The following is a 507,255-nucleotide window of genomic DNA, read 5'->3' on the forward strand; positions in this document are numbered from 1 at the left end:
ATGAGCAAATCTGCTCCACTCTTTTGGAGATAGAGTTACTTCTATGGGGCTGTTCTAAAAACCAAGGCATATCAAATGTATATGAATTTCGGCATACCATGCATGGAGTGCTTGCTTCAGCGCATAAAGGGCCTTGTGTAGCCGGCATACCTTATTTTCAAACCCTCTCAACCTCAAAATCAGGAGGTTTCCTGACATAGATTTGGTCAAGAGAATCACCGTGCTGAAAAGCAATCTTAATGTCAAGTTGATAAGACTCGCAAAGCTTGTGTGATGAAATAGCAATGACACATTGAATGTTGATGTGGGAGCAAAGGTTTTATCAAAGTCAATGCCTTACCACTGAACATAGCCCCTAGCAACAAGACGAGATTGGTATTGGTCCACGCTGCCATCAGCTTTCTGCTTCAACTTGTAAACCCACTTAGTGCCGATGGCACGCTTGCCAGGAGGCAAGTCATGCAACTCCCATGTGCCAATTTGATGAATGGAATCCAATTCAGCTTTCATAGCATCTATCCACTCTTTGTTGTCAAAAGCATCCTTATGGCATAAAGTTCCTCATTGCAGGCTATGGCAATCAAAGCAACATCCAAAAAATTGTCATGCATGTCTCTGTGCACCTCCAGTGCAGGACCAAGGGTTCAGCTTGCTTGCTGTCCCTAAGAGTATCCAAAAGTCACCTGGGGACTGTTTTTTGCTGTTTAATGACAGCTCTCCTCTGCAAGTGCTTGTTTAATAGCATGATCACCACGCTGAGGCAAATCAGGCTGAACATGGGCATCATGAGGAGGCTGAGAATGCTAGAAGCTGAGGGATTTGAACCCTGCAAGTTTGATCTGAATTTATATTTGATTGAAAGAGGGGCAGCAATGAATCAAACACATCTGAGGCATTTACAGAAGGCTGTTTTTGACGGTCCAGCTAAGGCAGAGCTACTTCCTCAGCAAAAACAACATCTTTGCTGACACTAATTCCTCGTGCCAGGTTGATACAATATTTAGCCTTTACTTTATAAGATAGCCTATGAATATACATTTCACTGCTTCATCCTCCAATTTGTGCCTCAACTAAGAGGGAACGTGTGCATATGCTGACACCCAGATACCCGCATGTGTGAAATTACAAGCCTCCGGCCTATCCATGCTTCATAGGTAGTGTATACCTAGATGAGTCCAGGAACATGCCCAAACTCACCCTCTAAAAACACAACATAGTGCATTTTTAATCTTATGATAGTCACTCATAAGGTTGAAAACAATAAACTCCATCATGCATACAATAGTGGGCATAGACCATAGTATAAACATATGCTCACACATACAAATCCACACACCCACACATACTTGGAACATCCATTTATACAAAGTCTTCATACTGAGTTTTTGTCAGCACTTCGGAGGTAAAGGGCAGACTCAGCCATGACGAAGGCTAGCACTAAAGGAGAAGGCTAATCAAAAGGTAGTCCAAAATCTCTTCCTTCAAGCTACAACTACTTGTGAAGACTAAAACGATTTCATTTTAGTCTCTCCCAGACGAGCATCTAAATCTAGTTGATCGCCTTGAATGCCTGTGTGGGTGATGCATTCAGTACATAGTTGGCATACGGGATTTTTTTTGCCAAAAAAATAGTGCTAATTATATTACTTCGAAAACAAGATACAAGAGGTCAGCATTGCAGCTGACGGGCTGCATTCACAAATTGGACGCAGCCCAAAAAGGTAACAAAAGTAAAGCTCTCTCTCACGGAGGGATAAGGCGAGTGTGAATGAACAGCCAGAGAGGTGGTGAGTAGCGCCACTGAAGGCCCTGCGAAGCCTGCTCGAAGAAGAGGCCCTGTGTGTCCCAAACCCGGAGGAAACGTCTCCGCTTCTCCCGACCGGCCCGGGAGTCCCCCTGTATCTGGTCCCACTGGCCTCTGAGGGTGTGTATAATCTCACTCCAGATGTCAGTCATGATCTGGGCAGTCGATAAGGAGGTGCCACCGAGGATCTGCGCGCAGCGTGAGGTCCAAATGTGCCATCCTGCGATGCTGCTAATAATCTCCCAGACTGGCTGCCTCTCCTGAGCTCCTGTGCCAGCCTCTGCCAGGTGCTGCGGGATACTCTCGAGCGGCCCCCACGTCCCCTGTGTGATAAGGAATGTGGGGTCCTGCTGACATGCCTCGAATAAGTGATGAAAACCAGGTGCGGTGCTGCACTAGCAGAACGCGCCCCAAGTGATCAATCCTAGCTCCGGTGTTGCGCGAGTAAGGATCCCGAAAGTCCACCTCCACACTTCCTGGGCGTGAGTGCAACTCCATAGGCAGTGTTTTGGTGACTCCTCGTCCTCATGACAGATCTGACAACGTTCGTCCTGGCCTATTTGCCGCAACCAGCTCCCCACTGGAAGACCTTTGTGGGCAAGAAGCCACAGGAAGTAGGAGATCTTCCGCGGCCGCCAGCTCTCCCACAAGGCCTGCAAAAAGAACCTGGAAATACCCTGTGCATACCAACTGGGCCGTTGGGTGGGAGGGCGGCTCTGCATCCTCCCGAGAACTCGCCTGCCCAATGTCGTGCTGTAGGCAAAGAAAGAGGTCGGCCCCTGACCTGGTCACAATCTCTGGCCATCTCCACTCTCTTGGGTCCCAATCAAGCTCTGACAAGGCCCGCCCCTCCCAGAGCTAGAGTCGCCAAAGCTGCAGCTGATCCTGCTCTATGCTAGGATTGGTCCGCCAAACCTTCCCCACGAAGCCTACAATCCAAACCCTCTGCCATGGGAGTAGGGGGTTGATGAGCACATCCTCTCTCCTGAGTCGTCCATCCCCCATAACCGCGAAGAAGGAAACAGAGGAGTCGTCCATCCGCCCTACGACCACCAGTGGGATGCCACGGGGGGTGAACTGTCCCAGCCAATGGTCATCACCAGGCATGAGGATCTGAAGCTCAGGTGGAACCAACCAATCAGCTGGAATCACGCCGTCAATCTCCGTACGTCTCGCCTGGGCTCCACGGGCACCTCCAGCTACGTTTGCAAGATCAGCCGTCTCCAAATGTCTGTACGTGTCCCTCCAAACTCGAAGGGACCGGGCTGGCCCCCGCATCCAGCCGTCCCACCTGATGTGTGATCTCTCCCCCAACAGAAGGCCCTCGGCATCTCTGACCTGATCGTTCCAGATAAGTGGCTGGCGATCGATCTCCTCCTGACAGCTAGGAGGGGACTGAATGAGACTGAGGCGGAGCCGCCTCCAAACCATGAGGAGGCTACGAACGAGTGGGGAGCGGGGCTGAGTGAGCGGGGCAGAAGTGAAGATCCACCTGAGGGACAGTAGCCACTCTCCACCTCGGCGCGGGACACAAGAACCGACCCCCTGCTGAAGTAACATCTTCCACGTTTGCCCCCCCGGGGTCAAACCGCGGACAACTAGCTTGCCTAACAGGGCCTGACTCTGAAGCTCTGGATCGATGACCCCCCAGGCCACCCTCAGCCTGCGGAAGAATGACTGTCTGCCAAGCAACCCTGGCTCTGGTATCTCTGAGGCCATCCTCCTCGGACCATAGGAAGTTCCGAACCAACCTCCTAAGCTGTGCCACGCTGGATCTCGAGAAACACCAATAGGAAGCCACATACCAAGCCGTGGCTAGGAGGACCTGGTTGACTACCAGGGCACGACCTACAAGGGAGAGCTTAGCAGTGCTCCAGAAAGCCAGCTTCCGTCGGATGGAATCTAGCACCGGGAGAAACTACTGAGCTGGCGTGATATCCAGGCCGACCTGAAAACCGAGATATCTAGCTGTCTGTCCCCGCGGGATCCACCTGAAACCCAAAAACCTCCTCCACTGAGAGCACGCCCCGGGGTCTGTGAGAAAACCAACTGATTTGTTCCAGTTGATTTTCGCACCGGTAGTCGAACAGAAGACCTCTAGGGCCATCCTCACCCTCTCCAACATCATCTCATCATCCTGTACATATAGTGCTGTGTCATCCGCGTACTCCGAGTCCAGGAGCTCCGTGTCCTCCCGGAGTGGAAGGCGAACACCCCTGATCCCAGTAGACCTCGCCCGAAGGTAGTATGTCATAGCCTCAGCAAAGAAGAGAAACAAGTAAGGAGCAAGGGGGCAGCCCTGACGCACTGATCTCTCCAGACGAAAACGCTCACCCATCCTACCGCCAATGATGACCCTGCTAGAAGCTGTCCTGTACTACGCTGAAATACCCTGAATCCATCCTGCTGGGAAACCTAGTCGCTCCAGAGTCCCCTCCAGAAAGGACCAGTCCACTCGATCGTAGGCCTTCTCAAAGTCGAGAAGTAGGATGGCTAGGTGTGACCCACTGTGCTGAGCCCACTCCGCCGCCTCTGAGAAGGTGAAGACATTATCCAGGATACTGCGATCCTAGACAAAGCCTATGTGAGTGTCATGAATGAGGTCTGGAAGTAGAGGCCGAACTCTGGCGCTGATCATCTTGGCAAGGATTTTGTAGGCAGTGGTAAGGAGGGTGATCGGGCGCCACTGACGGATCTCCTGTCTATCTCCTCGCTTCGGGATGAGGCAAATCAGTCCCGAGGAGAGGCTCTCTGGCATATAACTGCTGCTGAAAATCCTCTGAAGAGCTGCTAGGAGGGGCTGATGGATCTGATCCCAGAAGGAGGTGAAGAATGCCCGGGATAGCCCATCCTCGCCCGGGCATTTCTGCCCGTCGATGGCCATCAAGGCCTCCAACATCTCGTCCGTAGTGAACGGTGCCAACGTCGCCTGCATGCTGGGCTGGACCAGGGATGGAATGTGCCTCCACACCTCCTCACGGGAGCGTCGAGTGCGAGGGGCAAGCGGCTCCTACTGGAAAAGAGTCCTGTAGAAGTCGGTAGCCAACCCCAAGACCTCACCCGGATCCGTAACAATGTGCCCCCCCGCTGTCTTGAGACTCCGAAGCTGATCACTTGTGCTGCTCTCTGACCATGCGTCCTGAAGAACTCCCTGCACATCCGGTCACCCTTCCGAGCCCAGAAGGAGAGAGAGGCATGATAGGAAAACTCTGAACGGCGCTGGAGGGTCTCCTCAAGAAGGGCTCTGGCTCGAAGGGCCTGAATCCGAAGCTCCTCCGAGCCCGGGGCTGCCTGCTGGAGTCGCTGAATGGAGGCGAGGTCCCTCCGAAGAGCTCTCTCTCTGCCCCACCACTCCTGTCGAACCTGTAGGACTGCGAGTTGGCAAATCTGGCTGGACTCCTGCAAAGCCTGCGCCACCGAATCAACCAGATCCACGCACTCGCCCCAATCTCTGTCCCATAGATTGCATATACTGTTGCGCACGTCCTTCCTCGAGAAAATGGAGTCGGGAATCTGGCATGAACGGGGGGGAAGGGCTTGAACTGCTGAGTCTAATGATAAGAGCACAGGCGCATGGTCGGAAAGTGTCGTCCCTGGAACTATACCCACCTGACTGCCTTTGTTGATGGCCCAATCACTGACATAAAATCTATCCAGCCTCTCCAGGAGTCTGCCTCCTTCCCTGCGGAAGTCCCACGAGAAGTCCAAGCTCCCGTGCCAACGACGGAAGGACGGGTCTCTCCAACTGTCCCTACCTCCTGTCGTGAAGATAAATGAGTCCCAAGCGGACTGCTCTGCCTGAGACATACCTGTAAACTCCGGTCCTCTGCCCTACTGGTCCTCCAAGGTCTCCAGATTGTTGAAGTCACCTCCAACAATCCAGGAATCCGTCTGGGAGAATCCCTGTAAGTGTCCTCCAGAAGGTGGCTCTGCAATGGAGGTCTGTGGGAGCATAAATGTTGAGGATTCCTATTCTGGAACCCTCCAGTTCCAGGCCTACCCAAAGGGCACGGCCTGGGATCAACGTGCCATGACCGAAAACTCCCTGGGCTAGCTGCTCGCACACGGAAGTACAAACACCTCCACTCCTCCCTTGTGCGCCGATCGAGGGCTCCCAATAAGTGTGAGAACGTCTAGGGAGAATCTTCCCGCAGCTACGGGAGTGAGCCGCAGAAAGCTTGTGCTCCTGGAGCAGAAGTACATCCAAACGACCAATCACTGCTGGCTGAAGTTCCTGTCTCAAAATGAGCTTCCTAGGACCACGGGTGCCAGAAGAATGAAACCCGTTCACATTCCAGAATACAAGGTGTAGGCTCATGGTGAGGACTGGGAGGCTGCGAACAACTGTCTGCTCGCGGTCGAAGTCGATGAAGAAGCTGACATTTCGGAGTGGAGGCGCTGACGCTTATGAGAAGGTTTGGAGGGGGAGGCAGGGTCGTCCTGCCCGTTCTTCAACACCTTTAGCAAAGGCGAGAGGCCTTTGGTGCCATGAGCAAATGCTTTCTCGAGCCAGCTCGAGATCTCTGAAGTAGTCATCCCGTAGAAGGCTCGGAGTTTCTGAGGGGTCCAGGCTCTGACATCCTAGGGGAGGGGCCATGACAGGGGGGGCCTGAGGATCACAATCAGTTTGAAGCGTTTGGCGGCGCAACGCCACCGCAGGCGCACGTCACCCTCAGACCACTGAGTCTCGAGAAGCTGCCCACCGGACGGGCCTATCCAGGAGCAAACCTGAGCGTGCGTCTGCTCTCTGAGAGCCTCCCAGACCGAGTCGTCTGTCCAAGTCTCGGTGTCGTCGCTGAGGAACGTGAAAGCAAAGCTAGGGCCATCCCTAGGGGCCAAGGCGGCTATCTTCCCATCCGCCCCTTTGCGGAGCAGGAAGATACTGATGTCGAGACAAGCAAGGAAGGTCCCGAGATCGGCCACATCCAAGTAGTCCCGGGGGCCAGATCTGTAAAAGTCGCGAGGAAGCTCTCTCTCCTGAAGCTGAGGCCCACCAGAGTCTGCCACTGAGGGGCAGGGAAGCCTGCTCCAGTGGTGGTGTAGACTCAGGGTGTCTTGCCAGTGGAGGGGGAGGGGGAGGAGGCTGGGGGGTAGGCGACTTGACTCCACGGAGGCGACTAGCGGAGGAGGTGGAGGAGGGGGAGCGGGGGCTGCCCTCGGCTGAGGAGCCGTCGGTGCAGCTAACCCTGCAGGAGAGCTGAGAGAGGCCGGGGGGGGGGGGGGGGGATGGGGATGCATCTGGAACTGGGGCTGAGCAGGAGGAGGAGGAGACTGAGGAGGAAGAGGCGGGGGCTGAAGCTGCGGGTCGGGAGAAGGGGGGTGCAACTGGGGAAGGGGCTGGGACTGAGTGGAAAGGGACTGGGGAGCGGAAGAGAGGGGGACCTGAGGCTGTGAAGGGCGCGGGCTACCGTCGAAGAAGAAGCTCTCCCAGGTCCCTGGGCGGCTGCCTGTCAGGTCTCTGAGGTGCTACTGCAGGTTGGGTAACCTCTGCCTCCTTACCTTTATCAGAAATCTTCTTGTTCTTTCCTCTTTTCCTTCTAACCTCAGTCCAACCGCCAACTAACTCTGGACCGGACTCCGGCTGCCTCTGCTCCTCCTGACGTGGCTGCCCGGAGGGGAGGGGAGGGGAGGGGGCGGAGGGGGAGGTCGAGAAGAGCTGGCGAATCGTGGACAAACAGCCGCCAAGTGCCCAAAGCCGTGACACCTCAGGCACTGGCCTGGTTGTCCAGTGACTACCATGCTCTGGGTGATGATGCCGGCATCTGTCACGATCTCGATCACTGCAAGGAGAGTCGCAGGATCCGCCACAGCCACACGGACTCGGGGGGCTCCTACCGTAGTCACCGCGTCGGCGAAAGTGTCGTGCATAACCCAGCCAAAGTCGGAGCCCAGGTCCCTGACAATCGGCCGCAGCTCAGCAGCAAGACCTGGAAAAACTAGCGTCACTGGATGGTGAGGTATACGGAACCGAGCATCAAAATCCGCTGCGCTGAATCCACGGTACCACGGGACTATCATAATAATCTTTCCATCCACCGACGTGGGGGAACCAACAATCAGGTTGCTCGCAGCTTTCGCATGGGAGAGTTTGAGCCAGAAGATGCCCCTTCCCATAAGGGCCACCTCCTCAATATGGCCGTCCTCTAGCATGAGTGGACTAGCATGAGTGGACTGGAGCCAGACAGTCCCTGATGGCTGATCTGGAGGGGGAATGTCCAATGACTCTGCCATAAACAGAGGTAAGGGCAAAGTCATTGGCAACCTCCTGAACCCGAGACGATTGTTGCTCTATCAGGATGACGCAGTAGGCATTTGGAGAGGGAGGGTCCGCCACCGACTGGGCCTCCGGTTCCGCAGGCAGGGAGCCGCCATACCGCCAAGACAAACTGCGAGGCTTCCGATGAAGACGAGGCTGCCACCCAGAAAAGGGGGGATAGATGCGGGAGGGTGGAGCCTGGGTGTGAAGAAGACGGGTGAGGAACGGGGGCGGGAGGCCGGGAGGCGGAGGTGGCGCGGGGTGGGGGGGTGAGGACGGAGAGCGGGTGAGGTGAGGAGGTGGGAGTGGGGGAGGGGCGGGGCGGGGCGGGAGGGCGGGAGGGGGCGGGGTGGAAGGGCGGGGCGGAAGGGGCGGGGCGGAGCGGAAGGGCGGGAGGGGCGGGGCGGAAGGGTGGGGTGGAGGGGGCGGGGGCGGAGCGGAAGGGCGGGAGGGGCGGGGGCGGTGTAGCGAGGGGAGGGGGGTGAAGCGGGGGAGGAGCGGAGTGAGACGGCGGGGCGGTGAAGTGAGGGGGCGGGGGGTGAGGCGGAACGGCGAGGGGGGGGGTGAGGCGTAGCGAGGGGGGGTAGCGTGAGACGGGGTGAGGCGGAGGGGCGAGGGGGTGAGGGAGCGGAGAGGCGAGGGGTGAGGCGGAGAGGTGAGGGGTGAGAGCGGAGGGGGGCGAGGGGGTGAGAGCAGAGGGCGAGGGGGCGCGGCGGCAGCGGCGAGGTGAGGCGGCGGGTGAGGGGGGGGGTGAGGGCGGAGAGGCAGGGGGGTGGGGGTGGTCGAGGCGGGGAGGAGCTAGGGGAGGTAGAGGTTGCAGGAGGGGAGGGGAGGCTCGCAGGAGCACGCTTTTGGGCTTATACTTAGAAAGCATGTTGGCATACGGGATTGCATCCAACCAAAACTTGTTGGACAAAGAGTTACCCTTAAGCATACACGTGGCCGTTTCCATAAAAGTTCGATTCTTCTGCTTTGCAACTCCATTTTTGGTGTGGAGTGTATGGCACTGTGCACTGATGTATAATGCCCTGGGCTGCTAAAAAATCAAAAAATTCATAGGACATGTACTTACCCCATGTGTCAGTGTGGAGGGTTAGGAGCTCATTTCCACTATCATTTTCAGAAGAAAGAGTAGCCCCTAAGAGATGCTGTCCAAATCAGTCTGCATAAATCTCTATGTACTAAGTGCAACTTCCTAGATGCACCAACAGTCCCATCCTTGGGAAAGGAAAACTGATGTATTTTGCCCAACAAGCAGCCCTCATAGACCCCAACAAGCAGCAACTGATGTATTTTGCCCAACAAGCAGCCCTCATAGACCCCAACAAGCAGCCCTCACAAACATGTTTGGAAAGCACATGCATTCACGGAAGGTCTACCATCATGTCGTCAGCATTTTGACTAGACTACCATAGTTGAGGTTTCCCAATCTCTCATGCCATAGATGTGTATCAACAATTACAGATTCAGCTGATGCATTTGCTTCTATAAAAGCCCCTTTGTCATAAGCATTGAGATGTACAGACCTCAGGAAAGTGTTTGAATAAGTATTATGTTGCTTTATCATGCCGGTAGACATACATGGCACAATGATAACCATTAAAAATGACCTTGAAAGCCATTTGTAGAGATGGTTGATATAAAATCAGATAACATACAAAACTTTAAGACCGTGACTGTAACTCTCGAGATATAAGTGACTTCCACGTGATGACCCTCCAATGAAAGATGAAGATCAGCAAATAAACGACGTAGCCAAACATGTTCAACTGTCGCTGTGAAAGCTGCCCTGTACTCAGCTTCACATGAGGAGGTAGCCACCATAGACTGTTTCTTGCTCAACTAAGAAATGCAAGCATGTCCTAGAAACAATTCCCAGTGGTGGACTGCCTAGTATCATAGTCTCCAGCCCAATCTGAGTCACTGTAAGCATGCATCTGCAAGTCACCCCCCCTGGGAAACATCAAACCAAAAGACTTTGTACCTTGCAAGTAATGGAAGATGCATTTTACAGCTTGCCAATGCATAATCTTTGGGCTGTGCATATACCTGCTCACCTGAGAAACTGAAAACTGAATATCAGGTCGTGTATTGCAGAGATAAATGAGGCATCCAACAGCGTGACTATAGAGTGTGACATCAATCGATTCACCCACATCATGCATTGTAAGCTTCAGCCCCGGCTCCATGGGAGTGGACATAGGCTTGCAATCATGCATGTTGAATCTGTCAAAGAGCTTTTGAACATACTTGGACTGAGACATAACAATGCCACATTTCTCTTAAATAAACTGGATCTCCAAAAAGAAATGTAACAAGCCCAAGTCTGACATATCAAATGTAGCTTTCAATTGGGCCTTGAAATCTGCAATTACTTCCTCATTTGATCCGGTGAGCAGCATGTCATCTACATAAAGAATGATGACCAGAATGTCCCCCCCATCCTTCTTGATGTAGAGGGTGCTCTCAGTTGGACTATTGTGCAGCCCCTTGCTAGTCAAAAAGGCATCAATTTTGGCATACCATGCACGTGGGGCTTGTTTCAGCCCATACAAAGCTTTATATAGCTTGCATACCTGAAGTGCATTTCCTGAAATTTCAAAGTCCAGAGGTTGTTTGACACAAACCTCTTCCAACAAGTCTCCATTAAGGAAAGCTGTTCTTTTGCAGCTAGCCTTGCCTTGTACCGATCAATGGACCCATTTGGCTTTCTTTCGACTTTGAAAACCCACCATGTACCTATGGCATTCTTACCTGGTGGCAAATCCACAACATCCTAAGTCTGATTTTTATGAATGGACTGCAACTCATCGTGCATGGCATTCATCCAATGCACATTATCTTTTGCTTCTTCAAATGTCTCAGGCTCCTCCTCATCAAGAAGAGTACTTGCATAAGTTGATTCAACTGAATGAGCTCCCTCCATGTGCCTTATTGCACTACGAGTTCTGCCAGGCAATGGAGCTTCAAGCCTACTCTCCTTGAGAGTCTGAAGCAGCCAATGCGGGACTCTTTTGGCTACGTGTATCTCTTGAATTTCTTGCCTGACAACTTCGTCCACATCGTGAGGTTGTACCAATTCAGCTGGGGGCTGAATCTGTACTTGTGGAGCTGGTGGAGGTTGCTGTAAATTTTGATTTTCAGGGGGGGAACCAAATGCTATAGGAAGCATCCCCTCAAACACATCATCTGAAGAGGCCGGAATCTGAAATTCAGCATTTGTATGTGTAGAATTTTCAGAGAATATGACATCTCTACTGACAAAAATCTTGCGCGTAGCAGGATTGTAGAGACGATAGCCTTTGCTTTGTGAACTATATCTCACAAAAATGCATTTTAGTGCCTTATCTGACAACTTGTGTTTGAACTCCACAGGTACGTGGGCATATGCAACATAACCAAAAACTCTGAAGTGGTCCACTGAAGGCTTTCTCCCATGCCATGCCTCATAGGGAGTGATTGTCTCCAAAGCCTTTGTAGGAGCCTGATTTAAAATATAGTTTGCACATATGAGGCCTTCAGCCAAAACCTGTGAGGCAACTTCTTACTTGTGAGCATGCATCTATCCATTTCCATGGTGGTGCGATTCTTCCGCTCAGCTTTGCCATTCTGTTGAGGTGTAAGCCTCACTGTAAGCTGATGCATAATGCCTTTTTCTTTCAAAAATGTCTCAAATTCATGAGACATGTACTCCACCCCCTCGATCTATGCGAAGTGTCTGCACCTTGAGTCCTGTCTCATTTTCAACCATAGCCATAAAGTGTTTGAAATGCATAAACACTTCTGATTTTGCCTTGAGACCATAGATCCAAGTGTAGCTGGTAAAGTCATCTATGAATGTAACAAAATAGAGATAACCCCCAAAAGTAGGTATCCTCATGGGACCCCAGACGTCACTGTGAATAAGCTGCAATTTTCTTGTAGCTTTCACTACACCATCCTTCTTGAAGGGAAGCCTATGCATTTTGCCAAGAATGCAACCTTCACATGCATGAGGAGGAGGTAATGCATCAACCATATCATGCCTTTGAAGTGTCATTAAGCTGCCATAGCTCATGTGCCCATCCCTGGCATGCCATAACTCCACATTGTGCATCGCAGCAGTGGGAGTGCTAACAGATAATGCAAGATGGGATCTTTTTTCATATAAATTAAGCTGAAAAAGACCCCGATACAAAGTGCCAGACAACCTCAAAGCAAGATGGGATCTTTTTTCATATAAATTAAGCTGAAAAAGACCCCGATACAAAGTGCCAGACAATTTTCTTTGTCTCTGACTGCACACTTGTCATCATAAAAAACAACTTGAAATCCTCCTCTATTGAGTGAGGACACTTCTTCTTTATACCTGGCACATAAAGTACTTCTGAAATTCTGAAATTTGTGCCATCAGTGGATGTGAGAATAATATCTCCCATTGGTGGGTTGACCCAATCGCCGGCTTATATCACATTGCTGAGCAAACTTTATGGCATCTTATTCGCCACCGGAGTCCACATGCAGGACCTTTCTGCCAGAGTGATGTTGTCGAGAAAGTGTCCACTAGAGATTCCTTGCTGTGCTTCACGCAAGATGGCCTCTGTTTCATGTAGTAGGTGCACAACACCGAAGAATTGTATCAAATGCTGATGTGGTAGAGCTGTCCTACGATGATGTAGGATCTACGGCTTTGCAGGGCAAGCTTCTTGCATCGGTCATGTGATAAATGATTGCCCACGATTTCGGTATACACAAAATGGAACATGTCTCAGCCTCTACCTTAAACAACTTTGCATCCGGGAAATCATCGATAAATAAGTCTCCAGTTGGGAGAGGTAGTCCGTTATCGAATGTGTGGAACCCGGAGTATGCATAGCAGTAAAATACAAGAATCTCCAGTCGGGAGAGGGGTTTTGTGGTGAAAAAGATCTTGGACATATGAATTCGATGCTCTGAAAGATGGTTCTACAAGAGTATCGTCTTGCCCTGTTTGTTATAGCAATTTCGAACAATCTAACAAGAGGGGTTCATCCTCCTCATCTTCATCAAATTTGTCAATCATGTTGACGCCTTCTACCATCTATGGGCAAAGGTGGGTATTCGCTTCTCCTCTCTCTCCCCCGCCCTCCTTGATTCGCATTAACCTAATCGCCAATTAACCTGTTCATCCTGGCTATCCCGTCAACCTCCCTTCGCTCCCACTCTCTCTCTCTTTCCCTCCGGAGACTCAGCCCCCACCTCTGCCTCTCCCTCCTTACCATCTCCCTCCCATCTCTCCCACTTCTCCTATTTCGTGGAAAACCTTTTCATAGGCCTTCCTCCTCCTCTACCTTGCTCTGGTATTTACAAGAGCACCCTGCCCTGGTATTTATAAGAGGAAGCAGAAGCTTCGCTTCTGGAGAGAGCAAAAGCTTCTGCAAGAAGCTACCCGGTTCTCGATTTGAATTCTACCTTACATTAATGGATTTCAAAATTCACGCTGCGACCGCCGCCATCGGCTTATTAGTCACATACGTTTTGAACTCCTTTTTACCTTTGCAAAATGGTGATTTGTCAGACTCGAGCCTGTCAGAGGCCATAGCCTTGTAAAAACCCGCTTAATATCTTCCATCCGTAAGACGTCTATAACAATAACACATTGGGAAATAGGGTGGCACCATACTCGATGCTCTTAACCTCAAGGTGCTATTTTTCCACACTCTGGACAACCATTGATGTGACATTTCCTTTATAGCATGTCTCATTTTCCCTTGGATCATTATGTCATGCATTATAGGAAAAACATCCTAATTAGGCTCTTCCAAGGGAAAAGCATCCAAAATAGCCATCATTATTTCCCCCCTTTTTCCCCTCCATGACATAAGCCTGTTAAGCAGGGATGGTGCACTTCTGAGAACGTGGGTCCCAGAGCTGACATGTGGCCTAGCCGTCGCACAGGGGGCAATCACCGTAGTTCATGAGATGTGGCATGGGACGTGACATGTGGCGGTGCATTGGGTGGCATGCGAGGCCCAATTAGACTCAGGACTCAGCGGGGCAGAGAGAGAGAGAGAGAGAGAGAGAGAGAGAGAGAGAGAGAGAGAGAGAGAGAGAGAGAGAGATACAAACATTAAATTCTATATATATAGACATAAATATGTGTATATTTATAGAGAAATACATAAATAAATAAAATTATACACTTTTTTTTTTTGGTGAAGATAAATAAATTACACACACACACACACACACACACACACACACACACACATAGAGAGAGAGAGAGAGACAGAGAGAGACAGAGAGGAGTGTATATATTTATATTTATATACATACATACATACATGCATGCGCGCGCGCACACACACACATATATGGAGAGAGAGAGGCAGGGGGGAAGAGAAATTACACACACACACACACACACACACACACACAGACAGAGGTATATGCTTAGTTTGGTTGTGACTGCTATTACTTTAAGCATTGTCTCTAGAAATTTTGCGAGGACAACAAACTTGCATAATGTGTTGCTTAATATTCTTGAGTTAAAGTGAAAGTTTCTACCTTTGAATTAGGCAATTATGTTTATGTCAATGTAAGTGGCCAAGCATTGTGGCTTGAGTTGATGTTATGCTTGAGATGCATAAAGTGTGGTTGAAATGCTTGAGATGATGCTAGAGGGTTTGAAAAGCAAACACCTCAAACTCTTTATAACTAGTTTGTTGATGTGTCAACTATTCCCACCTGGTGACATGTCCCTCTCCTATATAATGCCTCCTTTTAATAGTAGAGGTTGCAAGGAGGGGTGCCATGTGGAGACACACACACACACACACACACACACACACACACACACAAATATGTATATTTATGTTTACTTTATATACATATATCTCTTATATTTATATATATCTTATATATACATTTGTACATGAGGAAATGCACGAAGGAGGTTCGGGGATCTTGAGAGGAGGGCTATGTAGGTTCAGTGGGAGAGGAGGGGGGTAGTAAAGCTCAAACTATGATTAGAGAGAGAGAGAGAGAGAGTTTATAAGATATTTATTTATATTTTAATATTTAGTGTTTTGTATGTGTGTGTGTGTGTGTTTAGAAGTTTGGTTAGATGAAAGACACCTAAAAATTCTTGAATATTTGTGTGTGTGAACGCGTGGATGTTGGTATGTATGTATATGTTTTTTGCAAATTTTCTTAAAATTGCTCAAAGTTTGAGATTGATGAATGAAACCATAAATTTAATTAAAGGTGATCTATGATCGCAACTTTGAGACCCAACGGAGCAGGTCTCTAGCCCCCGTCGTAGACTGGTCAGGTTAGTTGTTTGGATAAAGGAACACAGAGTAACATGTAACAGGAAAGTAAACAGCAGAAGCTTCATTCTGAGTCCGATGTGGCTAATGTGCACTGAAGCTACTCCAGCCATCTCTGAGTAAGTGACCCACCAACCAATGGATTTCCTCCTGAAACACCCATCTCTATTGACATTGGTGCCACCGACACCGTCACCTGCTCTACCATTACCGGTGGGGGAGGCGCATGCATCACACTGAGCTGGGTTGAGGACACCCCACTGCAAAACAAACTCTCTGTCACACTTGCATGGGAAGGAGTAAGGGGAGCAAGAGAAGAAACCACTCCTTGCATGATACGACGGCCTTGTCATCTCTGCTTTTTGGGCTCTCGACCAGATGATCCTTCAGCTGCATCCTACAGAGGTCCTTCAAGTTCAAGAGTGAGAGTCAATGCCGTATTCTGTCGAGGTTAGTAGAATCAAGCTGCAAAGGGAAAAGAACTTCTAAAATCTGGCCAATCTTTGAGTTAACAGCTTGCTTCTTATCTACCGCCGTTGCCACCCTTTGTGCCTCTGCATGGATGCGCTCCTTTAAAACACGTGCCCAAGGCACTGGTAGTTGCTTAGCTACCGTGATCATCCCTCGAGTCCTGGAAGTGATCGTGTAGGTCTTCGCTTGCAAACAGACCGACTCAAGTATCCAACGATACAGATCTCGAATTTGAACATCTTTACATGCACTGATCTTGTACTCACCTCGAGCAAGATTGCCAAACTCAGCCATCATCACCTTCGTTAAACACATTGGTTGCATAAACAAGCCTCCATCCATTGGCAAATACAACCGCCGCTGATAAATCAATTAGATGGTCAGCTCCTGATGCACGCCCAAAAACTCCACAGCTGATCCAAACACAAGTTGTTGGCAAAGTGCTAATGCTACTAGGTGAATGTTCACCCTCTGCCAATCTATGCTGCTAAAACTATGGATTCGCAGCCATTGGAGATGTGCATTGATGGACTGAGAATCAAAGTAGACCAACGAAATGAAGGGGTGAAACCATGCGTGTGCCATCACCATAGGAAGATGAAGGAAGCCAAAAGAGCTGAGAGTGTGATAAGGAATACTAAGCATGCAACAGGTATATGAAAAAAAAAGACCAAATATTGCAATCCAGATTGCCAATACCCATCCTTGACGACAGGTTGTTAATGGCGGCTGGGATAGGACCTCGCAGAAGACTGTTGTCATCAGGCATCTTACCCTCCTACCACATGTCCACCTTCTATCGCCTCCACCTCGTCCTAGGAAATCTGTGCCTCGTTAGATATCGAAAAGGGGCACTGAAGACTCACGTCATGATGATATGGATGCAACCAAAAACCATTAATTGGATGTGCAAGTACGTGCCCTTGCAAGTCCGCAAGGTAGAACAATGTAGACTTGTAGTCATGAAATCTCCAGAATGGTCCCAACCATCGCAGCTTTAGCTTCCCCGGCATCCTCCTTAGATGAGTGTTGAACCGTAGCACCATTGCCTGTTCTCAAATGATTTTTTCTTCGAAGCCAAATCCACCCACTGCTTCCGCCTTGCTTGAATCTCTAGAGTCAAATAGTAGCTCTCCAGCCACATATCATCCAACTGATCAAGGACATCCAACAAGATCACCATGGACTCCAGTGAAAGAAGCCTGTCCTCCACTGCAATCCACAAACCAGGCACTATATGTTTAATCGGCTTAGCTCTCCAGCCGCATATCATCCAACTAATCAAGGACATCCATTAACAGGAACACCATGGACTCCTATGAAAGAAGCCTATCCTCCACCGCAATCCACAAACTAGGCACTATATGCTCGATTGGTGTAATTGCCACCTTGAAGGATGTGCGGTAAGCCCATAATGTTGCCAACAACTTTTCATCCCAATCCGTGTAGTGCTCATTCACTAACAGCAAAATAATCTGCTTGAATGTATAATTGGTTGATTCAACCAACCCATTAGCCTACGGATAGTAGGGAGAAGACTTCTTGTGAATCACCATATAGAAAGAATTCATCCACTTAATGACTGTTGACAAAGTGGGTACCCCTGTCGTTGCTGACAATCTCAATTGGGCAACCAAACCACGTAAACACATCTTGATAGAGGCACTTTGCAATAGAATTTATGGTGTTATCTCACAAGCCCAATCTTCCACCCATTTGGTATAGTAATCAGTTTGCTACCAGTGTGTAACAATTCCATGTGCGGGTAGTAGTTGGCCTAAATGGACCCATGAAGTCCAGACCCCATTTTTAAAATGTCTCTAGTGGTAAGATGGGGTTGAGAGGAATCTGATCGTGATCTGTGGGTTGACCCAACCGTTGGCAGAGATCGTAACTCTTTGCAAATCACCGAGCATCCTTCTACATGGTTGGCCACGCTTGCTTATAGAATTTTCTTTGTGGTTATTTTCCCCACAAAATGACCACCCAAAACCCCGCAATGGGCTTCCATCAGCACTACCTCCTGCTCATGAGGATAGACACACTGTAGCAGGCCTCCGTGAAATGTAATTGATATAGTTGGCCCAACACTGCTTCAAAAGATTGGCTTCGCAATGCCAATCACTTCCTTTGGTCTCGATTCATGTACTTGGGCATTATTCCAATAGTCAAGAATGAGAGCATCTCATCATACCATGACCACAGGACTTCCGAAACCACTTCGGGCTCCACCTCGATCGGATCCGCCCGAAAAATATCCGCCAGCTCTGCATCAGGGAATTCATCTTCCACTCCCATTGGCAGCTCCCCAAACTCTAGTCGAGATAAGTATTTTACTACCGCATGCTTCGAGCCAGGCTGATGAATAACATTGAAGTCATATTCCTGCAGTAACAACAACCAACATGCCAATCGGCCGGTAAGACTTTGCTGTTTAACTAAGTACAACAACGTGGAATGATCAACATGGAACACAAAAGGTCGGCCCAATAGTTTTTTGACTGAATAAATCATGCCCAATCATTCTCTTTCTGTGACAGAATAATTATTTTCAACAGTCAATAGCCGTTGGCTTATGTAGAGAGTGGGCAATACCATTTGTCTGCATCTTCCTGCATCAAGACTGGGCGATACCATTTGTCCACATCTTCCTACCAATAACCCTATCTGAATCATCAACAAACACATGAAAATTCTTCTCCCAATTGGAAGACATCAGCACTGGTGCTCTTGAAAGTTGGATTTTGAGTTGCCGGTATGCTTTGTCGCACTCCATAGTCCACAAAAATGCCTTTGGTTCCACATGAGCAAGTGCATTCAAGGGAATCGCCATATGAGCCAAAAACTGCAAATGTTTGCCATGCCATCAGATCTGCCCCAAGAAGCGCAAGCACTCCTTAGGGGTTGTTGCTGTAGGCGCTTGCATGATCACAGCCACCTTGTCGGGATCCATTATCGTAATTCCCTCTGTCGAGATGATGTGACCCAAGAGTTCCCCGCTACGTACCACAAATAGGCTACTCTTCACTTCTACTAGGTTCCATTAACCCTCTAACGTTAGATTCAAGAAAGAGACTAGTTTATTTGGCATTCTTTTTTTGCCCCTTCTTAGCCCTAGGGTTGGGGCTATTTACTTGCACAGTAGCAACTTTAGATTGTCTTTGTTTATGTTGTACCACAGTGAAAGCTTTGCCTTGACTAGAGTCCCCTTGGTTAACTGGAGTACCCTTGGTTTGATCTTCTTTTGATTCTTCTTCACTTTACTCTACCCCATCAATGGCATCCTCTCTATTCACATCCTCTTAAAACTCTTTTCACCAACCAGATTCAATAATCATATCCTCTCTATTCACATCCTCTTCAAACTCTTTTCACCAACCAGCTTCAATAATCATATTGCCATCCTAACTCACTCTATTGCTTCCTTCAATGACATCCTCTTTGTCTTTGAGAGGTTCAAAGGAGTTCTTCTTAGTTGTAGGTGTCTCAAAAGAATCCTTACCCTTTCCATTGTTTTTGTCGATGGCTCGATCTTCCTGCTGAGTACTCAGTGGTATTGCAAGGGGTAGCTTGTTTAGTAGTAGAGGGCTTAGCCCCCTTAGACTTGCCCCGACTTGCCCCTCTTTAGGGGACAATTTTAAATAACATGTGTGGAGAGACCACACAAAAAGCATGAATTAGGAAGATTTTTATATATCAAGGGTTGCTCTTTAAAAGTGTTACCATTTCTATTCAAAATGATGAGAGTCTGAGGCATCTCCTCTGCTATATCCATCTTGATACAAATTTAGGGATTACCTTTAGGACTGATGAAATTTTCCTGCTCCACACCCAGGACTTCACCTAGCCCACAACATAGGAAGGGGATAGGAAGGGTAACTGGTTACATAGATAGAGAGGTAAGTCCCATGCATGAATTCTAGTAGATCTAGGGGCGTCTAGAGAAAAGTCCTTGGACCACCATTCTAAGTATAAAGGTTGATTCCTAATGGTCCATAGGCCATGCTACATGGCTCTTGTAGCCATTTCAAGCCTCTCAAATAAGAATACAAAAGAGCCTTTTAAAAAAAATCTCATATTCAATACATTCATGCCCTTCCTTACCTAGTTGGTTCTAATCCAAGTTTCTAGAAAAGCCATTGGAGGTTTGACACTAGAAAGGAATCCTACCAGTGCATGGGTGAGCAGCTAAAGGACTAAGTCATGTAGCAAGATATCATCAAGAAAGGCCAAAATCAACTTACTTGGGCTAGCAAATCCCCTCTCTCCTTTAGATTGTTGTGTCCCTCTAGCACTTTGTTGTGTAGGAGCTCTGGTTCAATGTTTGCTTAAGGCATCTGCTCTTTTTCTTTCTCCTAGCTACTGGTTGGGAAGCCTCGTCTCAATCGGAGATGACTTAAAACCTTCAAGATGTGACCTTCTTTCTCCTGCACATTCGTCTCTGAGTGTATCATGCGATAAGTTTGGCTCTATTTTCTGCCTTGGAGCCGTATGGGTCCAAGTGCTTATAAAAATAGAATGAGAGAGATAAAAGAGAGTACAAGGGTTAGGCCTCCCTTCAAAAGGTGAATTGTATAAATTGCCAAAATTTGGACTTTGGAATTCATTGTGTAGTTGCAAAATTTTAGAATACAACCTCTCTCATTCTTTCATTCACTTATGAGTGAGACCTCTTTCTTCCTAGTGTGTGTTGCCTTATGATTGCTACTCCTCCCCCTTGACTCTCCCCTTCTCTTTCACATCCCTTCTCTTCTCATACCTTCCCCTCTTCTCTTCCCCTCCCCTCTTCACTCTCATGAAATCAGATTGACACAATCTGGTAGACACTTGAGTGACACAAGTGTCAGCCTCATGCTGGCAAAGCTCTCACAAGGAGTTTCTCAGGATTCGAGCCTCTTTTGGCATTCCTCCAAGATCCTTACAACATGTGGAGTTGCTATCGGCTATACATAGCCAAGTGTGCACCCACCTATTGATACTTGTGTCGCATTGGTTGAAGGCAACTTTAGCTTCTAGCCGTGATAATCGTTGCTAATTCATGGAGTCTCCACACAATTTTAACAACCTTTGTTGCTCCATTAAGCTACCAAGTGCATTTTTGCAGCTGCACCTACCCAACGACCAAATATTGAAGTACCTTCCACTCTTTCAAGCCTTGACAAGGCCTTGCAACTGACTTGTTGTTGCTCTTATTTGCTCTAGTGTAGCTCCATGACTCTCTCCAAACATTGGCACCACTCCCATTTCACTGACTTGATTTGCAAGAGTTTTGGTTAGTACATCAAATGTTGACTACCATGACCTCTCTCCAGCTACATTTTGACCAGCCTTAGCACCAACTTGACATGTCCATGCAGCTATATGAAAATCCATGCACTTGTATGGATTCTATGCAGGGTATCCATACAACCCTAAAATTGCTAGCCATACCATTTTCTCTTAATTGTTCACAATTGCCTTGTTTGTTCACACAGGTTGATGTGGTAGATTGCCACACAAGGCGGCATTGTTGTTCAGGTTTGTACTCAACACAGCCTACTCTTGGACCATCAGATATCCTGCAGTCCCTATCCATAGAAGCATGAACCCCAACAACTCCATGGGAATTAAACTTGGTTCCTATTGTAAATCCTCTTAGCAATCTCTTAATGTAAATGGCCATTTTGGATTTTAATTCTTGTATGCCCAGCATTCTCCTTTGAAAGAATGACCATTGGCTGAGTGAGATAGGATAACTTTTAAAAGAGCACATGCTCAATTGTAAGTATTTGGACTTTTGCAATACATACTTTGTATTCCTCACTCTAAGTTATTTGACAGTCCATCATTTTCAAGTTTATATGCACAAAGTGTTCTTTCAAATGTACAAGTCTTCGTCCTTTTTTTGGTTATAAACGTTATGTTGTTTTTTTTGCAAAATTTCTTCTCTTGGTTCCCGTCTATTTTGGAATGTTTTGCAAGTTTTGATATGATTTGATGCGCAACCAAGCATGAGACTCGTTAGTGGTGTGAAAGCCTAGTAACACTTTTGTGATCACACGATTTAAAAAAAAAACATATGGAAATCTACACAAGACAAATGATATCATCGATGGTTAGTAAAACATGAGGTTCCACTCCAATTGGGTGGTTGAACAAGCAACATTGCTTCACCTCAAAATGATTCTATTGACAATTAGATTGCATCTCTTCCATGCATTACTACATAAGAGTCTATAGTGATTCTTATTCTGTCTCTGTATCCTCCCCCAATATAATTCCACTAACATCCTCCAATAGTATATTCCACTAGTATCCTCCCCCAATATAATTCTACTAGTATATTCCTTGTCCTCACCTCGTTCCACCTCCACATGCCATCATGACTATGAAACACTCCAAGTTTTATGGGAAGTTGACCAATAACATTGATGGGCACATCTTATTAATTGAGAGTACTTGGTTGGGGTCAATGATCCAATAGTTTGACAAGCCCACCAGGCCATAAAGAAAGCAAAATTTCTTTCCACTCTTCACAAAGTAGTGTTGAATCTACATAGTGCAATATGAGGATGGCCATTTTATAGTCTATGATGTAGAATGGGATGCATTCCTCACATGCTTCCTACAAGAAAACATTATCGTCCACGTCCTAGAAAAGTTAGGCTGCATGGACTAACATGAGTTGTCTGTGGATGAATATGCAACCAAGCTTTGGCATATCCTCTGATGGATTGATACAAGTCAATCAAACAATTATGCAAGTCTTAAATTCTTACTTCATTCATTCATGGTTTATCAAAAAATTTAAAACTTTCTATGGCTTCTAGATGTTGCAACACTCATGTTAAACCAGTTAATTGCTTTGGTGATCTAGGCTGTAGGATATAGTTAGTTTCTCATCCTCATGGGGAGAAGACTCGACTCCAAGGTTAATGGAGGGGTAAAAAGGCTAGTGCCATGTGGCACTATTTCATGCATGCTTCTATGTGAATCTTCATAGGCGTCTTTGTCTCGACTCTTCGAGTTCTTGTGAAGGTCTCATCTCTGTCGGTGTGGAGCTCCTCCATGAGAGTTGGATCTCTTGACTGTTGGTAGCTATGAAGAGGTCGCTGAGGAGCTATGGCACGACTACTTGCTCTCACTACTTGGGTCGGTACCGTCTCTCCATCAGGCTGATACATAAGCTCGTTTTTTGGTCACACAGGGTCTTGAGGTTGATAGCTACTTTGTGTAGTGGTCATTTGTGCTCTTTGAGAGCTTATGAGTGTGTAAGCCTTTGTGGCTTGTTGCTTACAATTGTAAAACCTTCACAACAAGCACAATAGTGATGCGTGGAGGTCTCTAAGTCATTTTGTGAGAATAATAAAGATTTAGACTCTTACCTATAATCTATCTTTTCAAGTCCAACAATTGGGTTCCATAGTCTACGTCTGAGAGGGTTCTGAGGTGAAAATCTATGTCCAAAAGAGTGTTGCATAGTCGCTCTTGTGTGTGTTCATTACCTGTCATACCAAGGGCGCTAAGAAGACCATAGAGCAACCATAGTGCAACTAGATGACGTTCACCATTAGTTCTGTTAGTAGAGGTATGTTTCCTTGAAATCTTGAATCAGTAATCATCGATATACCTAAGAACAAAAAGGCTAGTGGAGCACTTGTTACATTCAATGGTAAGAATTTCCCTTCATGGCAATTGGTAACCCAGCTATTGTTCATGCAGAAAGGTCTATGGAGCGTTGTTGCAGGGACAGAGAAAAGACCAAAGGAGAGATCACATAATGCTGATAAAATTCTGGTGTGGAGACAAAGAATGAAAAGGCCATCAGTTACAGTCAAAGCTCTGGGTTATGAATATTTCTACCACCTCAATGTGAAGCTGACACCGGCAAAAAATTGGCAAATCTTGGAATCCTTGTTCGAGTACGTATGAAGCATTCAAAGGCCAATCTAAAATAAGAACTTTTTTATCTATAGATGGAGGAATCAGAGTCTCTTCCTCAATCACATGCAAGCTTTGTTGTGCCAGCTTAACGACTTGGGAGCTAAAGTAGAAGATGATGATAAAAAAGCTACATTATTGAAGAGTCTACTAATCAAGATCGAACCCACTCACCTATGTAGTATCCAATAAGAAGAAAGGATGTGATACTCGTAAGTGTTTGTACTGTGGTAAAGAAGGTCATATTGAAAAGTTTTGCTATACAAAGAAATGGGATGAGCTTGAGAAAAAAAAAGAAAAAGAAATGACAGTGGATAGTAAAGAAGAATCGAGTATGTTGGTAGAATCCGAGACTCTCAAGGATCAGGATTGGGCTTTTTAAGGAGGGCAGAGTCGAGCTCTTTGTGAGCAAACACACTGTTCTTTGTGAACGTGGTGAGATACTCTTCAAGGTTCTTTGTGAACAAAAGGATTCAATTTATGAAATGCTCTTCATGAGCTTTGCTAACTATTTCCTTTGTGGATGTTTTAGCTTTGTAAGCTCTTTGTGAGCAAGTATATGGCAATTGTATTTTGTAGATGGTTCTGGTTATTTATCATTTGACAGTCTGATATAGTTAGTACATGTTCTCCCCATTTTGGCCGAGGGGGTGTATGTAGGATATAGTTAGCTTCTCATCCTCATGGGGAGAAGATTCGACTCCAAGGTTAATGGAGGGGTAAAAAGGCTAGTGCCATGTGGCACTATTTCATGCATGCTTCTACGTGGATCTTCATAGGTGGCTTTGTCTCGACTCTTCGAGTTAAGGTCTCATCTCTATCAGTGTAGAGCTCCTCCATGAGAGTCGGATCTCTTGACTATTGGCAGCTACTATGAAGAGGTCATTGAGGAGTTGTGGCATGATTGCTTGCTCTCACTACTTGGTTCGGTACCGTATCTCCATCAGGCTAATACATAAGCTCGTGTTTTTGGTCACACACGGTCTTGAGGTTGATAGCTACTTTGTGTAGTGGTCGTTTGTTCTCTTTGCGAGCCTATGAGTGTGTAAGCCTTTGTGGCTTGTTGCTTACAGTTGTAAAACCTCCACAACAAGCACAATAGTGATGCGTGGAGGTCTCTAAATCTTTCTGTGAGAATAATAAAGATTTAGACTTTTATTGTTCTTAGATTTTATGTGACCTATCTTGCAAGCACTATCATCTATCTTTTTAGGTCCAACACAGGCTACTGAAAAAGTCCTAGTGCACAAAGCAAAGCATCCACGAAGGTTAAATCCAAAACAGGTCCATTTCTATTGATGAGTCATCCTCCTCCACCAATTCAAGAGACAGTACTTTGGAGGATAAAGCCACAAAAGTGCCATGAGTTGAAACATTATGACCGAGAAGATTGAGAAGTTAACTCTAGAGGAGTCTCTCATCAAAACCGACATTTTCAAAGATGGTACCAGTGTAGCTCATCTTCAATGTTTGGTGATGGAAGCTTGCCATGCTAAACGTGCACCAAAACAATTGGTTGGGGCTGTTGCCACCTTAGTAATCATACCACCATTCACTCTGATAGCCAAATCCAATTAGGCACTATGACCTTTTCGACCTAAGAAGTGACGTGCTAGCATACCGAATTTCCCACCAGGGTAAATCATCTACTATTATTGCCATGCACTCTGATACCAAAAGTACGAATGTGAGTTATGTCAAAGGCGCCAAGTTGAGAAGAAGCAAAATAGAGGTCAGTATAAAGTGTTCACAGGACTAGCACCTCAAATCAATATGATCCAAGTTCAAGTTATGGATTAATAGTAGGTAACACTAGCTATCAAGGATACCAAAGCAATACTTGTGACAAGGGTGATGGATATTCTATCAGATCCAACATTGCCCGATTGGTGATCTGATAAAAAGGCAAAATGCCCCATTGATAGGTAAGCACAAGTAGATATTTGTGTCAAGATATTAGAGTGGTTCCAAGAAAGGAAGCCTCCAATAGTGATACACATGGTCTACTTCATCCATCTGCAAAGAAGAGTCCAATCCTTGATGTAGTAAGTACATTCCCATCTTTGTGTGGGAAGTGTTGGTATATATGTAATGCCCACCTTTCATATGTAACCACAATGTTCCCTAGTGCTCTTTTGTGAGGCCCCCCATTAAGAGGAGAAGCCATGGTGTGAGCACTGGACATTGGTAGGATCCTAGTTTTGACACTAGATGAGGTCTCATGCTGACTGTTTAATGGTTAGGAGATGGTAAAAGGATCAATGTACTCCTCGAGGGTTCAGGGGCAGCACCCCTGATGGGGGTGTGGGGGCAACACCCCCAATGGTAGGGTCTGAGGCCTATTGGTAGGCCCTGACCCATGATGGTATGCCCTCGTTGCATGCGTGTGATCATTCGCCTATGAATTTGCCCTCGCGTGCATGATCAATGGTCGGTGGTCAATGGTCTTTGGTCAGTGGGGAAAGTCAAGCAAACATCTGCCACCATCCTCGCACCACTTAGTCGCACACTGTGTTAAGTCAATATGCATGTGCCACTACCAGCCCACCATTGTGGTGGAATTGGTCTACTACTAAGGGCTATACAAGGAGGCCACTTCTCAAGCCTCAACACGAATGCCAATACCCCTACCTTCAATCCTTCTCCATCCAGAGTCTGTCTAGATCACCATTGAAGCTCTACTGGAGAGCGCACGGGTGGACAGCACCATCAGTTGTATCTGATATGAAATTTTTATTCAGCTCTATTGTGTCTATCCTCTTGTTATTGTACAATCGTTGTTGTCAAATGATCTCTCCATGCTGCATCGTATTTCTACAGGAAGCACTTCATCTTTCAGATCCGGAATTGAAGAAACAACATATCAACATGTCAATTGAACAATTTCTCCCATTGGTAGTGAATTCTTAATAGCAATTGTGTTAGAATATCATGGAAGCGAGACAACTAGAGACAGTTCAATTTCATGTCCCTACACCCATAGTTTATACACCACATCTAGATTTCTCTACCTCTGAGTCATAGGTGCCCATTTATGATGAAAATATCATAGTTATCATAGCAATGGTTAATAACCAGTCCATTCTTCGTGTGCTTCTTGATGGGAGCTTGGGTGTTAACATTCTATTGGATATAGTGTGTGCACAATTAGGCTTCACTAGTTGGAAACCCACTCTATTTATAATATGCATGGAAGACCAATGGAGGGTGCAACCGATGGGCCTAATCTGCTATCTTTTTTTTTGGGAGCAAAAAAAGTATACTTTTATGCTACTTTATCAAAAGATACATAGTTTTGATCAGGCAATAGAAGAGTCAAGACCGAACCATTCTCCACAGGAGGAGGACAGTGAACACCAATGAGTCCACAAATCATTCAAATCTAGGGAGATGAAGCTTCAGGAACAAAGACCTATGCTAGTTTAGGTGAAACTATTTCAATTATTAAATTGATGAAGATTTACTGGATGAATATGAGGAGTGGCTTTAGTCCCATGCGGACATTGAGTTCTTGCCTAGGTCGTGTTTGCTTGCAACCTTTTTGGAAGCTTGACTTTGCAATAGCTGGGTAAAGATGCAAGATTTCTTCATCGAGGATCCTTTATCTTCTTGTTTCAAAGAGAAAACATGGCAGCCCAATTTCTTCTTCAGGGTCTCTGGACAATCATAAACCAACCCCTTTACCTGGAGTCTTGGAGACCAAGCTTCAACCTACACAATCAGTTGTCAACCAAGCTTCTGGTGTGGGCACAGCTATCCGATCTTCCTTTCTCACTTTCCAACCAAGCAGTCTCTCTCTATAGTTGCTTAGGGAAAATCGTGAGTCTAGAGAGAGAATAGTTTATTAATCCTTGTGGTAATCCCCAGGTCTATGTTCAGCTTGATTTAGCTAAAGATTTACCTAGCACTCTTGTCCTCCTTAATAGGAGAGGTGAATTGGTTAGAGAGAAGCCTTTCGTTTACAAGAAACTCCCTATTCCTGCTTTCTATGTGGCCTTGTAAGTTAATCGATTAAGAACTCTCCTCTGAAGAAAGACAAATCCAAGCCTTCTCCTAAACCCCCTCCCACCAATCCTAAAGAAAAGTGGGCTCCTAAGGCTAACACCCCTCTGCCAAAACCTCTCAAACCAGATAGCCCACATACTAGTCCTCTAAAAGTTCAGTCTACTCCAAGTATCTAAAAGAGGAGAATGTGGAAGAAAAAGGGGAGACTTCTATTGTCTCCAAAAACCCATTTGACACCCTTGCGGGTCAGGACATAGATGAACAAATGCTTGAGCAACCCAAGGAGGAGATTGAGAGTGGCGGGTCCAAACAATCCGAGAACAACAAGATAGATGAAATGCTGATAAAAGATAATGAAAATGACTCAAAAGAAGAGCTTCCCGTACCTTCACAATTTGAGAAAGACATGATTGTGCCGAGTAAAGGTCGAGTAATCATACAGAATAATCCCAGGTCAAAGAGCCTCTACCCATCCTAAGAGCCCCAACCCCAAGGCCAAAAATGGGCAAAAGATACATGGTAAGTAAGCCCTCACACTTAGAGTGTGTGGATTAACTAACCCCTCTAGAGGGGAAGTTGTAGCTAGTTGCTTGTGAGAAAATTCTCTCTCACCCACTTTTTTGGCCCCATAAGGGGTTAAGGTAACAAATAGTACTCATGAAGCAAGGCTGAAAACTATCAACAAACTTTTTTGGCCCCATAAGAGGTCAAGGTAACAAATAGTACTCGTGAAGCAAGGTTGAAAACTATCAACAAACAAAGAGAGTCGTATTACACCCAGTAGAGGAGGGTAGGGGAGGTACTAATCTTGGGATACTCTCCCATTACAAACATGGATCCTCGAGAATTTCGCAAATAATATGGGAAGATGGTTGGCACTGCAATGCACTATCAAAGACATGCATATTATGATGATATATATTTATGCATCTACAAGCTACCAAGAAAGGAAGAGAATCTCGAACTCTCTTGAAGGCTTGGATGAAAATGTTGTTGTGTTAGGAGATTTCATTATGGTAGACCATAGAGAGGACATATGGCTAGGGAGGAAAACATCATTTCTCAAAGGCTCCGAGTTGCAAGCTTGGGCATCACTTAAGGATGCATTGTACTTGGTTGATCCAGGAACTGTTGGAACTTTTACTTGGCCCAACAGACAATTTGGTGAGCTCAAAAGGGAAGCAACATTGGATAGAGCTTACCTCTCTCAAGGTATCTTGAAGGGTGCCATCAAAATTAGTACACATGTGTTCTCCTCCCTTTTAATCTCATATCGTAAACCCCTTAAAATGGTCTGTGACTTTGGAGAAGGTAGGGCTTCGACCTCTTGGTTTAAAGCTGACCCCTCTCTCTTCTCTCTACAAACATTGCAGAAATGGATTCTTGAATTTTGGAGCACCCCTTTTTTTGAGGGCAAAACAGTTGTTGATCTATGGTAAAAAATATTCTCTACAACTCAAAAGAATGCTTCGGGATGCAAGGGAAAATCGTGCTAAAATTCCGGCCACAAGAATTTTTGCCATTAATGCAAAGGTTGAAAACTTAAAAATGCTGGCCAAGTAGGGTTGTGTTAAAGCTCAAGAGGAAGTGGCATAGAACTTAGAGGCAGGAACAGTTCAAGCTTCAAGACACTAAGGTCTACTTCAGGAAGTGGTGGTTGGCAAAATGGATGGACCCTCAAAGGAGGTTTTCAAGATGATTAGAAGAAAGAGGGAGGATGAAGAGATCCCTCTTCTATATATTGGGGATAACAAGTGGTGCACCAATGATTTTGAAAATCAAGATTGTATCCTCAAGCACTTCCAAAATCTCTTATCCTCTTCTACATAGAAGCGTGACGAGATATAACTGGCAAGGGCCATTTTCCAGTTGGTTAGGAAGAAATGTCTTAAAAGATTTGAGAAAATCTCTCTTGAATCTCCCTTAACTCTCTAGAACCTTAAGAATGTATTCTAGAAATCCCTTTGGCTAGCATTTGAGAGTGTGAAGAGCCAACTCACCTTTTGAGTCTTGATTCTATTAGGGTTTTTGTTATACACAAAAACTCTCCACTTGGGGATGAGAGTTTTTCACTGCCTGTTTGCTACACAAGAAAAGACTAAGGACCTGGCAACAATTATGGTTAAGAGATCGGTTCAGATGGATGAATTGGCTGAAGATCCGAAGACATTTTGGGCTTTCTAATCAATTTCAAACCTGATAACTTCAAGGCTAGCCTTATGGAAAGGAGACATACAATGGAAGGAGATGTACAGTGGAAGGGGAGGTACGTTCCTTAATGACTCAATGGAGTTTAGTTGAGTCAATCAATTGCTATCCATTCCCATGCCCACTGAAGACATCAGTGATATTGTAAGGGTCTTGAATTCCAATGGAAGGGAGGAGAAAATATCCTTTGTTGGAAGACTAAATTTGGCAGAATCTGGCACAGTAGTGCATCCTATAGAAAATGTCTACTCTTTTGTGGTTAATTTTACCCAAAGTTGTTTGGACTAATGCGAGAGGAGCAGGATTGGTAAGGGGGATGGACTTTGTAAGCATTGACCAGGGAGCAAAGAAGACATCTTTCAATTGCTTGTTGCATGCCCCTTTGCTAGGAAAGTGTGAAAATTTTCTTAGATATAGCTGGGTGAACCTCTGAACTAGAAATCTATCCTTTTGGGAGAATCCACTAAAGTTAAACAATCTATTTGGACACTTGTCAAAGCTCATGCACTTTGGTCTATCTAGATTTCTATCCTTGTGGGGGAATACACTAAAGTTAAACAGTTTAATTGGACACTTGTCAAAGAGGTCTATCTGGATTTCTAGAAAAGTTTTCCAATTCAATGAAATGGTTACTAATCCTGAATCTTTCTTTGTGGACTAGCTATCAGGATCATCACATATTGGATCAAGCCATTAGAACCTTCAACAAGGGCCATCAATGTCATGGTTTGGACCAGATTTAATCTAGGCCGTTCCATTGAGAATCTTTAAATCACAGAATTTGCCCCTCCCTCAGACTGAAAAATCTGGCAAATGTGCTCACCACGTGTCAAGCGCGTAGCCTCCCCACCTCCCTTGATGACTAGGAAAGGCCACATGTCGGCCTTATCGAAATTTGGTAGAATTTTGGCTCCCGACTGCGAGCCGTTCACCAGCATTCGACCGGCTTCCTCCCTAGAAGGGCCTCCCCATGACACTTCCCTACTCCATGACCATATGTTCGTGAAGCAGGCTACCAATTGAAACATCGTAGAGAATGCCAACACAATGACCATGCGGGTTAGTAGTAGTGACTGTGAGGTGTGGGTGCGGGTAGGTAAGCCGCAATGGTTGGCGGTTCAGTCCTTCAAGCGGTTCAAGTCTTCAACTGTCTCTAACTGATAGACGATTCTTGTACGCATATCCACCATAACCTTTAAAAAAAAAAGCTTTGTATTTGATTCACTTGCAGTTCATGAGAAAGTGGTAAATGGGATAATCAAATGTGGGTCAATGTAATTTTGTGATATAGGGGGCCTTCGAATGTGGGCACTTGAATTGCTTTTTAATCGCACCTTCAACGAATCTAAAATATTGTGCGGTTTGGATCAATATCCCATCATGGAGAAGTTGGGTAGATGGTCGTCATGGAACCGAAATTGAGAAGACTTTACAAAATGATGGTGCAAATATTATAGCAAGGTGTTATTCCATTTGGATTATCGTGATACCTTCTTTTAGGGTGCATGTCCGTGTGAATATAGTTAGGTGTGTACAATGGTTTAGGGTTGGGTTAAATGATGTTGCATGGCTATGATACTTCACACAAGCCTCAAAATAGGTGAGTTTAAGGCCCATTCAAAGTATCACGACCATCTAACATAATTTTCCCCCTTTGTAAACCCCAAACCCTTGTTTTAATAAGTGCTTAATGCTCCTTAAACTAAAAAACAAGGAGTTGGGCTTTGCAAATGGGGCAAATGATGTTGGATGGCCATAATACTTTGCATGGGCATCAAAATAGGTAAGTTTAAGACCCATGAAAAGTATCATGGCCATCAAAAATCATTTTTCCCATTTGCAAGCCCCAAACCCTTGTTTTTATAAGTGCATAATGCTCCTTCAACTACAAAACAAGGAGTTGGGCTTTGCAAATGGGTAAAATGATGTTGGATGGCCATGATACTTTGCACTGGCCTCAAAATAGGTGATTTTAAGACCCATGCAAAGTATCATGGCCATCCAACATCATTTTCCCCATTTGCAAACCCCAAACCCTTGTTTTAATAATTGCAAAATGCTCCTTAAACTAAAAAACAAGGAGTGGGGCTTTGCAAATGGGGCAAATGATGTTGGATGGCCATGATACTCTACATGGGCCTAAAAGCAGGTTATTTTAAGGACCATGCAAAGTACCATGGCCATCCAACATCATTTTCCCATAGGTATTGATGGATACTGCACTAGTGTGACATGTGAAATACCAACATTTGCTTACAAAGGGCGGAGGGCGGGGCGGGAGTGGAGGCGAGGGTCGAAGGTGAGGGGGAGGGATGGCGGTGGAAACGAGGGCAGGAGGCTGGGAGGCGAAGGGGGCGAGGGTGGAGAGCGAGGGTGGGGGCTGAGGATGGAGGGTGGGGGGGGTGAAGAGGCGAGGGCGGGGGCGGCAGGGGTGGGGCGGGGCGGGGCAAAAGGGCGGGAGGGGGCGGGGCGAAAGGACAGGAGGGGTGAGGGGGTAGGGCAGAAGGGCGGGAGGGGCGGGGGGCAGGCGTAGCGAGGGGGCGAGGTGAAGCGAGGGGGCGGGGGAGAGCGAAGCGAGGGGGTGGGGGCGGGCGAAGCGAGGGGGTGGGGGAGGGCGAAGCGAGGGGGCGGGGTGAGGCGAAAAGGCGAGGGGGGGTGAGGCGTAGCGAGGGGGGCAGGGTGAGGCGAAGGGGCGAGCGGTGAGGTTGAAGCGAGGGGGCGGGGTGAGGCGGAGGGAAGAGGGGGTGAGGGCGAAGAGGTGAGGGGGTGAGGGCGGCCGAGGCGGGGGTGAGCTAGGGGGTAGAGGCTGCGGGAGGGAGGGAGAGGGCTCGCAGGAGCTCCTCGTTTTTAAGGCTCATGTATGAGGGCAAAATGTTGCAAAACTACATGATTTTGTTACAATGTTAGGCCGTCAGAAGTGGATGTGCAACTTAGTGCAACCAAGTCTTCTACTTTGAGGATAAGAAAACATTTGATTAGCAATGAAGTGAAACAAATAAAGAGATGTGAGGGACCAAGTGTCAAATCTATTATTGTCGCCATCCTACAAGGCATTAACCATTTAGAAAGTCGAGTACCCCATGCACAAGTTGAAGATTGAAATGAGTGAACATTTAATATGTGCAGCTATTACAATGTAAATTGACATTGATTTGGACCATGGGGATTGTAAATCAATTAGTTGCTAGTTTCATACATATTCTATGTGATGATGTGTGAATTGGGTTTGGATATTTAAGACTATTTGTAACGTGAACAAATGCTTTTAAATCTTCCAAATAACTGTCACGTAGACGTAAGCATTGCTAGCTATTACACTAGCGTGTGTGAAGTACCAACATTTGCATATAGAGCATGATGTGGTGAATGATCATAGTGCAAATAGATGCTTACTCGAGATCGAGTACGATGTGGAAAAAGGCAATTTTCCATCCCACACCTATGTCCATAGGCAGATTACCACGTCTATAGCCATCCACTTATGTTAAGAGGGGCCAAGATAATTGGATGTTTTCTCAATCTCGAGCTCTAGCACACTGCTGAATAAGAATGAGTGAACTTGATTGTCTTTAGTGTGATGACTGGATACTCCCCTATAGTCATCATGCTAAAAAACAATGGCAAGATCGGGGTATGCATTGATCTAAAGAAATTGAATGTTGCAACACAAACAAGCCTTTATCCACTTTTGTTTACAGAGCATGTGTTGGAAAGGGTGGTGGGGAAAGATCTTTATAGCTTTCTTGATGGATTCTTGGGTTACAACCAAGTATTCATAGCCCTAGTAGATCAACAAAATATTGTATTTTCCCCATGGAATAGGTGGTATTTTCTTCATGAGTGATGCTCTTTAGTCTCACCAATGCTCCTACTACATTTCAGAGACTAATGATCATAGCCTTTAAAGGGTATCTAAGAGGTTTTGTATAAGTCTTCCTTAATGACTTATGCATCAACTCTAAATGGGATGATCATATGAAATATCTCAGACTAGTCGTAGAGAGGTGTCACCTATATTGCATATCCCTCAACCCCATCAAGTGCCAGTTTTGGGTAAGGAATGGAGTAATTCTTGGCCACATCATGTCTAAGAATGGGATCTCCATAGACTATAATAAGATCAAGATCATCTTGGATCTCCTACCTCCTATGGACCCTAAGGATGTACAACATTTCACAAGGCACAAGGGCTATTATCAAAGGTTCATAATATTTTACATTGTCTGCCCATTGTAAAATTTACTAGTGGCTTTCTTTTTTACAAAAGAATGACAAGTAGCCTTTGACACCCTTAAACTCTCCTTGGCTATTGCACCAGTTCTAGGGGCCATAGACTAGGATTTGATATTCCACGTCTTTGCAATAGGGTGCGTAATGGCTCAATTGGGTGAACATAATTTAAACTACCCAATATATTTTACAAGCCATCAACTCAATGATGCCAAAGTAAATTATACAACCATAGCAGGATGGACTACCCATGGTATATGCGGTCAAAAATTTTAGACACTACTTGCTAGCAAACAAGTTCATGTTCTTTGTTGATCATCAAGTGCTTTTTCACCTAGTAATAAGTCATGCATGATTGGGCTAATAACATGATGGATGTTAAGTCTTCTCAAATTTGACTTTACCATTGCAGTTGATAAGGGGAAGACCCACATGATCGCTAATCATCTATCTCGGGTCCCCACTTGAGAACCACTAGTAGGTGTCGAGGACAATTTTCCAAATACCCCACTCTTCCTTGTATACTGGATACCAAAATGGGCCAAGGAGATCAAGACTTGCTCACCAGTGGGTTCTCAAAATACAAACCCATTAACTTGAGGATGAGAAAATATACATGCCTCAAGATCTATGGAGCGCTCTAAGGTGGATGAAACCTATGTGGAGACATGATGAAGATGCTCATGACATGTACCTCAAGTCAATTAGGTTCCAAGATAGATTAGCTTAGACTCATATACAGAATCTTGAGTGAATGTGCATTTCTTCTACTCAACAATACATGATAGGCCTCTTATATAGAGAGTGCCCTTTGAATAGTCAACACTTGTGGGATCCTCTAATCCACATCTCTCCTTGTGGATATCCTTGATCCACATCTTCACATCTTGTAGTCCACATCCTAGGGTGGCTACTTTAATTCTTTCCTATACCATACCTTAGCCTTTAATCTATGTGCTCATGGCACCATATCTCAACACCTTCCTTGGGTGCCATGATCCATTGGCTACTACAAGGTGATCATATGTGAGTTTACATTCCATCACCTCCCCTTAGTGCATGCATTTCTACTTAAGGTAGTCAAGTGTGGTTTTTACATGTCAATACGTCCCCTGGGTGCTTTCATAGCTACTCTCAGGTGGTCAAGCTTGATTTACAAACGCGTGGGCTAAAGGTGGCAAGGATGTTGCTTCTCAATACATGTTGTTGATGGTGTTCTCTTCATTGCTTAATGTAGTATGATGCATGATACTTTGTTCTTCCATGTTTCTTAATGCTTTATGTGTGGATGCCATGTTCTGTGCTATGGTCATCTCATGCACTTGTGCTTTTGGCATGCTTTTTGCATTCATGCATCGCTTTTCCATTTGTTGTAAAGGTCTTACCAATTGATTTCTTTCAATATTGGTAGTGTTTAATTGCTAACAATGATTTTGATTTGATAGGCGTGTAGAGCTAAAAAAGACGATAACTTTTCCTTTTTGGAGCATATGCAAATTCCTCCTGGATTGCAAGTTACGCCTTGTTGAAGTTTTTGTGAAGAAGAGGGGCAATTGATGATTGGATTCACATGTTGCTTGCAAACTGTGCCTGGCAAGAATCTATGTGCTCAGGTGGCACTTGGTGATGTGGTAGTTAACCAATCTTGAACCTACACCAGAACTAAACCAGCTTGTGGTAAACTTGACTGTTGGTGACTTAATTGAACTAGATAGTCTCAACCAAGGTTGAGCATGCTTAACCATGGTTACTTCCAATCTGCCATGTGGCAGTCTACTAACCATTGCATGGCTAACCAAACCTTGAGGCTTAACCAGACTGAACCATGGTTTGGTCCTATCTGCCACATGTCTTTTTGGTAGAGAACGTTGGAGGAGACTTTGTGGATGGAGCTTTGAGCTCGTTGTGAGTCAGAGACGGGCATCAGAGCCTTAGAGCTTGTGGTGGTTGGTGTTGTGAATCGTAGTAGGCTGATTGGCGATGGTGGCTGTTTTGGAGCATGGGCATCGATGGAGCCTTAGAGCTCCTTAGATGCGGGTTGCTACAGGTTGGAGAGGCTTTGGCTATAGCAGAGGGCCATTGCACTGCTTAGGTGTCGTGAAGAGGTGGAGACAGCTGACAATGTCGGGGGGCAGCATGCTCCATAGGCACTATGTGGAGCAGAGACAAGGTTGAGGTGGGCGGAATGAGGGCTTCTTGGTGAGCCTTCGTTGACAGAGTTATGGCTGGGCTGGCTGTGTGTTTGTGTAGGTCCGGTTGAGTTTGTCATTACAATTAAGCAGTTGGAGGTGCTAGGAGGAGTGGGAGCTGTCTATTTTGCTAGGTCATAGGGCGGGCAGTTGTATGCAATAGTCGTTGATGCTTGGCACTCTGTGCATTGCTGTTGAGGAGCTAGGTGCTTTTTTGTTGGCAGAAGATGTTGGCTGTGAGGGAGCTTTGACTGTTGTAGCATGGGCTACCTTATCTGCTTGGAGATGTTGGAGAGGTCAGGTTGTAGCTCTCAGGTTGCAGCTCATCTTGCTTGCTGGTCCATGTGGTAGAGCTCATGTGTATGGGCCCATTGAGCCTGAGTCACTTGAGGATTGTAGACTATTGTTGAAGGTTGAGCTTGTGTGGCTTTTCTGAAAGCAGGCATTGAAGCTCATGGATGGTTCTTAGTGGAGTACAGAACTCTAGCAGAATAAACGTTACAAAAATAGAGCTTTCAAAACTATGAAATCAAAAAATCTCTCAAGGAACTCTTAACAGAAATCCTCTCTCATGCAGGAAGAATAAATCTCTCTCCCACAATAAGAATCTCTCTAAGAATGAATTGAAATCCTCACAAGGAAATCTCAAGAAATGAATGGAAATCTCTTTCAATCAAATGAATGGAAATCTCTTTCATGAACGGAATGAAAGGATACTCACTCAATTGGTCTCAATCTCTCAATCTCTCATTCAATCTCTATATCACTCTCACAAGCCAATTGCAATACCTTAGCGGAAGGCAAGGGAGCTCTGATACCATGAGAAAACATACATGCCTTAGGATCTATGGGGCACTATAAGGTGGATGAAACCTATGTGGAGACATGATGAAGAGAATGCTCATGACATGTAGCTCAAGTCAATTCGGTTCCAAGATAGATTAGCTTGGACTCATAAACAATATCTTGAATGAATGTGCATTTCTTCTACTCAACAATACATGATAGGGCTCTTATATAGAGAGTGCCCTTTGAATAGTCAACACTTATGGGATCCTCTGATCCAAATCTCTCCTTGTGGATATCCTCGATCCACATCTTCACATCTTGTAGTCCACATCCTAGGGTGGCTACTTTAATTCTTTCCTATACCATACCTTAGCCTTTAATCTATGTGCTCATGGCACCATATCTCAACACCTTCCCTTGGTGCCATGATCCATTGGCTACTGCAAGGTGATCATATGTGAGTTTACATTCCATCACCTCCCCTTAGTGCATGCATTTCTACTTAAGGTAGTCAAGTGTGGTTTTTACATGTCAATACGTCCCCTGGGTGCTTTCATAGCTACTCTCAGGTGGTCAGGCTTGATTTACAAATGCGTGGGCTAAAGGTGGCAAGGATGTTGCTTCTCAATACATGTTGTTGATGGTGTTCTCTTCATTGCTTAATGTAGTATGATGCATGATACTTTGTTCTTCCATGTTTCTTAATGCTTTATGTGTGGATGCCATGTTCTGTGCTATGGTCATCTCATGCACTTGTGCTTTTGGCATGCTTTTTGCATTCATGCATCGCTTTTCCATTTGTTGCAAAGGTCTTACCAATTGATTTCTTTCAATATTGGTAGTGTTTAATTGCTAACAATGATTTTGATCTAATAGGTGTGTAGAGCTAAAAAAGACGATAACTTTTCTTTTTTGGAGCATATGCAAATTCCTCCTGGATTGCAAGTTATGCCTTGTTGAAGTTTTTGTGAAGAAGAGGGGCAATTGATGATTGGATTCACATGTTGCTTGCAAATTGTGCCTGGCAAGAATCTATGTGCTCAGGTGGCACTTGGTGATGTGGTAGTTAACCAATCTTGAACCTACACCAGAACTAAACCAGCTTGTGGTAAACTTGACTGTTGGTGACTTAATTGAACTAGATAGTCTCAACCAAGGTTGAGCATGCTTAACCATGGTTACTTCCAATCTGCCATGTGGCAGTCTACTGACCATTGCATGGCTAACCAAACCTTGAGGCTTAACCAGACTGTACCATGGTTTGGTCCTATCGGCCACGTGTCTTTTTGGTAGAGAACCTTGGAGGAGACTTTGTGGATGGAGCTTTGAGCTCGTTGTGAGTCGGAGACGGGCATCAGAGCCTTAGAGCTCATGGTGGTTGGTGTTGTGAATCGTAGTAGGCTGATTGGCGATGGTGGCTATTTTGGAGCATGGGCGTTGATGGAGCCTTAGAGCTCCTTAGATGCAGGTCGCTACAGGTTGGAGAGGCTTTGGCTATAGCAAAGGGCCATTGCACTGCTTAGGTGTCGTGAAGAGGTGGAGACAGCTGACAATGTCGGGGGGCAGCATGCTCCATAGGCACTATGTGGAGCAGAGACAAGGTTGAGGTGGGTGGAATGAGGGCTTCTTGGTGAGCCTTCGTTGACAGAGTTATGGCTGGGCTGGCTGTGTGTTTGTGTAGGTCCGGTTGGAGTTTGTCATTGCAATTATGCAGTTGGAGGTGCTAGGAGGAGTGGGAGCTGTCTGTTTTGCTAGGTCATAGGGCGGGCAGTTGTATGCAATAGTCGTTGATGCTTGGCACTCTGTGCATTGCTGTTGAGGAGCTAGGTGCTTTTTTATTGGCAAAAGATGTTGGCTGTGAGGGAGCTTTGACTGTTGTAGCATGGGCTACCTTATCTGCTTGGAGATGTTGGAGAGGTCAGGTTGTAGCTCTCAGGTTGCAGCTCATCTTGCTTGCTGGTCCATGTGGTAGAGCTCATGTGTATGGGCCCATTGAGCCTGAGTCACTTGAGGATTGTAGACTATTGTTGAAGGTTGAGCTTGTGTGGCTTTTCTGAAAGCAGGCATTGAAGCTCATGGATGGTTCTTAGTGGAGTACAGAACTCTAGCAGAATAAACGTTACAAAAATAGAGCTTTCAAAACTATGAAATCAAAAAATCTCTCAAGGAACTCTTAACAGAAATCCTCTCTCATGCAGGAAGAATAAATCTCTCTCCCACAATAAGAATCTCTCTAAGAATGAATTGAAATCCTCACAAGGAAATCTCAAGAAATGAATGGAAATCTCTTTCAATCAAATGAATGGAAATCTCTTTCATGAACGGAATGAAAGGATACTCACTCAATTGGTTTCAATCCCTCAATCTCTCATTCAATCTCTATATCACTCTCACAAGCCAATTGCAATGCCTTAGCCGAAGGTAAGGGAGCTCTGATACCATGAGAAATCATACATGCCTCAGGATCTATGGGGCACTGTAAGGTGGATGAAACCTATGTGGAGACATGATGAAGAGAATGCTCATGACATGTAGCTCAAGTCAATTCGGTTCCAAGATAGATTAGCTTGGACTCATAAACAATATCTTGAATGAATGTGCATTTCTTCTACTCAACAATACATGATAGGGCTCTTATATAGAGAGTGCCCTTTGAATAGTCAACACTTATGGGATCCTCTGATCCAAATCTCTCCTTGTGGATATCCTCGATCCACATCTTCACATCTTGTAGTCCACATCCTAGGGTGGCTACTTTAATCATACCTTAGCCTTTAATCTATGTGCTCATGACACCATATCTCAACAGAGGATAGGGCTTGCAACCTCATTAAGGATTTCTCACTATTCTAATTATTAACTGGCCAACTCTATCGTACGAAAAAGATGGCATCATGTGGTGTTGGTGTGTGTGAGATGATGAGTTTGTAGAAGTGCTCGATGAATCTCACTTAAAGATTGCCAATGGACACTTTGATGCAAAAGTCATGGCACGTAAGGTATTGTAAGCAAGCCTCTAGTGGCCCACTCTTTTTGCGGATGCAAACTAAATTTGTTAAATGTGCAACCAGTGTTAACAAGTGAAAATGCCCCGAGATTTCAATATGATGCCCCTCACCAGTGTTTTCAACCATTTCAAAAGTGGGGTATTGAGGCTAGAGGCCCAATAAGCCTAGTAGCTTAAGGTAGGGGCACTGATGTGTCCTCATGACCACCAATTATTTCACAAAATGGGTAGAAGAAAAGGCCACAAGAGGGCCAACCACCAAATTGCTATATGAGAATGTAATTACAAGGTTTGGATTCCCATTGGTGCTAGTCAACGATAGAGGAACCCATCTCCTCACTGAGAACATCAATATCCTGACAAATGAATTTGTGATTGTCCATCAAAAATCCATAGCCTATCACCCTAGGGTCAATTGCTTAGCAAAGAGATAAAAAAAGATGTTATGCTTTATCATGAACCAAACATCCAAAGCTAGTTGAACAAATTGGGAGCACAAACACGGTGGCACTAGGACCTATTGCACCACATACAAAGTAGCCACCAGCTACACCCTGTTTAGCCTAGTCTTTGGGATAGAGGCAGCCATGCCCAAGGATTTCGTAGTGCCTAGCTTGAGAATTGTGGTGAGTGAGAGAATATCTATGAATTCCATTTTTGAAAGGCTTATTGATCTTGAAAATCTTGATCAAATTAGACTTCGAGCCACATATTGCCTAAAGATTAAAAAAGCATGACGAAAGAAATGGTTCAATCATAACCTTAGAAATGAGGAATTATTTAGGAGGGTAACCTTGCAACTTTATATAGTGTAAGAAATGGAAAGTAGAAGTATAGACATAGGCCCTATGTCGGTCGAGTGCCTCCTTACCCATTTTTCAAGGAGACAAATGGCTTACCTTATTAGGAGCAACATGACAATAGAGCAACAATGCAAGAAGTAGAATGCATAGAATACACAATACAGAAAGTACACAAAATGGAAGAGAAAGAGAGACACCGATATATGTGGTTCACCCAGTGTCAGCTACATCCATGAAGAAATAGCCAATCCTATGTTTTTGTATCTATCCAGTGAGAAGATACAAGATACAAGCAGTATATCCACTTCTCTCATGCTATGTGAGCCACACACCTTTTTACAAAATTTGACCACACAGTTCATGTGCCAATTTTCATGTATTTTGGACCCTCTTGGAACCCCCCCGGCAACCTACAACCCCCTTCATAGAGTGGGTATAAACATGCCTGGGTCCAAAGCATGGCTAAAAGCAACCTCTAAAAAAAGGATTATGCTCCACATACAACACATCTAATGTCATTTTGGCATGTGTGGACATAATTTGGTTGGATGCTAAGTCATCATGCTGGGATGACTATTCTTGTACTCAAGCAAACTTTACTACATATTGTTTGGGGTGTGGGCATCCAAGAAAAGCCATCATAATACTGTATGCATGTAGCCGTGCCACTTATAGCACCGCTTGCCCTTATTTCAAAAGCCTTTTGTCTCTCTCACTCCTTTTCTTCATCACCAATCATCCTCTTGCTACTTCTTTGTGCCTTGCCACTTGCTCCCATAATCATTTTCCCCCTTGCCACCTTTGTGATCTCTCTCGCAGTAGTTCTTCCCTTCCCCACTGCTTCCCTGCAATTCTCCCACACTGCTGCTGCCGAGGTGAACTACAAGCTTTTGACCAACTTGAACCTTTCTTCCACACATGTTTGCAAATGTTTGAGTTCACTGTGCCTCTCATCAAAGAAATGTAACTACCTTGGAGTGCAACGTCTACTCACTATGAGATAGATAGCATTCTTGCAGAGTTGGCTCAGGGTGATGCTGTATGGGTGGCGAGTACCTACTCTTGGAGTAGCTTGTAGCTCAGCAGCTATGATTGCCCATGGATGGGCACAAGAAGGTGCCACCTATCCCCCCACAAAAATGGAGATGATTTTTGGTACCACCAAGAAGTCTGAGGGCTCTAAGAAGAATATGGATTACCTCCTTGTTTTTTAGTCTAAGGAGCATTACACACTTATAAAAACAAGGGTTTGGAGTTTGCAAATCACTTCTCATGACTCTTTGTTCGGATCTACGGAGTAAAGGACACCTACCTAAGTTATACCTAACGTGAGTTTAGACGTAAATAACATACCTAGATAAGTTTAACTAATTATTTTGAAAATAAAGTGTTACAAACTACACATGAATGCATGGTATAGTATGCCACAAGTTTCATCTTACATCTATTTAAATAAGTGCAGTCTGTAACGTTCTCTAGCACATAATTTGTGGGTTGATACAAGCTAGCAATTGCGAGCTACACAACTGGCTAGACTTTCAACGAGTTGTTACAGCTGGCAAATGTGAGGCACAATCGGCCAAAGCCAAGTATTTTTTCTAATAAGTACCCACAATAAACTATAATATATAATTTACTATTTCACATCCATGTGCGAGTAGTTACCAATTGGCATGTGGACCGCCCACTGGCACATGGTTCAAAGATATTATGTATCCATATGTGAGTAGTTACAAGTCAGCATACACGGACTCCCCACTAGCACGTAGATACTTTCAAAACTATCTTTTTTACTATTTTTTTGTAAAATATATAGCTAATGACTACTAAACATGTGATTTCTTTACAAGTTTATAAATACATTAAAAACAATATGGTTTGTGGCGACCAAAAACATATTTTTTCACTAATTTTTAAAAACTATATAGCTAATGCTTAGAAAACATCTTTCTTTTTAATTTTTTAATGAAAATAAAAGCCCACACTGGACACTTTTTAAAAGGAGTCAAAAACTTACAAATTAGTTTGTAGTCTTTCTTTATCCTTTTTTGCTTGTCCTTTGTTTTTTTCAAGACTCCAAGCAGAGCTAGATTCTCGGGAATGCAAATAGTATGAGGTGGGCACCCAGTTTATATAAGATACTGCACCTCACGGCATATCAACAATACCATGCAGTATATATGCCAATCCCATGTGATACTCATGCAATATACATATCACCGCTTGGTATAGACAAATACCGAGTGGTAATTCCACCTTCTTACCGCATGGTGTGCCTTTTTACTTGCAAGATAATGGCTATAGCTAGTTCTAGTAAAAAAATGTGGCAGGGCCGGTTTAAATTGCTCCATGGGGAGCCCAAAAAATGTTTGAAACGTTTTAATTAGATGTTTTAAAATGCCTGTTTTAATTCCCTCCCAAATCCCTGGCTCAATCTCATATATGAATCCTACACCAATTAGCTTTTGGATTTCTTCTCAAGCAATCGTCACATATTTGGGGTTCATGGGGTGAGGTCTTTGCCTAATTGGTATGACCTCATCCATCATTGAAATGGTGTGCTGTATGACTTTGGGAGGCACATGCTTCATGTCTATGTACTCCTAGATAGAGTAGTCCTTATATTCTAGGAGGAGCATAATTAGAGCATCCTCGGGTGAGGTCATCGAAAATATACACCGATTGAGGATTTACACCCTCCAACACAAGGTTTAACTCCTTTACCTTAGCAGGACTATCATAGCCTTGATGGCCACCCTCTTCCCTTGTTCGTTTGGCTTGCTAGAAGAGGATGTTCTAGTCTTAGATCATGTAAGCACCCTTGTAGTGGGGAAGGACTTGGTGTACATCATCCTTATCATCATCATTCTCTTGTACCACCATAATATTAGGTAGGGGTTTGGTTTGCATTGAGCTTTGAATTTAGTACCCTAGGCCTTGGTACAGTGAAAGGGTGCTTACAAGAAGATGTTAGAAATGCTATATTCAAGATCAGTGGTATTGTGAGGTATGCTTACTATCAAATCGCATTGATTGCATTTTCTTCAATTTAAGTTGAATAATTTGTAGACTAATTATGAATATATCTTACATGGGCATGTGAAATAGGTAAAAATATCTCAAAAAGAGATCTCCATATTGAGCATCAAGAAGGCTAGGGTGGACTCCATCGAATCCATATGCTTGCTTAAGAAACACTTTCCCTCGAGCATTATGACAACTCAAGTGCACTTGCTTGTGCACATAGTTGATGAGGTGGCCATTGTAGGTACTGTTCATAGTCGGTGGATGTTTTTTCTCGAGTGGTTTATGAAAAATTTGAAGGGATTTGTAAGGCAAAGAGCAAGATCGGAAGCAAGCATGGCAGAGGGATGGCTTGTGCAAGAGTCATTAGTATATATCACGGAGTTTCTTGCATCCATGGATCCCGATATGCCACAGGCTTGGCATAACACGATGATTGCATTGTTGGCGAGGTCCCCCAAGGAAAAGGGATTGAAAGAAAGATAAGCGAAGAGCAAATGGAGAAGTTCAATAAGTTTTTTATCCTCAATAGCAAGGAGATGAAGAAGTGGATTGAGAGATATGAAGCGGCCAAAGCAGAAAGAATAAATGCAAGGAAGAGATTCAGAGTAATGTTTAGGCAATTGCAACCATATCTAAGGGATCTTGCCCTTCTCCCCACTCACATGTCACTTGATTGGCTACAACTAGCTCTACGTAAAGCCAAACGTGATGGAGAGACAATAAACGAGTGCGAGCGAGAGTTATCATTTGGATGTATGATGCATGTAAGTTTCTTACCGCTTGATGTATTATGGTCATATGGGCGACATTTTTGCGTAGAATGCATCGATTCAAAGCGAGTCATGTATGATTGTGGAGTCATGGCTAACTTCACACAAGATAGCCGAGCAAGTGCTTCGGATACCAATCTTCTCTCCTCGCAGTTGGATTATTGTGGGACCATACGCGAGATCTATGAAATTGATTTCAGACAATTTAGTATTTTCATTGTTGATGTAAAATGGTTTATAAATTATATTTACAACGGTCCCCATGCGACAGTGAGGAAAGACAATAGCGGTTTCTTTGCAATAGACTCCACCAAACTTTGGACCGATGAAAGTGATACTTTTGTTCTTCCCGAGCATTGTGAGTAGGTGCATACTAATGATTTAATTAATCGAAGATTTAGTTTTTAAAGATCCATTGGTACATGTACTTACGCATCATTTCATATATATAATTGATGGCATTTGGCACCCATCTTCAATATAGGTGGTTTTTCATCCAAATCATTCTGATCCGAGATGGTGGTACCTGATCCAAGTTGCACCATGAAGTAAGCAAATTTTTGAAGATAGAGATGTGGATATGGAGATGCCACTACCAATGCCAGATCCAATTGATCCAGATGGATCTATCGAAGAAGATGAAGATCACAATATGAGCCAAGAGGAAGATGTGCATAATGACATCGTACGGGAGGAAGATGGAGATCACGATATTGAGAAAGAAGATGATGATCATCAAGAATCACCACACTTTATTGAAGAAGATGATCAAGTCTTAGGTGACCGTACGATAACAAAGTACGATGATGATATAGGAGATCAACTCGGTATAGAGTTGGAGATAGACTTGTTTGGCATGCTAGACTTGGCTTAGAAGCCGTTGATTTAAGTGCTCTTCATTAATTTTTTTCATCTCAAACTTAGACATGAATATATGAGCTTCAAACTTGATGTACATGCTCGTGTACTTTTATCCTTTCAAAGGATCAAACATATATGAAAAAGAAAACAATTTTGTCATTGGGAAAAACTATCTTTAAAGGTTGGTATGGGGAAAAACACTCTCTGTAAAATGTTGCTATAGGAAATTGTCTCAGTGTCGCTATATAACGACCTTCTACAAGTCTGGCAAGTGTCGCTATATAGCGACTTTGTATAAATGCTGCTATATAGTAACACTTGCCCAGAGTTGCTATACAGTGACACTTGCTTAAACCCGCTTTGCTTACGATGATTAGCGCCCTACATGTGCTAGACATTGGCACTTAAGCATCGAAATAGGACCCGTGTGTAGTAGTGTTATGTGTTGAAACTTGAAAGGTTGTGGCCCCAGTTCATGTCCACTCATCTTCTTGGACCACCACTCTCCCTATCATTAGAATGCTGTTGAGAGTTCATGCTCAACATCATGTGATCATGTGTGCATAGCACCATCATGTAATCATATGTGCATAGCACTAACCCAATAGAGTGCTATAAAGGAAAGGGTTAGATGCCCTAACCCTAACCCTAAATGGGCTTGTATATATTCTACATTTTCAACTAAATCTAGTGTATAGTTAGTCATTTGTGGTGTGCTCTCTAGCTGTGCCCTCTCTCCTCATCTCCACTCTTCTCCTCTCTCCTCTTCATATTTTGTCAAGCCCCCCTCCTTTTCATAACTAAGAGGTTTTCTACCATAGATAGAGTCTCCTATAAAAACACACTCTCAATGATCGACCCTAAACGTTCATCAAACCCCCTATTCACTCTATCTAGCACTAAGGGGGTCACTATTCTAAAAGCAAAGATAATGCCATGTCTTTTCCAAAGGTCAAATTAAATACATGCTTGTCACTTTACACTAAGGTTGTACCCTTATTCTTTACCAGCTTTTGTTTTTGAAGATTGAATTCAAAGTAAATCTTTTAAAAAATTAATGTAAAGCTTTCAATTAATACATATTCCATCATTCATCTTGCTTGGCCACATCCTAACAGGAGCCTTAAGCTAACAAGGTAACTTTTAAACAATATACTCTAAAGGAAGCTTCCATTCTTAATGAATTACTAAGTCTTAAAGCCACCTTTTTGCAAGAAATTCATTGGGGTGATTTGTCATATGAAGTCATAGTGCTTTGATGAAGTTCATAGTGCTATAATGAAGTTTTGTTGGAGCTTTTAGATGTGAACATCGATTGTAAGTCCCACACTTTTGCCCCCAAAAAACACATGCACTTTTTTTATTCAAAATTCTCTAGAAAAAGCACGTTACAATTTTTTTTGGGGGTGTTAGCTTATTTTTGGCTTGCCCCTTGTGGTTAGCCTAAGCAAAATTTGTGGTGCAGACTTTGTGTTTATTGTGCATTTGTTGCATTGGAATCCGTGTTTGTTGCAATGGAAAACATTGTGTATGGTTCCCTTGTATTGAAGGATAATCTCCTTGCCTAGATTCTGCGATGAGATTGATGGAAGATGAAGGAGGCCACACCTCAGTGGACACTTCTAAGAACACGAACGCCAATTAATTACAATAAGGCACCGTTGGTAAAGTAGAATTCGCTCACTTATGGATTTGTGGTGGTGGGTTTGTGCTTCTTCCGCGTTAAAGGCAAATCTCGTGATAAGGAAAGTCTACGTTGGTAAAGTAGAATTTGCTCAGTTTTTAAATTGTGGTGCTAGCTTTGTGCTTCTTCCGCATTGAAGGCAAATCTCCCTACCCAATCTCACTTACGAATTTTTCAAGAAGCCACGACTGCTTGCATGCCAATCTGTGTGGAAAGCCAGGTCTGTGGTCTTTATAATAGAGCTCGAAAAAACATTCTACGCTCCAAGGAAGAGGAATACAATTTGGTGGATTTTTGGCTCTACCTCATTACTATATCTTCTGCATTGTGAATTGAAGGCAACAGCTTGCTGCGTCCGCTGCAGTTCGTTGCGCTCTATATCATGCATTGTGAATTGAAGGTAAGAGCTTGATGTGTCCACTGCCACCCTATTTTGAGATGAGATTGGATACTCACTTATTAAAGATTAGGAAGGTCACAGTTGGGGGGACGCTTCTAACATGCCAGCCACAGGTCTTCACTCTATAAAGGATCCTTTAGTCATTCCACGAGTGAAGAAATCCATAAGAAAAGAGCCATGACGGTCAGCAAAAGGCAACATTCTAAGAGGGCACGATTGCATGCAGGTGAATTATGCAAAAATCGAGGTTTGCAAACATTCTGCAATTGAAGGTATGCAATTCAGTGGATTTTTGGATGTATTTCATTAGTGACGCCGCTCCAATTCAATGTTTGAGGAGCATGCATCTCGTTGGCGGTGAACATCATTGTGTATCATGGGGTTCCTGTGGGATGGAAGTGCAGACGCCTCTGCAGCCTTTATAAATGGTAGTGCACGACCGTTAACAATACCTTCTTCTGTTGTCCTGTGTTTTCGATATCTAAGATGGCAGCCTCTACAGAGTTTACACGGATAGCTGTGCCTTTGTGGACACGGATAGCTGTGCCTTTGTGAAAGGTAGATCAAAGTGCTGATTTTGTTCTTCTCTTCATGCGTCTTTTCTTGCTTCTGCTTTTGTCTTCTTCGTTCAAATTAAGAAGTGTTTTTGCTTGTAGGGTTGGCTAAAGTTTGCCCTCAAGTGATCGATAGCCTCGCCTCACTTGTTCCAGTGACGTGTGCTCCTGTTGAAAGCATCAATAATCCACGCAGCTTGAGCAAAGGTTTGATCTCGTTTATTATGAGCCAAATAGACACAAAACATAGTACTTTCATTGCGAATTCTTTATAATAATGGAAGCGCTCCTTTCAATGTAGATTGCCAGTTATGTTGCTAGATTCTATCATCACTCCCCCCATAGACAAAGCTACTGCTTTGATGAAGCCCAACGGTAATCTATACTCTTGAGCCAACATGTTTTCGTGAACTTGCCTTGAAGCCCTCAAGCCTCTTGCTCGTAGCCCTCTGCCACCTACATTTGTTCGTGCCTGATCTCCAAGCTTTTGGAGTCCGTCGCTTGCATCCCTTCCTTCCTATGGTCTCTTATTTCAGACTTACCTTCCGTATACATCTCCACATCTTGCCCCCAGAGTTTCCTCAGTTCATCTTTCCACGCCCATTGAATCGTGCACTATCTTTCATTTGTTTGCGTTGTGAGAGTCGAGGACAACGTAGCGCTTGCTGCAGCATGTAGAGCAGGAATTGCATTTCTGGTTTCCTTATGGCCAGGCGTTGATCAGAATTTCTCTCTGTCTGGCACTGGGATCTCCCCAAAATGCTGAAAGTATAGGAACTTTCAGGATAGACTGCCTCCTCTGCTAAAAGATATGTTCCAAGGCATGAAGAAAGTAGCCATAATATTCAGCTTACTACTTTGAGAAGGTCTGGCTTCAATTTGCTATCCATAAGCCCATCAACTTGCATAATCCAAGACTAGTGTCGAATTCGCCTTGGTTCTCTGTTCATATAAATTCACCTTAGTATGAATACTGCATTCTTTCATGTGCGAGTGGGTCGGACAAGGTTCTCAGAAAGGCCTGGTGATAGCATAAGTTATCATTGTGTTCACCTTATGTGACTCTTGCACTGGGCTTTTTATGAGCAGAAAGAATATTGAGAATACCGTAGAATATCTTTGCAGTTTGCTGAGTGTGTTTTTCAATGTGAGCCGCTTTATCTATATGGTTGTTACTTAATGTTTTGTTAATGCACAACAACACAAAGCAACTATAGACGCACTTGATAGATGCACAAAATAGCGGGCACGTCTATAGGGATTGCTTTAATAGAGAAATTACAGGCGCGTCTAATAGCACGTCTAACAGCTCGTCTATTTGTGCATGTATTAACACATCCATTTGCGTGTTTACATTGAGAAAATACGGGCCCGTCTAACACTGCATTTGTCAACACGTCTATTTGTGCGTGTATTAGCGCGTCTATTAGCATGTCTACACTGAGAATATAATGCATTTTAGATGCGTATTTAAATGCAAAACAGAGAATATAAAAAGTGAGATTTTGGTGTACATCACTGCTTTCCAAACATTGCCCATGATTACCAAAGCACATAATTTTAACAAAAACATCACTGCTTTTTTGCAAGTCCACATATACAAGAATTAAGTGAGGTGAGGAAAATGAGACAATATGTAAAACAATTTTGCCAATATAAATGATGGGCTACGGTTCAATCTCATCCTCAATGAGATCAACCCTTGCCAAACTATCTACTTCAAAATCCAAACAAGTGTTTAGATCTACAAATACATTCAACCCACTACTACTTGTGCTACTCATGTACTCATCGAAATCAGCATCACTAATGGTAGGCTTGTCCTCATGGGTAATGGCCTCAATATCTGTATCTCCTATCTCATGATCCTCCTCCTCTCTTGTATCACGGTCATCATCACGTCCATGGCCATGATCATCCTCCATACGCTCAATATTAGTAAATGTACTATACATCACTTTGGAATGTGCCATAATAAGTATGACATGCCACCATCTATTATTATCCACCATTGGTTGATAGACAACCTAATTCAAATACAAATACAATCATGTTATTTTCCTTGCATTGAAGGTATCAAATATTTAAAAGCAAGTATTTTTATATGTGTGCACAGTACCTGTTCACATTGTTACGGTAGTATTAGTGTGTCCTTCTTACTTTGCCAAAACTTTGTGGAGTCAATAGTTACAAAGCCACTTGCATGGAATTTGATTGTTGCATTAGGGCCTCTTTCCACCATGTTCGTAAACCACTTTACATCCAAAACATACACAAAGAAGCATCGAAAGTCAAGCTTAATAATATCTTAGATTATGCCACAATAATCATCCATGGCTCCATTGGCTCCCTCAAAGCTAGCAATGATGCCGCAATCTTGTGTGTTTCTCTTATCATCAATCCGTTGTTTTCGAAAATGCTTGCCCTCACACCATATAGCATTGAACATAGTGTACTACACCAAGAAAAAATCAATTCAATAAGCAATCTAAATTATTGAAAGCTCCTAACTTATGCATAACATTCTATATACCGACCTTGCTTATGCATCCCCTAGCATACTCCCATTCTTCCATTGTGATATGCATCCCCTCGTCTTTCTCTGCTTTCTCCATTTCATCAAGTAGCCAATCCACATGAATATCCTTTGGAAGTGCTCTTAGATACTGAGGGTATGGCATATGAGATCCGTGGTGTGTATGAAAGAGGGCCCTTTCTTCTTGTCTTCTTGCCTTTGCATCCTTGTATCTTGTCATCCATCTTTTCATCACATCACTATTAAGCATGCAATAGAGGTTGATACTATTATGCAACTCCATGTCTATTACTTTGTTGCATCCTTTCCCTTGAGGCACAATAGAGGTCATCCTTAGGTCTTCATCATCTCCATAGTCATGGGAGAGAGCTATCCACCTCAACAAGAAACTCAGAAATATATACAAGTGACTCTTGTACTAACCAACCCTCGGCCATGCTACCTTCGGGTCTTGCATTTTGTCTCACGAAGCCCTTCAAGGTCTTCATGAAGCGCTCGAGGAAGAACAACCATCATGCATGTATAGTACTGCATATAGCAATCTCATCCACCAAATGCACTATAAGATGTAGTTGGCTTGTGAGAATAGAACATGGAAATGTCTCCTCCACTAAAGAAACCACCTCCACTAACATAACTCGAGCATTCTCAAGCATGGTGGGATCTATTTCCTTTGAGCTCACATACCTAGAAATGAAAAAGTACACCATATTAGCAATATGAACACCTTGCATGGAGCATTGATATGCATCATATTTTGTATCATGTAAAATACCTCACAAGCTCGCCCATCTTGTAAATACAATCCTTCATGTCCTTCGATGCACTACAAGAAATGCTAGTAGGTAGTATGAACTGAACCCACGAGGAGGTGGTTGATTAGTTGCTTATAATTATTCACTCACAAATTTGAAAGGAAAAAGATATTATGCACATAAAATACTTACTTGGAGCATCTTGTGCCAATCATGAGATTTCAAGCCATATAATTGCTCTACACCTCTTTTCTTGCTCTTTGTAAAGGCTCCCTTCAAACACCTCATGCATCCAGTGGGAGTACGAATTGTAGTAATAGTGTGCTTCACCGCCACCATCTCTAGCTTTGATAACCTCCATGGTGCACGAGGTAAAAAAACACGCCCATTTGGTCTCTCTTATGGCCAAGCTTCATGCATTCTCCCTGTGGTACATAGATCCTCCCTTATGCCTACGGAATCTCGTGTCCTATTCAAATGCTCCCAAATGGTAAATGCCACATTCTTGAAGATATGCATGGGATCAAGCAGGTGATTGATCTTGAGGTGGGACCAATACGGTAAACGATAAAAGATGGAGTATCTAAACAAAAGTTGGTGTTAGCGGGCAATCTTTATTTCCAGCCAATATAGCACATAATAGTTACAAACCCTTACCAGCTCATGCCAAGTGGTGGAGGAGTCGTGGAACCATCCCAAATTCTCATCCAATCTCCCACGGTGAGTGATTGTGGGAGGACTTTATTCCAAGGGGCAACATATCTAGGATGATCAGGTGGGAGAAATCAATGGTAATTCTCATAGATGACCTTATTCAATGCGTCTGCCCGTGAGGCAACTAGCGAAGGACCACAAACAAGACATGCATGGTAACTCAATGTAGTGAGACCTGAACAATAGACGCAATTAAGAGTTGAAGGTGGGTTTAGGGTGCCACATCCTTTGCCTATTCATAATTAGAAGTGCAATGCTTAACTGAGCACTTGCCATAGCCTAGGAAGTCATGCATCGTCCACATCAAGACTGCTTTGTAGTTGAAGTCTCATGACGAGGGAGGCCTGCTCACATCATGCACCTCGATACCTCTCCAAAGTATCTCTAACTCATCAATCAAAGGCTCCAAATAAACATCAGGATTTTTGACTTTATGTTTCCCTGGAATTAGAAGGGACAGCATGACATGTCCTTTCTTAATAGCCATAGAGGGTGGAAGATTATAATTCACCAATATCACTGGCCATACACTGTAAGAGGTGCTTTTGAGACCAAATGGGTTCACACCATCCATACCCAATCCAAGTCTCAAGCTCCTAGGTTCTTCCTTGAAGCTTGGCCATATGTCTTCAATATGCTTCCAGGCAGGAGAGTTTGCAGGAGTTCTCCACTTGCCATCGGTTGATCGATGGGAGGAATGCCATGACATGAGCTCTGCAATGGATTTGCACTTGAACATATGTTGGATGCAAGGGACTATGGGAAAATGTCGCAAAACCTTACGAGGCACGTCCGAAGTTTTGAGATCTGCTCTATATCTTGCCTCTCCACAAGTAGGGCACTCTCTTGCATCCTTATGTAGTCCACAAAACAAAATGCAATCATTGATGCATGCATGGATGCACTTGTAATCTAATCCTCCAAGAGAGGTCACATGTTGCCTTGCCATATCTCTTGAGGTCAGTAATTTATTCTCCCTTGGAAGCATTTTACATAATAGCCTGCACGTGAAGACCATAAATGAGGAAAAGCATTCGAGTAATTGACCCACTAGCATAATTCACCATGTTTGCAAAATAGACTTTAAAGCTTACTTGAGTAATGCATTCAAACTTGCATTGCTTCATCCATAGATGGTTTGCAAGTTTAGTAACTCAAGGGAGGCACGTAGAATAGAGAAAGTACACCTCTCAAATAGTGGAGTCGATGCTGTGGTAAAAAGATAATCCTGCTCCATGCTATCATCCCTCCCTTCGGATTGATGGACATATAAATCCCGCACCATATCATCAAACACCTCCTCCTCCATGGCTTTATGAGGTAATGGCAGAGGGCTACTTCACTCCATACATCCGTAACGGTCCCTCCTAAAGATCCCACCTCATATCACCGATGCTTCGCCTCCTCACGGTGAGCATAGGGCAACATATGCGGGTGTGGCACTACATCCTATATCAAATTAAAATGGGATCATAACTCAAACATATGAATACCCATAGGTATCTCAATCAACCTTAACTCTTTAACACTTACCATGTTTACGGTCGCATCCCATTCTCCATACTTTGAGATGTGATTGAGTGTAATCCTACATGCACGATACATGTTTCCTGGACATCGATCACACATACATTTGATTTTTTGCTCCAACCACATCTCACGATGGTGGATACGGAGGGATTCATCCTCACTGGAGCTAATTGTTGAAGATGAAGACATCCTACAAACAAACAATCCAAAAAAATTTTCTTTTCTTCAAATATTTAATTTTAAAACTCTATGGCACATCTAAAGATGTGTCTGTCTGTTCTGTGGTGCACATGATCTATAGGCACATCTAAAATTGCGTCTGCTCTATGTATGTAGACGTGCAATTACACGTGTATTTAGATGCACTATTAAACACGCTTATAAACATAGTTTTCAAATCTGTTTTTAGCGCGCTCGCTTTGCTTTTCTTCACATTACTTATACTTCATGCGGCTTGCTTGCTTTGCTATCAACAGATCCACAGTTTTGATGCTTAAGAGGAAGGCACCCACACTTACTTCCAAGCTTATACTTAAGAGGAAGGCACCCACACTTACTTCCAGGCTTACAGGAGAAGAGGGTGAACAAGGAAGAGAAGCAACTTTGAAGAAGGAGAAGAAGCTTCCATACCTCTATCCAAGTTAAGTCTCTTTATGGTGGATCTTTTTTGGAAGTTGCTCTCTTTGAATTTGTCCTTTGTCGTATCCAAGAAATGAATGATTTTGGTATCAGTGTTACGTTTTTGTGTCGGGTGCATGTCCTTTTCTACTTTTTAGAAAAGTCCATTTGTCGGAGCGCATCTCATAGCACATCTAAAATTGCATCTACAGGTGCGTTTAGCCTGTTTACAGACATAGATAGTCGCGTCTATAGACGCGCTGTTATACATGAAAATAGAGATGCTTCTCAGACGCGTCTATAGATGTGCTCCAATAGTAATCTTTTCCGATAGTAATCTTTTCTTCCGTTCCCCTTTCTTCTCAGCTCATCAATAATCATCTTTTTTTATTTTTTCCAGTTCACCATGTGGCAACAAGCTCTTCGGGCTCACTTGATCTCCGGGAGTCTATTTTTAGGGACTTATATAACCTTTTAGGGCACCCTCCCAGTCCTACGGAGTTATACGAGTATATGACAGGTACTCTAAACACCCCCCAGGAGTTGGCACTACAGACTCCAAACCACCCCACACTAGCTGAGATTACCCCAGCGGAGTCAGCATAGCCCAGCCGGCTACATAGCTGAGGCCCTTCTCCCATGTCATCTTATGTCCCTTCCCCCATGCCATCTTATGCCCCTTCCCCCATGCCATCTTATGCCCCTTCCCCCATGCCGTCAGGAGGTCATCCTGTCTCACAGAGTCGTCATCATACTCCTGTGTAGTTGAGACTCGGTTCTCTAGCTACGAGTGGTCCACGTAGTCCCGTGCAGTCTCTAGCTATGAGTGGCCAGCGTACTAGCTTGACACGACATGGTAGCAGGCATAGTAGCAGGGAGAGCGGTGGGGGATGCATGGCACAGTGCTTTGGGGGGGGTGGTGGTAGGGATGATGATGATTTGGACGTGCCTCTGGGTGATGGTACGATCTTCTATGATATCACTCAGACAAGAGGCATCTTGATGGATACACGGGGGAAGGACATCATGGCCTTCATGCGCTCTATAATTGCTAACAATTACAGAGATTGCTTTATCCACTACAAAGGCCAGACAAAGAGGTTGGCTGATGAGACCCTCGCTACTATTCGGTCTAGGTATCCTAACCCCCCCAATCGTCAGTTCACAGATAAATGGGCCAAGTCAAAGATCCTAACCCCCCCAATCATCAGTTCACAGATAAATGGTCTAGGTATCCTAACCCCCCCAATCGTCAGTTCACAGATAAATGGGCCAATTGTTACGATACTTGGCAATAAAAGATCTTCGCTTAAGAGGCAGGCATTAGCGGAGCTTGCCAGGCTCGAGGGAGGTCAACCACCAAGGGGCCTGCCCCACACCGCTCATAAGCGTGAGTGGAAGAAAGCAATGAAGTCAGCGAGGGAGAACCCCAGTCTGCAGCACGTGGAAGCATGAAGGATCCAGATGGAGCAATATGGAAGCGTGCATTTTGGAGCAGGGGTGTTGAATCATGGGAGGCCCAATTTGTAAGTATCAATCTCAAATTATATTGCTTATGTAGTTTATTAGGCTGTTTCTTTGTACTAACCCCTCCGTAAATTGTGTCGTCTTGCAGCTTGAGATCGTGGGCAGATACCCTACTCCTGTCGAGATAGCCTACCACTGCCACAATCGCAGAGGAGATACATGGAAGCACTTCTATCATAACGGGTTGATTATTGAGGAGCAGTATATCTGGGCTACTGGAGCGGCCCCCGAGGTATTTGAAAGTAGTTAATAATGTCAATATTATAAGTAAAGATTTGATTTTTCATACATTGATATATGTTGTCCCTTATTTACAGGTCCCTACACAAGAAGACGAGGAAGGAGGCAGAGAAGGGAGCACAGAAGGGAGCGTGGAAGGGAGTGAGGACGTCAAGAACATAGATTAGTCGTAGAAGTAGTGCTAGCTACTCTTTTTTGTACTTAAAGCCACTGGCTTGGCTTCGTGCCTCTCTTGTATATACACTCCTCTTATTTTTTGTACTTAAAGCCACATGATGTGGCTTAACTTCGTGCTATATGTACATACAAGCACTTTTTGAGCTTTCAATTTTATTGTGTTTTGGAGTTGTAATTTTTTATTTGGAATTATAATTAAAATGCAGTTGGCTGTAAGAATTGAATTACACAATGTGGAAATGGGATTCTTGTAACTATATAGCATACACAACATACACAGCATTCTGTAAATTTAAAAAAAAATATATTATGTAGCGCGTCTATCAGTGCATTTATAAATGTGTCTATATACGCGTCTGTTTGTTTGGGAAGCATCTATTTGCACGTCTATAAAAGCATCTATAAGACCATTTATAAATGCATCTATACACACGTTTAACGATGCGTCTGTTTGTTTTTTAAATTTTTTAGCAGAGTGTCTATTTAGGTGTCTAGATGCATGTCTATACGTGCATCTGTCTGCTATATAGATGCGCTGTTAGATGCGGGTCTCTAGACATGCAAATAGACGTGCCCGTAAGTTTTTTTTAAAGTTCAGTAAATGCGTCTGTGTGTGTGTCTGTGGGCGCTTTGTCTTGTTGTGATGGTTTGAATAATATTCATGTTTGTTTGTGTTCTTTTTTTCCCTAGTTGCACCTGTTGTGTCTGCATGTTCTTATGTTAAAAAAACATCACCTAGTCCAAATTCAAGTCCAATGGTCGTTGGGACTCCTAGTAGACCTCCAAAGGAGAATCTTTTGAAGAACTCATCAATTAAGAAAACTCTGCGTCGTTCTTTGAAAAGCTCGTTTCAAGAAGTGGCTGAAGAAGCTTATGCCCAAGGTGAGCTTTTATTCTTCTTATGTAGGCAAATTCTGGGAAGTAATTAATTTTAATTGTATTCTCTTTTGTACTTTTGTTTTTGCTAGTAAAGAAGCTAGTTCAAAAACATCCGCCGGAGTACGTTAGCTTTAAGTCTACGATAACTTATGTGCATCGCAAAAGTCACACTAGTTGTTCAGTTCAAGAGGAACTAAAGAATTGCACACCAAAGAAAAGAGAAAATAATGTTATTATCATTGATTAAACCCCCACAAAAAACCTATGTTTTCTTTTTGAATTATTGATTTGCTTTTTTAAAGTATTGGTACACAACATTGTGATGTTGACCTATTAGTGCCTATACTATTGTTTTCTAGTTATCATATATTGAAATTCTATTGTTGTGAAACATTTGGAAGCTATTGTGAAAAATTATTATTTGCAAAGGATTTCATTTTATTGTATTACATTAAGTGCACCCTTAATAATTTGTAATACTTAAGTATTATTTTCGAGCAATAATGTGCATCACTTTCATTTGTATTGGCATTTGCAGCTAGCAAACAACTCATCTGCAAGGAAGATAATGACAAAGTGAATTCTCATAATGTTCGTAATCATGTCAATCAATTTCAACCATCCTTTCATAATGTTTCATCTATATCCAAAGCTATCATTCCTTCAAAGGAGAACTTTATAGGAGGTGGAAATTCCTTAGTGTCACTTCCAATAACCAAACTTTCAGATTGTAATGCTGAAAGATTTGTATTTGAAGGCAAATTACTTTCCAAATATGGTACGTATATAGTATAAAATCCTAAATGCCCCACCTTTCTAAAAGGAGATTTTACCGATAAGTTTTGTTCACACACAATCACACTACTTATTCCTTCTACCTATATTCATCAATTTGAAACTTCTTACAAGTTGGGGAATTTTATAGAGTAGAAGCTACTAGTATCGTAGTGAAAGGTCCATTTGAAGGTGGTACTTCCAAGTTCTCTCTACTCATTGATGCAACCACATGCATCATTAGGGGAGAACCCTTTGAAGGAAATCTTTGACTATTGCCAGACCATTCCCTCTGTATGTATGTTCAATGGGTAGCTGAGATGGTGAACATCGCAAAGCTGAGCATTGCACAAGTGATGGGGACAATTGCAATAGTCATCATCAAAGTTGCAAACGAGGAGGGAATGGCTGACCAAATAATTGTTGCGGATGTGGACCATGAAATGAGGACAGGGCTACGGTAAGTTAAACCTACATTCTCTAATTTGGTGATTGGAACTCAAAGTAATTAACATTTAGCTTACTCTTACATAAATTGTTGTGCAGCTTTCATTTGTCAATGAAAGGAAACCGACGTTAACTCAACTTGTCCAAGAATTTAATGACGAAGGTGTGGTGATGTACATCTTGAAGAATGTGTCATTCTTAAAGGCAAAGAACATTATTTGCATGTTTGACTTTACCAAACCTACCGCATGAGGTGGCACAAGTGGCCTCAAGACTCTTCACACTCACACAACTGTAGGACACTCCTAGGTCTCTAGGACCACACACACTAGGACTCCGATAGTTCCAACAAATACCCCTTCGGAGCTAGGGTGAGAAACTATGACATCATCCAGACTATGCATCCCGGGCAATCTTAGAGGCTAACAGCTGAGCATAATTTAGAGGTGGAACCAAGCACTCTCATGGCTTAGGTGTCAACGTGATCAGAGACTCAAATCTGAGCATGGATGCATGACCAACTCATAGGTCTAGAGAGTGCACCAACGTCCTGGAACTCGGCCAAGCTTGATAAAGGAAAGACATAACAACCCCCCTGTCTCCTAACTGGGTACATGGAAATAAGTGGAGCCTTTTATAGGACAAGGCACACAAAATGACAAATTATTACATCATTTTAGGGGGACTACCCAAGGCAGAGTACCTAACACACATGACTCTAGAAAGCCCACTCTTCATCTATCACCTCATGGAGGGATAGACCAGAAATAGCAACAGTGCAAACTTGAAAGCAACTTTCAGTAGCCAAGTGTCACAGCTAGGATATGGGACCAAGGTGAATTCTTTCTTTTACATTTACTTATGCTATTTATTTGAAGCACTTGCTAACTCCTCTTAAGCTACAAGTGTTTGGGATTTTATGCTTCACGAATGTTAATGCTGATCTTGTGGAGCATGTGTGTGACTCTTGTGGTAGTTTATGAGTGAGCAGGGACCCTCTTCGACCATATTGTTACTCTTGCCAAGCCCCTACAAGCATCAGTCAAGTAACTAGTTTGAGTGGAGACATAGTTCAACGTAGTGGTGAGCAAATCCCTGTGCATGTTAGAGAGCCCTACATTGATGTCATACTTTCATTGGGTGTACCCTTCCTTGATGATATTGGCACGAAGTACACTCAAAACATCAAAACCCAGTGGTAGCTTCACCATAAATAGCTCTCGTTTTGCAATTTCGTTCGAACCAAATATCTAAAGCATTTCTTGGGACTTGTAATTGATTTTTTTCAACTATAGCATTTGCTACTTACTTTGTTATCGTTATATTTTTTGTAAGCATCAATTGTTGTTACAATTTCATTTGTTAACACTATGGATGTAGAGCAACTTCTACTAAAGAAGAAATTGATGAAGCATTCATCTTTCATGGATAACAATCCTTCCAACACAAATGTACTCAGTTGCATTGTGCAAATTCTTCCTAGTGTAACATATGACCAATTGTTGAGAACATTATTTGAGAGTGTTATTTTAGAACCTTTGAATTCTCAAAATCCATGGAACATTTTCCAAACAATATCAAACGAGCCAATCCTAACAATTGGAAAAGTAAAAAATTTGCTTGTAAACACTGCTACCTCCATAGCATTGACTGTAGATGTCCTTAAGCAATTTAATTTGTTATTCGGTACATCTTTCACCTTTCTATCCTACAATGGGAAAAACCTTCAAGTAAAAGCAAAAGTAGGTTGTGCAAAAAATAAGCCGACAAATTCTCTGTTGTTGGAACAACAAAATCCCACTTGCTCTATTATTCCATTGGTCAAAGTAGATGCAAAACTTCCCTACCAAATATGGAATGAAGAACACCAACAAAATTTAGAAGACACAGTTTTGCAAAACCCAAGTTTGCCTGCAAAAGATATAGCTTTATTGTTCCACTCTTCATCTTCAAAACATGCTTACACAATCCAATCTACCTTAACCAAAATATATAAAGTTAGGAAATTTGTTCTTGAACCTATGCATACTCCGATGAAGATGAACACACTACAAGAAGAGCTAAACATTCACAAACAACAAACATGCAAGAGAAAAAGAAATGAGAACAAAGCAGAACCACAATATATAAAGAAAATACTCGATACTCCTAGTTTCCCATGTACTTGTTGTGGCTCCCTAAAGTTCTCCATGAAAATGAAGAAGCTAAAACAACATATGGCAATATTTCTCCAAAGCAACAAAACTAACATTCCAAGAACTTGCGTAAGAAGAATGTTATGTTCTCTTTGTTTTAAAGATGTTAAAAAAGGAATAATGCCATTAATGTGCACAAAGAACCTCACAATGGCCCAAAAGAAAGTTCATACAAGCAAACTCAATGACATGGAGGCACGATTAGTCTCCATTAGAATACCATTTGCTCAAATTCGCGAGCTCTCCTATGAAGGGCAATTTGGCTTACATGGATTACAGACCAACAAAACTTCTCTCTACAAAATAACAACCATATGACTTTACAATCTCTAAACACATGAGCACTCAATTCACATTACGAGGACATACTTGAAGAAAAAAGTTTGCTTCATGCAAAAATTTTATGCCTCCAAGAATTGCATATCAAAGACAAACAAACAATCTCTTTGCCAAACTTCACATGTTTGCAAAACAACAAAGGAATTGGTATTGCAACATGTTTCAAAAGTAACTTCACATTGCAAACCCAAGAATACATAACCATCAAACAAACTAAATGCTTGTTAATAATATTCACAACAAAAAAACAATCACAATTCGCAATAATTAACGTTTACAAGTCACCTTCCTCACCGCAATCAACACTAATATCTTCATTGCAAACAACTCTCGCTCAATTTAATATAAAAACACCAACGTTCATCTTAGGTGACTTCAACATTGATTATAATTCCAAAAATATAAATACAACAAAACTTTATCAATTCCTCCATAAACAAAACTTTCACCAACTCATAAACGACCCAACAACTATACATGGGTCCACAATTGACCATATCTGGACAAACATTAAAAAAACAACAATTCTAAGCAGAACAAACTACATATATTGGTCCGACCATTCCCTTGTTTACACACCTTTGAACATTGACTAGGGCAGGCCTCGTGAATGAAATTCACCTTGTTTTCTCTTTGACTCCCAAAAAGTAGAGATTTTGTTTGGGAGGCCAAAGCTTAAGCCAAAAGGCAAGTAGCCACTCCATTTCGTACTATTTTTAAAGCAGCTCAAGAAACCCATCATATCCAAAATTCTTTTATTATAATACTTGACTAGAAGCTTAAGTCAAGATTGTTCGCGGATCTACTTTAATTATGTAAAATAACTTTTAGCCAAAAACAACTCCTTTATCCGTTGTTATGTCAAAGCACTGCAGCTGATAGGTGAGGGTTGTTCATCACTTTTGGAGCTAGTTTCATCTTTTCATTCACCTCTGATTGCTCCAACATATAAGTCCACCGGTCTTGTAAAAGATAAACAGTGGCCATGATTGCAACTTGAATAGAAAAGAGCACGTTCCATATTTTCAGACTCTTTCGGACATGGTTCTCATATAATGTGAGGCCGATGTAGGTGTTGATGATACCGAGGATGATTGTAACGTGCCCGAGGAGCCAATGCGTGAAGTACCAATACCCTCTTGCGGGACTCCCTCTGCGGTGTAGATAAGGATAAATCAAATACGCAGTGAGCACAGAATTGCGGACACGAGGAGGTGGGATATATTGCAAAGTAGAATAGATGTTAGAATCGAGAACCGGTACGAGCTTTACCTTTTAGGCCTCAGGAATCCAACAATCGGCGCCAGCCAAGCTGAGAGGTACAGCGCCAATCCAAGCCTGTGATGTGTATGACGGAATTTATTTCCGAAGTACTTAAGTGAGATAGCTCCTCCGATCACTGAGAATCCGACCGCCAGGAGCTAGAACGAATTGGACGCGAAGCATCAAAATCAATGGGACGATGGTCAGTAGCTGCTAGCTCACTGCTATTGTGACGAGAAAAAATGCAAAGAGAGGAAAGAACATCCGTGCGAGGGTTGTAAGCTCGAGCTGCGTGCGGAACAAGCGGCATGGCAAGAAAGCTTAACCGCGAAGAGTGAGATCTAGAAGGATTCAACGTCAGACCTGCAAGACAAAATGGGAGTAGTATAACGCCTCCATTCTTTTCGGGGACGCCCCGCTTTCAGCCGATATTTTGGACATTCTGATGATGATGGTTCCGAGCGGCATAAGAAAGCCCATGGAAACCCACAACAGCCAGCCATGGGCTGCTTCCATAGCCAACTCGTGCTGCAAGAACAAAATAAAAACGATAAGCCACCTGAAAGGAAGGTCGTCAACTCAATTGTGGCAAAGTCTGGCACGGCGATCGCAAGATATCGTACAGGAATGAGAGGTGTACCTTACGACGCGCAGTGAGGGTAGCATTTTGGGTCTGAGCGGCAACAGGCAATAGTTGCACGCAAAGATTCAAAGACAGCAATGCCCAGAAGATAGGCAGACGTGAAAAGCGAAGGAGAAAAGCAGTGGCCTCCATGGTATTGTTCGTGGCTGAGGATAGTTCAAAAGAATGCGAAGTGAGGTAGTAAGAGGCTAGCTGTGCTCGCCCGTGGACAAAGATGAGGGTTGGCAACGATGATCAAATCATCAAAACGTGCAATGGGCATCCAGAAGATCGATTGTTGGCATGTAAGAGCAGAGACTATGCTTGTATCTCAGACGAAGGAGCATAGGTTTCTCAAAGCTCACAAGCTCCGATTACTTCCTGAGTGTCCTGCTCTCTGCTATCTCTGCGATATTTAAGCCTGGGAGTGACCGCGTTGTAGCGTCAGCTATACGTGAGATTGCTGCAGAGAGATCGCGGATCATCCCTGCTCAGATGTAGGCTCCGATAATCAGTCCGAGGCAGCCATAGCCGAGGAGATTGCCTGGATTTGATGAAAGCTGAATGTCGAGCGGTTGCTCGTGTCGAGCACGAGGTACGTTGCGCACAGCACGCTTGCTTCTTGCACATCCATGCAAGATGGACTCGTAACCCAAGGCAGTGCGTCTTCTCTTAGTTGTGTGTGCTCTCTTAATTGTGTGCGTCAACGCCTCCACTATATTATGAGACAAAGTTGACACAGAATTGTTCATGAAACAATGGCTCTTTCGTACCTCAAATTGTTTAACCAACTTTACCAACAAGTTTTGGTAGCCCTCCCTTGGACCACCATCCAGCGATACTTCCAAGAAAAAACTCTTGCAAAAAATGACAACCTTGATGGTGATTGAGATTCACACTAGCGGGAAAGTGGTGCAAAAGTTGAATGAAAAACTCCACGGTTAGGTAACTAGTTCTTTTCTTCTTTTTCGTAGAATGATGTTCTCTTACGAAAAAGACAAGGAATGGCTATGAGCAACCTCACCCTACAAACATTTGTTATAATCGATAGTAAGTTTTTATCAATTGATATCACTACTGCATGTAATATGCAAGAACAACACAAAAATGTTGTCTTTAAAAGTCATTTTCGATTCATGATGCTCAAAGCACCAAGTTGCACCGGGTGTATGATATCAAAATAAAGGTGGTTGAGATCTACTACAATGCTTCCTCCTTTAGGCATGATGATTTCGAAAGCTCCAAGTCATAAATCTCTATGACTTCTACATACCCTACTATATGTATTGAATGTTTTTATGCATTAGCATTAGTACAAAATATTAGTTGATTTTCGACACAAATTTCTATTGAATTTATGAAGAAAACCTAAATTTTCTTAGGAAAAAAAATGTTGGTAGTTTAATGGTATTTGTGTTGGAAGGAAATTGTTGATATACTCATTAGTGTCCCATGTACTTTTTACATAACAATTACATCACTATGGTCATCGATTAGATGGTTGTTAACGATTGATGAGTATATTGATGTAAAATAGTGTTGGTATACTTGCTTAGGGCCTTCACTATGTAAAAACACTTGCATCAATGTATGTATATTTCTATAACTACACAAGGAAATAAATCACCCTTATATATGTAGAAGGGGTTTTAAGTACACTCTATGTATGTATATTTTTGTAACTCCACATGGAAATAAATCCCCCTTATGTATGTAGAAGGGGTTTTAAGTACCCCTTATGTATGCATATTTGTGTAAGTCCACAAAAAAATAAATCCCCTTCATTGAACTGAGATTGAACTCAAATGCTATCTTATATACAGTGTGGGACTATGAGTCCCATTCTTCCCTATTATATGTCAACATAATAATTAATGAAAGTGCACCCAAGTAGGGTGCTATAGGATGTACAAACATAAATGTATTACAAAACCCCCCTAGAAGGGACATGAATATATAAGGCGAGATGTACTATAAGAGCCCCATCTAATGGATATGAATGTTTAGGGGGAGACACATTACAATAAGACCCTCTTCAAAGGGGATATAAAACCCCCCTAGAAGGGACATGAATATATAAGGTGAGATGTACTATAAGAGCCCCATCAAATGGGTATGAATGTTTAGGGGGAGACATATTACAATAAGATCCTCTTTAAAGGGGATACAAAATCACTCTCTCAAAAAAACATGGGAGATTACAATTTAAGAAATGCACTACAATTTAGAGACAAGGTGACTCTCATCAACTACAAAAATAAAAGTGCACAAAAGTCTACAACACTTAAGACTATAATAACTAAAGCACTTAGAGGAGCCCTCATCTCCTTAATCATCACCCTTGGAGGATCCCTTGTCTCCTACATCACACTTGCCCTTGCCTCTTTCTCACTATCACATGGGGTAAGCTGCATGTACCATGAACAAATATGTTTCTTTGGTAAAGTAATGTTTCAGAAGTTAAAAGGAGCTATTTTAGACATTAAGATGTGAGACTTGCCTGAGCTATTGCAATTTGTGCTCTCTCTGACTCAATCTTGTCAAAAGAGCCTAGGCATTATGTTGATAAGCATATTTATACTCGTTTGGGGTAGTTTGAGGTGCATCCTATGCCAACATTCCATTATTGACCACTTCATCAATGCTAGTGTCTTGGTCCAGGTGCATGAGTTCTCCTCACCCAATAGATCAAATTTTATAGAGTCATTTAGATAAAGATATAAGGTCAAATCCAAGCCAATGGTCTATGCCATGCCATCATCCAGCATGATAATCTTTCTCTCCCACCTAGATTCACACATGCGGTTGACAATTTTCCAATGAAAAAACTGGCACTACCTCAATGTGAGATTGATCGATGGGCTCAATTTGTGTAGCCCTTTGAGATATAAGCTCATCTAAATCCACACACACACACACACACATACAAACACACACACGTGCATGCACACATGCAAAAATGCACATGCATGCACATGCACATGCACACACATATGCACACCAGCGCACACATGCACACACATGTGCATGTGCATGCACACATACATGCACATGCATACATGTGTGTACACACATGTAAAATCACACACATGTACACACGCATGCATGTGCATGTGTGCAAGTGTGTGCATGCATGCTCACACACACGCACACAGACACACATGCATACATGTGCATGCATGCACGTGTGCACACACATGCATGCACGCGTGCACACACACACACACACACACACACACACACATGCACACGCATGCACTGCTCACCTCTTCCCATATGCACCTCGGGGCTTGGCATTCTGTGAGTAAAGTTCTATTCAATTTTGTGAGTTTTGTGAGGCTTTTCTATGTGACATTTATAGCTGATAGTTAGCTATAAACCTTGAATATAATAGAGCTAGTGGCTCTCGTTTCATTTTAAACTAAGCATTGTGTTTTTTTTTTCCAAAATTTTAGTCTATGTGAACTTATTAATTATTACAATTTATCTTCTAATGATACTACATGTTTCATTCAATGTTTGATAATTGATTGCATTGACTTTGTTATGTGGAAGGTTTATAGCTAGCCACTAGGGAAACACATTGAGTTTGTCGGAGGTTTTTAATTTCAAAGTAAGAATGGGATTTGTGTCAGTTTCAAAATTTTAGTGTGAGTGGAGTTACAAATTTTGGGCATTTCATAACAATATTGAAAGCTTGCTTAGTGTTTTGCTAATTGCACAGCCTCCAACATACTTAATAGTTTAAGAAAAACAAAGTATTCTTGCACTTAGTGATACTATATGGAAATAATTGAACAATATCCATGTGTATCCCTATGGTTCATCTTCAAAATCATTATCCTCTAATACAATTTCATCTACAAACGCATAGTGACTTTTCTTCTTTCTCTTCATTTGGCATGCATCATAGATTTCCTCATGCCTTAGTTTCCCTTTGCCTCTACATAACACACAAAATTTTTAGAAATAGTCAAAATCTTGAAGTTTTCAATGCCATGGAGAATGCTTGCCAATAAAAGGTCTAGAATGCCATATTTTTACCCACCACAAGTCCGTTATTACCAGTCCTTCACCATAGTCCAAAATAAAAAATGCCAAACATTGTTACATAATGGTAATAAAAACCACAACTTAAATGAACTACAAGGACCATTCAAGACAAAATTTTCTTACCCTCTTCAAAGTAATTAAATTTATGTCCTTCCATATGGGATCCCATGCTTGGATAATCTCATCTGAAACAAAGTATGGGTACCCATTTTGAACCAACAAAAGAAATGATAAAGGTGGGTCTCTCCTCCAAGTATCCCTCCTCTCAAAATGACTTCTTCAATCTCCTTCATTGCACATTTCCAACTTGCTTGACACTTTGATGAAGACATATTCTACATAAAGGAACAAGTGGTGATGGAGTGTCCCTCTTTACCTTCAACCTATTCATTGTCTCAGCAAACAACTCCTCTACCTTTTTTTTTTCAATTTTTTGTCTCATCTTCATTCTTCCCCCCAGAAATGTCCTCATCTTCATTTAGATACTCATCTTCCTCTCTTTTAGAGTGTCCATCTTTTCATATCATCATCCTCCTATCAATATATTTCTGGTTTAGGTTATTTTCAATGGAAAGATGAAATAAATAATCTTTAAAGTAAATCTCAACCACTTACCTCATCCCCTCCTCATCCCATAGGAGGATGAGCAATTTCTATGTCTCTCTTTAATTGAGCATGTCCATCTAAGGTAGAGGCTGAACCATCTATCAAAAAATCACTTTGTCGAACCAAACTTTATGCCTTATGTGAGTATTTTGTACTAATGGCTTGCTTACATTACAACCAAGTAATCACCATTCACTATAGCAATCGTTAGTCATGATAATCATTCATCTAGTTTGTCCACTTTGCAACCAAACGTTGATTGAGACTGAGTAACAAGGACCACAAATTGTTGTTGTCATATCGCATTCCAAATTTCATACATTTGCATCATGCTATTTTTTGTCCCATAGGTTGTGTTCATAACTAAAAATACATTACAAATCTCACTATAACTTTCTTTCTAGTATAGTATTTAGCTTAAACTATAAGGAATTTCTAGGACTTCAAAAATTACCTGCCTATTGTTTGTTGTACAATAGAAAATCTCTTGAATGTTGTTTTAGAATCTAGATTTTGAACTCAAAGTTTTAAATTTTCTTGGTCCTATGGAGACACATAAATGCTTTTAAAAATTAATAAACACTAGCATGACACACACTACAAGTAGAGCCCTAACTTCCCCCATAAATAGCTTGAAAGGAGGAACAAATAAAGCAAGTTTAATGGCATAACAACGTGCTATTAAACTTACTTTTTTCATTTCTATTGTTCAATCGGAACTAAACTAAGAAGCACATAAAATGGCAAGTGGAAGCATTGAAAGATATTACTACTCAACAACCACTTATCTAAAGATCCTAGAACATTAAGCATGAGATGAGGAAAAAAGTCACCACAATGCAATAAGGCCTTGGAGACAAGCTAGCTTCCTCTAGATGAAGGAATTTGAAAAAGACAAACAAAGACTCCAACCAATTAATGTATTGCACATATAATCTAGTAGACAAGCCTTGTATGCCCAAGGCATATAGAGCTTCGATAATAAAACAAAACACTTAAGGATGGCCCTTTATACCTTTCCTGTTCTAACAAGAGGAGACACTAGAAGTATTAAAATTAGGAACAAGAAAAGCAAGTTTGATGGCAAGTTGGCGTGTTATCAAACTTACTTTTTGAAATCCACTTGATAGAATTGTATTTCATTCAATGGCAAAACAACTCCTTTGCATAAACAATCCTCCTCTAAAGCATCAAGGATGCAATATGAAAATCTAAAGAAGTGGAAAAGAGAGAGAGGTTTCAAGCAAGAGGCAGTGGAAGGGGTTGGGAAAAAAACTATAGAAGAGATTGTAGGTGCAATAAATGTAGCCCTTTGAGGGAAGACAATAGCTTTAATCGGCTATTTTTGCAACAACATAGCCTCAAAAAGATAGGTGATACATTTAAAAGGATGTCCAAGCATTAAACACTATTCTTAGATGATAGTACAATAGAAAATGCAACCCTAAAGGTCAGCATAACAGAAAACCAATCCCTATAGATTGTTAATACCATGACAAAGTTCTAAACAATGAAAGACAAAGATTTTCATAGATAGAAGATGCATAGGAATTGAAGGAACATTGTACTAATCCCGTATTGAAAGAAGCCATCCTGAATTGCTCTCGAATTGCTCCACTTTTTAGGCTTCCACACTCTCTCTAGCTCTTTGTCCAACAATCTTGCCTAGCCTTTTGCACCTCCCCCCCCCCCCCCATGTTTTGGTTTGCTTGCCCATTTTTGGTGTAGATGAAAGATGAAACTGCCTTCTTTAAGTAGGATCCATTTCCGTTGACGTGAAAAATGGGATTTAACATCCTTCTTCTTTACTTCAACACAATTCCTTTGAATTTCTCTAGTTTCTATCTCTCCCCTAGACAGATTCAAACTCTATCCATGTGCCATCTTTTTGTTGCATTGTATCTTTCTTGCAATACTCTAATTTCTACATAGCTTTGTGAAAGTATTGGCTTTACCTTCCATACTCTTAATAGTTTAGGGTTGTCTCTCTTCTTTTTTGTCTTTCATGATAGGTACCTCTACATCTTTTCCTTCCCTTGATTTGCTCCTTATAATATCCATCATTCCCTTTCTTTTTAAAAAAAAGACCAATTTCAATGACCCTTCAATATGGCTATAAACAAGGAATTTTCCTTGATTGTTTTCATTTTGCAAGCACTTAAACATACTCCCTTCTTAAATGTTATGCATTTCAATATAGTTTTAGAAAGATTACATCTGTAAGCGAACTTCCCTTCTTGAATGTTATGCATCCCTATGTAGTTTTTGAAAGACTACATGTGTAAACCGAACTATTATGGTGATGGTTTTGTGTGACAACAAAGATGATCCCTAGAGCAATTGCATATTCACTTTCATCATCTACCTCCTCCCATATATACACGATGTCTTGTCTCCTTCATCTACCTTCCTCTCTCTTTTTTACTTTCTATGCTCTTCCTCAGCCATACATAAGCTCAAGGCAATAGCTATGGTCATAGGATTCCCCTCTATAGCCATATCTTGAAAGCTTGGAATAAAAAACTACAAAAGATGCTGGATGCTTTCTTCCCAAACCATTTTTCTAGAACATATGAAAGTAGGAACAAAAAAAGTAAGTTTGACGGTAGGCTGACTTGCTATCAAACTTGCATTTTTTGTTCCTATGTTCAATTAACAATGTAACATCTAATTCGAGAACCGTAACCTCAAAATGAGAACTCTTAGGGGAATCTTTCAAAGATTCCCTTCTTTTCATGTGAATTTTACATATTTTTTAAAAAGATGGCCATTTTGCATAATGTCTTTTGACAAAAGACATAAAAACCATCTTTTTTGGAAAAAATTTGACAACGGATTTTCAAAAAACAGGCATGAAAACCTTTACTTAGAATACATAATCCACATAAAATACAATAATGTCTCAAAACCATTACAATATGGACCTATGCATCCAATGCAAATAAAAGGGCCATGGCATGACATATTTCAAAACTCTAATATGCTAGAAATTACATTGCTTCACAAATATACATGCCATTGATTCTACAAAGAATAGTACTCATCCTCGGATCCTATACCTTCAAATGCACTACAGCTAAAGCTTTGTGGGGTAAAAATTGTAAGAGCCTTCCTCCTCCAAACTATCCACTAGAACATTCTCTGAGTTAACCTAACCAAGTTGAGATGCCACTCTCTTTCTTGCATGGCGTGTCTTGGCTTTAACTTGTGCACTGCATCCAATCAATGTCTTTGGGATCTTTCAGGATAATGTTATGTATTGTGTCACCTTTGGCAATTTCCCTACTTGTCTCAATTGAAATGCATATACCAAAATATCTAACCCAATTGCTCAATCAATGATATCATCTACCAAGCTCTACCTTGCTTGCTTTATGCAACCAAGCTATATGCTTGGTCAATGATATCATTGATTGAGTGAGCCAAAACCTTTAAAAGCTCTAAATTATTTGCAAAAAAAAAATTTAACTTTTTGTAGATACATATTTTGGTACTTTTGACATCAGAAATGAGCTTGGAGGGCCCCAAAGCCCTACAAACAATTGCAAACATGGGTACCTTCTGATGATTTTTTGAAAAATCCTAGAGGGAAAAGCATGCACCCATGTGCTAGGTTGATGATATCATTGACTTGGCGTGTTTGGTTGATGATATCATCGACCGAGAGTTAGGTGCATGCTTTTCCATGTGAGATTTTCAAAAAATTGTCGGAAGGTATCCATGTTTACAGTCATTTTTAGGGTTTTGGGGCCTTTCAAGATCATTTTTAATGTCAAAAGTACCAAAATATGAATCTATAAAAAACTTACTTTTTTCCCTCAAATAATTTGAAGGTTTACATGTCCATAGTTAGTCCCTCAATAAATAATGGGATTATGTGTTGAGTGAGAAGGCTCATGTGCTCCAATACCAAAATCCTCACATAATTTGGCATCACTATGTAAATGCCTTCTAGATCCCATGGTACTTTGTAGTAGCTATCATCCAAGAGCACTATGGTTTTCACAACATGTTGCAACCATTGCCTCCAAAAAGTTTCCAAATCTTTGAAAAATACTGGTTTCCCACTAGGAAAATAAAATGGAGATTTGGCACAATACAACTTGCCAATATATACTACAATTCCATTATCCTTATCTAAAATGCAACATTTAGAATGTCATAAAAGATTACACTGGGGTTGAGAGCTCCACATATATAGATGAAACCATTTTAACTCCCGCAGTGCAAGAATTTTTTAGCACCTCTGCACACAAGTCATGCGCTATCAAAATCTTGATCACCATCATAGAAAACCACAACTTATAAATAGGTTGTATGCACCATTGAGAAAATTTGATATTTACACTGATTCACCACATGCACTAGCATGTTAAGGATCAAGACACAACAGTACTTGGTAATTTATAATGAAATGACCTTGCTTCCATGAGAAGGAAGCATAAGTGTGGGCCATAGGGGTAGTGATAAAGTATCATCACCACACTATGCCAAACCATGGTTTTTTAAAAGAGAAAGATTTTGAAGTTGTACATCATTTTGGGATGCATTTTGAATGGTCCCTTCACTCTCATGGATACATTTGTGTCATGATCTCCACATGCCTCCATCTTTATAGATTCCCTTTTTGGTGCACCTATGGGTAAAATCAAGTTAACAGCATGTCCCTGGACATTGCTATTAGCACTGCTGCTCCTAGCACATCAAAACAAATTTTTATGCACCCCTACTTGTGCTCCTAGCATACCCTATACAAAAATGCACCATAAGAACTATTCATTGCACCCTTTACATATATGCCACGTGGAAATAATTAAGGTTTATTGAAGCTAGCATAACATTACTAATTAGCACAAAATGTGTTACAGTTAAATTGCTTTTACCCCTATACATAAATCAATATACAAGCATAATTATAACACTAGTAGTACTATCTCGTTTTTAATACATTGCACATCAATACATTTTTGGTGTCACTCAACTATTAGATATTTGATGTAGGGCTACATGTGACATTGGCAAAATACTTAAGAATGAATAGAAGTGCTAGCAATTTATGAGTGAAGTGGTAAAGTACTAAAAATTCATGTTAACATTTCTAGGATGTTATGGTAAGGTGTCATTCAAATTAAACAACAATAAAAGACAAGATCTCATGACCAATAAATGGTGTAACCTATCCTCTAGTATTAAAATTAGATGCATAGCTTCAGATGGTCAATAGTATTATATACCATTAGTATTATTACCATGACACATAAACTCCTAGCTTCAAAGACCAATCCTAGTAAGTTTACATGGACATACTTTGTTAAAGGCATTGTTATTGCCTCAAGTGGTAAAGAAAAATTCACTCATCATAAGCCACATACTAGATGACAATAGGAAAATTCAAGAATAAGAATCCATTACAAACATAAGAAAGTAAAATAATGGTATATATATCTCAGGAAGTGTTCACAATTTCCTATAAAAAAGCATTGTTGTGGCCTAAGAACCATATTGTAATAAAAGATGCATGAAAAGATCTATGCATCCTCAACAACACAAACTAAGGTCCTAAATTCACAAGACATAGAGAGGTATAAAGTGTGACCATCGATATGGTGGATTATATACAGTGACATGATTAAACCTTCAACATCTCAAGGATGTTTTAGTAGAGTAGTGTTCAAATAGTGCAATCATACTAGAGGAGAATGCATATTGGCATAAATGTGCCTGCATTGCCCTATGAAAGCTAAGAAAAGCATTGATTATTACTCTCTCTCTCTCTCTCTCTCTCTCTCTCTCTCTCTAGTGATGCTTACTATTATGAGTATATAGTTAGCACTTTGAACCACTAATAGGACTATGTTAGCACTATCGATATATAGTCAGAACTATCAATCACCTAGAGGACTATATTAATATATAGTTACCATTGTGAATATATAGTTACCCATAAGAGAGATGATTAACATAGGATACCTATAGTACTAATAAGGCTCCACTTAAAAGAGAATAATCATCTCACTATGTTAAAAGTGCTAAACAAGCACAATTTAAGAACATTGTATCCTGTGACAGGGAACTTACCTCTCTTTGAAGTCTTCATTTGGTATTTGGAAACAATAATTGACCTTGCTATGGGTGGGAAACGTTGTGTATATATGAGAACACCACACTCATTAGCCACAAGGGATGCTATAGAAAACCACATGAGGTGGTAATATTGCTTGCAAGGCAACATGAGTAGCTCAATGACATGTTCATTCTAAATAGATAGCCCACATCTAGCACATTGACCCTCAAGTGCGAGCAACCCTTCATTGTTAAGACATGTATGTGGCAGGCTTTTGGCACAATGACAACCCCTTTTCCTTTCTCAAGGTGATACAATACCTCAACTACCAGCCTATTTTGGTGTTCAAGTTCCTATTTGATGTTGGCTTATTCCATTCTTTCTAGCCATAGGAAGGCAATAGAAGTAGCACATAATTGATCAAATTAGATTGAGTATGAGAAAATATGATGTAGTACCAAAATTAAAATACATGTTTTATGAGAACGTACAAGTTTTCTGTAATCTCTTATGCATCATGAAGAAAGGAAGCCACTAAATGTAATAAACAGTTTTCCATGAGCCTTGATGATTAAATATCAACTAGAACTTATACAAATTCATCCGACAATTTAACTAGATTGCCAACACAGGTTATATATTGTCTTATCAATAGGACTCACATCCGCCTTTGGAAAACTTAGTAGTTGTAGTGTTGAATTTGAAGTAGAAATAGAGCCTCAAGTTCTATTTGTGTTGCTTTGTGAATATCACCGTTGTGAAGGCAAGGTTTAGGTCCATTGGGAATATAGGCCTTTCTTCATTGTGCTAGCCTCCTACTTCAGCATTTGTTGCTCTAGACAACTTTTCTCTTGCAATTCCAAGGCATGGTGCTCGGCAAACACAACCCATGTAGTATGTTTATTGCACAAATATGGAGAGGGAGTGGAGATGAGGAGAGAGGTCATAGCTAGAGAGCACACCACAAATGACTAAGTGTACACTAGTATTAGTAGAAAAGAATGAGTCTATACAAATCCCTTGGGGTTAGGTTTATGGTTTCCGACCCTTGTGCCATAGTACGCTTTTGTGTTAGTGCTATGCACACATCAACACATGATGTTGAGATGATTCCTCAACACCTTCCCTCAAGATCAACATCATGAAGTAGGCCTTCCCTCAAGATGATCACTATGGGGAATGGAAGAAGCACTGAAAATTACATTCTATCACACCCCTTTAATGGGAATGTTTTTCCTTTGAGTCAAACCAAAAGCTTGTTAGTGTTTTTCAAAAATCTCTTTCCCAAGTGGTTTGGTAAAGATATCTACAACATTCTCTTTGTTGTCACAACATTGCAATGTGATTTGACCAAGTAACACTATTTCTTTGATGAAGTGTTGAAATCAATGTGCTTTGTCTTGGAGTCTTATACCGGATCCTTGGCTAATGCTTGACTTGATTGATTATTACAGTATATTGTTGTTGGCTTTGACTCATCAACGTAATCTATTTCTAATAATAGCCTTATGAGTCATATAGCCTCACATGCATCTGTTGCGAGTCCTTTATACTTTACTTTTGTTGAAGATAAAGAAATAGTTGGTTGCTTGTTTGACAACCATGATATAGCACCTTGACCAAGGAGAAATCCAAATCCTTGTGTGGATCTTGGGTCTCATGATCTCCTACATAGTCATTGTCATAGTATCCATGCAACATTGGATGACTTCCTCTGTATTCTATTCCAAACTATCTTGTATGTCTAATGTATATTAAGACTCTCTTGGCTGAATTCTAGTGAGACTGTTTTGGATTTGCCTTAAACTATACAAGTGAACTCATTGCACAAAAAATATCTAGCCCTATGATAGATATATAAGAGATCTGATGGGCTGCTGATAGTACTTGTCATTGACTATAGGCTTTTCTAGATCTTTGGTAAGTTATAAACTCTGCTCCATAGGTGTGGTTTCAATCTTGCAATCTTCCATATATTAAAACTTCTTTAGGAGACTATTCACATATTTGTATGGCTCATGAAGGTGCTGTCCGAGTCTCTTCAAAACTTAATTCCAAGACAATAATGCGTAAGTTCAAGATGTTTCATGTCATTGAACTCTATAAATAAGTCTTGTTTCATATTGTTAATGAAGCTTTCATTGCTTCCCATTAGAATCATATCATCTACATATGAAATTGCAATAGTCATATCTTCCCCTTGTATCCAATGAATGCCTCATAAGGTGACATACCTTGAATTGGCTCGGTCTAAAGCCAATCAAGCAAGTAGTTTGCTGTGGCAATTGCTTCTACCCAATATTAATTCTTAATATGCTTTGCACTGAGCATTGCTCTAGCACTGTCTGCTAATTTAAAAGTCCCATTCTTCCTTTTATCTAATTGCATTTTGCTGAGCAGTATCTTGCTGGCATTGTTGCTCACAAGTGCATGTGCTTAGGCTTCATTAATGGAAGCACTTGGGAGTCACCTTTGGTGATGGCACGATAGTGAGCTTGGTTTTATGAGGTGAGGTCATTGTAGTAGCCTTTGCTTGGAGCAGTTGTTCCTAGATCCTTTCAGGGACTCTCCCCTTAAATCGAAAATAGATTGTAGAGATCTATATTTCTCTTCCTCTCACAGATCTCTCTTTCTCAAGCAATAGGAAACAAAAACAAAATGAACTCAGAATAAAGCAGTAGAATCTCTCTCTCTTTCTCTTAAATCTCTTGAAGAGAAGAATGACAACCTTGCAAGAAATTTTTGAAAGAGAAAAGAACCGAAATGGATGGAAGTCTCTCACATGAACAAAATTTCTCTCACCGAAAGAGACTCTCTCAAATCTATAGGATGGTGTAACATGAACACCGCATACAACATTTTTGTGAATTTGATGTTTTGAACAAAGAAGTTAAAAACGTAAAGTACATGCATGGATTTGATTGGAATAAAGAAGAGCAGTAGAGGAGATTCATATAAGCTATTTTTTTGAAATTGTGAACTAGAAAGAGTGGGATTAAAAAAGTGAAACAAAAAATCAACAAGGACCATCATAGAGATGGTTTGTTACACAACTGATAGAATTCCCAAAGCAGAGAAATTCTTACATGATGCAATCAAATCTACATGAGCAATAAGGGCTTAGTTTGGAGGGATTGGATCCACATAGACACATGGATGCAGTCTTGACAAAATGCCATAGGTCAATCAATTTCAAATGCTTGCAAGACACTACTCACCATAGAGTTAAATGCATCTCCATTAGAGAGGATGCCCACAAAGAGATGATGTTGTTCTATCACAAGGCCACCCGAGATGATTGTGGTATTACTCAATTTTACATGCTATAAAAGTGTCTAGCCATCAAAAAGGGCACGAACAAGGAAAATAAACATATTTGCATCGTCTTATGTGTTGTAAAAGTGTCCATCTAGTAGAAATAGCAATGAAAAGGTAGATAAATGTTGAGGAATCATCTCAACATCATATGTTTATATGTGCATAGCACTAACACAAAAGAGTGTTAAAAGGCACTTAAAAGGCACAAGAGTTGAAAACCCTAACTTATATATACTCATTCTTTTGAATTAATGGTAGTGTACAATTCTTCATTCGTGGTGTGCTCTCTAGATGTGCCCTCTCTCCTCCCTCTCCATATTTGTTTATGGTATCAGAGCATGGTTGCACCTTCCATTGAGGTTCCATCCTTATGAGAGATTGAGAGATTGATAGGCCTTAAACACACAAGTTCAGATCCACATTAGCTCTAACACTAAACTTTGTACATTAGCTCTAACGCTAATCTTTGTACTATTTCAATCTTTGCACCACCTCCAAGACTCAATATCTTGGTATTCCAATGAGTACATGAAGATTGGTTTGTGAAATCTTTTACATTTGAGGATTTCCATTCCAATGTTTTAAATATATAATTACACTGACCTTGTTTTTGAATGGTGTGGAATCTATGAGTTATGATGCTCTTTCTATGGGAGTGGACAAGGGAGAAGAATCATAGGGCCTAGGTAACCTCTCAAGGAAGAGGTTAGCCTCACTCCAAACCACAATTGTGTAGGGTGCAAAGATAAAGCCATCACAATTTTTCTACAAAACAAAAGAAAAAAGATAGGAAAAACAAACATGGAACTAAATAGGATCCATGCATGCATTGTGTAACTGAAAGAAAGCACTTGTTTGTAAAAAAGCCATGAGGATTAATAAGGCATAAATATTTTGCAAGAGAAACATTATAGGAAGGAATTTAAGGCAAGTGTGAAAAAATTATGAGCCACACATGCATGAAGTATTTTAAACCTGGTGCCTCGTATGCAGGGGACAATATGAGCACCTCATAGTGCTATCATAGTTAGGACTTTCTTACAATTTTGACCTAGAACTCCTCATATGTAGGGGACAATACAAGCACCTTGTAATTGATCATAACCTTCTTCATAGCAACTTCTTTCAAGGCACTGGTAGAGAGAACTCAACTTAGCGGTGAGCTCAATCGAGCACAACATTTGACAGTGGACAAGGAACTCAATCTGGTGGTGAGCTCCAACACATTGACACATGCTCTCAATGAGCTTGAGTTACCAAGTTGAGTTCTCCTTCCCAAGTTTCAAAGGCTGTACTCAATTACAAGAGGCTCATCACTAAGTTGAGTTCTCTCGGAGTGCCTGATAGAACAACGACGACATGTTTCCCTTGGCTTCCCATCCTGCAGCTCCCTTGGTCATGGCTATGGCTAGTGGAGTGTTGCAGGGTGGAGAGCCAAGGCAAAAAATGGATCCCATGACTTGGGCATCATTATGAAGGGGCATCGAGATTGCAGCAAAAATTTATCACAGGGGTGGAAGGGGGCTTGGAGAGCGTGGAAGGAGGTAGGAGAGGGATTTTCCTAGGTGCGATGAATCATTGCTCTGACCTTAAGGCCTTTACATAGCTAGATGTCCTACCCTACCACTCTTTTCCCCTTCATTTCTTATGTCAATTTGTGCGACTCTAGGTGCCTATCGCTACTAAGAGCACCCAATCCACTCGTTGGATTTTGCTGGAAGCACAGCCTAGCGTAAGCAGTCACATACATCATCGTCTAGCCATGACGTGTGATTAGATGGTTGTCATAGGAGAATTTCTTGGTCATCAGAGCCAAGATCATAATAATTTAATGGGATGAGGGGGAAGAAGCAGTGGCACATGCACCCAGCTTGCTGATAGCCCACCCTAGTATAGGCGGTCAATCACATACATCTTCATCTAGCCATGGCATGCGATTAGATGGTTGCCATGGGAGAATTTCTCGATCATCGGAGTAAAGATCACAATAATTAAATGGGATGAATGGGGAGGAGTGGTGGCACATGTACTTAGCTTACTAGTAGACCAACCTAGCATAGGCAGTCATGTACATCATCGTCTAACCATGATGCGTGATTAGATGGTTGCCATGGGAGAATTCCTTGATCATCAAAAAATTCTAACAGTCTGATATGTTCTTATAGTGTATCTCTAGCTTGATGCTAATCTGAGCGTGCGAATTGGATGGTCCCTCATGAAAAGTCATTGTTATTATAGTCTGATTCTGACTCAATACTAATCTGAGCCTATGAGCTAGATGGCTCCTCATGCAAAGTCATTGTTATTACAGTGAAATGAAGAAAGCCAAGATCAAAACAAGACATCAGATTAGCATTGAGTCAGTTCATCAGACTGTAATAAAAATACTTCTTGGTCATAAGAACGAGAACTATTGTTATTACAGGCTGATGAACTGACTAAATGCTAATCTAAGCTTGTGAACTAGATGGTCCCCCATGCAAAGTCATTGTTATTACAATTTGATTCTGGCTCAATTATCTAAACATGTGAATTAGATGGTACCTCATGCACAATCACTATTATTATAGTCGGGATTCCAGCTGAATGCTAATATGAACCTATGAATTAGATGGTCCCTCATGCACAATCATTGTCACTAAAACAAGCACGGTGGTTGTTTGGGATTAGTATACTATTTGGGATTTACATTTTCCCTTGTTTGGGATTTATTAATTGGGATTTACTAAAACAAGTGCGGTGGTTGTTTGGGATTTACTAAAGGTTATATTTTGTGGGGGTTGCAATTAATCCTAAACCAACAAAAATGCATTTCCTTGCCAGTGACTACCTCCTCTAGCAAGTGCCTACCTCCTCTAGCCTTAACTATCATACAAATAACCTGTCATATTCATCCATGTAATGTGTGGGGAATCTATCGATAGACGGGTCCTCAAAGATGGCAAAGATCTCACTAGATTACATCGTTGAGCATGTCAAGACAGCTTGATTTAATAGACTAGACTATGTGAACAATTACAGCTCATTCGTTATGAGACTGCTTCACTCAATTGGACTTCATAATTTGAAAATGTTTCCCTGAGTTGGAATTTATAATTTGATGGACATATTCCAATAATACAGTACAATTCTATATCTTGCAATTCATTTAGGATTTGTGGTCACCAGCCCGGTGGCTAAATTCTAATAGAAGATAAAGAGAACCAGCCTAAAGGGGACTCTTTTAGTATTGCACTTTGCAACAATACGATCCATTTTAGGATAGCAAGGGAGTAGTGCATGATAAGTCATCAAGATAAGTGTTTGCCAGCACAGTGGTTGGTTGCACAGGTTGGTTGCACACTAGGATATCAATTGCCACTAGCACTGTGGTTTGCTTCTATTACTACAAGATGAATGGCATGCAATTCATTCATTTAGGATTTGTGGTCACAGCCCAATGGTTGAAATTTGACAATAGTTAAATAGAACTAGCCCAAAGGGGACGCCATAAGCAAATGCATTTTCTAATATTTCACTAGCTCGGTGGTTGAAATTTGACAATAGTTACAGAGAGCTAGCCTATTCGTGGGAGCTATTTTCCTTGTGTGCAACCAAGGAAAATTTAATTAGATCCCATCACGTGCCATTAGATTACTAAAATCAAGCACGATGGTTGTTTGGCATATACTTAAAACAAGCGTGGGGTTAATCTATCGTTTGGGATTTACAAAAATGAGCACGGTGGTTTTTTGGGACATAAAATGAGGATCTAGGTGGCCTTTCTTGTGACACATGATGAAGACCTAGGTGGCCTATAGACTACACATTCATCGAGGAGACATGGCCATCGATCCCCATGGATCAATGCTCCAATACGACCAGATCTCAAGTCAGTCACACCATTCCTACATAGTTCAAAGCCTATGTGTATTTGGTAAATTGGCAACAACAAACATTCTTGTCTTTGAGTTTCCTAACGTACCAGGGATTCCAAATCTCAAAGCTCCTCTGCCCAATTTAAATATTAGGATTATGATCCATAAAATTGAGATACAATCCGTCTGCTGACCCAACATGCAGGCCCCATTTTTGCACTACTATGAGGAAAACAAAACAAAATACAGTATGTGCAAATTAAATTTAACTAATTTATAGTAATTTCAACGACTGAGCTGGTCAACAACTAATGTCTGCTCAACCATACTAGTGTTTGAGATGAACTAGCCAATGGTTGCATGACGTTCCAACCACCGGGCTGGTTTAGTAAAATAACAATATATTGATGTTCGGTTGTGAAATATGTTGTTGTTACTTTCTATTCAACCACCTTGGTTCAAGACAATTTTATAATTTGGTGTTTGAGTTGACGAGGAGCTGAATCAACCATGATTACAGGATGCTCCAACCATCAGGGTAGTTTAGGATAATCACATTAAGTCCAGGCTAGCCTAGTTCTGGCGTTTGAGTTGAACCAACCATGGTTGCATGATATTCCAACCACTGGGCTAGTTTAGGACAATCACATTAAGTCCATGCTAGCCTAGTAAACTATCCCAAAGCTTAATCACAAACAACCACCAGGCTAGTTTAGACACCACTGACCTGTGTTGTATCAATAAATGAAACAAGTAAACTATCCCGAAGCTCAATCACAAACAACCACTGGGATGGTTTAGACAACCACTGACCTGCACTGTATCAAGCATGTGTATGATGTGCTCATCAAACATCTTGCGTCCTGTTCACTTTCTATAGATGTCCTTTTTAAGAAACTCTCGTATTTTCATGCCAAAACATCACCACTAATGCAATGACTTCCACACTTAGGCTGTCTCTCCTTTTCTTGCATTCTGTTGAAGGCCATAGACTACTCGGGAGTCAGATCAGGATGATAGGGCATTGCTTCCGCTTTGCGTGCATCTTGCGAGGTGTTGGTAGGGTTGTCACTCTATGAACTTTAGGGTGTAGGCTAAATCTTGCAAAGACTCAAGAATGGTATTTACCTGAATGGTTTGATGTTGCTTGCTCAAATGCTACCACCAATCATGACATCACAGCTCATGTTCTTCGCTCTAATGGCAATGATTAAATATGTGCATCTGCAATTGCTTCCTGTTGATGCTCTGTAAGGAGTCTTCTGTTCCTTGTGCCCTGACTAAGCTTTTCATCTTTTCTGTGTCGCAGCCTCTGTTTGCTTCTCTTACAAGCCACGGTAAGCTGCATGTTGCTAAGCAAAGAATAGAAGACAACTTACTCGAAAGACGACAATGCCAAACCCAAGACGGCACAAGGTCACATCAAGGTGGGTGCAGGCTGCAGGGCAGAGGCAGGTTGCAAGTACTTAATCTTATAAGATTTGATGGGCGGCTGGTGTGAAAATACAAAATTTGCAGGAGTAACAAAATTTTAAACTGCCGGTTTTTCCCCCTCTGACGATACATGTCAGTAGAATTGGATATCCCAAACAAGTGCAATGTGGTCACAAATGCTTCAAAATGCAAATAGAACAAAGGGCACGCTATTGGGTTTGATGTTGTGTATTATGAAATGCAATGACCTTTGGCATGCTTATGAGCCATATAGCAAGTAAGTGCATGGAAAAGAAATAATTTAAAATTGTAAATAGTGTTGGATTTATTAAAAGATCTTTGCACATGCACAAATTGCACATTTTCAAATTATTCCATTTTATGGTGAATCTAGATCTCATCTAGATACCAATACCAACAACTATCAATGTTTTAAGACCACCATGCAGTAGTCCCACTAGTTTGGATTCCAAATTTTTAATCTGTTTTGGTTTTCAATAAATAAAAAAAAAGTTATGGAGCGTGCCCTCAAATGGGAGTGTGTTATTTTAGCACAGCATTGGAGGCACATTAATCCATACCTAATGTTCTCATTTAGGTGTGTCCTTGGGTTGAGGAGAAGTCACATAGTGTACTTTTGAATGATTACTTGGTTGCATGTATGTACATAACAAAATTTTGATGTTTTTGAATAAATTGCTATATCCTATTGTCTTTAGGATGCATGCTTCACATGCAGCATAACACTTGTAGTGCTTTAATGATCTCGCTCCAAATCCTTATTCCATAAATTTTTGGTATCATGTTTAAGTTTGGAATGTGTACTACAACTTGAAGACTAAGTTTGTTGAGCAATGCATAAGTTATGGGTCATGCAAGATACCTATAAATAGAAAAGTCCCTGAACCTCACCAAAAATGGTTACACCCAAGCAAACAATGACCCCATTGACTTATCCCCAAACAAATAAGGATAAAACACATACATTATGTCTTGTATCTTGCACCTTGTACTCCATTATATTTTTGAAAGCATATATAAACTATTTCAAAATATGGTCTTGGATTTCCTTTAGGAGTTGTGGCATGGATATAAAATTCCAAATCTCTTTCTCTATCAAACCATGGTCAAACCTATGATATGAAGCAAGGCAAGCTTATGAATCTCAATCGAAAATGAAACCTTCGGTGTCTCAATGGATAATTGAACATTGATCTAAGGCATACAATAATCATTACGTAAGAACACAAACATTCAAAAGAAAAAAAGAAAGATAAGCCCTAAAAAAAGTAAGTTACCATGTATACACATTGATTATAAGGATTTCTAATCCAATGTTGAACATTACAATCTTCTTTTAAATCCACTTTATAGAAAGCTTTCCCTATCTTGTTGAAGTATATAGTATGACGAAAATGCTTCATAGACCTTCTAGCATGGCTTTACCTAAGAATGGTGAAATAAATTGACTTTCCATTATAGTATTATACCCATTTTACATATGATATTAAGGTTATGAAATCATGGTAATGTTAAATATTAATTTTTGACAATTCCAATGAGCGTGATCTAGTTGTTAAGATGGAAAGATGGTATCCATGGAAGTAGTAGATGAAAATGTACACACAAGGTAGTCATAGTAGATTTCCCCCTCAGGGGATTCACTCTTTATTAATGGGGGATGTCACCTGCGTGCATGAACTTCAAGAAAACCCCCTATTTAAGATCCATGTAGGATGATAAAACACCCCTATTTAAGTTTATAAGATACCACCCAAATTCTATTATGTCCCCCCCCCCTTTCCTTAAATCTACATTCTTTCTCAAGCATTTAGATTACACAATAAGCAAATTTAGATTACTTTCCCTATGACTATTTAAAACTATACACAAAACCAAACTTGTTCGAACTAGTTACCCAAGGTAGCCTATACTATGTCCCCCCCCCCCCCCTCTTGAATATGGCATGGCCCCCCTAACTTAAATTCAATATTGGGAAAAAATAAAAAGGGCCCCCACCCCTAATGTATAAGCTTATGCCTCATTTTAAAACACCCTCCTATTGTACACTCACGTGATATCATAATTTTCCCTTCTGGGGCATCAACTCAATATGTATTATGTTACTACCCTCGTCCAAAATCTAGGGTATGGAGGGACAAGGTCCACATATAATATGCATGGATTTTCTCCAAAAACTTTATTTTATTTTTTGCAAAAAGAAGGGCTAATTATATTACTTTCGAAACAAGGATTACAAGAGACTCAACAGCAATGCTAGAGCACAGGGATAACTCCCACCCGCGAAACTACAAGCCACACAGGGCTAAGCATAAAACTGTTGCAAAATGCTGTCAAAACAAGAAGCCCTAGTCTGGGTCTTCTAAAAACCAGTAAACCGCGAAACCAAAAAAGCTACGGATCCCTGATGAAGTGAATCCTGGAGGTACTCGTGATCCAAGAAAGTATGGATCCCTCCTCCGTTGAGCTCCCGTCCATCGAGCCCGCCCAAGGGAACCAATAGGAAAAGACTCGCCTGCATGAGCAACCACCTTCTCGTGGGGGGCGAGTCTGCACTCCAGTAGCCCGCTCCACGCATTTGCAGGCCTCAATCCAGTTGGGGTGCCTCCTAGTACGACAAGAAAGAGTAGAGCCCCAAGAGAAGGGATCAACTCTAGGAGCCTTGCGGATAGAGCCAAGAGCCGCCCTGTGGGTAGAAAGTCTTCGAGACAGTGAACCATCAACTGATATGACTCCTCTGAGTCAAACATCTAGCAATCGAGGCTGGTCATGACCAAGGTGCCAACCATGATCAAGAACCCCTGCTAGGAAGAAAGCAGTGAAGCCACGTTGAGGTAGCAAGGTTCCACGAGCCGATGTAGCTCCGAGATAGGAAGCGCCAGGATCCCTGTTGTCGAGCTTGACCATCAAGAAGAGCTCTTGACCACCATGGGGGCAGGCATCTCGCATCTCTATCTCCTTGAGCTCGAGGTAGTACCAAACCTTTCCTCGACAAAAGGTCCCGAGCACACACGACGCTTCTTGAAAGATGTTCTTGCTGCTGCGATGAAGGTGCAGGTGATGCAAGCCGCTGCGATAGAGGAGCAGGCTATAGCCAACAATGCTCCCCTTCGAGGAGGTGCAATGCCCCAAGCCACGGGTGGCATGAGAAAGCAACTTGCACCTGCAAGCCCTACGTGAATGAAGCATGCCCCAACAAGAGGGCAAAGGGTGCAGACCACCCAACCCGCCACTGGCTAGCTTTGTCGCTAGAGGTGAACCACCATCACATGATCGAGGTTGCTCAAAGGAGGTCTACGGAGGCCCAGGCGAGGGAGGTTCCATTGAACTCCAGCCGTTGCTGCCATCAGATCGAAGAGGGGTGCCAGGCGAGGTGGAGGAGGGTGAGGGAGGGGAAGTGGAGGAAGATGGGGGGGAGGGGGGTGAAGCGGTGTGCAGGCAGTGAGGGGCCGTGGGCGACGGGGTTGCAGCAACAGGGAGGTGGGAAGGTCACGACGCGTTCAATTGCAATCTTCTTGCTTTCTCCGAAAACTTTAAATATGCAAGGGAAAAATATGACAATCTCCAGTTCTCCCTACCACAAAGCAGAAGGTTTACACTTCAAAAAATATGAAAGATTTTAAGATTTGTACATATTATTCATACTATGTGAGACCCAATGGGAGGTCTTTTGGATGAGGGAGGTTAAAACAAAAGATACACTAAAATATAAAAACCCGACTCCTTTCAAAATCATGTAACTTTTCCAGGTGTTACCCAAATTTCAAGGTATAAAGACATATTTGAAGCTTTTTAGTGTAGCACACAACCAAGCTAATTTAACAAACTTTTACTCATGGCATATTGTTAAATTCATCTCATACTTAAAATTTACATAGCTATTATTTCTGAAGGGTATTCCATCTTGAATCATAATCGGATCCCTCAAGTTGGTGCCCCATGATTTCCCCCTATGAATCCCCTGGGATTTTTCCATGAACACGTAAAGATGAGTAGCAATGATTGTAATCATCGATGGTTTCTCCAGAATCACCACATCTTTATGTTATATTGCAATTGTTTGAAGGCTCATTATCACATTGACTATGAAGCTATCTTCATGTGCAATAGTATAGATATGTACCATAGTATAATATACAGAAGGTTTGCTCGCACACGCCTATCTGGATTCTATTTATTGGAAGGATTAGTTACTTCTTTACTCGACTTTTCCTTTTGTCATGATAAAAACACGTATGAGTGAGCTGTCAATACTAATATCAAGTAAATACTACATGCATTTCATGATTCATGCATTAAGTCTTATGTAATAGTCTCCCCTATAACTAGATTTTATCATAAAAGTATTATATTAGTAACAATTTATCATATATCTTCTTCCACTAGATTTTACTTTGCAATAGGGTACAAATTAGAGGGGAACATAGTTTGGAAATGTAGGTTATTGGGAAAATATTTCAAGAAGATAGCTGTGGAATTGTACATCATTGGGCAAACTTCTCCCAACATAGAGTAACAGACATTAGCCCATGTTACCATTTTAAAGACTTCAATGGGTTTTAAGTATACTTAAACTTCATACGCAGGTTTTTAATAAGCTAGAATCTGAAAAATATAATCTTAAATTGGGTCCACATGATTTGTGCCAATCGATTTGAGTACTTAGAGGGATAAATTTGGATATTCTATGAGACAGTTATGTTAATTTTTGGGTGAATTTATCAAATTTAAAGATATAAATATTAGCCCAAGCAGCTTGGAGAAGGCTCAAGATTCACATTGGGCTAATATTTTTCCCTATTTTTTCCTTGCTTTGAGAAGGAGGATGGACCATGATCGTAACTTGTTTTCCTTTTTGCAATCCTACTCTAAATAGATTATCTATACCCACACACTACCTCACGAGAACCAAAGGACCATAAGTATACTCATCGATTTTGTAATAACAATCATCATGGGATTACTTTTGAAGTGCTTAAAGTGAAATTATTTTCTCACATCTAATTATTAAGATCATCTATCATAAGCTTACTTTTTAATTGCTCAAAGTGGAAATATTTTATGAGTACATCTCATGAGATGAAGAACGTGCTATACTCAATGTATGGCAAGCAAATGCAATGCATTGAATAATACATATATGTTATTTTTTGCCTTTGGGCATGAGACAGTATAGATAGCTGTCCATATAAATCCCTCGATGTAGATGGTTGTAACATTTTACCCTATTAGATTCATTAGCAACTTTCTTGATAATTCCCTCCACCAATCATCTTAAGAACTTCACACATCATCTCTTAGTTCCTTTGAAATTGTCAATGCCCATTGTCCTAGTTATATCTCATCGAGAAATGGGCTCTTGGCTTAGATTCAATGCATATATAGCCCCCCTCAAGGTGGGGCTATCGAGCTGTTTCCACGGCACAGGGGTGAATGCAACACCCCTCCTCCTCCTCAGCGCCACCGGTGGAGGTGGGTTGAGCAACAGCCACTTGCCTTTGTTGTTCCCGAGCATAGAATGGAGATAGAGGTAGAAGAGCCAGCGCAGACAATTAACACAGAGGCAGAGACAGAAGACGTTTGCATGGAGGGCAGGGTGAGAGTTGATTGGTGGATGCCCTACCCGAGACTACAGGTTCAACTCTCGAGGCTGCAGGTTCATTTCTCTATGCAAGTCTCACCCAGGAGGCCCTTTGGATCCAAGGAAATTCGTTGGATTCATTCTACCACCATTGGCTCAGAGTGCCATTTGACGTTGTGGCGTAAGAACAGCACACATGTGGCTATCTTGCAAGAAAATGGCCCATTTATCCCTCCGTGGAAACAAGCAGTATGTGGTGCAATGAGATCATCACCCGAAATTCTATGATGTCGTTTCTTGCACCATCTACGCTTTCTTGATTGCTTGTGGGAGGTCACCCCATGATTTTAAAAAAAAGATGCAGCAGCCAACAACCTATGGCTGAGGCTCAGGCTATAGCCCTTCTTTTGCTCCAACAATTGGTCAACTGATGGGTTGCACTTGCACTAGGTCTTGCATCTTCCCAAGATCTCTGTATCATGACCATGTACTGTATCGATCGTCATCGCGCGTGCCTCCAAAAGTTTAGGACTTTCTCTTCGAGGTAGATTTGGTGAAAAGTTGGCTCATCTACGTAACCTGCCTAAAACGACTGCCACTAGAAAAGTAGTACCGCCCAACTCTTGCAAGCTTACGACGTAATGCCCGGGACCAGTGGTCACAGCTCATATTCTCATATTCTAGTTCTCAATCTCTCGTCGGTGTCGATTTCAGATGCACACTATGAAGGCATGCGCGGATGGCAATTGCAGCTGTACTGAAAACACACCATACCGATGATGATGAGTCCTTTTAACGTAGGAGCAGGAGCTAAGACGGATCAACTGACTATTGAAACCCCCCACTCACAAACTATCTTTTGCATAAAGAGAGAGAGAGACTGCTTTGGAGTCCCAAACTCTGATACGTATCGGAGAACCTTCTGTAATTTGCAGCAACAGAACCATTCCAAGATTTCTCTCAATTGGCTCCAATCAAGTCCCAAGCTGAGCATACCCATGCAGATCGTTTCCGAGATCATTTTTATCGATTCAGACAAGACGACCTGCACCAGAAAGAGCGCTGTCGCATCTCTTTATGTTTATCAGCTCCTGTATACTATCCTTATCTCCATAAGTCCTTTCGCTGAACTCGAGAAAGGTCGAGGTGCAGTGCTTAACGAGAAGTTAAAAAGTTAAAATTTGCTTGTAATGCATTGGGAAAAGCCCTTCAAAAGACGCTGACGTGGCAAGACCGGAGGAGGTGCTTGAAGACAAGCAAGGTGGCAAAATGGCCACTTGTGCTTTTTGTAAAAAGATTATACAAAATTCTCTTGCGCAATCTTTGCTCCACAAATCTTATCCTCCCATCTCATCATGTGACTAAAGCAAAGGTGAAACCTGAATGATGGATTTTACTTGAAACCACACAATAGCCCTCCTCTAATTAGTTTTCTCCTTTATGACAAGAACCTTGGCATTGATATTACGAGTAGCATGACCCGTCTACGATGGGTTAGAGACCCGCTCCACTGGGTCTCAAGGTTGGGATCCTAGGGTTTTTTTAATTTCAAGGAATAAATGATTTTAAAGGGATTTTCAAATTGAGTACGTTGCATCACTTTTATTTAGAAAAAATGTTTTCGATAGCATTGTATCTCTCTCTCTCTCTCTCTTCTCTCTCTCTCTCTCTCTCTCTCTCTCTCTCTCTCTCTCTCTCTCTCTCTCTCTCTCTCTCCATGTGAAAGTTTACAAATCTCAACAAAGTTTTGGATCAAGTCCAATGAGGCTCTAATAATGCCTTTGTTTGGAAAAAATATATTTTATACCAATACTACCTCTCTCTCTCTCTCTCTCTCTCTCTCTCTCTCTATATATATATATATATATATATATATATATATATATCTCTATGTGTGTGTGTGTGTGTGTGTGTGGAAACCACCTACTATATGCATATGTATTCATGTTTATACGCACACATATACATTTGCATATCACACGTGTGTGCATGCTCAAGCGCATGTATGTGCATATACATGTATGCTCATGTACATGTGTATGTCTATATGTCACATGCATATGTGTGTTTGCCTATGTGTGCACATAGGTCATGCTGTGTCTACACATTGTACATGTGTGTTGATTCTTTTGGCATGTTTGAGTGTGTACATCTCTATCTACATGCACACACATAGGACACACATTCACAATATATGTGATAAATGGTAGGAATGCACTTTGCAAAACCTTGCTGAATGGGTGTCTTTGCAGTTTGCACATCTAGGTTGTATGGATGGCAAAGAAAAAAACATCCAGACATTTATCAAGCAAGCCTTATGTATTCAAGCTTCTTAAGGTTTGATATTTTATGGACTTCATAGTCAAGAAAGCTCACATATAAAAAGTGTAATATAATAGTACAAAGTGTAAAGCAAATGCAATGCTCCACAAATCGTATTATGGTGCTACTTAGAAAATGTCATCATAAGACTATTCTCTCCCCTAATTCTTCCTTTGGAGAAGCAACAATAATAACAACTGTGAGGCAATCACAGGCCTCACTCCTCCCTTCACCATGGAGTCTAAGCCCTATGCTGATTAATTCCTCTCTGCACCCTCTCCTTGGCACCTCATCATCATGATCAATGGCATCACTGGTAGATTTGTTCCCTCCCCCAATCTCTCCATTGCCTAGCCTTCTTAGTTCTCAAAATTAACATGAGTATCAAAATTTTGAAGTAAATCTATATTTATTAATAAAGGAAAGGTTGGAATAGAAATGAGCGTGATGTATCTATTTGTGCATGTGCCTCCTAGTCAATGTGTGCCCCACCTCCCCCCTTTTTACGGCCCCTCTTGTAGTTGGAGTGTGTTTGTCTTCCCTCTCTCTTATATACCCCCCCTCCTGTGTATTTGTGTGTGTGGGCCCCTCTCGATTCCTACACATGTGCTTCCCCCCCTAGATCCCCTAACTCTCCTCTTTGTTTTCTCTCTCTCTCCTCCCCCTACACAAAAATTAAAACACTAAATATTAAAATATAGAGAAGATTGATAGAGAATATCAATCTTTACTCTCTAAATATGAAATATTAAAATATATAATATAATGTATATATAACATATTATATTATATTGTGTGTGTGTGTGTGTGTGTGTTTTAGAGTATATGAAATGAAATATATACTATAGTGTGTATATAATATAAACTATATTATATCGTGTGTGTGTGTGTGTGTGTGTGTGTGTGTTATAGTATATGAAATGAAATATATATACTATAGTATGTATATATATTATAACATATAATATATATTGTATAAATATCTTATATATGATCTCTCTCTCTCTCTCTCTCTCTCTCTCTCTCTCTCTCTCTCTCTCTCTCTTTGCATTTATGCTCTCTCTCACCATGTCCGCACTTTGCAGCTCCGTGCATTTACTATGGACTCTATAGCTCTATCTCCGTAGCAACACGTGGTGCGATACGTGTGCGATGCGCCAGTCAAACCAGCCACCCAGTGCCCTCAATCTGCCCGTCAACATAGCATGTAGCACATGTCAAAACTTGCTGTGCAATTTTTGACCCTCAGCAATATCAACACTACGCCATGCCTCATCATTGTGCCTATGCTTGTGCTGCACCACGCCATGTCAAGCCTCTACGTGATCAGTCTCTGTCCCCTGTGCAAATTGCCATGTGTTTATCCCTTGTTGTTGCACGGTTTGCTCTATGTCTCTTGGCCTTTGCGCCACAAATCGTGTTGTGATATTTGTCCCGTGCTGGTGCCAAAGTTTTGGAATGTCCACCGACTCCACCACCCATAGCCCGCGCCTGCCCATACAACCCACCAGCTGCACTTTAAATCGGCCTTCGATGCTTCTTGAAACCATCGGCCCATGTCGGTGCTTTGGCTTTGCTAATAATAGTAGTGGTGTGCTGTGCCCTTTGCTCCTCTTCCCTCTGCAGACACCTCTCCCTGAGCCATGTGGCATAGCTCCGCACCCACCTTCTAGTCCAATGTGGAGCTTCTCCTCGAGCCTCCCCAAACCTATAATTCCTCCCTGAACCTCCCGCGAAGCTTCCTCCCTACTCTCTCCAAACCTTCAGAGAGCTCCACATGGTTCCTTTCCTTAAAGAATAGTATAGAAGCACAGCTTATCATCATCCTACTCTAAAATAAGAAAATAAGAATGTATCTACCAATGATCATACTCTATACCTCTTAGTTTTTGCCTTTATGAGGGGAACATGTGCATTTATATTAAGCAGATTCTTGTCATAGTCCTACTCTTAAATAAGAAATTAAGAGTGTCTCTATCTAGCTTATAAGGTGACAAAGTGCAAATAGATCCCTTACATTCTAGAGTAGCACTTATTATCTTAAAAAAGCATTCCAAAATCCTCATCATGATCATAGACAACAAGTGACGGGCCTCTTTACATGCCATGAATATTCATGTCCTTGCAAGGATATTTGATTTGCTTCAAACTCAATCTCCTATTCCCTAGAAAGCAATTTCAATGGGAACATATAAGATGTCTCTTGTATTCCTTGTAAGGGTCCACTATTTTAAAGTCCAATATGAAATGGAAAAGAGCCAGTCATAAAGCTAAACTTGCATTTAAAAAAATTACTCCAAATTCATAATAATTAGTCTCCCCTCAAATTAAAATTTTTTAATTTAAGCTAAATAACCCTCTTTACATGATAATTACTTGGATTATCCTAAGTTAAAAAAATACCCCTGCCTAAACATGATAAGCTACGTCAAAAATTATCTCTCCTCTGTCCCCTTCGCTTCTATCCTTGCCTTAGCCCCTTGCCTCAACCCTCCTTTTCTTTTATGGACCTCCCCTTCTCTTACTTCATCTCTCGCTTTGCTTGGACCTCTTTTCTTTAAACTCACCCCTCCTCTCGTCTTATCATCTAGCCTCAGCTCCACTCGCCAGGCCTCCTAGCGTGGTAACCCTCCCCTACTCCCCTTCTTTAGTGCCAGAGTTTGTCTCGGTTGCTTCAAAGCTACAATGCATATGCTCGAGTGGTGCACTATTGAGAAACCCTATGTATCACATGCATTCAAGGGGTATTTTTAAAAACCCTTGACTAAAATTTCCCCCCCAATAAAAACACCCCTCTTTACTTATGAACTAAGTGATTTTTTTCTAAAGTTGAATTTAAAAACCCCTCCTATTATTGTAATCCTATTAAATTTTTCCAAAAAGTTTAATTAAAATATTCCTCCTTTTGAATGCATGTGGTATACTAAAATTCTGTGTGGTGAACACCCCAAGTGCATATACTTCCTTTAAAATAAGTCACATGTATAGCTTTGAGGTGGTGTTGCTCAAGATTTTGATGTGTCTAAAGCCTTAGAACATTTTAGATTCACTAAGCCAAGCCATGCTAGTAATTCATGGAGGGAAGGCATTGGGATTGTTAAACACATGCATGTTGCTTTTGGGGGCAACCTAGGGTTTTGGCTATGGTGCTTTTCCTATTGTCCTCAATTTCTTTCTTCCCTCCTACCTACTCAGGAGGCTATGTGATTCATGTGTCAACTGAAATGGCTAGGTTCATGGGCCACATACTAGGTATTGGACTATGCTCTGCTATACTCTAATTTGTAATTCTCAATGTGGATTCTCAAACTATCTTTTGTGATTGTGGAAGAAAGCTGGTTTTGTATCATCTCTAATTTTACAATTGCTGTAGTGATGGTACTAGCACAAGCAGCTATGTTCTAATACTAATATATGATCAAGATTAGCAAATCCTCACCTTGTGCAAGTAGCTCTATAATATAATATAATATACTAGCACAAGCAACTATGTTCTAATACTAATATAGTACGTCAATTTTGCCTTGTGCAAGTTAGCCCAAGATTGACAAACCCTCACCTTTCACTCCCTCCCTCAACTTTCCCTCTCTCCCTCCCCTTGGTCCCTTAGCTTTCCCTCTCCCCCTTGTCGTACCTTGATCCCTTTTCCCTCTCTCCCTCCCCCTGGTCCCTTAGCTTTCCCTCTCTCCTTGCTCGTCCCTTGATCCCTTTGCTTCTCTCTATCCTTACAGAGTCCTCCCTCTCTTTCCCTCCCTTCCCCTCATTAGGTTTTGTTACGTGGTTAAGTTGTGGTAGGTGGTTGAGTTACATTACCTTTGGTATCTTACATCTGTTTAATATATATCTATAAGACTCATGTTATTAATTTTGGGCTAGTGTGCTCTCCAAAATAATATTTATAATTACGTTTAGAAAGAAAGAGAGATATTAGAACCCTCTAAATATTTAAAAAAAATCCTGTAAATCACAAAAGATGCTCTTGATTTTAAAGGTTTTGTTTTGAAATTATAAGTGATTATTAAAGGGGTTGATGACATTTTCTAGCAATTTCAGGTAAAATTATAAAATGACTTATGACATTACAAAATCTCCAAGTCAAATTATAAAAAGATTTACAACACAAGGATGTAATTGCAAGTTGCATTACAAAATGAGCAAGTAAAATTATAAAAGGGAATTTTTGTTGCATTAAATGCAGGTAGTAAAATCTCAAAGTACTTACGTGTTAACAAACACCTTTCAATAGTTACAAGAACACATGCCTATTAGTACTTTCTATCTTAGAAGTAGTGGAATCCTTTGCTTCATGCTTTTCTTTGTCGCCAATATAAAGACACTAATAGAAGAGGACCGAGGAATTAAAAATTCTTTCTTACAAAGACTTTTTTCTATTCTAAGTTACTTTTGCTTCATCATGTGGATATGGTCCATAACGAGTCCTTCTATAAGACATCTCAATCAATAACTTTACTAGCTCTTCTCTAGTTGAAGGTAATTTTCTTTGTTCTTGTTTACTATCTCTTCATTTCTTGAGCTCCTACTTCTCTTGCCACTTATATAGGGAAAACTATTTTTTCTCATCCGATGTCAATGGTTCTCGTTCTCTTTTTTGCTCCTCTCAACATCTTTGGTTCTCAGCAATCTAGTCTAACTTTTACTCTCAGGGGGGTCACTGCCTGACAAATATGTAAGCATAGCATGTGGGTTCAATAGAAGGGATTTTTAAACTCCGTTTTTTGCACATTTTTTATAGATTGAAGGGTACCATTTTATAGGGGGTATTAATAGATTGAATAGAAAAATGGCATGCTTTATTCATGGAAAACTCGCAGATAAGGGACTTCTAAATTAGGTCTTGAATGCACTTGATATCATAGGATTTACATGTAGTAAACCCCCTGAGAAATTACTACTTATTGCTTGCTCCTCTTGAGATATTATTGTAAAAAAATTCTAAATGGTTACAGAAAATAAGAGAGAATATAGAGAAAGTGCACAACTAAACAAGAAATGAGCAATATAGAAATAGGAAAGAGCAAGAAATGAGCAAGATGGAAATAGAAAAGAGCAAGCAAGGGTGAGAGAAAGGAAGTGCTTTCTCCATGATTATGAGAGAAGAAAGAAAGTACTTTTGCAACAAGATGAGAAATGAAATGCACAACTATACATTGATGAAATGGAAGCAAAAAGTTGAGAACAGGAAGAGAAGAAGATGATGACAAAAAATAAGTGTTTTTGCCAAGATCTGAAAGATTTGAAATAAAGTGATTAGGGAAGGGGCTGTAGTTATTATATTCTCCTCATGACACATTTAATATAATTGATAAAGTGGAGTGAAATATTTAAAATACATTTTTGGAGATAGGATTGATATAATCATTATATTCTCATAATGAGCTATTTCATATAATTTAAAAAATCATGAGACATTCATATAATATTTAAAAAACATATCAGCACATGATCCTTGTGCATTCGGGGAATTTTCTCAATTACAAATCAACATGAAATAAACATTACAAGCACATGCTCCTCATGCGTTGAGACATTTTTTAGTATAACTACAACACAACATCATCATGAGATATTTCATAAAATTAAAAAATATCACATGAAAATATAGTTGTAATTCATATTGAATGTGTTTTTCTTACACAAAAATTTGGCCATTTAGGCCATTTGCATGCTTCAAAACTTGTATAATTTATCAATGAAGAATGTTGGGTAGACTCATCTAATGCTTCTTTGGAGGCAGTGATGCTTTGTGTGTAGATTGTATCTTTGACACTTTATTTAAGCCTTTCTTTTAGCCTCTAATATGTGTGAACTACATCTTTGTTGCTTCATTCATGCCTACAATAGAGAAAAACCATGTGAAGTCTTTGGGAAATGCCTCTTTGATGGCTTCTACTATTTGTTGATTAGCATACCTTGCCCTGAATATATCATAAGATGTAAAGGTGATGGAGAAGGCACACCACGCTTGTCCTCTAGATCAGTGACTTGTAGTGGTATAGTTGAAAGTAAAGAAAAGCACCATCATTCTTCCAATTTCCTAAGGATACACACCAAAAACTCCATGCCCCACTTCTCATGGCTAGCTAACACTCAAACAATGAGGTGTGGTGAAGAGTAGCCCTAAAAAATATTCATCATGAAAAGTCCCTAAAAAGAAAGTAGAAGCTACTATGCCATACTTGGAGTGATGGAGCTACAACAACAAAAGGAACAGGGACCCTCAAATGACCGTCAAATGCATTGGTTTACAATCTCCAATGCACAAATTACACTAGAAGTAAGAGAACAAAGTACTTGTGCATGAATGATGAAAACCATGTGATCTAGTAGCAAGTAGAGGTCAATCAAGATGTCAAGAAGAAGGAATAAATTGGCATGCATGGCCATGCACGCCAATAAGGCATCCATGCATACACCTCAATTCATTGTTACCCACTAGAATAATACCTTCAACTTACTCATGACCTCATGGACTCATGATGTCATGCACTTTGAGGAAGGGTGGGTCAAACATTGATGTGGGGGGATCCACATGCCATATGCACATAAGACAAATAGGACTCCCTGATATCTATCCTTAGGCATTGACCATTGTCCCCACAATTTGGATGCTTTGCATCCAATTGATTCCAGCTCCTCACGGTCAGACTCTCTGTGATTAGAGGATTAATCACTAAAGTAATTTGCAAATAAATTCCATCATACGCATGGATTGGTGTTGTATCTCTTAGCTTGGTTGGCACCAATCGTTTGATATGTAAGGCCTAAAAGATAAAGATTGTAATTGTTCTTGATTGTAAAAGCTATTCTACTTTACTATATCCCACCTCATGTCTACATTTATGTGCTTAGTAAGTATTTGATTTTCTTCTCATCTACATTGTAGAGGGAGTCCTACAAGAGGGGTATTGGTACTTAATGCACTCGAGGGGATCACTATGTATAAACCCTATAGTGTGTTCAAGGCCTATTTATAAAACCCCTTATCTGTGAATTATTCATTAATGAAATGCACCCTTTTCCTATTCAATCTGTAAATGTTTTTCTAAAGTCCTTTTTACAACACCCTTTTGTCTATGAAAATGTGAGAAAAAATGAAGTTAACATTACAAAAAATTTGGGCTAAAAAAGGGACCTATAAGGGAGCCCTTGGGCTGGTGACATGGAAGAATAAGATGAATAAAACCCAATAGAATATTGGCTGGTGGAGGGCAATAGAATATTGGAAGTGACATGACTTCTCTATTTCCTTATTCAATGTCCCAAACAATGATGTGGAGCACCCACTTGCTACCTCAACTCTCCCATCACATTGTTTACTATATAACCAAACTGAGAAACCTAGTTTCTCAACCAAACTTGTACCATTTGACCCGAAACCAAATCCTCCCATTTAACTACCACACTCCTTTCATTCTCTCTCATTCCTCTTACTTCCCCCTCATTTCTAAGCACCATTTTGAATTTTTATTTGCTCCAGCCCTCTTTTTAAATTTCCTACTGGCTCTTGAGCAGGAAGCTTCTTTCTCTATTCTCCCTCTCATGGGATGGAATCTCATGCCAAAATCTCGTCACTTCTCTTCTCTACCTACATTTCCCTCCCATTTCACTCTCATTCTTTTAAAACTTTCAAGATTTTTGAATGAGATTCAACTTACCTTCTCCTTTCTCTATTTTGGGCACTTCTCCTTCAAATCTCGCCACTTCCTCTCTCATTTGAGATTCTCCCACGATCTCAAGTGATTTCATTTAGGAAGATAAGGCAATCAATGTTCTGAGCAAGCCATGAATGATGCAAGGTGTTTGGAGCTTAGAAGGAGCTACTGGACGAGATTCTTTAAGAAAGGATCAAAGAAGATTGACTTTCAGGAATTGCAATTGCTAATGCATGAAAATCAATCTTTCTTTTACCCATCTCTCAATACTAGTCACTTTCCCTGTTGCAATCTCTAAGGGTGCATGATTTCAAACCATTTGTAAAGGTTTGGGGTCCATCCAGACAACTTGTATGGAGGTTGAGGTGAGATAATCTTTGGAACAATGCAACACAGTGATTATGATGAGATTTGTTTGTTAATGATGTAACTTTGAAGAAACAGTTAGTTCATAGTTCATTTTGTGTAGTTGTGTTGTTTTGTTTTATTACATGGTTTGAAAATGTTGAAAATTTTGTTTGTTTTGTAAGAAATTCCATGAGAAATGAGTCTTTTCAACTCTTACTATCAATAGTTTTCTATAGAATATTGCTTAAAATAGATTTCAAGATGTTCGGGAGCATATAATTTGTTTAAATTAAAGCAAGAACCATCAACTTCACCATTCCTAGAACACATTTGGGACCACTGGGAGGGACAAGTTTGCTAACATTTTTCTTTCATAAAACCTTGCTCCAAGAATCAGGTACTGTTCATTCATGTAGTTTTAGAATGTTTTTAGTTTTCAACTCAAATCAGGGTCTATCAAAGCAACTTGCATGGAGATTCAGGTGAGAAAACCTTTAGAATAATGCAAGACAATGAAAATAATGAGATTTTATGATGCAATTTTGAAGAAGCAGTTAATTTGTAGTTTGTTTTGGTAATTGTGCTGTTTTCTTTTAATACATGATTTGAAGAGGAAGAAAGATTTGTTTGTTTTAAAAGATACACTCTTACTATTGAGATTTTTTTAAGAAGATGGTTTGGAAGCATATAATTAGTTTTGGAGAAAAATCCATCAACTTCAGCAACCTGGATTACAAGAGGGACCTTTGAGGAGGACAAGTTTGATCACGTTTTTTCTTCCAAGATCCCTGTGAGGTATTGTTCATTCCCATAGTTTAACAGTGTTTGATGATAAGTAAATGTTTTTTTGAATTTGTAGATTTCAATCATTAGATTTTGCATGCAATTGGGGTTTTCATTTTTGCTTGGTTTGATACTTTTCTGAAACATGTCATGTTTGTCATCATCAATGTTATATTATATTTGTCATCAGTCAATGTTATATTATATTAGGTGGAAAGTGCATGAAATCATGTAAACCACTCAGAATTTAAAGACGGTTGATATCCATTTTCAAATAGATGTAGAGAATGCACCATTTTTAAAGAGGAATGAATCCTCCTTAGTAAGTGAAAGTGATTTAGTAGCTCTTTGAAATCAAGGAAAAACACATATGGATTTGTGTTTAGAAGGGAAAATATATCCAATAGATTCACAAACTTGTCAGACTCCTCAATTCTATGGATTGACTAGCTTAATAAAGCTCCTATGTAAGGGTAAGAATGGTTTGTTAAGATATTGTTGAAGTTTGATTGGTCATGGAGCAAGTAGCCTTCACAGCCAATCTCAATCTTTGCTTAATGAAAGAGACAAAAGGATCGCAATGTTGGAGGCTTGGAATCAACGTTTGATATCATCTATGCAATCTAAAAGTGTTAAAATTTTGCATATGATGGCATAGAGAAGAAAAATCAAGAATTATAGGTAAAGGTTTAAACATTAGATGCTCAATTGGGAGAGAGCACTATAGATGCAATTCACTTATAGATGCAAAACACAGTTCTGAAGGATGAGATCAAAAAGTTAGAAAAAACATTATCATTCATGAAGGATACTCCAATGGGTCCAAGACTACATAAGAGGAAATTGCATCCAATGGATGAAATATCCAAGAAAACTGATCACTCGAAGTGTCGAGTGAGAGCTTGTAGGACTGTTTCAGAACTCATGTCTATCCATGATGAGCACTATGGCGCTATGGGTGAAGTGTTTATGAAAAAAATGTTGGAGTCTGCTGTTATACAACATCCAAAATTCAAAAGTCTAAAATCAAAGATAACATCTGAGTCAATGAGCAAAGTTGAGCATTTCAATGCAACTAGTGCACAAGGAGTTTGTGATATTGTAGGGATAAGTACGTGGGTATATCGGCTCATATTTAAGAGCTTAAAGACAACATGTCTTTCTGTGGGAGGAAAAGTTAAAGCCCCGCTTCCTAAACTAATTGATGTTGATAAGGCCAGGCATGCACTCAATTTGGGCATACTTGATTTAGTCGGTGAGCCCCAGCATGTATGTAGTACACTAACTTTGAAAACAAAGGCTAGAGAGTTTAAAGAATTGGAATTGACAGTCAAAAATAACTTTGTGATGAATGTTCAAAGAGTTTTGCAAGCCATGGTGAAGTTTTACAATATGCCTATGGAGGAATGCAATAGTACTCTAAAGATTGTACTAAAGCTTGATGAAAGTGAGGTGGTCAAAGGTCAAAAATTAAAACGAGTTAGTTTGACAATGATCAATAGAATACTGGACCTTGAAGTTGAGCTTGATGATGCAAGACAGTTCAATGTGCAATCAGAATAGGAGATTTAGTGGTTGGCTGCCTTTGAGGTATGATGGAAATTTGAATTTTAATGTAATAATGTAAAAAGACTTAGAATATTTGAGGAATATTTTGAAATAACATGTGAGTTTTTTTTTGCAGGTGCTGAAAGAGTCACATTCAATTTTGAAGTGGTTTTTTTACCAAACCGATATCCCAAGTGTGATCAAAGGTCATAACAATGGTGAGCTACTTGAAGTTGAGGGCTATGGATCCTACCGTGTAGAATGGCATCTAGATGCTGACCTCAAGACTATTAAATGTATGTTTAATGTGGGACATGGAGCAAATACAAGCCATCCTTATCCACTATGCATGCAAATGAGAGTACCTGCAAAGGGTGGTAAAAAGAATCAAAAGCAATGGGCCTTTGAACTTGCAGAGATAGATCAAACTAAGGCATCGGATACCGATGCTCTAGGGAAATATCCATCATAGAGCCCAATTCTTGAAATTCCTCTTGAGCGAGTACACGTTTATGCGCTTCATGCTATTGTGAGAATAATTGAAAAGTTGATGCATCTCTGTACATCATCGATGCATATAACTTGAAGCCCTAACAAGAGAGTGAAAGGATGATTGCAAGAATTGAAAAGGTTCTTTCAAATATGGGATTACACTCTAGGCAAGTAAAGATTACAAAAGATGAGAAAAGATGTGGAAAAATAGGCAATGTTCCTTCTAATCCAAGCTTTGGTGGTGTCAAGGCTTTAAAATTCCTTTCTTCAAAGAAGAAGAATGACAAGCTCAAATGTGCTAATGAGTTTGATGCATGGAGAAAGTTACACAATGCCTATTGTGAATGAGGGGGGAAGGGACAAAAAAGATTGGAAAAGGCATGAGCGTGGTTAGCTCTTGATAGCTTGGTACCTTTACTACAAAAGAAAAGATTCGAAGATGATGATGCATAGTGTTTCATCAATGATGTGAATGACTTTAGCCGGAATATGGAGATAGCTTGGGGAAAGAATCATTTCACACAATACATGGTAATCTCTAACTTGGACATTGAGATGTGCATATTGAATGGCCCTATATTTACTAAATTGTTTTTCTATTTGGCAGCACATTTTAGATGCTCATGCACTATACATGGCATGGAAAGATCGCATTGGCAAGCGCATTGTGCATATAATAGAGTAACCCAACATGGGGGTGGTAGAACTAAGTCAAGCCCAATGGTTCAATTGGTTCAATGGGGGTACAGGCATATCAAAATTAGAGCAGCCGCAACACTAGCATTCAAAGAGTCCTTAGTGTCCCATGTAGTGCAAGATGTTAACACGAAACGTCGAAGAAGAATATACAACTCATCAAATGCAAGATAGAATGATGTAAGGTGGCGAGCAACCTGTCATAGACAAGGGTGCATATGGGTGGAGACACATGAAAATGATGGTGTAGACTCTTCCAATGTGCATGCCCATGCATAAGTTTTAGAATCTCCTTGTAATTTTAGTAATGTGATTTGCAGTAAAGCCAATGTATAATGGCCATGAGCATAGTACAAATTAGAAATTTTGAGTTATTGGATGTTAATTATAAGTATTTAGCTCAAGGTTGCACCAATTTTACTTCTTTTAGAGTTTTTATTAAAACAAGCATTTTTAAAAATTAGGGTTTTGGGCCCTATATAAAAGAATGGGCCCTCATTTTCATTTCATTGTTTAAAGAGCTCTCTAGTCCCACACCACCTCCCACTTGCCCCTGACATTTCCACCCTATATTTTGCACCCTCACCCTTTCTCTCGCACACTCTCTCCATCCCCCATGGCCAGGCGCAAGATCAAGGCACCATAAAGACTGGCACAACCAGACCCACCTCTAGACTCAAAGACAAAGAATGATAGCCTCCCCCCCTCTCCCCCGATGATCCCTGTTGAAGGGAGAAACTGCCAATCCGAAAGCCAGACAGGGAGCAAGGAGTAAGCCCACAGACAGAGGGGCAGAGGAAGGCACAAGAGGATCATTATGCAGAGGCTGATGACTCAGAGAGCACAGAGGAGGAGCATGAGGAAGAGGAACAACGAAGGACAGAGCAAAGGAATAAGGCAAGAACAGACAATTAGGGTCCACGCCAATGGGGGATAGGACACCAAGCTCTAGATCCATGGCAAAGAGGCCCTCAACATCTAGGAAGAGGCCCTCCACATCAAGGGTAAAGAGGCCCTCCTCCAGTGAGGTGATACAGATTCAAGCTAGGGACAGTGGCACTTTGGGAGATCAGAAAATTTCAAAAGTCCATCGATCTACTCATCTTGATTGTGAGCTTCGCAAGGGTGGTACGGTCATGTAGAACCTCAATAATAGCTCAACCTCTCGATTTTATAGGTGCGGAGTTATGGAGGCTCCCTAGCGTATTTCTAGAGATGCCTTACTTACCATGCAGCATGCAACTAAGGTCTACCTAGTAGACCTCATGGATGACACCCAGCTAGCTACCATCCATAGGAAAACGATCGTGGTGACCGCAAAAGACATGTAGTGTATTGTATGCTCCACCTTGGGTGATAGTTAGATTCATATGCTCTGCCTATGGGCATCTGTCTTGTATCAGCCTCTTTTCAATATAATAAAATGTCTATTATCTTTGTATGTGCAATCTCAAATTTATTTTCATTGTATTTGTAATTGTTGGGGTAAAGGGCAGTGTGCCCACCCACTTGTACAGTTGCCATGTATACTCATATATATATGATAGAGGAATAAGCTGGAGTAGCTTTTGCTCCACCACTTTTGGTGTCTCCTTATTCCTTTGTGTGTGCTCTCCTCTCCCACAACTGGTATCAGAGCAGGTCATGGTGTTCGGTCTGCAGGGAGCTTCGCGAGAGCTTGTGGTGTGTGCGAATCGAGCATTGAAGGAGCTTTGGATTAATGTTTCTCGTGGAGAAGATGGGACAGCCATAGCTATGTTGATCTGCTGATCTGAGCTCCGGGAGCTCGAGGAGAAGAGCCTGAGGAGAGAGTTCAATGCAGCCATCGAGGGAGCCCAGGCTGTTGAGGCACCCATGAGCGTGTGTTGCAAGACACTGTTGTAGAGCCGTGAGTAGGAGTGGTACCTTGTTATGCCTAGTGGCTCTATTCTTGTTCTACAGAGGGTTAGACATATACCAGGACTTGCTACGAGCAAGATCAGTACTGGACAGTTGGTTGAGGTAGGTTATCATGTCTCTTTGGGTGATCATGCATGGAAAATTGCTAGAGGCAATCTGGTTATGGCTAGGGGATCACGGGTTGGATTCTCTTATGCATTGCATGTATCAGGTGTCCAGGATAAGATGCTTATGATTAGTAAGCAGCCATCAGCTAGTTTATGGTATGCCAGACTTGGACATATGTCTACTGCAGGTATGGAAGCCCTTACAACATTGAGATACATTCCTGTTATGGATGTCTCTCAAATTTTATGTCATGATTGTGATGATGGTCAGCAATTAGGATCCTCCTTTGTGAGGAAGATAGTCAGTGAGAGATATCTTGAGCCATTGCAGTTGGTTCATAGTGCAGTTTGTGGGCCTATGCCTACCGTTTCACTGGGTGGCGCCTCTTACTTTGTGACATTTATTGATGCTGCTACAAAGTACATATGGGTATATCCGATTCGGAAGAAGCATGATGTATATGATACATTTCAGCGCTTCTTGGGTAATGCTGAAAATCAGTCAAGAAAGAAGCTATTGAGCTTGATGACTGATGGTGATGCAGAGTTTACCTCTTCTAGATTTCAGCATCTATCTGATACACTTGGTATCAAGAGGGTGTTGACCACTCCTCATCTTTCTGCTCACGATGCCTTAGCAGAAGGCATAAATCGGATTCTATTGGACAGGATGGGTAGCATGCTATGGTATGCAGGTCTTACCGAATGCTATTGGGCTGAGGCATGTAAGACAGCTGCATACTTGCTTAACAGGTCACCCAGGAGATCTCTGAATGGTAGAGTGCCATTTGACTTCTTGATAGGCAAGGCACCATGTTATGAGCATTTACGTGTGTTTGGCTACGAGGCTTATGCTCATGGTTCCCGATCGAGGAGGTGTATCTTCCTTGGATATAGTGAGTCCAATAAGGACTATAGGTTATGGGATTCTTCAACTAGAGAATTGATACGCAGCCATAATGTCTATTTCAGAGAGGATGCTATGTTTAGACAGCCCAGGACTATGGATAGCAGGAGAGTGGTATTCCAGGAAGGTGTAAGTGCACTGATACCTCCGAATTCTTTGCAGGGGCAGCCCATATCCCTTGGAGTGGGAGGTTTTTCCCACGGTGAGCAGGTTATAAAGTTGGGACAGCCACGATTACTTCCTGATTTTGGTCAGAGACGATCAGATGTCTCAAGTATTCCACAGGTTTATACTCCTATGGAGATTGTTGATGCATCTTCTATGGATAGTTACAGTTTACTCCCAGGATGCAGAGTGCCTCTTGCAGATGAGGATGAGGCTATGCATGGTGAGGAGGATACCTTGGCTAATGATGCCCGGTATGATCCATTGGCTGGTTATGCTAGGACAGATGTGGTTTCTACAGTTATTGACTCGGGTCATATTGCGCATGGGCAGGAATCATTGATATGTTTGCTTCGTAAGCGCCTTCATGGCCAGAAGCAATCTCCTCGAGCTTGGCTTCATAGGTTTGATACCATTATGAGAGCTCAGGATGTGATGCGCAGTCAGACAGGTTATGGTCTCAGTATTTAGGAGGTTGCTATCCTTCTGAGGTTACTTGCCATATGGTTCCTTATGGACAGGGATGCTTTGTAGTGGGAGCTGCATGGTCTTGATGATGTTTGTCCGATACTTGGTTGTTTCAATATGGAGAGGGGGAAGTTACTGAGTACTCCGTTGCCTGTATTGGCTCCATACTTGAAACACAGTAGGTTTGACAATCATAGATCAATTGAGCAGCAAGTTATGGTTGATATGGCAGCCATAGTACTTCATGCATCCATGACTATGTTGAGACTTGGTTCTCACATGTTTGCCATTGGGGCTACACTTCCGGTTCTTGCTTCCGTTGCAATGGGAGTTGCTAGCATGATTATGGTAGATTTTGGTAGTAGGGAAGCGGTTGTGGACATCAAGTCCTTATGCTTCCAAGAGCAGCATGCAGGTGATGCAGGTTGGGTAGACCAACAGAGGTCTATTATAGGGCATGTGCTTATGGTCACAGGTGGTACAGAGACATTTTCTTTACACAGTGACAGTTCAGGTGCTATGGACTTAGCACAGGAGCACGTGGTGGTGAGAGTTCACTCTCCCAGTGAGATCTGGCATGAGATCTTGGTTGACAGTCCTCAATATTGTGATCTCCATCTTCCTCCCGTGCGATGTCATTATGTGCATCTTTCTCTTGGCTCATATTGTGATCTTCATCTTCTTCGCTAGATTCATTGGGATCAATTGGATCCGGCATTGGTAGTGGCATCTCCATATCCACATCTCGATATTCAAAAATTTTCTTACTTCGTGGTGCAACTTGGATCACGTACCACCATCTTGGATCAAAACGATCCGGATGAAAAACCACCTATATTGAAGATGGGTGCCAAATGTCATCAATTATATATATGAAATTATGCTCAAGTACATGTATCAATGGCTCTTTAAAAACGACTCAAAAACGAAAGCTTCGATTAATTAAATCATTAGTATGCACCTGCTCACAGTGCTCAGGAAGAACAAAAGTATCACTTTCATCGGTCCAATGTTTGGTGGAATCTATTGCAAAGAAACCGCTACTATCTTTTCTCACTGTTGCATGGGAACCGTTGTAAATAGTTCTAAACCATTTTACATCAAGAATGAAAATACTAAATCGTCTGAAATCAACTTCATAGATGTCACGTATGGTTCCACAATAATCCAACTGTGAGGAGAGAAGATTGGTATCCAAAGCACTTGCTCGGCTATCTTGTGTGAAGTTAGCCATGACTCCACAATCATACATGACTCTCTTTGAATCGATGTGTTCCATGTGAAAATGTCGTCCATATGACCATAATGCACTGTACTTTTTGTACTGTAAAAGAGCATCATTATAACAATGAAAATGCATCTATTTTATAGCGTATATTGCCACAAATAATTACTTAATTATGTCAAAAGGTAAGAAACTTACATGCACCATACATCCAGATGATAATTCTCACTCACACTTGTTTATTGTCTCTCCATCGCGTTCGGCTTTACATAGAGTCAGTTGTAGCCAATCAAGTGACATGTGAGTGGGGAGAAGAGCCAGATCCCGTAGATATGGTTGCAATCGCCTGTACATTACTCTGAATCTCGTCCTTGCATTTATTCTTTCTACTTTGGCCACTTCATATCTCTCAGTCCACTTTTGCATCTCAGGGCTATTGAGGATACAAGACTTATTGAATTTCTCCATTTGCTCTTCACTCATATTTCTTTCAATCCCTTTTCCTTGGGGAACCTCGCCAATGATGCGGTCATCATCCTTGTTATGCCAAGCTTGCAGCATATTGGGATCCTTGGATGCAAGAAACTCTAAGATATATACTAATGACTCTTGCACAAGCCATCCCTCTACCATGCTTGCTTCTGGTCTTGCTCTTTGTCTTACAAATCCCTTTAAAGTTTTCATAAACCGCTCGAGAAAAAACATCCATCGACTATGAACGGTACCTGCAATAGCCACCTCATCAACTATGTGCACAAGCAAGTGGACTTGAGTTGTCATAATGCTCAAGGGAAAGTGCTTCCCAAGCAAGCATACGGCTTCGATGAATTCCACCCTAGCCTTCTTGATGCTCGATATGGAGATCTCTTTTTGAGATATCCACCTATTTCACATGTCCATGTAAGATATTTTCATAATCATACAGATTAATCAGCTTAAATTGAAGAAAATGCAATCAATGCGATTTGATAGTAAGCATACCTCACAATACCACAGATCTTGAATATAGCATTTCTAACATCTTCTTGTAAGCACCCTTTTATTGTAATTAGGAGGATGAACTATCAAAGCAACAAAGAAGTCATGTCAACAATATAACATAATCATAATTATGCTAACGCATCACGATTATCAGTACACTAATTCTACTTAGAATACCTGTAAGACCTTGTGCCAATCATGGGACTTGAGCCCACTAAGCTTATTGTCCTTTGAAAATGCTCCTTGCAAGCAACGCATGTACCTTGTCGGTGTTTAAAAAAAGGCAATGTCTACCTTGATTGATGCCTTGTAGAGAGGATCCACGTTGCTTTCGGGAGGATAACTCTTCCCGAAGCATGCACTTGGGGCCATAAACGAGACATCCTATTCATAGCATGCAAGTCTTCTCGCACTCCTCTCGAGTCTTTGGAACCAACCAAGTGTGCCCAAATAGTAGCCCCTACATTCTTGAAGATATGCATGGGATCCAAGAGATGATTGATTTGTAACTGACCCCAATAAGGAAGCTCGTGAAAGATCGATAGCCTCTTCATACCAGGAGGAGGTTCCTCTCCATTCGCCCTCCAAGCTTAAATCCAATCACTTGCCTTCAAATATGATGGTGGTGGATCAAGCTAACTAACCTCCACGTGCGAGATGGTCGAGTGGAAGGTATCGAGCATGACCTTCATAAACATTTTTCCTCATATGTTTGGAGTAACGTGCAAGTGATTTCAAACCCGATCCACAAATAGGACAAGCATGGTACCCACTCATAACAAGTCCTACACGCATGCATGAATGTGTTAGTATAAGACATGCATGCAAAAGAGAGTCATAAAAGCATAATCCCTCATTATACATGTAGAGACACAACCACGTACCTGTGCACTCTCCATATCCTAGGTAGTCATGCATGGTCCATATCAAGATACCCTTGACCAAAATATCATTGGTATGTCTAGGAGCTCTAGAAATATCAAAGACCTGCACTCCTCTCCATAATATTTGTAACTCGTCTATCAAAGGTGCCATGAACACGTCCATATTTTTTGCCTTGTACTTTCCTGGCACAAGTAGTGCAAGCATGAGGTGTCTCTTTTTTATTGTTAGCCATGGTGGGATATTGTAATTCACCACGACTATGGGCCATGTCGACCAAGATGTTGAGCGTAACCCGAAAGGATTCACGCCATCCATGGTGAGCCCAAGATGTAAGTTGCGTGGCTCCCTCGCAAACTCCGGCCACTAGTTATCTATGTGCTTCCAAGCTACACAATCTACGGGAATCCTCAATGTGTCATCAGTGGATCGATGAGATGCATGCCATGTCATCAACTCTGCTATGGATTTGCATTGGAACATGTGTTGTATTCTTGCAATGATGGGAAAGTGTCTCAAGACCTTTACTGGTATCCGCTCACCCTACAAGTCATCTCTAGATCGTTGTTTCCCACACTTTGGACAACTAGCCAAATCTCCATGCTCATGACGAAAGAGAATACAATCATTACTGCAAGCATGGATGGTATCATAATCCATACCCACCATTGTTAGCATCTTTTTCGCTTCATCTCTTAATGCGGGCATGGTATTTGGTGCAGGCAACATCTTGTGGAGCAACCTATGACAATTCAAACATACATAGGCTTCGAACAAGGATGATTCGATATACACTATCCAAATGATGATTCTCAAAACAAACAATATCCAAATAATGAGTCAAATTAAAGCAAGAGCTAACCTCATTAAGGCCGAGACACTTGTATCCGACCACCCATACTTTATTTGCAGATTCAAGATTGAGAGACAAGCACGTAGTTTGGACATCCTAGCACCCTCGTACAATTGTGTTGATTGCAACTCTCGCATTTTGACCTCAGATTCTGACATCACATGTACATGGAATGTAGTGCCCCTAAAAATAGAATCCATCATGTCGACCATACCCTCGTCATCATCCGAGAGACTATAGTCTTGCTCAAAGTGTGAAGGTATATGCATACCCTCGTCAGCCTCCTCATCCTGTTTTAAGATTTTGTGTAAATATAAGATCTTGTATTTCCTGCAATCCAATAAGACTGCGAACTTAAATAGCTTTGACTTACCGATAGTCCATCAACACGTGCAACACCAACGATGGGTACTGGTTCGGGCTCCTCCCCATACATCCGCAAGTGGCGCATGATAATACAATGTTGATGTCATACTTCTCGCTTGCAATGAGTGCAATGACAGTATAACCTCTCCGCAAGCCACTTTGTGCTCCTAGGCATTGGCGCATCATCGGATGAGCTTCCACTCGTCCCTTCCATCTACACTTATAAAATCACAACATAAGTTGCAAGAAAATATATTAACAGTTATCAAATAGCATCTATGAGCTTCCCTTCAACTTAAAACAAAAAGTGTCTTAAAGCGTCGCTATATAGCAACGTTTTGCTTTGTTCTGTCGCTATATAGCAACGCTTTTAATTAAAAACGTTGCTATATAGCGATGTTTAAGCGTCGCTATATAGCGACGCTGTGGGCTAAAATCGAAACCCGATGCTACATGTGGCGCTTTCTTTAGCACTCTCTAATCTTTCAAGTAAGCAAGGCAATCTCTCCTCCCACCTATTTTCGACCACCTCCCACCTATTTCCAACAACCTCCCACTCTATTCTCCACTCCTCACCCTTCTCCTAGCTCTTGTGCTCTCTCTCCACCCTTCTCCCTCTTTAGTTTCTTGAAAGGAAGTTTTTCAAGAGGTGAGTCTATTTCAACAATGTAGGTTATCTGTTTGTTAGCTTTAGTTTTGTGAGTGCTTCTGCTTGTATTGCTAAACCTGTAAACTAATATTCATGCTTGTTTCCAAAGGATTGGAACAAAAAACGAGATTTAAAGAAAGAAAGAAGACTCACCTCTTCTTTTCCTTTTTTGTATTTCTCTTCCTTCTCTTTCTCCTTGTCTCCTCAATCTTCTCCTTTCAAGAAGTTACTTTTGTAATCTCCTCCTTCCTTTAACATCTTATTTGAAAAATGGTATGTTTCCTCTCTTTTGTAGGGCCAATCCACAACACCGAGCGGGACGTACTATTTCAGGTAAGTGCTTCCTCTTGTTTCCATTTGTTATTTTTGTTATTTGCATTGGTCTGCAGCTAGCGCTTAAGCGCTAGCTGCAGTGATGGATGTAGGAACCCTCTCTCCTTCAATCTTTCAATCTCTTTCCTCCTCTTTTCCCCTCTTTCCTTTCCCTCTTTTTCTCTCTTTCTTTCCCTCTTCTTCTCTCTTTTCCTCTTTTTCCCTCTTTCCTTTACCTCTTCTTCTCTCTTTCTCTCTTTCCTTTCCCTCTTCTTCTCTCTTTCTTTCCCTCTTTTTCTCTCTTTCCTTTCCCTCTTCTTCTCTCTTTCTCCCTTCTCTTATGCTCATGCATAAGCATGATCATATGCTCATGCTTATGCTTATGCATGAGCATAAGAGAAGTAGACATATGCTCATGCATAAGCATGCTTTTAGCGACTTTTATAATGACGTTTGCGCTCGTGAAAAAAAAGTAATGTAAAAAGCGTCGGTATTTTTGTCAGAAAAGAGCCTATGCCTTGTAGTGAAACACCTTCAAAAGTTACAATAAGCAAACTGTCATAATATTTATAATGGTGTTAACAAACACCTCAAAAGCTGCAATATTAAGCAAAATCTTGCAATATTAAATGTCTGATGAGAATAACATGATAATTGTTCGTAATCTTTTACTTCCAAGTAGTGATCCCAATGCTCCACTCACTTTATTCCAAACCTTTCATTTCACACTATCGATTAAAGTATCAGTTGGACTGTTCACCCATACTCATCTGTGTAAACACACTACGGCACTCACCCATCCTTATCATAGTGAGCACACCTTTCTCTCATTCTTGCTCTATTTATGTTCTTCACTCCTCACCCTCAACATTACGTTACTAAACTTGTATTCTTCCATCTTAGTCCTTCCACAAACGCACTCTTCTTTCTTCCATCCTAGTCCTTCTGCAAGCAATTTCTTCTTCCACCTCTTCTTTATCTATTTATGTTCTTCACTCCTCATCCTCGACATTGCATTAATGAACTTGTATTCTTCCATCCTCTTCCTTCCACAAACACTCTCTTCTTTCTTCCATCCTAGTCCTTTTGCAAGCACTTTCTTCTTCCATCTCTCTTTCTTTATCATCTCCCCACCCATCCAAGGAGCAAGGAGAGAGGCCAAAATTTGACAAGGCTCTCCATTGACATAGATGGAGAGAGGAATTTGATACACAGAGGCACACAGAGAGGGAGGAGACTCTGAAGATAGTAGAGAGAAAAAGACTTTTACGGAATATTATAAAAGCATGACAAGATCTATTAGAATTCTTAAGTAACCTTTGTCATCCAACACTCGGTATGGACGATTTGATGCAGATGCTGAAGAAACAATAAGGGCCTCACAAAGAAATTATCAAGAAACAATCTGTGATGTTACTGGCTGAATTTCTTTCTTCATTGTAATTATGTTGAGGATACAAACGTGGAGTCAATGGAAGATTGGGTTGCTGAGTAGATAAGAGAGACTAATGATGAGATCTTCTAGTGTGGTCTTGGCCTATGTGGCCTATAATAGTCAATAATCTTATTTTGTATTCTCTGCAACAAGCTTGGTAGGGCTGAGCAGATCATATTAGAATTGCTAATATAGTTTGTTTTTGAGTTGCAAATTCTCATCAAGTGTGGCTCTTGTGACTCTATAATGTTATAAAGTTTGACCTTGTAGCATAATTTGAGTAATCTTATTGTTTTGAGTCACAAATTCTCATCAAGCATATCCCTGATGTTTGTCCCTTATGTATCCATTAGTAACAGCCCCTTATGTATTCACATATTTAATACAATCAACCAAAATAACATTGTGAGCCAAGGAAAACAAGTCACACATTTAATATGTATCCATGATAAATGCCCATTATGTATCTATGAGTAAATGTCCATTATGTATTCACATATTTAATAAAATTAACCAAAATAACATTATGAGCAACAAAATCACAAATGCAAAGTTTTGCAACTTTGCTTTTGTACATGCATCATTCGCCAATAAAGTTTTTCCTACTTTAAAATATACTCATGTACATACTAAACTCCTCTACATGCTTCACAATGAAGTGGACTTTGATGCTTGTTATGGACTCCGTTGTAATGCTTTGGAAATAGACTCTTTCTCTCGAGGCTTTGATGCTTTAAATTTGGCATATATGGACTCTTCCTCGGGCATAGAATTTGTCTACTTCCGAGCATGGACTTGGTTGTGATGGTTTAGGTGTAGAATCCATTGGAGGTTGTGATTCTATGGGCATATATTGAATCCCTACTTTTGAGTGTGGGCTCAATTGTGATTCCTTGGGCATAGACTCCTCGGGAGGCTATGATGCTTGCGGTGTAGAATGAATCTCTACTTCCACTCATGGACTCTGCTGGGATCCTTTAGGCATAGACTCACCTAAATGTTCTGATTCTTTGTCCATAGATTGAGTCGAGTGGACTCCGTTCTGATGCTTTGGGTTTAGACTCCCCAGGCATATGTTGAATCTCTAATTTTGTGGCTGGACTCGATTGTGATGCTTTGGGAGTAGAGTCGTTTGAAGGCTATGATGGATTGGGAGTATATGAGTCTCTACTTTGGGCTCTCATGAATGAGGTGACTACTTCGGACCCATCTTCCTGATTCTTCATCCACTTATGTGCCCATGCCTTTTCCTTAGCTGTGGATAAAGTGGATATATGCTTCAAAATACTAGGGTCAATACTGCATTGACTAATAGGGATATCTTTTTCAAATATCTAATCGTAGTATTCAATGCATCACGTTTCACCTATATGTTGATGCACTCCTCCATGCAATGATCTTTTTCGTTCCTGTCAAAAAACCATCCTTTCTTGAGGAGTTTCTCTATTGCCATTGTTACATAGCTATCTGGCAAATAATTTACGAGCCTCCACATTCTTGTTGTTGCCTCTTTTTTCTCAACCTTTGACTTTTGTGATAATAACAAAGTAACTTCATAAGTGACCTCACCCTTCTCGTATGCATGACAAACTACCACAACTTGCTCAAACACCTCATCAGGTTGAAGACTTATACTTGTGTAGTCTGCATATCTATCTCTCACTACCTTGAAGCTTGTGAGAGATTCTTTCTGTTCTTGATTTCCCCTTGGCACAACTGCATTTAAACATGTATAAAAATTGACTAATGTGTCTGCATCCACTTTTTTGGCAGTTCTTTTCAAATGTGTTGCTAGAGAACCAAGTGTCATTCCATAGACACCTCACTTTCATTAGGATTTCTGATGTCAAGGTTATCTTAAGCTTTGCAAAAATATCGTGATTCAGTCTTTTGGACTCAATCAAATATGTTGTTGGATGCTTAAAAATACATATTCTATAGTAGGTGCCATACTATTTGTCCTATTTCCAAAATCTAGCCTGGCCACATGCCAATCTTTTGCAGTCAAAGGGAAGAGCTTAGACATTTAAAAACTGGTATGTAGCCCAATAGCCAGTCCATAATATTCCAAAATTTTCATGATAAAGTGTGTCCAATGTGTGTTGTATGGAAAGAAGAAATATTCGTCTGCATATGCTTAAGCAGAAAGTGTTTTCCCTATGAAAGTTGAAGCCCATGTAAATTGCCTTTTGCTTTAACTTTGTCTATGTATAACAATAAAGGATGGGCAGTAATGGCATAAAGTAAAGCATTGAGAGGGCATCCTTGCCTAACTAATCTACCCAACATCCAAGGGCAAAGAGATCACTACCAACCATGCAATGAGCACTACTGTTTTGATATAACCAAAAGCTAGCATTGCACATTCTTGAACCAAAACCCATTCTTTGTAGTACCTGAGCAATGAAATCCCATTCCACAATATCAAAATCCTTAGCAATATCAACCTGCATAATTAGCATGTCTTGATTTGTATATTTGGCATATTCAATGCCTATGTATTCATTGGCAATATTGTCATCTGCCTTCATGGCACACAACCATACTGAGATGGATGCAATCCTGCATGAAGAGCCCCTTTCAATCAATTAACTAACATTTTCGTTATGAGCTTGTATATAATAGGCATCAAAGTGATAGGTCTCCAATCTGACATGGTTTCACGCATTTGTTTTTTTAAGACCAACTTTACTAGTCTCTTTTTCCATGAGCGAGGGAGAAGATGGATCTCCCAACAATGATTAACCATTTGAAAGATTAGACGGTTGAGTTGACTCTAATATGCATGAAAGAATTCCACTATAAGCTAGTCCCATCTTGAGGATTTTGATGCACCCAAAGAATTCAAGGTATAATCAAGCTCACTCTAAAGAAAAGGAATATCCATATTAAGAGCATCTTGAGGAAGCACTATAGACATGACCGTATGCGAAAAAAGATTCTTGGCTTCAATTTGAGAGGGAGTAGGTGGCAATGGTGCTATAAAAAGTTGGCTAAAATGGGTCAAGCATTTTGTTTCAAGTTCAAATGTATCTATTATCCAAGTTCTATCCAATCTTTTAACTCGAGCAATGCATTTCTTTTGTCTAGAAGTGTGCAAACTTTTAAAGAAGCTTTTGTATGAGAAACCCTTGTCCTCAAAAGTTTTTTGTCTTGCAGAAATTTTCCATTTCAAAATCTTCCACTGGTCATTTTAGCTTATGCAGATCCTGGCTGCAAAAAAATCAAGCATTTTAGCATTTTGCAATAGCCAAAGCTAACACAATTCTGAGTAATCTTGCATTTTCTATTTTGCAATTGCACCATTTTGCCTTTTATCCCCTATATATTGGCGCCCATACTACTTGATGAAATACAACATCCTTGTGGAAAAATACTGCCAAGCTACATCCATATCTTCATTGGTTGAATCACATGCTTTACCATTTCTATAAACTGCCACTGGTGGGGCTAAATCACACGCTTCGCCATTTCTCTAAACTGTCAATGTTCTGAATAACTTTTATTCACAATAAGAAGTCTTTGCATGGGTACCAAAATAGAGACCTATCCAAAGTGGTGAGTGATATGAAAGCACAAGCACCAACATGTTGCATGTGAAATCATTAGTAAAGTATACATGAATCAAGTACCACCTATCCAGTTGGCCCTAGTATTGAGAGTGTGTATTGTGATGAAACAAAAATGCTTTATTGGAGGGTTTTCAAAAAACCTAGAGATTAGAATCATGCAGATCTGAAGCCATGTAGCCTAGGAAGAGCATTCAATGGTGGGCATACTAGGTCGATTTGTTGTGTTGTCTTCAAAATTCATAGCATTATTAAAATCTCCACAAATGAGAGCATTTCCATGCCATGGATAAGTAGCAATCTCTAACCATAGACCTTGTCTAAGGGAAAGGTTCTAAAGGGCATAAATAGCTACGAATTCATATACTTCTCCATGAACCAAGCATTGTATTACTAATCATTTGCCACTTCGATGATTGAAGGCAAGATAGAAATTGAGATCCTATTTGCACAATAGCAATGTGCCAGCATAACTATCACATTTAGAAGAAAAAAAGTATGAACTTGCAAAATCTCCATATTCTCCAACAAGCACGTGTTATTATGCTCCTGCATGCAAACAATATGTGGTCGTGTTTTATAAACATAATTCTAAAATAGCCTCCATTTTTTTGGTCACACGGATGCCCTGTACATTATAAGAGACACCCTTTAGTGGTATATACATGAGAGAAAATTATGTGAGGGAAAAAAACAAAGGCAAATCAACAAGCTTCATGGGCCTTAACATCAATGCTATTAGCCATATCATTTTGAAGATGCGTAGAAGCAGCTATACTGTGTTTGTCTTTCACAATGTTATTCCAAAGGGCACCAACCATAGTAACATCACAAAAGGAAGGATACACACACACAATTTTCTCAGTAAAAATTTTTCTTACAAGCAACCCTCCCTTCCCCCCTTTTCTTTTCCACTTTCTTATCTTTGCAAACCCCCCCTAACTTGGTTCTTCCCCTATTTTAACTCTACCCTAGCCAATAAAAAATCCCCGCCATACCCCTTTTTTTAAATTAGATGACTTGGTTCTTCCCCCATTTTAACTCTACCCTAACCAATCCCTAGTCAATAAAAAATCCTCGCCATACCCCTTTTTTTAATTTAGATGATGTAATTCTTTATGGTTCATTAATATGGTTTTTTAAAGCATCTTATTTCTTCTTCTTTAAAACCCTTGTTATGTCTTTCCCCCTCCCTCCTAGCTACACCCTATAATTTCTAAATGTTTATTGACAGGATATATATATAAGCAACCCCCTTACTATACCCCTCCCTTTTTATAAAGTTACCATAACCTACACCTCAATCCCAAACCCTGTGTTTCCCCTAACAAGTCCCTAACCTTGATTGCCTTCGAACCACTCCCTAACTCACTATTCACTTGTCTTACTCTATACCTAGGTATTTTGTTCTTTATTCCCACCCACCTTTCTCAACTTTATAGGTCGTGTTCCCTCCATGGAGAGCTTTCTCAACTTTTGGTCTACGAGTGTGATCACCCCAATCGTAGATATGTGGCAAGGTTTATGGGTTGAGGTTTTTGCCTAGTTTGTTGGGCTTCTTAAGCCATTTGCAATGAATTGGTTAGGAGATCTTTTGTTTTTGCCGGTTCGACTATGCTAGTAGAGCCATGGAGCCCCTCATTTTGGATTTATAAAAATAACCCTTGATTATATTGGTCCCCCCTCCCTTTTAGCTACACCCTCTAGTCTTCGAGTAGTTATTGGCAATATACATATATATATATCTTATACATATAGCTTTATGTATATTTAAAGAATTTACACACACACACACACACACACACACACATCACACACACACACACACACACATGCACACACTCACATGCATAACCCCCGTAATTCTTATTCAAGGAGGAAACTCTTTCTTATCTTTTTGTGCTTTAGAGTTACCCAAAATCCCCCTAGACTTACTTAATTTTCTTTCTTATTCCTTTACTAAATTAATTATTGCATTTTTAATTGAACTTAAGCATTTATTTAAATTATCCTAAATCTTCAATAGACTGGAAATTTTATATCCCCCTCCCTCTTTTATTACCCTAAATATTTTTATCAACTTTTTCCACACTTTTTTTCATAAGAGTTATATTATACAAAGAGGTGCGATAACTACAAGAACCCTGCTATCTTCAGATTTTTTTCTTCTTTTGATAAAAACATATTTCCCCCCTCTACTCTCATATACACAAACACACAATGTTTTCTCTACCTGACTAGTATACATTTCTAATCAACCACCACACTTAATTGGCCACTCATTGGCCATCTTCCCCATTACTACATTACCGGCCCAAAAACATGGTGCTCCAATGGTACTCATCCACTTCATGGTCCATTATCCCATTAACCACATTTTCTATTACTACTAGGGGCCATTATCCCTTTTTAGTGGGCAAGCTAGTCCTTGCACTAGACATGTGCCATACGTATAAAGGTTCATTCTCTCATGAACTCCTTTCTAAAACATATGATGGTCCTTTAGATATGTGGTTGCCAATTAGATAAGCATAGAATTATTAAGTCTAGGAATTATCATAAGAGACATCAATATAGGTGTATGCGATAATCAAAAGCCTAAGAGACTCCTTGCTCATCCCAATGTGGGGAGCCATAGTAATGCTCTCGACATGTACACCTTGGAGTCACATGGGTCCCCAAGGGGAGGAGTGTGTGTGTGTGTGTGTGTGTGTGTGTGTGTGTGTGTGTGTGTGTGTGTGTGTGTGTGTGTGTGTGTGTGTGTGTGTGTGTGTGTGTGTGTGTGTGTGTGTGTGTGTGTTTTTCCCACCGACCGCATTCCCGCAGGTCCAACACACAATCCAAGTAAGGGCAGCAATCTGCCCATCACAATGGATTGGGTTGGACTACTACCCGAGATAAGATCACATCATTTGTAAGCAATAAACATTAATATTACATTCTAAATGGAACCCATAGTCCCTTGCCATTGTTGTTGGTATGAACGGGTCCTCAAATTATCATTAAAAGTAAAAGGAGTGTCTGATCTCTCCAACCAGTCGAAGGAAGATACAAAATTTCTAGTAATGGGCCAAAAAGGCTCCAATAGTAAGGGTATAAGAGTGTTAAGGGTCAGGGACATCCATCACAAACCATGTGAAGGTCCCTTGGCCGATTGGTCAAGGCCATGAGTAGGGATGACTTCAAATGGTCCCTTTGAATATCACTTGCTCCCATTGAACAATGTCATGATATTCTGCTATGCTAGTGAGGGGGGGGGACAGAAGTGGATCCTCGTAGCCAAGTCTGGCGAGGTCCTGAGACCAAGAAAGGACCTACAATAGATGATGTAAATCCAACAAGTTAGGATCTTTGAAATCCAAGCGAACTTGCATCGGTGTGTGTTACCTATTATTTCAATGAATCTAAATCTCTAGTAATCCATGCTCTTAGTCAACGCTTTTAAAGGCCCCTGGCAACCATTGCTTTATCAAGACTATGTTCACATTTACGTTAGTGCTAAAGGATGCAGTAGAGTCTAGAGATAATCCTCAAGAAACGAGAAATCCATTTAATTACTCTAGCTAAATTTCAATTCGTGAATCCAAGAGAATAATGTTTTGTCAATTATTCCAATGGTAAAATCCATAAGACAATTTCCAAATTAAGAAAGTTGCAAGGTAGTTCACTTTCAAGTACTCAAATTACAAACACATATAATTATGTAAGCGTGCATAACAGGGTCGAGAGCACTATATCTCTCTCTCAAGTGTATTCTTCAAGGTTGCCAACATCTTCTTCTGCAATATCATGCCCAAGACTCTACTTGCAAATCCAACAGAGAGGTGTGCCAACTCACCTGCATCCATCCACAAGCACATCATGTCAGAACATGAATACAATGCACTGTGGGACTGTAGGCTTCAATGCCAGCACACAGTTGTTATCCATGTCAATCTATCTAGACTAGCAATATCAAATCTTGGCATTCTAGTATTCGAAAAAGATCGGAGGTTGGCATTTAAAGAGTTAAAGAAATGCTTATAGAATGTTAAAGAAATTCTCAAGGGGATATATGGAATAATCACAGGCCCTATTGTCCTTTATATTCGATTCTTATCCAATCATAATGTTGAATCATCTTAGACCTACAAACAAGAACCCTGAAAAACTGATGCATAGAAACTTGCATATAGAACACAAGGGTAAATCCTGTCTTGACTCAGCTCATATCCAAGACAATTCCATGTTTCACCAACCAATCATATCCATGAAGTTCTAAAGGGAAGCCCAATGGTAGATGAATCCAAATGGGCTCAATGAGACCCCACAAGCATGGAATCAAGTCAAGATTAGCATTAATCAAATCTTGGGATTCTCATACTCCAAAGGAAGAAATCAATGCCAAGTCTAAGGAAAGTAATGAAAATAGATCTTACATACAAGTACCTGATACCAGATTCCAATATGGAGGGTCTTTAGAAACCGAGACCATCCTAAGGGTAACATATTACCCATGGAAATTTACCTTAAATTTCAAGTTAGCACCCCATGATAAATACACAAGAAATGAGGGCCTTTTCCATTCTAATACTCTAATGGTAATACAATAGTTGGATCCAAAAAGTTAAAGAAATGCTATAAATCGCTAGAGACATTTCCAAGTGGATTTTTGGAAACCCAAAAATAGGCAGTCTTAGTCCATTTAACAAAGGGAATGCCATTGCTATTTAATGAAAAGATCCTAAAGAAAGAATTAGTAAACTTGAGTCAACAAAGTATTCTTCTAACTGTATGTACTTGGAGTGGTGGTAATAGCCCCATGCTATAAAAATAAGGGGTCATAAGGTCCCAATTGTTCCCTAGCTATGCCAAGAACTATTAAGTGGCTATCGTCAATATATATGAAAGTAATCCTATGAGTATTTCCAAGTTTGAGACTATTAAAAATGGAAAATCTTTTCCAATTAGATCCCATAAATCATTCAATGGAAATTCATTATTAGTTCACAAATAGCAAACAAAACAGACCTTTTAGAAAGTCTAAATAACATTTAAACCAAGGCTAGAAGTATATACATATATATACGAGTATATGTGCCAAGGCTAATGAGATATATATACATCCAAGTATATAAGCCATTGTCTTTTAACATATCTATGCCATGGGCTTAAAATTTCTATTGTAATAGACTTAGGACTTTGTACTAACAAGTTTTCAAGTTTCTTCTCAAGATATCCGAATACACAAGGTGAAACTAGGTCGAGGAAGTGTAAGGTGACAAAAGTCAAAATCCTAATGATATAGATGTAGTTTGGACTCACAAAAGGTAGGCTCACAGTCATGAGCCAGTTATAGCATTGACTCTAGTAAAAGCAGCACTACTGGCTCTACTGGCTATAGTAGAATCCATGATTTCCAATGTTAACAGTCTAAAGAGAGACAGATAGAAAAGTATCAGACATCAATCTGCTACAGCATAAGCACGTAGCTCCATATATAGCATGCAATGCAAAATACAGAGACGAAAGGAAAGTAGGTGGGAGAAATCCATAATGACCGCGTAGCCAACCAAATACAATGGCCAAAGTTACGTTGAAGAATTCGCAGCTCAGGCACCCGACACCAGGGTTCCATGACCTTGTAGCAAGGGGGAGCAGGAGTCTATTCTTCACCAATCATCTGAGTAATGCGTGTCTTCAAGCTACGAGCATGAGCTGTCGCTTGCATAGGGCTTTGTAGTATGACTATGAACATGCGCCATCACCTGTGCATGGTGATTATATGCTTAAGTAGTGTGATTATATGCGAGTGGTTTTCCTCCTGGGAAGATATTTACAAGCCTCCAAAGGTGTATGAGGGGTAGGAAGTCAGTAGCTCTCAAGGGGCCGTCATTCTTCTTGAATTTGAACTTGAAGATTAGAGCATTCAAAGTGTGCTAGAGGATTAGGATGCCAATCATGGTCCAACCAAAAGCCTAAAGCCTACACACTGGGCTACAAGTGCCTTGCTGCTCCATGCAAAAAACTCTCTGTAACGGCGACCAAAATCCACCACAACCACCATGTTACTACCAAAATCAAAAAGATACATAATAGCGGTGAGGGCGATGCAAGCTGCTATCCAGAGAGGCATTAAGTGGAGTATCTACGAGTAGTCCCGAGCATTCTTGACAATGGCAAAGCTCAGAGTTCTGTCTATGTAGTCTGAGAGTTCCCTTGTTTTGTTGGAAAATGGGTCCTTGGTAATGCAATGCTAGAGCTGTGAAGGAGATGAAGAACACGCTTGCTACAAAAATCCATTGGCTGAATACAAATCTTCGATACCTGGTTGGGTTCCTTCAAATGAGAGGGAGACTGAGGGGATCTCCTTCATCTTCTTCACGTTTTTGCTACTGTCTCGCCATGCAAATGCCCTCCCACGATGGCTTTGTGTAAGTCCATCTACTTAGTCCTTCAAATGCTCTATTTTTCTTCTCTAGAGCAAAAGAGAGATGTTTTCCCTCCTATGCTTGAGGGAAGAGAGTACTCTATCCACAGCACTTAATTGGCCACTCATTGGCCATCTTCCCCATTACTACATTACCGGCCCAAAAACATGGTGCTCCAATGGTACTCATCCACTTCATGGTCCATTATCCCGTTAACCACATTTTCTATTGCTACTAGGGGCCATTATCCCTTTTTAGTGGGCAAGGTGGTCCTTGCGCTAAACATGTGCCATATGTATAAAGGTTCATTCTCTCATGAACTCCTTTCTAAAACATATGATGGTCCTTTCAATATGTGGCCACCAATTAGATAAGCATAGAAGTATCAAGTCTAGGAATTATCATAAGAGACATCGATATAGGTGTATGCGATAATCAAAAGCCTAAGAGACTCCTTGCTCATCCCAATGTGGGGAGCCATAGTAATGCTCTCGACATGTACACCTTGGGGTCACATGGGTCCCCAAGGGGAGGAGTGTGTGTGTGTGTGTGTGTGTGTGTGTGTGTGTTTTAAAAATAAAACCTTTTAAAGACACAGCACACGATGCTCAAATAAGGGTGGATAATAGATTTCTCATCTAGTGGGTAAACATAAAATATGTATCCAAAAAGTGTTGAATCTGTCGGGTAGTCCAGGCTCCAAGCTTCGGGTCCATTCACCAAAAAGAACCGGATGTTATGACTTCCCTAACTTTCCTTGCATTTTGCTTTTTGATACAAAAATGGTCTGATTCTATTCTCTTGTCCATTTGTTTCTCTTTTCTTCCGTCCATCCTCCAATATTTTAGAAATAAAGGCCATTTTGATAGGGTCTTTGTATGCAGACATCCTAGGAGTCTTATGGAATTTGTTTGAGTTTGTCCCTAGAATATCCTTTGAATCCACCTTGGTACGTATACAGAAGTGTTGAATCCATCAGGTAGTCCAAGCTCCAAGGTTAGGGTCCACTTACTTGCCACCATCCGAGAAAAACGAGGTGTTAGAACATCATCGTTTCAAATGGGTAGACAGGTAATGCCTATATCCCCAGGCATGTTATTGCTTTACCTAGGAACATAGACAACCATCTAGATTCACAAGTACTTGAAAAAATGGGTTTATGTTGGCAATTACTAGAAAAAAAGGAGGGTTAGTCCATGCCCTAACCAAAGACAATGGGCTGGTACGCCAAGCATAATGATCCCACATAAGATAATTTAATTAATCAAGCATCAATTGTTTAAGTCAAATATTTTTTGTTGAACAGTGTGTAGGATTAAGGGCTATAGGGAAACATTAACAAAAGCCTTTGTAAAGTTGGCTTTCCCAAGGAAGTCCTCTCATGGGTCCGAAGAAAAAAGGTAAATGATAGAATCGTGGGCTATATAATCTAGCTAAACTTAAGAAAAGAAGCAAAGTTTAATATATGTGAAAATCTATACTCAAGTAAGAGAGTTAATAGTTTCCTACAAGAACATAGACACAAGCAAAATATATATAGTATAGGAAGTTTGAGAAGGTAGGTTAGACAATGACCACCTTAAATTAGTTCGAATCAAGCAAAAGGAAAATCATGTAAACTAAGTATAGAAGCAAAAAAAGATATACATAGCTTACCAATAAATCTCATAATTAAAGAGCCCCCTATAACAAATCAAGAAATTAAATTTTAAAGAAGGCACTTTGAAATTTATGTGTTAGTTCAAAAAAAGATAAGGGGATAACAATTCAGTTACCAAAGGGACAACATTATGAAAGTTACTTATGTAGGAGCCACGTGTATATATAGAGGTATTAAATAATTTTAGCATATATATATATAAGTAGAAGGCACCATACTACTAGCTTAAGCAAAAAGATCATCTACATTATAAATGACGTTTTTTAATGAACAATAATGACCTACTTTGTAAGAGCATAAAACTAAATCAATGTCCATATGAAGGTGAGAAAAATACTACGTGAATTAATAGCTAAGATTATATCTAGCACTATAGCAAGCAAGCCCACATAGAGCCGTAGAGAGTAGTGATGTAGAGAAGTGAAGGCTCATACGTGAGGCTAGTCAAGTTGTACATACAAAAACTTACCTTCAAATCCAACTTGGCTATTATGGTCTTGCAAAGCATGTGGAAGATGAAGGTGCAACAGTGCCGGAGGCCATCCTTATGTGCGGAAGTAGAACATGGAGCTTGATGTTTGTGCAGCTCAACACCCAAAGTACATCACAGAGGAAGCTATGGCACATGCAACTGCAGCAGCAGATGAGGGAGGGCCATGGTTGACTAGGGCTCTTAACTAGGGGTCACTGGTCTACCCTATGCAGAGTTTCTAGGGAGCACTAAAGAGATCCACATGAGAGAGCTTCGTAGTCCTAGATAGTGCGCAGTCCGAAGGAGGTGGCTAAGGTGGCTATCTCAGTGACTACGGATGGAAGAGCGAGTCTCAAAGCAACGGAGACTATTACGGGTCTAGAGCGCAGCGATCGAGAGTAAGTCCACCAGGAGGTACTGCGCAAAGTACTCAGTGGGCTAGGCATAGCTTAGGAGTCCCTTAAATAGGCTAGGGATCTCGAGTCGGGGCCAATGGGTTGGGATATCTAGTCAAGGAGAGTAGAGTCAGTCAGTCGATTTTTTGGGAGGGTGTTTTTGTTAGATATCAATGCTCCACTCTCATGTAACTATGCGGGAACCAATTAACTCTACTTGTAAGCCCCCCATATAAGGAGAAGGCGTTTGAGTAGCTCGGTTATCTGGTAGGTCCTGGTTTGGACACCAGATGGGGGCCATGTGTGGCCTGATGGCTGGACGGCTTCAGATGGAGTTGGCACACTGCCAATTAGGCTACATGCAAGTGCGGGAAGGCATCCCATGACTGACAGCACTGAGGGTAGATGGAGCATTTCTCGAGGCAGCCCACTCTCAGGTTGCGGGGCCCGTTTGGAGCCCTAAATGGTCTCAGAATAGCAACCATAGGTTAGTTGCTCTATTCTCTACCACGATTCTATCGTGCAGTCGGTGGCCTATTTCGAGACCAACCCCCAGTCAACCGTTTTGGGTGGACTGGGTCGGTCACCCAATTGAGTCTAACTGACCACGAGTGGTGGCTATATAAGAGCAAGCCCATGAAGCCCATCATCATCACTGGCTACAGCAACCCTGATTCCTTAGCATCCAGCCTCCATCCTCTACTGTTTCCAACATGCCATCGAAGCTTCTCACACAGGAGCGCACAGTTGGGAGGCAACGCCATCTATTGTGTTAGTTTTACAGTAATCAAATTTTTTATTCTCCATACTATCTACTTTTCTCTCTTGCATACGAGATCCTATTATCTGTTGAGCACAGACATTGTATTGTTTTCTTACATGGTATCAGAACTTGGGCTCTAGCAAGAAGATTTGGTAGTGTGTTTTTGTTTACGAGCAGATTGTGAGAGATGGCCCAACCAGCAAGATTGTGAATCCCACTATTCGGCGAAAGCGAAAAGTTGGACGGCACTAACTATCCACTCTAGAAGTTCAAGATGAAGACCATCCTAAGCGTATACGAGCTTTGGGATACTGCTACTAGGGTGGACATGAAGCCAGTCACGAGAACGGATCCAGCCAATGCAGGACAACAGATAGTACCAACTGCGAATGAGATTCTCGTGTGGACAAGAAGAAATGCATATGCATTGTGTTCTATTGTTTGCAGTGTAAGTGACTCTGTCATGGCGTTAATTCAACATGTCACTACAGCGGAGGAGGCATGGACGGTCTTGAAAAATTCAGTACGAGACTACGAATCAGACACGGATTCAGAATTTGGAGGCTCAACTTGTGAACGAGAAACTATCTGAGTCTGAAATGGCAGAGAAGTTCATCACCAGGGTGAAGAATCTACACGATCAGATGACTACAATTGGCATCACCATCACCAGCAAGAATCTAGCACAAAGGTGCATACGGATTCTCCCACCAAAGTATGACAGTCTTGTTACGACGTTGAATATGCAGAACAAGAATCTGCCCCTGAACTTTGAGGATTTCAGTACAATTGTTCGATGTTCTTTATGTGCCAGATATCAAGAGGAACTTGTTGTCCATTTCTGCGATCACGGATCGGGACCTCAAAGTTCACTTTGATAAGAATGGCACACAGATTTTGGATCTTCAAGGGAAGGTCATTGATAAAGGTACACGGTGCAACAACATTTATGAACTCTCGACTTTCAGTGCTCGAGCCGATGTGAGCAACACTAAGCTGTGGCATGAGAGGTTTGGTCATCTAAACCTAAGTTCTTTAAACGAGATGCATAAAAGTGGAATGATTGCAGACCTACCAGAAATGATCTGCCCTATGTATGTGAAGCTTGCATGATGGGCAAGCAGCATCAGCAGCCCTTTCCTAAAGAGGCCAGCAGGGCAAAGGCTCCTCTAGAACTCGTTCAATGGACCTCTATGAAAAGATGGAGACGGAAGCTTTGGGTGGTTCCTACTACTTCATGATGCTAATCGATGACTACAATAGAAGGCTATGGATATACTTCCTAAAGACTAAAGATGAGGCTTTTAGTAAGTTCAAAGAATGGCATGTAATGGTCGAGAAAGAAATAGGGAAAAAGGTAAAGAAGTTGAGATCAGACAGAGGTGGTGAGTTCATATCAAGGGAATTCAAAAGTTACTGCAAAAGTCATGGGATCAAGAGGCAGAAACCTCCACCATATACATCATAGAAAAATGGAGTAGTAGAGCACAAGATGCATGTCATCTGTGAAAAAGGGCAAGAGTATGATGAAAGGGAAAGATTTGCCAAAGACTTTCTGGGCTGAAACATGTAACACGGTAGTTTACATTCTGAATTGTAGCTACACGAAGGCTGTGAACGGGATGACTCCACTACATGCCTTTCTGGTAAGAAACCTTCAGCTGCACATTTTAGAGTTTTTGGATGTGACTATTTTGCGCATGTCCCTAATGCCAAAAGGACCAAATGGGAACCGAAGAGCCAGAAGTGTATTTTCTTGGGCTATAGTGAAGAGGCAAAGGGTTACTATCTCTATAATCCTATTACCAAGAAGGTAATAGTAAGTTGCGATGTGGTCTTCTTAGAATAGCCGCATCAACTGGAGGAGGATGCTTCCTTCCCAGACAACCAGGACCAGGATATCCATCCAGTACAACCACCAACAGTAGACCGACCTCCCCCAACAATGCTTGGGAGGATTCAAGATAAAGAAGAGGAAGAAAAGCCTACTGAACCACAATAGCAATGGCCATTCCTGAAGTGAATAAAGCAGCTTTTGGACGGTAGAGAACCTCCAGCCATTGAGGAGGAACCATCCAAACACCACCAGTCCAAGAGATTAGAGGAGCAAAGAAGGATGCAAGAACACTTGGTCAACTACACTTTGATGACAGAGGTGATTCGTTTTGATGAACCCGTGTCTTAAAGAGGTACAGGGTGATGATAGGTGGATGGAGGCTATGCAGTCGAAGTATGGCACCATAATGAAGAACAAGACTTGGGACCTTGTGGATCGACCATGAAAATGCAAGGTAATCGGCACCAAGTGGGTGTACAAGACCAAGTACAAGTCCAATGGCATGTTGGATAAGTACAAGGCTCAGCTCATGGCGAAAGGATTTGGACAGGTACATGGTTTTGATTATCAAGATATTTTTGCTCCCACAACTCAACTAACCACAATTCACAGTGTTTTGGCTTTAGCAGCCTAGGGAAGTTGCCCCGTGTTTCAGATGGATGTAAAATCCACCTTTCTGAATGGAGATCTCAAGGAGGATGTATACGTGGAACAACCACCAGGTTTTGTGATCCCCGATTTAGAATGTAAAGTTTGTAAACTAAAGAAGGCACTTTACGGGCTGAAACAGGCCCCACGAGTGTGGTACCAATGGATTGATGCCTACTTTCTACAAAATAGGTTCAGGAGGAGCCCATCTTATGCAAATTTGTATATCTTCAGAGAAGGAGGCAGGTGTATGACCGTGGTCCTTTATGTGGATGACCTTGTCATAACAAGGAACCATGAAGAGAAGATCTCATAGACAAAGCAGTTGCTAGGAAGAGAGTTTGAAATGACAGGCCTCGGACTGATGCATTTCTGTTTGGGGATTGAAGTTTGGCAAGAGCCAAAATAGATCTTCATCTCATAGTTGAAGTATGCTAGAGAGATACTTAAGGCATTTGGCATGGCTGAGTGCAAGATAGTTGGCACTCCTATGGAAGTTGACGTGAAGCTCTCAAATGAGGATTCATCACCACTTGTGGATGAAGAAAAGTACAAAAGCTTGTGGGTAGTTTGATTTACTTATGCAACACATGGCCGGACATCAGTTTTGCAACTGGTGTACTAAGCAGGTTTTCCAATAAGCCCCGGGAGAACCATTGGAGGGCAAGGATGCGAGTGTTGAAATACATTAAAGGCACACTTGATTATGGCATCACCTATACCAAGGGCAACATCTTAACCGAACTCTGTGACTCGGATTGGTCAGGAGACATGGACAGCAGGAGATCAGTGACAGGTTATTGTTTCTCACTTAAATCTAGAGCTGTGTCATGGGTCAGCAAGAAGCAACCTACAGTTGCTCTTTCTTCTACCGAGGCTGAGTACAAATCAGCATGTTTTGCTCCTTGTAAGGCAGTATGGTTGAGGAGGATTTTAGGGGACATGGGTGCAGTGCAGAAAAAGCCTATGCAGTTATCATGTGACAATCAGAGTTGCATGGCAATTGCAAAAGCTCGCACAAAACACATTGAGATTCAATATCACTTTGTACGTGAGCTCATCATGGATCGAGAGGTCAACTTGTTGTACTGTCCGACTATAGAGAATGCTGCGGACATCTTCACGAAGGCTCTTAGAAGAGACTTGTTGGAGAGGCATCTTCATCGACTTGGCATTGGGCCGAAAAAGTAAGTTCACTTACAAGTGGACATTGAGGAGGGGTGTTAGATATCAATGTTCCACTCTCATATAACTACGTGGGAACCAGTTAACTCTACTTATAAGCCCCCCATATGAGGAGAAGGCATTTGAGTAGCTCGATTATTCGGTAGGTCTTGGTTTGGATACCAGATGGGGGCCATGTGTGGCCTAATGGTTGGACAGCTTCAGATAGAGTTGGCACACTGCCAACTAGGCTACATGCAAGTGTGGGAAGGCATCCCATGACTGACTGCATTGAGGGTAGATGGAGCATTTCCCAAGGTAGCCCACTCTCGGGTTGCAAGGCACGTTTGGAGCCCCAGATGATCCCGGATGGAACAGTAACCATAGGTTAGTTGCTCTATTCTGCACCACAATTCTATCGTGTGGTCGGTGGCCTATTTCGGGACCGACCCCCAGTCGGTCGTTTGGGCAAACTGGGTCGGTCACCCAATTGAGTCTAACCAACTACAAGTGGTGGCTATATAAGAGCAAGCCCGTGAAGCCCATCATCATCATTAGCTACAGCAACCATGATTCCTTAGCATCCAACCTCCGTCCTCTACTGTTTCCAACATGCCATCGAAGCTTCTCACACAAGAGCGCACGGCTGGGAGGCAGCGCCATCTATTGTATTAGTTTTACAGTAATCTAATTTTTTATTCTCCATACTATCTGCATTTCTCTCTTGCATACGAGATCCTATTATCTGTTGAGCATAGATGTATTGTTTTCTTACAGTTTTAGGGAGTATATAGTGGAGTGTATAGGCCAAAAATAAAATTGAACAATAACGATAACGATAGTGAGATTTAGGATAAAAGAACATAGAAAAAACAGGAGAATAACTAGAAAATAGTGACAATGAATAATTAGAGAAAGACTACAGAAATGAATTTACACAAGGAAATTATGAAACACGGTTTAGGAAACTAGAACTTTATACTATATTATAGTTGATTTAGTAGAAAAGAACATAAGAATGCATATCTATGTAGAGTGCGTAGAATAGGACATAACTGAAAATAGAAAAAATAGAAACAAAAAAGGTTTGGAGAAAAAGAAAAAGGGAATGGAATAATGAAATTTTAAAAGAAAATTCACAAGAAATGAAAAAGAAAAAATACAAAGAATTAAGGAAAATTAAAGACTAACAAAACTAAGAGAGAGAGAGAGAGAGAGATACACACAGAGAGAGAGGGAGAGAGAACGAGCGAGAGAGAGAGAGAGAGAGAGAGAGAGAGAGAGAGAGAGAGAGAGATTGTATGTGTGTGTGTGTGTGTGGAGGGAAAGTATGTGTGTGTGTGTGTGTGTGTGTGTGTGTGTGTGTGTGTGTGTGTGTGTGTGTGTGTGTGTGTGTGTGTGTGTGACAGTAAAGAGTAATAAAACATTTAAAAAAAGGGATGTGTGTGTGTGTGTGTGTGTGCATGTGTGTGTGTGTATGTGTGTGTGTTTGCATTTAAAAATTCCTTCAAGAATGAACCATACAATCAAATTTAGACTAAAGATTACTCAATCTAATAATAAATCGCTACTTGGAAAAAATAATAGAATTGATTGCTGCTGGTCCTGCCTGGCCAAGTGGCACATAGCCACGGGCCTAGGCCATATGCAGCCCCAGTCAGGGCCTATACATTACAATGATTTACTAAATGGTATCGATAATAGTTTTGTTGGAGTAGTTAGGCCTTTTTGCCAATTAATCAAGGAGTGGTGAACTATACCTGCCAACCAACCAAACAAAAAATCATAGTTAGAAAATTATGATATTTGTGTGAGTGCTAGGTATCCAGGCATCCCCCACACTCTTGTTATCAATGTTGTAATTAATTTGCAAAAAAAGCATTAACTATCGAGGCAATAAAGGAAAAGATTTGAAAAAGTACATTCATCTCAAGTATGTGCTCCCCATTGAGCAATGAAGTGGGAGGATCAAGACTACTTGTCACACTAGAAGAATTCCAAGTGTACAAATAGGCAACAACATATATAATCTATTATACGTTATTCTAATGGAATTATTCTAAACAAGATTGAAAGGTTAAAGAAGGAACAACCATAAGGAATAAATTACTAGGACTAAAGAAATTTTGTTTTTATAGAAAAATTAAACAAGAATAATTTAGAATTTAATGAGGAATGGATCCCTAGGAAGTGTAAATCTAATTCTAGCTGAGTGTATATATATTTATTTATTTACTTATTTACTTATTTATTTATTTATTATGGAGTAAAAAAATCTTTGAGATCCAAACTATTGTATTATCATTACAATACACCCTATGATCTAATCTAAATTAAGATTATGCATATATATATATATATATATAAAGATTATGCATTATATATAAAGGCTATTGACACATAAGCAAACCTATCAAAATATAAAAGTATATATAAGTCTTTAATTATATGTATATATACAAGGTTCTACTAAACATATATATAAGTCTCTATAGATACGTATATATAAGTCTCTATATACACGTAACTATCTAAGTATTTATTTATACATAAAGAGAAATAAAGCCCAAGTGAAGCTACGTAAAGCAATCATCAAGCCAAAAGTGTTGATCAAATCGAATCTGGAGTTGTGGGAGCCAAATGTACTAATAACCCAAGAAAGCACACCCACGGGCTATCCTAAATGCAAGCAACACCTCTCATAAATAGTCCATCGACAAGAAGAGCTCAATCATTACAAGAAACCATGGAAGATCACATAGGCCCAGAGAGCAAGTGAGAGCCAGTTGCGGCAAGAAGGGCTACGGTGGCACACATAGTGTCAATCATAACTACTACAACTAGTAAAAAGAAGTTACCATGCATCCAAACAGTGAAACCAGTAAAGAGAAGTCGCCAATCAGTGAACCAGGAAGCCCAGTACTCTGTAAGAGTGGAGAAAAGAAGAAAGGCTCGTAAGAGCAAAAGACCAAGACTTTAGTGGCAAAGCAAAGAGGCCATGCACCTTAGAGCTGGTGAGATGGTCGACTATGGCGACACAAGGAGAGAGCCGGTAGACCAAGCTACAAAGAAGTGGGGGGTCACAAAGTACGACCATGCCTTAACTTGACAAGTAGGGTAGATGACTTCAGTAAGGCAAAGCAAGAAGGCAGAAATGCAAGAGAGGGAGAGCATCGAGGAAGCTGTAGAAGTAAAGCTTGTTGAAAAGAGGAGGTGTAGCAAAAGCAAGAGGGGAGTGCTAATGCAAAGGGAGGCCAGGGAGCAAAATGAGACTTGTAGGAGGCAAGGTCGCATGAGGAAAGATAAGAATGTAATGGATAAGGGGATCATAACTACGTAGAGGTGCACACCCACTTTACAATCATGGGCTATGGTTCCAACATGTACTTAGGGGTTTTTTTAAAAGGCCCATGAATAGTATTTTGCCAAGCTCTAAGCCATGTTGTCCATATTTAAAACCACCTTTAGCCAAGGGGATAGATTCCGAGACACAATTATAAATTAATTCTAGAATTTTCAATAATCATGGAAAAAAACCAAGTTCAATCACAATAGCCTCATACAAAAGCTATTGTTATGGGATACCAAAGTAAGTAAAAAATTAAAACCCATCTAGTGTTGGCCACACATGTGTATGTTTGAACATATGTCATTATTAATAAATTGTTATCAGATCCCCATTAGAATTAACTATGGTACCATAACCTTAAACAATAGGTATTACTATGTGTAAATGTGTAAGAGAGAGGAGAGAGAACAAGAGAAAGAGAGAGAAAAAGCAAGAGAAAGAAAAAATAACGAGAGAGAGAGAGAGAGAGAGAGAGAGAGAGAGCTTAACCCAATCTAACAAATTAAGGTACATAAAAAAGACAGGTTAAAAGAAGGAAGGAGAGAGAGAGAGAGAGAGAGAGAGAGAGAGAGAGAGAGAGAGAGAGAATGTGTGTGTGTGTGTGTGTGTGTGTGTGTGTGTGTGTGTGTGTGTGTGAGAGAGAGAGAGAGAGGAGAACACACAATATAGCTACATATACATTGTGTTGTATTGAACATAAACATGAATATATACATGAGAATCCTTAGGGTTAGGGTTAGGGTTAGGGTTTTCCCTAATACCCTTAAGGTATGGTACAAATTACACCATCCTCAACACTTACTGCATGAATCCCAACTATTGTAAGGCCGTCCAAGCTGACATTCAAAAGATGGAGCAAGCAGGGTTAATCTACCTAGTTGACTATTTAGAGTGGGTGAGTGGAATTATAGTTGTACCAAAAAGAGAGACTAAAAAACTCCAAGTTTGTGTCGACTTTCGAGTTTGAATGCAACCACACAACGAGATAGGTTTCCCCTTCCTTTCAATGACAAGGTTCTAGAGACAATGGCAAGTCATGCTTTGTACTCATTCATGGATGGTTATAGCGGCGGGTACAACCAAGTCAAGGTCCAACAATAGGATCAATCAAAAACAACCTTTGTCACTCGATGGGAAGCTTACACATACCAGATGATGCCCTTTAGTCTTTGTAATGCATTGGACCCATTTCAATGCCTTGTCACCAAGATATTCTAGGAGCATATTGGTACATTCCTTGAGGTCTTCTTGGATGACTTTTCTGCATAAGAATGCTTCCCATCTTGATCCAGCTATACAGAATGATCACCACTTCTTTCTACACCATGAGTTCCAAGAGTCATCTTGATCCCCTTCAAGGCGCCAACTCTAAGAAATCCCTCAGAGAAGTTCCCCATCCAAAACAACACAAAGTGTATGTTGGACCAGATATCATAGTCATTTTGGACGAGGATCACATCCAGCCCACACCCCAGGGGGCTTCACCCACCTCATCTTGGAGTGCTTTAGCATCTAGTTCCGCTCATGTTGGCTTGGACTATACTCCTCCAATGGGAACTCATGGCCCTAATGACACATCCCACATCAACCCATTCTAGGGTCAAGGCAGCCTTCAAACTCCTACTTGATCCCAATATCTCACTCTCATCCTCTTATCATCATTGAAGATTGAGGCACCGTCGCTTTCACAGTTTGACAAGGTGGTTTTTTCCTTCATGGATGGAAAGTTGTGCACGTCTCTCATCAAGTCCTATGACATCGGTAATGACACTTTTGAGTTCTTGGGTTCACGCACACTCTTACACCTTCTCGTGTCAACTTACCTTCACCTTCCCAACTTGCTAATCCATTCCACTTTTGGAGAGTCTCAATGGCTTCTCACCTTCCTCACTCCTTGCAAATCTCAACGGCGGGGACATGAGTGTCACAATGAAATTGATGGGACAAGCAAGGAGGTCATCCTCAATCACTATTTCTTCTCATGACTGTATTCAACACCAGGGCATTTCTTCATCCCCAAGGGTATTTGGCTGGCCCTCAATGCATTCTTACAACCCAATCGTGCAACTTTGTTGCATTCTTTTGCTCCACTTTTCATAGTACAGTATGCAAGCATCAGGATACACATATGTGCAGATGTGGCCCCCATCTTACTTATTTCTTTCATCAGTGCGACGTGCCCCTCCCCTCTAACATGGATTCCTCCTTCACTTTTGACCCCTCCTTCTCCAACACATGTTGCCACTTCCCATCTTCCTCTGTTGCTCTCCATCTCACCCCTCCAACATCTCGACTCTTCTATCTTACTTCCCTATTCTCCGTTCCACCTCTGTAGCATCTCCTTCCTCCATCCCCTACTCTCCATCTCTCGCTTATAGCATCCCCACCTCTCCTATTCATTCCACCTCTCCTCTCCCTTCTAACTCTATGGCCTCTCCCCCCTTTGCATCTACAGTATCCACTAGGGTGTCTCTACAGGTGATTGATATTTTTTACACTCTTTCAGCGGAATCAGGATCCTAGGTGATACCAGTTTTCAGGGTGGGATCAGGTTTAGAGGTGATGCTTGTTTTTAGGGATCTGCTCCATGTGGGTCCATCGAGTGTTGCTTCCTCTATTCAAACAATTATTGATTCCATCATCGCCTCTTCTATCCATTATGGTTCTTTTGCTCCTATAGCATCCTCTGAGGGCTAGCATATTCCTCTTTCCTTGCTGCTTATTGAGTCTATGGAGGTACTATCCCCCTATAGGTCACCATTGTCTCCATCTCCAATTGACTCACATGCTAGGCTCACACACTCAGGGATCTTGTGGTTTTGATCTTAACTTCGAATTGGGTCTCCATTCTCCTCTCAATACAGATTTGACAGTGACAGCTACCACCATCACTCCTTCATCAGGATAGCAGGCTCCTCGCCTCACTCTAGTATGGTCCTTAGCTCCTACCACTATAGTTATACCCCCTTGGCGATACCAGATAGGACCATCTGACGTAGTGGCCACCCAAGCAGGTCCCACTATTTTTGTAGCTTCTACTTTCCCCTTCAAGTTGACTGTCCTCCCCTCTAGGAGAATGATATGCTAGACCATTCCATCACATCATCCTATGGTCAGTCTTTCTACATTGAGGCACAGTGGTAGGTGCAGGCTAAAGATTATCAAAAACTCTTTTGTGAGCTCAAGGATAGAAGGTCTCCCATGGACGTATAGGAGGAGGACATCAACTAGATAGTGATAATTCCCTTGTGCAATGCTCGACTCTATTAGATCCATAGCTCTTGCATGTTTTCTTAGTATGGATACCCTTGCACCTGTCGAGGATTTGGACAAATTGGAGGATTGGAGCCATGGCAAGCCTTTTTTAGGAGTTAATTCAGATCTTTGACAAGGAAGAAAGGTTAAGTTATGGGGACCACTATGCATGGACAAAGCAATCTATGCACATGGTGCAGTGGATCCTTAATGACATGTTTTCTCAACTCGGTGCAGCACTTCTCAAACTCCACAAGGCATACCCAGCACATGCTATCCTAGAAGTAGCACCTACAACTGCAATACGAGCGTCTCACATGCACACAGTAGTATAGTGAGAATGGTAGTCACGGCTTGAAGCCAAGGAGGCACTCTAACAAAATGCATCGGAAGAGCTTTAAGAGAAGAATTGCCTTGAGCAAGAGGGATGGGGGGATGAAAATCAAACACTTACAGTTCATCATGCATCATTGCATCACTCAACTCCGAGACCACCACACAGTAGAGCATGCTGCCACTAGAACTCAAATTAGCAAGGTCCAAGCAGAGCTTGTAGCCATGATAGAGCACCATACCACTATTGAAACATCCCATCAATCCTTGCAGCTTTCATCTTTACAAGCTAAGCTCACCCTTCTCCAATTGCACCATGATCACTACAAGTCAGGCTATCATTGCTATATGGGCAAGTATGAGAGCTTACACAATATCATGGACACGATTGAGGTGGAGTAGGAAGATACATGCTCGGGAGAATTTGCAACTCCATGACATACTCTAGGCATCAGACTTGGTTTTCCTTCCTTGTGATCAAAGAGCTCTCAATTCTATACATGGAAGTTTTTTGGTTTACTTTTCTTCCTATGATCCAGCAAGCATTTGCTCTTGGACATGATGTAGTCGCCTTTTTCTTTTTTGGTGATGTATCTGGTGACTTACTATTCTACATAGCTTGGTGTTACTCTTGTATATAGCATGGTGTTGCTCTCATAATCTTCGGTCATCTTCATGAATTATACAACCATGAGCATACTCTTAAGACTTACACACTCTTTTATTTCAATTTTTCTTTTCCAATGTAAGGCCATGAGCCATTAGTTTATTTCATTTCATGATTTGGGACCACGAGCCCTTGTAACTTCAAAGATCACACCGTTGTAACTCAGTTGTCCCACTAGCCTTGTATTCCAACTCACCCACTCATCAGGACGGTGAATGATAGTGGCAAGGGAGTTGTTGCAGATATTCAAGTTCAAGCCATGCCAACCATGTGGTAAGTATGTCATCTAGGTGACAAGGTGACAACCATATGACAACCAGGTGACAAGGTGACAACCATGTGACAACTCTATCACCATGTTGACCATGTGACAAATATGTCAGCGAGCTGATAAGATGACATTAATGACAACTATGTCAACTTGAGATAACCATGGTCACTTGTGTATGTCAGCAAGACCTCACAAGTCCACCTCAGTGATCATGTCATAAATTTAGTCATTTGCATAGCAACCTGTGTAAATTGTGGTGCAGAGGAGTAGCTAGGAGCTACACATGGAGAAGATAAATACGCAATGACTAGGAGTCACTTGGCTAAGCAGTGCACATGGAGTAGTGCATATGAAGCACTGGACCACAACATGAGCTAATTATATCACCAACTAGAACGAGGTTGGCGGGTCAGGAAGTGGTTGAAGCCTTGAAGAGTCAAAGTGGTGGGATGGCTAAGGGAGATAGAGACACCACCAATGGGGAGAACCGGAGAAGATTCTAGATTGTAGGGGAATAGGAGAGTGAGAAGAAGGCTTCAGTACAGTAGCTCGCCTAGTATAATTCCTACAATAAACAACCAGCAAGAATAAACAACCAGCAAGAGTAGTACAGATTGAAGTAGTTACACACTATACAGACCATAGAGTAAACAATCTCAACAACTAAGGACACCACTACCATATATAAATAACTATGAAAAGCTACAACATACGATGACTGTTGGACAAAACTGATGTAATGGGGGTTGTACCAAGGGCTACAAGTTTGGTGTGAGTTTGTGTGTCACCACATGGTGGTTAGTGACCAGGTTAGGTGGTAGAAGGTTCTATTAAGTGTGATTGATAGATTCATGGGTTGTATTGAGAGATCATTGGAGTAATTTGTGGATTTGGAGGTGCTCTCCCTTATGCACATGCATTGTATCAGTTTCCTTTATAAGGGCACTTCTAATCATGAATACAGTAGTATGTTCCTTAATTGTTGTTGGCATTCTCCATGCTTCCATTGGTGCTCCATCATGTGTTTTCAAAGCTTGATTACCCTCCTTGAGCCACGTCATCATCTTCCCCACCTCTCTTCTTCTTGTTCATCTCTTCTTCCTTTCTGCCTATTTTTTGCTTAAGCTTGTTGTCCACCCTTAATGAATTATTCCATGAGCCCTATGAGCTAAAGATTCCTGATGACTAGGCAAATCTCTGGTCCAAAGGAATTAAAGAAAAACACTGCCATCTACTTGTCCTTTCACTCCCACTAGTCACCAAAAATTCATGTAATGTTCTCTATAGGAGTCACCATTCACACAACGGTTCAAGCTACAATTGGATGACATCATGAGGAGGATGCTGATGACGCTTGAGCACCAATGCTCTAGCATATGAGGAGAAATCATGAAAAAACCAGTTGACAATGGCGCATTTCGCCCAGACCACCTGACGCAAATTGGCACAATTCTTCTTTGGTGGATGATATCTAGAGATAGAGCTTCCTTTCTATCTTGAGAGCTACTTGCATCAATTCAAATTTTGGGCTCCAAGATGCTACAATTTTCACAAGTTTTTTTTGACATTTTCACTTTGAAGGTTTGACTAAGTCAATATATGTTTAACTAAGTCAACATAGACTTGGGATCTTTACTCTTGATTGCATCTAGACTCAGTCTTCATTCAACACTTAGGTGTATGCAAGGTGCATAAAGGTTTTGAGAACAAAATTGAGGAGAGTCTTAATTAATGTATTGAAAGTCCTGACTATGTCTGGAAAATGACTTCCTCATGTGAGTCCTCCAACATTCAATAAATTAGGGTCAAAAATGTCATCAAGAAGAAGGCAAAGTTTGCTAAAAGGAAAGTGCTCCAAGCCAAACCCCGAGTTCCCTACTACTATCAGTGTGGAAAGAACCTTGTTTTTTCAGACTTTCTTGCTTGCAATATGCATTTATATGGTGATGGTTCTTTCTGAAGAGTAGTAAAGGAATTAGACATTGCCATTATTGATAAGACCTTCCCTATGGCTACCAAACAAAGATAGGTAAGTTTGAGGGTGAGGGATTTCACACATGGCAGACCAAAATCAATTTTATTCTCATGAATAATGGGATTTGGAATATTGCTAATGGGAAAGAGAAGAAACCTACTACTAGGGAAGGACAAGCATTATGGTTACCTAGGGATGAAAAGGCATTAGCTATCATTGTACTTGGGTTAATTGATTCCTTTATTCATCACATTGATGGTTGTGAAACTACACATGCTGCATGGAGGCGGCACCTTGAGATTGTCTTTGTAGCATAGGGGAAATGTTCCAAGTATAGTTACAATGGTACCATACTCATTACTTGTGAAACTACACATGCTGCATGGAAGCACCTTGAGACTATCTTTGGAGCATAGGGGAAATGTTCCAAGTAATTTGTGGATCTGGAGCACAAGGGAAAAGTTTAATCAAACTCTGGTAGATTAGGGAGAGTAGTTAGAATGGTACCATATGACAAAATATGAAGAGGGGAGAGAAGAAGAGTGGAGATGAGGAGAGAGGGCACAGCTAAAGAGCACACCACAAATGACTAATTGTACACTAGATTTAGTTGAAAAAATAGAATATATACAAACCCGTTTAGGGTTAGGGTTAGGGTTAGGGGATCTAACCCTTTCCTTTATAGCACTCTATAAAGTTAATGCTATGCACATATGATCACGTGATGGTGCTATGCACACATGATCACATGATGTTGAGCATGAACTCTCAACACTTCCCTCAAGATCAACATCATGAAGTAGACCTTCCCTCAAGATGATGATTCTGGGGAATCGAAGAAGGACTGAGCATTACATTCCATCACACCCCTTTAATGGGAATGTCCTTCCTCTGCATCAAACCAAGAGCTAATCGGTGTTTCTCGAAAAGCTCTTTACCAAGTGGTTTGGTAAAGATGTCTGCAACATTTTCTTTGCTATCACAATGCTACAGTGTGATGTCACCAAGTAACACTCTTTCTCTGATGAAGTGCTCTCTGACATCAATGTGCTTTTTCCTGGAGTGATATACTGGATTCTTGGCCAATGCTTGAGCCGATTGATTATCACAATATATTGTTGTTGGCTTTGACTCATCAAAGTAATATGTTTCTGAAAATAGTCTTCTGAGCCATATAACCTCACATGCACCTATAGTGAGTGCTCTATATTCTGCTTCAGTCGAAGACAAAGAAACAATTGGCTATTTGTGACAACCGTGATATAGCACCTTGACCAAGGAAAAATGCATATCTCTATGTTGATCTCCTGGTCTCATGATCTCTGACATAATCACTGTCACAGTATCCATGCAACCGTGGATGACTTCCTCTGTATTCTATCCCAAACTATCTTGTACCTCTGATGTATCTCTAGAGTCTTTTGGCTGCATTCCAGTGAGACTATTTTGGATTTGCTATAAACTGTGCTAGTGAGCTTACTGCATAACAAATATCTGGCCGTGTGATTGTCAGATATATAAGAGATCCGATGAGCTACTTGTAGTATCTGTCATTGATTGTAGGCTTTTCTGAATCTTTAGTAAGTTTCACACTCTGTTCCATGGGAGTGGCTGCAATCTTGCAATCTGCCATATGAAACTTCTTCAGGAGATTGTCAACATACTTGAGCTGACTCATGAATGTGCTATCTGAATCTCTCCAGAACTCAATTCCAAGACAATAGTGCATAAGTCCAAGATCTTTCATGTAGAACTCTGTAGATAAGTCTTGTTTTAATTTTCTGATGAAGCTATCCTTGCTTCCTATCACAACTAGATCATCTACATACAAAAGTGCAATAGTAATGTCGTCCCCTTGAACTTTGTAGTAGAGAGTATGATCTGCATTGGACTTCATGTATCCCAAATCAGCAAAATACTTGTCAATTCTACTGTACCAACTTTTGGGTGCTTGCTTTAAGCTGTAGAGACTTTTCTTGAGATGGCAAACCTTATTCTCTTTTCCTGGTTCAACATAACCTACTGGTTATTGCATGTAGACTTCCTCGTCTAGATAACCATTGAGAAATCCATTCTTGACATCAAGCTGATACACATTCCATTTGCTGAGTGTCGTTAGTGATATCAAGAACCATATGGAATCCATCTTTGCTACTAGAGCATAAGTCTCATCATAGTCTTGACCATATTGTTGTGCAAATCCTTTTGCAACTAGTCTGGCTTTGTATCTCTGAATACTTCCATCTGGATTGTACTTCACTTTGTATACCCATTTGTTGGCTATGGCCTTCTTTCTTGGTGGAAGGTCGCATAATTCCCAAGTATTATTTTTATACAAAGCATCCATTTCTTCATTCATAGCAGTTTGCCATTCTGGCTTGTCTACTACGTCTTCAAAGTACACTGGCTCTTCTGTAGCCATGATGGTAGTCATAAGAGCATAATTGGTGGTTTCCACCTAAATTGCTTTGCCTTTCTGAGCATATGTCAATCTGGCTGGAGGTCTACTTTCCCTAGTAGACCGTCTGAGCTGTTGTGGCTCTGCTTGGGGTGTTTCTGGAAATTCTTGCTCTTCTTCATCAACCTGTTCTATAGATGACTGTGAAGTCGATGCTTCTATCTCCTGTGTAGGTGAGGTTTTCCATTCTGATTCCTCATCAAAGATTACATCTCTGGAGATAATGACCTTGCGGTTGATGGGATCATACAATTTTTATGCTTTGCTTTCTTCACTGTAGCCAACAATGATGCATTTGCATGACTTTGCATCCAATTTCCTACGATGATCATTATGTATGTGGGCATATGCTATGCAACCAAATATGTGGAGATGCCCAATGTGTGGCTTGTGTCCAGTGAATGCTTCATAAGGAGTCATACCTTGTATCGGTTCGGTAGGAAGCTGATTAAGCAAGTAGTTAGCTATAGCTATTGCTTCTATACTGATTTGGAAGATGCTTTTCACTAAGCATTGCTCTAGCACTGTCTGCGAAAGTCCCATTCTTCCTTTCAACTATTGCATTCTGCTGAGGAGTATCTGCACATGTGAATTGTCTTTGAATGCCATGATTTTTGCAAAAGTTCATGAATGCTGAAGACATGTATTCACCTCCTCTGTCTGATCTCATGACCTTGATCTTTCTGCCTGTCTGGTTTTCTACCATGGCTTTGAATTCTTGAAATCTGGAAAACACTTCAAATTTCTCTTTCAGAAAGTAGACCCATCAATATCTACTGTAGTCATCGATGAAGGTCAAGTAATAAAGTGAACCATTGATGCTGCAGGTCTGGGCATAACCCCATACATCTGTATGTATCAAATCAAGAATACCTCGTGCACAAGAGGTACTTCTAACAAAGTTGGTTCGCTTTTGTTTGCCGAAGCAGCATGCTTCGCAAACTTTTCTAAGAAACTGTAGCTTCGGAATCCCAATTGCCATATTTTGATTCCTGAGATCTAACAAGTACTTAAAGTTGACATGACCATATATATCTCTTGTGCCATTTTGCGGATAGTGGCATCTATTGTGGTTGAGCTAACATGGCATGCTTATCTGGTATTGTAGCTAGCATTCTGTATAAGCGTCCTTCATTGACACCTTTTGCTACTAGTTGACATCTTTTGGATTTGTCTCTGATAGTGCATTCATCACCGTCGAAGATGACTTTGTAATTATGTTTCGTCATTTGACCTACTGACAAAAGGTTCTTGCTGAGCTTCGGAACATAGAGCACATCTTTGACTAATCCTTTTGTACCAGTGAAATTGTTCATAGGGATAACACCTGTCCCTTGAACTGGATTTGGTGTATTGTCTGATGTGTAGATGACATTTTTCTATCCTTCTAATGGCTTCATTTTTGTGAACCATTATTGACGATTTGTCATATGGGATGATGCACCACTGTCGATGTACCAAGGATCTTGTTCCACTTGGTCGACTTGATAGCTAAAATCCTCTTTGGGATTGAAATCAGTGTCTAAGTACACCGTGTCAGTCTGATGCAATTTCTCACTTGCAAGAAACATATTTTCATGCTCATTTGCAAAATGACTGTGACTAGAATTTCCACCACAATGATTTCCTCTGCCTCGAGAATTCCCTCGATTACTGCTGGATTGATCGCCTTGGTCATACTGCTTCTTGCAGCAATCTCTTTCATAGTGTCCAAACTTGTGACAGTAGTTGCACTGAATGTTTGACACATTGGCAGATGCATTCCCTCATCCTTGAAATCTTCCTCGATTGGAATGATTTCCTCTTTGCTGATGCTGACTTTGATTTTGTTGCTGATGATTACCACTTTTCTGGTATGATCTACCTCTGCCTTTGCCTTTGCCTCTGCTTCCATCTGAAGCTATGAATGCCTGATCATTAGAATGACTTTACGTGCTTGAATGGCGTGAGTCCTGAGTTCTTCACCAAGTAGGACTGATTGAAGTTCTTCCAGTGTCGGAATTTGCCATTGGATGGCAATACTCTGGACTAGATTCTTGTATCCCTCTCCTAGTCCATTCAGAATGACTTCAACCATTTCTGTGGGGTTCATAGTCTCTCCTACTGCTGCAAGTTGATTGTTGTAGTCTTTCATGCGTACATAAGCATGACCAGTTTCACTACTGTTGCGGAAACTCTAGTTGATTTGGTTTCTCAGGGTGAGAATCCTGGATGTGTTCTTGGTGGACTCGTAGAGAGCTGCGAACATATCCCATGCTTCTTTTGATGTTTTGACTGTGTTGAGCTGTCCTAGCATGACATCTTGCACATTCTGCTTGATCAGGTGATAGGCATACTTGTCTTTCTTATCCCATTCTGCTTGAGCTCGGGCAATGGTAGGATCTACTACTAATGCGAAAACTGTTTGTGTAGATGTGGATCCCAATGTAGATTTCGATGCTGGTGCTGTGACAACAGATGGAGTAGAGCTACTGGTAGCTGGATCGACCAATGGTCTAGGTGTAGACCCATCGACATACTCCCATTTGTCCTGAAGTACAAGAATGGTCTCCATTCGGTATTTCCATGTACCGTAATTGGAGTTGTCTAACTTAGCAGATGCCTCTAGATTGAGGTTGCTAGTCGACATGGTGCAAGAAATGTACTCAAAAGTGTTGTGAAGATCTCTGTATGAATCAACTGCAAATACACTAAATATGCCAAGTGAAATCTCTGAACTGTCGGTGAAGATAGAACTGCAGTATATAAATCTGATATAAATCTGATCTGTATTACAAGGCTTGTGGCAATGATGCCGGGAATAGCCAAGAGGCTTTGCAAGGCTGAAATGATGTGCACGATGCCGTGAGATAGCCGAATAGGCTTTACAATGGTGGCATGTGTGTGTGAAATCAAATGCTATCTGCCCACTGAATCAATCTGCAATGCCTCTAAACTCTAAAGTCTACTCACTGAATTGATGAACGTAAGGTTTCAGGTAATGTAATGATGTGAAACCGTATGTGAGCGTAAGGACTGACTCCGAGTAGGTACTAGTCGAGAATTTCGGGCATGGCTTAGATTGGCAACTTGGGGAAATTCAAAGCGTCCCCTCTATGGTGATCTAGTCTACTCTAATATAGATCTAAACCAACCGTCGATCGATGAAAGAATAGCAAATAATTCCTTTTCTTTTGTTCTTTTTAAGTGCTGGGTCAGATGCGTCGATGTAGAGGCAAATGTGCGTGAAGGAAGTGGTTTTATCGACGAGGCTCAAATGTGAGTGTAACTTGCGCCAAAATGTGCGCATGATGTGACAAGCACGTAGAGCACGAAAAAATGAGCGACTTTCCTTTTGGAGCGCCCTCAAATTCTTCCTGGATCAAGAGATATGACTTGACTTGATCTAGGTGGAGGGGCAAAAGGAGTGCAAATGGTGCTCAATGATGATGTGTCACTATGAGTCACATGCAGTGATGATGTGGCACTGTGCTTAGCAAAAGGTGTGCCAGTGAAGCTCTGTGCTGAGGTGGCAGAGGTGATGTGGCAATGATGATGTGGCTTGATGATGTGGCACTATGACATGGCTAGATGACATCATGATGTGGCAGTCGGTGACATGTTAGCTGATGTGGCAATGGGATAAGCTGATGACGTGTCCAGTGGATAAGAGTGCCACGTGTCATAAGGGAAACCAACCATTGTAACTCATGGTTTGTTGAACTTAACCATGGTTAAATTAGCATTGGCCATGACTAAACCACAAGTATGGTTATCAAACCCTGTCCACTTGTTGACTAGGGTTAACCTTACCTAACCCAATTGTGGCCAACCAACCTTGGTATAGCTTTATCTGCCATGTGGCAGAAAAGGTGACCATAGGTGTTAAGTAGGGATAAGGCTAGCATGGCCACTTGCCACATGTCAATTTTTGGAGCACCGGAATATAGTGGAGATTCGGTCCAAGATGCCGATGCCGTCACGGAGGAGCTTTCAAGAGCTAGGAGCTTTGATGCAGAGTCGCTTGGAAGACGAGAGCTGTTGCACGGCCGATAGCTTTGTTGCAGGGTCGACGACCAGTTTGGAGCTCCTTGCCCATTCGTTTGGGTGGCTGGAGATCGTCGGAGTCGACTGAGGGTCGTTGTTGAAGCATTGTTGCAGGTCGTGGAAGCTTGTTGGAGGCGGCTTTGAGAGGCTCTATGGAGCCTTGTTGCAGGGTTGAAGATTTCGTCCATGTCAATGGAAGCCTGTCATTTGAAGTGGATGCATTGTTGCGCAGGTGCTGTCTAGGGTAGCTATTGATGATGGAGGCTAGTCGTTGTGCATCTCTAGAAGCTCCTTCGTTGCAAGGCCTCTCAGGCTTGCAGCAGTGTGGAGAACTGTGGCTTGGCTATTGCTGGTTGTAGATGCACCGATTGAACACTCCCACGAGCGCCCGTTGGCTATTCTTAGAGTCGCAGAGTCCGGTTGGCTGTAGAGTTCGTAGCTGGAGGCGTGTGGGTTGGTGCGGCTTGGCTACTCGTCCGTGGCGCTTGGTGTTGTAGTGCTGATGGCTGGCAGGAGGCTCGTTGACGCTGCGAGCTTCTGGAGCGTGCTGAGTCGCCGATTATGCGTGCAATGTTAGAGCAGCCGGTCGTTGTAGGAGGCTTTTCTTAGCGTAGAGGCTATTGTTGTTGGGCTGGAGTAGTCGGCTGGAAGATGACTGTTGAAGAAGCTTCTTGAGCCGCTGGACGTCGTCGGCACTGGTAGTCAGCGTATTGAAGGAGCCGACGAGCTATTGTGAGCTAGGAGCGTTGGAGCCGTAGGAGCCTATATATGCTACACATGGGCTATTGGAGCATTGCTACTATGAGTTGTAGGCTATGGTGCTGAAGCAGTTGTAGCACTTTGGAGGAGCTTTAGGCTTGATGTGGAGGTCTCCTTGAGAGGCCTTGAAGACCGTATGAAGACGATGTCTGAGTGGAAGGACAAGGCCGAGGAGCCCTCAATCTACCTCCTCTATTTCTCTCGATGGATTATGAAGAACTCTTCCTATTTTTCTCACAAAGTATCTCTCTCCCTCAACTGAAATCGAAGAACAATACAAGGAATCACTCAATCTCACATAGACAGAAATCTCTCTCAATGAACGGAAATTTCTATCAAAGAAATGAAAGGTGGTCACTTACCGGAAGTGGACTCTCACAGAGAACACTCAAGAGAACTCTCAATCTCACAATCTCTCTCACACTCTCAAGAATCGCAATGCCTCAGCAGAAGGCAAGGAAGCTCTGATACCATGACAAAATATGAAGAGCGGAGAGGAGAAGAGTGGAGATGAGGAGAGAGGGCACAACTAGAGAGCACACCACAAATGACTAGATGTACACTAGATTTAGTTGAAAAAATAGAATATATACAAACCCTTTTAGGGTTAGGGTTAGGGGATCTAACCCTTTCCTTTATAGCACTCTATAAGGTTAGTGCTATGCACATATGATCATGTGAGGGTGCTATGCACACATGATCACATGATGTTGAGCGTGAACTGTCAACACCATACTCATCAGGTAGACTATTAAGCAAGATAGCAATCACAATGTCATCATCAAGACCAAACTTGATGCTAGCTAGTTGAGTCAATATACTTTTCATGGAGTTTAAATGTGACGATATTGATTCTCCTTTATCCAACTTTAGATCAAAGAACTATACTGAGAGATCAGTGGAGTAATTTGTGGATCTGGAGGTGCTCTCCCTTGGGCACATGCATTGTATCAGTTGCCTTTATAAGGGCACTTCTACTTATGAATAAAGTTAGTCTTTTCCTTCATTGTTGGTATTCTCCATGCTTCCATTGCTGCTCCATCAATGACACACTAGAGCAAAAGTCAACTACAATGAGTAGCCAAGAAAATGATGGCACAACCGACTAAGCAATAGAAAACCAATGCCTATGACTACACACATAGACAATAGAAGTAGCAACAATGATGCATAGCATCTAATGATGACCTACAACAGTTGTTCATCTTTGTCTTTCACTACTCACAATTGCTATCCCGCGAGTCATTCTTACCAGTCTTCTTCATTTTTTTCCATGATGACTGTCACACAAGCCACATGGCACAATACCACATGGTAGATAAGATAGGGTTTAGCTCTTACTATGCCACATCATCATGCACAATCATTCATGCCACATCATAGAGCCATGTAAATATGTTAAATCATCACACATAGTCAAATAAATGCCATGTTATCATGCCACATCATCATGTGCCACTTAAGCATATTGCTCCATAGGCACACTTTTGCATGCAACATATGCACACACATAAACACATCACCATGCATGCCAAATCATCATTTATGCCACTTTTTCTTGGAGAAATTTTGGAAAAGTTTCAAATGGACATAGCTTTGTTGTAGTGCTATTAAAAAGCAAAAATGAACAATAGATCATGCTCTACACAATACTCACATTGAATATAGTTTTTGCCATCTAGAACAACTTCTTTCAAAAGTTCCATCATATTTGCCAAAGTGAATGCATTAATTTGTCCAAGGTTCTTGGACAATATAATGAAAATTTGATCTGTTTTATTTTGCATATGCACAACTAAGATGAATTTTACTTTGACCTTATCAACAATCCCTTATCCACCATAGTGTGTGTGTGTGTGTGTGTGTGTGTGTGTGTGTGTGTGTGTGTAGTAGACATTAACAACACCCCTTTTATAGTGAAAAGTAGACAAAATTTGGAGTGAAAAAAAGGGAAATGTTTTAATAGAAATACTTTGCAATAAATATCCACAAAAAAAGGAATTGACATCACTAAAGGAAGAACAATTTTTTCCAAAAGAGATAAAGCGAGTAGTGATGGTTTGGAAAGTCGTCGGCAGCATCACATTTATTGAAGAGGGGAGTCTACATACCTACCACCATCCAATAAGACAAACATGGTGAGAACCAGTTAAACCTTAGTTGGGAAGACAGGTGTCATAAACACCCCTCCCTTGTTATCGGAGTCACAATAAGATAAACGCTTAACCATTGACTTATAAAGCTAGTTAAACAATATTTCTAAGGCAAAAAATTGTATGGTGTGATCAATAGGGGTGTGTAGAATTATGTTAAGAGAATTAAGGGGGTGAAGAAGTAGACGTATGCATAACCAATAGGACTAGGTTAAATGAAAAAATGATAGTTATGAACAAGAAGAAAATAGGGGGAGAAAAGAAATTTTTGGAGAGATTATCTAGAGGAGATAAAGCTGAAGAGCACGATTATGGGGGACATGACAACTAAAAAAGTTTTTGCAATATTAAGTAATGGAAAAGGTAGGCATACAAACTACCAAATAAATTTTAAATTAAGGTGCAAAGAGATGGCAAGAGGAAGAGAACAGCAAGGTAAGGAGTTTTTTTTAGGGGTTTGAATCAAAAAATAGAGGGCGAGGGGGGGGGGGGGAAGATAAATAGAAAAGGGAAAGAAAGAGAAAAGAAATTAGTAAAGAGACAAGAAGGGGGAATTGGGAGTTAAAGATATATAAAAGAAAGGGAACATGTAATTATAAAAAGGGAAATGAGAAGGGGGGGGTTTGATGTCAACGAGGAATAGTAAAAGCATGGAAAGAAAGAGAAAAGAACTCAGTAAGGAGAAAAGAAGGGGGAATTGGGAGTTTAAAGGAAGGGGAGGCGATTTTATAAAAAGGAAACCGAGAAAAAAGGGGGGAAATTGAAGTCGACGAGGATTTGAAGGAATAGAAGAAAGTATTCGGGGGATTAGGGGAAAGGATAGAGAGGGAAGGGGGGTTTTAATGACATAAGAAAATTAAAAAAAAAGGGGGGGGGGGGGGCAGGGAGGGTAAACAAAAGAAGAGGAAGTAAAAAAAGAAAGGGGGTGAAAAAGAACCTCGGAGTCCATGTTAAAAAAGCATCGTCGCGCGTAATGGAGGTGGAAGGATGGCATGAATAGAGAGGACGTGGCCGTGCTGGCAACGCCGAACGGCAAACAAAGGAGAAGAGCAAATGGCAAAAGAGGTCGACAGGTAGAGAGATCTGGTTGGAGAATAAGGAGGCCATCGGAGCAGCAGGTCATATGTAGCACCCACAAAAGGTGGAGGCAACACGAGTAGAGATGAGGTGTAGGCTATGTACAATAGCACTATTACGGGTGCAGAGAGTAGGAGCAAACATGTAGCAATGGGGTTGCACAAGTACAGTAGGTGAGATGAGTGGAGAGTGATGTGAGGCTTTAAATAGGTAGGAGCGACGGTTGAGTAGGAAGAGTCAGGGAGGTGAGAGGTCTAGGTGGTAGGGGGAGTGAAAGCGCACAAAGCAAGGTATAGAGACCGCTACAGGGAAGTGGGAGAGGCACAAAAAGCAAGATGATAGGCATGCAAAGTGAAGAGAGTGAAGGGAGGTAGAGTGCACGTAGTGGGAAATAAGGATAGGGGGGGTTGTTAATTTTAGGTATAGTAAAAAAGTTCCTATTAGGCCTAGTTTAAGAGAAATAGGATAAATAGGGCTAGTTTCTTTTAGGCTTAGTTAAAAGTTATGGAAACATTAGGGGAACATCGGAAAAAAGGAAAAGTATAGGGAAATTAGGAGAATAGGGAGATTTTAGGAAATGGGAAAATAGGAAAAAAGGAAATAGAAAAAAGGAAAAAATTAATTAGAGAAATAGGAACAATAGGAAAATAGGCAAAATTAAAGGGGGTGTAGGAACATAGGGGGTGTTTAGAAACATTAAAATTTTTTAATCTAAAAATTTGAAGAAGACAAATAAAGTTTTTTTAGTTATATAAAAATAGGAAAAAGGTGATATAGGCGAATATAAAAGTAGGAAGAATAAATAGAGAGGCTTCTTTTTTAAAAGATAGGACATTAGGGAGATTAGGGAAAACGAAAGAATAGGAAGGTATGAAAAATAGAAAAATAGGGTAATTAGAGAATAGAGAAGATAGGAAAATAAGGAATATAGGAAAATAGGGGAAATTTATAAAAAGGGAAATTAGGGAGTGTAAAAGAGAGAGAAAGGCTTGGGAGTGTAGATACAAGGAGGGAAGGGGGGGGGGGCGGGGTTGGGGGAGTTTGGGAGGGTGGGGATGGAGGGGGAATTTTGAAAAAATAAAAGGTACGAAAATAGGGAAAGATTAATAGGGGTTAGGAAAATTAGGGGAAATTTTGGGGAAGTAGGGGAAATAGGAAGTGTGATGAGAGAGAAAGGGCAGAGAGTGTAAATGTAAGGAAAAGGGTTGGGGGGGAAGGGGGGGGGGGGGGGGGGAAGGGGAAAAAAGTAAAGTAAAAGTTAAGGAAGAAATGAATATGAAGTGTGTGTGTGTGTGTGTGTGTGTGTGCGTGCGTGCGTGCGCGTGCACGTGTGTGTGTGTGTGTGGATGAGAGGTTTTATTTTATTTTCCCTTGGAGTTGGACTTACAATATTCATGGAAGAGGACCTTCTCTTGGTGGACTGTTCAACTAAACTTACAAAGTTCATGGAAGAGGACCTTTCCATGACATTATGATGGTCTTCTTTTTATAGTTAAGTAATAATATTGCTCCTTAGGAACCAAGGTGATGTATCTCAACCCAAACTCTTCTCAAGAAATTTTGAACACAACACATTATAGTGCTTGTTTCCTTCAACTATGTAGAAACTTGATTGCCAATAAATGACACATGTTAGTGGGCCACTTGTGGGGTCCCAATCCCACTACTTAGCCACCCATAGGAAATTCCAATCCTCCAAAATGATTCCAAGGATTTGGCCTTCTCGCCCTCAAGCCATTATATGGCTTCCTCCTTGAGTACCCAATTTGTATGTATGACATCTCCTTTGGACTATGTCCATCTGGTAGTCTCAGATACAACTTGCCACACCATATACTTCAACTGTCATATGTGGTCTTGAGCGGTGTCCATGAGGGAGGTATCACTCCTCAACCTTGGCAACGTATGTCACATGTCATGTTATGGGTCACATGTCATGTTGTGGCTTCTCCAACCTTTGACACACATATTCCATCCTTGTGTTGCCTTACAAATGTGGGGTTGACCGATATGACATGTCATGTGTTCCTTACAGCACCTACATCTATATCTTGTTTTCATGTGCGACCTTCTCTTGGAAATCACCACATCATTTTGCCAAATCGACTTCTCATCGTCATCCCACATCAACATCAGGCTTGTCCCATTGTCCTGCTTGCTTGCTACACATCAACTAGTCTATTCATGCCCTATTGTCTCTCTATGTAGCCTGTTCACACCTAGCATTCTACTCTACAAGCCTATCAGTATGGTGCTTTGCAATCTGTGTGTCATGTTGCACCAAGTCAATGCTTCTGCTTACGTCTAGGCCTACCCCTACATTGTGTGTTTGTCTCCTCTATCAGCTTGATGGGTGTGTTATTCAGCCGTTGTGGTCCACGTGATTTTTGTTTACATCCAAAGCATCAATCCTTTTGTGCATATCAGTCATCCTGACCGATGTGCAAGCTACACATTGGGTCTTATCAATCCACACTTTTTTTATCAGGCCTAGTGCTAGTCACGCTTTCAATGTTGCCTTTTGTGAGATCTTTTGTTGAGCTACATTCCACACTACTATAGATTTAACAATGAGTCCAAGGTCTACTCTATTCCATCAGTTTACCCTTTTGATCTGCACGTGTGATAGTCCTACCTTACTATTTGCACAGTCTACTCTCTACATGCCTTGACCTGTGAGTTCGTTCTACACATAGTCGGTTAACTCCGGTTCCTATGCAATTTGCAATCCCTCACTAGCCAAGATCACTCTGCCCATCCTCTATGCTTATCAGAGCCTACTCTGATACCACGTAGAAACCTGACATGCTAGTAAATGATATGTGTCAGTGGGTCACATATGGGTCCCAATCCCACCAACTAGCCACCCAAGGGAGAGCCCATTCCTCCAAAATGGTTCCAAGGATATGGACCTTCTCTCCCCTCAAACCATTATATGGATTTCTCTCCCCTCAAAGCATTATATGGCTTTCTCTCCCCCCTCTCTCCCCTCAAACCATCATATGGCTTTCTCCTCGAGTATCCACTTTGTCTATGGCATATCTCCTTAGTGTGGTAGTCTCCCATATGGCTTGCCATACGCTTCAGCAAACTAAGCCTCAAATAACCAAAAGTGCATCCTCCCTCTCCCTTGACTAGTATATCTATTGATGTGCAACCTCTTCTTTCTCAAGTGCCTAGACCGATGAAATTCACTATATTCAGCTACAATAGTTGTTGTTGGCTCAAGCACAATGTATTTATATGGAGTATCAAATATTGTTATCTTAGGCTATGACACATTGTTTATCAATTGTTGCTATGTGAAAACAAAGTGCAAAGGGCACAATCACGTGTGAACACTTTCCATCCCTACTTGGGTAGAATCGAAATCCACATTGGGCCTGCATTTACAACCTAGAAACTCATGCACTACACTGACATGACATTCCAACTGAATCCTCACAAAAGCATTAGAATATGAAAACATCCCCCCGACATGCTAGCAGTTTGCATGAAGATACACAGCCCTCCCCACACTCTTAGCATTGTATGAAGACATGAAGGCTATCTAGGGGTGATGGAAATTAAACCATGAGATGACACCATAAAAGATATGCAATTTGAGTTTGTAGGATCATAAGCAAAGACTAAAATATAAACGTACTTGAGTAGAATTATCCCCACCCAATTTGATGCAAAGAAGAAAGACCCCAATGCTGCAGCATAATGAGGTGAAGACATGGGTTTTATAGATAAATAGCCTTGAAAATGAGTGGAAAGTGTATCCACCACCAACCCAAAAATACTAAAGTAGAGCAAGGAACAAGTTTTTGACTTCTTGAAATTAAATTGTGAATATAATTACTTCATTTTAAAAAATAAACCTTAGACTTCAAAAGTTTATATATGTTGACCTAATTATCTTATTGGATATAAACCCAAATACATGACCTAATCTCTCATTATTCATTGTTCACAACTCAGACACAACCCTTCCTTGGTCCCATCACCCTGGCAAGATTGCACGCAATCCCAAAACATGGACTCAACTCCCTTCAAATAAGTGGAATCAAAAGATTCTTTTTGCATGCTGTTAAGATCTTTAATATTTCAATCACTCAAATATTAAAGATATTTAATATGGTAAATATTTTTGAAAATTTTACATATACATTATGTTTGCCTAATTAAAATAAGGAAATCTATTCCAATGAATTGGTAGATTTTCCAGTGTTTTCAAGGTTTACTCACATTGTATTGATGTTCTCCTCATAGTTGTAGGCAAATTCAATCCTAAGGATCATATTTTCTCATGTTACAAGGATTTGCCTATTGTTGCTAGTAAATGTAATCCGCATGATCAAATTTACCCATAGCTATGAGCTAATAAGAGCAAATTTGTATGCATCTAATTTGATCTTCAGGATTTGATTAGATACAATACCTCAAATTTGCAAAGCATCTACATCCTAATCCATCTCGAGGATCAAATATGCTTGGAGGCAGTAGGCAAATCCAATCTCATTTTTACCAGTAGTTTTGCAAGCGAACCTGAGTAAGTCACTTTGTACAACGTGTAACATAGTAGGTTCATTAATGGAAGGGAATTTTTAAATTAGGGAACTCGCGAGTCATGAACAGAGAAGAGAGGGTTAAAATTTTACTTTTCTAATATAATTATGGTATATACATATCTGAAGAAGATACAATATCTATACATACAGAAAAGGGGAAAACAATTATTAAAATAAATATAAATTTTAAAAATAAGATTATGGTTTCTTACAGAGTGACATCTCCAAGCTAGGAAATTTGATCCTGAGCATTAGATTTAATTGTAGGTGCAAGCCAATACTGGCTTATAATGTAAGGAAAACAAATGTCTCTTATTTATTGAAATATTAGTGTTTAGGCACATTCCTTTTGCCAAAAAGCACCTAAGATTTTGCTCTTTTCCCTCAAAACAATCAAGTTTACTTGAAAAATATATTCATGCTCTTAATTCATCTTGTACCTATCTTGCAAACCAATCAAGTTAGAAGCTTGTTATACTAGGAAAGGATTTAAGAATCCTTTAGACAGCTCAAACCCCCCTCTCTTCTCTAGAAGTTATCTTGGCCAAGCACCCATGTGCTATAGAGTTATGATCAATTCTTTCAGTAGATTTGAGACGCATGCAAAGGATGACCCAAACATTGTTCTTAAAGAAAAGGTCTAGATTCCATAAATTGGATGTGGCTCAGAAGACCCTATCGAATGAGATTAACATCACCTCATGGAGGTTAATGAAGGAGATCAAGGATGAAAAGGTTATTCTATCTACATTGTGTTAGATGAAGGCAAAATAATTTAGCTTGGATGAAAATTCCCAACATTTTGCAGAGTGAGTTATTTATTTATGTAAATGCAGTTTGTTGTCTTTACCCAAAGTATGAGCTTTAAAATAGAATTCATCTATAGAGCTCACTTTTATTTTATTTGTCATGTAAAAAATTAGAGAAAGGGTTCAACAGCTTGGAAATTCCTTGTCCAAGAAATTTTCTTGCACATAGAAGTGCACCGATGGAGAAGAGAGGAGAGAGGGTCTAGAACTTAAGATTACAAGGTAGATATTGCACATATCGTGTGGATCTATACTATTCTTTAAGGAGAGGATCCATGTGGAGGATTTATGGAGGTTCAAGATGTGCAAAAGGCAGCTTCGCAGTAGGTTCGAGCATATGTCGAGGTTTGGAGGAGTGCCACGGAAGGAGGATGCGCACTGTTGCACCACGTGTTCTCACGCAGCTCTAAGACCACAAACTGCAGCCAGGTTCGGAGGAGGCACGCTATCGCACCATGTGTCCCCGTGGATGTCTGAGACATCAGACGTGCCGTCTGGTGCAGGTGGAGCAGCAGTCTGCTCATGTCAGCAGAGCACGGGATGACACATGGCAGGCACGCGGGGATCAAGACGTAGATTTTACATGTGGCACCAACAAAAGAGCACTTGCAAACCTGCAAGGAGACAACACAGCACAACTGGCATGTGGCAATCAATGAGCACGAAAACGTGCATTTGAGTGACAATCAATGAGTGAAGACGACGGCCGTTCAGACTTGATGACATGGCATGCAGCAAGCCTAACCAGTCAATTGGGCTAGATGCAAAGCCATGCACGTGGACACATGGTGCAACAGACATTCGTAGGGGCATACACGTAAACAAGTGCGGGATTGACATGGTGCAAGGTGATGATGTGGCATGGGTTGCAGTCTTGCATAGTAGAGTGATGTGGCACGACCGCACTGACAACAGGTCTTGAGATCCACCTACATGGCCCATCAGTGATAGATGACATGGCGCGACAGATGATGCGCAACTGTCAAGTAGACTACAGCAGAGGAAGAAGCGTAGACAGTGTAGAGGCAAAAGCGCAGACCGCAAAGGTAGACGTGCGTAGAGGCAGTAAATGCATAAGGTGGCATGCATGCATAGATCGCAGGGGCACGATAAACTAGACCGTGGACACTTGGCGATGAGTGAGGACTCTGTGTGACAAAGCGAGGAAGATTAAAAATGACCAAGGAGCTTTGGGCTATATTCAAAGCACACAACACAGCCCCATCTTGGGGTATTATTATTTGCCTTTCTAATGCTCGAGCAGCTATATCACCGTATGATGTATGCTCAATTCTTGTCTCTATAGCTTTGGTCACATTATAATCTTAGTTTGTGTTGAATTGTGAAGACAAATCTTAAGCATGTGCCTACCAACAAAACGGTACAAATTGTTATGTGCACCGCTTCGTTGTTCGTCGATGTCTTCAACTAGTAGCCCTTGTTGAGCAGCTAAGTCTCGGCAACAATGAATCCACACTTCGTTGTAGGCTTCAAAGTAAAAATCTCTGAATAGATGGTAGCTCATTCTGCTTCATCCGTGAATACACACATACTCATGCGATGCTCGATTGGCTTTGCTGATCCAGTAGAACTGTTGCCTAATCCACAACGCAATCTCTATGGTCTAATACCACTGTCACAATAATTTGTCACAGCGTCTGTTTAATCTAATACTTAATCTCACATTTATCAACGGGCAGACCCAGTTTAGCATACAGGATCGGCACCGAGAACATGATACATTAGCCTTCGCTGGAAACTCTTTGTGGGTCTAAATACAAGATTCCTAATCGTTTGGCAATCATTTTGCTCCACAGCCATTGGACATGAAAATGTTTTAAAAGTTGATGGACAATTTAACAACAATTTGTCAAGGCATAATTGGAAAAGCCTGACACTAAGATAATATAACAATAGCAGACAAATCATCTCCTTTTCTAACAAATTATGTGGCTTTCTACTAACAACGTGATAGTACAGATTTACGGTGAACACGGGGTAGCAAAAAGAACTGCATCTCCCACAGTGAGTGTGAGACTCGTAAAAGTAAACTGAGAAGAAGATGTAGAAATCCCACCAAAATATGCTTGACCGAAGTGTGTTCTTTGCACATGACTGTCAAGTTGAAATTACACAATTTTAAAAATAACGTTCAACCCTTTAGGTCAAATTTGATATCAAGGTTGAAGGTGAGGAATCAGTCCCTTTTCTTTCTGTACTGCTTGAAAAAGTAGTTCAATTGGAACCTCCATGCGAAAACAACCAGCAAGAACAGAACAATTATAGCAAGGAGCCAGATGGGGTCATCCTCGTCACTGGGAAATTGAACTTCCTGAATGGTAAATGTCTCCCTGTCACCTCCTCCTGCGAGGAGTTCTTGAAAATGGCTGTACAAAATATATTGTCGTCGGCTGTCTCTAGAGGCTACTGCTGTGGCATTGGAAAGGGAATCCAACGGCAATTCATCAACCACCTGGGCTGAAAGCCAAGCGTCCTTGCTCCTGAGAAGCCAAACTCTGTGTGTCGACACAGCTACCAGAAGGCCATCACCTCTAAAGACGATTCCGTCAACAGCGGCAAGGGGAGCGGCCAACTCAACAACTCGTACACTTGCATCATAAAGATTGACCTTGAAGAGCATGCCGGAATTCGATTGAGCTACTACAAGGGCACCGATTGGAGAATAGGCTATTCCGTTCAAACCGCACTCCACAAAAGCCGGACCTTTCACAACAATCGGCTGGGATAAAAAGAGAGGACTCTTCACGAAAACGGACGGCTTACCCTCTGGATCGACTTTCCAGACGAAATTCCCCGCCGAATTGGTGACATAGGCATTCCCTTGGCGATCGATGCATACATCGTTAGCCAAAGCTGTTTCTCCAGGTGCAGTACCGAGCCCGTCCAGTGGAGCGAGGAAGATTCGCTGTTGGGTCAACAAGGTGTAAGCAGCGAGGGCATGAGAGGGAGGAGAAGAAGAGCGGACGACGACGAGGACGCGGCTACGAGGCAAATCGAGCTTCAACCCGAGGGAACGGGAGGTGTGGGAATCGGAGAGGAATTCTTCAGCGACGCCGGCGTCGGAGACAGAGACGAGGGAAGAGGAGGAGAGGGATCCGAGGACGAAATGCGAATGCTTTGGGTCCCAATCGAAGCTTTCGGGGTAGAGGACAGGGTATGTGAAAGAAATTGAATGAGAAGAAGAAGAAGAAGACGGCAAGATGATGATGATGAAGAAGGAGATTGCCAAGCACCTGCCTTGCACATTCACAAACGAACTCATGGTAGTTTTCCTCCTTGGCAATTCCTTGCATCCCTTCCTTCCTTCCTTTATAAGCCTTTCCTCTTTCCTTTTCACGCAACACAAATTTTGTTTTCCCCCTTTGCATCCTTCCTTTCATAAGCCTTCCCTCTTTCCGGGCTCTCCAACGCACCAAAAGTAGGTGCTCTCCTTAAATTATTGATTCTATTATGATGACGTATAGGGGACGGTATTGAGTTGAGTGGTGAGTCTGGGAGTTCGCTGAAAGGCCTTCGTAGTGACCCAACCGCCCCAACACACCCAATTGAATGCACATGCAAGATGAGCAATGCCGGTGATCCCCCAGCCTCCCTCCCAAGACAGTGCGGCAAATGATGGGTGGACTCCGAGGAGGAAGCATGAAGCAACGAGTAGGCCCCCTCTTACGCTGAGATCCTCAACAAGAAGATTCGCAGCGGCTTCCCTCCTCTCCACAAGGAGGAGATCATATCGATTCTATTGGCCAAGGTGGCGCGAAGAGCGAGGGAAATGGAACGGAAGCCGTGGTTTGAGACGGGCAAAAGACATGCAGTGGCATGCAAACTATACACCCCGAACTGGAGAAGCTCTCGAGAGGAGGCCTCTACCTATTCTTCATTGATCGAATCTCGTCAGGAGAGGAGCTAGCGGAGTTCATGTCATACGAATGTGAGTTCCCGGGGATTACATACACAGCCCGATTTTTGGGTAAAGGGTTCTTCCTCCTCCACTACATGAGCCTGGACTTCAGCATCGACTGCTTTTTACTCCATGATTGTCCAACCTCCCACAGTGGATGGGTGACATGGTTCATAAGCTGGCAGTAGCCCTTGGTAGAGTCCTCCGGATACCGCCACCTCCTGGCAACTCAGTGACGCGAAGGAAAGCATGGATCCTGTGGGATAGAACCTAGGAAACTCCAGACTTCGTGGAGATCAAAGTGTCAGGCAACCCATCGTTCACACAATAGGTCAAATTCTATCCATTTCCAGATGCATGCTACGTCTGTAAGAGACTGGGCCACTTTACGAGGAACTACTCGAGCAAAACACTCAATACCAGCTTGGCTGCGAGAGATAAGGAGGAGACGCTTGAGGCCAAAGGAGGTCATGGAGGAGCCCAGGATGTTGATGGATAGCCCACACATGCAAAGGTTCCGAACCCTAGCAACACATCATTGAGCGAGATAGAGGATCACCCCTCCCCCCCTCGAGATCAATGGCAACTTGTCAGAAAGAAAGGTAAGACATCTCTATGTAAGGAAGCATCTGGTGTTGCGCCCTCTCATGTGAACAGTACAAGAGCACTCCAAACGCGATGGGAAGGATAAGGGGAAAGAAAGCACAGCACCCCCCTTGGATAAGTCGAAGGTGCATCCCCTCCACACAATGGTGAAGACAAGGAGGAAGAGCTACCAGACGCATACCATCGAAAGAGAGCCCTTGAAGAGAAGCCCACGCATCAAGAATAGGCTACAAACCCTACAGGCCCAACTCACATGGTGCATAGGGGATTCTCTAAACGTATCAAAGATGCTGCGATAGGCACATCAACTAGCAAGGAGAACAAGTTCAACTTTCTCAAGGATGCATACAAGGCCCTTACGCACTAACCAGAGCATTAGGGACGGAGGCTGGCCAAAGGAGGTAGTCTCGGGGATCAATTCATTATGCTAGCATGTTAGAGGTTGCTCTAGTAAATCAAATAGAAAGGTTGCTTAGATGTGATTCAGAGGTGTAAACCTAATGTAGTAATGTTGTAGGAAACCAAGTGTGGGTGCGAAGATAGTTGGTGGGTAGCCTTTCATCAATTAGGTTATGTCTGCTTTGTTAATTGTCCAAGTAGAGGGAGGGGAGGGTCGGTAATGATTGTTCATAAATCCCTCCACCCCCAGGAGGTCTTCAGAGCACAAGAGGGCTGGGCGATAGGGGTAAGAGTGTGTAAAGATGGGTTCACCTTCAATGTAGGTAGTGTCTACGCCCCGAATTCGCCCAAGAGAGGACCAAAACGTGGCATGCACTGAAAAATGAAGTTAAGGATGAGCATTGGATCCTTGGCGGAGACTGGAATTGCACTGAGTCACTCCACGAACACTCCCACCTCGGAGCCATGATTGCAGGGGAAGAACTAGAGGCTTGGGAAGAGTTGAGTGTAGAGGCTGCCCTGGTGGACGTGTGTGAATTAGCACCAAAAATGTAGCCAGAATTCACATGGAACAATCGAAGGTTGGGATAGAAATTCTGAGCCGGTCACCTGGACAAAATCTACGCGTTGGAAGAAGGGTGTTGGATGAGAGGACCCGTTCACTGGTGGCTGTGTTACCTCCACTGTCCTCTCTAATCATGTGCCGATATCGTGGAAATTCTCGGTGCCATGCCAAGTGGACAGACTTAGAGATATCCCCTTCAAGTTTGATAAACGCCTACTGGAGTTGAGGGAGTTCTGTAGGGCCATTCGAAAATGCTGGAAGGGACGGTCGCCCACTACCCAAGGAAGCAAAGATCCTTGCCAGAATTGGGATCTAGCTATCCGTAGGGTAGTAGTTAAGGGTAAGGAGGTGAATCACATTCTGAAGGAGACTCTATAAGGTGGCGGTTGCTAACAACCCAACTGACCAGATCCTAGCCACGTTGCAAGCCGAAGTGGATATAGCGATGCATGATTGGGAACTCGATGAAGCTGAGAAGGCACATATCAGAAGTCACCAATTGTGGCTCTGGGTGGGGGACTATCCCTCCAAAACCTTCTTGAAAGCTCTAAAGCATAATCAACAAAGGGAATCCATTGACAAAGTACTTGATGCCGAGGGGAAGGTGGTGACCGACATCTGGCAAATTGTGGAGGTATTCCGGCGGGGTCTCGATGAGATAGTGGGTGAACAGGCAATCCAAGACAACGGCTGGCATAATTGCATGGCGCAGTTACTGGAAGGGATCTCGCCTCGGGTATTAGAGTACCAAAGAAAATGTATAGGGCAACCCTTCAGTAGAGAGGAACTGGAAGAAGCATTAAATACCTTGGCAGACAATAAGGCCCCAAGCCCAGACAGACAATAAGGCCCCAAGCCCGGACAGATTCACGACTGAATTCTACAGAGCATTTTGGGATCTCATCGATTAGGACCTCATCGACATGGTGAATGCCGCCGTAGAACAAGGTACCCTCTCTGAGGATGTCAATTCATATCTCATGAAACTTTTCCCTAAAAGGCAAAGTAGATTGAACGTCAGGGATTGGAAGCCCATCATGATGCTGAGCAAGCCTACAAGGTAATTGCCAAAGCTCTGGCGATTAGGATAAGAGATGTTTACTGTGGGGTGGTAGATAAGGAGCAGAATGGCTTCGTGAGAGGTCGTGATATCTATGAAAATATCCTGAATGTAGCCTCAGCCATCGACTATGCATCCTCCTCTGGCCAAAATATCCTCTTGTTTGGTATTGACCTCGATAAGGCTTACGACCGAGTTAGGTGGGACTACATCATATTTGTACATATTTGTATAGGAGAAGCTTGGATTTGGTTAGGAATTCATAAGCAAAGTCAGCTGTCTCTTTGGCAACGCCGCTGCTATCCTATACATTAATGGAGGATCGGTGGGTAGATTCAGCCTAAGGAGGTCGATCAGGCAAGGCTGTTGGTTGGTCCCTCTGCTCTTTGCCATCTGTACCATCCCCTTGATTCACTTGCTGAAGCTAGAAGTAATAGAGGGAAGAATCAAGGGCCTCGACCTCCCCTCGGCAAATGTGCAGCTAATTCTTTGCAGATGATACAATTTCCATTGTGCAGGAAGATCAAGCTAGTGTGGAGAGGCTCATGGAGGTCATGGCGATATTCTGTAAAGCCTTGGGCTCGCAGTGCAACTTGACCAAGACTTTCCTGATCAGAACCAATCCAGACCCGCTAGAAGAATGGGTGAAAAGGCTGGGGGTGCAATTAGTGCCCCAAGGGGAAATAATTAGGTACCTTGGGTGTGCCTCTAGGGGTAGGAGTGAACACTCGACAAAGATTCGACTGGTTCAAACAAAAAATTAAAGAGAAGCTGAAAAAGTGGAGCAGCATGTGCCTAAGTTGGAATGCACGAAGCTTGGTGGTCCAGCACATCCTGGCTGCAACAACAATGTATGTGGCCTCGACCTAGAGGTTCAATAAGACCCAATGGCTGGAGATCGAAGCCCTATTTAGGGGATTTCTGTGGGCCGAGGAAGGTGGTAGAAGAAAGATGCACTATATAAGTGGAATGGCGTGTGCCTAAGTTGGAATGCACAAAGCTTGGTGGTCCAACACATCCTGGCTACAACAACAACGTACGTGGCCTCGATCTAAACGTTCAATAAGACCCAATGGCTAGAGATCGAAGCCCTATTTAGGGGATTCTTGTGGGCCAAGGAAGGTGGTAGAAGAAAGATGCACTATATCCCATGGGAACCCCTGAAGGCCCCCAAAGCCCTTGGAGGCATTGGACTCCCAGATGTCTGGCTCAGAAACATGGCACTCTTGGGGAAATGGATGGCGAACCTATTCACCGGACAGGCGCCATGTGTGGAGATCACCAAGGAATTCATAAACACAAGCAGAAGTAAGGGTGCGGGTCAATGGCATGGCCTAGGCTGGTATGACAGGCTATTCTCAAAGTTCCCTGTCAAGATTGTCGGCTCCGACCTCATTGCCGGCTTGTGGTTCAAACCTGGAAGGACTGCATCCAGCTGTGCAAATGGAGAGGGAGAAAGGGGCTCAGAGGTGATGGTAGCCTCCTGGAAAGCATCCGGTGGACCAGGGCGCTCAATAGAGAGCGAAGATGCATGACCTGACTAGAGCCAGGAACCTCCACAAAAAAGGGATTCGGATCTCGATGGACCTGTGGGATGCAGGCAAGGTGGATTGGAAAGCTTTGAATCAGATCCGTCGAGAGGTCACACTATCTCGAGGAGAAGAGGATCCGATCCAGGCTACTCTTGACTAAATTCCAGAGCACTGGCCCTCCAACAGCGTACCAGTGCGGGATGGGAAGGAGAATCAGTGGATCGAAGACCCCCATCCAGAAGCTGTCGGCAAGAAGCATCTGCAAGAAGTTGATATGGGGGCAGTCAACTATAGCCAACCTCAATGGCAAATGGAAAATGCAACATAGCATGAAATGGTGGAAAGCCCACCTCAGGGAGATCTGGAAGGGATGCATCATGGGAAAGGCCAAATACATATTATCAATCAATGGCTCCCGGTGAAGAGCAAGCTAGCCAAAAGAGTGGCAATCAACCCCACCTACATGCTCTGTGGTTGCAACCTAGAAGACACCTGCCACCTCCTGTGGAGATGCCCAGTGGTGAGAGAAGTATTTTAGTAAGCTCGAAGCAGCAGTCAGAAGCACAGGACTAATGGCAAAATTCGTGATTAGTGATTAATCAATGGCGCCTCCCTTTGCTAGGCGATATGAAGGGGCTCCCGTCACGCTTGTAGCCTGCTGGCCACACCTCCGCACAGCGGTGATCTTGGGAGTGTGGGAAGTACAAAACAAGAACTCCTTCCAGCACAAAATCCAACAGGGATTCAGAGTACCGACAATGACTTCGATGGTGAAAATCTTCCTTAGGGATTTTAATAGGATCCTAGACACATTAGACCCGGTAGTAAGCTAGGCAATCAGCGAGGTTGAAGCGTGGGTCGTGCTAGGTTAGAAGTTTATCTACACATAGCGTAGGCCTAGGGAAGTCTCCCCTATAGGCCAAATTTTGTATGGGGACTTCGAGGGACCACCCCCCCCCTCTTTTTGGTAATATAAGCTGGCACTTTTATTTTTTATTTTTATTTTTAAAGCCTTCCCTCTTTCCTTTTCACACAACAAAAATTCTCTCACACTGTAGGGGCTCTCTAATAGGGCCCCCCTAGTCGATAATTAATTAATTAATTAGTGGGTGTGCAGATGCCAAGGGGGCTAGAATAGTCAAATTAAACCTAGCGCCATTAGCGATCTAACTTAATTAATGTGTGCAGATGCCAAGGGGGCTAGAAAAATCAAATTAAACCTGGCGCCATTAGCGATCAAACGTAGCACGAATTGCAAGGCAAAATCTGTGAATCTACGAAATCTGTGGTGAAAACTCCTTCCATATGCTTCCTTCAACCACCTCTCACAAGATATAAGGGCGGCCTCTCTCGAGCTATGAAGGACCAGAGGTAGAGCAAGTGGGGATGTGGGCTAAGGGAAGGGCTAGAAAGAGGGGAGAGAGAGAGAGAGAGAGAGAGAGAGAGAGAGAGAGAGAGAGAGTACTCAGGGGGCGACGGGCGAGTGAGTGAGAGAGAGAGAGTACTCAGGGAGCAACGTGCGAGTGAGGGACAAATAATGTGTCTCTCCTCACATAGGTTAATTTGACAAGCATGCATGAGCGAAGAAATTAATTCATGATTTTGGAGCTAGGAGCGGCTATGTGGGCACTTTACTCTGTTGACCACCAAAAGATTGCCCAAATTTGCCCATTGTATGGACACTTAAAACAAGATGGGGATCCCACTAGGACCCTACATACTTGAAAGTTCAGAATGTGTAAATGAAGGTAATGGAATGGTATGTCCAGTAGGCAAAGGATGTACCACTGATTGTGCTCGTTGTCGGTAGGTTGGCCTTTATGTGGTCTAGTTGGGATCTGTAAGTTGTGGTGGGCTCTTCAAATTGTAGCTTGAGGTCGAACATGCGCATCATGTTTTGAAGATTAGTGGATTCTGGTGTAGTTCTTCCAATGTCTATGATGAAGTCACCATCTACAATTGTTGTTGAATTGCATGCACTTTAGGTGAAGGTATGTTAAGAATGCATTGTATTTTATAGATGGTGGCCTATATATGTTGAAAATGTGGAAATTATGGTTGCCCTTGGTTATGCCAATGCTTGTTATTTCTATTCCTTGTTCAATGATTTTGTTTATTGTAATCTCATTTGCGATCAGGGTGCAGTGTTTCTTTATCACGTGAAAGATTGGGGGGATGAAGTTCTTTGCTTGTCTCGTTCTTATTTCTTTAAAGCATATCATATCTGAATCAATAAGGTGTGGGGTCCCTTTAATGTCGGATATGTACTTCTAGTGTTGAGTGATCATAGAAGCATAATTGTACTTGCCCCTCTTTGTAACCTCATTTGAGCAAATGTTTCCCAAGTTGCTTTTGAATTGATTCGGGACATTTCTCTTCTCATGTCATCTTCAACTTGGAAGTTCTCGTTTTGAATTGGTTCAAGTAGGTACAAATTTTGGATGTCTTTGCCACATGACAAGACTATGTATGTTAGGCTCTGAGAACGAACCCCTTTTCAAGAGAAAGCAACTTTCTCTAGCGTTAGTCCTTGGGCTTTGTGGATTGTTCTTGCCGGTACTGTGGGATGGATAGGGAATTGCTCTCATGTAAGAATGTTAGTCTTATACAAGCCTACGAGAATTGGAGAGAAAGCAACTTTCTCTAGTGTTAGTCCTTGGGCTCTAGGGATTGTTCTTACCACTGCGGGCTACATAGGGAATTGTTATCCTGTAAGAATGTTAGTCTTTCATTGATCTATTTGGACCTCATTCGTGGTCCAGTGCACGAGTGTCCAATCTTTGTGTGTGTGTGGTTTGAAAGCATTAATATTATCATTTCTTATTTGCATTCCCATTTGTTGTGTTGGAAAAAGTGTCCACACAATGTCTTTACCCATGTGAGTTGAAATTCCATTGGTTTCGTTTACCAGGCTATCCTTTTGGTTTGTATTACCTGAGCACAATTCCACAAACATACCTTCTTTTATTTCGATAATTATGTAAACCACTAGTATTTTTAGGGTCTTCTAATATTTTCTCTTTGTTGTATGGGTTTTGTGAGTAGTGGTTTATTGCTTTGAATACATGTTTTCTCTCTGTGGAGAATTGCAAGACATGGTTATTGTGTCTTTTCATTTGCGAGTTTGTGTAGTATAGGTGAGGCAAGGTGTGATCTTGAGGCACATTGGGAAAGCATATTTGGTTTATGTACCCTATTTCATAGCTTGTGTGTGTGCATTTTCTAAGTGAATTGAATGCATTGATGAGCTTTGTATTGCTTTTTCGCATTGTGGATTGTGGCTCTAGGCACTTGGATTTTGTTTGCCAATATGTTTCCGCAATACACTCAAGCTCATCATTATTAACTTTGAAGACCCATGAATCATTCACTGGTTTTGCTTGGTAGAAGTCACCACAGGTAATGACATCTACACCCCCAAAGAATTCTTCATGATTCCTTTTGAGGGTGCACATTCTTAGGTCCGCAAAGTTTAGCATTCTTTTCTAGACCAAAGAGATTTCATTGAAGACAATGAGCTAGACTTGGAGAATATAGCACGGAGAGGACCTCTACTTTTTCCTTTAAGAATGGTGTAAGATTCTTTGTATCTGTTGGCAAGTGTACTGTTGAGTGAATTGTGCTTCCATTAATGTGGAATGATGCTCTATCGGTGTATGCTAGCATCAAATATTTGGGTAAGTTGTAATCAACAATAGTCCTTGCACACGAAGGAGTAGGTATGTTTTCCCCATCCATGCTCCTCCTGTTAGGAATGAATTAACTATCTCCACATCATAATGCCGTCAAACAAAGCTCGTTGCTCAATGTTAAGGGAAAGTGTTGTGTGGAAGTACTCATCATTGTCAAGCAGAACTTGATTTTTTATAGGTATGTGGAAGTAAACTATGCAATCTTCTATGGAAAAATGGTGTGCACTGAAGATTGCACCATTTTTCCATAGAAGATTGCACAGGAGCGATGTACAAGTGAGAGAGAGAGAGAGAGAGTACTCGGGAGCAACGTGCGAGTGAGGGACAAATAATGAGCAAATAATGTGTCTCTCCTCGCATAGGTTGATTTGACAAGCAGGCAAGGAGCGAAGAAATTAATTAATCATTTTGGAGCTAGGAGCAACTATGTGGGCACTTTATTGACCACCAAAAGATTGCCCAACTTCGTCCATTGTATGGGCACTTAAAACAAAATGGGGTTCCCACTAGGACCCTGCATACTTGAAAGTTCAGCATGTGTAAATGAAGGCAATGGAATGGTCTCTCTAGTGGGCAAAGGATGGAGCACTGACTGTGCTCATTGTTGGTAGGTTGGCCTTTATGTGGTCTAGTTGGGATTTGTAAGTTGTGGTGGGCTCTTTGAATTGTAGCATTAGGTCGAACATGCGCATCATGTTTTGAAGATTAGTGGATTTCGGTGTAGTTCTGCCAATGTTTATGTTTCTGTTGATGTCACCATCTACAATTGTTGTTGAATTGCATGCACTTTAGGTGAAGGTATGTTAAGAACGCATTGTATTTTATAGATGGTGACCTATATATGTTGAAAATGGAGAAATTATGGTTGCCCTTAGTTACGTCAATGCTTGTTATTTCTATTCCTTGTTTAGTGATTTTGTTTATTGTGATCTCATTTGCAATCAGGGTGTAGTGTTTCTCTATCACGTGAAAGTTTGGTGGGATGAAGTTCTTTGCTTGTCTCATCCTTATTTCTTGTAAGCAAATCATATCTGAATCAATAAGGTGTGGGGTCCCTTTAATGTCTGATATGTACTTCCTAGTGTTGAGTGATCATAGAAGCATAATTGTAGTTGCCCTTCTTTCTAACTTCATTTGAGCAATTGTTTGAACCCAAGTTGCTTTTGAATTGAGTCGACATTTCTCTTCTCACGTCGTCTTCAACTAGGAGTTTTCGTTTTGACTTGGTTCGAGTAGGTAAAAATTTTGGATGTCTTTGACACGTGACAAGACTGTGTATGCTAGGCCATGAGAACAAACCCCTTTTCAAGAGAAAGCAACTTTCTCTAGTGTTAGTCCTTGGGCTTTGTGGATTGTTCTTGCCGCTACTGCGGGCTGGATAGGGAATTGTTCTGATGTAAGTATGTTAGTCTTGTACAAGCCTACAAGAATTGGAAAGAAAGCAAGTTTCTCTACTGTTAGTCCTTGGTCTCTAGGGATTGTTCTTGCTGCTGCAAGCTACATAGGGAATTGTTCTCATGTAAGAATGTTAGTCTTCCATGGGCCTATTTGGACCTCTTTTGTGGTCCAATGCATGAGTTTCCAGTCTTTGTGGATGTGTGGTTCGAAACCATTAATATTATAATTTCTTGTTTGCATTCCGATTTGTTGTGTTGGAAAAAGTATACATTGGGATCCTGCTCTGTCGCACAAAGCTTCCTTTCCTGCTCCGAACGTATACCATAAGCTTCATATACATCTTCCTCTTTTGGCACACATAAAGTTTTCTCGCGCTTTCCGCTTCCAGAATTTTCCATCTTGGATTCGTCCACCTCCTTTGTGATGAAAAAACAATACAGGAATTAATAGTGTTCATATCAACACACGTCATTGAAAATTGAGAAAGTTCGAATCCTTACCTCCTCGGGCAACCGAACGTAAATCATCACAGCATATCTTTTTAGATTCTGCCATGTTCATAAGGCCTGGAAATGTCAGACATAGAATTAAGGACATAATAATAATCGTAATAAAATTATGGGCACATAACAAAAGTTTTGATCAAGAATTAGAAATGAATCGCGAAACATCATTGAAATGGAGACCTCTTTTGAATTCCCCACTACTAGTATCCAAAGATGCGACAGGAAACACTCGCGCGACCTGCAAATCCTTGAAATACATAGCAACACTCTTCGAAAATACGCGCAAACTCTCAAAATTCACAAACGGAGGAGACAAAACAAGCGTGCTGGGAACAATCTCCCCCCATAGGAGTGGTGCTCTCCTTCCACCTCCTATGTATTTATGTATATTTCTCAAAAAGCTTCTGAGCAAAAATCATACAAAAGCCCCTGTGCTTTTCTCCATGCACCCTTTTACAAAAAGCCCATCCACCTTCTAGAATATCTGGCTTTTTCTAAAAATAAAGCTTTTACTAACTTTAGTTTACACACTTAGCCAAGCCACTAATATTCCAAATTTTCAAATATGTACATAAGCTTTTGTAATATAAAAAATTAGGCATAAGCCTTATTCATCCCCGCATCACTGGAGTTGCGCCTACGCACCCAAAATATGGCAGATCATGCTTGCCAAATGTCATCGCCCGATCAATTACTCTTCCCCTGAATTCACACAATCAATAGTGATGAAATATTTCAAGCATAAGATAACCTTGGAATTAATCAGCACAATCAATCAACCTTTCAATATTATAGCAATGCGAAATCAATAAATCACAGATGAATGGTGCACACATGTGACACATACCATCTCATGGTGCACCTGATGCTACACATGAATAAAATCGTACGAATGGTGCACACATGCTACACATACCGTCATCGCGTAAGTGGTGCACACAATGCTACACACTCATACAGCCACAGCCGTATATCCAGCCATGTAGGAGCACACATACATCACTACGAAACAGTGAGCACACATGCATCAGCTGCATGACAAAAATGATAAATCTCACTAAACTAAATACTGAAGGATTAAAAATGCCGGATCTCACTAAACTAAATACGGAGACTATGACTCTAAAATGCAATAAGAATCTTCCCTCTTGGCCTATATTGTCATATACCCAAGCTAAAAGAGCTTTGCGCAAACGTGAAAAGACATATCTGGTTATGGTCAATATGATTGAGGCTAGTCTTGAGACTAAGAAAACTAAGCAAGAGCCTTTGGATCCTTTTCTAGCTACTTATGATGACTGCTTTATGGAAGACTTACCCCCTGGCCTACCTCAATCTAGACCTAAGGATCATAAGATTAACCTTGTTCCAAGTAGCGCACCACTGTTTAAATCACCATATAGACACAATCCTATTGAGCAGCAAGAGATTCAATCCCAAATAGAAGATCTTTTGGCTAGAGGCCTAATTCGACCTAGTAGCTCACCATTTGGGGCACCCATTCTTCTTGTCAAGAAGAAAAATGGAACTTTCTGAATGTGCATCGATTATCGTGCCTTAAATAAAATCATAGTGAAAAATCGATACCCCATTCCAAGAGTTGATGATCTACTTGACAAGTTGAAAGGATCCACAATCTTTAGCAAGATCGATCTTAGGATCATCAAGTGAGAGTGATCGAGGCCGATATTTTCAAGACTGCTTTTAGAACCCAAACTGGTTACTATGAATTTCTTGTTATGCCTTTTGGATTGACCAATGCACCTGCCACATTTAGTCGGATGATGAATCATATCTTCCTACCCTATCAAGACTCTGTGGTAGTTTTCTTTGATGATATCATGATTTATAGCAAGAGTCGAGAGGAACATGAGAAACACTTGGACCTTGTTTTCTCTCTCTTACGTGAGAACCAACTATATGCCAACCCGGAGAAAAGTTTTTTTTCCAGCTTGAAATTGAATATCTTGGACACATCGTTTCAGCTGAAGGCATTCGAGTAGGTCCCAAGAAGGTAGAAGTGATAGTAAACTGGCCACAGCCTAAAGATATCCATGAGTTACGATCTTTTCTAGGTCTGTGTAGTTTTTATCACATATTCAGGTACATCAGCCACCCTACATGGGACATAGAGGTGTCGCCGCTATGTATCAAACTGTAATTCAAGATTTTTTCTGGCCTAAGCTTAAAGTTGATGTTGCAACTTTTGTTGCACAATGTCTTATTTGTCAAAAAGTCAAGAGCTACAAGGGCAAATATCAAGGTTTACTTATGCCTTTACCAATTCCTGATGGCCCATGGGAGCAGATTTCTATGGACTTTATTATTAGATTTCCTACGACTAGCTCAGGTTTTGATATGATTTGGACTATCATTGATAGATTTAGCAAGCAGGCTTACTTTATTCCTTGTAAGAAGACCTTGATTGCAGTTCAAGCTACTCATTTGTTCATCAAGCACATCTTATACACCATGGCCTTCCAAAAGTAATCGTGTCAGACCGGGATAGTAAATTTTGTAGTAACTTATGGACCGCACTCTTTGACAATCTTGGTACGAAGTTAGGATTTTCCATTGCTTTTCATCCGGAGTCTAATGGCCAAATTGAGGTCACACAACATACTATTTGTGACATGTTACATGCTTACGTGTCTGGTCAGCCAAGCAACTGCGATAAACTTATACACATATTACAATTTGCCTACAACAACACTAAGCACTCTGCTACAGGCAAATCTCCATTCCAAATTGTCTATGGAAAGACCATTCCTACTCCATTGACCTGCCTTAAGCACCCAGTAGAGGTTGCTGATCGATTTACTGAATATTTCTCTAGCATTTTGGCTACTGTCAAAAAGAATATCGAGCATGCTCAAGCTATGTATACTGCACGTGCAAACAAGGGTAGAAAGAAAGTCGTATTTGCTGAAGGTGACCTAGTCATGTTACATATTGAGAAGCGCAGACTTAAGAGTATTGAGACACACCCTGTAGTTAAGTTTGCCCCTAAGTCCTATGGTCCCTTTAAAGTTTTGGAACGCATTAATGACAATGCCTATCGGCTCGAATTACCACCTGATTGGAAAATTCATAATTCTTTTCATGTGCACCTCCTGAAACCTTTCCATGGAGACCCACCAGTTCAACCTATTTTAGATAATGCACCATTGCTTCAAGGAGAGACCTAGCTCTTAGAGCCAGACCAGATCATTGATCAACAAATCACTCAAACGAGACGTGGAAACTCGTATCCTACTTATCTTCTTACATTTAAAAACCACTACGTTGAGGATGCTAAGTGGATGTCCGAGCGATATTTTCGCTAGTACCCTGATTTATTAACTACTTTTTTGTCCTGCAATTGACGGCAATTGCGATTTCAAGCAAGAGGGATGTTACGGTGATATGTAATAAAGAAGTACGAAAATAAGATGCACTTTTACTTGAATAACACTTACCTGAAGAGGTGTAGTCGGCATCTTTAGTGTCGTTGTCCTCATCCTCGCCCTCTTGCTTGAAAGATTTATCATGGGATCCATCATCAATGTAGTTGATCCGTGCGGAGTTGTTGCGCTGACTATTACTGTTGGTACGTCCATTGGTTCTCCCTCCATTGCCTTCGTTGTTGTTGGTAGCATTCTTTGCTTGGGTACCTATCTTGTGTGTAGCAAATGGATTCTTTGGACATTCATAAGAGTAGTGTCCCTTCTCTGTGCATTCATAATATGTGACAAGTTCTTTGGTTCTTCGATTAATACGTGACTTAGCAAATTTCCAATTAGACTTACCATTATATCTACCAACTTTACCACTTACACCCTCTTGCTTGAAGTATGAAGTATGCTTCTTTGCTCGAGGGGTGCGAGTAGCAAAGCTTCTTCCCTGCTTTCTTTCCGACTCTAATGCCAAATCCATAGCATCAAAAGCTCTAGATGGTCGAAGCATACGTACATTAGCACGAATAGTAGGGCGTAAACCCTCAACAAAGGTATGACATTGATCCTTTCAGGACACTTTCTCAATGGTTTGCAATTGAAGTAGAGAGGAAAGATATTTCTCGGTGTATGCGTCCACACTCTCATTATCCAACTGCCTCAATCTTCGCCATTGCTTGCGAGTATCCTCTTCAAATTGTGTAGGTAGGAAGCGCTTCTTGATTTTATCTTTGAATGCTTCCCATGTCTTTAAAACATGAGTGCTTTCAGCAACCACACTCCACTATAATTGTGCATTGCTTGTCATGTGACCTGCAGCAAGTTTTACCTTCTCGATCTCTTCGTACCATTCTCCCAAAAAGTATTGATTGAAAGAACTAATCCACGCAAGTAAAGCTTGTCCATCTCTTTTACCATCATATTTTGGAAAAGAAAAAGTTTTGGGATTAATCTTACCAACCTTCTTCTTATCACAAAGCTTGAGTGCTTTTAAGATGGCCTTTCCCACATTGTCTTCATTGCTGGACTCATGTGAAGGAGTAGTGTCATGATGTTGTCGTAGTGAAGTCTTCACATGTCGCTTCTTCTTTCTTTGATGTCTCATCTTGCTTCTTCCATGCTCACTATCACTAGTGTCTGATGATTTGTTGCTTTCACTTTTTTCATCATCTCTGTCCTTCATACGCTTCTTTGTGACTTCAGTCGTCTCTTTTAACACTCGAGTTGCGCGTTCTTCGTTGGCTTTATGCATGTCGCACATGTTGCGCATGTACTCAAGTTCCTGCTCAAGGTCCCGTGCATGATGTTTCCATGCATCTAGTGAATCTGATGCATGCATAGGTTCCTCGTCCTCAATTGATATAGGTGGCTTCCAAGTTGTCATCACTTGGCGTAGAGCATCTTCAATTTCTTGACATTGTTGCTTCCCATGCTGATAGCGTTCTCGCCATTCTTCCTCAGTAAGTGTCATCGGCATTGAACTTCTTCTTGATCGATGGTGATAATTTTCCACATCCTCATCATGATGTAGATCTTCAAGATAACCTATCTTTGATGGAATACGCCTTCCCGACATAGTTAAATATGTGCACGGTGCAAAGAAGAAATCACTATGAAAGGAAATACACACAAACACAAGACTTATCTCAATTCGGTTTCCAAGCTTTGAATGCGACTATTTGTCGAATAGTATCTCTATGGGCTCTTGAACTCACACGATTCCAACAAGTGAATCCATGTTGCAAGGTACAAAGCAAAGCTCGTGTCCGATAGCACTTGTAGACTGCCTCCTGCTCTTGTGAACACTTGCTTTTGAGATTCTCGTCTTCCAAAATCCGTTGGGTTGCTCCCTTGTTTGCACTTTTGCCTTGAAGGATATCTTTATGACTAGGAACTTCAAAGAATAGAGCAACAAAGTGACTTGACCTAGTGGATAGTCACCAATTATTAAGCAGACTTGAGCTAGAATAGTACTGGGATGGGGACCTCCCGGGAAGTTTTAAGGGCAATCTCCCAAGGCTTCCTCGCACGTAGCCAACAATGCCTTCAGTGCCAGGTATGCAAAGGACTATGCCGTGGTCATACACTTGGAGGAGCTAAGGCGTGGGTGTGCGTTCACAGACTTCAACCTGTCTACGTACCGCCGACTTCTTTTGCTGTGATTTTTTTTTCTTCGTTGCACATTTTTCTGATTGCGAGCCGTTCTACGCTGTTCGCTTCTGCTACTTCGAACCTCATTGTGCTCTTGTACGTGGTGTTCGCAATTTGATGCATGCTACAATTTCTTGTTCGAGGACGCGGGGTGCGTGTGCTTTTCGTGCTATGGATGATGAGACCTTGGCTTTGATACCACTGTGACGGGAAACACTCGTGGGACCTACAAATCCTTGAAAAACACAACAATACTCTTTGAAAATATGCACAAACTCTCAAAACTCACAAACGAAAGAGACAGAACAAGTGTGTTGGGTATAATCTCCCCCCATAGGAGTGGTGCTCTCCTTCCACCTCCTATGTATTTATGTATATTTCTCAAAGAGCTTATGAGCAAAAATCATACAAAAGGCCCTGTGCTTTCCTCCATGCACCCTTTTACAAAAAGCCCATCCACCTTCTAGAATAGCTGGCTTTTTCTAAAAATAAAGCTTTTTCTAACTTTAGTTTATACACTTAGCTAAGCCACTAATATTCCAAAATTCAAATATGTACATAAGCTTTTGTAATATCAAAAATTAGGCATAAGCCTTATTCATCCCCGCATCACTGGAGTTGCGCCTACGCATCCAAAATATGGCGGATCATTCTTGCCAGATGCCATCGCCCGATCAATTACTCTTCCCTTGGATTCACACAATCAATAGTAATGAAATATTTCAAGCATAAGATAACCTTGGAATTAATCACCACAATCAATCAACCACAATCAATCAACCTTTCAGTATTATAGCAATGCGAAATCAATAAATCACAGATGAATGGTGCACACATGCGATACATACCATCTCATGGTGCACCTGATGCTACACATGAATAAAATCGTATGGATGGTGTATACATGCTACACATACCGTCATCGTGTAAGTGGTGCACACAATGCTACACACTCATATAGCCGCAGCCGTATATCCAGCCATGTAGGAGCACACATGCATCACTACGGAACATCGAGCACACATGCATCAGTTGCGCGACAAAAATGCTGGATCTCACTAAACTAAATACTGAAGGATTAAATTAATGGGATAATTCCAATTCTCGTAACAATAGACTCTCCAAACCCTTATGGTCCATCTTCAGAAGCAGGATTCTGCGCAATCAACATAATCAAGAGCAGCTACCCGTAGATGAAAGGAGAAACAGAGAAACGAAGACACGAAGCATTTGAAAAGTTGCTAAGGTTAAAGAGAGGGCAAGCCAATACAACGAATAGGTGAGAGGGCAAGCCAATAAAACCAATAGGTAAGGCTAACAAGAAGGCTAAGCCTCCCCGTGGAAGGCCAATAATAATAAATAATTTAAATAATTTATGTGCCATGCAAGCATTATATCCCTGGAGGCTCTATTTGAGTTCAATTAGACACGCCTCTCTTGTCGTGCGGATGAAGATGGAGCTGCTGCTGCGGCCAGCTCCACCTTCTTCTGCTTCATTCTCTCCTCCTCCCCAAACCCTAAAAGCTTCCCATTTCTTCTTGCTCCCCTCCTCCTTCCTCTGCTTCCTTCCACCTCTTTGTATTCCTTCTCGCCCCATCCGCTCTCTCCACAAATCGGGACGCATCCGCAGAGAGTGTCTTCCCATTGTAAGCTTCTCTGCTGCATTGCTTGCATATACCTTTCTCTCCTTCTTTCTTTTGTGCAATCTTACTGGGATTGGAGCTTGGCTTGCTCTACCTAGTGCAAATTACATTGGATGACCTCCTTTGGTACGGAGAGTTGGAGAGAAATGCTCGGTTGGTTGCGCAACCGGAATCTCAATGTCAAGTGTACATTCATGAAGAAAAGAATTTCAAGTCGAGGCTTTGGTAATTCTCTTCAATTCTACTTATCGAAGTAATTCACGATCACGCGATGACGATGTTCGCAAATCCGTTTGGCAGGTAAAAGTCCTGTGTGATGCTTCCTCTATCACGGTAAAGCCGATGCCTGCATTTTTCTCTGGCCTGGGAGATGTTGAAAGTCCTATTCTATTGTGCCAAACGGAGATGTTGCCAGCAGTACTTTCTTTGTCCGATGCCACGGACGCCCTTAGACGAGCTGTTACAGCGCTGCAATCAAATCCTCCCCGTTTAGCGAGTGGCATCTTGCGTTTTCAGGTACAACAAAGTGAGTCAGTAGGTAAGATCTAAATCTCGCACCAAGAACATGGGTGAATTGTTGCATTGTCGCCTGCAAATGGCATAGAAGATTCTACTACAATGGAACATGCCAGCATCACAGCTGGACGAGCGCACAAATTCTAACGGAGCAGTAAGCAAGAATTGCGAGATAGAATAAAGCAAAATATCAGTTGCTGAAAACTACTCTGCATTTGTGGCCACCTGTCAACATTACATTTGTATAAAAATGATAGCCATCCTAATAGATTTCATGGTTGAGGTGGCGGATTTTCACATTTTATGTTCAAATCACGCGTTCACCCAGAAGAAACATGTTCTGCATATCGACCTCAGGTCATTAACATTGCCACCCTGCTTAGAATCTAGTTTATCGGAATGCTGAATACATGATCCCATACTGCGTGCCTTCAATAAAGCACAACTCTTTTTGTGGCATGCGCATGTACTCTCCTTCGATCACTGCGCTTTGTAATTGGAGTTGCAAGGTTTCGCCTTGTGCATATCATTGACCCACGACGAGGGACTGCCCAACGCATCTCTCCCATCTTTCATTAGAGCATACATGAAAGGATTTCAATGGCATCTTTGAACTGAATGGAAAGCAAATCAGCTTGATCTCAGTGCTTGCTTTAGACCATACAATGGCTTTTACAGTCTTCCAATCCATTTGATGGATGTCATAATTTCTTATCGTGTCCCAAGCTATCGTTGAACTTGCCGTATGCCCAAGCGTCATCATAATTGACACCTTGGCTATTTGTGAGTATATAACGATATTAGCATTTGGATGGACCCAATGTGCACAATTGGTGCTAAAAAGTGTCGTCCTAATCTTGCTGGGCATATTTTTTATCAGAGCGTAAAGAAAGTGACATCCTTTTGGTAGAAATGATGTGTAGAGGTAGAGAATTAAGGAAATTACACTTCGATTCCTTGGCATATGACTTTCCTCGTCTTAGAATGTCCCAAGACAAGATTAACCTGTTGTTCTATCCTTCAAGTAATTTACTGTAAATCAATACATCATTCAAGAATGCAACTACGAACTTTCCAAGATATGGACGTAGTAAGTCATTCCTCATCAGTTGGAAAGCTGCTAAAGCATTTGTAAGACCAAGTGGCATTAAAGGAACTCGTAACTATTAGAACGTATCCGAAAACTAGTTTTAGGATTATGTATTTGATGATATGCTGAATGTAGATTGATTTTAGTGAAGTACGTTGTACCATGCCAAACTATCTATGTGTCACCTTAGGTGATTATAGAGATGCAAGGTTTATGGGACACTTTTAGTTGGATGATTTACTATTGCAGGTTCAACACTTGTAGCACCTATGCGGAGACGTTAGTCTAATAGGGTGAACAGATGTGCGGAATATTTGAATCACTTCTCAAAGATGTTGGGACAAATGCCTTTTACTCGTAGAGTTTTGTTACAATAGTATCAAGCACTTATCTGTCGGGATTAGCTTGTTTGAGGCAATATATGAATGCAAAGCAAGGATGCCTTCTCAGTGGTAGGCATGGTTGTGATAGTTAATCAAAGGTTAGGATGATTTGTAGAATATGGATACTCTTTTGCAATTGGCTAAAAAGAACATGCAGATGCATAGGCTAGGCAAATGAACGTAGGTGATACTTGGCACCAAAGGCCAGATATAAGTGGTCGGCTCCAAGTGTGGGGGGGGGGTATGGTGAGGTCATGTATCCATGAGACAAAATCCAATGCGCCCAGTAGGTAGTCCTCTGTGCTAGTCCTGCCTCCGTGTGGGAAGCATGTGAATCCCTCAGATGATGACCATCTCTGAAGGCCATTGTAGATGATGAGGTCGTGGACAGCTCCCAACTCAAGCAGGTGTCGCCCGTATGTTGTCACATGTGAAGTATTTGCAGAAAGTCTCTGAATCCCAAGTACTCTGGCATCATGTGGGGATCTCTCTCATATGTGAAGTCAAGTAAGCCCACTTGCATGTCCCTGGTCCTTGCATTGAAATCCCTTAGAAGGAGGGTGTCTCCCTATTTGGAGAACACTATGATATCATCATGTATCTCATAAGGGCTGCGCCCATCTGTAGTGACAATTGGGCATATGATGACGTGTGTGGAGGGAAATAGCATAAGATCGGTCGGGCATCTAGTAGTTGCACTCGTATCCACATGTGACGTGCATGTGCCTGTCTCCTTACCACAAATATGAGTGGTCTCAAGTGTGTTTCGAAAAGGATAGCTACACCTCTAGAGCCTCGTACTCCACTATCTCTCCTCATTTCTCTCCTATGAGCAGACTCCCAGATGGACCCTGTCACTGTGGGCAGCCCTCTCTCTGGGCTCTCATGTGTCTCAGTGTAGAAGATGATGTCTCTGCCTGTGTACGTTTCCGAGAAGCCACGTGGGTCGGACCAAAGTGTACCATTACAGTTCCATACAGCCATACTCAGCTTGTTTTGTGCACTCTTCTCCTGGCTCTGACACTGTCATAGTTCACCCTCTTCCTTCTCCCCTTCTCCCTTGTCCCCTCTGTCAACTCTTTCTCGAATAATCACTTTGCCGTCCCTGTAGGCAGCCCATTTCCCTGCATCTCTTGCTGCATACCATCCCTTCTCTCCGATGTTCCTAGTAGGCTAGGCAGGTGTAGAGAAAGTGTTCCTCTATCTCAACCACTCCCAGCGTGCATAGCATGCAGGTCCGTTGCTCTCTGGGTATACGTGTTGCTCTTCTTGTCTCAATTCGCAGCTGATGGGATGAAATCGGCATTTGCCCAATGGCGATCCTCAATGCATGTGAGACTCTTCTATCCTCGAGATACAGGGGCCTCGTGATGTATTCCTCCTCCGAAACGTTCAGGAAATGGTCGCGGTAGAATTGGGTCTTGGTGGGGAGCTCCTGATCTCCCCCCCAAGCACGAGACTTGTGGAGCTGGAGACGATCTAACTGTATGATACGGTTAACCTCATCTTGCGGGATCGACTCAGGGGGGGCATCCATACTATGCTGAAAGTGAGGGAGCCTGTCCATCTGAATTCCGTGTCTAGCAAACCATGTGGATATACGTGCATACGATGTGTCCGCCTCACTCTCAGCTAGTTGTTTGGATGACTCCAAAGCTAGCCTCGATAGTCTCCAATGAGGTAAGTCCCAGACTCTATGAATGAATGTCACTGTCTGAAAGATGGCATCAATCTGTAGTGGTGTCATGGCGAACTTTGCCTGTACTAACTCATGCGGGACTGAGGGCTTGCTCTTAATTATCCTAGATCCCATGGTCACCTGTAGCCGCTCAAATCTCCTCCACACTGCTATCGGTAGATCACATCCCTAGAAGAGTGCTGCGCATACATGGCAGTCGGTCGCACTAGCGTATCGAAGAGCTAGCACTTTGTTGGTGAATCCTGAAAGTGTGCCTGGAAGCATTGTCTCTCCAATCGGGCGAGAGCACCCCGTCCCCGTGTGAGTTGTGCTTGGGCTGCATGTGTCATAGTGAAAAGGGGTCCTGTGAAGAGTGCTCGCAAATATGTGTAGGACTGCACTATCTCCACTGTTTCGTCTCGATAAGTGAAGCTGAGTCGACGAATCACTGCATGTGAGGTTTTGAAGACCATAACCTTGGTCTTCTCAAGGTTGACTGTCAGGTCTCTGTTTCTTCAGAACACCTCTAGGGCCTCGAAATGTCTGTGCAGCCCCTTCGTTGAGGATGAGATAAGGACTATGTCATCAGCGTATAGCAATATTTGTATCATGAGATCGGCCAATAGTGATCCTTCGCCTCCTAGGCAGTCTATGAAGGAAGTGATCTCATCAATGTACAGCCCGAAGAGAGTCGGTGAGAGGGGGCAGCCCTGCTTCACTCCGATCGTACTCTTGACCCAATCCGATAGGCCACCTGGGCACGAACTTTGCCTTTGACTGACTCATATAGGCTCCACCCCCCATACCATTGTCTTTGGAATCATGAGATTGAAACTACATTATGTTGTGTTTTTAGAGGATGAGTTTGGACATGTTCCTGGATTCATCTAGATACATGCATTGGTCTTGCTTCTGCCTTCTGTGTCACTGGCATCATGCTGTATCATGAATATTGTTTACTCGAGAGAAAGTTATGGACTGTACTTGTTCCAAATCAATCAAGCCATCTAATACTATCTTCTGCCATCAGATTCTTCAGATATAGTCTTTTAACTAGTGTCTAGTTATCCCATGAATGCTTTGTCACTTGTTTATATTGCCTTTCTGGGGAACAAGCTCTCTGAGTATGGCATGCATCGGCTTTGCTTCTGCCTTCTTTGTCAGGGTACCATACTGTATCATGAACTTTGCTTACTTGGGAGAAAGATACGCACTGTACTTGTTTCAAATGAATCAAGTCATCTAAAAGGAGTTGCTGAAGTTCTCTTGACCTATTTTTGTAAAAGTTTGACTTTTATGTGCATTGCTTGAGTGCTAGAAGTACTAAGTTGTTCATTTATATGATGCACAAGTTTTTGCAGATTTCTGCCCTGTTAGGAAATGCTAAACTTATTGTCCTTATCTTTTGGGTTATGTATTTGTAGGGGATTTTGTTCATTCAAAATACTAATTTTGTTGGGAAAAATGCACGTAATGCTTTTAGTATGACAGGCATGTAGATAATGCTTCTTGTCTTTGAAAAAGCTGCAGCATTTTCCTTTTAGATGCTTTGGTGGCTGCTAGTGTGAAATTAGAGAACACAGATTTATACCCAATTGTGGTGCGTAGGTGGACAGATTCTGCATCATATCATAATGAACATGAATCACCCATTGGTTTGCTTATTGGCATAGACTTAGATCTTAACTATTCTGTGTATATTTTCTATATTGTTTCCTTTTTAGAAGTAAATTATTATTAGGGTTGATTTTTAATTACAGCATTTTTAAATTGCTTTGAATTACTACATCAAAATAGTGTGGGCTGAATTCAACCATTTGACATCTCTTCTTTGGAATTGAAGGTCGCCCTTTCAATAGAGATAACAGCACTAACCTGGCTTCAATCCCAGCCACAATGCTCAGAGTTGCTGCCGCGGCTCTATTTCTCCCCCCGAGGGCATCGTGGAGAAGGTACACTTTTTAATCTTGTGCTGCATGAGATTTTAACTATAGGTGCTCCTTTTTACAAATTAAATTCAAGGAAGAGATAAGAGTCTGTGGTATCACTGATGGCAAAGAATGGAAGGCAGGAGCACTTTAGAGAGAGAGAGAAAGAAAGAAAGAAAGAAAGATATATTAACGTCCGTAGGAGGCCTCGCGGGCCTATGGAACAAAGTATAGAATCAAGTAACTCATACAAACCACTGTGGGCCGGGGCAAAGGGCTCACTAAGGCCCTTGCTGAGTACTAAAATGCTATACTAGTACAAAATAGCAAAAAAGTAGCAAAATAGCATGAGGGTGGCATGAAAAAATATCAAGTGCTCAGAGCTAGAGTCCCGAGTGCATGAACCGGCTCCACATATCCAGGCTCCATGGTGGCTCTCTGATGAGATGCAAAGAGCTCACGTATCTGCATCTGTCGGAATGTCTCCCGTGGTGGTGGAGGGCGTGGTCTCCTCGATCTCTGGATCCGATGGGCTATGTCAAGGGTAACGCCTGGCCTCGGTTGATCTCCCCCAAGGAGAGCTGAAATAGGTTGAACCTCGATCGTGTGTGCTCTGGTCACTTGTCGCGTCGTGTACGATCTCTGTGTCCCTCGCCTAGCAGTGCTGTGTCGGCTCTCTCTACCGATCCATATATCTCTCATGTCAGCTAGCTCCTCCTCCTTTATCCCAGAGTGCCTTGGAGCTGAGTCGAATGCATAGAAATCCGTGACCCGTCTTTGCGCTTGGTCTACCTCAGTACCCTGTGGTGCGGTGGTCCCATCCTGCTGCTCTCTAATATGTCGTAGTAGTGTCTCCCTGTGTCGTCGCATCTCCATCAGGTAGAGCCTAATACAGACCTAGTCCTGGAAGTGGATCAGTCGTGAGAGTGGGCCAAAGCCGTGCCCCTCCTGAAGAAGGCAGTGGTAGCGCCCTCTGATCTCATAGTAGGCTGGGCAAACACACAAAAAGTGCTCCTCTGTCTCGACCGCCCCCATCGTGCAAATCTTGCAAGTCCGCTGCTCTCTGGTTATGCGTGTAGCTCTCCCTGCCTCGATCTTGAGCTGATGGGACGAGACCCGCATCTGTCCGATGGCAATCCTCAGTGCGTGTGAGACTCCTCTGTCCTTGAGATACTGAGGTCTGATGATGAGCCTATCCTCCGATACTCTCAAAAAGTGGTCATAGTAGAGCTGGGTCTTGGTGGGGAACTCCTGGTCCCCCTCCCAAGTGCGAGATGTGTGGAGCTGGAGGAGATCTAACTGTATGATACGGCTAATCTCATCCCGTGGGATCAACTCGGGCGGTGCATACATGCTATACTGAAACGGGGGAAGCTGATCCATCTGGATGCCGTGACTGGCAAACCATGCGGTGATGTGTGCAAACCATGTTGTACCTACCCCACTCTTTGCTAGTCGTATGGAGGACTCTAGTGCCAGCCTTGGAAGTGTCTCGCGAGGTAGGTCCCAAACTCTGTGGAGGAAAGTCATTGTCTGAAAAATGGCATCAACCTGGAGGGGGGTCATGGCAAACTTTGCCTGTACTATCTGATAGGGGACCGAGGGCTTACTCCGAATCATCCGAGAGCCCATAATCACTTGTAGGCGCTCAAATCTCCTCCATTCTGCTGTTGAAATATTACACCCCCAAAAAGGCGCCGCATACATGACAGTCGGCCTCACTAGAGTGTTGAAAAGCCGACACTTAATGTGAGCCCCTGCTGCAATGCAAAATAAATCCAAGGCTGTCCTGAAAGAGGTGAGTGTCTATGGAGTGGCATCCAAAAGAATAGCTATGTCATCTGCCAGCTCACTGTCCAGCAACTCCTCTTCCTGTCTCAATGGAAGTCTCAGCCCAAAAATATTAGCTTGAGCTCTAATATAGAGGCTCATAGCTTCAGCCACAAATAAGAATAGAAAGGGGGCTAGAGGGCAACCGTGTCGGACTGATCTAGACATCTGAAACCTGTCTCCCCTGACTCCACCAATCAGTACCTGGCTATCGGCTGACCTCTAAAGAGCAGAAACCCCTCTAATCCACAAATCTGAAAATCCAAATCGAAGAAGGGTTCCCTCTAGAAAACCCCAATCTACCTTGTCATATGCTTTTTCGAAATCCAGGAGTAGAATTGCCAGTCTATGGCCCTCATGCATAGCCCGCTCAGAAGCCTCCCAAAATGAGAATATGTTATAAAAAATGCTTCTGCTATGGACAAAGCCTGTCTGTGTGTCATGTATAAGATCTGGTAGGATGGGCTGCAATCGCAGGCTGATGGCTTTTGCCAAGATCTTATACAAAGTGCCCAGTAAGGTGATCGGTCTCCACTGAGACACTAAATTTCTGCAACCTCCTTTTGGGATAAGATGAATGAGACCCTCCGAGAGAGAGTCCGGCATCTCACCCGAGTCCCAAATGCCTTGCAGGGCTGAGGTGATGTAATCCCCAATCTGATCCCAAAAAATAATAAAAAAAGGTGTAAGCCCATCTGACCTTGGACAACTACCCTTATGAAGGGCAGTAAGAGCGGTCTTGAACTCTATGTTGGTGAAGCGTGCATCAAGTGAGGCTCTCATACCTCTATCCACCAACATAGGAATATGCTGCCAAATAACTTGTCTAGCATCATCTCTAGCCTGTGAATCAGGATCTATAGTCAGAAGGGAGGCATAGTAATCTGAAGCAATCTGCATGACGGCATCTGGATGTGTCAGAAGTATCCCGTCTGAGTCAACAAGCTGCGAAACACTCTCTACTATGTCTAGGGCCGAGAGTAGAGAAGAACTGCTTGCTGACTCTACCTCCGATCTGCGTCCAGAAAGACTCTCTGGCGTGAAAGGCATACTCTGTTCTCTGATCTAAAAGTGTCTGCTGATGAGCCCTTGCTGTAGCAAGGCGCTCCTGAATCCAAGCATCTGTAGGCCGTTTCTGCTCTTCTCTCTGAAGAGCTGCCAGCTGCTGTCGAATGGCAATCTCTCTCCTGTGAATCTCCTCTCTCCAAATACTAGCAACAGAATGATAAAAGCTGCTAATATTAGTGAGGGCTGCTACCACATCTGATGGGGACGGCTGCCCACCCTGCAAGTGAGAATCCCAAATCTGTAGCACTGCCTCTGTGAGGTCCTCCTCTGTGTAGAGGGCATCTGGAATCTTGATACTGGCAGAACGGCCTCTCGCCCGAGGCTCTGAAACCACCAAAAAAACCAAAAAATGATATGAAGTGGACACCCTTGCGCTGATGCATACTGTCCCACCTCTATCCAATACCCAATCATCCACATAAAATTTGTCAATCGGTGCATGGATAGGCATCCTTACTCTCCTGTTTGACCAAGAAAACAGAAGAGACTGTGGTTGAGTGTGAAAAGCATCGTCATACCAAATATCTCTGCCACTGAACTGAAAAAGGAAGGCATCCCATGCTGCTCTCTCCAGGGAGTGAATGCCACCTTCCTTACCCCCTCTTTTGTCTGAAGGCATTTCAACCATGTTGAAATCGCCCCCAATAATCCAAGAATCTGCAATATGTGACCAAGAGAGCAACTCCTTCCAAAGGAGGACACGATCCCCTCTCAAGTTGGGTGCATAAAGGTTAAGGAAGCCAACCTTACGTCCACCAATCATCAAAATAACCCATTGTGCTCTAGAGGGGACTATGACTCTGTGTCCAATGACCAAGGGGAGCATCGAAGAAGAGATAGAAATGCAAATACCTCCCCTAGTGCCCAAGGCAGGTGACCAAAAAGTATGGCAAAAAAGAAGCTTACCTGACTTGGCACAATATCTACCATCCAGCTTATGCTCTTGGAGCATAAGGATATCAATGGGACCACCTGAAATACCTGGATGGAGTTGGTTACGAATCAGCTGCCTACGGCAGCAATGAGATATACCACCGAGGCCTTGAATGTTCCAACTAACAATCCTCATCGACGGGAGGAGGAGGCCGGGTGAAAGGTCCTACCTGACTTGGTGGTGGAGAAAATCCTCTCCTGTGAAAGAGTCCTCTTGTCAAGTGGAGGGAAATTAACTGGTGAAAGAAAACCCACTCCAGCAGAGGTGGAAACCCCGTCCAACGGAATCCCAATAACTGGCTCCCCTAGGGTAGAGGGTACAAACTCCTCTGTCTCAAACTCTGCCAAATTTGCCAGTACTGCAAAAGAGTTCCTATAGGCGGGAACTAGCATCGGAGTGCGAAGAATCCCTGCACCCGAGGGAGAAGGAGAAAAAACCCCGCTACCTCTATCAAGAGGTGAGGTGTGACTAACAGAGGGAGGGGGCTGATCAAGCACATCGATGATAGGACTTGAAGAAATGGGTTGGCCCTCTTGATGAGCAGGAGCGGGGACTAGGGCAACCACATCTACGCCTGCAGTAATATCACCTGCCTGTAACTGAGAATGGTCTGAGGTGCCTCGTAGAGGTGGCAGAGTGTCAACAACCCTCATAGGCCTCCAACGGGGTACTAATCGTACTATGTGTGCTGAAGAAGAGGCTCCATGTCTAGAGATTGGTCACGAAGGTCCTGGGCGAGAAGGGGGGGCTCTGGTAGCGCATGTAGAAGAAGTAGGACGAGAAGGAGAATAAACCGTTTGGGCCTTTCCTTCTTCCTTGGGCAATTCCTGGTGAAGTGCCCAAGGGTCGTGCAAATCCTGCACTGATCCTATCTCCCAACAATCTCGATTCTCTATCCAAAAAAGGAACCATCTGGTCGTTGAAGCATAATGTGATCATCTGCAATATCATGGTTAGAGACGATGACCCTGACTCGTGGCACCCCATCCGATCTGATAGCCTCTGCCAATGAAGAGGGCATGCCAGGGAGGGCAGGGATCTCTATGACCAACCCAAAAGTAGCTCCTATGGACGGTAAGAGTCGATGGTAGACCTGAGGAAGGCCGGGGAACCTGATGAAAAGTGAGGTAACCCTACTATCTTCCTCTCCAGGATTGAAACCCAAAGTGAAGGGTGTCGAAAAGATCCTCCTAGAGCTCAATGTCAAAGGACTAGCCCTGAGTACTGAACTTGCTGACTCTGGAGAATCAAATACCACCTGGAAGAACCCTCGTCCAAGCAGACAAACATCGGTGAGGTGCCCTGCGAGGTCTCCAGGTAAAGCCGAAAGCATCCAATACCTAGCTTGTAGGTGGAGGGGTGGGAACCGTGGATGCGAGCAAAGAGTGAGGTGGCATACTCTTGCTCTGAGTCTGTCTTGAGCTGCTGAAGCTTGTCTTTGGAAAAGGTAACTGTTTTTGCGGCCGGTGGAAGCGGTCAAGGATTGGCTGAATGGGAACCCATTCGTCAATCAAGGTGGAAGGGCCGACACGAACACGAGGATGCTCTGTCCGTTCGACAACCTGCGACCAGAGAGAGAAAATCTCTCTCTTGTTCCGTCAGGGGTTGAAGAGGGGGGAGGGGGAGAGAGGGAGGTGGTGATGCAGAGGCAGGGGCAAGGGCAGGGGCAGGGGCAGAAGGAGGGGAAGGGAGGTGGGGTAGGAGGAGCGGGGGGTAGAGGGAGAAGGGGGAGAGGAAGGAGGGGCAGCGGGGGGGTTGGGAGAGGAGGGGAGAGGGCAGCGGGGTAGGAGGTAGAGGCGGGTAGGGGGAGCGGGGTAGGGGGAGCAGGGGGTAAGGAGGGAAGGGCAGCGGGGGGGTAGGGAGAGGCGGGGTGAGCAGCAAGGGAGAGGGGAAAGGAGCGGGGTAGGGAGGGGGAGCTAGCAGGGTAGGGAGGGAGAGGTAGAGGAAAAGGGAGGGGGAGCTAGCGGGGTAGGGAGAGAGGGAGGGGGGTAAGGAGGGAGAGAGGGAGGGGGTAGGGAGGGGGAGGTAGCAGGGCAGGGAGGGAGGGTAGCGGGAGAGGCAGTGAGGGGGGACAGCAGCGGGAGAGGGAGGGAAGGGAGCGGGAGAGGGAAGGGAGAGGGAGAGGCAGCAGCGGGAGGAGGGGGCAGCAGCCCGGGAGGAGGGGCTGGCAGGGAGAGGAGGGAGGGGAGAGGGGTGCGACGGAGGGCAGCAGGGAGAAGCAGGACGGGGAGCTCAGCAGCTGCTAGCCAGCCAGCATTAAATGATCCGCACAGCAGCAGAAAATCCGTACAGCCAGCATTAAATGATCCGTACAGCAGCCCTTGAGCTCTGTACAGCATGTACGGAAGCTTTAGTTTCAGTACTTGCAGTCCGTACAGCGGCACGGACTGCCTTGGGATACGTGCAGGTCAAAGGTGCTTGAAGTCGGGCCTTGGAATGCATGAGAAATGCACGCCAGCAGGAGAAGACGTGAAATCCATACTTTAGCCTTGAAAGGAGAGGAAGGGGTAGGTGGGTATGCATGAGGGGCTGTCACGTGGCCCCCTCATTATTAAAGCTTTAGCCCTTGGTTTGCCCCTCACATTAAAATCCTAACCCTCTAAACCAATGAAACATTGGTTTCTGTTGGGCCTAACATTTTTAGACCCCTCAACCCCTAGTATTTGGGCCTATTAGGTGCACTGAAAATTGGACTAGGGACTTCTAGGAAGTGGGTGCTTCCTTTAGGCCAATCCCCTCGGCCAAAGTGACCATGGAAGTAGGCAAGGGGTTAGCTACACATGAAATTCGCATCCCCGTGACACTCTAGCATAGCTCTCCAATCACAAGCTCGCCACCAGCTCGAAGAACACTCTCATGAGAAGTTAGAAGTCGGAAACTTTTGTTGAGAATTTGGGAGATAGAAAGGATGCGTCCCAAAACCGCCTTTGTCTTGCTACGTTCATGTTTGTATGCATGAGTGCCAAGGGTCAAGGAATACATACAACTCTAGAATCCCTACGAGGTTTACAAAAGCACCCCTATAATCTAACAGGTCCCCATAAATTGAGTAGGGGAGATCACAAAAGAAGCTATCAAACCGAAAACAAAAACTATAGAAATATCACTATCAACCCGATAAACTAAAAGATCTTGTTCGACATACTATTGCTAGACTTAAAAGGCCTAATCTTAATCAATCACAATCACTGGCGGCGGTTCATGCTAATCCAATCCTGCAAAATGGTCTTCTTGGTCCTCACCAACAATGCAAGCTTTTGAGCTAGTATTGACTTCTCTCCCCTCTTTATACTCATTGTCAAACGCTTTCTGATAGCAGTTCTTTTCATTATGTCCTTATCGTCCACAGTAGCCACAAGCCGACAAGATTTTCAGGGATGATTCCACTCTACTATTAGACATTGACCTTGAGGAGGCAGGTATGCTACGAGTTTCGGCTGACAGACGAGGACCGTTCACATCTTATGGGTAGGCCCTATTAGACCTCGGTAGGATGCATGATCTCCTTATTTATAATGGTCTTGACAGATGGCCCGCTTCAGGTGGCTTCACGTGCTTTCCACATGGGGGAGGCTTCAGTGTTGTGGACTACATCATGGGATCCCCTGCCTGTTGGAATTATATCTATAATTCAGCAGTGACCAATGTAATATAATAAGTTAGTTAGGGGCATTTTTCCCTCATTTAGAGGTTTTTCCCCCTAACTGCAGTTAGTTCACTAACTATGGTTAGTGACTACTAAGGTTTTGTCACTATGACAAAACCTTATCTACACTACTTTGTGTTGTACTCTTACACACTCTATTGAGCAACTAAAGCTTTTGACTCTCTCTCTCTCTCTAGCTCTCACACTCTCCATTTCCTTCATTTGGTATCAGAGCAGGTCCAAGAGCCTGGTGCTCCTTGCTCCCTCAAGTTTCAACCTCAGCCTCGACTTTCAGCCTACGCAAATCTGCCCGTACAGTCCGTACGACTGTACGGAATTCTGACGCCTGCCGTACGATTACGCCTGCCGTACGATTTCGCCCGCCGTACCAGCGCCGAAACTGTTCGTCATCTGCTGCAGTACTGTTCCGTACCAGTTCCGTACAAATCCGTACCTGCAGTCGTACTTCGCCGTACCATCGCCGAAACTGTTCGTCGTCTGCTTTCGTACAGCGCCGTACATCGCAATCTTTACCGTACATCGCCATCTGTACCGTACAGTCGTACTGACCGTACAATCTGTACCGTACAGTCCGTACTGTACCGTACCACCGTACAGTTAGTGCTGTACCGAACCTCCTGCACTCTTTACAGATTTGTATGCATTTCTGCATTTTCAGATCTGTACTTGCAGATTTTCACAGGTTGCATTTAGCCATAGGTGATCTTTGGCAAGTGATCCTTGGCAGGTGATCTTTGACAGGCTAAGTTTGCAGACAGCCATTGTTTGGCTAAGTATTCTGCAAGAACATTTGGGGCATTTTGCAGATTGAAGCCATTGCAATCATTGGGCAAGTTTGAAGCTATCACAAGAGCAAAATTGCAGATTTGTCTGAAATTTGGGGCTTTTGTATTAAAATTGCAGATTTGGGGCTTTTGGCATTTTTACCCCTTTCTGGCTGCAATTTCTAGCCACAAATTGGGGCTTTTGTGTTTGGAGAGCATTTTTTGGAGTATTCTGTACATACTGCCTTTCTTGGAGTGTTTGGAACACTTTTGGCAGATTTTGGAGAGTGTTTTATGCTTGGACAGATTTCTGACAACTCAAGTGCAGAAATCTAAGTTGCAAATACAGCCCGTGCTTGGGTGTGGTTTTTGGGAGTTGTGCATTTTATTCCCAGTAAGGGAATTCAGCTTTGTATCTGCTTCAATTCCTTTTTCAGATATGGCCCATCAAAATCAGAATGATTTTCAGTTCGGTGGTCTTTCTCAGGAAGACAAATTGGATGGTACCAACTACTCCCTCTGGAGTTTCATGGTACGTAATATTCTGATTTCTCGCAATTTATGGGATTATGTCAATGGGGATGAAATCCGACCAGCAGATATTGCACCTGCTACCCCTCCTCACCAAGGAGGTGGAAGAGGTCGTGCACAAGGTGCAGCTGCAGGACAAGTTGTTGGTGCAGCTACAGTTAATACTCCTGAGCAAAAGAGATGGGATTCACGGGATGCCTTAGCCTTGTCTTGCATCTCTCTTTCAGTGAAAAGATCAATCATTCCGCATATCCGGTCGTGTAAGACCTCCAGGGCAGCGTGGGATATTTTGGAAAGCATGTATGCAGCACGGAATGATGCCAGGGTATCTTTTTTAAAAAGAGAGTTGAGCAATACACATATGGAGGAGGGTGACTCCATGTCAGCCCACCTCACTAAGCTACAGGATCTCAGAGAGCAGTTGTTAAATATAGATGAAATTATTCCTGATTCAGAGATGATTACAACCACTCTGAATTCTCTTCCTGAGTCTTATCTCAGCTTTCATACTTCGCTGAATTTATCATTGAGGGGGGGTGCAAATCCTCTTTCTTTTCATGAGCTGATAGGACTTCTGCTTCAGGAAGAGCAGACCAGGAAAAATTTGGCTTCACGTGCAGGTGAACAAGCCATGCTCTCAAAATTCAAATAAAAAACAAAGGGACAGGCAAAAACAGCAGCAAATCAGCCTTCCAGTGGGTCAGGACAGCCTTCACAAAAGGCTAAAAGTGATGCAAGCAAGCCCAAAAAGAAGGGTTTCTGTCACTACTGCAAAAAGCCAGGTCATCACATAGCAGAATGCAGGAAAAGGATTGCAAAGGAAAAGAAAAACAGCTCAGGAATGGCTGTTTCAGATTCAGCCCCTTGTGCATCTGACAGTGGGGATGCTGCAGCCAACTTTGTTGGTCAAGATTATGCCTTTTTATCTTGCATTTCTGATTCTAGGTTGGCTGTTCCAGATGATCGGGATAGTACAACTTCTTGCAGTGATGATACATATGCATTTTTGACTTGCAGTTTTGACTCTCCTTCAGATGCATCTGCTTTCAGTGTTGATGAAACATTGAACACATGGTATTTTGACAGCGGTGCATCCAAGCACATCACTTCGAGGAAGTGTCTCTTTACTTCCTTGCATTCACCCCCTGTTGGTAAGAAAGTCACTTGTGCCAACAACTCCTCATATTCAGTACGTGGCACAGGAGAAGTTGAGCTCACTGCAATTGATGGCTCAATTTTCAGACTTTCGGATGTTTTATATGTGCCTGGCATAACCAAAAATCTCCTTTCAGTGTCCACTCTTAACAGAGATGGATTTCAGGTCATCTTTGAGGATGACAAATGTGCTGTCCGGGACAGGGAAGCTAACTATGCCTTAATGTTATCTGGTACTCTGCTGCGTGGGCTTTTTCAGCTTGATATTTTTCAGAAAAGAGCAGCTCATGCTTTGGCAATTTCTTCCCCTACAGTTGCCATGCAAAATGCAGAATTATGGCATGCCAGATATGGCCACATGCATTACAACAGCTTAATGACACTTCAGAAATTTTCAATGGTTGATGCATTGCCGCCTCTTGAGATACCTCCTCCACATGCCTGTGAAGGGTGCATTTTAGGTATAATGCATAGATTTCCCTTCAAGAAGGATGGTTCAGTTAAAGCTGTTCGCAAATTGCAGCTTATACACAGTGATGTCTGTGGTCCCATGAGGACTCCTTCATTGGGTGGTCATCTCTACTTTGTCACATTTATTGATGACTACTCCAATTTTACTTGGGTTTATGGGCTGAAAAAGAAATCTGAAGTGTTCACAGTGTTTAAACACTTTTCAGCCATGGTTGAAAATGAAACAGGGCTCAAGATACAGACATTACGCACGGATAGAGGTGGGGAATACCTATCTGCAGAATTTGATGCTTTCCTCAAACAAAAGGGTATTGTGCATCAGCTCACAGTCAGGCTGACTCCTCAGCAAAATGGCAAAGCTGAGAGGAAAAATAGAACCCTCATGGAGATGGACAGATGTATGCTGAAAAGCAAACACATGCCTCATAAATTCTGGTTAGAGGGTTTGATGTGTGCCAATTACATTTTGAACAGGGCTCCCACTAAGGCTTTAAAAACAAAAACTCCTTTTGAGGTCTGGAATGACAGGAAGCCTTTAGTGGATCACTTCCGAGTCTTTGGATGCCTTGCCTATGCACATGTGCCAGTTGAATTTAGGCACAAATTGTCAGATAAAGCCATCAAATGCATATTTGTTGGATACAGTGCAGAAAGCAAGGGATATCGTCTCTACAATCCTGCTACACGCAAAATCATTGTAAGTAGAGATGTGATATTTTCTGAAAATTCAGCTTACACTCAGGCTGATTTTCAAATGCCTTCACCTTCAGAAGATGTATTTCAAGGGTTGCTACCCATTGCTTTGGGTTCCCCTGCTGATTTTTCTGATCCAAATCAGAATTTACAGCAACCTTCAAATGCTTCAGTTCCGCCACGGGATGTCATGCCTCCTCCACAGGAAGTGGAACAAGTGGTACAGCAAGAAATTGCAGACATACATGCAGCAAAAACAGTCCCAAACTGGCTGTTACAGACTCTCCGGGAGAGTAAACTTGATGCCCCGTTACCTGGCAAGACTCGCAGTGCAGCAAGGCACATGGAAGGTGCTAATTTAGTGGAATCAGCATATGCAGGTACTCTCCTTGATGAAGAGGAGCCTGCCACATTTGAAGAGGCACAAGGTAATGTGCATTGGATGAATGCCATGCACGATGAGTTGCAGTCCATTGCCAAAAATCAGACTTGGGATGTTGTGGACTTTCCACAGGGTAAACATGCTATTGGCACACGATGGGTATTTAAAGTCAAACGGAAGCCAGATGGCTCCATTGACAGATATAAAGCCAGGCTGGTTGCTAAAGGCTATGCTCAGAAAAAGGGCATAGATTATGAGGAGACTTTTGCTCCTACATCCCGGATGACCACCATCCGATCAGTAATTGCAATGGCTGCACATTTTGAGTGGAATGTTCATCAGTTGGACATCAAAACAGCCTTCTTAAATGGGGACTTGCTGGAAGAGGTGTATGTCAAACCACCTCCGGGTTTTGGAATTACAGCAAATGCACTTCAAGTCTGCAAGCTTAATAAAGCTTTATATGGGCTGAAACAGGCCCCTCGTGCATGGTATGCCAAAATACATGCCTTTTTGACCAGCAAGGGGCTGCACAATAGTCCTACTGAGAGCACCCTCTACATCAAGATGGATGGGGGGGAAATATTAGTCATCCTTCTTTATGTTGATGACTTACTGCTCACAGGGTCCAATGACGACAAAATTGCAGATTTCAAAACTGATTTGCAGACCCACTTTGATATGTCAGATTTGGGGCTGCTTCATTTTTATTTGGGGATCCAGTTCTCTCATGAGAGACGTGGCACTGTTATGTCTCAGTCCAAGTATGTTCAGAAACTTTTGGACAGATTTAACATGCAAGAGTGTAAGCCCATATCTACTCCTATGGAACCGGGGCTGAAACTCACAATGCATGATGCAGGAGAATCAGTTGATGCCACACTTTACAGTCAAGCTGTTGGATGCCTCATATATCTCTGCAATACTAGGCCTGATATTCAGTTTGCAGTATCTCAGGTGAGCAGGTATATGCACAGCCCTAAAACTATGCATTGGCAGGCAGTTAAGCGCATCTTCCGTTATTTGCAAGGCACCAAGTCTTTTGGCTTACTATTTCCCAGGGGGGGTGACTTGCAGATGCATGCCTACAGTGATTCAGATTGGGCTGGTGATTATGACACTAGGCAGTCCACTAGTGGCAATTGTTTCTTTTTGGGAAAATCTTGCATTTCATGGCTAAGCAAGAAACAATCTACAGTGGCTACCTCATCATGTGAAGCTGAGTACAGGGCAGCTTTCACAGCAACAGTGGAATGTGTCTGGCTGAGACGTTTATTTGCTGATCTTCATCTGTCTTTGGAGGGTCCTTCTCCAATTCTCACTGATAGTCAGAGTGCCATTGCAGTGGCAAAGAATCCAGTGTTTCATGCTCGCACGAAGCACATTGAGGTTCACTATCACTACGTCAGAGAGAAGTTACATGCAGGAGAGATCAGTATGATCTTTGTGTCCACACATGACAACGTTGCAGATATCTTCACCAAAGCACTACCACGTGAGAAGTTCGAGGCATTTCGCAGTGCCCTGAACTTATATCCGTTTGGTGATTGATCAGCCTTGTACATGACATTGGCACTGCAGGGGGGTGTTGGAATTATATCTATAATTCAGCAGTGACCAATGTAATATAATAAGTTAGTTAGGGGCATTTTTCCCTCATTTAGAGGTTTTCCCCCCTAACTGCAGTTAGTTCACTAACTATGGTTAGTGACTACTAAGGTTTTGTCACTATGACAAAACCTTATCTACACTACTTTGTGTTGTACTCTTACACACTCTATTGAGCAACTAAAGCTTTTGACTCTCTCTCTCTCTCTAGCTCTCACACTCTCCATTTCCTTCACTGCCTTCACATCTCGCATCACTGACTTTACCATAGCACCTCTCCCTCCAGGGGCTGACATACCTATCTTTTCTTTAGCATTTCTAACCCCCGCTGCACAGCACTTTCTACCCCCTTGAGTTCTTACTCCACCTACCATGATATACGCTTTGATCGCGATCACTCACCTACTTACTTTGGCCGTCTATACATACTTCTCACATACATTGACTTTATACCCCTCTTAGACGAGATCGTGCTGCCCTAGTCACTCGCTCACTACACGAGGCTGCTCTTCACGCCTTTCACACCACGTGCTCCACCCGCCCACCACCATCTGGGACCGTACCTTGTAATAGCTGGTACGATGATGAGTGTAAGGCTTTACGCCGTGAGCTCAGATTCGAAACAAAAAACAACCTTCCGAGCGAACCAGAGATGCTATGCGAGTACCGTCGTCTGGTACGCAGGAAGAAACTTGACTTCGTGCGCCAGAACGAGAAGGAGCTACTGAACATTCTATTCAGTAACAACTCTAAGGACTTCTGGCGGAGATTTCTAGAAGGACGGTCCCCCTCACCACTCATTGACACTCAGGTGTGGTTTGATTATGCACACACGCTCTATGATATCCCAAATCAGCCAACCCCTAATCTATCACATATACCACGTCCAACATTCTGCACCCTTTTCACTAGGGGGGGGGGGTAAAGGATGCCGTAATGAAACTTCATAATGGCCGAGCGAAGGATCATGAGGGACTATGCACTGAGCTCATTGCATATGGGATTAACCTCCTAGCTGGCCAAGCTATTTAATGAAGCTGTTTGCTTGGGGTTTCCACGTACCTGGACCATCAACACTATCTCACCCATCCACAAGGCAGGGGATCCCATGAACCCGAAGAACTATAGGACCATTATGATTGGACATGTCATGTCCAAGATTTATGCATCAGTACTTGATGATGAGGTCAGCAGATTTGCGGAGTGTCGAGGATAGAGCAGTGGCACAGGCCGGTTTCAAGCGGGATTATGGGACGATGGACCATATTCTTGCGCTCAGATGTCGAGGATAGAGCAGTGGCACGGGCCGGTTTCAAGCGGGATTATGGGACCATGGACCATATTCTTGCGCTCAGATGTATCATCGAGGAGGATCTTCAGGTGTCCTGTTTACTATGAGATCCGAGGGCGTTTCTACTGCCTCTTCAGAGATAGTTACGGGGTTTTGGCCCATTTCCTCTCCTACCCAGACCAGCGATGCTTGGCTAGTTTCATTCATGAGGTGCTCGGACACCGCGATAGGATACTCCGAGCACGGAGACAAAAGCAGACTTCTTCCTCGACTGATACCTCGGAGTGTTCTATCACGGAGTTCTTTCAGCCAGATCACATAGACCTCCATGAGACGAGACCTTGACATGACCGTGACCCGAGAGGGTTGACTCACAGATCATACTTGGGGACATCCCGTTTAGGGTCGGAGCCCGACTAACGGGGGTCACAGTGGCCCTGGTTAGATGCAGAGCTACGACCAGGAGACGTACTAGGACTGCACCCTTGGGGGGGGCGACAGCACTCTATTGCTGACCTCATGCCTCCACTTCCACAACCTCATCCATCCTGATGTCCTGCTGCTGCTGCTGATGATGATGATGATTATGATGATATCGACGATGATGCTGAGATTGATATATATAGTCGAGATATGACTATGTTGTACGTAGGAATTAGTACTACCATTTGCATTCTGCATTGATGTGGATGCTCGTTTAGTAGCTCCACTACCACAGCTCATTGTATCAAAATTGAACCGAACAAGCTTTCCAACATACTCCAATTCTGAGCTGCAGTCTTTGTGATGTCAATGGGATGAAAGTACTCCATTCCTAAAGCTCTTCCTAGAAGGCATAGAGCTCTTTCGTTCTTCAAATCCCATGCCTGCATCTTCTCTAGCCCTTGATTGTTTGCTGGCTTTTTCTCAGATCCAGACACGAACCCCCACAATCCTTTTGCCATGAAAAGCAATTGAACAAATAAGTGCGACGACAGGAAATTTCTACCATTGACCTTGACGACTAATGTATCTGGCAGGCTAGACTTTGGCAAAGATTTCGACCAATTCTCCATGTTAGTAAGTAATAGTAGACCACAATCTCAAGGAAAGAAGGCTCTGATACCAATTGTTGGATATCTGAAATTGTAGGTGATCACTCTCAGGATCAATTATTCACCAATTGCTCACATAAAATTTAAAACCAAGTATAAGGGCTTGAGAAGGAAGTTCATACCAAATGCTGGTGATCCTACTTTTTCACCTTTCCCTTTCTTCAGAGGCTCTCTGGTGCAATCTTTCTTTAATTGTCTGCAGGCTCATTACATAGACTATAATGTATACTTGTCATATAGTGAGATCTTCTGTTCATGTACTTTTGAGCTCTGCATTGAGGGGAAGCTACTGTGAAATATAATGCATCGCAATCTTCACAAAAAAAGAAAGTGTGTATACATATATATGTGTGTATTATATATATATATATATATATATATACATATATGTAGAGATATATATATGTATGTATATGTATATATATGTATGTCTACATACATACATACTTGCCTGCATGCATACATACGCACATGCATACATACATACATACATAATCCCTGACTTGGTAGAGGTATGTGAGAACATGGAATGCTGCAGCAGGCTGTAATGGGGATGCTCCAAACTCGGCAAGAACTATCTGATGTAGGATTGATAGCTTATTGTGGACCATCCGTGATATCAAGAGTACCTGAAGCCTCTCCATTCTGCCTTTGATATGTCGGGCCCCCAACAATGACGGCCCTACATAACCGTAGGGTGGACCAACGAGTTAAAGAGAAGAGAATTGGTTTGAGGATCTCGGAAATGAGAGTAAAGGCTTTGCCACTTGAGTCTAGCAAGTGCAGCATATTCCCCTACGTAGTTGGGCCCTGTAATGTTACAATGAGCTGTAATGGGGATGCACCAAAATCTGCAAGAACTATCTGATGTGGGACTTACAGCTTATTGTCTACCTGTGACATCAAGAGAACCTGAAGCCTCTCCACTCGAGCCCAGTCTGCCTCTGATAGGTTGGGCCTCCAACAATGATGGCCTACATAACCGCAAGGCAGACCAAGGAGTCAGAGAGGAGAATTGGTTCAGGATTCCTGAAAATGAGAGTACTGCTACTCGAGTCAACAAGTGCTGTGTATCTCCTTTCCCAGTCGGGCCTAATCGCTGGTTGCATTGTGGAAGTCGGGCGAGAGAAAAGAACCCCCAGGTATGTGTAGGATGCGACACCCTCTACCAGTAATCCCTCTAGCGTGAAATGCTCTCTGTGCATGGCTGCTTAGGATGTGTTTAAGGTCACGAACTTGGTTTTACCAAGGTCTACCTTCAAATCATGTGTCTCACAGAAAGTATGAAGTGCATCCAAGTGTCGTTGAAGGCCCTTTTCTAAGATTGAGAGCAAGGCCACATTGTCTGCATATAGGAGGACTTGAATTAAGGAGCCGGTGAGGGAGTAGCATGCCTCCGGTAGTGTCCCAATGAAAGTCTCGAGCTTGTCTATGTAGCAGCCAAACAAGATTGGTGATGGTGGATAATTATTTGACCCTAATAGCGCTCATGATCTCCTTTGCCCAGCTTGCACCTGTCCCAGCTTGCTCATGATCTCCTTTGCCCAGCTTGCGCCTGTCTAAGGCCCTCTCATAGAGCGCCATGATTGCCTATATGATCTCTTGACCATGCCCTGACTCCTACAAATAGTTGATGAGGCAAGCTCTTGGCACTGCGTCAAAAGCTTTGCAAAAACCTATAAAGCAGCATTAAACACTCTGTCTCCGTGCTCTGGCCTCTTCAATGACTATTTTTTGCGTCAAGCATTGATGCATATATATCTTAGACATGACATGCCCACTCATAATGGTCTTTCTGGACTCATGGGATGCCCTGCCTTATGAATGGGAGTGATGGTATTAAGGGTTTTAGACAGGGTGCAAACTCCTTAGTAAAAGGATTGTGGTCATAGTATTTATTTCATATGCTTATGAATCTAGTGCGTAGTTCCTAATGACTAGCTCAGCCGTTATGAAGCTTCAAAGCTGACTGTACTAGCATCATATAGGAGGGGATTGAGGCTCTAGCTTTTGTGCGAAGCCATCAGGTGGCTTCACCCTCACCCCTCCTCACCTCCTTTGTTAGGGTTTGCTACATACTGTGTTCATTGTGCATTTAGCATGAAGCTGCTGCATTTGAGTTAGAAAACATGTGGCACAAAATAAAGTAGTAAATACACGAGAGTAATGTGAATATGCATTCATAGATATTGCAACCTTGCTATCTGTATTGCATAGGCACAAGACAATATCATTGTTTAAGCATCGATTTCAAGAAAAGAGAAAATAGGATGTATTAGGTAAGTCTAGGTTTATGGTACCTATGTAAGATTTAATCAAGATAATGAAATAGTTTGACATTGAAAGCAAAGTCATGTATGTCATATATAGCATCCAACATAAAGAATTTGTACGAGTGAAGTGTTCATAAATCAGGGTTGATTGAGATAAGAGGTGTGAACATATAACTCCAAGGCTCACATGCATAATTTCTTCTCATCTTGTGCTGTTTGAGCATTCCAAAGATGACATCTATTTTCATGCAGCTCCATCATCTCACTCAAAACCCTGCAAATTCTTATGGTGGAGATTGCTGTAATGTGCCCTATGTACAGTGGACCTTGTAAACTTTAAAATATTCCCCTCGATCTAAAATAAAAATGGAGTTTGGGTTTGCGATAATATCTTCAATTGAACTAGAATAACGTGGAATCATGGTTCATCTTTAAAGTTGGATATAGGCCTTACATATGTAGTCCTTGGCATTCTACACAAATAACACACAGACTTATTGCTGAAATATCTAAAATGTGTGGAGTTTTGAAAAACAATCAATGCACATTTTTTGGGCTGTACTATCTTTTCTTGTAAAGCATTCTATCACAATTTATTGATTATAGAGTTGGTTCAGGATTTCATGGAGAAAATGCAGACATATTCAAGGGCATTGCGGGAATTGGACATGCAGTGCTTTTTAAGGGTGAAAAAGCACTCTCATCAAAGGATCTGAAGTCCCTGAAGAGGTGTGCTTCTATTTACTCAGTTTCAAGGCCTTCAATGCCTTTTTTCGCCCCTAATCATGCAAGTCTGATTCTAGATTTTCTTTTATCTGTTGGCATAGCTGCCTTCATTGAAATGATGGAAGCTGAATCCTCGCTAGCATGTGTTCTGTTTTCTTCATGCAATTTTCATATGGAATTCATATGTGACATTCTATAGCTTATTGAGAATAGCTAGGGGCATAAGCTTATGGCTGCCCAAAAATGTGAGTACATGCAAACAAAAGCAGTGGAGGTTGCTCCAATATTTTAGCAGATCTGCAATAAATTTGTAGCATTGTTGCATTATGTCCATTTATATTGTCTAGTGAACAGGAGGATCTATGAGTGACTTCAATCGAGATCATACAGAGCTTCTTAGTTTTATAATTGAAGGGAAATTGCAGGTTTATGCGAGTCTATTTTGTGAAGCATTGTAGTTGTATTATTATTCAATGTTTTGGATTGCTTTATTTCTTTCAAAAGACAAAAAAAAGGAAAGATTTTAGTTTGGAATCCAATTCATGAGCTGGCATCTTTTTCATACTGGGAGGTCTAGCAATGGAAGGACCCTTTTGAATGCAGACAAATTTACCTACCCAGTTTTCGAAGTGGTAGCATTCCTTATGGAGGCCCTAATAGGAAAGCCTTTCTATAACGAATGTTGATATGCTTGTGAGTATGTGGAGAACACAAGTGAAGACAAGTAGGTTTAGATGGAGTTTGATGAAGCTAGTGAGAAATCATGGTGGCTAAGCCCTTTGATGTATCTTGGTTTTTTAGAAATCTAGTCATGATTGTATCAATTCTTGAATCTATCATCGTTGTATCAATTCTAGTGATCATTGGATCAATTCTTGAATCACCAACTTGTCATCATTCTAGTCAATTTTTTGGAAAACTAGTCATCATTGTTTCAATCCTTGATCACCAACTTTAAGATCCAAGAAATTGATCAAGCCACATATCTACTACCCAATGAAGGTGATATTATTCCATTTAGAGAAATGCCCAACCATTACTTTATGATTCCCCCATATGGACATATGTGGTCGATGCTCGTTCGTGCTGCGAGTTCAACATGGAGCTATAGCATTGCAACCAGATCTCCAAGGCAGCTTATCTTGGCCTAAAATGGCACTTATCATAGTGTTTTTCGAGAGCTTCTAATCTTGCAGGAGTCGATTGTCTCATCATGCAGGGCATCCCCTTGTACCATCATTGCACAAATCTTGTAGAATCCCTCTTCTTCAACATGTCGAGCAATCACCTTATCTGTCGCTTTGGGCTTCCAATTGAGGATTGGCTGCATTTCCACCAGAAGTGATTCGTTTTAGGGTTTCAAGGCTGATTAACAGTTCGTTTTAGGGTTTTAAGGCTGATTACCAGCTCGTGTTAGGGTTTCTAGTCCGATTACAGCATCATACTTATCCTTACCATAAGCATGTCGAGAAGTACTCCCAAAACTATGGGCATTGTCATATTTGGGCTTATATTTTTATTTGCCCTTCGTCAAAATGCTTGTTCCACGCTACGAGTATGTGATGACATATTCTTTGTAATCTGCTCCTCCTATAAGAAGAGTCCCAATAACTCCTAAAAAGTGAGAGGATTATGATCTTCCCTCATAGATAAATTGAGCGATGTATGGAAAGAAAGATAAGACTCTAGTAGGGAGTTCAAAGTAGTAGAAACAAGTTGTGAATTTGGAGTGACTTCATCTATATCCAAGAGTTGCTCCTGCAAATCTTGAATTGTAGTGACATGGTTTGCCATAGAATGCCCTTCATTGTGCACAGATCAAGCTCCCTACACAAGAATGAGACTCTAGCCTTATTGCAAGCTTGACACATGGCTTCCAAAATATCCCAAGAAGTTTTTGAAGTCGGGTAGGACCAAATATGAGGAATGATAAACCTCTTTACTAAAATTAAAATAAAGGATAAGGCCTATGTATCACGAGTATTCCACCTCCTCTGCTCATTATGACACCTGCAGGTGCTTGTCCAATCGGTTTGTTGCCCTTGTTGCCCACATCCTACGCCACCACCATGACCCTCCCCCTTGTTGTGGAGGAGTGCTTGGCGCAATTGGACTGGGATGGGCTTCATCGTTTGTGACATAGTCCCAAAGGCCCTAGGCAACCAGTCCCAAAAGCCCTTGGCGAACAAAAGATTCCTGACCATAAACTCTGGAGATAATGGAATAGTTGGTGCCATCCAACCTATCGTCCTGGTTAAGCATGCCAAAAATGTCATTTGGTTACTCTGTGCCATCTTGAGCAAATGAAAAAGAGACAAAAAAATTCAGACGAGTTCATGTTCTGTGAACAGCCTGCACAAGCAAAAAATGCTCACTTTTAAAGCCAATACTTGGCTTGAGGATGCACCTCAAAACAGTCAAAAGACTCCCTTGCTGGGAAGTGTATTGCGCACACACAATCTTTGCCCAAGCTTAGCCGATGGTTGGCTAAACAAAATATATACCCACTGGAAATCAACTCTTTTCTCACCAAAATTATCTGGACTCAATGTGGGCTGTTCATGCACTTACGGGTGCAATAGCAAGCTGTCCCTTCACAAGACTGCCGGAAACAGGTCCAAACCACCAAAATGGCAGCTCCGAAAGCCTAAAAACAGTCATCAAATGAGTTTCAGCAGCTGATAAACAGCACAACAGTCCCAAAAATGACCTTAGAGCATGTGCTATGTGGAAGAAACAGGTTTCAAACTGATGCTGCAGGTCCAAAACTGTCAAAAAAGCAAGCAAAACTCCTCCAAAAAGAGACGTCCTGCTGTAAAACCTGTAGGAGGTGAAAGAACTGCAAATGAACAGTTTGACCTGTTCTGGGACTGAGAAAACAGCTTCGAAACATCCAAAGAACCAATCGCTTGCTGAGAAATCAGCACTAGAGAACTTCAAATCAAGCTGCCTAGGAAGTGCCTGATTTTGACAGCTAAAAGGGCTCCAAAAGGTTGCAGAAATAGATTGACTAGCAGAGAAAACACCTCAAAATCAGTCGCACAGCTCCAAAGTCAAAATCAGCTGTAGAAGAGTCGCCTAGTCTGGAAATAGCTTCTAGTTAGGTCCCCTTGCCCTGGACAGCTCCTGAATGCAGTCTGCCTTCAAAAACAAGATGGAGGCTGAAAGTTTTTGTGATCAAATCGAAGGGAAGCTGGCTTTAATACAAAAGAGAACACTAGCGTGGTCACGGAGAGAAAACCCTAGGATGGACCCTAACTAGGGTCAATACATGTGTGGTGACAACTCACCCACAAACTCAACCTCTAACTGAGATTTGGGGGAAAAACCCTTATAAAGGGGAAAAGTTCCCCTAGCCCCTTATTACATTAGCCATTGCCTTAGAGATTAATATTTCTAGCAAATGAGAGATATATATTTGTGAGCGTATTTTTATTCTGCACTTGAAAAAAATTAAACTTTCACTTGATCTTGTTTAAAAGCATAAAGCTTCTTTTAATAATTTAATGGGGTAATTTAAAGGTGTTGTTTTGGTCTGACTTGCTTGATGGTGTACCCTCTAAGAGAGAAGTAGATAAAAAAATAGATATATTTTGCAGATCTACCCTTTTTTATAGAACTCCTTGTAGACTAAGTCGGGCGGAACAATGTGAGGTAGAAAGACAACTAACTGAATATCTTAGAAAAGGTTAAATTAAACCAAGTAGCTCACCTTGGTCTTCACTAGTATTACTGGTTAAGAAAAAGGATGGTACGGTGCACTTATACATAGATTATCGAGATTTAAATAGAATCACAATAACAAATAAATATCCTATGGTCACATTGATGAGCTCTTCGATCAATTGCAAGGGACTAAATACTTTTACTAAAATTGATCTTAAGATTTGGATATCACCAAGTACAAATTAGAGAAGAAGATGTATCCAAAACATCCTTTAATACCAGGTACAGGCATTATTAATTAGAGTAATGCCGTTTGGTTTAACTAATGCTCTAGGACATTTATGGCACTTTTGAACAGTGTCTTAAGGTCATATTTAGGAAAATTTTGATATAGTACTTTTTGATGATGTCCTTATCTATGCTAAAGCAAACAACAGAGTATATGGAACATTTGAGAAAAGTGTTGCAGTTGCTTAAACACAACTCTCTTTTTGCGGGTTGAATTCTTTTCAAAAGAAAAATGGTACTTGGGACATATTATATCCCAAGAAGGGATTTGTATGGATCTTGGAACGATAAGGGTCATACTGGAATGGCCACATCGTATTAACTTAGAGGATTCTTATTGAGTTTATAAGTATGAAGTACATGTATTCTTAGGTTTGTTTGGATTTTATAGGACATTCATCCAATGGCAAGCTAAGATAGCTGCGTCGGTGACGGATTAAGTTAAAAGAAAGGGAAGTACCTTCATATGATATGAACCTTCAAAGGAGTTTTGAAAAGTTAGATATACCTATAGCTGTAGGTCTTGTCTTAAAGGTAGTGGATCCTAATGAACCATTTGTGGTTGAAATAAGTGCCAGTGATTTCGCTGTCGCAGTGGTACTTTTACAGTAGTTTTTGAAAGCAAAAACTTAGGCCCACTCAACAGAATTACTCGGCATACGAGAAGGATTAATATGCTATAGTTTATGCATTTAAAGAAATGGAGGTACGCTAAATTTGAGATCATTCTAACAAAGAAAGTATCAAATGCATTTGCAATCAGCGAGGGCTTAAAGGAAGAAAAGATAGGTAGAATGAATGAATGCAAGAATTTGATATTCTATTGAGATATCAAATGGGGAGCAGATTCCCTAAGCCCAATGCCAATGGTTGATGAATTGACTTTTACTCATTTACAAAATGATTTCCTCGAGTCTTCAAAAGAAAAATGTGAGTTTGATCCTCACTTTTTTGAACATGTAAGGAAATTATGAGGAATCTAACAGATGAGGAGCTTTCATTGAGGAGTCACAAGGAAACGTTGGCACATCACAGGTGGTGATAAAGAACTCAAGCAAAAAAAAAAAAGAGTATCAAAGGTGGCTACCTACTCTACAAAGGTATAGTATGTGTCTCGGATAATAATGACATTAGGCACCAAATGCTTTTTGAGTGTTATGATAGTCCCGGTGTAGGGTACTTGGGAATTTAAATGACATATGCACTTTTGAAAAGATAACTCTTCTGGCTTGGAATAGATAAGGACGTCCAAGGTTATGTATTAAAATGCTAGGCTAATAATGCTAAACATTTGAGGGTAGGTAGTTTGCTACATTTTTTGGAGATCCCGTCTTGTAAATAAGAAAGTATCTCCATGGAGTGGATTGTTGGATTACTTGGGACATAGAGAGGACACAACTTTGTGTGGTTATCGTGGATTGGTTGAGCGAAATAGCCCAATTTAGTTACACTGTAAGTAATGCCAGGCAGTTTTAGATTAGTTGCAGAGGTTGGAGATCTTCTAAAGCTCCTCATTGGGAAATTTTCAGATTTCTATCGATTTGCAGAGAGTTTTCAGGAGAAGACTATGGAAATCCTACAGGAATAGAAAGTTCACTCTATTCTTTTAGCTTTGTATTCATGGTGGGATTGGATTTAATTTGTGGAGATCCAGGTTTGGGCCGGGCTATATGTGTCTTTATTGCCACTCTGCAGTGGAATCAGTTCAGCATTGTTAAGGGGGCTGCAGATAGACGAGGATCATTTGGAAAGGGATTACTAGGATTTTCAGCACCTTCTCCAAGCACCCTTGCTTCATGACCTAGGGTTCAGTTTCTTGGATTTCCCTTTCAGGCCCGATGTAATTTAGGAGAGGCATTGGCTTTCTCGATTCGATGACACTTAGTAAAGTCATGCCCTCTGGATGATGTACTAGCCCTACCTTTTAGAGGGGTACATGCTTTGGTAGGTTCCTCCTGGGAGATTCTAGCAAGCATCTCAACATGGCATATCTGTGGAGCTAGATGCATAGAGGCTTTAGACCATTCCGGGTTCACCCATCTCATACTTTGGCTAGTATTTGGACAAATACTATACATACATTGATGGCCACTCGGATGAGCATGCAGGGATCCTCTAGAGCGGCCTCTGCTAGGAGAGCTATGTTCTTTAGGGATTGGAGAGGCTCCCTATTCTTCTCGGAGGCTTCTACAGTGTTGTGGTGGCATTTTCAGGCTCATCTTTGGATTTCCTACCTCATTTTGAGGAGTGTTTTTGGCATTTTATTTCATGCTAATCTAGCTAAAAATAGCATTAGAAAGGCTCAAGATAGAGAAAAAATGATTCAAACTTACACTGTAAAACGTTGGAGTTCGAAGGAAAAGAGAAAGTCTATCTTAGGGTGCTAGAATCTCCAAAAACCCTAGAGACAGGTAAATGTCTAAGGTTATCTCCTAGGTATTGTGGACCATCTCTAATACTTGAGAGAATTAGAGCACTTGCTTACAAATTAGCCTTACTAGAAGAATGTAGAGTACATCTAGTTTTTCATTCAAGTAGGCTCAAAAGAAATTAGGAGATGATGATAATCTCATTAAAATCAAATCCTAGTTGAACTCATTGAACTTGCGTCATTAACACATGAGCAAAAAAAGTGGTAGTTAGGCAAGAAAAAAGAAGAAGACATACACGATATCAAAATGTTTGGTTAAGTGGAAGGATAGACCTAAAGAGTGTTCAACATGGGAAATGGTAAGCTATCTCAATAGGAGGTTTACCAATTTTGTTTTCAAGGACAAAAACCATTCTTAAGGGGAAGGGAATGTTATGTCAACCATAATCGTGGAAGCCTATCATTTGGTTAGGTGAGGTGGGAAACCAGGAGGGCTTGACATCATCTACTAAGGTGGGATGTTAAGAGATATGACCATTTGATATTGGAATGTCATAATGTGTAAAAGGGCTATGGACCAGAGTTAATCTTTAGGCATAGGCATTAATTATGAGTATGCATATGAAAGGCCTCAAAGGAGACTAAAGGCAAAAAGGTGGATGTAACATTAGAGACACATGGCACCCAAGGAATGTCCCAAATGGAGGTATCAGGTTTAGGGGAGGAATTTGGAAAGGGAGTCATCTTAAAGGGCGGCCTTGAGAGAAAGAGACCGCACATAAAGACACAGAAATCAAGAGGCAGCTCGAGAACTGGCATCCATGGCCCGAAGGAATGAAAAAGGAAAGCCCTCATATCTGTTCTTTTGTAATACACTTCTTCTTTTTCTTCGAATTTCCCAAATTGTCTTCTTTGGAGTCTCCATCACATTGAGGCTTACCCTTCGCTTTCCCCATTGCAAGAAAAGCCTTGTCATCGATCCATCGATTCTTCTGGCGAGCTTCTTCTTGCAAGAGTAGGGGCAAAGCTCTTCAACTGTAACCGGAGCCGACCGTTGCATTGCAATCATGGTTGTCAGAAAACCTTTGTAGCCCCCTGGGAGCATGTCAAACAAAATCTTGGCTACCCTAGATGAATCGGTTTGTTGACCAATTTCCAAGAGATCTTTGTGATGTGGCCCTATACCGAGTCCCCCCATCCTTCTTCCTGTTGTAAAGTTTGTCTTGATGTCAAGGACTCTGGCTAGAGGTTGATCTTATACATGTCCTTTAGAATGGTCCACGCTTGAAACACCGTATCGACAAGCTGAATATGCAAGAGGGATGAGTCTGCAATTGTGCGGGCCTCTGCCTCATGCAGTACCTAATCTATGACTGCAATAGGATTTGCTGGTGTTACCACCACGCCTGTAGCATTCATGATGTCATGGGGCCTCAGCTCCACTCCTGTTGTTATCTCCGTAATCACCCTCACCACTAGGTGGCTCCATCTTCCAGATTGGGTAATTTGTACCATCAAGCTTTCCCAAGTCCCCAAAGCTTGGGATGGGTAGTGTGCTGGCCATGACAAGGATGTGAAAGGCTCCGGAGGAGACTGGACACTTGTTTAGACACTGTCAACTATTGTATGTCACTGACAATGAAGTCGCCTCTTTCTCATGAGGGTCTCTTTGCTTTAGTCCTTGGGATGTATCACAACAGTTGCACAAGAGCCTCTGATACATGTCAGAGTTCAACTGTAGCACCTGTATGAAGCAGAAAACAAACATGAACTCTTTCCAAAACCCAACCAACAGTATGCTATAAATGAACCCACAGTAACATAGATATGCAAGAGATAAGGAAGCACAAAGAACTGCACAATATACCCAGTCTATTCCTCCACTGATGTGCGAAAACATTATCTCAAGGATGAGCACTAAACCTCCAATGGGTGTTGGGTAGCCAGGTGTGGCTGATAGAAGATGGAGAGAGGAGGAAGGCTGCTGCCTCTGTGCATTGCTCTTGCAGGCCTCGGTGAAGAGGGCTTCAGTGGGATGGATAACTGAGGCAAGAGCCTCTGTTTTATAGGGCATTCCAGCCCTAAACCTGGCTGACCAAGTTCAGCTGACCCGATCTGGATCAGATCCAGCTGATGAGAACAGGTCAACTTGGTCTGTGAAAAAGTCAAGCGACTTGGTCAACACATTGACCAAACCAGGTGGCTGACCTTAACTGTCAGTTTTGTCGACTGAACAGGTCAGTCTTCCACGCCTTCCAGTGCCTGCATCTCTACTCCATATCTGTTGCTCCTACTGGTTGCAATCTGCAACTCCGATTCTCTGGCAGTCACCTTTGTTTGGAGACTGCAATAGTTGCATGACAAAGTCCTAGAAATTAGTTCCTTCTCGGAAATGACTTCATTAATATTTAGGGGTTGCTTCCAAAGATCCTAGATCTTTGTGAGATGATCAGCCATGATTTCACCTTTATGCATCTCTAAATCCTTAAGCAACTCTTGAGAAAAGCAACTCCTGCCTCATTCTTGGCCTGATACATGGTCTCAAGGATCTCCCATGATGCTGGGAAGTCTTGCATGAATGGATGTGAGAATGATGGAATTTCTGCTCTTTCTCGCAAATGTCAACTTGTTTGCAAAAAGCAAATTTCAGGCAAGAGCCTTAAATTTTAGAGACAAATAGTTCTGAAATCGACAGAAGCCGTGAATTTCACACTCAATCTAAGTGATTTAAATTGCCTAAATGATGAAATCTGCAAATCTGTTTGAAATCTGCAGAGTCCCTAAAAACGGCAATGCCAACAAGGCATAATACTCCAAATGCCTAAATGTAGCGATTGAATCTAGTTGCAAATATGAAAGCAAACAGGTTGCAAGGATGAACAGAGTGACATAAAATAGGTCGCACATGGAGATGGCTCATGAGGAGTTAGAGGGAGCACAACAAAAGAGGTGGCTTTGGCAAGCAAGTTGGCTGTGCAGCGCGATGAATAGAGCGACAACACCCTAAACCCTAGAAGATGAATATAGGTCATGTCATTCACAGAGTGAGGTGGATGGTGGCTTTGTGTATAAGTATTTCCTCCCGAACCAAGAAACTGACGCAGATTGGTGGCTTTCTATGTATGTAATTTCTCCCAAATGCATGATTGTATCAACAACTAGAAGTCACTTCCACCCTTCCTTCATTGTGTATTGGTTTGTTGAAGGACCTTTTCCTAAGGCAGGACTACCTTGAGCAGTAGAGGAATAGGGCTTTGATATCAAAACGTTGGAAATGGGGATAAGAACACAGAAAATGGAGATGCATTGAAATGCAAGAGTTGTGTTATAAAGACTGACCAAAATGAGGTATATATTCTCTGTAAAGGAAGCTAAACCTAGGGTGAAAAACCTTCTAACTGAGGGTGTGTTCACATAAAAGACATGGTATTTGTTGCTTGCTTCCATAGGTTGGTTTGTCAATTAGTAAATTGTGTTCACCGTATCCATAATGAAAATAAATTTTCCTTTGTTGCTTCAAGAATTTTTACCCTTGAGTGTTTCTTTTATTTGCAAGATGTATACGGATCTAAGGAGTCAACGTAATGGATTTCAGTTCTAGTTTTTAATTTAAGAAAAGCCATGGCACAGAGCGGCTAGGGGAAGCTTTGATAATTCATCTGGGACCTTCAAATCAAGTTTCCTTGCTTTAGGAACAAGGTGTCAAGTTGTATCTAACATATTGAGAGTACCACAGGTTTCTTTCAAAGGATTCTCCTCTTATTAGAGCATATGGTGCAGTACGTTTCAATGCTGACATGGAGCCATCGGTAGAGTGGAAGCCTTTTGGTTCTTTCTATTTCTTCATACCTCAGGTGAGTATCCATGCCTCTTCTTGTTATAGAAGGCATGATCCTGTTTTGGATTCTTTTTAGTGTCTTTCTTCATGTGATACATGTAAATACACCAATGTTTTGATTACCTGATACATTCTCAAGGCGATCTAGTCGTTTCCTAATCCTATGAATAGTACATAAGTTTTATTCGGTCCTTGAAGGTGTGTATTTTAGGGATTTGCTCATAATATGTCCCTTAGATTATTGATTAGACTTGGTTATCAATACATGCTCTGATGTTAACTACAGATAGATCAATATTTTGTATTGTTTTTCGAAGTAGACATAATGTTTATAACTAAAGTTCAGAGAATAGACTTCCTTTTTTGCTGTGGACTATCGGATGGATGCATCACCGTTCTAAGGCACTTGTAAACCTACATCAATCCCTCGCGTGTAAAATGAGAGAAGCGTATAGCCCAAACTTGTCCAAAGATAAAGCAGACAGAAAGCTAGTCTGATGTGAAGGGCATAAGGCAGTGGTATCCCCTCTGAAGATTAAACAATCACCACAATTTTGTAGGTTTTTGTTTGTCACTGCAATGAATGTAGTAACAATATTTTACAATGGTAACACTGCAACAATGAATGTAGTAACAATATTTTACAATGGTAGAGGCATTTATCAAGGCTATAGCCAGCAGGTTAATGGCCCAGGGTGGTTTTATAGATACAAATGAGAATTCATATGTATTGTCTAGGCCATGAGTGGACTGCATGTTAAGCGCCTATTAGATGCTATTCAAGCTAGGCCTTCAAGTGCCAAGGCTTCTTTATATGCGACCCTCTCATGTTTGTAGTTTCATTGTTAGGTTGTATTCTGAATTCACATTAGTGAACTCAGTGCTTATATATACCCCCTCCATATGGCATCCTTTTCTTACTACTACTACACCTAATCCATTTCAAAATATTTGCGAGCGAACAATACAAAATCCTTCATGTGACTTTGATCTCTTGTTTTCCAGTCTGTACTCCATGCATTTGCTTTAGTAATTATAGATATCCATACTTTTGCAATGTAGTTGTGAACAGCGACTTGACACATGCTAATTTGTTTCCCAAAGCTTCTAAATAGAAATTTTCAGAATGAAGCCTGCATGTGGAAATGTGCCTCTTGAATATCAACAGATTGGTAAGTTGTTGAAAACTGTGATGGCATGGCTTTTTTTGTATTAGTACAATAGGTAATTTGAGATAAGTTGCAGATCTGGAATTACTGTTTGGACATTAACTCAAGGGCATGCAATATCTGTGCAGTTCTGTTGAATGCTTTATGCTTGTATTTTGTACTTGAAACATTTGCTTGCAGGGCACAAGAATGTGGCATCCTTAGTTATATTTGAACCAAAACTTTCCTCTCCACTTATAAGTTCTCATTTTAGCTCTGGTTGCCCTTTATGTAAAAACCTGCTGTATTTACCTTGTCCTTCAGGGCTTTGGAAATGAATTCAGTGTGTGCTTTTGTGAAACAATATTCAATGCTTACAGTGGCTTGATGCTGCCTCAGGTTGAGTTTTGTGAGTGTCCGGGCTGCTCCCTTCTGGCAGTGAATATTGCATGGGATGAAGCATTGGGTTGGTCTTTCAATAATGCTGTGGCTATTGCTTTAAAGTCCCTTCTGCTGGTATGACATCCTCAATGCAGAATCTACAACGCTAGATAATGGTGGAGGGACTTTTTGAACTTGGTTATGGAAAGCTTACTCTGTATTTATATATTCTGATTCCTGAACAGGTTTCTGATGGCATTTCTATGCCAAATGAGAGGCCCTTTCCAAGAATATTGCAAAAGGAACATGTGCCATGTGAACGAGCTTGGCATGATATAATGAAAGAACTCTTGGGAACTTTAGAATACAATGATGCAAAACATGCATCTGCTTCAGAGAAATCTCTCCTGGATCCTTATTTTGGTGATACAATGGGGTTATCAAAGGTACTTTTTTTGACTGGATTGGAACTGCTAGCAAATGGTTCTTTATGATGGTTTGATGCTTCTTTCTAGGCTGGAAACAAAGGTGATGCCTTTTGTTCAGTCAACAAATTGTGCGTGAAACAATGCACATTGGACGATAATGTAAAATTCTATCACTGGATCTTTCGAAAAGAATATACATGGTCATGAGAGTAAAGTATATGTGGTATGGATCAAATCTTTCCATGGTGATAGTAGAAAAGCCTTCTACATGATGGGAGATTCTTTTTCTTTGTCATTATCTCAAAGGTGCATAACTTTTCTTTAACTTCTTAACCCTGTAATTATATACATAGCTATGGGAGGAATCTTCTAGTAAGTCTGTAGAAGTGTGTGTTCATACAGATGTACATACTATGCATTTGTACATATATGCAAGCGTGCATACGTAATGAACCTCAAATGCAAGTGCATGTTGACCCTCTTGACGTTGACACCTCCAAACTGTCATGGAAAGTGAGTCCGTTAGCTGTGCTTTGACTAAGCTTTTGAAGTTATGAAGAATGAATCTTTAGGTTACATTCTATGCAAATAGTGAATGCCATTATTGAAAGACCCTTATTCAGGTCTTGTGACTAAGCTGGAAGTCATGAAGGATGAATATTTATGTTACATTCTATACAAATGTTGGATGCCATTATTGAAAGACCCTGAAAGACTTTTTGCATCGACTGATTCACCTGTATCATACATAGTAAGCTTCAGTCCTGGCTCCATGGGAGTGGCTGTAGGCTTACAATCTTGCATGTTGAATCTATCCAAGAGCTTTTGTACAGTGCCACACTTGTCTTGTATGAGATGGATCCCCAAATAGAAATTTACCATGCCCAAATCTGTCATGTCAAATTCAGCTTTCAATGAAGCCTTGAAATCTGCAATTATTTCCTCATTTGACCCTGTGAGCAGCATGTCATCTACATAAAGAATGATGACTAAAATATCCCCCCCATCCTTCTTGATGTAGAGGGTGCTTTCAGTGGGACTATTGTGTAGCCCCTTGCTTGCCAAGAAGGCATCAATCTTGGCATACCATGCATGTGGGGCTTGTTTCAGTCCATATAAAGCTTTATTCAGCTTGCAAACTTGAAGTGCATTGCTTGAAAGTTCAAACTCAGGAGTTCCGCAAGTCCCCATTAAGGAAAGCTGTTTTTATGTCCAACTGATGGACATTCCAAACAAAAGTTGCAGCCATGGCAATAACTGATCTGATAGTTGTCATCCGGGATGTAGGAGCAAAAGTCTCCTCATAATTTATGCCCTTTTTCTGACCATATCCTTTGGCAACCAGCCGTGCCTTGTATCTATCAATGGACACATCTGGCTTCCTTTTCACTTGAAAATCCATTTGGTACCAATGGCATGTTTTCCTGGTGGTAAGTCCACAACATCCCAAGTCTGATTTTTCTCAATGGACTGCAATTCATTGTGCATGGCATTCATCTAGTGCACATTATCTTGGGCTTCTTCGGAAGTATCAGGTTCTTCTTCATCAAGAAGAGTACCTGCATAAGTTGATTCAACAGAAAGAGCCCTGCCCCCTGCGTGCCTTGCTGCACTACGAGTCCTGCCAGGCAAAGGTGCCTCAAGTCTACTCTCCCTGAGAGTCTGTAGCAACCAGTTCGGAACTGTTTTTGCAGCATGTATCTCTTGAATCTCTTGCCTGACAACATCATCCAGTGCCTAGGGAGGAACAAAATCAGTAGGTGGCTGAATCAGGGCATGCAGATCAGGAGGAGGCTGTTGTAAATGCTAATTTTCAGCATGAGCATTAGCTGGAAAACCAAAAGCAATAGGAAGGAACCCCTCAAAAACATCATCTGAATAAGCGGAAATAGTGAATTCAGCATGTGTATGAGCTGAATTCTCTGAAAAAATTACATCTCTACTCACAAAAATCTTGGGTGTGGCAGGATTGTAGAGACGATAGCCTTCGCTTTCTGCACTATACCCAACAAAGATACACTTTAGTGCCTTGTCTGACAACTTATGTTGAAACTCCACAGGAACGTGGGCATATGTAACACATCCAAAGACATGAAAATGATCCACTGAAGGCTTTCTCCCATGCCAAGCCTTGTAGGGAGTGATTGTCTTCAAAGCCTTTGTGGGAGCCCGATTCAAAACATAATTAGCACACATGAGCCCTTAGAGCTAGAATTTCTGAGGCAACTTCTTGCTAGTGAGCATGCATCTATCCATCTCCATGAGAGTTCTATTTTTCCGCTTAGCTTTGCTATTTTGCTGAGGGGTAAGCCTCACTGTAAGCAGATGTGTGATGCCTTTCTCCTTCGAAAATGCCTCAAATTCATGAGACATATACTCCCTCCCTCTGTCAGTGCGAAGTGTTTGCACCTTTAGTCTTGTCTCATTTTCCACAAAGTGTTTGAAGTGCATAAACACATCTGATTTTTTCTTCAAGCCATAGACCCAAGTGTAATTTGTGTAGTCATGTATAAATGTGACATAATACAGATAACCACCCAAAGCAAGTGTCCTCATGGGACCACAGACATCACTATGTATGAGCTGTAATTTTTGGACAGCTAGTACTGCACCATCCTTTTTAAAGGAAAATCTATGCATCTTACCGAGGATGCACCCTTCCCTGGCATGAGGAGGAGGTGAGTCCAAAGGAGGCAATGCATCAACCATAGCATGCTTTTGAAGTGTCATCAAGCCACCATAGCTCATGTGTCCATATCTAGCATACCATAACTCCGCATTTTACACGGCAGCAGTGGGAGTGTTTACTGCAAGTGTAAGATTGGATCTTTTCTCATAAGCATCTAGCTGAAAGTGGCGTCCCCCCTCAATGACAAATTCAGCGAGGTATGAAAATCGAGATACGACTCGGGAAGAGAATTCAGAGGGGTGGTAATCATCTTTGAATCAGGAATGATCTCATCTATATTCAACAATTATTCCCTCAAATCCTGAAGCTTGGTGAGGTGAGCATTCATGGAATCACCCTCATCCATATGTGTGTGAGATAGCTCTCTCTTCAGGAAAGAGACCCGTGCATCATTTCTGGCTGCGAACATGCTCTCAAAAATATCCCAAGCTGCCTTCAAGGTCTTGCATGACCGAATGTGTGGAATGTTAAACCTTTTAATAGAAAGGGAAATAATTGAAAGAGATTGTGCATCACGTGAATCCCACCTTTTTTGTTTTTGTGTTGGAGGCACCAAAGCAGCAGCAACAGCTCCTAACAGTTGTCCTGCACCTTGTGGTTGACCTCTAGCTATGCTCCACCCTCCACCCACAACTGATGGAAGCTATACAGTAGTACTAACGTTAACAGTCACAATTGAAAGTATCCATAGTTCCAGACTGCAAAAATCTTGCACGTATCCATAGTTCCACACTACAAGATTTTTTTTTTAGTAGCTTCATTGCAAGTTCATCAAATATCATTATTTTGAAATAAAAATGTACTCAGCATAACAGAAACTCACAAGCTGATGATGATGACTCAGAGCTAACAGGATAAAAATATCACAGGAAAAACTTCAAGAAGTAAAAAGTAGTACTGCGCGGTAATTTGATGCAGTTGTAGACTAGATAGGAGGTTGCACTTCAAAACCACCATGTAATAATAAGGCAAAAATATTTCCATGCTCTTGTTATAGGTTCTTTTCCTGCCCTGGACTTGGTTTTGGTTGCAGCCCTTCACCCTTAATCATAAGAGCCTTCAAAACGGCTGTAGTGAACTCACACTGGACAGCATATGTGCCCACAATACAATTGAGGACACCTTAGCAGGACACATAAAATACAGGGATTGTAAAACGGTGATGTACTAATCATTTTTGGCTAAGAATTGTTGATTTGCTGGTAGTTATTTGGATACATCACAAGTCTATCCATATCAGTATTTACATATTGTTTGTATACATAACATGGTCAAGTAAAACTGACCTACACAGCCACAGCATGACTCACACGAGGACAGAGTGTTCTAGCCCGACTAGAGAGACAGTGCTTCCAGGCTCACTTTCAAGATCCACCGCCGAAGGGCTGGCTTTTCAACACCCTAGTGAGGCATGCTGCTATGTATGCAACACCATTCTGGGGGTGTGACCTCCCGACGACAGATTGGAAGAAATTTGAGAGACTATAGGTGACCATGGGATCTAGGATGATTCAGAGTAAGCCCTTAGTCCCACACTAGATCATACAAGCAGAGTTTGTTGTGACACCACTTCGTATTGATGTCATCTTTCAGACATTGACTTTTCTGCATAGAGTATGGGAGCTACCCAGTTAGAGATTGCCGAGACTGGCACTTGAGTCATCCAGACAACTAGCAGAGAGTGGGGGCGCCCTGGCAAGCCCTTTCTGGCTTGGGACAGCCGACCAGTTGGTTAGGCCTAGACCTACTACTTGGGTCGGCCATATCAGGCTAAGGCTGCCCTATTTATAGGACCAGCCTCCCCCGTTTTCTGGTGTCACTTGGAGCAGTTCTTCTTCCCTCTTGTGGGTGTTTCCCCTTGCGATATACACAGTTTCCTTTGCCTCTATCAGTGTCTATTGTCTCTCACGACTTTCCACCTTCTTGGAGCATAACCACTATCGTACTGATATACAAAGCAGGGGACCCCATGGACACTGAGAACTACCACACTCTGATGATTGGCCACATGTAGGCCATCTTCTCCCAGTTCTAGTGATGCCCTATAGGCCCTGGTATGTGCCTTGCAGGCATTGGTATAGGCACTTAGTTTATTGTGTGCCTTTTATGCCACATAGGACACTTAGTCCTATGTGACATCTAGGACACTTAGTCCTACGGCTAGGTACAAGTACTTTGCCCTTTGATTTGGGTTGGAAATTTGCAGAATATTTATTTGCAGATATTTGCTGTCATTTTTGGACAGCCAGCTCTTTGCAATGATAGCCTTGAGGCTTTTGGGTTTTCAGGTCTTTTTCAGGGTATCCCATTTGCAATGGCTGGCAACAATCAAGATCTATTTGGCATTCTTTGTGAAGATGATAAGTTGGATGGCACCAACTATCCGATGTGGTCTTATCTCATGAAACATGTTCTTGTTGCAAAGCATTTGTGGAATATTGTTTTAGGGGTTGATCTGAGGCCAGCCAATGCTATAGTGGTTGCCTCTACTGCTGGTCCCTCTGTAGGGGGTACTCCTCCTGATGCCTTATCTTCTAGCACTCCTGCTGCTGCTCCCCTAACTCAGGAACAATCAAGATGGGATGCAAGAGATGCGAATGCACATTCTTGGATTGCTTTATCATGCAAGAGAATCATTATTCCACACATCCGGTTTTGCAGGACAGCAAAGGATGCTTGGGACGAGTTGGCTTCTTTTTATCAGATTCGCAATGAGGCACATGTTGCATTTTTAAGAAGAGAGTTGTAGGAAGTCAGTATGAATGAAGGTGATTCTATGGATGCATATCTGACAAAGGTAAAGGACCTCATGGAACAACTTGCCAATATTGATGAGGTGGTGCCAAATTCTCAGCTTGTCAGTACCACATTAAATGGATTGCCAGATACATATCAAGGGTTTCCTACAACCAATCGGTTAGTGGCCATGGGTAATCCAGACCACTACTCTTTTGATCAGCTTGTCACTTTGCTTTTGTAGGAAGAGCAAAGTCGTGCTAAAAGACAAGCCATTCTTCTTGATCATGCATTTGCTTCACAGCAGACAGGAAGAGGCAAGGCTTCCAAGAACCAATCGGTTAGTGGCCATGGGTAATCCAGACCACTACTCTTTTGATCAGCTTGTCACTTTGCTTTTGTAGGAAGAGCAAAGTCGTGCTAATAGACAAGCCATTCTTCTTGATCATGCATTTGCTTCACAGCAGACAGGAAGAGGCAAGGCTTCCAAGCCCATGGGCAAGCCTAAATCTGCGCATAGCAGCTGCAATTCCTCCCATGCATCTAAAAATAAAGCAGATAAGTCAAAGAAGAAAAGATGCAACTATTGTCGCAAGCTTGGACATGACATTTCAGAATGCAGAAAGCGCATTGCTTCAGAGAAAAAGAAAGCAAGAATGACAGTTAATGCCTCACATGCAATTGAATCCCATGAGCCAGCAGATGCTTCACATGCACATGCTCTCCAGGATGATTGGGCATGGGCTGTCCATTCTCATTTGATCCCTCCAAAGTTGATGCACTCTTTACTTCTAATGATGCTCAGTCTTGGTATTTTGATAGTGGTGCTTCCAGGCACGTCACATCTTGCAGAGAGTTGTTTCATTCTTTAGTTGATGCACCTCGAGCGGGGATTGTCACATGTGCTAATAATGCTTCCTATGCTGTAAAAGGAATTGGAGATGTGCAGCTCACATCCATTTCAAGCCATCCTGTCACTTTAACAAATGTTCTCTTTGTGTCTGGAATTGAAGTCAACTTGATTTCAATTTCAGCAATTGCCACTTCAGGTTTCAGAGTGATTTTTGATGGCTACAGATGCCTAGTTTATGATCTTCGCGATGACAATGCCATAGTTCTCACTGGCACTTTGCAAAAGGGGCTTTATCACCTTGATCATCACTCAGCTGCACTTTCTATTGAAGCATTTGCTATTTCAGATTCACAGCTTGCTGAAACTCATCTTTGGCATGAGAGAATGGGTCATCTCAATTATAGAGCTCTTGCAAAGCTACATTCACAGTAGATGGCTAATGATGTACCTCAAACTCACACAGTTTCCAAACATGTGTGTGAGGGTTGTCTTTTGGGTAAGATGCATCGGTTTCCTTTTCAAAAGAATTGTCCAAAACTCTCACAAAGGAAATTGCAGCTAGTACACAGTGATGTCTGTGGCCCAATGAGGACAAATGCCATTGGGAGATACAAATATTTTATGACTCTCATTGATGACTTCACAAGATATTGCTGGGTATATCCTTTAAAATTCAAATTTGAAGTGTTCTTATGCTTTCAGAGGTGGCTGAATATGGTTGAGAATGAATCAGGATGCAAGCTTGTGACCCTCAACACAGATAGGGGGGGAGAGTATATGTCAAAGGAGTTTGATGCATTTTTGTCTTCACGGGGCAGTGTTCACTCATGCGTTCACTCATGCACTACTCCTTACACTCCTCAGCATAATCTTGCTCCTGAAAGGAAGAACATGTCTACTATGGAGATGGCCAGATGCATGCTTAAGGCCAAGTCTTTGCCCAATAAATTTTGGCTTGATGCAATAATGTGTGCCAACTATGTGCTGAATAGATCACCTACAAAGGCATTGAAGACTGTTACACCTTATGAAGCATGGAAAGGCAGGAAGCCTTCACTTTCACACATGAGAGTTTTTGGGTCTCTTGCATATGTTCATGTACCATCATAAGCTTGATGACAAGGCAATCAAATGCATATTTATTGGTTACATCCAGGAGAGCAGAGGATATAGGCTATACCAACCAAATACTGGGAAGATTATTGTCAGTAGGGATGTAATCTTTGCTGAACATTCGGCTTCTCCTCTCGTGGACTGCAAAGCTAAGCCAAAAGTTGACATGTTTGATGCCTTTGAATCTTGGTTACCTCAGCATTCCTCAGAAGAGGACTTTGACCAGCAACATGAGCCTCTTGCAGGCCCTCCAACAAGCAATGATCAGCCACTATCCCATGCTGATTTGCAGGTTTCTCTTCCAGCACATGGGAATTAGTAGATCTCCCTCCCGGCAAGCATGCCATTGGTACGAGGTGGGTCTACATCTGATGGCAGCATAGATCGACACAAAGCCCGTCTTGTTGCAAAAGGGTATGCCCAACAACAAGGCATTGACTTTGAGGAGACATTTTCTCCCACATCCAGGATTACTACCATTAGGTGTGTCATTGCCATTGCAGCCCATCACCACTGGCAAGTGCACCAACTTGACATCAAGATTGGTTTTCTTCATGGGGATCTGCAGGAAGAAGTCTATGTCACACAACCTCCTGGCTAAGAGGTTGTTAATTCTGAAAACAAGGCATGCCGGCTTGGAAAAGCCCTCTATGGTTTGAAGCAGGCACCTAGGGCATGGTATGCCAAAATTCATGCACGCTTACTATCCCTTGGTTTTCAGAATAGCCCCACAGAACCCACTCTTTATGTCCATGGGAGTGGATCTGATTTTCTAGTGCTGATTTTATGTGGATGATATGCTCATCACTTGCTCCACTATTATTTGGGCATTCAGTTTGGTCATGTTGAGGGGGGTATCATGATGTCACAGTCCAAGTATATTGGACAGCTCTTTGATCGTTTTCAGTTTGAGGATTGCAAGCCAATCTCTACTCCAGTGGACCTAGGCTTCAAATTCTCAGCTCATGATGGGAGCCCACCATGTGATATCACTCTTTATCAGCAGGCTGTTGGATGCCTTATTTATTTATGTCACACCAGACCTGACTTACAGTATGCAGTATCTCAGCTCAGCAGATTCATGCACATGCTCAGTTCACAGCATTGGCAGGCAGTGAAGAGAGTTTTCAGATATCTCAAAGGCACTCAGAATTTAGCCCTCTTCTATGGTGATCATGGCTTACTTACCATGCATGCTTACACGGATAGTGACTGGGAAGGATGTTCCGACACCAGAGTGTCACATACTGGCAATTGTTTTTTGCTTGGCAATTCATGTATCTCTTGGCTTAGCAAGAAGCAACCAACAGTTGCCACATCTAGCTGTGAGGTTGAGTACTGGGCAGCTTTCACCGTTACAGTAGAGTGTGTCTGGCTTCGACAGTTACTTACACATCTTGGTATTCGCTAGACATCCTCCACTATGGTCTATATTGACAACCAAAGTGCTTTGGCCATTGCGTGTAACCCAATGTTTCATGCGCGTACCAAGCATATTGAAGTTCACTATCATTATGTTCGGGAGCGGTTGTTAGCAGGAGACATAGAGTTGCCCTATCTTCCCACAGAGGACAACATAGCAGATCTGTTTACAAAGGCACTTCTTCGTCCCAAGTTCGAAGTCTTCCGCGAGGCTTTACACTTGATTCCCTTTGTTACATGATCTGACATACCTTGTATATTCATAGGTGGCTATATCCTTTTGGATGAACATGTGCCACCATGATCAGAAAATACCAGGTATTCTGAGACGTTTCTGGAATACTTCAGCCCATACCATGGAGGGGGGTTTGTAGGCCATCTTCTCCCAGTTCTAGTGATGCCCTATAGGCCCTGGTATGTGCCTTGTAGGCATTGGTATAGGCACTTAGTTTATTGTGTGCCTTTTATGCCACATAGGACACTTAATCCTATGTGACACCTAGGACACTTAGTCCTAGGTCTAGGTACAAGTACTATGTACTTTGTTTTTACAACTTCCTCTAGTTGACATGACGGCTGAATCTATCGACTCTTTGCACCTTGCACTTGCTCTTTCATCTAACGATCCTACACCACACCCTGGGCAAGATCTATAAATCGGTATTGCAGAGAGAGATTAGTGGCCACATGGAGGCTCATGGGCAATGGGCAGGCAGGATTTCGGAGACAACACTGCACTCTAGACCACATCTTCACCTTGAGGCTATCATTGAGGAGGCGAGGTCGAGATGTTAGAAAGTCTACACTTGCTTTGTAGACTTTCGGGTGGAGTTTGAGACTGTCCCATGATCCCTCTTGATCAGAAGGCTAGAAGAGATGCAAATTTTGGAGATTATGATTTGGGAGGTGATGAACCTATATGTGTCTGTCAGAGGGAGAGTCCAGGCTCTAGGAGGCCTATTAGATTGGACAGAGAGCACGATCAGAGAGAAGCAGGGACGCCCTCTTTTACGACTCTCTTTGGGCTCTACATTGATGAGATCACATCCTTTATAGATTGCCCAGGAGGAGAGGGATCACTATTGACTGACCTAATGGTACAGATACTTCTATATGCAGGCAACATAGTCCTCATATCATCTTCCGCAGAGAGATTGTAAAGACTTCTTGATATGCTCAAGTCGAGGTAACATGACCTCGGAAGGACCAGTCGGCATTTTCCTTTAAAGGATCAATGTTTGTATTATATTTGTTTGGGCTTCATGTAAATGATCAAAAAAGGAATAAAGGTCAAGGTCCTTGGTGCGGGTGACATGGCACTAGACTAGGTGGATCTAAGGCTAAGGGACCTAAATGCATGAAATGTGCCTAGGGGCAAATGTTTCAAAGTTATCCCAAGAGAGGGGTAAATGATGCATTAAGGAGGGACTCTAAATTAAGGACATGTGGCATACTAGATCCATCTAGGGAGTTTTGGGGCTCGTTGGAATTAAGCAAGCAAAAAAAGCTTTCACGAAAAAAAAACATATTCTTTTGGATTCAGCAGAGAACCTTCCTACCACCGAGGTTGGCTGGGAGGATAAACTAAGTGCTTGTGCCCGTGATTCAATGTAAAGCTAGAAAAAAATCAGTTCGGAATGTTTCATTTGGTATCAGAGCGCAGAGTATATTGCGAACGGTCTGGGACTGGCGGGGCGTTTGACGCATCGAGGGACCAGCTGTGCAATACTGTGGGAAACGCTGTCGCAGGAGTTGGGACTCTGGCTCTTGAGATTTACGTTACGTATCAGGAGCAGCGCATGACCAAAGGGACTGTGTGGTCATAGAATAAGTTGCCGCAGGTGATGGCGCAATTGTTGGTCCTTGTTAATTAAGTGTCGTGATGGCGAACTGCTATGCGGGGTTGCTACGTGCGCTTGGAGATATCCCGTCACCTGCATGGGTATACGTTAAAGCATGAATTGGGTGTGCGTTGGACGTCAGGATGGCGCACACATTGGTCTTGGCTGATTGACATCAAGGATCTTTGGTATCTTGGAAGGGAGACGTGAAGCGACTTTGCTGTCCCATGTCTAACATTTCAAAAACCTGCTGCAAATCAGCCTTGGAAGCTGCAATATGCTGAAGAGCAACGTAATTTCTAAAAGAGCATCGTTGATCGCGTTGAGTAGATTGTCGTCAGGTCACGGTACTAGTAACTGGTTGCGCTTGATCGTGAGCTTGTGTGAAGGAGTGTTTTGGGTCTCCAACGAGGGTGTAATTGAGCTACAGCAGAAACAACTTGATCTCTTCATGCAGCAAGAATTATAACCAGGGAGCTCTCTATGTCTTCTAAGCTTTGTTGGAGCATATGTTTGGTAATTTACTTCCGTGTTTTAGTTTGGAATTCCTGCTTGTTCTATTGGGTTCCAGATGTTGAAGGCGTACTGGATTGATGCAAACAATTGGTTATATGCCTGTTATGCATGGAATATTTGCAGTTTAGGTGTGCAGGAGTTTCCCTAGTATAGGGAAAAGTGGTTTTGGTTATAAGTGTGATATATAGTTGGTTAGTTGTAAAATTGGAAGTTGGACTTTCAATTTGTAATTACAGTTGCAAGCGGTGTTAAAACACACACACACACACACACACACAGAGCCCGATTGACTTAAATGGAAGTAGAAGAAGAAGCTTCCAGGATGGATCCCGTAGAGTCGGGAGTCCGGCCGACCCCGCAGGTGTCACACTCAGTAAGTCATACATTATCTGGCAGAATTGCAATGTTAGAGGATGCCTTGCAACATATTTTAGCACAACAGTTATAGCAAATGTAGGGTAGTCTGAGCTCAGGAAAATGGTGCATAGTATGTCTGCCAGACCATCTCGTGAGGAGAAAGGTAAATCCATTGAGACCTGGCTACACAAATGGGACGAGGCCTAGGAGGGCTAAGGTGCCTAATATTGCCAATTATAGGCCAGAAAAGTATTCTGGTCGGATGTCTGACCGTAGTTCCGATATCATTGAGACCTGTCTACACAAATGGGACGAGGCCTTCGCCATTTGTGAAATCAAGAATGATATGAAGAAAATCCGCAAGGCCATCCATATGTTTAATGAGGCAGCGGATAGGTGGTGGATAAAACAGTAGAAAGATGGTGTAGCATCCACTACATGGGAGGGGTTTAAAAAGGAATTTAGAAAACACTTCCTACCTCCTGACGAAGCATCCCGAGCTTGGGATCAGTATCGAAACCTTCGTCAGAGAAATTTATCAGTGGCAGAATACACTGATAAATTCAGAGAAAGTGTAATGAAGGTTGATGAACCCCTACCTCAGTCAATTCAAGTAAAAGATTTTATCTTTGGATTGAATGATCGGATAAAGATGGAAGTTCGGGCTAAGTATGCGAACACGCTAGATGAAGCAATTGCCATAGCCCTGAACTATGAGGATGCAAAAGCGAGCAGACCAAGTGGGTTTGTGCAGGTTGGGACTCAGTATGGGTACCTGAAGAAAACTGGGTTTAAGAAGAAGTGGATTAGCAAAGGGAGTGCCTCACAGCCTAGTGGTCAAGCCAAGCAGGCAAAACCAGTTGAGACTCCTAAATCGAGTACCACCATTGGAATGAAAAGAAAAGTAACACCAATGGCAGCTTGGGCTTGGTCGAAGTCTTCTTTGAACCCAGAGCAAAGGGAAAAAGCGAGGAGAGAAGGCTTGTGTTTTGGATGCTTTCAGCCTCATCAGTGGAAAGATTGTCCACGAAACAAGGATTGTTGGATGGCTGAGATGGTGGTCTCAGAATGCGACGTGGAAATGGAGGGAAGTCCTAGAGCAGAACAGTTGCAGATTCAGCTAGCGGGATCTTCTCAAAGGTCAGTAGCTTTTTTGTTATGTGTATCTGTTGCTAACTTAGTAACTAGTGCACCTGATAATATCCCGTCAAAGCTATCCCGTCAAAGCTGCAGCAACCGGGTTTACAGCCTTTAACGACATGGAGTTAATTAAGATGAAAGGGCAAGTAGCTAATCATGAGGTCATTGTGTTGTTTGACTCAGTGTCAACGCACAATGTAGCCTATAAATTAGAATTGCCACAGGGTTATAAGGTGCACCCAGTGTTTCATGAGGTGACTCACTAATTGAGGATGTTGTTTTGTTTCAGGAGATAGAGGATAATGCAAGACGCAAACCAACAAGAATCCTGGACCGAGGAACAATGCAAGTGCGCAATCGGAAGATACCCTGGACCGAGGAACAATGCAAGTGCGCAATCGGAAGATACAATGATAGAAAAGATTCCTCTACAGGGTTCAGTCCGTTTGAGTTGAACTATGGTTATAGGCCAGCGAATCCAACTATAGTTGGAATACCTTAGAAAGTGCCTAGTGCCGCGAACTTTGTGGTTCAGATGCGGGAGATGCTAGCACTTGCGAGAGCTAACATCCGCCAAGCTATGGATAGAGCTAAGGCGTATGTGGATGAAAATCGATCCGCTAGCGAATTTAAGGAAGGAGAAAAAGTTTTTCTCAAAGTTCCTTCGCACTCTAAGTCTTTGACTGCAGGAGAGTGTGCTAAGTTATCACCTCAATATTGTGGGCCATGGTTAATTCTAAAAAGAATAGGCAAGGTAGCCTATAAATTAGAATTGCCACAGGGTTATAAGGTGCACCCAGTGTTTCATGAGGTGACTCACTAATTGAGGATGTTGTTTTGTTTCAGGAGATAGAGGATAATGCAAGACGCAAACCAACAAGAATCCTGGACCGAGGAACAATGCAAGTGCGCAATCGGAAGATACCCACGGTGTTGGTGGCATTGCATGGTCTATCTCTAGCAGAAGCTACCTGGGAATTCGTATACCAGTTACGGAGAGTGTTCCCAGACTTTATCATGGAGGACGCTGATGTCTGAAGAGGGAAGGAATGTTACGCTCAAGTCGAGGTAACATGACCTCGGAAAGGTCAGTCGGCATTTTCCTTTAAAGGATCAATGTTGGTATTATATTTGTTTGGGCTTCATGTAAATGATCAAAAAAGAAATAAAGGTCAAGGTCCTTGGTGCGGGTGACATGGCACTAGACTAGGTGGATCTAAGGCTAAGAATGCATGAAATGTGCCTAGGGGCAAATGTTTCAAAGTTATCCAAAGAGAGGGGTAAATGATGCATTAAGGAGGGACCCTAAATTGAGGACATGTGGCATACTAGATCCATCTAGGGAGTTTTGGGGCTAGTTGGAATTAAGCAAGTAAAAAAAGCTTTCATGAAAAAAAAAATGTATTCTTTTGGATTCAACAGAGAAGCTTGCTACCACCGAGGTTGGCTGGGAGGATAAACTAAGTGCTTGTGCCCGTGATTCAATGTAAAGCTAGAAAAAAATCAGTTCGGAATGTTTCACTTCTGACGGCCCTAGAGGTGCTATATTGAGAGAGAAACCTAACAACCAACCTTGGGAAAACCAAGGTTATGATCTTCAACACCTCACGTGCAGTGCTTCACCGACATAGCTCCACTCACCGAGGTGAGCAAGTGGAGATAGTGCAGTCCTACACATAGCTGAGGACAGTCTTAACAGAGCCAGTTTTCATGATGACCCATGTAGCTATCTTTGGCCTAGCTAGAGAGACAGTGCTTCTAGGCATATTTTCAGGATCCACTGATGTAGGGATGGCTTTTCGACACCCTAGTGAGGTGGACTGCCATGTATACAGCACCGTTTTGGTGATTGATCTTTCGGCGACAGAGTGGAGGCGATTTGACGGGCTACAAGTGATCGTGGGGTCGAGGATGATTAGGAGTAAGCCCTCAGTCCCTCACCGTATAGTACAGTTGGACTTTGCTATGACACCTCCTAGGTTGATGCCATTTTCCTGACGGTGACATTCTTCCATAATAGAGTTTGGGCCCTATCCCAGTGGACAATGGAGATTACCGAGGCTAGCAATAGAGTCATCGAGACGGCTAGCAGAGAGTGGGGTTGACATAGTATGGTATGCACGCATATCCACATGGTTTGCCCGTCATGGTATTCATATGGATTGGCTTTCCCCCTTTCATCTTGGATGAAACCATTGCCTGTGCCTTGATCAAGATCGTATAGACCCGGTAGGGGAAGTTTCTTTTGCCAGGATCTGAAGCAAAGGTGTTGAGGAAGGATAGTTTGACGAAGATTTAGGTTCTATGGCTCCCCCATGCATGAATGATAAGGACAAGTTGAACGGAGCAAATTATGCTCGCTGGAAACTATAGCTCAAGATTTGGTTCATTCATAAGGGCTTTGGGAGCTTTTTTTAAGGGGTTTGAAAAGAAACGTGAGCATCCTTCCAATCCCAAGCAGTGGACCCAGGATCAGGAGGATGAGTTTCAGGAAGAGTTTGCTGAATGGGAAGACAAAGACTTGACAGCACACTCAGTCCTTGTGTGCACCATCATGGAGGAGGTTTCTCCCGCAGTGTAGACATTGACGAGTGCTTTCGAGATATGGTCCAAACTAGTGGACCTTTATGCGAGGGACTCAGCGACGAGGGCTGATACTCTAATGGGGTAGCTTCACAGTCTTGAGTTCTCCAACGATAGTACTATGTAACCCTTGAGTACTCCAATGGTAGTACTATGTAGCTTCACAGTCTTGAGTTCTCCAACAGTAGTACTATGTAACCCTTCGTGATGTATGCTAAGGTCGTCCATGACCAGCTTTTGTTCATGGGAGCTGCACTGACCTCTCCTTAGTTTGCGGTACTTATTCTCATCAAGCTACCTCGGGCTTATGACATGGTCTCTTGGGCCTTGCGGTGTCAAGTCTCAGCTAGTCAGCTAGACTTTGATGATCTGCCCCTCTATTGCTCGAAGAGGAGTCAATACAATTGTCCTAGGGCAGGCTGCAACTCATTCCAGGTGGAAGCACGGCCCTTTCATCTCAGGAGAAGACCAAGAAGAACTGGAGCAGGTGCTACAAGTGTGGGAAAGCGGCCATTTGGTGAGGAAGTGTAAGTTCAAGGATAAGTCTCAGGATCAGGACTCGTCCTCAGACTCTGACCACTCCGGAGGCTCCAAGGCAGCAGCAGGTACCCCGAGATAGTTCCAGCTTTTTGACATTGAGGTGTCTCCCCCTGTGGGTCACAGCTAGAGAGGGCATGTTGGTTGCTTTTGGACCTGTTGAAATTCTGGCAGGCATAGGAGACAGTGTGGAGCTATGGACCAGATGTGTTCGGGGTTCATTGTTTCAGGTCACAGTGACTATGGACCAAGGAGCTTGAGTTCATTGTACGTGGTTTCTGTATGTGATGAGCTCATTGACAGGTTACTGGACGTGGTGTGTCCCACATTTCATATTCCTCCATTGGGAACCCATAGCGACTAGCTTGGGATATTACAGAACACATGACTTCTTTGGAGCATCAGTTGACATTTCTTCGAGTTACCAGGCGCCTTGGAGCTATCTTCCAGGACATTTCCTGTTGGAGAGTCCATGATGGTTTCTTCATTGGCCGGCTCCCTCAGATCATTGTACACCATGAGCTGCAGAGAGGGTGTTATAGTTGAGGTCATCTCAGGTGTAGATCTAGTGAGAGAGGGCTTCTATTATGGGTATGCCTGCCCCCTTTCAGGCTAGGATAGGGAGAGAGTAGAGGGCTGGCAGGCCCATTTCAGTGGGCTGCTATGGGCAGCCTTCGGGCAGATCCTAGGTGCACTGGCAGGCCCTTTATAGTGGGCTGGCCCTGGCCTGGGACAGCCGACCAGCTGGTCGGCCCTAGGTCGGCTAGACCTACTACTTGGGTTGACCATATGAGGCCCCCAAGTCGACCTACAGCAGGCTGCCCTATTTATAGGGCCAGCCTCCCTCCTTTTCTGGTATCACTTGGAGCAGTTCTTTTTTCCCTCTTGTGGGTGTTCCCCCATGCTATATACACAGTTTCCTTGGCCTCTCTTAGTGCCCCCCCCCCCCCCCCCCCCTCTCTCTCTCTCTCCCTCTCTGTGCTGCATGCTTCCGCTCATTTGCATACTCTCACAACAGCCCCGACTTGCTGCCTTTCTGCCGACCTTGTGCTGTCTGCAGGCTGCTGCTGCTGGAGCCAGGCCTGTAGATGGTCCCAGTAGTCATGTACCTGCTCCAGCCTCCTGTCATGCATCAGTACAGCCTTCGTACAGTCCTCTAACAGCAGCCTTTTGGACTGTCCACATGGCAGCCTGCATGCTGCCCATGTGGCAGCCCTTTTTTTTCTCTTAGGTTTTTTCTTTCTGCTAATACACCTTCCCCATGTCCTGCATCAACCTGCCATGGCCCCACACCTACACATCGATGTAAATGCTCTATCAGGTCATAGTGAGAAGCTCACAAGAACAAGTTGGAGACGTCCTCAATCATTGGTCTTTGAACTTGCAGCTCTCGCTCTTCTAGGTCCGGTCCCGTGCAAGGAAACCATCTTGGAATACAAGTACCATTTAGGTAGCACCAAATATCTAATGGTACCACCATACTCAATCATGAAGCTGCCAACATCCTTGAGTAATCCTTGCACAATCAGCAGGTCTATCCAGCTGTCTCACTCAGAACTAAGGACAGCCTGGATCTTGCCAAGCACCATGCTCCCAAGGTTTGTTTCAACCCACTCTGGCAACATCGTGCTCCATCTGAACAACGAAGTCCCTGGCTGATCCACATAGATCCCTAAGGTCTATAAGCGCACCAATGACTAACTCTCCAGCAACAGTATACTCTTTAGGGTTTGTGGATGTTCCCATCTCCAGCTGAAAGTGCCACATCAAACCTGTAGTGACCTCAGAGAAAGACAACCTCTCCACTCCCTAAGGAAGATAGTACTCCTGGCAGAAGCAGCCTTGGAAGACCCTTGCATACTAGTCGAAATGACCATCAAAATGTGTACAACGTTTGTCCATATACTGGTGAGATGGGTGGACCTGGGAACCATCAAGTACCTCAATGTGTCTAGGGTCTTGAGATATGCTAAGCTGAAATTCTCATTATGATCTCTTAACATGTGTCCATGTAGGCATGTGCAAGTCTCTAGGGAGAGGGATACACTGTAGGCTATCTCATGGGCTATCCATAGATGCCACTTATACCTTAGTATGAGCCTTGTAGGCCTAGACGGTTGGAGAGTTGTGCCAACTTCGGCTGGAGAGACGTGGCTATAATTAAGGTGCCTCGATCCTTGGTCAAAGCCCCTTAATTATGATCAAGAGCGTTGACTTCGGTCAACGAGAGAATAAAAATATATATTTTTTATATTTGTTATGTGTGCACATGTATTTAGTGGGGACGCCCACCGTGACTAGAACTAGTCCACAATGTGTTGTTTGCATGCAAAGCGCTAACAATTAATGGGTGGCATGGTGGTGCACTTTAATTAATTGTTCCAGGTACATTATGCATGAACAGCTCTACGCTGAACTATGTACTTGATTTCTCTCTGATAAATACAAACCTTTGGGGGGGCACAGCCCGACTGTTGTCCTGGGCCCTAGTGTCTCTGCTGAGAGAGGGAGAGAGGGGAGAGAAATGATAGTGTCACTGCTGTCTTTTACGAGTAAGGTTCCATTGGTATCAGAGCATGGCTTCACAGTTTTCTGAAGCTGTGACGATCAAGTAGTAGGTGCGGGGAAATCTGTTGAAAAATCCAAGTGGCCAACGTAGGACACCTCTGACGAGAGTTTCTGTTGGTAGAGAGACCACAGAAGAGAAAGGGCCAACACAAATTCAGATTGGCAGGCGTGAAGAATTTCATCATTCGGGTCCTGAGGCGTCGGCTGAAAGACTACGCTAAGTGCCTTAGATTGCGCAGGTGTTTGATGGAGATCCCATGCAGGGTGCGGGGTACTATTTTCGTTGGTATCATTGCTATGTGCATTGCGCAGTTAGGAAATAGAGACTGTCCACCAAAGCGCACGTCTGATGGAGAGATCAGTTTAATATCGGGGCTAAGTCATCTGGAGCATGGTAGTTTTTTTTCAATGGCCCCGTGAAAAAAAAAAAAAGCGCAAGCCTCTAGAGGTTCCTCGAACGCTGATGTGATGGCACAACAATAGACGTGAGCTACGAAAAGAATTTCTTCCTTCTCCATCTTCGATTCTCTACGCTGCAAGTAGAAGGTTCCGGTGATGTTCGACGCTGACCAAACCAGGTCTTACACCTTAGGTGACGTGGTTTTTGTGACGTGGCAGACACGTGCACTGCGCTGACGTGGTGCACACATGGCAGAGGCAAACAAAAGACACGTGGCACACATGTGACGTGGCGGCCACACGTACGAGATGACGTGGCAGCCAGCAGGGAAGATGACGTGGCTAGGCGTCCACACGTGCGGGATGATGTGGCAAAAAGACACGTGGCAGTGCACAGTGTCAGCTGATGAGGCAGACCCACATGCAGGTGAATGACGTGGCACACTGCTGACATGGCAGCCAGCTCACAGATGATGTGGCAAAACACGTGGCAGGCTGATGTGGCAAACCAGTGGTTAAGTTAACTTTGGTTAGTTAACCCTGGTTAGAGGTTCAGTTAGTTGACCCAACCAGACTAGTCTGGTCACTGTAACCAGACTGTGACTAGCCCAGTTAGTCTAGTTGCAGACTAACCAAACCAGAACCAGTTAATCTAGTTAGTGTAACTAGCAGTTACCCATCTAGTTACTGTCCCTCAGAAAAAAAAAAAACCACAGTTACAGAGACTGTTTCTGCCAACAGTTTTCACCTATCTAAGAGAGTATTTACTGTCAGAAAAAGCAGAAATCAGAGAAAATCAGAGAAAATTAGAGATTTGCAGAAAAAGAAATATGCATGCCTTTGAGCAGTGAAAAAGGGGGAAAACTGATGCTTTTTGAAGTCATTTGCAGCAGCCAGAAAAGGGGAACACAGCTTTGAGTTTATGCCTGGAGTTGACAGCCCGGCATTGGCATAAGTTGTGAATGCAAGACACCTCTTGTTGAGGTAATTTTCTCTCTGAAAAGCAAAGGCTGCTTACATTAGTTGTATACACAGTGTGTGTGAGAAACTTGTAGATCTTAGACGAGTTGTAAGAAAATGGCTCAATCACCTATCCAGTGGGATTTACCTTGGCATGCGCCAAGAGGGTTAACCACGGTTAACCAAGATGTGCCAACTTAGGTTGGAGAGTTGTGCCAACTTCGGCTGGAGAGACTTGGCTATAATTAAGGCGCCTCGACCCTTGGTCAAAGCCCCTTAATTATGATCAAGAGCGTTGACTTCGGTCAACGAGAGAATAAAAATATATATATTTTATATTTGTTATGCGTGCACATGTATTCAGTGGGGACGCCCACCGTGACTAGAACTAGTCCACAATGTGTTGTTTGCATGCAAAGCGCTAACAATTAATGGGTGGCATGGTGGTGCACTTTAATTAATTGTTGTTGGTACTAGGAAGAGTTATTTTCCTAAGCGCTATGGGAGCCTAATCGGAGTCTGGGAGGCGGTTCGTGTGACCAAGTGCTTCGAAGACTCCAGAGTTGCCCTTAGTGGCATGTAATTAGGAAAGTAGTGTAGAAATTGACAAGTGGCTTGTTGCCAAGAAGGGGAGCCTGAGAGCTCATGTAATGATTCATTCATTCACGATTTGGATTATGCATGAACAGCTCTACGCTGAACTATGTACTTGATTTCTCTGTGATAAATAAAAACCTTCGAGGGGTCCAGCCCGACTGTTGTCCTGGGCCCTAGTGTCTTTGTTGAGAGAGGGAGAGAAATGATAGTGTCACTGCTGTGTTTTACGAGTAAGGTTCCAAGCTGTCTCGAGCGCGCCAGCATTTTGGAGCTGCCTCGAGTTGCGTGCCAACATTTCGGAGATGCCTTGAGCTGCGTGCCAGCATTTTGGAGCTGCCTCGAACTGCGTGCCGACGTTTGGAGCCATTTGGAGCTGCTGATTTGATTCACAGACCTCTCCTCGCCCTTTGGTATCCCTTTGCCTCGGGCTGCGAGCTTCTCTCTATTGGATCTCTCTCTCTCCATTTGTACGTGCTCTCCTCCTCGTGGGAGCACTTGTTTTGCTGTAATTCTCATTTCCAGCCCTCATTTGCTCGCTTTCAGAGCTTGCCACTGCTGTTCATCATTGGGTAAGCCGTTGTTGCATTGGCTTTTTCCAAATTTCGCTTCATTTGCATTTTGGAAAGGCCTCGCGTTGCCTTGGAAGGCCCCGTGTTGCCTTTGGGGATTTTTCTTGCAATAGGTACAGCTTGGGATTGCAGAGTCTCTTGCAGACATAAGCTTTGAAGCTTGGGCAGTTTTTTGGCACTTGATTCTGAGAGGTTGCCTTTCTCTCATTTGCTTTGCTAGTTGGTGCATTTGCCTTGTTCTTTAGCACCATGTCTGGTGGCAAAGGTGATTTGTTTGGGCTGATTGGGGTCGATGACAAGCTTGATGGCACCAATTACCCCATGTGGTCATTCATGATGGGACATGTTTTGGCTGCCAAGAATCTATGGCATATTGTTTCAGGTTCTGAGGCCAGGCCTACACGCACTGTTACTGGTGCTACACCTGCAGCCTCTGCTTCTTTAGGTCATGGGTCTTTAGGTGATGGTTCTACTGCTACAGACAGGACTCCTGCACCTCCTGCTCTAGGTGCTTTGCCTCCTTCACATGAGCAAATTCAGTGGGATGGTCGTGATGCCAAAGCACATGCCTTGATTGCTCTTTCAGTGAAACGGGTTATTATCCCTCATATTCGGTCTTGCAAGACAGCTAAGCAAGCATGGGATCAGCTTGCATCTTTGTATCAGGTGCGGAATGAGGCAAGGATTGCCTATCTTCGGAGGCAGTTGAAAGATTTAAAGCTTGATGAGGGTGGTAACATGGATGCCTATCTCACTAATGTGAAGGATTTGAAAGAGCAGTTGGTCAACATTGATGAGATTATGCCTGATTCTCAGCTGGTTTCTAATACCTTATTGGGTTGCCTGATTCATATCAAGGCTTTGCTACTACATTGAGGTTGGTTGCAGGGGGTGATGCCAATCATTTCTCATTTGACCAGTTTATTACTCTTCTTCTTTAGGAGGAGCAAAGTCGTGTGAATTGCAATGCTACTATGGCTAGTGATCAAGCATTTGCTGCCCATCATAAACACAAAGGTAAAGGCAAGGTTTCAGCTGGAAAGCCCTCTCATTCCCATGCTGATCATTCACATGGTGCCTCTTCTTCAGGGGATAACAAAAAGAAGAAGAGATGTAACTATTGCAGGAAACCTGGGCATGATATTTCTGAATGCAGGAAGCACATAGCATCTGAAAAGAAAAAGAAAGAGTCTGGTCTTGCAGTATCTGGTTCTTCTAGTGCAGAAGATCAACATGAGTCCGCTAATTTTGCACAAGACCACCATTGGGCTTTCTTGGTTACATGTCAGTATAATCCTGATGTTCATGATGCTTGTATGACAGTGTCAGATGTTCGTGATGCCTGGTTCTTTGATAGTGGTGCTAGTAAGCACATCACTTCCTGCAGGAAGTTATTCAGCTCATTGGAGCTTACATCTAAGGGGCCAGTGTCACATGTGCCAATAATGCATCATATACTGTGAAAGGTATTAGGCAAGTTGCTCTTACTTCTGTCATTGGTGGTATTGTCACTCTAGAGCATGTGCTTTGTGTTCCAGGCATTCGTAAGAACCTCATTTCTATTGCGGCCATTACTACATGTGGCTTTCAGGTTATTTTTGATGGTGTGAGGTGTGTAGTGTATGATGTTACACATGCCTCTACCCTGGTTTTGATTGGCACATTGTCTAGCAAGTCTTTACAGACTCGATGCTTATGACAGATGTTCAGATGATGATGTTGCACTTGCCGATGCACATGCCTTTGCTATTGATTCTATCATGGCAGATACTCATTTGTGGCATGAGAGGTTTGGACACCTCAATTTTGGAGCCCTGGTGAAGTTATATAAGGAAGATATGGTTGTGGATCGTCCAAAAATGCATGTCTACCAAACATGTTTGTGAACCATGCTTACTTGGTAAGATGCACTGTGCTGCGTTTCCCAAGGATGGGAGAGTTGGTGCTTCACGTAAGCTTTATCTGGTTCACAGTGATGTTTGTGGACCCATGAGGGTTGCAGCTTTTGGGGGGTTCTACTATTTTGTTACTTTTATTGATGATTTCACCAGGTACACTTGGATGTTCGCATTGAAATCCAAGTCTGATGTTTCTTCATAGCTTCAAGCACTTTATTGCCTTGGCTGAGAATGAGAGTGGGCTACACATTGCTCACATTAATACAGACAGGCGGGGTGAATACATGTCTAAGGAGTTTGCTGTTTTTTTGGCTTCCCGTGGCATTAATCATCGATGCACGGTGCTTTATACTCCTCAACAGAATCCCGTGGCTGAGCGGAAGAAAAATGGCCAGATGCATGTTGAAAGGGAAACATTTGCCTAATAAGTTGTGGTTGGATGCGGTCATGTGTGCAAATTACATCTTGAATAGATGTCTTACAAAGGCATTGCAGACTATCACACCTTATGAGGCTTGGACGGGTCGTAAGCCTCGCATTTCCCACCTGAGGATTTTTGGATGCTTAGCTTATGCTCATGTGCCTTCACAGAGATGCACTAAGTTGGATGATAAAGCTGTTAAATGCATTTTTCTTGGGTATAGTTCAGAGAGCAGGGGCTATAAGCTATATCAGCCCTGCATGGGCAAGTGTTTTGTTAGTCAGGAAGTTGTGTTTGATGAATCTTTCACTATGCCTTTGCTGGACTGTCAAAAACAGCCCATTGTTGATGCCCCAGACATATTTGACAGCTTGATGCCCTTGTTTCCATTTGATGCTCGGGATGATGTTCCATCTGAGGTTGTCCCTCCTCCATCTGTTGGTCATTTACAGCCACATGTGCATGCAGAAATTCAGCTTGATATGCCTATCATTGATCAGGATCATTTGCACCGGGCTTTTGACCAGGAAAGAGCAGAAATTCAGGAGCCTAAAAAGGTACCCCGTTGGCTCCTTGACACATTAAAAGACAGCAAACAAGACACTCCTCTGCCAGCCCGTACGAGAGCAACTGTCCGGAAAGAGCATGCTAGTTTTGTTGCTACAGCATGCACTGAAGAGCCATTATGTCATCAAGATGCCTTTCAGAATAATTGTTGAATGAAGGCCATGCAAGCTGAATTGGATTCTATCCATCAGAATGACACTTGGGAGTTGTGTGATTTGCCTTATGGCAAGAATGCCATTGGAACTAAGTGGGTTTACAAGATCAAACGGAAAGTTGATGGTTCAGTGGACCGTTACAAAGCCCATCTTGTTGCTAAGGGCTATGCTCAGCAGCATGGCATTGACTTCGAGGAGACTTTTGCTCCCACTTCCAGGATCACTACCATTCGCATTGTTATTGCCTTTGCTGCCCACTTTCATTGGCAGATACATCAGCTTGATATTAAGACAGCTTTCCTTCATGGGCATTTGCAGGAAGAGGTATATTTTTCCCAACCTCCTGGCTTTGAGGTTGAAAGTTCGGAAAGCAAGGTATGCCGCTTGAAAAAGGCCCTTTATGGATTGAAGCAGGCCCCGCAGGCTTGGTATTCGAGAATTCATTCTCATTTGCTCACACTTGGCTTTCAGAACAGCCCTACAGAGGCTACCCTTTACATCCGCAAGCGTGGGACAGATTTGCTGATTGTAGTCCTTTACGTGGATGACATACTTGTAAGTGGGACACATGCTGAGTGAATTGCAGATTTTAAAGTTGATTTGCAGCAGACATTTGCTATGTCTGATCTTGGTCTTTTGCACTACTATCTGGGCATTCAATTTGCTAGCAGTGAGGGGGGCATTTTAATGTCACAATCCAAGTACTTTGGACAGCTTTTGCAGCGTTTTCAGTTTGAGGATTGCAAGCTAGTATCCACACCATTAGAGACTCGTTTTCACTTCTCTTCTAAGGATGGCAGCGGTACATGTGATGTCACTCTCTATCAGCAGGCAGTTGGTTGTTTGATTTACCTATGCCATACGAGACGTGATCTATAGCATGCTATCTCACAGTTGAGTAGATATTTGCACAGCCCATCTATGCACCATTGGCATGCCGTGAAGCATGTTTTCAGATATCGTAAAGGCACTCAGCATTTAGGCCTTCTCTATGGGGCTGATACTTCACTTGTCATGCATGGGTTCACTGATAGTGATTGGGTCGGTTGTTCTGACACTCGTGTGTCACATCGTGGCAACTGTTTTATGCTTGGTACTTCATGTGTTTCTTGGTTCAGTAAGAAGCAGAGTACAGTTGCTACTTCTAGCTGTGAAGCTGAGTACAGAGCGGCTTTTACAGCTACAGTGGAGTGTGTTTGGCTTCGGAAGCTACTTGCAGATCTTTGTACATGTCAAATTGCTCCTACCGTCATCTTCACTGATAGTCAGAGTGTTTTGGATGTTTCACGGAATCCAGTTTTCCATGCTCGCACAAAGCATATTGAGGTTCACTATCACTATGTCAGAGAGCGATTATCAGTAGGTGATATTGAGTTGTCTTATGTTCCCATTGAATGATGGGATATCTCAAGGTGTATGCCTGAGGCACGCCTTGGTTTCTATGTGTGAGTGCTAGAGGCACAGTTAGGTGCCCACAAGCACAGTTAGGTGGTGGAGAGCCACATAGGATGATTGAGAGAATCTAGGAGCAGATTGAGGAGATGATCGTGGAGCTCTGAAGTCATCAGTGATGTCAGTGAGCATGTATGAGGTGCCTACTTAAGGACCTCACTCTTCTTCATTCCATAATGCAAGTATTCTGAGTTTGTGTCCACTCTTTGCTTTCCTTTCAGCTTACCAACATGGTATCAGAGCCCTTTGATCCCCCTTGAGCCCATTTCTGCCACATCATCATCATCTTCTTCATCTTCTTCTTCACCATCTCTCCCCAAAGTTTGCTTAAGCTTGTTCTCCTCCGGTTCTCAACCATTTCCCACGTCCTTCCTGCTGGAGATCCACCTCGAAGGGGCGAACCCCTGGCTGAAAGGAATCAGAGAAAGCTGTGCCCGTTTCGTCGCCATTACACGAAAATCGTTGACTTTTTCTTCTGGGTTTTCTCTCAGCACACTTCATCTTCCTCTAATTCCTTTCAGGGGTAGATTCTCCATGCCTTGGGCTATCCTGTGCTGAAATCTGAGCAGCAATGGCTGCATATTCAAGGAGAAATCAGTGAAAAACCAGTCGACTTTAAAGGGGCAAGCTATGGAGTTCTGACGCGTTTTTGCGCCTCTTCTTCCTAGAGGATCTTCTGTGGTATGACAGCTCTCTTTTGCCTTAAAAACCCCCTTTTCCTTGCTTTGAAGAGTGAGCTACAAGCCCTCCAAGTTCAGCCTTTTGGTTTTGACAGTTTTGACAAGTTTTTGAAGATGATGCTACATAAAATGCTACTCTAGCACTTCTGAGTTTTTGAAGTTTTCAATAGCATCTGTACAAGTGTGGCTTCGGTTTTTCTTTAAATTGCTAGACCTGGCTTTGATTGGAAAGTATTCATTTTAGCCACCTCTATGAAGCATGTAAGAAGAAGCATCATTGATTGAATATTGGTCACTAGTCTTTGCTACATCAAGTGCTTATATTTTGGAAGCCTTTCAGTTATTTTTTGCCTTGTAAGAGAGAAAGACACTGCCCAATATCTGGGTTAGACCCTCTCATGGCTACCCTATTGAATCTAGAGAAGTTCAATGGAAAGGGCTTCCACACATGGCAGATGAAGGTGAAATTTGCATTGATGAGGAAGAACCTCTGGGGACTTGTCAAACCGACTCCAACTGCTTCTTCTACAGCCTCCAATGCGGGAGAATCCTCAACTCCGACACGACCGACAAGGGATCCCGCTAGAGAGGAGAAAGCATATGGTATCATTGCTCTTGCTTTAGGAGATGATTATATTCACCACATTTCTGACTTAGAGTCTCCTTCAGAAGCTTGGCAGAAGGTTGACATGATTTTTGGTGCTAGCTCTCACATCTCTAAATTATCACTTAAAATCTCTTTCTTTGAATTGAAGATGGTTAGTGGCACTACTTTGGCAGCTCATGTCAACTATATGCGGAGTCTTATGACTCAATTAGCTTCTATCAACTCTCCTATTACTCCAGATGATGCTATGGCAGTGTTACTTAAGAGTATGCGTGAAGATTATGATCACATAGTTACCACTTTGAAAAATCTTCCTAATCCTAATCTTGAAGGTATTATCTCTGCTCTCCAAGAAGAAGAAAGGCATATGGAGCTCAGGAAAGGCAATGACACTGTTTATGCTGTAAAAGTCCAGAAGGGCAAGTATACCCCTTGCAATCACTGTGGAAAGACAAATCACCTTTCAAAGGACTGCTTCAAAAATAACCCATGCAAACACTGTGGCAAGAACAACCATCATGAGAAGTTTTGCAGAGCCAAAGCAAAGACAGAAAATGCGAATCTACTTTCAGTTGATGAGCCTCCACAAGATGAGGCATCCTTTGAAGATTATGCATTTTAAATCATCTCTATGTATGCTCCAGATCTCTCTTTTTATGTCAAGGTACTCAGCCTGGATAGTCCTCCAAAATGAATGAAATAAACTATTGTGTTTTGTGTGTTTTGTAAACACCTCTGGTCACCTTATGATGTAGGCCATGTGTATGTTTTGCTCCATGGTACCTCCTGTAGGCATTGTGTGCATGTACATGCAGGGGAGATAACCATTGGAAGGTCTTTTTGTATCCCTTTTGTTTACCTTACACCCATGGGAACCCTTGCTAGCATGAGAACCTAGCCATAGATTTATCCTTGACCACCATGAGATGGCATGAGAAACTATGAGACTAGATGTATCCTTGACTAGATGGCATGAGAAACTATGAGACTAGATGTATCCTTGACATAGCCTGAGGCATTCCCTTGAGGGGGGGTTTGATGGGATATCTCAAGGTGTATGCCTCAGGCACACCTTGGTTTCTATGTGTGAGTGCTAGAGGCACAGTTAGGTGCCCACAAGCACAGTTAGGTGATTGAGAGAATCTAGGAGCAGATTGAGCAGATGATTGTGGAGCTCTGAAGTCATCAGTGATGTCAGTGAGCATGTATGAGGTGCCTACTTAAGGACCTCACTCTTCTTCATTCCATAATGCAAGTATTCTGAGTTTGTGTCCACTCTTTGCTTTCCTTTCAGCTTACCAACACTGAAGACAACTTGGCAGATCTTTTTACGAAGGTGTATGCCTCAGGCACACCTTGGTTTCTATGTGTGAGTGCTAGAGGCACAGTTAGGTGCCCACAAGCACAGTTAGGTGATTGAGAGAATCTAGGAGCAGATTGAGCAGATGATTGTGGAGCTCTGAAGTCATCAGTGATGTCAGTGAGCATGTATGAGGTGCCTACTTAAGGACCTCACTCTTCTTCATTCCATAATGCAAGTATTCTGAGTTTGTGTCCACTCTTTGCTTTCCTTTCAGCTTACCAACACTGAAGACAACTTGGCAGATCTTTTTACGAAGGCTCTACCTCGACCTAAGTTTGAGGCTTTTTGGCAAGCTTTAAACTTAGTACCTTTTGTAACTTGATCTGTTGCACTCTGTACAGTCACAGGTTGCTATATCCTACGGGACGAACATGTGCAACCATGACACTAGATATTTAGGCATCCTGAGCTATGTCCAGGATACTTCAGCCCATACCATGGGGGGGGGTTTGTAGGCTATCTCATGGGCTATCCATAGATGCTACTTATACCTTGGTATGAACCTTGTAGGCCTAGTTATAGTCAATTAGGACTATTGGTACAGTTAGTTTATGTACCATCTAGGTTAGTTAGGACACTTAGTCCAGTTAGGGTAGTTAGCCCTAGGGTTTAATTTAGTTATATGAAGAGCTGCAATTATGCACACTATATCTTCTCAACAAAAAAGTTTCTCTATCTTCTCAGCTTCCGAAAACATTATTGCAAGGAGTGTATAATATGGGAATGCTGAAACACTTCTGGGTGGAGGCTATTTTCAGATTTATAATAGAAGATGTTTATTGCTTATGTGGTTGGCCTCTCTTTTGGTAATTATGGTAGCTCACTGTCTTCAGAATTGAGCAATACAGTCTGTTTCTTGGATTGTCATTGTCCTACTGCTATGTTCATGTAAGGTTTATTGCAATGCATGGCATTCTGGTCTTAAATACAAAAGAACTAGAAAAATTAGGAGTAGTACTATTCCGAATTTGTAAAACTTACGTGGTTGGAGGTTATCTGTTCCAAGGGATTTGCTTGTTTTGAATTGAATTGAAGGGAGAAACCTCATGCCATGCAATGGTTGTTTTGTCCTCAGGTAGTTTTAGCTCGTAGGACAAAACTTGAAGCAGATGTAGTGATAGAGCCCCTTACCTTGGTGGCTGGCCTCCAGGTATCTTTGTTCTTTATAAATGATCAAGTTAAGAAGTAAATGACTTGCCTTTATTTTTCATCTTTTCAAAACTCTCTGCTAACCCATGCAAATATTTGCAGGAGAAAGACCCAAATGCATATCAGTTTTGTATCCAACTTCCAAACAAGACTTCCTTCATCGGAAGTACTGTAAGTATATCCTTAAAATTTTTTGTTTCACAGGAAAAGCAGTTTGCAGCTTTCTGAATTCCTATGATCTGAGCAAAGTGAGTTCGGGGACAATTTTCCCTATAGAGTTGACTAGCTTTCCACTGCACCTAAGATCCTCTTCTTTGAGTCACTGTTTGCCCTTTTCATGGAACTAGCATTCTCTGAAGCCTCCGCATCCTATGGTTTGGCTCTTCTCTCAACTGGCTGAAAGCCCCTTGTATGGATTGTGGGCACCAACTTCTCAGATATTGGTTCCTCTAGATCTTATATGCAAAAGCACAAGCTGTCGTTGTAGGTAGCCTGAATAGAGATTCTAGCAGGGTGCTGAGGTGTGGATCCTGCAACCATCTATTTGGATCTTTATAACTCTTTCCAGAGGTTCCTTCTTGGTAGGACATTGCATCTACCATTTTCCACTTTTGTAAAGGCAAAACATTACCCCCTATCAGGTTTCTTCGTCCTTGATTCCTGCCTCAAATTGCAAGGAACTAGGGGAGGGTCATGTAGAGTCAGTGACCCATTGATTTCATCTGTCTCGAGAGTGTAGAATTGGAACATTTTAGTTTCATATGCATGTCTGATCGGATAAAAAATGCTTTCCAAATCTGCTAGGTCTCTTTGGATTTTGGGCCATTTAATGATGCTTCTTGAATCTTGAGGGACGGGTGCATTTATTGAGAATGAGTTTCTTTTCATCCTCTATATATGAGGGATTCTTGTTATTGGGAGCATAGAGTGGATCAGATTCCCTGTTTGATCTTCCTCAATCTACTTCTTGTTGGAATGAACAACCTTGTGATGCATATTGTGGAAATGAAAACCTTGTGTCATTGTGACAAGTTCACATATTGCAATCATATTTTTCAATGGGCTACCTCATATACATTCAAGAAGGCTTAGGGGATGGGCCCTAACGTCGGTGAGACTAGGACAATTTGGGGGTGGTGGCTAGATTCATGTAAGCACTTGGATCCTCAACGAGGACATCCTATTGACATTGTTATTAATGGTTTTTTTTTTTCAAAGAATTGTTATTAATGGTTATAAGCCAGAGTGTTTCTGAAAGACCTTCAATATCCCATACAGCAGTACAATACAGTAAGAATCATGGATTTCTGATTGAGATGAAGTCCCGTGATGTCAGGACCTGCGACAAGTTTAATGCAATTTATGACTAGGGGATACCTATAACAAGATTATGATTTCAGAGTTTATTAATGGTCACAAACCAGAATGTTTGTTAAAAATCTTCAGTATTCCATACAGCAGTATTACGTTAAGAATAATGGATTTCTGATTAAGATGGAGTCCCTTGATGTAAGAACAGCAACAAGTTAAATGCAACTTATGATAGGGGGATACCTGTAACAAGTTGTCTTTGTCATGTACAAATATTCATGACGACAATGATCATTGCATATGGTTCTGTGCAGCCACAAACGATGATAGGCAAAATTCATGATTGAGGAACCTCAACTGGCATGAGGTGATGTGGGTAAAGGCATAGCCCCATATTACTCTAGCAAGATGCCTTGGAAATCGGCTATTAATGCAGAGATTGTAATATGTTTCTAGTAATGCCTCAAATACGTTTGTCATTTGGCTATATGGCAGGCATTGTGGAATTGGTTTAGACAATAACAATCATATGATATAAATTTTAATATGGTCAGCCCTGCCAAAAGAAAATCGGCGTCAATAGGTCTGCATCAATAGGGCTATGCCACATGAAATGAAAGGCTAATGCGTTCCAGATTGATGCAGAGCCTTCAGAGGGAGTACACCTAGGGGATGGTGGCCTGGTTGATCGAGGGAGGTCACACGTTCCGGATTGATGAGGTCTCTCCAGCTTACCGGAAATAGGGTCAGAGCATGCAGAGGATAGAGCTCCATGAGGCAGGCTCTCTTGATATCCCGGATCCTCATTCCCTGCCGGAGGATAGCGTGTGGGAGGTAGTAGCTAGTATCATGACGTGGAACATTTGGGATGCTCGTTGTAGTCTGGTGATGGGTGAGCATCCGGTTCCACCCTCGGCTACCTTGGTTGCCATCTGACAGGGGCACGCACGTTTCTGCAAGGCTTGGTCTACAGGAGTTTTCTACATATTCACTCCGTGAGGGATTCATTGGTTGTATAGTCCCCCCACTTGGCTGTTAGCCCCTGTACCAGAGATTCCATAGGCAGTGAGCTGGGTTTCTTTGAAAGAGGCTGGGTTCTCTTCTTTCAGCCTTTATCCAATATTTCCCATACTCAGCACCTTTGGGGCTTTTGGTTTTTATGATGAAAAAAAAAAAAGCATTAATAGAAGGTTCTTTTCTTTGGAAAAAAAAGAATTCACATTTGGATTCTCTTGGAAAAAGAGAATTATATCTAAGTAATTGGAACACTTTCCTGAAGTGTTCCAGATGCTTTTTCCTCGTTTTACTATAGATGAATCTATCATCTAGGAATACTACATCAAATATTCCTAATGATGGCCTCAAGACATTGTTCATAAATGTCATAAAAGTTACTGGAGCATTAGTTAAACCAAATGGCATTACTTTAAACTGATAATGCTCGTACCTAGTCCGAAATGATGTCATCATCATCATAGGGACATCATCTTCTCTAATTCGCACCTGAGGTCAATTTTAGTAAAATATTTTTTCCCTTGCAATTGATCAAAGAGTTTATCAATGCAAGGCATAATATACTTATTATTTATTGTGATTGTATATAAGACTCCGTAATCTATGCATAAACGCATAGTGGCATCTTTTTTGTTCACCAATAAAATTGGTGATGACCATTGGTGGATTTACTAGGTTGAATTTGGCCCTTCCTAAGGTATTCAACTAATTGTCTTTCAACCTCACATTGCTCCGTTTACTAAGTCTATACGGTGGTTTACAAATAGTGGTAGATCCAAGAGTTATGTCTATTTTATGATCAACATGTCGATCGGGAGGTAAACCATTAGGCAAATCACACGGAAAAACATCTTTAAATTCAACCTTGAAGTCTTTAAATGAAGATTCATAATTTTTAATCATCAAAAGAAAATTTATTCTTTTGAGATTTGGTAGAAATAAAATCACCAATAAAAGTAAGTTCATAGAGATATACCTCGCATTGTTATTGTTGTAGAAGTCGTTCCAATTCCATTGAACAAATAAGGTAAGAGTTAGGCACTTCATGTTATCTCTGAATCTGGAAGACTCTATCAACTTTTGTAAACATAATGGAGTTATTTAAATAACTTCGCTGCAAGCTATGCCCAAGACTACACATTCTTGACCAAGAAGAACATCTGTTTGATCGAGTTGCATAATTTGGAAATACAAGGCATCCTGATATCCTTGGATACCCACCTCTAGACCATGAATCATGGTGTCCCAAACCTTTTTATCACGGCCTTTGCCAGAGAGACAACATATTTATGGGAAGTTGGGCTCTCAGCCACAACTTTAATTTCTTAGCTAATGAGTAGTTTAAGAAACTATGTGTTGTGCAATCATCGACCATCACTCTTATTCTTGCTTTTTACTCATTGCTTGATTTGTAGCATAATTTTTAGCACTCATGAACAATGCATGGTAAGAAATTTGAAAATACACATGTCCAACCATGAAATTGATTCATGATCCCCATCAAACTTTGAAAGCACAAGGGTTTTTATCTTGTTGAAGCTATGTAAAGTATCATGCCTATCAGACACACATAGATATGCTAGAAGCACTCATGCATGATGCATATTTAAGAATTGTGAAAATATGCCTGCCCAATCATGCAAATGATATTCTATCAGCTCAAAAATTTGCAAGGATAAGGGTATTATTGGTATTAAAACTTGTATAAAGTATCATATCCATCAAACCCACACACATATGCTAGAAGCATAAACCTCTACCTCGGTGTACTTTTCAATATCATTAAGTGACAATACCTGCACGGTGTGTCCTTGTTTTTGTGGAGGTTTATTTGGGGCTTTAGCTCCCGCTTGTTTATTTTTAGGGCAGTTTCAAGCGACATGATCTTTGCCTAAACATTTGAAGCACCTTGCTTGGCCCTTTCATAATCCTCTTTCTTCAAGAGAGGATATTTTGGTGTTTGAGGTTTCTTAGGTGGTGTCTGAGAAGCCTTCTCCTTGAGTAGCTAGATGTGTCAGTCATGAGTAGTTGGATGTGTTGGTCGTGAGTAGGTGGAGCTTTGTGTGGGCCCATCGATTGGGATCCCTTCAAGAGTCGAAGTGTTTTTGGAACATATATGAGATCTGTTACTAGGATCTTCGACTCCTCTTTGTAGTGTGTACTGGAGGGTGGTGTGAGGCGGCTTGACATTAAGATGCCACAAGGACAATATCTCGAATGGGTGAGTGCTCGTTGGTGGGCTTGTTTCTAGTCTCCTATTGAATGGGCACATCTACAAGTCCGTGTCACAATCATGGCATCTCCCCTCCCAACTACGTCTTCTCCCATGATGAAGTCTGTGATCTCGTGTTGTCTAGGGCCGAATCTCGTGGCGTGTGTTATGAGTCTAGATCTAAGTCAGATAACCTCGTGTATGAATGGTGCAACACATCTCTTGTTTGGGTAATTAATGACCCTGTCGATGTCCATGTGCTCATGGGTGAAAAGACATTGATATCTCTAAAGGTACGAAACGAAGAGAGAGAGAGAGAGTGCAGGTACAAGACGAGTTGATAGAGCAGTCACGTCAAATTTTAGATAAAAATGAAGAAACACAAGTACAAAGTACTTGTACCTAGACCAAGTGTCCTAGGTGTCACATAGGACTAAGTGTCCTATGTGGCCTAGTAGGCGCTAACACTATAAGTGCCTACACTTATGCCTACAAGGCACATACCATGGCCTATAGGGCATCACTAGAACCACCAGAAGATGGCCTACAAACCCCCCTCCATGGGATGGACTGAAGTACTCTGCAAACGTCTCAGAATACCTGTAGTTTTTGGTCATGGTGGCACATGTTCAAACAAAAGGATATAGCCACCTATGAATGTACAAGGAATGTCAGATCATGTAACAAAGGGAACCAAGTGTAAAGCTTGTCGGAAGACTTCGAACTTGGGATGAGGAAGTGCCTTTGTAAACATATCTACGATGTTGTCCTCTGTGGGAAGATAGGACAACTCTATGTCTCCTGCTGACAACCGCTCCCGAACATAATGATAGTGAACTTCAATATGCTTGGTACGCACATGAAACACTGGGTTATGCGCAATGGCCAAAGCACTCTGGCTGTCAGTGTAGACAATAGTGGAGGATGTGTGGTAAATACCAAGATCTGTAAGTAACTGTCGAAGCCAAACACACTCTACTGTAGCGGTGAAAGCTGCCCTGTACTCAGCCTCACAGCTAGACGTGGCTACTGTCGGTTGCTTCTTGCTGAGCCAAGAAATACATGAATTGCCAAGCAAAAAACAATTGCCAGTATGTGACACTTTGGTGTTGGAACATCCTACCCAATCACTATCCGTGTAAGCATGCATGGTAAGTGAACCGTGATCACTGTAGAAGAGGGCTAAATCGTGAGTGCCTCTGAGATATCTGAAGACTCTCTTCACTGCGTGCCAATGCTGTGAACTGGGCATGTGCATGAATCTGCTGAGCTGAGATACTGCATACTGCAAGTCAGGTCTGGTATGACATAAATAAATAAGGCATCCAACAGCGTGCTGATAAAGAGTGATTGATATCACATGGTGGGCTCCCATCACGAGCTGAGAATTTGAAGCTAGGGTCCACTGGAGTAGAGATTGGCTTGCAATCCTCAAACTGAAAACGATCAAGGAGCTGTCCAATATACTTGGACTGAGACATCATGATACCCCCCTCAACATGAGCAAACTGAATGCCCAAATAATAATGGAGCCGTCCCATGTCTGACATGTCAAAAATCTGTTGCAAATCAGCCTTGAAGGCTGCAATTTGCTGAGTATCTGGGCCCGTGATAAGCATATCATCCCTGTCATAGTAGCTAGTCCCTGCCATGCATGATGGAGTTTATGGTTTTCAACCTTGTGAGTGACTATCATGAAATTGAAACTGCACTATGTTGTGTTTTTAGAGGATGAGTTTGGGAATGTTCCTGGATTCATCTAGGTATATGCTTCTGCCGTATTAGTGGACGTGCAAATTTCACCTTGTGAAGTTTTCGTCCAAGTTGCGGCCTGCTGGTATTGTGATAATTCTTTCTATCTTAACTGGTGTCTTAACTGGTGCGTTGCCCTATCAGCTAGATTTAGATTTAGATGCTCGTTGGGGAGAGACTAAAATGAAAATGTTTAGACTTCACAAGCAGTTGTAGCTTGAATGAAGAGATTTTGGACTACCTTTTGATTAGCCTTCTCCTTTAGTGCTAGCCTTCATCATGGCTGAGTCTGCCCTTCACCTCCGGAGTTTGACAGAAACTCAGTACGGAGACTTTGTATAAATGGATGCTCAAGTATGTGTGGGTGTGTGGATTTGTATGTGTGAGAGCATATTTTTATACTATGGTCTACACCCACTGTTGGGCGCTGATGACGTCAGTGGGGATGTCATAGTAGCTAGTCCCTGCTATGCATAATGGAGTTTATGGTTTTCAACCTTGTGAGTGACTATCATGAGATTGAAACTGCACTTTGTTGTGTTTTTAGAGGATGAGTTTGGGAATGTTCCTGGATTCATCTAGGTATATAGGTATATATCATCCACATATAAAATCAGCACTAAAAAATCAGATCCACTCCCACGGAAATAAAGAGTGGGTTATGTGGGACTATTCTGAAAACCAAGGGATAGTAAGTGTGCATGAATTTTGGCATACCATGCCCTCGGTGCCTGCTTCAAACCATGAAGGGCTTTTCTAAGCCGGCATACCTTATTTTCAGAATTAGCAACCTCAAAGCCAGGAGGTTGTGTGACATAAACTTCTTCGTGCAGATCCCCATGAAGAAAAGCGGTCTTGATGTCAAGTTCGTGCACTTGCCAATGATGATGGGCTGCAATTGCAATGACACATCGAATGGTAGTAATCCTGGATGTGGGAGCAAATGTCTCCTCAAAGTCAATGCCTTGTTGTTGGGCATACCCTTTTGCAACAAGACGGGCTTTGTATCGATCTATGTTGCCATTAGGTTTCCTTTTTAATTTGTAGACCCACCGCGTTCCAATGGCATGCTTGCCAGGTGGGAGATCTACTAATTCCGATGTGTCATTTTTGGCAATAGATTGTAACTCAGCTTTCATTGCATCCATCCACTCTTTGCTGTCAAAAGCATCTTTATGGCACAAAGGCTCTTCATTGCAAGGTGTAGCAAGGAGTGCAAACTCAAGAAAGTGACCATGCTGTCTATTCCCTGATCTTGTTCGGGCAGCAAAAGGCTGATCTTGTTTGCCGTCCCTCAATGTATCCAGAAGCCATCTGGGAACTTGCCTTTGCTGTCTATTGACAGCTCTTTCTTCAATGACTGCATCATGAATGGGATCATTCTGTGCCGGAAGAGTAACCTGCAAATCAGCATTAGGGTGTGGCTGATTATTGCTTAGTGGAGGGCCTGCAGGAGGCTCATGTTGCTTCTCAAAATCCTCTTCTGTTGATGGCAGAGGCAACCAAGATTCAAAGCCATCAAACATGTCAATATCTGGCTTTGCTTTGCAGTCCACAAGAGGAGAAGCTGAATGTTCAGCAAAGATCACATCTCTACTGACAATAATCTTCCCAGTATTTGGTTGATATAACCGATACCCTCTGCTCTTTTGGCTGTAACCAATGAATATGCATTTGATTGCCTTGTCATCAAGCTTATGTCTCAGCTGAGATGGTACATGAACAAATGCAAGAGACCCAAAAACTTTCATGTGTGAAAGTGAAGGCTTCCTGCCTTTCCATACTTCATAAGGTGTGATAGTCTTTAATGCCCGTGTAGGTGATCTATTCAGCACATAGTTGGCACACATTACTGCATCAAGCCAAAATTTATTGGGCAAAGACTTGGCCTTAAGCATGCATCTGGCCATCTCCATTGTGGACTTGTTTTTTCTTTCAGAAACAGGATTCTGCTGAGGAGTGTAAGTAGTAGTGCATGAGTGAATAATGCCCCGTGAGGATAGAAATGCATCAAACTCCTTTGACATATATTCACCCCCCCTATCTGTGTTGAGGGTGACAAGCTTGCATCCTGATTCATTCTCAACCATATTCAGCCATCTCTGAAAGCATAAGAAAACTTCAGATTTGGCCTTTAAAGGATATACCCAGCAATACCTTGTGAAATCATCAATGAGAGTCATGAAATACTTGTATCCTCCAATGGCATTTGTCCTCATTGGCCATAGACATCACTATGTACTAGCTGCAATTTCCTTTGTGAGAGTTTTGGACAATTCTTTTGAAAAGGAAATCGATGCATCTTACCCAAAAGACAACCCTCACACATATGTTTGGAAACTGTGTGAGTTTGAGGTACATCATTTGCCATCTGCTGTGAATGTAGCTTTGCAAGAGCTCTATAATTGAGATGGCCCATTCCCTCATGCCAAAGATGAGTTTCAGCAAGCTATGAATCTGAAATAGCCAATGCTTCAATAGAAAGTGCAGCTAAATGATGATCAAGGTGATAAATCCCTTTTTGCAAAGTGCCAGTGAGAACTATGGCATTGTCATCGCGAAGATCATATACTAGGCATCTGTAGCCATAAAAAATTACTATGAAACCTGAAGTAGCAATTGCTGAAATTGAAATCAAGTTGACTTCAATGCCAGGCACGGAAAGAACATTTGTCAGAGTGATAGAATGGCTGGAAATGGATGTGAGCTGCACATCTCCAATTCCTTTTACAGCATATGAAGCATTATTAGCACACGTAACAGTCCCCCCTCGAGGTGCATCAGCTAGAGAATGAAACAATTGTATGCAAGATGTGACATGCTTGGAAGCACCACTACTGCGTAGAGGAATTGCAGCTGCTATGCGCAGATTTTGGCTTGCCCATAGGCTTGGAAGCCTTGCCTCTTCCTGTCCGCTGTGATTCAAATGCATGAGTAGGAATAATGGCTTGACTGTTAGCTCTACTTTGCTCTTCTTGCAAAAGCAAAGTAACTAGCTGGTCAAAAGAATAGTGGTCTGGATCACCCATGGCCAGTAATTGAAGGGTTGTAGCAAACCCTTGATATGTATCTGGCAGTCCATTCAATGTGGTACTGACAAGCTGTGAATTTGGCACCACCTCATCAATGTTGGCAAGCTGTTCCATGAGGTCTTTGACCTTTGCCAAATTTGCATCCATTGACTCACCTTCATTCATATTCACTTCCTGTGATTGCCTTCTCAAATATGCAACACGAGCTTCATTGCGTATCCGATAGAGAGAAGCCAATTTATCCCAAGCATCCTTTGCTGTCTTGCAAGACCGGATGTGTGGAATAATGATTCTCTTGCATGATAAAGCAATGCATGAATGTGCATTTGCATCTCTTGCATCCCATCTTGACTGTTCTTGAGTTGGAAGAGCAGCAGCAGGAGTGCTAGAGGAAGAGGCATTAGGAGGAGTACCACCTGCAGAAGGACCAGCAGTAGAAACAACCACTGTAGCATTGGCTGGCCTCAGATCAGCCCAGAAACAATATTCCACGAATGCTTTGCAACAAGAATATGTATTATGAGATAAGACCACATCGGATAGTTGGTGCCATCCAACTTATCATCTTCACGAAGAACTCCAAATAAATCTTGATTGTTCCCAGCCATAGCAACTGTGATAACCTGTAAAAGACCTGAAAAACCAAACGCCTCAAGGCTATCACTGCAAAAAGCTGGCTGTCCCAAAAATGACAGCAAATATCTGCAAATTTCTGACCCAAATCAAAGGGCAAATGCAGATCTGACCCAAATGTGATTGTGACAGGCAATGTTCACTGCAAAAACAGCAAATTTGGCAAAAGTCCCAAATTTATTGAGGGCAAATAGGCCAAAAAGAGGGCAAATGTAGAAAAGCCCCAAATTTTGCTGAAATTTTTGCAAATGTGACCCAATGTATGCAAATCTCACCCAATGTCCTGCAAATGTAACTGAATGTCCTGCAATCTGACCCAATGTACTGCAATTTAAACAAGAAATTGCAGACTAAATCCCAAAACTCGAATATTCTTGCAAGAAATTGCAATCAAAGGAGGTGAAAGGAAATGAAAGCCCCAAATTTTCCAATGTCCTGCAAAAGCCCCAAAAATTGTGGTGAAATTGTACGGAATACCCAGATCAAGTACAAGCTGTACGATCAGCTGTACGATCAGCTACTGAAGGTACGTGTGTACGGGAAGCTAGTACAAGCTGCTGACGACTGATCTGTAGGTACGGTGCAAGTACCTTGCACCGTGTTCCTACGTAGGTACAACTATATGGTGAAAGTACCTTGTACGACGAACTGAAGGTACCTTGTACGGCGAACTTTGTACGGTACGACGTATTGAATAGCGCGATGTACGGATGAAGTACGGCGCAGAGTACGGTACACGTACGGAATAGCGCAGAGTACGGCGACGACGCAGAGTACGGCGGGGTGTACGGGTGACGACGGATGTACGGCGACCCTCGATGCAGATGTACGACGGGCATAAAGGAATCTGTACGAAACTCCGTACAATCGTACGGGTTGTACGGATGGAGCGTAGACTCTTGAAATCTGTGCGTGATGCAGATCTGGAGGCAGGGGAACTGGTCCAGTAGCGCTCTGATACCACTGAAGGTACGAAACGAAGAGAGAGAGAGAGAGAGTGCATGTACAAGACGAGTCGATAGAGCAGTCACGTCAAATTTTAGATAAAAATGAAGAAACACAAGTACAAAGTACTTGTACCTAGACCTAGGACTAAGTGTCCAAGGTGTCACATAGGACTAAGTGTCCTATGTGGCCTAGTAGGCACTAACACTATAAGTGCCTACACTTATGCCTACAAGGCACATACCATGGCCTATAGGGCATCACTAGAACCACCAGAAGATGGCCTACAATCTCCCTTGGATGTTGTAGTATTCAGGGATTGCATTTGAACATACTCCTCTGTCTCCCTGTGTCAGAAAGAGTATAGAGCCTTAGTCCTATGACGTCCCGCCTCAATCTATAATCTGTGGGATGAAGTCCCGAGGTAGAAAGCTCCATCATTGAGCTCTTATGTTGCCTTTTTAACCTGCTTCTTGTCCTTCGGTGAAAGTGTAATTTGGGAGTCAACTTTGTTTTCATTTGGCTAGACACCAAGGAGATCAATTATCAATGAGAGCACTGAGGTACAAACTACTAGCCCCACAAGAAGAAAGGAAAGGAAAAGGGGCAGGGGGGGAAAGAAAGGGAAAGGGAAAGGAAAAGGAAAAAGAGAGGAAAGGGAAGGGGAAAGGAGAGCAAAAGGAAAGGAAAGGAAGGAAAAGAAGGGAAGGGAAGGGAAAGGGGAGTGGGCATATGAAAGGGAATGGGAGTGGGAAAGAGTGTGGAAATGAGAGGGGAAGTGAATGTGAATGAGAAAGGAAAAGAGTATGTAAAGGAGGGATGAAAAGGAGGAATAGACTGCTGGAGAAGACGAGTGGGGAAAGGCAGGCCCAAAGGGCTATCTTGGACAGCCAACAAATGCCTGCTGCAGATTGGCTCTCTGTATGACTGTTAGAATAGCCCTTGATGACAGGATAAGCACGGATCAAGGGCCCAACAGGTCTGGCAAACTTGGAACAGGAGAAGGCATTGCCAGTAGTAAGGAAACCCGGAAGACAGGTGACGAGAAGGCGGAAGGAGATAAGAAAAGCCTGCTGATATTGCAGATGCGGGAAGAGCCAGAAGCCCAGACCCGTGAACTGACTGCTTTGCGGCTGAGAAAACCGACTGGGAGGGAGGGGAAAGAGTAGCTCATCGAACCAGGGACTCAGTGGTCACAAGTAACTTCCATAGCTTGAGACAGTATTTGTCATTGTACTATAGACATTTGCCATCTATAACTCTTGAAGCCCATTCTGTTTTTTCTGTGATCAGCTATGTGTGAATGACTGTAAGTATGTTGGTGACATCAACAATGCATATATTTCAACATAGGTTTGTCATGTTTAAAGTTAAACTAATCTTAGTGCTCTGAAAAGACTCTATCTCAGCACGCACATCTAGTCAGGAAGATGACTCAAGAGACTGAGATGAATGATTAGACTAGTCCAGTATATGATATTGAAAAGCTTTTTTCCCATTTTGAAATCTTCTGACGTTGGAATGATTGGTTGGGTCAGGATATCATTTTACAAGAGAATATGTCTGGACACTGAAGCAAGTTTGAATTCTAGGTTAAGATTTATCGATTTCTTACAGAGATGGTCTGTTGGGTTATGGTTCTGACAGCCAGAACGCCTTTTCTACAAAGACAGGCTTAAGGTGTTTAGTGAAGCAGTGGCAGCGACCCGTGCACGTGGCATCACCGAAAGTAAAGATTTTCAATCAAGCATTGATCTACTTCTTAGGTTTTGCCTCTTGTTTTGATCTCTGTAAGCATCATAACAGTCTTAAGTTAGGTGTCTATAGTCAGTGGTTTCTTTTAACAAAATCTTTATTCATGACAGAGGGATATACGAAGAGTAATGCCTGCAAGGCACACATCTGGCAATAAATCTTCTTAAAGATGCCACAAATTGTATAAGCCATAGGGGAAAAAAATCAATGCAGAAAAAAGAAATTACAGCTAGTTCTTTAAATTGCATTCCAGTAATATTGTAAAACAATCTGATGGCAGTACAAAGGACCATACAGAATTCGATATTGTTATGGAGAGTGTCAAGCGACAATTAGAGGTGAGTTTGTCACGTTACTAACATTTCTCATAAATCATTGGCATAAGTTTCTTTATATTTTTACAATTAAAAGAGATTACAGGGCTGACGGTCATTTCCCTCATGGCTTTACATTGTGAATTGGGATACACAAAATCATTGCAATGTCAAGATTTCAACTGATCAACCTTGCAAATGTTCCTGTTTGGACCATGCTCTTTATAGGATGGAGATTCTATCACTTAATTGAATTTATGACTGATTATGAGATGTAAATTGCATTAAATGTCGTTGGATGCTTGCCTATTACTTTCCACAGATGGTCTGCAAGGATGTGGAAGTAAAGTCCTACAAAAGTCTTATCAAACAGGCTAATGTGCAGCATCTATATGGCCGTTTGGTTGGAGAACTCTCTGACTGTGATAGTGAAGTATGCTCACTCTTCCCTGTCATATTTCTGAAAAGCTAAGGTTAAAGTTGCTTTTGATTACTGTTTGCCTACCCGGCCATGGCTTTTAAAGCTACCTTAATAACCCTTGTGTAGCTGGATTTATTATCGGTTCTGCATCCAACTCCAGCAGTATGTGGACAACCTCAAGGACTCGCGAAAAGGTTTCTTAGTGAAGCAGGTTAGTCATCTGTGGAATCCTTCTAGCAGATTTGCAGTCTGCTGTCTTTTTTTACCTATCGTTGTATTGTCTAGGTCTGTCTACCAGGGCATGCAAATTGGAAAAGCTAAATAGCTATACTCGCTCAGAATTTGTGGATGAAAGTAATTGAATATTGCCTTTCTTAGTAATCAATGAATCAGGGACTGATATAGAGGCACAAGAAGCGAACCTAACTTGAGAAGTTATGGTAAGGCAACTGCTATTTTATCAGGGTTTTGCTTGTCTTAGCATCCTACCACTTTTGTTTAAAGTGGGTTAAAGTTCAGGATTAGTGGTCTAACCTGAAGGGCTCTTCTGCGTTGCTTGCAATTAGCTTGACTAACACATGTTGGTTTTCTTATCGTGTCTCATTTCTCTTGCCTTTGTGCATGTGTTCCTTACACTTTTCTCATAAGTAGTCATGTTCTGGACTGACTTTGGTTTTATATTTCTTAGTGAATGAAATGAAAGTCTGAGAAAATTAAAAAACCTGGTAAGAATGAGGACTGTGGCTGAAAATGCCACATCATTGTGATGGTCTCAGAAATGAAAAGACAGCCCCTCCACTCACTGAGAAAAATTGTCCTCTTTGCAGATGCAGACCTTGCATCCTTGACCAAATAACCATCTAATATCTGTCCAGATACTGGCATGGTACGAGCTGGGTGGACCTAGGTGCCATCAATAGCCTGTGTGCATCTAATCTCCCAGAAATTGTCCACTAATGCATGTGTAGGCGTGTGCTGAGAGACAAGGATGACATGAAGTCGACAAACTGTACACAATGGTGCGGAACCATGGTAGCCTGAGAGCAGTCTTGACTCATAAAAACACTTGAGGCCCAGCAAGTGAAACCCAGGCCCACTGAAGTAATGAACAAAGGGGAGAAGCAAAATCTGCCCACAAGCTTTGCTGTCCTGATCCTAATGTTCCAGGCATATGTTGCTCTCAAAGAGGCAGTGCTAAATACACTCATCAGCTGGATAAGCATCGTGGACAAGAGGGATCAGCTTCAAAATACTGCTCCATAGATTTACTGTAATTCCTCCATAAATTGACAGCCAGAAGAAGACAGTGACGTTCCTATCCTCGAGGGATTCCTAGTACCTCATCCAAAATGCTCTCTATCTCTCCAAAGTGATGTGAAAGCTCTTTTTTGGCATTGCTGACGACAAAGTCAAAGAAAAATCCCCTTTTGCTGAGAGCACCCTTTACCTATCAATGGTACCATCTATGAAGAACCACACTTTTCGAAAATGCAAATGTGTGCAATGCATGCAGAATTTGAATGCCGATTGGCCCTCCAATGGGGAAGAGCGCCCTCGTGAGAGTACTTGTTTCTTTTTCGACCTACATGCAAGGTGGGAGAGAGATGACGGATGAATGCAATGTGGTAGAGAGAATGCTACGTGAGATTTCCAATGAAAGGGTGATACCCTTTCATTAATGTCCCTTGAGATCACTCAAGTTCCATCTTCCCATTTACACCTACCCTTATCCTATGACCCATGCACCTACCATTCAATGCACTCTAATGCACCCTTTCCCTTTCCTATTGCCCCTAGGACCTAGACACGCGTGTGCACATCTTTATTACTAATCATTGGCCAATGTTACATAGTTTTGGCGGTACTATTTACACCGCTTGATCGATCATAAATACAAACATATAACCGCACCATCAAATTGGCGCCTAACAATAATAAGGTTCTAATGACTATTAATTAACTAAATAATCATTTCTCTTGTCATGACACTCCCTCCTGCTTGAATGAGCAGAAGTCCTCTTCTGGATTATTGCTTGTCTCTTCCTCTTATGTGCACTTTCTCTTGTTACTCCTGCCATTGCATCGCCTCTTTGTAATCTGCGAGTATTTGTGGAAAATCTGTAAAGAACTCTTCTTCCATCCATTGTGCATCACTAGCTGGCTGGTTTTTAAACTTCAGTAAATACATAGATCTCTTCTTTCCACGAGTACTCTTCTCTTTATGGTACACGATCTGTTCCGGAGTAAGAACTGCAGTCCCATCTTCAAGTTCAGGTTCTTCTTGATGCTGAGTATCCAAAAACGCAGAAGTATCGCCATGGTATCTCTTCAAATTGCTCACATGAAAGATGTTCTTCATATGCTAGTGGGCTGGTAACTTCAGCTCATACGCTCTGGATCCTTCTTCTGGATATAAAGCTGCTGAAATCTGAAATGGACTATAAAACTTCGGTGCTAGCTTGACATGTTTTGTACTTCCTCTCACTGACTTGATTTTTCTTTTATCAATCTTCAATAAAACCCAATCATCCTTGTAATAAACTTCTTTTCTTTTTTTATTGGCTGCCTTGGATCGTTGAACCTGGGCCCTCTTAATATGTTCTTTTACCTGCTCAATAACCTGTGACATATCCTCAGCAAACTGGTCAGCAGCAAAAATGCGCTCCCCCAAGTGTGTTATTGGAGTGGGTAAACATTGCCCATAGATGATTTCAAATGGGGCTTTCTTGGTGGAAGTATGTACAGTGTTATTATGTCAAACACTCTCCTATTCTAGACTCTACTGCAGATCACGGGAGCAGCACCATGAATCACCTCCCAGCCAATTCTTGTTAAGGCTAGCAAGCAGACAGAGATCTTCGTTCCAGAAATTCACGTGAATAGTTTCCTTCTCTTCTCTCTCTAGCCTCAACAAGCCCCAATTCCCTAGATAGATCTAGATGCCACATGTCGTCCATATAGGGCCTTCCTAATGCAACATTTCACCCCTCTCTTGGGATGCATTAAATCCCTTGTCCCTAGGCACAATCTTTGCACTAGGCCCTTGCTTAGATCTACCTAGTCTGGTGCTATCAGCCCTCACCTAGGACCTTGACATTAAATTTCTCCCGATCATTTACATGAAGCGCAAACACATATATTACAGAGATAGATCCTTTAAGGGAAATGTCGACTGATTCTTCCGAGGTCATGCTACCTCGGCTAGAGCATAACAATCCTTCCCTCTTCAGACATCAGCGTCCTCGATGATAAAGTCTGGGAACACTCTCCGCAAATGATATATGGATTCCCAGGTAGCTTCGGATAGAGGCTGACCATGCCATGCAACCAACACCGTGGGTATCTTCCGATTTCGTATTTGCATTGCTCCTCGGTCCAGGATTCTTGTTGGTTTGTGCCTTGCAATATCCTCTATCTCCTGAAACAAAACCACACCTTCGATTAGTGAGTCACCAGTATGTAAAAATTTCTTTAAGCGCGAAACATGAAAAACCGGGTGCACCTTACACCCCTGTGGCAATTCTAATTTATAGGCTACACTGCCTATTCTCTTTAGAATTAACCACGGCCCACAGTATCGAGGTGATAACTTAGCACACTCTCCTGAAGTCAACGACTTCGAGTGCGAAGGAACTCTGAGAAAAACTTTTTCTCCTTCCTTAAATACTCTTATAGACCGGTTTTCATCCGCATATACCTTGGCTCTATCCATAGTCTGGCGGATATAAGCTCTCGCAAGTGCTAGCATCTCCCGCATCTGAACTACAAAGTTTGCGGCACTAGGCACTTTCTGAGGTACTCCAACTATAGTTGGATTGGCTGGTCTATAACCATAGTTCAGCTCAAACGGACTGAACCCGGTAGAGGAATGTTTTCTATCATTGTAGGCAAACTCCAACAATGGCAACCACTTGTCCCACGTATGTTGCCTCAATGACACATATGCTCTCAGCATATCCTCGAAAGTTTGGTTGACTCTCTCCGTTTGACCATTCGTCTCAGGATGATCCCCACTACTCATTCCCAACTCAGTCCTTAGTGTCTCAAATACCGCTGTCCAAAAATGACCGGTAAATCTGACATCTCTGTTTGACACTATGGATCTAGGCAATCCATGCAGACGAAATATATGTCTAATGAACAAATCCGCCACTTGCGGGGCAGTAACAGACTCTCTAGTCGGAATGAAGTGAGCCATCTTGGTTAGACGATCAACCACCACAAGGATAGAATCATACCCCCCTTGTGTCGTAGGCAGCCCTACAATAAAGTCCATGGAAATGCTCTCCCACTTACTTAGTGGTATTTCCAAGGGTTATAAAAGTCCGGGTGGCTTCACCCGCTCGGCCTTGCTTACCTGACACGAGAAACACCGTGTCACATATTCATGAATATGCTTTTGGTCAAAAGAAATCTCGTTTCACGAGATCATATGTCTTCTCGACCCTTGGATGTCCCGCACACGGGCTATCATGGCACTGCCGAATGACTCTCTGCCTGAGATCATTCTGACTAGGTACTACAACCTTGCCATTCCTAACTAGCATACCATCCCTTATGATATATCTTGCATAAGTTTGGCCTTTTCTGGATGCCAGGTCATCCTTTTCTCTTTCCCTGGGTTTTAACACATGAGCTTTAGGCCACAAGCTCTGGACAAACTCATCCACTTTTTGAGTTTCTCTTATCTCGGTCATTAGAGCACTCTCTAATACCGTGAAACTCAGGTTGTGCATAATGCGAGACAACGCATTGGGCACCTTATTATCTTTTCCTCTTTGGTACCGAATCGTTAGATTAAACTCCTGCATGAGCTCTGCCCACCTAGCTTGGCGGCTCCTTAAGTTAGGCTGTTTACAAAAATGTTTCAGAGTATCATGATCCACATCCACATAAAACTCTGAACCATACAAGTAATGCCTCCATGTTTTCAAAGCATGGATAACAGCATACAACTCCAATTCATGAGTTGGCCAATTCCTTTGAGAGGGAGAAAGCTTCTTGCTTTCAAAGGCTACTGGCCTTCGCTCTTGAAGGAGAACTGCTCCTACCGCAATGCCACTTGCATCGGCTTCTAGGAACAACGGTTTCTGAGGATCAACTATTTTTAACACCGGTCCTGTGACCACAGCTTGTTTTATGGCGTTAAAACTTTCTTGTTGATTATGTCCCCCAATAAAAGGTACTTTATCTGAGGTCAGATCAGTCAATGGCGATACTATTCCGGAATATCCTTTGATATGCCGTCTATAAAACTGGACAAATCCCAAGAATGATCGCAACGTGGCCAGACTCTGAGGGATTGGCCAAGTCAGTATCGCAGCCACTTTCTTCGGATCCATTTCTACCCTCTGTGGAGTAATTATGAACCCTAAATATTTAAGCCTAACCATACACAGTATAGTTTTCTTTTTATTTACATAAAGACTGGCTTTCCTGAAAGTACTGAACACTACTCTTAAGTGTTCATGATGCTCAGTAAGACTTTTACTGAATATTAGGATATCATCAATAAAATGTGCTACGAACTTTCCGATCTACGGACGTAGTAAATCGCTCATAAGCATGACGAATGTCGCTGGAGCATTGGTAAGTCCGAAGGGCATTACCAAAAACTCATAATGACCAAACCTGCTTCTAAAAGCGGTTTTATGCACATCCTCGGCTCTAATCCGGATCTGATGGTAGCCACACTTAAGATCTATCTTACTGAAAATCACGGCTCCATGTAATGCATCTAGCAAATCATCAATCCGAGCCATCGGATATCTGTGCTTAACAGTGATATTATTCAATGCTCTGTAATCTATACAGAGGCGAAACGTATCATCCTTTTTCTTCTTTAATATCACTGGCGAAGCAAAAGGTGAGAAATTTGGTTGAATCTGCCTCAACTTGAGGTATTCTTCCAGTTGTCTGCGCACCTTCGCCTCTTCAATAAAACTCATTCTATAGGGAGGACTATTTACAGGTTCTGCCCCCGGGATCAGATCAATCTTATGTTGAACTTTCTGCTCTGGAGGTAACCCATAAGGTAGTTCATCCCTAAAACATACAGAGAACTCCTTTGTTATAAGATTAGCCAGCTTGGCCATCTCACCACTTTGCGTAACATCAGCCGGCTCTACCGATGCTGTGCAAAGGAATAAAAACTCTACTTGAGCTTTTCGGATTTCCATTACGAAAACCAACGGTCCTTGAGGTATATCTTTTTCACCTCGCAAGACATAAAGCATATCATTCATCTTGAATTGATATACGTGCTTTTTCCAATCAATGGCTGGATTCTTCTTAGAATGCCACGCCATACCTAGGGCTATATCTGCATGAGTAAGCTTGGTCATTTCAAAATCAAGCTTCTCAGCATAGTCCTGAATCCGAAGCTCCAACTGGGTAACCCTTTGGTCCCATACTTCAGTTGAACTTCCATCTGCCATCCTGACTGTATACGCATAGTCAGATGGACTTGTCTTTAATTTCGGCCTCTTCACGAGGTTGGAGTTAATCACATTGTGAGTTGACGCTGAGTCAAACAACGCAATGACATCATGATTGGCCACTTGTCCTTTCATTTTAATTAACTCCGTATCATTAAAGGCTGTATACCCCGTTGCTGCGGGCTTAGATAGGATGTTATCAGGTGCACTCGTCACTAGCTTAGCAACAGATACACATAACAAACAAGGTACTAACCTCTGAGAAGATCCTGCTAGCTGAATTTGCATCTCTTCCGCTCTGGGACTTCCCTCCATCTCCACGTCGCACTCTGAGATCACCATCTCAGCCATCCGACGATCTTTGTTACGTGGACAATCCTTCCACTGATGAGGTTGAAGGCAACAAAAGCATAAGCCTTCTCTCCTCGCTTTTTTCCTTTGTTCTGGGTTTAAGGGAGACTTAGACCAAGCCCTGGCTGCCATTGGGGTTACTTTCCTTTTCACTCCAATGGTGGTACGTGGTTTAGGAGTTTCAGCCGGTCTCGCCTGCTTGGCTTGACCACTCGGTTGCGAACCACTCCCTCTACTAACCCACTTCTTCTTAAACCCAGATTTCTTCGGATACCCATACTGGGTTCTGATCTGTGCAAACCCACTTGGTTTGCTACCCTTGGCATCCTCATAGTTCAGGGCTATAGCTATTGCATCATCTAACGTGTTCGCGTACTTAGCCCGAACTTCCATTTTTATTCGATCATTCAATCCAAATATGAAATCTTTCACTTGGATTGATTGAGGCAGGGGTTCATCAACCTTCATTACTCTCTCGAAACTTATCAGTGTATTCTGCCATTGATAAATTTCTCTGACGAAGGTTCCTATATTAATCCCAAGCTTGGGATGCTTCGTCAGGAGGTAAGAAGTGTTTCCTGAACTCTCTTTTAAACCCCTACCAGGTAGTGGATGCTATACCATCTTTTTGTTGTTTAATCCACCACTGATCTGCTGCCTCACTGAACATGTGGGTGGCCTCGCGGATCTTCTTGATGTCATTTCTGATTTCACAAATGGCGAACGCCTCGTCCCATTTGTGTAACCAGGTCTCAATGACATCGGAGCTACGGTCGTTCATCCGACCAGAATACTTTTCCGGTCTGTAATTGGCAATATTTGGCACTTTAGCCTTCCTAGGCTCGATCGTATGGACACTAGACTCCAGTTCCATTGGAGCCTTTCCCTTCTCCTCTCGAGAAGGTCTGGCAGACATACTATGTATCGCTCTCCTAAGTTCGGACTGTCCTGCATTGGCCTGTAATTGCTGCGCTAACAAGTGTTGCAAGGCATCCTCCAGCAATGCAATCCTGCCAGCTAAAGTATGAGCTACTGGGCGCGATCCCTGCTGGGTCGGTCGGACTCCTGATTCACCAGCGTCCCTCCTGGAAGCTCCTTCTTCTGCTTCCATTCCGTTCAATGGGTGTCTTGTTTTGTTTTGTTTTTTTTTAAAATAAATATAAATAAACACCTCTAGAAACTGTATTTACAGGCTGATACAATTCAGTGTACTAACAGTCTGGCACAATTCCCTATACTAGGGAATTCCTGCAATTCCACATGCACACTGACTAGGCATTTGATATAAGTATAACCCAAATAGCGCTTTTCCCTTTACTAGGGAAGCTCCTGCAACAAACTCTGACTGAAGCACCCAGGCATATCCTCAAGCATAATCTGTCCTTGCTATAACATCATAAACTGCGACCTCTGCTAAAACCACAGAAGTCTAACTGCTTCTGACAAAACAAGAATAACGAAAACCAAAAGGGAAAATAGATAAAGTGCTCCCTGGAAACTCCCCGCAACTTGCAGCCTGCACGTACGGCCTGCTCTTAGATCTTGATCGTCAACCTGTCGCCTGGCCTCATAGTCTCACAAGTCATCCGTAATCTCTGACTGTATATGCGCCAGGGAAGCAGTCGACAGTTGTTACCAACAGCTCTCCACGGGTTTCTCTATGCACCGAATAGCCTTCAGCAAGGTCACCTCGACACAGCAGCGACACCTTCTACCGACCAGCGAGTTGCAGTCAGCCACGTAACATGTCGAAGGCGAATCGCTCCCACGAAACAGTCAACAAGCCTCTGCCCACGAACTCCTGGCGTCAACGGAGAAGACGGCCAGATCCACTTCTGTTGAAAAACGCACATGCATCATACGCCCACGCCGATCCTTGTTAACCTGCGCTCGAGCTTCGACACTTGCGTGTCCATTCCATTACCTTCCCTTGGGCTTCCTATTTATCTGGTCAGCCACCAAGTACCGATGTCGAAGGACCATCCAGAAACCTTCCGCTCCAACACAGCTTCACCGCGTGCGTGTCCCGCTCCTAATTCATGGACGTCGGAGGTTACTAGCCGCTCCACCTGTACTCCAGACACGATTCAGAAGCCTCCGTCCGTCGTAGATAACGTCCGAATTCGTCGAATGCCCGCATGGGATTTCCGTCAAGGTAGTCCACGCCAAACGATACGTAGGCCAATTGTCTGTCGTCACCACGTAGCACCACCAGTCAGTCCGTCGATTTGGCGCTCAGGTCGTTCGACGATCCCACTCTATCCTTCCATCCCCTTCATAGCCACGCTCTGATACCAATTGTCAAACACTCTCCTATTCTAGACTCTACTGCAAATCACGGGAGGAGCACCATGAATCACCTCCCAGCCAATTCTTGTTAAGGCTAGCAAGTAGACAGAGATCTTCGTTTCAAAAATTCACATGAATCATTTCCTTCTCTTCTCTCTCTAGCCTCAACAAGCCCCAATTCCCTAGATAGATCTAGATGCCACATGTCGTCCATATAGGGCTTTCCTAATGCAACATTTCACCCCTCTTGGGATGCATTAAATTCCTTGCCCCTAGGCACAATCTTTGCACTAGGCCCTTGGCCTTAGATCTACCTAGTCTGGTGCTATCAGCCCTCACCTAGGACCTTGACATTAAATCCCTCCCGATCATTTACATGAAGCGCAAACACATATATTACAGAGATAGATCCTTTAAGGGAAATGCCGATTGATTCTTCCGAGGTCATGCTACCTCGGCTAGAGCGTAACATATTATAAGCAAACTCTAACATGAGTAAGAACTCTGGCCACCTTCTAGGTTGGTCATGGACATAAGCTTGAAGTAAAGTAATTATGGTTTGATTGGCATTCTTACTTTGTCCATCTCCTTGAGGATGTAAGGCTGTAGTAAATTTCAGTTTGGTTCCGAGATTCTCTAATAGGGCTGTCCAAAAGCTGCTAATGAAACGGCCATCATTATCGGATACAATGGATTTTGGTAACCCCTGTAACCTAAAGATTTCCCTAATGAATAACCTTGCTATTTTAGGAGCAGACAACTTTTTTTTACAGGGAATAAAATGAGCTTGTTTACTCAGCGTATCTATAACAGTTCTAATTTGCTCAAACTGACCAACCTTGGGGAAGTCGGACACAAAATCCATTGTAATGTGTTTCCACCTTTCCGAGGGAATAGGCAAAGGCCGTAAAAGACCAGCAGTCTTACTTGTGTAAGATTTAATGCGCTAACATACGTCACATTGTTGAACAAAGGTCGAAACTTCTTTGCGAAGTTTAGGCCAATGGAAGTATCTCTCAATATTGTCAATGGTCCCTCTAATGCCTCTACGTCCAGAATATGGACTCGCATGTAACTCACTCATGACTAGATACCGAAATGTTTTGGGTACACATATGGCACGTCCCAAAAATAAGTATCCATCCACGATGGAATAAGCCTCTAAATCCCCGACCTCATTACGCTGAATCTTCCCATAAATGTCAGCGAAGTCCTCGTCTAAAGGATAAGCTTCAACCATTGCTCCTAATGATTTCTCCTTAATCACAGAAACGTGATTAACTTGGGGCCGCCTACTCAAAGCATCAACTACTAAATTCTCCTTTCTTGGCTGATATTCAATATTTGGTTGCCCAAAAGATTGAATATATTCAGCCCATTTGATTTGCCTTGAAGAGACAATGGGTTGAGAAAACAAGTGCTTGATACTTTGATGGTCAGTCTTAATCTTGAAAGCAGAACCATATAAATAATGCTTCCATAACTTTAGAGCATGAATGACTGCCAATAACTCCTTCTCATACGTGATATATTTCAATTCAGCCCCTTGAAGTTTGCTACTCTCATAAGCAATGGGATGCCCTCCTTGCATCAACACTGCTCCAATCGAGGTACCACTTGCATCCGTACATACAACAAAGAACTCTTTGTCCATGTCCGGAAGTGTTAACACTGGTGCAGTCACCAATGTTCTCTTAAGCTCCTCAAAAGCTACTTGGTGAACCTCTCTCCACTCATACAAGAAGTGCTTCTTCAACAAATCTGTTAGTGGGGAAGCAAGACGTGTAAAATTCTTAATGAATCTACGATAATAACTACGCATTCCTCTCAGCTCATGTATGTTTTTGGGTATTGGGCATTGGCATTCAATTATGGCCTTGACCTTTTTAGGGTCAACCCGAATTCCCTCAGCAGACACAATGTGTCCCAAATACTCTATTTCTGTCTTGAAAAACTCTCTCTTCTTGGTATTTAGGAACAATCGATCCTTCCTTAGGAGCTCCATCACCTTAGCAAGGTGATCCTTATGCTCTTCCTCATTTTGGCTGAAAACTAAAATGTCATAAAAAAAGACTATGACAAATTTTCCCAAGTAGGGTCGCAAAACCCTTCTCATCAGCCTACTAAAAGTGGATGGAGCATTAGTTAGGCCAAAAGACATGACCAAAAACTCATAATGTCCAGCGAGAGTGTGAAAAGCAGTCTTATGTTCATCCCCAGCTTTCATACGAAGTTGAAGATAACCAGATTTCAAATCCAATTTGCTAAAAACTTTAGCACCTTTAAGCATATCCAATAAATCATCCACTCTTAGAACCTTCTTAACCAATAATACAGGTGCTCCAAATGGAGAACTGCTTGGTGAATCAGGCCTTTTTGCAACAGATCTTCAATTGGTTTTTCTACCTCCTCCATTTCTATCCTGTTCATCCTGTATGGGGCTCTATATGGAGGAGAAGCTCCTCGCTCTAAGTCTATGGCATGATCATCTTCTCTCTCCATAGGCAATTCGAATGAGTCATCTCTTGAAAATCGATCCTCATAAGCTCTAAGGAACTCATTTCTCTTTTGATCTTCTTTTGAGATATGAAGATCTCGTGAATCCTGTATATACACAAGATTACAATCTACCCCTCTTTTTACCAATCTTTTCACTTGGGTAGGAGTAATCAAGGGAATTGTATACATGTCCCGATCCCCAACGATCCTTATGTACAAAGCAACAATGATGAGTATGAGGATGAATAGCAGGGTTAAAATCATACTGCCATGGTTTACCTAGAATCATGTCAACGTCTTGTAAAGGGGCTACTAGAAAATCCCTTCGATCTCTATATTTTTGTATACGAAAAGGAATATTCCGTACTATGGATGTGTCTTCTTCATTGTGTCCTGTAAAAGCTCTTGAAAGCGACATGTTTTTTATAGATTCTGGTTTAAGATGGAGTAATTTTGCCAATCTATCACTTACTAAGTCATAATTACATCCATCATCTAGGAGAACCACTATTTGCTGTCCATTCACGAATCCATACACCTTAAAAAGATCATGAGGCCCAAAGGTATTGGCTGAATGGACAGCATTCACTATTGGCTCAATAGTCACAATAGATTTCGAGGGTGACAAGGTAGAAGCCTCACCCTCCTGCTTGGATGCCAAAGCAAATGAGGGACAGCCTCACCCTGCTGCTTGGATGCCAAAGCAAATTCGTCTTGGCAATCTTAGCCAAGAGAACGGGACACTTATGCCATACGTGCCCTGGCTTATGTTTCTTACACCCGAAACATTTTCCTTCCTTAATCAACTTCCTAGAAGGAAATGGCACCCATCCAGGACGTGATTGGCTGTTCACATTCCTTACAAGAGCTTTACCCTTCCCTTTATTATTCTTAAACCCGTTTGGTTTCCTAAAAGTGGGGATATTGTCGGTCTTAGATGATGACCCATCCTCCTTATTGAAGGGTTTACGAGGATTCAATTTCCTCTCGGCTATTTCAGCCAGCTTAGTTAGGTCCTTAAGCGTGGTCGGGTTAAACATTTCAACCTCGTACCTTACTTTTGGGCTTAAAGCTGCTAAATACTTCTTTCTCCTATCTTCCTCACTCTTTTCGGGTAACTCTAGAGAGAGTTCCCAAAATCTGGCTGTAAAATCTGCATTACTCTCATTATCGAACTGCCTAAACCTCTCCCAACGAAAGGTTAGGTTCTCTTCATGCCTCGGTGGCATGAAAGTGGGTTTCAGTTGCTCCACGAATTTAGCCCATTCATGAATAGGCTCTTTTCCTGTTTGTGACAAGGACCACCACATTAGAGCATCCTTCTGCAGAAGCAATGTGGCAAGAGCAAGCTTCTCTTGCTCGGTCTTGTATTGATGGGCAAACTATAGCTCAAAATGGCGAATCCAATTGAGGATTTTGTCAGCCTTCCTTGCCCCATCATATTTGGGGAACTCAATTCTCTCTCGTGGTTGGAATTCGGGTCTCTTAGAAGGGGTACTCAACTCTTCATCCCCGAAGTTTAAAGTCCTCTTAGTCCCTAATCTTGTCATAATGGACTGCTCAATCATATTGCTAAGCTGGAAAATCAGCTTATCAACAGGAGTCTCCTCTCTTCCTCTTGCACTTGGATTATAATCCATGTGTTCTGGGTTTTGAGTTGAAGGCGTGAACTCATCACCTTGTTCTTGGCTGGTCTCATTTCTTGTTTCATTACGAAAGGAGAACTCCCTATCAAGAGGTTCTTGAAGGAGAGACTGCTGTAAATCTATTTGTGGGTTATCATACTCAAGATGTGTATAACTCTCACCTAATCTATTCTCTTCAAGAGGGGGTGAAGGTGTTCTTTCTCTCTCTCCTTGGGGTAATGGAGGAAAAGGAATAAGTTTTTTGTTATATGTCCCTTCCCCTTCCATTCTTTGCTTTTAGTAATACAAGAGACAAAATGTCTTGCTGTAATTAAAAAAAAAAGAGGTTTATTTTACAGCAAAAGTCAAGTGTTGTAGAGTTGGTGGTACTTATCCGACTCCCGCTTCGTTTGTGTTGAGAAGACACTTAAAATGACCTTTTTTCCCTTCTCTTTCAAGCTTTTCTTCTTGTATTTCTGCTGTAAACTGGTACGCTCCGTTTGGGCTACTCATTTTGAGCGGATTGGAGCTCTAGATACCGTTATAGGGGGTACTTGATGGGTGGATTCCGATCCGACTTTCCATTGGGGAGAACGGGGGATCCCTTTTCCTCACGGTTTAAGGATTTTAAGGGTACATTCACATGTGGGGGGGGGGGGGTTGGGGGGGGGGGGAATTCACCTCGTGAGGACACCCCGTTCACCATTCAAGACCAGAAATTTCAGAAAAATCCCTTGTCTCAAAACCTCGGAGATCGGTCGGTCGTGATCCTCTTCAGCATCTTCTCCCGCAACTTCTCTTGCGACTTCCGTCGTCCGCAACTGTCGCCCTCTTCTCGTCCCGCTCGTGGATCGTCACCGCTCTGATACCAAATGTGAAGAACCACACTTTTGGAAAATGCAAATGTGTGCAATGCATGCAGAATTTGAATGCCGATTGGCCCTCCAATGGGAAAGAGCGCCCTCGTGAGAGTACTTGTTTCTTTTTCGACCTACATGCAAGGTGGGAGAGAGATGACGGATGAATGCAATGTGGTAGAGAGAATGCTACGTGAGATTTCCAATGAAAGGGTGATACCCTTTCATTAATGTCCCTTGAGATCACTCAAGTTCCATCTTCCCATTTACACCTACCCTATGACCCATGCACCTACCATTCAATGCACTCTAATGCACCCTTTCCCTTTCCTATTGCGCCTAGGACCTAGACACATGTGTGCACATCTTTATTACTAATCATTGGCCAATGTTACATGGTTTTGGCGGTACTATTTACACCGCTTGATCGATCATAAATACAAACATATAACCGCACCATCAAATTGGCCCCTAACAATAATAAGGTTCTAATGACTATTAATTAACTAAATAATCATTTCTCTTGTCATGACACCATCAAATTTTCTCTGCTCTTGTACACCCACTTTGTCGCAAAGGCTTTGTTTCCAATGGGCAAATCCATTGTTTTTCTGGATAGAATCCAATTCTTACTTCATTTCTCTTGTCCAATGCTCATTCATCTTTCTTTCTTTCTCATCCACTGCTCATTGTCTTGAGCATCTTCAAAACTCTCAGGTTCTTATGTATCACAGAGTGAACTCATCCAAGTTAATCAGCATAATTCCTCCTCCTGTTTCTGTTCAACCACCTGGGACTATTCTAGCTTCTTCCGAAGCCGATCTCGCCTCTCTGAGAATCTCTTCAACATCATCATGTGTGATAGGCTGATCCTGGACCTAGTTGGGAGCATCCAAGGGCTTTTGTGCATCAACATGTGCTGGCTATGGTTGCTGATCTTCTACTGGCTGTTCTGAAGTCCCACTCAATGGCTAGTGGATATACAAGGTAGAAGAAAGATAAGGTTGTATTTACAATAGTGTTTTGATATTTTATAAGAGAAAACAATCCTGGATTATGAACAGTTAAAGCCGCCTGAAAGCAGCAAGGGAAAGCTGTATATAGCCACGAAATGTGAAGGGGATGAGAAAGTAGATAAACATCACGGTGCCGCCAGCTCCTATTCTCTTGATGAGTTCAGAGATTTCTGTCCATGTATCGACATTGTTTTGATTATGGATTATGCTTTTTTTTGGGGGGTATTCGACATGGGTGTAGAGGCTCCACCCCTCATTGCATTGTAATAGGTTATTTTAATTTCATAGACCCTTTGGTCTTCTGAAAACTTTTGATAAACTTTCATTCTTTTTCTTTCTTTCACCACCATGCGACAAATCACACACATACTTGTAATAAACTTTCTTTCTTTTTCTTTTCACCACCATGCAACAGATCACACACACACTCTTTTTTCTTTTTATGGGGACAAATCACTCACACACACACTGTTTTTTTTTTTGGTAAAATCCAGTGCGCTGTATTTATATTGTCATAACTTTACAAGAGGGGAAGTCTCCAAGAATGGAGAGTATCCCACAGATCAGAAGCATAAAAAGAAAAGCTCAATGCAAGATGCATGCATATCACCCTCATGGCAGGCATCATATAAAGATTGCCGCAATGAGGCTCTAAAAGATTCATATGACTTTTGAAACTGGCGGCCCAAGTATCCAAATTGTGCTCTTCCCAGATTGTCCAAAGAGCTCAATATCTCACCCATGAGAGAAAGAGTGAGTATTGAGATAAAGGCCTTTTAAATCTGCCAAATAGCCAAAAATGTTTCCCAAATATGTGACTTGGGAAACGGAGGCGAAGATGATCTGAAATTTTCCCAAGGAGATTCCGAGTAGACGGGCAATGCCAAAGCAAATGAGGGACAGTCTCTGAAGGAGCGTGACACCGTAAACAGGTGGGTGGTGCAATGTGACGTTTGGCAAGTGTGATTCCCACCGACAATGTGCCAGTCATGCATCTCCAAAGAAAGAGTCTTTGTTTCAAAGGCATTTTGCACCTCCATAATAGTCGGAGATTCTTCCGCCACCATGAAAGGGGCTGCCTGATATGCCATAGAGTATTAGCATATTGATGAATCCAAGGGGCAGGTTGAAGAAGCTTGTAGACTTTGTTGGAGGTCAAAACAGGCAGAGGAATAGGACGAGAGCATGTAGCAGAGGGGTACAATTGCCAATCCATAAGCCTGTTTGTGTCAGCCGCAGGGGGAATAGGTAGAAAAGAATGCAAGAGATCAGCAATTTTCTTCCATATCAATCTGTGATGCATTCCCAAAGCATAAGAGGCAGTGGCCTGAGGAAAAGATAAGACATGGCCGTGATCATCTACCACATCATTGATGTATCTAATTCCCAATTTCATGAGAACCGGTTCCTTTAAAGCAAGTGGAATGTCAAAGATGGCACTCCAATGAATACTTTCTTTCCTCATTGAGTTTGTCCCTGGAGTTTGTCCCCGAATGATTATCAGGAGCCCATTTGACTTTAGAAAGCACTTGTTTCCAGTCCAATATCAGAGCAGTAGAGAAAGGGCATCCAGGAATCTTCCCTACAAATCTCCCAATGACAACCTCCCAATGATCAATAGTCCAATGGCCATAAGCAGTTGTCCTCATGTTGACACACATGGATGCGATCATACAAGTCCATGGCTGTTTTTGACGGAAAAAGGTATGGAGCATAGTCGCCTTCCTTGCAAGTACATGATATCTGATATTCAGAACATTAAGTCCTCCATGCATCCTAGGGGAACATACCATTTCCATCTTCAGCAGTCTCAATGCTTTCACAGCAGTTTTTGTCTTCCATAACAGCTCCATAGCTTGAGACATAAAGGCTGAGATATCTCTGGAGGACCAATGTAACAAAGGCAAAAAGAACTGAACATAAGACATTACAATAGACTGTACTATTCTGAGCCTGACATGAAGTGGCCAAGTAGAAATTTTCCAATATTCCAATTTATGTTGAAGTCTTTGGAAGATCCAGTTTAGCTGCTGCTTCCTGGTAATATGCCATCCTATAGGATATCCCAAATGCCTGACTACATCTTTGGAATGCACTATCTGACCAGGCCAGAGAATAGAATGCCAGTTACATTGTTTCAGTGGAAGCAATTTGGATTTGTCAAAGTTGACATGCAATCCCGCTGCTAATCCATACAATGATAATGTGGTCATAAGCATGCTGACTTCCCGAGGAGAGTTTTGTGGCATAAAGAAGGAATCATCAGCGTATGCCTGTGCCAAAAAAGATGCTGCCCCAGGGATTTTAAGACCAGTCATCCGTCCTGTGCTTGTAAGATGATCAAGATACATCAATAGGGGATGAGTCGCAATGGCATAGAAAAGAGCACTAACGGGGCAGCCCTGTCGGACTGATCTACCCAATATCCATGACCGAGATAGATGACTTCCGAGAATGCACTGGGAAGTAGATCCAGAATAAAGCCAATAAATTGCATTTGCTATCTTGGGACCAAAACCCAGCTTTGTCATGGTTTGAGAGATAAACTCCCATTGTACAGTGTCACATGCCTTAGTAATATCTACCTGCAATATGAGCACATCTTGATTCGAGTACTTTGCATATTCAATTGCAGTCAATGCATTGCAGATATTGTCATAGATTTGTCTTCGCGGCACAAACCCATACTGATGAGGATGAAGGCCCGCATTCAGTATCCCATGAAGCCTATACACGATCATTTTGGCAATGAGTTTGTAAACTACAGGCATCAAAGTAATAGGCCTCCAATCTGACATATGATCACAGAGATTTTTTTTGGGCACAAGTTTAATTATGCCATGCTTCCAAAGGTGTGGCAGGCAACATTGATCATTTGTAATAGAACATCTTTCAAATCATCCCAAAAAGAAATATAAAATTCCACCGTAAGACCATCCCAGCCAGGGGACTTGTATTTGCCAAGATGGGACAATGCATTATCAAGTTCCGTATCAGTAAAAGGTCTCTCAAATAAAAGAGCATCATCCATTTCCACTATCCCAGAAACATATTGAAGAAATTCAGTCCTCGCGTCAGTCATTTGATTTGATGGGGAGCCAGGGGTAGAGAACAATGTCTGGAAGTAATTTTGGCATTCATCTTGGAGATCAGAGAAGGAGTGCGTCCAAGAGCCATCTAGCTTCCTTACCCTTAGACATGAGTTTTTCTTTCGAGTGGCATGCAGTCCCTGGAAGAAGGCTTTGGATGAGCAGCCCTTATCCATAAGGGGCTTCATTCTTGCTCTAATCTGCCATTTGTGCAATTTCCGCTGATCATTATCAGTCAGTTTGATCCGGGCTTGTGAGAGGGAATCATTTTCTGATTCAGAAAGAGGTCTTAAATGTGAGAATTCAGTCAACTGCTGTGCTGTCCTTTTTGCCCATTTGACCTCGTTCCTCCATGTAGCCATGTGCCAGGTTCCATACTCCCTAATGACATTCTGTATACGAGAGACAAAGCTGTCCCAAGCATAATTCATGTCCTCCCGAGCATGCAAAAGCAAGGGTGCAAATCTGATCATTTGCTGGAAATGTTGATGTCTAAGGTAAGCCTGATTAACATGCAATAATCTGCTGGAGAGAGTCGGTAAATCATTCAGTGGCATACCAAATTGCAGATTTAACCATAATGGGGCATGATCTGACAAGCCCAAAGAGAAATCTATGTGGAGATGAAGGCTAAAATCTGCATATTGTTGTGGATAGAACAAATACCATCTGTCAATCCTAGCCCAGTATGTAGTATATGCATTATGATGAAAAGTATATCCGGGCACTGACCCTTGTAGAAGCAGCCATAAATCTTCAGCCTGCACAGAAAGAAGCATGCTATCCCATTTCTGTCTTTCCGATGAAAGCATATGAGATCTTGAAGTGGTGTTATCTCTCAGCAGAGGAGAATTATTAAAATCTCCACAAATAAATGCATTGGATCTCCATGGATATTTGCTTAAAGAATCCCATAGAGAAGCCCTCATGGCAGAGGTCTGGGAGGCATAAACTGATGCAAGCTCAAAAATGTCACCATTGACATTACATTGTATGACTATCCATCGGCCACTGTTGTCATTGAATGCTATGTTGGGGTAAAGGCTCTATGGCCACCCAAGTACAGTTAAGTACACTTAGTACTTTATTTGTTTAGTACACTAAGTACACCGTACTTAGTGTTGTAACCTTATCCTTTTCATATAAAAGCTTTACTGTGTACTAGGGGAGGTACACACATATGTTTTATCCCCACACCTCTTGTTGCCTATTCTGTGTGTGTGTGTGTGTGCTCTCACACTCTCCCTATCAAAACTGGTATCAGAGCCAATTCGTGAGTGTACCCAAACGTGGGTCTTACCTGCAGCTGTGTGCACCTGCAGCCAAGGAGCACCGCCAGCCATCGCTTGAATCTGCTCCGTCGATAGCTTCTGGTAACGCTTCGCAGCCTGCTCAGCCTTGACGTCTTCTGCTGCTAGCGCTACGCTAGCAGCTTCTTGAGCTCTTGCGCCAACCAGGGCCAACGGGCCTCTTGCGCCAACCAGGGCCAACGGGCCTCTTGCGCCAACCAGGGCCAACGGGCCACCAGCAGCCCTTCAAAGCCTTCAGCTGCTAGCGCTGTGCTAGCAGCCCTTTGAGGCCTTGTGTCGCCACGGCCAAAGGCCACGCGGCGCCAGCCAGGGCCAAAGGCCACCGACGCCAGCGGCCAAAGGCCACGCGACGCTAGCTAGGGCCAAAGGCCACCGACGCCAGCGGCCAGAAGGCCACCGACGCCAGCAACCAACAGGCCACCAGCGACCAGCTCCGCCAGCCAGCGACCCCAACGGGCCACCAGCTGACACCGGCGCCAGCGACCAACGGGTCACTTTCCAACGGCGCCAGCTAGCGAAACTTCGCCAGCCAGCTACCTCATCGCGCCACCAGCAGCCACCGACGGCCAGAGGCTAACTATCAGCCAGCGAAACCATCGGTGTCAGCCCGGGTCTCGTGTTAGAGCCATACGTGGCCACAGGTTCAGGTCGTGCAATCAAAGGGCTTTTGCAGCCACAGCCAAGCATTGGCTTCTCACACACTTATTTGCATATATTCTCCTCATTGGAGTTGATTTGTGCAAGGATTTGTGCATTTTTTATTACTTCTGGGACAGTGGCAGATGCATATGAATTGGGGCTTTTGACATTGTTATGCATATCAGTGCTGTTGGAAGCAACAAAATGCCTAATAGTTGTCAGTGAAACAGTTATGCACACAAAATTCTGTATTTTTTGCCTCCAGTCAAGGGGCTTTTGCCCAATTTCTGTTCTAAACTGTTGTATACAGTTTTAGAAGTGTCTGGAAGCTTCAAATTGACATTTTTGAACAGTCAAACAGTCAAATACTGATTCTGTACTTTCTGGTACAGTCGGGGACTGTCCTGTGTCAACAGTTTTGAATGAATTCAGTCACGGTACAGAGGTACAGAGTACAAAGTACACTGCTGTTTTTCACTGTGTATGCAGGGCAGATGCTTCTGTAAATTCAGAATCTTGCTGGTTGTACAATGGTGCATTAAATGATGCAAACAGAGTTGCTGTTCAGAAACTGCGGCAAGCAGTAAACAGTGATAAATCTCTGTTTAAGTGGGAGATATAGTGCAAGTGCAGTTCCTGTTTGTTCCGCTGCAGGAATTGGATCTTTGAGTACAGTTCAAGTGCATGTGTGCACTTGGTTTGCAGGAAGTCAGGCACCTAAGTGTGGGTTATATATTCCTTGCTGATTATAATGGCTTCATCCTCGGAATCCTCTCTTCTCAATATTAAAAAGTTACAGGGTGCTGCTAACTACCCAATGTGGAAAAAGATGGTCCTGAATGTTCTAATTCTCAGGCAGTTTCATGCTCCTATTATACACAAAGGTGTGAAGCCCACTGGCACATCTGATGATGCTTGGGCACTAGCTGATCTGTCAGCAAAGTCCATAATTGAATTGTCACTCCATGAGAGTGTTGTTTGGAATGTGGATGGTGAAAAGACAGCCTGGGGTGTGTGGAAAAAGCTACAGGACACATATGAGCAGCAAAGTGCAGCCACAAAGATATATTGGTTGCGCAAGTTCTTCAATCTGAAGATGAAGGAAGGGACCTCCATGGATGCACATCTCAATGAGTTTAACTCTATTGTTACTCAGCTTGCGAATCAGAAGTACGTGGTGGATGAGGAAACAAAGGGTATGGCACTCTTAATCTCTCTTCCTGAGAGTTGGGATACGTTCATCACAGCTGTGACAAATGCAAACGTCTTCATAAGTTTTGCAGATATCACAGGGCTGATTTTGCAAGAAGAGCAAAAGCTGAAAGCTCAAGATGCAATAAAGCCTAATAATGCCTTAAATACAAGAGGGAGAAGTCAGCAAAGAGGCAAATCCCAGGAAAAGGGAAAAGGCAGGAGCAAGTCCCGCTCCAACAAAGATGTTGAGTGCTACTACTGTGGCAAAAAGGGACATACCAAAAAGCAGTGCTTTAAACTGAAAAATGATAAGAGAGACAAGGCCAAGGACACTGATGCGTCAGATGCAAAGGCAATTGTACCAGTAAGCAAGGGCAAGAGCAGTGTGAAGATTGAAGAGCTTCATTCTACACACGGTTATGACAGTGAGGGAGAGGTTCTATTTCTCTCTATTTTGGATGCTCATGCTCTCCATGCAGGCGAATTTGCAGACATGCACTCTTGGATCATTGACTCAGGTGCCTCATTCCATGTTACACCTTACAGAGAATTGTTTGTCAGGTATGCAGCAGGCAACAATGGAGTCGTTTTTCTAGGGGATAATCATGCATGCAGTATTATTGGTATTGGAGATGTCAGGCTTGTATTTGCTGATGGTACTCAGCTTATGCTTCACAATGTTAGGCATGTACCCGAAGTCAAGAAAAATCTGATTTCTACTGGCATGTTGGATGACGAAGGTTTTGTGACCAGCTTTGGTCATGGTTTTTGGAAGGTCACCAAAGGTGCCCTGGTTGTTGCCAGAGGCTCTAAGGTTGACACAATGTATACTCTTCATGCTAAAGAATGTAATCATGCTGATATTCATGCCACCGAGCTGCCGAATATTTCTATGTGGCATAGCCGGATGGGACATATGAGCATAAGTGGAATGGAGCAATTGGCTCGCCTTGGCTACTTACCGTCTCTTAAATTTTCTGATTTAAAGTTTTGTGAGCACTGCATATATGGTAGACAGTTACAGTGTCCTCATAAAAGGAGATTAGGACATAAAGAGGCTCAACTTGAGCTTGTGCATACAGATGTGTGTGAGATGCCTAATCCTTCACTTGGAGGTGCACGGTACTTTGTCACATTTATAGATGATTCCACAAGGAAGGTGTGGTTGTATCCTCTTCGATTGAAGAGTGATGTCTTTCCAGTGTTCCAGAAATGGCTTGCTATGGTTGAGAACCAAACAGGCAGAACACTGAAGGCTTTGCAGTCAGATAACGGTGGGGAGTATATGTCTAATGCATTCAATGCATTTTGTGATGCTAAAGGTATTAAAAGAGAACTCACTGCCCCCTACAATCCAGCGCAAAATGGCACTGCAGAGCGTATGAATAGAACCATACAGGAAAAGTCTCGCTCTATGATGTCACATGCTGCTTTACCTCATGGATTTTGGGCTGAAGCTGTAAAAACAGCAGTACATCTCATCAATAGGTCACCAAATAAAAGACTAGATGGCAGAGTGCCAGAAGAGCTTTGGACAGGAAAACCTCCTTCCTACAAGCACTTGAGGGTCTTTGGCTGCACTGCGTACGTGCACATACGCAGAGAAAATCGCAGCAAGCTTGATCCTAAGTCTCTTAAATGCATTTTTCTTGGATATGGTGACAGTGGTGAGATGGGTTACCGCCTATGGGATCCTGTGAATAAGAAGCTAATACGCAGTAATGATGTCTTATTTAATGAGTCATGTATGTTTAAGGCAGCAGATAAGCCTTCTGATGCTTCAGAAGTTGACATTTATGACTCGGGACATCCTGTACAGTTCAGGCAGGCTGCAAATCAGCCACAACAGCAGCGTAATCAGCCGATGCCTGATGCTGCAGCAGTTCCAAATGGACAGCCCGCAGGGGCGGAAGATGTACTACGGGACATGCCACCTTTGGAAGACCTCCCAGGCATAATTCTGCAGCCTGATCTACTAGAACAGCAACCTGTTTTAGGTGAGCAGCAAGTTGGACAGCAAGACCAATGGGTCCGAAGGTACACCAGACAAATGAAACCGCCAGACAGATTTGTTCCAGGAGCAGATTTTATTATGCTTACAGATTGTGGAGAACCTTCCTGTTACAAGGAAGCCGTGCAAATGCATGACAAAAGGCTATGGGAACTAGCCATGAAGTCTGAAATGGACAGTCTCCATAAAAATGGTACTTGGGAATTGGTGCAGTTGCCTAAGGGCATGAAAGTACTGCCATGCAAGTGGGTGTATAGATTGAAAGTTACACCTGGAGCTAAGCCAAGGTATAAAGCCAGGTTGGTTGCCAAGGGCTTTAAGCAGGAGTATGGTGTTGATTTTGATGAAATCTTTTCTCCAGTGGTTAAGATGACCACACTCAGGATTGTACTTGCTCTGGTTGCATGTGAGAATTTGGAATTATGCCAAATGGATGTGAAGACAGCCTTTCTTCATGGTGATCTTCATGAGGAGATCTACATGCAGCAATTAGAAGGATTTGCAGTCAAGAACAAGGAGTCACTTGTATGCAAGCTTAAAAAGAGCCTTTACGGGCTGAAACAGGCACCAAGGGAATGGTATAAGAAATTTGATACCTTCATGAAGTCTCAAGGTTTCAGGAGAAGTGATGACGATCACTGCTTATATACCAAAAGGGCTGCCAATGGCAGCTTAATCATTCTCATTTTATATGTGGATGACATGCTTATTGCTGGTACAGCTCGTAAGGAGCTTGATGAACTTAAGAAAAGACTGCATGAGGCCTTTGATATGAAGGACCTTGGTGATGCAAATCACATATTGGGAATGCGGATACGGAGAGACAGGGGACAGCGTTTGTTGTATTTGTCTCAGACCGAATATATTGGCAAAGTATTACACTGGTTTCATATGGAGGATGGGAAAACTCTTAGTTCTCCATTGCCTCCGTATGTGAAACTCAGTGCAATGGACAGCCCACACTCAGATGCTGAGAGGGCTGAAATGTCCAAGATTCCGTATGCTTCAGCTTGTGGCAGTCTCATGTATGCCATGGTTGCTACCAGACCTGATATTGCTTTTGCAGTGGGAGTGGTTAGCAGGTATATGGCAAATCCAGGCAAGAAGCATTGGAATGCAGTGAAAGGTATCATGAGATACCTGAAGGGCACACAGAAGTTGTGCATATGCTTTGGCAAGCGAGATGCAAAGGTGCATGGTTATGTGGATTGAGATTTTGCTGGTCATCCCGATAACCGGAAGTCTACTACCGGTTATGTTTATACATTTACTGGAGGTGCAGTGTCATGGATGTCAAGGATGCAGCAGTGCATAGCCTTGTCTACTACGGAAGCTGAATATATTGCAGCCACAGAGGCATGCAAAGAGGCCTTATGGTTATCTCGGCTAGTGGAAGATTTGGGCATTACAGGTGATATCCCATTGTTGCATTGTGACAGTCAGAGTGCTATTCAGTTGGCACACAATCCTGTCTTTCATGCAAAGACAAAGCACATTGATGTAAAGTATCACTTCATCAGGGAGGTGATAGATGATAAGCTGATTCAGCTTGTCAAGATTCACACAGATGATAATCCAGCAGATCTGTTGACAAAAGGCTTGCCAGTAGAGCGCTTTGCACACTGCAGACAGTTGATGGGTATAGGTTGAGCCTCATTTATATTTACTTGAGGGCATATTGCCTTTAAGTGGGAGGTTGTTGGGGTAAAGGCTCTATGGCCACCCAAGTACAGTTAAGTACACTTAGTACTTTATTTGTTTAGTACACTAAGTACACCGTACTTAGTGTTGTAACCTTATCCTTTTCATATAAAAGCTTTACTGTGTACTAGGGGAGGTACACACATATGTTTTATCCCCACACCTCTTGTTGCCTATTCTGTGTGTGTGTGTGTGTGCTCTCACACTCTCCCTATCAAATGCTAACTGGGGCTCCAGCTCATGTCTGACCATTATGCATACCCCTGAGTAGGTATTGGTACCAGCATAATATATATCATAGCCGCCAAAGTGATCATGATGACCAGAGTGTTGATTATGCTCTTGCAAACAAACAATATCTGGCTGCATTTTATGTACATAATTCGAGAAAAGCCTCCACTTTGAGACATTGCAGAGGCTCTGTACATTGTATGTAAAGCACTTAAGTGTTTGATGCATGAAAGAGATATATACAGGAAAGTATAAGTATGAAACAAGATATCAGAGAGGCAAAGCCTCTGCCTGCATGGGTTGCAGGCTTTCATGATCCATAAAAGATATGGCATTCTCCCCTTCTTCAGAATCACATATGGGAATACCCTTCTTCAAAACCCCCACCCAATTTTGAAGGACAGGAGCTGAAGTGGAAGCCTGTCCTGGTAAGGGAGAGGAAGCATCCCATTGCCGAGATTGAAAGGGGCGTTGCTTCAATACAACCACCTTCTTAGGCCGTTGAAAACCATCCCGATCTGTCCCCACAGGTTCCTTCATCTTCTCTTTTTCTTTTTCTTTCCCTTTTCCAACAAGTGATTGCACCTGATTAATTGGTTTAACATTCTTTGCTCCATTTCGATTTGCTGCCTTGGCTTGCAAATTCTCATTCTTTTCCCTTGTCTGAGGCGGCAAGGCATTAGGAGGGGGTTGATGCAGTACCATTGGGCATTCATAGGCTAGATGCCCAAACTTATGGCAGGCAAAGCAAGCGCCTGCAAATACGCCCCATTTTAAGTCAAAAAACTTTTTCCCCAATTGCACACCCTCAACTTCCACTGCAATAGAAGGAGGGGTAGGTGTGTCAGTGTCCCAGAGGATGCAAAATCTGTTACGATTTCCCATGGGGCGTGGAGGACAAATGACCTGTCCCAATGAAGCAGCCAGGCCAGGCAATTCTTCATGCATATAATCCGGGAAGTTAACAACCTCAACCCATACAGGACAATGATGGCGTATAAGACTTTGGTAGTCCTTGTTTGGGAACCAAGGCATGGCATGTACCATCTGCTTCCCGTAGAAAACGAGAGAAAGCTCAAGGAGCCTTTGCTTGCACAAAGCATCTGATAAATGCACCTCATAAAATCCTATGGAGGCAAAGTAGACACCCTCTACAAAACATCCTCCAAGGATAGACTTGATCCATTGCGCAACATCACTGGCGGCTGGAATTCTTCCTGGAAAGAAAATAATTACCGAGGTTTGAGATAGCTTTCTGAGAGGATTCACAAGGGAGGGCAATTTCAATTTGTATGTGACCTCCGGAATTGGTTTGCCCCATTCCTGTCGTGACTGCTGAAAGTCATCCTTAAGTGTATCAAACACATATTGAGCCTCCATAGTAAGCTCATCATCCTGTGAAGCAGGCTGAGAAGGACGACGCTTGGCATCTGTAGATCTGTCTTTTCTAGCATATGTACAGACATCGGGACCTGAAGCCATGATTGAGATATGGCAAGGCAAGGGAGAAATAGAGTGAAAGACAAAGCACTTAGAGAAAACGTATGGAGAGGCACAGGGAGAAGATGCAGATCAGTATGGCAAAGGCTGTACGGAGAAGCTGTACGGAAGGGATAGGTGTACGGAACGTCAGAATGACCTGTACGGAAAGACTGTATGGAAAGACCTGTACGGATGGCTGTACGAAACAGCTGGAGAAAATGTACGAAAATTACTGTATGGACGAAGACTTGTTGTACGGGAAAAGCTGTACGGAGAAACCTGTACGGAACAGCGGGAAAAGAAACACAGGGATTCTGTACGGACAGAGGGTGCTCACGAAAAAGTACGGAATTGTACAGGAAGGAGCAGGGTGGTACGGGGAGGCTGGGTGCACGGAAGGTGTCACGTCGTACAGCAAGGCTGACAAGAGACGTACGATACGTACGGAAAGACAGCGGGGTGTACGGGCCTGCACGCCGGAAGAGTCCGTACGGCGATCGTATGGACGTACGGACGGAGGGGGAGAAACCTAGGAGGGTAGCGGACACCTTCGTCTCACCGTCTCTCTCCTTCACGTCGTCTCTCTCACACACCAACACACTCACACACACACACACACACACACACACACACACACGCGCGCGTATACTTCCCCAACTATGAATTATTCTTTCATGCACCCCCGTGAAATCTTCCCTTTACACTTTTTTTTTAACCACCCCACACACCAAGCCCACTAATCATCCCATACCTCATCTAATTCCTTCTTAACCCATGCACTCATTCGCTACTTCTCCACTCATGACTTAAACTTCACCTGTGGGTTAAATTTTTTTAAACTATCTAAGAATCCATACGGTTGTCTATATTCCTAGGTAAAGTAATAATAAGCTGGGGAAAACATGCATTACATGTCTACCCAAACGTAACTATGATGTTCTAACATCTAGTTTGTTTGGATGATGGCAGGTAAGTGGACCTTGACCTTGGAACCTGGACTGTCTGAGGATTCGACATCATTTTTCAATATTATGTTTATCAAACTCAATATTATTAAAAATTCTTAATTGTGACCGAAATTTTTGTAAACTCTAGTTATTGCAGTTTTCAACTTAGATGTCTCAAACATTTTTTCCTTATATGTTTTCCTTTTTTTTACATTTTATCCAATTGAGTCCCACCAATGGTGTGGTCCTTTGATCTTACCACAAGATACTTCTCCTATCTGCTGGCTATCTCTAGACTCGAGCCCGCGTGCTCCACCTCAAGCGTCAGTAGACTTTCCATCCAAAGATCCAAACACCTCGCTGCCCTAGAAGACAGCCAAGGTCCAGCCCTAGATGAACTCTGTCTGCAGCAACTCCTAGTCTCCTCTGCCTCCTGGATGTAGGCCTGAGGGTGTGAGTGTAGCTGCTCCTGCTGCTCCTCTGATGGCTGAGCTGTTGAATGATTTGTGAGGCCTAGGGCCTCCCCTTTTATAGGCCCCAAGGCCTGCTGCAAAAACCGACTGGCAGACCCCTAAATGGCCGACTTTCTGTCTGCCTTAAAACCAACCTGGTTGGCTTCCCCTATTAGCCGAACCAGGGCTTATATAAGAGTCTTCTCTAGGCCCTTTTTCAGCCTTTGTTCCAGGGATTCAGCCCCCTTGGCCAGCCCATCTCCAGGCCTGATTTGTTGGCTCCAACCAGACCCACCAGCCTCAGCCAATGGCCGACCCAGGGGCTGTTGCTCCCTTCCTCTGGGCATACCTTGCCGTAGGTCTCCCTCACCCATGCTCCCCTCATTTGGGGGCTTATAGATGGGGAGGTGACCTTTCCAACACCCCCTCTCACCGACACCTCTCGGCCTAATGCCAACACGTTGATGACGATGCTCCAGTAACTCCTTGGTCGTAGTCCTCTGGAAAATTTTGGTGTCAAAATCTTTTCCTGGCTTTTCATCTAGTGGCTCCTGCTCCACTAGGTCTGGTTCCGCTTCCGCACAACACCCTAGTACAGAGGTCCATCTCTGGTATCACCTCTTGGCACCACCTCGTTCAGTCACGTTCCTGCCTTTGAACTCGAGCAATCCGGCCGTGACGATCTTCCAGTTGTCTCCCTCATAATGAGTGAACAACCTGCAGTCTTTGAGGGTTTGTTTCAACCCGTCCTTCTTTTGGCAAGGTTTGCAACCAATGAATATTTCCAGATAACATGGACCATGAACTCTAGTTGAGTTCTCAAGCAGGTACTCTTCCGGCTTCAGTACTCTTTTTTGATCACGTTCTAGCAATCTGCGTCCGAGATTTAAAGAAGCACAAATAGTTCCCCTTCCTCCTTCAAAGAAGGCCAATTCCTTCCAATCTTGTATCTCCTGAGAAAAATGAAGAGTAGAGTCTCTCCACAGCATGCTATAAAGGCTTAAATGCAAAATATCAAGTACATACCAGACTGTTGTACTGCCTGTGTGTTTGCTCTGAAAGCAAACTGTGTACCTCATCGAGGCACTCACCAAGAGCTTGTGTAATCCTGTGCTGTCCCCTTCTAAAGTACAGCATCCATCTGAGCATGAGACCCCAGGGCCCTCCATGGAATCCACCCTCATGTTAGTGACAACAGCCACGCCCTTGGAAGCTACCAAGCGCTCCATGCTGTCCTTCACCTTCACAAAGGCATCTTGTCAGATATCAATGCTCCACTCTTGTGTAACTACGCGGGAACCAGCTAACTCTACTTGTAAGCCCCCCATATGAGGAGAAGGCATTTGAGTAGCTCGGTTATCTGGTAGGTCCTGGTTTGGACACGAGATGGGGGCCATGTGTGGCCTGATGGTTGGACGGAGTTGGCACACTGCCAACTAGGCTACATGCAAGTGCGGGAAGGCATCCCATGACTGGCCGCATTGAGGGTAGACGGAGCATTTCTCGGGGCAGCCCACTCTCGGGTTGCGGGGCCCGTTTGGAGCCCCAGATAATCCCGGATGGCTCTATTTTACGCCACGGTTCTATCGTGTGGTCGGTGGCCTATTTCAAGACCGACCCCCAGTCAGCCGTTTTGGGCGGACTGGGTCGGTCACCCAATTGGGTCTAACCGACTACGACTAGTGGCTATATAAGAGCAAGCCCGTGAAGCCCATTTCATCACTAGCTACAGCAACCCTGATTCCTTAGCATCCAGCCTCCGTCCTCTACTGTTTTCATTATGCCATCGAAGCTTCTCTCAGAGGAGCGCACGGTTGGGAGGTAGCGCCATCTATTGTATCAGTTCTACAGTAGTCAAATTTTTGATTACCCATACTATCTGCTTTTCTCTCTTGCATACAAGATGCTATTATCTGTTGAGCACAGACGTCGTATTATTTTCTTACATGGTATCAGAGCCTAGACTCTAGCAAGAAGATTTGGTAGTGTATTTCTGTTTGCGAGCAGATTGTGAGAGATGGCCCAGTTCGCAAGAGTGCGAATCCCACTGTTCGGCGAAAGCGAAAAGTTGGACGGCACTAACTATCCACTCTGGAAGTTCAAGATGAAGACCATCCTAAGCGCATACGAGCTTTGGGATACTGCTACTAGGGTGGACGTGAAGCCGGTTGCGAGACCGGATCCAGCCAATGCAGGACAACAGATAGTACCAACTGCAGATGAGATTCTCGCGTGGACAAGAAGCAATGCAGATGCGCTGTGTTCTATTGTCTGCAATGTAAGTGACTCTATCATGGCATTAATTCAACATGTCACCACAGCGGAGGAGGCATGGACGGTCTTGAAAAATCAGTACGAGACCACGAATCAGACGCGGATTCAAAATCTGGAGACTCAACTCGCGAACAAGAAACTGTTGAGTCTGAAGCAGCAGAGAAGTTCATCACCAGGGTAAAGAATCTGCGCGATCAGATGACTGCGATTGGCATCACCATCACCAGCGAGAATCTAGCACGAAGGTGCATACGGATTCTCCCACCAAAGTATGACGGTCTTGTTATGGTGTTGAATACGCAGAACAGAAATCCGACCCTCAACTTTGAGGATTTCAGCGCGATGCTTCTGGAGAAGGAGATGCGTCAAAAGACGAGGACTGGAGAAAGATTCGGCTTTCTCGGCTGGATCAAAGAAAGGTAAGGGTAAGGACTCTGGTAACCCATCTTCTTTTGATGATAAAAAGAGAAAGAAGAAGATCAAGTGCTTTTATTGCAACAAGGCATGGCATAAGCAGAATGAGTGCTGGAAGAAGATTGCAGATGAGAAGAACAGAGTAAAGAAAGAGTTCAGCAACAGCGCGCGGACTGTATCAATAGAGCTGTTCGTAGCAATTGAGGAGATTTGCACGGAGGCAATTCATGCACCTGCGGATGAACCTTGGATTATTGATAGTGGTGCATCGCGCCACATGACCCGTCTGATAACCCATCTTCTTCTGATGATAAAAAGAGAAAGAAGAAGATCAAGTGCTTCTATTGCAACAAGGCATGGCACAAGCAGAATGAGTGCTGGAAGAAGATTGCAGATGAGAAGAACGGAGTAAAGAAAGAGTCCAGCAACAGTGGGTAGACTGTACCAATGGAGCTGCTCGTAGCAATTGAGGAGATTTGCACGGAGGCAGTTCATGTACTTGCGGATGAACCTTGGATTATTGACAGTGGTGCATCGTGCCACATGACCAGTCGGAAGGATTGATTTACCTCTCTACAGCCGGTAGCGAATGACATCCTGGTAGCAGTCGGCAGTGATGCAAAATGTCGAGCAAAAGGAAAAGATACGATTGCTCTCAAGTCAGATGGAGTTGTAAAACAGTTGTCCGATGTTCTTTATGTGCCAGATATCAAGAGGAACTTGTTGTCCGTTGTTGCGATCATGGATCGGGACCTCAAAGTTCAATTCAATAAGAATGGTGCACAGATCTTGGATCTTCAAGGAAAGGTTGTTGGTAAAGGTATACGGCGCAACTTCTACGAACTCTCGGCTTTTAGTGCTCGAGCGGATGTGAAGAACACTAAGCTGTGGCATGAGAGGTTTGGTCATCTAAACCTTAGTTCTTTAAAGGAGATGCATAAAAGTGGAATGATTGTGACCTACCAAAAATTTCAAATCTGCTCGATGTTGTATGTGAAGCTTGCATGATGGGCAATCAGCATCGGCAGCCCTTTCCTAAAGACGCCAGCAGGGCAAAGGCTCCTCTAGAGCTCGTTCATAGGGACCTCTGCGGAAAGATGGAGACGGAAGCTTTGGGTGGTTCCTACTACTTCATGACGTTGCTCGACGACTACAGTAGAAGGATATGGATATACTTCCTGAAGACTAAAGATGAGGCCTTTAGTAAGTTCAAAGAATGTCATGTAATGGTTGAGAAAGAAACAGGGAGGAAGGTGAAGAAGTTGAGATCAGACAGAGGTGGAGAGTTCACATTAACTGAATTCGAAAGTCACTGCAAAAGTCACGGGATCAAGAGGCAGAAACCCCTGCCACATACATCACCGAAAAATGTAGTAGCAGAACTCAAGATGCGCGTCATGTGCGAAATGGGCAGGAGTATGATGAAAGGGAAAGATATGCCAAAGACTTTTTGGGCTGAAGCATGTAACACGGCAGTTTACATTCTGAATCGTAGCTACACGAAGGCTGTGAACGGAATGACACCACTACAGGCCATTTCTGGTAAGAAACCTTCAGCTGCACATTTCAGAGTTTTTGGATGTGACTATTTTGTGCATGCCCCTGATGCTAACATGACCAAATGGGAACCGAAGAGCCGGAAATGTTTTTTCTTGGGCTACAGTGAAGAGGCGAAGGGTTACCGTCTCTATAATCGTGTTACCAAGAAGGTAATAGTAAGTCGCGATGTGGTCTTCTCAGAACAGCCGCATCAATTGGAGGAGGATGCTTCCTTCCCAAACAACCAGGACCAGGATATCCATCCAGCACAACCATCAACAGCAGACCGAACTCCCTCAACGGTGCTTGGGAGGATTCAAGATAAAGAAGATGAAGAAGAGCCTGCGGAACCACAACGGCAACGACCATTCCCGAAGTGGGTAAAGCAGCTTTGGGACGGCAGAGAACCTCCAGCCATTGAGGAGGAACCATCCGAACACCGCCGGTCCAAGAGATTAGAGAAGCAAAGAAGGGCGCATGAACACTTGGTCAACTACGCTTTGATGATAGAGGTGATCCGTGGTGATGAACCCAAGTGTCTTGAAGAGGCACAGGGTGATGATAGGTGGATGGAGGCTATGCAGTCGGAGTATGGCTCCATAATGAAGAACAACACTTGGGACCTTGTGGATCGTTCACCAAAATGCAAGATAATTGGCACCAAGTGGGTGTACAAGACCAAGTACAAGTCCGATGGCACGTTGGATAAGTACAAGGCTTGGCTCGTGGCAAAAGGATTCGCACAGGTATATGGTTTTGATTATCAGGATACTTTTGCTCCCACAGCTCGACTAACCACAATTCGCAGTGATTTGGCTTTAGCAGCCCAGGGAAGTTGGCCCGTGTTTCAGATGGATGCAAAATCCACCTTTCTGAATGGAGATCTTAAGGAGGAGGTATACGTGGAATAACCACCAGGTTTTGTGATCCTCGGTTCAGAAGGTAAAGTCTGTAAACTGAAGAAGATACTTTATGGGCTGAAACAGGTCCCACGAGCGTGGTACCAGTGAATTGATGCCTACTTTCTGCAAAACGGGTTCAAGAGGAGCCCATCTGATGCAAATTTGTATATCTTCAGAGAAGGAGGGAGGTGTATGATCGTGGTCCTTTATGTGGACGACCTTGTCATAACAGGGAACCATGAAGAGAAGATTTCGCAGACAAAGCATTTGCTAGGAAGAGAGTTTGAAGTGACAGACCTCGGACTGATGCATTTCTGTTTGGGGATTAAAGTTTGGCAAGAGCCAAAACAGATCTTCATTTCACAGCTGAGGTATGCTGGAGAGATACTGAAGGCATTTGGCATGGCTGAGTGCAAGACAGTTGGCACCCCTATGGAGGTTGACGTGAAGCTCTCAAACGAGGATTCATCACCACTGGTAGACGAAGCGAAGTACAGAAGGCTTGTGGGCAGCTTGATTTACTTGTGCAACACGCGGCCGAACATCAGTTTTGCGACTGGTGTACTAAGCAGGTTTTCCAATAAGCCCCGGGAGAACCATTGGAGGGCAGGGATGCGGGTGCCATTGTCATAACAGGGAACCATGAAGAGAAGATCTCGCAGACAAAGCATTTGCTAGGAAGAGAGTTTGAAATGACAGACCTCGGACTGATGCATTTCTGTTTGGGGATTAAAGTTTGGCAAGAGCCAAAACAGATCTTCATTTCACAGCTGAAGTATGCTGGAGAGATACTGAAGGCATTTGGCATGGCTGAGTGCAAGACAGTTGGCACCCCTATGGAGGTTGACGTGAAGCTCTCAAACGAGGATTCATCACCACTGGTGGATGAAGCGAAGTACAGAAGGCTTGTGGGCAGCTTGATTTACTTGTGCAACACGCGGCCGAACATCAGTTTTGCGACTGGTGTACTAAGCAGGTTTTCCAATAAGCGTCGGGAGAACCATTGGAGGGCAGGGATGCGGGTGCTGAAATACATCAAAGGCACACTTGATTATGGCATTACCTATACCAAGGGCAACATCTTGACCGGATTCTGTGACTCGGATTGAGCAGGAGACGTGGACAACAGGAGATCAGTGACATGTTACTGTTTCTCACTTGGATCTGGAGCTGTGTCATGGGTCAGCAAGAAGCAACCTACAGTTGCTCTTTCTTCTACCGAGGCTGAGTACAAATTAGCATGCTTTGCTTCTTGTGAGGCAGTATGATTGAGGAGGATTTTGGGAGACATGGGTGCAATGCAGAACAAGTCTATGCAGTTATCATGTGACAATCAGAGTTGCATGGCGATTGCAAAGAACCCTGTGTTTCATGCTCGCACAAAACACATTGAGATTCAATATCACTTTGTACGCGAGCTCATTATGAATGGAGAGGTCGACTTGGTGTACTGTCTGACTACAGAGAATGCTGTGGACATCTTGACGAAGGCTCTTGGAAGAGACTTGCTAGAGAGACATCTTCATCAACTTGGCATTGGTCCGAAAAAGTAAGTTCACTTGCGAGAGGACATTGAGGGGGGGTGTTAGATATCAATGCTCCACTCTCGTGTAACTACGCGGGAACCAGCTAACTCTACTTGTAAGCCTCCCATATGAGGAGAAGGCATTTGAGTAGCTCGGTTATCCGGTAGGTCCTGGTTTGGACACTAGATGGGGACCATGTGTAGCTTGATGGTTGGACGGAGTTGGCACACTGTCAACTAGGCTACATGCAAGTACGGGAAGGCATCCCATGACTGACCGCACTGAGGGTAGACGGAGCATTTCCCGGGGCAGCCCACTCTCAGGTTGCGGGGCCTGTTTGGAGCCCCAGATGATCCCGGATGGATTTGGGCCGAACGGACTCCGTAGGTCAGTCGCTCTATTTTACGCCACGGTTCTATCGTGTGGTCGGTGGCCTATTTCGGGACTGATCCCCAGTCGACCGTTTTGGGCGGACTGGGTCGGTCACCCATCTATTGTATTAGTTCTACAGTAATCAAATTTTTGATTCTCCATACTATTTGCTTTTCTCTCTTGCATACGAGATCCTGCTATCTGTTGAGCACAGACGTTGTATTATTTTCTTACACATCTGACTCCACATCGACCCATATCTCTATGTCAGACACCCTCATTGTGATTTATTGGTCAACAAATTTGACCTCGGTAACACTCGGTGATGTCACCAAGAACAACTCTTTGATTACCACATTTGCTTTGGCCTCTCCCTTTGAATCTGAGTCGGACTCCTTTTTGTTTTTCTGATCCGCCTTTTTCTTTCTGTAGTCCTTTGCAAAATGTCATGGCGTATTAGAGTAGAAACACTTCTTTTTTTGCTTCCTTTTCAAAGTCTCCTCGGTGTCAGAGTCATATTTCTTGGACTTGCCACCGTTAGGCTTGCGCTTTCCTTTGCCAGCGTAATCCTTCGCCAGCATTGCCTTGTCGTCTTTGTCCTTGTTGTAGAGCTTCTCCCGAGCTTCCTCCTGTAGCAGTAATGGACCCAAATCCTCAAACGTCAGAGGTTCGGTCCTCTGTCTTGCTGTCACAGTCGTAACAAAGCTCTTGAAACTTTGAGGTAGTCTCCTCAGTACCATCAAGGCCAAATGGCATGAGTCTGTCTTCTGACCAACTGCTGCCAACTGATCCCTTACCACCTTGACCTTCGTCAAGTGGCTATGTACCGTATTTCCTTCTTCCATATCAAGATTGTAGAGTTGATGCTGAAGAAGCAAAATCCGGGAGGTGTTGTCGGTCGCGTACAGATCCTTCAGAGTGACCCATGTCTCTACTGACGTCTCGGCCATCTGGATATGTGGAAGAACGGAGTCCGCCGTAGTCCCTATGATTAATGCCAGGGCATGGGCATATCTGTCATCCCAAGCTTCGAGCTCCTCTGTGTCTACTGCCATGACTATCTCCTCTCTGTCTACTGCCATGACTATCTCCCATTGCCTGTCCACCATGTCCTCCGGGTTGGCCTCCACTCCCGTGGTCAGCTTCCATAACTTTCGAGCCACTAAATGACTCCGGATCTTCACTTTCCAGATCGGGTAGTTGGTCCCATCCAGTTTCCCAGACTCTCCAAAGTTAGGGATAGTGAATGAGAGAAAATTAGGGGAGGAGGAAGGGAGAGCAGGGGCTGAAGAGGCTGTTGAGGTCAACATCTCTGTTGTTTAGACCACACAGCAAAGTCAACCAAACTCAATTTCAGTAGACCAGAACTCTGAACGCATCTGACTGAACCTGAGTCACCCTCCTTCTCGCAAAGGCACAATCCTCTAGTCGTGGAAGTCGATTCCCTAGAGCTTGTGAATCAGGGTCGTCCTTCAGCAAGGTCCTTGCCTTCAGGCTTCCACACATGTGAGCCTCCTACGTGGGCTCTCATACCATGTTAGAAATTACCCAACAGAGGGTATGCACAGCGGAAGACTGATAGTAATGCCCAGGAGCTCACACAGTGTGCGTGTGGGGTGTTGAATCACAAACTTCTTAACTTAAGTGCATAAAATAGATGTGCAGACTCATCAATAGACAATGAACCAGCCAGATAGAGAAACCACCAAAATAATATATTTCCGTCCAAAGCTATGGACACAATACAAAAGAGATAGATCTAGAGTGCCACCAATGGTGTGGTCCTCTGATCTTACCACAAGATACTTCTCCTATCTGCTGGCTATCTCCAGACTCTAGCCCATGTGCTCCACCTCGAGCGTTAGTATACTTTCCGTCCAAAGATCCAAACACCTTGCTGCCCTAGAAGACAGCCAAGGTCCAGCCCTAGATGAACTTTGTCTGCAGTAACTCCTAGTCTCCGCTGCCTCCTGGATGTAGGCCTGAGGGTGTGAGTGCTGCTCCTTTGATGGCTGAGCTGTTGAATGATTTGTGAGGCCTAGGGCCTCCCCTTTTGTAGGCCCCAAGGCCTGCTGCAAAAACCGACCGGCAGACCCCTAAATGGCCGACTTTCTTTCTGCCCTAAAACCGACCTGGTTGGCTTCCCCTACCAGTTCAACCAGGGCCCTATATAAGGGTCTTCTCTAGGCCCTTTTTCAGCCTTTCTTCCAGGGATTCAGCCCCCCTGGCCAGCCCATCTGCAGGCCTGATTTGCTGGCTCCAACCAGACCCACCAGCCTCAGCCAATGGCCGACCCAGGGGCTGTTGCTCCCTTCCTCTGGGCATACCTTGCCTTAGGTCTCCCTCCCCCATTCTCTCCTCATTTGGGGGCTTATAGATGGGGAGGTGACATTTCCAACAGTGAGTTTGCAGACAATCAAAGAGTGATTGCTGCAAAGAACGACGAAAGAAAACAAAAGTAGAAAAAATAGGATTTCCAAAGACTCTGTGGTTTCTATCTTTCCAGAGAGTCTAGAGTGCCCAGTAGGGAACCCAGAGCTCAAAAGTACACACACACTTTTTTGGGTGAAAACTTTGATTGCTTTATATTACAAGGTAGCTATCCCAAAACTGGGAAGCTGAAAAAGTACATCAAAAGAAAATCTCGGTGTAGGACTTAAAAGTACCAACACACACACACACACACACACTATTTTTTTGGGGTGAAAACTTTTATGCGTTATATCACAAAATAACTATCTCAAAATGGGATATGCCAAAATACGACAACACATATGTCCCAAACTGGGAAGCTGGAAAATATAAGAAAATCTCATTGTTGGACAAGTATACTTCATAGTTTATGTAGCGAGTTGACAAACAATCAAAGAGAGATTGCTGCAAAGAGCGACGAAAGAAAGCGAAAGTAGAAAACATAGGATCACCATAGACTCTATGGTTTCTATCTTTCCAGAGAGTCCAAAGTGCCCAGTAGCGAGCTTCCCTTGAATGGGGAGCTCAAAAGTATACACACTTCGTTTTTTGTGTGGAAATTTTTGTTGCTTTATATGAAAAGTACATACACATTCTTAACTTGGAGGATTCTGAAAATTTTTCTGTACCGAATGCAGCATCAAACTGCCTGATGAACTGCAATGCTTTATCTGTATGACCATACTGTCCATTGTAGGTCATAAACTTGACAGATTTTCCTCCCTCTTTAAATTCCTTGGTCTCTCTGGAAGACTTTCTCTTCCTAGATACACACATTTTTTGGTGAAAAATTTTGTTGCTTTAAATTATAGAGTCACTACCCCACAACGAAAGAAAGCGAAAGTAGGAAACATAGGATCACCATAGACTCTATGGTTTCTGTCTTTCCAGAGAGTCCAAAGTGCCCAGTAGCGAGCTTCCCTTGAATGGGGAGCTCAAAAGTATACATACTTCGTTTTTTGTGTGGAAATTTTTGTTGCTTTATATCAAAAGTGCACACACACACACATTTTTTGATGAAAAATTTTGTTGCTTTAAATTATAGAGTCACTACCCCACAACGGGATGTGCCAAAATACATCAAGAAAAGATCTGAGAATATGACAAGTATGCATCATAGTCTATGTACTGATTTTGCAGACAATCACAGAAAGATTGCTACAAGGAGTGCCTGAAATAAGAGAAAATAGAGAAAGTAGGATCACCAAAGACTCTATGATTCCTATCCTTCCGTAGAGTCTAGAGTGCCCAATTGAAAAATAAATCAAACTCATCTAGGTGGGTGAATCCCAAAAAGCCAGAAAAACTTCCCAAAAGTAGCGTGCACACACATACACACACACACACACACATTTTTTTGTTGGGTGAAATCCATATGTATTATGTTACAAGAAACTAAGAAACTGTCCCCCAAAAAATCCCCCAAAAAAGAGTGGACAAGTAGTTACAACATCAAAAGGTCTCATTATAGGACCAAAAAACAGGATAATCCAGGGCCTGTGATTGAAGGCAATCAAAGAGTTATTGCCATGGAGAAGCACTGAAGAAATGATGCCAAATATACATCCTGATCTATCTGGCGAGTTTGCAAGCAATCAAAGAAAGATTGTTGCAGAGAAATTTGATGAGACACTCACTATGTCAGACCACCTCATGAATGAAAGCAACGAGGCACCTCTTTGTAGGTGCGAGAGAAGTCTGGAAAGGGACCCAAAGCTGTCTCTGAAAAGACAGTGGTATCATTCATGGATCTTATAGTAGATTGGGCAATAGAAGGCGTAGTGCTCCTTTGACTCGACCTCATGCTGCTCTCACACAGGATGCGGATATGACTCTCCCTAGGGATCCCCTCTGCTCGTTCACCGGAGTCGGTGCGATGAAACACCGAACTGCCCAATGGCAATTCTAAGCGAGTGTGGTAGGTGGATCTGAGTATACATTGGCGGGATAATGGAACCCTCCTCGGAGATGTGTAAGCAGTGGTCCCTACACAAGTTGAGCTTCACAGGGAGCTCTTTCTGTGCCAACTAGGCCCTGAATGCGTGTAACTGTAAAAAAATAATCTCAGATGATCGGGTTGAACTCGTTGCCCCAAAATGGGACAAACGGAGCGTCAATGCTATATTGGAAGCGTGGTAGCCTATCTATATGGAAACCCAGTCTCTCGAAACATCCGCATGTGTGTGCAGATGCTAATGGCATAGAAGAGGATAGCACCAAACAAGGTATTTTGCAGTGCTATAATCTCGCACGAGGTATAGATAAGTGATAGTCTAGAATGTCGCACACCCTGCAGTACAGGAGCTATAATCTCGTATGAGGTATAGATAAGTGATAGTCTAGAATGCTGCATCTAGCTGCAATGGAGATGCCGCAAGCTCAGCCTGAATGATCTGATGGGGAATAGATGGCTTACCTATAATCTGTCCACTCGAGTCCACTGTGAATCAGATAGGTCTGGCCCCCAACAAGGGCTGCCATGGCTTATCCTTTACTCAGGCAGCATGCCTACATCGTCGGTCTCATTGCGTGAAGATATGGCCAGAAAATAGAACCCCCGGGTATGTGTATGATGAGACAATCTCAACTGGTGACCCGACAAAAGTAAACTGCTCTCTCTGTACATCTACTCGAGAGGTGTTGAAGATCATAACCTTGTTACTCCCCAGGTTCACATCAAGTCATGGGACTCACCAAAAGCCAGTAGTGCATCTAGGTGTCTCTGCAGCCCCTTAGCGCGGATGAAGAATAGAGCACCACATCATCAACATATAATAAAATCCAGAGCAAGGAACTGGTAAGAGAGCCCTAGGGTCCTCACAATTGACTGAAGCTTGTGTATATAAAGGCCAAATAAAGTCAGCGAAAGTGGGCTGTTTGACCCCAATGGTGCTCATGATCTCATTTGTGCATCCACCATCCATACGAACTCTGCTGGAAACCCTCTCGTAAAGTGCCATAACAGCCAGACAATCCCCTTGCCATAACCTGATGAGGCGTTCTTCTGCCACTATATCAAAGGCTTTGCGAAAATCCACAAAGCAGCAATAGACCGTCTGCTTCCGTGCCTTTGCCTCGTCTGTGATACTCATGAGGGTCCATGGTCCCATGATCCCATATGCAACAAACTCGGTGCATAAACCCTCATGATCTTTTGCTCTAATACAAATTGAGAAAGTAGTGCACAAGGGGGAACTCAAGAAACTCAATTTGTAATAGCCAGACTAAGGTCAAATGAAACTACAATAAACAGTGAACTTATATACTAAGCCCATTGTGTGGCATCCAAACCTAAAGAATAAAAATAACTAGGCTATGAACCTAGAATGGAACCACATTGAAATCCTAACGTCCAAGATGGATTTCTGTTTTTAATATCCTTGAATGTTTACAAATATATACTAAGCCCGTGGTCTGGCATGCAAACCTAAAAAGCAAAATAATTAGGCTATGAAACCACATGGAATTTCTAACCTCCAAGATGGATTTCCATTTTTAATATCATTTCATGTTTACAAAGCGGTAAATATGTAACAAGGCATTGAAGCTAATAACTTACTCTTTCTTTCATCTACATAAATGATGCTTTTTATCAAATCCATGTGCTTGTATAAATTGGAGAGCTTTCACTTAACTCTGTCTCTTATAGTTTTTAGTACACCTGTTGATTCAAACGGCTTAGGTTTATGCAGAACAAATCATTATGCTGGCAACTAAACCGCGCATGGAATAATTCAAGAGCATGAAATAGAGAGCAAGGTTGAAAGCATGATCAACTTTATCCATACGATGTCCTTAGCTCTACTGAGCTTGTTGGAGTCTTACATCAAATCTGCAATTCACACATGCTACAAACTTCATGCCACCAGCTCCAGTCGAAACAACGAGCCATCTTATAGAAGAAACCAAGCAGGAGCTGCCTTGAGAACTGCGACACTTTGGTTGTCAATCAGGCCGAAATCAGAGCGCACGGCCAGGAGAGAATTCTGCCATGATTGTGACGTTCATTGACTCCAGAAGCCGCTTCATGTAGGTAGCCATGCACACACGACAATTCGCAATCGGCCAGCCCCCTTTAGTCACAACCCCTTTTGTTTTTCTGTCACCAACACCCCCCTCAAACGAAAGAGAGGGTAGTGCACAAACTGGCTGTTTCCAGCTGTTTTGGGCCTTTTTGCACTTGTTTAGGGGCTTGGTGATGTATACAGTCAGAGGTGGCAAAACACAACATCTATATTTGATATTTCAGTAACTTTCATTCAAAATTTTGAACAGCTCTCTCAAATTGCTAGATCCCAAATAAAGTACACACCCATGTCTTTTTCTATCACTAGTAGGCTGTGTCCTGTGCATCTGTTCCAAAACATTCTGCAACATGCTCTTAGTGTTAACCGCTTTTACTATTCCTACTGAATGTCACGGGAGACGCACCAATTTTTATCCTCCCAGCCAATTCTACCAAGACTTCATACAAGTGAGATAGAGCTGTCCGTAAAATCACGTAAAATCCAAATTCCTTATCTTCTCTCTCAAGTCTTGACAGACCCCAAATCCCTAGATAGATCTAGATGCCACATGTCCTCCATATAGGGCCTTCCTAATGCAACATTTCACCCCTCTCTTGGGATGCATTTAATTCCTTGCCCCTAGGCATAATCTTTGCACTAGGCCCTTGGCCTCAGATCTATCTAGTCTGGTGCTATCAGCCCTCACCTAGGACCTTGACATTAATCCCTCCCGATCATTTACATAAAGCGCAAACACATATATTACAAAGATAGATCCTATAAGGGAAATGTCGACTGATTCTTCCGAGGTCATGCTACCTCGGCTAGAGCGTAACATTCCTTCCCTCTTCAGACATCAGCGTCCTCGATGATAAAGTCTGGGAACACTCTCCGCAACTGATATACGGACTCCCAGGTAGCTTCGGATAGAGGCTGACCATGCCATGCAACCAACACCGTGGGTATCTTCCGATTTCGTATTTGCATCGTTCCTCGGTCCAGGATTCTTGTTGGTTTGCGCCTTGCAATATCCTCTATCTCCTGAAACAAAACCACACCTTCGATTAGTGAGTCACCAGTATGTAAAAATTTCTTTAAACGTGAAACATGAAAAACCGGGTGCACCTTACACCCCTGTGGCAACTCTAATTTATAGGCTACACTGCCTATTTTCTCTAGAATTAACCACGGCCCACAGTATCGAGGTGATAACTTAGCACACTCTCCTGAAGTCAACGACTTCGAGTGCGAAGGAATTCTGAGAAAAACTTTTTCTCCTTCTTCAAATACTCTTATAGACCGATTTTCATCCGCATACACCTTGGCTCTATCCATAGCCTGGCGGATATTAGCTCTCGCAAGTGCTAGCATCTCCCGCATCTGAACTACAAAGTTCGCGGCACTAGGCACTTTCTGAGGTACTCCAACTATAGTCGGATTGGCTGGTCTATAACCATAGTTCAACTCAAACGGACTGAACCCAGTAGATGAATGTTTCCTATCATTGTAGGCAAACTCCAACAATGGCAACCACTTGTCCCATGTATGTTGCCTCAATGACACATATGCTCTCAGCATATCCTCTAAAGTCTGGTTGACTCTCTCCGTCTGACCATCCGTCTCAGGATGATCCCCACTACTCATTCCCAACTCAGTCCTTAGTGTCTCAAATACCGCTGTCCAAAAATGACCGGTAAACCTGACATCTCTGTCTGACACTATGGATCTAGGCAATCCATGCAGACGAAATATATGTCTAATAAACAACTCCGCTACTTGCGGGGCACTAATAGACTCTCTAGTCGGAATGAAGTGAGCCATCTTGGTTAGACGATCAACCACCACAAGGATAGAATTATATCCTCCTTGTGTTGCAGGTAGTCCTACAATAAAATCCATGGAAATGCTCTCCCACTTACTTAGTGGTATTTCCAAGGGCTGTAAAAGTCCGGGTGGCTTCACCCGCTCGGCCTTACTTACCTGACACGAGAAACACCGTGTCACATATTCATAAATATGCTTTTTCATCTTTGGCCAAAAGAAATCTCGCTTCACGAGATCATATGTCTTCTCGACACCTGGATGTCCCGCTTACGGGCTATCATGGCATTGTCGAATGACTCTCTGCCTGAGATCATTCTGACCAGGTACTACAACCTTGCCATTTCTAGTTAGCATACCATCCCTTATGGTATATCTTGCATAAGTTTGGCCTTTTCTGGATGCCAGGTCATCCTTTTCACTTTCCCCGGGTTTTAACACATGAGCTTTAGGCCATAAGCTCTGGACAAACTCGTCCACCTTCTGAGTTTCTTTGATCTCGGTCATTAGAGCACTCTCTAATACCGTGAAACTCAGATTGTGCATAATGCGAGACAACGCATCAGCTACCTTATTGTCTTTTCCTCTTCGGTACCGAATCGTTAGATTAAACTCCTGCATGAGCTCTGCCCACCTAGCTTGGCGGCCCCTCAAGTCAGGTTGTTTACAAAAATGTTTCAGAGTATCATGATCTACATCCACATAAAACTCTGAACCATACAGATAATGCCTCCATGTTTTCAAAGCATGGATAACAGCATACAACTCCAATTCATGAGTTGGCCAATTCCTTTGAGAGGGAGAAAGCTTCTTGCTTTCAAAGGCTACTGGCCTTCCCTCTTGAAGGAGAACTGCTCCTACCGCAATGCCACTTGCATTGGTTTCTAGGAACAACGGTTTCTGGGGATCAACTATTTTTAACACCGGTCCTGAGACCACAGCCTGTTTTATGGTGTTAAAACTTTTCTGTTGATTCTGTCCCCAAATAAAAGGTACTTTATCTGAGGTCAGATCAGTCAATGGTGATACTATTTCGGAATATCCTTGGATATGCCTTCTATAAAACTGGACAAATCCCAAGAATGATCGCAACGCGGTCAGACTCTGAGGGATTGGCCAAGTTAGTATCGCAGCCACTTTCTTCGGATCCATTTCTACCCCCTGTGGAGTAATTATGAACCCTAAGTACTCAAGCCTAACCATACACAGTATAGTTTTCTTTTTATTCACGTAAAGACTGGCTTTCCTCAAAGTACTGAACACTATCCTTAAGTGTTCACGATGCTCAGTAATACTTTTACTGAATATCAAGATATCGTCAATAAAATGTACTACGAACTTTCCGATATACGGACGTAGTAAATCGTTCATAAGCATGACGAAGGTCGCTGGAGCATTGGTAAGTCCGAAAGGCATTACCAAAAACTCATAATGACCAAACCTGCTTCTAAAAGCGGTTTTATGCACATCCTCGGCTCTAATCCGGATCTGATGATAGCCGCACTTAAGATCTATCTTGCTGAAAATCACGGCTCCATGTAATGCATCTAGCAAGTCATCAATCCGAGCCATCGGATACCTGTGCTTAACAGTGATATTATTTAATGCTCTGTAATCTATACAGAGGCGAAACGTATCATCCTTTTTCCTCTTTAATATCACTGGTGAAGCAAAAGGTGAGAAACTTGGTTGAATCTGCCCCAACTTGAGGTATTCTTCCAGTTGCCTACGCACCTCCGCTTCTTCAGTAAAACTCATTCTATAGGGAGGTCTATTTACAGGTTCTGCCCCCGGGATCAGTTCAATCTTATGCTAAACTTTCCGCTCTGGAGGTAACCCATAAGGTAGTTCATCCCTAAAACATTCAGAGAACTCCTCTGTTATAAGATTAGCCAGCTTGGCCATCTCACCACTTTGCGTAACATCAGGGCTAGCCGAAGACTCATCCACCGACTCTACCGATGCTGTGCAAAGGTATAAAAACTCTACTTGAGCCTTTCTGATTTCCATCACGGAAACCAACGGTCCCTGAGGTATATCTTTTTCACCTCGCAAGACATAAAGCACATCATTCATCTTGAATTGATATACGTGCTTTTTCCAATCAATGGCTGGATTCTTACGAGAATGCCACGCCATTCCCAGGGCTATATCCGCATGAGCAAGCTTGGTCATTTCAAAATCAAGCTTCTCAGTATAGTCCTGAATCCGAAGCTCCAACTGGGTAACCCTTTGGTCCCATACTTCAGTTGAACTTCCGTCTGCCATCCTGACTGTGTACGCATAGTCAGATGGACTTGTCTTTAATTTCAGCCTCTTCACGAGCTTGGAGTTAATCACATTGTGAATTGACGCTGAGTCAAACAACACAATGACATCATGACTGGCCACTTGCCCTTTCATTTTGATTAGCTCCGTATCATTGAAGGCTGTATACCTCGTTGCTGCGGGCTTAGATAGGATGTTATCAGGTGCACTCGTCACTAACTTAGCAACAGATACACATAACAAACAAGGTACTAACCTCTGAGAAGGTCCCGCCAGTTGCATCTGCATATGTTCCGCATTGGGACTCTCCTGCATTTCTACGTCGCATTCAGATATTATCATATTAGCCGTGCGACGATCTTTGTTCAGTGGACAATCCTTCCACTGATGTCGCTGAAGGCAGCCGAAGCACAATCCTTCTTTCCTAGCTTTCTCTTTTTGTTCAGGGGTCAATGAGGACTTTGACCAAGCCCGGGCTGCCATTGGAGTTATTTTCCTTTTCACCCCAACGGTGGTACTTGTTTTTGCTGGTCCCTCAACCGGCTTCACCTGCTTGGTTTGGCCACTTGGCTGCGAGACACTTGTCTTTGAAACCCATTTCCTCTGAAATCCCCCTTTTCTCGGGTGCTCATACTGAGTCCCTGCCTGCACAAATCCACCAGATCTGCCTCTGGCATCCTCATAGTTCAGGGCTACTGCTATAGATTCATCTAGTGTAGTTACATATTTAGCCCGAACTTCCATTTTTATCTTATCGTTCAGTCCATAGATATAGTCTTTTAACTGAACCGACATAGGGAGAGGGTCGGTTATTTTCATAACACATTTCCAGAATTTGTCAGTGTACTCTGCCACTGACAAGCTCCTCTGACGAAGATTTCTATAAGCATCCCAAGCTCGGGATTCTTCATCAGGTGGGAGAAAGTGTTTCTTGAATTCAGTTTTGAACCCTTCCCAGGTGGTTGGAGCAACTTGATCCTTCTGTTGCTTTATCCACCATCTGTCCGCTGCCTCAATAAACAGGTGTGTGGCCTGGCGGATCTTCTTTAGATCGGATCTAATCTCACAAATGGCGAAGGCTGCTTCCCACTTGTGCAACCAAACCTCGATCACATCAGAGCTGCGCTCGGTCATCCGACCAGCGTACTTCTCCGGTCTATAATTAGCAATATTGGGCACTTTGACCCTAGCGCGCTCTAAGGAATGAACACTGGGCTCTGGCTCTGCTGGAGCTTTGCCCTTGTCAATCCTAGACGGTCTAGCCGACAAGGCTTGCACCATCTTCCTAATCTCATTTTGACCAGCATTCACCTGAAGCTGCTGGTTCATAATCTGCTGTAAAGCATCCTCTAATATTGAAATCCTACCAATCAATGTAGGTGCTGCGTGATGTGACATCTGTTGTGTAGATTGAGCTCTAGACTCACTAGGATTCACCCTTGAACTCTGCCCTTCTGCTTCCATTTTGTTGAAAGGGAATTTTAAAAAAAAAAAAAAAAAGGAAAATATATACTGCCTCCTTTTTCTGGTTTTTTTTATTTCCACTCTGCGAAAAACGATAAACTCAAACGAACGGAAAAGATGCTCCCTGGGCTTTTCGTCAGTTCCGATTTTATCAGATATCTCCGAATTACAGTAGGTCCTGCTACCGATTATCCCATGTCTTCATCTGATTCGCCGTAGATCGTGCACGCCGCTCAATTGTCAGCAGCGAAGCATCGCCAATTATACTGCACTTAGACCGTACTCCTTGTCAACTGGCTCAGCATAGTAACGAATCAGTAACCCTCGTAGGACCTCCAGCTTTCCAGCGAGCTAATCATTTTCAGATGCTCGATTATGGGAAGCTTTGCTGTCGCAATTCCTTGACTCCTACGATGTATCTCTTAGAGACCTCCAACTGATTCGTCGTTCCTCGTCGAACTGCAGAACCACCCCGCTATTCCAAATGTTGACCGTTCGTTGGCCACGGTAACTAACCTGCGCTACTTCCCTTTCGCCTCACAGGCCCGTTCTCATGCTCTACGACCTGCTGGTGTAGGTCTGCGTCAATAGTTCGACGCTCCCATCCTTTGATCGCTCCACCAACAGTCCGTCACAATCCGACGGGTTCCCTCCTCACCTTGGCTCTGATACCAAATGTTAACCGCTTTTACTATTCCTACTGAATGTCACGGGAGACGCACCAATTTTTATCCTCCCAGCCAATTCTACCAAGACTTCATACAAGTGAGATAGAGCTGTCCGTAAAATCACGTAAAATCCAAATTCCTTATCTTCTCTCTCAAGTCTTGACAGACCCCAAATCCCTAGATAGATCTAGATGCCACATGTCCTCCATATAGGGCCTTCCTAATGCAACATTTCACCCCTCTCTTGGGATGCATTTAATTCCTTGCCCCTAGGCATAATCTTTGCACTAGGCCCTTGGCCTCAGATCTATCTAGTCTGGTGCTATCAGCCCTCACCTAGAACCTTGACATTAATCCCTCCCGATCATTTACATAAAGCGCAAACACATATATTACAAAGATAGATCCTATAAGGGAAATGTCGACTGATTCTTCCGAGGTCATGCTACCTCGGCTAGAGCGTAACACTTAGTTGCACAGCAAGTCCAAATCCAAGCACCAGCTTGAACCTCCAAAGCATCTCCATCACAAAACGAGTGTGAAAACTAGATGTCACTCCCCAAACAAGAGAAGTATTCCAAAGAAAACCAACACTGCAAACTGACAGTTGATTTTCCTTCGAACATGACAAACCTAAGATGACATTTTATGCAGAAAAGAAATCTAAACTAACTCGTGGATCATGCATGAACATCTGCTAACTCAGAACGGCCAACCTTCGTCGTCCTCGCTGGTATCCACCTTTCAGAGCCCAACAACCTCCTCGACTACATGCGTGCCCTCAGTAGTCTTTTCCTTGTTATTACGAGTAATATCTTCTTGCTTCTTGAAACAATATTCCTCTCTATGACCTGGCTTACCGCAATATGCACATTGCTGTCTATTCTTGGTCTTCCCTTTAGACACCTTGCTTGTGAATGCGCATTTCTTTTACCTTGAGCCTCTCTTCATCTAGTAGCATGGGGATCATTTCTGAGAGACTTGCATCATTATTAATCCTTAAGATCGTAAGGAGATCGTCATATGCATAAGTTAGGATAGAAAGTAGTACAGCTTTAGAGTCATCATCTTCCATACGTACACCAAGATTAGTGAGTTGTTGAAGGATTGATCACATTTGATGTAGGTGCTCTCCAAGCGTCTGATCCTCTGTCATCTTCAAACCACCTCGACCCAAACAAGGTCTCCATTGCAGTCCAGTTCCCACATGCCGTTTTGTAGGAGTCGAGATGATGGCTATACCGTCCGCCAAGTACTCGCCCGATAATTCCAAGAGCCTTCTCATTTCTTTCCTCCCAGCAATTCACTGACCTGAGTGAGTCACTAGCTTTTTTTCCCAGGGGCTTTTTTTCAGATCTTGAGACGAGAGACCAGTAGCCCTTCTCCATCAGATATAATTGAAGCGTGAGCTGCCAAATTGGAAAGTTCGTGCCATTGTAAGCAATCAACTTTATAGTTGACTCGAACTTACTTTACATCTCTCCTTCCGTAGCCCTGATACCACTATTGATTCAAATGACTTAGGTTTATGCAAACCAAATCATTACACTAGCAACTAAACCGCACATGCAATAAAGATGAAATTCAAGAGCATGAAATAGTGAGCAAGGTTGAAAGCATGATCAACTTTATTCATACGACCCCCTCAGCTCTACTGAGCTTGTTGGAGTCTTGCATCAAAGCTACAACTCACACACGCTACAAACTCCATGCTACCAACTCCAATTAAAACAATGAGCAATCTTATAGACGAAAACTAGCAGGAGCTGCCTTGAGAACCACCACACTTTTGTCGTCAATCGCACAACCAAGAGTTCTGCCATGAATTGTGAAGTCCACCGAATACGGAAGCCGCTTCATGTGGGTAGCCATGCACTCCGTGCACACACGACAAGTGGTAATCGGCCAGCCCCCCTTAGTCACAACCCCTTTGGTTTGACTATCACCAACAACACCTGGCTAGTTTATTCATTAATAAGTCTTCAATGTAAGTAGACTATACATAATAAAAGATTTGTACACAAATGCAAGCTCTAAGGTCTTTTTTTTTGGGTAGATATTGTGGTAGCTTATGATTCAGACCCCTTTCTCTTTGCATGAGTGGTAGTTGCCACTATATGTGTTGCCTACATGTTGTGTAGAATAAATTTCATCAAAGACAAGGCATGATAGATGATTATATCTTAAGTCGTTTGATTAAGAAAAAATGAATTTTCAATGTTGATATGACCTCCTGTCGTTGTGTAGAAACATTTGATCGGGGCATGTACGCGGGTCCTGTGGGCTGGATTAGTGGGGATAAGTCTGAATTTGCTGTTGGCATCAGATCTGCTCTAGTGGAGCCTCAATACCATGAGTCATTGAGGGGGAAAGATGTTGTAAGAAAACGCTCTATTTTGTGCAAGCTTTATGGAAGATGTTGTAAGAAAGTGCTCTATTTTGTGGAAGCTTTATGTTTGATTGACTTGAATTATATAACTAAGGGGAGGTTAAACTAAGGATATTTGAATCTCAAGGTCGTCTTTTATGTAGATGGTTAGTCAGGATTAATCATATTAAATGTGTTTATCTAGTTACTTTTTTGGTAGGCACGTTTTCGAAAAATTGGGTTGGCTTTTTGCTAATGCTATTATTTCCCACCTTTTGCAGGGTACACATTTTTTTTTGTATTCAGGAGTTGGGATTGTCAAGAGTTCAAAACCTTCTTTAGAGTGGAGAGAACTTGACCTGAAAACACACCAAGTATGTCATTAGTACTCGATCCTGTTCGTAAGGTGTACATGGTTTATTTGTATAAACATCTCAAATTTATAGAAGCTTTGTTGTGTGACATTTGTGTGGCTTGTCTTTTTCACGGTGCAAAATGGCATCTAGTCATCATTATTGGGTCTAGATGTGCTATGTTTCAACATTAAGGTTACACAGATTGTAAAAGGAAATAAATAAGCTTGTCATCTAGGGGACATTTCGGTCCCCTAATGCCTTTTGCAAGGGCTCCCAGGCATTTCCACCACTCCCATGGGCTCTTCGAGCCGTGGTAGTTGTTCATTACCGGGAAGGACCATATAAACCTTTCACACACACCCCCTCCAATGGTCTGCAAAAGGTGCTTTCAGCCCCCTTGACACCTGTGTCCTTTATGGCTTGGCCTGAGGGCCTCCACCCTCGTTTTTGAACCCCTTCAGGCTGCCTTTGATAGCCAAGGAGGGCTCTTTTGGGATGTCCATAGGCTTTAAAGCCCCCCTTTTTCTCTTTTGGTTCCTCCTTTCCCTCTTTTTCCATCCCCTTCGGGTCTTCCCTTTTGCCCACCCTTTTCTCTGCAAGCTAGCGGATTGTGGTTTTTTGTTTGACCTTGATCCATCGATACACGTGCTTAGTTTTTCCTTTGAGAATTATTCATTAGAATAGAGATGTAATGGGGGGAAGAGAACCACATGCGAACTCCCAAAAATATTTGTAGAGCTCCTAAACCAGCACTGGGGTTTGGACATTTTTAGAATTGTCATTTTGGAGAATAATGAGAAAAATAATCGTGATGCTTGAGAAAAAGTTTATTAAAATCTTTGGAAGACTGATGGGTCTATGAGATTGTGAGAAGCTTGATACAAACTAGTTGGAGGTGTGGAGCTACTATTCGAGCATCCACACCCATACAAAAGCCAAAAAGCTGTATCCTAAATAGTGATAAAAAAAGTAGTCATCTACAACATCTCATCACCTCATCTACAATGTCTCATCACCATCATTATCAATAGCAAAGCAGCTATCATCATAATACAAAGGGAAATGTGCTCCAAGGTCAACTTGGTCCCTTCCCTCGTCAAGAGCGAGGAAGTGATAGTACGAAAGCATATATAGAATGCTGCCGGCTCCCTGTGGATGCAATCCATTGCTGTCTCCTAGTCACATCTCTACGCCTAACAAGGGTGACAATCACCCTTACCAGTCTCACACCCACTCTGACCATGTAGGGAACGTCCTCGAGTGTAATCTGTGCATCAACCCTTTGCTTGAGCTGCCGTGTCACTAGCTCTTGGTCTCGATCATGCCTAGGTCCTGTAGGGGGGGGGGGGGGGTTCCATATGGTCCGGTTGGAAGAACTCCATGATCATGCTTTGAGAAGAGTCCACTAGGGTACAGTCCTCATGTCTCTAAGATCGGAGTAGGCATTCGCGATGTGTGACTGCCTCATGAATGAACGCGGCCAGACACCGCTGATCTGGAAAAGAGAGAACTCAGGATAACAACTCAGAGGTATCTCTGAATAGGCAATAAAAACATCCTTTGATCTCATAGTAAACAAGGCATTTGAAGATGAAATGTTCCTCTGACTCAACCTCCTGTAGGTTGCACAAAGTGCATTTACGCCTCTCCCTTAGTATACCCTATGCCCGACCACTCTCAATGCGGAGTCTATGTGAAGAGACCTGAAACTGCCCAATGGAGATCCACAATGAATGGGTTAAGTGAATTCATGTATCCCCTGGTGGGTCAATAGACCCCTCATCCGAGATATGTGGGCAATGCTCTCTGTAGAAGCTGAGCTCCACTGAGAGCTCATTCGGCTCCAACCAGGTCCGGAATGTCTGTAGTTGTAGAAGATCCTCATGTATGGCTTGGTTGACCTCATGATACCAAAGAGAGAATATTTCCCTCACTTCTCCATGATTTCGGGAAAGCTCAAGGATCGCAATAGCAAAGCGAGAGATTTGTTGAAAGGGAGGAAGAAGTAACTTGGAAGGTGATTTTGGTGAAATTCTATGGGGAAGTAGTGAGAGCACAAGGTGATCTGAAAACGAGATGGGAGAAGGGAAGAGACGAGCTAACCATTGAAAGGATGGTAATGAAGGAATGTAGGGGTCTTGATTCTTTTAGTTGGGAGGTGGAGGCTTGGATACAGTGCAGGCTTTTGCATTACAGCTTGACCAGTCGGTTGGTGAAATTCTATGGGGAAGTCGTGAGAGATTACAAGGTGATCTGAAAATGAAATGGAGAAGGGAAAAGACAAGCTAACCATCGAAAGGATGGCAATGAAGGAATGGAGAGGTCTTGATTCTTCTGGTTGGGAGGTGGAGGCTTGGATGTAGTGCTAGCTTCTGCGTTATAGCTTGACGAGTTGGCTGGTGTATGTTTATTTCTGCTTAGTCACCTTCTTCCGTTTTTCTTTATTTCTTGTTATCTCTCTCTCTCCCTTTTGTGTATTTGATGCATTTTTGTAAGCACTAGGTTTGCCCAAGAGAGTGCGTGGGTCTTTAGAAATCTAGTATAGTTGCTTATGCTTGTGCACTGATGACGGCATAAGCTTTGCTTTGCTTGCTAGGTATGTTTTTTCGATTTTTTTTTGTGGTTATCTTATTTTTTTCTCTTTTCGTTTTCTCTTTTATTTTCATTGTCGACTTTAGGACTTTAGGACTTCAAAAATCTGAATTTGTATGATTGGATATATTCTAATCTTACAAAGGTGTAGCTTTTCGTTTGGTCAAAATACTTGACAAAATTTTCAATAACTTCAACTCTTGGTGAGTGACTATGTTACTAGGTAACCATAAAGTCTAAAAGCTGGACCAATAACAGTGAGCTGATTCAGGTGTCTTTACGATTGTCTTTAGAGGATGCAACATGCTTCCAATATGAAAGTGTAATCAATGTGGCATTGCTGACATTTAACCACATATCTTGGACATATACTTTCATTTTGATTCAATACAAAATTTTATTTACCAAGTCATAGGTTCTCTGTAAACCGGGATGACTCACACTAGGATTGTCATGATATTTCTATAAAATCTTTTTCTTAATGTCATTGCTCTTAGGTATGTATACCTTACCCTTGTGGAATAACAATCCATTTAAGATTGTAAAACGATTTCTAACCTCCAAAAGTGAACATAAAACTTGCCTCCCGTGTCTTGTAGCTTAGACAAATCTTCATAATTTTTTAGCATCAGCTGCGTCAACCTCACATGCTCTGAGTTCCCATATAAGCCAGTAGTTGACTCTCCATGTTAGGGAAGTCTTTCAATGATCCTCTTACTGTCTCAAATATTTCCTTTTCAGTTTTTTCAGCAACTTGAGAATCCTTACCTGCTCTCGCCAGATCTAACGAAGTATCTATCTGTCTTGTCCTTAAAAGACAAGCCCAAATTATTCAAAAACCATTTACAAACTGGATGAATAAAACGAGGTAGCTAGACTCCAAGAGCACATGCCTTCTAGAGGATGATAGAGATTTCAATAAAACTTAAGGGGCTCATGATATAAACTAAACATCAAAAAGTTGATCCATACAAATAATGTCTCCATACCTTCGAGGCATGTATTACATTACAATATATACTTTTTTCTATGTGTAGTACTTTAGTTGTGCAGCATTCAACTTTTGTCTTGCAAAAGCACTTCGTCTCTCATTTGAAATAGAGTGGAACATGTAGCAAGACCATGAGCATCTATTCCAATTACAAATAGCTTGTTAGATTGTACAATGGCTAGCGTAAGTGTAGTGGTCACTTGATGTTTTGAAATTTCAAAACAACCATTCATTTCCATATTCCAACTTGTAGGCTTGTTGCTCTTCTTTTTCACCCCTTCAGACGTTTGGTCAATGAGAGAGCATTCTTTGCATAATTTCTAATATGGTTATGAAAAAATATTATAAAGCCAAGAAAAATTATGCCTTGTCTTATTGTTCTAGTTGTTGAGCATTCTAACAATTTTTAAGCCTTGGTGACATCACTATGTACCCCCTTTTCAAAGATACTATGGAGTCATCAGTACATACTCCGTCTTCGGAGATAATATACCCAATGTAAAGGGTCTATCGTCTTGAAAAAAATACTTTGACTCTTTGGCATATAGTTTCTTTTGCTATAGAATATCAAAACAGTTCTAACACACATTTCATACTTCTGTAGGGTTTTATTATAGATAAGTATATCATCTAAAAACACCACCACGAATTGTTCAAGTACATGCAAAATGTGTCATTCATCATCTTTTGAAAGTTGGTGCATTAGGGATTTCCTTGGTCTTATGTAACCCACCCCGAACTCCTCTATAATTTGCCTTGCAATCTCATAATCTTCTTTGTGACTCAATCTATAGGAGATTCATAGAAAGAGTTAAGTAATCGAAAGAAGATATGTGTGAAGGTGGCAATCCATGAGGAAACTCTTTCGGAAACACACCAACTTATGCATTTGTTATTCTTTTGGGTAATAATTGTTCAAGAGGATCTCTGATTATGAGATTGAAACTGCACACTGTGTTGTGTTTTAAAAGGATGAGTTTGGGCATGTTCCTAGATTCATCTAGATATATGTATTGTAAATGGAAAACTTTAATTGAGGAATTTGCAATCTCACTTGTGAATTTGATCCGGTTTTCAGGGGGCAGCCTTTTGTTTCAGTAGCTTTGTTATATACATTGGTGAAACATAAGCATGCTTTTTGGCTTTAGTCAACTTACTAGGGTTGCTTAAAGAAAAAAAAACTGATGGGTCCGAATTCTTTTTTCAAAAATAGAGAAAAAATTTATTTTCTTTTAATTGAATCCAATATTTCCCTATAGGTTAGGGATCTGTATATTTGTGGGTGGCCATAATCATATTGTCATGTCCTATCCAAAGATGAAATCTTGTTCCTCTAAACTTTGTCTTGGTAGTTCTGATGGAGTCTTGTCTTAAGCTTTTTTTAAAAATATCTTAAGAGAATAATCTAGTGCTTGTGAGCTCGTCTCCAACCTTGCCAATTTGTAGAAATGATTTAATGCATCAGCTTCTTTGATAAATTTATGTTTGAAAGAGTTTTTTGTAAATCCTCCCATGAAAGTGGTTTTGTTTTCAAGTCTCTCCACCAAGTAAGCCTTCTCTTCCAGATAGCCGTGCATGATGTTTTGTGGTCACTATGAGCACTGAAGTTGTACAAGACAAAGTGGCCTGTCCAATGAGCTAACAAAGATTCCATGTGGTCAACATGGTTCTCCTTCTCTTCCCCACCAATCACCTTGGGAACAAAAGAAGGATTCCCTAGAAGATCATAAAGATGCTGATTCTTGTTGACTAAGTTAACCAAACTTCGTAACTTTCTGGATATCTACCTTAACTCTAACATCATAGTAGGATCTCTAACTTCCTCAGTATCAATATCCTTCGAGGGATTTTGAGAATTAGTGTACTCTTGGAATTTGTTATGATCTAGGAATTGAAAGTACAAAAATTACAAGATTCCATAATATGTCTTATTCTAATTTAATAATAATCGATTAAAAAGATGATGGATATCTGCAGGATCTATATAAGTAGATACTCCAAGAAAGAGAGAGCATTGAATTTCTAGCGAAGACTTAATGCTAGAGTCTAGACAAGAAACTTGAGGTAAGGCTCATAAGCTCATCTTCCTGGGATATTAGATACCATACACACTACATACAATCACAAAATAGAACATATTCTATATCGCAGCTGACATATTCTAGAGCTTTAGAGCTCCTGCGGTGATACTTGACAAGGACATGGATGTACTTCTGTGCTGATTTTCTAGGATATTCCAGTAGTAAGAAAACCATGTCTCTAAATAGGTAGCTGCCAATTATAGATGAGTTTTTTCTGCAAATTCTCAAAATCTGATCGACAAATTTGTGAGGATGGATCATAAACATTCATACCAATAATGCATAGCAAATGGCTATGAAGGATGCCAAAAGGTGCAAAATGGAATTTCAGCAAGAGAATGTGAGCAGCAACCAGAGGTAAGAATCTCTCAGCCCGAGGTGAAAATACAGCAATTGAGAGCACGGAGGCTTCAAGGAAGGTTTCTGGATGGCAGTAGGAAGCTTCAAAGGTCAAGTATAGGCCACCAAGTGAACAAATCTCTGCTGAAACCAGGATTCAAATGCTGGCACGCTTCATGAGGCAGGTCCGTACAGCACTGTACAGATGGAAAGTACACTGAAACAGTCTGTACAGCACCTGTACTGCCTAGGAAGCACTCCATACAGGCAATAAATGCACATGTCAGCAGTCTGTTTAGCTGTATTGATCACACGTGCGAATGGCGGCTGTATTTTATGGTCCGTACCAGGCAACAGTAGGTCTGTACACACATTTAATATACCGTACAGCAGTCCGTACAATGGTAGCAGCCCACATGTGCAAAGTACGCAAAGACCAGCTCAACTGAGAAAAAATGCACCGAAATGTGCAGTCTTGTATGTGCCTATGCAGCAGCGGCTCCAAAAACACCTTTCCCCGCGATAGAAGTGTACGGAAATGCAATTAATGCCCACACGTGTGGTAGGACAACTAGGAAATGAGCCGCCAAATAGCTTCCAATGGCTCTCAGAGGATTCTGGGTGGCTGGAAATGGCTGAGGGGTGTGACCCTGACTTGCTCTGATACCACTGTAGGCTAGGGCAAGCAATGGAAATTCAAAGAAACAAGCAATGGAGGCAAAAACGAGCTTCTGTAATGAATTGTTGCAATAGCCAAAAGAGTACAAAGTAGACCCTATATGATGAAACCCTAGGAGGGGGTGTCCTAGCTGGACTAATTGTCCTAACTAGGTACATGTACTAACTGTACCAAGTGTCCTAATTGCCTATAACTAGGCCTACAGGGCACATACCAAGGAAAGAGTGCACCTATGGATAGCCCATAGAAAGGCCTACAGGAAGTGGATCAGTCATTGTGAGAGTGGATTGAAGCCGCTCCGGATCTCATAGTAGGATGCTCCTCTATCTCAACCGCCTTCGGAATTCTGCCTATCCTAGTGCCTGTTGCCCGCAAGCCTCTGTATGTTTGCTGAGCTCCCTCTCTAGTACGAATCCATAGATCTTGGCCAATGTGTGGCCAATCATGAGGGTGTGGTAGTTCGCAATATTCATGGGGTCTCCTGCTTTGTGTATCGGTACAATAGTGGTAGTTCTCCAAGCAGGTAGGACGCCATGGCATGCATCATGGTTGAAGGTCTGTGCTAGGACCGGAGCTAATACCTTTTGCCCATGTGTGAAATGCTCAGTCCGTAGGCCCTCATGATCTTGCGCTTTCCGGTTGTGTAGCTGATGGAGTGCAGCGCATACATTCTGTGTAGTGAACAAGTTATAGGTATTGGACTGCAGTATAGAGGACATATCGGTGGTGTCTGCATCGGGACATGATAGAGAGAGCATGCATAAGTGTACCATACATCTAGATCAGTGATGTGAATAGGTGGCTTCCCCTTTGATAGAAGCCCCCATCTAGTGGTCGGATCTCCTCCTCGGAATGATCTGGTAATCTCATCCATCCTGTGTGTGAGGAAGGCCGTCTCTTATGGCGTGTCAATCATCGAAAGATCAACTGTGCCTCTGATGATGTCAAATGGCCTAGGGCTCGTTCCCGTGTGAGGTGTGCTCTTGCCTCTCTGCCCTCATCGGCGAACCAAGGGTTTTGAGGCATCTTCCCATCTTGGGTTTGTATGGATTAGGTCGTGGGGAAGGATTTGGTGGCTGCGTTCTATACCACTGAGACAAGGGTGTCCAAGGCATGGGCAAGGTCTATATTATCTCCAAGTAGGGATGGATGCCCCTCTGGCTAAGTGACTCACATATATTGGGTCGAGGGCACGATCACATATATTGGGTCGAGGGCCCACTTGTCTATTTCCTGTCCATGTATTGAAGTCCCCTAGAAAGAGAGTGTCTCCCTACGTGGAGAACTTGTGATGTCATCATGTATCGTCTCATATGGGTGCTGTGTCCCTCTATAGTGGCCTCACGTGCATAGGATAACGTGTCTGGGGGGAAGTAGCACACTGCGATGAAGATCGCGATCGGGCATTTGGTAGTTGGACTCGTATCCACATATGTCATGCATGCTCCTCTCTCCATATTACAGATATGAGTGGTCTAAAGTGTCACTTGAAGAGGAAAGCCACGCCCCCAGAGCCTCGTACTCCACTCTCTCTCCCCAGTTCCCTCCGATGAGCTGACTCTCATGTGTATCATGTTACTGTGGGTAGTCCTCTCTCTAGGCTCTCATGTGTCTATGTGTAGAAGATAGTGTCTTTGTCAGTGTATGTTTTCAGGAACCCTCCGGATCAGCCATTACAATTTGAGACTGCCATCTTTAGTCCATTGTGTGCAGTCATCCCATGGACCTGACGATGTCATAACTCCCCATCTTCCTTCTCTTCCTTTAACCTTCTCCTCCCTGTCGCCTCTCTCTCGGATGATTACTTTACCATCCCTGTATGCAGCCCATTTCCCTGCTTCTATTGCTGCTAGATGTATTTGATTTGATTATATATGATCAGACTTAGGATTCAGCATGGGTGATGATGCTCGTTTCAGTAGCTCCATCCTTACTGTGATTTGTATCAGGTTTTCTTTCAGTCTCATAGACCCATTGGTCTTCCGAAGACTCTAATAAAATTTCTTTCTTTCTTTCTCTCTCTGATATTTCCTCTTTCCTCCTATCGCTACCTCTTCCTCTAAGACAAAGTATATGCTCTAGAGATTGAAGTGCAGCAGCTGAAGGGCATGAAGGTGACTCTGAGCACACATGCTGAACTTAAACAACAAAGCAGCAAGGGAGAGGCTAAGATGATGGAGTGGAAAGATGTGGTTAAAAAAGGCACAACAGCTAAAGGACATGAAGGTGACTCTGGGCACACATGCTGAACTTAAACAACAAAGCAGCAAGGGAGAGGCTAAGATGATGGAGTGGAAAGATGTGGTTAAAAAAGGCACAACAGCCCGGAGAAAGAGATTATCTCTGAAGCTTTAGAGGAAGAAAAGAGAAGGGCCAGCAAGGCACTAAATGTCTTCGTAAGGGGCCTACCGATGGGAGACACCCAATGGCAGATGCCAAGGCCTTGTTCACTAAAATAGGGGTCAATCTCAGATGGCGGATGCCAAGGCCTTGTTCACTAAAATGGGGTTCAATCTTTTGAGACAGCTTGGAGAGTGGCCAAGGCAGAAGCACCAATAAGTGATGAAGCTCACAACTGCATTGGACAGGTCCACAGTCATGAGCATGAGAGCAACCTTGAAGGGGACTAAGATCTATGTGGATGACGACCTCACTCTCCTATAGTAGGAGCACCGGAGGGAGGGCATGGTACTGGTAAAAAGAAAAGGACTGGAGCGGAGTGGAATCCTCCGTATGTCATGTTGCCCTAGCTGGTGCATAGCCGGTGATGCATAGCTACAAACCCTCAGAGAATTGACAAACTCTGGAGAGAGAACTTGAAAAAAGAAAACCCCTTGCCACTTTTTTGGTGTACTAACCCACACTAGTACCCGAGCCCTACAGTCATTAGGAAAAATGTAACATTCATAGCTGTCTAAAAACGAGGCAGCTACTACTCAAAGCTAAAAACAGCAGTAAAAAACTTCTAATTGGGCCAAAGGAAGGTCTCCAAGCGAATGCGCATCTTGGAGAAAGAAAGAAAGAATATTAACGTCCACGTGAGACCTCGTGGGCCTATGGGACAAAGTGCACAGAAAGAAAGAAAGACAGAAAGAAAGAAAGTTTATTAAAGTCTTTGGAAGACCAATGCGTCTATGAGACCTTGAAAATGCTGATACAACGAGCTGTGCTAGTGGAGCTACTAAACGAGCGTCCATACCAATCCAAAATGCAAAATGCAAAAAATGCAAAAATGCGGAATGACAGTACTAAGTCCTAAGTACAACATAGTCATGTCGATGGTCGACTATATATATCAATCTCAGCATCATCATCAATATCATCATCATCCCCAGCAACAGCAAGATATCAGGATGGATGCGGCAGTGGAGGCATGAAGTCAGCAATAGAGTGTTGTCGGCCACTCAGAGGTGTGGTCCTGGCACGTCTCCTGGTCGTAGCTCTGCGCCTAACCAGGGCTACTGTGACCTCCCTCGGTCGGGCTACGACTCTAAACAAGGAGGGGATGTCTCCAAGTGTGATCTGTGTGTCGACCCTCTATCTGAGCTGTCGGGTCACGGGCTCCGGGTCACGGTCATGTCGAGGCCTTGTCTCGTTGGGGTCCATGTGATCGAGCTGAAAGAACTCCGTGATAGAGCTCTGAGAGGGATCAACCGAGGAAGAAGTCTGCTCCTGTCTCCGTGCTTTGAGTATCCTCTCGTGGTGTCTAAGTGCCTCATGAATGAAACCTGCCAAACGCCGTTGGTCTGGGTAGGAGAGGAAATGGGCTAAAATCCCATAACTATCTTTGAAGAGGTAGTGCAAACGTCCTCGGATCTCATAGTACACAGGACACGTGAAGATGAAATGCTCCTCTGTCTCAACCTCGTGTATGTCACATAGTGTACATATGCGCCGCTCCCTGGGTAGTCGCTCTGCTCTGCCGCTTTCGATGCGAAGTCTGTGTGAAGAGACCCGGAACTGCGCAAGAGAGATCCTCATCGAGTGGGGTAGGTGAATCTGTGTGTATCTTGGTGGGTCAATGAAACCCTCCGCTGTGATATCTTGGTCGGTTCCAACCAGGTCCGAAAAGTGTGTAGCTGTAGTAGATCCTCACGGATAACCTGGTTGACCTCGTGTGATAAGAGGGGAGAGAACGGAGCATTCATGCTATACTGGAAGGGAGATAGTCTATCCATGTGGAGCCCCAGTCGCTCAAACCATCTCTCTGTACGTGCATACCAGCACCTCTGATCTCCTCCTGCTGCAAGTGCCACATAGAAGAGGATAGAGCTATCCATGGTAGCCTTCTATTCCCCGAGGTATAATCCCCATATTCCCTAACTCGATACAGATATGTGATGACCTGAAATGTAGCATCTAGTTGTAAAGGGGGTGACCCAAACTCAGCCTGAATGATCTGGTGAGGAACGGATGACTTACCACGAATCATTTGTGATAGCATGAGAACCTGTAGCCGCTCCACACGGGCCCACTCTGTATCCGACAAGTCTAGCCCCCAACAAGGGTTGCCGTACATCCCCGCTGGGCGAGCCAAGGAGTCAAAAAGCAATCCCTTGGTACGTGGATCCTGAAAGTGTGAGCAGAAGCACTGCCTCTCTAGCTTGGCCAATGAGGCATACCCTCTACTCAAGTGTGCCTGCATCGCGGGTCTCATAGAGAAGGTTTGTCCAGAGAAGATAACCCCAAGATAAGTGTATGATGAAACTATCTCAAGAGATGACCGCGCAAATGTGAACTGCTCCTGACGCATGATGGCTCGAGATGTATTGAAGATCATGACCTTGGTTTTATCCAGGTTGACCTTCAAATCATGAGACTCACAAAAGGACTGTAGTGCGTCTAGGTGTCTCTGAAGCCCCTCTGCTGAGGAAGAAAAGAGAGCCACGTCATTTGCATAGAGCAAAATTTGGATTAGCGTGACTGGAAGAGAGAAACCTTCACCCCCCTGTGTCTGCATCACTGTCTCAAGCTTGTCAATGTAGAGGCCAAACAAGGTAGGCGACAAAGAACACCCTTGTTTGACCCCGATGGTACTCATGATCTCGTCTGTCCACCCGGATCCTGCCCAAACTCTGCCAAAAACTCTCTCGTAAAGTGCCATGATAGCCCAAATGATCTCGTGGTCATAACCGAAGTCCTGTAGGTGTCGTATGAGGCGGGCTCTCCGGACCGTGTCAAATGCCTTGCGAAAATCCACAAAGCAACAATAAACCCTCTGCTTCCGTGATCTCGCCTCCTCGATGATACATCTGAGCGTCAGAATGTGGTCCATGGTTCCATGATCACACCGAAATCCGGCCTGTCCTGCTGCTTTGAGTCCTCGACACTCTGCAAGTGTGCTAACCTCGGAACCAAGTACTGATGCATAAATCTTGGACATGACATGTCCAATCATAATGGTCCTGTAGTTCTCTGGGCTCATAGGATCCCCTGCCTTGTGGATGGGTGAGATAGTGTTAATGGTCCAAGTGTGTGGAAATCCCAAACAAACCGCTTCATTGAAAAGCTTTGCTAAGATCGGGGCTAGGAGGTTAATCCCATATGCAATGAACTCAGTGCATAGTCCCTCATGATCCTTCGCTTGGCCATTATGAAGTTTCATTACAACATCATTCACCCCTCCTCTAGTGAAGAGGGTGCAGGATGTGGGACGAGGCATGTGTGAGAGGCTAGGGATTGGCTGATTTGGGATGTCATAAAGTGTGCGTGCATGATCAAACTAGATCTGGGTGTCAGTGAGTGGCTGAGGGGACCTTCCTTCTAGAAATCTCCGCTAGAAGTCCTTAGAGTTGTTACTAAACAAAATGCTCAGTAGCTCCTCGTTTTCGACGAACGAAGTCTAGTTTCTTCCTCCGGACCAGTCTACGATATTCACGTAGCATATTTGGTGCGCTCGGAAGACTGTTTTTGGTTTCGAATCTGAGTTGATGGCGTAAGGCCTTACACTCATCATCGTAGCAACTATTACAGGGTACGGTTCCAGGGGGTGGTGGGCAGGTGGTGTGGCAAAAAGCGTGAATGGCAGTCTCGTGTAGTGTGCAGGTGACAAGGGCAGCACGATCCTCTAAAAGGGGTATGAAGTCAATATAAGCGAGAAGTATGTACAGACGGCCAGAGTAAGAAGGTGACTGATCCCGATCAAAGCGTATATCGTGGTAGGTGGAGTAAGCACTGAGTGGGGTGGAAGGTGCTGTGCGAAGGGAGGTGGAGATGCGAAAGAAAAGGTATGTATGATCAGCCCTTGGATGCTACAGTGAAGTCAGTAATGCGAGATGTGAAGACAGGGGATCCCATGATGTAATCAACAACACTAGAGCCCCCCCCATGTGGAAAGCATGTGAAACCACCTGAAGCGAGCCATCTGTCTAGACCATTATAGATAATGAGATCATGTATCCTGCCTAGGTCTAATAGGGCCTAGCCATAGGATGAGAATGGACCTCACCTGTCAGCCGAAACCTGTAGCATAGCTGCCTCCTCAAGGTCAACATCTGCCAGTAGAGTGGAATCATCTCTGAACTCAAGAAGTGGTACCTGACGGGCCCTTGTCCTCGCGTTGAAGTCCTCGACTAGAAGGACTTCTCCGCGGCTAGAAAAGTCAATGATGGACTGATAAAGGGCAGCAAATGGGGATGTCTCATCATCACCTCGAATATCTCTGGCAAAGTGGGAGGTCTCCGTGGGGAAGAGCAAACTGCAACAAACAGATCATGGCTGTCCATGTGTCGTATTCGGATCCAAAGAAATCTGGAATGTGTATCTCTCTGCTCTACTGAAATGATCCCCTGAAGTGTGGATCTGAAAAGGACTGCAACTCCACCTGAACCTCGAGCTCCTCCTGTACCCCTCGTCTCATCTCTATAGGCAGACTCCCATGTATATCCACTGACTATTGGAAGAGGGCGCTCTGGACTCTGATGTGTCTTTGTATAGAAGACTATGTCGTGGCCTGTATAGGATTCTGAGAAGTTTCTTGGTTCTGACCATAAGGTACCATTACAGTTCCAAATGGTGTAGGACAGGGTCTCGGATATCTGAGTCTCATAGACCCTGCTTCCCTATGTAGGGGAGGGGGCAGGTGTCCTACGGGGGCCTGTAAGAAGTCGTCCCTCTCGTACCACTGCCCACTTCCCCTCGTTCCAGGCTTGATTCCGCTGCTGCAGCAAAGAGCGCCTCTCCTCAACCTGTAGAGGTGTGAGGTCCTTATCCATAGAAATCGCTGGCTGATCTCGAAGGACTGACCTGCGTCGTAGAGCTGAAAGTCGTGCCTATTGTCATGAAATCGTATGATCAGGGGTTGCTCTCGGTTGGGATCTCTCCCTACCTGCCATGCCCTCTCTATCCTGTGCTCAGCCACACCGGGTAGCGGTCACGAACGCAATCGCATCTACCATCGGTGTAGCCTCAGTGCGTGGGATCCCGCGTACTCTGATGTTGAGAGCCTTACTGGCTCTCTGCTGCTGCTCCACGAGGGTAGCCGAAACGGTGACCCTTGCGGGTTCTCGTTTGGCCACGTCAACCCATCTGGAAGCCTCCTCAATAGCAGATTGGATGCTCGCAATCTGTGCCTCGACCACCGAGGTACTCCCTGGGGCAGTGTGTATGGTTGTGACCTCTTGTCGGAGCTGCATGATATCCTGTCTGAGTCCTTGAATAAGACCCGTCTGCTCCCGAATGGCCCTAGCCTGCTCGTGTATGATGTGGCTCTGCTCTTGGTTAAAGTGGACCTGCTCTCGTGCGAAGCGAGCCAGCTCCATCTCACGCTCACGTAATCTATGTATCTCTGTGAGTAGGGTCTCACAGGCCTCTGGTGTATCAGTCCACCCATGGCCATGTTGAAACTGTGGTGACTGTGGCGTGAAAGAGTGGGACTAAGTCCAGAAACTGGACGGTGGTTGAGTGAGGAACGGAGATGACAGTGGAATGGATAAGGCAGTCCCAATGGGGTGTGGGAGGGTGGGCTGACTGAGAGGGAGAGGGGAGAGTGAAGCGTAATGCGGCACAGTGTATGACACCTCCGAAGTAGGGGTCATAAGCTGTGCGAGAGCTGTAACAGGAGAAGAGGGAAAGGGAACAACAGCCGGCGCCATGGGCATGAGTATGTCACTGATCGTAGATATAGATGGGGCTGAGACTGGAACTAGAGCTGGGCCGAAGTGGGGACTGAAGTCGAAGTAGAGACAGACATAGAGGGAGCTGAGGTTGGAGCTGAAAACGAAACTGACACTGTAGCGGGAGTTGAGGTTGAGGTTGAGGTAGAGACAGAGGTTGAAGAAGCTGAGGCGGGTCCTACCTTTGCCTTGCTGCGCCTTTTTTTTGTTGTTGTTGTTATTTTCGTCTTTCTTGGCTCTGTCTCCCATTTCTCATGGGGTGCGAGTGCAGATCTTAGTGTTAGTGTTCAGCCGGGAGCGGGAGCAGTGGTTTACCCCCCCATAATCGGAGGCATGTCCAGTGCGAGGTGGTGGAGAGGTAGGGCGGAAGCCTGAAGTGGAGAGGCAGCCAAGAGGTGGAGAAGGAGGAGAGGCTAAGATGGCAAGGATTTTTTTTTAAAAAGGTGGTTTTCCCCCCCCGGAAAGGTGGCGAGGGGAGCAAAGAAAGGGGGGGGGGGGATGAGTGGAAAAGGAGGGAGGGAGGTGGCTGAGTGAGGGGGTAGCGGGGAGCGAGGGGTGGATGAGGGGAGCGAGGGGTTGAGCGGGGGTAGCGGGGAGCGAGGGGTGGTTGAGCGGGAGCGAGGGGCTGAGCGTGAGGGAGCGGGAAGCGAGAGCGAGGAGCAGCGGGGGGTTGAGCGTGAGCAGCGGGGGGCTGAGCGAGGGAGCGCTGAGCGAACTCATACAAGCCTCAGTGGGTTGAAGCAAAGGGTACGCTAGGACCCTTGCTGAGCACTAGTGAGTACTAGTCTATGCTAACAGAATCATAATCATATCAATCAATATATCCAGGTGCTGGGACGAAACCGAAGCCTGGTACAATGATGGGTCTCTGGTGGGCTGCAAAAATGTCTCGTATTTGCGTCTGTCGAGCTGTCTCGGGCTGCGGTGGGGAGCGCGGTCTCCTCGCTCTCTGGACTCTCTGGGCTATGTCTAGAGTGACCCCTTGTCTTTGTGGGTCTCCCTTGAGGAAAGCTGTGATAGGTCGGCCTCAATAGAGTGTACTCTGGGGGCTCTGTGTCGCACACGTGGCCTCTGCGCCCCTCTCTCGGTGGTACTGTGCCGGCTGCTCATCCAGACTGCTCTCATATTGGCTAGCTCCTCTTCCACCACTCCACTATGTCCGGGGGTTGACTCAAATGTATAGAAGTCTGTGACGTGCCGCTGTGCTTGGTCACCCTCTATGTCCTGTAGTGGTCTGACCAACCCCTGCTGCTCTCTGATCTGTCGTAGAAGTGTCTCCCTGTGTTGCCGCATCTCCATCAGATAAAGCCCGATACAGACCTGGTCATGGAAATGGATCAGTCGTGACAAAGGGTCGAAGCCACTCCCCTCTAGGTAGAGGCAGTGGTAGCGTCCCCGAATCTCGTAGTAGGCTGGGCAAACACAAAGAAAATGCTGCTCTGTCTCAACCGCCCCTTGTGTACATAGCGTGCAGACCCGCTGCGCTCCTTGCCTCAATCCTCAGATGATGGGATGAAACCCGCATCTGACCAATGGCAATCCTCAGTGCATGAGATACTCCTCTATCCTCGAGATACTGGGGTCTGATAATGAATCCCTCCTCTGATACTCTCAGGAAGTGGTCGCGATAGAACTGGGTCTTGGTGGGAAGCACCTGGTCCCCCACCCCCCTCCCCCAAAGTCCGGGATGTGTGAAGCTAAAGGAGGTCTAACCGTATGATACGGTCGATCTCATCTTGCGGGATCGATTCAGGAGGTGCATCCATGCTGTACTGAAAGAGGGGAAGCCTGTTCATCTGGATACCGTGCCTGGCAAGCCATGTAGATATGCGTGCATACCATGTGTCTGCTCCGCTCTTTGCGAGTCGTCTGGATGACTCTAGGGCCAACCTCGGAAGTCTCCAATGGGGTAAGTCCCAGACTCTGTGGATGAAATTCACCGTCTGAAAGATGGCATCAACCTAGAGAGGTGTCATGGTTCATGTGGAACTGAGGGCTTACATCGGATCATCCTGGATCCCATTGTTACCTGTAGCCACTCGAAGCTCCTTCAATCTTTCCTCGAAAGATCGCACCCCCAGAAAGGTGCTGCATACATGACAGTCGGCCGCACTAGTGTGTCGAAAAGCCAGCCCTTCGTCGGTGGATCTTGGAAGTGCGCCTGGAAACACTTCCGCCCTAGTCTAGCCAAAGCACTACGCCCTCGTGTGAGTCGTGCTTGGGCTGCATGTTTCATCGTGAAGATGGGTCCTGTGAAGACTGCTCCCAACTATGTGTATGACTGCACTATCTCCACTGGTTCACCATGATAGGTGAAAGAAATGATAATATTCAACCGAGAGTGCTCAATGCTCATATATTCGAATGTTACGAGCATGATATAAGGTTCACAAAGCCCAGTAATGGCGCCAAACGGAAAAACTGATCATAATCAGACCTATGGGAATATCTGCCAAATAACCAAAACTGTCTGCCAAAGGGCAGGCAACACACGCACGCACGCATGGACCAGGTATTTGCTAACTGCAAGTCATGCTACTGATCTCTTTCTTGTCCATTGATTGTATTCTGTCTCCTGTGGCCATCAATGATATCATATCGTGCCGAAAAGATGAAGTAGAGACAAAGAGGTGATACATAGGCAGAGAAGCCGCAAAGATGAAGGAGAGACGGACGTGTTAGTCTTTTAATAAATTGAAACCTGGATGTCATTTTGTGTTTCTTGTTCTCTACATGTGATGGATTTTCTATCATTTCATAATGGGTTTTCTGTTTAATTATGAAATGATATTTCCTTATTGCAGAAGTAATTGCCATATAAACCACTTATTCTTCACATGATAGTTGCTGTACTAATTACAATGTTCTGTTTCTGTATGCAGTTTGAGGCTTTACTACAACCTTTTGCTCCTCTTGAGGAAGCAGTTAATATAAATGCTTTGTGGGCGAGAATTTTGATAGAAGAATTCTGCAGATTGGGGGTGACGGTGAGTTTTAAGATTCTGAAATTAGGATGGAAACACAGCATCCTCTGTTGTTTGCTTTATAAACAAGGGCAAATACTGAAAAATATTTTGTTGCATTATTGCAGTATTTCTGTATCGCCCCTGGGTCAAGGTCTTCTCCTCTTGCAGTCGCAGCAGCTGACAATTATAGAGCTAACTGTGTCTCTTGTATTGATGAGCGATCACTTGCATTTCATGCCCTTGGATATGGTCGTGGAGCATGCAAACCGGCGGTAGTAATCACATCATCTGGAACAGCAGTTTCAAATCTCCTTCCAGCAGTTTGTTCCCACTCTCAGTTCTTTTGATGATCTAATGATTATTTCTCTTGAAAGAAGATCAAGAGAATATTCTTGGGCAGTAATAAGACAAAAAAATTTTGAAAACGGGCTACATATTTGCACAGCAGGATGAGGATAGCTCAACTATTTGGTGCCGGTCTTATCACGCTTACACTCAGTTTTTTGTTCCCCAGTAATTTTGTTTGCAAAGCTATTTAAAGTTGTGATATTTTATAATAAACGTCAGCAGAGGATGTGTCTATGCACTAGGTTATTCTTAAGATTAAGAAACGATTGGCCTTTTGTTATTTTCTGTGCAGGTAGTTGAGGCCAGTGAGGATTGCATTCCATTGATTCTCTTAACTGCTGATCGTCCACCAGAGCTTCAGGACAGTGGTGCAAATCAGACAGTTGACCAGGTAGATGTGGTTTTAAAACGAGCTCAGTAATGTGCCTGCAGACAAAGCTGAAGTGACCCAGAATTTCTTTTGATCAACAAAGGATAGATTAGAGCATTCTCATCTTTTCGCATGCCTTTTCCTTTTAGATGTGTAAGCTGTCTTTTCAGATAATCTTCTCTTCTTGTTCTTGCCTTTTAGATTATACTTTGAAAGGGTTTGGAATTTATTTTAAAGAGTTTTCTTTTGGATGAATTAGTTCTTTCAATGCTTATGGAAAACAAAAAGGTGGCAAGCATTACTTAGAACATTTAGATAGGCAACCAAGATTGACCACCAAATCACTTGAAAATCGAAAACTGGTGGGAAAGCCAAAAATCGTGGATACAACTTCGAAATTCTATAATACCAGGATATGGCGCAAGGTTCCTCACATCTGTTAGTGGAAGACTAACTCCTGCCCAAAGGACACTCATTCACTTCTACAGGGACAGTGGGATAAGAAGTCAACCTGAACTAAGGCAGAAACACACGAATTAAAATAGAGACCAGAAAACTCTCTCACTTCATGAGTTCATGGATGCGGACGTTTCTAGCAATACCAAGTTTGTGATTGGATATCATGATCACTCTAGACCACAGGATCCCTTCCGGAGACAATGGTACAGATGATAGATCTCTACAGTCTTTTTTCTGGAGACTAAGGTTATTTGGTGGTCACATTATGATGGACCAGATGGGCACCCGGCATGCTTTATGACACATTCCAGGTTTCTTTGGATCTGGATCCGACACTTGGACAGCTGGGATCTGTTTGTTGCAGTTTGCTACTTCCCCCCTCAGACCTCCCACTTTGCTAGAGATGCTTGAGGTGAGGATGAGACATCTCCATTTGCTGCTCTTTATTTTTCTAGCCGCGAGAAGTCCACACGTACCACCACTCCTCGACTTGAGGGATGATTCCACTCTACTGCTAGACATTGACCTTGAGGATGCAGGTATGCTATGGTTTTCAGCTGACAGGCGAGGTCCGATCACATCTTATGGGCAATCCCTATTAGACCTCGGCAGGATGCATGATCTCATTATTTATAATGATGGCCCGCCTCAGGTGGTTGCACGTGCTTTCCACATGGGGGAGGCTCCAACATTGTTGATTACATCATGGGATCCCCTGCCTTCACATCTCACATCATTGATTTTACCATAGCAGCTCTCCCTCCAAGGGCTGATCATACCTATCTTTTCTTTAGCATTTCCACTCCCCGTCGCACAGCACCCTCCACCCCACTGTGTTCTTACTCCACCTATCATATTATACGCTTTAACTGCCGCGATCACTGGCTGTCTATACATACTTCTCGCTTATATTGACTTCATATCCCTATTAGAGGATCGTGCTGCCCTGGTCACCCTCTCACTACACGAGGCTGTCCTTAACGCTTTCCCTCACACCACCCTCTCCACCCGCCTACCCCCCTCAGGACCGTACCCTGTAATAGCTCGTATGATGAGTGTAAGGTTTTATGCCGTCAGCTTAGATTTGAAACCAAAAACAGTCTTTCGAGTGAACTAGAGACGCTACGTGAGTATCGTCGACTGGTACGTAGAAATAAACTAGCCTTCGTTCGCAGAAAAGAGGAGGAGCTACTGAACATTTTGTTTAATAACATAAGGACTTTTGGTGGAGATTTCTAGAGGGACGGTCCCCCTCACTACTCATTGATACTCAGGTTTGGTATGATTATGCACACACCCTTAATGGCATCCCAAATCAGCCAGTCCCTAACCTCTCACATCTGCCACGTCCCACATCTTGCACCCTCTTCATGAGGGAGGGGGGTAAAGGATGCTGTAATGAAACTTCGTAATGGCTGGGCGAAGGATCATAAGGGACTATGCACTGAGTTCATTGCATATGGGATGAACCTCCTAGCCTCGATCTTAGCAAAGCTCTTTAATGAGCTGTTTGTTTGGGCTTTTCACACACTTGGACCATTAACACTATCTCACCCATCCACAAGGCAGGGGATACCATGAACTCGGAGAACTATAGGACCATTATGATTGGACATGTCATGTGCAAGATTTATGCATCGATTTTGAGGTCAACAGATTTGCGGAGTGTCGAGGACTTAGAGCAAAAGGACAGGCCGGATAGGACGTGATCATGGAACCATGGACCACATTCTCGCGCTTAGATGTATCATCGAGGAGGCAAGGGCATAGAAGCAGAGAGTTTATTGTTGCTTTGTGGATTTCTATAAGGCATTTGATACGGTTCCAAGAGCCCGCCTCATACGGCGCCTACAAGGTTTGGGTCATGACCAAGAGATCATTTGGGCTGTCATGGCACTTTACGAGAGAGTTTCCAGGCATAGTTCGGGCAAGATTTGGGTGGACAGACGAGATCATGAGCACTATTGGGGTCAAACAAGGGTGTCCATTATCACCTACCGTGTTTGGCCTTTACTTTGACGAGCTTGAGACAGTGATGCAGAAATAGGGGGGGTTGGTTGCTCTCTTGCAGGCATGCTGATCCGGATATTGCTTTATGCAAATGACATGGCTCTTTTGTCTTCGTCAACAGAGGGGCTCCAGAGACACCTTGACGCACTACAGTTCTTTTGTGAGTGTCATGTTTTGAAAGATCAATCTGGATAAAACCAAGGTTATGATCTTCAATACATCTTGAGGCGTCATGCGCTAGGAGCAGTTCACAATTGATGTGCCACCTGTTGAGATAGTTTCATCATACACTTATCTTGGGGTTGTCTTTTCCAGACCCATCTTGACTATGAGACCCGCGATGCAGGCATGCTTGGACAGAGAATATGCTTCATAAGCCAGACTAGAGAGGTAGTGCTTCCGCTTGCACTTTCAGGACCCACGGACCAAGGGGTTGCTTTTTGACTCCTGGGTCCGTCCACAGCGGGGATGTACGGCAGCCCATGTTGGGAGCCAGACTTGTTGGATACAGAGTGGGCCCGTGTTGAGCGGCTATAGGTTTTCATGTTATCACGAATGATTCATGGTAAGCCATCTGTTTCTCACTAGATGGTTCAAGTTGAGTTTGGATCACCCCCATCACAGGTAGATGCTGCATTTTAGGTCATCACGTGTCTGTACCGAGTCAGGGAGTATGGGGATTACACTTTTGGGCATAGTAGGCTACCATGGCTAGCACTGTCTTCTTCTATGGCACTTGCAGCTGGAGGGGACCAGTATGTACGCAGATAGAGATGGTTTGAGGGACTGGGGCTCCACATGGATAGACTACCTCCCTTCCAGTACATCATGGATGCTTCGTTTTCTCCCTTCCTGTCACACGAGGTCAACTAGGTTATCCGTGAGGATCTCTTACAGCTACATACATTTCGGACCTGGTTGGGACTGAGTGAACTCCCAGTGAAGCTTAGCTTCTACAGAGATCACTGCTTAGATATAATAGAGGAGGGTTTCATTGACCTCCCATGATATACACAGATCTACTTATCCCACTCACTGAGGATCTGCATTGGGAAGTTCCGGGTCTCTTCACATAGACTTCGTATCGAGAGAGGCAGAGCAGAGCGACTACCCTATGCACATTATGTGACATGCAGGAGGTTGAGACAGAGGAGCACTTTATCTTCAGGTGTCATGTTTACTATGAGACCCGAGGGCGTTATAGCTACCTCTTCAGAGATAGCTGTAGGATTTTGGCCTGATTCCTCTCCTACCCAGACCAACGATGTTTGACATGTTTCATTCATGAGGTACTCAGAAACCGCAAGAGGATACTTTGAGCACGGAGACAGGAGTAGACTTTTTCCTTTGCTGATCCCTCTCAGAGCTCTATCACGGCGTTTGTTTAGCCAGATCGCATGGACCCTCGCGGGACGAGGCCTCGACATGATTGTGACCCAGAGCCAGTGACCCTATAGCTCAGACAGAGGGTTGACACACAGATTTCTCTTGGGGACACTTCCTCCCTGAGCCCGACCGATAGGGATTATGATAGCCCTAGTGGGACGTAGAGCTATGACCAAGAGACGCGCTAGGACTGCACCTATGAGTGGCCGACGTCAATCTATCGCTGATTTCATGCCCCCTTTGCCTCATCCACCTTGTTGTCCTGATGATGATGATGATGATGATGACGACGACGACGACGACGATGATGATGCTGAGATTGATATATAGTCGACCACCGACATGACTATGTGTTGTACTCAAGACTTAGTACTACCATTCTGCATTTTTTGCATTTTGCATTGGTGTGGCTGCTCATTTAGCAGCTCCACCACCACAGCTCGTTTGTACCAGGTTTTTCACAGTCTCATAGACCTATCGGTCTTCAGAAGACTTTAATAAACTTTCTTTCTTTCTTCTTCCATAGACCTCGCAAACAGTGGGGATGAGAGAGTTTGGTATGCCTAGACACGTAGGTGGTTCGAGAGATTGGGGCTTCACATAGATAGAGTGCCTCCCTTCTAGTACAGCTTAGACGCTCCATCTCTCCCTCTAGGATACCATGAGGTCAACCAGGTCATTCGAGAGGCTCTATTACAGTTGCGTACATTCAGGATCTGGTTGGAGCCGAGGGAGCTTCGAGTGAAGCTCAATTTCTATAGAGACCATTACCTATGCATCTCCGAGGGCTTCATTGTCCCACCAGAGTACACTCTGATCCACTTGCCACACTCATTGAGGATCTCTGTCAGACAATTTCGAGTCTCATCACACCGACTTTGCATTGAGAGCGGACGAGCTGAGGGGATACCCAGGAAGGGACGCCTATGCAGATTATGTGATTGACAGGAGGTGGAGTTAGAGGAGCATTTCGTGTTTAGATGCCCTGTGTACTACGAGATCCGCGATCGATACCATTGCCTTTTAAGGGCCGGTTTTCACTATCGAGACTTCTCTCCTACCCAAACCAGGGATGCCTCGCTGCCTTCATCCATGAGGCGGTCCGCCACAGGGAGCACTTACCTAGGGCGCAGAGACAGTCTTCAGGCACATGGCCCAGCTCTTCTCAGAGTAGGATCACTGAGTTTTCCAATCAAATCACACAAGCCTCGCAGCCAGTGATAGGGCGCAACAGAGATCCAAATCTTGAGACACACTGGACTCGGTAGGCGGACGGACATGCAGATCGCATTGAGCGACCTCCCATCCATGTTTAGGCTTGGGACATGTCCCACAAGGGTTACGATAGCCCTTGTCAGGAGTAGAGTCATTGCCAAGAGACCGAGACGGGATGGGCAGCACCCACAGATAGTCACCGGCGCTCCATCACTGGCTGCACATCACTACCTCTCTGACACACACACATACCCTTGTGGGGGTGCATTGCATTGACTAGAGCCAGCCAGCCAGCCTTGCTGGTTCCACAAGCATTGGTCCTTGTAGAAGCTGAGCCTCACAAGAAGCTTGCTAGGTGCCAGCCACGACTTGAATGTGTGTAGCTATAACAGTTCCTCTTCAATAATCTGGTTCACCTCGTGATATGTGAGCTGGATGGAGGCTGCCTGTTATGCTCTAGCCAAGATAGCATGACCTCGGAAAGATCGGTGGGCATTTTCTCTTAGATGACCGACTTCTGTAATATTTTATGTGGGTAAATAAAGTGGTCAAGCAAAGTAACTGCCAAGGTCCTAGGTGAGGGTGTATTGGCATCGACTAGGTGGTTCTGAGTGCTCAGGCCTAGGTTTGCATTTCCCCGTCGCATTCAGATATTATCATATTTGCCGTGCGACGGTCTTTGTTTAGTGGACAATCTTTCCACTGATGTCGCTAAAAGCAGCCTAAGCACAATCCTTCTTTTCTAGCTTTCTCTTTTTGCTCAGGGGTCAACGAGGACTTTGACCAAGCCCGGGCTGCCATTGGAGTTACTTTTCTTTTCACCCCAACGGTGGTACTTGTCTTTGCTTGTCCCTCAACCGGCTTCACCTGCTTGGTTTGACCACTTGGTTGCGAGACACTTGTCTTTGAAGTCCATTTTCTCTGAAATCCCCCTTTTCTCGGGTACTCATGCTGAGTCCCTGCCTGCACAAACCCACTAGGTCTGCCTCTGGCATCCTCGTAGTTCAGGGCTACTGCAATAGATTCATCTAATGTAGTCACATATTTAGCCTGAACTTCCATTTTAATCTTGTCGTTCAGTCCATAGATATAGTCTTTCAACTCAACCAACATAGGGAGAGGATCTGTTATTTTCATAACACATTCCCTGAACTTGTCAGTGTACTCTGCCACCGACAAATTCCTCTGGCGAAGGTTTCTAAAAGCATCCCAAGCTCGGGACTCTTCGTCAGGTGGAAGAAAGTGTTTCTTAAATTCAGCCTTAAACCCTTCCCAGGTGGTAGGGGCAACCTGATCTTTCTGTTGCTTTATCCACCATCTATCCACTGCCTCAATAAACAGGTGAGTGGTCTCGCGACCAGCGTACTTCTCCAGTCTATAGTTGGCAATATTAGGTACCTTGACCTTCGCACGCTCTTATGAGTGTATACTGGGCTCTGGCTCTGCTGGAGCTTTGCCCTTTTCATTTCTAGATGGTCTAGCCGACAAGGCTTGCACCACCTCTCTAATTTCATTTTGACCAGCGTTCACTTGAAGTTGCTGGTTCATGATCTGCTGTAAAGCATCTTCTAATACAGAAATCCTACCCACCAGAGTAGGTGTTGTATGATGGGACACTTGTTGTGTAGATCATAATCTAGATTCACTAGGATTTACCTTGGAATCTTGTCCCTCTTCATCCATTCTTTCAAAAGGGAAAATAGTTTTTTTTTTCACTTCTAATTTTCCTCTGCTGTACCGGAATAATCGACTACAAACTAGAAAATAAAATTTTATACAGAAGGAAAAATGATGCTCCCTGGAAGTTCCACGAATCGCAGATGTCTTGATTTATTTCTTCTGCCAAGCCTTTGCAAGCCTCGAAAATCTGCGCCACCAACCAAGGCACTCACCTAGCTATTCGCTTCTCTCTTTCAAAATCAGCCTGCTGTCTGTTTCGGAATCAGCCTCAATGCTCACGGGCTTTTTCGTGACCACAAACGCTCCCTTATCTCTCTCTCTCTTGCTTTTTCATCGACCGAACCAAAAAAATGCGTGGCTTCTAATTGTCGCACATGCCAGGACTGATAAGCCGGTACTCGTAGACTATTGCCTTTTCCACAAACTCGCATCAAGGCTAACCGCAGCCTCTTTGGAACTCAAGCTGCAAGGCCACAGAGCCGTCCATCGTCAGCCTACCCTGCTATTTTCACAGGCTCCCAACCCCGTGCGCCGCCCATCGCCACGTATAGCCTCTGTTTCGCAGATTTTTCACCCAGCCCCACATGTCGCGTCTATTCACAACGTAATCGGCGAAATGTTTTCTGCGAAGTCTTCCAGCGCAGTCTGCCCACTATTCCGCCGTCCGCTGTCCACTGGCCGTACTTAGCTTTGATACCAAATGTTAAACTTCTTTTTTTTCTTTCACTGTTCCGTCAAATTACGCACAATACAAAGTCGCATGTCTCTCTTTTCGTTTCGTCAATCGAGGGTAAGACAAATCACAGGCGCTAGCATCCCGAATATCCTCCCAGCCTATCTCATGGATGGCATGCTCACAAAGATACGTAACTTTATTTCCTTCATGCCTATCCACAAGCCCTCAGTTCCCTAGATGGTTCCCTCTGCCACATGTCATCATTCTAGACCTTTAGCTTGGTACACCATTTACCCCTCTCTTGGGGCACAATTAAAACATTTGCCCCTTGGCATTTTTTTACACATTTAGGGAGAGTCCCAATGCGGAATATATGCAAAAGCAATTGGCGGGACGTTCTTAGAGGTTAGTACCTGTGTTGTTAAGTGTGTCTGTTACTAAGTTAGTAAGCAGTGCACCTGATAACATCCTTTCAAAGCCCCAACAACGGGGTATACGTTTTTCGATGAGCCCGAGTTGATTAAAATGAAAGGGCAAGTAGCCAATCATGATGTGATTGTGTTATTTGACTCAACGTCAACGCACAATGTAATTAACTCGAACCTTATTAAGAGGCTCAAGTTCAAAACTAGTCCGTCTGACTATGCTTATACGGTCATGATGGCGGACGGAAGTTCAATTGAAGTATGGGACCAAAGGGTTACCCAGTTGGAACTTTGAATTCAGGACTATGTTGAGAAGCTGGACTTTGAGTTAACCAGGCTTGCTCACGCAGATATAGCCCTAGGCATGGCTTGGCATTTCTGAAAAAATCCAGCCATTGGTTGGAAAAAGCATATTTACCAGTTCAAGATGAACGTGGTAGAATATGTTTTGCGAGGTGAAAAGGATTTACCTCGAGGACCATTGATTTCAGCCATGGAAATTCGAAAGACTCCGAAAGAGTTTCTGTGTCTGTGTATAGCATCGGTAGAGTCGATTGATGATGCATCGGCTAGCACTGAGGCTACCCAAGATGGGGAAATGGCCGAGTTGGCTAAAGAGATATCGGAGAAGTTCTCTGATTGTTTTAGGGATGAGTTACCTTATGGGTTACCTCCAGAGCGGAATGTTCAACATAAAATTGAGCTTATCCCAAGGGCAGAACCTGTAAATAGACCTCCCTATGGATTAAGTTTTACAGAGGAAGCTGAGGTGTGAAGACAACTGGAAGAATACCTCAAGCTGGGACAGATTCAATCCAGTTTTTCACCTTTTGCTTCGCCGGTGATGTTAAAGAGAAAGAAAGATGATACTTTTCGCCTCTGTATAGATTACAGAGCATTGAAGAATATAGCTATGAAGCACAGGTATCCGATGGCTTGGATCAATGATTTGCTAGATGCATTACATGGGCCGTAATTTTCAGTAAGGTAGATCTTAAGTGTGGCTACCATCAGATCCATATTAGAGCCGAGGATGTGCATAAAACCGCTTTTAGAAGCAGGTTTGGTCATTACGAGTTTTTGGTAATGCCCTTTGGACTTACCAATGCTCTAGCTACATTCGTCATGCTTATGAACGATTTACTACATCCGTATATCGGAAAGTTTGTAGTACATTTTATGGACGATATTTTGGTATTACTGAGCATTGCGAACACTTAAGAATAGTGTTCAGTACTTTGAGGAAAGCCAGTCTTTATGTAACTAAGAAGAAAACTATATTGTGTATGGTTAGACTTGAATACTTAGGATTCATAATTACTCCAAAGGGGGTAGAAATGGATCCAAAGAAAGTGGCTGCGATATTCACTCGGCCAATCCCTCAGAGTCTGACCGCTTTGCGATCATTCTTGGGATTTGTCCAATTTTATCGAAGGCATATCAAAGGATATTCCGAAATAGTATCGTCATTGACAGATCTGACCTGAGATAAAGTATCTTTTATATGGGGACAGAATCAACAAGAAAGTTTTAATACCATAAAACAAGCTGTGGTCACAGGACCGGTGTGGAAAATAGTTGATTCCCAAAAACCGTTGTTCCTTGAAACCGATGCAAGTGGCATTGCAGTAGGAGCAGTTCTCCTCCAAGAGGGAAGGCCAATAGCCTTTGAAAGCAAGAAGCTTTCTGCCTTAAAGAAATTGGTCAACTCATGAATTAGAGTTGTATGGTTTTGTCCATGCTTTGAAAACATGGCGACATTATTTGTATGGATCAGAGTTTTATGTGGATGTTGATAATGATACTCTGAAACATTTTTGTAAATAACCTGACTTGAGAGGCCGCCAAGCTAGGTGGGCAGAACTCATGCAGGAGTTTAATTTGACGATTCGGTACCAAAGAGGCAAGGATAATAAAGTTGCTGATGTGTTGTCACGCATTGTGCATAACATGAGTTTCACGGTGTTAGAGAGTGCTCTAATGGCTGAAATTAAAGAAACTCAAAAGGTGGACGAGTTTGTCCAGAGTCTATGGCTTAAGGCTCATGTGTTAAAACCCGGAGAAAACGAAAAGGATGACCTGGCATCCAAAAAAGGCCAAAGTTATGCAAGATATGCCATAAGAGATGGTATGCTGAAAAGAAATGGCAAGGTAGTAGTACCTAATCAGAATGATCTCAGGTAGAGAGTCATTCGACAGTGCCATGATAGCCCCATGTGCGGGACATCCAGGAGTCGAGAAGACATATGATCTCGTGAAGCGAGATTTCTTTTGGCTAAAGATGAAAAAGCATATTCATGAATATGTGACACGTCGTTTTTCGTGTCAGGTAAGTAAGGCAGAGCGGGTGAAGCCACCCGGACTTTTACAGCCCTTGGGGATACCACTAAGTAAGAGGGAGAGCATTTACATGGACTTTATTGTAGGGCTGCCTACGACACAAGGTAGATATGATTCTATCCTTATGGTGGTTGATCGTCTCACCAAGATGGCTCACTTAATTCCCGCTAGAGAATCTGTTAGTGCCCCATAAGTGGCGGGTTTGTTTATTAGACATATATTTCGTCTGAAAAGAAATGGCAAGGTAGTAGTACCTAATCAGAATGATCTCAGATAGAGAGTCATTCGACAGTGCCATGATAGCCCCATGTGCGGGACATCCAGGAGTCGAGAAGACATATGATCTCGTGAAGCGAGATTTCTTTTGGCTAAAGATGAAAAAGCATATTCATGAATATGTGACACGTTGTTTTTCGTGTCAGGTAAGTAAGGCAGAGCGGGTGAAGCCACCCGGACTTTTACAGCCCTTGGGGATACCACTAAGTAAGAGGGAGAGCATTTACATGGACTTTATTGTAGGGCTGCCTACGACACAAGGTAGATATGATTCTATCCTTATGGTGGTTGATCGTCTCATCAAGATGGCTCACTTAATTCCAGCTAGAGAATCTGTTAGTGCCCCATAAGTGGCGGGTTTGTTTATTAGACATATATTTCGTCTGCATGGATTACCCAAATCCATAGTGTCAGATAGAGATGTCAAATTTACCGGTGAATTTTGGACTGCGGTATTTGAGACACTAAGGACTGAGTTGGGAATGAGTAGTGGGGATCATCTAGAAACGGATGGTTAGATGGAATCATCCAGAAACGGATGGTCAGACGGAATCATACAGAAACGGGAATAAGTAGTGGAGATCATCCAGAAACAGATGGTCAGACGGAAAGAATAAACCAAATTTTAGAGGATATGCTTAGAGCATATGTGTCATTGAGGCAACAGACATGGGACAAGTGGTTGCCATTGTTGGAGTTTGCCTACAATGATAGTAAACATTCCTGTACAGGGTTCAGTCCGTTTGAGCTGAACTATGGTTATAGACCAGCGAATCCAACTATAGTTGGAATACCTCAGAAAGTGCCTAGTGCTGCGAACTTTGTGGTTCAGATGCGGGAGATGCTAGCACTTGCGAGAGCTAACATCCGCCAAGCTATGGATAGAGCTAAGGCGTATGCGGATGGAAACCGATCCGTTAGAGAATTTAAGGAAGGAGAAAAAGTTTTTCTCAGAGTTCCTTCGCACTCTATGTCTTTGACTGCAGGAGAGTGTGCTAAGTTATCACCTCGATATTGTGGGCCATGGTTAATTCTAAAAGGAATAGGCAAGGTAGCTTATAAATTAGAATTACCACCGGGGTGTAAGGTGCACCCAGTGTTTCATGTTTCTCGTTTAAAGAAATTTTTGCATACTGGTGACTCACTAATCGAAGGTGTTGTTTTGTTTCAGGAGATAGAGGATAATGCAAGACGCAAACCAATAAGAATCCTGGACCGAGGAACAATGCAAGTGTGTAATTGGAAGATACCCATGGTGTTGGTTGCATGGCATGGTCTGCCTCTATCAGAAGCTACCTGGGAATCCGTATACCAGTTACAGAGAGTGTTTCCAGATTTCATTATCGAGGACACTGATGCTTGAAGAGGGAAGGAATGTTATGCTCTAGCCGAGATCGCATGACCTCGGAAAGATCGGTGGGCATTTTCTCTTAGATGACCGACTTCTGTAATATTTTATGTGCGTAAATAAAATGGTCAAGTGAAGTAACTGCCAAGGTCCTAGGTGAGGGTGTATTGGCATCGACTAGGTGGTTCTGAGTGCTCAGGCCTAGGTGCACCTAAATTTGTAAAAAAATGCCAAGGGGCAAATGTTTTAATTGTGCCCCAAGAGAGGGGTAAATGGTGTACCAAGCTAAAGGTCTAGAATGATGACATGTGGCAGAGGGAACCATCTAGGGAATCGAGGGCTTGTGGATAGGCATGAAGGAAATAAAGTTACGTATCTTTGTGAACATGCCATCCATGAGATAGGTTGGGAGGATATTTGGGAGGCCAGCGCCTGCCTGTGATTTGTCTTACCCTCGATTGACGAAACGAAAAGAGAGACTTGTGACTTTGTATTGTCCGTAATTCAACGGAACACTGAAAGAAAAAAAAGAAGTTTAACATTGCCTCATTGCTGTATTGAAAGGGGGTTAATTTGTCTATATGGAGCCCCAAACACTCAAACTATCTGCGTGTATGTGCATACTAACACCTCTAATCGCCCTGAGCTGCTAAAGCGGATGAAGATAGGGCCACCCATGGTAACCTACGTCAGCTTGTAGTACAAGAGCCATAATCAGTGTCTTAGTGAAGGTAAATGATAACTTAGAATGCTGCATTAAGCCATAGTCGGAAATGGGGATGCTTTGAACTTAGCTAGAACCCTTTTTTCACATTGGAAACACTCACGTTTCTTTTGGAATGTCTCGATCTATTTTGGGGTAAACTTAGATTCCCCTTTTTAGAGATTTTGATCTCCCCTTGGCTTCTGAGATTGAGGCTCTTTATTTTAAACTTGTGGTGTCACAATGTTCTTGTTCTCTGATCCTCCTGGTACAAAGTTCTTCTCTGATCCACTTTTCTTTTCTTTATCATAGGAAGGTAGATTCTCAAATACATAAAAATGCAACTGATGCTGAATGCAAATGATCCTTGATCTTTGTGTTAGGCAGGATATTCACAAAGGCTCATACCTTGGTTGGCAATCCTAATTGATACTTTCGGAGTTGACCCGTGTCTATGAGATGGAGACTTACCATCCGTAGCTAGGATGACTCTTGGTACTTTTCTGTGCCGAAGGCCGCGCCACATTGGCGTATGAACTTCATAGCTTTGTCTATTTGTCCATAGGCTCCATCATATGCAACAAAGCGGACAGATTTGCTGCGTCCTTTCAACTTCTTGACTTTGGACTTGGATCACTTCTGCTTCTTCCTTAAGGTGAATGGCATGAGGAATCAGTCAAAGAGGATGAGGATGAGGATGTACTCGCACTTGAAGGAGAGGAATCGCGAATTGGAGTTCTCTGCTTTCTGTTCCGAGGACTTGAGGATCTTCTTCCTCGCTTTGCACAGTATCACCTTCCCCGGGATCCGCGGCACTCTCAAGGAGGTTCATTTGAAAAGGACAGAGATGGGCTAGCGGAGCATCTCTGACTCACTTTCTTGGGAGAAGTGACTAATACATGTTTAGATAGTTTCTCCGTAGGATCAGCTGGAAAAGATGCTGAAATCGGGGTTCTTCTTCAGGCACTCATACTCCTGAATCTTTGCTTACACGAACTGCTCATCAAGATTATCATCGATGTCCTTTTGCTAGGTTGTCGGTGCAGTCAGCCATGATGGATGGCCTCTACAAGCTCTCTCATCCTCACACAATTACTTGCATTGGCTATAACATCTTGGACCACATTATCTCCATGATAGCCAATCGGATGTGCTGGAAAATGACTTAACATATAGTGCTAGCACCTCCCCTACCTATATCAACAACTTTAAAAAAATAGGTACCAAGGCACGAGGATACCAATATATTCACTCAATCCATCAGAGAATGCTGTAGTCGAATTTCTTCCACCCCTCCTTGATAGGATCAAGAGGTTTGTTAATTGTGGCTATTTCCTAAAGGACATGTGTCCGCATTGTAGCATATGTCACACCTGTCCACGTATTTGTAGCTCCCACTGCCTTGATCATCCTCTTGCACTGTGGTGTGGAAGGGAGTGAAGGGGGAAGAAGAGCAAGAGTGTGAGAGTGAGAGAGAGAGAACTCCAAGATGTGCGGGTGTGAAATGATGAGCCACACCACAAACTCAGTTGTGTTTTATTAGGATTAGGTTTACCCTATGACTGTCTTAAGACAGTCATAGGTGTCCTATCTTTTAATGAAGGGTTGGCAATGTGCCTTTACCCCAACAACCTCCCACCTAAAGGCCAATGTGCCTAAAGGGGAGAAAAGAATAAAAATTACAGCAATATACAGTTACTGTATACAAGACCATAAAATAAGAATGGTCTCATCCTAATCCCATGATGTGGCGGCAATGTGCAAACCGCTCTGTAGGCAAGCTCTTAGTGAGCAAATCTGCAGGATTATCATCAGTATGCACTTTCACAAGCTCAAGTCGCTTGTCTTCCAGTACCTTTCTGATGAAATGATATTTCACTTCTATGTGCTTGGTCTTTTGATGAAAGACCGGATTCTTTGCCAACATGATAGCACTCTGACTATCACAATGCAAAACTGGCATATCTCCTGTAATGCCCAAATCTCCCACCAGCCGAGTAAGCCATATTGCTTCCTTGCAGGCCTCAGTGGCTGGAACATATTCAGCTTCTGTGGTTGACAGTGCAACGCATTTCTGCAACCGAGACACCCATGATATAGCACCTCCTGCAAATGTGAAAATATAACCGGTAGTAGACTTCTGGTTATCTACATTGCCTGCATAGTCTGAATCTGTAAAACCATGCACCAATGCATCTTGCCTACCATAGCATATGCACAAGTCTTTGGTACCCTTGAGATACATCAAGACACCTTTCACTGCTTCCCAGTGCCGCTTGCCTGGATTTGCCATATACCTGCTGATGACTCCCACCGCAAAAGCAATATCCGGACGAGTGGCAACCATGGCATACATCAAAGAACCAACTGCAGATGCATACGGAACCTTGGCCATTTCAGCCTTATCATAATCTGATTTGGGGCTGTCCTTACTGCTGAGTTTTAAATGTGGAGGCAACGGGGTACTAATAGACTTCCCCCCCTCCATTTTAAACCTCTGCAGTACTTTGTCAATGTACTCTTTCTGTGACAGAAACAAAAGTCCCTTGGACCTGTCACGAGTAATCCGCATGCCAAGAATATGATTTGCATCACCCAAGTCTTTCATGTCAAAAGACTTATGCAGTTGTTTCTTCAAAGCACTAATCTCATGCTGAGATTTACTGGCAATAAGCATGTCATCCACATATAGAATGAGTAGCATCAGACTGCCATCCTTTGCCCGTTTGGTGTACAAGCAATGATCGGTCTCACACCTATGATACCCTTGGGACTGCATGAAGGCATCAAACTTCTTGTACCATTCCCTTGGCGCCTGCTTGAGTCCATACAAGCTCCTCTTGAGCTTACACACAAGCTGCTCTTTCCCTTTAACAGCATATCCCTCTGGCTGACTCATATAGATCTCATCATGGAGATCTCCGTGAAGAAAGGCTGTCTTCACATCCATCTGACATAAATCCATGTTGTCATGAGCAACAAGAGCTAACACTGCTCTTAAAGTAGTCATCTTGACTACAGGGGAAAAGATCTCATCAAAGTCAATGCCCTTCTCCTGCTTAAATCCCTTGGCAACCAATCTGGCCTTATACCTCGGTAAAGCATTTGAATCCACTTTGACTTTGTAAACCCACTTGCATGGCAAAACTTTTCTGCCTGCAGGTAACTGCACCAAGTCCCATGTATCATTCTGAAGTAGGGAGTCCATTTCTGACTGCATGGCTTTCTCCCACTTCTTTTTCTCCGTTCTTCCCATAGCTTCCTTGAAGCTGGAAGGCTCACCACAATCTGTCAGCATGATAAAATCAGCCACATTATTGGCTCCTGGAACAAACCTGGCAGGAGGCCGTTGTACACGGGAGCTCCTCCTAACAAAATGTTCCGGATTAGGCTGCTGTCCAGCCTGTTCTTCATGCATGACAGGTGGCTGTACCACCATATCTGGCTGTTCTACAGCCCCATCTGCTGGCATATCCAGTGGTGCATCATTGGCAAGGTTATCTGGCTGATTTTCAGCCTGTATACCCTCTTGAACAGGGTGATCTGCAGCAGCCTGCTGCTGCATATAAATGGGCATTCTTTGCTGTCCAACATCATCATAAATAACCCTCCTGTATTCCACAGGTTGCACGGGTTCCTTGTGTACACTATCCTCCTTAAAGATGACATCATTGCTGCGTATAATCTTCCGTTTAACGGGATCCCATAACCTGTACCCCATTTCACCTTCGTCACCATAACCCATAAAGATGCATCTGATAGACTTTGGATCCAGTTTGGTGCGTAGTTCTTTGCGTACATGAGCAAAGCACTCGCAGCCAAATACACGTAAGTGCTTATATGAAGGTGGCTTGCCAGACCACACCTCCTCTGGCACTTTCAACTCCAAAGCCTTGTTTGGCGACCTGTTAATAATGTGAACTGCTGTTTGCACGGCTTCTGCCCAAAAGCCATGGGGTAATGCAGCATAAGACAACATACATCGAACCTTCTCCTGAATAGTTCGATTCATACGCTCACTTGCACCATTTTGAGATGCATTATGAGGGGCTGTGAGTTCTTGTTTGATGCCCTTAGCTTGGTAAAACTGCACAAAAGCATGTGACAAATACTCACCCCCATTATCGGACCTGAGGCATTTCAGCCTGCGTCCTGTCCGATTCTCAACCTGAGCAACAAACTTCTTGAAAGCATCTAAAGCATCTCCCTTATGCTTCAAGAAATAGACCCACACCTTACGTGTGGCATCATCAATGAAAGTAATAAAATATTTTGCACCCCCTAGTGATAACTGTGGCATCTCACACAAATCAGTGTGCACTAGATCAAGTGGTGCTCTATTCTGGGGAGTTCTCCTCTTATGAGGAGTCACAGAATGCTTGCCAAATATACAATGATCACAAGTAGGCAAATCTGAAAAAGAAAGAGGCGGCAGATAACCCAAACGTGACAGTTCTTGCATTCCTTTAACAGACATGTGTCCCAACCGGCTATGCCACAATGAAACCTTTGGCAGCTCGGTTATGGCAACAACATGATTACCCACACTGGAAACATAAAGAGGGTACAAGGTATCACTCTTAAAACCCTCAGCCACTACAGTCTGGCCATCAGTAATCACCCATTTGGAATCCCCAAATGTGGTGTGGTAACCACTGTCATCCAATAAGCCAGTGCTAATCAGATTTTTCTTGATTTGCGGCACATGGCGAACACCATCAAGCATAAATGACCGTCCATCAGGAAATACTATCTGTATACTGCCAATCCCTGCAATCTGACATGCATAGTTGTTCCCAAGATGAACAACTCCATGAGTACCTGTGTAGGAAGTAAACCACTCCCTATGAGGAGTAACATGAAAAGAGGCACCTGAATCCAAGAGCCAGGTGTGCATGTCATGGCCATCAATAACCAAAGCATGTGCTATTACAGCAGAAGAGCATAAAACATCATGTATGTCACCGTCACTGTCCTCTGCTGCAACATTCACTGCATCCAAGTCATCTGCCTTGGCCTTGCCTTTGCCTTTGCTTGCATTTCCTGCATCCTTTGTTTCAGCCTTCTTGGCTTTCTGATCCCGTATGAACTTGAAGCACTTAGACTTCACATGTCCCTTCTTGCCACAATAAAAGCATTCAATATCCTTTTTACCACGGGACTGACTTCGGGATTTGGACTTACTAGCAGATCTCCCCTTCTGCTGAGTCCTGCCTCTATCCTGTACCTGCAAAGCATTTGAAGACTTGCTGCCCGCATTATTCTTCCTGCTCATCTCCTCCATAAGGAGAGAGCTCTCTACATCAGCATAAATAAGAGTGACATTCGAGTTTGACAGGGTGGTCTTGAAAGTGTCCCAACTCTCGGGGAGGGTACACAGCAAGAAAGTAGCCTTGAACTCCTCATCAAGGTTCAACCCCTGTGCAATCAGCTGTGTAAAGATGGCATTGAACTCACTCAAGTGTGAGGTCATAGCTGTACCTTCCTTCATGCGAAGATCGACCAGCTTCTTCAGCCAATAAACCTTACTGGCTGAGCTCTTTTGGGCATACAATTCTTCTAGCCTTTGCCATAGACCATAAGAGGTCTTTTCAGCCTGTACATTGAACACAAGAGTGTCTGAAATAGTGAGCATGATAGCTGCCCTCGCAGACAAATCAAGCTCTTCCCAGTCATCAGCTGCCATGTCAGATGGCTTGACACCCTTCACCCTTATGGGCTTAGCAATCTTCTTTAACAGAAGTACATTCAAGCACTGTTCTGCCCATAATGCATAGTTGTGTGCTCCTTCCAGTTTCTTTATGTTCAGAATTGAAGAATCACTTCCCCCTGATGCCATATCAAATGAGGAAAGTACCTGACTCCCTGGAAGTAAAAAAGACTGAATAAAAATTCTGATTTCTCAGAAAAAAAAAAAAACTTGCTCTATTCAAGAGCCAGAAGCACTCTCAATGGTGCTGTTTTTACTGTCAGGAAAATCTGCAGCAAAACAGTAAGTGACCCTGCAAATACTGTACCTTCTGACACACTGTACTGTGCTCAAAGAGGCATAAAAACAGTAATTTCAGACTGCTGCAGCTGCTCAACAAGTGCTTAACAGTGCATAATCATCTGACAAACCACAAACACTGCTGTAAACACTGCTGTACTGACTGTACTGATCACTTCTCCTACCTCAGATGAGGTATTGCACTGAGTTGAATTGCAGAAACCACTTGACAAACACCCAAAGAAAAATGACACTTCAGCCTGTCACAAAACCTGCAACAGTAAATGGGATAAATCCCAAGCAATCACCCTTATACCAAGGGGAGAAAATGCATCTGAAGATCTCTGTCGGTAACCCAAGTGCTATCAAACAAAGTCTGGGCAAAAGCCCCTTGATCTGACACCTGAATCAAGTGAAAACACCTCAACACTGAGGTAGCATGCAATATGAAAATCTCTCTGACAAAATCATCCACCAATGTAATGCATATACTGCCCTGTGTAGAAATGACATACACAGATCCCAACGTACAAACACTCAATGAGGAACCTTTTGAGCACTATCAACGATGGACAGTTAGGGACCGAGTAAACTCGATGCGCCCTGGCCAAGCGTGGCTCAACTGAGGTTCTCTGAGTGTGGCACAAGAAATGTGACCTGCAAGAAAATGTCACCTCGACACTGCGGAAATCAAGACAAATGTGTGCTCTCTGGCACCACACTGCCTCGAGGCATACAATGCATCATCTTCCGGGCAAAAGCCCTATGATCTGCTCACCTGTAAACTGAGATTCAAACCCAGTAAAAGCATATGTCCTCTTGCAAAATCAAGGCATTACCTTCCCAGAACAAAATAGCTGTGCAATCAACCACACACTGTGGTTCTCTTCACCTCAAGCACGAGATGAATGAAAGTACTTGCTGTACTTTTCAAGATAACACAGTTCTGTGAACTGAAAAATGATCCTTAAGCAAGAGGAATGAAGAGTAGAATGCTGTTTCACCTCTCTTTCTTCCCCAAACAAGAATGTAACTTTTGTACTTTCGTACTTGCTGTACTTGTGCAGCAGCCAGATCCAAGGAGAACAAGTTGCTTCTGACACAGATCCCGAAAAAACGAAAAAAGTACCTCCCGGCTGCACAAAAAACGGAAAACAGCTCTGATGTAATTCCCTGCAAGTGTGGCGGCGTCGTCCGTACAGCTGTACGGCAGTCCGTACGGCTGCCCTTGGAGCAGGCTGCGTGACGCCTCGAGAGGCTTAGCAGCTAGTAGCAGCTGCTATGCAGCTGCTGGCTGCTTGCTTGATGCGGCGCCTCGAGCTGCAGCTAGCAGCTGCTATGCAAAAAAGGCCCGCGCCCGCTAGATGGCTGTGCCAGCGCCCGCGCCCGCTCTGCTCCCGTATCCTCGCCACAGCCCGCGACCGCGCCCGCGCTGTCGCCCTGTAGTGTCAGCGTTCCGTACGACTGTACGGATGACGTACGTCCGTACGGCGCTCGACGTACGTCCGTACGGAAAGGGGTGGGTAGGCTAGGGAGTGGAGGGGAATGGCTCTGATACCAGTTGGAAGGGAGTGAAGGGGGAAGAAGAGCAAGAGTGTGAGAGTGAGAGAGAGAGAACTCCAAGATGTGCGGGTGTGAAATGATGAGCCACACCACAAACTCAGTTGTGTTTTATTAGGATTAGGTTTACCCTATGACTGTCTTAAGACAGTCATAGGTGTCCTATCTTTTAATGAAGGGTTGGCAATGTGCCTTTACCCCAACATGGTGTTTGCAGGACATTGAAGGTGAAATTGCATTTAAGCACAATCCTTCGAATTTCAATCTCTGGTGCACGCCGCTACTCTTTTTGCCAAGACTGTGTGGACAATGCACCTGGTAAAGTCCGCTGCTTCTTTTCAAAGTAGGCATGGAAATGGATGATGGTGAGGATGTAGCAAAAGCCGTTCCCTCTTGCCTAGCCCTCTCCTCTAGCTCTCTTCCCTTCGTGAGAGGAACCAATAGCAGTGGAATTAGTATCCATAGCATCATCAAGGTCGACACTGTTAGCTTTAGACCCCAACTAATCCTCATCTAGCAAGGTATCAGGCATGGTACTAGGTCCAGGGAAAACTTTTGGATTCTGTGTTTTGACTTTTTGTGCATTCGCAACAAAAGGAATAGAAGGACATCCGCCAGTTCCCCTACCACCAAGACATGTCGTCAAGCTCACATAAGGATCACCATAGTAATTGCACTTTCACTTTTTATTTCCAGACCCCGCTGTCACTATGGGGTTAATGATATTAGTATAGATCCCCCAAAGTGGATTTGGAGGTTTAGGCATGATGAATCTCTGTTACTATGCTCTGATTCTCTGCTGTTGTGACTGTGACCTGTCGTGTTGGCATGCCCACAAATATAATCCAACATGCATTTTAGGCGAAGTAGAACCACCGAGTAAATTGCAATATATAGACTAATTGTGTTGAGAAATGCACATGCCAAGCAATCGAAGCTTCAAGCATTATGTAGCAGCAACAGTCCACATGTAGGTCATGCCTATCATTAGTAGCTCATGCCCGTAGAGCATGCAATAGTCACACAGTAGCAGCAGCATAGCATGAATGGAGTAGCAGACGAGCTGTTACGCTCAAGTCGAGGTAACATGACCTCAGAAGGGTTAGTCGGCATTTTCCTTTAAAGGATCAATGTTTGTATTATATTTGTTTGGGCTTCATGTAAATGATCAAAAAAAGAAATCAAGGTCAAGGTCCTTGGTGAGGGTGACATGGCAGTAGACTAGGTGGATCCAAGGGTAAGGGACCTAAATGCATGAAATGTGCTAAGGGGCAAATGGTTTTAATGATATCCCAAAAGAGGGGTAAATGATGCATTAAGGAAGGACCCTAAAATGAAGACATGTGGCATACTAGATCCATCTAGGGAATTTTGGGGCTCGTTGGGAATAAGCAAGCAGAAGCTTTCACGTAAGTGTGATTTTTTTAGAGCTTGCTACCACTGAGATCGGTTGGGAGGCGATTCTACGTGCCTGCACCCGTGATTTGACGTAAAATTTAAGGAGAAAACTCGTTTTCACATATCATTTGGTATCAGAGCGCAGATTTGGGATCTTGTCGAGTTTGGAAGGCTAACGATGAATTAAGGATTTCCAGCGATTTCTAGTCGGGATCAGAGAAAAAGACTATGGGTAGTTCATTGTTTGGATTGGAGAATAACAGAGACGTACCAGATATGCGTATCATTTGGTATCGCGAGAGGTCTGGGATTAGCTGCGCAATCTTGTGGGAGATGCTGTCGCAAGATTTGGAACTCTGGCTTTTGATATCTACGTTATGTGGAGGTCCTTCAACGTTATCGATGTTGGGTGCGTGCGATCAAGTTGTTCCTGCTGTGGCTCAGCTACACACTCGTTGGAGACCCATTTTGCACATGGGCGCATGACGACGGACAATACGCAGCCCAAAGTCTACACAGATCGTAATTTGGCAGTTTGTCAGTCTGGGTAACGATTCTGAAGTGAGTGAGAACTACTACCGCCGAGATTAATATTTGACGAGAACTACTGTTGTGGTCACGGAACTCGCTGTTGTGATATTTCGGGCATTGATTGTTCACGGACGTCATCACCATTCAAAGAACCAGGGAGAACGGTGTTAACCTCCAAGCTCGAATAATTAATTTGCAGGATATCAGGGTGGCACACACGCTGGTCACGGTTTGGTGCTCCTTGACATTGCGTGAGGAATTTGACAACCGTTGGGATGGTGGTATTGACGAGGGACACACCTTTAAGGTCTTTGGACCTTGCAGAGAGAAAAAAGAAAAAAGAAAAAAAAAAGAGAGAGAGAGAGCCACATCATCCAATCAGGACAGATTATAAATGCAGATTTGGAGTGGCTTACAGGGACTGGTTGATCTCTTCATGCAGCAGAAATATAACCAGGGAGCTCTCTATGCCTTCTAAGCTTTGTTGGAGTATTTTCTTGTTTATTTGCCTCCGTGTTTGAGTCAATTCGGATTGCAGGAGTTTTCCCTACTATAGAAAAAAGTGGTTTTGGTTACAGTGTGATATATGTTTTGTTAGCTGTAAATTTGGATGTTGGACTTTTGAATTGTAATTACAGTTTCAAGCGGTGTTTTATTATTCAAAAAAAAAAAAAACCACCCATTGACCTAAATCGAAGTAGAAGAAGAAGCTTCTAGGATGGATTCCGTGGAGTCGGGAGTCCGGCCGACCCCGCAGGTGTCGCGTCCAGCAGGTCATACACTATCTGGCAGAATTGCAATGTTAGAGGATGCCTTACAACATATTTTAGCACAGCAGTTACAAGCAAATGTAGGGCAATCTGAGCTCAAGAAAATGGTGCATAGTATGTCTGCCAGACCATCTCGTGAGGAGAAAGGTAAATCTCCGATGGAACCGGAGTCTAGTATTCATACAGTCGAGCCTAGGAGGGCTAAGGTGCCTAATATTGCCAATTATAGGCCATAAAAGTATTCTGCTCGGATAATCAAGTACCACCATTGGAATGAAAAGAAAAGTAACACCAATAGCAGCCCGGGCTTGGTCGAAGTCTTCTTTGAACCCAGAGCAAAGGGAAAAAGTGAAGAGAGAAGGCTTGTGTTTTGGATGCTTTCAGTCTCATCAGTGGAAAGATTGTCCACGAAACAAGGATCGTCGGATGGCTGAGATGGTGGTCTCAGAATGCGACGTGGAAATGGAGGGAAGTCCCAGAGCAGAACAGATGCAGATTAAGCTAGTGGAATCTTCTCAAAGATCAGTATCTTTTTTGTTATGTGTGTCTGTTGCTAAGTTAGTAACTAGTGCACGTGATAATATCCTGTCAAAGCCCGCAGCAACGGGGAATACAGCCTTTAATGATACGGGATCTTCTCAAAGGTCAGTATCTTTTTTTGTTATGTGTGTCTGTTGCTAAGTTAGTAACTAGTGCACCTGATAATATCCTGTCAAAGCCCGCAGCAACGGGGTATACAGCCTTTAATGATACGGAGTTAATTAAGATTAAAGGGCAAGTAACTAATCATGATGTCATTGTGTTGTTTGACTCGGCGTCAACGCACAATGTAATTAACTCCAAGCTTGTAAAGAGGCTGAAACTAAAGACTGGCCCATCTGACTATGCATATACAGTCAGAATGGCAGATGGAAGTTCAACTGAAGTATGGGACCAAAGGGTTACCCAGTTGGAGCTTCGAATTCAGGACTACACTGAGGAGCTTGAATTTGAAATGACTAAGCTTGTTCATGTAGACATAGCCCTGGGTAAGGCTTGGCATTCTAGGAAGAATCCAGCCATAGATGGAAAAAGCACATTTATCAATTTAAGATGAATGATGTGCTGTATGTCTTACGAGGTGAAAAGGATATACCTCAAGGACCGTTGGTTTTCGTAATGGAAATTCGAAAAGCTCAAGAAGAGTTTTTGTTTCTTTGTACAGCATCGCTAGAGCCGATTGGTGATTCTTTGGCTAGCACTGATGTTGCTCAAAATGGAGAGATGGCCAAGCTGGCTGATCAAATAGCAGAGGAGTTCTCTGATTGCTTTAGAGATGAGCTACCTTATGGGTTATCTCTAGAGCGGAATGTTCAGCATAAGATTGAACTAATCTCGGTGGTAGAACCTGTAAATAGACCTCCCTATAGCTTGAGTTTTACCGAAGACGCGGAGGTGCGAAGACAACTGAAAGAATAGCTCAAGCTGGGGCAGATTCAAACCAAGTTTCTCACCTTTTGCTTCGCCAGTGATATTGAAGAAGAAGAAAGATGATACTTTTCGCTTCTGTATATATTACAGAGCATTGAATAATATCACTAGTAAGCACAGGTATCCAATGGCTCGGATCGCTGATCTACTAGATGCATTACATGGGGCCGTAATTTTCATGGGGCCGTAATTTTCAGTAAGATAGATCTTAAATGTGGCTAGCATCAGATCCGTATTAGAGCTGAGGATGTGCATAAAATCGCTTTTAGAAGCACGTTTGGACATATGAGTTTTTGGTAATAGCCTTTGGACTTACCAATGCTCCAGCTACATTCGTCATGCTTATGAACGATTTACTACGTCCGTATATCAGAAAGTTTGTAGTACATTTTATTGGCGATATTCTGGTATTCAGTAAGAGTATTATTGAGCATTATGAACACTTAAGAATAGTGTTTAGTACTTTGAGGAAAGCCAGTCTTTATGTAAATAAAAAGAAAACTATACTATGTATGGTAAGACTTGAATATTTAGGATTCATAATTACTTATGAGGGGGTAGAAATGGATCTAAAGAAAGTGGCTGCGATACTGACTTGGCCAATCCCTCAGAGTTTGATTGCTTTGCAATCCGAAATAGTATCGCCATTGACTGATCTGACCTCAGATAAAGTACCTTTTATATGGGGACAGAATCAACAGGAAAGCTTTAACACCATAAAAGAAGATGTGATCGCAAGACCGGTGTTAAAAATAGTTGATCCCCAGAAACCGTTTTTCCTTGAAACCGATGCAAGTGGCATTGCGGTAGGAGCAGTTCTCCTCTGATGTTAAAAATAGTTGATCCCCAGAAACCGTTTTTGCTTGAAACCGATGCAAGTGGCATTGCGGTAGGAGTAGTTCTCCTCCAAGAGGGAAGGCCAGTAGCCTTTAAAAGCAAGAAGCTTTCTCCCTCTCAACGAAATTGATCAACTCATGAATTAGAGTTATATGCTGTTGTCCATGCTCTGAAAACATGGAGACATTATTTGTATGGGTCAGAGTTTTATGTTGATGTTAATCACGATACTCTGAAACATTTTTGTAAACAACTTGACTTGAGAGGCCGCCAAGCTAGGTGGGCAGAACTCATGCAGGAGTTTAACATGACGATTCGGTACCGAAGAGGGAAGGATAATAAAGTTGCTGATGCGTTGTCACACACTATGCATACTATGAGTTTCACGGTATTAGACAGTGCTCTAATGGCCGATATTAGAGAAACTCAAAAGGTGGACGAGTTCGTCCAGAGCCTTTGGCCTAAGGCTCATGTATTTAAACCCGAGGAAAAGGATGACGTGGCATCCAGAAAAGGCCAAACTTATGCAAGATATGCCATAAGGGATGGTATGTTGAAAAGACATGGCAAGGTAGTAGTACCTAATCAGAATGCTCTCAGGCAGAGAGTCATTCAACAATGCCATGATAGCCCATGTGCGGGACATCTTGGAGTCGAGAAGACATATGATCTCGTGAGACGAGATTTCTTTTGGCCAAAGATAAAAAAGCATATTCATGAATATGTGACACGTCATTTTTCGTGTCAGGTAAGTAAGGCAGAGCGGGTGAAGCCACCCGGACTTTTACAGCCCTTGGAGATACCATTGGGTAGGTAGGAGAGCATTTCCATGGACTTTATTGTAGGTCTGCCTACGACACAAGGTGGATATGATTCTATCCTTGTGGTGGTTGATCATCTTACCAAGATGACTCACTTCATTCCAACTAGAGAGTCTGTTAGTGCCTCGCAAGTGGCGGATTTTTTTATTAAACATATATTTCGTTTGCATTGATTATCCAAATCCATAGTGTCAGATAGGGATGTCAAATTTACCGTTTCTTTTTACATTGCGGTGTTTGAGATACTAAGGACTGAGTTGGGAATGAGCAGTGGGGATCATCTAGAAACGGATGGTCCGACGGAACGAATCAACGAAATTTTAGAGGATATGCTTAGAGCATATGTGTCATTGAGGCAACATACATGGGACAAGTGGTTGCCATTGTTAGAATTTGCCTACAATGATAGAAAACATTCCTCTACAGGGTTCGGTCCTTTTGAGCTGAACTATGGTCATAGACCAGCAAATCCAACTATAGTTGGAATAGCTCAGAAAGTATCTAGTGCCGCAAACTTTGTGGTTCAGATGCGGGAGATGCTAGCACTTGCGAGAGCTAACATCCGCCAAGCTATGGATAGAGCTAAGGCGTATGCGGATTAAAGGCGATCCGCCAGAGAATTTAAGGAAGGAGAAAAAGTTTTTCTTAGAGTTTCTTCGCACTCTAAGTCTTTGATTGTAGGAGAGTGTGTTAAATTATCACATCGATATTGTGGGCCATGGTTAATTCTAAAAAGAATAGGCAAGGTAGCCTATAAATTAGAATTGCCACAGGGTTGTAAGGTGCACCCAGTGTTTCATGTTTCTCGTTTGAAGAAATTTTTGCATATAGGTGACTCACTAATCGAGGGTGTTGTTTTGTTTCAGGAGATAGAGGATAATGCAAAACGCAAACCAACAGGAATCCTGGACCGAGGAACAATGCAAGTACGCAATTGGAAGACACCCATAGTGTTGGTTCTAGGGTGTTGTTTTGTTTGAGGAGATAGAGGATAATGAAAAACGCAAACCAACAGGAATCCTGGACCGAGGAACAATGCAAGTACGCAAATTGGAAGATACCCACAGGGTTGGTTGCATGGCATGGTCTACCTCTATCAGAAGCTACCTGGAAATCCGTATACTAGTTACGGAGAGTGTTCCCAGACTTTATCATCGAGGACTCTGATGCCTGAAGAGGGAAGGAATGTTACGCTCAAGTCGAGGTAACATGACCTCGGAAGGGTCAGTCGGCATTTTTCTTTAAAGGATCAATGTTTGTATTATATTTGTTTGGGCTTCATGTAAATGATCAAAAAAGGGAATCAAGGTCAAGGTCCTTGGTGAGGGTGACATGGCAGTAGACTAGGTGGATTCAAGGCTAAGGGACCTAAATGCATGAAATGTGCGAAGGGGCAAATGGTTTTAATGATATCCCAAAAGGAGGGTAAATGATGCATTAAGGAAGGACCCTAAAATAAAGACATGTGGCATACTAGATCCATCTAGGGAATTTTGGGGCTCGTTGGGAATAAGCAAGCAGAAGCTTTCACGTAAGTGTGATTTTTTTAGAGCTTGCTACCACTGAGATTGGCTGGGAGGCGATTCTATGTGTCTGCACCCGTGATTTGACGTGAAATTTTAAGGAGAAAACTTGTTTTTACGAATCACGATCATTGGACTGTAGCACCAGAAACAGTAGCAGGCTGTTAAGGGTATGCAATTAATGATTATCAAGATTCAATAGTAGACTGTAGCATGCAATTATCAATAGTTGCAGGATGCTATGCAGACCAAAAAAAGCGAAGAAGGGGGCCAAGTTTGTCAGTGCATTCAGCCCATATTCTGCCCCAAATCAACCACTCCTTCAGGGCCACATGCCAAGCAAGAGAAGATGAAGCATTATGTAGCAGCAACAATACACATGTAGGTCATATCTTCAGTAGCCCAGAACATGCAACAGTAGTAGCAGAAGGGCATGGAATGGTAGTAATGGCAGAGCATGCAATAGTAGTAGTAGTAGAACATGCAACAGTAGTGGTAGAAGTCCACCCTACAACCTAGGTCCCAGATATGCAGCGATGCATCAATAGGCTGATTGCATGGCAGATCCGTACAGTTGTACAGCAGTTGTATGGCAGGTCGATTCAGCTGTACGACAGATGCACAATCTTGTACGGCAGTGTGGATACTGATGGCATCTACTGTTGCATTGATTTCAGGGAAGCGTGGGTACAGAGGGCTTGTGTCTGCCGGACGACAAACCCAATAATTGAAATTGCAATTTCCAAAGTGCAACGTCCGATTTCCAAAGTAAAGGGCTTTTCAGTTTTTTACTAAGAAGAAGCGTGTCTAAACATGTCTGAAGGTAGGACAGGTAGCTCGAAAGTGTCTTATCATGAGCACTTGAATCTTAACAAACATGCTCCTCATGACAAGCTTTTGAAATAGCGTGAACCTGTGGCCTTTGAGACAAAGCATGGGCTACGTTCTCCCTTCCTGGCGTGTGCTGAATCTGAAAATTAAATGCAGCTATGTTAGAAGCCCATCTCATGTGCTTCTTCCTCACAGGTGTCTGTGTGAAAAAGTAAAGGATACTCTGGTGGTCAGTCTAGATCAGAAAACCAACACCCAAAAGATAGTACTTCTAGGCATAAAGCATGGATCACAACACTAAGCTGCTTTCATAAACATCGTAAATTCAGTTCATCTTCATTTATCTTCTGCTCTCATAGGGCATTGCATGCCCCCCTACAAAAGTTTGGCTACAATGCAACCACCATTGGCATTTGCACTACAAATGGCTTCTACAAGTCAGACATTACATGTTAGAGCTTTCTTCAGTTGCTCAAAAGATGATTTTTCTTTGTATTCCATGTGAAATTTGTTATTTTCTTCGTTAAATCATGCGATGGAGATGCTTTCTGTGCAAAGTGATGTATAAATCTTTTGTAAAATGAGGATAACCCTAGAGATGACCTCACCTCATGCAATGTCTTCAAATCACTACTAGAGCTACTTTCTTTTGTGATTCTCTTTTGGTTCTCGTGGTACCCACTGCGATGAAGTTCGGGATAACAAGGACCCTCAAATAGTGTACAACCATGCACATACCATGTTCCAAGCTCTACGAGGCTCTTCAATTGGAAGCAAAACAAGCTCTGATACCTATTAGAGTCGGGCTATAGCCGAAGCACAACATGTATTAGTGAGGAGGTGCCAAGAGAAGCCCATGAGAGGGCTTTATTAGAAGGGTGCTTTGCAGGACACATGGCACCAAAGTATTGGGCCAAATGGTATGAACTGGGCATGGGGAGGGTTCCTTAGAGAGCTCAACTTGGAAGGTCATTCACAGACATGCTGAAACTTTTCTCAAAAGCATCTCTCTTATTTGCACCATGTCACTGGACCAAGCTGCTTCCAGAGAGGAATTTTTCTATAAATGCTTGGAAAACACCATGCAAATCAGCTTCCGAAAGGAGCTAATAAAGGTAAGTATAAGAAAAACTAGCTGTCCTAAAGAAACCAGCCCGTTATGAAGAATCAAGCTCACTGCCTAGGGAATATCTAGCACAGGGGCTAACAACCAGGGTGGGGGCCTATACGTCCAATGGATGCCTCGCTTGTTGAAAGTGTAGAAAGTGCCTGCAGGCCAAGCCTTACTGAAATGCTCCCGCCTTTCGGCAATCACTCTCGATCCTAGAGTCCCACACTCCCGAATGTCACGGAGCGTATCGATGTCTTGCCAAATGGCCACTAGAGTGGCTGTGACGGAGTGACATGTTGGTGTCCCATCACCAAGCTGCAACGAGCCACCCAAATGTTCCAGGTGGTGATGCTGGCTACCGTCTCTTAAACACTACAATTCAGTGATTGCGGTAGCTGGGAGGGGGGAACTTCATCATATGCCTCTATCATGATGGCTTACTCTCCATGACCCCTCTTCATCAGTCATGTGACCATCTCCCATGTGAAGTTCCTTTCCATCCTCTTCGCACTGGCAATAATCTAGAGAGCACCAAATCCTGTGTGCTGCTTGACAGTACCATAGACAATGCGGGACCATCTCTAAATTTGTTTGCACAGTTTTGGCATCTGCAGTCCACCCCATCCTTTTCAACTAGGATGCAATGGGCAAGCCTCCATGCCCTATTATCTAAAAAAATAAGAAATCTTCCGTAGTCTGAGGCTGGACCACAGTCTAGACCCAAAACTTGAGATGAACTTGTGGGTAACCTGCTTGTTAGAAATATGGTGGAGAGAGAGAGAAAGAAAGAAAGACAGAAAGAAAGAAAGAAAGATATATTAACGTTCGCCGGAGGCCTCACGGGCCTATGGGACAAAGTACGGAATCAAGTAACTCATATAGACCACTGTGGGCCGGGGCAAAGGGCTCACTAAGGCCCTTGCAGAGTACTAAAATGCTATACTAGTACAAAATAGCAAAAAAAGTAGCAAAATAGCATGAGAGTGGCATGAAGATATCAAGTGCTCAGAGCTAGAGTCCCAAGTGTATGAACCGGCTCCATGTATCGAGGCTCCATGATGGCTCTCTGATGAGATGCAAAGAGCTCACGTATTCGCATTTGTCGGAATGTCTCCTATGGTGGTGGACGGCGTGGTCTCCTCGATCTCTGGATCCGGTGAGCTATGTCAAGGTTGATGCCTCGCCTCGGTCGATCTCCCCTAAGGAGAGCTGAAATAGGTCGGACCTTGATCGTGTGTGCTCTAGTCGCCTGTCGCACCGTGTACGGTCTTTGTGTCCCTCGTCTGGTGTGTTGTGTTGGCTCTCTCCACTGATCCATATATCTCTCATGTTGGCTAGCTCCTCCTCCTTTATTCCAGAGTGCCCTGGGGCTGAGTCAAATGCATAGAAATCTGTGACCTGTCTCTGCTCGGTGTACCTCGGTACCCTGTGGTGCGGTGGTCCCATCCTCCTGCTGTCCGATATGTCGTAGTAGTATCTCCTTGTGTCGTCGCATCTCCATCAGGTAGAGCCAAATACAGCCGTGGGCCTGGAAGTGGATCAGTTGAGAGAGAAAGAAAGAAAGAAAGAAATTTTATTAAAGGTCCACGGAAGGCCATGAGAGAGAGAGAGAGAGAGAGAGAGAGAGAGTTGATTAGCGTCCTCGGGGGGCCAAAAATGACCCATGGGACCCGTCTCGATACAATGTAAAAAGAGTGTCCTCAAGGAGAGAGGTCAGGAGTCCATGAGTTCCCGACGACAGGTAAAAAGATGAGTGACAAAAGATCCCAATGCTGCCGGAGAGGCAGTGGAGAGAATTGATGTCAACTTAACGGAGTCCTCGTGTATCTGCTGGTAGTCCTCCCTGATATGTGCATATCGGGGGCACTGTAGAGCTACATGTGCCTCTGTCTCAAGTGTTTGCATGTCACAAAGGGTACAGACTCTAGCATGTCTAGGCTGGTGTATCCAAAATCCCTGCTCAATGGCAAATGTATGAGATCTGGTACGGAACTTGGCGATGTTTCTGCGATATAGAAGGGGGATAGGTGTGCTAATATAAGTCTAAGCATGAGTCTCTATGGACATGTATATAGACCAACATGTGGGATTTATGTTGTCTTGGTAATATTCCAGCTTTACCCTCTTTTCACTTGTCAACCAGTCATTCGGCAAAGTGCTCAGTAAAGATAATTGAAACTCTTGCATGTTGACCTTTTCAGGCGGCATGATCAAATATGCTTCCACTTTCCATCTGCTGAACCATTTTCTTATGTCGGTTGCCCATCCTGTGTAGATGACCTTACTTTTGTAGTTCTTTTGAAGCTTTGTGCTGGCATTCCATGCTTTATGAGGCAGCCTATCAGGTTGCATTTGCTGCACCTCTATTAGGTATTGCATAACTCTGATCAATGCATGAAATTCAATTGGTCTTCTTCGCGTTTCCAACAGAAGTATTGAGTATGGAGTAGTGGGTTTGACACCAAGGTTTCTCCTTAGGAAAGCTTTTTGTATTTTCTCAATATCATTCCATGTAGAGGCTGAAATGCTGCCCCCCCATACTTCCACTCCATATAATATTGTCTGCACTACATATGCATCAAACAATATATTTCGAATTTTCCAGTTCATAGTGTCGGTGTGCCTGCAATCATTCTCAAGCTGGTAGTACTTCCCCCAACCAGTGTCCATCCTTCTATGTATACATTGCCACCATCTGTGATCTGCCGGTCTATCAGGTGCTGACATACTCAATGATCTGTCCATCAAAGGTGATCTCAGGGGGATGTTCTGGCTGATTGGTACAAACTGCCATCATCTTTGTTTTTCCGACATTTACTTGCAGCTTGCTTTCCCTACAAAAAGTCTTAAGCACTTGTAAAAGTTTGTGCATAGATTCCGGATCGTATGCAAAAAGGACGACATCATCTGCGTATAACAACAATAGCACTGTCCAAAGCCCCAATTGCGGTCCTTGCAACCCTTTCTCTACTACAAATTCATTGATGAGTTCCTCCAGTTGGTCAATGCATATTCCAAACAAGGTAGGCGATAGAGGGCAACCTTGCTTCACTCCCATATTGCTCTCAAATACATCAGACATACCTTGTGTTTGTTTGAGTCGGCATAATACCTTTTCATAGATGCGAGAGATGCCTACCCTTAAGAGAGAGAGAGAGAGAGAGAGAGAGAGAGAGAGAGAGAGAGTTTATTAAAGTTTGTGGAAGACCGATGGGTCTATGAGACTGTGAAAAATATCCTGTGACTAGAAGAAATCAGTGATGGGCCGTTGGGTGTCCCCACGCTGTGTGTGCTACGCGTGTCGCCGTGCTCGGAGAGACGTATCTCGGTGGCGAGTCATCTCATGTAAGAAAGCGGCTAGGCATCGCTGATCCGGGAACTGCAACATGTGTGGGAGGGGGCCGAATCCGTCGCGGAAGAGGCAGAGGTACCGGCCTCAAATGGCATAATAGATAGGACATCTGAAAGCAAAGTGCTCCTCCGACTCGATCTCCTGCAAGTCGCAAAGTGGGCAAAGGCGGCCCTCTCGTGGGATACCCTCTGCGGGTTCGCTCTCGATCCGTAATCGGTGTGACGAAACCCTAAACTGACCGAGGGAGATCCGGAGCGCATGTGGTAGATGAAGCTGTGTGTAACCCGGAGGTGTGATGAAGCCCTCCTGTGAGATCTGGAGGCAGTGTCGGCAGTAGAAGTCGAGCTTCACAGGAAGCTCGGGGTGAAGAAACCATGTCCGCCAGGTGTGGAGCTGGAGCAGATCCGCTCGAATGAGCCGGTTGACCTCCTGGTCAGTGGGGGAGAGAGGAGATGGTGGAGCGTCGAGGCTGTACTGAAAAGGAGGCAACCGGTCTAAGTCGAGGCCCAGTTGGGTGAACCAACTGGAAAGACGACTATACCAGCATCGCTGGTCCCCATCAACGGATAAGGCCATAGAGGAGGATAGGGCTAGCCAAGGTAGGCGGAGGTGACCGTCAGAGGAGGAGCTGAAATCCCTGACTCTGTGTAGATAAGCGATAGCCTGGAAAGCCGCATCGAGCTGTAGGGGTGAGGCGCCGAACTCTGCTAGAATGATCTGGTGTGGTACCAATGGTTTGTTGCGGATCATCTGAGCAAACATCAGTATCTGTAGGCGCTCGACTTGAGCCCACTCTGTGTCTGAAAGGCCGGCTCCCCACCACGGGCTACCGTACATGCCTGCTGGGCGGACCAAAGAATCAGAAAGGAGAGACTTGGTCCGCGGGTCCTGGAAGTGGGAGTGGTAGCATTGTCGCTCCAGCCTGGCAAGAGCGGCGTAGCCCCGGCTGATCCTGGCCTGCATGGCCGGGCGCATCATGAAGATCGGGCCTGAGAAGACAACGCCCAAGTATGTGTAAGAGTCAACTATCTCACCAGGGTCGCCGGCGAAGAGGAACTGCTCTCGGTGCATAGCGGGTCTGGAAGTGTTGAAGATCATCACCTTGGTTTTCCCAAGGTTGATCTTCAAGTCATGTGTATCACAGAAGACTTGAAGTCCATCCAGGTGTCGCTGAAGACCAGTAGCAGAAGAGGATAGTAGTACTACATCGTCTGTGTATAGGAGAATCTGGATGACAGCCTCTGCAAGAGAGCAGCCTGCACCTCCGAGTGTCCTGATGGTGGTCTCGAGCTCAGCTCGTCGATGTAGAGGCCAAATAGAGTCGGTGACAAGGGACATGCTTGTTTGACTCCGATAGTGCTCGTGATCTCTGGGGTCCAGCTGGTGCCAATCCTTACCTGGCCCGTCACCTGTTCATAGAGAGCCACTACTGCCCAAATAACCTCTGAGTCGTAGCCGAACTCTTGCAGGCGTCTGACGAGTTGGGCGCAGGGAACGGTGTGGAATGCCTTGCGGAAATCCACGAAGCAACAATATACTCTCTGTCTCCTGTGTCTGGCCTCCTCAATGATCCCTCTAAGTGTAAAAATGTGATCGTAAGTCGAGTGATCCATCCTGAAACCGGCCTGTTCGGACACAGAGAGAGAGAGAGAGAGAGAGAGAAGGTTAGGGTGTGAGGAAATGATGCTCAAATGAAGACATGAAGAAGGCTTTCATTCATTGATCAATTATGACATGACAAGTGAAGTACAAGCCCTATATAGGCTATTCACTCACACACTAGCACCAAGTGCATATGGGATAAGTCCCATAGTGACATGTGGCAGTCACACATGACTCACACACATGAACTAGTACTTGAACTCCTAGTACTACACGCCAACACATCACATCACCACACTCTTTGGCTCTGATATCTCTAACACGCCCCTTTAGAGCAAACAGTGTGAGACCCAAGACACAAAGAGTAGACCGATCCCCCCTCCACCGCAATACTGAACGCATGAAATGCATGCTATGTGCAATGAGAATAAACCAAGGCATGGAGTTTTTGCCATTGATTTCTAGTCTCCAATTTGAGTCTATCAACCCATAAAACTAGTCTCAAGTATAATGCGAACGAAGAGTGAGAGCACCATGCACATATGATAACCTCTTTTTTTTGCATTACAATGCATGACCATAAAGTAAAATTTGAACCCGTTCAGGAGGAGCATTTCATTTTCAGATGCACAGTATACTATGACATTCGAGGGCGCTACTTTTGTCTCTTGAGAGAGAGGTCCAGGTTGCTATCACGCTTTCTATCTTTTGCAGATCAGAGATGTTTGGCCACCCACATCCATAAAACAGTCAAACACCGAGAGCGCCTACTTAGATTGTAGAGACAGGGAGGGGGTATACTGGCAGACTTCTCTCAGAGTATGATCACGGAGTTTTTTCAGCCGGACCGCACATGCTCTTGCCCCGCGGGGTTTCGACACAGATGTGACCCAAAGTGACGACATACCCGACACATGATGGATGCACATAATACTCTTGAAGACATTTCTTCCATGTTCAGGTTTGGAGCGCGACCGACGGGGGTCACCATAGCCCTTGTCAGACGTAGAGCCACATCTAGGAGATTGCGCATGGCCACGTCCTCGGGTAGTCGACAGCAGTCTATCTCTGGCTTCATGTTACCACTCCCTCACTGTCCTTGAGAGGGAGGGGTGGGGGGAGCTGCATTTGTGATACTGGACCAGATTTTGCTTTTTTGTACTCAGATGATACGTAGTGGTAATGATGATGGAGATGGCCATATTGATAGTGATATGATGTTATCATTGATGCTATTCTAAATATGTAGCATTTGGCTTTAGTATGGGTGTTGATGCTCGTTTAGTAGCTCCACCCTTTCGGATTGGTTTGTATCAGGTTTCTCATTGTCTCATAGACCCATCGGTCTTTTGAAGACTCTAATAAACTTTCTTTCTTTCTTTCTTTCAGCAATCCTTTAGTGATTTGGCAGGCACAGTAGACAGTTACAGTCTGCAGGTTGAGATCAGCAGTACAGCAGGTGGTGGGCCAGTACGGGCCTGCCACTTGGCAGTCGAGTGGGCACACAGCTGGAGGTGGCTGGCAGTTACAGACTGGGTCGGTCCAATCTGCAGGTCTGGTTGGCTGAACTCTAGTCTGGGTCAGCCAGATTTGGAGGGCATTTGTCCTATAAATAGGAGCCCCAAGTGGGGGTCTAGCATGCAAGGAGTGCGTCAGTTATGCTGCAGATCTCACCTAGGAAGAAGAGCAGCAGGGAGGTCTGGATCAGAGTTCAGCATCAATACTCCAAGAGCCATTGAATCCTATTAGAAGGCAATGCAGCAGGAGGAGGTAATGCAGCAGAAGGATCCGGAAGAATGCCTACTTCAAGGTGACAAGTGGAGCAGCGTTGTGCTGTTGTGTACTTGAGTGAGGGCATATTTTAGATTTGGTGCTGTCCAGTTTGGAACAGCTATTATTTCTTCTCTCATTGGTACTGTGCGTACACCTTAGCGATACTTCTGTGCACTTAAGAGTGAGAATTGATTTAGGCCTTGTGAGATCCTGCACATATTCTTCCGCTGCTTGCAGGAGTGTTGGCTACAGCAAGCGACCTCCATCTGTTATTCTAACACTAGTTGTGTAGTGGATTCTATCAAACACTCTCTAAGCCATGCTTATTATACACCATTACTTTGGCTGCCATAAGTTGTCTCTCAAAAAGTCAATCTCTCATTGTGTTGAGCCACCATGGGCCAGAGGAGCTGTTATGGGACACTTCAATCAAACGCTCTCTAAGCCATGCTTATAATACACCATTACTCTGGCTGCCATAAGTTGTCTTTCAAAAAGTCAATCTCTCATTGTGTTGAGCCACCATGGACCAGATGAGCTGTTATGGGACACTTCCCTTGCTGGAATCACCAGTGCTGTATATGGAGTCAGTGAGCTAGAGCAGAAATCAAGGTTACAGCCGATATGTGACCTCTTCTATAAGGTCAGTCTGCTCAAGAGAACCTAGAACTCTAGTACCAATTGAAGCCACATGGTACAAGCGCTAAGCTGTCTATGGGATCCTCAAACCCAAGCGGCCTAGCTCAAGTCTCCTTAAAAAGTCATGGGAAGGTTACCAAGGGGTTCTAAGTTTCTTTCTTACAATGAAGGTATGAGTCATGTTCATATATGTGACTATATAGTCCCCTGGATTACACGTGTTGATTGGTGCGTTTGACGTTCGATGAGATGGTGCCGCCTATGCCCACAACAATACAATGAGGGGGCGCTGGACTTATATAGTCCCGTGCACTTTATCTTTCTTAGTCCTCTGTAGGCTCAACAACCTCAGTCCAATGAGGGTTTCATTGATTGGTTTGATATGCTTTAAGGCTGCCATGGTAGTGGCCAAGATCCTGCAGACTGCAACCATAGGAGTCTGTTGTATACTTCTCTGAATTTGCTGTATAACAAGGTCAATTTCTTTGACAACGTCCATAGGAAGGGCAAAAGGGTCTGAATGTTTACTCTTTTCATATGGCAGTTCTTGTTGTTCTATCTATTACGTTTCGTAAGAAGTTCATGTGTTTTCAGAGTTATAAGCATGCAGTTTGATAATGATGCATAAATCTCTCTCTTTTTATCGGCGCCTTGTCGCCATTTTTCACCTATCATAGTATGCTTTTTGAAGGAAGCTCCATATATTCAAGTAGGATGGAGAATTTCGAGCATATATAACATCTAACCGTACATAACCAGACTTCCTATTCAGAGAGAGATTAAATGTTTAAGATTCATGGATGTCCTTTTTTGCATCTTGGTACTAATAGCTGAATGTCATCCAGGTGAAACACTTTGGTTCATTTGTCCGTTATCATGTAAACCTGCCACCTCCAAGTGACGATATACAATCCAGGATGCTACTGACATCAATAGATGCTGCAGTGTTTCGGGCAAACACTGACCCAGTGGGCCCAGTCCATGTGAATGTGCCATTCCGAGAACCACTAGCAGGAATATATGAGAAATGGAATATCAATTGCTTGAGAGGTTTAGACAAATGGATTTCAGGGTCATTACCTTTCACCCAATATGTAGGACTTGCACCCATGTTCACAAGTCAACAATCTAGTATCTCAAGCAGTCAAATGAAAGGCATTGCTGACATAATAAGTTGTGCATCTAGGGGGTTGTTACTAGTTGGAGGCCTTCACAGGGCAGAAGAGGCCCGTGCTGCCTTGTTAATAGCCAAGCATCTTCAATGGCCAGTGATTGCAGATATTCTCTCAGGCATTCGTCTGCGGCATTGTGAAATGGGTGATGAAGAAGAGAAAGTCCATGTGATTGATCACTTTGATCATGTTTTATTGAGCAGCTCTATACAAACCTTAATAACCCCAGATGTGGTGATCCAGGTAAGATACCACATGCTTTATTGTTTGAATTCTATTCACAACAAAAAAGACTTATACCGGATATCTAAAAAACATCCAATTCGTTCTTTTATTTTGGTTCTCTGTACTTGTTGGTAAGGTGAAGAGTGTCTTCTAAGAGCTCTGCTGCTTGAAAGGGTCTTAGACAGCTGCATTTTTATATAGTGCAAGTTTTTATTAGCATGCAACATGACACAGGGTTATGCCTGCTCCAACAGTTGTTATTTGAAACTGGCAATGTTTATGATCTTCATATTTGACTTAGTGCAGTGTATGTGTTTGCATGGTACATAAGAGGATCAAAATGGATACTTAAGTATGAAAGGAGAATACTCATAATAATTTATGATGTTTGAAGACCTTTTCATAATGATTGAAGGTTCACTCTCAGAAATCAACCGTATACATACGGCAATGAATTTCTTGGATCGGTGGGTTTGAGATAGCATCCTCTTTTTCTGGACTCGTAGCTTCATCTGACTGACACTTGTTTGGTCATATCAGTTGATTGTTAATAGATTTACTGGCTCATATATCATTCTGTTCATGCATGTGTCTTGCTTGCATTAGCTAGATTGTGATTATTGTTTGTACAACCCTTGTTTGTTTGAGTTATACTCACAACAAAAAAGACTAATACCTGATATCTAGAAATCACCCAATTTGTCCTCTAATTTTGGTTCTCTGTAGTTGTTGGTTAGGTAAATAAGATGTCTTGTAAGAGCTCTGTTGCACGAAAGGGTCTTAGACAGCTGCATTTTTATATAGGGCAAGTTTTTACCATCATGCAATATGACACAGGGTTGTGCCTGCTCCAACAGTTGCTATTTAAAACTGGCAATGTGTATGATCTTCATATTTGACTTAGTGCAGTGTATGTGTTTGCATGGTACACGAGAGGATCAAAATGGATATCAACTATCAAAAGAGACTACTCAGAATAATTTATGATGTTTCAAGACATTTTCATAATGATTAAAGGTTAAGTCTCAGAAATCAACCGTATACATACAACAAGCATCCTCTGTTTCTGGACTGATAGCTTCATCTAACTGACACTTGTTTGTTCATATCACTTGATTGTTTATAGATTTACTGGCTCATATATCATTCTGTTATGCATGTATCTTTCATGCATTAGCTAGATTGTGATTATTGTTTGTACAACACTTGTTTTCTGTTGGGAGACTGTGAAGCAGGTGGGAATGAGCTTGTATTGATGGAACTCTCACAATTGGAGAGGGTACATGAGTGAGAAGTACTCATATGAAAAATACACACCAAACTGATGCGGTTACAAAATTAGGATTTTTAGACCTTATGATGATGTGGCAGTGCCATGCGGCAAGGCCAGAACTTGTTATTAGCCCATTGTAAAGATAAGCTATACATGCTGAGCTTAAAGGCTTCAGATATCTCTGGTTGGTCCAGAAATGACATCAGTAAGTATGCTAGTTGAGCATTAATTTCTTATTCTCTCCATTTATGCTCAATTTTATGTCTTGCATTCCAAGCATGTCCTTGCACCATTCAAGTTTTCTGCCACCCGATGGCTTGGTGAAAATATCAGCTACTTGCTGATTTGTGGTGCAAAATGTGCAATCTATCTCCTGTCATGCAAGTTTCTCGTTGGTGAAGTGAAGCTGTGCTTCGATGTGCTTAGTCCTTGCATGAAAAACAGGATTTTTTGGCTTTTTTGGCCATACGTATAGCTTGCCTTGCCACAGAAGATAGCGTGGTCATTTGGAGGCGTTCCAATCTGTTTAGATAGAAGCCTTAACAAGTGCCTTATAAGCTCTCATGCTTATAATGGAAGCCTTAACAAGTGCCTTATAAGCTGCCATGCTTGCTGCCTTGTACCCAGATTCAGTGGAAGAGAAGTCAAGGTTTTGTTGCTTTTTATTGCTCCAAGTGACTGCACCTGAGCCAAGAAAAAACACGTGTCGTGTTGTTGATCTCCTCTCATCCACTGAACGAGACCAATTTGCATATGAAAAACTATGGACTGCATAATGGATATCAGGCATGGTAGTAGTCAGATAAATTAAGCTGCCAAAAAGCTGCCTATATAAAGCGGCATCAGCTTACCGAGTTGTCTGCACTGTCAGCTTGTCACTGCCATTGAAGGGAGTTTTCAGAGGTTTTCAATTCTGCAGATTAAACCTCTTACAATATCTCTGATATATTTAATTTGTGAGAGAATATACCTGTCAGAAAGCTACCATATTTCAATACCTAAGCAATAGTGCATCAGTCCCAAATCTGTCATGTCAAATGACCTGCAAATTCAGCCTAGCTGCTGTAATATATACACCATTGCTGCCATACCATCTACATACAAAATCACAAGCACTAAATTACTTACTTTTCCAAAATCGTAGAGATTTGGATCATCATAACTTTCCCTGAAACCCCTCTGTAGGAAATGTGCATCTATTAATCTCCTGGGTGCCTGCACACAAGCTGCTCTCTCCTTTTTTGTACCAAGCCCTCAGGCTTTTGCACATAAACCCCCTCTTCCAGACGACTATGTAAGAATGTTGATTTCACATCCGTATGAAAGATTGGCTAGGTCTTTTATGGTGCAATAGATGAAACTTTTTTAATGTAATGTGTTTTGCTATAAATGCACAGGCTTCTGAATAATCAATACCTCCAATCCATTTGTAACCCTTTGCAATAAGCTTTGCTTTGTATTTCTGTATTGCACCATCACAATCTCTCTTGATCCGGCAAACCAACTTATTACCTATTGACAACTCCCATGTTTGTTTCTTCTTGATGAGTAATATTCAGACTTCAGGGCATCTATTGCCATTCCAAGCTTTCAAAAGCTTATGTAAACGACACAGACTCTTGTCTGTCCAAGTTCATCTCTTCCACAAACAATGCATGATGCATCTCATCTGTAAAAGCTACATCTGTAAAAGCTACATTGGAATAACAAGAATCTCTGTCAATGAGCATTTTAACTCTTCGAGATCCTCTAGGTCCCTCTGATAATATTTTGGAAGTTTCCTGTGTTCCAGAATCTTTTATCATGTCTATGTGTCATTTTGCAAGCTTCTTTTCTTGAGTAGCAGGGGTAGGTTCCCTTTCCACCATCTTTTGCTTACCCTTATCCTGTTGTCCTTATGTTCTTCTGGCTTGCCTTTACCCTTGTCAATTTGTTTGGGCTGGCCGTCTTTCTTGTTCTTCAATATTGAAAGTATTTGGCTGCTGCTGAAGCATCAGATTCATCAAAAGTAACAGCCTTGCTGATGATCTGTTTCCTAGCTTGGATATGATATAGCCTAATGCTTTATGTTCATCTGCATAATCAACAAAGAAGCATTTGACTGATTTAGCATCCAACTTACTCCTCTTCTCATTTGGAACATGAGCAAAAGATTTACATCCAAACGTTTTGAGATGTCTAACTGTTGTTGTTCTTCTGGTGAAAGCTTCCTCAGGAGTCCGCTTTCGTAGGTGCTCTATTCAGTAAATGCACAGCTGTATTTACAGCTCTTTTTCTACCTCTACCTCTTCAAATAGATGCATTAGTGCCTCTTCCTCTGCCTCTGCCCTTAGCCCCTGCCTGTACAATTGCAAAAATGTCTGCTATGCAAACAGTCACTCGAAATTCACAATTGTGAACATTGCCAACATTTTCCAATACTTGGTGCTGCTCAGCATTACCAGAAACCACACGTGTGAATTTTTGCCAGCATCAGATGCCTTTTCAGTCCCAAAGATTGGGTCTAGGATTGTGACGTGGGATGAAACAATTTCCTACTGTGGTATCAGATAGTTGGCTAATTTTTAAAGTTTTCAAGCATACCATCAGAGCTGCTTATACCATCGTTGGAGCCTGCAAAACTCCAGCATGGTATCAGAGCATATCGAGTTTTCCCAACACGGAATTCTCTGCATAGAGAGGAGCAGAGCATGCAAAGAGAGCAAGATGGGATGGGAGATGTGGTTATACCAGGGGGAGATGGAGGGGAGTCCTATCACAACAATCAACTTTGGAAAATTGATTGGTATTCTAGTAAGGAACCCTCCATCAATCTTGAAATCCTTGAAGCACAAGCAATCTCCACTTTGTGTTTGTGACAAGTATTTGCAGTCTGTTTAGACAGAATCAAGTCAAATACACCGTTTTCTTGGCATATGAGGCTTGGGAAATTTCAAGGAATCTCTATGAAATCAATAACACAGAGGGGATCATAAGGGTCAAGAACCATTTGTTCACTATGATGATGGAGGGGTAGTCAGCACAAGGCTGACTTGTCAGTGTGAAGGTTCTTAGGGATCAACTGGTGGCCATTGGTCACAAGGTGACCAGTTACTAGTTGGCCATGCTCGTGGTCAATAAACTTCCAAAGAGCTGTAGAGGGCTGGTGAGGATCGTCACGGGTGGAGAATGATTGAAGCCAATCAATTTTGATGAGTTGTGCCCCTTGTTGCTCTAGGAAGAGGCTTAGTTAAAGCTGTACGATGGAGATATTGACAACAAAGTGGCCTTGATGGCCAAGGACAAGCCTAGCAAGGGAAAACCCCAGAAGAAGGAAGAGGCTAAGTATGGATTCATGTTTTGATTGAAATATCTTGCTGTCTGTGTGTAGAGTTTATATATGCTCGGTGTGCATACACTGAGCATGATCCAGAGCAAATTGAGATCTCGTGAGTCTTATATTTTTTTGTTGCGTATATTGTTTTCAGCTTGGTCTAGAAAGCAAGTCCTATTCAATGTTAATCTTGAACATGACAGCACATGCATTGAATGTGTCCTTAGCTCTGATTAATAAGGAGAAGGATCACTTCAAGGAGAGGGAGAAATAATCAGTTGCATTGAACACAGATTCTAGTGGGGATGTCCGTCCCAGTTCCCATTATGTATTTTGGAAGTACATGTAATGCTCATGTTCCTCCTATGATTGGCATTGATGCAAAATGTAGGCAAACCAATAGGAGTTTAATTCATTGTCATGCTAGTTGCAATGAGTGCACACAACCCTCAAAGTGTGGATATTGAGATGCGTCATAGGGTACTGAAATTAGTTCCCACATCCTAATTGGAAGGCTTGTTGAAGTTGAAGTGAAGAAATGCTCGAGACTTTGGTTTCAATTTTAAAGAATTTTTTGATCATATCATAGCGCGACTTATTTTGCAGTCATCAAAGCTTATCGTTGATGTGTAGGCAGACTCTCCAGCTTTGCATGCAACTCTCAATTGCCTTTAATGAGGTTGCAAGCCAAGGTTGTCAGTACTATCAAACTTCTTTGGGCTGGTATGTTAAGGTGTATCCTAAAACATCATCTTGCTAGGGAGGCCTTACTGTATGGCACAGTCAACATTGATGCTTTTTACCTCCTATCCTGTTTTTAGGTTGCCAGAAAATTTGGTATAATTTTTACACCAACGAGGTTTTTTCTTCTATGGAATCTTGTCTAATGGATTTGATGTTTTCTTTTCCTCCAAAATGGATTATATACATGTTAAAAGTTAACTACAGATGGTAGAAAACCCCAATTTTATGTAACACACGTCGTTAGGGGAGTGCATGATAGGAAATAAAATGTCTTAATTTCCTACCTTGTCAAACCTCTTTCCTCTATGGATCTCCAATTCACGAGTCCCATGAACATTTTCTTAAGAGGCAAAACATTGTGAATAATTTCTAGTTGAGCTTATGACAAATTGTTATATCTTATAGTGTATGTTTACAATAAGCACACCTGATTTTTAAATAGTTAGATCAGAATGTTTTCCCATACGGAACACTTATGTAAAGAAGGAATTGAGGATCATGTGTGATATCCACTTAAGAATCCCATGAACATTGTCTCAGAGGCAAGATAGTCTGAATAATTTGTAGTTGAGTGTCACAAAAGTGCTATATCTTAATGGATGTTTACAATAAGCACACCTGATTTTTGAAATAGGTAGCTCAGAATGTTCGCCCATATGGATCAGGTATGAGTGGTGTGTGATTTGCTGTTGGCGATATGGGTTGAGGCGAGGAAAATGTCATATGAATCAGCCTAGCCTCAAAGTAAAGGTTGTGCACTAGTGGAACTCCGTAGAGTACTAGCCAAATTGATAGTGATCTGGTGCCAAGGGGCATGGGTGGACGTTATATTTCAATGATTTGGGGTTTCTCAGGTCCCCATATGGTCATTTTCAGGTTTTGATAGTAGTTAGGCTGAGGTATAATATATGCTCTAAATGTGGTGCAACTTTGTATACCATGTCATCATGTGCCAGTGGCAATCAGTCCCTACATCAGTGGGAATCAATCCCTACATCAGTGGGATTGCCTTTGTCTTACATCATCACTTAGGTCACACACTAGACACATCATAGCACTTGATGTGCCTTTACAACACACACAAACACACATGTGACTCCCCTAGATGCATACATGCACCATAGAGCAAGCCCTTGATCATACTTATCCCAACATACCCCCCCTCAAGGGTTTGCCTTTTGTAGTGTCAAGGATACATCTAGTCTCATAGTTTCTCATGCCATCTCATGGTGGTCAAGGATAAATCTATGGCTAGGATCTCATGCTAGCAAGGGTTCCCAGGGGTGTGAGGTTCACAGAAATGGGATAGACAAAACACATATCACATGGTCTACATCATATGGTGACCAGAGGTGATTTACAAAAGACATAACACATGATATTCTTTTTGGAGTACTACTCTAGACAGAGAACCTCAAAATTTGACCAAGTGATGATAAACAAAAAATTCAAAAGAGAAAGTGCCTAAAAAGCATAGTCTTCATTTTCTCCATTTGCTGATGGAGTTCTTCCTTCAGCCAGATTTGCTTTGTTGTTGAAGTAGTCCTTCTTCACAAGAAATGCTTGATTCTCTTTGTTGTTCTTCATGGAATAACACATTCCCTTTTCCAATTATAGGCAAAGGAACAAGATATATTTGAAGCACTTCCCTCCATCAATGTGGTGAATGTATGAGCCACTTAATCCCAAAGCTATGATAGCAAGAGCCTTCTTGTCTTTGATCAACCAATTAGCTTTTTCTTTTGTAGACTTCTTTCCATTCACAACATTCCATATCTTCTTTTTCATAAGCATCAACTTGGCTTTTGTTTGCCAAGTATGGAAACTAGTTCCATCCAACTTTCTTGTTGCTTGGGTTTAGTCATGTTTATAGTTCAAGTACTCATAAAAGAGAATGACATAGTCATCATTCTAAATGCAAAGTGGAAGGACACTTATGAGCTCCATGACTGAGTTCTAGTACTCAAGTACAATCAAAGCAATGAAAGTCTGCAGTAAATAATGAAAGCCCCAACCTTAAAGTGATTACTCAACACCTTTTGACCAAAATATGCAGAATTCTGTCAACAGAGAACATAGTAGAATGGAGGGTGCAATTCTCTTTTCAAGGGGATTTTTATGCAGGAAGAAAGGCCTTATACTAGAGAAGGGCTACCAGCAAGAAAGGGCAAAATGTTGCGCCAAGTCGCCCTGTAGATGCTTGAGAAAACCGACTTGTTTTTTGTCTGTTGCGCCTCCATCTCTTGACCAAATGAGCTCAGATTTCAACAGCAGCTTGCCTTCAGTGTCGTGCAGATCGGGCTCAGAGTAATTTGCAAAAGGATAAGCACAGAGGCGGCATTGCGCGAAAGTTCGTTGAGGAGTCTGAGTGTTGGCGTTGCGCGTACAGTCGAAATTTCCTTAAATGCTTGCAGTTGGAAGTTCGCCCGTACGTGAGGAGTCTGCAGCTCAAAGGGTTTGAGCAATGGTCGTTTGTAGGCAGAGAACAGAGCTCTCAAAGATTTGGGAAGAAGGAGGAAAATGGAGAAGATGAAGAAGCTTTGAGAAACTAGTAGTTTATGCTAGAAAAAGCATCTAATGCTAGGCTAGGCTAGATCTAGAACCTAAAGCTCTGATACCAAGTGTAGAATCCCGTAGGATAGAATAGATGCATCTTGCAAGAGGTGTGAGAGCACAATGAAAGCAATATGTTGTTCTCTATTATGGATTGTGAGAGAGATTATTCTCTCTTATAGAAAGGGGGAGAAGGTAATACCTTCCCTACATAAGTGGCAATCAGCCCCTACATCAGTGGGAATCAATCCCTACATCAGTCGGATTGCCTTTGTCTTACATCATCACTTAGGTCACACACTAGACACATCATAGCACTTGATGTGCCTTTACAACACACACAAACACACATGTGACTCCCCTAGATGCACACATGCACCATAGAGCAAGCCCTTGATCATACTTATCCCAACATAAGTGTCTTACAGTGGTGAATGTCGTAAAGTTTGCCTGCATAAGAGTGCCAAAGTTTGGTGTGGGTGAGAGGAGGGGGGGCTTATTGATGGAGAAACTTCTCTATTTCGCAAACGAATGTCTGATCCTTCTCGCCAACAAGATGGTGATACTTGCCTATCGTCTCCATGTCAGTCGAAAGATGATGCTTAGTCCTGAATCTGAGTTGATGGCGTAATCCCTTACACTCATCATCGTACCAGCTATTGCAAGGGACTGAGTCAAGGGGTGGCGGGCAAGTGGAGCAGGTGGTGTGGGTGAAACTGTGCAAGTCTTCTCATGAGGAAATGGGTAATTAGAGCGGCTCGATCTTTGAGGAGTGGAATATCCTCGAGATCTATGAGTAGGATAGAAAGACGTGCTGAGTACTCTAGAGAAGAACACCAAAATGTGGAGTTGTCTTGAAGCAAGAGTTGTGTTACTTTACAAAGGAAATAAAGCTTGATACTATCCCTGGGAGAAAACGAAGGTGTTTCTCCACACTACTTATAATCGAACAAATCCCCCCACCAGCTTTGCTTGGCCCCTCTACATCGATTAGCTTGAGACCTTCATCGGGGTACTAGGAGGGCCAGGCTCATCTCTGGCTGACTGCTTGATTCAGATTCTTGTCTATGCAAAGATGTGGTCTTACTCTCCTCTTTAGCTAAGGGCCTCCAAGGACACTTTAATGCAATCACCAGCAGAGCCTTTCTATCGAGATTCTCTAATTTATTTGCAGCAGCTTGGTGGAATTGGCTCCTCGGATAGCATACAAAGGACTGCCACAATGATACGTCACTACAGATTTTTCCTCCTCCCCATGGGTTCAGATATTTAGTATCCGTATTTGTTTTTGTACTTCTCTTGGGTGCAGATGCCCACGTAGTGATCCACCCGTTTAGCACATTGTATCCTGTTTTTTAAAGTCTCGTAGACCTTTGGGTCCTTCGAACACTTTAGTAAGCTTTCTTTCTTTCTCATCCCCAAACCCAACGTGTTTGGGTGTGCATGTATACCAAGGTGGGCTTTTTTTGGATTGTCTATGTATTCCAACAGCCCACAAATTTAAATGAATCATTCTCTGCATCTGGGATTTGGTGTACAACATTTTTGTGGGCACTGAGGTAGAGCTTTGCAACTCTCTTTTGTCAAATTTCTGCATTTTGCTAATATGGGTTCTCTTTCCTAGAATTTTGTTCAAAAGGGTGGAACAATGTTGGATGGGACCCAACTTTGCATTGTGGTTTGTTATGTAGGAACTATTTATTTAAGTAAAGGGTCATGGGATATTGTGTCGGGAGATGAACGGACACTAGGAAAGACGATATCATCTTTAGGTGCTTCTCTAACATATTTGGGTACTTCAAATACTCCTATTATTGAGAAGTAGAAGAAATAGATATAAGGGGAGCACAAGCTTTGTCATTGATTGCATTATCAGTAGAAGGCATGTCCTATGGAATATCAAGAATGCCAAGACATCATAGGAAGCTTGGGACAAATTGTCACACATTAATGGACAATTAATTGGTTTCCTTCACCTTGCGTAGTCTTTCTCCCTCTTAAGGAGTTTTCTTACAACCGTCAATATCTCACTTAGAGTTGTTATGATCTCATATAGTGAGTTAGTGAGACATTATACACACTTAGATGTGATTTGGGGCATTTGGTTGGACATTATACACACTTAGGTATATGATTTGGGAACAATGTATGAAGGGTTCCAGGAACAGTATTGAGGGTCGTGAGCATTTTTGCTGGGCCTGGACCACAGGTGTCCTTATATTCCATTGATCAAGGAATCCATTGCTTCTATAGCCCATCGTGCTAATGTAACCACCTGCTTCTGGGATTCCACACGAAATTGAGAGGGATGCAAAGAAACGGGCTGCCAGGCAGTGAGTAGTTTTGTCGTTATCCTATTAGGGCCTCACGGATAGCTAACTGTTTGTAGTGTTTTCAAAGCATAAAAGGGTTTGACTAGACGAGAAAGGTTGATATATGCCTTGTCCTTCTATCACTGATTGCAAGGCAGCCAATTGGGTTCCTCTATAGGAGACACTTAGTTTTGGCTTGCATAAAGCAAAAGACATTGATTTTAAACTTCATGGGTTCACAGAATCTGGGCAGGTGTTTGTGATGATACATGTGATCTCATTGGGGGTTGTACTTGCATTTCATTGCTCACTAAGAACCAACCCAAATGTTTCTCTCATCAATTGACGCTGATATGGCAGAACACAGCCACGATGCAGAGCCTGTGGTTGAGAAAGTGGATGCAATATGTGTGTGATTCAGAGCTTTATGCCTTTGCAAAGAGTCTCGTGTTTCATGCTCACATGAAACATATCGAACATCGGTATAAAAAATACGAGAGTGCATTCACGATGGTGACATCGATCTCGTATAGTGTCCCTTTGCAAAAAAATGGCCGATATCCTCACTAAGAGTCTTGGTAAGGATAAGGTTTATATCTTCCAAAAAATTTTGGGTCTTAGAGATCTTGCAAGAATGCCAAGTGGGTAGTAAAATGACATTTTCACTTGCTCCCCTCATTCTGGTTATTACCATGAGTTGCTAGATCCTGTTTCAGGACAAACATGTGCAACCATGGTACTTTAGGTGCAACAAGATACTTGCAGGATTTTCATTCTTGACTTCTAGATCCATTCATGACACAATTGTAGCCTGTATTTAAAGAACTGGTCATGTAGGGTTTCTGGAATTAGGATGGACCTTTGTGGCATCACCAGGAACGTATTCTATGAATTCTGGTAGTAGTTAAGCTGAGTTATGATATTGCCACGTCATCACATTGTCCAAGCAAGTCAAGGTTAGGGTTAGAAGACAATCTGATATAAGCTGAACTTTTTACTTTCGAGATCAATTCCAAACTTATTGGAGCACTTCACCTACTTTTTCCGTTTTTGTTCTTTTGCATTTTGTTTGTTCAGTTCTTTCAAATGGCAGATGGGTACTAGACAAAAACTTGGAAGAAAGCAATCTAGGCTTGTACAATTGCTTCGCACGGGATGATGATGTTACTATAGAGTGAATCTCCACCCAACAGTCCGTCTGATCATGACACCTAATAAAAAACCTCCACAATCTGTTTTGTTGTTACATAATCAGATAGGCATGTTCCTATACTCATCCACTATAGGTTTTGTCACCTCTTTCGGGATTCAGGGTTATCAAAACTGAGAGTAAGTTGTAGTTTCAATTGTCTTAAAGGAATGCCTTTTCATTAAAGCATGGAGAGGATAAGGCTCAATAAACTATGTGGGTTACTGGGTATGAAGAACTCCAAGCATCTGGCTTGTCACTTGCCTGAGCAGCATGATCTAACAGTTCACACATAGTAGCTAGTCCTTTGTGATGGAGTTTATGGTTTTCAGCCTTGTGACTCTCATGAGATTGAAACTGCAATATGTGTTGTGTCTTTAGGATGAGTTTTGGCATGTTCCTGGTTTCATCTAGATATATGAATCTAACAGCTCATGCATGAGTCTGATCTACGGGTGGTAAGGTTGAGTCAAATAATTTTTATAATTTCTTTTTAAGAAAGATGCTTTTTCTTTTTTGGGGTCTGCGGACTGCTTCAGAATGCAAGGCTGGTCAGGTGAACATTTATCATTCATTGCACGATTATATTTATTTTTTGCTAGCTTCTTCTCTGCAGCATTACAATATTCTAAGGCTTTTTTAGCTTAGGCCTTGGTTCTTGCATAGAGAATACAAGGTAAATGTGCACTATGATTTTACAAGCTACAGGAAAATGCCAGTTGTGATTCTAATCTCAGTCTAGGCCTGGTTCGTCTCTGGAAAGTATGGTTTTATTGGTTCAATTTGAGATGTTGGCCCAAGGCATATATTATATCAGTAACTTCCGTTTTACAGATTGGAAGCAGATTGACAAGCAAGCGCATTGCAAATTTTATGGAGGAGTGCCAGCTTGCTGCATACATTCTCGTTGAAGAGCATCCGTTTCGCCATGATCCCTCTCACATGTTGACACACAGGGTGCAAAGTTCTGTGATAAACTTTGCTGCCTTCATAACTTCATGTTGTGCTCCATCTCGATCAGAAATTTTTTATGAGAAGCTTCTTCTCCTGTCTAATGTGGTAATGCTCAGGACTAATAACATTTCCATTTAAGGGTTGGATTCGAGCATTTTCATTCACCAAATCCCGATTTTGGGCAGCTTCGTCTATCAATGCCAGTTGTTTTTCACTCCATTGTTTGTTTGCCTGCTGCCATTGTGAGCAAGTGCAGTCAGCGATGTGTTTGTTTCTGGAGCTTGTCCTGATGTTCTATTAGTTTAGGCCCTGTTGGTTCTTTTGGAAGTTCCAGAAAGGTTTGTGGATCATTAAATGGGCACTGAATGCTTTTATGGTTCGATTCTTCTGAGTTCTCAATATTTTATTTGTCCAGGGTGCTGAAGTCTCTGTATTATGCAGTACCATCAGCTCCTGAAGTTAGACTGGGGGAATGTTGATCAATGTCTTGTCATTTAATTTCTTACTTGAATATGCAGAGCATACATTTATTTTTACCAGTTGGTTCAATACCTCAAGCATTGTGTTAGGAGAAATCTAGAAACCAATGAATGTCATCTTAAGCCAAAAGCAGAAAGTCTAATTACAGAAGCTTGCAGTTTAACAAGATGACTGCAGGAGCCAGCCTTTCTCAAATAGGCAACACATCAATCTGCTTCAAAGGCAAGAAATATTGCAAAGAGGCATCAACTCACTTTGGTCTAAACTGTGTTCACCCTTGTGTAGGATTCTTGCATACAGCATTTGTTTGCCACGGAAAATTTGTTAGGGTATCAGCGGAAAGCAGACATTTTCTGCTTATCTGCTAATTGTATGGTCATGTAAAACTCCCTATTTTGTCGTTTTTCATGTTGTGCTTGACCATATAGAGTTGAAACTGTTGGTGACATAACCAGTAATCTGAAGAAATTTTGACACAGAGTCAACACTCCCAAGAGCTCAAAGAACTAGAAATAATCAGAAATGCAAAGAAAGAAGGCAAAAATACATACATGAAGGATGTGAAAGCTGTCATTATAGCAAAGAGCAAGGAGAGGGGGCGGTGGCAGGTGGGGGTTGGCAGAGAAGCATAAATAGGGGTCTGAGACCCTCAAGATCAAAGTATGGAATGTATGAGGCTGGACTTTGGACAAGGTCATAGCACTGGAAGATGAAATATTGGAGGCAGATAGGCTTATAGTTTTGGAATCATGGGAACATGAGGGTAACGAATCTCCAGAATTAAGGGAAATAGCAGCAAACGAGGAAAATGTTAGGTTGTCAGCATGCTACTTTGCACCGTCCACAATCACCAATCCACATACACAATCGTCATCTATCCCGGGAAGATCCTTTTATGCATTTGGGGGAGAACATGGCCAGGTTTCTACAGAGCATGCAATTATCTTGGCAGGGGACTTCAATGCGAGAACGGGCTTAAGGCAAGGCATCATTACAATGGAGGGGAAAGACCCCATATGGATGGAAGAAATAGAAGAGGATGATGAGAGAAGAAAGGGATGGAAAAGAACATGAAGGGATGGCGGGGAATTGACCCTCCTCTCCCGATGCGGATGGTTTCCTTCATATTTCAAACAAACGGAGGACACGCGTCCAAAACATGTCAAGTATCAAGTGTTATTGACTAGTTGATCATGAGTCTGTGTGCAAGGCACATACTTGAGTACCTCAAAATTGAGGAGGAGACTCTCAAGTTCCACCATATAACAATGTCTCAAAGCCCGTGGGGGAAAAAAAGTCATTTAAAAAAAATAGGGAAAACCAAGCTAAGAACGGATTACAAAAAGGCTCATAGGATAGTAAACAGGATACCTGAATATGAAATGCTCCTCTGTCTCAACCTCCTGCATGTCACACAATGTGCATATGTGCCTCTCCTTGGGTAGCTGCTCTGCTCTGCCGCTCTCGATACAAAGTTTGTGTGAAGAGACGCTGGACTGCCCAAGAGAGATCCTCAGCGAGTGGGGTAGGTGAATCTATGTGTATCCTGGTGGGTCAATGAAACCCTCCGCTGTGATATGTAAGAAGTGATCTCTGTAGAAGCTAAGCTTCACTAGGAGTTCACTCGGTCCCAACCAGGTCCGAAATGTGTGTAGCTGTAATAGATCGTCAGGGGTAACCTAGCTGACCTCGTGTGATTGGAGGGGAGAAAACGGAGCATCCATGCTGTACTGGAAGGAAGGTAGTCTATCCACGTGGAGCCCTAGTGGCTTAAACCATCTCTCTGTGCGTGCATACCAGCACCTCTGGTCCCCTCCTGCTGCAAGTGCCATAGAAGAGGACAGAGCTATCCATGGTAGCCTACTACGCTCAGAGGTGTAATCCCCATACTCCCTGACTTGGTACAGGATATGTGATGACCTGAAATGCAGCATCTAGCTGTAAAGGGAGTGACCCAAACCAGCCTGAATGATCTCGTGAGGAACGGATGGCTTACCACGAATCATCCGTGCTAACATGAGAACCTGTAGCCTAACATGACACTCTGTATCCGACAAGTCTGGCCCCCAACATGGGCTGCCGTACATCCCTGCTGGACGAACGAAGGAGTCAAAAAGCAACCCCTTGGTACGTAGATCCTGAAAGTGCGAGCGGCAGCACTGCCTCTCTAATTTGGCCAATCAAGCATACCCTCTGCACAAGCGTGCCTGGATCGCGGGTCTCATAGTGAAGATGGGTCAGGAAAGATAACCCCAAGATAAGTGTATGATGAAACTATCTCATCAGGTGACCCATCAAATGTGAACTGCTCCTGGTGCATGATGGCTCGAGATCTATTGAAGATCATGACCTTGATTTTACCCAGGGTGACCTTCAAATCATGAGACTCACGAAAGGATTGTAGTGCGTCAAGGTGTCTCTGGAGCCCCTCTGCTGAGGAAGACAAGAGAGCCACGTCATCTGCGTAGAGCAATATCCGGATCAGCGTGCGTGCAAGAGAGCAACCTACCCACCGTCTGTGTCAACATCACTGTCTCAAGCTCGTCAATGTAGAGGCCAAACAAGGTAGGCTATAATGGACACCCTTGTTTGACCTCAATAGTGCTCATGATCTCGTGTGTCCACCCAAATCTTGCCCGAACTTTGCGTGGAAACTCTCTCGTAAAGTGCCATGATAGCCCAAATGATCTCCTGGTCATAACCCAAATCTTATAGGCTCCGTATGAGGCGGACTCCCGGAACCATGTCAAATGCCTTGCGAGAATCACAAACAACAATAAACCCTGTGCTTCCATGCCCTCGCCTCCTCGATGATACATCTGAGCGCGAGAATGTGGTCCATGGTTCCATGATCACGTCCTAATCCGGCCTGTTCTGGTTCTTTATGTCCTCGACACTCCGCAAATTTGCTGACCTCGGAATCTCAAGTACTAATGCATAAATCTTGCACATGACATGTCCAATCATAATGATCCTATAGTTCTCCGAGCTCATGGGATCCCCTGCCTTGTGGATGGGTGAGATAGTGTTAATGGTCCAGGTGAGACCCCAAACAAACAGCTTCATTAATGAGCTTTGCTAAGATCGGGGCTAGGAGGTTAATCCCATATGCAATGAACGCAGTGCATAGCCCCTCATGATCCTTGGCTCGGCCATTATGAAGTTTCATTACGGCATCTTCTACCCCTCCTCTAGTGAAGAGGGTGCAGGATGTGGGGCATGGCATGTGTGACTGGCTGATTTGGGATGTCATAAAGTGTACGTGCATAATCAAATCAGATCTGAGTGTCAATGAGTGGTGAGGGGGAGCGTTCTTTCTAGAAATCTCCGCCATAAGTTCTTAGAGTTGTTACTAAACAAAATGTTCAGTAGCTCCTCCTCGTTCCGACGAATGAAGTCTAGTTTCTTCCTTAGTACCAGTCTACAGTACTCGCGTAGCGTATCTTGTTCACTCAGAAGATTGTTTTTGGTTTTGAATTTGAGCTGACGGCGTAAAGCCTTACACTCATCATCGTACCAGCTCCTTATGTAGGGGAGGGGGCAGGTGCCCTACGGGGGTCTGTAAGAAGTCGTCTCTTTCGTACCACTGCCCACTTTTCCTCCTTCCGGGCTTGAACCCGCTATTACAGCAAAGAGCGTCTCTCCTCAACCTGTAGAGGGGTGAGGTCCTCATCCATGGAGATCGCTGGCTGATCTCGAAGGACCGACCTGCGTCGTAGAGCTGAAAGTTGTGCCTAAGTGTCATGGAACTGTATGATGAGGGGTTGCCCTTGGTTGGGGTCTCTCCCCATCCGCCATGCCCTCTCTATCCTGTGCTCAGCCACACCTAGAGTAGCGGCCACGAAAGCAGTTGCATCTGCCATCAGTGTAGGCTCATTGCGTGGGATCCCACCTACTCTGATATTGAGAGCCTTACTGGCTCTCTACTGTTGCTCCATGAGGGTAGCCGAAACGGTTACCCTTGCGGGTTCTCGTTTGGCCATGTCAACCTATTTGGAAGTCTCCTCAATAGCAGATTGCATGCTCACAATCTATGCCTTGACAACCGGGGTACTCCCTGGGACTGTGACCATGGTTGTGACCTCCTATCGGAGCTGTAGGATATCCCGTCTAAGTCCTTGAATGAGACCAACCTTCTTTCGAATGGCTCGAGCTTGCTCCTGTATGATGCGGCTTTGCTCCTGGTTGAACCGGACCTGCTTTCGTGCGAAGTGAGTCAGCTCCATCTCGCGCTCATGGAAACTATGTATCTCCATGAGCAAGGTCTCCCAGGCCTCCGGTGAATCACCCCTCCCGTGTCCTAGCAGAAACTGTGATGGCTGTGGCATGAAAGTGTGGGGTTGAGTTCGGAAGCTGGACGGTGACTGGTGAGCTGGGTGAGGTACGGAGATGACAGTGGAATGGATGAGATAGTCCCAATGGGATGTGGGAGCGTGGGCTGACTAAGGGGGAGAGGGGAGAGTGAAGCGTAATGCGGAGCAGTGTATGACACCTCCGAAGTAGGTGTCGTAAGTGGTGCTAGAGCAGTAACAGGAGAGGAAGGGAAGGAAACAACCGGCACCACGAGCATAAGTATGTCACTGATAGTGGCTGTAGATGTAGCTGGGGAAATGGGGGTTGTAGCTGAAACTAGTGCTGAAGTGTAAGATGAAGTCGAAAGTGAGGATTAGAGTGAGCAGAGACTGGTACTGGGGCTAAGACTGAAGCGGGGGTTGAAGTCGTAGTAGAGATAGAGGGAGCTGAGGCTGGAACTGAAACTGAAACTGAAGTCGAAGTAGAGACAAAGGGTGAAGCTGAGGCTGAGGTGGATCCTGCCTTTGCTTTGCTATCTATCCCGATTCCACTTCGGTTCAAACGTGTGTTCACATTCTCAGGTTTCAGTTGTGTCATTTGCGTTTTTTTTTTTTGTCGTCTTTCTTGGCTGTGTCCCCCATTTCTCTTGGACTGATTTGTGTCTTCTCTGGTGTAGGTCTTAGTGCCCGATTAGAAGCGGGAGCACCAGCTCCCCCCCCCCATGGCAGGAAGCACGCCCAGGGTGAGGGGGTGTAGTCAGAGGGGACGAGGCGGAGCGATAGCCGGAGGTGGAGAGGCTGCTGGAGGTGGAGAGGCTGAGGCGGCGTAGGAGGGACGGGCGGGGAGGAGTGGGGAGCCTAGATGGAGAGCGCGCTGAGGCAGAGAGGGAGCAAGGAGGCTGGGGGCAGAAGGCCTAGGCCTCTAGGCAAGGAGCCTAGGTGGAGGTCATGACAAGAGAAATGATTATTTAGTTAATTAAGAGTCATTAGAACCTTATTATTGTTAGGCGCCAATTTGATGGTGCGGTTATATGTTTGTATTTATGATCAATCCAGCGGTGTAAATAGTACCGCCAAAACTATGTAACATTGGCCAATGATTAGTAATAAAGATGTGCACACACGTGTCTAGGTCCTAGGGGCAATAGGAAAGGGAAAGGGTGCATCAGAGTGCATTGAATGGTAGGTGCATGGGTCATAGGATAAGGGTAGGTGTAAATGGGAAGATGGAACTTGAGTGATCTCAAGGGACATTAATGAAAGGGTATCACCCTTTCATTCTGAATCTCATGTAGCATTCTCTCTACCACATTGCATTCATCCGTCATCTCTCTCCCATCTTGCATGTAGGTCGAAATAGAAACAAGTACTCTCATGAGGAAGCTCTTCCCCATTGGAGGGCCAATTGGCATTCAAATCCCGATGACACGCATGTCAAGCGAGCAGCACAGCAAACTATCCAGGTTGCAAACATCTCCTTCCTGACGTCCGACCAACCTTGAATTTCCGAGGCAAGTTTTCTGAAACTTTTTGGTTTTAAATGGTGAATGGGATGACTCCCCCCGCCGCCTCCCCAAAGTGAATGTACCCTTAAAATCCTTAAACCGTGAGGAAAAGGGACTCCCTGTTCTCCCCAACTGAAAGTCGGACCGGAACAAGATTTTAAGGGGGTGATCCACGCATCAAGTACCCCCTATAACGGTATCTAGAGCTCCAATACACTTAAAACAAGTAACCCAAATGGAGTGTACCAGTTTACAGCAGAAATACAAGAAGAAAAGCTTAAAAGAGAAGGAAGAGGAGGTCATTTTAAGTGTCTTCTCAACACAAACGAAGCGGGAGTCGGATAAGTACCACCAACTCTACAACACTTGACTTTTGCTGTAAAATAAATCCCTTTTTTTGAAATTACAGCGTCATTTTCTCTCTTGTATTACTAAAAGGAAAGAATGGAAGGAGAAGGGAGATATAACAATGAACTTATTCCTTTTTCTATATTACCCCAAGGAGAGAGAGAAACAACACCTTCACCCCCTCCTGAAGAGGATGGATTAGGTGAGAGTTACACACATCTGGAGTATGATAACCCACAAATAGATTTACAGCAGTCTCTCCTTCAAGAACCTCTTGATAGGGAGTTCTCCTTTCGTAATGAAAGAAGAAATGAGACCAGCCAAGAATAAGGTGATGAGTTTATGCCTTCAACTCAAAACCCAGCACACATGGATTATAATCTAAGTGCAAGAGGAAGAGAGGAGATTCTTGTTGATATGCTGATTTTTCAGCTTAGCAATATGATTGAGCAGTCCATTATGACAAGATTAGGGACTAAGAGGACTTCAAACTTTGGGGATGAAGAGTTGAGTACCCCTTCTAAGAGGTCCAAATTCCAACCGCGAGAGAGAATTGAGTTCCCCAAATATGAGGGGGCAAGGGAGGCTGACAAAATACTCAATTGGATTCGCCATTTTAAGCTATACTTTGTCCATCAAGACAAGACCGAGCAAGAGAAGCTTGCTCTTGCCACATTGCATCTACAGAAGGATGCTCTAATGTGGTGGTCTTTGTCACAAACAGGAAAAGAGCCTATTCATGAATGGGCTAAGTTCATGGAGCAATTGAAAGCCACTTTCATGCCACCGAGGCATGAAGAGAACCTAACCTTTCGTTGGTAGAGGTTTAGGCAGTTCGATAATGAGAGCAATGCAGATTTTACAGCTAGATTTTTCGTAAGATATGAGGTTGAAATGTTTAACCCGACCACGCTTAAGGACCTCACTAAGATCAACAATATACCCACTTTTAGGAAACCAAACCGGTTTAAGAATAATAAAGGGAAGGGTAAAGCTCTTGTAAGGAATGTGAGCAACCAATCACGTCTTGGACGGGTGCCATTTTCTTCTATGACCACGCTTAAGGACCTCACTAGGCTGGCTGAAATAGCCGAGAGGAAATTGAATCCTCGTAAACCCTTCAATAAGGAGGGTGGGTCATCATCTAAGACCAACAATATACCCGCTTTTAGGAAACCAAACCGGTTTAAGAATAATAAAGGGAAGGGTAAAGCTCTTGTAAGGAATGTGAACAGCCAATCACGTCCTGGATGGGTGCCATTTTCTTCTATGACGGACGAAGAGAAGAGGAAGTTGATTAAGGAAGGAAAATGTTTCGGGTGTAAGAAACATAAGCCAGGGCACGTATGGCATAAGTGTCCCGTTCTCTTGGCTAAGATTGCCAAGATAAATTCAGTAAAAGGAAAGGCCAAAGCATCCAAACAGGAGGGTGAGGCTTCTACCTTGTCACCCTCAAAATCTACCGTGACTATTGAGCCAATAGTGAATGCTGTCCATTTAGCTAATACCTTTGGGCCTCATGATCTTTTTAAGGTGTATGGATTCGTGAATGGACAGAGAATAGTGTTTCTCCTAGATGATGGATGTAATTATGACTTAGTGAGTGATAGATTGGTAAAATTACTTCATCTTAAATGAGAATCTATAAAAAACATGTCGCTCTCAGGAGCTTTTAGGGGACACAATGAAGAAGACACATCCATAGTACGGAATATTCCTTTTCGTATACAAAAATATAGAGATTGAAGGGATTTTCTAGTAGCTCCTTTACAAGACGTTGACATGATTATATGTAAACCATGACGGTATGATTTTAACCCTGCTATTCATCCTCATACTGATCATTGTTGCTTTGCACATAAGGATGAAAACATAAGGATCGTAGGGGATCTGATGTGTATACAATTCCATTGATTACTCCTACCTAAGTGAAAAGATTGGTATATACGGGATTCACGATCTTCATATCTCAAAAGAAGATCGGAAGAGAAATGAGTTCCTTAGAGCTTATGAGGATCGATTTTCAAGAGATGACTCATTCGAATTGCCTGTGAAGAGAGAAGATGATCATGCCATAGACTTAGAGCCAGGAGCTTCTCCTCCATGTAGAGTCTCATAAAGGATGAACATGATAGAAATGGAGGAGGTAGAAAAACAAATTGAAGATGTATTTCAAAAATGCCTGATTCGACCAAGCAGTTCTCCATTTGGAGCACCTATATTACTGGTCAAGAAGAAGGATGGATCATATCGTATGTGTATAGATTACCGTGCTTTGAATAAACTTACGATTAAGAACCGGTATCCGATTCCAAGAGCGGATGATTTATTGGATATGCTTAAAGGTGCTAAAGTTTTTAGCAAATTGGATTTGAAATTTGGTTATCATCAACTTCGTATGAAAGCTGGGGATGAGCATAAGACTACTTTTCGCACTCTCATTAGACATTGTGAGTTTTTGGTCAGTCTTTTGGCGTAACTAATGCTCGAGCCACTTTTAGTAGGCTGATGAGAAGGGTTTTGCGACCGTACTTGGGAAAATTTGTCATAGTCTTCTTTGACGACATTTTAGTTTTCAGCCAGAATGAGGAAGAGCATAAGGATCACCTTGCTAAGGTGATGGAGCTCCTAAAGAAGGATCGATTGTTCCTACATACCAAGAAGAGTGAGTTCTTCAAGACAGAAATAGAGTATTTGGGACACATTGTGTCTGCTGAGGGAATTCGGGTTGACCCTAAAATGGTCAAGGCCATAGTTGAATGGCCAATACCCAAAAATATACATGAGCTGAGATCCTTCCTAGGGATGTGTAGTTATTATCGCAGATTCATTAAGAATTTTGCACGTCTTGCTTCTCCACTTACAGATTTGTTGAAGAAGCATTTCTTGTATGAGTGCGGAGAGGTTCACGAAGTAGCTTTTGAGGAGCTTAAGAGAACATTGGTCATTGCACGAGTTTTAACACTTGCGGACATGGACAAAGAGTTCTTTGTTGTATGTACAGGTGCGAGTGGTACCTCGATTGGGGCAGTGTTGATGATCATGCTTAATCTCCATCGCCCATTGAGACATTTCAATGGAGTCCCTATCTTTGCTTGACTTGACCAAGAGAATTTCTTTAGACTCAATCTCTGCTTGAAGTGCACGTACATGGTCATCTTCCAATCCTAGCAGACACCTCATATATGTTGTTGTGGGATTTCGACCCTCAAGATCACCTTGCTTCACCAAGGTCAAAATCCAAATCCCTTGCTCGTAATATATCACATATGAGAAGGAGTTACTGGCAGTCATTCATGCTTTAAAGTCATGGAAGCATTATTTATATGGTTCTGCTTTCAGGATTAAGACTGATCATCAAAGTATCAAGCACTTTCAATCCTTTGGGCAACCAAATATTGAATATCAGCCAGGAAAGGAGAATTTAGTAGCTGATGCTTTGAGTAGACGGCCCCAAGTTAATCACATTTTTGTGATTAAGGAGAAATCATTAGGAGCAATGGTTGAAGCTTATCCTTTAGATGAAGACTTCGCTGACATTTATGGGAAGATTCAACGTAATGAGGTCGGAGGTTTAGAGGCTTATTCCATCGTGGATGGATACTTATTTTTGGGACGTGCCATATGTGTACCCAAAACATTTTGGTATCTAGTCATGAGTGAGTTACATGCGAGTCCATATTCTGGACATAGAGGCATTAGAGAGACCATTGACAATATTGAGAGATACTTCCATTGGCCTAAACTTTGCAAAGAAGTTTCGACCTTTGTCAGCGCATTAAATCCGACACAAGTAAGACTGCTGGTCTTTTGCAGCCTTTGCCTATTCCCTCGAAAAGGTGGGAACACATTACAATGGATTTTGTGTCAAGTTTCCCCAAGGTTGGTCAGTTTGAGCAAATTTTCACTGTTATAGATAGGCTGAGTAAACAAGCTCATTTTATTCCCTATAAAAAGGAGTTGTCTGCTCCTGAAACAGCAAAGTTATTCATTAGGGAAATCCTGCGATTGAGCAAGTAAAAGAACATATTAAGAAGGCCCAGGTTCAACAATCCAAGGCAGCCAATAAAAAAAGAAACGAAGTTTATTACAAGGAGAATGATTGGGTTTTACTAAAGATTGATAAAAGAAGAATCAAGTGAATGAGAGGAAGTACAAAACATGTCAAGTTAGCACCAAAGTTTTATGGTCCATTTCAGATTTCAGCAGCTTTATATCCAGAAGAAGGATCCAGAGCGTATGAGCTGAAATCACCAGCCTACTGGCGTATGAAGAATATCTTTCATGTGAGCAATTTGAAGAGATACCATGGCGATACTTCTGCGTTTTGGGATACTCAGCATCAAGAAGAACCTGAACTTGAAGATGGGACTGAAGTTCTTACTGCGGAACAGATCTTGTACCATAAAGAGAAGAGTACTCATGGAAAGAAGAGATATATGTATTTACTGAAGTTAAAAAACCAGCCAGCTAGTGATGCACAATGGATGGAAGAAGAGTTCTTTACAGATTTTCCACAAATACTCGCAGATTATAAAGAGGTGATGCAATTGTAGAAGTAACAAGAGAAAGTGCACGTAAGAGGAAGAGACAAGCAATAATCCAGAAGAGGACTTCTGCTCATTCAAGCAGGAGGGAGTGTCATGACAAGAGGAATGATTATTTAGTTAATTAATAGTCATTAGAACCTTATTATTGTTAGGCGCCAATTTGATGGTGCGGTTATATGTTTGTATTTATGATCGATCAAGTGGTATAAATAGTACCGCCAAAACTATGTAACATTGGCCAATGATTAGTAATAAAGATGTGCACACACGTGTCTAGGTCCTAGGGGCAATATGAAAGGGAAAGGGTGCATTAGAGTGCAATGAATGATAGGTGCATGGGTCATAGGATAACGGTAGGTGTAAATGGGAAGATGGAACTTGAGGGATCTCAAGGGACATTAATGAAAGGGTATCACACTTTCATTGTGAATCTCACATAGCATTCTCTCTACCACATTGCATTCATCCGCCATCTCTCTCCCACCTTGCATGTAGGTCGAAATAGAAACAAGTACTCTCACGAGGGCGCTCTTCCCCATTGGAGGGCCAATTGGCATTCAAATTCTGCATGCATTGCACACATTTGCATTCTCGAAAAGTATGGTTTTTCACAGCAGCAGTGGGAGGCGCAGCATGAGTGGCAACGGGAGCAGCAGTAGTAGCACCCGCGAAGGGCAAGGCCGAGCTGGAGGAGTGAGATGGAGGGGTAGCGAGCAGGGGCGGAGTGGGAGGGGCAGTGCTAGCAGGCGGGGCAGGAGTGAGAAGATGGTGCAAGCAGGGTTGTGCGAGTAGGAGCAGAGGAGGGTGCAGGCGGGGGAGGGTGTAGATGGAGGGGCGGAATAGTCGGCAGGAGGGTGGTGCTGCGTGGGTGGAGGGGTGGAGCAGCCGGTGGGAGGGAGGAGCTGAGAGAGAGAGAGAGAGAGAGAGAGAGAGAGAGAGAGAGAGAGACAGAGAAAGTCTACTAACATCCACGGGAGACCAAGAGGTCTATGGGACAACATGAAAGGCATCTAGTACATCAGCTTAGGGAGGGCGCAGGGCAGCTCCCAAGGAGTGCAAAAGCAGCTCCATTTATTTAGAGAGTACCTATATTGTAGCCTAGATAAAACATACACACATATATATAGTTGGCCTTACATCAGTTTAAGACTGAGAGTCTTTTGGTTTTGATTTAAACTCTCTAATGAATGCTATCCTGTCTCGGTAGACTGCCCATTTACCGTCGTTCCGGGCAGCCCGAACCTTTGCTAATTCCTTTGCCTTATCCTTCAGTTGAGCCTTGGTGAGTTCCTCGGTTATCCATATCTTCGTCCCTTTCAGCTTGTGAGATTGTCACGGAACTTTTATACGTATGTCTCGTGAGTTGAACGTAATGACAGCATGGCCATTACGTTGACCGATATGAACTACTCGAGCTTCACCGTCATCATTTGGGTTGTCAGGATTGTCATCGGCATCTGTTGTCCAGTCAACAGTAGGCATGGCTGTTTGGACATGTGCTAAGGTATCACTAAAAGAATCATCTTCTTTATACCATCCATCTGGAAGCCCCCCAATTTTGATTTTCAAAGCATTGTCCTTTCTAGCTGCATGTTCTTTAATCTCTTTCTGAATATCAGCTTTGTTGACCTTTGCATCAAACTCCACAGTCACTTCTTGCTTGGCTGTCTGCATTTCAGTATGAACTAGATTCTTGACTGTAGAGACTAGTTGGGGGGTAGGGGGGGAAGCATTGCATGACTTTATAACCTCGTCAATGACTTCCTTCTTACCAGGTCCTTCCAAGACTTGAATTCTAGCTATGGCATCCGTAAGCTGCATCCTCAGCTCTCTCACTTGATCCTGTAGGAAGTAAATTTGTTCATGATATCCAAGAATTGGTCGGTCAAAAAGACCACCTCGTTCATATAAATGTGCATACGGGGAAGGCGTCCTGGCTGCCACTGTGGAGTATCTGGCTTTGTTACTGGAGGCTGCCGGAGTGGAAGGGGTTTTTGAAGAGGTGGAAGGTAGGCTGGGCCATGATTTGCTCGCCATATCTCCTGTTACCCCCTGGCTGAGCTAACCCCCTAGTGGGCTGGGGGTTCAGCCCCTAGCTAGGGGTTCCTAATTCAAGAGTTTGCTACAACCAGCTAGGGGAGCAGGGAGCAGAAGCGGAATGGAAGCAAGAGGTATGGGCGTACGGGTACGGACGGGAGCAGGTACGGACGTGAGTGGGTGCGGGTACGGATGGGAGCGGGTAGAGATGGGAGTGGGACGGGACTAGGTATAGGTACGGATAGGAGCAGGAGTAGGTACGGACGGGAGCGGGAGCAAGTACGGACAGGAGGGAAGGGGGGGAGGGGGCTAGCAGAGAGGCTACGAGAGGGGGGTTGGAGAGGCTACGGGGGAGAGAGAGAGAGAGAAGAGAGAGAGAGAGAGTGTGTGTGTGTGTGTGTGTGGAGGGGAGGCGGAGTGGGTGAGGGGTGAGAAATTTGTCAGTGGCTGAATACACAGATAAAATTTGAGAATGTGTAATGAAGGTTTAGGAACCTCTTGCTCAGTCGGTGCAAGGAAAGGATTTTATTTTTGGATTGAATGATAGAAGCAAGATGGAAGTTTGGTCTAAGTGTGCAAACACTCTAGATGAAGCAATCGCCATAGGTTTGAACTATGGGGATGCCAAAGGGAGCAAACCAAGTGGGTTTGTGCAAGTTGAGACTTGGTATGAGTTCTCGAAAAAGAGTGGGTTAAAGAAGAAGTGAGTTAGCAAAGGGAGTGTCTACCACCATCGGGGTTGAAAAAAAGTAACTCTAATGGTAGCTCGGGTTTAGTCAAAATCTTCTTTGATCCCATATTAAAAAGAGAAAGCAAGGAGAGAAGGCTTGTGCTTTGGATGCCTTCAACCTCATCAGTGGAAAGATTGTCAATGGAACAAGGATCATCGAATGGCTGAGATGGTGATCTCTGAGTGCAACGTGGAGATGGAGGGAAGTCCCAGAGCTGACCATATGCAGATCCTGCTAGTGAGATCTTCTCAAAGGTCAATACCTATTTTATTGTGTGTGTTGGTTGCTAAGTTTGTAAATAGTGCACCTGATAATGTCCTATCTAAGCCCGTAGCAACGAGGTATATAGCTTTTAGCGATGGGGGGTTAACTAAGATGAAAGGGCAAGTGGCCAATCATGACGTCATTGTGCACACACTGCAATCAACTCCAAGCTTGTAAAAAGAGGCTGAAATTAAAGACTAGTCCATCTGACTGAATATACGGTCAAAGATGGCAGATGGAAGTTTAACTGAAGTCAAGAAGCCAAGATTCACTGGCCACCTCCCTTTGTGAGGTACATTTAGAAGATGCTGTTGTTGCTAAACTTCGATTGTGCCTTCGATTGTGCAGCGCACTTTTGTGTAACTGTATTGGAGCATTTGTTCATATTAATCTGCATACTTTCGATTGCTGGCTTTTGTCTCCCCAATCTTTTAGAGCATTCCCTCAAGACTACATGACTCACATTGACAATGCATGGAAAAAGGAGGGGGGGGACATGGGAAACAGCATTGATCAGCAAGACAAGAGGTTCTTGTGAAGAGGGCAAGCGTGAAAGGGACCAATCTTCATTAATGAAAATCTCATACTTTTGCAAATTGAGCAGCAGAAAAGGTCATTAAGATGGTCATGGAGACAAGGAAAAGGGCAATTGGGTAGTGATTGGAGCACTACTACTAGTGTACCATACACAAAGTAGGAGACACCATGGATACTGAGAACGACTACACCCTTATGATAGCTCACACATTGGCCAAGATTTATGGATCGGTACTAGAGAGGGAGATCAACAGTCATATAGAGGCTCAGGGGCAGCAGGCACTAGGGCAAGCAAGATTTTGGAGGCAAGATTCCACTCTAGATCACATCTTCGCTTTGAGGGCTATCATTGAGGAGACGAAGTCGAGACACCAGAAAGTCTACGCTTGTTTTGTAGATTTTCGGAAGGCTTTCGACACTGTCCCGCAATCTCACATGATTAGGAGACTATAGGAGATGCAGATCCCAAAGAATTTGATTTGGGGTGTGATTAGCCTATGAGTTTGACCGAGGGAGAGTTCGTGCTCTAGCTGGTTTATGGGATTGGATTGAGAGCAAGATAGGGGTGAAGCAAGGCTCCCTCTTGTCACCGACTCTTTTTAGACTCTACGTTGATGAGATCACATTTGTCATAGACCACCTAGGGGGCGAGGGATCACTACTGGCTGACCTCATGATACAGATATTGCTATACGCCGATGACATAGTCCTCATATCATCTTCAATGGAGGGGTTGCAGAGACAGCTCGAGGCCCTAGAGGTTTTTTGCACAGAGAGAGACCTGACAGTCAACCTTAGGAAGACCAAGGTTATGATCTTCAACCCCTCACGCGTAGTGCTTCACCGACATAGCTTCACTTACCTAGGTGAGCTAGTGGAGATAGTGCAGTCCTGCACATACTTGGGAGCAGTCTTCACAGGACCCATGTTCATGATGACTCAGGTAGCCACCACGGCACAACTCACAACAGGACAGAGTGATTTGGCCCTACTAGAGAGACAATGTTTTCAGGCACATTTTCACGATCCACCAACAAAGGGTTGGCTCTTCAACACTTTAGTGTGGCCGATTACCATGTATGGATCACCCTTTTGGGGGAGTGATCTCCTGAGGACATAGTGGAGGAAATTTGAGCGGCTACGGGTGACTATGGGGTCTAGGATGATTGGGAGTAAGCCCTCAGTCCCACATGAGATAGTACATTCAAAGTTGGACAGTGACATTCATGTAGAGAGTTTGGGACTTACCTCACCGGTGACTACTGAAGCTGGCCCTGGAGTCATCCAAACGACTACAGAAGAGCGGGACAGACACATGGTATGCACGTATATCTGCATGGTTTGCCAGGCACGCTATCCAAATGGACAGACTTCCCCCCTTTTAGTATGCATGGAGATGCCTCTTAAATCAATCCCACGAGATGAGATCAATCGTATCATACGGTTAGATCTTCTCAAGCTCCGTACATCTCGGACTTGGGGGAGGACTAGGAGGTCCGCATCAAGATCCAGTTCTATCGTGTCCACTTCTTGAGAATATCGGAGAAGGGATTCATCACCAGACCCAAGTATCTCGAGGACAGAGGAGTCGCACATGCCTGAGGATCGCCATGCGGATTTCGTCCCATCAGTTGAGGATTGAGGCAAGGAGAGCCACAGGTATACCCAGCGGATCTGCATGTTATCCACATTAGGAGTGGTTAAGACAGAGGAGCGGTTTCTTTGTAGCTGCCCAGCGTACTATGAGATCCGAGGATGCTACCACTGACTCTACCTGGAGGGGAGCGGCTTCGGTCCACTGTCATGACTGATCCACTTCCATGACTAGGTCTGCATTAGGCTCTATTTGATGGAGATGCGCCAACACAGGGGGACATTACTACTATAGATCAGAGAGCAGCAGGAGGCAACTAGGCCACAGGATATAGAGGCTGACCGAGCACAGTGACACGTCTCAGACTTTTACACATTTGATTCAGCTCGAGGATACAGCAGTTAGAGGAGGATGAGCTAGGTGATATGAGGGCAGCCTTGATTAGCAAAGAGAGCGGGGACGGTCCCATCGAGAGAGGAACACAGTGTGTGAGATAGAGAGCGCCCATAGCACATTCTATTGAGGTCCGATCTATGATAGCTTTCCTCAAGGGAGACGAACAAAGACGAGGGGTCACTCTGCACATAGCTCTGCGGGTTCTGAGATCGAGGAGACCATGTCTCCCACCACAATGTGAGACAACTCGACAAATACAGATCCGAGATATCTTCATAGCTCATCGAAAGACACCATTGTGTCGGGCTTCGGTTTTTGAGTCCCAACTCACAGATTGCTTCAGTTTGTATTTGATTTTGATTTTGATTAAACTGTTGAGCTCAGTAGATCAGCATAGATTGCTCTTGCCCATTGAGGCTTGTATGAGTCTTCTTTTTATGCACTTTGTCCCATAGGCCTATGAGGCCTCCCGTGGACGTCAAGACATCACTCTTCCATTCTCTCTCTCTCTCTCTCTCTCTATATATATATATATATATATATATATATGTATATGTATGTATATGTATATGTACATGTATATGTATATGTGTGTGTGTGTGTGTGTGTGTGTGTGTGCCTGGGGAAATTGTTCCAACTTCTCAATTGATTCGACATCTTGGCTATCCTCTAGGCTGGGGGCTCACTCGTTCTCAACAAACTGATTGGGTGCTCACAAAGTTGAGGGCAAAACTTGAATATTGGAAGCTTGCATTGCATGTTCGATTGCGAATAACGCAATCCATTTTGATAGCATACATACAATTCTATCTGCCTCTCATTATGTTCACTAAGGCAGATTTGGTTTCCTTTATGTCTGCTATCATGGAGATTTTGTGGTGTTCAAAAATGACAAGAAAAGTCTCAGATTACTCTCTATGCATCGTCTCTGCTCTCCAAAGATGCACGGGGGTCTGAACATTCTCAATATTCAAATGCATATACTTGCTCACAGAGGGAAAATGATGTTGCAGTTTATGCAAGGGGATGAGCCTTGGGCTTTCATGATCCGCTCTCTTTTGTTGCATATTGATACTTCTGCTTTTGGGCATTGGCAACCTACACAGTGGGATTTTCTATTTGGCTCTATTCAAGTCAAGATCAGAGGCTGCTCTTTTGTCTCTCGTTTGCTTCTTGATTAGAAGCATATTTTATCCCACTTGGAATGGCATGGCAGGGATTCTTTGTCGGGAAATTCCTTGAGGGTTGAGAATATTTATTGGTCCCAAGTATTCCACCCTCCTTTGGCTATACAAGAACCCAGGCATTCTTATTTTATATCTTTCAAAGGCATTCTTCTGTGGCAGATGTACTTCAGGATGATGGCACTCTTTTATCTTTTTCTATGGCTGCTAGCAAATATGGTTTGGGAGCTCATTGTCGTCCGTTATGGCATAAAATTTCCGAAATGCTTCAACCTTTCTTGCCGGTACCTCGTTTGGAACTTCAGGATAGGCTTGAGGATTGGACTCTACATTCTTCTTCCTCTTCATCTGGTCCTTTGAAGCTCTCACATATCACAGTGCCTTCTCTGTATAAAGTGTTGTTACTTTGGCCTTGGATTTCTGACAGAGCAAATTCTGTTTGGCATATGGATCGCCCACTAAAGTGGTGGAGAAAGCGGCTGCGTCTCCTTTGGCATTATAAAGTCCCTCTTCGGCAACAGCTATTCCTTTGGCGAGTCCTACTTGGCATGTTTCCATATGGGTAGTTTACTTGCGCATATACATATTGCTCCAGCTGTTTGCCACAGATGTCTACATTCTGCTGAATCTGTGCTTCACATCTTTTGGCACTGTCCACACACTTGTGATTTCCTTGCTCTCATTCGATAGGGGCTTCGAGCGAGATTTCCTACTGTTACTTTTGGCAGGTTCTTCTGGTTATTTGGTTTTCATCCAGCTAGACAGGGTTTTTATTTATTTTTTGTTTGGGTGGGCTACTGGGCACTGTGGACTCTATGGATGGACAAAAATCATAGTCTTTGGTGATCCTACTTTTTCATCTTTTGTTTTTTTCAAACGATCTCTACGGCAATCATTTTATGATTGCTTTCAGACTCATTTGGTTGATCATGATGTATATATAGCTTATACTGAGATTTTCAGTTGAGTAGTAGTTACTCTGCTTTTGAAGTAACTATCAATGTAATTATTTTATAGCAATAAAGTATTTATTCTTACAAAAAAAAAAGTGTGTGTGTGTGTGTGTAAACGCATACACATACACATACACATACACATACACGTACACGTACACATACTTTTTTTTGTGAATCTAGTAACTATATTATTAACATGAAATCAAGGTACATAACATTAGACTCCAAAAGAGAGCCTAATGGAAGAACTCAAAAACAGTCAGAAAACACTTCAAGGCTAGTAGCATCCAAGTCCTTTGTAGCATAACTATCATATAGGGATTGCTTGAGGGACATTTTGAAGAAAACATATGCCTGAGGGAACTGTTGGCCCATCTTGGAATGCAATCTCTGTGTCCAAATGGTCCATAGTACCCAGAAACGTGTCTAGTGAAAGAAAAGGAGGAATGGAGACATCTGAGATGAGAGGCATCCAAACATCCAGAAGAGTTTCCCAAGTCTGATAGAGGGAAACCGAAGCCGCAACAAATGAGAGACATGAGTGATCAATATCCGAGAGTGCGGGCAAGACCATAGTAGATGGGGAACTGTCTCGCGGTGATGAGAGCAACGGGGGTAGGAAGGGGAAGCAATGCGACGTGCTGCCAATTTCACCCCAATGGAAAAAGCTCCCACTATACATCTCCAAAAGAAAAGCCTCTGTTTCAATGGCAATTTGGCTTTCCAAATTTTCATGAGTCGTGATTGCCACCAAAATAAAGGCCTATCCAGATTCCAAAGAGTGTTGGCATGCTTATCAATCCATGGTGGTGGAAGAAGAAATCTGTAGACTATCGAGGAGGCCAGATTATGCATGGAAAGGGAATAGGTAGCAGGAGATAAGGAAGTCAAATTCCAGTCCAGTAATCTGTCCTGTGCAAACAGTGGAGGAACAGGAACAAATGGTTGTAACATAGTTGAAAGTGTTCTCCAAATGGACCTATGATGTAGACCCAAGGAGAATGTCCTGCAAGCTTGTGGAAATGAAAGCATATAACCTTGTTGATCCACAACATCTCCAACAAATCTTATGCCCAATTTCATAAGATTATATGCTTTAATAGGTGCCTGTAAAGCGAGAGGCGATTCAAACACCTTGCTCCAATGGATGCTTTCCAAGCGAAGCGAATTACCATGATGAGAAGAAGCACCTGTCCATTTAGCATAAGAGAGAATTCTCTTCCAATCATGAATAAAAGCAGTAGAAACAGGACAACCAGGAATTTTCCCTTGAAATGTGGTCATGACTGCTTCCCAGTGATCTGTATTCCAATGCCCATATGCATGGGATGTCATGTTTCCACACATGGCTGCTAACATAATAGCCCATGGCTGTTTTTGCTGAAAAAAATCAGCAATCATAGTGCTCTTTCTTGCCAGCATGTGAATCTGAAGATTGAGAATATTCAGCCCCCCATGGGTCTTAGGTGAGCAAATAAACTGCATGGGTAGTAGTCGCAAAGCCTTTTTATGAGATTTGCTTTTCCAAAATATCTCCATAGCCTGGGATATATAGGAAGCCAAATGCTTAAAAGACCAGGGAAGAAGAGGCAGATAAAACTGCACATATGCCATAATGATGGATTGTACTATCCGAAGTCGAACATGCAGAGGCCAAGTGGACAAATGCGAGTATTTCAGCTTCTTGTTGATCTTTTGAAGCAGCCAGTCGAGCTGTTGTTGCGGGGTAATATTCCAGCCAATGGGATACCCTAGATGCCTCACAATAGTATGGGAAGAGATGATGTGGCCTGGCCAAAGAAGTATATGCCAATCAGCTTCTTTCAATGCTAGGAGATTTGATTTCTGAAAATTGATATGCAGTCCAGCATCTAAGCCAAAATCATTCAGAGTATGCATCAAATGAGAGAGGTCACTTTGACAATTCTTGGGCATAAAATATGAATCATCAGCATATGCCTGTGCAAGAAATGACTGTGCCCCTGGAATTTGCAAGCCATGAAGCTGCCCTGTATGTACAAGATGATCCATGTGCAACAGTAACGGATGGGTAGCAATGGCATACAGCAAGGAACTAAGAGGGCAACCCTGTCTCACTGAGCGGGTCATAGTCCAGGTTCTTGTCAACCCACCATCAATTAAACACTGCGCAGTGGCATGAGAATAGAGCCAGTAAATAATATGGACCAGCTGAGGGCCAAATCCCAATTTATGCATAGTCTGAGAGATGAAATCCCAATGGACAGTATCAAATGCTTTCGCAATGTCCACTTGCAGAATGAGAACGTCTTGTTTGGAATATTTGGCATACTCAATTGCAAGCAAAGCATTGGAGATATTGTCAGTAATCTGCCTTCTGGGAACAAACCCATACTGCCTGGGATGAAGTCCTGCTTGCAAAATGAAGCGAACCCTGAGGACAATCATTTTGGCAATGAGTTTGTAAATAACTGGCATAAGAGATATGGGCCGCCAATCAGCCATAGTCTCGCACAATCTTTTTTTGGGGATCAATTTGACAAGGCCATGTTTCCAAGAAGGAGGGAGAGATTGTTCTGCCCAAGCATGATTGATCATTAGAAGAAGAGTGTTCTTGAGATCACCCCAAAATGCACGGAAAAATTCAACAGTCAATCCATCCCAGCCAGGAGAGCTGCCTTTACGTAAATGACTTAAAGCATCATCCAGTTCATTAAGCATAAAGGGCTGCTCCAATGCATGAGCCTATTCCCGAGACAATATAGGTTGAACGTGCATAAGAAATTGAGATCTGGCTGCATTCACTTGCATCAAATGATCAGGTTGAGGAGCAAAGGGATGCTGGAAATGACTAGAACATTGCAATTCCAATTCTGATTTGGAAGTGGTCCAAATACCATCATCTTTCTTGATCCTGCAGATGGCCTCCTTTCGCCTATCCGCATGGAGGCTTTTAAAAAAGGCTTTGGAGGAGCAGCCCTTATTTAAAAGGGGTTTCATGCGAGCTCGGATTTGCCACTTCTTTAATTTGCGAAGATCATTTTGATGGATGATATGAACCGCATAAGCACAAGAATCCTGTTCAGAGGAGGTAAGCTGCCTATGAGAACTGATTACATCCATTTGTTGCTTGTGAGATTGAGCCCATTTCAGCTTAAGCCTGAGGTTTCCCATGTAACTCCGTCCATAATCTTGAATAACAGCCTGCAAGCGATGAGCAAGACTGATCCAAGCAAAATCCATGTCCTCCTGAGCATGTAAGAGGAGGGGGCAGACAGCCACTCTCACCATGTTCTGAAATTGTTGATGAAGCAGATAAGCACTGTTCAAGCTCTCTTCGATCTGTTGCTCTATTGTTTTCCTTTTCATCTCCCTGCGCATCCCAGTAGATGTAGGCGACGACCAAAGAAAGGCATATCATCTGCCAAACGTGTTGTAGATAATGTCAAGCATACTGGGAAGTGATCAGATAGCAAGAGGGAATGATCAACCCATAGTGCACATGTAAAACTAGCATACTGGTGAGCATGCAGCAAATACCATCTGTCAAGTCGAGCCCGGTAGTGAGTAAAGGCATTGTGATGATATGTATAACCCATATCTCTATCCCTTGTTGAAAGCCATAAATCTTCTGCATTCAAGGGTGAAAGCATATCTTCCCAATGTCGGAGCTCAGTGGGGATCATATGAGAACGATGAGTGGTATTGTCTTGAATGGCAGGCGAGTTATTGAAGTCTCCACACAAAAAGGCATTGGACGACCATGGATATTGTTTGAGGGAGTCCCACATTCTAGCTCTTGTCGCAGAAGTCTGAGAGGCATAAATAGATGCTATTTCATAGAGATCAGCATGATAGATGCATCTGATCACCATCCATCGACCCTGAGGGTCATTGTAAGCAACCGTGGGCTGCATATCATGTTTTACTAGCATGCAAACCCCCGAAAAATGCATTGTATCAGCATAAAAGATATCATATCCAGCATAGTGGCCTTGCTGGCCAGCCAAGAAGTGTTGATTGTGTTCCTGTAAAGAGATAACATCGGGGTGCATTCTATGTACATAGTGCTAGAGAAGTCTCCACTTATTGACATTGCAAAGACCCTGAACATTGTATGTAATGCAAGTAATTGAAGTAGACATAGAAGATATGTACATCGGGGTGCATTCTATGTACATAGTGCTAGAGAAGTCTCCACTTATTGACATTGCAAAGACCCTGAACATTGTATGTAATGCAAGTAATTGAAGTAGACATAGAAGATATGTACAGTCAAACCAAAAAGCATAGTAAAGTATAAGCTGTCAGGCCTCAGCCATGACATCAACATCCACCTGGCCTCCTGGATCATTAGCTCTATGATCCTCATCATTGTCACATACAGGGATGCCCCTCTTTAAGACATGTACACGTACACATACACATACATGTACATACACACACACATACATACATACATACATATGTATGTCTATATGTATAAAACTTAAAATTGACCTATGAATTGACCAAGGGTAGGGTGTAGGGATAGCCTTCGTAGGCTTGTACCTTCACTTCAGTTTTAACGTTTTTGCAGCGATACACTTAAGTTTAGCATCAGCTCGTGCCCCCTTGCACTCACATTTCTATCCCTTGGTTTCACACAACCCTACATGTAGGCGAGTTATAGGTAGAGTGTGCATCACAAAGATGTTATCAAAAGTGAGCAGCACTATTGGGGTTAAATAGGGGAGCTCTCTCTCCCCCACCCTTGTTCACCTCTACGTGAGGAGTAGGCTTCTTTTGGGGATACCCTAGGAGATCGAGGATCTCTGGCACGATCTATCTTACCCGTCCTGCTATATGGAGAGGATGTGATGCTCATCTTGCATACAATAGAAGGATATAGATGCTGTTTTGGCAGCATTGCAGGCTCTCTGTGAGAGCCGTGACAAAAAGATCAACCTAGTTAAAACCACGGTTGTGATCTTCAGCACTTACTGAAGCTCAGCTCCAAAGTGATATTTTCACACTTGTAGAATAGCCGGTTGGGATACTGAGATCATATGTACACTTGAGGCACACCTTCACTGGTCCTAAGTTTACCATGAATTTAGTGGCACAAGCACTCTTGACTGAGGCCATGCATCAGTATTGAGACTAGAGACACGGTGTTGTCAGAGAGACTTCCAGCACTGAGCACAAAATTACTTCTTTTTTATTCCCTCGTTTGACCAGCAACCTTATATAGGTACTTTGTGGGACTTTTTGAACTTTTTGGACGGTAGGAACTTTTTGTATGGTAGGAACGTTTTGGACTCAGAGAGGTTTTTGGGTAGTGATGAGGACATTAAGGGGGGTACTTCAGTCAGGTATTTTGGCTGCCAGGGTGGTGTGGGTATCTCTCCTTCACAGTAGTTTGCTCTTTTGTTCGAGAATATCAGCAAGAAACTTCTCTTTTGGAGTTCAGCCAAAACTTGATCTTGCTTCCAGGGTGGTCTAGGTACTACTAGCCATAGCGATGAGTGGACTCATTTTGAAAGACTATAAGTCATGATGCCATCTCCTATGATTTGGGGGAGTAGGTATACTCCACACGACATTATTTTGGCATTGTTTGCTGCGAGACCCCTCCATATAAGTGCGTCATTCTAAATAATCACCTATCTAGAATGGGTCAGGCATTTCGGTTAGACAGATGCAGGTTAGAGACCACCATGGAGGTCCTCTGATTGACCGAGCAGCTTAAGATGTGCAATGGTGATATGCACGAATCTCTAGATGGTTCGATTGCAGCCTTTTTCTATTGACCATTTATCACTATATCAATACTCCTAGATGACCGTTTCTTGTGTTTGACACATAGCAAGAGACTCATTAGATCATCTGGAATGACCTATGGCAAGTATAGATCAGATATCTCTCGCTCAGCCACATGGGACTAACATGGCTTACTATTGGAGAGATTTCTCCACTTGCAGCTTCATTTTGGCACCAGGATTATCTACACATCCATCTCCTTCATGCAATATGGATTACTATGGTCCAGATCAGGGACCTCATTTGATAGATTCCAAATTAAGGCAGGTTGGAAGATCACAGCCACAGGACGCCATAGAGGCTTGAGGCTCTGCACCCATGTGACACACATGAGGGGGACACTAAGGAGCATGTTCAAATGTGATGTTCCATGTGTTATGAGGTCAGAAAAAAGATACCACTGCCTTTTCTCCCATGGATACACATATATGAGCAGAGCCATTGACTACTTATACCATATCACGAGACATGGCCCTTGGCAGCAAGAGATCACAGGCTTCTTCACACGAGAAGAAGTGGATGGGAGATGTTGGGATCAAGACCTTTATTTTTAAGGCACGCTAGGTCTGCTGGAGAAGGACACAAGCCTCGTGAGCACCCATCCCATAAACTAGAAACCTGCAAGAAAAGAATTTCATGATTTGAGGAGTTCCAATCATATCCTGTCATGTGTCCTATGTCATGTCTCATGCATGCATAATTTGACTTTGCATTGGCCTCTCTAGGATTCCAATCGGAGTCATGGTGTCTTTGAAACATGTCCGAAATCTATTGCTGACGTCCTCTTGCTAGTTCTTTAAGATATGATAGACAGCTCTAGCTCCCCTCATATGGGGTGTACTTTTATGATGATTCTGATTTCTGCTGCCCCATACAAAAGAAATCAGGTCCTGCTTTTGCATTTCCTTTTCCTAGGATGGTTTTTATCTCCTTTCCTTACTGCCTTTTGTTTGGGAGTGCCTGGCATTTTGGACAAAATTTTCTATCATATGGTATTTCTCTAGATCTTGTACTTCCTTGCACATAACAAAAGGCATTTGAATGTTTTCATCGTTTTATAAAACTTGATGGAGAATAAAAAATAAACCTGTGATGTCTTATTTGAATGTGAGATTTAGTGTTTGTGTTTTGAGGTGATACGAGTAGCTAATGGAGACTTGACTTTTCTTAGTCCTATTTGTAGGCCGAGCAAGAGATAAAATTTCAGCTGGATGCAGAATTATGTCTTACAGAACCTCATGTGGCTCAAATCGTTGCAAACTCATTGACATTGGATTGTGCGTTTTTTCTTGGGAATAGTATGCCAATTCGAGATGTTGATATGTATGCCCTTGGAACAATACATAAGCAACGAAGCCCAGTCTCTGAGCTTCGTGCCCTTCCAGAATTAGCAGTACGAACTGCAGGAAATCGTGGAGCAAGTGGAATTGATGGAATTCTTAGCACGGCCATAGGGTTTGCAGCTGGCAGTAGGCAGCGGGTAAATATCTTTTTGATAGGTGTTCTTTTACATGAGCTACATGCATACATGCATACATTTATTATTTTTCTTGGGGTGTCTGATGTTTGATAGCACTTGCATAAAAATACAAAAAATAGATTATTTTGGGATGTGGCTTAATGTACTATAGGTTTTGTTCAGTTATTTTCTTCACATGTTCATAAGAACCATAGAAATCTCTCTCTCTCTCTCTCTCTCTCTCTCTCACACACACACACACACACACACACACACACACACACACACACACACAGACTCTTTTTTAGATAGTGAAAGATTTGATTGATTATATTACAAGAATAGTGACCTCAAAAAAGGGGCGCTAGAAAATACATCAATTGAAGATCTCAGTATAAGCCAAATATACATCCTGATCTATTTGGCGAGTCTGCAAGCAATCAAAGAAAGATTGCTGCAGAGAACGCTTAAAGAAAGCAAACAAAGAAAAATTGGGATCACTAAATACTTTACAATTACGGTCTGTCCATAAAGTCCAAAGTCCCTAATATCGAGCCTAAAAAAAGAAACACACACACACTTTTTTTTAGTGAAATCTTATATTTAGGTGTGGGAAACCCCGCAAAGAGGTAAAAACCCACCAATAAGTACAAAGGAAAAATTTACAAGTTAAACCTCAGAGCAAAAATTACATCAACTGAAAATTTCAGTATATGCCAAGTCACACACACACACACACACACACAAAACACGTAATAACAATCATGAAGAACAAGCAATCTTCGGCAAAGCAACAAAGTATTACCATTGTGGAAGGATGTGTCAATACCACAATGATTTGCAGATTGAAGAACAAGCTAAAATGTAAATATTGCAAGAAGCTAGCACACAAAGAAGAAGACTTCAGATTGAAGAATGAGCAGGCCAACTACGTAGGGGTCGTCGACAAGGAATGACTAGAATGAGTGACAACAACAAAATGAATTAAGAAGCAAAGCTTAGTAGATAAAGCTCACCACATGAGTCGATTTTGGTTTTTAGTTATCAAACCTGACCACTTGAGAGTAGCTATCTAATGACCCAATGGAGGTATTGATCATCTTGCAATACCACAATTGACCACCTTAAGTAGCAACGACTTTTCTTTTGCAAACTCGCATCTGACCATCTTACAGTAGCCAATCCATTATGAGACCAAGGGAAGGTATTGACTGTTGTGGTCCCATGAGCACAGAGATGGAGGCAAAGGTATGAGTAAAGGTATGAAGCAAGGGCATGCTATCACATGACATGGAGATGTTATCCCACATGTGAGCAAGTATATGCAAGTATGTATCCACTCTTACAAAGGGGAGGTTCATTTCAAGCAATAATATCAAGCGAGCTCTCAAGTCTCTCTATGAATACAAGTCTCAATCTTGTAACCTAATTATGCTCGAGTCTATGCCATCTAGTTTAGTTCTTCATCGTGTGTAGATTTAAGTTGCAGCCACCGTAGATTAGCTCTAGTTAAGCACACTTACCTTTAGAGGCACCATAGCCGTATCTCTTAGGTGCTCATGTTTTCTCATTGAGTACTTGAGGGATAGACTATGATCGAAGTGGATGTCATGATATATGGTGTGTGTGTGTGTGTGTCATGAGGCTCTCTGCTTTTTTGAGACCCTCATGTAAATTTTGCTGATAATATAATCATGGATTTACCCAAAAAAAAAAAAAAAAGTGTGTGGGCAGCATCATGGTGTGTGGAAAACGTGTCATGGTGGGGGATAGATATGCTAAAGAAAAGATTATTGTGGTCAGCTCTAGTAGTGGCGGGGATATAGAGAAGTTAGTGATGTGTAGGGCGAAGGGAAGGACTCCCATGAGCCCCTCCCCCCCCTCCCCCCGTGTGAAATCTAGGTGAATCTATCCAAGGAGGGCGCAGACCATTGCAATGATGGTTATGTATCCTACCCATATTCAAGAAAGCGTGCTTGTAAGAGGTGATCGGGGCTTGCCTGCTTGCGGATACTCGGGATATCTATGGCTCATCTAGATGAATATCAAGTAATAAAATAAAATCATCTTGAAAATCAAGAAGCTATGCCTATCGTGAATCCGGTCCCGGCCTTGCATTTAACTCCACAACCAGCAAGTTTTTCCAGAAGCTTCAGAAATCGATTACGTCCCAATATAGGGCAAAGTAGGTGAGGTCTCAACACCTGCATAGAGGTCTAGAGCAAAGTGCGAGGTCTTAGGAAGGAAATAGTATATGGCAAGGAAGAGGTCATGCCGTGATGTGCGTCAAAACCTAATCCAGAGAAATCTGGAATATGTGTCCCGTTTCTCAACAGAGATCATCCTAGTGAGATGTGATTGATATAGCACTACCAGTCATCCTAATCCACGTACTCCATAGTTCTCTTGAGTCTCATCGTGGTATGTTGTTTCCGATGTATTGCTATAGACTACAACAACGGGCACTCTAGGCTTGGACAAGTCTCTATGTAGAAAACTTTATCTCACATTTTGTAGACACTGCAAGAAATTTCGTGGATCTGACCATAAGGTGTTATTATAGATCTAAATGGTGTAGTTCAGGGTCTCGATGCTCTGAGTCTCATAGATCCCCTTGACCAAATGCCCATTGGGAGCCTATCAAAAGTCTTCCATCTTGAATCATTACCCACGTCTCCTCCTTGCAAGCGATGTCCTATTGTTGTAGGAGGGTGCTCCTCTCCTCTACTTGTAACGGTGTGAGGTCCTTATCCATATGAATATACTACTTCCTCATCCATATGAATACGCTACCTCCATGCAGACTTTTGACTTTGATCTTCCACAAGGGGTAGTTAGTCTATGAAGCTTAACCCTTTTGGAAATTAGGGATGGGAAGGTGCATGGTTGATGCCATTTCTACTCTTCTGCTTGCCCTAAACACAGAAAGGAAAGGCTAGAAAACCTGCTATTAACAAAAACCACAACAAACTAGGAAATACCCCCTGTGCTCCAATGGCTAACTGGATCTAGGGCTTGGTGCCCTTGTTTGCTGCAGCTCTTCCACATTGGATCCATGAAAGAGAACTGAGGTGGAGGCAATTCTAGGTTGAAGTGCGTGCCACATACATATGTAGGTAAGATAGGTGTGCACACACAATGAATTGCTGCAATGGAATGAAAGCATACAATTCTACATGCAACAACTGCTGCAAAATGATCATCATATAGTTAACCCTAGGATGAGGAGATGAGGAGGTGAGGTGTGAGGGTGAAGCGTCCTTATGCCTTGTCTCACAAAAGCTACTGCTTCAGCCCCTCCTATGTGGCACATTGACGTATTGTGCCCGATCTGAATGTATCAAAACACATACATAAATGGGATACTAGAATTTGCTTGGCTGTAGAGTGAGTTACATGTTGATTGCAGTATCTATGTGACACATGGCAGAGGCCCATGAGTTAGACTATTGATACACTGCCATGTGGTACGCATCCCCTTTATCCACGATGGATATATGTGGAGGTATGCCCCATCATGTGACTCCTTAAAAGTCTTAACCACTGTTCATGACATAACATCTTGAGTAGCCTAACCTAGGACCTAATTTCTAACTACCAATTATTCTAACCCGAATCACTGGGAGGGTAAATTGATGAACTAATTCTATAGCTCATTGCTACTTCTCCCTTGATAAACAATGGATAAGATTTTATGTCCATCAGCTTGAAAAACTTTACTTGCTTAATCTTGCCAATAGGTTAGGATGTCAGCCACATGATCTTCTATCGGATAATGTATGAATTTCTATTTCATTGCTTAGAATCTTTCATTTATAAAGTAGTGTTGCATTTCAACGAATCCTTGGCCAATTCAATAAAGCTTTGGTTGTCCATCAATAATGGAGTTGGATCGTTTTGAGTAAGCCCTATATCATTTTAGATCCTTCTCAACCAGATAGCATCATAGGCTGCATTTGAAGATGCTGTTTATTCAGCTTCTATGGAGTATAAAGAAATCGTGCTTTGTTTCATATTGCTCCATGGTATCAGGCAAGCGGTGAGATCCAATGCTGACACAATATCTAAGAGTAGATCTTTTGTCATCTAAGCACCTTGCCCAAACACTATCAATAAACCGTGATAGTTTTGAATCATTGCATCTCTTGTATTCAACTCCACATGTCAGTGTTTGCTTCCTTGATGTAGCTAAGTATCCTCTTAGCTGCCTTCTAATGGCTTTCTTTTTAGTCAGCCATATGTTGGAACATGGTACTAACCAGAAAAGCTATGTCCAGTCTAGTGGTGGCTAAATATATCAAGCTACCTGGCAGAAAGTACCATATACTCTAGAACTATCCTAATCCTTTCATAAATTAATCGGCTTGCAATCATTAATTTTTGAAAATATTGCTCAAGACAAGGCTCCATAATCGTTGGCTGTTCCTGATGTACTAAATTTACTATCTGAAGGATCCCTGACTTGCCCCTCTCTGGATCTTCCCTCCCTTCTTTGTTGTCCTATTAACTTTTAAGGTTTCTTTCTTGCACTGGCCAGCTCCATGATAAAGGGCCCATTCACTAATCCAGAATCCCATCTGACCTAATGTCATATGATTGCTTCAAGGGGCTGCTGTTACTTATCTCTTTAAAGGTTTCTCATATGGCATAATTTACTCACTCACTTGATAGCTTATTAAAGCAGCTTCCTTTATCATGCCCCCCCCCCGTTTACAGTTTTTTGTCCTTGCTTAATGTTCCCATTTTAGTATATCAAGTTGGCTACATAAACTCATTGACCTGTACGCTACATAAATTCCTCTTCAATCTATGGCTATGTTTCTCTCCTAGAGTTCTCTTGAGCTCTATTTTCAGGAGCCTAGCAATCTTCTATGTATTTATGATTGAATTATGCTTCTTCATCTTGTATGCTAAGGAGGTATCCTTTTGCAGTTGAGTAATGATCGGAGCATTTACCATCAAATTAAAGTTCTATAAGCCCTAATCTTTGAACACCATGTCTGAATATTGCCATTGGCCACATCTTGTAATGTCTTACTACAGGAGAAAGTCTCAAATTTACCGCAAATAGAACTTTTAAAGTGATTCTTTCTCTCTTCCAAAGGTCCATATTGTTATTTCGCATTATGGATCTAGCTTGGTTAGGCAAATCTCTGTATTGAGAAGCACTCTTTCCTGCATCTTTGATTGTCTTTCCAGATATGGAGGCTAGGTTGCACTCACTCAAGAATGTGGTACACCTTCACAAGGAATATACTAGTCTCATAAATTTACACAGCTTTATCTAATTGCAAAGAAAATTGCGACTCAATCCATTTATAACCACTCCTATTGAGTTACTCTCATGCGAATCAAACCATTACTTGAATTGGCTTGTGGGCAGTACCATGTAGTGAAAGTATGGTAAGTGGCACGGAGGGGGAAGAGCTACTCAAGCATTTTCAGAAGTAACAGATTGTTTCCTAGTTTGTTACTCAACATTGTTACTGTATGGGTATTATATGCATCTATGCATGTTGTTTCTTCCTTTTTGGATTTGACATATTATTTTCTGAGATAATTTGATTAGTCTGGGCAACCGTTAGTAGTCCCTCCCTCCCCATCCACTAAGTTTGAAGCAGATTGTATTTTTGTGTGTGACTAGGTGGTGCTTCTTGTAGGAGATGTATCTTTTCTTCATGATACAAATGGGTTGACACTTTTAAACAAAAGGTAAGCTTGGATGGTTTTCTACAGATCAAGATAGGATTTAGATTTGATGCTAGTTGCATACAAGTAGGATCAGGGCTACATGTTTTCATAGGTTGAAGTCGATGCACATTGACTCTAATGCATTTTTTCGTTTTCCTTTTCATCAAGAGCTGGACAGCCACCGGTCGTCGTTATTGTTGTGAATAACTTCGGAGGAGGAATTTTCAGCCTTCTCCCTGTAGCTAATACTGCATCAGGGGCGGCTTTTACGAATTTTTTTTCTACACCACATGATATTTCAGTTCGACAATTATGCCTTGCACACAGGTACTTTACCTTGATACTCTGGGCTTCTAAAATGCGTAGAAAGGCTTTATCAACCCAAGTCTCTGAACTTATCAAACATGCCTCAGAAGCTCACATATTGTCTGCCAAGCAAGTAGCATCCCTCATGAAAAATTGTCTAGGGGTCTTCTGCTCCACATCATAACCTGCTTACAACTAAAGATGAAGAAATCAATAGAGTTTTTATGGACATCTTTTTTCAGATCCCACTTCTAAATTAACCTTTTCGCAATGAATTTTCACGATTTGTTATCTGCTCATGCTGCATTTTACAGGATGTATGTGACCAGGTCATTTAGTATATGGGTATCATCCATGAGATAATATGCCTTGATGACTTGAGTTTTAGATGCTCACATAAGGAATTTTAATGGTAAAATATAACAGTGATGAATTTATGTGAAGCTATGAAATATTTTCAATTCCCATGTGTCACTTTTGGCAGGATTAAAACGTGGAAAAAAGGATTTAATTAGTGATCACTGTTTTGTTTTGCGGACCTTTTCTGTTTTCAAAGCAGATTATTTTTTTCTGAGAATCCTTTTTGTAAAATGCGGTTTCATCTTCCGCAAGTTAGAAACTGCCAGTACCAAATATAAGAAAGTATTTAATGGATCAGAGACTAGTAAGAATTGCTAAATCTTGTATAGTAGTTAAAATATTTTTTATTTGTTCTGTTCAGGGTCAATCATACACTTGTGCGTTCAAGGCAACAATTAGAGGATGCACTTTATTTCATCCAGAAACAGCAGTTAAGCTGGATAGTAGAAGTAGAGAGTAATATTGAAGAAAATGCTGAGTTTCACAGGTGGTCTATTCAGCCATGAATTATTCTCAGCGTTTGCAGATCTTAAACGCCAGTGTTTTCATGCCATTATGTTAGAAATGATACCTTACTAACTTGTATATAAGAAACTGCAGATTGCTTCAGTCATCAACACGTCAAGCTATGAAGCATGCTCTTCAAGTAGTTCACAAAACCGAAGACATATTTGGCTCTGAGAAGATCAGAAGCTGGACTATTGAAGATGCTGTATATTTTCATTATAGGTTCATATGACTGACGGTTTCTTTCTTTAAACACATTTGTTTTCATATGCTATAGGCACGTTGGTAGCTTTACCTCACATATATGCATCCTGTTGTCTCCTATAATATTCAGGATTTGACTTCTGCCTTTTTCTGATCAATCAGGTTTCCACTCTGTGCTAGTCCAACTGCAAAAGTTGAAGTAAAGTTAACTGAAGCAAATTATAGGGAGGGCTTCATACTCTGCATTACACTTTGCAATGGGTTGTCTGGGTTTGGTGAGGTACGGTATAAAGTTCAACTAGCAATAGATATGGCGTTGGAGATGTTGCCATAGTTTTGCAAATCTTTTGTACAAGACCAAAGAGACATAGAGTCACTTACCTGTGAAAACCCTTTTCAGGTTGCTCCACTAGGGGGACTTCATAAAGAGGACATGATGGATGTTGAGGAGCAATTAAAACTGTTAATGCAACTGTTGAACAGAGCAAAGCTGAATAACACTCTAGCTTTTCTGAATGGAAGCTTTTCTGCGTGGCTGTATAATTGTGTAGGGATAATGGTAAGCTATTCTGATGTCTTGCAGTAAAATATACTATCTGTATATATATGTATGTATGTATATACATACATGCATACACATATATACATATAGACACAATACACACACACACACACACACACACACACACACACACACACACACACAATAGTTTATACTACACAAAAGCTTCCCCTAAATGGGGAGCTCAATATTACATCAACAGAACATCTCAGTACACACACACTTTTTTTGGTAAAATCCAGTGTATTTATATTCTCATAAATTTACAAGATGGGAAGTCTCCCACACACTGACATTAGACTCCAAAAGAGAGCCCAATGGAAGAACTCAAAAACAGGTAGAGAACACTTCAAGGCTAGTAGCATCAAAGTCCCTTGCAGCAAAACTATCATATAAGGATTGCTTGAGGGACATTCTGAAGAAAATATATGCCTGAGGAAACTGTTGACCCATCCTAGAATGCAGTCTCTGTGTCCAAATGGTCCATAGTACCCAAAAGCGAGTCCAGTGAAAGAAGAGGAGGAATGGAGACATCTGAGATGAGAGGCATCCAAACATCCAGAAGAGTTTCCCAAATCTGATAGAGGGAAACCGAAGCCGCAGCAAATGAGAAATATGAGTGATCAATATGCGAGAGTGTGGGCAAGACCATAATAGGTGAGGAACTGTCTCGCAGTGATGAGAGCAACGGGGGCAGGAAGGGGAAGCAATGCGGCGTGCTGCCAATTTCACCCCAATGGAAAAAGCTCCCACTATACATCTCCAAAAGAAAAGTCTCTGTTTCAATGGCAATTTGGCTTTCCAGATTTTCATGAGTCGTGATTGTCACCAAGATAAAGGCCTATCCAAATTCCAACGAGTGTTGGCATGCTTGTCAATCCATGGCGGTGGAAGAAGAAATCTGTAGACCTTCGAGGAGGTCAGATTGTGCATTGAAAGCGTATGGGTAGCAGGAGGTAAGGAAGTCAAATTCCAGTCCAGTAATCTGTCCTGTACAAACAGTGGAGGAACCGGAACAAATGGCTGCAACATAGTTGAAAGTATTCTCCAAATGGACCTATGATGCAGACCCAAGGAGAATGTCCTGCAAGCTTGTGGAAATGAAAGCATACAACCTTGTTGATCCACAACATCGCCAACAAATCTTATGCCCAATTTCATGAGATTGTATGCTTTAATAGGTGCCTGTAAAGCGAGAGGCAATTCAAACACCTTGCTCCAATGGATGCTTTCCAAGCGAAAAGAATTACACACACACACACACATACTTTTCCCCCTTTTTTTTGGGTTAAAATTTTGATACTTTATATTACAGTTTGGCTATCCCCAAAAACGTGATATGCCAAATTACACACACACACACTTTTTTTGTGAGAAGAAATCTTTTATTTCGATGAAATAATTACATTCATAGCTGCTTCAAAACGAAGTAGCTACTACTCAACAAAAGATCTCAGTATAAGCTGTATACACATCCTGATCTATCAAACGAGTCTGAAAACAATCGTAGAATGATTGTTGCAGAGATCGTTTGAAAAAAAGAAAGGATGAAAATAGTGGATCACCAAAGACTCAATGATTTCTATCCATCCATAAAGTCCATAGGGTCCAATATCGCACCCATACAAAAAATAAATCAAAACCCTGTCTCTGGGGATGAAATCCAAACAACCAGAAAAATCTGCCAAAAGTGACAGTAGGAAATCGTTGTCGAAGCCTCTGTCTGATGAGAGCAATGAGTGCAGAAGTGTTTGGACAGGACCAAAAGATATGGAGCACTGATTCAGTAGAGTGCGAGCATCGGTGACAAACAGCTAAAGCAATATGTCTGTGTGCAAGTAACTGTCCAGATGGAAAAATGCCAAGGAGAACTCGCCATAGGAAAAGCTGTTGTCGAAGAGGGACTTTGTAATGCCAAAGGAGACGCAGCCTTTTCCTCCACCACTTCATTGGACGATCCATATGCCAAACAGTATTTGCTCTGTTGGAAATCCAAGGTGGAGGTAATAACACTTTATATAGTGATGACACTGTAATATGTGAAAGCTTTAGAGGACGGACATATGAGGAAGGAGAGCGTAAACTCCAATCCTCAAGCCGATGCTGAATTTCTAAATGAGGTACCGGTAAGTACGGTTGGAGCATTGCTGAAATTTTATGCCATAAAGGACGATAATGAGCTCCCAAGCCATATTTGCGAGCAGCCAAAGAAAAAGATAGAATTGTGCCATCATCCTGAAGTACATCCGCCACATATGAAATGCCTTTGAAGGAGAGAAAATAAGAACGACGGGGTTCTTGTATGGCCAAAGGTGGATGGAATACTTTGGACCAAAAGAGATTCTCTGCCCTCAAAGAGTTGCCCGAGAGTGAGTCCCTTCCTTTCCATTCCAAGTGGGATAGAATATGTTTCCAATCAAGAAGCAGAGAAGAGACAAAAGGGCATCCTCTGATCTTGCCTTGGAGAGAGCCAAATAAAAAATCCCACTGAGTAGGCTGCCAATTCCCAAAAGCAGATGTATGAAGATGTAATAAGAGAGAGCGGATCATAAAAGCCCAAGGCTGATCTCCTTGTAGAAACTGCATCATCATTTTTCCCCTGTGAGCAAGCAAATGCATTTGAATATTGAGAATGTTCAGACCCCCGTGCATCTTTGGAGAACAGAGACGGTGCATGGAGAGTAATCTGAGACTTTTCTTGCCATGTTTTGAACGCCAGAAAATTTCCATGATAGCTGACATAAATGAAACCAAATCTGCCTTAGTGAACATAGTGAGAGGCAGATAAAATTGTATGTATGCTATCAAAATGGATTGTGTAATTCGCAGACGAACATGTAATGGCCAAGTTGCAAGCTTCCAATATTCAAGTTTTGCCCTTAACTTTACTAACACCCAATCAGTTTGTTGTGAACGGGTGAGTCCCCAGCCTAGAGGATAACCAAGGTGTCGAATAAATTGAGAAGCAGGGATAATTTCCCCAGGCCACAAAAGATTGTGCCAGTCCTGTGCATGTAAAGGCAGCAATTTTGATTTTTGAAAATTGACCTGAAGGCCAGCAGCCAATCCATATGTAGAAAGAGCATGCATAATCATGGACAGATCAGCCCGAGTATTTTTTGGAGAAAAGAAAGAATCATCAGCATATGCTTGAGCAATCATGCTGCGACTGCCAAGAATCTCCAAACCGTGCAGCTGGTCAGTGTCTAAGAGGTGATCTAGATATTGAAGCAGTGGATGAGTGGCTATGGCAAAAAGTAAAGCACTCAGTGGGCATCCTTGTCTGACAGAGCAAGCAAGAGTCCAGGATGGAGAAATATCTCCTGAAAGTATACAGGCAGCTTCACTATCTTGATATAGCCAATTAATGAGTTGCTGCATTTTTGTGCCAAAACCCAAAGCCTGCATAGTCGATGAGATGAAATCCCACTGAACTGTATCAAAAGCTTTGGCAATATCAACTTGCAATAACAAAACATCGTGCTGTGTGTATTTGGCATATTCAATTCCAATGTAGGCATTGGCAATGTTATCGGTGATATGCCTACGCGGGACAAAGCCATATTGTGCAGGATGCAACCCATCATGTAAAAACCCCTTTAGCCGAGCAACAATCATTTTGGTAGTGACTTTGTAAATTACGGGCATAAGAGTGATAGGTCTCCAGTCTGCCAAAGACTCACAAATTTGTTTTTTAGGAAGGAGTTTAACAAGACCTCTCTTCCATGTGTCTGGCATTTTCTGATGTTGCCATGCAGCATTCACCATATATAGTAATGGATGCTTCAAAATAGGCCAGTATGCTAGAAAAAACTCGACTGTTAAACCATCCCATCCGGGGGATTTCCATCTGCCACATGATTTGATTGCATCTGACAGTTCGCTCTCAGTAAAGGGTTCCTCCAATTCCAAAGCTTGAGTAGAGGAAATTATTGGAGAAACATTTTGCAATAGTAAATTCCGAGCAAGCAAAACCTGTTGCGAGGGCGGAGCTGCAGAGCCAAATTGCTGGGAGAAGTGATGTACACAAACAGAGGCAAGCTGTGACCGTGAAGTAGTCCATGATCCATCGGGCATAAGCACTCGGCAAATTTCTGTTTTGATTCTCCTCTGATGCAAACTTTTGAAAAATTCTTTGGAAGAGCAACCTTTATCTGTGAAGGCTCTTTGTCTTGCTCTAGTCTCCCATTTTGCCAGTTTCCTGTGATCATTTAATTTAAGACAATGTCTAGCCTGACATAGTGTGTTTTGCTCATGCATGGACAACGAACGATGATGACTGAGTTCAGTGAGGTCTTGACAAGTAGACTTGGCCTGAGTAATGGTTTCCCTCAGAGTCTTCATGTAAGACTTGCCATAAGCTCTGATCACCATTTGCATTTTAGAAATAAAAGAAGCCCAGGCATCATCAGCATGAAGATAGCTGCTAGAGGAAAGACAATGAGCTGCTTCAGTAACCATTGCCTTGAATTCAACATGTTGCAAATAACTATTGTTGATATTAGATGTCGCCTTTGTGGCAATCTATCTTCTGGCATCTTATGAAAAGATAAACGCAGCCATAGTGGTGCATGGTCTGAATGCACAAAGGCATAATCAATCCATATTTTGCATGCGAGATCCCCATTTTGTTGGGGAGCGACACTATACCAACGATCCAGTCTTGCCTGATAAGCGGAAAGAGCATTATGTTGAAAAGTGTAGCCCGGTGACAAAGGCTGCAATTCCTTCCAAAGGTCAACCAGATTTAAATGCAAAAGTAATTGAGACCATGCATGCCTTTCAGGAGATAACATATGATCGTGGTTGGAAGTGTTGTCTCCCTGTTGTGGAGCATTATTGAAATCCCCACATATGTAGGCATGATATCTCCACGGGTATTGTTGCATAACATCCCAAATTACAGTTCTGTCCCGAGATGACTGAGGTGCATAAACTGAAGCAAATTCAAACACCTCTCCTCTAATAATGCATTGGAGAATAAGCCATCTACCTTTGTTGTCATTTAACGCAATGACTGGTTGAAGCTCATGTTTGATCAAAAGGACAACCCCTGAGAAAGAGTGCTCCCCAGCATAGAAAATGTCATACCCACAGAAGTGTCCTGTCTTGCCTGCATAAATATGTTGGTTGTGCTCTTGTAATGCCACTATGTCAGGCTGAAATCTGTTGATGTACAGCCACACAGATTTCCATTTCCTACTGTCACATATACCCTGTACATTGAGTGTAAAACATGTGATGTGAGCAGTCATATATACAGATATTTATAGTAATGTAACAACTATGTACAGCAGCAAAAGTATGAGGTCAGCCTTGCATCTCTATCTCAGGGTCGAGGCCTCGCCCTTGAGAAGAAGTAGTCACCTGAGAAGTGGACAGCAAGGCAGCAACCTCTTCTTCAGGGAAGAGTGTTCTGCTGGCTGTTACTGCAGCCCATGTAATCCCAATTCCTGTATTGATCTCTGGGGTGTTTCCGCTAGAAGATGCACCATTCCAAGTGCGGGGGGGTGGAATTCTTCGAGCAGAAATAACTTTTCTTGGGCTCTGCCAGCCATCAGTTGAAGGTTTCTTTCCTTTGGGCATGGACTGAGTAGCAGGAGGTGAATGTGAAGTGAGATTCATATTGGTAACTACTGAATCTTTGCCTTTTTCCTGACTTCCAGGATGCTGTCTGCTGCTTTTATTTTTGTTGGCAACTGGAGTAGGAGCATCTTTAGTAGGCATGTGTACCGGCAAGGTGACATGAGGCATTTTATGTGGGTTCAGTGGGCACTGTGAAGCCATGTGTCCAAACTTTTTGCATTCAAAACAGGCCCCTGCAAATAAACCCCATTTGAGTTTATAAAATGCACTCCCCATGTTCACATTGTTCACCGTGACTGAATAAGAGTCCGGTGTGGGATTATCAGTATCCCAGAGAATGCAAAATCTGTTTGAATTGCCATTTGGCCGTGGTGGGCAGACCACTTTACCTAAAGAGGCTGCAATTTTAGGCAAAAGTGAGGCCATGCATTGGGGGAAATCAACGACTTCAACCCAGACTGGGCATCTGTGTCTGATTAAAGCCTGAAAGTCCCTTGTGGGAGACCATGGCAAGACATGCACCATTTGCTGTCCAAAAAAAAGAGGTGAATGTTCCAAAAGCATTTGTCTGTGGATCTCATCCACCATGATAACCTCGAAAAAGCCCCTGGCTGCATAGTGTACTTTACGAACAAAAGAGCCAGCCAAAGTGCGTGTGAGCCAGTTGCCTATCTCTGCAGCAGGTGGCATCCGGCCTGGAAAGAATAATATAACTGCATTCTTGGCATACTCTCTGACTGGATCCACAATTTCATCGACCTCAACCATGAGGCCAACTGAGGGAACCGATTCTTTCCAGTCTTTTCTCGTATCTGCAAATCCTTCATGCATTACATCATACACTAGTTGAGCCTCAAGTGTATCATGCATTGGGTCATGCTGACCCTCAACCTGCTTTTGCTTCTTGCAGGGAGCCGAGCGCTCCTTTTGAAATGTTTTTTCATATGAATACTTTGCCATGACTTGGTAAGAAAAGGAGCTTGAGGATGAAATACCTGTAAGAAGGTGGCGGAAGCCAAAAAAACAGTCCCAAAGGAAAATCAGAAGAAGCCCACAAGAGAGAAGAGGAATTGTGTGACTAGTAAGGAGAGATCAAAGGGATAGGTAGGAGTTGGCAGAAGACCAGCAGGGAAGAAAGGCGAAAGGAAAACCCCCAAAGAAGAGTCAGATTATACGGCAGGACTGGATTTGTACGGAAAACGTACGACAGTCGTACGGTCGCCGTACGGTGACCGTACAGGGGTACGGACGAGTATGGCACAGAGAGGATGCTGTTGACGGAGAACGATCTGTTTACGATGTACGGAGATGTACGGATGCACAAAGTCAGGTTATGGAGAAAGGAAAAGATAACGACGCACACACATGCAGGGTTGGAGCGGGATGACGCAAAGATCTGCAGAAAGGGCAGGATGGTCGCACGGGCTGTCCGTACTGGTGTACGATACCTGTACGACAGCCGTACAGGTATACGGAGCAGACGGGGGAGCTGTACGAGGCTCTCACGACCGGACTGTCTTTCTCCTCTCTCTCGTCACCGCTTATCCACACACACACACACACACACACACACACACACACACATGCACACACACACACTTTTTTTTGTGTGAAATTTTGATACTTCATATTACAATTTAGCTATCCCAAAAAACGAGGTATGCCAAATTACATCGAAAGAAAATCTCACTATGGAAAATGTAGGGTCACCAAAGACACACACACACACACTTTTTTTTAGTAAAATCCATTGTATTTATATGCTCATAAATTTACAATATGGGAGGTCTCCCACACACTAGCAAAGAGACACACACACACACACACACACACACACACACACACACACACAGAGAGTTAATCTCTCCCTCTTTTTTGATTTGAAGGAAGGTGTTCTGTTTGGTTTTATCCTTTGTCCTGACTCATGTATTGACATTTATGCCTTGTGAGTGTCAAGCCAGAAACACTATTCCCAAGTGTTAGGTGTGGCTTAGAGATGGCATTACTTGGAGCCTTGGCAGCAACAAATGGTTGTAATATTGTGGAATTGCTTCTTGGACATTCTAAACAAGGTGCATCAGAAAATCCAAATGGCTTACCAACTTATAATGGAAAAGGCAAGAGCTTAGAGTATGCAGACTACAAGGTCCAGATTTGTGCACTTCTAGATTCTGATGGATCACCTGAAGAGTTGGCATTCTCTGCACTCGATCTGGTGAAGCGAGGATACAGTGCCCTGAAAATCAAGGTTAGCTTTTCGTATTGTTGTGTATAAATGGATGCTCAAGTATGTGTGGGTGTGTGGATTTGTACGAAGACTTTGTATAAATGGATGCTCAACTATGTGTGGGTGTGTGGATTTGTATGTGTGAGAGCATACTTTTATACTATGGTCTACACCCACTGTTGGGCGCTAATGACGTCAGTGGGGATGCCATAGTAGCTAGTCCCTGCTATGCATGATGGAGTTTATGGTTCTCAATCTTATGAGTGACTCATGAGATTGAAACTGCACTATGTTGTGTTTTTAGAGGATGAGTCTGGGAATGTTCCTGGTATATGCTTCTGCCGTATTAGCGGACATGCAAATTTCACCTTGTGAAGTTTTCGTCCAAGTTGCGGCCTGTTGGTATTGCGATAATTCTTTCTATCTTAAATGGTGTGTTGCCCTACCAGCTAGATTTAGATTTAGATGCTCGTTTGGGAGAGACTAAAATGAAATCGTTTAGACTTTACAAGCAGTTGTAGCTTGAATGAAGAGATTTGGACTACTTTTTGATAAGCCTTCTCCTTTAGTGCTAGCCTTCGTCATGGCTGAGTTTGCCCTTCACCTCCGGAGTGCCGACAAAAACTCAGTACGAAGACTTTGTATAAATGGATGCTCAAGTATGTGTGGGTGTGGATTTGTATGTGTGAGAGCATACTTTTATACTATGGTCTACACCCACTGTTGGGCGCTGATGACGTCAGTGGGTATGTCATAGTAGCTAGTCTCTACTATGCATGATGGAGTTTATGGTTCTCAATCTTATGAGTGACTCTCGTGAGATTGAAATTGCACTATGTTGTGTTTTTAGAAGATGAGTTTGGGAATGTTCCTGGATTTATCTAGGTATATGCTTCTGCCGTATTAGCGGACATGCAAATTTCACCTTGTGAAGTTTTCGTCCAAGTTGCGGCCTGTTGGTATTGTGATAATTCTTTCTATCTTAAATGGTGCGTTTCCCTACTAGCTAGATTTAGATTTAGATGCTCGTTTGGGAGAGACTAAAATGAAATCGTTTAGACTTCACAAGTAGTTGTAGCTTGAATGAAGAGATTCGGACTACTTTTTGATTAGCCTTCTTCTTTAGTGCTAGCCTTCGTCATGGCTGAGTTTGCCCTTCACCTCCGGAGTGCCGACAAAAACTCAGTACGAAGACTTTGTATAAATGGATGCTCAAGTATGTGTGGGTGTGTGGATTTGTATGTGTGAGAGCATACTTTTATACTATGGTCTACACCCACTGTTGGGCGCTGATGATGTCAGTGGGGATGTCATAGTAGCTAGTCCTTGCTATGCATGATGGAGTTTATGGTTCTCAATCTTATGAGTGACTCTCGTGAGACTGAAACTGCACTATGTTGTGTTTTTAGAGGATGAGTTTGGGAATGTTCCTGGATTCATCTAGGTAATTGCTGTAAGAAAAGGTAGAAGGCTTCACATATCACTGAATAGTGCATAATTTCAATTGTTAAACTTTAAATCAGAGACTTGGAGCTTTGCTTCAATCACAATTTTTTTAAATAGTTGTTCTATTATCATGTTCAGGCAACATCAAATGTTATAGTGGTTCTATTGAGGAGAAATACTTCAATGATTGCAAGAAATTATGAAATGTGACTCCTAAGCAGCCTTTTTCATTCTTTAATTAAATGTGTTTTGACAGGTGGCGCGGCGAGTCTCACCGCTGGATGATGCAGCAGCTCTTCTTGCTGTCAGAAGGATGGTTGGCCCAAATATCCACCTTCGCGCAGATGCAAACCAGCGCTGGACATTTGCTCAAGCTGTGGAGTTTGCAACTGCTGTGCGGAGCTGTGGACTTCAGTATCTTGAAGTATGTGGTCTTTCTAACACGTCATTATCTGCATCAAATTGGATTTATTGCCTTAAATTGTCAAGGGGGTCCGGTTTGGAACCTGTTCTAGCATTGAGATAAACTGCAATGTGTCTTTTCCTACTGGTAAAAATGGATCTGTGTTGGGGATATTCTTATCATCCTTCTAGAAGGGGTTGGGGAGGTGCAGAAAAGCAAGATTCCATTAGAATCTTCTCTCCTTTTTATCTCCTGCTATAAGTGTTACTTGTTTGGATGTTCCACCTGTTGGATTATAAAAACTTAAAGCTTCCATTGAAGGGAAATTACACGGAGAAAACAACAGCTCATATGTTCGACTCAGATAAGAATCAAAACTCACGAAATTTATTGACAAAGACTAGGACTGTGGGCTCTGTACCTCATCTCTACCGAGTTTTTTGGCAGTACATCAGAGGAAAGGATTCGTAGGAATCTTTTTGACTCCTACGAGCAGCTGCCCATACACAAGATTCCATAACCGACTCACGACTTTCATGGAGTCTATGGACAAAGAGAGTGAACCCAAACATAGAGCAGTTAATTTATAGATTCATTGAATTGCCACCACTTCCTCTTCAATGTAATGGGTTGATATAAACAGTCACCATGCACCACATAAGGCCAGCCAATGCATGCTTGGATGCCACGTTGAGAAAGTCCACCAAGCTCTCCACGGGTTTAGTCACCCATGAAGCTCACATATCCAACGGGACTGAAAACAACTCTTGAAAATAGTAGAAGACTCCTGAACAGAAAATGTCGTCTGTCCACAGCAAGCTCATAAATGAAGACCAAATTAGGAAAAGAGTGGCCATCCACACAGGACAAGGCCAAAAATCAGGTCGCCCACACAAGGCAACATTGATCTAGGTAAAAGTGGCCATCCACACAGGACAAGGCCCAAAATCAGATCGTCCACTCAAGGCAACACTGAATGAAAATATTTGGCTTCCAAAAAACTGCTCAATCGTCTTCTGTACTGCAACTCTGAAGAAGAGGAAAAGACATGCAAGCAAGATTGGATATAGCTTGTGAGATCACGTAGAAGGTCATTAAAGTCGTTATAAAGAGATGGAAGAAGATTTTTGAAGCCATAGATGCTGCAAGATGACCTCTTCTCAAGATGAGGGTCGCTGCTATGGCTAGCACAAGACTGTGAAGTTGATCACCTCCAAGCCATGGCTATAGAGGAAGAAACCTGGCATCACCATGACGCTAATCTACAGAGCATCATTTGCTAACTCTTCTTGAAAGTGGTCCTTAGAAAATCTTCAACAGAAGACTGCCCAAAACCGTCGATCAATGAAGTCTTCAAGATGTAATTCGGGGAATGTACTTGCAAGCCCACAACGCTTCCGCTGCAATATTATGATCATAACCAAGTGCTTCAGATAGGTTCTTCTTTCATGCAATCAAAACAAACTCCTCTGTTTGTCAAAGCTTCCTGTACGAACAAAGCTTTCACAACCAAAACATTTGAAGGTGTAGTAGCCAGAGATGTAATGTAAGCCCCAACATAGTTGTTAGATAACTCTCAGATTACCACCATATTTATAAAAGAAAACCACCTCAAACCTCTTGGATTTCTGTCCAAAGAGTGGACGCAATTCTGACAAAAGCCACGCTTATCTTTGCTGCTCTGGCACACAACTCGAATTTTCTCAGACTATTCAATTCTTTGACGCCCGACAAATTCTCAGCACCTTTAGAGCTAAATCATAACACTGAGACTTCCAGAAGCTTTTCAGGTAGTTTCGAAGAAAGAGTCTACTTTAACATTGTACTCTTGCTTGGATCAGCCACAGCGCAGACGATCCCACACGATATGCATGCTCTCAGCAAGACTAGCTCTCTTGTTACAAAGCCTCAGGCGTCTCGGCTCGGATACCAATTGTTGGATTATAAGAGCATGCAGCTCAAGATATAGTCACATAAAATGAGCTCTTTGCCAACTAAAACCCTCTTGAGAAATGCAATGCAACTGTTGAATAACTCATGTTAGTGCCTGCACATGATGATCCAGTGGTCCTCATTCTTGACCTCTTGGAAGGCACATATTCAATCTGTGATGGAACTCAGCTAACCCAAGGCAATTCTCAAAGTACAGGACAATTGGATCTGAAGCTGTAAGGTTCTCTAAAGTGATCAATGTAGAACTTACTGTAAAGCATAGATGAGGGATCAGCCAACAACCATGAGGTATACTGACCTGTTGGGGCCTGCATGCAGAGATGTAATGAAGTTGTCAGTATGTCTGAAAATAAGCGCCCCCTCAACCACCCACATTCCCTGGACAAACAAACAAAAATAAAAGAGTGATCAAAGAATCCCTGCCTCCCCCCCTTTGCTCCCCAGGGAAGACAGACAAACAAATTCACAAGAGTAATTAGAGAGTAGAGATAATCATGTGATCTTAATGAGACACGTTACCATGAATGTCAACCCCCAACCTGTCTCTTCTCCAGCCCCCCATGCCCCCTTCATTCCCCACAAACAAACAAACAAACAAACTTCAAAGAGTGATCAAAGTCAATGACGAGTGTTACCCTGAATGTCAATTTTTCTTGAGCGTCTGAAATCTACTTGTTATTCTGAACCAGGAACCAGTAAAAGATCCAAAGGATCTTTCAAGGTTTTGCAAAGAGACAGGCTTGCCAGTGGCATTGGACGAAAGCATAGATCAAAATCCTTTGAATTTTGTCCGGAGCCTTGGGATTTTTTCATATCCTGGGATTGAGGCTGTGGTATGTTTCAATCATCAGAAAATATATATGTACATTTGTTCGTTTATATTTCATCATTGTTTCTTTCAAAGCTGCTAATAATCTGTAATTTCCAGGAGCTTGTGCTGTTTTTGAACTGCTGTCTTTGGTGTGGCATTGCTAGATTATCAAACCTAGTTGTGTGGGCGGATTTGAGCGTGCAGCCCTGATAGCAAAATGGGCCCAGAGGCATGGCATGGTAGCAGTTATCAGTGCTGCATTTGAGAGCAGCCTTAGTCTGGCTGCTTATGCTCATCTTGCTGCTTTCGTCGATAAACGGCGCCTGGAATCAATCATGGCTAGTGAGCTTGACAAGAGAGGGCATTATCAACAAAACATCATTCCAGCAGTTGCTCATGGCCTTGGGACTTATATGTGGCTTGAGGGTGACGTGGTAAACAAGAAATTCACAGTGAAGCATGCAGGTGATGGAGTAGAAGTTTCCATCAATGATGCAGCAAACATACTTCATGATGTTATTTTGAGGAAAGACTTTGTGAACCTGGAACCCTGTGTAACCCATATCAAATCTGATTTTTACGTGGTTAAATCTTCCCAAGTCAAGTATGCATTCCATGTCTTGGATACACAAGATAGCTGCAAAGTGAGCACATGAACTTGTCGACTAGAGAGTATGTGAGGTCTGCATTGAAGGCTTAGGTTGAATAGTTGCCTAATACGTTTGCATGTAAATGGGTCAAATGATGATGTGTTATTTTCAGTTATATTTTTCAGGCATATTTTCTGTGTTCTTTCCACTAATCTTAAAACGATTGGAGTATGCAGAAGCGGCTCCAGGCGCCAGTACTAGTTTTCTTCCATGGTTTCCTTGGCACTAGCAGAGATTGGTTGCCAATAATGCATGCCCTCTCCATTTCAAACAGATGTATATCCATAGATTTGCCAGGCCATGGAGAAACCAGGATGAAAGAACAGGACACAGTGACTAAGTCACTAAATGCTAATGAGGATCTTAAGTCTAACAAATCAGGCCTTGAGATGAGAGCAGAAAATCCCTTGTGCATGGAGAATATAGCAGCAGCTTTGTCTGAACTTTTAGATATTCTGTGTGAGAAAAAGGTGATCCTCATCGGTTATTCCATGGGAGCAAGGTTGGCATTGTTCATGGCTTTAAGATGCAATCATCAGGTACATCAAAGACTTCAAAGGAACGCAGTTCATCTCAGAGAATCAGACTTCAAGTAAGTTACATCATAATCTCTTCCAATTTTGCTGATTCATGGAATTTGTGTACAGGTTGCTGCTGCAGTGATTATTTCAGGCAGCCCAGGTCTACGTGATCCATTGGCACGAAAAGAAAGGGCAGAACGAGACAATGCTCTTTCTCAGTCTTTACATCTACGTGGCCTAGACTCTTTTGTCGAATCATGGTATCATAAACCAATGTGGAAAAGGTGAGTAATTAGGTCGATATGTTTGGAGGTTCGGAAGCTGTATGTGCAAAGGTTACTTTTCAAATCAATGTCTTGCCTTTGACAAGCTGTTTGATTCATGCTCTTGTTCCAGTCTTAGGAATCATCCCAAATTCAAAAGCTTTAAGAGCACCCGGATACGGCACCTAGAACTGGACACATTAGCAAGAGTGCTGTCGTCAATGAGTTCAGGAAAGCAGCCGTAAGCATTTCTCCCTCGTTTCCAGAACCTTTAATCAATCTAGTAGAAAAGGCATGAGAGTCTTTGAGCAATTTTGTGCTGTGATGGAAAAAACTTTCCCCTTATACCGTTTGAAGTTTGCCGGTGTTCATGTGTGATCTATTTCTTTGTTGTAGATCATTGTGGGATGACCTAGCGCATCCTCCTGTTCCTCTGCTTCTAGTGGCGGGTAAAGATGACACAAAGTTCCTTCACATTGCTCATAAAATGTGTGGCAGCAGTCAGGTTAGAGTATCGGATTCAAGGCCTAAAAGAAACATAGAAACTTTTATAGAAGACGTGCATGCAGGCATTGATCCATTGTCCAGTGACAAAGGCATGAAAGCTTTTGTGGATCAGGAGATGAGAAGGTTTCGACTGGAAGAAACTCTTGCCTTGGAAAGTCTAGAGCCTGGAGATGAAGGTATAGATAAGGAAAAGAAGATATTTCAGCTGGAGGAAGCCCTTGCTTTGGAAAGCACAGAGCCTGAAGATGAAGGGGAGCCAGGCAGATTGAAAAGAAAAGGGAAGAACAGATTTGTCTCTTTAATGGAAATAGATCATTCTGGGCATGCGGTGCATTTGGAGAACCCTTTGCACCTTGTCAATGGCATCAGTAAATTTGTATTGAGGCTAACCAGATCTTGTTAGTTTCTGTATTAAGTTATTTTCCCTATTTCCTGATCAAATTGAGCTTGTCCAAGAGCATACACTAAATTCAGAAATTAGTGCACTTTAATCCAATTCGCTAAATCCTGCAATGCCCAAATCTGGTTGTGACATCCAATTCGCTAAATCCTGCAAAAGCTCTCCATTTAGAAGAAGCCACTGTGTAATATAAAGTGTATGCGTGTGTGTGTGTGTGTCTGTGTTTGTGTGTGTGTTTTGTACAATTCAACACACCCCCCTTCCCCCCTTAAATAAAACGATGTGTGTTGTATGATCTCCTGTGGTAGATGTAATAGATAATCGGGGGCAACACACTTTCTTTCCCACAGTCCAAGAGATAGTATCGTTTGGTTTTGCATCACATACATATGCGGTGCATCATTACAATAATGCTGCAATCTTTTCAACTTCCTCATCTATCTTCTCTTCACACATCTCTCACAATCCAAGTGCCCAAATGATTTGTAGGATTGCGAGTGTAATAGGTAGAGACATATCGCCATTGAAAACATAGTAAGAACTTTCGACAATAGACATTCAATTTTGAATTCGGAACAAGTAAAGATCAAAATAAGTAATACTTCTTGATATCCATTTCATTAATTGTTGCAAACTCAGTACATCAGATAGGAAACATAGTCAAAACTAGACAACATAGGGATCTGCAGATGGAGAATGTTTTCTCATTTGGAACTTTTGAACTTCTGAACTAAGATAGATCAGAGAACTACTTTCTCGTCCATATATTAGTTGCAACTCCTAGCATACACACTCTAGAAGTGGTTGCTTTCTAACTATCCCTACTAAGTTTTTTCATAGTCCTTCTATTACTTAGTAAAATAGATATATATCACGAGTACCCAGGAAGCATTTGTCTACAACTGAATAGATATATCTTATACATTGAGGTCTTTTAGATACATCTAGTCACTTGGAGATATTTTAGCTTCCCAATGAGAGGCTCGGTCTTAATGGAAGGATTGGCTTTTCTTCCGAAGGCTCGAGCTTGGGCTTCTTCCCTTTAGGCTCCTTTCTTTAAAGGGGTCGGTTCTTTCATTCAAGGTCCTGAGTTACAGTGCTCACTGGTACTAAAAATAGATATAAATTCTAGTGCATATTATGTACAATCATTTGCTTGTTCCTTATACAACTGATGCTAATCTATTTATTGACTCAGAGTCTAGGTCCTTATTTGTGCAGCATGCTTTTCTATTGCGTTGGGAATGGCTAAAAAATGATGATCCCCATGTACAAGCGAATATAAAACAACATTGTATGTGGTCAGATGGTTCTTCCTGTCAGTTTAATCTAGCCCATGGATTCTACTTTTTCTCAAGGTTTAAATCCTTGACCGACCTAAATATGACATGGAATTTCTTTGGGTATAACCATGACAAGGGGGAACATGATGGTTGTGGTGTTGTTATGAAGTGAGATCTACTCAAACACCAACTACCATGCCATCAAGGAAAGTTGAATGATGTCCATGATGCTATAACATGGCTCACAACCAACCTCTCCACATGGGCACATTCAACATACAGTAAACAATGCATCAAGAATAGTGGCATGCACAAAGTGTTTCATGAAGTGAAAGTGAATAAATTGAAAAGAAGAAATAGACACGATTGTGAGGTCATTAAAGGAACTCGTACTTTGTACATCATATGGGACTTTTTAAACAACCACGTGCTCAAAACAAGAAAACTTTCTTGTTTCTACAATGCATGCATCATAGGGGATCATGGCAATTACGAGGACATTGCAAGTGTGAAGAGATGGGAGATAGTTCAAGTTTTTCCTCTATGTGAAGATAGAGTGACAAAGAATGGAGAGACAAATGATGACTCACCACAGTTTGGGGAGTCTTTTCATGAACTTTGACTATTCGGAAGAGAGGGATAACTTTGTAGTTGTCGTTGACTTTGGGGAGGATGAGGAAGATGATCCATACTTTTTGTTGTAGTGTAATGTTGCAATCTTTTCAACTTGTTCCCCATCTGTCTTTTACTCTTCCTTTGTAGAAGTGATAAGGAGATTTGGAGCTACTCATTCTATTGTGTATGTCTTCCAGTAAAAAAGACTTATAGACTATTGCTTTTGCAGTCATGGATTCAGGGTCATGGTAATCATTTTTGGGATTTGGGCAAGCCTTTTGGATGGTGACTTGTCTCAGAAGCATTTCGAGCAATAAAATCAACAAGTGTTTTGGTGGCGATGTTTTGTGGATCCTTAGCCAGTGGGCTCTTTGTTGTTGCCACGCATGTTACTTCCTTGGCTTGTCCTACATGGTCGCATTTGAGATAGACTATGTTGCAGTGGACTCTTTGTTGTTGCGATGCATATTACTTCCTTGGCTTGTCCTACATGGTCGCATTTGAGATAAACTATGTTGCAGTGGACTCTTTGTTGTTGCCATGCATATTACTTCCTTGGCTTGTCCTACATGGTCGCATCTGAGAGAGACTATATTGCATCTTCTCCAGACCTATCATATTTGCTCATGATCTTTTTCTAAGATTGGTAGCAATTCATTGTGTTCGTTTTTTCAAGATTTTGACATTTTTGGTTGTTTGGGAGATATGCCTCTACACTACATTATAATTAGTTCTTTTATTAGTGTCATTATTGGGCTCTATGGTCATTATCTCAAGCTCATGACATTCGGCTATATCGGCATTCGTCAATGTCTGTTTATGCTTTCTTTTGTTCTCCCTTAAACAGTCTCTCTAAGATACGTGCTTTCTTCGAGAGTTTCCTATAGCCCAATTGGAAGTGCTTTCTACTCCCTTGCAACAGTCTCTCTAAGATAGGTGCTTTCTTCGAGAGTTTCCTCTAGCCCAACTGGAAGTGTTTTCTACTCCCTTGTAGGGTGGTTATGAATATATATTTCTTTTATGATGCAATAATACTTCTCATTTTAAAAGAAGAATGTTGTAAGAATGAACACACACACACATGCGCGCGCGTGTTTGTTTTTCCAATCATGCAATACTTTCGCTTGCTTGAACTAAGGTCTCCCTTGTCAAAAAACACACTTTATATGTATAAAAATTTACTTGGGAATCAAAAGTGAATCTTTTTATGTGCAGTACACTCTAAAAAAACTGCCTTATTTTAGATGCACATGGTACAAAAATACAAGTGAAACTATTTGGTTAGTCCAACCACCAATGTTGATATATACATTCTTAAGCATCCCTTTGGGTGTCATTGGATATTGATCTACTATTCTTAATAACTTAGGGTGAGGTTTTCAACTCCTGCATCCAAGGTTGCTTCATCAATTCCTTCAAAATGATAAATCTAATCCACAAGTAATGACTACATTCCTAACGGCGGTGTTTTCTTTTTTTGCACTATAATCATAGATATGATATCATCTGCTAGTAATCTCGCAATAACATGTATAATCATCACTTGACTATTTTCCATGGCATTTTCTTGATGAAGTTGCTAGTTGAAGAATCTTGGATAGTGGGTTCTCTTTACTCAAAGTAAATCAGTAGTTCTTTAATTATTCTCTTATAGCTCATACTTGGTCATTGCTCGCTTTGGTTTATCAATTTCCCCTTTATTCTACCTTGCTTCTTAGGATTGGACCCTCTTATATTCCACTCCCCTCACACTTGGGAGTCTTGTGGTGGTTCTATTTCTTGATCAGCACTTGATTTGGAGCTGAAAATTGAGTATTTATTCCTTTGGCAAGATTTAGGTCTGCTAGGGTAAGATTCCATGTTTTGGCTCTACCGTCCAACTCCTTCATAATTTTTACCACATCATCCTTTTTCTTGATACATCACCAAACAAATTAAGATCATTATTTGCATAACACCCTAGTCGTTGAATCATATGAATCTTATTCTTTTGCTCTTTAATAATATTCAAACGAACAATGTCCTTAAATGTCCTACTACACTATGACAACCTCATGCTCCATAACTTATAACACTATTGTCTACATAACTTCTTGCTTTATCTTGAGTTATTTTAATGCTATTATTATATAGTTCAAGCATTTGATCCATATCTTTGAGAGAATTGCTAGTTGCGCAAACTTATTGCAATTGGTGCTTGCTTGAACTCCATACGTAACCATGAAGGATTAAAGCCTATTTGCAAATAGTTTAGCATTGTTATATGCAATTTTTAATATGGTTCACATTAGTTTCCTATTTGCTTACATATGCTCTTAGCATATCTTCTATGACTTGATTGGTTGGAGAACTTGACCATCACTATGTGGATGCTCCGTAGGACTCACATTTAGACTCATCTCCAATATCTAAAAAGTGGCCCTCAAAAAGTGATGGTTAAATTTGCTTAATCTCTACTTTGGTTGAAGTAAAGTGGCTCATCTTGGACAAGCTTTCACAATTACTCACATACAGTCTTGCCCCCTTTGCATCCTAGCTAATCCCATACCATAGAGATACTCTCCCATTTGCAAGATGAAATCTCTAAAGGATATAATAACACACCTACCTTAAGGCATTTAGCTTTATCTTCCTGGCATTTTTGGAAAGTTATTGCATAGTCTTAGATGTCCTTATTCATAGATCAATAAAAATACATTTTCAGAACTGCATAAGAGTTCTTAATTCTTGCATATTTAGCACTTAGAATATAGTGGCATTCATAACCGAGTTCATGATTAATGTCATTGCCATGCAAGATACATATTAGACCCTTGTAGAACAAGTAGCCATCCTTCTTGTCAACCTTTGATGTGCCATTATTTCCACATGAATCTTCAATGAAAGCCATTTGATTAATTGATCCCCTCTCTTTGATTGCTTTTCATATTTCAAAATACGGAGCACCATGCCCAAATTTTTCTTTTAATGACTCTAGACCCATTAGCTACTTTATTAAATTTCCATCTCCAATTCCTAGTTGTAAGTCTAATTCTTATGTTAACTCAATCCATCAAGATTTTCTTCCCTTAAGGTTTGGTTGATTACAAATCAATTTCATACTTTCTTGATGAAATACGATTTTGAATTTGGCACCATATAAATAATGCCTCCACTTTTTTAAACATAGACTATAGCATATAACTCCTCCTTATATACATAACAATTTTATCATGGAGGGTCTAATTTTTTACTCTAATAAACAAGTGGTTGACCACTATAAAATCATCATAGTTGTTGTAAAGTTACTTAGCAACACTAGGGTTCAAGGTACAACCACTTCAAGCTTTTAAATTCTTTCTTTGGGCATCTTTCCAAATGAAGTTCTTCCGCTTCCTTCTAGTCTAATCCATTATCATAGTTTAGTGTAGTCCTTAATAAATCGAGGATAGACCCTTGATAAACCTAAGAACACTTGCAATTTCTGTAAGTTAGTAGGATCTGGGCATTCTCCTTGGGTGACTTGACTTTTATCATTGGCATAGATTCGATCTTGGGTTATAATACGTCCCAAATTTCTTACTTCGTTTGCAAATAGTTCACACTTCGACTCCTTTGCAAAAATAGAGTGTTCTCTTAGCACTTGGTTTCAATATTAAAGATGTTGCCTTCTAGTTTTAGTGGAGTAGGACATCACCCCCAAATACTATTGCAAATTTTCCTAGATAAGACTTTCTTCATCGAACATAGCTAGAGTGCTACAGGTAAACAAAATGGCATTACTTTAAACTCTGGATGGCATTTCGATTTCTAAAAGCTACCTTGGGCACATCCTTTCCCCTAATGCATACTTGAAGATATGTCAGCGATAACAAAATTTAGTAAAATGGTTTGCTCTTTGCAACTCCTAATCAATGTGAGGCATTGGGCATTTATACTTTATTATGGTTTTACTTAATACCTTATAATCTATGGATAGGCTCATAGTACCATCCTCTTTCTCTACACACACATAGAGTCCTATCTCTTCACGCAGTTCCATCTCTCTTGTTTAGTGACACATCCTCCTTGTTTAGTGACACATCCATTAGTGTGCATATATTATCCTCCTCTCCAATCTTTTGTTTTACCTCTCTCTCTCTCTCTCTCCCTCTGTCCCTCCCTCTCAGATCCGGAGGTGTGGCTGTCCTCTTCAAATCACATCTGAGGCCACTCCTCTTTATGATATGTAGGGAGGAGCATGCACAACACATGTGGATTCGAGTCCAGTTACCAGACACACTGCCCACCTTCATTGGAGTATGTTACTTTTCCCTAAACACATCATGCTATGCGCGAGAGGTCACCACTAACGGGCACATCCCAGATGAGACTATTCATGATGATATCACGAAGTTTTCCAGACATGGGGACACTCTCCTCCTTGGTGACTTCAATTATATAGCAGTCTTTGAAGATGGCCATCATCTGGCGGACTCACCTGTTTCCCACATGGAGGGGGGAGTAGTACGGTAGACTACCGGCTGGGTTCACTAGCACTGACCCCACGGATACATGATTTTATTGTGCTGCCTCCTCCACTCAGAGATGACCACTCATATCTCACTTTCTATATATGGGTCACCACGTCAGCTATGAGGAGGGCCCCCCCACCACCCACTCATGTTTAGATCTATTTTGACCATGCTCTTGACCCAGTGTATGTGAGCCACTTGGTTTCTGAGCTTCTAGTACTACTTGGCGATAGGATGGACCTCGCACATGCATCACACTCTTCTATCGATGATACAGGATGTTGCAGCCAGATCCTTTCCCATGACACGATCTGCACGTGTTCCAGATGGGGGAATGCCCCAAAATCCATGGTTTGATTATGAGCGCAGAGAGAAGAGAGCCCACCTTACATGTGAGATAGCACTAGGACATTTGAGTTCACCAGAGGTGCAACGGATCTCATGCTGACTGACATGGCATAGAAGTGGGCTTTCCTCATGTATAGGATGGATGAGGTGATCAGTTTCTTTCATGGAGGAGATCGAACTATGGGATGGGGACTCTTATCAGAAGGGAAGTCACCCATTCCCTTCATAGATCCCACAGTCTGGCACACATATGCTTGCTCTCTATATGATGTCCCAGGTCAGGCACCACTTGATATGTCCTCTATGCTTAGACCCACCACATGTCATTTGTTTACTTTGTACAATGTACGAGTTGCCCTTCTCCGGCTTCATAACCAACGATCACTAGATCATAGGGATTATGCACTGAGAATTTTGCACATGGGCAAGAGATCCCGACCCCGATATTAGCACAGTTGTTGAACTATGCCATATGCAATGGCTTCCCACTTACCTGGAGCACCACCACCATAGTACCGATACACAAGGTAGGTGATCCTACCTTGTGTATCGGAACTACCGTACTCTTATGATTGGCCACACTTTGGCTAAGATATATGGGTCGGTACTAGAGAGGGAGATCAACAGCCACACAGAGGGTTGCGAACAGCGGGCACTTGGTTAGGCAGGATTTCGGAGACAACACTCCACCTTGGATCACATTTTTATCCTCAGGGCTATTATTGAGGAGGCGAAGTTGAGGCATCAAAAAGTCTACACTTGCTTCATAGATTTTTGTAAGGCATTTGACACTATCCCATGCTCTCGCCTGATCAGAAGGTTACAGGAGCTACAGCTCCCAGATATCATGATTTGGGGGGTCATGTGTCTATATGAGTCTGTCAGAGGGAGGATACATGCCCCAGGAGGCTTATCAAACTGGATTGAGAGCACCATTAGAGTAAAGCAAGGCTACCCCTATCACCAACTCTCTTCGGGCTCTATATCGACGAGATCACTTGTTTTGTCGATCGACTAGGTGGAGAGGGTTTGCTTTGGTTGACCAGATGGTAGAGATATTGATGTATGCCTATGACACAGTCCTCATATCATCCTTAGTAGAGGGGCTGCAGAAACATCTAGAGGCTCTAGAGATGTTCTATAGGGAGAGAGACTTGACAGTTAACCTTGGGAAGACCAAGGTTATGATCTTCAACACCTTGCAGTGTCCTGTCACCATAGTTTCACATACCGTGGCGAGCCTGTGGAGATAGTGTAGTCCTACACATATTTGGGGATAGTGTTCACTGGACCATGTTTCACGATGATCCATGCGGGTATGGCATGGCTCACATGAGGAAGGGGTGCTCTAGCCCGTGACTAGAGAGGCGATGCTTCCAGGCACACTTCTAGGACCCCCGACAAAGGGCTGGCTCTTTGACACATTGGTGAGACCGACTGTCATGTACGCAGCACGTTTTTGGGAGAGTGATATTTCAGCGCAACGGAGTGGAAGAGATTGAGAGACTACAGGTGACCATGGGATCCACGATGATTTGGAGTAAACCCTAAGTCCCCCATCAGATTATACAGGTAGAGTTCACCATGACCCCTCTCCAGGTTGATTCCATCTTTCAAACAGTGGCGTTTCTCCATTGAGTTTGGGCATTACCCAAGTGCAGACTACTGAGGTTAGCATTAGAGTCCCCCAGGCGAATAGCAGAGAGTAGTGTTGATACGGCATGGTACGCATGGATATCCACATGGTTTGGTAGTCAGGGCATTCAGATGGACAGACTTCCCCCCTTTCAGTACAATGTGGATGCACCACCTGAGATCATCCCACGAGATGAGATTAACCGTATCATATGGTTGGACCTCTGAGGATTTCAAAGCACGGTCTTGTCATCAGACCTCAGTATCTTGAGGACATGCGAGTTTCACATGCACTGAGGATCGCCATTAGTCAGTTACGAGTCTCATCACATCAGCTGGCGGATTGAGGCAGGGAGAGCTGCAGGCATACCTAGAGAACAGAGGACTTGCACACTATGCCAGATGGGGGAGATTGAGATGGAGGAGCATTTTCTATGTGTCTGCCCAGTCTACTATGAAATTCGAAGATGATATCATTGTCTCTTTCAGGAGGAACATGGATTTGTCCCACTCGCACGGTTGATACATTTTCACGACCAGGTCTGTGTTGGGCTCTACCTGCTTGAGATGCACCGACAGAGAGACATAATGATGCGACAGACCAGAGAGCTATGGACTAATGCCAATGATCACCATCGACAGATCATAGACTTTTATTAAAGACTTCTATGCATCTGAGTCAGCTGCCAGTGTAGCCGAGGGAGAGGAGCTTGATGAGATGAGAGAATCGTGGATCAGTAGTAGGAGTGTCCATCACGATGTGGCCAGAAAAGGGACACACACTCCACATGCAACATGGAGAGAGCTTAGAGTATGCACGATCGAGGTGGTCTATCTCATTCCTCCTCTGTTACGAGTCATATGAGACACTGCCCTTGTTCTACTGAGAAGTGGTAAGACCCTCTTCATATTTGATTTATTTGAAGGAATATGGGATGCATGTGATCATAAAGTTGAAGTTAACTTGCTGGAGGCTACTCTTTTGGTAGCATACTTCACTAAGAAAGGAGCAGTAAAACAAAGGAGCTATACCAATAATAATATGCTTGTGCTCTCAGAAACTATGAAGAACAGGATGAAAGAACTAGACCAAGATACTACAAATACCTCTACGGATGAGGAATCGATTGAGGAGACTTTCATCCAGGAGGGCATTGGCCCTAAACTCTTAGATTAGGATTGTGTGTTTGGAGTCAATAAGGTGCTCTGCCATGGATAGTCCATCCTAAAATGACATGTTTTTCCTTTAATTCAGTTGAGTGTGCTTGTTGTCCATGTACTTGGTAGTTTTAGAGACACCACCCATTGTAAACCAAGAATCCTAGGAGTGAGTCATAGGTTGGGGCCATGTGTGTTGCCACATGATGGTGGGCAAGCCATGGAGCATCCCATGTACTACTGTCGAGGGATGAGGTCATCAATTTGTGGGGGGTGTTAGAACAAATTGATATTTTGGGCATAGCATATGGTATAGACATTATTGACTATAGGACAATGTGTGAAGTTGTGTGAGCACCTCAGTAGGTGAGTCTATTGACTTGGTAGTTAGGTATGTGAAGTTGGTGTGATGTGTGGGATTGGAGTGATCATAGGAGATAGTTGATTGAGCTAATTATGGAGATGATTATGGTTTTGAGATCTACCAACATGGAGGCAGTTGCCTATATATGTAACCACTCATGAATAAAGTGTTGTTCAGTGTGCCTCAACATTTTCCTCATTATCTACACTGTTCCCACATTTGCTGGCAATCACCTACATATTAAAACTTTAGTTTTCTCTTTTGAATCCATGTCTATTTCCACTTCCACATTGTCTTCATCTCATTATGGAAAGGGGTTATGTTAAGTCTTCCACACACACGTGCATGCTTGTGCATGCACATGCATGCATGTATGCAAAGAAGTCATGTCAACAATATAACATAATCATAATTATGCTAACGTATCATGATTATCGGTACACTAATTGTACAACTTAGAATACCTGTAAGACCTTGTGCCAATCATGGGACTTGAGCCCACTAAGCTTATTGTCCTTTGAAAATGCTCCTTTCAAGCAATGCATGTACCTTGTCAATGTTTGAAAAGAGGCAATGTCCGCCTTGACCACTGCCTCCTCTCTCGTAGAGAGGATCCACGTTGCTTTCGAGAGGATAACTTTTTCAGAAGCATGCACTTGGGGCCACAAATGAGACATCCTATTCATAGCACGCAAGTCTTCTCGCACTCCTCTCGAGTCTTTGGAACCAACCAAGTGTGCCCAAATAGTAGCCCCCACATTCTTGAAGAGCTACCTACAAAGATTGCTCCCAAACTCGAAAAAAAGGAAAGCAACACTGATCCTCTTACTAGGACACCGCGAACTTGGTTTGCTTTCTTGAGCTCCTTACCATGAACCGAGCTCTAATACCATGTGAAGAGAGTAGGAGAGAAGGAAGGAGTCTCACTTACAGCTTTCTCACATACACAATGGGGGAATATACACAAAGGTGGAGGCTGAAAATAGTTTTCCTCTTCTTAGTTGTGAAAGCCAAAAAGAACTCTTTAGTACAAAAGAATAGGTGAACCCTATATGTGGGTCTCAAACCAAACTCAGCTAACTAAGGTAGCATACTAACTGAGCCACTAACTAGAGTACATAAAGATAGTTGTCATCCAGCTATTATTCATGGGCGGTGTACCAACCGCATTTGCAGCTAACAAGTCGGTGACATAAATGCACAACAATCACCCTGGCATATCACGAGTGGAGCTCAATATCTCAACATCATGCTACAAGGCATTTGGGAAAAAAATAAAATAAACAATTTGACCTTGTCAACTGTAATCTCTTTTCATAGGGTGTGGGTGTGGTTCAATTGATGATTTTACTTTTTCTTAAAGAAGGGCATGATCCTCATTTCCCTACTCACAGATGCTCTTCCATGTAGTACAAACCTATTATCTCCAATCCTTTTGGTTGACATCCATCTAATTGGATACTTCTTTGGCGATTCATGGTGTTGAACATCACCCTCAAATTTGGCACCACTTGGTTATATATAAAATACATAATATTCTCTCTCTATGTGTGTGTGTGTGTGTGTGTGTGTTTATATGTAAATATAAACACACACACACACACATTGTTATGGATAAATTTGACCAAGGTAAAAGGCATAAATATATGTGTGTGCTTGTATGTGTGGCAATAGTATAATAAAATATCGCGTGCATAGGGCCCAAGGTTGAGGTGGCAGGGCATGACCATGTGCCACCCTTCCACGTAAGAGGACCCATAAGGTGTGTTGTACATAATCCATGGTAGTTATATTATAAAATGGTAAGGTGGCATGGTTCCTTCATGTGCCACCCCTCCACCTAGGCAGCCCCATGCCTAAATATGTAGGCTCTCATGGGGGGTCTTGCCATGTTTCGAAATGTTATTGCATGGTTCTGCATCCATGTTCTGGCTTCACCTTTCCAACAATAAGTCAAGATCTGCAACAATACCTCTGGCGTTTTGTTGTCCCCCTTCATTAAAGCTATGAACTCCATCTCTTCCACGAGCATGCCAGCATCTTCATAGGGTAGTCCCACGAATCTAGGAAAGTCATGTGCCATCCCTGACTTGCAGGTTCTCCCTCACCTAATTTCTTCTCCTATCACCATAATGCAAAGGATATCTCCTCGTTGAGGGCTCTGAAACCGTATATTTCATCAGTGTCTACAACATCCCATTCTCTCTAGACTACGCTATGATGGATACATTATATTCCTAAACACAATATAGGCCATCCTTCAAGATTATTTCTCATAAAGGCAAGTATAGATAACATCTGACAAGAGGATGAGCACTAAAGCTAGGAAGTGCTTATTTTGTAGGTCTCATCTTTGCTGCAAGATAGGAGCAGCCTTTCAAAACAAACCAATCTCCTATTGTATTCTTTGTTTTCAATCCTCTTCTCTATGAATATTGGCCATGACGTCTTTTAAATAGTTCTAGAGCTCAATCTTAGCTCTTCAACAAAAAAAGAGCTCCCAAGTCCAAGTTATGGATCAAAAGTTATTGTAAAAATAGTGACTACTACTTTTTCAGGGAGGTGCGACTAGTTTTTATTGTCTACATGCTCTTTACACTAGCCTATTACCACTAGGTCCACAATGAACAATCACTTTATATCTTCATGCAAATAAAATTCTAGTCCTAGCATACAAACATGAACTAACATGTTACAATAGTATCAGTTCTTCCTAGTTCCTACCACTAGTAGTTCAAAATTGGGGTCTGCCTATCATTGTCCCCTTCTCTCATCCCTCATCCTCCATCCCCCTTCTCCCCATCCCTACCATATCCATTGTCCCCATCCTTCCAACTCCCTTCTCCCCATTCCCCATCCTCCTTCTCCCATCCCTCCTGCCCTTTTCTCCTCATCCCTCTTCTCCTCAACCCCTTTTTCTGCATCCTTCTCATCCCCCATGCCCCTTCTCCCCATCACTCATCCTCCATTTCTCTTCTCCCCACTCCCCTCCATCTCCATTCTCCCCACTCCCCTAGTCCGTTCTCCCCTTCCCCCTTCTCCTCATCCTTCTTCTCCGAACCCCCCTTCTCCCTATTCCCCATCCCCATTCCTCACATCCCCCTTCTCCCCATCCCCCATCCCCCACCCCCCCTCCTCATCCCTCATCCCTCGTCGCACATCCCCTTCTTCCATCCCCATCCCCATCCCAATTCTTCGCATCCCTCCTTCCCCTTCTTCCCATTCCCCTTCTCTTCATCCCTCCCATACTTGCTTCCCTCTTCTCAGCATCCCCCCATCCCCCTTCTCCTCATCCCTCCTCTCCATCCCATTTGAATTCCACATCTCTCCATCTCTCGTATCTCCCCATCTCCCTTCTCCTCATCCATATTATCCTCATCCCCCTTCTCCCTAGGTCCTCTTTTTCTCATTAGAACTGTGTCTTTGTTTTAGTTACATATTTGCATGGCATCTAATGGGTCTTCTAATGGGATTGACTAGGGCACTAGGGCAAGTGGCCTGTGGAAGGGACTATTGATCCATGAAAGCATAAATTTTTAGTCTATAATTGAGTTAAAATGATTCTTTTAAGCTCAATCCCCATGAGCAAGAGCACAAGAGGTAAGAGAGAATGTAGTCTCAATCTCATGCCACAACTAAGGCATCACAACCATCGAGCACTAGCATCCATCACTCCCGTCGTACGAGCACATCTCATTCACCCATGGCGTAGGTGCTACCTAGCACTCATGTGATGATGATGCCCCACATGATAATGATATTCCTATTTAGCATTCAATTAATGGTGATGGACTTATTCTGCATGTAAACAAGAATGCCGTACTCTCAAGAATGTGGCAACTATGCTATACAAAATTCAAAAAAGTCATGACAGACTATCAAGTCAAAAGTGAAAGAAAGGAAGAAGAATGTCCTCACTTTTGCACGATGAGTTTGCAATGCTTGATCATCTCACATTTGACTTAGTTACCATAGATGGAAAAATTATAAGGAGGTAATTCAAAAGTTCACAAAAGAGTTGCATCTAGTCAAGCCTACTCATTGTCATAAGAATGAATGGAAGAAGGAGAGAGATCAAGTAAAGAAAACCCCCCACAATCACCAAAAACATCACAAAGATGTAAAAGTTTGCATAGAAAAGTTGAAGCAATCCCACTTTGGATTAAGGGACAAAGCTAGATTTATGGCATACTTTGTAAGTGTATGTTTCCTTTTTTTCTTCTACATTATTCTCTATTTTCTTTCTCTTACATATCTATCCTTGTGGCTTACGATGTAATGTTTCATATGTACAAAAAATGTAATAGTCCAAGATTGCACCCCTATTCAATATAAGTATTTACATACAATAATGGTACAGTCGCTCTGCTCCAAAGGTTGGAGAGTGGAGGTGATCATTGTTGAGTATGGGCTAACCCCCTTGTGTGGCTCACCACCTTTCATCAAGGTAAGCCTCCAAATAGGCAACACCTCTTGTAACAAAATGGGAAAGCCTCAAAAACATCAAGTCATCTAAGCCTCTTGCAAAGAGCATTGTAGTCAATGGTGGATAGATAATATTCCGATTCAAAGGGAAATTTTACATTGAAATACCATTACCTACAACACCATTATGAGATATGGAAGAAAAAATATTCCAAATTTCAATGTAGGACTTAGATATAGCTTTTACCTGAAGTGAGCATCTAGTCATGGAGTAGCTAAAGGAAAATCTTTGCACCTTTAGATTGAGGAAGGCAATGTGCTTACCAATAAGCAAAGTGATTTGTTGAATCTCACGGTATGTTCTATAATGGGAACATTGTTAATGAGTGATTGACCCTCATATGTGCTTTGCTTTTGGGTGTTTAAAAAGGCAACACGGGCATGTAGCCTTTGTAATATGTCAATGCCTCAAGGACTAAGAAACCATGTAATTATATAAAATTTTATGTTATTAACTAACATGATTATGCAATTATGTTAGCAGTGGGGGGGAAATAACAATGTGTTTGGCAATGATCTGGTAATCGAGAATCATGCCACTGGCGGTATAAATGTACCATGAGTATAACTCTATAAACTGATCATATAAAGTAGTAGACTTGTAGTATCTAGGCTTATATCACCGATATATTTTCTATATAGGCAGTGAGATCCCAATAGCATTTTCACCTATGGAGAGCTTACTTTGTGAGTTCCTCACATTGGTCTAGGGCTTCCATGTTAGCAATGGGGGGGAAATAACGATGTGTTTGGCAATGATCTAGTAATCAAGAATCATCCCATTGGTATATATGCATATACTAGTGGTATAGATGTACAATCAGTATAACTCTATAAACTGATGATATAAAGTAGTAGACTTGTAGTATCTAGGCTTATATCACTGGTATATTTTCTATATATTTTCACCTATGGAGAGCTTACTTTGTGAGTCCCTCACATTGGTCTAGGGATTCCATGATGGTGTGGATGCTATGTCCAGTTCTTGGTTTGGGTGGGGTGGGAAAGCATTGTTATGGAAATCTCTTAAAAGTTCATGAATATGTGTTTTAGCTAATTTAGTGGTGCAATTGTGCCACCATTGCTTTGTCTAATCTTTAAATCGAGTGGGTACAAAAAGCATCGTGATTGCACTTCTAATACTATTTGTTCAAATAAGAAAAGCATGTTGCAACATTACTTCTCTACCTTGTCTCTAGACAAATAGGAGAGAAATGTATTGTAGAAGCTATGCCTTTTAGAGAGTGGATGGATAGGTAAAGCAATGCTACCGTTTCTAAAGGATAGTGGATGCATGAATGCTTTGTGATAGGTGAACCCTACATTTTGTGACAACTCATCCATGTAAACTTAGATTACCTCAAAATCTAGAGGTATAGTAGTCATATAATGAATATTCTATTGCACCCATATCTTGATTGATGATATGATAGGAGTTGCACAGTTTTCATCAGTCATGAGTAGATTCATAGTTGATAGGAAATAATACATCATCAATTGCATGTAATTTCAGTGAGTGTACATTCTCTGTCTAAGCCTTTCATTGTGCTGTACAAATCCTCAGATTGGTTGGGGCAAAAGAAGTGTTGTGATGAAAATGTTGTGACGTTTGTGCTCTTTTTTTTCTTTGACCTTCAAAATGGAAGGGGTCATCATGGCTATCACTTTCCTTTCTACTAGGAGAAAGAGGAAGTCTTAGGTTTGATGGCTCTTACTAAAATTCAAGCAAAAGGGGTTGGATATTCATCAAAGTTTATAGGTTTCCTCACACGGAATGATAAATTACAACTTACATATATGAAATGAATTTATAATGGATAAGGACATGAATTCAAAAATTAATTCTTTCGCTATCACATTGTATCCCTACTAGATTACCGATTAAGAGGATGCTTGATTTTGTCAAATATTGATAGAATGGTTGCCTCATTAGACATGCAATTTATTATAATTTATTAGATTTCTTCAAAGTTGTTTCTGCATTTTCAACACCTTCCATTGTCTCAAGATGCACAACACCACTTGTTAACATCATTTGTTTGTCATGATAATTTGCTGCATTTAATTGATTGTGTGCCTTTTGAAACATACAATAGTTCTTAACCTATGCTTTCCTGAAATGTAGATCATCTCCTTCCATAATCTCACTTGCTCCAACCTTAATTCTTCAAGCCTTAGTCTTCAACCTTCAAAGTTCACTTAGCAATTGATACATGGCCATATAGAACAATATTTGTAAGAAATGGATCCTACAAGAACCATAGCTAGGCAAAAGAAGAAAAAGGCCAACAATGAGGGAAACCTACAAAAAGAAGAAAGAGCTTTGCTGAATAAGCTAATTAGAGATTTCATGTCAATCTTTATAAGTACTTGTCTTGAAGTGAGATGGAGAGGATCACACAGTGATCTATTTGTAATTATTACAAGGCAGATATGGCAACGAGTATCTAGGTGAGAAGGTGCAAGGTATCCAAAAGTTATGTCCAAAGATACTAGGTCCATATTATGCTAGCTAAACCACTCGATAGGAAATGGTTTATGGAGGCCTACAATTTTGACTATGGAAAATATTATTCTCTTTCTAGAACGAGGAAAATAGGTATGATATGGAAAGAAAAGAAAGGGTTACATGATAGAAAAGCTTGCTAGAAATTGCATCATAAATATGTCAACATGTGAAGCACATAGGTCACCATATTATGTTAACATGCTAGATATATATCTTATGGTTTGCAAATCGTAGCAAAAAACCTACTTCCATGAAATATCTTAGTTGGGATTCAGAGAAATATACCATTTCGAAAGAGTGTGGCATTCAATCATGATGAATCTATTGGAAGATCAATTCATAGCTTATGAAAAATGAAAATGAAAGAGAGCATAAAAATGATAGAGGGATAAAGAACCACAAAAAGGAGAAAAAATATACAAGGGAAAAAGGTGCAAAGAGTGTCAACAAGGTTCTTGATAGTAGCTTGGCCATTGCTCCACCTTTTAGATATGAAGAAAAGCTTATCACCCATGACATTGAAATGAGGATTTAGATGTCTAACAATGCAATAGATGAAAATTTAGGACATGTTTTTTGAGGATTAGCCAGCCACTTACGTTATCAATTTCCATTTCTCCAAAGTCTCGTTGAAGGATAAGAAACGCAAAAATTCCCTTTCACATGTGCATGGATGGGACGTGCATGGAAAAGGATTCAGGAAACCCAGAAAAAAAGAAATCAATGAGTATCTTTACCTTATAGAAAGTGGAGAATACAGGGGCAATGAGATGGAACTTGCAAATCTACTTTCTTAAGGAGAATATTGAATATCTGAGTCTTGAACCGAAAGAGCCCTAACACCATTTTGTACTAATAACCGGAGCTTTATATTGTCAAAAATCCAACATTCATGCTCATTAAAATTCAGGAGTTCAACATCGCTTTATGCATGAACATAGCTTGGCTGCCTCACAATACTAACCAGTAGCATGCTTGAACACAGCAGAGAAGCTAGTGACGTTCCAACACAACTCGGTATCAACCCACTATGGCAGGTAGAACAACAGATATAATGTCCACTTTACAGACACAGGCAATTCTCACAAGGCATCCTCGAATGTTCTATAGGTGAGTTGGAAATTCGAAATAATAAGCGAATCTTTGGTTGATGAATAGCTATGCCGCTTGAAATGATAAGAAAACCGCTCAAAATTCCTGGAGTACTCTATATGCCTGCAGAGCAGGTAATAGTAACGATTGGTAGCAATGGACGGCGGATAGACGTAGGTGAAGGAGCATGCTCTTAGACCGCACATTTGATAGTAAGGAGATCCGAACGATATCGCTTCATCTATACCGAAGTACGTTGATTGTGATTCACGGAAGAACAGGCCCGCATGATAAGGCCATCAACAAAACAGCTGCTTCCTCCTCGTCCATCGCAAACACGCTTGTCAGCCTGCCCTGCTGTTGCAGCAACGCTAGCTTTGCAGCAGCTCCTTTCCGCCTCGAGCTCGCATTAGGCATGTTTAGAGGACTCCGTTTCCGGGGTGAAGGTGTCCCTGGTGAAGTCAGGCAGCTCTCAGTGTCTTCGACCTTGGGGATAAGGTTCCTCCTCACCACCATCAATGCTGGCCATTTACCTTTTCTGAGGCGTTGACGAGACCGACCGTTAACTATCTCCTCTTGATCTTCTGGTACCTTCCGCTTTGTAGGGCGGCTGGAAAATTTACCCGGTGTTGGAGTTCTGGGGGGAGAGACTTGGAGATCAGGATAACCATTAGCAGCTTGCGATCTTCTGGCTTTCTTGTACCGGATCCCGCACGCGTTGCAGAGAGACTGAAAAATGTAGACTTGCGTTAACATCACACGACTGCCAAATATCGTAAAGAGAAGCAACTTCGGGAAATAGCAAACGACATGCACATGCATAAGACGCAGACCTTGGGACCCTGAGGGCCACTCCTCCACAGAGGAGTCTTGGTTGTTCCACACAGCTTGCAAGATCTTAACGAATTACGACAAGTTGTCGATAGGGGGGCCTCGGCCGATGTGAGCTCTTCGCTTCTTTCGACAGGGGGCCTCCTCCACATAAGAACTTCGTTGTGCTCATCGAAGCGTCTGGGCTGCGACGAAGTGACACAAGTATCGCAACCGTTTCTTTCGCCAAGACTATCCTGTGATCCGGAAATGTTTGATTCAGCTGGTTTTGCGAGCTTGTAGCCACTCCCCTGCAGCCACAGAGAGCGCATAAATGAGTTTGATGGACAGTGGCTCTGTGAACTATTACAATTGACAGAAATTAACAGGCATTACCAAAGGTGAAGTTTTTGGATACGGTTCTGACTTGACGCAAGACTCAGAGGCCATGGACGATCTGTCATCTTCCGTAGCCACGTGAACACAACCTGTGAACGATGCCCGACTTTTCTTAACGCTGCACGCCACAGCAGCATGAAGCTTATCCTTCTGGGATAAATCGAGCTCAGCCTCCGAATGGAAATTATCCGGGGAAGAAATCTCAGAACCATTAGCAGGCAAACCGGGCCTGTGATCAGATGGAGAGGGGCACGGAAACAATGACTCAGACAAGTCGCTGCCTTGTCTTCCGAGTTGTAGGTCATTAGGCCTGTTTTGGGCATCCATAGAATCTCTGTTAACAGAAGGCACCCCAGCTATTTCGCTAAACGCATCCCGTCGAAGATGATCAAGTGCTTCGGCAGAAGTGTTGACGCCAACGTTGCCGATTAACGGTCCTTCGGATCCGGCAACACCTGCGACGTCGTGACTATCTTGTAAAGTCCAGTGTGCACGCGATGGAGGTGATGTTTCTGACGGAGCGATCCTAAAATCGGCGCTTATGCTGAGTGATGCACTATTCGACCCCTTAACAGAGGCAGCTAACAGGGAGCTTCCTGAGGCGGATGAGAGGCTATAATTATCTTGCTTCTCCATGCGTGTTTGCACGAGGGCGAGGTTTTTGCACAAACTCTGAGTATCCGCCCCGCTCAAGTGCAGTGGCGTCGACAACATGATCAACCTTTTATGGGAAAGATCAACGCCACTTACAGAGGGCGCAACTGTTAAAGCTCTCATAGCCTGGGTAAGCGGCTAGAACAAGGAGCTCATCAGTGACACTTCTGCTGAGACTCGGGAATATCGGATGTAGCTCGCTCGCTCACTTTTGTCGAAGCTTCAGATGAGCTTCCTTAGATGTCATTGAATGGATAGGTCCAAATCAAGCAAGATGAGGCCAAAGAGCTAGAGGGCAGGAAAGGGAGGGTTAGAATCAGTCCCGGATGAAGCAGAGCTGACTGATGAGGGAGAGGAAAAGGGATGTGGGGAGGCTAAGAAAACGTTCGAGGTACCTACGCAGGAAGTGAAATCAGACCTGCAAAGCTACAGGGAAAGAGAGGACACACTCGAAGCCCGAGAAGGGGTATAGAGCTACAGAAAACTGATTGGAGTGAGCCGCAATGGATAGAGAAATTGCGCTTGTATGGAAGGCAGAGATGAATAAGAAGGCTAGAGGAGAGACCAAAACCTATTGGAGATCGGGATTTAAGCGGCTGAGAGTGGTTTAGGGTTTTGGAAAACGGCCTTGGCGGAAGAAGATAAGCCTCTGGTGGATACGGCCGCGCAGCCGAAATTGTGGAGCTCGTGCACCCTCCATTATTATCGCATACAATTGCAATTTATCTATTTTTGCATGGCCGCCTACGTCCCCTTGGTTATTATTTCCTACTCGTACAATCCTTGATTATTTCCTTCAATCTATCTCACAACAATTTGCACCATAATCCTTGATTATTTCCTGCAGTCAAGGGGGTCATCGGGATCATGGAACTCATATCTCATACATCATGATGCAAGGGGGACGTCATATATGATGCATTATGATGGGAAATAATCAAGGGGCACCCCCTTCAGCCATGCAAAGATAATATAGTTGCAATCTTTTCATTTTTCATGGCCGCCTAAGTCCTCGATTATTTGCTAATGTGTCACTCTGCCCAAATTGAATTGATCTATCTTCCAGGCTAACTTTACAAAAGAGGCTATGTTTCGACATGTGAAGATTTCGTTACGTGCTCAAAAGTTCGAAGTGTGCCCGGTGGCCTTTAGGGCCTTCGATGTTGCAGTGTGGTCTCAACTAAAAATGTTGTCTTTTTCTCTTTTGATTTTTTTCCCCTTAGTATAATCACCCTTTCTGTTGTGCAACCAAAAAAAACTTATTGTCGCTCTACTTCGGTTCTTCTTGGTGCACTTAGATTTGAGCAAAAAATAAGCTTGAACACAAGCCCCCACATGAACTATAAATCAACAACAAGTATATGCCATAATGCACAGCTTAATGAATGTCCCTATTATCCCTGTTGCTCCTAGTGCAATGGGATTCAAGCAAAAACAAGCGTACAAGCAAGCAGTATGAGCCCAGAGTCTAGATATGAGCAGTAAACAACAATGACCCATCAACAAGTAAACAACACTCCATGAATAACGGCAACCAAATGTAAAAAGAATACCAAACACCAATTATAAGGACTAAGGATCTCAAAAGATCCATGTGCTGAGTAAATAGAAACAACTAGCTGCCCACAGCAACCAGTTCCATGCAGTCATGTTTATTGCTAAACTAATTGAAGAAACTAGGGGACTTGTTCTATAAAGCACACTTCCTCTTTTCAATAAATGGTCTCTTTATTTTCATAATGTCAAAGTCTAAGTATCTAGTTTAAGTGTCTCCTTGCATATCCAATACACTTGAAGAATCCTACATATTAGAACATGCCAATCAATGTATGATCTATATACGTATTAGGAACAATACAATTGCAACAAAGTGAGCTTGAAGTCAAATACTAGAAATGAGAGTGCATGCTATACTAGAGTACATCAATGCACAAATATAAAGATGATCCAAAATACATGTATGTTATATTTGTGTGGCGGGAAAGGTGGCATCCTTCCTCCCCAAAAATTATAAGTCTAAGGAATATCCCCTCCTTGGACATGTAGAACCTTGGATATGCTCTCTTGCAACATAATCTCGTATGGAATGAGCAATGTAGAAGTAAAGTTTACCTTTGATCTAGGATGTAGAGTTTGCAACATAAGGGTCAACATAAGGGTTATCCTAGAATATAAGTATAGATACAAATATAAAAGGTGTGCGCATATGTGTGTGTGTTTGTATGTCACAAAAAATGAATTTGAATACAATAATAACATCTCATAGATCCTAACATTGTTGACCTTGCAGAGCAATAGCAGCTCAGGTGTTGGGCATTTGCCTACTTGATCTGCCTGCCCATGTTCGATTCCCTTAAGAAGGCCCTTGTTAGGTAAAAGCAATTGTCGGTATAACCATGGATAAAAGCATTGATTTGGACCCAAAAAAAGCATGAATAAAATCATCAAAACAATTTTTGGAAACATTATGATGTTTATATGGATGGTATGGAAGCATTTTTAACACTTATATCAATGGCTTTTTTAGTGGTCTTTTTCCTAAAGAGGTTAGGTCCCTAGTGCAATGTTGTCCATTATTTATTCTCTCTTCTACTTTGGGCAAACTACATCCTCTCCAACCCATTGTTGGGGAGGAGAGAATAAACAAAGTGCCACTGTTTATTCTCTCTTCTACATTGCACAAACCACATCCTCTCCAACCCACCTCCCTCCATACATCACACCCCCCCCTCCAATATCTTGTCTTCCTTCTACTTTGAAGACAAGAGTTGGGCGTGCAAACACTGAAGCTTGGATGAATCCACTCCAAATATCATAAGAGGTAAGACTTCTTTCATTGTAGTGTGTTCATGAGCGAAGTGAGCTCCCCACAACCGAATGATTGTATGAAGAAGCCGAGCACGAGTTAGAGGTGGGTTCATGAGGTACACAAGAACGTACACAAGAACATACCATGCAAGAGTACGACAACAAGAGGTGATATGGTCTGAGCAATGTAGTGTGTTCATGAGCGAAGTGAGCTCCCCACAACCGAATGATTGTACGACACCACCAAAAACTATTGCTCAGACCATATCAATGGAAGCAAAAGAGAAAATCAAAGTGTGGGTGGTCGTGGTGTCACCATGTACGGATGTAGATAGGAGATCAACGCATGCAAAACTTGTAAAAACTCAATGGTAGCAAGTCAAGACAGTAAGGGGGAGGGCGACTTCAACATCTGAGATAGCATCGGTAAAGGAGTAGTCAGGTGCACTTGAGAAATTAAGGGTGCACTGACAAGATGAGCCGATGAAGCAAGGCAACGCTTAAGGGTGCACTAGTAGAGAATCAAGTTGGGCCAACCGATAGCCGTCAAGGGGGGTACACTGATGAGAGAAGCCATTAGAAAGCTAAGACAATCCATGAAGGTAGCATAGGGGGAGTAGGGAGTAAAAGGAGAGGACCTAAGAGGAATATCCATCATGAACCAACTCACGGGGAGGTAGGAGGAAATTGAGAGAAGAGGGAATTGAGGAGCATCATGAAAGTTCGGATCGGTCAGCATCAAGTGCGATCAGTCAGCTAAGGACCAGGAGAGTTCCATACCTCCCAAACTAAGACACCTCTAAAATAAGTAAAATTTCATCACTTTTCCACCCAACTCCACATGGTCATCATTATGACTATTGATCACAATATTAATCCCCACGTTTTATCTAAAAGATCATTAAATTGTTATCCACCATATTCTAGAGCATTGTAAATCAAAACTTATCAATATTATAAGTATCCAAAGAGCAATTATAAATCCAAAACCCATAAATGGAAAATTATAAGAGGAGCAATTATTATACAAGAGCTAATATAATTACATATGACAATTACAAAGAGAGAAAATAAATAAATATAGAAGGGAAGTTTAGTACAATAGCAAATACAATACCAATGAGATAAGGTCGCGAGGTAGAATAGAAGTAAAATAAGGAAAAATTAGAGTAATTCCTACATGGGAGCGAAAATTTATTGTAGCACCTAAATGTGAGTGTGTCAAAGAAATTGGAATTGAGAGAGAGAGAGAGAGAGAGAGAGAGAGAGAGAGAGAGAGAGAGAGAGACACACACACACACACACACACACGTGTGCATGCACAAAGCCTAGGCCAAAAATCTATCGTCTAAAAAGTGTCCAAAAGAATGAGATTTGCAGGGTTGGGAATTTCCCAACCTTCCAAATCATGTTCTTTTGTACACTCTTTAGTGTTTCTTATTTTGAAGCAGAGGTGCATCCTTAAGAGCATGAGGAGGGGAAGGGAAGGAGATTGAGAGAGAGAGAGAGAGAGAGAGAGAGAGAGAGAGAGAGAGAGAGAGAGAGAGAGAGAGGACTTAGGACTTATTTTTTATGTTCTTCAATGTGCAATTTAGCATCAATTCCAATGGCAAGGAAAAAGGCTACTACCAGGAAAAAGGACAAGGATCTACCCATAGCAAAATGGCAGCATCAAAAGGACGAGTCACTCATCCAAGAAAAGGAAAGCCAATGCATCTTCTCAAACAAGAGAAAAAAAAGATTTACACAAAAGCTCAGTGTACTAAGGGAGATAAGAAGGGTTCAGAAAGCCATGAAAATGTGTATTCCCAAGGCACCTTTTTTAAGGCTAGCTAAGCCGGTTTGTGACGATATGAGATTTGGGAGCCTTGGATATCGATAGCAAAGAACGATAATATGGGCATTGCAAGTGAGTGCTAAAGACTTTTTCAAAGAGTTTTTTTAGGATACATTTCTTCTTGCATCCCACTACCATAGGGTGACAATCATGGAAAAGGATATGACAACTTTAAAGATGGTGAGATGGAGATATAACAAACTCCTCAAGGCTATACATATGACAAACATCAAGATGAGTGACATTTTGCTGATACCATCTACACAAACGCCAAAACAAAATGAGTAAAGATAGAGGGAGTGACTAATGGAAAAGAAATAAGGGCAAAAATAGCCTTCGAGGAATCCCAAAAGGAAAAATTGAAGGACACCGACATCCTCATGGGATCCTCGCTCACGTACATGGACAAATGGCAAGAAACTTACAGGGTTAGTCTTTATTGGCATAGTCTCTCAAGCTTTGGTTATGAGCTACTGTGTCGCCACTTGAGATGTTAGCTCAGAGCCCGTCACTAGCCCATCATTTTCTCCTACTGTTGTGTATCGCTCTGATCACTCTACCTTTGCTTAGCTTATGGAGACACACTAGCCCTTGAAATACAGTCGAACAATCATGTTATGCGCTAAACACGAGGCTACTACCATCGAGCTATATAGTGCCAAAGTATGATAATGGAAATAAGTGGACTTCATGAAAGCGTGCATTATGGGAGGGAGAACATCTGAAAAATACCACATACAAACACCTCATATCTTCCACCAATATAGATATTGCAAAACTAGAATTACAAGTTTTGGAGTGTCTACATACACTAGGACCTACTGTAGATATATGTTTTGAGGATGGGGACTCATTAAGAGAGTTTAACCTAATAGACAATTGTATGAATGCAAGCAAAAATTGAGCAGGAGAAGTTACCAACATAATCATCCTTGTAGGACTCTAGTAAGTTTTTATTGACAATCAATTATTTTGAATACTATTCTAGACTACTCTGTTGATTTGCAGCTTACTCAAAAAAAGGTTACATGGACAATAACAAGATTTTGTACATATCATGGACCTAGTTATCTCCAAGTTAAGGGATCCCAAGGAGCCAATGGACTAGATTGCAAAGTGGTTCACAGCTTGCAAATTCCAATCTGTGTGCCTTATTGTCATCCCTTACCATTCAAAGTAAGTGATTATTCAGGTACATTGCATAAGGAGCTAAATTGTTCTTTTGAATCCACAAGTTTTAATCTTTATAAGAATTGTCAAATCTAGATGACATTGGAGTTTAGCTACAATATGTTTGCCAACAAAAGCATGTTTCTGCTTCAATTTAGTTACTATTCAGGTAATGTGATGATGTGAAACTACATGTGAGCAAAGGGACTGATGACTCTGAGTAAGGACTATTTAGGAATTTTTTGGCATGGCTTCGATTGGCTACTTTGGAGTTCTCTCTACTATGGATGATCTAATCTATTCTAAACTAGATCTAGACCAATAATCGAGCAATGTAAAAGTAGCAAATAATTCCTTTTCTTTGTTCGTTTTAGGTGATGGGTCAGATGCGTCGATGTGGAGGTTGATGTGCATGCAAGAAGTGGATTTGTCATCAAGGCTCAAAAGTGTGTGATACTTGCATAAAATGTGCACATGATGTGATGAGCGTGTAGAGCACAAAAAATCAAGTATTTTTCCTTTTTGGAGTGCCCTCAAGTTCTTCCCAGATCAAGAGATACGACTTGATCTAGGTGGAGGGGCAAAAAGAGTGCTAGTGATGATGTGGCACTCAAGGTCACATGCACGGGTGTGCCTGCCAAGGGATGTGCCAATGGAGTAGTGATGGCGTGGTAGCTAGGTGTAGTGCCAATGTGCTAGTGGAGAGGTAACTGTGCCTAGCAGGGGGTCAGTGCCATGTGGTAGATGCTGAGTTGGCAGCTCAAGTGACAAGCTGATTGGACTTGTTAATGTGGCAGTGATGTTAGCTGATGATGTGGCCTGGGTGACTATGCAAGCTGACATGGCAGGTGGACACCACGTGGCAGATAAGTATGCCATGTGTCCTTGATGATGTGTTAGATAGGGTTTCCCTTGATGGAGCCATGTGTCATTATTAGGATTATCCCACGTGTCGAGCTTCGATGGAGATAATAATTGACAGAATCTAAAATATTCCATACAAAATCTTTTTCAGATTCTAATGACATAAATAATTCCGTTGCTACGTGTAGAACCCCATGGAGGCATCGATAGTTAGATGCCACCTAAGTTGGCCTCGTTTGGATGCTAGAGCTCGTATGTTGTGGCATTGGTCATGTAGGATAGGTCAGTTGACTAGTGCTATGGTTGCAAGATGCTACGGCTTGATGCAAAGGCTCGTTGAGGCACCATTGTGAACTCATCTAGTTGCCATAGAGGTCATTGTGAGGCTTGTTGGCATTGTAGAATTTTGGCTGTCGGGAGCCTGAGTCATCGCTTGGAGTGGTTGTAGAAAGTTGATGTAGTGACAGGAGTCTGTTGTTTGGATCGGCTATAGTGTTGAGCTCTATGTTGGCATGGGTGATGGCTATGTTGCAGCTCCGTTGATGATGGCAGCATCAGTGAGTCTTGGGAGCAAGTCTTGTAGTTGTCGAGTTTATAGGAATGACGGTTGCTAAAGCTGTGAGGTCACTGCCTTGTGAAGTAGCTCGAGTGCTAGAGCCGATAGGAGCTATTGTAGCATTTCCCACAACTAGAGGTCCAGTTGGAGGAGTCGTTGGTGGGCTTGTGGTGTTGCAAGGAGCTTGTTGGAGTGAGTTGTGAACCTCTATGTCTTTGCTAGCACTGTGCTTGTGAGCCTTAGTCGTTAGCTACCTTGTTGAGGCTTAATCATCATAGGTTCAAATGGACTACACAGTTTTAAGTTTGATACGAGAGACATAGGAGATATCCACTATGTCCTTGGCATGGAAAAATGAAAATGGCATTATGTTGACATGGGGAAAATGCTTCCAATTTGTTTTGAAGTAAATTTAGATGTATGATTGCAAAGCCTTGCTAACTCCCATGTAATCCAACAATAAATTGTCCACTTACTATTGTTACAAATCCTCTTCACTATTGATATTTCACTGGTAGGTTGATCTACTTGAAAATAACATAGTTAGACACTTCATATACAACTGGTTTCCTCAATCAACTCATGAAGGACCAAATAATTCTTCTCTTGATGTAGCAAGAATTTTTGTGAATTAGCCAAATGATAATTATAGAGTCATTTTTGAGGGAGATGATTCGAGACAACAAGCCAGAGAAAATTAGCTAAATGAAAAAGTCTAAAAGAAGGAGTCTTATTCAAAATGCTAGGTTCAATGCCAAACTTACATGCATGTCACCAGAACATCAACTAATGCCACTTTTTGCAATACAAAACATGAGATATGGTCTCGTTAAGTTTGGGAGTTTGATGCAATTGAGAAATTAGAACATAGTTATCAACATTCCAAAACTTTAATTCCTTGGGAAATTTTGTGCAGCATCTGCTTTGGTAAAAATTCAAGAGTCAAGGTTAGGAGAAGCACCTATTGAGCAAGAGGTATTCTTGACTAGAATAATAAATATGTTTGGGGTTATGCAAAAACCCATACCATGAATGGTTTAGTGTACTACACTTTCATAGATAATGTTGGGTCTATTTTCTTAAGGAGAAATTTGAAGTCATTTACCATCTTTCAAGAATCTAAGTCATGGTAGAAAACCAGACAAACAAAAATATCAAATCTCTTAGATAATATAGATGAGGTGAATGTATGTCTTCCACACTCATGAACTTTTTACAAGGGTAATGGAATTTGTAGACAATTCACATGTGTAGATAATCCTCGATAGAGTGCAGTAGCCAAAAGGAAGAACATGACTTTAGCCAATAGTGTTGGAAGCAATGCTCACTAAGAAGCATTTTCCAAATCATTTTTGGGAAGAAGCAATCCACATTGCCAACTACTTTTTGAATCGACTTATGACAAATTACATTCAAGGTATGAAACCTTATGAGGCATTCAATGGATACAAGCCATGCATTGGGAATCTCCACATATTCAAATACATAGCCTATGTTCACATAAAGTTCAATGGAAAGTTATGGAAATTCATCATGGTTGTTAGAGATGAGAGAAAAGCATACAAGTGTAATGATTCCACTAATCAAAAGATCAATAGAGATGTAGTTTTGATGAAGAATTAAATACACAAGTTATTGTCACACTAATGACTTAAACACATTCAAAGAAGGCTGATGAAGATGAGCAAGCATTGCCTGAAGATTCCTCAAAAGAGAAACAACTCAAATGGTGTACAAGTCAATAGAGACTACCACCTAGGTGGACATATAATTAGAATGGCAAAGAGACTCAATTTTAAAGCACAAATTATGCCCTTATTATTACCCATTGCTACAAAAGAGCCATTGTGCTTTGAAGATGCAATTGACAAGCTAGAATGACAGATTTCTAGGAATGAAGAAATGCCTTTTTGTAGAAAAGCAATGCTTTGGATTTATATGACTTGCCACCAAGAAAGAATGCAATTGCTATGAATAAACAACTCTTGGGATTTATATGACTTGACACTACGATAGAAGTCAATTGAAAATGAGTGGTGACTTGGTGACATACTCAACATTGTGATGACAGCAAAGATGATTTTGTAGATATATTTTACCAAGCCACTTGGGAAAGATATTTTGGAGAAGTTCTTTTTTAACTCAAAGGAAGGATATTCCCATGAAGGTTTTATGATGAATATAATGTTCAAGTCCTTCATTCTCCATAATCATGATCTTGAGGGAAGGCCTACTTCATAATGTTGATATTGGGGGAAGGTGGTGAGGATTCTTAACATCATGTTTATATTCCACATACCACTAACACAAAGATTGTTAAACAGACATGATAAGGATTGAGAACCCTAACACTAACCCTAACCCTAAAGGGTTTGTATTTATTCATTATTTTTCACTATAGTGTACAACAATCATTTGTGGTGTGCTCTCTCTCCTCATCTCCACTCTTCTCCTCTCCCTCTTCATATTTGTTGATTTTGAGGGTACATTCACTTAGAAACCTTGATCAACCATCAGACACCATTGATTAATTCATCCTTAGAAAGATACCCATGAATTATTCATGATCTTGCATGACTTATCATTCCATATCCATGTCTTAGCTTCCTACAATCCAAAGAAGAAGCACATCAAGGGAAAGAACTACCACAATATCTATATGCTCATCTAGAAATCAAGGTAAGTTCTGCCTGTAAATAACAAGAAAAGTTGCAAGGGAAAAAAAAGGAAATACCTTCATCATTTATTAAAGATTTCATCTTGGTCTACCTACCTCTAAAATAAAGGAAAATGATTTCAACATAGAGGAATTTCAAGGGAATTCATTCTTCAACAAGATCATAACTTACCTAACATGGAGTTAAAATGCAAGAAAACACACAACAAAGCCCTTATATCTTGATGAAGACACCATCAAGGCGTTATAATCAAATTTAACATTTCACAAGAATTGATTCCTCAACAAGATCAGAATTCACCTTGCAATGCTCAACATAGAGTTGAAATGCAAGGAAACACACATCAAAACCCGTATATCTCAATCAAGTCACAATTGAAGAGTTATACTCACATTTACTGTGCAACCCGGCAAAGGCTCCCATATAATGCTGCATTGTTTGCTATACCAGCCCTGTAGTACCATTATCCCTTTTCCAAGCGTCGGCTCACCTCTAAGAGTAAACCATGTAGTAGCCCACATGGTTGTCTTGTGGAAGATTCCATCCACCTAGATGTGCCCATGTGGCATCCATATTTGATGCTCACAAAGTAGAATCCCATGCCCCCCAATCCTATCTCTATACAATGTACTTGCCAAACATCCATGAAAATCGGTGCATGAGTTGCTTATGAGTTCTATGGTCAAAATTGTAAGATAAGGGTATAGCTCACATAGTAGGAGAGCAGTGGATATACTGTTTGTATCTTGTATCTTCTCACTTGCTAGATAAGAAAGATGCAAGACTAGTTGTTTCTCTGTGGACATAGCCAACATTGGGTCAACCATGTATATCAGTCTCTTTGTCTCTTCCATTATGTGTGCTTCATGTATTTTGTATTTTACACATTCCAATTCTCGCATTGTTGCTCCATTATCATGTTGCTCCTAACAGATTTGACTAATTAATAGGCGATATAAGATGTGCAAACCCTACATGTAGAAGCATTGCAATAATCATGTGGAGGTTTAACATATTCCAAAGCTATATTGAAGTCACTTTGGCTAGTGGATAGGAGGAACCATAACATTTTATAGTAACAGCAGGTACCTAGTCATCTAAGGAAAATTTGTGACAAGTCATTTCATCAACCCATGAAAGAGATTTCTTTAAGATATAATCTTGTTGACAGATCATATCTAACCTTTTGGATCTTACAAGAGTGGAATTTTGGCCTTTCATATGTGAGAGCTGCATTCTTAGATCAATATGCTCCAGAAAGAGACCCCAATGGAATCTAGACGGAGCTATATAAGTATAAACACGAGCTGAACCAAGATGTTGATTTAATACCTGATTCATTTCTTTGAAGTGTGGAACCCCTAGAGTGCAGCTTTACATTCAGAGATCCCACTCGAAATGATTAAGAAGGAGATATATCTATTGCAAGCACATCATCTTAGAAAGTGGAAGTGAAGAACCCTCTTTGCTTTGATGAGAGGCAGTACGGTATGCATGAGAGAATGAGAGAAGGAATGGAAGATGAAGAGATTGGGACAATTGCGATTGCAGGAAAGTCCAAAGAATCCACTATTTGATTGGGAAGTAGCTTCATGGATGGATATTTATAGGCTTTGGAAGCACAGTACAAGTGGATTGCCTACATGTATATCAGATGGTGATGATATGGGAAAAGTGACCAAGTAGGTTATTAGTGTAGAACAAGTGCAAAATTTTGAAGCCCAAGAGTGGCATGAAAAGGGAATAGATATTGATATGTATGATCAAGAAGAGGATGAAGCACAGGAGATTGAAAATGCATGTGAATCATATGTTGGGCCTTTGTTTGATACCGATAAAGATGTGCATATGACCTTCGATATGAGACTTTGTTATTAGAGCCTATTCATGATGGTGCAAATACATGCAATGATCCATGGGATGTGGAAGAGCCTATGCTTGAGGATGCAATGATCCAAGAACAACTAGAGATAGGAAGCAATGCTTGCATGGATTCAGAGTTATGGTTTGATAACAATAATAGTAGTCTTCAAAGTGGAGAGATTTGTTGGGTTAGACGAATTAGATGCTATATTTCGGGTTTAGTGAGGGAACTAATGGGACATGCTTGATCCAATGACTATTTGTCTTGTAGCTTGATGCACTTGGGAGATGTAGTTGATGTTTGCCATAATGTTGGGGACTATGAAGAGCCTCTGTTTGGGCCCACATGTGATGCAAGGATGAGATTTGGTATATGCATATGTTTTAGAGGAATTTTCTTTTCGTACATCGAATACAAATTATTTCATGGATAAGTGGGCTTTGGGACCTATTTGGCAAGAAGATCTTATGGCTAAAAGTTTTCTTTCTCATGAAATAGAGGAGGAGATGCAGGTACTATCTGTCAAAGTTGTAGCTTGGGATCTTTTGAAGGGGCCTTTGCATGAGGAGGTGATCAACCAAGTACATGTAGAAGAGTTTCTGGATGCACATATCATAGAGAGGCAAGTAGTGTTGCAAGGTTATGTGATGCAACCTTGGACGATGCTTTCTAGTTTCTACATCTATGAAATAGAATTGTGGATGGATCAACCACCAAAGGAGAAATTCTGGGTGTTGCAATGAGTTAGTGTTGCAATGCACTCGAGTGCCTATGTGTGGATGGATGCCTATGTGATATAAGACTTTGACAAGATGATGGATTGGGAAACCTTATAAGATGTATGACATGATAGCTTGCCTTTGGATTCTTTATTTGATGATGACATTTTGGTGTGTAGAGATGCTTGGAGTGTGTGGCTGCCGTATGATAGAGGGAAGAGATGGGTATGTACAATTATGCTTTGTAGGGTATAAGATGGTTTTTGATCTAGGTGGTTTGCTTATACGTGCTCAGAAATAGAGGAGATGTATTGATTTATTTCCTTTCAATCCAAGAGGATAACCAAGAAAAGAAAAAGGAGACTACTGACATGAATGTTCATAGTTGAGGGGTGAAAAAATTTTAGGCAGACTTCGAGGACCTCGATTTTGAACTGCCAATGGTAGGAACTAAGCGGATTTGATACTGTTTCTTTATTGGGATGGTTTGGCCCTATAAATTTATCTGTGATGAATAGCCCATAGAATTTACATCACTTTAGGTGCCGTAAGCTTCATCCTGTCATTGAGATACGATTGCAAGAAACTCTTCAAAAATGATATTATAAGGAATGATTTTCTTGTACTGAGGCATGGGCCAAAATGCAACCACTAGGTTCCCATGATTTAGCAAAGTTACCCTTATAGAGTGATATAGTCTAAGAGAACTATATCTTTGTATTAAGTTTGTACTTTTATTTTTTAACACTAGATGCATCAAAACTAGATTCAAGGTTTTCACTTTCTTGAGAGAAACATTCTAGGGGTTGCATTCTTGCCCATGCCCATGGTACAAGGAAATCATTCCTTATAATGGCAATTTTGTAAAGCTTCTTGCAATCATATACCAATGAAAGGATTATGCTTATTGCACCTAAAGGGATGTTAGTTTTGTAGCCTACGTCAACACACAAATAAGTAGTCCTTTCATGAAGCCAATAATTACTCTTGTGCACTATTTCATTTTTTATGATAATGAACTTCGTCTATCCATTTGATGATGATGAAAATTTTCAATTCATTTGACGATGAAAATTTTCTATTCACTTGATGACGAAGAACTTGGTCTATTCACCTAAAAATATGGGGAGAAGGGGGATAGTGGATAAGGGATGGGGAGAAGGAGGCATTTGTTTAAAAGGGCCCAAGGTATAATTAGGAGAAGGGGGATGGGGGAGAAGGGAAATTTTAAAAGGGGATGGGGGAGAAAGGGAAATTTAGAACTTGGGCATGATGGTAAATTATAAGGGGATGGGAAAGAGAAGAAACCTAAGGTTAAAAGGCATGAGAAAGAGGGGAGAAAGGGGAGAGGAAGGGTGGAGAAGAGAGGGGAGAAAGAAAGAGGGGAGAAAGGAGGAGGGAAAGAAGGAGATCAAGGTAGATGGGGATATTTTAAAAGGGGGAAATGGGGAGAATGGGAAGAGAAGGAGAATGAGAAAATTTTGAATGGGAAAGGCATGAGAAAGAGGGGAGAACAAGGGGCGAAAGGAATGGAGAAAGGAGGGGAGAAAGGAGGAGGAAAGGAGGAAAACAGGGGGGAAAGAAGGAGATTAAAGAATAGAAGGAAGAATGGGAAGAGAAGGAGAATGAGAAAATTTTGAATGGGAAAGGCATGAGAAAGAGGGGAGAATGGGAAGAGAAGGAGAATGAGAAAATTTTGAATGGGAAAGGCATGAGAAAGAGGGGAGAATGGGAAGAAAAGGAGAATGAGAAAATTTTGAATGGGAAAGGCATGAGAAAGAGGGGAGAACAAGGGGCGAAAGGAATGGAGAAAGGAGGGGAGAAAGGAGGAGGAAAGGAGGAAAACGGGGGGGAAAGAAGGAGATTAAAGAATAGAGTGTGTGTAGGATGGAGAGGATCAACAAGATGTGTAAGGAGACGATGGAATTTCTTTGCCCAAATAGGGAGATAGGGGATGAATAAACAAAGGCCCTATGAGCTGTAGGAGTTAAGTTACATTTTTTGGAAATTACCATCAAAATAACCATTGATATAAGCATCAAAAAATACTCGAGAGCATCAGTATAATGGTCAATTTGTTTCCTAGAAAGTGTTTTGATAGTTATAATGACTCTTTCTCTGGGGCCACCTTGATGGTTATTTAGACAATTATGTCAATGATTATAGTTTGTTAAAATATTTATATGTTAATAAGAGGGAAATTCACTCCAAGTGTTTCAATGCAAAGACCTCATGGGGGGGCTATGTAAAAACCCTACATATAGCACGTGTGATCCAGGGATATTAAAAAAAAACCCTACCTACAGAATTTAATAACCTATATACACTCCTTTTGTAAATCTAAGATGATTAAAATATCCCTTATGTATGAAAATTTCCACTTTTTGAATTTAAAAACCGATTATGTATGTATATTTTTTGTCACTCCATAAAAATATAAAACCCTTTCCATTGATCGCTTGCGCTATCTTACATATTTCTTAGTGACCTCCTGAGGCAAAGACCCATCAACTCTCCTTCATGCAAAGTTTCATGTAAGCTAAACCTTGTTAATCCATCCTCAAAACTTGCCCTATGAAAATTTCATTATTTAATATATTATATGATATCACCATTAACCAGCTTTGAAAGGCTAAACAATTTCCAATGTGGTGGGGCACATACCACTAGTTGTGTGTCCAAAATTAGCTTGTGAGATAGAAGCCTAGTCAACTCTATGTGCTTTCCCTATGGAAAACTGTCTGGAGATCTTAGTAAAAGTCACATGGAACCTAGGGTATAGTTTGTATGGTTCCACACAGTGTTTGATAATATTGGGTCCTTGCATATATTTTTATTGTAGGAAATAAACTTTCCCTACACTAGCTCATTTTGTTAGCCCACTATATATCCATAACTTATAGGGAAATTAGAGGTCTTTGGGGTGCAAACCGCATCTCATGTTAATGATTATAAACAATAAAAATAAAGTGATTATGAAGATTCATGTCACTAAGCACATGAATATTGTAAATGGCTTGCCCTACCATGCTCTAACCTAAAAATTGGCACATCAAGTCAAAATGACCCTTGAGAAGGGGGACTATACTTGAAAGCATCAATATAATAGTTGGACTTCTCTGGCTTTATCGATGCTTGGATCAACAGTGTCATTATTGGACGTCTATGGTTTTATCAATTCTTGTATCAACAGTGTCATTTTTTAAATGGTTTACTAACTATAAATTTGTATCGATGGTTATTTTAATGGTTTATGGTTTTTATCCAGTTATTTTGATGGTTAGGGATTTCTAGTTCTAGGTTTTTTGGATGAAAACTATATTATATATTGTAAATAAATGCTAATAAGCATATTTGAGACTATGGGTATTTCAAACAACAAGTACATGTGCAAAACAAAAAGGAGGTATGACTTTGTGGTTTCATACTTGCCTAAATCAGCAGCCTTGTGTGACATTTGAAATGAGCATCAATGTGGGGATGTTCTATTTCAAAGTGGTGATGAGGAACGAAACCCCATGAATCACAAGTGAACCAAAACTATCAAATTTTGCTAAAAGAAGCATGACCAAAGAGGAGAAGAAACATGAAGGGATTACAACATTGTGAGTATGTACCTATATAGAGCAATCATGAGCAAGATAATGCAATGCACAACATGATAGATGCATATTTTGATCTAGATCCAAGGAATGAACATTATGAAGAGGATGTGGAAAGTAGCTAAAGCTACACCCCATGAGTCCTTAGGGGACTTGATTAGAAGATGAGACAAATACAATGTTACACATAGTATCTAATGCATCTTGTATCACAATGACTTTTCTCATATTGAAACTACAAGCTAGCTGTGCATGGTTTGACATAAGTGTCACCTCTCTTTTTTGGTAAAAGACTTTGTTGTATTGTAATAAGAGATTTGTTTTAATAGATGCCCAAGTTGTCATGTGCATTTTTGTGTAGATTTCTTTGTACATTACTTCCAAAATGTAACACTATCAAGCAACTAAATCAAACAACAAAAGGAAAAAACTCATCAAAGATCTTTAGGTATAAGCCATGTTAGAGAATTTCTAAATTTTTAGACATTATGCATGTTGTGAGTAGGAGGTGGGGTATGAAAATTGAATAGTAAGTAGTGTAGTGACACTATCCACATTCCTAACGATGGATTTTGGAGTGAATGTAGGCAAATTATGATGGCGATGGCGAGTGGTTTTTTTGTTCCCTATTCACACACGCGTGGCCATTTATGAGGGGCACATACACCCATTGCCTACACTAACAAGCGGCAAGGGACTCTCCAAGGGAGGCATCAAGCTCAAGTGGACGAATGCCTAACTGCATGAGCTATCGCTATTGCGATGGGGGGTGCTTGTTAGCTGCAATAGTTTGATGTGTTCAATGATTAAAATTTGAGGCCTTTGTAAGAATTGCAAGTTTGTTTTAATAGCTTGAGTCATGCAAAGGCTCTTCTTGATGATTTACCACATCCTCCCACCTTATCTGAGTGAAGGTTTAGTATGTCACTGCAATGTTAAAAAACTAGAAATTCCTATTAATTAGTTGTGGGGAAAAGAAGAGGGTGAAAAGCTAAAGGATAAAGCCATGACTAAACTAAGGGATAAAGGGGAGAGGGGAGAAGTTTCAATTAAAGGATAAGGGAGGGTATCAGGCATTGAATGGGGAGCTTGGGGGGGAGAGACCACTTATAAAGGGGGCATTAAAGAAGAAGGGACGTGCTAAAGGGAGAGGGGGAGGAGACCGTTTAGAGAGCATTCCCATGAGCGACCTATTAACACCCCTCTTCTACATAGGCTCAAAAGATTAACCTATGCATAAAATAAAATAACCCATGGACAAACATAGGTTAAGGGGCCAAAACAAATAGGAGGAATAAAGTAGAGTTGGGCAAGTATGTCCCTAGTATTCATGAGTGAAGGCCCATAAACGGAGAATAGATGATTTCTTGTTAAAAGAAGAGGGGTGACAAATGATTTAGAACTAATGTGGGACCCATAAGAGTCGTGTTTTTAAAACAAGAAGAGTGATGGATGATTTAGAACTATTGTGGGACCCATAATGAGTCATGTTTTTAATGAAGAAGGGTGATGAATGATATAGAACTACTCTGGGAGCTCTCATGTTTTTAACATGCATATCAAGCTAGATCCAAAGACACTACAAGAAGTAGAGAAAGGCCATTGCACAAGCAACACCGAAACACATCGTTTGACATAATTGCCTAAGTTTACAAGCTAGCTTTGCCAGACACCGTGCATAACCCATCAAAAGCTAGAGAACATGCATAACCCATGAAAAGCTTACTAATGCCTTGCATCTTACGCACGATTAAGGTTGCATGCATGTAGGGAACATGCACCTTGTCATTTAGGCAAGAGTTGTTCTCTAGCTGTGAGATAAACATCCTTGTCTTTCTAATGATATGGGGGGTCCAAGCACTCCATAGATGTGAAGATCCCCATTGAGATTTCAATGATTGGATTGAGGAGTGCATCCTTATCTATTCTATTCTTCACATTGGCGGACAGGAAGCCACGTCATCGTGAGATCTATCTTGCCAGCGCAAATGCCATTGGTTTGAACGGTCTCCATTAGATATTGCTTCTCACACACTTTAATAATCTAAGGGTTTTACAATAAAAGGTCTGCACGCCGTAATGAATGATCCGTCTTCGTTACGGCTGTCTATTCTCCGTGATCACCTCCCCAAGGTGCAAAAATGAAGTTAAACAGCAACAAGTTCTTTTTCACTTGCCTTGCTCTTCTGGCCCGGACTTGATATGAAACATTATTCGCTCAATCGAGTCTTGTAAAAGAAGCTCGTATTGCTGGATTAGCGTCACGTTCTATGCGTTTTAAGGTAACCGGCGTCCGCAACTCGCAATGCGACAGAGCAAGTCCGTCGTCGGCGAGAGACGAGTCAAAGCGCCCGGCTGCGCGCCGTAGGAGCCTTAAAAGCATTCTATTGATAGTGCACATGGGCTATCAATGGGGATGCGTATAATCGGAAATCAGATACCGGATGAGCTTGCATGCGGCAGTGCATTTCGGGAATCGCGGTGCAATCGGCCCAAAATGTCTTGAGAAGTATGAACGGGGATTCCACAGGCCGCAGCCCGCGATGAAAGGGTAAGCAACGAGGGAATGCCAGTTCGGTCTGGCGGCACAGGCTCCGCGTATGCCAGGAGCCATAAAAGCTTCCGAGCAAAATTGGGCAATGGGCAGCTTGAAAGGGCGTTCGGTAGCTCTCATTTAATTCTGCAGACACACAGCCGCTATCAATGGAAATTGGTGGGGCTCGCGGAATTCCGTAAACAGAGCGTGACTACCTATGTGCCTTAGTGGGGATTAGAATTGACAGATGTCGAAATTTTTTTGGCCTGCCCTCTCGGTAGCCGTAGCTACCGTCAGAGTTTTGCAAAGCTAAAAATCCTGATTATTTCTATTTGTTGGTTGCTAGCAACATTGTTAGGGGCATTTAGTGATTTAGTCCTCTCTCTCTTCCTCTCTCCCCTTTCTCTTCTTCTTTTCTCTCTCCTTTTTTTCTTCTCTCTCTGCAAGAGCCCTCACCCTCCTCTCTCTCTCTCTCCTTCTTCTTCTTCTCTCTAAACAAGCCCCCCCCCCCTCTCTCTGTCTCTCAATGAAATTCATCTTGTTGACTTTTGGACCATTTGCATTTACTACTCTTTGTACACTTTTTCCTTTTCATGCCTCCAATTTTATGTTTGATGATACTCATCAAGGCAGGCCTAATGAATGATAGATATATATCATTCAAGTTGTTTGCCCTGTTTTTCTTAGGTGTATTTCGTGATTGGTCCACGTGTGTGACTGTTATTAGCATCTATGTGTGGTCTTCTTGCAATTCGCATTTCGTTTGCATCTGAAATTCGTGTTCCTGTACGTTTTCTCACCCTGTTCAGTGCATGGGCGCATGCTTTTCTCGGCTTTTCGGTGCATGGGCAACGTGGTTGCTCCTTTTGTTAGTTTCTTGGAAGCATGGGGTGGACGCTGTGTTTGCGTTTTTGTTGTTCATCTTCTTGTATTGTGCGATGCCTGAGCGCGAGTGTACTGGAGAGTCAGCTACAGTTGAGCGTCATAGTTTGGATGGCTCAAGGGAGGGTTCACCTGTGTCAATGGACACAGGGAACAATACGTTCCAGAGAGGTTAGTATTTCTCTGGTTTTTCATTTCTTTTCTCCTTTGATTGTTAATGTTCTTCTACACTAGTTGTAGAAATGGTGAAGCGTGTGTGTGACAAAGCGCCGATGGACATGAACGCCATGTCTATGGCGAATGGTAAGTTTGATGTTATACTTTGAATCCTGTGATAACGAATTAGTTTGCATGTGCAGAGGGTGTACCGTCCTGTGATTACGAATTAGTTTGCATGTGTAGAGGGTGTACCGCGAGCTTCTTCCTTGCCTTGTCTGGGTGAGAAACAGGAGGTGAAACTTTCGCCAGCAATGCTTAGTAGTCCCGTTCTTCTGTCGTGTGGTGGCAGACTCCCAAAACAGTCAGAACTGCTCAAGAATTCACTGATCAAGAAAGATACGAAGCGCCGGAAGGCGTTCCAGGTAGTGGCTCGAGAAGCATACGCAAAAGGTAATTTTGAGACTCTCTACATACTGTTGCACCTAGAATGTTTAATGACAACTTGTTTTCTTGTATTTGCTTTGCTGCAAGAAGACATTGAATCGTAAAAACATTTTTGGAATAAAGGAGGTGCTCGTAGTTCGACCATGCAAGTGTACATTGAATTTGACCATGTGTAGTTTGTGTCCTTCCATTGTCAGTCACAGTTCCAAGCTGTGTAGAGTGTTGTGTAGGTGACACTGACTTCAATTTCCGCCCTTTCTAATGGGACCTAAACAGGGATCGGTCCTTCTAATTTTTCATCTAGGTGTGATTTGTGGAAATCCAGGCTATGTAGAGTGTTGTGTAGGAGGACTGACTTTCATTTTTGGTTCGTGGCCTTAAGACGGTGCACGATGTGGTGTAGAGATGCGCCATTCATGGTTCGATCGATCGACCAAGTGATTGTTGTAGATGGGCCTCGTGACCAAGACCGTGCTGCTGTAAGCATCTTCCTTCTTATGTTGCTTGAGATGGGAGGCAAGCTTTTGTAGAGCCTAAGACTTTCATTCCTGTAGCTTGCAATTGTTGGTGAATGGGGAGGCATCCTCACTCGCTTGGTGCAAGAGTATAATGAAGATGGAATCGTCATGTACACCCTGAAACATGTTTCTTACATGACAACAAAGAACACGCTCGGCTTCTTCAACATCACCATTCTCGCGGCGGAGATACTTGAAGGTGGCAAGAAAGAAGAGCTCCAACAAGTATTCATGACTTAAGTGTCAAAACTAGGCCACGGCCAAAGAGTAAGCTTCACTAGCCTTGCATTGATTACTGTTGTGTCACTCTGATCAAACTATCCCTCCTAATTTCTTGCAGGTCATTCACAAGAGTGCTGCACTTCAAACATTTGAATGTGCAACTTGTGGAGTTTTAGTGTGGCAATTGTGGCAGTCCGCAAGTTAGCGTCACCCATATTGTTACACATGCGCATCCATGCAATTCATTCCTTTGCTGAAAGGTCGCATCTATGGTCACGAGGGCGTAGACATTGCTTTCCTTGATTTGTATTTTGAGAGTGTCTTGGATGTAGGTTCGATCCTCCTTGGCATTAAACCTAGCGGGAGCTTCACCATTAATAGTTTTGGTCACCTTGTCATGTTCCATCCAAATGGTTGACATGAAGTTGTGTTTTTCTTTATGTACGTGACTGCTGTAATATGACACTCTTTCTAGTTGTTTGCATTTGAGACATATCCAACTTTAGTCCTCCGTTTTAGGTGCACACAAAGTTTTTCTTTATCTTGCACACACCACACAATAGACATAAGAATATGATGTGGACAAACACACTGTGTTCAAAAGTGCATATCCAAATACTTTTTTTCCCTCTTACACAAATGAAATGCTTGTACAAATGCTTTCCACTCCATTTTCTCAGAACTTGCAAACACTAGGTCCCCATTGCTAGTTTGGTCATTAAAATTGTACTCACATGCCTCTCCCTTAGAATGTGTCCATCAAATTGTAGCAAATAGCTCCAACTCTTGTGTACTGATTCATGATTGCCTTGTCCATAGGCATCATCTTGGAATGGTTTAAGGTATTCTACAAGGACATAGTGCGCACAGAAGTTGTCCTCGAGACACCTAGCCACACAAACGACAAAATGGCAATGTTGGTTGACAACCTCAATGTTTGTTGACAATCTCGTTAGCCCTGAAGTGATAGCACCTCTTCATGAGCACAAACACAAGAGCCCTTATAGTTAATGGGCCGTGACGTAGGAAGACATACTACTTTCTTTAGTGCAAATCATGCTTCAAGCAACCGCAAAAGATATTGCCTCTTGCTACCTTGAGGCAGTCCCACATTGCAAGCATTCAGTCCAAGCTATTGTCACGAGAATATACAAGCTCAGAAAGGCTTTAGCACTTGCTATTCCATTGCATGCAACTTCACATCCTCTTAGCTTTCTCTCCACATGCTCAAAAACATTCTAACCCAATGCAAATGCAGGAGTTTGTAACTGCGCATAACAAAACCATGCAAAAATATTTTAAGAGCATTGAAGACATGCCTTTCACCACCTGTGTTTGTTGTAAAACATTAGACTTCAAGAAAAAAATACACTATGTTTCCACAGCAGCAACTACATTCATCCTTCAACATGAGCTTGTGACGACAGTGCCTTCTTGTAGTGCCCCTATGCTATATACAAATCAAAAAAGGTAAAGAGCCAACATTTATCTCATCAAGAGGTTGCATTGCTAAACTTGCATTACATCCAAAGCTATTCTCTCTCTAGCATTCTCAACCATCATGTTTTCAAAGGCATGCTTTTTTATGCCCTTCAAAAGTGCACTATTAGGCATGTGGCAAGAAGAATCAAAATACCCAATTGCATCTTCCCAAAATTGTATAATTTTTGTAATTATCCATCCTAATGCACATATGTCTAACTGAGGGCTATACATGCCTCTCCTAGAAAAAACTCGAAGCTTAGGTGCAAGCCACTTCTTTCATGCATGCTCTTGCTCTTCCTCACACTTCATCTGTGTAAATTGATCATTTGTCTTTAGAGATTGCTTCTTCATATCCTTAAAAGCCTTTCTATCCTCTGAAGAAACGAGTGCCATTTGCTAGTCAATGATGCTAATTCTACATGCAACCTTTGTTGTAAAATCTAACAGAATATTACTAGGATGTAAATTGGCCCTGATGTAACCTTGCTAATCTAGCAATGAGTGCAAGTATAATGTGGTGCACATTTTCACTAAAGTAATTAATGTGCTCTATTTGCTCCCTTGTACATACATCTTCTAATGTCCTTTGTGCCCTTGCCTTCATTTCTATGTCTCTTTTTAAGACTATGTCAACATAGCGCCTAAACCTACCTTGCTCATATGGTAAAATTTTCATGAAGTGAATCAAGCTACCACCATTAAAAGATGGTGTGATAGTCCATAAGGGCTCCTCTCGAGCTGCTACAATAACATGAACAAGCACTGGATGCCAGATTTACATTAGTTCCTCTTTCCTTGCCTCTTGTGTACAATCTCCTATGTCACCCTTGTATCGCTTTCTAGCATACCATATATGTTGTAATAATGCTGGAGCACCTATAGGGCATACTTTGTAGACAAATCCATGTGTGCTAGAACTTATCTTTTCACTAACTTGGATCTATTTTTCAGTTATGTACATCAAGAAGGACACATTGCTTATATGACTTGCTTGGAGTTCTCGCATGTTCCATGCTAAATTGCTACAACTTCTTTTTCTTTTGCTATTTCCTTTGTCCTCTCGAAAGCAATTTTCTGACTTTTTCTCCTAGCTTGCACAACTAATATGGTTTTTCCATTTGACCTTATGACCTTTGTCTTATTTTTAGCCCAAAAAGAATTCCATAAATGCATCTTCATCTCACTAACATCATTTGCAAATGGTGGGTTCCTTGCACATGCTTCATGAAAGCAACTCAAGTCATTTCCAATGTTGCTCTCTACCAAAAGCATGGCATCAAAGTCCCATTTGATGATCACACCATTACATGAGAAGTCATTTGGTTAATACCAAAGTGTCATTAGTGTTCTAGCAATTGCCAATATCGATGGGGACCAATAAGTCAATAAGTATTGTCGAATAAATTTCTCACATGAAGGTATTTCCCTATTATCTCATACTCAAGAGGATCTCTCTCTCTCTAAAGTGGTGTATCCTTGAGGGCTTCTAGCAGCCAAATGACTAGTCGTGTCACCCAAGGTCAGCACTAAAGGCTGACTAGGTCTAGTCAAGCCTATTTAAGGAGTCTTTCCACTTAGAAAATAACCACAGCAAACAAAATAAAGCCAAAGATAATACCTCACTAGATTGCCCCTGTTCTGCACCAGACACCAGATTGGCCCTAAAACTTAGCGCCTTTTTCAGTATCTTAAGTTTTTAAAGGGTTTTGGTCCCAGGTTTTTGAAATGACCACTGTATGTGGCTTTCTCAGCTCATGAGAATGCAAGATCCCTTCCATCCTAGCAACTAAGATTGACCCCTTTTGTGCCCACCAAGTGTGATCGACCTTTATGTACTTACAAAGGACTCTATGCTACAGGAAAGTGAAGTAAGCAAGGCAGGGGCATCTGCATCTGCTAGAGCGGGCAAGAAAGCAGTTGAAAGAACAAGGGGGTAAAAAAAAAAAATTGAGAGGCTAGTTAAACCCGATAGACTTGGACAGTCCCACACCTAAAGGTATGAGACAAGATTGTGACAAAAATTGAGTTGGATTAAGAGTCACATGGACATTGCTTTTTATTTTTTTAGAGGGCTTCAAATAATTGGCAATGTATTAGCTTCTACAGAAATGGAGCTACTGGTTGCACAAGTGGGAAGCACCCGAACATGAGTTGTAGGGGGAAAAGCTCAATGCGGAGATCAAGGTGAGGAGGAGCTTCGTGCGGTAGAATTCCTAGATGCAGCAAGGTAGATGCTTGATGAATTACCAACTCAAAGTAGTAAAGTGGGACCACTACCAGTTGGCCCTCAATCCACCAGTGCAGGTGGGGTTACAACTGACATTCAACCCAAACACGCAAGTAGCATGCTCCTTTGTTTTTAATTATTGTCCTAAACAGCATTCTAAAACATAATTTTCATTAGCTGCTGCAGCCACAGTTGATGTGGCCACAAGTGCAAACATACAAGCATCAGGTGGAGGCAAAGAGAACGAGGAGGACCTGCCAAGAGAGCACGAAAAATCCACTTGTAAGCACGATCTATAAGAAATAAGATCCATGCAAATCAATAATCCATTGTTGAGGCACTTGTAACTATGAGTTTCTTGAACACAACTAGGGGCGAGGAGGTCCGAGAGAGGCATCTTGATGTTGCATGTGAGATGTCTATGCGCATGGAGACATCCACTTAGCTCATTCCACCAAAATGATGGGCTATTATATGCAATCCATTCTAGGCAAGAATGAGCTGAATTATGAGAACTTCAACTGGTTGATGGAGTCTCAAGAAGGTGATTGGAACCACGAAAATCACCATGCAATTAATTGGAGAGCGGTCAAGTGCATAGACAACTATGAGCGACATCATCGGTCACATATCTCCTACTCTAGTCCTTTCTACCTCCGATCAAAGAGTGAGATAAGTGATTTCTTTGCCTTATATTTCATACACTTAGTATCTTCTGCTATCCGTTGTCTTACCGTACACTTGAATCACATTTTTATTTCATCCATTTAATTCTCATACACTTATTATCCTTATTTCCCTCCATTTCGCTTTACTTGTATTTATCGTATTATCATGGCGCATCGGCCACAACCACCCACGCTTTAGAAGCAATTAGATGCCATGGATGACTAGTCGGTTTCACCAACTAGGTTGACTGGTCGACTTCACTGACAAGGTTGACTGGTCGGTTCCACTGACTATGTTGATCTGACTATCGCCCTCATAGCTATAAAGAGGCAACCTCCCCAGTCCATTGCATCAGATCAGTTCAGATCAAATTAGATCTTGCAGCAGCTAGTATCTCTTCACCTAGTATCTGTCTAGATCGCCATCTAAGCATCACTGTGGGAGCGCACGGGTGGACGGAGCCATCATTTATACTACATCAGTATTGAAGGAAAATTTTGTTCATCTCAGTTTGCTATGTACTCTCTATTTTTGAAAACAATGAAGATCCTAGTTGCTCAAGTGTTATCATCATCTTGGGTGCGAATGTGCAAAGCCCAATTGCATGGGAGGCATATACAAGCAAAGGATGCAACATTGGACAACAGCATTGAGAGACTCCTGCAGTCACGCATTGGCTTCCATGACTTGGAATGCTTGCAGACTTCAACAGATTACAAGCACAAATTGAAGAAAAACCTCTTCACAATGCTAAGACAACTAGGCCCACCAACTTTCTTCTTGAATTTTTCATCTACAGTAAAAAAATGGTAGCCCTTGCTTTCTTGTCTTCAAAAGCTAAACCTGTCACCCAATATCAATTGACACAACAAACCTGCAAGATTGCAACATGGGCAACGTCCTCCGTGGTGAACTAGTGACAATCGCAAAGTACTATGTGCTCCAAGCCATGAAATGCCTCCTCAAGCAAAACACAGGAATCCTAGGTAGAGTCCTTGACTTCTTTTTCATGACAGAGTTTTAGAACAGAGGAAGCCAACATGACCATGGCCTCTTATGGGTTGAGGATGCACCTAATTATAGCAACACTCCTAACATTGAGGTCTAAGCTTTCATTGACAACCACGTCTGCACTGACATTCTAAGCCTCCCTATCGAAATGAGGGAAATCCAAAAGCATAGACATAAGAAAACTTGCAAGAAAAGAGGAACACTATGCCGTTTCAACTTTCCACGTCCGCTGATGAGGTCAACAAAGATTTTGTACCCCTTCCAAGAAACATGTATGCTAAAGTTGCACACAAGAGAACCCTGTTGACAATCTTGATTTCGATGGGCTGCTAGATGCTCTCTTGCTACTGGAGGAAGAGTACACCAAAGCATTGCGAGTGAGCATCATGCAACCAACAATATTCTTGCAATGCCACCCAAGAGACATATTCACGAACAATTTCAACATCAATATTGCTCGCTTGTGGGGAGCAAACATTGATTTCCAATTTGTTATGAACCCCCACGTGGTAGAATCATATTGCACTTCGTACATGACAAAAGTCAATCAAAGACTGTTTTAGTAATTTTGGGACAATTCCAAGTCCCAATGCTATAGAAAATTCACTATTACTTTCATTCCATATATGCTCAAATTTGAGTTTGAGCATGCCTATAATTTTCAAGTGTTCCATGCTCAAACTTAACTTCGAGTACTAGCACATACTTTTCAATAAAGAGGATAAAGAGAGAGGGAGAGAGATGATCAAATTCATTCCAAAATCAAGGAATTGTCCCAAAATTACTAAAACAGTCTTATCATGCTACTATGTTGCTGTGAATGAAGCTATGTCACCATGCTTAGAAGAAAATGTCCCGGCAGATTAGCATGTACGAAAGATAGGCAATGCAATTTTGAACACCTAGCATATCAACTCGCAACAAGCAGTGTACTTGTCTCACTGTCATTGCCATTGACAAGCACAAGAAGGGAATTTTGCTACATTAACACAAGCCCTCCCCTCTAGAAATAAGACACATGGCCTGACCCACATAGCTCTATCACGTGTCTGAGATCCTGTCAACTTGTACCTTTTACATCCTCTCCAAGAAAAGAATATCAAATTCAACTAGATAGCCTTGCAAGAGCTTGAACGACTAAGAAACTCAAGCCCATGGGAAACATTGCAAATAGACTTTAGCAACATTAGAGGAAAAACTTTTACATTGCAATCTCTCAACACAAGATCATTCACTAGGCACAAAGAAGACATTGCCGCAGTTAAAAATATTCTTGCTAGAAGCATTCTATGCTTGCAAGAGATCCACACAAAAAACAAACATTCAACATCATCTTGCCGAAATTCAACCACAAACTCAGCATAGGAGGGCTCAGCCTTGCAACATACAACAGAGATAGCATGACTTTACTAAAAAAGAGAACATACTACAGCGATAGGATCGAATGTGTGGCCACAATTTTTTGAAGGCCAATGCATGCAAATGTAGCCATCATCAATGTCTACCGATCGCCTAGATCCACCATCATGAACTTCTCATTGGTTTACAAGAAACGCTTTGGAAAATAAAACATGCATGCACCACATATATCGTTGGTGCCTTTAACATATGCTACAATAAATCGGGATATGTGAATATTAGAGGGGCTTAGGAGGCCCTTGGCATGCGCTAGTGACACATGGAAGTGGGGATAAAAAATCCCACATACAAAGGTGAATTGATGGTTCCTTGGTATATATGAGGTAAATGGGTAAACCCTCCGAGGTTCAGCCCTACCGGCCTTTTGCTAAGGGCTGAAGGAGGCTATGTGTGGCTAGGAGGCAAGGGCATGGGACCCCCTTGTACTTGTAGATATTGCCTAGATGCTTGAAGTTTTGGCTTCAAATCCTTTATCATTGCATTTTTTTCAAAATTTTAATACTAAAATTCACTTATATTTACATGTTTTTTGTACATATTGCATTTTGGATATTGTGTGAATGCTTTTAATGTTTTTTTTTTGTAACAAAAAAAGAGAATGTTTTTTGTTTAAATTTTTTTCTATCATTCCTTCAGGGTGGACTCAATCTCTTCTTTCCCTTCAAGTTGGGATGCTTTTGGTGTGGATGCTTTGGGTTTAGATTGTATCTCCAACTCTGATGGAAGTTATGATGCTTTTGGAGACTCAATCACCTGCTGTATTGCTTTGGGTGTAAACTGATCTTATCTAGTTCAGTTGCATGTTGTTTCCCAATTGTAGCAATTAGATCTTGAATGGTCTTTTCCATAAATGCCTGTAGATCGATCTCTGTATGTGCAGCTTCCATTGAGAGATGTGAGTTCTGTTCAAAATTTCATTGAGGATGAACATGCAGTTGTACCACTCTCGATCCACAGGTGTGCGCATCCTTTTACAACACCGCGAAGCATTTTTTGAAATCTTTTTTGTCTATTGTAGATTACACAGAGATTGCATAGATTACATCTCAAAGACTCCTTTCCTTCAAATTACATCTCAAGAACTTCTTCTTCAGGGGGCTTGTTGTACATTGCTTTCAGTAGGTCACCTTTTTGAGTTCCCTAATTGCAGGCTTGGCCCTCCTTGCTCCTTTCCAGAATGGGGCTGGTTCCTTCCTTCAGGGGCCCGGCCCCTTCCTTCATGTTGCTTCCTCTTTTGTTGATTTGAGACTCCTGGTTGCAGGCTCGGCCCTTCTTGCTCCTTTCCTGAAGGGGATGGTTCCCCCCTTCAGGCTCCTTTTCCTCACAGTCAGGCCCACTCTTGGCCTTTTTCAATTTGAGCTCCTTGACTTTTACATTTTTTGCCCAAATGGCAAATTAAGCTGAAGCGTCAACTTTCTCATTGTAGATAGCAGTAGTAGCAGGTAGGATAGGCATCCAATTAACTATTGCAGCCATCAATACCACAGTCTTTCTCTGTACATGACGAAGTTGCTTCTTGATTCCTTCCTCCCTCATCCTAAAGCTGCAGATGTTCTCCTTCATCTCCTCCACTCTTTGCTCACTCTGTACTATAGTTGAATTTGAATCCCAGAGCATCTGTTGAAGCTACTTAAATTGCTCAAAAACATCAAATGTGCCGTTTGCAAGACTTCCACTCTAGTTTGGAAATCTCTCAGGATGACGGATTGCTTTTCAAAACTGTTGAAGCCACGGCAAGCTTGTGCACAACCTTATCATAATCTTGTTGCAGAGTGTTGTAGCTTACTCTTTAGACTTTCAACAGTGTTTCAAAAATACAACCCTCACCGTGGCTGCTACAACTTGCTCCAGGCTGCTCTCTGTCCCATCCTTCCTGGACTTGAAGCTCTCTCCTAGTTCCCGCATCACCTTTATGGTTTCTGCATTCTCCCTTTTTAGCTCCTCCATCATCTGGTAGTTTTCAATGTTCAATGCAGACTGCATGTTGCAGAGCCATTTGTAAAGACCCTCCTTTTTAGCTCTCTAATCTTCAAGATCCTTTTGCATCATTGCTAGCTCCTTGTCTGCAATGTCCCCATCACTTCTCACTTCTTCGAGTCTATCTTGGAGGCTTCATGCGCTTCTCTGCTTCTTCTCTTCTATGCCTTTCCATGTCAACCATTTTTGTAGAGGCCTCAGCTTGCTCTTGTGCCTCCTCTACCTTGGCTTTTGCGCCTTCCCTGAGAATTTTCTCAAGTTGCACTGCCTTTGTTGCATTGGTGGCTTTCTCTTGTAGAAAAGTCTTATGAGACATCTTCTTATCGTATTGCTCAAAAACCTCTTTGAGGGTAGATATCATTAGGTGCATCACAACTTCAATGGATTGAGATGACAATTGGGATTTGCCATCCACACAATTTTTTAGGTTGGTTAACACATTCTTGGAGATCGCCCTTGAGAAAGAGACATCACGTCTTTTTAGTTGCTCTACTACTGCTTGAACCTGCCAGAACTTCATGGTTCCTCTCGTATCAGGAAAGAAGTGAATGGTCTTTTGTAGCACATCTTGGAGGTCTGTTGGCAAGCTCGAAAGCTTGACTCCACCATCTTTACTAATCTGAGTGTTGGGCTATACATCTAGAATATCCTATCTCTTCCACTGCTTCTCAAAGAACTATGCTTGCAAACTGCTTCCAGAAATTCCTAGAGCAACTTTAATCATGCTTTCAATGATGGTAATCTTCTGACCTTGACAGACTAGTTGCCCCTCCTTCATGTTCACCTCCTGTACCAACCTAGTGAAGTTTTTTAGAGCATCAAAATTGGGCTTTTGAAGAGCAAAATTGGACCTTCCATATGTCATGATTTCAGAATTAGAGGAGAGGCTCTTGCACTATGCTGCCAACGGGGAGTAAAGATTGTGTGAGGAGCTTCCAGAATGTGCAGGGTCCATTAGAGAGGGGATAGAAGTTGGAGGAAGAGTGAAAGGGAGATAGAAATAGTCGAGAGGGATAGAAGATGAACACTGAAGGAAATGGAATAGTGGAGGCTTGTGTTTGGAGTTCGAGTGCAAGGGAGAAAGAAACGGTCGAGAGGGATAGAAGATGAAATAGTTAAGGGAATAGAATAGAGGAGGCTTAATTTTGTAGCCCAACTACACTGTCAAGGTGAGAGCCACCACGATGGTTGGTCTGAATTTTGTTTAATTCAAGAAGGCATTGCTACCTTGCATGGTAAGAAGTGATTAGAGGTTGTGGCATCTAAGATTCCCACTAGCCACGTCTGTGGTGGCAGCTAAGACCCACCAGACTGGCAGCTAATTAATAGCCACTGCAATGGCTCACAATTACTCACCTTCTAGTTACCATCACGAAGCTTACATCATGCATGATTATTACGGGTGCACTAAATTACTTATCATCAGGCTTGCATGCTTAGGAGAGTACTAGAGTTCATGGTAATGAGTGATTAGAGGTGATTAGGCTTCATGATTTACTTTTGTGGGAATTATTACCCGGTAGTGGTGGCTCTCATCAGCCACATCTGCTGTGGTGGCTACAATTCCACCAGGCTGGCAGTTAAAATTACCATCCACCACAGTGGCATGCTCACCCACCATCGAGATTAAGCATGCATGATCACTATGAGTGCAGTAAAAATTACCAATCACTAGGCTCACATGCTCAGTAGAGTACTAGAGTGCATGGTAATGAGTGATTAGAGGTGATTAGGCTTCATGATTTACTTTTGTGGGAATTACTGCCCAGTGATGGTGGCTCTCATCAGGCATTTCTGTCATGGCTAAGATTCCACCGGGCTGGCACTTAATTACTAGCCACCACAGTGGCTCAAACTTTATAATATATAGCATTTGGCATTTTACTACATTGCTCTCATCTGCCCCTGCTCTGCTACTTTTCTCCACACGCTCTGCTATTTTGCTCCACACCGCTCTTCTAGCTCTTTTTTTCCCTTGCTCTACTTTGCTCCATGCTCCCTCCTCCAACTCTCATCACTCATCTGTTGCTCACCCACTCATCTTCACCATGCCTACTACCACTCCCCTGTGGCATTGCATTTAATAATACATAGCATCAAACCTGATAGCATGCCCTTTGGTCTATTTGTGTTTTGAAGCATTTTAGGCCACATTGCACTTGTTTGGGATATCCAAGTTTGATGACATGTATCATCGGAGGGGGAAAAACCGACGGCAAAAATTTTGCTACTCCTCTGAATTTCGACTTGTCACACCTCCTGTCGATCAAATCTTGGAAGATTAAGTACCTGCAACCTGCCCCTACCTTGCAAACGCCCTACAACCCACACGTTGATGTGACCTTACACAGACTTTGGTTTGCCATTGTCTTCTTTCGGGTCAGTTGTCTTCTATTCTTTGCTTGCCTCTCTAGCTAGCTTCTCTGGGTCTATTTTGGACTGATTGTGGCCATGGCATCAATGGCAACATGCAGCTTGTAATGGCTTGCAAGAGAAGCAAACAGAGGCTACGAGATAAGAAAGAAGAAGAGCCAGGTCAAGGCATAAGGAATAGAGTGCAGGTCGAGGAAAGCACTGGCACAACATCGAATCGGCAACGGAAGACACTCTTGCAACATTTGCGAAGGAAGAAACAATGAGAAGAAAGAAGACTCCTTGCAGAGCAACAACAAGAAGCGATTGCAGAGGCATGCATTCGATCATTGCCATCGAAGCAAAGAACATGAGCTGTGGTGTCACAATTGGTGGGAGCATTTGAGGCAGCAACATCTAGCCATTCAAGTGATTACCAATCTCGAGTCTTTACAAGCTTTAGCATGCACCCTAAAGTTTGTAGAGTAACAACCCTACCAACACCTCGAGAGATGCACGCCCAAGAGGCAATGCTCTCTAACGTAAGAGATGGCCAACAGAAAGTGAAAGGGGTGCATAGCTTAGATCAACTAGTTGCAAAGAGGGTGACATTAGCTATGTTGGTGTCCCCTGAAACAAAGGAGAAATGGCTTGGGAGCACAATGTTGAAGATGTTGTCAATAAGAAGGACCAACCGGGCTCCAATGGTTGAACGTAGAGCAAAAGCAATTCACAATCATCCCGCTCCGAATCCCGCTCCGAGAAGTTTGTGGGCTTCAACAGAATGCAAGAAAATGAGAGACAACTTAAGTGCGGAAGTCATTGCTACAGTGAAAATGTTTTGGCACAAAAATACAAGAGTTTCTCCAAATAGAAAGGACATATGTAAGAAGCGGATGGGATGCAAGGTGTTTGAGGAGCACATCATACACATGCTAGATACAACGTAGGTTAGTGGTGCCTAAATTAGCCCGGTGGTTGTTTGTGATTGAGCTTTGGGATAGTTTACTTGTTTCATTTCTTAAACCAGGGTTGGAATAAATGTGATTATCCTAAACTAGCCTGGTGGTTGGAACAGCACACAACCGTATGCTGGTTCAACTCAATCGCCAGTTATGTAATTGTCCCAAACTGGCATGGTTGAACAGACATTAGTTGTTGTCCAGCCCGGTGGCATGGTTGAGAAGAAATTAACAACAATATATTTTGCAATAGAATAGAAATATATTGTTATTTTACTAACCAGCCCAATGGTTGGAACATCATGCAACAGTGGATGCTTCAGCTCAATCACCAGTTATGTGATTGTCCTTAAATTACTGCAGTTGAAATTATTGTGTTTCTTAGTATTTAAATTTAATTTCCTACTATTCAAGTCATATACCACTGTTAAATTGTGGAATTCAAAAATGAAAATAATATATTGTTATTTTCTAATAGTGAAATTTAGAAATGAAAAGCAATATATTTGTTATTGTCTAATATATGTAGTTGAGACCATCAAGCTAAACCATCCCTGTGGTTGAAACTGTGACAGTGTCTCAAACCATCCTGGTGGTTGAAATTGTGACTGTCCTAAACTTGTCCTAAACCAACCCAGTGGTTGACTATCCTAAACCAGTCCAGTGATTGAAATTGTGACTGTCCTAAACCAGCACAATGGTTGAAAATTGTTTTGCTTCATTATATAATTTAATTAGACTGTGTTTTGTATTCTTTTAGTAGTAGCAAAAAGGGAGCTCATTGTTCTATTGTTCTCACATGTTGGGTCAGCAGACAGAGCTGTATCTCAAGTTTGTGGATCAGAATCTGGACATTTCAATTGGGCAGAGGAGATTTGAGCATTGTAAGCCCTGATACATCAGGAAACTCAAAGACAGGAATGTTTGTTGTTGCAAAACACACATAGACTTTGACCTGGCCCGACAAGCTATGAATGACTTGAGATCTAGTTGTGTTGGAGCATTTCTCCATGGGGATCGATTCCCATGCCTTCTCAATGAATGTGGAATCTATAGGCCACTTGGATCCTCATCATGTGTTGCAAGGGAGGGCAAGTTTTGTAGCCTAAGGACTCTATGGGAGCCACTGGTTTATCCAATGGGAGACCCTGAGTGGCACAGAATTGAATGCATTCATGACACAAGCAAGCATAGCAGTTTGAAGCTAAAGAAGAAGACATTCAATGTCTATCCAAATGAAATGAGGGAAGACAACCACGTTGCTCTAAAACGGAGGATATTTGAAAATGTCAATGTTAAAGGATCCAATAAAAAGAGATGGCTACTGTTATATAAGAGCACCCAGTCAAGAGAGCTTGTAGGTCACGTCGTTCAATCCAACCCCAAAATATGTACCTCACAATTTCATGGTCAGCTGGTAGGATAAGCAGTTCAGGATATGCCTTTCCAATTTTCCTTGTGACACTATTGTATCTGTCATAGATTTTGTAGAAAATTATTCTTTTCAAGAACAAGATGAGATACAAAGTGCTCACTAGTACAACAAGCAGGTAACAATTCTTCTGCATATCATGTACAATCATTTGCTTGATTCTTCCACACCTGATGTCAATGTTCTTGCTAACTCACAAGAGTCCAGGTTAGTGCAACACACTTACCATTTCTACATTTCAGATGATCGGGAACATGACACCCTATTTATGCAGGATGCTTTTCTACTGCATTGGAAATGGTTGAAAAAGGAAAATCCCCAAGCAAAAAATATAAAACAATATTGGGTGTGGTAAGATGGTGCTTCCTCTCAATTTAAATTAGCACGTGGATTCTACTTTGTCTCAAGGTTCAAATCCCTGACCAGTCTACACATGATGTGGAATTTCTTTGGGTCTAGCCATGGCAAGGGCAACATGATGGATGCAGTGCTGGTATTAAGCAAGATCTAGATTTTTGGTACAAAAAAAATCCAAGAGAGGCCACAATTACGAACTGCTATATAAGAGTCCACAAAGATGTGTGTACTCTCATCTAGTAAGAGCTATTAAGTTCCAAATGCAACTTGTGCCACAACAAAAGAAGGGTAAGAGTGTCTTCAAATTGGATTTAGACATGCATGAGCACATCTTGGGGTGTCTTGGAGTGATGGACGAGGATGACTGAGATAGTACTAAGAAAATGTATGTAGTCTCATTGCAGGGAAACAATATGTCCAGTTGTCCTACAAAATGAAATTTGTATTTGAGACTGCTTCTTTTAAGTATATCTGAAACAACCACCGTGCTAGTTTTATTAAATTATTTTTATAAATCCCAAACGGTAAAACCCATGCTTGTTTTTAGTATATCCCAACAACCACCACGCTAGTTTGCCATAATGCAAACACACTACAAGGCATAAGTCCTTTTTTGATGAAAATACCGACGCTTTTTACATTAATTTTTTTTTCACGGGCACAAACATCGTTATAAAAGTCGCTAAAAGCATCGAAAAAGAACCGTTGTTTTATAGCGTTGCTATATAGCGACACTGCTAATCGTCTCTATATAGCGACATTGGTAAACGTCGCTATATAGCGACGATTAATAGAAGTTAAAAAAAAGCATTAGTGGGGCCTAACAGGGCCATAGCAAGCCCTGTTTTGCCCCATGAATGCTTTTTTTTTTTAAATTACAAAAAAAAGTTTTTTATTATTAAAATTTTCTTGCGAAAAGGGTGATACAAAATCGTTCAAATGAAATGATCGAGCAACAAAAGGATATACATGTCGAACATATACAGCATTGTTTGTTACAAAATTACCCTTTCGAAAAGGGTGATACAAAATTGCTCAAACGAGTGGATATACAAAATGACATACATGGCGAAGTATATGCAAACTGCTACTACTACTACTCATTCAAATTGTCCTCGTCGTCCGTCCTCCTCCTCATCTTGTTGGCTTGATCCTTGGTCCTCTTGAGCTGCGCCTTCTCCTTGATCCTCGTCTTGTTGGCCTGGATCCTTGGCCCTGCTTATCGCTCACGTCCGGTGATGGGACATTGGAGCTTGCACCCTAAGAGTGAACCATATAAATTGAAAATTAGATTGGAACTTAAAGAATAAAACAATTTAAAAACTAAGATTACAAGTAGGAGTAGACTTATACCGTGCGAGCAGACACCTTAGCCCAATCGACTGTTGCTCCCATTGCCTCTTGCTCAATAAACCACGATTTTGTTCCTATGCGAAATGCGCGTCGCGTCTCTACATCTGTAGGAGGACGACCCATCGCAGCTTGCTGTGGATCCAATTTACAAGAGTTAGAGTTAGATAAGAGGAGAGAAAGGAAAGAGGGAAAGAGAGAAAAAGAGACATATGCTTATGCTTATGCATGAGCATAAGAACATGAGCATGAAAGAGGGAAAAGAGGGTGGAAAAGAGGAGAATAGAGAAGAAGAGGGAACGGAAAGAGAGATTGGAAAGGGGGAAGGAGGGAAACAAAGAGAGAAGAAGAGGGAAAAAGAGACATATGCTCATGCATGAGCATATGTCTCCTTCTCTTATGCTTATGCTTATGCATAAGCATAAACATAAGCATAAGAGAAGGAGACATATGCTCATGCTTATGCATATGCATGAGCATAAGAGAATGAGCATGAAAGAGGGAAAAGAGGGGGAAAAAGAGAGGAAGAGAGAAGAAGAGGGAAAGTAAAGAGGGAAAAAGAGACATATGCTCATGCTTATGCATGAGCATATGTCTTCTTCTCTTATGCTCATGCATAAGCATAAGCATGAGCATATGTCTCATTCTCTTATGCTTATGCTTATGCTTATGCATAAAGGGAGAGAAGAAGAGGGAATGGAAAGAGAGATTGGAAAGGGGGAAAGAGGGAAAGAAAGAGAGAAGAAGAGGAAAAGAAAGAGAGAAGAAGAGGGAAAGTAAAGAGGGAAAAAGAGACATATGCTCATGCTTATGCATGAGCATATGTCTACTTCTCTTATGCTCTTGCATAAGCATAAGCATGAGCATGAGCATATGTCTCCTTCTCTTATGCTTATGTTTATGCATATGCATAAGAGGAGTCTTCTGCATAAGCATAAGAGAATGAGACATATGCTCATGCTTATGCTCATGCTTATGCTTATGCTTATGCATGAGGATAAGAACATGAGCATGAAAGAGGGAAAAGAGGGTGGAAAAGAGGAGAAGAGAGAAGAAGAGGGAATGGAAAGAGAGATTGGAAAGGGGGAAAGAGGGAAAGAAAGAGAGAAGAAGAGGGAAAGTAAAGAGGGAAAAAGAGACATATGCTCATGCATGAGCATATGTCTCCTTCTCTTATGCTCATGCATATGCATAAGCATGACCATATGTATCCTTCTTTTAAGCATAAGCATGAGCATATGTCTCCTTCTCTTATGCTTATGGATAAGCATAAGCATAAGCATTATGCTCATGCTTATGCGTATGCATAAGCATAAGAGAATGAGCATGAAAGAGGAAAAAGAAGGGGGAAAAGAGAGGAAGAGAGAAGAATAGGGAAAGTAAAGAGGGAAAAAGAGACATATGTTCATGCAACATATGTCTCCTTCTCTTATGCTCATGCATAATCATAAGCATGAGCATATGTCTCCTTTTCTTATGCTTATGCTTATGCTTATGCATAAGACTCCTCTTATGCATATGCATAAGCATATGCTCATGCTTATGCTTATGCATGAGCATAAGAGCATGAGCATGAAAGAGGGAAAAGAGGGGGGGAAAGAGGAGAAGAGAGAAGAAGAGGGAAAGGAAAGAGAGATTGGAAAAGGGGAAAGAGGGAAAGAAAGATAGAAGAAGAAGGAAAGGAAAGAGGGAAAAAGAGACATATGCTCATGCTTATGCATGAGCATATGTCTCCTTCTCTTATGCTCATGCATAAGCATAAGCATGAGCATATGTCTCCTTCTCTTATGCTTATGCATAAGAGGAGTCTTATGCATAAGCTTCTCTCTTCTCCTCTTTCCCCTCCTCTTTTCCCTCTTTCATGCTCATGCTCTTATGCTCATGCATAAGCATGAGGGAGGGGAAAGAGGACAAGAGAGAAGAAGAGGGAAAGGAAAGAGAGATTGGAAAAGGGGAAAGAGGGAAAGAAAGAGAGAAGAAGAGGAAAAGGAAAGAGGGAAAAAGAGACATATGCTTATGCTTATGCATGAGCATATGTCTCCTTCTTTTATGCTCATGCTTATGCTTATGCTTATGCATGAGCATAAGAGCATGAGCATGAAAGAGGGAAAAGAGGGGGGGAAAGAGGAGAAGAAGAGGGAGATAAAAGAGGAAAAAAAGGGGGAAAGATATTGAAAGATTGAGGGAGAAGGAGAAGGAGAGGAGGGAAAGAAGAGGAGAGAAGAGGGAAAGAAGAGGGAAGAGAGGGGAAGAGACGCCCATGACTGCAGCTAGCGCTTAAGGCACTAGATATAGGCCAATGCAAATAAAAAAAATAACAAATGGAAAAGAGAGAAAGCACTTACCTGGAATAGTACGTCCCGCTCGGTGTTTTGTGGACTGGCCCTACAAAAGAGACGAGTCTTCTTTCTTTCTTGAAATCTCGTTTTTTGTTGCTTGTCAGATGATGCACCAATGCTCGGGAGTGCAGAGTGGCTTACGGAGAGGTTGTATTGTCATTGCACTCATTGTAAGCGAGAAGTATGACATCAATGCCATATTGTCATGTGCCACTTGAGGATATATGGGGAGGAGCCCAAACCAATACCCACCGTTGGTGGTGCACATGGTGATGGATCATTGAAAAGTCATTACTATTTGAGTTCGTGATTAATATTGCATGCATACATGATATGAAATCTTGAGACAGGATGAGGAGGGTGGTGTGCGTATACCTTCATACTACCAATGTGGATATGAAGATAGAGATCATGTGGATATGGAGATGCCACTACCAATGCCGAATCCAATTGATTGAGATGGATTTAGAGAAGAAGATGAAGATCACAATATGAGCCAAGAGGAAGATGTGCATAATGACATCATATGGGAGGAAGATGGAGATCACGATATTGAGGAAGAAGATGACAATCATCAAGAATCACCCGACTTTATTGAAGAAGATGATCAAGTCTATGGTGAATGGACGATGATGATATAGGAGATCAACTCAGTATAGAGTTGGAGATAGACTTGTTTGGCACACTAGAATTGGCTGAAGATGAAGCCAAGTCTCAAACATAGACATGAATATATGAGCTTCGAACTTGATGTACATGCTCTTGTACTTTTATTCTTTCAAAGAATCAAACATGTACATGCTCTCGTATTTTTATTCTCTATGAGATCAAACATGTATGAAAATTTAGAAAAATTTGTCATTGGAAAAAACTAACTTTTAAGGCCTATATGAGTAAAAAACATCTCTAGAAAATGTCGCTATAAAATAGTATCTCAGTGTTGCTATATAGCGACCTTTATAACTGTCGTTATATAGCGATGTTTGCTTAACGTCGCTATATAGCAATGCTTTATGAGACACGCTTTTCATACCGATGATTAGCACCCCGTATGCACTAAACATCGATACGTAAACGTCGCAATAAGATCTGTGTGTAGTAGTGACAGTGCCCTTTAGACTGTTTATTTTTTTGTTAACTATCAGATTTCATCCCATGCTTGCTTTTAGTTTATCCCAACAACCACTATGCTGGTTTTCGATTACAAATTGACACATTGTACAAATCCATTCATCTTGTAATAATAGAAGCAAACCACCATGCTAGTGGCTGTTCATATCCTAGTGCAACCAACCACTGCACTGGTGATAACTTATCCTACGCTAATCCTGCACCACTACCATGCTATCCCTACACTACTGTCATGCTATCCTAAAAGTTGTTGCACAATGCTAGTGCCCTTTATACTGGTTATCATTAATCGTCAGATTTCAACCATCAGGCTACTTAAAACATTTAAGTACTAATATGAAAACAGGTCAATACAAAATCAGGTATTACGAGCACCATGAGAATATCCACAAGTTCAATAAATGTTTGCAAGATTTTTATTATTTCAATACACAATGACATTTTGCTTTTTCAAGAAAATTCCAGACTCCCAAGTATCTTATCAGCCTCTCTATGGCAAGCATCTCCTAGTTCTTGAGGCGAGTTTGCTACACAATGGCAGACCTCTTCACACACTTAGATTACACACAGCTTGCTTGACTCTACCGACCAATATGCCCATAGTAACTCCTCCTTTCACTGGGGATCCTCTTCATCCTAGTCTTTGCACTCTATATATCTTCGCACCTCTCTCATGTCTTGCTAAAAGAAACTACATTATGAGCTTGATAAGTACCTTAAAGGAGCAGGAAAAACAATAGCCTTGGAAATTAATATTCACCGTCTGTGTTGACTCCAAGTAATACACCCACCACCGAAGCATGTCCTCCTTGTAGCTATTTTTCTCCTTCTCTGGGTCTGTTTCTGCAAGGATGCCATCCAACATCATTCTTCAATCTCATGTTAGTTGTCTAATTGAAGTCTTTTGTCTCACATTAGTTGTCTACTAATAAAAATCTTTCATCTCATTATCATCACCATGCTGGCATGGATCAAAGGACACTATCTAGTCACATAGCTGAGAAAACATTGCCCAAGTAAACTCTAAAGAAGATTAACAATTCAATAGATTACACACAGATTACATAGATTACAATCTCAAAGACTCCTTTACTTCAGATTGCATCTCAAGGACTCCTTGGCTCCCTGATTGCAGGATTGGCCCTCCTTGCTCTTTTTCAGAATGGGGCTGGTTCCTTTCTGCGGGGCTTGGCCCTTCCTTCATGCCGCTTCCTCTTTCCTTGATTTGAGTTTCCCGGTTGCAGGATTGGCCCTTCTTGCTCCTTTCCTGAAGGGGACTGGTTCTTGTAGATAGCTATAGCAGGCAGGCACATTTGATCTATCTATGACCTAGGAAATGGCAAATGGCATTCTCTACATAGAGATTTTGTATGCACAAACCAAGCAAAGAACATGCATAGGGTGGTAGCATGCAGGCCATCGGATACAACAGTCATCTATGATGGGGGTATGGCAGACCATGCATTTTGGACCCTACTGCATAGCAGGATAGGCATCCGATTTAACTATTACGGCTGTCAATACCACAGTCTTGCTCTATACATGACAAAGTTGCTTCTTGATTCCTTTCTCCCTCATCCTAAGCCTGCGAATGTTCTCCTTCATCTCCTCCACTTTTTGCTCACTCTATGCAATAGCTTCATCTGAATCCCTCAGCATCTGTTGAAGCTGCATAAATTGCTAAAGACATCATGGGCTGTTTCCAAGACTTCCACTCTAATTTGAAAATCTCTCAAGACGACGAATTGCTTTTCATAACTATTGAAAGCCACGGGAATCTCGTGCAAACATCTATCCTGATCTTCTTGCAGGGTCTTGTAGCTTGCTCTTTGGACTTCCAATAGTGTTTCAAAAAACCAACCCTCACAGTGGTGGCTGCAAATACACCACCATGGATACAACATCATGCCAATCAACTTTGACAGTTAGATAATGGTGGACTTGATGCTTGCATTGCATCTAAAAGAATGGTCTTTCCCTAAAGCAAAAGGTCTTCATGTGGAAATGTCTATAGGGGGTCGTCTTGGCGAAATGTTGTATTACACCTGTGCATTGTTTGTGTCGCTTGTCTTAGAGAGACTATTAGGCATCTCTTGTGGAACTGTTTGATGATTAGACATGTCCTTGCAACATTGTCGGTTGGTCTTTAGATATGATTCCCTTGGCATTGCTTTTTCCGAGAGAACTTCTGGCTATTTAATAGATTTTACTCCTCTCACTAATTATGCCACTTTGTTTTCTTGGGTTAGATTTACTATGTAGTAGACCATTGTGGCAGGATATAAATAATTGTATATTTCCCCATGCCTCCTTAAATACATTTGCATTTTGCAAGCATTCTCTACATACATATATGATGCCTATCATACAATGGAGCTCATTTTGGGACCTTGTAAGAAATTCATGATTTTCTAATTTTTCTTGCCTCAAAATTAAAAAGTTCTAGGTTTAGGAGCATAAGTTTATGGTCAAGCATTCAATTGGAGATATAAATCACGAAACAAATAGACTGACATTTTGAAGTTCCCGGTCCATCATTTTTTAGAGTCACAAATTCTCTGTCCAAGGACCCAAATGGTTTTCTACTATTTTGGTGCGAAATTTGATAGTTTTGGCATGACCATTGTGTCTAGAGCCAAAACGACTTTTGAATCACTAAATTTGGCCTACCGGAGGGGTCAGAATGGATAGGAGTGTGCTTAAGAAAGCAATTTGGGCACTTGGCCCCAGTGTTTAACCTCTTCGAGAAGATAAAAATGAGACACTAAAAAACGCTCGAGCGGGAACTTCAAAATGTCAGTTTATTTGTTTTGAGATTTGGTGTAGCGGCTCTACATTGAATTAATTAAACCAAAGGTTAAGAGAGAGAGAGAGAGATTTGAGATAGTAAAACAATTATTTTAGCTGCAAGGATTCTATTTTTCCTTGGAGCCAAATGAAGTGAGGAAAAAAAACATATTAAAAAATTGCACAAAGATATTAATATTCCAACAACGAAGACAGCCTTGAATACAGGGACAAAACTGGACCGAATTCTTCCTCCCAAGACGATGGAGTAGATTTAGTTAGATTTTGGCAATTGAGTCAGTCGTTTCCGGTTCTTCCATCCACAATGCTTCATCGTCACCACCATCAGGATTCAGTTCCATTATCTTTGATTACTAGTGGAAACCACAGTACTAATTATATAGCAACTGAAGAAGAAGCAACATACTTATAGGATTAACAAGCAGGAAGCAGGCCTTGTAATTGCAAGGTAGCTAAATAGTTGTAGCGATTTGTTCTGCAAATGCTCGTCCATCTGCAGCTGCTCCTTCATCATCAACATTTAAAGCTCGATTATCTTGACTAGGAGTGGAAACTACAATAGTTATAGCAACGAAAGAAGCATCAACAATACTGATAGCGTTTACAAGCAGGAAGCGGGCCTGTGCGATTGCAAGCTAAATATAGAGACTGATGCTCGTCCATCTACAGCTGCTTCTCATCAACATCAGCTCGATTATCCTGATTAGAAGTGGAAACAACAGTTCTAATTATAGCAACCGAAGAAGCAACAACAATACTGAGAGCATTAACAAGCAGGAATTAGCTGCAGCCTCTGTGAAAATTGCATTGCAAGCTGAATAATGGAGAAGCTTAGCGACTGAATTCTGAGAGTGCAGGTCCATCCACAGCTGCGTCGTCGTAATCATCAGCTCCAATATCACGATCGTTGGAGGAAGAAAAAACAACCACCGTATCGATGGCGTCTTGATCATCTACTGATGAGGAGGGAGTAGCTGGGGAAGCTTTTCTGAAGAGGAGGCGTTCGGTGGGGAGCTGACCGGGGGCCGAAGGGCGGATGGTCTCTACGTCCACCAGCACGATGTCGTCCTCTCTGAAATGGCCGCTCAGGATGCCTTTGGCGATCTCGTTCTCCACGTTCCTCTGGATCACCCTCTTTACTGGCCTCGCCCCGTAGTTGGGATCGTACCCCCACGTCGCCAGTAGTACCACTGCCCTCTCCGTCACCTGGATCCTTATCTTCTTGTCCCTTACTGTAGACAATTACAAACACAAATACAAATTACCACCCTCACACCACATTCGCTACAAAACTTTTTGCTGGTCAAGTCATTCTGCGGATCGACTACCCCGGCACAGCCTCTAGGGTTGACGCATACAGAATGACCTGGCATCGCTAATCCGTCCCAGCATCAGATGATTTGAATCACACACTTTCAGCTCAGCAACATCCTTAATCTATTAAAATATAGAAGAATTTTGAATTCTAAGATTCTTAGCTGTACTCGTACCCATGCAAACATGTAGAAGAATCGATAATCCATGCAAATCTCCGTGCAAATCTCGAAGAATTTGAATTCCATGCCGTTAACTATGTCTAGGAAAACCCAACAAAACCAGACCCGCACAATAATTGTGCAAACACTTAGAAGAATCACTACTTCGACATCCAGTTAAGAATAGATGGTGTGCAAACGACAAACAAAAGAGTCACTCTCCCAAACGCCATTCTTGCATCTACACACAAACATTTGCAGCTTCCCTGATCAGCATTATTATAGAACACCATAACCAAGCATCCTAACCATTTTGATCACAACAGAAATGAAGATCGTACCTGCAATTTGACAATGCTAATAATTTGCGCCTGATCGAGCGGTTGGAAGACAATGTACTCATCTACTCGATTCAAGAACTCGGGACGGAAAGTCGACCTTGCAGCGTCCAGAACGCGGCTTTTCATCACCTCATAGACCATCCCTTTGGATCCCACCTCCTCCAGACTGCCGAGAATGTACTGCGATCCCACGTTGGACGTCATGATTATGATCGTGTTCGTAAATTTGACAGTTCTTCCTTTGGAGTCTGTCACCCTCCCATCATCTAAGATCTGGAGGAAAATATTGAACACGTCCGAATGTGCTTTTTCTATCTCATCAAAAAGCACCACGGAGTAGGGCCGCCTCCTTACAGCCTCAGTGAGCTGGCCACCTTCATAGCCAACATACCCCGGAGGAGCTCCAATAAGACGCGATACTGCATGCTTCTCTATATACTCACTCATGTCGAATCTAATAAGAGCTTCTTCTGTGTTGAAAAGATGTTCTGCAAGAGCCTTGGCAAGTTCAGTCTTGCCAACTCCTGTCGGACCCATGAACATCAGGCTTGCAATAGGGCGATTGGGATCAGCCAGCCCTGCCCTTGATCTTTGGATCGCATCTGCAACGGCTGCCACTGCTGGGTCTTGACCCACAAACACGCCTATGCGGTTCCTCGTCCAAGATCTATAGCTTCTCTCTGTCCGATTGTTGCAGTTTGAAAACCGGGATGCCTGTCCACTTGCTCACGATCTCAGCAACGTCGTTTTCTGTCACTTCTTCTCTAAGTAAGAAGTTCCCTGTGCTCTGGAGTTGTTCTAGCTCTTTCTCGGCTTCCTCTAGTTGTTTCTGCAAGGAGAGAAGGGTGCCATACTTCAACTCTGCCGCTCGGTTTAGATCTTAGTCACGTTCCGCTTGTTGGATCTCCAAATTCACTCGGTCCAACTGTTCATCAAACGATATAATTATATACTTGGTAAGAGAAAGTGAGGAAGTACAGAGAAGGCTAGCAATTAGGATGAAGGCCAACTCAAGCTTATATAGAATCCATGATCTGCCAGGGAATATGAACCCCTATGCTAGATTGATCGATTCTCAACGTATACAAAATAAATCTAATTTCTTCGGGCTTGTAAAGTCTGTTGAAGATAGACTCACCTCTTCTTTGATGGATTGAATGCGGTTCATGATCGCTTTTTCACGCTCCCACTGTTCGGTAAGCTCCTTCTGCTTTTTCTTCAAAATCTTCAACTCTTCTTCTATTTTGCTAAGACGATCTCGGGAAGCTTTATCAGTATCGTGTTGTAATGACAACTTCTCCATCTCAAGCTTCAACACTTGCCGATCGACCTCATCCAAAGCAGTGGGCTTCGAAGTGATTTCCATTTTCAGTTTCGCTGCTGCTTCGTCCACCAAGTCAATCGCTGCAAAATCGATTGATTTCTTAAATTTTCAGAGCAAGACCATTTGAAAGCAGCTGGTCTAAGTAAACGAACTTGCACCAATTTCCGGCAGTTCAGATACTTTGGCTGGTAGGAAACGATCGCTGATGTAACGATATGCAAGAATAGCTGCCGCAACAAGGGCACCATCTGAAATTCTGACCCCATGATGCAGTTCATATCGCTCGCGTAGCCCTCAAAGTATAGAAATCGTGTCCTCCACGGAGGGGTGGTCAACATATACTTGTTGAAACCGACGCTCCAGTGCAGCGTCCTTCTCGATGTACTTCCTATACTCATCGAGTGTTGTAGCGCCGATACAACGAAGTTCTCCACGACCAAGCATTGGTTTCAAGAGGTTTGCTGCATCCATAGCTCCTTCTGTAGCACCTGCACATACATAAAATACAAGAATGCATTGAGCCACATACAATGTCCAGTCCCTCGAGACACAGCCTTTAACTTCGAGAAGTATGATTACCCGCCCCTACTACCAAATGAATTTCATCAATAAAGAGGATGATTTGACCATCTGACTCGGTAACCTCCTTTAGAACAGCTTTTAGCCGATCCTCAAATTCTCCTCGATACTTAGCACCAGCAATCAAGGCCCCCATGTCAAGGGATATCAGCTGCAGACGAACAAAACAATTTGATCGACAAGGATCACTTTTGCCCCATGTCTCTAGCAAGGGAGCAGCAAGAACTAGTTGAATTCACATCACTATACAAGATCCCCATCTAATTTCAGAGGACACAATGTGTAAGTGTTACCTTTCGGTTCATAAGGGAGACTTGAACATCTCCTTGAACAATTCTTTGAGCAAGCCTGCAAAAACATAGGGCCACACATCATGCATAAGAAACGGAGGTGTGGACTATTGAGCTCCAACTGCAGACATTTGACAATTCTTAAAAAGCAAGGGAAGCATGGTTATAAGGGCTTTTGTGGATCAGAGGCAACAAAAAACTATCATGTTCTAGCCCGAGAGGTTACTTACATTTAAGGTGTGTTTCTTATTTTTAGGCTCAAAGTTTGATTCGATCCATAAAATGGAAAGTCAACTAGATTTGTGGCGGGCTCGTAACTACTAACTCGAAATTGAACTAGATCCTATAATTTTATCAAAATTTTTAAGGAGAAAAACGAATGAGTAAAATGGTGAACATGAGACACGACTGATGGTCCCATTAGGACACAATCCTCCCTACAAATGTCAAGGTAGTGATTTATTATTGATTTCGTGATGTCCATATTTTGAAAGTTGAAGCCCATGAATAAGGGGATGCTCACAAGACTCTCATATTGTAATCTATACAATATTGTCACATGGACTACAATCATATGAATGAAGGTGTAGATATCTTTTGATCTTGTATCCAACTTGGATTTCTGTGCACCATTGCATTGAGAACATGCATCAAAAGAGAGGAATGCTGTAATAATTCAGATTAGAAACAAGGAATTCTGAATGGATGAGCAATTGAATATATTTAGATGATAATATCTAATAAATAATTATTATAACCACACACAGTGTGGACGGGGAGTCGACGTGCTTCCTTTCCCAAAGAGTTATAATCCGCGAGGGAATGGGCCTTTCCCTGGGTGTCGAGATAACACCGATAATATTAGCGCTGATAATAAGTCTTGCGAATGGATAAGAGATTGGCATATTACCTGAATCTCAAGTAGTCAAATGCCGATAAAATCACTACGAACACGCCAGGTGAAATTCAAATTCTCGTCCTCTTTTGGCAATCTCTTTGATCTTTTGTCGTTTGATCGGTAGACGATCTATGGCTCATGCTTTTACTGTCCACTTCTGCATACCTTAGTCTTCACCAGAACGAGCTACACCTTGATACCTTGTGATTACTTTGCGATTTGTCCGACTCACCAACTACATATTGAGCTTCGAAGCCAGGCTTACACATTGTCTATCATGTCCATCTAACCTCTCTTTTAAATGAAATCGAGGGCACCTACTGTAATGAGCCTTTATATAAGAAGCGTAGACTGACTTCTTGCAGCAATAGAACTCCAATCTAAAGTAAACTAAAGCCTGACAGCATGCCATTTTTCTATTTCAATGACGATGCTGCCTGTGAAGCCAAACAACCTACAAAAGCTTTATTCACACTTGGGAGATTCACCTCCAAAAATTTTAGTTTACCACGTGCATTGAAAAGAAGAGGTATTTTAATCCCACTTTGGGAAAATTTTAATAGGATTACAATAATAGGATGGCATTTTAAATTCAACTTTGGGAAAAAATCCGTTAATTCATAAGTAAATAGGGTAGTTTTTTGGGGGAAATTTTTTAGTTGAGGGGTTTTTTAAATACCCTGGAATGCACGTGATACCTAGGATTTCTTTCTTAGTGGTGTGTCCCTTGAGCATTCACAAGGCACACATGTAACCTCGTTCCATGCCATTGTTTGTGATGACGATGAAGGTGAAGCCAAGTTTTTAGGAAGAGCTCCGAGAAATCTACATATGGGCAGTATAGACTCTCATGTTCTAAAGCTCAAAAAGATATGTTGATAGAAACTACCTATATTTCTCCACTTCCATCTCCTTCTTGCAACCGACTTCTGGGCAATGTAAAATTCTTTGACCTCACAGCTCTGATTTTGTATGTTCTATTATGCATCTCGCACAGAATGTATGCATACAACCATTCATGGTGGTTAGCATCTCCTTGTGAGTCTTGACTTGTAGACATGTTGCATCTCTCGTGAGGGGCTGGCTTTACCACCATCATCATTTTCATCTTTTTGGTGCTTGAATCCTCTTCATCTACAAAAGCGAGGGGGAAAGGAAAGAGAAATTGGAAAAGGGGAAAGAGGGAAAGAAAGAGAGAAGATGAGGGAAAGGAAAGAGGGAAAAAGAGACATATGCTCATGCTTAGGCATGAGCATATGTCTACTTCTCTTATGCTCATGCTTATGCTTATGCATAAGAGGAGTCTTATGCATAAGCATAAGCATAAGCATAAGAGACGGAGAAGAGGAAGAAAGTGGAGGAAAAGAGGAAGAAGAGGGAAAGTAAAGAGGGAAAGAAGAGGAAGAAGAGGGAGAGAAGAGGGAAAAGAAAAAGTGGAGGAGAAGAGGAAGAAGAGGGAAAGGAAAGAGGGGAAGAAGAGGAAGAAGAGGGAAAAGAGAAAGTGGAGGAGAAGAGGAAGAAGAGGGAAAGGAAAGAGGGAAAGAAGAGGAAGAAGAGGGAGAGAAGAGAAAGAAGAGAGAAAGAAGAGGAAGAAGAAAAGAGGAAGAAGAGGAAAAGAGGAGGGAAAAGAGGAGAAGAGGAGGGAAAAGCAGAGCATATGTCTGCTTCTCTTATGCTCATGCTTAAGCATAAGCATGAGCATATGTCTTCTTATCTTATGCTCATGCTTATGCTTATGCATAAGAGGAGTCTTATGCATAAGCATAAGAGACGTAGACATATGCTCGTGCTTATGCTTATGCATGAGCATAAGAACATGAGCATGAAAGCGGGAAAAGAGGAGGGAAAAGAGGAGAAGAGAGAAGAAGAGGGAAAGGAAAGAGGAAAAAAGAGACATATGCTCATGCATTAGCATATGTCTACTTCTCTTATGCCCATGCATAAGCATGAGCATGAGCATATGTCTTCTTCTCTTATGCTCATGCTTATGCTTATGCATAAGATGAGTCTTATGCATAAGCATAAGCATAAGCATAAGAGACGTACACATATGCTCATGCTTATGCTTATGCATGAGCATAAGAACATGAGCATGAAAGAGGGAAAAGAGGGAGGAAAAGAGGAGAAGAGAGAAGAAGAGGGAAAGGAGAAAGAGGGAAAAAAGAGAGAAGACAAGGGAAAGGAAAGAGGAAAAATGCCCATGCATAAGCATAAGCATGAGCATATGTCTTCTTCTCTTATGCTCATGCTTATGCTTATGCATAAGAGGAGTCTTATGCATAAGCATAAGCATAAGAGACGGAGACATATGCTCATGCTTATGCTTATGCATGAGCATAAGAACATGAGCATGAAAGAGGGAAAAGAGAGGGAAAAGAGGAGAAGAGAGAAGAAGAGGGAAAGGAAAGAGAGATTGGAAAAGAGGAAAGAGGGAAAGAAAGAGAGAAGAAGAGGGAAAGTAAAGAGGAAATAGAGACATACGCTCATGCTTATGCATGAGCATATGTCTACTTCTCTTATGCTCATGCATAAGCATAAGCATGAGCATATGCTTATGCTTATGCATGAGCATAAGAGAAGGGGGAAAGAGAGAAGAAGACGGAAAGGAAAGAGGGAAGAAGAGGGAAAGAAAGAGAGAAGAAGAGGGAAAGAGATAAGAAGAGGGAAAGGAAGGAGGGAAAAAGAGGAAAATAGAGAAGAAGAGGGAAAGAAAAGAGAGATTGAAAATGAGAAAGAGGGAAAGAAAGAGAGAAGAAGAGGGAAAGTAAAGAGGGAAAAAGAGACATATGCTCATGCTTATGCATGAGCATATGTCTACTTCTCTTATGCTCATGCATAAGCATATGCTCATGCTTATGCATGAGCATAAGAGAAGGGGGAAAGAGAGAAGAAGAGGGAAAGGAAAGAGGGAAAAAGAGGGAAAGAAAGAGAGAAGAAGAGGGAAAGGAAAGAGGGAAAAAGAGGAGGAAAGAGATTGAAAGATTGAAGGAGAGAAGAAGGAAAGGAGAGAAGAGGAAAGAGAGGGGAAGAGAGGGTTTCTACGCCCATCACTACAGCTAGTGCTCTCCTAGTGCTTAAGGCACTAGCTACAGGCCAATGCAAATAACAAAATTAACAAATGGAAAAAAGGAAAAGCACTTACCTGAAATAGTACGTCCCACTCGGTGTTGTGGACTGGCCCTACAAAAGAGAGGAAACATACCATTTTTCAAATAAGATGTTAGAGAAAGGAGGAGATTACAAAAGTAACTTCTTGAAAGGAGGAGATTGAGGAGACAAGGAGAAAGAGAAGGAAGAGAAATACAAAAAAGACTAGAAGAGGTGAGTCTTCTTTCTTTCTTGAAATCTCATTTTTTGTTTCAATCCTTTGAAAACAAGCATGAAAACTAGTTTACAAGTTTAGCAATACAAGGACAAGCACTCACAAAACTAAAGCTAACAAACAAATAACCTACATTGTTGAAACAGACTCACCTCTTGAAAAACTTTCTTTCAAGAAACCAAAGAGGGAGAAGGGTGGAGAGGGAGCACAAGAGCTAGGAGAAGGGTGAGGAGTGGAGAATAGAGTGAGAGGTTGTCAGAAATAGGTGGGAGGTCATTAGAAATAGATGGGAGGAGAGATTGCCTTGCTTACTTGAAAGATTAAAGAGTGCTAAAGAAAGCGTCGCGCGTAGCGTCGGGTTTCAGTTTTAATCCATAGCGTCGCTATATAGCGACGCTTTTCCGTCGCTTCATAGTGATGTTTTTAATTAAAAGCATCACTACATAGCGACGGAACAGAGCAAAACGTCGCTATATAGCAACGCTTTAAGACACTTTTTGTTCTAAGTTGAAGGGAAGCTCATAGATGCTATTTTATAAATGTTATATATTTTCTTGCAACTTATGTTGTGATTTTATAAGTGTAGATGGAAGGGACGAGTGGAAGCTCGTTCGATGATGTGCTAATGCTCGGGAGCGCAAAGTGACTTACGGAGAGGTTATACTATCATTGCACTCATTGCAAGCGAGAAGTATGACATCAACGTCGTATTATCATGCGCCACTTGCAGATGTATGGGGAGGAGCCCAAATATGTACCCATCATTAGTGTTGCATGTGTTGATGGACTATCAGTAAGTCAAAGCTATTTAAGTTTACAGTCTTATTGGATATCAGGAAATACAAGATCTTATATTTACACGAAATCTTAAAACAGGATAAGGAGGCTGACGAGGGTATGCATATATCTGCACACTTTGAGCAAGACTATAGTCTCCCAGATGATGATGAGGGTATGGTCGACATGATGGATTCTATTTTTAGGGGCACTACATCCCATGTAAACGTGATGTCAGAGTCTGAGGTCAAAATGTGACAGTTGCAAGCAACACAATTGTACGAGGGTGCTGATGTCTAAACTACATGCTTGTCTCTCAATCTTGAATCTACAAGTAAAGTATGGGTGGTCAGATATAAGTGTCTCGGCCTTAATAAGGTTAGCTCTTGCATTAACTTGACTCATTATTTGGATATTGTTTGTTTTGAGAATCATCATGTTTGTTTTGAGAATCATCATTTGGATAGTGTATACCGAATCATCATTGTTCGAAGCCTATGTATGTTTGAATTATCATAGGTTGCTCCAGAAGATGTTGCCTGCACCAAATACCATGCCCGCATCAAGAGATGAAGCGAAAAAGATGCTAACAATGGTGGGTATGGATTATGATACCATCCATGCTTGCCGTAATGATTGTATTCTCTTTCATCGTGAGCATGGAGATTTGGCTAGTTATCCAAAGTGTGGGGAACAACGATATAGAGATGACTTGCCGGGTGAGCGGATACCGGTAAAGGTCTTGAGACACTTTTCCATCATTGCAAGAATACAACACATGTTCCGATGCAAATCCATAGCAGAGTTAATAACATGGCATGCATCTCATCGGTCCAACAATGACACATTGAGGATTCCCACAGATTGTGCGGCTTGGAAGCACATATAATCAATGGCCGGACTTTGTGAGGGAGCCACGCAACTTACATCTTGGGCTCGCCATGGACGGTATGAATCCTTTCGGGTTACGCTCGACATCCTGGTCGACATGGCCAAAAGTCGTGGTGATATACAATATCCCACCATGGCTAACAATAAAAAAGGGACACCTCATGCTTGCACTACTTGTGCCAAGAAAGTACAAGGCAAAAAATATGGACGTGTACATGGCACCTTTGATAGAGGAGTTACAAATATTATGGAGAGGAGTGCAGGTCTTTGATATTTTCAGAGCTCCTAGACATAACAATGATATTTTGGTCAGGGGTATCTTGATGTGGACCATGCATGACTTCCCAAGATATGGAGAGTGCGCAGGTATGTGATTGTGTCTCTACATGTATAATGAGGGATTATGCTTTTATGACTCTCTTTCGCATGCATGTCTTATACTAACACATTCATGCACGCGTGTAGGACTTGTTATGAGCTTGTTACAAGTGGGTACCATGCTTGTCCTGTTTGTGGACCGGGTTTGAAATCGCTTGCAGGCTACTCCAAACATATGATTTATGAAGGTCATGCTCGATACCTTCCGCTCGACCATCTCGCACGTGAAGGTCAGCTTGATGCACACCATCATATTTAAAGGCAAGTGACTAGATTCAAGCTTGGAGGGAGAATGGAGAGGAACCTTCTCCTGGTATGAAGAGGCTATCAATCTTTCACAAGCTTCCTTATTGGGGTCAGCTACAAATCAATCATCTCTTGGATCCCATGCATATCTTCATGAATGTGGGGGCTACTATTTGGGCACACTTGGTTGGTTCCAAAGACTCAAGAGGAGTGCGAGAAGACTTGCGTGCAATGAATAGGATGTCTCGTTTGTGGCCCCAAGTGCATGCTTCAGGAAAAGTTGTCCTCCGGAAAGCAACGTGGATTCTCTCTACGAGGGAGGAGGCAGCGATCAAGGCAGACATTGCCTCTTTTCAAACACTGACAGGGTACATGCGTTGCTTGAAAGGAGCATTTTCAAAGGACAATAAGCTTAGTGGGCTCAAGTCCCATGATTGGCACAAGGTCTTACAGGTATTCTAAGTAGAATTAGTATACCGATAATTGTGAAGCGTTAGCATAATTATGATTATGTTATATTGTTGACATGACTTCTTTGTTGCTTTGATAGTTCATCCTCCCAATTACAATAAAAGGGTGTTTACAAGAAGATGTTAGAAATGCTATATTCAAGATCTATGGTATTGTGAGGTATGCTTACTATCAAATCACATTGATTGCATTTTCTTCACTTTAAGCTGATTAATCTGTAGACTGATTATGAAAATATCTTACATGGACATGTGAAATAGGTGGATATCTCAAAAAGAGATCTCCATATCGAGCATCGAGAAGGCTAGGGTGGAATCCATCGAAGCCGTATGCTTGCTTGAGAAGCACTTTCCCTCGAGCATTATGACAAGTCAAGTCCACTTGCTTGTGCATATAGTTGATAAGGTGGCTATTGCAGGTACCATTCATAGTCGATGCATGTTTTTTCTCGAGCGGTTTATGAAAACTTTAAAGGGATTTGGAAGACAAAGAGCAAGACCAGAAGTAAGCATGGCAGAGGGATGGCTTGTGCAAGAGTCATTAGTATATATCACAGAGTTTCTTGCATCCATGGATCTCGATATGTCGCAAGCTTGGCATAACAAGGATGATGATCGCATCATTGGCAAGGTTCCCCAAGGGAAAGGGATTGAAAGAAAGATGACCGAAGAGAAAATGGAGAAATTCAATAAGTTTTGTATCCTCAATAGCCCTGAGATGCAAAAGTGGATTGAGAGATATGAAGTGGCCAAAGCAGAAAGAATAAATGCAAGGACGAGATTTAGAGTAATGTACAGGCGATCGCAACCATATCCACAGGATCTGGCTCTTCTCCCCACTCACATGTCACTTGATTGGCTACAACTGGCTCTACGTAAAGGCGAATGCAATGGAGAGACAATAAACGAGCACGAGCGAGAGTTATCATCTGGATGTATGGTCACAACAACACAAAGCAACTATAGACGCGCTTGGTAGACACGCAAAATAGCGGGCGCGTCTATAGGCGTTGCTCTAGTAGAGAAATTACGGGCGCGTCTATTAGCGCGGCTAAATGCTCGTCTATTTGCGCGTCAATCACCGCGTTTATTTGCGCGTTAGACCTGAGAAAATACGGGCCCGTCTAACATCCCGTCTATTAGCGCGTCTATTTGCGTGTGTATTTGCGCGTTTACACTGAGAATCAGACGCGCATTTAGACGCGGGGTTAGACGCGATCCAGAGAATACAGAAAGTGAGATTTTGGTGTACATCATTGCTTTCCAAACATTGCCCATGATTACCAAAGCACATAATTTTTTGCAAGCCCACATATACGAGAATTAAGGGAAATGAGGAGAATGAGACAATATGTAAAATAGTTTTGCCAATATCAATTGTGGGGCTACGGTTCAATCTCATCCTCAATGAGATCAACCCTTGCCAAACTATCTACTTCAAAATCCAAACAAGTGTTTAGATCTACAAATACATTCAACCCACTACTACTTGTGCCACTCATGTGCTCATCGAAATCAAGATCTCCAATGGTAGGCTCGTCCTCACGGGTAATGCCGGCCTCAATATCTATATCTCCTATCTCATGATCATCCTCCTCTCTTGTATCACGGTCATCATCACGTCCATGGGCATGATCATCCTCCATACGCTCCATATTAGTAAATGTACTATACATCACTTTGGAACGTGGCATAATAGGTATGACATGCCACCACCTATTATTATCCACCATTGGTTGATAGACAACCTAATTCAAACACAAATACAATCATGTTACTTTTCTTGCATCAAATATTTAAAAGCGAGTATTTTTATGTGTGTGCACAGTACCTGTTCACATTGTTGCGGTAGTATTAGTGTGTCCTTCCTACTTTGCCAAAACTTTCTGGAGTCAATAGTTACAAAGCCACTTGCATGGCGTTTGATTGTTGCATTAGGGCCTCTTTCCACCACATCCTTAAACCACTTTACATCCAAAACATACACAAAGAAGCGTCGAAAGTCAAGTATAATGATATCTTGGATTATGCCACAATAATCATCCACATGACTCCATTGGCTCCCTCAAAGCTAGCAATGACGCCGCAATCTTGTGTGTTTCTCTTATCATCAATCCGTTGTGTTCGAAAATGCTTGCCCTCACACCATATAGCATTGAACATAGTGCACTACACCAAGAAAAAATCAATTAAATAAGCAATCTAAATTATAAAAACCTCCTAACTTATGCATAACATTCTATATACCGACCTTGCTCATGCATCCCCTAGCATACTCCCATTCTTCCATTGTGATATGCATCCCCTCGTCTTTCTCTGCTTTCTCCATTTCATCAAGTAGCCAATCCACATGAATATCCTTTGGAAGTGCTCTTACATGTTGCACTCTCAATCGCTCGCTTTAAATCATCACAGACATTGCACTTTGACATTTTTTGCCTCCTTGGGATTTTAACATATCCAAAGTTCTTCTTCCAAAGAGTATACAAAGTATGAGAAGAAGCTACGGCATCCCCTCTTTGCCTTTGCTTTTCTGCAATAGAGTCAAATACTTCGAGCTTTGTCAAGCCCATTGGATGGTGCATTTCAGTGATCGCGTCACCGTTAGGGAGTTTGGTAGATATATGGGGTTGAGGCAAAGCATTTTCATGTATGAATTCTTGCAAAATTGCTGCTGCCCTGACAGTTGAGATTCTTGATTTGGACCTTCCTCTATTACCGTGAATGCTAAATTTGTTGCCGCCCTTTGCCTTGGTGACTAAATCCCAATATGTACCATGGGATAATCCAGTAATATTGCGATATGCCTTATTGCAAATCCTTTTTCCATTTACGAGAGGTTTTACCTTTTGTCTTGAACTTAGCCTTTTATTGCCATTCTGAAGAAAGCAAGAGAGACTTGTGAGAAGGTATTCATTTCTTTCGCTTCCCCTTCTTTGCCACATGTGTCCTCTACATTCCCTGATGTCTGCAAGATCAATGAAGCGCATACATCTTTGCTTGCAACATAGATATCCCAATGCATTTAACATGTTCTCCTCCTTCATTACTCTCTTCCTCTTTGGTTGCTTTTGTGGATCTGCCTGGATTCTCTTTCTCTTCATGCATATGTATGACCGTTTTCGTTCCTCGTACACATTGTTATCTGTATTTATGCACTTCTTCTCCTCACATTTGTTTGTAACCAAGCATCCATGATTGGTCGTTGCATCCTTGTTCATATCACAATCAAAGTTAAATACTGAATAATCCTCTGTTGATCTCATCCTCGTTTTTAACATACTCTTAGGACCATTCAATGAATTCAATATTCTACGAGAGTATTGAGAATCTTGAAACTCTTCCACTCCTGAGAGAACATCACTCATTGGGACATCTTGCATGGCTTTCACAAATCCACAACCTTGATTGACACCAGGTTTGTTAATATGCATGAACTCATCGACACTTGACAAGACATCGCTATTGAAACCTTTGCCCTTCTCACTGTGCAAGAATTCATCCACCCCAGATAAGACTTCGCTTCTAAAATCATTTTGTTTCTTGGAACCAATGAACTCATCCACTCCAGATAAGATGTCACTTCTATAATTGAGTATATTGAAATCATCCACATTTGAAGTGATAGAGCTTGGCACATGGGCACGCTTTTTAGGTCCTTTGATATTGTAGTATGCATTGTCTTTATCATTGAAAACCACATGCCTCTTTCTCATGTTTAAAAATTGCATGCTCCATCTCATATTCTTGCCTACCTCATAGTAGGGATCACATAAGGATGTTATGTTATCAACCATACCATCATCAGTGACTTTTAGAATCCTCATTTGCGCAAATGACCATTGCTCCACTTGTTCAAATCCCAATACTTCACCTTCTGCTACAATCTTATTTGCAAATGATCTCATTTGTAAAATATCCCCTATAGTAAAATCCAAGGTGGTGCACTTTGTATTCTTGATAATGTCTGTTGCATAAGTCTCATCTTTGTCCCATGCTATAAATGATTTGTTGGATGTATTGTAGGGCATAACATCTCCAAGTGTTTCCATATCTCCACATTTATACTTTAGCTCAACATGTGCGCTAAGAATCTTTGATACAGTAACTGCTACCTTATCTTCGCCAAGTCTTCGAAAGTGGCAAAGTGAATTGGGATCACTATCATGGATTGTAGCAAATGCAACTACTTTTCTTTTGCTAGATAAAATCACATCCATCCCTGGAACAAAATCTATAGCCATCTCCTTTGTGAGAGTCCTTCGCAAGCAACCTTCGCAAGCAAGCTGCAGTGGCAACAATTACATAAATATTAGTCTCTTTTTAATAATCTACTTATTTATTATAATTTTTAATTAGTACTTAATTTATTAGTGGGAGAAGTTATCCGATCAAGTACTCATCAGATGGACATGCCAAGTTATCCTTTGCATGGTCAATCAAGCATTAAATACTATTTTTGCTCTAGTGTCATGCACATCCGTAAAAAAACATGAGCCTACTAGGTACGTTATCCAATCAAGCACTAATGGGATGCGGGTGCCACTTTGCATGTAAGTCAATTCCACCTAGTTGAGGTGTACAAAAAGTGTTGTGCCCATCGGATATGCTTTGCATGGTCCATCGAGCATTAAATACTATTTTTGCTCCTGTCATGCACATCCATAAAAAAAACACGCTGCTAGGTGTGTTATCCGATCAAGTACTTATGCGATGGGAATGCCACTTTGCATGTAAGTCAATTCCACCTAGTTGAAGGTGTATGCAAAGTATTGTGCCCATCTAATATGCTTTGCATTGTCGATCAAGCATAACACACTATTTCTGCCTTACTGTCATGCACAACCATATAAAAACACGGCCATAGGTGTGTTATTCAAATAAGTACTTATCAGATGGGGGCTCCACTTTGCAAACAAGTCCGTTTTAACTACGTTGAGGTGCGTGCAAAGTATTGTTACCATCGGATATGATTTGCTTGGTCGATCACGCATTATACACCATTTTTTCCCTAATGATATGCACATTCGCACAAAAACACGCCATTAGGTGTGTTATCTGACCAAGTACTTATCGGATGGGTGTGCCTCATTGAGAACATTTCAATACCACCTAGGTTGAGGCATAAAAAAAGTTTTGTGCCCATTGGATATCCTTTGCATGGTCAATCGAGCATCAAATACTATTTTTACTCTAGTGTCATGCACATCCGTCAAAAAACACGCTGCTAGGTATGTTATATGATCAAGCACTTATGGGATGGGCGTGCCACTTTGCATGTAAGTTGATTCTACCTATTTGAAGGTGTGTGCAAAGTATTGTGCCCATCGGATATGCTTTGCATTGTCGATCAAGCATAAAACACCGTTTTTGTCTTAGTGTCATGCACATTCGTCAAAAAACGCAGTCCTAGATGTGTTATTCAGACTAGTACTTATCGGATGGGGGCTCCAGTTTGCACACAAGTCTGTTTCAACTAGGTTGAGGTGTGTGCAAAGTATTGTCACCATAGGATATGATTTGCATGGTCGATCACGCATTATACACCGTTTTTTCCCTAGTGGTATGCACATCCGCAAAAAAACACGCCCTTAGGTATGTTATCTGACCAAGTACTTATCGAATGGGTGTACCTCTTTGACAACATTTTAATACCACCTAGGTTGAGGTATAAGAAAAGTATTATGCCCATCGGATATGCTTTGCATGGTCGATCGAGCATTAAATACCATTTTTGCCTTAGTGCCATGCACATCCGTAAAAAAACACACTGCTAGGTGTGTTATCCGATCAAGAACTTATGCGATGGGAATGCCACTTTGCATGTGAGTCAATTACACCTACTTGAAGATGTGTGCAAAGTATCGTGCCCATCCGATATGCTTTGCATGGTTGATCGAGCATTAAATACCATTTTTGCCTTAGTGCCATGCACATCCGTAAAAAAACACGCTGCTAGGTGTGTTATCTGATCAAGCACTTATGCGATGGGCGTGCCACTTTGCATGTAAGTCAATTACACCTAGTTGAAGGTGTGTACAACAACATTTTAATACGACCTAAGTTGAGGTATAGGTAAAGTATTATGCCCATCGGATATGCTTTGCATGGTCGATCGAGCATTAAATATCATTTTTGCCTTAGTGCCATGCACATCCGTAAAAAAACACGCTGCTAGGTGTGTTATCCGATCAAGCACTTATGCAATGGGAATACCACTTTGCATGTAAGTCAATTCCACTTAGTTGAAGGTGTGTGCAAAGTATCGTGCCCATCGGATATGCTTTCTATGGTCGATCGAGCATTAAATTCCATTTTTGCCTTAGTGCCATGCACATCCGTAAAAAAACACGCTGCTAGGTGTGTTATCTGATCAAGCACTTATGCGATGGGCATGCCACTTTGCATGTAAGTCAATTCCACCTAGTTGAAGGTGTGTGCAAAGTATTGTGCCCATCGGATATGCTTTGCATTGTCGATCAAGCATAACACACTGTTTTTGCCTTAGTGTCATGCACAACCATATAAAAACACGGCCATAGGTGTGTTATTCAAATAAATACTTATCAGATGGGGCCTCCACTTTGCACGCAAGTCCATTTTAACTACGTTGAGGTGCATGCAAAGTATTGTCACCATCGGATATGATTTACATGGTCGATCACGCAATATACATCATTTTTTCCCTAATGATATGCACATTCGCAAAAAAACAAGCCATTAGGTGTTATCTGACCAAGTACTTATCGGATGGGTGTGCCTCATTGAGAACATTTCAATACCACCTAGGTTGAGGCGTACGAAAGGTTTTGTGCCCATCAGATATCCTTTGCATGGTCGATCGAGCATTAAATTCTATTTTTACTCTAGTGTCATGCACATCCGTTAAAACACGCTGCTAGGTATGTTATCCGATCAAGCACTTATGGGATGGGCGTGCCACTTTGCATGTAAGTCGATTTTACCTAGTTGAAGGTGTGTGCAAAGTATTGTGCCCATTAGATATGCTTTGCATTGTCGATCAAGCATAAAACACCGTTTTTGTCTTAGTGTCATGCACATTCGTAAAAAAACGCAGTCTTAGCGGATATGATTTGCATGGTTGATCAAGCATAACACACCGTTTTTGCCTTAGTGTCATGCACAACCATATAAAAACACGGCCATAGGTGTGTTATTCAAATAAGTACTTATCAGATGGGGGCTCCACTTTGCACACAAGTCCATTTTAACTACATTGAGGTGCGTGCAAAGTATTGTCACCATCGGATATGATTTGCATGGTCGATCACGCATTATACACCGTTTTTTCCCTAGTGGTATGCACATCCGCAAAAAAACACGCCCTTGGGTATGTTATCTGACCAAGTACTTATCGGATGGGTGTGCCTCTTTGACAACATTTTAATAACAACTAGGTTGAGGTATAGGAAAAGTATTATGCCCATCGGATATGCTTTGCATGGTCGATCGAGCATTAAATACCATTTTTGCCTTAGTGCCATGCACATCCATAAAAAAACACGCTACTAGGTGTGTTATCCGATCAAGCACTTATGCGATGGGAATGCCACTTTGCATGTAAGTCAATTCCACCTAGTTGAAGGTGTGTGCAAAGAATCGTGCCCATCGGATATGCTTTGCATGGTCGATCGAGCATTAAATTCCATTTTTGCCTTAGTGCCATGCACATTCGTAAAAAAACACGCTGCTAGGTGTGTTATCTGATCAAGCACTTATGCGATGGGCGTGCCACTTTGCATGTAAGTCAATTCCACCTAGTTGAAGGTGTGTGCAAAGTATCGTGCCCATCGGATATGCTTTGCATTGTCGATCAAGCATAACACACTGTTTTTGCCTTAGTGTCATGCACAACCATATAAAAACACAGCCATAGGTGTGTTATTCAAATAAATATTTATCATATGGGGGCTCCACTTTGCACGCAAGTCCGTTTTAACTACGTTGAGGTGCGTGCAAAGTATTGTCACCATCGGATATGATTTGCATGGTCGATCACGCATTATACATCATTTTTTTCCTAATGACATGCACATTCGCAAAAAAACACGCCATTAGGTGTGTTATCTGACCAAGTACTTATCGGATGGGTGTGCCTCATTGAGAACATTTCAATACCACCTAGGTTGAGGCGTACGAAAAGTTTTGTGCCCATCGGATATCCTTTGCATGGTCGATCGAGCATTAAATACTATTTTTACTCGTGTCATGCACATCCGTCAAAAAACATGTTTCTAGGTATGTTATAGGATCAAGCACTTATGGGATGGGCATGCCACTTTGCATGTAAGTCGATTCTACCTAGTTGAAGGTGTGTGCAAAGTATTGTGCCCATCGGATATGCTTTGCATTGTCGATCAAGCATAAAACACCATTGTTGCCTTAGTGTCATGCACAATCGTCAAAAAACACGATCGTAGGTGTATTTTTCAAACAAGTACTTATCGGATGGGGATGCCACTTTGCACACAAGTCAATACTGCCTAGGTTGAGGAACGTGTAAAGTCTTGTGTCCATTGGATATGCTTTGCATAGTCTGTCTCACATGATACACCATTTTGTTACTAGTGTTATGCACAATCGTCATAAGATACATAGGAGGTGTGTTATCCGAACAAGTACTTATGAGATGGGTGCACCACTTTGTATGCAAGTCAATAAGACCTAGGTTGAGGAGTGTACAAAGTTTTGTGCCCATTGGAGAAATGTAGATGCGATAATATTAGAAAATTCTCGGTATATGTATATGTGTGTGTGTGTGTGGCAAACAATTTTGGCACAAAGTAAACACCTAGTGCACAAATTATGCACTTCATACCTTGAGTAAATAAGCTTGTTGATGAGGATAAATATGCCCTTGAATAAAAGCACACTTGTTGTATGACCACAATAGGATCGCTTTGACACCTGTGATTTTGCCCATATGTAAGTTTACAAATAGTATAAAAAATCATGTAATAATATATTAATAGTTTGCAAATGTGTATAGCAAGTGAGTAATGGGAAGTGGAAGTGGGAATGAGGAGGGAGGAGTGGAATAGGATAGGGAAGTAATAAGGGTGTATGATAATAAGTATAAAAAATAGTATAATAATATATTAATAGTTTTTAAATGGCAAGTGAGTAATGGGAAGTGGAAGTGAGAGTGGGGAGGGAAGAATGGAATGGGAGAGGGGAAGGTAATAGGGGAGTAGGCTAATAAGGGAGTGAAATGAGTGAGGAAGTTAATAGGGGATGAAAAAGAGGAGGGTAAGATGGGGAAATATGGGATTTTGGGAAATGGGAGGAGTATGGGACATGGTGGAAATGTGGGATGGGAGTGGTGGCAATGGGGAGGAAGAAGAAATGGATGGATGGGAGGAGGGCTAATGGATGAGGGATGGGGGTTCAGTAGGAGAGGGGGAGTAATGGGAGCCAATGGGAGAGGAGATAAATGAAAAGCCAATAGGAGAGAGGGGAGGAATGGAAAGCCAATAGGAGAGGAGGAGGAAAACCTAATTTTTCTTATATATAGTCTTCCTTCTTCATTCATTCTCCCCTCATTTCATTCACTGAAGCAAGAAAGCAAGGACGATCAAGAGAGCAAGGAAGGAAGAGCAAGAAAGCAAGAAAGAGCAAACTTACAAACTGTTTCCAGGTACTTGCAAACTTTTTTTTCTAGTTTCTTTTTTAAAATTTGAAGAGAGAGAAACTAGAGAGAGAAAGGTTTAGGGGAGGGGAGGGAGGGGAGGGAGGAGGAAGGGAGGGGAGGAAGAGGGTGGGAGGGGAGGGAGGAGGAAGGGAGGGGAGGAAGGGGCGAAGAGGGAGGTGGGTGGGAGGGAAGGGGGTGGGAGGGGAGGCTGGCGCGGCGAGTGGGAGGGAAGCGGGTGGGAGGGGGGCTGGCGACTGAGAGGGGGGTGGGGAGGGCGGCTGAGAGGAGGGGGGAGCGGCTGAGAGGGGGAAGGGGGGGCGCGGCTGAGGGGGGGAGGGGGGGCGCGGCTGAGAGGGGGAGGGGGGGGGCGCGGCTGAGGGGGGGAGGGGGGGGAGGGTGAAGAGGGGGGGGCTGGCGGCCGCGGCCGCCAGCCCAGGGATGGGGAGGGGTTGCGAAGGGGGGCGAGGGTGAAGAGGGGCGGGGGCTGGCGGGTAGCGAAGGGGGGGGGAGGGTGGGGGCGCGGCTGAGGGGGGAGGGGGGGTTGAAGAGGGGGGGCTGGCGGCCGCGGCCGCCAGCCCGGGAGGGTGGGGGAGCGGCTGAGGGGGGGGAGGGGGGGTGAGGGTGAAGAGGAGGGGGGCTGGCAGCCGCGGCCGCCAGCCCAGGGAGGGGGAGGGGTTGCGAAGGGGGGGGGGAGGGTGAAGAGGGGGGGGGCTGGGTGAGAGGAGGGGGGGGGCTGGCGGCCGCGGCCGTCGCCAGCCCAGGGAGGGTGAAGAGGGGGGGGATGGGTGGGTTGCGAAGGGGGGGGGGGAGGGTGAAGAGGGGGGGGCTGGGTGAGAGGAGGGGGAGGGGGCTGGCGGCCGCGGCCGCCAGCCCAGGGAGGGTGAAGAGGGGGGGGGCATGGGTGAGAGGAGGGGGGGGGGCTAGCGGCCGCGGCCGCCAGCCCTAGGGAGGGGTTGCGGAGGGGGGGCTGGGTGAGAGGAGGGGGGGCTGGGTGAGAGGAGGGGGGGGGCTGGCGGCCGCGGCCGCCAACCCAGGGAGGGGGAGGGGTTGCGAAGGGTGGGGGAGCGGCTGAGGGGAGGGGAGGGTGAAGAAGGGGGGGGGCTGGCGGCCGCGGCCACCAGCCCAGGGAGGGGGAGGGGTTGCGAAGGGGGGGGGGGAGGGGTTGCGAAGGGGGGGGGGGGGAGGGGTTGCGAAGGGGGGGTTGGGGGGGAGGGGTTGCGAATGAGAGGAGGGGGGGGGCTGGCGGCCGTGGCCGCCAACCCAGGGTTGCGAAGGGGGGGGAGGTAAAGAGGGGGGGGGGCTAGGTGAGAGGAGGGGGGGGGTTGGCGGCCGCGGCCGCCAGCCTAGGGAGGGGGAGGGGTTGCGAAGGGGGGGGGAGGGTGGAGGAGCGGCTGAGGGGGGGGCTGGCGGCCGCGGCCGCCAGCCCAGGGTTGCGAAGGGGGGAGGGTAAAGAGGGGGGGGCTGGGTGAGAGGAGGGTGGGGGGCTGGCGGCCGCGGCCGCCAGCCTAGGGTTGCGAAGGGGGGGAGGGTAAAGAGGGGGGGGGGGCTGGGTGAGAGGAGGGGGGGGGGCTGGCGGCCGCGGCCGCCAGCCTAGGGAGGGGGAGGGGTTGCGAAGGGGGGGGGGAGGGTGGGGGAGCGGCTGAGGGGGGGAGGGGGGGGTAAAGAGGGGGGGGCTGGCGGCCGCAGCCGCCAGCCCACCAGGGAGGGGGAGGGGTTGCGAAGGGGGGGGGGGAGGGGTTGCGAAGGGGAGGGTGAAGAGGGGGGGGGATGGGTGAGAGGAGGGGGGCTCGCGGCAGGGAGGGGTTGCGAAGGGGGGGGAGGGTAAAGAAGGGGGGGGGGCTGGGTGAGAGGAGGGGGGGCTGGCGGCTGCGGCCGCTAGCCCAGGGAGGGTGAAGAGGGGGGGGGATGGGTGAGAGGAGGGGGGGGGATGGGTGAGAGGAGGGAGGGTGAAGAGGGGGGGGATGGGTGAGAGGAGGGGAGGTGGGAAAGAGTGAAGGAGGGGGGGGTTGAGAGAGGGGGGGCTGGCGGCCGCGGCCGCCAGCCAAGGTGAAGGGGGGGTGTCGCCAAGGAGGGAGGGAGGGTTGAGAGGGGGCCAAAGGGAGAGTGGGGAAGAGGGTGGAAGGGTTGGGGGGGTCGCCAAGGGGGGTGGGGAAAG

At 42.7% G+C, this 507,255-nt stretch overlaps 4 protein-coding genes and 1 pseudogene across 6 annotated transcripts; 1 reads left to right on the forward strand and 4 right to left on the reverse strand.

Moving 5' to 3' along the window:
• Positions 1 to 61,534: 61,534 nt before the first annotated feature.
• Positions 61,535 to 63,087, reverse strand: LOC147905524 (cytochrome b561 domain-containing protein At4g18260-like). The gene is made up of 4 exons (XM_087380400.1): positions 62,902 to 63,087; positions 62,625 to 62,789; positions 62,271 to 62,419; positions 61,535 to 62,151 (listed from the first exon to the last, which is right to left on the reverse strand). Exons 1-4 carry the CDS (start codon positions 63,034 to 63,036, stop codon positions 61,860 to 61,862), a joined length of 741 nt encoding a protein of 246 aa, XP_087236526.1. The 5' UTR covers positions 63,037 to 63,087; the 3' UTR covers positions 61,535 to 61,859.
• Positions 63,088 to 156,597: 93,510 nt separating this feature from the next.
• LOC147905525 (NHL domain-containing protein) lies at positions 156,598 to 157,842 on the reverse strand. The gene has a single exon (XM_087380413.1). It carries the CDS (start codon positions 157,815 to 157,817, stop codon positions 156,732 to 156,734), a length of 1,086 nt encoding a protein of 361 aa, XP_087236539.1. The 5' UTR covers positions 157,818 to 157,842; the 3' UTR covers positions 156,598 to 156,731.
• Positions 157,843 to 175,231: 17,389 nt separating this feature from the next.
• PHYLLO (2-oxoglutarate decarboxylase/hydro-lyase/magnesium ion-binding protein) lies at positions 175,232 to 422,339 on the forward strand. Of its 3 annotated transcripts, none has more exons than XM_087373141.1 (35): positions 175,232 to 175,442; positions 175,740 to 175,955; positions 180,950 to 181,058; positions 199,413 to 199,524; positions 209,583 to 209,700; positions 211,232 to 211,348; positions 211,459 to 211,659; positions 240,740 to 240,814; positions 240,916 to 240,984; positions 253,360 to 253,478; positions 253,748 to 253,805; positions 254,104 to 254,214; positions 254,329 to 254,413; positions 304,307 to 304,437; positions 304,709 to 304,801; positions 322,462 to 322,566; positions 322,671 to 322,865; positions 323,186 to 323,284; positions 360,834 to 361,403; positions 373,604 to 373,828; positions 399,562 to 399,858; positions 405,482 to 405,549; positions 405,697 to 405,855; positions 406,556 to 406,681; positions 406,795 to 406,923; positions 407,068 to 407,185; positions 407,306 to 407,464; positions 415,011 to 415,301; positions 416,983 to 417,150; positions 419,772 to 419,915; positions 420,058 to 420,537; positions 420,720 to 421,082; positions 421,191 to 421,348; positions 421,461 to 421,568; positions 421,724 to 422,339. In XM_087373141.1, the coding sequence occupies exons 1-35, from the start codon at positions 175,245 to 175,247 to the stop codon at positions 422,235 to 422,237; spliced, it is 6,288 nt and encodes a 2,095-aa protein (XP_087229267.1). In that variant the 5' UTR covers positions 175,232 to 175,244; the 3' UTR covers positions 422,238 to 422,339. The 3 variants fall into 3 exon arrangements, with proteins under 3 accessions (XP_087229267.1, XP_087229274.1, XP_087229282.1); XM_087373148.1 differs by lacking the exon at positions 175,232 to 175,442 and adding an exon at positions 175,590 to 175,664; XM_087373156.1 differs by lacking the exon at positions 175,232 to 175,442 and having other exon boundaries at positions 175,948 to 175,965.
• Positions 422,340 to 440,023: 17,684 nt separating this feature from the next.
• Positions 440,024 to 442,592, reverse strand: LOC147905527 (uncharacterized). Its single transcript, XM_087373168.1, has 3 exons — positions 441,423 to 442,592; positions 441,050 to 441,337; positions 440,024 to 440,945 (listed from the first exon to the last, which is right to left on the reverse strand). The coding sequence occupies exons 1-3, from the start codon at positions 442,200 to 442,202 to the stop codon at positions 440,484 to 440,486; spliced, it is 1,530 nt and encodes a 509-aa protein (XP_087229294.1). The 5' UTR covers positions 442,203 to 442,592; the 3' UTR covers positions 440,024 to 440,483.
• Positions 442,593 to 485,288: 42,696 nt separating this feature from the next.
• LOC147905528 (chaperone protein ClpB2, chloroplastic-like) overlaps positions 485,289 to 507,255 on the reverse strand; it is a 57,919-nt pseudogene continuing 35,952 nt past the window's right edge.

Source organism: Dipteris shenzhenensis, chromosome 1 (assembly GCF_047967505.1).
Source record: "Dipteris shenzhenensis isolate YYH24624 ecotype China chromosome 1, Dip_SZ_1.0, whole genome shotgun sequence".
Taxonomy (NCBI): domain Eukaryota; kingdom Viridiplantae; phylum Streptophyta; class Polypodiopsida; order Gleicheniales; family Dipteridaceae; genus Dipteris; species Dipteris shenzhenensis.

Coding starts and splice junctions, on each gene's coding strand:
- LOC147905524 (XM_087380400.1), bottom strand. CDS start 63,036: ATGGAGGCCACTGCTTTTCTCCTTCGCTTTTCACGTCTGCCTATCTTC. Junction 62,420..62,624: donor ACTCCCATTTTGTCTTGCAG/GTCTGACGTTGA, acceptor AATTCGTTCTAG/CTCCTGGCGGTCGGATTCTC. Junction 62,152..62,270: donor GGATTCCTGAGGCCTAAAAG/GTAAAGCTCGTA, acceptor TCTACACCGCAG/AGGGAGTCCCGCAAGAGGGT.
- LOC147905525 (XM_087380413.1), bottom strand. CDS start 157,817: ATGAGTTCGTTTGTGAATGTGCAAGGCAGGTGCTTGGCAATCTCCTTC.
- PHYLLO (XM_087373141.1), top strand. CDS start 175,245: ATGAAGATGGAGCTGCTGCTGCGGCCAGCTCCACCTTCTTCTGCTTCA. Junction 240,815..240,915: donor CCTTGGTGGCTGGCCTCCAG/GTATCTTTGTTC, acceptor AAATATTTGCAG/GAGAAAGACCCAAATGCATA. Junction 254,215..254,328: donor TCTCTGACTGTGATAGTGAA/GTATGCTCACTC, acceptor ACCCTTGTGTAG/CTGGATTTATTATCGGTTCT.
- LOC147905527 (XM_087373168.1), bottom strand. CDS start 442,202: ATGAGAGCTTTAACAGTTGCGCCCTCTGTAAGTGGCGTTGATCTTTCC. Junction 441,338..441,422: donor ATCCAAAAACTTCACCTTTG/GTAATGCCTGTT, acceptor CTGTGGCTGCAG/GGGAGTGGCTACAAGCTCGC. Junction 440,946..441,049: donor GTGGCCCTCAGGGTCCCAAG/GTCTGCGTCTTA, acceptor TACATTTTTCAG/TCTCTCTGCAACGCGTGCGG.